Source organism: Halichoerus grypus, chromosome 8 (genome assembly GCF_964656455.1).
Source record: "Halichoerus grypus chromosome 8, mHalGry1.hap1.1, whole genome shotgun sequence".
Taxonomy (NCBI): Eukaryota; Metazoa; Chordata; class Mammalia; order Carnivora; family Phocidae; genus Halichoerus; species Halichoerus grypus.
Genome location: NC_135719.1, coordinates 138,544,460 through 138,993,425, shown reverse-complemented (window position 1 = coordinate 138,993,425; position 448,966 = coordinate 138,544,460). Strand labels below are relative to the sequence as shown.

General features: G+C 47.6%; 2 protein-coding genes, 4 long non-coding RNA genes and 1 other non-coding gene across 24 annotated transcripts; 3 read left to right on the top strand and 4 right to left on the bottom strand.

The window, feature by feature from the left end:
- The first annotated feature begins 24,960 nt into the window (after window positions 1–24,960).
- Window positions 24,961–29,543, top strand: LOC144378877 (uncharacterized). The gene is made up of 2 exons (XR_013440811.1): window positions 24,961–26,099; window positions 29,169–29,543. It is a non-coding gene; the product is annotated as an uncharacterized LOC144378877 (long non-coding RNA).
- Window positions 29,216–35,681, bottom strand: LOC118518026 (uncharacterized). 5 transcript variants are annotated; one of them, XR_013440809.1, is made up of 4 exons: window positions 34,284–35,681; window positions 33,071–33,510; window positions 32,785–32,978; window positions 30,459–32,370 (listed from the first exon to the last, which is right to left on the bottom strand). It is a non-coding gene; the product is annotated as an uncharacterized LOC118518026 (long non-coding RNA). The 5 variants fall into 5 exon arrangements; XR_004908414.2 differs by having other exon boundaries at window positions 33,071–34,363; window positions 34,463–35,681; XR_013440810.1 differs by having other exon boundaries at window positions 33,071–34,614; window positions 34,806–35,681.
- A 426-nt stretch (window positions 35,682–36,107) lies between these two features.
- On the top strand, window positions 36,108–283,497 carry TTC7B (tetratricopeptide repeat domain 7B). Of its 11 annotated transcripts, none has more exons than XM_036064448.2 (22): window positions 36,108–36,272; window positions 59,689–59,843; window positions 66,643–66,811; window positions 101,533–101,663; window positions 117,433–117,554; window positions 143,634–143,712; window positions 149,173–149,345; window positions 157,714–157,777; window positions 161,686–161,823; window positions 178,979–179,062; window positions 180,046–180,150; window positions 181,997–182,114; window positions 184,200–184,257; window positions 191,855–191,927; window positions 194,592–194,752; window positions 216,476–216,592; window positions 223,580–223,677; window positions 228,181–228,345; window positions 230,711–230,761; window positions 239,489–239,629; window positions 253,139–253,341; window positions 276,226–276,393. In XM_036064448.2, exons 1-22 carry the CDS (start codon window positions 36,152–36,154, stop codon window positions 276,376–276,378), a joined length of 2,679 nt encoding a protein of 892 aa, XP_035920341.2. In that variant the 5' UTR covers window positions 36,108–36,151; the 3' UTR covers window positions 276,379–276,393. The 11 variants fall into 11 exon arrangements, with proteins under 11 accessions (XP_035920341.2, XP_035920343.1, XP_035920339.1 ...); XM_036064450.2 differs by lacking the exon at window positions 276,226–276,393 and adding an exon at window positions 257,881–259,749 and having other exon boundaries at window positions 36,109–36,272; XM_036064446.2 differs by lacking the exon at window positions 276,226–276,393 and adding an exon at window positions 282,524–283,497 and having other exon boundaries at window positions 36,110–36,272.
- On the top strand, window positions 98,028–98,157 carry LOC118518030 (small nucleolar RNA SNORA11). The gene has a single exon (XR_004908418.1). It is a non-coding gene; the product is annotated as a small nucleolar RNA SNORA11 (small nucleolar RNA).
- LOC118518027 (uncharacterized) lies at window positions 215,814–219,549 on the bottom strand. Of its 2 annotated transcripts, none has more exons than XR_013440806.1 (3): window positions 219,415–219,549; window positions 218,972–219,152; window positions 215,814–216,099 (listed from the first exon to the last, which is right to left on the bottom strand). It is a non-coding gene; the product is annotated as an uncharacterized LOC118518027 (long non-coding RNA). The 2 variants fall into 2 exon arrangements; XR_004908415.2 differs by lacking the exon at window positions 215,814–216,099 and adding an exon at window positions 218,780–218,850.
- A 100,171-nt stretch (window positions 283,498–383,668) lies between the features above and the next one.
- CALM1 (calmodulin 1) lies at window positions 383,669–394,486 on the bottom strand. The gene is made up of 6 exons (XM_036064445.2): window positions 394,260–394,486; window positions 391,399–391,429; window positions 390,267–390,410; window positions 388,005–388,111; window positions 387,452–387,587; window positions 383,669–387,267 (listed from the first exon to the last, which is right to left on the bottom strand). The coding sequence occupies exons 1-6, from the start codon at window positions 394,260–394,262 to the stop codon at window positions 387,239–387,241; spliced, it is 450 nt and encodes a 149-aa protein (XP_035920338.1). The 5' UTR covers window positions 394,263–394,486; the 3' UTR covers window positions 383,669–387,238.
- Window positions 394,487–395,273: 787 nt separating this feature from the next.
- LOC144382801 (uncharacterized) lies at window positions 395,274–444,740 on the bottom strand. Of its 3 annotated transcripts, none has more exons than XR_013450204.1 (2): window positions 444,440–444,740; window positions 395,274–396,095 (listed from the first exon to the last, which is right to left on the bottom strand). It is a non-coding gene; the product is annotated as an uncharacterized LOC144382801 (long non-coding RNA). The 3 variants fall into 3 exon arrangements; XR_013450206.1 differs by lacking the exon at window positions 444,440–444,740 and adding an exon at window positions 399,323–399,413; XR_013450205.1 differs by lacking the exon at window positions 395,274–396,095 and adding an exon at window positions 424,057–424,270.
- Window positions 444,741–448,966: the final 4,226 nt, after the last annotated feature.

Sequence of the window (448,966 nt, the reverse complement as noted above, 5' to 3'; positions counted from 1 at the left end):
TCATTTTCCTGGCGTATTTCCGCGGGGATGGGTGGAAGGACATTTTGTGATATTTTTCTAGTTGGAGTGCTGCTTCAGTTATCAAGAGTTGAATGCTTCAGATAGGTCAAGCTGGTATTTACCACAGCAACTTCTCTGGACCATAGGCAACTGGGATAATATTCAGCTCTGTGTCATTTCCATTGCTTTACAATTTTAATTTGTATGGTTTTAGAAAAGTCTCCACTAAAACAGATTCCAGTTTCATCCTTGTTCCTTCCCATATGGAGGAGTTTTTATCTTTTCATTGATGTTTTAAAGCCCTATACTAAGAGGGGCACCTGGGTGGCACAGTTGGTTGAACTTCCCACTCTTGGTTTCGGCTCAGGTCATGATCTCAGCTTCATGAGATCAAGCCCCGTGTTGGGCTCTGTGCTGAGCGGGAAGTCTGCTTGATATTCTCTCCCTCCACCCTGCCCTCCCCTCATGCTAGCACACTCTCTCTCTCTAAAAAAAAAAAAAAAAGCCCTATACTAAGAAAGAAGAATAAAATAGAACACAAAAAATGCCATGACTTGGAAAAGGAAATTTAAGTATGAACAGAATACTACAGATTTATTTTTCTGCTATTTCCGCTTGTAGGTAGTTGGGATAACCATTGTTTCTCTTGTTTTCTTTGTTTAAAATCCAGTTAGGTTAATGAACTTGACATTCTTCACTGCAGTTTTATTTTTAACTTTCTGAGAGGCTGGTCACGGAAAATGTGCACTGTTGTGTTGAAAGGATGTGTGACAGTTATCCTCATGAAAGACTTGCTGGCATGTAGACATTCGATCATTTATAACAGTTTATTTTAGGTACTCTAGTGCGAGCCTATTTGCTAAAGTTATACATACCAGTAGAAGGAGAGATTAAATGTACAATCATTCTCATTCTTTTGATGAATAAGCAGGGAAATACAAAGGTGCTACATTACACATAAAGTTAATGCTTTAGTGCTCAAGTTCTGAAAAACATCCTAAGAACTTTAGAAGAAGAGGAAACCACATTGATACATACTCAAGAATTTTTGAAAGACTGGCATTTTAATGTATAGCGGGTGTACTTCTGTCTAAACGGATATGTATCCTTGGGTGTGGAATTGCTGAAAATAAGAGGCAATAATCTATGTAACTATGTATATTCTTCCTCAGTTTACAGAAGGACAAGAATTTGTCTTCCTAGAAAGTAAGTGGAAGATAAAAAGATGAAAAACTTTGTTTTTCTTCTGGGTGAACGATGAAGAGGCGAAGGATAGTCCCACCGTGGTTCAGCTGAATGCAGGCCACCCATCGCCATCTGTGGTGTCTTCCCTGCCTGCAGTAATTGTCCTGTTTCTCGCTTTGTTTTCTGGCTTTCCAGTTGTACGACTGCACGCAGTAATGTTTCCCCACACTGATACGTCCCTCACTGCTTCTTAACATATCCAGGTATTGACTACTGTTTATAGCTTGTAATTGAGATCAGAGAAGTACTTGATTGGGGCAGAGAAGGGAGCACTGGGGATGAAAAGTATGTAGGAATAAGGAAATAAGGACACTGTGTGAGAAAGTGAGCAGCCCTACATCTCTGAGATACAAATAATTGACAGGAACATGAAGAGGGCTACTTTATAAAAATGCTATTTCAATAGCCATTTATATAAATGTCTTTAATAATTTTGTCTGCTGGGTGGATAGGTGAACTTATTTAAGATGTCTATACAGGCTTTGTAAGGTAGTTATTTTTTTCTTGGAGGCCCATGTGATTGCTTTCTCCTCACCGTTTCCCTACTCCCTCCCCAACTTATCCTGCTGCCTTCTGTCCAGACCGTTGCCATTCTGTGACCAAAGAGAGCAGTTCAAATGGAGTACTAAGACTACATATAGGTAGTGATCATATTCTTTAAAAATTTTAATGCAGTATGGCATATAAAGTGCACAGATCTTAAGCAGACAGCTCAATGAATGTTTATGTATGTATGCACCCTTAAAACCATCCCCTAGGTCAAGATGAGGCTCCCAGTCCTTACTCAGACTTAACCACTGTTCTCACTTCTGTCTCCACAGATTTGTTTGCCTGTTCTTGATCTTCCTGTAAATGGAATCATAGTCTAGTCTTTGGTGTCTGGTTTTATTTGATGATCATGATGTCTGTGAAATTCATCTACGTCGTTGCACGCAGCAATGACAATAGTGTGCTCTTTTTCATTATTGTGTATTCTTCTATCAGATGAGTATATCCCAATCTATTTATCCATTCTACTGTTGATGGACATTTGGGTTGTTGATAACTTTTAGCTTTGATGTCTAAAGCTGTCATGAGCATTCCTGTGCATACCTTTTGGTGGATATGTGCATTCATTTCTCTTGGGTTTATACTTAAGAAGGAAGCTCACTGAATCATAGGATGGATGTACATTTAGCTTAAAGGATATTGCCAAATAGTTTTCAACAGTGGTTGTACCGATTTACACTCCCACCCAACAATGTGTGAGAGTTCTGGTTGCTCTACATCCTCATCAGTCCTTGGTACCATCAGCCTTTTTAGTTCTAGCCATTCTGTCAAGTGTGTATGTCATTGTGGTGTTGGGCATTCTGACAAGTGTTGGTGTTCTACTGTGGTTTTAATGTGCATTTCTCTGAGAAGTAATGATGAGTAGAACACCCTTTTATATCTTTATTAGCCATTTGGGTATTCTCACTTGTTGAATGCCTATTCAGGTTGCTTCTTTATATTTATTAGGTTGTCTGTCGTTTTCCTATTGATTTGAAGGTTCTTTGTATCTTATTGATATGAGGTTTTGTCTGATATATTGTTATAAATCTCTTCTCTTTGTTTTGCTTTTTTTCTTTCTAATTGATGTCCTCCAATAACCAGAAAGTTCTAATTTTTATGAAGTTCAATATATTGGTTTTTTATGCTTAATGATCTTTGTGACCTGTTTCATCAGTCTTTACCCAAGGTTATTATTCTTCTAAAAGCTTTATTGTTTCACCATTCACATTATATCTGTGATCCATCCAGCACTGATATTTGTATATGGTATGAGGTGTAGTAGTCAAAGTTCACTTATTCCATGAGTGTTCACTTGACTTAGCATAGTGTCTTGAAAATCTCAGTGCATTGCAGTTATAACTTTTATAGTCTTCCCATCTGGTAATGTAAGCTCTCTAACTTTGATTTTCTTCCAGATAGTCTTGGCTACTCTTAACCCTTTGCATTTCCGTGACAGATAGTCAGTTTCCTTGGGGAGGTTATCTATTAGGGTTTCATTGGTATGGCATTGTATATATAGATCAATTTCAGGAGAATTTTATCTTCTCAATTTTGAGTTTTGCAATCCATAGACATGGTACATCTCTCTATTTACTTAGGTCTTTAATTTGTCTCAGCAAGGTTTTAAGATTTACATGGAGAGGTTAGATTTATTTTTAGATTATTGAAGTTTATATTTTATTATCTATTTTCTGTTAGTATGTAGAAATATAATTGGTTGGGGTATTTTTTAGATTTTATTTACTTATTTTGAGAGAGAGAGAGAGTGCATGAGCTGGCGGGGGGCAAAGGCAGAGAGAGAATCTCAAGCAGACTCTATGCTGAGTGTGGAGCTGGACGCGGGGCTCCGTCTCACAACCATGAGATCATGACCTAAGCTGAAGTCAAGAGTTGGACGCTTAACTAACTGCACCACCCAGGCGCCCCTATATTTGTTTTTTTGTACTGCCTTTGCATCTAGCAACCTTACTAAATTCACTTTAATTATGCTAATTCTATAGATCCTTTTGTATTTCTTCATATATACATTCATGTCTTCTATAAATAATGATAGTTTCGTTTCTCCCTTTCCAGTTTTTCTTTTTCCTCCCTTACTGAGTTGACTAGGACTTCTAGCAGAATGTTGAATAGAAGTGGTGACAGCAGACCTCTTTGACTTGTTCCTGAACTCAAAATAAGAATTCAGTATTTTACCATTCAATATGATGTTTGCTGCAAATTTTTAAAGAGATACCACTTACCAAATTAAGGGTTTTTTTTATTCCTAGTTTTCTGAGAGTTTTAATTACATGTTTTTTCTACCTCTATTGAGATGATCATGTGGTTTTTCACTTTTGTTCTCATATAGTGATTAATTACACTAAATGATTTTCAAATGTTGCATTCTTGGAACACACACCATTTGGTCATGATGTGTTATTTTTATATATCAGTGGATTCAATGTGCTAATATTTTGCCTAAGATTTTTGAGTTGTCTTTTATTTGGAATATCTAGTCCATTTATAGTTAAAGTGATTGTTGAATCCTGGTCCCACAGTTAGTTTTCCATTCCTCCCATTTCCTCTTTGTTCCTCTATTTCTCCTTTTCTGCCTTTTTTTTTTTTTTTAAATAAACCAAGTACTCTCTATTACCCTTTTTTTTTCCTACCATGTGAGTATATTGGAGATTTTTAAAAAATTCATTTAGCAGTAAATTTAGAGGTTACAGCATGCATCTTTGACTTACCACAGTCTACCTGAAGTTGGTACATTCCCACTTCCCAACAATATAAGAATTGTTTCACAGTGTAAATTTGTTTACCCCTCCTTCCTTCTGTGTTGTTGCCATGTGTTTTACCTCGATCTTCTATGTATGTTTTAAACACTACAACTCATTATTTTATTTATTATTATTATTACCATTATCTATTTTAAAGAATCAGTATTCAATTTTGTTTACCCACATATTTACTCTTTCTGATTTTTTTTTTTATTTCATCCTGCCTTTTTTTACTTCTGTCTCAGATTGTTTTCCTTCTGCCTAGAGAATTCTCTCTCTCTCTCTTTCTTTTTTAAGATTTTATTTATTTATTTGAGAGAGAGAGCACAAGCAAGGGGGAGGGACAGAGGGAGAAGTGGACTTCCCGCTGAGCAGGGAACCTGACATGGACTCGATCCCAGGACCTCGAGATCATGATCTGAGCCAAAGGCAAATGCTTAACTGACTGAGCCACCCAGGTGCCCCTGGAGAACTCTCTTTAGTATTTATTTTAGTGTCAGATCTGCTGTCAATGATTTCCCTAGCTTTTGAATTTTGAAACTTTCTTTTGCCTTTATTTCCTTTTGTAACACCTTTATTGAGATAAAATTCATGTAACATATTGTTCACCCACTTAAAGTGTACAATTCATTGTTGCCTTTATTTTTTAAGGATATTTTTGCTGAGTATGAAATTCTGGGTTTAGTACTTTCAAGATGTCATTCCATTCCATAAGTTATGTGGAAAAGTCAGCCATCAGTCTTACTGTTACTCCTTTGAAGGTAATATATCTTTTTTCTCTGGTCAATTTGAAGATTCTGTCTTTGCCTTTGATTTTAACAGTTTGACTGTGATATACCTATGTGTGGATTCTTTATCTTCCCTAAGGATAGTAAACTTGTTTAATCTTTTCATTGATGTTCTTCCTTAATTTTGGCAATTCCTAACCAGTTATTTTTCAAATAATTTTTCCATCCTATTGTCTCTCTCCTCTTTTCTAGGATTCTTCCAAACCTTTCACCGTGTTCCATATGTATCTCACAGTCTTTCTGTGTTTTTCTGTTTCTTTCTCCCTGTTCTTCAATCTATGTAATTTTTACTGATCTGTCTTCCAGTTCATTTATCCTCTGTCCTACTAGATCTAATGAATTTTAATCTTAATTTCATATATTGTATTTTCATATCTAAAATATTCATTGACTTCTATAGATTCCAGGTCTCTGCTGAAATTCTCAATCTTTTCCTCTCTATTCTTGTACATATTAATCAAAGGAATTTTGAAGTTCTCGTCTGATAAATCCAATGTCTGAATTACTCCCTATTGGTTAGTTCTGTTATTCATATATATTTTCTTCTGGTTTTCAGTCATTTAGTCCTGTTTTCTAGGTTCTCTCATAAGTTTGGCTGAATACTATACATTGTGTATTAAAGATTACAGAGACTCTGCATGGAGTTATCTTCTTTTAAGATGGTTATACTTTCTTCTGGCAGGTAGGTAGAGTATAGGCAGATTACCATGATCCTCTTGAAGATCGACTTTAGACTTTGTAAGGGCTGGTTTCAGTTTTTGCCCTTACTCCTGCTCCAAGAGCTCAGCACAAAGAGCTGCTAAAAGCTCTGCTCTCTTCAGCCTCACAGCTGCTGCTGTTTCCTGGGTTCCTGGAGGCTTCACCTTGTGCACATGATTTAGGGATGGCAAACGCCTCAAGGAAATAAAGTAACAGCATTGCTGGCTCACTTCCCTGAGGTTTTCTCCTCTCTGGGATTTTGCCCTTCAAGTCCTAGCTGCTTTAGCAGCCCAGACTCCTACCTTTGTCTCCTCAGCCAAGTAGGATTGCTGCTTTCCACTAGGAATATATTTCACTGTGCCATGAATTTGCAGTGCCTTTTGAGAAGTCAGAATGAATGTGGAGCTCACACCAGTGGGCTTCTTAGGGCTCCTGTGTGGGTTTGCTCTCTGATGCTACGTATTTTATTTAGCTTTCCTGTTGTTTTCAGGGGGAAAATTAGTTCCAATTACAAGCTATTCTGTTGTGGCCCAAAGCAGGAATCTGGTGGTGATCACTTTTAATCACCAAAGTCATTTCCCCACAGTGGCTTCTGGCAATGAGAACTTGGTTGTCATGGGTTCACATAGGAGGGCATTCCGTTTATTCATTTGCTCTTTCACACACATTTTCAAGCTCCTACTCAGGCCAGCTATTGTTTTAGACCCAGGTATTACAGCAGTAAATAAGATTGCTGCCACTTTGCGAGGTAGAGCCTTTTATTTCATAGAAGGACTGGTTACTAAAGGGTTTCTGTGTCATGCTTGTATTATTTAAAGGCTTTTTCTTGTGTGTGGGTGAATGAGAGACAGACTGAGCTCAAGACCTTTAGGATGACAACACCTTCCTATTTTATACAAATATTTTTAGCCTTTAAAAAATTCTGCCGAGAGTAACCCAGTTCACAATTCACACATAGTACATCAATATGAGGCCACCTTTTGAAAGCTAAGGTGTTATGCTTAATTCCCTATCTGTGAGTTTCTACATCATGCAGACAAGACAAACACATGAAAGACTTACTTTGGAACAGAAATATATTACAATTTGAGTTAAACTCCCAAGAACTGATTCATGGAGAACAAACTTAGTTCTGAAAGTAAATCTTTCTATGAGCATCAACATGAGATCTAATCAGCCTACCTGTGGTTTCTCATTTTAACTTCAGTTTTTAAAAAACATTTTATATGCTACAAAGCACTTACTTATTAAGTGCTTTGAGATACTGAAAAAAATGGCTTGGTTTTCCCAGTCTTCCAGAATAGCTTGAATGTCACTGGTACCAAGAGAAAAATATAACCTAAGCACATGTTACTGTTAAGATACTGTGGTCAAATCAAGAATTTTACTCCTCTGTTCTTTGTTACTCTTTCCCACTTTAGAAACTTCACATATTCTGGGGAATGATAATTTGTAGTTCCAATTTTAATCCATTTTCATGTGATTAAAAGGCCGTCAAAGAACTAGAACATCATATATAGAAGTTCTGTAGAAGCTAGAGTACACTCATGAGGACAGATCAAGAATCTTGAGCACTTGTGGTTTGGTGTCCTTGGAATTACAACCCTTTTAGAATGGTTTAAGAACTACCAGTTAAAACAGACAAAGCCAGACACAAAAGGCCACTTTATTGTATAAGTTCATGTATATGAGATGTCCATAATTGGCATATCCATAGCGACAGAAAGTAGATTAGAGGTTTCCAGAGGATGGTAGGAGGGAAAAATGGTGAGTGACTGCTAATGCATGTAGGTGATGCAAATAGATGATGTTTTGGGGTGATGAAAACGTTCTGGAATTAAATAGGGTAATGGTTGTACAACATTGTAAGTGTACTAAAAGCCACTGAATTGTACACTTAAAATGTTATGTTCTTATGTAAATGTTATCCTAATTTTTTAAAAATCGCGCACACACACACACAAACTACCAGCTATAAAAGATAGAGTTATTTTGATGGAGCCAGTTCTAACACCTTGCTATTCTGAGAATACCATCCCCACTTGTTATTTATCTGGCAGCAACTCTGAAGCATAATTAATATTATGGTTGGAAAATCGTCACTTACAAACAGAAATTACAAACTTTTGGGGGACAAAGTGAATATGAGTCTTACAGATAATACCAAAATTGCAACCTAACAGAGGGGGCATCTCCTCTGGATCATACCCAGTGCTGGGTAACATTTGGGTAGATACCAAAGTGGTGTGTGTTTTAACGTTGGTCTCATCTAGTATATGGTTACTTTTATTTCTGCTCTAAAGGTTAATCTGTTGCTTTTGGCCTCTTTGTCCTCATGGGACCACTGGGCTCTTGGCGTGCATACATTTTTCTTTGGTGAATACTTTTCGCAAGTCTTTCTTCTCTTATCAATATTAACTTTTGCTCAGAAGCTGATTCATGTGTCCAGTTGACTGAAATATTCTTTTACTTATTCATGAAATCATTTGGAGCAGTTGTTTTTTTCTCAAAGATGGTACCATCGAAACCCCAGAAAGTCATGCCACTCATGACTTTTCCATCTTACTAAGTAGTCAGAGGCTGGACTGTCTCCCTTAACTCCTCGGTATATGGTTAATATATCTTTATCCTCAGTAATTTATGTACACTCATTAAACATAAAAGTGTTATCAATATGAGGAGGAGCTTATAAATTTTTTTATTCACAGATTGACACATCACATGAAACTTTGCTTTTGTTTCTGGCAACAATGAACTGTACTGAAGAAAAGTAATTAGACTTTGAAATTTTCAAGATGCTTTTATAGCCAATGTAAATAAAGTTGTTTCAAACTGTGAATTATTTCACCTAAAATCTCTATGTGGAGAATATATGTTGTAATACACTAAAATCAGTACTTTTTATATATGTTGAATGGTAAATGTTTTGAAGGTATTTTTAAATAGTAACTAGCTATTGAAAATTCTTTCTTAAAGGGTCACTTGGCTGGCTCAGTAGGTGGAATGTATACGACTTTTGATCTCAGGGTTGTGAGTTTGAGCCCCATATTGGGTGTAGAGATTACTTAAAAATAAAATCTTTAAAAAAATAAAATAAAGGCATTTCAGAATCACTCAGTAAAATAATACTATAAACAAATATTTATCTTCCCAGTCCATTCTTGTTTTAAGACATATATACCACTAATGATACAACACAATACTTTTTTTTAAAAGATTTTATTTATTTGACAGAGGGAGACAGCAAGAGAGGGAACACAAACAGGGGGAGAGGGAGAAGGAGAAGCAGGCCTCCTGCTGAGCAGGGAGACCAATGCAGGGCTTGATCCCAGGACCCTGGGACCATGACCTGAGCCGAAGGCAGATGCTTAATGACTGAGCCACCCAGGTACCCCTTAAGATTTTATTTTTAAGTAATCTCCACATCCAGTGCGGGGCTCAAACTTAACAACATGAGATCAAGAGTCGCACACTCCACCAACCAAACCAGCCAGGTGCCCTAATTCTGATGAATCTTTTAGATATGGGAGTAAAGTCTGGGGTCAAAGTATTCTGACCTTTTAATTTCAGTGTCTTTGCTTTTGAGTCTAGTGTTAGCTTTCTAAAGTCAGAATAATCAAACCCTACTTACCTAAAAATTCGGAAAACTTGTTCTACTGATGTATCTAATGATACGTTCAGTGAAAACCTTGAGTGTTTAGAAATTCTAATTAGAGTTTAAACTGACTTCTTTGTGCCCTATGTATATTATGAAACTTGGGCGCCTGGGTGGCTCAGTCGGTTAAGCAACTGCCTTCGGCTCAGGTCATGATCCTGGAGTCCCGGGATCGAGTCCCGCATCGGGCTCCCTGCTCAGCGGGGGGTCTGCTTCTCCCTCTGATCCTCCTCCCTCTCACACTCTCTGTCTCTCATTCTCTCTCTCACAAATAAACAAATAAAATCTTTAAAAAAAAAAGAAACTTAAGAAGATAAGTATTTGTGACTATTCTCCTTAATGTATAGTCTTCATTTTGTAGGCTTTTTCTTTTAGTCGCTTTTTACACTGGTTTCATGTTAAGTTTTTCAGATGTTAGCAGACAGAGGGTTTTGTTTTAAATATGGTAGCATATTCAGGGATTATTAAAGTATAACTTACAATGTCAGATTTTCATAATTGCATCATAACTACTTAAAATCATCTATCTGTCTTGCTGTGATCCTTACCTATATTGGAATACTCTCTGGTATGAATGCTCAACCAACCAAACGGGGGTGAGATAGCTGTGTTAGTTTCTTTTAAAAGGAAAGCTACAGGGCGCCTGGGTGGCTCAGTTGGTTAAGCAACTGCCTTCGGCTCAGGTCATGATCCTGGAGTCCGAGGATCGAGTCCCACATCGGGCTCCCTGCTCAGCGAGGAGCCTGCTTCTCCCTCTGACCCTCCCCCCTCTCATGTACTCTCTCTCATTCTCGCTCTCTCAAATAAATAAATAAATCTTTAAAAAAAAAAAACAAGGAAAGCTACAGGGGCGCCTGGGTGGCTCAGTCAGTTGAGCATCAACTCTTGATTTCAGTTCAGGTCATGATCTCAGGATGAGATGAAGCCCCATGTGGGACTCTGCTCAAGGCAGAGTCTGCTTGTCCCTCTCCCTCCCCATCTGCCCCACCCCCACCCCATGCTCTCACTCTCTGTCAAATAAATAAATAAATAAAATATTTTAAAAAATTAAAAGCTATGGATACAAGTAGTTCAAACTAGGAACACCAGATTGGTCTCCTAAGGAATTAATTCAGCTGTAACAGGTGATAACATTCCAGAGTTCCAGGATTATTTTAATGTAGATTTAAGGGTGGTTAAATTTTGATTTAATAGAAAGACTTCAGAGTGCTAACTTTTGTGTGTTTAAAAACATCCATCGAAAGTTGGTATTTGTTTTTTTTTTTTTTAAGATTTTATTTATTTATTTGACAGAGACACAGCGAGAGAGGGAACACAAGCAGGGGGAGAGGGAGAGGGAGAAGCAGGCTTCCCGCAGAGCAGGGAGCCCAATGCAGGGCTCGATCCCAGGACCCCGGGATCATGACCTGAGCTGAAGGCAGACGCTTAACGACTGAGCCACCCAGGCACCCCTTGTTTTTTTAAAGTTTAAGTAAGGAATGCATTTCATTTACTTGGTTGACTTCATCTAGACATAAATGTGATGCTTATTTTTTTACTATCGACTTCATTGTTGCTGTCTTAATGGGAAATTTTAGTTTGATTAGTCAATTCTTTCTGCTAGGTTTTGGATTTTTAAATTCTTTTGTTTGGTTGGTTTTGGGTTTTTTTAGGGCGGTGGGCAGTGGTACCCTAAGAAGTTTCTGCAGTAGAAAATATCATGAAACCATATATGCTCCTTATATAGTTGTGACATTTATAGGAGTTTTTCAAAGCTTATGTTGGGAGATAGGGACGATAAGCAAAGCATCATGGCAAATTCTTTTTTGCCATAGTAAATTCATTGTACATATAGATTGACAAGCATATTTAGCACTTTTTGCTAACACTGGGCTTCTTTTCATTGTGATTACTTTGCAAACTTAATAATGTTCCTCCCTGATAAGAGCCTGACTGGAACTGATTTTTGTTTAAAGATAAATATGTTTAATACAGAGAAAATAAAAGTTGCACGTATGCCCCTCACATGGCAAACTAGAAACGAGCAGCACAGCACTGCAGCATTAGATACGAACCATTAAACTTGGTGCTTGACATGGAAAGTGTTTTCAAATCAGATCTTTAGTCAGGTGGGTTTCCTGTGTTTGGACTACTACATAAATATTTGCTCCTTTGGAGGCATTTAGACATTGGAAATAAATTATTTGCTTAGGAACCACAGACTTGAGGAACAGTTTTAGATGAAATTGCCACTCTTAACTTTTTGGTCAACGGATTGCGTAGGCATGATGCTCTATTTCTATATTCTAGGACTCTTACTGAATAAATACTATTTATTTCTTTATATCGACCAACATATTATTAAATTAGCTCCCTTGTGTTCAGAAGAGCCCTGAGATGCCGGAGGATACTGTGTGCTGAAGTTAGAGGCCAAGTGACCTGTGCAGCGAGCCTGTGGTGAGAACCAGGGCACCGGGAGGCTAGGCCGTGAACTCGGAGCCCACCATTCACGTCTGGCGTGGTCCATGCCTCAGCTCTGCCTCTCAGTGCTCTGTTTTTAACAATTGTACTTATCAGCATCTTAAGAAAAGTGCATTTGTCCTCTCAAAGAAAACAGGGCTACCGAAAAAAAGGAAAAGAAAAAAGCCCTCACATGATTCCTCCTGTCTTCCCTTCACCCTTGGCTGTCATTGAAGAGTAATATGTACTATGTGTGACACTTCCCATGAGTATTATTGATGATTTTAGGGAAGAAAGTAGGGAGGCAGTCAGTCCTACATTTCCAGGCTGGCCACAGACTTAGTGAATCTGAGCGAGTCACTCCGCCTCTCTCTGCCTCCATATCTTCAGCCATGAAATGGGAATAATTGTCCCTGTCCTTCCCTGCCTCATGAGCATACTGACAGGTCAGGTAAAGAAGAGGAAAAATTCTATAAGGTGCCTTGATCCCAAAGATGGGCAGAATATAGATGTCGCTATTCTTTAATAATGAAGACTTTCTTTTATATAGCCACTTAATTTTAAAAGTGTCTTTGCCTGGTTCTGTATAGTGAATAATAACTGGTATTTTGAAATAGAAATTGAGAATAGGTAGGTTTAAAATTAAATAGATGTTTAATATTTTCAGCCATCAAATAGTATTAGGAAAAGTTTATAATGTATATTATGGTTCTGAGTGTGGGTTTAAGGTATATTATTGTGCTCAGCTCATTTGTAGAAGGCTTGTTATTTGAGCCAACTTTGTGTATTTCAGAGGGCTACATAGTGGATCAAACCATACTCATAGCAGGATTTTTAGCATCTCTAGAATCTTAGAGTTTAGGAGTCTTAGAGCTCACCCAGTGCCATTTCCTACCGGACACAAGTTTCCATCTGTTGCCATCACTGGTGGGTGCTTGTGGGTCCTCTTGCTGAGGACTCTGGGGCAGGGAGTGGGCTGCTACCTTGCTTGTTTGCTGTGTACATTTTGTTCAAGAATGTTCTAAAACTTGGAAGTAGTCATGTGTTACATTAGAACATGCAAGCATTTTTAATTTTTAATGGAATACCATCTTTTCAAAGGGCCCAGGTTTGTAATATTTTCTGGAGTTCTTTTCATGGTTTCTCCCATTGATTGGTTGTTTTCTCCATTTTCTTAATAATTTGAAAATATTCTCTTCCCTTTTTATTTGTACCTTCTTCCATTTAGCATTTATGGTAGCAAGAAGGAAAGGGCTGTTTGTTTATTTTATTTTTTTACACTTATTTAAGTAATCTCTCCACCTAATGTGGGGCTCGAACTCACGACCCTGAGATCTAGAGTTGCGCACTCCACCGACCGAGCCAGCCAGCCGAGTTGTTGTTTTTTAAAATAGACTGAAATCATGATTTTTGTTCTTGTCTTATGCAGCAACTGGACTGATTACTAATCTCTTATTTAAAGGTCTTTCAAAACTAGAAGCCATTCTTTTCAGGTAAATGCCTGGTAAGTGGCATGGGGCACTGTGAGGAAGGAGAAGCCATGGGGCCCAGAGTAGAGGAGAGTGTCCCAATGCCCCAAGGCTGTATTTCCTTCTAAGGAGCACATTTCCTGGAGACACGGCATCCCAGTGGAACCAGCTGCTGGGTAGGAAGGATGTGAGACAGTTTGTCGACTTTCCTTTAGCAGTCAGGTGTGGGGGCATCATCCAGCCTTGACGTTCAACTCCATCTTTGTTCATCTTTGGGAAATGAGGGTACCTCAATTTTGCTAACTCATCCAAATTTGCATCAACAAAGTAAATCACTTGACTCATATCTCTTCTTTTGGTTTTCATTTCTCTCTCTCTCTCTCTCTCTCTGCCCGTTCCTTCAGCTTTCTCCCACCTTTCTAAGGAAAGCTGTGCTTGATCTTGCTCAGTCCCGGTTACCACGTTAAGAGGAGTCAGGCTTAGACTCTAAGCCCTGTAACTGTGCTTATCTGTGTGTAGCCACCAAATAACTTGAGCCTGTTTTCCACAGCTGCCTGCCGTGTGGTCCCACCAGCTATGTAGCGTCCAAGGTGGCCTGTGGGGCAGGAGAATCGCCAACCAGAGCGGATATGTTTCTAAAATAAAAGACCTCTCTTCAATGCCCCCTTTGAAAATCTCTTTTGAGACACGTGGGTGGGTGCACGTTTTCTCTGGAACTTGTTTCCTGTTTCAAAGGGCTGGTTCTCAGGGTGTCTTTGTAACTTTTTTGTTTCTGGCTCTGTTAGTTGCCTGAGAAACAGTTAGCTAAGCCCTCATTGCCTGAATGGGAGAGGAACCTCTGTTGCATCCCGACCCCACCACCCCTCTGGTTTCCTGCCTATGACCAAGTACTCATCCGCCTTCCAGGGGGGGGACCTACCCTATTTGCAGAAACTTGCTTGCCTTTTCCTTTTTCTGATCTTTCCATATTCGCCTGGCTTCATGAGGTCCTTGACTCCCGTGGCTTGTCTCTTTCTCTCCCGCTCCTACTCCGGGTTTTCCAATATGGGAAATTCCTTTTTTATTCAAGCAAGAAGCAAAAAGTGCTCTTAAGTGAAGTCTCTAGATAGGGTTTGCTTTGGAAGTAGATGATGGCTTATGTTGGTTGTAAACATCAATTTGGATGGCAATTAGGACAAGTTTTTAACCTCTTTGAAAAAGCCCTTCTGGGGCAAACCTTTGACAAAGTCACTCAATTGGCATGTAATTAGAATTTTATATGCATGGCTTTTTTTCTAAGTCTCTCTAGAAGAACATAAGACCTTCTTACAATGCAAGAAATAAAATTATTCTCACATCAAGAATCAACTTTATTTTATATCTGCCTTTTATGCCATCTTTTATTATTTTTATTAATATTATTCTAGCAGTAATTCTCCCCAAAGGGAGTAACCTTTTCTTCTTCTTTTTTTGCTTGATGCCTCCTGCATTTAGTAAGTAGTACTTTTTCTTAGCTGCTTTCTTGAATCCCATATTTATAATATCTTATGGTTGATTTTAAAAAATTGATTAATTCTAGCTGGGCTAGAAGCATCGAGTATTAATTTATAGTGAACTTTCCCTCTTCTGGGATTTATGTAGAAGAGCTAAAGGTTACAAATGTTTGGTTTGTTGCTGTAAATATGCATAGTTATTTTAATGTCCTTTGAATGCTTTCTTATAGCGATAATTGGTAGTAGCGATAATTGGTACTGCCATTGATTAAAGATAAACAATAGAGTTAAGAATTTTTATACTATGAACTATTTATTGAGAATTTTCAGAATTCCATAGCTACTTGTCTTTAACACTTATAAGAGGCATGCATTTTTTTCCCTTCATGGTCTTTTTTTTTTTTTTTTTTAAAGATTTTATTTATTTATTCATGAGAGACAGAGGCAGAGGGAGAAGCAGGCTCCTCGCGGAGCAGGGAGCCCGATGTGGGACTCGATCCCAGGACCCTGGGATCATGACCTGAGCCGAAGGCAGACGCTTAACCGACTGAGCCACCCAGGCATCCCTCCCTTCATGGTCTTAAAGTTAGTCTTCCCTTTGTTGAGGCAAGTCTGAATGAGTTGTATCGACTGGAAAACATACACGTATCCGTATGCGGATGTATTGTAGAAATGTGATGTTTTCTTGCTTTGGGGTTTGGCCAGAAAGGTTTGTGTATGGGTTTTATTTTTAACAAAGCAGTAAGGGCTTACTTTTTACCAACTTTCGTGTGCGTAAAGATGTATTTGTTTAAGCTTTAAGAAAAGAATAAACCTGTCGATGTACAAACACCTGACACCTGATTTGGATTTGTAGGGGGAAAGAGGATTGGAATTACATAAGATTCTTAAAGAAACACAACAGTATATATCAGTAATTCTTCAAAGAATGACTCACATTAACTCATACTAAAACTGTGTGGAGCTAACTGATTGCAGATTTTTCTTTTTCTTTTTTTTTTTAAGATTGTTATTTGTCAGAGAGAGAGAGAGAGAGCACGCCTGCACAAATAGGGGGAGCGGCAGGCTGAGGGAGAGGCAGGCTCCCCGCTGAGCAAGGAGCCTGATGCAGGACCCTGAGCCGAAGGCAGATGCTTACCCCACTGAGCCACCCAGGTGTCCCAAGTTAAGGATTTTTAGATCGATATTCCTGGATTATCTGGGGTGTGGGGCCCTAAGTGCAATCACCTATATTCTTATAAAAGGGAGGCAGAGGGAGATTTTGCCCACACAAAGAAGGCTGCTGGCTTTGAAGGTGGAGGAAGGGCCCCACAAGCCTGAAGCTGTGGGTGGTCTCTGCAAGGGCGAAGAGATGGATTCCTCCCAAGAGCCTCCAAGAAGAGCCAGCCCTGCTGACACCTTGATTTGGTTCTGGTCCCCCAGCATGCAGGTGGGGGCTCTCCCAGGAGAGGCAGGCTGTCAGCATTTCTCAACCTGATCCAGCTACCTGTGGCTCAGACCAAGTCCTGGGCAAGTGCAGGTGGGAGCTGGGGGCTCCCTTCCTCTGCCCGGGCCCTGCTTGCGGGATGGAGGCTCCACCGTGGGCACCGTGCACCGAGAACTCCGGGCCCCAGCAGCGCTGGCACCTGGGGCGGGCGTTCCATGCCGGGGGAGGCAAGCCTAGAAGACCTGAGGCTGCGGCCCAGCCCCAGACCCACCGAGCACTCAGCATCTAAGACCCGGTGTCACTCAGAGGGAAGCACGCTGCCATCTCCAGCCCCACACAGACCCTGGGAGGTGGGGGCTGGGGGGAGGGGGTGTTGGGGTAACACCAGGGGCTCATGGCTAACAGGGGGTCAGGGTTTCCTTTCAGCAGTGCAGAGCATTTGCGGAAGGTGTATTTTTTACTTACCCTGGGGAGGCAACATTTAAACCTCACACCAGTGCAGACATAACACCAGAGAGACCTCTAACCTCGAGGACACAAGAGTGCCATCCCCCAGCGCCCCCTCGAGGAGCACCTGCCTCCCCCTTCCCACCTGCCTCCTGGCCCTGCTTGGGACCAACACCCCAAGAGCTTTTCTCAAGACATTTTCCTCCAGAGTTCAGCTAGAACAAAACATTGGGAGTGAAATAAACACCTTCAACTTAGATGCTTAGTTCATTATCTGGCCCGAGAGTAAAGCTTCGTGGCCTTCTGCTGACCCTGGAGTCCCCATGGCCGGGCTGCCTCCGGGACATCCGGGACACTGTTCCCCTGCTGCCCCCAGCTTAAAACCTCAGGGTGTCTTTCCTAAGGCTTTGTTTTTATTTTATTTTATTTTATTTATTTATTTATTTATTTTTAAAGATTTTATTTATTTATTTGACAGAGAGAGCAAGAGAGCACAAGCAGGGGGAACAGTAGAGGGAGAGGGAGAAGCAGGCTCCATGCCAAGCAGGGAGCCCGATGCGGGGCTCGATCCCAGGACCCTGAGATCATGACCTGAGCTGAAGGCAGACACTTAACCATCTGAGCCACCCAGGCGCCCCGTCCTAAGGCTTTGTTTTTAAATGGGAGGCATAAAGAAGAGCAATTTTTTGGATTTTTTTTTTTTATTTGCTGAAATGAAAGGCTGCTTGTCAATTGTTCGTGACTCTGTGGCCTCGCTCTTTTTGCACTTTTTTTTATATTTCTTGGCAATGATGAGCCGGCCTCCTGCTTCCAGAGCCCTCATTCTCTATTCCTATCCCCCTCCCCTCCCTCTCTCTGGGCCCAAAACCTCCTGACCAAGCGGGAGAAGTTCACTTTCACCACAAGGGATTCCCAGGGAGGGGGGAGGGGGCTCCCATGGGGTTTGAGGCTCGTGGCCACGGGGAAGTGAGGTGGGATGACGTCAGCAGGATGGCTTTGTTAGGACCACGTCCTTCGTGGGTCTCCCTCTGATCCATTCTGGGAACCAGCCACAGCCTCAGAACTGCAGGCTGGTGCTTCACGGGCTGTGCTTCTGTAACTTGGGTCAGGGATGCTGTGTGTGCGGCTCTTGGCCCGAGCTGAGGTGGACGTGATTGCCCAGTCTCCAGCCAGCGCCCCGGATTAACAGCCAGCCCGGGCACGTGCTCGGCTATTTATAAGACAAAGAAGAAATAATCCCCAAGGGTAACACCAGGTGACACCAAAGGCCACGGACTAAGCTGCCACAGAGAGGTGTGGGGTGAAGGGTTGGCGTGGGACCACGGGTGGCCCACAGGTACCCCGTAAGTGCCCAGTCTGCAGAGGGCCCAGCTGCACGGGACGCCGAGCCACGAGACCGAGGCAAGAATCTCATTTGTGGGAGATGATAATGTATGTCAAACAAAGCCAGTCAGGACTTCGCACACTGTGCCCTGTGCTAGGACGGCTGTGGCTGGAATCAATGAGGACCCCCCAGGAAACACAGATGAAGGCCACCCTGGCTCTGTCCACAGAACACTGTGGCCTGAGCACACGTGGCTGGTCTATCCCGAAGAGTGGATGGACCAGGCCGGCAAAACCCAGAATCAGCCCGTGGTGGGAGGCCAGGGAAGATCTCTGCCTCCTTGGCAGGCGTGGTCCCCCCCTCCACTCGGCACCGCCTGAGTTCCGACCCCCTGAGAGGGCAAACCGCTCTCTGGGCCTCAGTTTCCTCACCTGCAAAACAGGGGTGACGTTATTGTCATCCTTCCATCTCAGGCAGCTGAACATTCTCACTGTCAAGTCTATCAGAAGTGTCTTGATACTTCCCGACTGCTCACAAATTATAGTAGTTAGGAAGGATTACAAATACCGACGGAGGGTCCAAGGCCAGTAATGCACCACCAGCCCGAGGGGGGAGCCTCCTGGGGGGGGAGCCAGCTCCACCTGAAGGTCTGGGCATGGGCGTCTGACCAACGACCCCCCCCCAACACACACACACACACACTGGGGTTATTACTAAGATGAGAAGGGGCCACGGAGCGCTGGAGTCAAAATTTCAACTCATCCACTCTGGAGGCCGAAAACTCTAGCGACGGGGATAATCGTGCTGGCGATCTTCTAGACCCAGGGCGGCTCCCCCCGGCCTTCCCAGATCAGAGGCCGAAGCCCCGCTTCCTTGCTGCCCACCCTGAACGGCCGCCGGCCGGAAGCACAAGAGCAGGTTGCTCACGAAGCTCGGCTCCCCAGTTCGCGGCCCTCCGGGCAGGCATTTGCTCGGGAGGCTCCAAAGGCCCGGCTGATGTCTTATTTCCTGCGCTCAGTGCTAGCGCCCAGGTGCTCACTGTCGCGGTCCTTACGCCCTTTCGCAGTCCGGAATAGTTCGTAAGGACTGCTGAAAGGACAACGTAGGCCTCGCGCCTCCAGCAAGGAGCCGTCAGTTTTGGATTTCAGACCGTGGAGGAGAGCCACACACGCTCCCCGGGCCGTGGCTCCCACCAGTTACAGAACATTTCCCTGAACAACTGGTAAGGAAGACAGTCCGCCCTGAGCATGTTGGATTGTGAGAGGAGACCACCCAGGGACTAAAATTTTCACCCAGGGGTCCTGGGGGGCTCAGTCGGTTGAGCGTCTGACTCTTGGTTTCAGCTCAGGTCATGAACTCAGGGTCGTGGGATCGAGCCCCCATGGGGTTCCACCCTCACCGTGGAGTCTGCCTGAGATTCTCTCTCCCTCTGCCTCTGCCCCTCTTGCTTGAGGCTCTCTATCACTCTCTCTTAAATAAATAAATAAGTTTTTAAAAAGGTAAAATAAAATTTTAACCCAGATGATTCCCAGGGTGACTGAGCAGATGATACAAAGTTCAGTCTGGGAAGCTGTGTGTGCTCACTCAGGCGGGCCCTCAGGCCTTGGGGCCACGGGCCTGGCAGAACAGGTCACCCATGGAACTGAACCCATCACAGGCCTCACTATGTGGAACACCCTATATTGAGTGTGCAGGGGTTAGGGGGAAGAGCAGGGAGTAGATGTTAAGATCTCTGTTCATCTGACCAACACAGGAGGCTTTCCTCCCCATAGTCAAGGTATATCTTGCTTCCATTCTCGGAGCTCGCAGCCCCCACACACAGCCTGAGTCTGGGCTCTGGACAGTTCTGTCAGTCTTCCTGAGGCCTGGGCATGTTCTCTAATCTTTCCCAACCCCTGAGGGATGTAAAAATAATTTCCCAGCGTCCCACTTGGGTTCTTTGTGTGAAAGCAACAAAAATACCTCTGAATAACTTAAGCAAAAAGGGAACGGATGACAGGAAATAGGAGAGCCTGTTGGACCAAAGGAGCAAAGAGCCGGGCTTGGCAGGGGCTGGGACTTGCACTAGCCCTGGGGCCTGAGAAACAAACACTAATGGGTTGCTTCGTCTGGGCCCTGGTGCTGAGCAGAGTCTGAGCCAATGTGGAGGGGTGGGCAGTGTGTGAGTGCGCGCTCGCGCGCGCGTGTGTGTGTGTGTGTACGTGGGTCAGTCTGTCTTTTTTCCTTCATCCTTATGTCCCTCCAGGCAAGACTGAACCGCCTAGGAGGGAGGGTTCTACTGCCCTGGCTTGAGGAGGGCCGGCATCTTTTCTGACCGAATAGGTGTTAGTTTGAGGTCATTCCTCAAAAGCCAAATGGGAGCATAACCAGAAGACAGGAGTCTGGACTGAGGGTAGAAACAACATTAGCAGCCCCACCCCCACCCCATGTCTGCTCTGCCTTGTGGTTTTTGTCCAGGCTTTTTAACAATCCATCCGTCTCCCCAACAGAGCCCAAAGTCCAGGACAGGGACATTTTCTGTACTTGTATTTCCCTACGAGGGGTTGGGGGTGGGAGGGAATTCGGCACCCACCTGATCACTATGTAGCCACCTAATCACTACTGATGGGAATGAGTTCAATCAAATCAAAGAGAAGAGAAATGAAAGATAGAAAGATTTTATTTATTTGACAGAGAGAGAGACGGAGAGAGAGAGTGAGTGAGCAGGGGAGGGGGAGAGGGAGAAGCATAGGGAGAAGCAGGGAGAGCCTGATGCGGAACTCTGATCCCAGGACCCGAGATCATGACCTGAGCTGAAGGCAGACACTTAACCGACTGAGCCACCCAGGCACCCCGCGGATCTTTTTAACCTACTTTCTGGCAGTTCAAAACATCTTTGCACTCTCAGGTAAAGTGGCAAAGATTAAATATATCAAACTGGCTTTGTGTTTCTGAGGCCTCCGTACCCTAGAAGCCCCTTTTGCCCCCCCCTTCACCCACCCTGGGCTGGGTCTTTCTCTGTGGTATTGCAGAATACTAGAATAATTTTGCCTTTTACTGTCAAGACATTGCATCCAAAAAGGAGGGTTTTATTCTTAAAGTATGAAAGAAGGCGCATTAGATGCCAAATATTCATTTCCATTCTTGAGAAAGAAAGGAATGCAAATTACAGCAAAGTTGTGTTGATTTCATCAGTCCACTGATGACAGGGCTACTGTCTTTCCGTTTGCTCGTCACCTCAAATGCAGGTCGCCTACGTTTTCCCAATAACTAGTGCACCTTCCTTTCAGAGTTGTGATGACTTAGCCACTGTGATTTCTCTGAGGAAGGGACCCGCCGTCACAGGAGCAAGTTGGTCTGCTTCTCGTGGTCCACACGTGAAATAGGCAGCTTTCCTATTTTCTATGGAATAAACATCAGAGTTCAGAAGTAAACCCGTTATGGTCAATTTATGGTCAATTGATCTTTTCTAAGAGTGCCAATACCATTCAATGGGGGAAAGAATTGCCTTTTCAATAAAGCGTGCTGGAACAACTGGACATCCACATGCAAAAGAATGAATTTGAACCCCCTACCTCACACCATATATAGAAATTAATTCAAAAATGGATCATAGACTTAATCATAAGAACTGAAACTACAAAATTCTTGAAGAAAACGTAGGTGCAAATCTTCACGACCTTAGGTTAGGCATCTGTGTCTTAAAAACAATACCAAAAGCACAGATGACAAAAGAAAAAATTGACAAATTGGATTTCATCAAAATTAAAAACATTTGCCCTTCAAAGGACACTAACAAGAGAGTGAAAAAAGAACCCACAGAATGGGAGAAATGTTTGCAAATCATATATCTGATGAGACTTATATTTAGAATATATAAAAAACTATCATGACTCAATAATAAAAAGACAAATAATCTAATTTTAAAATGGGCAAAGGATTGAAAATGGGCAGAGGAACTGAATAGACATTTTCCAAAGCAGATGGCCAACGGACACATGAAAAGATGTTCAACATCACTCATCATCAGGGAAATGCCAATCAAACCCACAATAAGATAATCACCTCACACTTGTCAGAATGGCTAAAATGAAAAAGACAAGCTATAACAAGTGTTGGCCATGAAATGGAGAAAAAGGAACCTCATGCACTGTTGGTGGGAATGTAAACTGGTGCAGTCTCTATGGAAAACAGTATGGCGGCTCCTCAAAAAACTAAAAATAGAACTACTATATGATCCAATAATTCCACTACTGGGTATTTACCCAAAGAAAATGAAAACACTAATTCGAAAAGATACATGCACCTCTATGTTTACTGCAGCATTATTTACAATAACCAAGGTATAGAAGTAACCCAAGTGTCCATCAATAAATGAATGGTTTAGAAGATGTGGTATATATGTACGATGGACTATTACTCAGCCGTAAAAAAAAGAATGAGACCTTGCCATTTGTGACAATATGGATGGACCTAAAGGGTGTCACGCTATGTGAAATAAATCAGAGAAAGAAAAATACCATATGATTTCACTTAATATGTAGAATCTAAAAAACAGAACAAATGAACAAACAAACAACAATGACAAAAAGAAAAGAGAAACAGACTCATAAATATGGAAAACAAACTAGTGGTTGCCAACAGGGTGGGGTTGGGGAGATAGAAGAAATAGGTGAAGGGGATTAAAAAGTGCAAACCTTCAGTTATAAAATAAATAAGTCACAGGGAAGAAAAGTCCAGCATAAGAAATATAGTCAATAATATTGTAATAACTTTGTGTGATGACAGAGGGTAACTATACTTATCATGGTGAACATCTTATAATGTATATAATTGTCGAATCACTATGTCATACACCTGAAACTAATATAATGTTATATGTCAACTATACTTCAATTTAAAATTTTAAAAACTAAAAATAGGCAAGGGATTTGAATTTTTCATAGAAGACAAAGAGCCAATAAGCACACAAAAAGTTGGTCAACAACATTATTCATTAAGGAAGTGCAAATCAAAACCACAATGAGATACACTTCACATCCACTAGGATAGCTAGAATCAAAAAGACAGATAATAACAAGTGTTGCAAGAGTGTAGAAAAATTGGAGCCCTTATATATTGTTGGTGAGAATGTAAAATGGTGAAGCTATTTTGGAAAACAGTTTGATAATTCCTCCAAAGGTTAAATACAGAGTTAACACATGACCCAATGTATACATAAGCAAAATGAAAATGTGTGTCTACACCAAACTCTGCACACAAATGTACACAGCAGCCTCATTCACAATGGTCAAAAAATGGAAACAAACCAGTATCCACAACTGATAAATGGATGAATAAAATGTGGTATCCACACAACAGAACATTATTTGACCATAAAATTAAATGAAAGGCTGATACATGTACAGTGTGGAGAATTATTGAAAACATTATGCTAAGTCAAAGAAGCCAGTTTAAAAATATGTATATATTGTGTGATTCTCGTTGCATGAAATGGCCAAAATAGGCAAATCCATAAAGACAGAAAATCAATTAGTGTTTGCCAAGTGTTGGGAGAGAGGGGCTAAGAATGACAGCTAAGGCATCCCAGATTTATTTTGGGGGGATGATAGAATGTTCTAAAATTAATTTTGGTGATGGTGGCACAACTCTGTCAATATATTGATAAGTATTAAATTATACACTTTAAATTGAGACTGTATGCTGATTTACATCTAAAACTTTTTTTATTTTTTTAAGGTTTTATTTATTTATCTGAGAGAGAGAATGGGAGACAGAGAGCACGAGAGGGGGAGGGTCAGAGGGAGAAGCAGACTCTCTGCTGAGCAGGGAGCCCGATGTGGGACTCGATCCCGGGACTCCAGGATCATGACCTGAGCCGAAGGCAGTTGCTTAACCAACTGAGCCACCCAGGCGCCCCTAAAACTTTTTTTTTTAATGACACATTCTAACACACTACACAGCTGTTATGGGGGTAGGTGGCCCCTCGCATGACAATTCCATTCAACGAATGTTCCTTCATTCAAAAACTATAGCATGCCGACCATGTGCTGGATGATGTCAGGGTTGCTGAGGTGACCAAGACCCAGTCCCGGCCTCTGACACTCACAGTCTCCCAGAGGAGCGATGCACACCCGAATGCCTCCAACAGGAAAGGGACTGTGTGTGTCTGTTATGGTGAAAGCACAAAGTGTAAGAAATAGTGACAAAGGAAAGAACTGGAAATCCCAACTCTTCCCTCCTCTTGGGGAAAAAGATGGGCTTTGTGCAGAGGGAGGCAGGGATCCACAGACATTTCCCTTCTCCTTCCCGTGGGGCCTCTCCAAGCCACTGGATGGACGGGTGAACTGATGAGTACCTGTTGAGCTGGGTGTCCTGGGGGACGCATGCAGGACTAAGGCATGGCCCGTAGTGCCCGGAGTCCACAGGCCCCCCAAGGCAGGGACACTGTGAGAAGTGGACGAACGGAGCCCATGTCCTGTAGGAGGCAGCATGTGACAGATGCTGATTTGGGTGCCCAGGATGGTAAGCACTGCAGGAGTGCCCATGTCCTGCTTCGGCTCTTTCCAGATTGTGCTCCTTAAGTCCCCCTGTGTGGGCAGCGGCCTCCTCCGCCTGTCCATGTGGACTTGGACTTGCATGAAGGGCTGTGTGCCAGGTGGTTTAAATCGGAGTTAGGAGTGAGATGAGAGCAGGAGAGGGAGGTGGTCTATGGAGCACCTGACTCTGTTCCCACATTTTAGAGGCCTTATCCTCCTCCTCTTCTTCCTCCTCCTCCATGTCCAAGTGCCCCAGCTGCACCTTGCTCATTCAAACCCTGCTCCCAAGAAAGGATCTGATCCCCGGGCCTGCAGTGTGCATCAGCGCCTCCCCCCGTAGGGTGAAGCCCCACTAGAGGGACCCCTCAGCCGCCCAGGAGTGGGGTCCCCAAGCCCTTCCTGCCCTCACCCCACAGGCTTAGACCCAGGAGCCCATTCTAATGCACATAGAGTTGCAAGGGCCCAACCCGCTCAGATTCGTTGCTCCCATCAAAGGCGGGGATGCAAGAGCTGTGCTGGAGATTTCGGGGAGGTGGAGGCGGGGAGGAGTATTTTAAGCTATGCTTTCCCCTGTGAAAAGAAAGTCCACCCCAAGTTAAAATAGGACCTTAGGTGAAGGACTGGCTTTCTGGGCTCCAGGCGGGGGCGCACGCTGAGGCTCCCAGTCAGACCTGAGAGGCCGCCAGTGATGAGGATGAGGTAGCCCAGCCCACGTCCTTGAGTGAAAGGCTCAGAAAGCGGCAAAGGAAAAGAAGCCTGACTCGCAGGAAAACGCGCCAGCCCATGACCCTCTGTAACCCGAGTGAGGAGCCGGAGGACACCCCACCCCCCGGGTGACTTACTTCCCTCCGCACAACCTGTGACCGGGTCTCAAGGACAACAGTGCTGCAGGACCTCCCTGCTCCAATGCCACCTGCTCCACCTGGACGCCCGCACCCTCTTCGTCCCTGCCCGCACCTGGCCCTCCTTCTGGAAGCCTCCTCCCTCAGTCCTGCTCTCCCCAGAAACCAGCTCGGGCTGGTTTCGGCATTAACGGAATTAATCTCAGATGGCTCACAATCTCTGGGATGACGGGGACCAGGATGGAAGCTGCTGGGTAGCCCTCTGCAGAGGTCGGAAATCCTCCTCAGGACTGGTCTGGAGAGGAAGGAGCATGGCCGCCATTGCTGGGCGTGGACACATGGGTGCACCCGGGCCAACTCCACCCACAGCTGCCACAGCAATGTCCACCGGATCGGGATGAAGCTGCCCCCAGGTTCTGAGAGGTGTCTGCCCACCAGAGCTGGGGTTACCCACCCTCACTGTGGCCACAAGGGAGCCCGGCACAGTGAGTACCTGGCATTCTCAACTTCCCCGGTGGGTTCTGCCTCATCAGGTGGGGGATTCCCCAAATACAGGACGGAGATAAAGATCACAAGGCATGACAGATGACCATTTATCTTTGGATAAATACCCAGAGTAAGGGCATCCCACCCTACTCTTCCTGCTCCCTGCCTTCCCCAGCCAGTGTGATCTCTTGAGTTTGACAACAGCCACTCAGGCCATCATGGCTGAGTCAGCTATTCAACACATACTTGTTGAGGTCCCAGGCCAAGTGCAAGGGTCCCGTTACTTGGGAAAGCTCCCTAGAAGCCTGTTCTGCACACGGCAGTCACAACTATTTTCTCTGGGCCAAAGGCCCTGCTTCCCTGGACTGCAGTAAACTGTAGCCTGGAACACAAGGCTATCTCTAAAAAGATGTCCTCTTATGTTTTTTTTTTTTTTAATTAAGGTATAATTGACATATAACATTATACAGTTTCAGGTATATTTGTATACGTTGTGAAGTGAGCACAATAAGTCTAGCCAACCTCCACCATCGCACATAGTTGCACATTTTTTTTCTTAAGATGAGAACCTTTAAGATTTACTCTCTTGAAAAATTTCCAATATTCAATACAGTATTATTAATTATAGTCACCATGCTGTATACTACATCCCCATGCCTTTATTTTACAACTGGAAATTTGTACCTTTTGACCTTTCACCCATTTTGCTCATCCCCCACCCCTAGCCTCTGACAACCACCCATCTGTTCTCTGTAACTATGAGCTTGTTTTTGTCTTGTTTTGTTTTAGATTCCACATATAAGTGGCAATCATACAGTACTTGTCTCTCCCTGTCTGACTTACTTCCCTTAGCATAATGCCATCCAGGTCCATCTAAGTTGTGACATATGGCAAGATTTCATTCTTTTTTATGGCTGAGTAACCTTCCATTGTATACATACACCACATCTTCTTCATCTATTCATCCGTTCATTCCATTTCTTGGCTCCTGTAAATAATTCTGTAAGGAACATGGTGGGGGGGGCAGATATCTTTTCAAATTAGTGTTTTTGTTTTCTTTGGATAAATCTAAACATGTGCAAATCCAGAAGTGGAATCTTGGATCATATCTTTTTACATCCTAAAAAAGGAAATCTGGGTGGAGGGAGGACCAGTGCGACATCTGTCATGCTCCTGTCGCAACAGAGACATTCAAACCACCCATCCCGCTACAGTTCATCAGAAAATAACTTCCTACAGCAGACAGTACTGGCAGCATCTTTCTGTTGACCGCAGACTATTCTGGGCAGTATTTTGAAAATGAAACCGATTTATTAAAAGCTTACACAAGGAGGCAAAAAGGCCTGAGGTTGATTTGACTGCTTTGCTGTGGGGAGCGACCCAAGATCATGAGGGGGAGTACCCTGGGGACCCAGCAGTGGCCTGAAAGTTTAGTTCTCTTGTCCCGGCTGTCCCACTAACTGGCCACATACACCTGGGCAAGTCACTTGGGCCTCAATTTTCTTGTCTGCAAAACAAAGTTGAACCCCTCTGGAGTCCTTGGGTGGTGAACATCAGGAATCCACGTGGAGGGGTGTTTGTGATCGGAGAACCAGGCTGAGGGGTGGGGATCTCCTGCAACCTGAGGGCTGGAAGCAGCTGGGCCTCTGGAAGGTTAGGAAAGTGATCTTTTCTTCAACTAACATTTACCACACTAGGTGCCGGGCCATTTCAAGGCCCTGGGATCCAGTGATGAACAAACCCCCAGGATCTCTGCTCTCAAGGAGCTTATGGTGAGCTAGTAAGCACACTTGTGATGGCAGTCAAGAAGTCACATGTGATGGTGACATGAAAGCAGGCTAATGTGATAGAGTGTGGCTGCAGGAGGGGCCCTTTTAGAGTGTCACTCCCGGAGGAGGTGTCATTTAAGAACATTCCCGATTGTCAGGAATGAGGCAGCATGGGAAAGATGGGGCTAAGAGTTCCGAGTGGAGAGAACAACATGTGCAAAACCTCAGATGGGAACAGGTTATGCTTGCTTGTGCCCAGGGTGCCCCGAGTTCCATCAGCCAGAGCCGGTGGTCTGCATGAAGTGTGAGAGGGAGGCAGGGGCCTGGTAGTTCGGGGCCTGGAGGGCATCTTAGCACCGATTCTCTTTCCACCTCCCCTCCCGACGTGTCTGCTTCACAGTTGTTCCTTCTGCAGACTGGTTTCCCCTGCTGCCCCAGCCACACAGCAGAACAGGACTGCCCTCGGGTACCGAGTTCACCCTTAGTGGACTCACTCACAGGGACTGTTTCAATCATTTTCCAGGAAAGCGCTGGTCACATGGGCAGCACTGGTCCAATTACCTGTAGCCCAAACCATGGCAGATGCCAGCAGCTGAGCTGGGCCCCAGGAGTTCCGTGGTGAGAACAGGGCAAGCACTCCAAAATTACCTCCCCCAGATGCGACTGGACTAGGGGCCCCTCTCCCAGCCCGACGATTCTGAGAGTGCAGAATCCACATTGTTCTGAAGCAGTCTCAACGTTCAGGAGGAGTTGATTTAAATCAGTTCTCACACCTCAGTGAGCACCAGAGCTACCTGCAGGGTTTGGTAGAACACAGATGGTTGGACCCCCTCCCCCTCGGCCCCAACCTCAGAGTTTCTGATTCAGTAGGTCTAGGTTGCGGCCTGAAAATGTGCATTTTCTAACAAGTTCTGATGATGCTTTAAATGCTTTTGTTCCCAAAGCCGGGTCCAGCTCCCTGGCCCTGCCAGTTTCTTCAAACTGCAGCGGGAAGGACTGGAGTCAGGGGTAGGGCCTGGCGTGTGCTACCAGCGTTCTGGATCCCTCTGGATACCAGGGTTTGAGAATCATGGTTTTAAAATGTTTCAGAACACCATGGGGAAATAAAAGGTGACCAGCCACTGGAAGTTTGCTCAGTGTCCTTAAATGGTTAAAATGGTTAATGAATCAGTGTGTTTGGGATGGAACAAGACAAAACAAGCCCTCCACTTTCAGCAGAGGAGATGAGGATTTTCTCAGAATCCTGCGTCTGGGTGGGTAAGAACCCTTTTTTCTGGGCATTTTCATTTCTCCCTGCAGGAGGAGACCGGGTCCACTCCTGGCGGGGCTCGCTCGCTGCTCAGCGTCCATAAATACAGGGAGAAAGTTTGGGGACGCGCCCTCCGAGCCCTGGCTCCCGGGGTGGCGCCGGCGACCCGCCGCCTGCCGAGAGGTGGGCGCCGAGGCCTCGCGGGGGGTCCGCCAATGAAGCGCCGAGGAACTCCATGACCTCATCGGGAGGCTCTGTCACTGGCTGCCGCCGCCGCGCCGGGCCCGCCCCTTCCATTAGAGCTGGGGATTGCTGCGTGGGCCCCGCCCCCTAGAGTGAAGGCCCCTTGGGTTCCTAACCGGGTCTGCAAGCTTGGCAGGCTTCTCTTCAGATTCCCCAGAAGAAAACTTCTGCTTCCTGAGAAAGACTTGAGTGTTCTTTCAACCTGCCAAAGCACTGGTTTTCTGCGCTGACTTTTCACTGATGTTACTGGGGTTTGGCTGGTGCTCACATCCTTCCCTAAGTACCTGACACATCACACTTACTTCCCACTTACTTAAATCGTGTATTCTGACGAGCGTTGTCTTCCTTCCCAGTGGATGACTTTCTCAAGCCCGATCTTACTGTGGAATGCTAGTGATCTTCTCTCTCACATTTAACCGGGAATTGACTGACGTCCAGAGAGGGAATGGGACTTTCACAAGGTCACACAATCAGGTTAATTACAGCGATGAAAATCAGATCCAGGGCTTCTAACTCCAACTTCGGTGTCGCACATTCGCCACTTTGGCAAGCAGACCAGACCTGAAATCATTTTTCAAGGCCTGGCTCGGGGGTTACCACCTGTAGGAAGACTTCCTATCCTGAAGCCTCAAAGTGCGCCAAGGGCTTCCCCAGTCCCTGGTGCTCCTCTGAGTCCCAGCTACAGAGCTGTCCTTGATTTCTTTTTCCCTTTGCCCAATTGGACTGTAAGTTCCTTGAGGGATGGCATCACATTTTATACAATTTTGTATCCTCAGAACCTAACGCCGGCGCACCATAGATACTTAACCAATGCTTGTTGAATTAGACCGTGGAAACTTGGCATGGTAGTGGTGTTGTCCAGGGAGAGATCACTCGCAATTCCTAACAAAAGCAGATTCTGTGTTTTTGAGGCTCTTTCACACAGACTGAGAATTAGCTTCTTTTTACTAGTAAAGTGTTTGAAATGAAAATGTCACAACTGTTTGCTAATACAACTCTGTAGGGACAACCAGATCCTTTGTGCTCACCGGGTTCCTGATTGCCCTTTCAAACTCCAGATGTGTGAATCAACCATTTTTCAAATCAAACCAGCCCATGTATCTTCCTCTGTGCAAAGTCTGCCGGGAAGCTTAAAAATCATTCTAGTTATACTCTTGACTAGGTGACAGGTACAATGTTCTCCCCTGTATCCATGTAGTTTTTGATCTTTACGTTGCTGTTCATTCATACATACAGGTGGGTGTTTTATCATAAAGCCACTCTTTGCCTTTCTGGAAAAAGGCAGGACAGGTCATATACAAAGTACCAGGAAAGTGTTCCCAGAACTCTGAGTGTGAAAAACACTCATGAAGATAAGGGATTCCTATCACACAGGCTTAAACCCAAACCGACTTGGTTGTTATTATGGTGTCCAAAGCCTATGCAAGGTCATCATGGATGGAGACAGGCAGTGGACATTCACAGAACTGGTCCAGCCTCATCCTGGGCAGGGTACACAGATCTGAGACATGTGGATATTCTCAACCTTGGAGAAGTAGGCTCAAGAATGGGACCAAGACAGTTCTCAGCACTTTCCAGGGCCTGAAGGATGGCCTTTTAAAGACTTCCCTTTCTCTAGTTCCAAATCCATGCTCACCAAGCAACCTCTTAAAACAGTTTCAGCTTTGCATGCATCCTGACACTGGGAATGGGGCCTCCAGGGATAGGATACTGGGTAGGAATGGCTTCCATCATAAATGAAGGTTGCCATGGGGGGTACACATTGGTCTGTGGTGAGCTTCATTAGTGGGAGTGGGTGGAGCAAAAGCACCCGAGCACCCACGTGTTTCTGGACTTGGCAAAGCTGAAGGCCAGCCTAGGAACATGGTTTCCACATGCAGGTCATGCCAGGCCCAGGCCCTCCTTGAGCCGCCAGCCAGCCTCCCAACCCTGGTGACCTGGCTAGCCCTGTCAGATGGCGACAGATGGTAAACTAGACACACCCACTTCAGTGTCTGCAGTGGGGCTGCCCAGCAGCAGGTGGCCTTTGGGAAGAAACTCAGGGGGCCCTCAGGACACTTCAAGAGGGAGGGGCATAGAGCCATCTTGAGTCATCCTCAGAAACTCGTCACAACAGCACGGGTGCAGCTTTTCAACAGCGGCCTTGTTCATCAAAGTGTGGGCGCTGGAGGAGTGCTACACGGAGGCCGGCTGGCCTGGGCGTCATACCCCAGAGTGTCACACACCAAGAAAAGGGAGGAACCACGGCCTTCAACAAAGGCCACAACAAGGACAGAGCCCAGAACACAGTGAGCGAAAAAGCAAGTTACAGAACATGACACCATCTTAACAGAGCGTGAAACCAAACAACGTCACCCGCTGGGTACAGTACTCACGGCGCAAGGGGCAGCACAAAGCTGCTTACGACACAAAGCAAGGGGATAATAAGCACAAAGAGCAAGATGGTGATTAACTCTGGGACCGTCAGTCGGTGCCCTGGTATTCATCGTATTATTTTATTACACAGATGCCCCCTGATCATATGTTTTGTATGTATTAAATATTTCATAATTACAAACCCTCCCCAGGCAGAGCAGCGGTCATTACTCAAGCCCCAGGCCTGCAGGCTCTGGCGTGCCTTCCAGGCTCCTGCCGGCCGTGGCTGCTCATGGCTCACGCCTCCCGGGGCGCAGGCGGCCAGATGACAGCACGCTGAGCCCACTGTCCTTTGCTCCTTCTGGATCTCCATCTACCCCTTCAGCCTGACCCGTTGGCTTCAGCAAGCTGATTCCCACCTCTGTGGGCCTGTCCCCTGGGATGCGCAGGCCTCGGGTACCATCCAGTGCGGCCCCACCACCTTCCTTCTCCTCATTCATCCACTCAGCGAGTACGTGTGGAGCACCTGCTCTGTGCCAGGCTTCGTGCTCAGTGCTGGGGGTGCAGCCGGGAATCAAATCCCACAAACCCCTCTGCCCTCGTGGAGCTTACATTTGAGCGGGGGGAGACTGGCAATGAACACTGAATTAATACCTAGAAATCAAGAAGAAAGCAAGCAAAAGCCACAGCAGAGCCGAAGGATAGGGAGTGAAGGGAATGGCAGGGAGTGGGTTTGGATAAGGTGGTTGGGGAAGGCCTCCCCGAGGAGGTGACACTGGGACAGAGGTGACCTGGGGCAGAGACATGAGGAAGGGAGGGGGACCACATGGATATCTGTGGAAGAGGCTTCCTGCCTGACGGAGGTAAAGGGCAAGGGCCCCTGCCCCTCCTCTCGCCGTCTCCTCCTTCTCCTGGAGCTTCCCCCACCCCACCGCAGCCCAGACCTCTCTCAAGCACCCTGACCTGCTACTCACCCCCCCCATTCTAGTTGTAAAAGGGACCCAGGCTTTCAGGGGGAAGGGGACTGGGAGGTTTCCAGGCCACAGAAGCACCTCCATTTGCACTGACCTTTGCTCTGAGCCCTTAGCCTGTCCCCACTGCTCCTGGGAAGCCAGATTTGCTCGAGGGATTAGCCAGGAGTCATATTTCCTGAGCCATCTTCCACTTAGCTTCTTTCCTCTGGGCATCACCAGGCCTCAGGGCTGGGTTTGGCCTACAGGCTGTGATTTCTCCCATCCTTGTCAGACCTGTAATACCAGTGCCTGGAAAAAAGATGTTGGCTTAATTACTATTAGTAGCACCAACGACTTCCTACTCCTGAATTTCCCTGAGTGCCACCTGCAGGTAAACGTACCTAGAGAACAGTCTGGGGGAACTTCTCCACATGCCAACGCTTGCATGCCCCCAGGGTCGCCATGGCAGAGCAGCTCGGGCAGTGGGTAAGGACCAAAACATCGCAGAGGTGACACTGAGTCCAGAGACCTGGGGCCCATCTGGGGCTCTGCACAGTGAGGGCCCAGCAGGGTCTTTCTCTGGGCAGGTCAGGCTGACAATGTTTGTTGGCATCTGCTCCTGAGCCCTCTACCCCAGCGACCTCAGGCCTCAAGCAAATGGCCGTGAGTACTCTGCTGGGTGTCTGCCACTCCCAGGGTGGCCTGCAGTGAAGGTGGAAGTCTCAGACGTAGTCGTCACAAATACTGATTGTTCTGTGAAGTCCTAAAGGAAAACACCTGCAGGCTGATTCCACACCTTGAGTATCTCCCGCCTCATTGGTTCACTCTTTCATTCGAGCTCCTACATTGTGGGTACAAGGGGGACAGACGCAGAATGACAGCTCATGGTTTTTGGGTTCTCACGGTGTACCAGTACAATGTTAAGTGCTTTGCTTGTATTTTCTCACTGAATTCTCAACCAGCTCTGTGTGTGTGTGTGGGGGGGGGGTAGGTATTCTACCTGAGGAGCTGTAAGCACATGAGGGTTGGAGAGGTTAAATGCCACTGGCCAGGCAGCCCCTGGCGAGTTAGGGTTCAGGCTCATGAAGACATAGGCCCTGCCTTGGAACCTACCAGCTGGGGGGGCACAGATGGAACAGAGATGGTTCACATTACAGCATGGCAGCTGAGGCAGGTCCGAACACTTGTCACTACAAAGCCCTGTCACAGAGGGAGATAGCACTGCTGTGGGCTTACACAGGACTAGTCAGCCATGGAGCAGAGCTCCTTGGCCTGGGTCTCCAAGAATGCACAGGAACGTCCCTCCTGGACCAGAGGGGAGCAAACATTCCAGGCAAACGTCTGGAGAGACAGGTCTCCAGGCTAGAGCTGAGAGGAGAACACGAGGGTCTGAGGGGGAGGTGTGGAGATCTGCGGAGATTCCTTCTCCTCTTCTTCCTCTTCCCTCTTGGTGGAATCAAAGGGACCAGGTGCTAAAGGGTCCCCTGCTAAAACTTTAACACATCCCTTTCCTGGGGCTGTCCCCAGCATCTGAGACCTTTCAGGTCCACCTTCGACATAGTCCTTGGGGGTGCCTGAAGGTTATGCTGGTCATGGCTGAAGTTATCTCCTAACCTTCCCTCCTCACATCCAATGTCTCAGTTCAGCTTCCTCGTGGTGAAGTGCCGTCCACAAGGTCTGTTCTTCTGGGGCTGCTGAGGAGATAAGAGACGGATGAACCTGTGTGAAACTCTTGGAAAGCTGGCGTGAGGCACCCGGAAGGGGCGATGCGGATGATGACAGCGCTTCCTCACCCCTGGCGTTCCAGAAGGTCAGCTCCCTCCTCAAATGCAGTGTCTGGAATCCAACATCCTCAGCCCAGCCCCAGCTATCACCCTGGTGTACCCACAACCATCTCTCTCCTGAACTACTGGCAGTGTTCTCAGCACAGCAGTCAGTCAGAGTCCTAAAATAGAGGTCAGAAAGTCCTGCACAGACCTCCCACTTCACCAGAGTCAAAGCCAAGGTCTTCATAATGGCCCACAAGGCCCGCCAAGGACTGAAATGCCTCCTCCTCCCTCTGAGCTCTCCTGCTTCACCTCATCTCCCTCATTCCACTCCAGCCACACTGGTCTCTTTGGTCTCGCTCCAACTCACCAAATATGTTCTCACCCCAGGGCCTTTGCACTGCTGTTTCCTCTGCCAAGAATGCTCTTCCCCCAGAGATATCCTCATGGCTCTCTCTCTCACCCTCTTTGAGTCTTCATCAGATGTCTCTTCCATGAGGCCGTTGCTAACATCCCATTGAAAACTGCAACATCTTCCACACCCCTTGCCCCCAACTCTTTATTCTCCTCACTTGGCCCTGCTCTGTTTCTTCAAGTAGCCATCTTTACTTTCTAACTTACTACTTTATTTTGCTTATTTATTTCCCTGACTGCAATGAAAGCTCTACCAAGGCAGACATTTTGTCTGTTTAGGTCTGCATTGTATTCCCAGCATCTAAAACAGCACCTAGCACATAGCAGGTGATCACTACATAGTTATCAAATAACTGAAAGAATGCACACCTTGGACACCTGCCCCAGCTCTCAGTCTGCAGAGCCGAGGCAAAGAAAGCCCTCTGGTGACTTTGCATCCTCCTCAGAGGGCAAGGGAGCTGCATCTCAGCTGGTAGCATCCTTGCCAGGCTCAGTGCAACTCAACAGACATTTATGGTGCCCCTGGGCAGGTGCCCTGCGGGCCTGAGATAGAGGCCTCTCGGCCCACCTCATCTGGGTGGGGGCTAAGGCTGCCAGGAGCAGAGGGGGCGCTGCTAAGGGGGACAGGCCAACCCAGGCCCAGAGGGATCTACTTGAAATCTGAGAGGGCAGGACAAGCTCAGGCAGGCCTCCCCCTCACACCCGCCTTGCACCCGGCCCCGGGCCCTCTTAGTCCTGCCTGGCGGGTGACCTTCCCCAGGGTCGCTGCCCTTTTTAGGCCTCATTCCCATCTGCCCCCTCGCAGTTTCTCCCAGATCCCCATCCTGCCGGACCCCCACCCCTCACCCCCCCTTTCCTCACCTGCCTGCACCCCTGCCGCTGCCCCCAGCCCTTCCACCTCCCGAGCCCCCGCCCCCGTCCCACTCCAAGTCCCTCTCCCGGGCCTCCCTCCCCTCCCTGGCCTCCGCCGCACCTCGCCCCTCCTGAGCCTCCCCGCCCCGCCCCCCCCCCCCAGCCGCCCGGCCCCGGCCCCGGCCCCCGCCCGCCTGCCGCTCCGGCCCTGGCCGGCAGGGGCCGCTCCTCGCGGCGCCCGGGGCCCCGCCGCCGCCCGCCGCCGCCGCCGCCGCCCGCCTCCCCGCCCCTTCCCCAGCCGGCGCTCCCGTTACGCCGCGGAGCCGGGAGCCGGAGCCCGCGCCCGCGGCGGCAGCGGGAGGCGGCGGCGGGGGCGCCCGGGCGGCGGCGGCGGCGGCGGCGGGGCCTGCGGGGCCTGCGGGCGGGCGGGCTGGGCCCGGCCAGGCCGCGATGGCGACCAGGAAGGCGGGCTCGCGCCTCGAGACGGAGATCGAGCGCTGCCGCTCCGAGTGCCAGTGGGAGCGGATCCCCGAGCTCGTCAAGCAGCTGTCGGCCAAGCTCATCGCCAACGGTAGGCGCCGGGCGCGCCGGCCTGGGCTGCGGGGCGGGGAGGTAGGGGGGCGCCGCGCTCTCCTCCGGGCCGGGCCGGGCCCCGGAGGCGCGGCGGGGCGCGGGCAGGGGCGCGGCGGGGATTCGCGGGCTCCGCGCCGGGGAGGTGCGTGGGGCCGGGGCCTGGGAGCCCCGGGGTCCCGGACGTCACGCGGTCGGGGCGTCCAGCGGGCCAGGGCCGTGCCCCGCGTCCCAGAGTTCCGGCGTGCGGGCGGGCTTCTGTAGGGTCAGCGCGTCCGGGGGCTCAAGGAGCCGGCTGCCCGAGCGGGGTCCCAGGGGCCCGGGCGGCCTTCGGGTCCTAAGAAGTTGGAGGCGATGGGGGAGGGCGCTCCCCCGGGCACGGCCGTGAAGTGTGCAGGGGATTACAGGGTGTGCGTATGCTGTTCGGGGGGGGGGGGTGTCGAACAGAGACCCCTGGGAAATATGGTTTGTAAACACGTGACGTTCAAGGGGCTCCAGGGGGAAGCTCAGACTTGGGGTGTGTGTAGGGGGTGGTGGTGGAAGGCAGGTGAATGTGTGTCCTGGGGTTCAGAGAGTAGGATGTCAAAGCTGTGGACCTAGGGAGGTCGGGTTTGGGAATATAGGGGAAATAGAGTCAGGAGAGTCAGAGAGAGCATATAGTAGAGAGAGGTGGGAGTGTAGTTGAAGAATGGGGTTGGGGGGCCTAGGGGCTTGGTGCCCAGAGGAGGAAGGGGTCTGAGTAGGAGTCTGGTGCTTGGAGTTAGTCTATGGCCCCGTTGACTGAATTGGTTCTTGTACCCAATCAAATCAAAATTGCATCCAAAATCCCATTTCAGAGCGCAGCTCCACGTGGCCTTATTTGTTTTGGAAGCAAGTATCCTTAATATTTGCTGGTCTTTTAGTACCCGCCAAAACTGCGGGTACCAATGGACTGGTGAGAGGGCAGAGGTTTTATGTTATTTCATCCCTGGCAGCTTGAGGCTGGGTGAGCAAATGTTGGCTGAACAAATGAATGAAAGAATGAATGAATGAAAGACACTGCTCTAAGAAAGGACATCGGGCTATTTTCAACCTTTTAACCTCAAGCTACTCAGAAATGGAGAGGAATGTCAAGTGTCTTGGTCAAGAGTGGTTTATGATTGTGTCTTTTATGGTGTTAGTGCCTTGAAATAGGAACTTGGTTTTGCACACTCTCAACTATGGTACCTTGCTTTGGGCAGAGATTTCCCCGGGGGGATGCAGGCGCCATGACTGTCCTGGGGCATGGAGGGAAGCATAGACCTACCTGGGCTCAGCTCAGTGGAAAATCTTGCCTCTTCTTTAAGTAAGCATTCGAGGAAAATGGTGTTCAGTCTCATGGGCCCCGATGGCAGCTTGACTTTGCCCTTCCTGGAAGGCTCACCAGCTTGTCCTCTTGCTTCTTCTCTCCTTACTTGCAGCATTTTCTCATTTCTTCTTGGAATTGGACAGTCCTGGGTCTACTTTGTCACTTCCCAGCTGTGTAGGCATAAAATACCTTTAGCACAGGTTGACGTTAGAGTTAAATGGGTTCATTTGTGAGCCTCCTGGTTCTTTCCTTCAGAACCCACTTATTTTCTGCTTTATTTACTCATTCATTCAACCAATATTTGCATGCCTACCTGTTCCAGGAATAGTATAGAGGTTAGCAGCACTGACCAAGCTCCAACCCTCACGTACTGAACCTCTTCTGAGGAGACAGGCAATGGCAAATACAGAAATCAATAAATGGGATAGCTTCATAGTGAGAAGTGATTTGAAGAAAACAGACGAGGTAATGGGATTGAGAGTGATGAGTAGGGGAGGAGGGGTGACACACTGGGGTGGTCTCTGGAATAAGAGGGTAGATGGGCTTTTGGTGGCATAGGCCCATCTTACCTTCACAGCCCCACAAGACTCGGCTCCCTTCCCAGGGCCTGAGCCTGGGAGAGTGGGTTATGTGGGGCATAGTGGTCCATGGGTCCGGATGCAGGTTTGGTTTTGGGAAACTCATGAGAGATAGATTCTGCCCTAGAACCCACATGGTTTGTAGCAGTCATTGATGGCAAAAGGTCACCTGGACTTGAAAAGGTCAAAGAGATTGCTCAGGAACATAACAAGATAAAGCAAAGAAAAAGATGAAACAAAACCAGAATTATTGTGGCTCTTCTTTGGGGTTCAGGGAAATGTTTGAAGGAGGGTCCTTCCCTTCCTTTGGCTGATGGGGGCTTCCTTGGGCTGGTGGTAGGATTTCCTCCTGGCCTTGAGGGTACCAGCTCCCCCTAGACCCTTTTGGGTGAACTGGACCTCGAATTCTGGGCAGATTTGGCAAAATCCTTAAGCAAAAGCATTTGCTGCTTACAATCAGGAAAGCGGGTTACTGTCATGTTTGTCATAATAAGACAGTTTGAAGGCAGCCACAGGCTGAGAACACAGTGGTCTTTGGAACTGGGCAGACCGGTGCTTGAGCCTAACTCTCTGTCCTTGGCCACATCCCTTAACTAACCACTCAGAGCTTCAGTCTCCTCATCTTGGAATGGGGAGGAAAAGACTGAGTTTGCAGGGGTTGTTAGGAGAATCACTAATGACTCCCAGGGCCGTCAGTCTGACCCGTTAGTATGCAGCTCCTTCATTCATTCCGCAGATACCGAGTACTTGCACTGTTGTAGGCACTGGGGATATACCACTGAACAAAACAGACAAAAATGACAAACGTCCCTGCCTTTATGAAGTCCACACTTCAGTGGGAAGGGGCAGGGGGACATAAATAAAAATCACTAAGTAAAATTTATAGGATGCCAGATGGTGGTAAGTAGTATCAGAAGGGAATCAAGAGGGGGAGAGGCAGCAGTGCTTTGGGAGTGGGCTGGGGGTGGGGGGCACAAAAGTTACTAGTTTAATATGTGGCCAGGGAGGGCCTCACCGGGAAGGCAACATTTAAGATAGGCCCCGAGGCCGTGGAGGGGACGTCCAGGGTAGAGGCCTGATGAGGGCAGAGGGGTGGCAGGGCCAGATCACTTGGGGCCTTGGAGGTCATGGTTAAGGCTTTGGCTTTTCTCTGAATGAGGTGGGAGCCCAGGGAGGGGTCTGAGCGGAGGAGTCACGCGTTCCCAGTGCTCCTGCTGGCAGAGGCCTCCCTGCTCAGCAGCATTTGCTTCTCCTGGGCCGGGAGCATGGCAGCCCCTCCCAGTGAGGGCTTGAAACAGTGGACACTTTCGGAGTGTGCTGCTCCAGCCTGAGTCCTTTGAGATAAATTAGTTTAAACAGTTTGGCCATGAGGTGAATAAGGAAGAAAAGGGCAAATGCCAAGCTGAAAACAGACCTCGGAAATCCATTTTCTGCCTCATACTCCACTGTGAGTATCATTTTAATCACTGCCATCTCAAAAAAAAAAAAAAAAACAACAAACATAGCTCCCCATCCCCCAAAATGTGTGGCAGCTACATGCCAGGCCCCTGTGAGTTCCGGCAAGACAGTGATCACGCAAGTTAAGAAGGGAGGGGTGAGGTGGGAGAAAATTTGACTCAAGTCTAGATTCTCGCTGCCTGAAGTGTGGTCAGCGAAGCAGCAGCTTGGGCATCACGTGGGAGCGTGTGAGGAATGCAGACTCTTGGGCCCCACCCTGGGGTCAGCACCTGCATCTTAACCAGGCATCCGGCAGATCTGTGGGCACAGGGAATTCTGAGGTGCCCTGGCCTGGAACTGAGGTGGCAGCCTGAGGGGGTTGGGGATAAAGATGGAGAACAACAGCACATCAGCTCCCTGCTGGCTCACAAGTCAGTTCTGGCCCTAGGAGGGCAGTCCCAGCTGCCCTCTCTCCCCAGAGTGTCACCCTTTAGCCTCCCAATGGTGAGGTTCACTGCTGTGTGACAAAGTGCATGGCCTGGCACCTGGGCTTCAATCCACAATCTACCTGTAGCTGGGTGACCCTGAGCCAGTCAGTTAACCTCTCAGAGCCTGTGTTCTTCATTGCTGTGATAGGGTTAATAATCGTCCTCCATTAAGGTGGCTGTGAGGAAGAAATGGGTTGATATATGCAAACCTTGCTACGTGCAAAATGCTGGTATTGACTCCCTCCAGCTGACTCAGTGTAACCCTGGACAAGGCAGGCCAGGTCCTGGATAACACCTGGCTGGGACGAAGAGTGGGAGCCCTAGAAATGACACACCTGAGCTTGTGCCTGGTCAAGACTCCCACGTTTTTCAATGGCAGAAACAGGGCCGGCACCAGCCCCACCAGACAGCCACCCCCTTTCTGAGGCTGTCTGCTTCTCCTTCCTTTCCCTGTCTGTTAATCTTAGGTAAGCTCAGTTACTGAGCTTACTTAGAACAATTAGGCCCCAAATGGTGGTTTCTCCTTTAAGGGATCATCACCGTTCTGATTGGGTATGATTTTGAGACATGGTAATTACCTCTTGGTGATGGGCAGGTAGGGAAATGGTGCCTGAAACAAAGAATATTCTGGGGCAGAGTTTGGTTACAAAATGTATGCAGACCACTGAGTGGGAGTGAAGTTCTTGCATTTGCCACTAGCTGATATTCCCAGTGGCCTTGGTGCCTCCAGCCTGGTGGCATCCCCCTCTGGAAGTGGGCTGAGTTCCTGGACAGCTCCCTGGTCTCAGGCCTCTGGAGCCTTTCCTGCCCATTTAGGGGCTTCTTTGGAAACAAGGCTGATGTTTACCAGAGAGTCGGCTGTGGGGTAGGAAAGTGGCACTGTTGTTTAGAATGGCTTCTTTGGACGTTCCCAGGGTGCTGCAGACTCCTGGGAGTCAGACTCTCCCCAGACAGTGGGGAAGGACACTGAGACCTTGATGACACTCCACCCTAGCCTTCCCAGGGCAGCCGTCCTGTTTTCAAATACTCTGTCTTGTTGTCCTCTGAAGGACACACCTTTGTGGCAGACCATATGTCCTGATTTTTGGATTCAAAAGAGTCACTTATTTGACAATAACATATTGATAGCTCTTGACCTAAACACTGGGGCTCATGGTCACTGTAGTCAGGACGGAAGGACCACGACCTTGTGGCTGCATACAGTGGGGCCAGGACTGCTCAGCTTTTCTCTGGCCGCCTGCCTGGAGGGATCTCAGGTTCTGAGGATTCCTGACATTGATCTGCTCGGTAAGCGAGCCTGTCCAGTGTGGCCTCCCATTACCTGGGCTTCCCCATCCCTGCCCCCACCCTGCCCCCACTGGCTGGTTTGGCCTCTTGGACCCTCTCACTCACCTTGCTCATTGTCTTTCCACCTGTGCTCATGCCATTTGCTCCGAAGTCCTCTCTGTAGGCCAGAAGCCTACCCATCTGTCAAGGTCTGGTTCAAGTTCCTCCCAGCTGTCCTTCCTTCACAAAAAAGGATGTTTGCCTCAGACAAACAACCATACAGTGTTAGAACCAGATGGGTCCTGAGAGATCACACTGTATAGCAGTTTCCAAACTGTGTTGTTGAGGAACCCCTCTGGGAACATGCTTTAGGGGCCTGGTGGCTGGGTGGGCAGGCCTCACTCCCTGGAGCAGTGATACTTTTTCCTAAGGTTTCCTTTGAAGGAAGGCCTAATATGCTTTTAAAAACACATTTTTTAAATAAATTAAATAAATAATAATAATATAAATAATAAATAATATAAATAATATTAAATAAATAATAATAAATTCTTTAAATTTTTAAAGCCACTGATCTGGTTGTAGGCTCCCCATTTTACAGATGAAAAAAATAGGCTCACGGAAGTGTCTTCCTTAAAGCCACCAGCTGGCGGGTGGCAGAAGCAGGCAGGGTGGGTCCGAGCTCTGGCCTGTGAGAGCAGTCGCTTAGTTCCAAGTGAGCTTCCGTGGCTTCCTAACTAAGAGAGTTCCTTCACCTGGTGAAGCCCCGTGTGTAAAGTGGTGATATGCATCCAGAATCCCTCTTCTGAAACTCTTGGTGCCAGCTGTGTTTCTGAGTGCAGAATTTTCCAGAATATGGTACCTATCCTGGCCAATACGTGACACTCTCAGTGGCTCCAGGAGCAGCACTTCAGAATGAAACACGTCACTATTTCTGCACCAAAACATGCAAACAGTCCTTGCGAAGGGATAGATAGATTAAAAAATAGCCTCGTGTTGGTTCAGTTGAGGTTTTGTTGCCCAATAAGTTAACAAAAACAAAACCAGCTTTTGGTTTTTAGAGAGTTTAGATTTGGGAAATTATGGATAAGGGATTATGAACGTGTAGTCATAGTGCCAAACTCGTAGGGCAGTTGTAAGGACCGAAGGTGAAAGCGAGAAACAAAACACCGCCCCTAACAGTCCTCAGCTTGGTGCCTGCACAGAGTAAGCCCTCAGGAGGTCTGTGCTGCTGGGTCCTGGCGCTGGGTTTATCATCGCCCGGTTCAGGGCTGTTTCTCCTCCCCCACGTGGTCTGTCGTGGCTCGTGCCTTGTCTCCTCCCCCAGGTGGCCAGCTTCTAGAGGCTCTGCTCGGGGGAGCGTTAGGCTCCTAGTGTGTACTTGCTGTGCTGTGTTGAACCGGCCCCAGACTTTCACGAGGGGAGGCCCCTGAGCAACTGGAAGCGGCCTAAGGAAGTAGGGGCCGGCGCCTTCGGAAGTGGAAGCGAAGGCCGCAGGGCAAGCGATGACTCCGGCCCCGACCAGGGCTGTTCACCTGCGGGGCTGGCGGTGTCACGTGACTTGGGGCCGGCCAGAGGCTCCCCGGTTGTCAGTCGCATGCTCCACCTGAGCTCCTTTTCCTCCTTCCTGACTGAGCCCCAATTTTGTCCCAACTGTCAGCCCCTCCGTGTGCCATGTGCTTCACTGGGGGGGCGGGCCCTGTTGGGGCCACTCCCTGCCTGTGATTGGTTGAGGCATGAGCATGTGACTTAGTTCTAGCCAATGAAACATCAGGGGCATTAGCTGTGGGAGGGGGGCTTCTGGAAAAGATTTCCTCTTGCTCAGGAGTGACGTGGATGCTTTCGAGGTGACGGGAGTGGTCTTCTTCCCCCTGGAAATCGTCGCTCGCGCTTCCGAGGCTCGGAGCTGCAGCCATCTGGTGGCCGTGAGGCTGACCCTCAGAGGGCGGCCGCGCAGAGACACAAAGGATGTGGCTCCATGCCTGCGGTGGCCCTTGTCTGGGCGTCATTTATGTGGAGTAGTAAATGCCTTCTTGTTGAAGCCGCACTGAATTGGGTGTGCGGTGGTTCCGTGCTGCTGCAGGCATTCCCTCTGGTGCACCCCCTCGCTTACTCGGAGCACCCCCAGCTGCCCCGCCAGCTTTGCACCGGGTGCACCATCAGGAATGGCCTTCGCCCCTGGTTCACACCGACCTCACTTGGGTAGATTTCTGCCCCTCTGGGTGACTTCATGCGTGGCAGGTGGCGGAGGGTTGCGGGCCTTTCTGTGAAAGCCAGTGTTTCCCATCTGAGCAGCCAAGAAAAGGGAAGAGGTTTTCTGAGATCTCTCAAAACCATCCCAATCAGCTACCAAGACAAGAAGGAGCAGAGTTTGGCAGATGGGTCGGAGGAGTGCCACATACCATATAAAGGGCAGCCGCAAGCCACAGGAAACCTAACAGTGTGGCTGCAGCCCCTGTTTGTCTGCCCGTGTCCGTCAGGGGTGGTGGAGGGATGGAAGTGCCAGAGCGAGGCAGAACAGATGTTTTTTGGTCCTTTCAGAGGCCTGCCTCTGATTCTGAGTCAGAATCTCCATGCATTTGCCCTCCAAGTGACCTTGGGCACCTCACTTGATTCTCTGAAACCTTAGTTTTCCGGACTTCACGGGTGTTGAAACAGTGCTAGTAGGGAATGAACAAGCCTTGCTTGAGCTTTTGCTGTGTGCCATGTTCTGGGCATGAACTTTTACACAGATCCCAGTTAATCATCACAACAACCGCACAAGGAATGGGGTCGAGGGTCATAATTCTTATTCAGGGGTAAGTAGACTGAGGTTGGGAGATGTTCATTGAGCTGGATTCTAACCCACTTGTAACTCTAGTTCCATTATTCTTTACACCAACGAATGGTTTTCTAAGCTCGTCAGATCAAGGAATCACCAAGTTGACTTGTGGGGCCCCATTCCTAGGGATTCTGATGCAGCAGGTCTGGGGCAGGGCCTGAGCTCCTACAGGCTTAACAAAGCTCCCATGTGATGCCAATCCTGCCTGTCCGTGGACCCGCTCTGAGTAGCACTGAACTAAGGGAGCCTGGACATTACGGATTCCCAGACCACTCCTATGGGGTAGTGATTTCCCTGGTCCAAGATGGGGGCTGGAAATCTGCATTTTAAAATAGAGCCTTAGGTGAGTTTTATGGTCGGGCAGGTCTGAAGCTGTTGCCTTCAACTATAATCTTGAGCATTTAATGTGTACCTCCTATGTATGGGGCCTGTACCAGAAGAAAAAGACTGAGTGGGTCACCAGCCACAAGAAGCTTACAGCTCAGAGCAGTCACACAGTCTCTGGGCCGCTGAGTCACCTGGGGGCTGGTTAGCAACTCAGATTCCCAGGCTGGGCCCGAGTCCTGCTTTAGGAGGTCTTAGTGGGGTCGGGGTTCAGGTAGCAGGGTTGTTAACTAGCATAGGTGGTTTGTAGCACAGGAAGTTCCAGGACCAGATTTTAGACACGATTGTCCAAGTGGTGGGACAGAGTGTCACCCCGTAGCTTGAGCGGAACAATGACAGTGTTACTTACAAGGCTCCAGGGTGCTGCTGGGTTACTGGGGCCTGAGGGCCGGGTGGCAGTGGGTAAGGCCTGGCAGAGCGCCAGGAGGAGGATCCTGGGCAGAGCTGTGGCTTTGTCCCAGTTGGCCTGAGACTTTCTTGGTTTGAAGCACTGAAAATCCCGTGTCCCGGGAACTCCCTCAGCCCTGGGCAAGCAGGACGATTGTTTACCCTGTTGGGCAGATGGAAGTATTTTCACAACGAGGAAAGGAACCTGGTGCGGGAGAAAGCAGTGGGCTCTGTCCTGTGAGATGTGGGATTAGATCCCGGGTCTGGCACTTAACTGCTTGTCTGGCCATGGGTGCGTTACTCAGCTTCCCCGAGCTTCCCTCTTTAGCTTCCGGGTTGTTCTGAGGAGCCCGAGGGGTAATGCAGTTGGTTTGAGGCACGAGCGGTCATCGCAGGCAGCCTGCCCAAGTCAGGAGTACTGTGTGTGGAAGGAGGGGAGGAAGGTTCGGATGCTCAGCCCTTGACAGGGGGGAGGAAGCAGGCAGGGGGAACGGTAACAGCAATGATAGCAGTCGTGCAGTGGGGGTTGGGGTGGGCTCCCGTGGTACTGAATTGTGACGGAGGCCCAAAGCTGATGGCGGTCGCCGTTAGCCGGGTCCCAGAACTAGTCCGTGCAGACCTAGGGCCTCAGCTCAGTCCTCCTCCTGCAGCCGTGCATTCTGCACTTTAGTGTGGGGGTGCTGTGAGGGGTACTGGGGACACAACCATGAATGTGACTGCTGGGCTGTCGGCCCCATGAGGGCAGGGCTTTTTTGCTCTTTTGTCCATTGCTGTATTTCCAGCACCAATAGCCTGTCTGACATACAGCAGGTGCTCAGTTAATTGTTCAAAGAACAACTTGGCTGTTGCCCTTGAGGAGTTAACTTGGATTCGTTTGCTCATCAAACACCTACTGAGCACGTACTGGGCGCCAGCCCTGCCTGACGACCTGGAGTATGGTGACCACTGAGACCATGCTTATGCTCAAGTCTAGTACGTGGAGACCCGGCATGTATATGCTTGGGGCTGGGAATGGTAGAGGACGAGGGCGCTGGAGGTCCAGGGGAGGGAATGTCCGCCTGAGACACCGAGACTTCTGGTGCTGTCCCTCCGGTGACTGGATGGCCCTGCCCGCCTGGGGCTCTGGGTGAGTTCTGGCTGCTGGATTGCTGTTCAGGCTGACTGGATGTCCATGACCTTCTCTTCCTGTGTCTCTTGTGCAACTGAAGGGTCGATGCTTGCCGAGTGGCCCTTCCCAGGGAGGGGTTCCGGGTCTCTCTGCTGCCTCTCCCTCTCCCTCCAATCTCCTCACTTTGGGCTGGCTCAGCCCCTTGGCGGTGAGGCCTGCCTCCCTTGACTAACTGCCTTTTCTGGCCCTTGCAGCTTCGAAGTCTAATGAGAAACAGCTTTTTATTCTCAAGTAAGAAGTGTTGAGTTGGTGAGGTGATATTGCTGGGCATGCCGAGCACGGGGACCTGCAATAAATGTTTTTCCTTTCTCTGGCCCACCAGGCCAAGGGAGTCAGCTCTCCACTGAGTCCTGGGCTAGCGGCCTGGGAATGTGGGTCCCTCAGGCCCTCTGCAGCTGCCCCAAGGCCTGTGGTAGCCTCCTTCCTGCCTCTGCCCGACCCCACCCACCAGCTGTGCCATCTCCCTTCTGCCTAGACGCTCACTTGGAGAAATCCTACCTCACTTGGACAAATTCCTGAGGCCCAGCCAGCTCGGACCTCACTTACTTACTTCTGACAGTCTTCTGAGTGTGCCTGATGGTCTTTCCACCCTATCATGCCAGGACTCCATGGCCCTTGGCTCCCTCTAGACCATAGTCTTTGAGGGCAGGGCGTGGATTAGGGCTTTGAATCTTCAAGAGATGCTTGCTGACTCTGTGTGCTTGTGCATTTAACTTCTCTGTGTGGAGCTGGCTTCCTGAGAGAGCCATTTCCACGCCTTCTGGGCTGGCCTGATAACATCCCCCTGCCCTGCTGGAGTCATTTCCTGCCCTGCTGAGCCCTGGGGACAGGCCAGACCAACTCCAAGATGACTTTCAAGTTACCTTCTCTCTTATTAAATAAGGTTTTTCGAGGGGAAGTGTGTGTGTGTGTGTGTGTGTGCGCGCCTCTGCGCGTGCGCGTGCGTGCGTTAAACCAGTACGCTTGTCTCTTCTCCCAGCGCAGTGGAAGTAGTGTCTTCTGTTCCCACGTTTTACTCTCTCATCCTGTCCTTCCAGCCTCTGCATTGTGTGTGAACACGGGGAGGAGGCTTTGGCATGAAGCCTGGACTCCCAACTACCAAGATTTTCCCAGAATATCGTTTCTGCCAATTTCTTTGAGTTCCTCAATCTTTGACTTTTGGCATCTTTGCCTTTCAGTCAAGATCCAAATAGCAGGTCCTCGGAACTGGGTCATAATTTGAGCAAAGATAGTGGAGGAGGGACAACGGGGCCCGGAGGTAGACACGCAAAGGCCTGGGTCTTGGTCAACAGTCATACCCCCTCTACGTGCCAGGCACCCCGGGAGGGCGGGTAGCTGAGTCGCCAGAGACTAAGGTACTTGAGTAGGTCCTGTCCACGAAAGGGAGACCCATGGATCCACTCATTTCAGAAATATTTAGAGAACACCTACCACGTGCTGAGTCCTGGAGACGGGGCATGAATGTGAGAGGGACAAGGTGGAGGTCAGAGCCCAGGGAGTAAGGTACAAGGATTTTGGCTCTCCTTTTGGGTGAGAGGGGAGCCACGGGAGGGCTTTGAGAAGCGGGGTGGCATGACCTTGCCTTCTCCAGCCAGCTGCTTGACAGTGGCCCTACCTAGGTGAAGCCCAGCTCTCTGCCTGCTCGTACGTGCCGCTGAGCAGCTACACGTCGTGGGAGGAAGCCCGCAGCCTCGCTGGTCATCTGCACTTGATGACCAGTGACCTCAGAGGCCCTGCCACGCTCCTGGCACGTTCGTAGCCCTGCTTTCATGCACTCTTCCCCTTCTCAGGCCTTTTATCAGAATGCCATCCTGTCACTCCTGGCTCATGACCTGGTATGAACTTTACTGAGGACATAGGAGCAGTTAGGAAATCCCCTCGTTACCCACCACTGAGTCGGCCTTCTCCCCCTCCTGTCACTGTGCGGAGGCTCCAGCTCCTTTCCAAGGCCTGCAGCCCCTGCACCTTTGCTCCGAATCCCTCTGTTCGCGCCTCCTCGGGACTTCACAGCTGCTGACATTTCTCCTCTCTTCTGGATCAGTTCTCTGTCTCTGTCTTCTTTCCCGGGTCATTCCCTCGAGGATTCAGACACCCTAGACTCTCCTGTAAAAACCTTCCCTAAGCCCACATCTCTGTGACTTACTGCCCGCCTCTCTGCTCCGTCTCAGCAAAGCCTCTTCAAAGAACCATTGTCTCCTCAGCCTGCTCCTTTGAGCTTGTACCCCCCACCCTGCACACCCCGAGACCTCCCATGTCACGGTCGCCCTCTGATGTGGCCTCCCTGTTGCCAAATCTAATGGTTATGTTTGTGTTCTTATCTTCCTCCATATTCCAGCTGCCTTTAACCCACTTGGCCACTCCTTCTTTCTTTCTTTTTTTTTTTCTTAAAGATTTTATTTATTGATTTGACAGAGACACAGCGAGAGAGGGAACACAAGCAGGGGGAGTGGGAGAGGGAGAAGCAGGCTTCCCATGGAGCAGGGAGCCCGATGCGGGGCTCGATCCCAGGACCGTAGGATCATCACCTGAGCTGAAGGCAGATGCTTAACGACTGAGCCACCAGGCGCCCCCACTCCTTCTTTCTGGAAACTTCAAATCTGTTTCTGTAACAAACATGGTCCTGGTTTCTTTTTCTTTTTTTTTTTTTAATTTTTATTTATTTGACAGAGAGACAGCGAGAGAGGGAACACAAGCAGGGGGAGAGGGAGGGGAGAAGCAGGCTTCCCATGGAGCAGGGAGCCCGATGTAGGGCTCAATCCCAGGACCTGGGATCATGACCTGAGCCGAAGGCAGACGCTTAATGACTGAGCCACCCAGGGGCCCCGGTCCTGGTTTCTTTAACTGGGTCCTTCCATTCACTCTCCTCTAGCTTTGACGCCAACCTCCATCCACTGACTTGATTTCTCTACTTGGGTATCAAATGTTATTTAAGTTAGAACAGAACTCTTGGTTTGATTTCTGCTCACCTCAGTAAATGGCAAGATGGTACCATTTTCTAGTCCAGTGTGCAGTCTCAAAGCTAAAAGTAAAGAATTTCTTTTAATCCCTCTCCATTCCCATCACTGCTGTCACTAATGATCACACATCTACTGGCTTAAAATAATGCAGATGTGTTCTCTGGCAGTTCTGGAGGTCAGAAGTTGGACATGGGTCTCATTCAGCTAAATTCAGGTGTCCGCAGGGCTGTCTTCCTTCTGGAGGCTCTGGGCAAGAATCCGTGCCCTTGTCTTTCCCGGTCTCCACGGCTGCCCACGTTCCTTGGCTCTCGGCCCCTCCCCCACCTCTAGAGCCCGCAGTTTAGCTTCCTCTGTGACAATACCTGCTTCTGCCACCGCGTCTCCTCGGACTCTGACCCGCCTACTTCCCCCTCCCACGACCCGGCGTGCCCACCCACATAATCTAGGATAATCCCGTCTTAAGGTCCGCAACTTAATCACACCCCCAAAGTCCCTTTTGCCATGTAAGGTGACATATTCACAGGTTCCAGCAACTAGGACACAGTCATCTCTGGGGTGTGGGGGGTATTATTCGGTCTGCCACACCTCCAGTCCAACCCATTAGTAAGTCTTGTATATCTTACCTCCAAATTGTGTCCTCCCTCCGCTTGTCTCTCCCTTTCTGCACTCTTTCTCACCTCTGCCCCCTTGTCCCAGCGTCTGTCACCCCCCCGCCAGACTCCCGCAGTGACCTTCTGACCGTCCCTGCCATCACCTCGACCGCTCCAGCCCCAATTTCGTTCTCCACACAGTGAACCTAAACCAGATCCCTTCACCCCTGCGTGCACACTCTCCACTCCCTCCAGAGGCTTCCAGGTGTACTTCAGAGGAAAGCCACACTACGAGCGTGCTCATGGCTGCCCTTACCCGCCTCTCTGACTACCCTGATCCGTCCCCACCGTTCCAGCCACACGGCCCTCTTGCTGTTCCTCGAACGTGCCAGCCATGTTCCCACCCCAGGGCCCTTCCACGGGCTGCAGGGTGCTCTTCCCGCGGATCTTTGCCTGGCAGACTCAGTCTCGTCATGCGAGTCTCAAACTCAGACTCCTTGGAGACTCTGGCCCTGATCCGACTGCCCAGTCTCAAATAGCCACCCGGTCGCTCCCTGTCACGTCCCCGTTTTAACTCTCCGCTGATCTCTTACCACTAGCTGGCCTTTTTCTGGTTTGTCTCCCCTTCTGGAATGTAAGCAGCACAAGGGCAGAGACCCCTCTGTCTCCTTCACTGCTGTCCGTGCCAGATGCTGGCAGGTGCTAAGTAAATGCTGGCTGGTGTGTGAATGTGAGGAGCATGGGGAGCTCAGGCCGAGGGAGCAGGAAGGCTTCTCCAAGGTGACCCTGAAACGCATCTCACACGATGCCTGGATTTTGGCAGGAGAAGGGAGGGAGATACAACGTGTCCAGGCACCCTCAGGTGAGACAGATTGCCACGGCCTCGGAAGGATGCGGGGGGCCTGGAGAGTGTGCATACGGGAGGCTGGTGGCCCAGGGAGAGCGGGTGACAAGCTCTCAGTCATAACCACAGATGCAGACCTCCTCCACCTGGCTCTGAGATGATGGGCCAGGTCGTGTGACCCCCTTGTGGGTGACCAGACTAGGCATTCCAGAGTCAGAGCACACTCCAATACAGGCCATCTTCTTTTCCTTTTAAATTAACTACTTAATGTTTTGTGCAGGTCATGAAGGTACATGGTACTAAAAATCAAATAATACAAGAGAGAAAAGTAACTTCCTTCCTACGTCATCTCTGTGCCCTCCTGCCCCTTTCCACAGACGTAGCCACTCTTAGGACTTTCCTGGGGGGTCCTTTCAGAAATATTCAGCATATATGTAGATTTATTAGAAAGTGTGTTGTTGGTTTTGTTTTTTTTACACACAATAGTAACAGACAGCACACCCTATTTGTATCTCTCTCTGACGTTGTTACCTACTGCTGTGTAACAGACCATCCCAAACTCAGTGTCTTAAAACAGCCACCTTTTATTATTTGTCACCATCCTGGGCTTGCCCGGGCTCGCTCCTGCGTCTTCAGCCAGCTGCGGGTCGGCTCCGTGACGTGGCTGCCCTTGGCTGGCTCGCTCACGTGGCGGGGCCTGGCTGAGACGACTCAGCTCTGTTCCCCGTGGCCTTCCTTAGATCCAGGCCAGCCCGGCCACGGGCTCAAGGTGGTCACAGAGAAGCAAGCGGGAAGCTGATGTGTAAGTCCGTTTCCCAGCTTCTGTGTCGGATGCACTACTGTCCTATCAATCAGAGCAAGTCACGTGGCCCAGCCCAGGGTCAGCGTGAGCGGCCACAGAGCATGTGGATTCAGGGGGGTGTGAAGCCCTGGCGTAGTGTGTGCAGTCAGCCTACCACGGGGCTGTATGGAGATCCGTTTCCTTCGTGTAGTGGACACATCATGTCCCATCACGTGGGGTGTAGCATAATTCATTTAACACGTCCCAGGTGAGGACTGTCCGGGTGTGTTCTGTCCTGTGCTCTTACCACGAGGGCTGTACGTAGCCAGCATTCCTGTATGTACCTCTTGGTGCCCGAGAGCGCATGTATGTAGGGGAGAAGTTACTAAAACTGGGCTTTCTGGGTCAGGAGATGTAGGTACATAAGTCATTTTATAGATGTTGCTCAGTTGCCCTCTGCGGATACTCATTCCATGATGCTTCTACCAACACTGTCCAACAGTGTCTGTGTTTCTGTCACTTTTTGGTGGGGAGGGGGATGACAGGTATTGCGAGTGCTGGGAGAGACACCTGTGACTTACAAGAAGCCGGGTCAGTGAGGGGACGAAATTCACTGAGGTCGTGCTGAGACCAAGAGCCGGAGAAGCTGGCTGTCTCTGCTGGGTGACAGAGAGCTGAAGAACCGGCTCCTGCCTGAACGGGGATTTGTTTTTCCTCTTGGATCACAGCCACGACAGGAATGGTTTGAATAGACCTAAATGCTTCTCGATTGACAAATCCCAGTTGTTGAGATTTTTTTTTTTTTTTTGGTATTGATATCAAGTACTCCCTGGAATAGAGTAGAAACCCTAAGCTTTTTCTTCCCCATCTGATCAAATCTCTGGGTGTCAGCTGTTTATCCCTCAAGGGAGAAGGCTGGGAGGAAGGGGCAGTCACCTCAGGGGGCAAAGGCCACAGCCCCCCCCCCCCCCCCGGTGGGGGGGATCAGGGAGGCCGAGGCTGCTGGGCATGGAGCTGGGCCAGCTTGGGGCTCAGGGGACTGTTTGGAGATGAAGCATGGCACCAGAGTGCCCCTCCCCCAGGGGGCTAATTCCCCTTATTCTTCTTAGTGATGGTCCCCAGGAGTGGTCTCTGTTCGGCTTCAGGCTTTGGCTCCACGTAAGTTCCTAGGGAGCTGGTTTCTGCAGCCTCACTTACACCCTGAAAAATGCCCGAGGGAAAGGTCGAACGAGCCCTGGGCACCCCTGAGTCCCTCCTCACTCCCGTCCCCTGAGAGTCCTAGCAGGTGGAGCAGGAAAGGGACTTAGGAATGGCCTGCTCACACAGCTGGTTGGGAGGGAAGCTGGGCCCCTTTTCTGGAGGCTGATGTCCACATGCTGGGGCCACAGGGCAGGGAGACGGCCTGGGTTCAAAATCCCTGCTCCGGGATGGACTGGCTGTGCGACCTTTGGCAAGTTGCTTCACCTCTTGTGCCCTGTTCTCCATTTGTGAGATGGAGATGCTAACAGGCTCTAGCGAGGTTGGGAGGACTAACGGGATCGTGTAAATGGCTTAGCCCACTGCGCAGCATTTAGTAAGCGCCCAGCATGGCTTGTCTAGTAATAAATGTTGCACAATGTTCTTATCTTCCCACTGGATTGCAGGCCTCTTGAGCACAGGGCTTTCTGACCTCATTAGATCCAACATAACCATTCTGGGAAATAGCAAGTCCAAAACGAATGGCAGTAACAGGAACAGTACCGCACGTCTACTCAGCACCTGCTTTGTACCTTATGCATTACATACATGATGTCTTAGCCTCACAGTAGCCAGGTGAGGAAACTAAGGTTCAGAGAGGTTAAGTAACTTGCCCAGTGCCACACAGCTAGTAAGCAGCAGAGCTGGTATTAAGCCTGGGGCTGCCTGAGGCCAGAGCTCTGTCCTCCACGTTGTAATGCTGGGCTTTTGCATTCTGGAAAGTACATGCCTGGCCCCACTGTGCAGTCCTGCTTCTCCACCTGCAGTGTGGCTTGCCTGGCTGCGCCCTACCCTGTGCCTGGCGAGTGTGAGTAGGCAAATGAGTGGGGGAGAGATACTCAGATTTAAGTCTTTCATGTGGCAGAATCCTGATGTAAGGGCTCCCTGTTCCTGTGGGGTAGCCGGAAACTCTCAAGGCAAATCCCAGAGCTCACCTTGTTTGCTCGCACTTCTCAGGGATCACTTTTCTCTGTGGTCCCACGTCCAGAGTCATGAGAATTGTTTTTCCATATAGTCTACCCTGTGTTTGTGGTTATTTTATACAGGAGGGTAAATTTGTTCCATCTTGGCTGGAAGTGAAAGTTCTATTTTTATCTTTTTATTCTCTTTTATTTCATACTTAATTCTTTAATTCAGCTGGAATTAATTTTCTTGTATGCCCGAGGGGCCTTTGTTTTCCTTGCACCTCACTGTCCCAGCGTGTAAGCGGACACACTATGGGCAGTAACAGCTGGCTAGGTGACCTCTGTTTCTTTCGTCACTTGCAGGCTCTGAATCGGGAACCCGCAGGTCCTTGACAGGAGCACCCGGTGCCGTGGAGTGTTGGTCAGGCTGCTGAGCTCCTGCCTCCTGAGGATGGAGCCTTGCTGTCTCTATATATTTCTCTTGCCTGAGTTCATGGATATTTTTCAGATCTTTGCCCTCCTGGTTGGGAGAGTGAGTGGTAGGGAAGTCACCTTTTTCAAAGGAGAGCAAAGAAAATGTGGTTTGCTTGGGAGATTCATTGGAGCCTGAAAATGTTTACAGTTGCACAAACGATTTTGCAACCACCATGCTAATTTCAAATTGGAATGTAAGCTCTTTGCTCAGAGTGCACAGCTCCTTCCAGACCTGAGGAGCTGATCCTTGCCTACCTGGCAGGAAACTCGCAACTCTGGCCATCTTCCTCTCTCTGCCCTTCATGGTTCAGCTCTAACAAATTACTTGGAGTTCCCCAGACAACTAGGCTGTGTCGTGCCTTTGCATATTCTGTCTCTGCTGCTTGAAAGACCTTTCCGCACATTTTCCATTTTGTAAACATGTACCTGTAATATTCTTGGTGAAGGCTTTGTCTTGTCCTCCGCCACCCAGGACTATACACATCTCCAGTAGAGCTGCAGTGTGCGGAGTGGTGCTGAGGGACTAGAACTTCCACGAGGGGAGAGACTGTGTCTCCTCATTCTGTGCAAAGCCTCTTCCTCTCAGCCGAACCTTTCCAAGGGCCCGCCCAGTTGTTCTGATAGAGCTGGGCTCTCTGCACATCTTAGCAGCAAGGCTCTTGTGTGACCCCCAGTATCAGGAGATCAAGAAACTAAAAGGCTGTAAATCCTACAAAGCGCTAAGGTGGTAGTTTTATACTTCTCTTTATATGTAGTCCTTTGTTTAAATATTTTTGCAAGCCTAGGCTATAAAGCCAGTGAAACAGGAGAGGTGATGTCAGGGTGTTCTATCAAAACCCTTAATTGGGTTCTGTGGGATTCCTTCTAGACATGAGGGACTCTGGGAATGAGTATTGATTGGTAAGGTGTTCTCAGATAGCAGTTCTCAACTTAAAGCCTGTTTGGTGGTGGGGAGATCTAGCTAGGATAACAGTTTGGCCACTGTAACTAAGGTCAGAGTAACCGTGACTAAAGCAAGAGCAAGGTAGAAGTTAATGTTTCTCTCTCATGTAATAATTGATCATAAATAGTCCAGGGCTCAGTGACAGCTCCTGAGTGTTGGAGACCAAGGCTCCTAATGTTGTGCTCCAAAGTAGATGGCTTCCATCTTGAGGACCGGAATGGATGCACCATTTTCCACCAGCCAAGACTCACTCCAGCTAATGGGGTAGGGTGAAGAGAAACTGGACGGTAAGCTCATTCCCTGGAAGGGCCCAGCAGAGAAGCTGCATACAGTACTTCTGCTCACATCCCATTGGCCATAACTTAGTCACGTGGCAGCCTCCAGCTCCCGGAGAGCCTGGGAAGTAGTCTTTACGTTGGCAGCTATGTGCACTGATAAAACTCAGGGACTCTAATACTAAAGAAAGAAGGGGAGAGTGAATATTTGGGGACAGCTGACCGATTGTGCCACCAGGACCAGGCCTAACACAGGAGGGTATAGTCCAAGTGCCTTGGCCCATCATTCAGTTAATTCACCATTTATTGAGCACAGACTCCGTGCCAGACGTTGTGCTCGGCTCTGAGACCAAAAACTAAGCAACACACAGATTCTTCCTTCAGGCCTCTCATTACAGTCTGGAAGGGGCAGACAGATATGTGAACACCCAGGTTGGGGTGCTTGAGGTTCCTGGGGCAGCTGGGGCTGGCTTGGGATAGGGCCTGTGTGGGGAGAGATGTGAACAGTGCTTGAAAGATTAATAGGTCCTTATCAAGTAATGGTGGATGGTGTTCCTGGTATTCCGAGTCGTCCCAAAGGCGTGGAGGAGGAGGTTCACAGGGCCTGCGTGTGGAGAACTGCCTGTGGAAACTTCCAGGTCCTGTTTTCCATGGGGATGGGGCTGAGCGGGGAGAAGGGAACCGTTAGTCCCATGTTCTGCTCCCCACTTAAGTCTCCATTCTTGTCCCCTCACTCACCCACACCCTCTTCTCTGGCCACTTGGTCCAATGTGCTTTCACCTTCACACTTTTCTTATGTTCTGCTGTTCCTCAGCCTGGTTTGCCTTTCCCTGTCCTGTTAGCCAGTCCACATCCTACTCAGCCTGTCAGGTCTAGTTGAGAGGTGTGGCAGGCCAGGCCACAGTATTTCCCTCACTGAGAACTCATTAGCTCTCATCCACAGTCTTGCTACGGTCGTGGTATTATTCCCCTTTCGTAAATGCAGGCTGGTGCTTCAAGAGGGTGAGCGATGTGCCCCCGGTCCCACAGCTAGAAAGAGGTGGCAGACAGCAGAGGGCCCGATCTGCTGTCCTTTCTGCTTGTTGGCCTGGGGAGTCTGCTCGGGGCAGCCATTTCCAGCTGGTCAAAGGAGCCCGAAGCAGGGAGGTAATCAGAGTGGGGGTGGAAATGAGGGATATGCGGAGATAGGAATCTTCAGCTCACATATACAGAGGGGCTTTCTTAGAATTGCCCCCCAAAACACCGAGGCTAAATCCTAGGGCCACAGACAGTGTGACAAACTGGGAATTATATCTACGACTCTGAATCTCATGTTATTTTATTTTTTGGAAATTTAAAATCTACAAAAGAGAAAGTCAATGTATACTAATAGTCTCACCACTCAAATAACCACCATTAATGTCCGAAGATATATACTTCCAGTGTCCGAAGATATATACTTCCAGTTTTTAAAGAAGAGTCACAGTTTTTCCTAAAAGCAATATAAAATGATTCTGCTCAATAAAAATAATTCAAACTGCAAAGATGAGAGTGAAAAAATTATCCCAAATCCTATCATTTGGAAATTTTTATTACTTATTCTTAAGTGATACTCATTCTAGACATCTTTTTAGGGAAACAGACAGAATAAAGATAAGCAGGCATACTTTTATAAATGGTGATCACACTCCCATCTGATACCACAGCCATTAGCCATGGGTACCTGCTGACCACTTGAAATGTGGCTGGTTCGAATTGAGATGTGTCATAAGTGTAAAGTACACCCTAGATTTGGAAAACTTTTTTTTTTTAAGTCATCTCTACGCCCAACCTGGGGCTCAAACTCATGACCCCAAGATCAAGTCACATGCTCTACTGATGGGGCCAGCCAGGCGCCCTTAGATTTGGAAAACTTAGTACGAACAGGAATATAAAACATGTTGATAATTAAAAAATGTGGATTGCTTGTTCAACTAACAATATTTTGGATATATTGAGTTAAATAAAAGATATTATCAAAATTAACTTCACTTGTTTCTTTTTCCTTTTTTATTTTTATTTTTATTTTTATTTTTTTTAAAGATTTTATTTATTTATTTGACAGAGAGACACACAGCGAGAGAGGGAACACAGGCAGGGGGAGTGGGAGAGGAAGAAGCAGGCTTCCCGCAGAGCAGGGAGCCCGATGCGGGGCTCGATCCCAGCACCTTGGGATCATGACCTGAGCCGAAGGCAGACGCTTAACGACTGAGCCACCCAGGCGCCCCTCTTTTTCCTTTTTTAACATAGCTACTGCAACTTTTAAAATAACATGTGGCTTGCATCCATATCTGTTGGGCAGCAGCTATTTTATTATTTTATTTTATTTTTAACGATTTTATTTATTTATTTGACAGAGAGAGAGATAGACAGCAGGAGAGGGAACACAAGCAGGGGGAGTGGGAGAGGGAGAAGCAGACTCCCCACTGAGCAGGGAGCCTGATGCGGGGCTCGATCCCAGGACCCTGGGATCATGACCTGAGCTGAAGGCAGACGCTTAATGACAGAGCCACCCAGGCGCCCCGGGCAGCAGCTATTTTAAAAATAAAGTATTAATAAGTACTGATGGGAAGAAGGAAAGGAAAGTGAATCTAAGGGAATTGTTGAGCTCTAGATAAATGCTTCACCATGTGGCATTGTTTACCGAAAGAGTGCAGTAAAGTTTTAAAAAGATTGGTGTCATGTTTTTTTCTTTAAGCATGTATTACCTTGTTTTGAAAGATGGTACTCTGAAGCACTTCCCAATTTTGATACATTGTCATTTTTGCACTGGGTTGGTTTATGGCAGTCCCGTTCTGTTCCGTAACTAATTCTTGTAGGCATTCGGTATTCTGTATGTCAATGCTCTGATCCTCACTGTCAGGCCTCTGCCCACACATCCTTCATCCCTGAGCCCTGGATTTCTCTATTAGCTGCATTTCAGTCTCAGGAAGGGCTCATGCTTCTGGGAGGAGGCCGCTTGCTGCCCTTGCACCTGACCGGGGTTACAGCGGCTCCAGGCCTCTTGGGTTGAGCTCTGTGTCCCTGTGTCCTGCAGACGTTGTGTCCTTGTCTTCTGCTGTAGGACGCTGCTGTGGTCCTGCCTGATGTTCCCTCAGCTTGTAGGCAATTTGCTTTTCCTTCTTGGACAACTTAGAGAATTCTTGAGTTCAGTAACTTAACTCCGCCCTGGTTTACTGTGGCTTGGCCCCTCCCAGGACCCCAGGTCTCATCTCTAAGAGACTATTTCGGGCTTCCCAGTACACAGACAGAGGCACTGCTGAGAAGTTTAGATTTGGCAGATTTGGGTCACTGACCAGAGGACTGGGAAGGCTCTCCTTATAGCTCACTGCCTTAGTGGACCTACCACTCAGAATCTCAGTGGGTGCTCCGTGACTGTTTCTTGACGTAATTTTAGATTACCTAAATAATAGGCCAATCTGTTCTCCCTTCTGGGACCGGAATGTTAAAGATAAAACTAGAGTCCATTTTGGCCCCTAACTCCAGTTGAGGTCCTCCCCGCTCTGCACCCCAGTGAGAGCTACAATCGTGGATTTGAGGTACATCCTTCCAGACCTTTTACACTGTGCTTATATTTTAATACAGTTCGGTCCTGTCCCGTCACAGAATAAATAGGTTGTGCTCACGCTGGTGTATGAATTGTTCTGGGTTTATTCAGAACATCTAGATGTGCGGATTCCCAAGAGCTACTTCTGGAGTGAGCTCTTCATTCTAATTAACAGGCCAACGTGGACAGTAACGGAATTGTAACTCTAAGTAGTGTAGTCTTAGGAGTAAAACCTTCATCTAGACGTTCCTAGTTGTTAGTGTCTGTATAGCTTCGACTTTTAGGCAGAAACAGACTGCGTGCATTCAGGTCATTTTGACACAAACTCATTTTAAGAATCTGTAGAGACATTGCTCCAGCTCACATCCATGGGTAAGACCACAGAACACAAAAGAGCTAGGAGATTTCACTACATCAGTTTTGGAAAATACATAGTATTATTTTGTACAGATCATGCCGAAAAATAGCGTAAGACAGACAGCTGTGTTTTCCTCCTGAGCTTGCGCTCTCTCCATGTTAATACGTATCTAGTCTTTCTAGATTCAATAAATGTGTGACAAAGGAATGAGCTACCCCCTGTCTGTGTACACATTCTGGAACATTCTCTTTTTTTAAAGATTTTATTTATTTATTTTAGAGATAGAGAGCACATGAGAGGGGGGAGGGTCAGAGGGAGAAGCAGACTCCCCGCTGAGCGGGGAGCCCGATGCGGAACTCAATCCTGGGACTCCAGGATCACGACCTGAGCCGAAGGCAGTCGCTTAACCAACTGAGCCACCCAGGCGCCCACATTCTGGAACATTCTTATTAATGAACAGAATTCACTGTAAGCTGGTGCCCACTTGGACTCCCTCTAAGGCTACGAAGTTCCAGAAGGGCCTTGCTGGGGGCGTGGAGCAAGGGTGTGGTGGTCCTGAGGTCCCCGGGCGGAGCTTCCCAGCACACAGACCATGCCCGGCTCCCATTTAGCTTCTCATTTTGTTCTTTGTAGATGACATGGCAGAGCTCCTCCTCGGGGAGTCGAAGCTGGAGCAGTCCCTGAAGGAACACCCCCTGCGGCAGGGGGCCAGTCCCCGAGGCCCCAGGCCCCAGCTGACCGAGGTCCGCAAGCATCTGACCGCCGCCCTGGACCGCGGGAACCTAAAGGTACTGTGGGTCTCCGAGCTGAGGGGGGCAGTGGGGTGATGCTTGTTCTGCCTCCTCAGGGCAGTGAGCCATGGGGAAGGATGGCCTGCAATGGACCGGGCAGTGGTCAGAGCGCACGAGCACGCTGCCACAGCGCGGCGTCTCAGAAGCAGGCCTGCTCACCGTGGGATCGGCGTGTCGGCCCCCTGTCCGGCTGACCACCTTATGGGGGCTTCCAGCTCACTAGGGTCTCTCTGGTGAGTCTTCAGTGACACATTATTCTGAAAAATCTTCTCCAGGTGCTTGGAAGAGAGCTGTTGTATATGGACCAGAGCTCAACCTGACGTCTTGGCCCACTCTAGGGAAGAGAGGAGTTAATCAGGAGTGCCATTTACCGCACAATTCCTGCCTGAAATATGCAGCTCCTGAACGTCCCCAGGCTGCCGTGGCCCAGAACCGTGTGGGGCTCCTCCTGGCGAGCACAAGCCTGGTACTTTGGTGGGGGAGGCAGCCAGGATGGAACCGTCCCTCTGCCTGAGCAATGGCCCTAACCTTCATGGCCCAGGAGACCTTAAGCGCTAGCCTTCTGCTCTGCTCCTTCCCTGCCCTGTCTTCCCATCTCTAGACTCAGCTTTCCCTCTCATCACATATTCTTTTCTTGCTTCCTTTAAATCTCCTTTCCTTTAGGTTTTGCTCCCCCTGTCCCCGCCGCTCCCCACACCCATTAGCTCACTTACGGGGCTCTGAGTTCTTCCCCGCCCTGAAGGCTGGTTCTTCCTGCTCTTCGGAGGTCACGCTCCTCCAGGTAGCTGCCTGCACCCAGCCCCAGGCCCCTCAGCGTCTTCAGCTGCCGTCATGCTGTTGTGCACCCCTCACTGTTATCTCATCTCCAGAACTTTTTTATCATCCCAGACTGAAACTGTCTATGCATGAGCCTCCATCTCTGCATGACTCTCCATCCCCCCCTCCGCCCCTGGCAACCCCCAATCTACTTTCTGTCTCTATGATTCTGACTGCTCCAGGTCCCTCATATAAGCGGAATCATAGAGTATTTGTCTTTTTATGACTGGTTTATTTCATTAACATAATGTCCTCAAGGTTCATCCATGTTGTAGCATGTGTCAGAATCTCTTTCCTTTTTAAGGCTGAATAATACTCCATTGTAGGTTTATACGGCATTTTGTTTATCCATCCGTGAGTGGGCACTGAGATTGCTTCTGCCTTTTGGTACTTTGAATAATGCTGCTATAATACAGACTTTTTTTTTTTAAGAGGGTGGGGAGAGAGAGAAGGGGAGAGAGAAAGAAAGGGCAAAGGGAGGGAGAATCTTAAGCAGGCTCCATGCCCAGTACAGAGCCTGATGTGGGGCTTGAACTCATAACTCTGAGATCATGACCTGAGCCGAAATCGAGAGCTGGACGCTTAACTGACTGAGCCACCCAGGTGCCCTGAATAGTGCTGCTATGAATGTGGGTTTACAATATCTCTTCCAGATCTTGCTTTCAGTTCTTTTGGGCATATACCCAAAAGTGGAATTGCTGAATCATATGGTAATTCTATGTTTATTTTTTTAAGGAACCTCCATAGTATTTTCCCATAGCAGCTGCACCATTTTACATTTTACATTCTCACCAACACTGAGTTCCAATTTCACCACATCCTTGTCAGCATTTTTTATTTTCTGTTTTTTGGTATTGTTTTGGTTTTGGATAGTAGCCATCCTAATAGTTTTGAGGTGATATCTCATTGTGGTTTTGATTTGCGTTTCCCTGATGATCAGGAATGTTGAGCATCTTTTCATGTACTTATTGGCTATTTGTATGTCTTCAGAGAAATATTTATTCAGGTGCTTTGCCCATTTTTTATTTGGGTTGGGTTTTTTTTGCTGTTGTTCATTTGTAGCTCTTTGCCTTTAACCTTGATGATTTCTCTTTCCTTTTTCTTTACTTCCCATCTCAGAACCCTCCAGGGCTACTTCTCTGGACTTTATTCTCATGTTTGTGTACATCTCACCCCTCCCCCCCGGAGAAGCCATGTTTTCCTTAGCTTTACTTTTTGTATCTGTTTTGGAAGCTTGTGCCTATTCCCAAATTGTTGTGTGATCCCCAAGGAGGCCATCTCCCTCTCTGGGGCTTAGTTTCTGTCAGTTTGAATAGGGTGGGCTGTTGGAAGGGTGAGCTTGGACCCTCCCAGCTCTTAGATATTCCAAGCCTGTGAGCTTTCATTCAGAGATGTCCTTCCTCCTTGTCATCTGGTCACCTCCTTGGCCCTGGAGCAGTTGGGGGCTTGGGCAACATTTGTATAAGTGAGTGTTAGTGTTTGTCAGTTATATGGCTGCAGGCTTCTGGAAATGCGGGCAGAAAGCCTCCTTTCTTTCTTTTTTTTTTTTTTTTTAAAGATTTGTTTTTAATTTATTTGACAGAGAGAGACACAGCGAGAGAGGGAACACAAGCAGGGGGAGTGGGAGAGGGAGAAGCAGGCTTCCCGCGGAGCAGGGAGCCCGATGTGGGGCTCGATCCCAGGACCCCGGGATCATGACCTGAGCCGAAGGCAGACGCTTAACGACTGAGCCACCCAGGTGCCCCAGAAAGCCTCCTTTCTAAATGGCCTCTGTGTATGTCTGTCTCCACTGGACACAGCTCCAGTCCCCTCAGGCTGGCTTGAGAGCATCAGTTAATTATTTTATTTTATTTTTTTTAAGATTTTATTTATTTATTTTAGAGATAGAGTGAGCGGGGGTGGAGGGAGGAGCAGAAGGAGAGGGAGAGGGACAAGCAGACTCCATGCTGAGCACAGAGCCTGATGCAGGGCTCGATCCCATGACCCAAGATCATGACCTGAGCCAAAATCAAGAGTCAGACGCTTGACTGACTGAGCCACCCAGGCACCCTGAGCATCACTTGAATATAGGAAGCTCAGTTTACTAAGCACTTGGTGCTGCATTTGGGCCTTTAAAAACACATATTCTCTCTTTCCCTGTTTCTTTTAAAGGGCCATGCCACACTTCTCTTCAGAGTCAGTTCATGATACTCGTCGGTCCTCATCAGTGAGAAAGGGTAGAGGGACAGTGGACACGTGGGCCATGCTTCCCAGGGACGGCCATCAGACTCAAGCATCCCTTCAAGAGGCCAGAGGGTGTGGCTGTGTGCTAGGGGAGAGAGGTTGAGGATCATGCTCCAGGCCTGACATCTGGCTAGTTTGTTTCCTCCTTCCAGATCCCTAACTTCACTGGGAAAAATTAACCTTCTGGTTTACCAGGTGCTGATGGTTTTTTTGCTCTCCACCCAGTGCAGTATTAAGAACATGGAATTTCAAGTTAGAATTCCTGAGTTTGTGTTCCAGTTCTGGCTTTATAAGCTGTGTGATTCGGCGAAGTTACGTACCCTCTCTGAGCTTCACATTTCTCATCTGTAAGCATAGTTAGCTGGGGGTTGTCTTGAGGCTCAGATGTGGAAGCTCTTTCACAACGAGCACCAGAGACATGTCATTTACTGCGATGTTATTTTTCTCCTGCGGTCATTTTTAAGCTTCCTCTACCCTATAAAGAATGTTCCAAAGTTGCCCAGCTTTTGCACGGGTGTGTTGCCCCAAGAGCTGGCTACTGTGAAACTTGTTCTCTTCTTGACCTTAAATCAGTGCGTCTCCTGGTGGGGCGCTTGCTCAAGCCCAGTGCAGACAAGGTGCCCACAAAATACGCATGGACTGAAATAGGCAGGACCAGAGCAAGGTAGCAATGTGGTGGGGCAGAAGGAGCCTGGCCTGGGAGTCAGGAGACCTGCTTCTGAGTCAAGTCAAGAAAACTGTGTTTCTCCTGGGCAGGGCAGCACAGCTCTGTGCTGGGGCCAGTCTCCCCCACCCTGCAGCGGGCGGCCTCCGTGTGGGGTTGCCGACTAGACTCGCTCCGGCAAGGCTCTCCCAGTGCGTCCACACTGTGCCTTTGCACTTGGAATTTTGTTCAGGCTCCTGCATCTTTTACATCTGGCCTTGTAGTTTACTTTTCTTTAAAAAAAAAAAAAAACTTAAAATTTTTTTTTCAAGTTGAATTAAACATCTTTTTCTTTTGGTAAAATATTATCTAACACAAACTTTGCCATCATAACCATCTTAAAGTATACAGTTCTGTGGCATTAAGTACGTCTGCACTGTCGTGCAGCCTCCACCACTGTCCATCCCCAGATTGAAGCTCTGGGCCTGGTAAACACCAACCTCTGCTCCCCTCCCCCTTCTGTTTGCTTTTAAACCAGCGGTCCCAGGGCTGGAAGGCCTAAGGGAGGAAGGAAGACAGCCTTGTCTGCCAGGAAGCTTTCTCTCTGGGTGGAGAACCCCTGTGGTAGGTCTTTTTTTCATAGCTCTTTTCCTCTTCTCTTAAGTCTGCTTTGATTTCTCTGTTTGCAAAGATAATTCTAATTTCTTGCATTCTAATTTTCTTTCTCTCTCTCTCTCTCTCTCTCTCTCTGGCCACTCAAAACCCCCCTTTTTTTGTTCCTTTCAGGGTGCCTGGCTGGCTTAGTCAGTAGAGCATGCCACTCTTAATCTCAGGGTCATGAGTTCAAGCCCCACATTGGGCATGGAACCTACTTAAAAAATAATAATAAAATTTAATTTAATTAAAAAAAACCCCTTTTGTTCCCTTCCTTCCCTTTGCCCATTTTACCATCTCTCCAATGCTGCCCGCTGCCCCTGCTTCCTTTTTTTTTTTAATTTTTTTTTTTAAAGATTTTATTTATTCATTTGAGACACAGAGATACAGAGAGAGAGAGAGAGCATGAGCAGGGAGAGAGGCAGAGGGAGAGGGAGAAACAGGCTCCCTGCTGAGCCGGGAGCCCGATGTAGGACTCGATCCCAGGACCCCGGGATCATGACCTGAGCCAAAGGCAGACGCTTAACCATCTGAGCCACCCAGGCGCCCCAACCCCTGCTTCCTTTCAAGAAATACTTTATGATTTCACTTATATGTGGAATCTAAAAAAAAAACACAACAAATGAATAAACAGACAAACAAAAAGCAGAAACAGACCCATAAATACAGAGAACAAAGTGATGGTTGCCAGAAGGGAGGGGGGCTGGGGGTGGACACAACAGGTGAAGGGGAGCAGGAGATACAGTTATGGACTGAATGAGTCACAGGAATAGAAGGCACAGCATAGGGAATATGGTCGATGATATTGTAACAGCATGGTATGGTGACCGACGGTGGCTACACTTACGGTGAGCACAGCATAGCTTAGGGGGTTGTCCAGTCACTATGTCGTACACCTGAAAAGTATGTAACATTGTGTGTCAACTATACTCAAATAAAGAAAAAAAAGAAAGAAAGAAATGCCCGGAAGCTGGCGATCCTGGTGGACAGCTGCTTTGCCATGCTCTGGCTGGTTACCTGGCATGGCCCACCCCGTCACGGTTACAGGGTACAGAACAGTGCAGCTTCCTGGCGTGCTCCTGTAAGCAGGAAAATCTAGCCTTCCATAGCTTGGGTTCCAAGGAGCAGGCCTGCGAGAGGGTGATAAATCTGTTTCCTTATATAGCAGGCTAGGCTGTCTCCTCTTTTCCTGCTGATGAGTGCTGGCCAGGGAGAAGGGCAGAGGATGAGGCCAGTGGGTATGGACTGGGGAAGCCAACCTCTCCTGCCTGGAGAGGAATGAGGACCCATCAGAGGACGAGGGCTAGAGCTCGCAGCCTCCGTGGGGGGTGGGGAGGACCAGGGCTCAGTCACCTCACCGAGCGAGAATGGCTCAGTGGGAAAAGTTTGCCCCTGGAAAGAAAGCAAGTCCTGGGTTTTGCACCAATTTAGAAAACCTCTCTCTTTGGGTTATTCGGGTGATAGTCTTGTAGCACACCCCCAGTGCAGCGGGCAGGACGCACCAGCATGTCCTTTTTTGAGATGGGTGCTTGTATGTTTTGTTTGTAAAGCATCCCTCCATCCTTGGCCCAGCACAGCCAAGCACGGGGACCTGTGGGGAGCCTCAGTGTTCTGTTTTGTTTTGTCTTACAGCCACTTTTTTTTTTTTAAGATTTTATTTATTTATTTGACAGAGAGAGACACACAGAGAGAGGGAACACAAGCAGGGAGAGTAGAAGAGGGAGAAGCAGGGAGAGTAGAAGAGGGAGAAGCAGGCTTCCTGCAGAGCAGGGAGCCCGATGCGGGGCTCGATCCCAGGACCCTGGGATCATGATCTGAGCCGAAGGCAGACGCTTAACCACTGAGCCACCCAGGCGCCCCTTACAGCCACTTTCTTGAAGTGGAGTTCATATGCCGTATAACTCACCCATTTAGAACGTACAGTTCAGTGGTTTTTAGTATATTTACAGACTCGTGCAGTCATTACCCCTAATTTAGAAAATTTTCATCACCCCCAAAATAAACCCGTACCCATTAGCAGTCACCTGCCATCCCCCCACCCTCCAGCCCTAGGCAAACACACTAATCTACTTTCTGCCTCTATAGATATGACCACTCGGGCCATTTCATATAAATGGAAGCATGCAACATGTAGCCTCTTGTGATTGGCTTTTTCACCTGCCATGGTGTTTCTGAGGGTCATCCCTGTGGTAAGCATGGGGCACTGCTTCCTTCCTCACCGTGGCTGGGTAATGTTCCACGGTGGGGCCAGACCACATTTTCCTTATCCGTTCCTCAGTCGATGGGCATTCAGGTTGTTGGCACTCGCAGGGCCATGGCAAACGGTACTGCTATGAACGTTCGTGTGCGCATTTTTGTGTGGAGAGCCCCGAGGCTTTGTGGCAGCAGGTGTCGGGTCCCCGAGGGAGCATTACTCCTAGCATCGTAGGAAAATGTTTTTCTCTCTCCTTTTCCTTCTAGTCAGAGTTCCTACAAGAATCCAATCTGATCATGGCCAAGTTGAATTATGTGGAAGGAGATTATAAGGAGGCTCTCAACATCTATGCCCGGGTGGGCCTCGATGACCTGCCGCTGACAGCCGTCCCTCCCTACAGGCTGCGCATGATTGCGGAAGCCTACGCCACCAAAGGTGAGCCCGCGCCTTCCCTCCCGGGAGGCCGTCCCCCGGGGCCACGCTGCGTGGAGCCCACAGGCCGAGCCTGTACCCTGGGCCGGCACCTCCGCGTGGTGTGGGCCCCGCCACACCCTGTTCCCTCAGACCCTCAGTTCTTCAGTTACCCCTGAAATGAATGAGGGGCAAACATTTCAGTAAAGGGTCCTGATAATTAATATGCAATGAAATAGGGATTTTTTTTTTTTGGTAATTAAGATAATGCACAGCACAAGCCAGGATTCTTGTCATATGGCCACTTGGCCACATGGCTGACCAGTTTTATTCATTAATGCCGCCTCTGGGCTAATTTAATTAAGGCTGATTGGTCCCTGCAAATGGCAGTCACTGTAACAGCCGGTCATCCAGTGTTTAGCTGTGTGCATGGAGGCTCGGGGGCTGGAAGGAAGTGTAAACGTCAGCCCGGTTGCCAAGAAGGAGCTTGCAATCCCATGGGAGAGGATGCAGTCCCACGGAGAGGAAAATGACAGACGCAGGACACACACATTGTTTGACCTTTCCAAGCTGCCACTTCCTCATCTGTGAAATGGGTATAACCACATTCACTTCATAGATTTAGTCTAAGGATCAGTCAAATAATGTGTGTAAAGCACTGACCACAGTACCTGGCACATACTAAATGCTCATCAAATAATATTTTAAAATATCAGCCCCGAACAAGGCAGCAGATGGTCAAAGTCAGGCATGGCTAACAGCTTTTTAGAGACGAGAGAGGTCACACAGGCCCACAGGGCCAGGAAGGCTTCCCGGAGGAGGAGGGACACTTTGAATTGGAAAGGCCATCGTAAGAGAGGGGCATCCGAAGCAGCTCCTCTCCCTCCTGCCACCTACTGTCCAAACCATGCATTGTGACTGACTGTGGCCAGCACGGAGGCCGGGGCCCTGGTCACTCGTGTGCTGTCGGCTGTCGGACTCGGCTGTCCTGCGCAACGGTGAGCAAAGACCCAGCCTGAGGCACACTTAAGAGCTTTGTGTCAGGGGTGACATATTCAACCTGTTCCCTGGGGAACCTCAAGTACTGCCGGGTTCATCTAATTAATCTTCTAGACCTCCCTGCGGGCCGGGGAAGGATGCTGTCACTCTTGGCCGGGCGCTCTGGCACTTTGGCAGGCACCGTCCTGGGAGGCTGGGTGTGCCATGCAGCTGCCCCCTTCTTTGTGGTGCCTGCTCCGTCACCTCACATGCCTTGGGCTTGGGGGAGTTTGTGTGTGATTTGGGGCCAGAAACGATCTCCTTCAAGGACAGCAACGCTTCATCGGGCGGTTGCCGGTCACCCGGGGCCCGGTGGATTGTCTCCAGGGGTGTTCTGCTAGTTGCAGACAGGGGATGGCTCTGGGGCCTGTTCGCAGCAAGAGCTCAGGTCCTCGTATCGGCTCTAAGACAGACTGGTGGTGGCAGCCATCTGCAGGGGGCACCGCCCGCTCAGCCTCGTGGCTGAAGGAGGACGGGAGAGGGCGAGGAGGACGGGAGACGTGGTCCCTGGGTCTGGGCCTGCGTCATACGTGGTTAGCAGTGCGCCCCCAGCTGTGGTGGGAGGCTCCTGGGAGACCTGGCCCCGGCTGGCTCCTGTGTGCACACGGAGCGTCACACGCGTGCAGGAGAGGGAAGTGTCGCTTGTGCCAGAGGAAGTGGCCTGCAGCCCAGGTGGCCCTGGCCCCGAGAGCCGGCGCCGGCCAGGTGAGAGGCAGTGCGGAGGGGGGTTCTGAGCACCAGTGCTTAGCTGTCCGCCTGGTCCGGCTCCCACCACCATCACGTACTGGCTCTGCACGCCTCGGTTTCTCCATCTGTCCAGGTCTCCTTGGGTTGTCATGAGGATTACACGAGATCGTCCGTATCAAATGCCCAGCACATGGTGAACAGGATCTAAATAGTAGCGTAAAAGCTGAGTGTTTGTTGGGGCACTACAAGAAGTGACTTACAGTAACTGAAAAATTGTCCCTTTAATTTGTGGAGATGCCCAAAGACAGGCCAGTTCTCGGAGGAGTTCAGGAGGCTCTTGGTCCTAACTCTGGGTAGCAGCACTCTTTGGTCCTTCTTTCTTCTTCAAGGTCCTTGAGAAGTTTTCAGGAGAGACTGTGGACAAATATTCGATGGATGCTAGTGTACGGGGTTCTCTTCTCTCCATTGCGAACCACGAGCCTGCAGGGGCCTGAAGCAGGGTTGGTGTCCTCAGCTCAGCGTTTCCAGCGCTTTTGAAGTAGTTGCTGACGTTTCCAAATTGAGACCATCCAGTTAAAAATTTGGCTTTCTGGCTTCTTCGGGAAGAAGGGAAGGGCTGTCCCCTCAGGCCCCCCGGGCAAGCCCTGGCTGGAGCTGAGCGCCCAGCGCACACCCCTCCCCTGACCACCGCGTGCTGCTGTAGGCTTGGAGTTGGCCTTTTACGGGTCACCTGAACTTCCCACATCTGCTCTTCCAGCCGTGGCTGTGAGCTCTTCCCCTGGCCAGGTATTGTTAGCCTTGGCTTATTGGGAATCTGCAGCCAACATCATTCAGATACCAGTTAGGGCTCTACTGTCTCTTAAATCCTCCAAACCTGTAATTTACAGACAAAGGAGATGAGACTGGGCAAGGTGACTGGAATGCCCACTGTGTGCCCTTTATTTGGGTATCTCAGCCAGTCTTTACCACCACCCTTTGAGGTGGGCTCTATTATTCTTTCCATTTTACAGATGAGAAAACTGAGGCACAGGGGGGTTAGATAAGCTGCCCAGGGTCCCGAAGCCAGGAAGTGGACGAACCAGGACTCGAGCCAGAGCCCATGCTCTCCTAGTGAGAGGCAGAAGGGGCCTCAGTCTGGAGCCCACGTTCTTAACCATTCTGCCCTGTTGGCATGTGGATCAGAGCACGCTTGGGCCAGGTAAGGTTTCCTCATGTAGAAAACACTCAGATCACTAGAGGATACCCTTGATTTGCACATAGACCCCTCTTGGCAGCCTCACCTTCATTGTTCCTCCACTATAATTCCTGCTTCTTGCCCAGATTTCTTCCTGTAAATTCTGTTCCTCCAGCTCATACGTCCTGTCTTCTCTGATGGCCTCTGGGACTCACCTGTTCAGAGTCAACCATATTCACTGCTCTCTTTGCTCAGTAGATTAGTAGGTGACATGAAAGTCATACTAGAATCAGTTGTCCCGGTATCAGACGCCCCTGCGGGTCTGTGAGTTCCTCTAAAGGAGGAGCTGTTTGTTCTGTTTGTTTGCCATCCTCAGAACTCGGCACAGGATTTGGCACGTCATTGGTGCTCAGTTATTGAGTGAAATTCGTACAAATTCCCTTGCTTGCATTTTTACTGAGATGCCCATCATGTCGTTCAGGTGATCTGGGTGCCTTCGCTCCTAGCCTAGCATGGTGAGATGCGTTTTCTTTGTAGATGACATATTGGGCATATTTCAATGATTCAGAGTCCTTCCCTGCCGATTATGGGCAATACCTCCGAGAGCATGCTGACGTCACACCATAACAGAGCCTGACATGGATCTCTTTCTGAAAGGTTGTACATTTCCGTTCATTTCCATGATCAGGGACTTCCGACGTAGATCTCAACCCCCCCCATCCCCCCAACTCCTTCCTTCCATCTCATAAACCTAAGCAGACAGAGAGTGGGAATCGAGGAAATGGAGAAACTCTAGCTTCTGGTAGTACTGGTTTAATCAAGCAAGTAGACATCTTTGCTCTGGGATACAGATTGAGGTAGCAAATGAAATCTCCAGGACACCCAAGTGGCCACAGATGTTCTTGTCACAAATGGAAAGGCTGGGGAATAGCGGACACATGGCCACTGTCTATTTTAGATCTGCTGGACACGGGGTGACTTTCTGCAGATCGGCCAGTGGGAGCTGGAAGTGGCTTGCCTTCCCAGATACGGCCTCTGTAAACAGCCTTGGTATGTACCCTGTTGTCTTGCAGGGACTGAAAATGCCCGGGCTCCAGGATGAGGGAGTCCTGGAGCAGTCCGCCTGTCACAGCTGGTGGGGCAGCTGTGTTCTCGGAGGTTCCTGTTCCTCCCCATCCACTAGGGTGTTGTCCTCACCTGTGTGAGGAAGCTGGCGTGCCTGCGTGACGCAGCTCGTGGAAGGGGGCAAAGAGGGAGACGTCTAGGGTGAGCACGGGGCGGTTCTGCTGACAGCCTGCTGGGGAACGGTTGCTGTAGCACCTTAGCCACCAGGGACCTGGGAAAAAGAGGTCTGGGGGCTCACGTAAGCCTCTGATTTGACATGGCCAGCAGAGCTTGGTCTCTCTCCCAGCTAGCACCTGTAGGAGGGGCAGGGAGAAGGAAGTAGCCTGCAGCCAGGTGAATGAAAGGGGACGGGGAGGCCCTGAGGCCCTGGTGCCCAAGAGGAGGGAGATTATGAACCTGGAAACAGTGGCGTGGTATTAAGCGTCCTTTCTAGATTGCACAGTACCAAGCAGAGGAGGACCGATGGCAGAGGGCCAGCGGGGCCCTCCCAATCATCCCTCATACAAACATTTTCTTTTTCCATTGGGGGAGACTGCCAGAGAGGCTAAGGGACTTGCCTGATGACGCCCAGTAAGCTGGAGGCAGGGCCAGGATGAGGTAGGAAACCTTCCTGTCAAACTGCATGACCTCCGTTCCCAGGTGGAGAAGGCAGCACGGTGATGGGGAGCTCTATGGAGCCTCCCATTTTCTCTTTCCTCCTTTGCTCCCAGGTTTGAAATTGCTCCTTTGATGTGCTGGTTAAGAGCCTGGGGTTTTGGAGCCAGGCTGCCCAGGTTGGATCTCTAGCTTTGTCACTTATTAGCTATAAGACCTTGGGCAAGTTACTTTCGTCTCCCTGGGGCTCAGGTTTTTTTTATCTATAAAACAGAGGTAATTATAGTATCTACATTATAGGGTTATTGTAGGGAATGAGGGAGTACGGGTAAAGCTCTTAGCATAGTGCCTGGCGGATCAACAGAGTTTAGCTATTTTTGTTCTTGGGTGTGACCCCAAATGGCTAGACCTCTTAGGGAGCCCCAGGTAACATCTAGTTATGGGGAAGAGGGCAGAGTTGCCTTAGCATATCTGCCTTGTCTGGCAGAGGGTATGGTCCCAGGAATGGGACCCAGGAACAGTACGTTTAGAGGGAAATCTTTAGAGGCAAATCAAGCAAAGATCTGAGGTCTGGAGTGCCACTTGGGGAGGAAGAGGTGTTGATGGTGTTGGAGGATGGGCAGCACCCAGTGGCCAGGGGCAGATGGAGAGTTTTGCTTGAGGATGGGGCCCAAGACACACTCCCTCTGCACTTCACCAGTCTTGCCCAAGGCTGATCCAGAAGGTTAGAGGTCTTTGGAATTGGGCCCACATTAATGGTTTTTTCACAAAAGGCCATTCACTTTGGAATGGATTGGTTGATTCAAGTAGTGGTCCTTTAAGAGGGGAGAACCATTCACACGGTTCTCAGATAGCTGTCTTCATAAGGAACATGCCAAATACGCAGGAGAGAGAGCCGCGGAGGAGAAACCATCTCTTGGTTGGACTCCCCTTCCTGGCCAGAGGCCGGGGGCCACTCCCTAAAGACCTCCCCTTCTCTAGAGTCTGCAGAGCTCATGGACCTCTTGCTCTTCCCAGAAGTGCAGGTGTGATGAAGGATAGCATTCGAATTACATAATGATCTCCCCTTGGAAAATGTGACAGCCTCTTTTGCCTGCCTCATGTAAAGCTGGCCCTGGGGCTCTCTTTGGACTGCCCACTGTGTGCGTTCTGAGCATCCCGTCTCAGGACACGGTGTCAGGGAAGGAATGAAGACCCCTGGCTTCTGCAGTGGGCAGGGTGAAGGGGCAAAGGAGCTCGCAAGGGAGGCTTTTCAGAAGTGCTGCCTTTTCCCCGAAGCTGATAAGCACCAGTCTTTAAATAGAGAACCCATCTCCAAAAGCTTTGGATCCCAGCCTTGCTCTCCCCAGTTTGAAACTGAGTGTCTTCACACATCCACCGACTTCAGCTTAGCATAAGCAGTTGTTAGACCAGGAGACTTACCACATTCACCGACAAATGTTTTTGGAAGATGCACCTGGCGATTGCTCGCTGTCTTCTGGGGGCCTCCCACCAGAGCAAACTTCAGATACATCAGCACAAGGGAAGCAGTCCATCGATGAGGGGCTCTTATCAGGTGTCACTCATGTGTGTGTTCACCACACTCTGCCTGGTCCTGGGCATCTGGGTGCCATGGAAAAAGGCTTGGAACAAGCTGAGTTGGAAATTCTTCAGATAGTGGGTGGTTATGACTTGAGGACTGTCATCCTCCCCAAAGGCTGCCAGGCATGTAGACCCCAGAGGAAGCAACTATCTTTAATCAGGGGTTCCCTCTATGAAATAGAAAAGAGAATGAAGGCGTATCTGCTCTTTCCCTTAGGGGCTGATTCTACCAGCACTGTATGTCAAGGTGAGGCCAGACCCCCGACATGGTGACTTGAGGGATGCGTTTCCTACAAGGATGCTTTACTTTCCTGCTTCAAAGCTTCTTTTTCCATCCTGGAATATTGGCTCCCAGGAGCAGCCCCGGTTTCCCCCAGGAAAGTGGAAACGTTTATTGGGGGGTTCTCAGGCTGTCACAGATGCAGGCTCCATCCTTGGAGAGGTTCGTGTGCTGCTTCCAGGGGAGCCTGGGTGTGGTGGGCTGGCTGCAGGCCGGCTGCAGGAACAGACATGGAGACCAGCGCTTAGCTCTCCAGCCGGCTCACACGGAGGCAGAAGCTGCTGGGGGCGGTGGAGGCGCCGCTGAGGGGACGTGAGGCCGCTTGTGTGCTTGGTGGGAGCGAGATGGGACGGTTGCTGGGGACCCCAGAGTAGGGAGGGGGCGGAGCAGTGGCCGAGCGTCTGTGTCATCTGCTCTGCTCAGCCCCAGCCAGCCGCTCGGCAGACGCAGTACACGAATGTGTTGTGTTCGTAGGGAGGATGGAGGTGGCAGTGCAAATCCAGGTCCATCCTGCAAGGTTTCTGCTGGTGGGACCAGAGCCCCTGTCCTGGGTAGGTGCAGGGGGGTGGGGGGAAGCAGTGTATGGAGACTTTCGAGGTCCCGAGCCAAGCTGAAGACCCATTTTGAAGTTCTGCCAAGCTCTGTGGGTTAGGGCCCTTTTCACTGCAGGTGAAAGAAAACCCCACCTAGTCTGACTTCAGTGATAGCTGGATTCAGGGCTCAAAGATGGATTCTTTCTCCCCATTTCTCTCCGTGTTGGTTCCCATTTCAGACTCCAGGTGGCTGGCTGGAGCAGCTCCAGACTTGATTTTCTTAACCTGGGCCACATCCTCACTGTGTCTCAGTGGCCCTGGTGGATCACATTCCCACTCTTGATCTAGTTCCAGCGGCTAGCATCATGCCCCGGGACTGGCTTCGGTCTGGCGTGAAGGCTGTGATGAAGGGGGGTGGTCCCACCAGTAGAATCAGAGGGAGGGTCCACGATAGATGTCCACAGCACAGCTCTTCTGAATAGGAGCCCTCTCATCAAAGAGGCCCAGGGCCCTGTATGCCCTTCTCTCCTTGGAGGTGGTCCTTGCAGGGGAGAAGGAGAAGGGACAGTTGGGGAGGAGCCAGGTGACTGCTCTGTGACGGAGTCACTGTGGACTGGACTGAAGATGCCTGGCGCCCAGACCACATCAGGTGGGTCAGTGCTGAAGGAATGGGGCTTTTTGGAGAAGAGTCGTCTCCAGGGGTGGAGGGCCCTTGGGGGAAGAAAGACTTCCCTGTTCTGGCCTTGGGAATGGGGCCAGAGCTGGGCAGCGGAAGCTACACAAAGTCCAACGTTAGGCCTGTATCTGGAAGTCTTTCTGATAGCGACAGCCATCTCAGGGCTCGGCTGCCCTGGGAGGTGGGGGTCCCAGTGGATTAGCATATATCAAGCCCTGCCCTGAGTCACGTGCGGTGCTTGCTGATTGACCTGTGTGATGGCACCTCATTCTGGCAGTAGTCCCTGTGAGGAGCTGAGAGGCTGAATTTCAGAGGTGAGGTGGGATTCACATCAAGGCCTGTGGACTCCAGAATCCCTGCTCTATCTGCTTTATTGAGCTGCCTTTCAGCTGGAGCATAAACTCTCATTTGGAGTGGGGATGCTGTTGACAAGGGGCTGAAGGGCTGGTGTCAGATAACCTGCAAGCCCTTGATTCTGTTCTGTGATTCTTAAGCCATTTGATCTAAGTCTCTAAGTCTCACTTTTCCTATCTGCAAAATGGGGATAGTAAACTCAGATGAGAGTACTGAGAAGGCTGAATAAAACAAAATGGGAAAGTGCTTTGAAATATATAAATCTGAGGTCAACAGTAGGGGATTTGTGTCGTCTGTGCTCATGTACACCTGCGTTTGGGAGCAGCCGGTGGCTGTGATGTTCTCGCTCTCCCCACGGTCCTCCCCCCCCCCCCGCCCGCCCCCCCGCCCCGCCCCAGCCCCAGGGTCCTGTCTAGCCTGCTCCTTTCCTTGGGCAGCCAGTGGGGCTTCTAGCTATCACTGGGGTTGATCGCTTGCCCTTTCCCCTATAATTTTATCTTACTGTTCTTCTTGATATAGACAACATACGTATGCATTATATAAAAATCAGAAATACAGACCGGTCAAAAGAACATAAAAATATCCATCACCTGGTCTACCCAGAGCCAATCTCTGTTAACATTTTAGTGCATTTACTTTTAGATCTCTATAATTATCATGTGGGTTTTTTTTTTTTTTTATAAAAATGAGATTATACCACATATACTGCTTTATGACCTGCTTTTTCCACTTCACTACAGATCATAAACACTTTTAGCAGCTGTACAGCATTTCATTACATGGATAAGCTATAATATATTTAACTAAAAAGCCTCTATTTCTGGACATGTAGGTTGTTTTCAGCTTTTTACTGTTACAAGTAAAGCTGTGACGAACGCTCTCTCAGCCTGATCTCTGTGCTTGTCCTTAATGCTTTCCCTAGGAGAGATTTCCAGAAGTAGAATTTCTGGGTCAAAAGAGAAGTATTTCCAGACTGCTCTGCAGAACGGCTGTACCTTTGTGCTTTCCTGCCCACAGGGTGTGGGACCAGTTGCCTCTCCTTCTGGCTGAAACTGAATAGAATCCCTTTGATCTGAAAGTGAACTTTGAGTCTTTGGTTGTGTGTTGGGTGTAGACTATTTGGAAGATGAAGAAAAATATAAAGCAGAAAATAAAATCAGTCACCATATGACCACTTGAGCTAGTGAACCACTGTTGGAGTTATATGTAAATATATAAAACATAGAAAGATATATATTTATATCATATATAAAATATTTAAATATATAAAGATATATATTTATACAATATTTTGTACACAATTAGGATTATGCTATATATATTATTTTATGGTCTATTTTTCACTATATGTATGTATATGTGTGTACAATTATTTTTCCATGTCATTAAATATTTCTGAAAAAAGTTTTTAATGACTGCACCGTGGTGTGCCTTATGGATATTTTTGAACAGTTGCCTATGGAATGTCTGTATTCAGTTCTTCGTATTACAAATATGGTCTATAGCTCTATAAAAAAAAAACAGATTTATTGAGATATAATTCAGATGCCATAAAATACAACCTTTTAAAGTATATAGTTCAGTGGTTTTCAGTATATTAAGAGTTGTGCAGTGATCACCACAATCAATTTTAGAACGTTTTCATCACCCCAGAAGAAACCTGTACTCATCAGTGGGCACTTCCCATTATCTAATTTACGTCACCCCAGCCCTAGTCAACCACTGGTCTACTTTGTGTCTCTGTAGATTTGCCTATTCTAGGCATTTTATAGAAACAGGATCACATAATATGTGATGTCCTGTGTCTGACTTCTTTCACTTCATATGTTTTCAAGGTTTGTCCATGTTGTAGCATGAATGCGTGGTTCATTCCCTTTTTTGACCAGATAATATTCCCTTGTATGGATATCCCACATTTTGCACATTTTATTAATCCATATGCATCAGTTGATGGACATGGGATTGTTTCCACATCTAGGCTGTCATCAGTAATGCTGCTGTGAACATCTGTGTATAACATTTGGGGTGCATGTATGTTTTCATTTCTCTTGGACATACACTTGGGAGTGCAATGGCTGGGTCATGTGACTACTCTATGTTTAACGTTTTAAGGAACCACAACTGTTTTCCAAAGTGGCTGCCCTGCTCTAAAGCTTCCAGTTGCTTCACAGCTTGTCAGCACTTTATTATCCGTCCTCTTGATTCTAGCCATCCTAGTGGGTGTGAAGTGGTATCTCATTGTGGGTTTGATTTGTGTCTCCCTAATGACTAATGATGTTGAGCAATATTTCATGTGCTTATGGGCCATTTGTGTATCTTCTTTGGAGAAACGGGTAGTCAGATCTTGTGCCCAGTTTTTACTTGGGTTATTTGTCTTTTTATTATTGAGTTGTAATAGTTCTTTATATATGCTAGATATGGATATAGGAGACATGGTTTATAGATATGTCATTTATGGATATTTAGTTTTAAAATATTTGCTGCCATTCTATGGGTTGTATTTTCATTTACTCAGTGGTAGCCTTGGAAACAAAAATGTTTTAAATTTTTATTAAGTTCAGTTTTTCTTCTTCTTCTTCTTCTTCTTGTTCTGGTTCTTCTTGTTCTTCTTCTTTTGGTTGCTTTTGTGCTTTTGGTGTTGTAGCTAAGAAACCACTGCCTAATTGAGTTCACAAAGATTTACTCCTATGTTTTCTTCTAAGAGTTTTATAGTTTTAACTCTTACATTTAGGTCTATAATCTACTTTGAATTAATTTTTCTATATGGTATGAGGTAAGGTTCCAACTTCATTCTTTTGTATGTGAATATCCAGTGATCACAGCAGCTTTTGTTGAAAAGACTGTTTTTCCCCTCACTGAATTGTCTTTTTTTTTTTTTTTTTTTTAAGATTTTATTTTTTTGACAGAGAGAGACACAGCGAGAGAGGGAACACAAGCAGGGGAGTGGGAGAGGGAGAAGCAGGCTTCCCGCGGAGCAGGGAGCCCGATGTGGGGCTCGATCCCAGGACCCTGGGATCATGACCTGAGCCGAAGGCAGGCGCTTAACGACTGAGCCACTTAGGCGCCCCTCCCCTCACTGAATTGTCTTGATGTCTTTGTGGAAATCAATTGAACATGAATGTAAGGGTTTATTTCTGGATTCTTAATTCTAGCCTGTTTGTCTATATGTCTATCCTTATGTCAATAATCACACCTGTCTTTATTACTGTAGCTTTGTATTAAATTTTGAGATGGGGGAGTGTGAGTCTTCCAACTTTGTTCTGTTTCAAGATTATTTTGGCTCTTCTGGATCCCTTACATTTCCATGTAAATTTTAGGATCAAGTGGTCAATTACTGGAAAAAAAAAAACTTACTGGGAATTTGATAAGGATTCTGTTGAATTTATAGATCATTTTGGGGGAGTATTGCCATTTTGTCAATATTAAGTCTTCCAATCCATGAACATAGAATGTCTTCTTTAATTTCTTTCAAAAATGTTTTGTAATTTTCGGTGTGCAAGTCTTGCATTCCTTTTGTTAAATTTATTCCTAAGTATTTTATTCTTTTGGTGCTATCATAAATGGAATAGTTCATTTTCAGATTGTTCATTGCTGGTGTATAGAAAATACAAGTGATTTTTGTATATTGATCTCTTATCCTATAACCTTGCTGAACTCACTTATTAGCTCTAATAATTTTTTTTTGTGTGGATTCCTTAGGGTTTTCTCTATACAAGATCATGTCACCTGTAAATAGGATAGTTTTACTTCTTCCTTTCCAATCTGATGCCTTTTTGTTGTTGTTGTTGCTGTTGCCTAGTTGCATTGGCTACAGGCGCCATTACAGTGTTTACTAGAAATGACCAGAGCAGAGATCTTCTAAGATAGGGGGAAAGCTTTCAGTCTTTGATCATTGAGTATGATGTTAGCTGTGGGTTTTTCGTAGATGCCCTTTATCAGATTGAAGAAATTTCCCTTTATGTCTAGTTTGTTGAGTGTTTTTATCATGAAAGAATGTTAGATGTTGTCAAATGCTTTTTTCTAATGAGATAATCATATAATTTATCCTTCTAATATGGTGTATTACGTTAATTGATTTTCATATGTTAAATCAGCCTTGCATTCCTGGGATAAATCCCACGTGGTCATGGTATACACTCTGTTTTTAATATGTTGCTGGGTTTGGTGCACTAATATTTTGTTGAGGATTTTTACTTCCCTATCCAGAATGGTTATTGGTATAGTTTTTTGGTGATGTCTTTGTCTGGTTTTAGTATCAAGGTAAGACTGCGGGGGGGGGGGGCGGGTTATAGAGTAAGTTTTGAGGTGTTTCTCCTCTTTTACTCTTTGGAAGAGTTTGTGAAGCATCGTGTTAATTCTTTAAACATTTGGTAGAATTCACCAGTAAGCCATCTGAGCCTGGGCTTTTCTTTCTAGGATGTTTTTTTTCATTACTCAATTCAATCTCTTGTTACTCTATTGTTTTAATAGATTTTGGTAGCCTTTACTTGTTCTTCACTTTCTTCAACATGGCATCTTTTCATTGGAGCCCTGGCAAACAGCCCTGGTGGGAAAGGAATGATGCTTATCTACTTAGTTACCGGTTTCAGAAAGGATGACTTTGAGGACTGGTCTCTGTTTTCTCGCACAGTCATACTTTGAGCAGCAGCTCATCCCATGGCCTACAGTAAACTCAGTACATGTTGCCCTCAAGGGAAGCGGCACTTCCTATATTTGCAACTGATTGACAAAGTCAGCCCAGTGGAGGAGTCCTGGGTTTCCCTGCCAGGAAACTGCCAGCCCTGGCCAGCTTTTAAGCAGAAGGAATGACTTAAGCTTCTAAGTCAGAATGATCTTTCTGGCACAGAATGGAGAATCAGTTAGAAGGAATGAGAGATTATAGGGAAGGAGACAGGTGTCGGACAGGTGAACTGGCTTTGGGCCCTTCCCCTCTTGTTCTGCGTTCCAGGGGGCCTGACTTCTGCAAGCTGTTTCCAAGATGCCCTAGTCAGTTGGTTTCTGCCTGGATTTGGCCAACAGGAAGCATCGGCAGGAAATTGGGGAGCAAGAGGAGAGAGCAGCCAGGGTATTTCTCTTTCTCTCTCTTTCTCTATGCCTCCAGCAGCACCTCTGACAACACTTGCATCTCTTCGTTGCCCCAGCTGTGGTGGTCTGACAGACTCACCCCCCCCCCCCCCAGAGTTTTCGGCTCCCAGGAGGGAGCTTCTGCTGTGTTCTGTCTCCCACGCGCTGGGCCCAGCTTCTGGGCTCTTGTAACCCCATCTCCTCCCTCTGTCCTTTCTAGCCCTAGGAAAGTTAGTGGCCTCCTGCTGCTTCAGAATTCTGGGATGCCATACCATCCTGTTTGGCGTCTCATCGGTTTCATCCCCTTAAATCTCCTTTAGTTGAAAGAACTAGAGCGATACTTTTGTCCTAGCTGGATCCTGACAGATATTGTAAAAGCCCGGTTTCCAGCAGGCCAAAGAGACAGTGTGTACGCTGGGGGAGCTGCAGTGGGAAGGTGGTTGAGGGAGGAATCAAGATGACTGAGATTTTTAGCTTCATTCACTGGGCAGGGAAGGATGTTAAACCAGGTTAAGGATTATAGGAGGAGGAGCCAGCTTCCCTTGGAGGGTGGGGGAAGATACTGGGGTGGAGGGGGACATGGTGACACCTCTGTGACCGCAAGGGGGTGCTGTGCAGGGAATCAGTCTAATTCTAGGGCCTTTGCTCAGCACACCAGTCGCCAGGCGATGGGTTTGTTGGTCAGGATTTAGGAATTGATTGTGTATAGATTTGGTCACAACCCAGCAGTGGCTGAAGCTCACTCAGAGGAACACAGAGACGGAGGAAGGCAAGAAGTGAACCCCGAGCCCTGGAGGCCCCAGGATTCACCAGGGGGGCTCTCCTATCGGCAGAGCACCCAGCAGGGCTCGGGGATACTGAAGGCGGGGGACAGACACAGATGACACAGAGCTTTTCCCTGGGCTTTACAGGGCCTAAAACACAGGAGCATTTGTACCCTTTTGGCAGATTTATATTCTTAAGTAGGATGAGTGAAAATGTGGTGAAAGCAGTAAGTAGACAGTGGCCTGAGTATCAGGACAATTTTTAATGTTCCGTGGAAAATTCCATGCTCAGGTAATCAAGAGTGCAGCCCTCTGCCTCCCCCCAAAGCCATCTTTTCCCTTATCCCTGAAGCTCAGGTTCTTGATGAGTGCTCCTGCTAATCAAAGCAGGTCTAGGCATGGCCAAGCATTTTTTCAGACTCTGGAGGCTATGCCCTGGTCTTGCCAGGGCGACCCCATGGCCTGCTCTGTCCCACCCATGCTCTGCTCCAGGTTGCTTGCCGGCGCCCACCTACCGGCCCTCACGTCTCCCAGGCCCCCTCCCCACCTCTGCTTGTCTTCTCCCTCCAACCAGGATCTCCTCCTCCTCCGTGAGGAGTCCACCCTCGGTGACGTGTCAGTGACAGCCTCTCCAGCTCTCTTGTCCACTTCAGTCTCTCCTTCCTCTTCCGCTCTATTTATAGTTAGTACCATGCAATTTGGCATTCGGTTTTTGTTTAATTATTTCAAATCTGTCACTTGCCTCTCTCAAACTAGATTGTGTGTTTAATTAATTCATTAAACTGGCAGATATGTGGGTGCCTACTCCGGGCTGGACTCTGAGGCTGCTCATGTCTAAATTTTCTGTTTGGTGGCTCCATATTTGCAGGATCATCCCATTAGATCATCCCAGTCTGTGGACTATCTTTTAGGTTGTGGGGCTCTAGAGAGCCCGTCTCCCGTGGCACCTTTTCTTTGAAAGCCAGTGACTCTTTGGGTATCCCTGATGCCATTTTTCTCCCCTGCATTGTGGACTAGCTGCTGTATTTTTCACTCTTAAGATCTGGGTCCTTACTACTAGGATCTCCTTGGGGCCTAGACTCATACAAAGCTGGCCAGGTTTTTAAAAGATCATTTAATTCATACTCCTGTTTAATATTTTAAAAACCAGGACTCCTGACTCCTCAGACGGTGCTCCCTCCACCAACACCCATCGCTTGGCTTCCATCATTTCCAAACCATGTCTGGTGTTCATTTTCTTCCCCCAAATGTTCCTGATGCTTCGGGAAAGAAAAAAGCATCCATATTTGGAAAGCTCAGAGCTTTCTGGGGGCGGGAGCAGAGCACAGACTGTTCTGTGGAGAAGGAGGGTGTCAGAGCTGGCTCTTGTTCTCTCCCTCACGCTGGGACTGGTGCAGAAGAGCGGGAAGCTGTGGGGGGGCCCGGGCTGGGCCTCCGGGGCTGGGCCTCCTCGGGCAGGGCCTTGACGCAGCAACCAGGCAGAGGCCTGCAGCTGCCCCGCAGGGTACACCGCAGCCTCACAAGACAGGGAGGGGGCCTCGGCTTTGGTGAGCCCTTCCTGTGGGCCTAGCGCCCTTAATCCGCACAACAACCCTGTTAGACAGAAGCGGGTAGGGTCCCCATTTACGAGGCGTGAGGGCTGGGTCCCCTGTGCCAGCCCCTGGCCCTTCTTCCTCCTTTGCTGTCAAGGGCTTGCTTCCTAGACTGCGGCTGGCGTATCGTGTGGGTAGGAACCCCCAGGTGACCTCCAGAGACCGCCCGAGCCGGACTCAGAGGCCGTGTCGTCCCCGGGGTTCCGGGGGTGCCTTGGGTTGCCCCGAGCGGCTCCCAGGAGCTCTTGGAGAACTTCCATCTCCCTGAGCAGCACAGACAGCACTCGGGGTTCCTATTTAAGCAGCAGAGTTCTTTGGCACTGTGGGCACGTTCCAGAACCGGAATTCCACAGAAGGCCTCGAGCGAGGCCACCTGCTCAAGGCTCCGTCGCGGGCCACACCAACGTGGACCGCGGCCAGCAGCCGCTCCAGGGCGTCCAGGCCGAGCCGGCCGCCGCCGCCAGGGGGCGCGGGAGCCGCGTCCTCGCCGGGCGCCCGGGGCCGCGCATGCGCCGAGCCCCCCCCCCGGCGCCCCGGCGCGCCCCGGCGCCCCGGCGCCCCAGCTCCCCGCGGGCGCCGCCCGCCGCCGCCCGCCTCGGGCAGCCTCCTCCCCTCCCCTCGCCGGCCGGTGCAGACGCCGCGGAGCCTCTGCTGCTCTCCCGCAGGCGTCCGCGGCGCTCAGTACCTGAAACATTCAGTGCAGGCATCCCCCGGAAGGGGAAAGCAGTGCCAGTCTGTGGGCTGCTCCTGGGGTTTCGCAGGAGTTGACACGGCTCCCTTTGATCACGCACCGAAAAACCCCCGGTAGTGAGGACTGTAGAAGCCCAAGGAAGATTTCCCTGGAGTATTACTTGGTAGATTAATGCACCAAGCTCGAAGTGAGTGTCTAGGCCTGACCTTTACGACTGGATATTTGCTAGTGACCCTGTGGGTATCCCGGAGGCACAGCACCGACGAGTAGCCACCAACAGTGCCGTTTCCCTGGCGGAGGAAGTCCCCCGTCCGCTGGGGGCCGTGCTCCAACTACTGTTCACCTGCTCTGGCAGTTAGCTCGTGGGATCAGGGCTCAGCGCTGACTCTGCCGGGACCAGTACCCCCTGTGTGACCTTGGGCAGGTCAGAAACCCTCTCTGAGCTTGGATTTCTTCATCTGCAGAGTGAGCAGAGAAGATAGGGGATCCAGTTTTTTTCCTGGAGAAGCTGCTTCCCTTCCCTTCCCTCCCCTCCCCTCCCCTCCCCTCTCCTTGCCTTTCCTTGCCTTTAGATCCCTTTGGGTACCGTGAAAAAAGCAGTTGCATAGAAAAGTGGAAGGGTGGAGGGAATAAGGTGATAGAGGGGGGACCGGGGGAGTCCTTGCTGAGTGCCTGCTTTTGCTAGTGTGCCAAACACAGAAAAAGTGGCTGGGGGGGTGCAAGAGTGGGAGGAGCTTTGAGGCCAGGGCATGGCGGGGGGGGGGGGGGGGGGGGTTGTGCAGCATAAGCCTTCCCACTGGTGATCTCAGGCCTCCTCCCAGCTAGATGGAACCAGGCTGCCACTGGTGGGAGGCCACATGCTGTGCAGCCACTCATCTCAGGTTGCTAGTCAAAGCTTCCTGTTTATATTTAGATGGTGTAAGAAGAGTAAGAGCCCTTTTATTGCCACTGACCCATATTCATATTTAATGTTGGTTGTGTTAATAGGCTCCTCATTGGTTCTCCTTTTGGAAGCAAGCAGAGACTCAGAGAGACCAAAGAAAGTTTGGGGGCTGGAGTCCTAGGCCAAGGTCCACTGAGGTGCTTGTTCTTAGTTCTTCTGTGATACCTGATTTGTCTGAGTCTCTGCACTTCTTACATTGTTTTGAAAATGTCTTTCTCCTCCATTGCACTAGAGGTGAGCTTCTCCAGGGAGAAGACCGGGGTCTGTTCTGTAAAGGCCAGCCCTCACCAGAGCACTGCACGCAGCGGGTGCTCTGTGAGAATTGTGGAAATGAAGAAAGGACAGGCACATCTGTTCACTGGCAGCCGTCATTCCTTGCTGTAGTTGGGGCACCCAGGGCCTACACTTTGCACTATAGGGATCTCCTAGGACTATGAGTCAGTCTGCTTTTCTTAGGAAAGAAACTAGAGCTGAGACCAGAGTTTACATGGCATCATGAATGGTTAAGGTTGAGGGTGTGTGCTAAAATGTTAACTGCGTTTAATTCCGAATGGTGGGAATATGGATGATTGTTATTTTCTTCTCAGTACTTTTCTTTTTCGGACACCTCTCAAAAAAGGTGGTTTGTCGTTGCCCCCGGGAAAGGTGCTTGTTGGTAGTAGTAGTTACCATTTATTAAGTACTTACTTCACTGTGTGCCAGGCACTGGGCTAAGCCTCATAGTAATTGGAGCAAGTGCTATTATTCCCATTTACTTGACGAGGAAACAGAGAGGCTCCAAAACACTGAACAGCTTTCTCAAAGCCACCGAGCTAATCAATGGAAAAGCAAGGCTTTCTGAGTCCAGGTCTGTCTACTCAGAAGCCCTTGTATTTTCATTTCTTAATATTTTACCCAGCAGTGTGGCAGTTAGATAGTAATGTGATTTTTTTAGAACAAAGATTGAAAGTAATATAATACTTTAATATTATATAATTATAATAATTATGTAATTATAATAATACCCCATGTTCTATATCAGTTTTGTTCTAGGTATATATTCAAGAGAATTAAAAACATATGTCCACACTTAGGATGAGCATTGAGTAATGTAAGGAATTGTTGAATCACTGCGTTGTACACCTGAAACTAATATTACACTATGTTAATTACACTGGAATTAAAATAAAAAACTTAATTAAAAAAAGCAAAAAGAAAACAAAAGAACAACAACAAGAACACATATGTCTACACAAAAACCAGTACATGAATATTAATGGCACTGTTTTTCATAATTTCTGGAAAGTGCAAACAACCCAAATGGCCATCAGTTGATGAATGGATGAATAAATGTGTGATACCCGTACCGTGAAATATTATTCAGCAATAAAAAGAATAGAGTTTTTGGAACTAGATTGCCAGTGGGACTGTAATAATATTATGACTGTAATAAATGCCATTAAATATTTAAAAATGGCTAATTTTATGTTGTGTGAATTTCCCCTCAATTAAAAAAAAAGGAATGAAGTTCTATACTTGGTATAAGAGGTACGAACCTTGAAAACACGCTGAGTGAAAGAAGCAGAGACAAAAGGTCTCATACGGTAGGATTCCATTGACATGAAATATTCAGAACAGGCCAATCCATAGAGACAGAAAGTGGATTAGTGGCTGCCAGGGTCTGGGAGGAGGGTGGAATGGGGAGTAACTGCTCATGGGTATGGGATTTCTCTTTGGGGTGATGAGAATGTTCTTGAATTAGCTAATGGGACTAGTTCCACAGCTATGCGAATATGCTAATACCACTGACTTGTGATTTTTTAAACAGGTGAATTTTGTGGTATTTAGGTAATATCTCAATAAAGCTGTTATTAAAATATGTATAAAAATACAGCAAATTAATAAAATGCTCCCACTTGGAGACCTTCCAGCCTGCTGTTACCTAAAGATAATAGTGGTCTTGAGGGTGTGTCCTAAAATGTTAACTGCGTTTAATTCTGAATTTAATTTTTCAGGGGCTTACTATATGTTGGGTACTGTTCCAAGCACATAACATTTTACATACAAAGTCAGCTATGGGTTGGAAACCAGGGAGTCTGGCTCCAGAGCCCAAGTTCTTAGCCTCTACATAGTATTGCTTTACCTATAGAGACGGGTAAATCAGAGACATGAGAGAATGTAATGAAAAAGCTAAGAGCAAAAACTCAAGTAAGAGTATCTGGTTGGAATCCTAGCTCTGACACTTAACAGTTGCATAATCTTGGCTGCGTTACTTAATGGTGCTGAGACCAGTCTCCTCATCTCTAAAATGGGATGATGGTGAATCCTCTCTCAGAGCATTCTTGTGAAGGTCAGGTCAGTTATGCCAAACTCTCAGAAGTGTCTGGTGTGTAGCTAGTATTCACTATGTGTTGTTATTACTATTATGTTGTTACTAAGTAGTGACTTAGTGAGCATAAGTTCAAATTGCAAACTCCGTGAACATTTTAGGTTGAATTAACATCTCATTTGCTCACAGAATTATGGAAGGGGCTTTGAAATGTCATCTGCTCTAGCAGGTGAATGTCTGATTCAGGGTCTGGCATCTTCTTTTATGAGTGGCATGTGCGTGCGTGTGTGTGTGTGTGTGTGTGTGTGTGTGTCCACGCACATCTTCTAAGGAGAAGATGCTGACTCCAGAAAAGAAGACAGCAATTTCCAAAAGCACCTAGAAGGGGCCAACTGAGTCTCCCAGGCCAGAGACCACTAAAAATCAGAGAGGCACTGGATTGACAGGGACTCCATAGGAAGTCTGGGCCAGCCACCCCCACGCCCACGCCCACCCCCACCAGCATGTGGTGGTTTCCATTGGTTTCTCCTCTCTATACCCTGTTCTTCCTCTGAGTTGAGTACGTGTGACACCTGTGGGAACCTGGCCATTCTACAGGTGAGAGCACAGGACCAGCAATCTGGGGCTGCCTTTGCCAGGACTTTGCTTTGAAGATCTTGACTCTCTTTTCCTGAGTTTCTTTTCAGCCTTGGAAATTGAGATCCCTGGAAATTGTCTTACTGTCTTTGAAGTCCATACCGCAAGGCTGGGTGATCAGAGACAGGGTATTATGAATGACGTTTTTCTGGTACTTCCAGTTATAAACTCCCTTATGGGTCATGTTACAGCAAAGCATCAGAGTAGAGTGTACCTGTCCTGGGTCTGGCTTCCAGAGATGTGGTTAAGATAAACGAGGAAACAATGCCTAATGTTGTAGTACATAGTTCATGTAATTATATTTTATGGACTTCTATCACATTGCGTAACGTTATAAGAAATTAATTCCTTGTTCATTTTAATGCGATTTAAAAAGTCAAAATATTTGTTTTGGCTGTTAGTGGTGCAAAGTTCTACAGCTCAAGCTGGTCTCCCAGTAGTTGAGCCCTTCCCGATGCAGACAAGGAGCGGAAGGGCCAGTGACCCTCAGACCTGCGAGGGTGGTGCAGTGCTGGGTGGGAGAGATCCCTGCCTCTGGGCCCCGGACCTTGACTTCTGTGCCTTTACAATTTGAAACTCATTTTTATTGTCCTTGCTCTTATCAGACACTGAATATGCTGTCAGCAGCTCAGTGAGACTGGATGTTGTGAGTAGGGTTCTGTGGTCAGATAGCCCAGGGTTCGAAACATGGCTCTATCATTTACTAGCTCTGGAGCCCAAAGTTCAGTCTTATCTGTAAGGCGCTGTTAACACCTTCCTGGCAGGGTGGCGGTGGGGATTATAAATGGGGCTTGTCAAACCCAGGCAGAGTGCTGGGTGCAGAGGAGGCCTTGATTCATGAACCTTTATCATTGTCGAAACTCTTCAGTCTTAACATACCCAGATCACGCTCCTCGCTGAGGCTTCTCAAATTTGAACAGTCCTGAAAGAATTGGAGGGTGATTACCCTTCCGAAGTTTTTGGCGGTGAGATGTATAGCTTTCCACTTCCTCAGCCAGACCTCCAGCCATGTCGAGCCCTCGGTGTTTGTTTCTTCCCTTAGGATACTGCCTGGGGCAGGATACATGCCCCCACTCCTGGGCCCTCTTACCACATCCTTCTGGCCCCTGCACACACCCTCGGCCTGTCACTTCACTTTTCTGAGACGTTCTTTTTCCACAAGATTGGAAGGAGGATGGTGCCTATTAAACAGGACCAAATAGGCCAGTGTCCACGGAAGAGCTTCGAAAGCAGTCAAGTGTGATCTACCTGCTTTTCTTATCCTGAATTTATTTAAATGTTAAACCCTTCCTAGGCAGGACCTTTCAGAAGTGAGTCTACCTGTGGGAATTCCCTCCTGGGGCAGGGAGATAGCGTTTGTGTCCAGTGGCTACCCAGCATTCTGTCAGTCGGAGCACACGGTCCGCCCCGGTTTGCATCCCTGCTTTGAAGTTGGCCGCGATGATCGGGCAGCGAGCGCTTGATTTCCACTCTTTGCCGGCACCTTGGATTTTGGAGGTTCTGAGCTTATCAAGATGTGCGTTAGGCATGACTGTCAGACCAGCTATTTGTCAAGTCTGTTTTTCACTTTCTTGGTCATGCATTTCTCTGGAAAAAAGAAAGTAACTCAAAACATTACTGATGATTGCTTTCCAAACTGACAAGGTGTCATCTGACATTTTAAGGGGAGCCAGTTTGGGCCATGACCTCAGGACTCGCTTCTCAGACAGTGTTGATCTGATCCCAGACGCTGGAAAATTTATAGTCTAGTCAAGAGGTCCTGTAAGTAGCTTCTGACAGAGAACTGAATATTCTGGAACTGAGCTGCCTAGCCACGAATTCACTGTGGTAAATCAAGACCCTACTACTGCTCTGGGATGTGCCTGGTGACAGATGGAGAGAATGTCATAGCATTTGGGAGAAGGAAAGGAATAATGTTCACCATAAAGGGCCCCCTACCTAAGAATGGACTCCTTGCCAGGGACCCATTTGTCCTTGGTGTCCACATATCTCCCTAATTAGAACACAGGCCCAGAGAGAACACCAGTCTCTCCTCACAGCAGAGGATTAAGTTGTGTAACTAGTTTGAGTGTTCTTACCAACTATTCATGTGATGGATTGCAGCCCTAGATGACTGGATTTCAAATATTTCAGACCTCCAAATACAGATGGTAGACAAACTGTGTTGAACTAGATTTGGCTTTTCTTTGATTTAGTGGGCCTGGCGGGTCCCTGTGGGCCTTGGTCATCTTCAGGAGCGTTAGCAGTCAGGGGCCAGACTGCAGTGTTACCCAGTGCCAAAGAATAGACCCATTTTATTTTCCTGGCCCTTTGACACACTCTGGAGAATTCTTTTTTCTCTATATTAATTCCTGATAAACCTGCACATTATTTGGTTATTTCTCATACAAGCAGAGGGCAGATTATGAAATAATTTATCGCTTTTTGTTGTTTTCTGGTGGTTTAAATTTTCACAAGTGAACACTTAGGGCACATTTAGGAAGCTCCAGTCAAGTGCATGCTTCTGAGTAGTTTTAGAGCTGGTCTGCCAAGTGGTGAATTTGTTCGGTTTTGTTTTGTTTTGTTTGTTTTTGAGTATAAGACAATTTGTTGTGATAGTAATAATATCTTAACAATAATAATAGCAAACTCTTGTTGAGTGCTTTATATAAATAAACTCAACTAATACTCCCATTGAGCGCGTTCAGTTTATCTTGTATTCGCCTCCAAAGAAAATTTCAAGAGGTCGTAACAGAGTTCACACTGGAGAGAGGCTGCTTAGTGATTTTTTTGCAACTGCATAAACAAAATTAGCTCTAAATGGGAAGGGATTGAATATTGAGCATCTAGGACTGGAGGGGCATTAAAACAGGTATTAGAACTGTATTCCTTCCATTTAAAAATTGAGTAGAGACTTGCAAGATAAAAATAGACATAAGTCAAGTTTCTAGAATTGAAAACTTCAATGTTTGAGATGCAGAATACACTGGCTATGGTTAATGGCAGATTAGACATTGAAGAAATTGGTGAAGTTGAAGGCATAGTAATAGAAACCATAATGAAACAGAGAGAAAAATATTCTTTTTAAAAAGTGGAGAGAGCAAGGTGCCTGGGTGGCTCAGTCGTTAAGCGTCTGCCTTCGGCTCAGGTCATGGTCCCAGGGTCCTGGGATCGAGCCCTGCATCGGGCTCCCTGCTCTGTGGGAAGCCTGCTTCTCCTTCTCCCACTCCCCCCTGCTTGTGTTGCCGCTCTCGCTGTGTCTCTCTCTGTCAAGTAAATAAATTTTTTAAAAAATCTTAAAAAAAAAAAAAAAAGTGGAGAGAGCATAAGTGAGCTGTGGGGTAACTTTAAATGCCCTAATATGCATGTAATTGGGGTCCCCTAATGAGGGGGATAGATAAAAAATTTTTGAAGAAATAATGGCTGAACATTTTTCAAATTTTATGAAAACTATAAATCCTCAGATCCAGAAAGCTCAATGAAGCCCAAGCATAAGACACATGAAGAAAACTGAACCAAAACACTTCATAAGCCAAACTGCTCACAACCAGTGATAAAGAGAAAATCTAAACAGCAGCCAGAAAGAAAGACACATTACATGCCGAGGGACAAACATAATGGTCGTAGATTTATTGTCAGAAACTGTGCAAGTAATGACATATCAGATAAAGGGCTAGTGTCCAAAATCTATAAAGAACTAATCAAACTCAACACCCAAAGAACAACTAATCCAATCAAGAAATGGGCAGAAGACATGAACAGACATTTTTGCAAAGAAGACATCCAAATGGCCAACAGACACATGAAAAAGTGCTCAACATCACTCGGCATCAGGGAAATCCAAATCAAAACCTCAATGAGATACCACCTCACACCAGTCAGAATGGCCAAAATTAACAAGTCAGGAAACAACAGATGTTGGCGAAGATGCGGAGAAAGGGGAACCCTCCTACACTGTTGGTGGGAATGCAAGCTGGTGCAGCCACTCTGGGAAACAGTATGAAGGTTCCTCAAAAAGTTGAAAAAAGAGCTACCCTATGACCCAGCAATTGCACTACTCTGGGTATTTACCCCAAAGATACAAATGTAGGGATCCGAAGAGGCACCTGCACCCCAATGTTTATAGTAGCAATGCCCACAATAGCCAAACTATGGAAAGAGCCTAGATGTCCATCAACAGATGAATGGATAAAGAAGATGTGGTGATATATATATACACACACACATAGTGGAATATTATGCAGCCATCAAAAAAGGAGAAATCTGCCATTTGCAATGACGTAGATGGAACTAGAGGGTATTATGCTAAGCTAAATAAGTCAGTCAGAGAAAGACAAGTATCATATGATCTCACCGATATGAGGAATTTGAGAAACAAGACAGAGGATCATAGGGGAAGGGAGGGAAATATGAAACAAGACGAAACCAGAGAGGGAGACAAACCATAAGAGACTTTTAATCTCAGGAAACAAACTGAGGGTTGCTGGAGTGGAGGGGGGTGGGAGGGATGGGGTGGCTGGGTGATGGACATTGGGGAGGGTATGTGCTGTGGTGAGGGCTGTGAATTGTGTAAGACTGATGAATCACAGACCTGTACTCCTGAAACAAATAATACATTATATGTTAATAAATAAAAAAAAAAAAAAAGAGAAGAAACCATGCAAGTGAGAATCTAGGGGGGCAACACCTTTAGAATACCGGGTGGGCGGGGAGTGAACCATCAGCTTTGAATTCCATACCTAGTGAAAATGTCTCTCAAAAATGAGGGCCAAGAAGAGCCTTTTTCAGACATACAGCAGCTGAAAGAAACCATCATTAGCTGGACTGCAACCATGAGAAATGTTAAAGGAGTCCCTTTACATAGAAGGAAAATGATACTGGAAGGAAATATGAATCCACACAAAGGAAGGAAGGGCGCTGGAAGTCACAGCTATGTTGATGGCTGTATGCGTTCTTCCTTATTATTTAGATGTCTTTAAAAGATCATTGATCGTTTTAATGAAAATGATAACTCTGTAGGGTGGGACTTACAACCTGTGTGAAAGTAAAATGTATATAATGAGAGGATAAAGACTGGAAAGAGAGGAACAGAAGTATGCAGTTGTAAAGGTGTTGGACTGTATGTATGTGATGTGACTTCTGGACCGTGATGAGTTAGGCCCTAAAGCAACCACTGACAGTTCTGCTCGGAGATGTCAGTACCCGTTTCCATACGTAATAGAGCAAGTACAAGATCCTGGAACAAAACGGTCTACCAGTTTGACCTAATTGACATTTATATGACACTCCACCCAACAACAGAATACACGTTCTTTTCAAGTGTAATGGAACATTTACCAAGATTGACCATATTCTGGGCCAGAAACAAGTTTTATAAATTGGAAGGGTTCGAGTGTTCCCTGACCTGTGTCAACCCTCAGGTCAGTGATTCACTAGAAAGCTCAGAATTCAGAAAAGCTGTTCTACTCAGTTTCCGTTGATTACAACAAAAGGCTACAGATTACAATGTGTAAAGGGAAAAGGTGCTTAGGGTGGAGTCCAGGAGAGATCAGGCTCAAGCTATCAGTGGTCTTCCCTGAGTCGGCTCCCGTGGACAGCACTTAATTCTCCCCCGAATGTTGTGGGACAACACTTACAGAGTATTGCCAGTCAGGGAAGCTCACTCCAACCTTGGTGTTTTGAGTTTTTATTGGAGTTCTGTCATGTAGAAATGGAGCACCCATGGAACCTAATTATTCAGTGTTTAGTACCTCCAGAGGTCAGACTGATACAGCGTGGCCCACAGCCTTCACCATAAATCACATTGTAAGTATAACCATCTGGTATGGCCTGAGACCTCAGGTATACAAAGACACTTTTATGAGGTGTGATATTCCAGGGGTTTAGAGGGTATTCCCCAAGAGCTGCACAAGGGCCAGTCCTTACTTTGGAATGTGCAGAGTTTGAACATCCCAAGCCTGCTTAGCCTTTATCTGCACAGACCATAATGGAATTAATTTAGGAATCAATGATAGAAAGATCTTGGGAAAATCCCCAAGTATTTGACAACTGAATAATACATTTTTTTTTTAGTTTTTTTATTTCAGTTCAATTTAATTAACATATATTGTATTATGAGTTTCAGAGGTAGAATTCAGTGATTCATCAGTTGCATACAACACCCAGTGCTCATTACATCAGGTGCCCTCCTTATGCTCATCACCCAATTACCCCATCCCCCTACCCACCTCCCCTCCAGCAACCCTCGGTTTGTTCCCTATAGTTAAGAGTCTCTTATGGTTTGCCTCCCTCTCTTTTTTTTGTCTTATTTTATTTCTCCTTCCCTTCCCTTATGTTCATCCGTTTTGTTTCTTAAATTCCACGCATGAGTGAGGTCATATGATAATTGTCTTTCCTTGACTGACTTATTTCGCTTAGCATAATACTGTCTAGCTCCATCCACATCATTGCAAATACCAAAATTTCATTCTTTTTGATGGCTGAGTAATATTCCTGTGTGTGTGTGTGTGTGTGTGTGTGTGTGTGTGTGTGTGTGGATAAAGAAGATGTGGTGTGCATACATACATATTTATCCATACCTCTGTTGATGGACATCTGCGCTCTTTCCATATTTTGGCTATTCTGGACATTGCTGCCATGTGCCCCTTCTTTTCACTACATCTGTATCTTTGGGGTAAATACCCAGTAGTCCAGTTTCTGAGTCGTAGGGTAGCTCTATGTTTAACTTTTTGAGGAACCTCCATACTGTTTTCCAGAGTGGCTTTACCAGCTTGTATTCCCACCTACCGTATAGGAGGGTTCCCCTTTCTCCCCATCCTCACCAACATCTTTTGTTTCCTGACTTGTTAATTTTAGCCGTTCTGACTAGTGTGAAGTGGTATCTCATTGTGGTTTTGATTTGTATTTCCCTGATGCCGAATGATGTTGAGCATTTTTTTTACGTGTCTATTGGCCATTTGTGTCTTCTTTGGAGCAATGTCTGTTCATGTCTTCTGCCCATTTCTTGACTGGATTTTTAAATAAAGATTTTATTTATTTATTTGAGAGAGAGGGAGCACAAGTGGGAGAAGGAGAAGCAGACTCCCCACTTAGCGGGGAGCCTGACATGGGGCTCGATCCCAGGACCCTGAGATCATGATCTGATCTGAAGGCAGTCGCTTAACTGACTGAGCCAACCAGGTGCCCCTTGATTTTTTTGTTTTTTGGGTGTTGAGTTTGATGAGTTCTTTATAGATCTTGGATACTAGCCCTTTATCTGATAAGACATTTGCAAATATCTTCTCCCATTCCATAAGTTGCCTTTTAGTTTTGTTGACTGTTTCCTTTGCTGTGCAAAAGCTTTTTATCTTGATGAAGTCCCAATAGTTCATTTTTGCTTTTGTTTCTTTTGCCTTTGGAGATGTGTCTAGCAAGAAGTTGCTGTGGCTGAGGTCAAAGAGATTGCTGCCTGTGTTCTCTTCTAGGATTTCGATGGATTCCTGTTTTAGGTCTTTCATCCTGGATTTACATTTAGGTCTTTCATCCATTTTGAGTTTATTTTTGTGTGTGGTATAAGAAAGTGGTCCAGTTTCATTCTTCTGCATGTGGCTGTCCAATTTTCCCAACACCATTTGTTGAAGAGACTGTCTTTTTTCCATTGGATATTCTTTTCCTGCTTTGTTGAAGCTTAGTTGACCATAGAGTTGAGAGTCCATTTCTGGGTTCCGTATTCTGTTCTGTTGATCTATGTGTCTGTTTTTGTGCCAGTACCGGACTGTCTTGATGATTACAGCTTTGTAATAGAGCGTGAAGTCTGGAATTGTGATGCCTCCAGCTTTGGTTTTCTTTTTCAAAATTCCTTTGGCTATTTGGGGTCATGAATGAAAGAAGAGAAATAAAATCATAAATAATAATACATTTCTAGAGAAGAAATCAAAAGTTAAATTAATATTGTGAACTGAATGAAAATAAAAACGACAGTCAATCAATATTTGTAGGATATTGCTAAAGCAGTACTTAGGGAGGAATTTATGACTAAATGCCTATATTAGGAAAGAAAAAAGGTCTTAGATTTATACTTTAACATTCACCTTAAAAAATTAGAAAAGGAAGAGTAAATCAAATCCAGTGTATGCACAAGAAAGGAAATAATGCAAATTAGAGCAGAAATAAATGAAATAGAAAACAGGAAAACAATAGAGAAAAATTGGTAAAACCAAAATCAATGAAATAAAAAAATCTTTATTGAGAGTTTCAATAAAACTGATAAACCATTAACCAGACTGTTCAGGATAAAAAGAGAGAACACAAGTCGCCTAAATCAGGATGAGACAGGTGCCATCATTAGAGATTCTATAGATATTAAAGGGATCAGGGAATATTATAAAAAACACTATGTCGGTAAATTTGACAACTCAGAAGAAATGGATAAAATACTTGAAAGATATAAACTATCAAAGCTCAGTTAAGAAGAAAGAGATAATCTGAACAACCCTATATCAAAGACATTGAATTTATAGTTAAAGAGCTTCCCACAAAGAAAACTCTAGATCCAGATGGCTTTCCTGGTAAATTCTACCAAAAATGTAAGAACAAAGTAACAATTCCCCACCAACTCCTCCTGAAAATTGAAGAGGAGGGAATATTTCTCAAGTCATTTTATGAAGTTAGCGTTTACACAAATACCAAAACTGTTACAGGAAAACTACGGACAAATAGTTGATGAGCTATTTGTTCATCACATAGATGAAAAACATTTTAAGCAAAAATTTAACAAATCAAATCTGACAATATAAAAAAGAATAACACATCATGGTCAGTGGGGTTTATCTCAGGAAAGGAAGTTTGTTTTACTATTTGAAAATCAGTCAATGTAATTCACCAGGTTAAAAAACTAAAAGAGAAAAAGCTATACAATTATCTCAGTGGACAAAGAAAAAGGATTTGAGAAAATCCAGCATCCATTCTTGATATAAACTCATAGCCAAATTGGTGTAGAAGAGCTTTTCCTTGACCTGATAAAGGGCATCTGTGAAACACTCATAGTTAACATCAAACCTAATGGTGAAAGACTGAGTGCTTTCTCCCTAAACAGGAATGAGATAAGGATGTCTGTCCTCACCACTACATTCAACAGTGTGCTGGAGGTTCTTGTATAATAAGGCATAAGGCAATACATAGAAATAAAAGGCATCCGGATTAGAAAGGATGAAGCAAAACTGCCTGTATTTGCAAACAGCATGATTGTCTGTGTAGAAATTCTGAGGGAACCCACAAAAACGGTGGTAGAACTAATAGGTAAATTTAGCAAGGTTACAGAATTCAAGATCGGTCAGTATTCAGTAATCTATTGTATTTTTTTAAGGATTTTTTATTTATTTTGGGGGGGAGGGGCAGAAGGAGAGGGAGAGAGAATCTCCAGCAGACTCCCCGCTGAGCGAGGAGCCCAGCATGGGGCTCGATCCCATGGCCCCAAAATCATGAGCTGAGCTGAAATCAAGAGTCAGACACTTAACCTACTGAGCCACACAGGCGCCCCCAAAATCTATAACAATGAACAAAAGGAAATTGAAATTAGAACAATACCATTTACAACACAGTAAATATGAAATACTTAAGGGTAAATCTGAGAAAAGGTTTGCAAGGCATGTACACTGAAAACTACAAATCATTGTCAAGAGATGTTAAAGACCTACATAAATGAAGAGACATGTTGTGATCATGGGTCAGAAAACTCATATGGTTAAGATGCCAGTCCTCCCCAAATTGATCTATAAATTCAACATAATCTCAGTCAAAATCCCAGCCAACTTAAAAATATATATATTGACAAGCAGATTTTATATGGAAATGTAAAAGACTAAGATTAACCAAGAAAACTGATAAAAGAGAACACAATTGGAACACTAACACTACTTTCAAGATTTATAAAGGGATGGGAGTCAAGACAGGGTGATACTGGCATAAATATAGACAAATGGCTCATTGGCACAGCACAGAGAGTCCAGGAAAGATTGTGCCCATCTGATTTTTCAAAAAGTGCAAAGGCAAATCTTTGATAAGTGGTACCAGCATACTTGGCTATCTATCTGTAAAGAAGTAAACGTCAATCTCTACCTTGCAACATGTACAAAGATTATTTTCAAATGGATCATAGACCTAGATGTAAAACCTAACCCTATAAAAGTTTTACAAGAACATATAAGGAAAAAAAAACCTTTGTAGCCTCAGGCTGGGCAAAGATTTCTTAGATATGAAGCCCAAAGCACAATTTAGAGGAGAAAATATTGATAAATTTGATTTCATCAAAATTCAAGATTTCTAATCTTCAAAAGACCTGTTAAGAGAATGACAAAACTTCATAGCTGAAAGAAAATATTAGCAAATCACATATCTGATAGAAAACTTGTATTCACAATACATAAAGAACTCTCAAAACTCAGTAATAAGAAAACAACCCAATAAAAATGGATAAAAGATTTTAATAGACATTTCACCAAAAAAGATACATGGATAACAAATAAGCACATGAAAGGATGGTCAGTATCATTAGTCATCATGGAAACGCCCATCAAAACCACGAGATAAGCACTTCACACCCATTAGGATGGCTATGATAAAACAGACAGCAATGAGTGTTGGGCAGCATGTGGAGAAACGGAACCCCCCCCTGCCCCGGCACTGTAATTTGTTGATGGGAATAGTAAGATGGTATTGCCACTTTGGAAAACAGCTTGGTATTTCTTAAATAGTTAAAAATAAATGTATTATCTGACCCAATAATTCCACTTCTAAGTATATACCCATTAAAAGAGAATTAAAAACATATATCCACACAAAAAACTATGAATGAATGTTCATGGCAGCATTATTCATAGTAGCCAAAAAGTGGCAACAATCCAAACGTCCATTAGTGGCAAATGGGGAGATAAAATGCAGTCTATCCATACAGGAATACAAAGAAATGGAGTACTGCTACAATTTGGATGCACATTGAAAACATTGTGCTAAGTGAAAGAAGCTGGACACAAAAGGCCACGTATTCTATGATTCTGTGTTTATGAAATGTCCAGAGAAGGTAAATCTATGGAAATAGAAAACAAATTAGTGGTTGCCTGAAGCAGGGGGTGGGAATAGGGATTGACTTCTTTGGGGCAGAAAGGATCATTTGGGGATGATGGGAATGTTCTCCAACTGCACTGAGTTGATGGTTACACAGCTCTGGGTTTATTAAAAGTTGTGAGGGGTGTGCTCAGAGCAGGGGGCCTGAAGAAATGGCCCCTCTGTTTACAACACACCCAAAAGGAATCTGGGTTCATTGTGACAAGGGGCACAAAACTTGTGGCCTTCCTATGTACAAATACCCTACATGTGTCACAAAATAAAAATAAAATCGAGGTTGTTGAATTGTACTTAAACTAGTGAATTGTATGGCATATAAATTATCCCTCAATAGACCTATTTAAAATAAAATGGTGGGGGCGCCTGGGTGGCTCAGTCGTTAAACGTCTGCCTTCCGCTCGGGTCATGATCCCAGGATCCTGGGATCGAGCCCCGCATCAGACTCCCTGCTCCGCGGGAAGCCTGCTTCTCCCTCTCCCACTCCCCCTGCTTGTGTTCCCTCTCTCGCTGTCTCTCTCTCTGTCAAATAAATAAATAAAATCTTTAAAAATAAATAAATAAAAAATAAAAATAAAATGGTGTACAGTAATCAGGACAGCATAATATTGGGGAAAGAATAGACAAAGAAATAAATGGAACAGAACAGAGAGGCCAGGAATATACCCATTCAACTATAGTCAACTGATTTTTGACAAAGGTGCAAAGGCAATTCAATGGGGGAAAAGATAGTTTCTCCAACAAATCGTGCTGGGCACAACTGGACATCTACATCCAAAAGACAAAAATCTAGACACAAACCTTAGACCTTTCACAAATGTTAACTCAGAATGGATTGTAGCCCTAAGTGTAAAATGCAAAATTGTAAAACTTCTAGAAGATAACACAGAAGAAAATCTAGGTGACCTTGGGTTTGGCAGTGGGGTTTTATATACCACACCAAGATCATTGTCCATGAAAGAAAAAACTGATAGTGTAGACTGTATTAAAACCAAAAACTCTCATTCTGTGAAAGACACTGTTCAGAGAATGAAAAGGCAAGTCATAGGCTGGAAGGAAATATTTGCAAATATTTGCAAATATCTGATAAATGACTTGTATCCAAAATATACAAAGAACTCTTAAAACTCAGCAATAAGAAAACAAACAACCCAATTGAAAGAAGGGCCAAAGATCTGACCAGACGCTTCACCAAAGAAAATATACTAATGGAAAATAAGCACCAGAAAAGATGCTCAGCATCATATGTCTTTAGAGAACTACAAATTAGAACAACAAGGAGACACTACTATACACCTATTAGAATGACTAAAATTGGGGCGCCTGGGTGGCTCAGCTTTTTAAGCGTCTGCCTTTGGCTCAGGTCATGTTCTCGGGGTCTCCTGGGATCAAGCCCCACGTCGGGTTTCCTGCTTAGCAGGGAGTCTGCTTCTCCCTCTTCCTCTGCCCCTCTCCCCCTCCCCCCCCATGCTCTATCTCTCACTCATGCTGTATCTCAAATAAATAAATAAAATCTTAAAAAAAAAGAATGACTAAAATCCAAAAAACTGATAAACCAAATGCTGACAAGGATGCTGAGCAACAGTAAGTCTCATTCATTGCTGGTGAGAATGCAAAATGGTGCAGCCACTCTGGAAGACAGTTTGGCAGTTTCTTACAAAGCTAAATAGAATATTGTTTCAAAGCATTCATAAACAAAGTATATTTATTTAGCTGTTTCTTACAGAATCTCACTCCTAGTATTTACCCATTTGAGTTGAAGACTATGCTCACACAGTAACCTGCACGTGAATGTTTATAGCAGCTTTCTTCATAATTGCCACAACTTGGAATCAACCAAATTGCCTTTCAATGGATTAATGAATAAAGGGAATATTATGCAGGGACGAAAAGAAGTGATCAGGCCACAAAGAGACGTGGAGAGACCTTAAATGCTAAGTGAAAGGAGTGAAAGAAGCCAGTCTAAAAAGGCTGCATACTGCATGATTGCAACTGTGTGGCATTCTGGACAAGGCAAGACCATAAAGACAGTGAAGAGATGAGTGGTGGCCAGGGGTGCAGGAGGAGGGGGGTAGGGATGAATAGGTGGGGCATGGGACATTTTTAGGGCAGTGAATTTATCTGTCTGGTGCGGTAATGGTGGACGCATGACATTATGAATTTGTTAAAACTCATGAACTACAGAACACCATGAACCCTAATGTGGTTTAACTATGGACTGTAGTTAATAAAAAATAAGATTAAATAAATACAAACAAAAAAGTCATCACGATGTAACACCGAAAAAATGTTTTGCTTGTTATATGCCAGTTTTACCTCCATAACAGCTGTTAAAAAAATAACAAAATCTTTGAGACATACCTTCTGTGACAGACCAGTCACCTCTGAGCTCCCAGGCACGTGGTCTGCAATTGTTGGCTCCTTGTGAATAGAAGTGGTTTCTCTTCCTTCCCGTTCCGTTCCGTAGAACCATTTCTCACGGCTTTTTACAGCCCGGAGGGACAATCACTGTTTGATGAGAGCAGCTTGGAAGAGGCCATTCTGGAAATGATGACGCATCAAACTCTGGGTCATTTGCTGATGCTTAGTGTGTCTGGGGCCCTGTCCGGAGTGGCGTTTGCTCTGAAAGTCAGCGACTAAGTGGATGGGTGTTTGGCAGGCCAGAGACCTGAGTTCTGAGTCCTGTTGTGTTGTTACCTGGCTGCCAGGTTTGGGGCAAATCACTTACTTTACCGAGGCCCATCTCAGCTTCTTTGTACAATGAGTGGGTTTTCTGGGGGAATTTCTCTGGCTTCTTCCAGTTCCAGACCCCATTTCTGTCAATATCAAACCTTCTCCCACACTTTTGCCTGGAGTGGAATGTGTGTCTTGTGTGTATACATGTGTCCCAGGGCACTTGGCACAGCAGAAGCCCTCTCGTGTGGGGGCACCAGATGCCATCCCCGCAGTGTGCCCCCTCTCCGCCCCAGGTTGTGGGTGGAGACCCGGGGCCCGGCTTGCTCCAGGCTGGTGGCCCAGGGCAGGCCCAGAGGTTGGTGGCAGCCAGGCACCAGCCGTTCCTCCCAGCGCTGTTGTTCTTTCAGCCCTTTGTGCTTTCATACGTCCCAGCCCTGAACTCTCTCTTGGCAAAGAGGATCTCCTCCATCTCCAAAGAAATGCCCACAAAGCAGTTCTGGTATTTTCTTAGCCCACTACTGAGCTGTGGTCTGTAATGCTATTGTGATTCCAAAACTCTAAGGCTCCAAGTTAGAAGATTTTCCTAGTAACTGAGACCCCAAGAGCATTTAACTTTTTTTTTTTTTTTTTATGTTGAATTAGTTCAGTGGACATTTTGGGGTAGAAGATATCTTCAGCTGGTATTATGCTGTGAGCCTAGCTTTGCTTACTTTAAGGACCTTGGGACATAGTTGACTGAGAAGCTCCGTGAGGTCTGAATGGGGTCATGGTGAAGTACCTGATCAGATTCTCAACCTGGATATCAAGGTCAAATGTCCTTAATGAGGGAGGGTAAAGGGCAGAGAATCTGCTTCTTTTGACAGTTTGTGATATCCTGGGACCGTCTTCAATATTGAAAAATTAAGCTCCATGAAAAACAACTCAGCCAGGTTTTATATGTTTGATTTTTTTAGGACTTTGTTTAGAGAAGTTGCCTGTTTCCTCTTCTACCAGTAACCTCCACGTGGACCGGGAACAGGATGTCGTCACCTGTTACGAGAAAGCAGGGGACATTGCGCTGCTGTACCTCCAAGAGACAGAAAGGGTAAGTGAGGACCATGTGTTTCTTCCAGTTGATAATTTTTAAAAATTTCAAATCCGACTGTAGAGAACTGTGGTCAGCCTCTGGAAAACCTCAACACATCTGCCTCTGGGTGCAAAGCTTTACTTCCATCCTTCAGTGCAAAGGAGATGCTGGCGATCGTGGCACCTTGTGAAGAGTGTTTGGGAAGCATTTTAACATCCTCAGAGCAGAAATGACAGTGTGCCCCGAAGCTGGTTAGTCATTCATGTTCTCCTACGCACAGTGGGGTGAGCTGCATTGGTACTTGCATGGATGAGATGCCAACAGAATGTACCTCTGGGGCTTGGGAGGCTTTACCTCAGTCGTTATGCGAAAGGTCTGCTGGGGACTCCCAGCTGACCTGCGTGGAGCGGGTGTGCATCCCCTGAGACCATCTGGGATGGCTTACTCCCAGCAGTCAGTGGTGGCCTGTGGTGGGGAATGAAACCAGCAGCTGACAAGCAGGGGGCCCCGAGCAGAGACACAGGGAGCAGGAGGCCCTGAACTCACACCCTCAGGCAGGGGAGGTTGGAGGCTTGTCTGTTCTGAACTTGTCTCTTCAGAAGGATCACTGCTCTTTACTGTTCCTTCATCTCAGCCTCAATTTTACCATCTGTGAAAAGAGCAGAATAGTGTCTACTCCATGGAGTTCTGGTGGGGATTATAAAAGATCATGTAAATAAAGGGACTTAGCCCAGATGCAGAAACACTGGATTCTTGGTAAATGTCACTTATTTTTTTTACTAATAACAATGGGTTCTGACCATCTCTGCTCCTAGCGGAGTTTCCTGGCGTTCTCACCAAGGCCCGACACTGAGATTTCCCCCCCTTTACACCCAAAGACATGTCCTGTGAGATTATTTAAAATAATGAGAAATCCTGTGAGACTTTGAAAATGATCCAAGTCTTGTTTCCCATCAGTTTGGGGGGGGGTTCTCTGTTTCCCTAAGGATTAGAATGATTAGCTTTGTTCTGTTGTCAGTGTATAGATTGAAGTCATTTTTTTTTTTTTTAAAGATTTTATTTATTTATTTGAGAGAGAGAGAGAGCACATGAGAGGGGGGAGGGTCAGAGGGAGAAGCAGACTCCCCGCTGAGGAGGGAGCCCGATGCGGGACTCGATCCTGGGACTCCAGGATCATGACCTGAGCCGAAGGCAGTCGCTTAACCAACTGAGCCACCCAGGCGCCCGATTGAAGTCATTTTTTTTCGCAAGTCTTCTCATAGTGGGTTGATGTGTGTGACGAGGATCAGAATTGCTCTGTAAGGGGCGGGCAGCACAGGTGAGAGCCACAGAGAGGAGTAGGGGAGAATGATGGGACCAGCTTTGGACCTGGCCAACACCAGCATGGGTTCTAAATCACGGGTCATGATGTCTGGGAACTCAGGAAGGTACTTGATCATCTTGCCAAAATGTCCTATCAGAAGGCTATTATGAGAAAGGGATTTTTTGGTTATTCAGAGTTTATGGTATGATCTTTAGAGAAATGATCATGCAGCCTGCTTTTAAAATCCACACGGTCCTCACTGTGTGCCTCCTTGATAGCCAGTGCTTGGAAGTGGAGAAGTCTGCTTAGTGCAGCCAAGCTGTTCTTGTTGACCCCACAGCCCTTTTGCCACATAGGGGCCCTTGCTTTGCACCTTACTCTGCCTCCCGGCAGAGAGGAGGTGCGTCTGTTACACGTGTCTTTAATGACATGGGGATTGGCAGATCTGGATGTACTTCCTGTTGTGTTCATATATAATCACCTATTCACTGTTGGGTGCTCTGGCCAGACCATCAAGGAGACTTGTATAATCATGGGATTTTTTTTTAAAGATTTATTTATTTATTTATTTTGGAGAGAGAGAGAGAACATGAGCAGGACGGGCAGAGGGAGAGAGAGAGAGAGAATCTCAAGCAGACTCCACGCTGAGCATGGAGCCCGATTGCGGCTCTGTCTCACAACTCTGAGGTCATGACCTGAGTGGAAATCAAAAGTCGGACGCTTAACCGACTGCGCCACCCAGGTGCCCCTTATCATAGGATTTAAAAGAGATTTTTGGGTGTGGTTTTGGGGAGACAGTGGTCAGAGTATGTCAGATTTGAAGATGAAATGGAGGCCCAGACAGGGAGGACACATAGAGGTTAGGACCAAAGCTAGGACTAGAACTCTTCCGACACCTAGTTCAGGGCCCACTCATGTCATTATCCCAGGCCGCCGCACACAAGTGCACAACTGTGTCATTTCCCACAGCCTCACCTACAGAAAGTGCTCCGTAAGAATTTGGCCAAGCAAGCCATAGCTCTTGGTAGCGTGGGGAAGCTGCCTCAGCCTTGGGTGCCTCTTAGGGGTCATAGATGATTTTCACATTTCTGGCTCCGATTTTCCAGCGTGAGTTTTCCTTTATGGGAAACCACTTCAGGCCTCCCCAGGTCCAGCAAGCTGGGATATTAGTACTGGGAGAGACTGAATGAACCAAATATCTGTTTTGACTATAGTAAGAGCTCAAGAAGCCATTTGTTGATTGATGGGAAGCCTCAGGGAAAAATGACCTTCCCTAAGTGACTGCTGGGCTTGGTGGATGTTCAAGGTCTTTATGAGGCAAGATGGGATGCTGTGCAGAAGATACGTGCTTGGCCTTTTTTTTAAATTTTGAACTTAAAATGACTTTTAAGAATTATGCTAAATTAAAAGCAGAAATGTTAGGGAAATAGAATCTGAAAGAAGTAACAGACTGGGACAGGCCTAGGTATATAGTGCTTTGTTTTCCTGGGTAGGCAAGGCTTCTAAGTAGAAAATCCCACACACTCTATTCCTCTGTTGGTTCTGCTGGGCACCGGCCGTTGCTCAATGGTTTCCCTCCATTTCCCAGCCATTCCATGGTGAAGAAACTTCTGTTGGCCAGGACCTTTTGGCATTTTATTTATTGGTGTTGGTTCTTAACTTCATTCACTAGCAAGAAAAAAATGGGGAAGAATTTTTGAGGACAGATTGGAGTGTCATGGTCAATATTTTCTCATGACCTGAAGCCACTAAATCATGTTTCTGAGGCAGCCCCATTCTCTGAATAGTGGAGATGTTTGATGATAGATTTGTTTGCTACCTAAAGAGCAATAACTCTTCAGAAAGGGGGTGACCTTGGCTGCCCCTCAAGGCAGCTAACTTAAGCTGAGAGGCAGCAGAGCACAGTGGTGAAGCGATGGCCGGTGTCGGGATCCTGGATTTGCCACCTTTTAGCTGTGGGACTTTGGGCAAGTTACTCAGCCTCTCTGTGCCACCTCAGGATCCTCATCTGTAAAATAGCAATAGTGACGGCTGTAAGGCTATGGTGAGGATAGAGTGGCTTAACTCACGTACTTCCCGGTATGTGGTTAGCAACAGTTAAGTGTTAGCTTGGTTGTCATGTTCTATACCTGTGTCACCTGGCAGTGGACTCTTTCCTCATCTTAGAAGATTTCAGATAGTTAGAGAAAAATCTGGAATATTATAAACATGCTGTTTCATTAAAAATGTTAAATATTTTTTAACAGAATATTTACAGAGTAATTTTTCTCAGGAGAACTTGGTCTTCCTTCTCTTGTGCAGAAGCTAATGGGACAGCATCTTGCCCCCCTGGAGTGTCGATATCATATCTGGGTTCTGGACTTCTGTTTACCCCTGACTGTTCGACTTTGGTCCAGTCGTGTATTTCTGTGTGCTTCGGTGTTCCATTTTCATGGTGGGGCTGATACTGCCTGATTTGTCCAGGGCTAGAGAACCAGTGGGCCACCAGTGTTTTCCACCTGCTACAGGAAATTTCCATGTGTTCTTGTCCCCCCCCCCCCACCCCTGTCCAAATGTGGAGGCAGGGCCAAAGAAAATTTGAATACATGAAAGCAGGGCGATTAAATATTTGTTTAGTGTTGTCCTTGTTATATTAGGGTTATAGAGCCATCTAATTTTCTCTGCTAGTTTATTCTCTGAAGGGGAATAAAAGATACTTCTAAAATTGTGCATATACAGTGATTTAATCAAACAAATTGAATTAGAACAGAGAGGATTAGAAATGACAGAGGCTGTCCTTGATTTGTTTGTCTTCAGATGGTGGCATCATGCCAGTGGTAAATAAAGTTACCTGCCCCACAAGGAGCTTCTCGTGGTGCCATGATAGGAATAAAGATGACTTCACTTTTGAATATCATAATATGAGCCCTGCCTTTGGCAAATGAAATCATCCTGTCTCTGTCCTTTGCAGGCATCAGCCAACCAGCTGGTTATGGCTTTCTTGAGCAGATGCTGTGCCAGGCTGGAACTTTACCTTCTGCCGACAGTTCACTTCTTCACACCCTATTTTAAAAAAGAAGTGAATGCTAAATTATGGGCTACCTGTTGACTTTTGACGGGCAGTTTTTGGACTAAAGTTTTGAGGAGAAACAACTGGTCCCCAAATACTCCGGACCCCACCCGGAATTCCTCTGTTCGTCAGGGAGGATGGTGAACATGGCCGGGCCCTGACCTTCTTTCCTCCTCGATGTAGGGGGACTCGCAGCCACAGAGCTGGATTAGATTAAGGTGCATCTTGAATTCAAACGAGATGTCCCAGGAGAAGTGCTCAGCGCTGCTGATGGCAAAGGCAGGGTGTGACCCTGGGGGTCCATGTGGCCTTGCTTTGGCCTTCAAAATGTGAGACAATAAAGACAAAGATTCTTCCTTCTCGTCCCCTTTCCATCCCCTCCTTCTCCCCTTGAGCCAAAGCGGCAGGGACCCGGTTCATAGCTTAATAAACTGCTTCCTTAAAGAAATGTCAGGACACCGACCAGCCAGTAAATGTGCTCTGACTCCGGGCCTGTCCTCTGACTGACTGGGATGGGAGCCCACACACACTTAAAACTCAGAAAAGTCTGGAAACCAGAAAAGAACGGTAACTTATTTTAATTTTCATATATTCTCAGTCTTTGCCCTCATAATTTTATAGCATTAAAGAGTTTTGTTATCTGTTTTTTTTTTTTTCACTCAGCATTATGTCAACACTTGAAAATGTTTTCATGGAGATATAATATTTCATCAAGTGGATGGCCTCTATGATAGAATTGACTTATTGTTGGGTCTGACCTGTTGTAAATCAGGCTGCAGTGCCGGCTTCCTTAGTTCTGCCCTTGCTTTCGTTGTTTCCCAAGGGCAAATTCCCACAAGGGGAGAAATTTGGGGCATTCTCGTTAACTACATATTGTGTCCATTTGCTTTCTACAAGTCATGCTAATGTCTTTGCCCTTTGGCACGGGAGGAGGATAGCGTTTGCTTTGCGCTCTTGCCTGGGGTTCCTCTTGTGTAAAAGTTATTTTGCTGGTTTGCTGGGTGACAATGGTACCTTGCTTGCAGTTTGGGTTTGCATTTCTTTGACTGTCGATCAGGGTGAAATGTTTTCCTTCTATTCGCTTCCGGGTTATGTTTCATTTCTTTTTGAATTACAGCATTATTGAGATATAATTCACATACCATACCATTCACCCATTTAAAGTATGCAATTCAGTACTTTTTAATATACTTAGAGTTGTACAACTATCACCAGTATTTAATTCCAGAACATTTTTGTTGCCCCACAAAGAAACCCTGTACCCACTAGCACTCCCCATTTACCTCTGATCGCCCCCAGTCTGTGCAGATTTGTATGTTCTAGACATTTCATACAAATGAAACCATATATCTTGTGGTCTTTTGACTGGCTTCTTCAGCATGTCCCAGTGCTTCATTTCTTTGTACTGACAAATAATATGCCATTTTATGGATATGCTACATTGGGTTTATCCATTCATCATTTATCATTTGGATTCCTTCCACTTTTTGGCTATACTTTCAGGGATCATTTCTATAGTTCGTCACTTTTTGGCTATTATAATAATGCTTCTGCAAATGTTCATATACAAGATTCTGTATGGGCAGTGCTTTCAGTTTTCTTGGGTATATACCTAGGAGTGGAATTGTTGGGTCCTGTGGTAACTTTATGTTTTATTCCTTTCTTGTCTGTGTGTATTTTCTGTCCAGTTTTTGGATGAAGTCTTTTTCTGATTATTTGAATAAAGTCTATGTCATAAATATGTTAACTCTTTAATCATATTTGCTCTGAATATTTTCTCAGTCAGTAAATTTCCATTTTTAAGTTGCTCATACATTTTAAATCTGTATATAGTTGAACCTGATTTTTTTTTATTACATTTATTTCATTGTTTTAAAGCTGAAATATTGGAATAGACTCCCTCTAGGATTTAAAAAATTTTCAATCCTTTTCCATATTTTCAAAAACAACTTTTAATTTCCAAATCTTCTTGGGATTTATTTTGTTGTGTGGTATTAGATATGACTCTAAGTAAATGTTTTTCTCAAATTTCACTGCCACTTTAAGATGATCTTATCTCTTTTTCACATTTGCTGTCATATATTTTAAGTCATTCAATAAAATGTTAAATACAACAGTAATTTCTGGCTTTCCTATTTTGTTCTGCTGATCTTATGTTGTACCAGTATGACACTATTCAGTAAGTACTTCTTTATGATGGGTTTCGACATCTGAAAGGATTGGTAACTACGTATTACTCGTATTTTTCAGACTATCCCTTGTTCTTCTCTGGTGATACTTCTAGATGAATTTTAGAATAAGTTTGTTGAGTTCTAGAAAAATCCTGTTGGGATTGGTTGGATTTTTATGAACCCCATACATAATTTGGAGAATTATATATTGTCTTCACTCATCTGTGACCACGATATCTCTTTCCATTTTGTAAGACCTTTTGTTTCACAGATTTTAGTAGGTTTATTTTATTCCCAGATTTTTCTATTTGTATTGCTTTGTGAATAGGATCATTATTTTTTAAATTACATTTTCACATATAGCAAATGCTGTTAATTTTTTAAATCACACAAACATTTGCTGAGTGCTTTTTTTTTTTTTTTCATTCAGAGAGAGAGAGTGAGAGCACAAGCAGGGGGGAGGGTCAGAGATAGGGAGAGGTAGACTCCCCGCTGAGCAGGGAGCCCCATGCAGGGCTGGATCCCAGGACCCTGGGATCATGACCTGAGCTGAAGGCAGACGCTTCACCGACTGAGCCACCCAGGCACCCCTATTGAGTGCTGTCTATGTTCTGCACTGTGTTTGACACCAGGGGCACTGGAATGAATAAGCCACAGAGCCTGTCCTTAGGAAACATATGATCTAACGGGGACCCAGGTCCATAACCAGTGTGGGCAGTGCTTTGGTGGGGAACACTCAGGACTCTGCAAGCCCAGAGAAGTGTCTTGGTGGATCAGCCTGGTAGTTCAGGGATGGTTCCTAAAAGAGGGGACACCTGAGCTGAATTTTGAAGGTCGACAAGGGTAGCAACGTAGGAATATTAGCCACAATACTGAATTCTGTAAAAATAGAGTTGATTCTTTTCATTTTTCTAAGAATATGAATATATGGCAGAGGAATGATTTTTGTTGTTGTTCCTTCCTGTCTAATATTTTCCATTTTATCTCTCTCACACCCTATCTCCAGATTTTTTTTTCCTATCTCCAGATTTTCAAAAACAATGTTAAAAAATAAAAGTGGTAGAAAAATGTCCTTATTTTGTTCCTACTTGAAGGTAACTCTTTAATATATCTCCATTAAGGATTATAATGCTTATATGCTCCTTAAGTTTCCACTTACAATTCATAACAATCACGTCAGGTATATATTATTATCCCCATTACACAGATGAGGACAGTGAAGGTCCGAGAGGTTGAAGGAATTGTCCTAAGTCCACAAGTGGTGAGGAGTATCAGAACCTGACGTTGAACCTGGGTCTTTTGACCTAAAGTCTTTGGCCTCTGCCCCCTTACTGTCATGCCTCCTTAGTCACTAGGTGACTAGGTGTATGCTTTTGCCAAAGCAGGATACACTTGTTAAGGATGCTTGTTGGCAGTCCTCTTGCAGGGAAGTGTTTATCCTCAGAACAAGTGGTGGCTTCGACACTGCCAAACAATGCTCCTGCCCAGGCCCATGTGTTAGAGGCTCTTCGTGAAGAAGGGATGAAATCCAAGATGCTTAGACTTAAGGGTAAACCCCGAGCTAAGCTATTCTCTCTGCCTCTCCCCTTGTGCCTTTCCCATTCTTCCCATTTATAACCTAAAGCCTCATACTGGCAGCTCTGACCTCTTGTCTTTTGGACTTTGTTCTGCAAGCAAACGCAGAATGATGGGACAAAGGGGAAGGAGCTGGACTGCAGAGTCAGGTGGACCTGAGTTTCAGCACCAACTCTAACACTTAGCCATGCAGTTTGGGCAACTCACCCAGTGGAACAAAGCCTCACTTCCTCCTTCAATGAAGAGAGGATAGTAGTGTGTATCTCAGTGGCTTTTTGTGGGGGAATAAGTGAGAGAGCCTATGTGCCTACGTAGTGCCTAGTGCATAGTAGGTTACTTTCTTATTGCTTTTTTTCTGCATTTCTGATTGGTCTTACAAATTCATTCATTCATTATGGACTTCATTCATTTCTGATGTATATTGAATGCTTAACCCTGCACCAAACATTGCAGTAGACATTGAACATATTAGTAAATTAAATAGATGTGGCCCTGACTTTGTGGACGTTTCAGCACCACAGAGGGAGACAGCCAGTAATCAAGGAAAAAAAAATGCAATGAAGGAATAGGACAGGCTACTGTGAGAGGGAATAATAGAGGCAGACCTATGTGATGTTAGGTGGCCAGAGAAGGCCCTTCCAACAAGGTGACAAATCAAGTTGACACCTGAAGGATGAGAAAGATCACAAGGGTAACATGACCCAGATTGTGTTATGGAAAGTTATTCAGACTGCTTGTGGAAAGTGGGAAGAAAAAAAAGAGCAAGAGATGACATGGAGACTCCATTTAGGAGACTGTTGTAGAAATCTCATAGGAAGTAATGGTAGCTTCCTTGAAGGTAATGGTTATAGAAATGGATAGATACAGACATATTTGAGAAATAATTAGGGACATGGTAATAGATTAAAGAGTGTCAGGGTGTCAAGCCTCACACCCCCACCCCCTCCCCAGTGTCTGATTTGGGCAGCTTAGTGGATGTTATTTATTAAGATGGGATAACTAGAGAATTATGTTTTGGGGTGAACCTGAGCTTCTAGGAGCTTTAATCATGCTCAGAGTTTTCCTGGGGGTGGAAATTAGGTGGTACTTGTCCCCAGAAGACATTCTATGAGCTAGGAGGGAGATGCCCAGAAAGGGCCCCTTGAGGATAAGCCTCATCCCTGAGCTCTAGGTATATAGACCCTTCCTAAGACCGAGGCTGGACCAGGAAAATCCAAGAATTTCTCTGTCCCACCACCAGCCATGTAACAAACACAGCACCAAGTAACAAGTAACGATAGAATACTGCTGGGAAAGGGGCATGACATTGGAGAGAAATCCCCTGTGTAGCCCAAGCATACAGGGACTGCTGAAAATAGTATGGAACAGAAACACTGAGAAAAACCTTCTGGCATCCCAGGTCCCAGAGTAAGCACAAGTTAGTAGCCTACTACTTGAGGAATTTGAAGTCTGTGGTGCATTGGAGGTAATTATAGAAACAACAAAACCCAGCCCAACTTCAACTACTGACTAGATTGACTCAGTCTCCCACATCTGTTGCCCACTTTCAGGTATAAATATTATTTACCTCAGTCTGTTTCTCTACACACAATCTTCAATGTTGAATTTAAAAATATGAGATGTACACAAATGCTCATACAAACAGGAATAAGCAAACTCTGTGAAGAGCAATAAACAAAACCAAACCCAGAAGTGACCCAGGTGTTGGAGCTATCAGATAGGAGCTTAAAAATATCAACGAATAATGTGTTAGAGGATATTGTGGAAAAAGTATACAACATACATAAAGAGATGGGAATTTCAGCAGAGAGATAGAAACTATAAAAATGTAAAATTGAAATGCTAGAAATAATAAAACATGATATAAGAGATGAAGAGATTTTTTTTTTAAAGATTTTATTTTGGGGGCACCTGGGTGGCTCAGTCAGTTAAGCGTCCCACTCCTGGTTTTGGCTCAGGTCATGTTTTCATGGGTCGTGGGATTGATCCCCATGTTGGGCTCCATGCTCAGGAGGGAGTCTGCTTGAAGATTCTCTTCTTCTGCCCCTTTCTCCACTCACATGTGTGTGCTCTCTCTCTGTCTCTAAAATAAATAAATAAATCTTTTTTAAAAAGGGTTTTATTTTTAAGTAATCTCTACCCCCCAACATGGGACTCAAACTTACAACCCCAAGATCAAGAGTCACGTGCTCTCCAGGTGCCCCAAGATGAATCAGTTTTTTTGATGGCTTATTAGAATACTGGGCACAGCTAAGAAAATATCTTTCAGTTGAAGATAGGTTAATAGAGATGATTCAAATAGAAATACAAAAAGAAAAAAAAAAGTGGGGAAAAGCCAAATCAGAGCATCCAAGAAATACAGAAAAAATATGTATTTGGTGTCCCAAAAGGAGAAGAGAGAGAAACTGAAACAGAAGAAATATTTGAAGAGAAAAAATGGCTGAAAGTTTTTCAAAATTACTGAAACACAACAAACCACATATCCAAGAATCTCAGAGGACCCCAAGCAGGATAAACAGAAACATACACTTAGACATATTGTAGTTAAACTATTGAAAATCAAAGACAGAATCTTGAAGGAAGCCAGAGAAAAAGAAACTTTAAATACAGAAGAATAAAACTAATAGTTACAACAGATTTGTCATTAGAAACTATGCAAGTTAGAAGACATCAGAGAGGGGCGCCTGGGTGGCTCAGTCGTTAAGCATCTGCCTTCGGCTCAGGTCATGATCCCAGGGTCCTGGGATCGAGCCCTGCATCGGGCTCCCTGCTCTGCAGGAAGCCTGCTTCTCCCTCTCCCACTCCCCCTGCTTGTGTTCCCTCTCTCACTGTGTCTCTCTCTGTCAAATCAATAAATAAAATCTTTAATAAAAAAAAAGAAGAAGACATCAGAGAGATGCCTTTAAAGTACTGGATGAAAAATTTCAAAACACCTTTGAAGAAGGAAGACAAAGACTTTGTTTTTTATAGGACAAACAAAAGTTAAAAGAATGCAACAGACTTGCATAACAAGAAATGTTGAAGTTTAAGCAGAAGAAAATAAAGATACGTACAATGAAATGAAGATCATCATAAATGGTGACAATGAGCATACATATAAAAGACTTTTTTCTATTTTTAATTTTAAAAAATATAATTGACCACCTAAACCAACAATAATAACAACGTATTGTGGGATATATAACATAGGAGTAAGACGCATGACAACCATAGCACAAAAGATGGGGGAAGAAACGTAAGTATACTGTTATAAAGTGTTTATACTATATATGAATTGGTGTATTATTGTTTGAACATAGACTGTGATAAGCCAAAGAGCTATATTGTATACCGTTCAGCAGCCAAAGGGGGAGGAGGGGGGGCATGGGTGGATGGACAGATAGACAAACATAATTAACCACTCATTAGTGGAAATGAAATGGAATCATCAATCCAAAAAAGCAGAATGAGAGGGAAAAAAGGAACAAAGAACAGATGGGAAAATAAAAGAACAACAAGCAAGATGATTCCAGTCATGCCAATAGTTACATTAAATGTAATTGGTCTGAACAATTAAAAGGAAGAGATTTTCAGATTGGATGAAAATGCAAGGCCTAATATATGCTATCTATAAGAAAGCCATTTAAAATTAATATATAGGTAGGCGAAAAGTAAAATTATATACCATGTAAACAATAATCAAAACAAAGCTAGGGTGACTATTACATCAGAGAGTAGAATTTAGAACAAGGAATATTTACAGGTGATAAAGGGAGATGTTACATAACAAAGGGGTCGATTAATCAACAAGACATTGTAATTCTAAAAGTGTATGTAGCTAATAATAGAGCTTCTAAATGTCTAAAACAAAATATATAGAAGAATTTATAACATTAAATGTATATATTAGAAAGGAAAAAAAATTCAAATCAGTGGTTTAAATTTCCAATTCAAGAAACTAGAAAAAGAACAAATTAAAGCCAAAGCAAGCAAAAGGGAGGAATAATAAAGATCAGAACAAAAATCAATGAAATAGAAAAGAGATAAACAGAAAATCAGTGAAACTAAAATGGATTCTTTTAAAAGATCCATAAAATTTGTGAACTATTAACAAGGTTGAACAAGAATAAAAGAGAGAAGAAACAAATTACCAACACCCAAGAAGAGGAGACAGTACTATAGATTCATAAACATTAAAAGGCTGCAAGGGAAGGGGCACCTGGCTGGCTCAGTCAGTGGAGCATGTGACTCTTGATCTTGGGGTTGTGAGTTTGAGCCCCACGTTGGGTGTAGAGATTACTTAAAAAATAAAATCTTAAAAAAAGGTGGTAAGGGAAAATTATGACCAACTTTATGCCAATAAATCTGATCACTTAAAAAAAAATGACAGATTCCCTGAAAGACACAAACTATTGAAGTTCACTTAAGAAGAAAGAGATAACCCAAATATTCCTGTGTCTAGTAAAGAAATTGAATTTGTAGTTAAAAACCTTCGCAGAAAGAAAACTACAGGTCAAGTTGACTTTATTGGTGAATTCTACCAAACATTAAAGGAAGAAATGATAGCAATACTATAAAAACTTCCGGGGCGCCTGGGTGGCTCAGTTGTTAAGCGTCTGCCTTCGGCTCAGGTCATGATCCCAGCGTCCTGGGATCGAGCCCTGCATCGGGCTCCCTGCTCCGCGGGAAGCCTGCTTCTCCCTCTCCCACTCCCCTTGCTTGTGTTCCTTCTCTCGCTGTGTCTCTCTCTGTCAAATAAATAAATAAAATCTTTAAAAAAAAAAAAAAAAAAAATACTATAAAAACTTCCAGAATACAAAAGAGGAGGAAAACATTCCCTAACTCATTTTATGAGACTGACATCTCTTATGAATATAGATGCAAATATCCTCAACAAAATACCAGCAAACTGAGTCCAACAACATATAGAAAGGATTATATATCATGACTGAGCAAGATTCATTTCAGGAATGCAAGTTGACTTAACATGTGAAAATCAATTAATGTAATATATCAGTAGAATAAAAGACAAAATCTGCATGATAATGGTAATTTCGGGAGATGTAGAGAAAACATTTGACAAAACCCAACACTGTTTTGTGATAGGAATAGAGGTCCACATCTTCACCCTGATAGAAGGCACATATGAAAAACCCACATCTAAAACATATATAATGGTGAAAGACTGGATTTTTCCCCCTAAGATCAGGATTAAGACAAGGATGTCTGCTCTCACTACTTCTATTCAGTATTGTAGTAGAAGTTCTAACCAATGCAATTAGGCAAGATAAAGAAATAAAAGGCATCTAGGTTGAAAAGGGAGAAGTAAGACTATCTCAATTTGCAGATGACATGATCTTGTATACAGAAGATCCTAAGGAATTCACACATACAGACCCTATTTTAACTAGTAAGTGATTTCAGCAAGGTTATAGAATACAAGGTCAATATAAAAACTACACTTTTATTTCTCTACACTCACAATCTGAGAATGAAATTAAGAAAACAATTCCATTTATAATAGCATCAAAAGATGAAAATATACCTCACTGATATGAGGAATTCTTAATCTCAGGAAACAAACTGAGTTTTGCTGGAGTGGTGGGGGGTGGGAGGGATGGGGTGGCTGGGTGATAGACATTGGGGAGGGTATGTGCTATGGTGAGCGCTGTGAATTGTGTAAGACTGTTGAATCACAGACCTGTACCTCTGAAACAAATCATACATTATATGTTAAAAAAGAAAAAAAAGATGAAAATACATGGGAATAATAGAAAGAAGTGCAAACCTTATACCCTGAAAACTACAAATCACTGTTGAAAGAAATTAAAGAAAACCTAAATAAATGGGAAGACATCCCACTTTTATGGAGCAAAAGACTTAATTTGTTCAGATATATCTGTATATCTATACTCTCTCCACGTGCACACACATACATACATATAATAAATATAAGATCTCTTTTTAACTTCAGGACAAGTGCCCAGACCTTTAATGACGATGTGTAACAAAACACATTTTTTTCTGAAGTTGAGTGATTACTTTGGTCACAGTTTCTCCTGTTAAATTTAATTAAAATTAAATGTAACGGTTTACATTTAAAACTGGCATACATAACACAATCTCAGTTTTTGGAAAATGATTTTTACCTTTCTTTCCTTGATACGTATGTATAGGGATACCTGGGTTATCGTTCAGTAAATGTTAACTAGTTGTTTCTGTGTGGTGGAATTTTGAGATGATTTTTAATTTTCTTTCTGTGCTGTACTGAATTGGTTTTGCTTTAAAGTAATCACAGCATTTTTAAAAATTAAAAGCTATGCTTGAAAGCCAATGAAGGCTAATATTTTAAAAGTTTAAGTGTTGGGCCTCCAAGTAGAGATGTCAAGGAAGTAGTTGAATATATGAGTCTAGTGTTCGTTGGGAAAGTCTGAAGTAGAGAGGTTAACTTTGGGAGTTGGCAGCATAGAGATGATTTCTGAAACTCAGAGGAATGGGTGAGCTCATCCTCTTTTAAGAGAGACTTACAAGAGCCTGCGCTCTTTGCATGTGCAGCACTTGGAGGATGCGTTGGGGAGGAGCCTGCAGTTGAGCCAAAAATGACAGTTCGCAGGGGTAGGAGGAACACCTACCTCTTAGCACTCACAGAGCCAAGTGCTAAGTCGGGAAGGAGCCAGGCAGTTTTGATAAGATGTTGGGATGCAGTTCAAATGCAAGGGTTGCCCACCTGGATTTCATCCCACAACATCTGTTCATTGTGCACTTGTCTTTGCTGTTTCCCGAAGCTCGAAAGTTAGAGAAGCAGGAATTGCTTCCACTCCATACAGAGAATAATTCTGAGACCTCTAGAACGTTTGGGCTTTGGCTTAGAGCTGGGTCTTTGAAGGGCTGCTGACTTTCAGCAGATGTGGACAGCATGTTTGGAGAACACTTGTAGGGTTTTTAAATGGGCCACAAGTGGCTTCTGTTTGATAAATGCTTTGTTTGACTTGCCAGTTTAAAGCTGGTAGCTTCTCTAATAGCAGGTATGTGTTTACCCTTCACTATAACCCACTCGCTTGAAGGTCTTGCTCCTGATTAGTTGGCAGTCTTTCTTGTGGGGCTAAAAATTTAGACCTTTAAAAGCTCATTATCTGTTGACAAAAGATCAAGTTTTGGGAGAGAGAGAGCTTAGTTTGTTTTTCTCCGAGCTCCCCTTGAGAGTCCATAGGCCTTGGCTTTGAAGCCTCAAGAGTTCACCCTCCCTGGGGAATTTCGGGGCCCATGCCAATCACATCGCTTCTCAGCTCAGCTTTCTTTGGAGTTCATCGAGCTTATGTAGGGCTGGAGCTGCCGTCAGCCTGTCCGTGATCTCTGCCATTGGTGGATGATGACTTCTCCGGCCTGTTGCCGGGACCTGTTTCTGTCTCAACTCAGACTCTCTGTCAACATCCTGGCACCCGGCAGAGCCCTCAGTGCTCCACCTGGCACTGAGTACCCCTCAGCACCCTTCCGTGCCAGGAGAGCCCCGCATGCCCGACTCAGAGGTGTCATTCTCTCAGCTGTCCTAATCTTTGCGCTCACTTCTGCACCAGTCCCTGTGCACCGATGTTGGTGTGAGGAAGCTGATTTGTCAGGTTGTCAGGTCGTGCAGCGCGTGTAGAGATGCGGTTTGAAGGGACTAGGCTTGGATATGGATCTGATTAGTTTTCCGATTTTCTCCCCTTCCAGGTAATACTTACCAATATTCAAAACAGAAGCCCTAAGCCCGGCCCTGCTCCCCACGATCAAGAACTAGGTTTTTTCCTAGAAACAGGACTTCAGAGAGCCCATGTCCTCTATTTCAAAAATGGGTAAGCCTTCTTCGTTTTTTAACTCAGGTTCCTAAAGAAGGAAAATAGAAAGCCTCACCATGCTGTCTCCGGTTTAGCTATTGTATGAAAGCAATTTTGAACATGAACTGTGATTGGAAGAGTTTTTTAAAATCATGAATGTAGGCTCTTTTGTCTCTTCTCCCCTGGCTCTCTCCCTTTGCCGTGAGGTCTGAACGTGGGAGAAGGGAGGAAGGAGGGCTCCTTTGTGAGGAGGAGTCACAGGTTCGAAGCCCCAGCCCAGCAGGTGGGTCTGCTGGGAGCGAGCTTTCTGCCACCCCTCCTCCTCGGCAGTGGTACCGCACAGACCAGCCCCTGCTGTTGGGGGATGAGTCAATGACTTGGAAATCCCAGCACACAGGGTCATCTCCTGAGCGGCTTCTCAGTTCAGAGAATTGGGTCTGCCAAATCTCCAACGGTTTTTAGGAAAGTGAGTGTGGTTCTGACATCACACGGGCACATTTTCCACTTGAGCTGCCTTTGCAAAGGATTTAGGAAAGTTTACTGATGTGAACGTGAGGGATAGCTCTCCGGTACATTTGACATTTGTTTTCCTTTTTGTGTTGCTCTTATGAGGAAGGTGATGATTCTGTTCCAAATCTCTTCAGCTGTCCCTTGTTTTGACCTTGTGCTGCAGGATAGATGTGCATGAAGACCCAAAGTAGGTATCTGGCTTCTCCGTAGCTCCTCGTAGGCCTGTTCCTCTTCCTCTAGGAATAGCCAAGTAGCGCTTGGAACCACAGAGGGGACATGAGTCCCAGCCTTTGGATAAATGAACGGTGGAGTTGCTCCCTCTTCATTTTCAAGAACTTCAAACCTTGGGGCGTAGCTCATGGGAGTGGCATTTCTTCTGTTCGCTGGCTCAGAGCCACATGCAAACATTTCTCATTTGTTGCCTGCAAATGCTTATTTCTTCAAATCCCATTAAACTGTTGGTGGAGAAGTCCTGCTTGGCTCCAAAGACCATTGGTTCAGATCGGCATGGCGTGTGAAAGGCCATAATAACACCCCAAGGTTTGGACTGGCTTGAGGCCTTGGTGGCCAGGAAGATGCTTCTGAGTTTGATCTCATCTGCCACTGATTGAGATCATCTGAGCAATAGCGCATGTCCTCTAAGCTGAATTTTTAGTTCTCTTTCCTATGATGCTATAAATAGAGGGATAAGGGAGCGAACATGGAATATTTTTTGAGTGATTTGTTTCTTCTCCCTTTTAACAATAAATGGTGGTCATCACAGAGGAACCCCAACCTTGCTCTCTCTCCCTCTAACCTGTAAGTGTATGTGGTTGACTCCCACATGCAAGTCCGGAGGCAGGAGTGCATTCCCTTGGGGCTCTCAGGGGTGCCACCAATACCTTCTATTGAAAACGTTTTGTGTAAGATTGGTAAAGGTGGACTGGATAATTTATTTTCATCTGAAGCTTACTCACTGAAGAGGAAGAAGCTAGTCCTCTTGGGCTCTGACCTCCTGCCCTGAAATGCTGGCTGCCCACTGGAATCCAACTAAAAAATAATGATGAGAGGTTTGTCCTAGAAGATGGATTACATGCCAGGAATTGCTTAGCGGCTCATTTCTCTTTTTATTTTACCCAAGTTCAAGGAGATTCCCATTGACATGGCCAAAGTGAAGAGACTGCTTAACTTTGAAGCCTTTTCTCCTCCTTTCTTGTCCTCTCGCTCTTCTCTTTGGGCTCCAGAGGCCAGTGATAGGGTTGGCCAGCTTCTCTAGAGGGTCCTCGCCAGCTGCAATGTCCTTTGCAGCAGTAATGAGAGATTACTTTGGGGTAGATGGAGGTGAAGGCCAGTTCGGGGACCACAAGCTGTGGATGAAAAGAGAGAGAGCAGCAGGAGGTTTGGGCCTGTCCAGTGCTGCCAGGCTGCCTGACTTAGAGCAGTGGGTCTCTTGGGGCCCAGGAGCCCCGCCTGCGTCATTGTCAATGGACGTGCACGGCCAGGATCTCTGTGGAGTAGGTGGGGGCACGTGGAGGTAGCTGCTGTCCCTAAGCACCAATGGCTTCCCACATCCCATCTTCTGATGTGTTTGCTCCTTTTTGCTTTTCTGTACTTAATTTTTAAAATTATTTTTATTTTTATTTATTTTTTAGGTGCGGGGGGGGGGAGAGAGAGCGCGGCAGGGAGGGGCAGAGGGAGAGGGAGAGAGAAAATCTTAAGCAGGCTCCATGCTCAGCAGGGAACCCAACATGGGGCTCGATCTCACAACCCTGAGATCATGACCTGAGCTAAAACCAAGAGTCAGATGCTTAACCGACCGAGCCACCCAGGCGCCCCTCTGCACTTTAAAATTATGTATCTGGAAGGATATCACAGACGGGGTTTGACTGATTTGCAAGGATAAAAATATGGGCTGTAGGGGCGCCTGGGTGGCTCAGTTGGTTAAACGACTGCCTTCGGCTCAGGTCATGATCCTGGAGTCCCGGGATCGAGTCCCTCATCAAGCTCCCTGCTCAGCGGGAAGCCTGCTTCTCCCTCTGCTTGTGCTCTCTCTCTCTGACAAATAAATAAATAAAATCTTAAAAAAAATTAAAAAAAAAAAAGAATATGGGCTGTAGAAGAGCTTCGCAATAAGAGATGGGAATTGATAAAGCACATCTTTTTCTTTAGAAATGTACTTCGATGTATTCAGCTTTGTAGTTGTCATCCCTGAGGACTTAATGAGATTTAGTAATTAATCTTATTCTTTATAATCCTCCGATCTTTCCCGAGAGTATGTGAACAAACTAGTGAACTCGGGTCTCTTTCAGAAAGAATCCGAGTCCCAGACCAAGGCTCTTACTTCACCGTCCTTGATCCTCACGGTGTCAGCTCTTTCCCGGGCACTGCCGCCCCTCGAGGCTGGTGCTATGAGTAGTGTTGCCCCCGTGTGCCCACGGTGACCTGGCTGCCGGGTTCTGCCGTCCGTCCTTCCAGCACTGCTCCACTCAGGGGAAAGTCTGTCTGTGTGCGCAGAGGCTGGGTCCGACCCTCCAGCAGCGAGTGGTCTGTCGTCATCCTGCCTCCCTGGGAGGAGGCTCGGGACCCAGGGACAAGACGTTGCCGGGGATGGTTCCCAGCCTCTGCTGCTGATTGGGGTTTTCTCCTCCCACTTTTCCTCGTGTCTCATCCAGAGCGTGCCTCGGATCCTCTTGTTTCCTCCTCTCTCCTCCTCCCGTTTTCCTCTCTCCCCGCCCCTCCTGCAGCCTCTTTCCTCCTGTTGGGACAGAATACCCGGTCCTATCTGAGCCCCACACAGCCACATCTGTCTCATGTCTAGCTCTCCTGTCCCTCTGGGTGGCAGCAGCAAGCCTGCGAAGAATGAAAGAAAACCCTCTTGCTCAGCTCTGCAGAGGGTGTAATGAGAGCGCGTTAGCCTCAGAGGGCCAGGACGCGACCTCCAAGGGTTCCCGGAGCGGCCTTGCTGAGGCAGGCACTCAGACGAGGGGCAGCAAGGGTGTCGGAGCCAGAGGACTTGGATTTGGAACCAGTCCTTCTCCTCACTGGGTCTCGGTTTCTTTATCTGTAAAATGGGTCTGGCGCCCCCCAGGTCACAGAGCTGAGTGACAAGTAAGACAATGCGTGTGGGAGCGCTTCCTAAAGCGTCAGGCAAGCGGCAGGTGCCAAGCTGTCATTGCCAGTGATGCTGATGCCTGGCCGACTTCCCAGGTGGACGTGGGGCCAGGTGAAGGTCAGCCTCCAGTGGAAGTGGAAGTCTGCAATGCAGACATCACTCATTTGGTTGCTGAGCCTCACATGACACATTTTTCAGGGAAGGGCATTTATTTATGGCTGCTGGTTTAGATGGGCTTGGCTCAAGACGTGTATCGGTTAGCTGGGCCGGCTGTCATGACTGATGGCCTTGTCGGCGCGCCCGAGAGGAGGTGGGGTGACTGGCGAGGGGTGGCCGCTGGGCAGCACAGCTAGTGGCCCAGAGATGGCCTCAGCCTGGGGGTCCCCTCAGCCTTGTTGGAGTTTTTTTTTAAGATTTTTATTTTATTTAATTTTAAATAATCTCCACACCCAATGTGGGGCTTGAACTCACAACCCTGAGATCAAGAATCACACGCTCCACCAACTGAGCCAGCCAGGCGCCCTCCTCCCCTCAGCCTTCTAAGGAGAAGAGAAATGATACTCCTTGCTTGAGTCCTTGTGGCCAGAATTTCCAGGCAGCTCAGGTTTGGGATGCCAGTTATTGACTGCCTGCTGTTTTAGGAATATTTGACCATCTCTTATCAACAAAGGGTAGCAAAGGACATTTCAAGTAACTTTGCTTCTTGTCAGCCCTGTCAGATGCACTGGCTGAGCAAAATGGATGGCAGCGGGTGTTTTCCTGGGCTCCGAATTGGTTTTAATTCAGGGAGGGTGGGGATACATTAAAACAAGAAGGCAAATGCCCAGCGACACCTGGGAGACGTGCCCATGGGTCGTACTCTTTGCTGGGGTGCATCATGGAGTTCTACCCTGGAAACCCCGACTCGGAGGAGGTTTGGTCAGACTCTGAGTTGCCCTGTGGTGCTTGGCGCCACGTCGGGGAAGAAAGGGGTGTAGAGGGGCTTTTTAGAGTTTTGTTATTATAGTCAATCAAATAGACCACTAATCACCACTGTGCATTGGCTTTAAAAATCCCTAGACTTCCTCAGTAATTTTGTTGACCTGTTCAGCCCTGCTTAATGTAGCCTAGAATTAGCAGGCCAAAAAAGGGGCACGGAGGCATGCAGTATCCTAGGGGCTGCTGAGGAGGGCGCTTCCTGTGTTTCCCGCCCCAGAGACAGCAGCGGCAGCAGGTCACAGGGAGGGGGTCGTGGGAAGGGGCCGGCCAGGAAGTGAGGGGGGCCCGTGCTGGCTCCCCAGGCACCAGAGCAGCTTGGCCTTGGCCTGTGCATTCTAGCATTCAGGCTGCCTTCCCTCCCGCAGTGGTAAGAAGTGTTCACTTTTTAAACTACATGTGGCTTTTTATATCATAAGTCAAATGCAATGAATGGGGAAAGAATTCAGACACGGTTCCAGGAAGCATTTAAAACGTATCAACGTTTTGTCCATGATGGTCTTTGAGAGAGAGGCAGAGATTAGAAGGAAATGGACCTGCATTCTAGGAGATAGTAGGAGAAAAGGAAAGGTTAAGACATAAATGTAGGTAACGCAGTTCTGTTGTATAAAAGAGTAAGCAATGGGAGAGCACCTGATCTCTTTAACTGACCCAAGTGAGCTCAAGTTTCTAGGCCCATTTATTCCTTCATTCAGGAAGGTCATATAGGGAGGATGACTTGCTTACCTATTAGGTACCAGACGCTATCTTAGGCAGTGGTGAAGAGGAGGGGCCAAGTCCCTGCCTTGCTATAACTCACAGTCCCACAGGGAATTAAGGATGCAAACAAGCAATTTCAGGATAGTTTGGGTGTGTTGACAAGGCGAGTTCAGCTTGCCACAAAAGCAAATAAGGAAGCTGCCATATGGACATGGCTACACGATCTGTAAAGGGGGGTAAAGCTTTGGAGAAGTGCGCTCGGAATGATGTCGATGCGAATCAACTGGGGAGAGCCAGGGCCGCCTCCCAAATAGTGGGCAGAAGTGTGCAGTTAGAGCTCTAATAAGCATTGTATATATTCTGCAGGGTATGAGGAGACCAATCTGGCTGGAGTGAGGGTTTGTGTAGAGATCTGTGGATTTTTATATAAACCTCTCAGCATAGGACCTGGCACACAGTGGGTTTGGCCAGTCATCGGACAAGTATTTATTGAGTTCCCCTATGTGTCCAGTATTGTGCTTGGTGCTACATTGGCGAATGGAAGAGACATGGTCCAGGCTTTCAGGGAGGATGCAGTCTACTGAGGGAGACAGATGATAAGCAAGTAAACCAATGGATACAATTACAAATTAGAATATGTGCCAGGGAATGAATGGGTGCAGTGAATGCAGGTAACAGAGGGCATCTGCTTAGGTAGGGTGGTCAGGCTGGGCCTCCTGAGGAGGCGACCCAGAGCCCAGGACATGACGGTGAGCAGGAGGTAACCCTGCTGAGAGCAGGAGAAAGAGGATTCCAAGCGGAGGGTCCAGCATGTGCAAGCTCTTGACCCAGGAAGGAGCTTGATGTGTTTCAGAATCTGAAAGGGGTCCAGTGTGGCTGAAGCAGTTGTGAGGGCAGAGAGGCATAGACTCGGTGTGGAAGACTTCTGGTCAACCTAGCTCACTGTGCTGAGCACGTCCCATGAGTCATCTCACTATTAAGGAGAATTTCCATAATAGTTGAGCTGATGGTGGGGTACAGAATCTGTCAGAGCACATTTGTTTCGATCACTGCCTTTGATAGATGAGAAGTCTAAGATCCGGAGAAATCATGTGCAGTATCGTTTAATAAATGTTTGTCGAGAATCTTACTAGGTTACTTACTAGAGCCAAATACTGATCTAAGAGGACAAGTGAGACCCAGTCAGTGCCCCTGTGGAGTTTACAATTTGTTTGGGAAAACAGTCAAAATAAGGCAGCGTGATTTACTCAGGGCCACACAACTGGTTGGTGGCAGAGCTGGGACCTGCACCTCCTTCTTCTGACACCCAGTCTCACTTTCTCACCACTTGGCCCATACAGACATGCCCAGTTAGTACCCTGTTTTTGAAAGTGGAACACTGAGCAGCAGAGCTTGAAGGAATACATTACACTTAGAAAACAAGGACTTTTAAAAGCCAGTCTAGATGTAATTATTCATGTAACAAAAAGCATCAGCCAAATCTTCTCTGTTTTGTTTAAATGTAGACTAGGTCTGCCTAATCCCTTAATGCCATCAAAACTGTTGGTATGGAAACAAAGAAATCTTCGTCAATTTTAATTATGAAACTCCAAGGCCACTTTCAGTGATGAATTATGGGGAATGCATTATAGGGAACAGGTAATTGCTTTCAGTGTACTAACAATGAATGTTAGAGTCCTGTGTTGTCTGAAAGCTTTATGAGCACAGCAAGGTGGGCTGCATCCATGTTGGTCTGCCCTTGGCTTCAGCAGAAGAACAGGGTGGGTCATTTCAGGCTTCCAAAGCTCTGAGGATTGGGGGGTGAAGGGGGAGGGACCGGCGAACTAACTAGCAGTTAATTACATCTCGTAAAGGCCCCTCCCCACATGGTTTTGACCAGCTGTGCACTGCCTCCTTTGGCCGCCATTTAGAGTTGGAATTCTCTGAAACAGGAACTGGTACAGGAGTTTCTTTTAGTTCTTCACAAGAGATTTGTCTCGGGTGGTGATTTTCTGCTTTAATGGGGGCAGGAGGAAAGGGAGAGATTCTTTGTTTATTCGTTCTCTTATTTATTCATCCATCAGATTTTCTGTGCTAGGAGCTAGGGTCAAGATAGCAAATGATCCCTATGGATTTTCTAGTTCAGCCAGAAAATAAATAATAACTACCAGTGGGTTAAGCCTTGGGACACAGGAAGAAGACAACGCTAATGTTTTTAAATTTACCCTTTCACTTTGCATGTTTTCCTAAAAAGAGATGGTTGTACAATACGGTGTCTAACAATCAAAATGAACTTAATTTTTGTAATATTCCCAATACCTCTTGGTGTGATTGGAGATCGATCCCCGGGCATTCCTGATAGCAATGATGATATCTGTAGAGCCACTCTGGGGTCGTGCTCTGGATGGGAGTAGCATGAATAGACGCACACAGGAGCAAACAGTGTGGTATGAGGAGTACTCCCCACCTCTGTTTGGTTTCACGTATGTTGTGATAGTCACTTGTTCTTCCAGCATCTCTTCAGCTCCTGCCCTGTGCCAGACATTCTCCAGGTGCTGGGGATAAAGTGGTGAGTAGCCAGACATGCTGCTTGCTCTCAGAGAGAAATTAGATCATGATATTCTTGGATGTATAGTGCTAAGATAGTGTTCAGAAAGAAAGGTACCCATTTCTGTGAGAGTCCATTTTAAAATGAAATTGACCTAGATTTGGTGGCTAGGGGAGGTTTTCCCGAGGGAGTGACTGAGCAGAAGCCTGAAGACAAATCAGTGCATGAGGGCCAACTAGCAGAGTCAAGGTGGGGTGTGAGGGATGCTTATTATTTAGACCTGAAGGGATCTTCAGAAGCATCTTGTCCAACTCACCTGTCCTTTTTTTTCTGCCTTATTTTTCTCCTTAACATTTAACCAGCATCAAATATACTATAAACAGTGCTTACCAGGGTCTTCTTAGGTTCAGTTAAACATTCTGACTCACAGGACTTTCATAGGCCGCAGTTGACACCTATCTAAATAGAAAGATCTAGAACAGGATTATAAATTGCCAGCAAGGCCATGTCAGGGGTTTCTCTTCTTTGTGAATCATGCTCTCAGCAATCCATATGGCCACCCAGGAGCTGTTCTGTTTGCCCCTTCCCCTTCAAGTGACAGCTCAGCTGGTAGAGAATGAGCCTCACAATTAGTAAATGTGGGATCTGTCCCAAGTATTCAGGGTTCTCCAAGGGATATGCCCAGTTTTAAGTCCTCACATTAGAGGAAGCCCAAGCTACGATGTCCCCATCAGATATGAATGTTCCTTCCAGTCCAGATGCAAGTTATCAATCAGGGGTCATTTTTATGATAAGCAATGTTGCTTAGTAACATAATCGACATTTTATCTTTTTTAGGTTTCCAGGGAAACAGAACTAGGAAGTTAACCTCAGGTCAAATTGTGAAGCAGAGGAGGAAAGGAATTTGTTAACCCTTTGCTCACATTGTATTTTATTTTTTTCTTATCTAATTTGTCTGTCTCTCATCACTAGAATATAAGTTCCTTGTGGGCAGAAATTTCTGTTTCGTTTGGGGAAGGATGTGTACCTTGAGCAATGTCTGGTGTAGAATTGGACGTGAATGAACGAATGAGTGAATGAACTTCTCGTTCTCAGTGGAGATGGCTGTGACTCACAGATGCCTAATGGTTTCATGCTTTCTTTAAAATTAGGTAGCGTAGCATATATTTATTGAGAGCTAAGTGGAACTTACTGCCTCGGTTCCTGCTTCTCGGTGGTAAAGAGGGAGATGTGCTCTGCTCATCTAGGTCTTTCTGCATATGATGTCCTTCGGTTAAAGGAGTGGGGAGGGGTTCAGGTATCAAACACCTTCCTTGACCTCAGTAAGAAATCATATATTTTCTGGGTAGATCATAGGAACCTCTGCTTTCTGCCTTATCTCTGAGATCGGAGGGTACTTAGAATAATTGTGGCTTAATTATAAGAAAGTCATCAGGGCACCTGGGTGTCTCAGTCAGTTAAGTGTCTGCCTTCAGCTCAGGTCATGATCCCGGGGTCCTGGGATCGAGTCCTGCATCGAGTTCCCAGCTCAGCAGGGAGTCTGCTTCTCCCTCTGCCCCTCCCCCCAACTTGTGCTCGCTCTCTCTCTCTCTCACTGTCTCTCAAATAAATAAATAAAATCTTTTTTTTTTTTTTTAAAGCAAAGTCCTCAAGCAGGCTCTGACCGACTCATTCCTGAGATGCTCCTAGCTTAGTGGAATTTCAGTGATTGGAGGCCTCCTCACTTAAGCCTAGCGTATACACATCTGGATGGGAGTTCCAGAGTTCCCACAGCAGGAAAGAGATTTATTGTCTTCAGTGGTTTAGTTGTTGAGAAAGTTTGCTCCCAGGGCCTCCCAGAGCCACATTTTTTAAGTAAGTATCTCTTCGACTTGAAACTCCGTGGGGCCAAGTTGGTCATGTGAGAGTATATGTGGCCTTTGTACCCAGCCCCTCAAGGGCAGACTGTTGAAATGACACACGTGTGTTGGGAAAGAGGAATTCGCATCCTGTCTGGTCAAGAAGGAAGCCAAATTTCACCCTCTCTGAGCCTGTCAGACTGTGGGGAACTTTCCCGGTAATTTGGTGACACAGAGCGGATCCAGATGTGTTTGCTGTAGAAGCAGGGTGGTTGGAAGAGGGTGGGGAGAGCAGACAGCACCCCTATTCTGGCTCTTGGCTGGAGAAAACTCCTTAACCTGCTGTTTTCCTCCCCTGGTTTGGGGGTCAAATGCATTAAGATTTCACACGAGAGCAGGGTTGGAGGGAGTGAGGGCCTCAGCTCTTTTCAAGGCGTACTTCCTACCTATTTCTTTTTAAATCATTGTTTTTTTCTCCATTCTTTTTTTTCCCGGAGGTATTTTTAGTCAACTCTTAGAGCTGCAGAGAGAGATTGAGCTAAAGCCCAGAAAATGACTGAGACATCTTTGCAGAATTTCTGACTTTTCTTAGGAAATACTAGAACCTTCTATTGAAAATGAGAGGGCCTATAAATTTTCATAGAAGTACCTGCCTTTATATTTGTATGGCGGTGTCCACCATAGATCTGTACACCAACAAGGAAATCCACAATATAATTGTATGTTCTCACAGCAGAATCCTGCATTAAATTACAAGATTTTAAAAAAAATTAACGAGTTACTTTTTTTTCAACTGACATTTGGTTTTTCCACCTTCCTCTCTATTTTAGGTTTGAATTTTTCCCGCTTTTTCATAGGTCACTTTGGTGGTAATGCTTTAGGCCTGGCACAGACGCACGGTACCTTCTGTCTCCTAGCTCTTCCTCCTCCAGCCTCTCTCTGCTGGCAGGTGCTTGGTTGAAGGATATGGTAGCTGGTTCTCCTTTGAATCTCCCTGGCAAATTAGCATCAGAAGCACCAATCTCTGCATGTTGGGAATAAGCAGCTAAAATATCAGGAAGAATCAGATGCTGTGTTTCTTCTGAAGAATACCCCAGAAAAACTCATTAGCCAGCCTTGGTAAAAAAAAAAAACTCTGAATTACAGATTTTTTTTAAAAGAAGCAATTATATTGCTTTCAAGTACATTTTGAGCTAGTTTTTTTTTTTTTTTTAAACCAACTATTGCCCACTCAATTCCATGCATGTTTATTGAGAGCCTGCTGGGCGCCAGTCACTGGGGTAAGCTCTGGGATATGAGATGAATAAAAAACGTTCTCTGAGCTCATGGGGAAAGACAAGGATGTCAACGAATAATTATAACACCTGGTGAAAAGCACTATCATAGAGGGATGGGCTGGAGAAAAGAAGGGAGGGGAGGAAGAAGAAGCCACCTGCCTGCCAATGTGAATTCATCTGGTTTCTTAGAAGAATTGACATTTGAACTTGGTCTTTGAAGGAGGGGTACGATTTCCCATCTTAGGGAGGACTGAGGGGGACACAGGTGTTAGTCACGGGGGAATGCCAGATCTGTCGGGCCAGATACACTTGATACGCTCGTTAGAGGCAACATTCTCTAGTGGTTACAGATCACTGACTCTGGTGGTATCAGGGACATTTGCTAGCACTGTGACCTTGGCAAGTTACCTAACCTGTCTGTGTTTCAGTTTCCCCCTTTCATAAACTGGGGATAGTAAAGGTACCTACATCATAGTGTGCTTGATGGTGTCTGGCATGTAGTAAGCACTTATACCATGGACTGGAATGTCACTTGCATTTGTGTGGGAGAAAGCAGAAGGAAGCAATGGGGCATCTCATGGGCCTGAGAACCAGAGACCCTGAAATAACCAAGTATGTACTGGACAGCTCGTCTGGCCAACTGGGATGAGCCAAGTAAGATCCAAGGGACTGGAGCAGTCTGGGCCCTCTGAAGACTTGAAAACGGACCTCTGGGCTCTTTGCTGGGAATGCTCCCCATAGTGAGGGGGAACTGGGAAGTATGGAGTGGAAATCAACCAAGAAGTGACACAAGCAGAAGAGAACAAAAAGGTAGAGGTAAATGTCGGGGAGGGGGAGGTAGCCAAGAATTATCATAAAGCAAGGTGCTATATTTTTTAGCAGCTTTATTCCGGTGTTTTATATACATATATAAATGCACCTTTGCAAACACGCAGTTCAGTTGTTTTCAGTCAGTTTTCACAGCGGTGCACGCATTGGCACGCTTGAGCTTTAGAACATTTCCATAACCCACTCTCACCCTCTGCCCCAGACAACCACTGATCTGTTTGTTACCTGTCTCTATAGATTTGCCTTTTCCAAAAATTTCACATAAATGGAATCACGGAATATGTGGTCCTTTGTGTCCTGCCTCTTTCACTTAGCGTGGTTTTTATGTTCTCCCACATTGTAGCATGTCTCAGTAAGTCGTTCCCTTTTATTGCTAAATAGTTATTCCATTGTATGGATATGCGCTCTTTTGTAGAGTCATTTACCAATTGGTGAACATTTGGATTGTTTGCACTTTTTAGCTATTATGCATAATGCTGCCATGAACATTCCTGTACAAATCTTTCTGTAGACACATGTTTTCATTTCCCTGGATAGATTCATAGGAGTGGAATTGGTGGGTCATATGATAAGTTTATGTTTAACTTTTTAAGAAAACTGACAAGCTGTTTTCCAAAGCGGTTGTGCTGTTTTACATTCCTGCCAGCAACGTGTGAGTGTTCCAGCTTCTTTCCATTCTCTTCAACAATTGGGATTGCCAGTTTTTAAATTAAAGCCAGTCTCGTGGGTTTGTAATGGTATCTCATTGTGATTCGAATGTGCATTTCTCTAATGATTAATGAGGTTCAGCAGTTTTGGTTTGCCTGTTAGCTCTTCTTGTATCTTCTGTGGTGAAACATCTATTCAAATTTTTTGACCTGTTTTCTATTCGTTTGTCTTAATATCAAATTGTGGGAGTTCTTTATATATTCTGAATACAAGTCTTTTATTAGATATATAATTTGCAAATATTTTCTGCCTGTCTGTGGCTTGTATTCATTTTTTAAAGTTGAGGAAAAGTTGATTTTGGATGAAGTCCATTTTATCAATTTTTCTTTTTATGGATCATCCTTTTGGTGTCACGTCTAAGAAAATTTTGCCTAACCTAAGACCACAAAGATTTTCTTCTATGTTTTATTCCAGAAATTTTATAGTTTTAGCTTTTACATGTAGGTCTCTAGTCTGTTTTTTGATATTTGTTTATGGTGTGAGGTAAGGGTCAAAGTAGAATTTTTTTGTATCTGAATACCCAGTTGTCCAACCACCATTTGTTGAAAAGTCTCTTTTCCCACTAAATTGCCTTGACACTAGTAAAAAATTAGTTAACTGAACATAAATCTAAAGGTTTATTTCTGGAGTCTCTATTTTGTTTCACTGATTTATATGTCTACCCTTAAGCCAATACCACACTGTGTTAAATATGTAGCTTTACAGCAAGTTTTGAAATTAGATAGTGTAAGTTCTCTAACTTTGTTCTTTTTCAAAATTATTTTGGCTACTCTCAGTCCTTGACATTTCCATACACATTTTAGAATCAGCTTGTCAATTTATACACAAAAAGCCTGCCAGGATTTTGATAAGGTTGGCAGTGAATCTCTGGATCAATTTAAGGAGAATTGCCGTATAAGTAATAGTGAATCTTCCAATCCAGTATCTCTCCATTTATTTAGATTTTCTTTTAATTTCTCTCAAAAATGTTTTGTAGTTTTTATTGTGCAAGTTTTGCATTTTTTGTTAAGTTTGTCCTAAGTCTTTTACTCATTTTCATGCTCTTGTGAATGGAATTATTTTCTTAATTTCACTTTCAGATTACTTTACTATTATATAGATGTAACTGTTGATTTTGTATGTTGGTATTGTATCTTGCAACCTTGCCAAACTTATTAATTAGTTGTTGTAATTTTTTAATAGATTACTTAGAATTTTTATATATGGGATCATGTCATCAGTGAATAAAAACAGTTTTACTTCTCATTTCCAAACTGTATGTCTTTTATTTCCATTTATTACCTTATTTCACTGGCAAGAACCTCCAATACAAAGTTGAAGAGAGGTGGTAAGAGCAGACATCTTTATCTTATTCCTGCCTGACCTTAAGAAGAAAGCGTTTGGTCTTTCACCATAACATAAGATGTTAGCTGTAGATTCTTCATAAATGCCTCCTTGTCTCTGGTAATGTTTCATTACTTAAGGACTGTCTTACCTGATACTAATACAGTTACACTAGCTATCTTGTAGTTATTGTTTACAGAGGTATATCTTTTTTATCCTTTTATTTTCAAACTATTTGTGTCTTTGGAGTAAAGTACCTCTCTTTTATATTTCTTACAGATGGCATATAGTTGGATCTTGCTGCTATAAAAATGTTTGCCTTTTGATTGGAGTGTTTAATCCATTCACATTTAATGTAACTATTGATATGATCAGATTTTTGTGGGCCATCTTGCTCTGTTTTCTCTATGTCTGGTATCTTTTTAAGTTCTTTGTTCCTCTCCATCACCTTCTTTTGTGTTAAACAAATACTTTTTAGTATTACATTTTAATTCTTCTGTTGATAGAAGAATTTTTTAGCTGTATTTTTAAAAAAAAATATTTACAGTGGTCTCTCTATGAATTATCATGTACATCTTAAATTATCACAGAGTACTTCAGGTTCATACTGACTTAATTTTAGTAAAACATACAACTTGGCTCTAATATAGCTTCATTTCCTCCCTTTGTGCTATTAATGTCTCTCTATATGTTATGAACACAACAGTGCAGAAAAATATCCCCTTATAGCAATCTTATTTTTTATAGAAGTTTGAAATGATTTAAAATGTATTTATACAATATTTTATATTTATCCACATATTTACATTTCTAGTACTCTTAGCCAGTTTTTTCCTGTGGATTCAAATTACCCTCAGTTGTCATTTCCTTGCAGTCTGATGGACTTCCTTTAAAATTTTGTATTGGGCATGTCTGCTAGCTATGAATTCTCTCACCTTTTTGTTTATCTGGGAACATCTTTATTTGCCTTCATTTTCTGAGTGACAATTTTACTGCATATAGAATTCTTGGTGATAGTTTCTTTTCTTTCAGAACCTTGAGTGTATCTTCCACTATGTCTGGTGAGAAGTCGCTGTCAATCTTATTGTTAATTCCCTTGTATGTGATTTAGTTGTTACTTTCAATTTTTTTTTTTTTGTCTTTTAGCAGTTTTATAATTATGAGCCTGTATTTCTTCAGTCCTTTTTCTCTCTGTTCTTCGGACTGGATAGTTTTTATTCATGTATCTTTAAGGTCAGTGTTTTTTCTGCCATCTGAAAGCTGCTTTTGAACCCATTTAGGGGATTTTTCATTGTATTTATACTTTTTAATTCTAAAAATCTCCATTTAGCTAATTCCTATCATTTCTGTTTCTCTATTGAGAGTCCCCATTTTTTTGAATCATCATCATCTATCTTGAACAAAATCTTTATATATAGTTTCTGCTACATCTTTGATTGTACTCATAATAGCTTCTTTGAAGTCTTTGCTAAATCCAACATGTGGGCCCATTCGGAGTGAATTTATATTGATTGCTCTTTTTTCTGACCATGGGTCAAGCTTTTCTGTTTCTTTGTGTGTCTCATAACAGATAGAGTACAATGATACATTTAAAAATGGAAGGAGAATGCTGATAGCATATGCAGAAAATAAGTTTTTAACATTTCAGTAATCATAATGGTGCTGGTATTATTAGCATTGCAATTCTGAAATGCATTCGTGTGACATGGAGTAAAGCAAATGAATACTTATGGAATGTTCTAACTATTATCCCCTGTGTCCTTGAGAACCAGGATTCTTAGTGTGGGAGAAAGGCAAAATAGATTTAAGATAGAAGAAATAAAAAAGTCAGTCCTGAATTCGAATGATTAAATTGGAAATACTGGAAACGATGGAAATCATGAGGTATTGTGTGTGTTTGCATGTGTTCATGTGTGTGCATGTGTGTGTATATAAACATATATACATGTGTGCGTGGGAGAGAGGGAGAGAAGAAGGGAGGAGGGAGAGAGAGGGAGGCCCATCTCAGTGACCGACCCAATGGTAATGAACATCCCTAGTGCCACGGCTGTGATCTTGAATTATCATTTACCAATAAAAGAAAACTCATTCCAGTTCTGGAATAAGAAATGAATAGGATGAACTTGGAACATCTTTACATACCAGATAGCAAGGAAACTTAAAAGATTTCTAGGATCATGGTAAAAGAATTCAGGCCAAATATGGGACAATTTGAATTTCAAGAGGGATAAAAATTGCAATAGCCTCATCAAATATGTTTAAATTCATGAGTTCTAAATCAGTATCTAACAAAGTAAATAAAAAGAACTGGAGAACCAAATATTAGATGAAAGAAGCCACCTTCCTATAAGATTATTCCAGCTAATGAATGAAAACTACAGTGAGACATTCTACATTAGAATGTCACCATTTTGTAACTCCCAGTGAATTAATGTATCTAACCACTGAGCATCAAGGGCTGCTAGCACCCCTCCCCTGCCCACCAAAAAAGTGACAGCCAGAAATGATGTGGCTCCTGATAGAAGAACGCACCACTGGCAAAGTCTTGAGCAAAGGGACCGAACCTGGACTGGTCAAACCTTGAAATCCAGCTGCCAAGTGAAAGAAACACAGAGAACAGAGGAACATATGAAACTATGCAGTTTTCTATCTAAGGGGAAACTCTACAGGTCAAACAGTTCAGATTCTTTAACAGATAAATTGTAAGGAAAAGAAAGAGCTAGAAAAGGGCATCTGCAGATGAAGAGATTTTGAAGACTCCTTGAGTAAGGGTAAAAGTGGGCAAGACTAAAGTCGTGTAGGCAGGTACACTTGAGTGATTAAGCCATAAGGAAATGGAATGAGGTGATTATTCTAAAAGTCAGGGAAGCAGTTACTTTCGGGTGGAGAGGGGAGCCTGTTAATTGGGATGAGGTGATTGACAATGGTCTTTTTTTAACCTGGGCGGTAGTTACAAGGGTGTTTGTCTCGTAAGAATTCCCCAGGCGATAGAGTTGTTTGATATGACTTTCTGTGTCTATATTTTATACAATAAAAAGGTTAAAAAAGGTTGGGGGAGGGTGGGCAGTGAAAGATGAGGTAGAACACTCCCCAGCAGAGGCCAGGGGAGGGATCCCTGTACTGGGAATAAAGAGGCCGCTCCCTTTCTCTCTCAGGGACTCTGTTTCCCTCCCTGTCGGTGGAAGATAATGAAGTCCTGCGTGCCTCACTAGGTTGGTGGAAGAACCATCTGGAATAATGGGTTGGGGCGGGGCATGGAATCAATTAGTGTTGCCTCAGAAGAAGATGATGGTGATGGCTCACCTTCACTCATGTTTACTGTTACCTCATGTTATCCTCACAGCGGCCCCGTGAGTAGCAGGTATGCGGCTGGGTCTTGTTCTTGGGGCACATGAGGACCCAATCTCTGTCCTGAAGGAGCCAAAAGTCTTGGGGGCAGGGCTTTCTTGATGAGGGAGTGAAATATGTTTTAATGATCTTGTCAGTGGTTTGTTGATAAATGCCAGCTCTTCTGGATGGCTTGGAGGGGCTTGGAAATAGCCTCTTCCCCCAAGAAAACTAAATATGCTCCTCATAGATCACACTTGTCCTGCTCTTGGGCTTGGTGAAGCTTGTTTTCTATATATGCTCCAAAGGTACAATTGAGTTCACCATCTGGGGTGATTGGTTGTGAATTCTGACTGGGAAGGGCCAGGTACACGAGGTGCTGTAGGATGAAAGAATTGAATTTCTAACGTAACGACGATGGACAGACCCATTTTGGTATTGTCATCATTTCCTCACTGTGAGTCTCTTTGTCTGACACTGTCTTACTTCAGAGTTCTGTGTCTGCTCAGACCGCTCAGCAGAAAATTCTCTGCTGTCCCCTTGTCGTCCACCCCTGTGGGAGGGCCCCGAATCCCATCCCTTCTTTAGAAACAAGCATGTCCAGGTGGACGCTTGATCTGGCCCTGGCTGCTCCCAGCCTTTCTGGCTTCTCTCCCGCCTCTGTTTTTGTGTCATGGGAAGTAGTCTCCACTTTGTCTGTGGCTCCTGCACCACAGGGGTCCTCTTCATCTTTTGCAGGCCCCGGAATCAAATGGAGCCTTCTGTCCTCAGCTCTTCTGTCTGTGGGCCGGATGATGACCATGGGCACGTTACCTAATTTCCTGAGCTTTTGTTTCCCCACATACAAAACTCCAGAAGGTGCTAAATAAACACTTGTTGGTTGAGAAGACAGCTTTGACATGGTATACAATAGAAACCAGTTCTAATTTGGCAGTATTTTCTGCTAAACCAGAGGTACACAAACGTACTAGCAGCTGCTTTTGGCTTTTGCCCCGTGAATGTTTCCATGTGGAGGGGAGGGCCGGGTGGTGGGAGGCAGCAGAGGGGTGGGGGAATGGGAGGGTTGACATGATTCTGAGCACTGGGCCAGGAGCTTTCCAGGCATCGGGAGTGGGGATAGTCCCATTTCATAGATGAGGAAACAGGCACAGCAGGGTGAAGCCGATTGCCCAAGGTCTTCCTCCTCCCCGGGCATGCCTAGCATCTGGCGATGTTTCCAGATGTCTCACATTCCATTCTCCGGCCCTCCTCTTCTTCTCATGATCACTCTCAGCCTTTGCCCTTTTCTCTTTTCTGTCCCCAACTGATTAGCCTCTCCCAGACCCAAGCAGATTATTTGCCGTGACTCACGAGACTGTACGAGAATCCCAAACGGCACCACGCTGCCTCAAGCCGAGCCATACTGCAATACTTTATTCCCCCAAGAAAAATATTGGGGGTTTTCATTTGCCAGTTTAACGGCCGAGCCCCCTACTGAGTGCATCTGGCCTGGTTTTGGACAGGACACCTTAGGCAAGCCTGGGGCCTGAACGCCGCCCCCCGAGCTGCTGCCGCTCCCTGGCCCCGCACGGTCTCTCCCTCCCCATGTTGCTGCCTGCTTGGCTTCTGCAGGCATTTGGACCAGTGACCCCCGTACATTTAAAGGTCTTTTTTTTTTTTTTTTTTTACTGAGTCCCTTGGATTTTTTTCTCACTTGTCATAGTTTTTGAAATATTGTCCCCAGATGTTATTTTGGAAATGCAGTTCTGTTTTCTGCTAATTGAAATGGAAGTGGAACACTGCACTCTGATCCTTGTACTTCACGTTTAGCTCAAGCACTGTGGTGCATTTGGAAGGACTGTCCTCTCCCTTGATGTCGTTCCCGCCTTTTCCCCTCTCCAGAGCGCAACCAGTGGGATGAAGAGGAGGTCAAAAGTCCTTTTATCTATGTGACTTTGCTGCTTAGTGTTGATTAGCATTTGAAGTCATATTGTTAGTGGCCCATCTCTACCTCTTAGATTGTCTGTCTACTACCTTTATATCAACTTATAAAATGAAGAGTAAGTTGTCCTGGTGCTCATCAGCGTTGCATGCAATTGTGTCTCTTCTTAGGAAGCAAGTCATTTGGAGCCCCGGCCACTCCTGTTCTCCTCATGCTAAATGTGGATGTCTTCCAGCTTGGGCAGGATCCGGAGCAAACACTTGCCTCATTGGAAGTAAATTATGTCAGTGCTAAGCTTTTCTCTGGTCAGCTTTGTGTTACACACTCGTAAAACTTTAGTAGCTCAACCACCCAAATCACCAGTTTGAGCCACTAAACACCCAATAACATTTTTGAGTTTGGCTTGGCCCTTGTCAATTGATTCCAGAACAATCTCTGGAAGTTGGCTGTATTAACAGAGATAGAGCAAGAAGGATTTAGTTCAACCCCCTCAGTTTCTCAACTTCTCAGCTTTGCATTTGTCCCTGCCCCTCCCCTCTAGCCTTCGGTGGAGACTCTACACTCCTCCGTGTGGGCACCCACACTCGTAGGAGATGTCACCATCATTTCCTGGGAGAGTAACCACAGAGCCCCAGAAAAGGAGCTTCTGTTATCCTCACGTGACATCGGCTGCTATCTTTTGTCTTTGAGGACATGGCAGGCTTTCAGTAAATAACAAAGTCAATGAATGAATCAAACTGGGGAATACCTTTTTTTTTTTTCCTCCAAAATTAAATGTCACCAAAGGAATAAAACAGACCTTCATGTTCTGTAAATGGACTGGAAGGTAGATTCCAGAATTCCAAAATGGTTCAGAGCAATGGCAGAGTTTTGAGGATAATAGTAGTAATACTGGTGAACACTTAATAGCACTTACTGCATGCATTAACTAATTTAATTCTTAGAACCAATCTATAAGGCGGGTGCATTTGTTATCACTATTTTACAGATGAGGAAGCTGAGGCACAGGCCCTTGCCCAAGGTCAGCAACTAGTGAATGTAAAGCTGGGACTTGAGCCCATCCTATCTGGCTCCAGGGTCCATGTTCTGTTTTGTCTCTCCAGTGTAAGTATATAGATAAGTGTATGGATTTCCAGGCCTTCCATGTTAGACAAGTTCTGGGTTGTTTGGTGTAGGTATTATCAGATCGAGGAGCCCAGCTTCGTGTTGGATACTGTTTAGTTTCCGGGGTGAAGTTGAGCGTGGTTACAGCACAGCTCCTGAGGATGCACGCTTGTTGGATGGCTCATGATTGCACCCCTGGGCCCCTTTCCTCGTGCACAGTAGGCACTCAGGATATGTTGTTGGAATGAGGCTTGATATCCTTTGGCCTGTTCCCAAAGGTTGGAGAGGAAGGACCTGAGAGGAAGCAGGCCTCCCCATACTCTGCGTTTCCTCAGAGAGCCGGGGTCTGGGCGGCTGTCAAGGAACAGGTTGTTGAGGGAGGCGGGGTGGTTCATTTTCGGAGTCCAGCTTGCATCTGTGGGCCTCTAGCATGCAACTTTGGAAGGACCTGTCAGCATGTCCCTGTCCCGATGCCGAGACAGCTCTGTGTGCCTTGTGGGACTTGAACCTCCGCTGCCCAGGACGCCGCCTGGTACATGGCACATGCTCGGCCACCTGACCAAAACGCCTCATCTGCTCTGCTTTTGTCGCGGGGAAGCCTCAGTTGCTGAGGTAGTCAAAAAAAATGTTGTTAAGCCTAGTACAACTCTCATTAGGTTTGAAATGAGACTTCCGGAAGCTTCGCCTGCTTGTTCACATCCCAGCGTGGACGGTTGTCACACCCTCCGTCACCGTATCTAGGCGGCAGCTGGCTTGCTCCATTGATCAGACCGAGCCCTTTGCTGACGAGGCCAAGGTTGTGGGCTTGATCTCTGGCCTCTGGCTCCAGCAGGCCATCTGTCTTCACACATGCATGTCACTGGATACGAGGCGAAGAGTGCGTACGGAGGGAGAAGCTGGAGGCCATTCTAGGAAAAACAGCTCCCTGACAGCCGGCCAGAAGCACCCTTTTGGACTGTGAAGGATGTCTTTTTCTTCTCCCACTTTCCAGATCTGGATATCTGGTTTTGATTTCAGACTTTTTCCAAATAGGTGCTACCCAGGTTATGTAAATGAAGAGGAAGCAATTCTCAAGCCCAAGAACTGAGAACAAGTGACCTAGAGCAGCGTGGTTTATTTCCGGTTTTCTGGGGTTGTGTTGACAGTGGGTAGCATGCCATTGGGGTGGATCTCATGAAGTAAGAAGTGTCTGCTTTAGGTGTCCCGTTTGTAATCGAGAAAACTCTTCAGCAAGGAGATAGGGAAAGAGATTGCAGAATATAAGATGGCGCTCACTCTCTTCTCTCTTTTGAGGGCACCCAGCTTCCTAGGTGTCACCGGGTGCCTGGTTAGCTCTGTGTAGCAGCAGGGACAAAGAGGGCCGTTGCTCCCAAGGTGATCACAGTTTGGTGGGCCAACAGACGTAAATACAAATGAAAATCAAAATACGTGCGAGCTTGTTGGGAACACCCAGGAAGCAGTACCCGTGTTTTCCTAGGGAAGCTGGGAAACTGTTCCCAAGGGTGGCCTTTGACCTGGGTCTGGAAGGGTGACTAACAGTTCCCAGACCACCTCAGACAGGAGCACGTATAAAGACACATGGGCAGGAAAGCCTCCCCAAAATGTCTGGAAGGTTTTTAAAAAGGTCTTCAAAATCCTTATGATCTGTGCAGCCCTCTCAAAGCTGTCAGGCCAGGCATGCCCAGCTGTGTCACTTGGTCAGGCAGGTGTGTCACTGCTCCCGCGGGGCCCAGGCTGCAACGCCACCGAGCACATGTGTGACATGTTCTGTTTAAGAGAGTTCTTTGCTGGGCTGTCCAGTCCAGTGCAGTGAGAAGGAAGGGGACAAGGAACAGGTAGAAAATGTATCCCCTTGTTGGTTTTGGTTTATTTGACTCACAGTGGTTCTGAAATTCACTTAACAAGTATATATTGAGCACTTGCTGTATGCCAGGCTCTGTTTGAGGGGCTTGGGATATGTAGATGAGCAGAACACAGATCTTGGTCCACAAGGTGCCTATGTTCTTACGGGGGGCGGTGTGTGTGTGTCAGATGGCGTCCGTTGCTCACCAGCATGTCCTCAGGGATGAGCCTGGAACCCGACGTACAATAGTGCTTAGTAACTGTTGAAATGACCTACTGCTTAAGAGCTTCAGGAGTGGTTGTTGGTACGAAGGGACCCCAGAAAAGCCACATGATTTCTAGGCTCTGAGAGATCTATGGTGTTGACTTGTTCTGTAATTGATCTTTAGTTACAAATTTCAGAGACCGGCCTTCAAAAATGCTGCTGCAGGGCCTACAGGGTCAAGAGGGAGGCCAAGTGCTAGCGAGTCTGCCTCCCTCGGTGTCCTCAGGAAGTCATGCTTTTGCCCTGACCTAAGGACCAGCAGATGAGACCTGGAAGGAGGAAAGAGAATGATGAAACCCGATGGAAAAAGGAGGGAAGAAAAGGTGCAAATAGGTCACCAGGAGTCAAGTGTGTCCCTGTGAAAAGTGGGTGGGCTCTCCTGTCAAGACAGAGCAGTAGGTAGCCTGGGTTTGAACATGAGCAAGGCGGGGGGACTGGCCTGAGCCCCCCCTGCAGGGTCGGGGATGGACAGGGATGTTGGCAAGGGAAAGCAGGGGACAAGCAGCTGGTGCTCAGGGGACGCGCAGGCCCTTCCTTTCTCCCTGATAATAGCTGAGCCATTGGGAGCCGTTCCACACGGAGGGACACGCACCCGCCTCAGGAAGCTTAGCCAAGCAAGATGCGGGAGGTGAACCCCACGTTCTGACAGCTTGCCAAAGTGCCTGCTGCTCATAGGCTGGCAGGAACACTCATTTTGAGAATAGTTTGCCATAATGAATTCTGACATCATTGCGGTCTCTCAGTCAGGGATGTTGAAATGGAATAAATGACCTAATGTGAAGGGTCTTTGGAAACCCTCAAAACCAGGGAGAGTCCGTGGCTCCCTCGTCTTCATTTTGGAGTGGCGTTTTTAAGCAGCAGTTCGTTCTGGATATTTACCGACCTCAACATTTTAAGAATAAACTAATAGTTTAGAGACATGAAAGCAATCATGTGGCTTTTATTTCCCTCAAATTGGAGTCTTTCATAGCACTTAGAATGTAATTCTTATAAGTTAATTTCCCCTTTTTGTTCCTTTCTATCATGATTATCCATCTAGCTTAAAAAATTTTTTTTTCTGCTCTCATGGCAATGGTGGAAATGATTGGTTGAATAAAATTATGTGACTAAAAAAATGTATGAATGGTATTGGAGTTGCTGAAAATGAGATGTTTTTGCATTTGGGAAACTTTCTTCCTCTGCTAATATTTAAAATCTTTCCCCTCCAGCCCCCTCTCCCTGCTGTGGGACTGATCTGTGGTTGTTCCTGAGGGCGCCACGTTTGTTTGCTTGGCAAGGTGTCAGGCCTTCGGGGGTTACCGCGGATCCTTTGTTTACGAGCAGGACCTCCCAGAGCTTGAGGAAGAATTTGATTCTGAATCCTAGGCTCTCTCCAGAAATAATCTGGAAACGGTTGAGAAAAACAGCATTTGCTTCAAGGCCACTGTCCCTACCTTGGGACGAAGCCCCCAGTGGCGGACCCGCCTCCGCCTGTGGGGCGCCCCCTTGAGTCCCGGGCACTTCCTCCAGTCCTCCAGCAGGGGGCCTCGGTCCCGCGCGGGAGAGCCAGCCGGCCCTCAGAGGGGAGTTGAATTTCTCCAGCCATCCTTTCTCTTTTAAGGCAGCTGAGACAGTACCCCGGACGCCACACTGCTTCATCTGGGCCGACGGATTTTCTTTCCGATTTTGAGCCACTTCCTGGGAGCATCTCGTTAGCCGTGATCACTGGAACGTGTAAAATGTGTATTATGTATATATGAAGTAATTTGCATATAAGTGACATAAGCCAGAGACCTGAGCTCTTGTATTTGTAGTTCGTCCTTTCTTCTAGAGCTGCACTACAGTTTTAGAGCTGACGTTTCTCTTGCCCAAGAAGGTGATAGAATCTAGTCAGAAGCTTCCAGCTCCCTCTCTCACTGGGTTTGTGAACCTGAGCAAGGCACTTCACTTCTATGTCATAACGGACTAGATTGCATTGGCTCGTGGATAGCTAGAAAATTCTATGCTTTTGTAACTGGATAAGTATCTCATTCTGCCAGGAGGGCTTGAGAGACCGTCTGAATGACCAGGGCCTATCTTGTAGCCTACCCTGGCTTATCCTATTTAGATTCGATGCAGCCTTTTCAGAGCTAACTGCCACCCTGGTAAGACAGCCCTGTGAACCTGGGTCTCCAGTTACGTTCCCTCAGGCCCACCCGTATGTCATACAGTTCAGACTGCTGTTCCTTGTACACATGGTAGGAGCATAGTCTGCGATTCTGGAGCAAAATTAGACCACTGTGTCCACGCCCATCCCTGATTAGTTATAGCTGTTTCCTTCCCCCCGGTACTTAGGAGAGCCGAGCTTCAGTCCAAAGCAAATGTACTTTGTTGCCTGTGAACACGGATCCCATAAAAACAAACGAAGGGGAAAGCAGAGTAGATTGCGTGTCCCAGGGCCCATTACCTAATTTTCATTCACGTCTCTGTTAGAGTTCCTTTAGCACTGCTTGGAGTCCTGAGCACCAGCATCTCTTTTTGTGCCATCAAGAATCATCTGATACGTGTGGGTGAGAGGGATACGGGAGTATTGATGTACTGAACGCCAATAAACTATTAGGCTGTTCTTGTGAATGAGAGTCCTGGGATGTCGTGTAGGTAGAAGATACAAATTAATAGCCCTTGTGGGGGCTTGTAGCACACAGAACCCACATTCAGTTTGATTAAATACCTTTGCACGATTTAAAATGTCATCCCAGAAGACAATCAGATACCTAGAGCGCCTGCCACAGCCCGCAGAGACGGCTGACAGGTCTGCCCCGGCTGACCTGCTCTGCGGTTTTTTGGAAAGATGAGATGTGTTCTAATGAGCAAGTTATAAATATCACCGAGTTATGTCGTAGGTGGTGGCAGCGCTCAATGTAAAGGGACTGACTGGGAAGTGTTCCCAGCCGAACGGGACCGGCACAGCTTTCAGGGAGGACTACAAGTGGGGGCTGGATATAGTGACCAGGATGTTACTAAAGAATTGTCTGTCCTTTACTGAAATGTGTCACCAAACATGTCTCAGTGTGAGGTGTGGGGCAGTGAGAGGAGATGCGTTCCCGTCCGAGTCGGGTGGCTCAGGGTTCCAGTCCTCATGCGTTTGCTCGCAGAGGGGGCCTTTGACCACTTGCTTCTTCTTGTCGGTACAGAGTTGGGGGGGGGTTGGCTTGGTGGGTTTTTTGGGCAGTGATTTAGGTTCTCAGAGATGCAGAGTGATTGCGTGGTGGAGCCCCTCAGTTTTCATACCTGTTATCTTTGTCCTGCCCATAAAAATGGCAAGTTCCGGGAAGTCTTTAGCACACTGCTTTCAGTGCCTTGTGAGTATTCCCGGACCCTCTTGCCGCCCACCTTTTAAGTGAAAACAGATTTCCACTCAGTAGAGCAGGAAAACTATGGAGCCATTGTAAGGTTGAAGGTAGACTCTTGCAAGATACCTACATCTATCTACCTACCTACCTGTCTATCTACCTTTCCTTCCTTCCTTCCTTCCTTCCTTCCTTCCTTCCTTCTTTCTTTCTTTCTTTCTTTCTTTCTTTCTTTCTTTCTTTCTTTCTTTCTTTCTTTCTTTCTTTCATTCTTTCTTTCTTCTTCTGCTTCTTCTTCTTCTTCTGGCTTCAGAACTGATTTTCAGATTTTTTTCCCCTTGAGAAAATTTGATTGTGGAAGCACAAAAGACCAGCAGTCCCAGGCCAAATTTTTCAGAGTCAAGCAAAGATGGACAGGCATGTGCAGAATAATTGTTTGCTTAAAATCTAGCCAACAGCTTTTATGTAGACAAAATGCATCGAAATATGTGTATAAAATATTTAATATTAATGCACGCCAGATGGAAACCCTGTCAAATTCTGTGTGCACACAGGAACTTGACGAGAGGAGTCGGAAGATTTAGAGAGCTCCTCAGAGCAGTAGAAACAAGAACAACGCAAAACCTGCGAATGGTGAGTGTGATGGATAATTTGATTGAGACCAGAAGGGCACTTTAGGTGTTATCTCTCCACCCCTCCCTCCCTCTCCCCCTCCATCATATATGTGTGTGTGTGTATACACGCTTTGTTGAAATATAATTTCCACACCACACAGCTCATCCATTTAAAGTCAGTAGTTTTTAGTGTACTCACCACATTGTTCAGCCATCACTAATATTTAATTTCAGAACATTCTCATCCCCAAAAGGAAACCCCATACCTATCTGTAGTCAATCGCCATTCTCCCCTTTTCCCCCAGCCTCTGACAACTGGTCATTTATGTTTTGCTTTTATGGATTTGCCTATCTTGGACATTTCATGTAAATGGAATTATATACTAGGTGGTCTTTTTGTGACCAACCTGCTTTACTTAGCATGGTATTTTCAAGGTTCACCCATGTTGGAGCATGGATTGGCACTTCACTCATTTTTTGTGACCAAATACTATTCCACTGCATGGATATAACACATTTTATGTATCTGTTCATCAGTTGACGGATATTTGGATTGTTGCCACGTGTTGGCTATTATGAATAATGCTGCTATGGACATTCTTATGCAAGTTTTTAGGTGGACATGTGGACAAGTTTTAAGTGGACAGGCTGTACGTTTAACATTTGGAGGAATTGCCAGACGATTTTCCAAAGCAGCTGCACCATTTTGTATTTCCACCAGCAGTCACGAGGTCTCCAATTTCTCCATATTCTTGACAACATTTGTTATTATCTGTCTTTTTAGCCCTAGCCCTCCTAGTATGTATGAAGTGCTGTCTCATTGTGGTTGTAATTTACATTTCCCTGCTGGCTAATGATGTTGAGCATCTTTTTATGTACTTACTGGTCGTGCTACCTCTTGAAACAGAAGAAATATATCCTGTAAGGCAGGGAGAATGTAAGCCCTCCCAGATGCTAGTGTGGTGAAGGGGTTGGTTGTATGCTAATGATTTCACACCAAACCCAGCCAGAGCAAATCAGATTGGATCCTGAAGAGTACCTAGTTGTTTGACTGATTATACTGATGCCAAAACTTAGAGGAGAAATAGAAAAGCTAGGTAGATAACCTGGTTCATCAGCAATTTGGCTGTGTTGTTGGCGTAAGTTCTCTCTCTTCCTTGTTAAACCTTGAACTTCCCTGGCGGGGGAGGTGATCACTGATACCTCCATAGCTTGCTCTGCAGAGCTGTAGCCAAGGCCTATCTGGATGAAGGCCTGGTGCTCACCAGGGACGAAGCAAATACTGTGTGTCACAATGGACATAACAGCCCCACGTAAGATCCCACCTTCCTCTGTCTTGGTACCAACAGCATCGTCCTCCCATCATCATGACCCCTTTCAGTGCTGTGGGAGAGTTTTCAGTTGGCCCAGGCTCAGTGACTCCTGTCATGGGAAGTGAGGCTGTATCTTCATTTTGGTGTCTCTAGGGTTTTAGGATGCAGGTATCCAACTCGTGGGGCCAGATGACGAAGCAATAGGTTTTCCTAGAATTAGCGGGGGGCGGGGGGGGACAAGAGGAGCAACTTTATACCCCACACCTGCCACCAAGACCTTACTTGGTCTTTGGTATTTATTTATATATTGATGTGATTTGGGGTGCCTTAAGAAGTTCAAACCAGACATTTTGATTTGTAGAGTTCTTTAAGGAAAAAAAAACTGAAAAAATGGATAAAAATTGTTGCCAAGTGTCTTTTCTCTCAAATTGACATCCTCCCAACATTTCATAAAACTTCTTGCCTGGTCAGCATGAACAGCTTCTTTTAAGATTTAGAAGCACAATTAAAGTAACTGATGATATTGGCAAGTGTTCTTATAATTGTTTTAAAAGCTGATTAAACAGCCAATCTTTCTAAATTGCTTAAATATGGAGCATTTGTTCGTATTGTTGATGTTTTTTCTCCCATTAGAAGGTGTGAGTGCATTGAATATTCTGTGGGCATCTGCCCGCTGCTTACTTCAACATTATTCTTCACAGAATTAGAGAATATCTTCCATTATTGCCTAAGGTTTCTGATATTCAGATCAATGTACTTTAACTTCTAAAAATCCTGTGAGGTGGGATTCTGAATAAAGACATGTTAGGAAGCGAGAGAGGTTTCTTCAATTATTATTTTCTTTTTTCTGAGACGTATTGTGAGGAGGCTTCCAAAGAAGTCTGGGTAGACTGGAGCTGCCCTTGGACATTTTCAGCTGTTAACTGGTTAGTGTTGACATGAGGGAGGTCACTTCCTCTCTATGTTGGACTTGCGGTGCAAGTAAGTAGACCTTCGGTCTTGGTTGATGAGTCTCAGGTGACCTTGGTTGAACTGCTTGCAATTCCTTGAGTGCTTAACCAAAGGTGTGCATCAGAATTATCTGAGGAACTCTGAACAAATGCGCATCCCTATAACTGACCTCAGAAATGCCAACTGAGTAGGTTTGGGGCAGGACCCGAGAATCTTATTTTCTCGTTTCCATGACAGATTCTTTGCCTTCCCTAATGGGGAAGCACTTCATGGGTCTTATTCACTGGTATCTTGGTCTACACTAGCCCTCAGAAAGCTTGTCCAGTTAATGCTGCTCACAACTATATGATTCCTTAAAGATTAGTTGATCATTGCAAATTTATGATGCTCTCATGAGATGGAAAAGTTGCTTTGTAAACTCTATCTGGGCTGAGAAGGATTTACAAGTCCATTTACAGCAACCGCACCCTTAGATAAATACTTCGACGAACTGAAAGCAGGTGTTCAAACAAACACTTGTACGTGAATGTTCATAGCAGCACTATTTATGCTAGCCAAAAGATGGAAACAATCCGAATTTCTATCAGTTGATGTCTGGATAAACAAAACGTGGTATGTCCACCCACTAGAGTATTATTCAGCCACAAAAAGGAATGAAGCACTGATCCAGGCTACCACATGGGTCAACCTTGAACTCATGATGCTGAGTGAAAAAGCCAGACACAAAAAGGCCCCATAGTATAGGATTCCGTTGATAGGCAATGTCCCCAATGGGCAAATCTGCAGAGACAGAAAGCAGATTAGTTGTTCCCAGAGTCTTTGGAAGGAGGGAATGGAAAGTGACCACTAGAAGGGGACAGGGCTTCCTCTTGGGGTGATATTCTGGAACCAGACAGAGGTGATGGTTGCACAACACTGTGAATGTACTAAGTGCCATTGGGTTATACATTAAAATGGTTAAAATGGTGAATTTTAGGTTAGGTACATTTTACCACAATTAAAAAAATACATACAAAACGGACTTAATGACCAAGTTTATACATTAAAGTTTGACTTCTTTCTGGCTCCCTTCCTCCCCTTCCTTTCCTTCTGACTCTGATAGTTACCAACAATTTGTTAGCATTTCAGGGGCAAGCATATAAAACCCAAGTATAAAAAGCGAAAGGTCTGATCAACATTGGTGATCGTGCTGGTCATTTCTCATATTTATCTCCTGTTCTGAACTTCATTTGAGCTGTCAATGCACACAGCCAGACATCCTTCCTAATTGGTTAGTGCAGTGGTGGAGTGACACATTTAAAATATGCAATCACATCAAAACCTCATTTTAAAAGTCTCTCTGGAAGGTTAATACCCAGAGGTAAAGTGAGATCTAGCATGAGCTGTCTCGTAGTGGACAAGCGAACTGTGGAGGGCAGAGATTTTTATAACTTTAGCATCCCTCCATGGCAGGTATATCCAGAAAATGAAGCTCCTTGTTCATTTTTTTTCCTTTGACATTTTTTTTTCTCTGCTCTAGTGAGTGGAGGTTATTTTTGCCAGTTGATGGTTCCAGCAGAAGTCATTAGCTTATATGACTGCAGGGAGATCGAAATGAAACTATAATGGAAGGTTTAAGAAAACAGTGCAGGAACTGTTTAGGTCCTGAAAATTGTGTTCTTATGAGGATCTTCACAGATGGCTCAGTTGGGGATGATAGGAGTGCATTTAATTTCACATTTTTATAGACATTAAAGCCAGTGGGTCTTACTTGGGAATAATCAAGAAAATTTGCCTTTACCCAGTGGTTATCAGAAGCCACTAAGCCAGTGATTTGGTTGCATTTAAGTTTCCTTGTGGTGTTTTAGGAGATTTCACGTGGGTGAAAACCTAGCAAAGTTCTCTTCTGGAACATATTTATTTAAAAAGTCTCACTCTTAGGAAAGATCAGCATTCTTTGCCTGCATGTTTCCAAAGAATATGAAAACCTTGTGGAAAAACCTGATGGTTGAAGTTTTATTTTGCCACCTTTGGCTGATTGTGGGGTAGCATGGGCCACCCTGAAGTGCACCTGCTTCTGTTCTCAGGGAGATTTTGTGGGGTTTTTTGTTTGTTTGTTTGTTTTTACTTCTCTTCTTTATCATTGGAAGATTATGAGGTAAGTGAACCGATATGCATCAGCTAACAAAATATCTCTTAGTAGATGCCGTATACCCCCTCCTCCCATTCATCAGACGGGGTACTGTTCTAGTACAGAGAGTTTGAAAAGCATAGTAGTCTGTGTCTAATTTAGGATGACAAGATCCAGATATGTCTGGGTTTTCTCAGTGAGAAAAGAGATACCTATCCAGCTTTGAAAAGAGGACTTTCTTGATCAGTAGCCACCCTCGCCACCTTGCTTTCTCTTTTGCACAGGCCAGCAGTAACCTTTGGGCTGGAAGGCCCAGGGTGCACTGAGAACAGGGTGCTCATGTGCTGAGTCCCAGGATGGGGCCACCATGGGACCGGCCCTTGGCACTTCAAAGAGGGAAGGCATTCCAGAAATCTACTCTGGATGCCATCTTATCAGCAATGAAGAGCTTTTTTATTTATTTATTTATTTATTTTTTTCAGGAATAATGTCATCTAGGTTGAGCACCAGCTTTTTTTTTTTTCCCTAAAGATTTTATTTATCCATTTGACAGAGAGAGACACAGCGAGAGAGGGAACACAAGCAGGGGGAGTAGGAGAGGGAGAAGCAGGCTTCCCGCGGAGCAGGGAGCCCAATGCGGGACTCGATCCCAGGACCCCGGGATCATGACCTAAGCCGAAGGCAGACGCTTAACGACTGAGCCACCCAGGCACCCCGAGCACCAGCTTTTTGCCAGGTTTGGGTTTTAGCAGGGATCTGTTGGGAGGTGATGAAAATATGTGCAGTTCACCTATGATAAGAGCTTTTGGGAAAGAGCTGAACTAAAAGTTTCAGTCGTTTCAGAATGTCAGAGGAAGGGTGGCTCAAAGGGCACGGACTTATTTTTTAAAATGGCTCAAATACCTTAATGTATTTTCTTTCCTTTTCTTTTTTTGTCATCATCTGATAGAATGTTCATCAGAGAAGTAAAAATGTTTAATCATGAGTCTTGGAATAGTGCCTAGCACAAAGTGATGACTGGAAAACATTGACTAAATGAGCGAATGAGTGAATGAATGATACAGAATAGACTCACATCCGTGTCTTTGCTCCTTTGTGTTCCCAGACAATAGCCCGGCAATTGGCGGAGATCTTGTTGCGGGGTATGTGTGAACAGAGCTACTGGAACCCTCTGGAGGACCCACCCTGTCAGTCACCTCTGGACGATCCTCTCCGGAAAGGAGCAAACACAAAAACCTACATCCTCACTCGGAAAGCCCGCGTCTACTCAGGAGAGAAGTACGCCCGTTGTTGTCCTCATTTGTAGGTTAGGGGATGAGAGGAAAACTTCAGAAAAACTCAAGGATGAGTAGAAGTTCAGGGGCAGATTCTTCCCCTAAAAGAGAACCAGACAGACAAGTCTCATTGGCCAATTTAATGGAGATACCGCATTACTTTTAGTAACTTCAGTGAATATCTGTGCACCAGTGGGCACATTTTAAGTAGGAAAATTCTCTCCTCTCAGTGCTTGGCTACTATTCTTGGCCATCACTGTTGGTCTTTGGGATTCTCATTCTGTTTATAGTAAGAACCCCAGCATTATCCAGCAATCAGAGACAAAGCTGTTTGTAAGCCAGAATTAGCCTTTTTTCTTTTCTTCAGCAATTCCTTAATCCTTTTATTTACAGATTTGTTTTAAATGGAATTAGCTACAAGAAGAAGGAGAATTAAATAATTTGTAACTGTCTGGAAGGCGATGTCTCTTTAGAACTTCTTAATTTTTTTAAGTTTTAAATCTGGGACTTGGCCACCTTGGAGGAAGGTGGGCTAGGGAACCTTTACAGCTTCGGCGTGGGCCTTCCCCAGGTTGGGGAGTGGGGGGGGGGGTGGCAGGCAGAGACCATGAGGGGCCAAGAGGCAGGAGATTGTTGACTCACTCTTGATTCCTCCCCTTAGAGTCTCACCCTCCCATTTTTGCTGGTTCCTGCAAGGATGAGGCATGATGGCTCTTCAGAATCTCTCCATGAGGGGAAGGGGGGCATGTATGAATCAATATGGAAACCTTCCACAATGGTTATCAAGTTGGAAAAATGGCAGAGAGACTGCAGGCGGCTGCTCCTGAGGCCCCCAAAGTGGGGGTGTGTGTGTGTGTGTGTGTGTGTGTGTGTGTGTGACTAGATGCTTATTGCATGTGTCACTTCTGGAAATGATTGTCGCCTTTTCAAAGGGGACAGCATTTCTCCAGCAGGCAGCCTCCTCTTAATCCCTTTACATTGACCCTGGCATTTCTGTCCCTCATCCTCCTCTTGTTCAGACTGCATTTCTTATATGGATTCAGACAAGTGAGCATATTCTTAGCTTTTTCCCTAGGTTTATTTTAGTTTCCATTTAATCCCCCTTTTTTATGGCCTTGTTGAACCATAAGTTTGCTGAATTCACAGCCTGTGCTTACTCCTTAGTCCTTATCTGGATTCACAGAACATCTGTTCTAGCAGTTCTCAAATTCTCACTTTAAAAATGCTGACCCCTCATTATGGACAATTTAGAAGCAGGTTTGGGGTTCATTTTGAAAGTGAAATTTATATACTAAAAATAGGCCTGAGATTTTTTTTTTTTTCCTGCTTTCTATGCTGCTTAATAGACAGGTATATAAGGTACCAGGTATATTGAGAAACTCAGCCTCTGCTCCCTCCCCTAATCAAGCTGGAAACATGGGTAGAGCTTTGTGTTTCTTTGGGTGTTATTCCAACGTGGCCTCACCTGTTGAAGGCAGAAAAGCTCATAATGCGGCCATTTCTCCTTTATCTTGTGAACCACTCAGACTTTGTCACTCTGCTGACATCAACTTCCCCAGCTGCCCAAGGAGAATTACGGAGGCAACATGAAGATCTAGAAAATGCAATTACTAGTTAAAGGGAGATTTCCATACCAGGACTGGTTGCTGAGTCACAATTTCATTCCACACAGATACAATCCGTTTGTTTGTTTTTTTTAACCGTTTTATTGAGATGTGATCCACATACTATACAATTCACTCATTTAAAGTATACAGTTCAGGGGACACCTGGCTGGCTCAGTCAAAAGAGCATGTGCCTCTTGATCGTGGGGTTGTGAGTTCAAGCCCCACATGGGATGTAGAGATCACATAAATAAATTAAAAAAACTTAAAAAAAATACAGTTCAGTGGCTTTTAATATAGTCACATAATTGTGCTTCTGTCACCATAATAAACTTTAGAACATTTTTATTACCCCAAAAATAAACCTAGTGCCCCTAAACTATTACCCCCATCCCCCAATCCCTTGCCTTTTTCATATGAATTTTAGTATCAGTTTGTCCATTTCTGCAAAAAAAAGAAAGAAGGAAAGGAAAGAAAAGAAAAGGAAAGGAAAGGAAGGAAAAGGCAGCTAGGATTTGGTAGGAATTGCATTGAATCCATTGATCAATTTGGAGGAGTATTGCCATCTTAACAATATTGAGTCTTCTGATCCATGAACATGGGATGTCTTTTCATTTATTTAGGTCTTCTTTAATTTCTTTCAACAGTGATTTGTTGTTTTCAGGGTATAAGTTTTTTACTTATTTCATGAAACTTACTGTGTGTGTGCATGCTATTCTTTTGGATGCTATCATAAGTGGAATTGTTTTCTTAATGTCGTTTTTGGTTTGTTCATTGCAGGTATAGAGAAATACAGTTGATTTTCTGTATTGATCTTGTATACTGCAATCTTGGTGAACTTGTTCATTTGTTCAAATAGTGTTGTAGATTCCTTAGGATTTTCCACATACCAGATCATGTCATCTGTAAATAGAGGTAGTCTTACTTCTTCCTTTCTAACTTAGACGACTTTTATTTCATTTTCTTCCCTAATTGCTTTGGCTAGAACCTCCAGTACAATGTTGAATAGAAGTGGCAAGGAGTGGTGGACATCTGTGTCTTATACCTGATATTAGGAGGGGAAAAGCATCCAGTCTTTCACCATTAAGTGTGAAATTAGCTGTGGGTTTTCATAAATATCTTTCATCAGGTTGAGAAAGTTCCTTTCTAACACTAGTTTGTGGAGTCCTTTTAACTTGAAAGGGTATTTAATTTTGTCAAGTGTTTTTTCTGCATCTATCGAGATAATCATGTACGTTTTATCCATTATTCTGTTGATGTAAAGTATTACATTAATTGATTTTCAGATGCTAAGCCAACCTTTGTCAAATTTCATTGATTTTTTTTCAAGAACCAACTTTCGTTTTGTTCATTTTTTTTATTGTGTCTCTATTCGCTATTTGATTAATTTCCACACTGATCCTTATTCCTTCAGTTATCACCATCAGTTTTGAACTTTCTAGTTTTGTGTGTTCACAATAATCCTTCTGGTTTATTAGTAAAGAGAGAAAGAAAGCTTGTTGGGATTGTACTTGTCTTGGGGCTCCCTGATCACCAGGACTATCTGATTAGTCAACTCCATGGCAAAAAGGATGTTATCACCAATTTAGTTATGCTCCTTGGCAGGTGAAAAAGGGAGTCCATAGATAATGATTCAACCCCATCTTGGCCAGTAGTCCCAAACGCTTCCCCCTCCTCAGTTTCTTATGAGAAATATGAGCACAGAGCAGGCTTTAGAAGGCCCAGAGCCTTCCAGCTCCAGCAGATCACAAGGACCATTCAGAATAGCTGGTCATAATGGAATATAACAGAAAAGTGAGCTCTGTCAGAAAACTCCATTCCTTGTCACTGTGGCCTGGACCTGAAATGGAAACAGGATACTCATTCTCCCCCCATCTTGACTTTTGAAAGGAAATAAAATGTTAACAATCCTAGATAGGAAAGAGGGGAGGGATCACATGCCATGGGCCTCTTTACTTCCTTCCTTCTAGGTCTTTCTGTGAGGAATTTTTTGACCTTTGCTTATTTATTTATTAAAGATTTATTTATTTATTTGAGAGTGTGTGTGAGGGAGGGGCAGGAGAGGGAGAGAGACTCCCAGTTGAGTGCAGAGCCCGACGCGGGGCTCAATTGCAAGACCCTGAGATCATGACCTGAGTGGAAACCAAGAGTCAGACACTTAACTGACAGTGTCACCCAGGCGCCCCTGCTTATTTATTTTTTTAAGTAAGCTTTTTACAGACGCATAACACATATTGAGAGAAATACACAAACTGAAAGTATAAAACTTGATGAATTTTTACCAAGTGAACACATCCATGTAATTAGCACCCTTATCAAGAAACAGATGTTGCCAGAAACCTTGAGGCCCTCTTTGTACCCTCTCCTGATTACTACCCGCTACCCAAGGGTAACCATCCTAAATTTTATCCCAATAATTAGTTTAGGCCATTTTTGAAATTTATATAAATGAAATAATATATTAAAAACTCTTCTGTTTAACTTCTGTCTGATATCACGTTTGAGAGATTCATCCATATTTCTGCATGCAGCCGGAGTTTGTTTCCATTATTATGTAGTATCCCATATATACTCCAATATATTGATCAATTCTACTCATGATGGATGTTAGAGTTGTTTCTCATTTGGGGCTGCTTCCATCTCATTCAGGCCCTGGCCCAAATAGCTCGGCTATTATCTTCTCAGAAAGATATTCCCCAATCACCTTATCTAACTGTCCTTCTTTCCGAGCATATTCTATCACATGAGCTCATTTATTTTTCATCATAGCACCTAAAACATTGATTTTTTGTTTGTTTGTTTACGTGTTTATCTGACTCCTCCTTCTAGAATGTGCTGCAATGAACATTCTCGCACATGTTCCTTAGTGCACACACATCAGGTGTATCTTCCTGCTATTGTATTCCTCCTTATTAAAAAAACACTTGAGATGGCTTAGATCATTAAATGCATATTAGACTTCATGGTTAGCACAAAGTAAGAAAGGAGATTAAAAACTACTCTTGTGCCAGAAAGTGGATGATGAAAACATTTGCTGAAAGCCGGGAGCCAGAAATTGTGCTGAGCTCCTTTGTAGGCCCCACGGGAGGGAGTGACTATTGTGGACTTCTAAATACAGGTCGTTGGAACCTCCCTGAACCAGTGCACCGGGTTTGCGTAAGGATGAGGACGCTGTTTAAAAGTGTGAAGATGAGGGCGTTGAAGGGTCAGGAAAAGCACCTGATGGCAGCACTGAAGCCCCGTGAACAACCCGCTGTGCCCCCTGCATGCCGCCCTGTGCTCACCTCAAGCAAACTCGGCCCTCCTTCCGGTCATGGTGGAGGGCCAGTCCTCTCCCCAGGAATGCAGAAGCCCTCAGGCCAGGCCATATGCTTTGTGCGACTCACCCAGTCCACTCCAGAGCATAGCTCAGTGGACTTGATCTGAATGAAAGATGCTTCTTTCTTGTCACAAGGGGGAGTTGGCCTGTGTGGAATTGGTGTGCCTGCTGATCCTCAGGTTGGACTAGCTGATCCCTCATAGTCAACAGGTACTCTTAATGATTAAGTCCTTTTCCTTTCTTGGAACGCTTGTCCTTCCACACAAACCTGAGACCGAGGTACTTTATGCCTCAGCATGTTTAATGGTGCGACTCGGGGATGGGGCAGAGCTGCAGCCATTGTGGGCTTTGACTCTTTAGCTCTTATCCACGGGCTGTGGTTTGGAGGCTGTATTTCTCTGGGAATTCTCTAGGGGTATCACAACCAGGCAAGGTATATTAAAACTAGAAAGGCAAGGGTGCCTGGGTGGCTCAGTTGATTGAATGTCCGACTCTTGATTTCAGCTCTGGTCGTGATCTCAGGGGTCATGGGATTGAGCCCTGAGTTGGGCTCCCTGCTTGATGAGGAGTCTGCTTGAAATTCTCTCCCTCCTTTCTCTCTGCCCCTCCCCCCGCTCATTCTCTCTCTCTAAAAATAAATACATAAATCTTAAAAAACAAAAAAAAAGAAAAACCTAGAAAGGCACCATTGCTGGGCCTTGGAGTTAATGTCATTTATACATAACTTTCTTGTGGGTTGGAGGTGTTCAGAGCACTCCTTGCACCTAAATAGAGTCTGCATTGACACCTGGGTGGTGCCGTTGACTTCCAGACATCCAGCTCGTCATTGGTTGTGTAATAGCTAAAGATGACAGAAAGATGAACTGCAGTTGGATAAAATTGGATTAATTTCTTTTGTAGGATGGCTTCTACCACATACAGTGACATTTTTCACCCATCTGAGAAAATTTTTAGAAAGGGCTGTGATCTGGCAGCCTGGGCAAGGTCATGATCACTGTTCATAAATGGAGATTCTTGCCCTTGTTCCTTTTGTGTAGAGTCAGACAATGAATAGGTAAATTCATCCAAAGTAAGAAAATGAGCAACTTGCTTGAAGGTCAGTCCAGGAGTTAGTAAGGTGGCTGGGTTTAGAACGTAGCCCTTCCATCTTTGCGCAGCAGGACTGTGCTCCTACCTCCTCTGCTGGCCACCAGTCTGTCCTCCAGCAGCGTGTCCTCACTGTCTATGAGCCCTGTGTTCTCTCTGTCCCTTCTTACCCCGCACCCTGCCCTTCAGTCAGCGTCCTGTGGGTTTAGGGCCCCAGTTTTTCCACTCCACAAGGCTGAGGCCTGGGCACCCCAGGATCTGCCCTGAGGCTCTTGGGCTCCCAGAGGAGATTGTCAAAAAGAAAGAGCCCAACGATTTCAACCATCTACCCTGAGCTCCACCTCTCCTTCAACGGAGAACAGGGGAGGAATGGCCAGAAACGGGTCTGGAGAATCCACATGTAGTGGAAGGGGTGTTCTGGTGTATAGTTTTCAGCATGTCTCTTAAAACCGCCCTTCCTCCTCCTCTCACCCCCCACTTCTTCCTGCCAGCTCTGACAGTTTGCTGCGCTCCTGAGTACCCATCCTGCCTGCCTCAAAAGGAAGGGTTGAGAAAGTGGAATTAGAATCAGTTAATGTGCTATTTGTTAGCAGCTCTGGCAAAAATAACACAACTTAGCATTTAAGCAGGCGGGATGGCTCAGATGGAATTTGGGGATTATCCATGGACTGAATTGGCTGGTGTTAAGTCACAGTTAGCACGGGCTCTCTCTTCTTTTCAATTAGTCTGGACAATGCAGAACTGGCTAGTCGTGAAAAAAATAGTCAGTGTTACTGCTTGATTGGTAAGGTCCCAGTGGTATGTAAGCACAACCAGAATATCAGGAAATGATTGCTGGGCAGACACACACACACACACACACACACACACACACGAGCGCTCTTCATTCAAAGCCTGGGCAGACACACACACACACACACACACACACACACACACACGAGCGCTCTTCATTCAAAGCCTGGGCAGACACACACACACACACACACACACACACACACACACACACGAGCGCTCTTCATTCAAAGCCTGTAGGCTCTATTGCTGAATTGAAGCGGAAAGAAGAGTTCTGTCTTTTGAAAAACCCAGCTTCTGCTCCCTCAAGCTACTTGTTTAAAGAAGTTCTCTGCAAATCTCAGAATCTTGCTCTTCATTTACAGGCCAGCCTTTTCATCAAATTTTAGCCCTGCGAGGACAATGGGGACCATTCCACAGGTGGTCTCCTTACCTCTAGGGACGTCAGAGGTCTAGAAAGAGAACTAGGCCCTGTGCTTTTTCTGTCTTGCTCTTCATGGTCCTTTGATGCCCTACAAAAGTTGCCAGCACTTCAAAGAGAACAAGTATTTATAATGATGTTGAAGACATTTTTTCTTTTTTTTGCCATTTTGGGGATGGGGGATCATCCCATCTCTTAAATTAAATGATGTTAGCGCTGGGAAGATGTAAATTTAGTCTTTATTTTAACATCTCCAAAACATCCAGGAGTTTTTTTTCTTTTTTTCAAACCAAGTTCATTTTTATTGCACCCTTCTTCCATTCCGTGAAAAAGAATCGAGTTTGGCTCAATTGGTGATAACACACTCAGTTCTACTCAAAGGATTCTAGAGCTTTTAGAACAGAGGAAAAAATGCTGCAAGTCTCTAAAACTGCTCAAAGCACCAAAAAAAAAAAGGCTATAAAGGATGGAGATTGGGGTTATGTGTTTGGATTTTGTTCTTGTTATTGTTGTTCTCTAATCTTGAGTAACATTGAGCATAAAAGCTTTTTCTTTTAATCCCAGATGTTAGAGCTTGGCCAACTTCCATAAAATAGATTAATAAGACAGCTAGCTCTTGCATGCCACCCCATAATAGAACATGTGTGTTTAATTAAGGTAGCTTGCCAAATTCTTACAGTATTCTAGAAATGATTCAAACTCTAAAATTGCTTCCAATCTCTTATTTCATCTAAAGGACAATATAAGATGTGGCAGTTAGCGAGAAGTAAGAAGCGGACTGCTTAGTGAGATGTCTACAATCTATACCCCCAGAATGGGTTCAGGAGAGAGCTTTATCAGTGAGATAACGTCAGTTTGTAACAATCTCAATTTCTGCCTCTATAATAGGCATATATGTGATTTGGGCTTTTACTGTGGTTTTTATAGCTTTACTTCACTCTGCTGCCTGCTATTAAAATGCACAGTTAAAATGTATAAATTCCATAGATTACCATAGAAATAAGCAAATTAATTCAAGTGTCAGATGATACAGTATTTTTTGAGTTCTACATAAAAATTTAGAAGCTTTTAATATTCAGTACTGTTCATCGTCATGTATTTCGTATGATTTTGAAATTGCCATATATAAAATTTGATTTTCTTTACACAGCATTTTTTGTCCTCAAGAAAATACTGAAGAGGCCCTGTTGTTACTGCTGATCAGTGAATCGATGGTAAGTAGAATGTGCTTTCACATTTCTCCCCCCCCTCCCCCCCCGCCGTTCCTATAGTCCTGGTTTTGATATGGTGACTGTATCGGTGCAGTGGGGGCTTTTCTTGGGAGGAGAGTACTTTCTAGAGGGGCTACCTGGGTGGGGGGAAAAAACAACAGGGGTTTAAGAAGAGGGATGTTTCTTAATTCTCGGACTAGGTAGAAATGTCCGTTGTAGGTTAATCTCAGCCTGGAGCATGGAGCCTCTCTCAGGCAAGCAGTAAACAGGCATCTGAGTTCATTCATTTGCCCACTGGCTACGGGAACCCTAACACAACTGTGGGTAGGTAAACTATGGCTAAAAGGACCACCAGAGGAACCCTCCGAAGGGAAGGAATCCCCCTGAGGGTAACCTTTCCAAGCCACTCGACTTGCCTGGGGAGGTAGGGAGAGTTTAGGGGTAAATCACTGGTGGTGGATGCAAACCTCTGGTTTTTGTAGCAGGAGACTGATGAAGTGGCCTCGTCCTCTTGGACAGGCCTCCCGCCTGCTCCCCGGACATTCCGGAATCCTGGGCCATGAGAGCTCGCTCCTGTTCCCTGGCTCTAATGTTGTGAGGGAGTTTTTGCCAGGCCATCGGATTCCTTTAAAATGTTTTCTTAATATCTGGCCAGGCTATCAAAGTTTACGTCTAGAATTTCATGCCTCACCATTTATTGGCTTTCTGCTCTGCGGAGTGCTAGGCATGACTGCCTGGGCTCGAAACCGTGGGAGGCAATCTGGGTCACAGTAGTTAGTACCTTGGCACGTAAGTGGTGTGTGCTGAGCACCTGAACAGCATAGCGAGGCTCCTGGAACTGGGAAGGACCTAGATGTCCTCATACACATTCACTCATTCTATGGATGAGGAACCTGAGGACCAGAGCAGGCAAAATGGATGCAGCTTGCAGTGGTCTGTTGCTCTTTCTAGATCAGACTGCCTCCTCCCATCTCTCCCACCTCACCCGGCAGGCAGGAGGTGAAGGAGGAGGAAAAGGAATCGTGACTGAGGCAAGAGGTGGTATTTATCTTCTTCCCCAAGCATGTGGTTTCAGTGGAGGCATGAAATACACCCAGCTGAAGAGGATTTAGAAATGGAGCCCAAGAAGAATGTCCAATGGGCTGAGTAAAGAAGGGATCGGGAGAAGCTGGGATTAGTCAGGGAGGCCAGCATTCTTCTCTTAATTTCAAGCTTTGGGTTTTCTTGTTCTGTGAAATGGCCCGGAGATGTTTACAAGAGCAAGACTGCTTGAGTTACCACTGCTTTTTATCTGGAGCCTCTCTGACGTCACTGGCCTTACTTCCTCTGAAGGAAACAGGTTGCCCCCCTTGACTCATCTTTCCTTGACTGTCAGCTGGTAACTCAGAATGGTGTCATTTACATTCTGTACTCTGCCTTGGCATGACCAGGGAAGGCATATATGTGAGCAGCCTGGCACCTGGTGGCTTTCAGTAACTGTTTTTCAAATGAGCTGGTCTCACCATGCTTTGTCATCGGTTCTTCAGCGGGGGCGGCCGGCTCATGTTGGCCCCCTAGCTCACATTCCCTCATTCTCAGCTGGGCTCCTCGCAACTTGGCAGTGAGTTTCCTTCGGGCAGGCTTGGTTGGTAACGGTGGGAAAGTCCTGAAAGACTGGTGGCCACACATTTTAGATTTCTTGGACAATTCTGATCAAAAATATTGTGTTCCGTTGTCAGAGTGTGTGTTCCAGTTTAGAATTTGGAAAACATAGCCACATCTCCAAAATGCTTGCTCCAAGTGTAGATGTCTTGGGAATGATGTCTCCACCTTTCCTGCTCCTTAATTGAAATGATAGAAACTAATAATACTCAAAATTGAGATCCCTTTGAGACCATCAGATTTGCCTCTGTGGTGTTTAATTTCTGGAAACTCTCTTCAGAGGATGGTGAAACCCAGTGACATCCTCAGTAAATACGAGCGTCTGGGTTTCCTACCAAAACGATTATGCTCTGCCTGTAAATTGTTCCATAATTATGTAGGTAGAAGTCTAAATTAAGTTGCTTTTGGAAGCTTTTTTCATGTTCCTTGACTTCTTGATTTTTCAGTTTTTAGACAGAAATCCACGTGCTCAATTTCAGAACCAAATGAGAATTCCTGTGTTTTTTTGGTGTCTAAGAAAATTGTATTCTTCATTGGTTCTGACTCTAACTTTAGAAACATCAATTTGTCCATAGTCTCTCCACCTGTAAGATATGGTTTGGCATTGTACTGCTTTCTCACCTCAAATCAAATGAATTTTCCCCAGGAGAAAAAGGGGTTATCAGAGCTACATTTGCACAACTACCTCTGAGACAGTGTTCTGGGATATTTATTATTTGTGGATCTGTTTGAGGTTTGAATCAAAAGACATCAATAGACTTTCTCTAAAAACTAAAAAAAAATGTACTTGGCATAACTTAAAAATCTCTCAAGTAGTATTTTGTTTTGTTTTGTTCTCTTCCAGGCATTGGTCCTAATATGGAACATTTATAGCAAGTAAATAAAATGAGACTCCTTATAGCAGGGCCCTGTTCCCTTAGAGCTTCTTTTGTTGGCTCAAAGTTGCTCCTAACAAGAAAACCTTAGAATGAAATCTTCAGAAGCAGGCTTGTATCCATAAGAGATGACTCACTTGGTAGGAAGTGGCCTGTCTTATATATTCTTATTTGTCTTTGACATTTAAGAGCAAGGAGTTTTAAAGTGAGTAAGTACGGATGGGTGGCTAAAAGTGAGTGCCTTGGACTCATACACAGAGAGAAGGCATTTCGTCTTATTAGTGAGAGAGGAGGTGTGTGGGCATGTCAGGCAGGAGGATAGCCATCAGCCTGCCCGGACCAGGGACCCTGGTACCTCACCTACCACTTTTACAGGAGAAACCAAGGGGGCCCTTTCTGTCCTCCTAGGGATGCATAGATCCAGAAACTTCTGCTAATTAGTAGGGGGAGAAAAGACAGGCAAAATCTAACTTAATTGATTCTGAACTCCCTAGCAGGGAGGAAAGGAAAATGGTTGGAGTGGTTAGTGGCCCTAATACATGTGATATGTCTGGAGACTCTGTCGAGAAATTAAATTTCAAAAGTAATGAAAACACGTTGTTGTAAAGAGCATTTGATTCCTAGAGAGATGAGATTAATAAGCTTGAATGTGCCTGCTGTATTTCTGAGCCAAGCAGTGGAGACACTCAAGAGGCAAGGTGTTCTCCTGAGTCCTCTGGTACTAGCTTTTAAAACAAAAATCGGCTTGCTTCTTGCTTTCTCTTCTACAGCTGTTTGGTGCTTCCCTAAACAAGATCACATTAGTCTTTGTAGTCTGTTCCGATGAAGGTGCCGTATAGGGATCTGAATGTTGCTTTAGTGGCAGAGGAAAAGTACGACGCGTCTCTGTAGGACTGAGGGAACTTAATGGCACCATTTGATGATGGGAGTGTGGGACTGGAGATCCCCCCCACCCCCGCTCATTAATGTACGGCAGGAGCTGGACCGACAAGCGAGGCACAGCAGGGCCCCACCCGATGGGTGAGTCTGCTGCCCCCGAGCCCTGGCTGTGTGCGCAGGAGGGCTGGCTGGGAGCCCGAGGCCGGGAGAAATCACCCTGCTTTGCATCAGCTCCGAAAGCCTCCTGCAAATGCCTGCTGGCAGGTACCAAGCATCCTCCAGGACCATACCTCCAGGCCGTTGTGTTTGGATAATGCCCTGAACCGTGTGCTGCGGTGCTGGGGGGGTTTTGAATAATCAACCCAAGGTGACAAGCCCCTTACTCCTGCCCTTGTCTCCAGGCCCTTGGCAAAAGCCCTTAGGGGCAGGAGGGCCTAGATGGCTTCTCTCCACAAAATGATAGTGGTGTGCCTGGGCTGGCTCACCATCTGCTTCTCTCTTCTGTGTTGTTTTCAGGCCAACCGGGACGCTGTGCTGAGCAGAATACCCGAGCACAAGAGTGACCGCCTCATCAGCTTGCAGAGTGCATCTGTGGTCTATGATTTACTGACCATTGCCCTTGGAAGAAGAGGCCAGTATGAGATGCTGTCGGAGGTAAAGCCCTTGAGTCTGGTACTTCCAGGTTGGGGGCGGGGGGGGGGGGGGCGCTAGCAGAAGAAGCACTGGGAAGAGCTGTGAGACCAGGTCCTGAGCCCTCTGTCCCTGGCAGCCGTGTGACCTTGGCCTGTCACTTCACTCTGTGAAATAGGAATTGGGCTAGATGACTGGATCATGGAATTCACCGGTGGTGACTTCCTACCAGTGGCCCCTAAACCCACTGGCTGCGAGTTTGCATGTGAGGGAAGGCAAGCATTTCTCAACCAGTTTCTCTTGCAGGGTAATTTCTGCTATCACCCAAAATCTCCCATCTGTGATCCTAATTCCCTTAGAAAGCCGGTTTTACTTTGTTTAAAACGATGCGTAACTCCTGATGGAATGGCACCATCAGGCACAGCGTATTGTCAGATGAACTGGTATCGGCATCCCTATCAGTAAACACGGTCTTCATTTAAAGGCTTTTGCGTCTTCAGAAGAGACCCGAGTTGATTACAGATCTCGTGCGAGGTCCTGTCATTTTGTTCCTTCAGCTTCTAAAAAACACTGAGGATGGAAGCTTGACTGTTTTACAGTTTTCAGAAGAGGCTAGTTAATCTCGGGCTGCAGGCGTGCATTATCGAGCTACTGCCCAGAATACCAAAGTCCACCAGGGTGTGGGCGGAATAAGTAACACGATCGGTTTATCCTTTCTTTAGTGGAGTAAAAAGAAAGAAAGAAAACAACTCATTTTGTTAAAGTGGACTTTTCCATGTTATTTATCTTTTTCTTTCTAAATTTATACCCATTGCCGCAGCTTCCGGGCATGGGGACAGGGAATGAAACACAGTAACACATTGGCTGGCGTCAGATGAGCGCCCGGCTCACCCCCTAGCCTGCCGGTGCGTCGCCGTCACATGAGGCAGGAGCCTTGGAGGACAGAGGAGCCTGCGTGGCTCGGGTCTTTTTTTAGTCTTCGGTTTGGTGACTCTACAGGACAGTGGTTACTCAGTCTTCAAAAAAAGCCCCTCTCAGTCCGGCTAGATAAAGCAGTGTGCCCGGATGTTCCTGTCCCACATGGCTCACCCCCTGGGTCTCTGCCCAGATTCTTCCCTACTCCACGTGCTTCCGTTTCCTGGGACCCTCCCCTCCCAGCCAGCTTGATGCCTGTCTGCTGTGTCACCGTGGGGTCCGTCCGTGGGGACAGTGCCACCCAGCTCCCAGTTGAGTCCTTTTCAGGTGAACTTTTTTTCCTCCAGACAAACCACTAAAGAAACCATCTGTCTGGGTCCGAGGTTGGTTGCGGTTGGCATGTCTCCTTTCATCCCATCACGTAGCAGCATGGCCTTTCCTCAGCTTGAACTTCGCTGACCTCAGAACCAGGTGTGAGGAGCTTGAGGTGGCTGGCGTGGTTGGCTGGCTGCATGGCTCCTGCCCACGGACTTCTCGTCATGCCATGAATGACTGTAGGGGGACGGCTGTCACCTTTGCAGCATTCCTCTGCAAGCCTGGCATGTGCCTCCTCCCAGCATGGAATACTGGGGCCTTGTTTTCACTCCAGTGACTTTCATCTTGGTATCACACGTAGCTTCCATCTTGTGGGGATGACCTGACGCCCGAGTCACTAGGTGGTCCGATTGGTTGCTGGAGCTTTTGCGATTCAGAATTTCACTGCACTGGTCACATTTAAAGCGATGGGGACAGGGCCAGAGGTTGCCTTGTAGGTGATGGAGTACAAGGGTGGGAGAAAGGGAAATTTACCACTGTACATTCCTTGGAAGCCTATGGATTTTATACCATATCTTTGTTTTATCTACTGAATATATAAATCAGTTGATAAGATAGACACAATGGAGGACATTCATTTCGGTAATACACGTATATGCGGTCCCCCGTTCTGAGCCAGGGGCTGTGATTAAGGCTGGGATACCACCATGCGCGAGGCATGGTCCCTGCCCACGAGTGGCCCCCAGTCCAGGGGGAGGCAGCCAAGCTGCAGGCAGCTGCCCTCTGGTGTGGCTGGTGCTGGGGAGGGCAGGGTCTGCTTCCAGTAGTAAAGCATTTGACTACATGGCTTCAACCTTGCTGTTTCTACTTAGTTTTGCAGTTGGAGCCTCCCCAGCAAACATTTGATGGCCATGTCGTGTCAGATCTTTTAACTAAAACAGGTCCTATCTAGGAGAAGGCGGCCGGCATCTGGGTGCTCAGTTTCAGAAGGTCCAACCTTGGCTGAGCACAGACCCTCTCTCCTCTGGTCCCAGGCTGAGGGTCCTGCTTCCTTCATTTGCTGCCATTTTCTTCTCCTCCTCCTCCTCCTCCTCCTCCTCTCCCCGCCCCCCCGCACTTCTTCTTCTTTCTTCTTCTTCTTTTCTTCTCATCTGCCCTTCCATTTTCTCAGGGTTTTAGGTTAAAAGGCTAACTGTATTGTTTTTTCATTGGGGTAAACTCCCGTAACATAAACGTAACCATTTTAAAGTATATAATTCAGTGGCATTCGGTACATTCACTGCTGTGCAGGCATCACTCTATCAAATCCTAGAAGGAGACCCTGTCCCGAGTAAGCAGTTGTCCCCCACCCACCTCCCCCAGTCCCTGTCCACTACCAATCTGCTTTCTGACTCTATGGATTTACCCATCTGGGGTATTTCCTATAACTGGAACTGTCCAGTAAGTGACCTTTGGAGCCTGGCTTCTCTCAGCGTAATGTTTTCAAGGTCACCCGTGCTGTAACCCGTAACGGGACTCATTCCTTCTTGCGGTCGAATGACATTCCGCTGTGTAGATCCAGCACAATTTGTTCACCCATTTATCTGGTGGTGGGCATTTGACTCTGGGGAGTGGTGCTGCCGTGGGGACAGCTGGATTTTAAACTTCCTATGCTACTTCTGGGGGCCCCGTGAGCATGAGTGGTTGTCATTGCTGTCCTTCATCGTAGTCGTATAGTCGGTCCCTGTCTCCACCTCCTGCATGGTGGCCAAAGTGATCTTTCTGAGACACCAAGAGTGGCCGCCACCCTTCTGTGCAGAAACATTTGATGGCTCTTCTTCCCATCCCACCCTCTTTTTTTTCTTTTTCTTTTGTTTTGTTTTCCTTTTCCTCCCATAATGAAAGTGACCTCATCGGTTATCTTTTTTGCAATATGCAGCACCTTGCAGACTCCTTGAAGCATTAAACAATACGGACAAGTATGGAAAAGGAAATAAAAGTCACTTAGAGTCCTGCCCTCCTGAGACAGACTACCCCTTGACATCGTTGAGACCATCTTTTCATGTATTTCTTTATGAGTAAATGCACGTACATTTACGCAAGTTTCAAGGAATGAGGTAGTGTCCTATGTGTGCTCTTGTAGATATTCCCACTCATTTGTCTCCCCTCCATTGGCACTCCACCCCGTCTCTGTCTCCTCAGCCCCCAAACCCAGGTCAGCAACCTAGTGTGTCCTGAGCCCTGGCCCTTGTGTTCGGGAGCTCGGGTTTGGGTTCTGGGTCTGCCACTCAGATTACACTTGTGTGATCCTGGCAAGTTGTTAACCCCTTATGCCTTGGTTTTTCCTTCTGTAAAATGGGGACAGTAGCCATACCTATCTCAGATCATTGTGAGGCTATTCTTTAAACTAGGTAAGGTACTCAGAACAGAGCCCAACACTTGCTACGTGATACTGAGTGGAGCTCATTACATGGCAGCTGGATGCTGCTGTGCTGTTCCCACCAGCATATGCCCAGGAGTTGCCGGGCACAGGGGAAGCAACAGAGAAGAAGGTCTTTTGGCTTCCAGAAGCTTCCAGTCTAGTTGGAGATGAAACAGAAAGACACAAAAAGACAACTGATTAGAGAAGACTGGTGAGTGCAAGGCATGTTCCTTTCAGGAGAACGGACCAGGGGGCTTGCAGCCACGTTTAAGAGGTTGGGGTGCCCTTGGGAGAGGAGAAACTGCTGGTACATCAAGGGCCGATAGGAATCAGAAAGTCTCAGAGCAGAGAGACACCTTCATCCTCAAGACCCTGGGGGTACGAGGGCATGAGGCCTGAGGATCCGGGAGCCAAGGGCTTGCTCTCATGGAGGAGAGGTAAGAGAGAACACTGAACAGAAAGCATGGGGCCAGGTTGTCAGCCCCCCAACGTCTTGGGACAGGACCCCTTCGGCTGGTCCGTGAGCAGGTCCCCCCAGCCTCAGCAACGCTGCACAGATCTTCCTTTATACCAGCTGGATCCTTTTAGAAACAGAAGTTAACGACGGCCAGGCTATTGGGAGAGATGACGCCTTACCTCCTCCCCCTGCCTCAGACTTTCCTGCCTTCTCTTGTCCCCAAACAACATCAATATGCCACATCAGACACAGCATGTTCTCCTTCTGCTGGCTCGCCTCCCCGGCTGAGCTGGGCCCCTCGGCACTCCTACACCGACGGGGGAAAGGACGGGGCCCCTCTGCCACGGTGCCCAGCACGTCTTGTCATCTTCTCTCCCCCTGTCGTTGACACCTCTGGTGTGTCCTGCAGCATGGTGCAGACCCAGCCTTTTAGGAACTGTGCCTTCCAGGGGGGAGCAGAGCCACTCTGGCGAGAAAGCTGTCCTCTCTGTCTCTTTCTTCGGTGGTGTTTATTCCGGATGGACGGTTCCTCTCCCATCCCAAGATCGGCTGCCTTGGCATGTGCCCACAGAATGCCTTTCTTCTTTTTAGGGCACCACGCAGCCAGATACTGGGCAAGGAGCACTGTACAAAGGAAATACAAACCAGAGGTTTATCACATCCTCATTCCGACAGGTTTAAATATAAGCACAAGGTTTACCATATCTCCAGTGCAATGAGTTTTCGTGTTTTTAAAAGACTAATTGTGAGCCCCGCTGAAAGGTTTGTGTAGGAAGGAACACTTTTTTCTTCCCCCTTCAATTTAAATAGCAGCACTAGTTGGCATGACAACCCGAGCTATTAAAAGTAAAGCAACAAGCACTGCTTCCTCTGTTTTTTAGAATGAACCCAAACTGCTAAGTAGGTTTGTTTCTTGAATTTGACTATTAATGGCTCCATTTTGACAGAATGTTCTGGGGTCCCTCTAGAAGGGTGTATGTGTCCCCTCTACATAGCTATGGCAGCTGTAGAGACAGAAATGATATTTTTATCTTCCCTGTTGAACTCATATTCATTTGTTTATGGTAAATCTCAACAACATTATAGTTCTGTGGGTAGAACTGTCTGGCTAGTGCTTGTACCAAAGGGACATTTACACATTCCTAACCCAAACACTTATTTAATCAGGGAGCATTGTGAAAAACACTTGAACGTCTAAGTCTGCTTAACAGGCCTACCATTTGTCAGTTTCTATTAGCGTTTGGTGTTTCGTGCAGCCCCACTTGGGCTGCAGAAGCCCGGCCTTGACCTGGGTGCCAAGCTCCCTAGGAGGGGTCGGTGTGACCTGACCTTCTGAGACATGAAGGCAGAATGTTTAGTTCATGGTAGATGTTCAGTAAAAACCTGCTGAATAAACCAGTGCTTCAAAGCTAGTGTACCTTCTCGTCACTCCCTTTCCTTTGATTTTTGAGATAAACTTTCCCTGGATATGCAATGAGTAGGTCTTCCCCAGGTGGGCCCAGAGGGTAAAGGTCATGTAGCTGGGAAATAGGTCACAGAGGAAGAGCTGGGCCCACTGTGGGGCAGAGCACCATACAGATCCCAACTCTGGTCCAGCTTTGGGGGTCACCCAGCAGGGACCAGGAGCCTGCATGGCAGGCCTGCCCCGAAGCATCTCAGTGACAGACATGACCACCGGCCCCTACGTTTCCACTATTATGGAAGCATTTCTTGAATTAAGTATCATTGCTCCCTTTTTATGGCCCTCAATGAATTTTAATATGCCATTTTAACCTTTTTAAAAGGTGTACAATTCAGTGGCATTAATTACATTCACGATATTATACAACCTTCATGACTATTTCCAAATTTTCCATCACCCCAAACAGCAACTCTTTACCCATCAAACAGTAGCTCCCTATTCCTCCTCCCTCCCTAACCTGGTAACCTCTCATCTCCGTTCTGTCTCTGTGAGTTGGCATCACGTAAATGGAAGCATGCAGTAGTTGGTGTCTTATGTCTGGCTTATTTCACCTAGCCGCATGTTTTTGAGGCTCTGCTCTGTTGTGATAACACATCTGATAGCATGTATCAGACTTCATTCCTTTTTTGGCTGAATAATTTTCCCTTGTATGTATATGCCACATTTTGTTTATCCATCCATCTATTGGTGGACACGTGTAGTGTTTCCACCTTTTGACTATCATGAATAATGCTGCGATGAACACTGGTGTACACATATTGGAGTTCCTGTTTTCAGTTCTTTTAAGTATACATCCAAGAGTGGAATTGCTGGCTCATATGGTAATTCTGTGTTTAACTTTTTAAAGAACTACCAAACTATTTTTCACAGCAGCTGCACCATTTTCCATTCCCAGCAGCGAGGCACAAGAGTTCCAAGTTCTCCACATCCTCACCAATACTTTTTACTTCTGTTTTGTTTTGTTTTGTCATAGCCATCTTAGTAGGTGTGAAATGGTATTTCAGTGTGGGTTTGATTTGCGTTTCCCTAATGACTAATGATGTTGAATAGCTCTTCATGTGCTTTTTGGCCATTTATGTGTCTTGTTTGGAGAAATAGCTGTTCAAGGCCGTCACCAATTTTTAATTTGGGTTGTTTGTCTTTCTGTTGTTGAGTTATGGGAGTTCTTGGTTTATTGTGGGTAATAAACCCTTAACAGATATGATTTGTAAATATTTATCCCATTTTGTAGGCTGTCTTTCCATTCTCTTGATAATGTCCTTTTATCCACAAAAGCTTTTAATTCTCTATGTCAATTTTTTTTCTTTTGTTGCTCATGCATCTGGTGTCATATCTAAGAATCCATTGCCAAATCCAAGGTCATGAAGATATACTCCTATGTTTTCCTGTAAGAATTTTATCGTTTTTGCTCTTATATTTAGTATGTTAATCCATTTTGAGTTAATGTCTGTATTTTAAGTAGGGATCCAACGTCATTGTTTGCATTTGGAAATCCAGTTGTCCTAACAACATTTGTTGAGAGACCATTCTTTCTCCTTTGAATGGACTGGGCACCCTGGTCAAAAATCAATTGACTGTAGATGTGTGGGTTTGTTTCTTGGATTTCAGTTCTATTGCATTGGTCTATATGTTTATCCTTATGCCCGTACCACACGGTTTTGATTATTGTAGCTTTGTTATAAGCTTTGAAATCAAGAAGTGTGAGTCTCCCTCTTTGCTCTTTTTCAAGGTTGTTTTTGCTCTATTCAGGGCCCCTTGCAAGTCCACATGAATTTGAAGATTGGCTTTTCCATTTCTGCAAAGAAAACTGTTAGAATTTTCATAGAGATTGTATTGATTCTGTGGATCATTTGGATAGTGTTGCCCTCCTAACAATATCTCATGTCTAGATATCAGATCTTTGTCTGAATCTCATTTCTGCTGCTTTACATGCTGAGTATGAACTTGGGCAGATTCCTTTACCTCCCTAAACCTGTCCCCTTATGGGGAAAATACAGATAATGATAGGACCTACCTCTGAGGGTTATTGTAAGGATTGAAGTGAAAGTGTACGCACAGTGCATGTTACCATTCTCATCAGTGGTATTGATAGTCTGCTTTCTGAAGTAAATGTCCCTCTGTAATTACCCTGGCAGATAATGCTTGACCCTTAGTAGGGTCTTTCATTGAGGAGTGGAAAAAACCAGCCTTGGAGTCAAAGCATATCTGAGTTCAAATCCTGGCACGACTCTTTCCTAGCTTGTGATTTTGGAAAGAGCCACTCCGGGCTTCCACCTCAGAGATAGTTATGAAGCTTGCTGAGACAATAGGTATAAAAGAGCCGCACAGCTCTTGGTCTATAATACATACCATTCTATTCCTCTCTGGTTATTAGGAGGGATGGATCTGAAGTTCATCTCCTGAAACTCCCACCTATTCTGTCTCTTTGGAACAACAGGGCAAGTCCCGTTCTCCTTCAGTGACAACCCATCAGATTGAAGACAACTGTTATATCGCCTTCTTCCCTTTAGCACGAAGTATCCCATTCCTTTAGTTTGGGGGTTGGCAAGCTTTTCTATAAAGAGAGCCAGACACTAAATATTTTAGGCTTTGAGAACCAAGAGGCAAAATCAAGGATATGCTGTAGGTATGACAAGAGAGGAAACAAATTTCACAGAATTTTTACTGATTAAATTCAAAATACAATAGTGAGTATAACTTTCTGTAATACGGGTCCACTAATGAGAAGAATGGGATGGTTCTGGAGGATAACATTTCACTTAATTTGGGCTCAAAGTCAGTATTTCCTCTCATCCAACTGCTGGCAAATGTTCATCTATGAAATGACTCTTAGCTGTTGGACTCTGTGACCTCAAGCCGTGGGTCAAATTTGGCACGTGCATTGACCTCAGATTCTCAGCATTTTGCGGGTCCTCTTCCCAAGTGCTCTCTTGTTCGGGTGGCCCCCTTAAAGGATATTCGGAAGAATGGATCCTCACTTGGATCTCCCTTCATTCAAGCATTCACTGAGCACCTGTTTGGTGTGTGACACGCCCCTGCATCGCTGTTACCTTGACTCCTCACTTCCCTCCCTCCGTCCCTGCGTGGGCAAAGCAACAGCTGAAGTTGAAGGGCAAACACCCAGTGCCCCCAGCCGGGGCAGGAGGACTGAGAACAGATGAAGACCCAAGGTGAGAGGCAGTGGAGGAGGAGGTGGTAGACGAACGAAACACCCGGTTCTTGAATTTAGTGATTCATTTTGCAAGAATAACAAGGAGCAGCTACATCAGCACAACGGCAGATGGAATAGTATTTGAGTAGGACCCTGGAGACCCTTCCCTCGCTAGGCAGACTTGATCGAGTTGCTTCATATAGTTGAGCAGAGAGTGTGCCGGAGGATGGCGTCCAGCATCCAAATTCTGTAATAAAGTCTGTGACCTTTGAAAAACAGCCCACTCTCTACTCCTCCCACCATGGCCAGAGGCAGTGGAATCCTTTAAGTTCAGCATTTGCCAAAGCAATAAAGCTTTGAGAAACCTCTGCTTGAATCAGTATTGGTGTTTTAAAGCAAAAAGAGAAATGGAGGGGGGCATGGATGTGGGGTTTGCTCTATTTTATTTCTCATTTCAGAGGAGAAATCTTATTAAGCAAGATTTGATGGGCATCATCTGTTTCCTCAAAACCTGGCGGGGGGGTACTTTTCTTTATAGCTGAGAGTCCCATAAGCATGACTTTTAGAAGCTTTTCCTGGACCCGGACTCTTGTTGAGCAGATCTCTCAAACTCCACTGTCATGTGTACTTTTATTTTTAGTTAATTTAGAAACAGGGGCTTGGAACTGAGCACCAGAGCTCGGATTTCAGGTCTGCCACTGTGTCACCCTGGGCAGGTCCTGTCTTCTCTCTGGGTCTTAGTTTCCCCATCTGTAAAGTAAGAGCGAGGCCGGGCACTCTCCTACAGATAGTGGTCCAAAATGTCCCAATTGCTTAGTTTTTCACTGCTAAAAATAAAGACATGAAATATTATCTATGTACCATGTTAAAGTTTAAAAAAAACCCCACAATTTTACATAACTGCAAAGGATTGCATTTATCAACTAACTCATTAAGGACATATGATGTAGAAAAGGAAATTGTCCCCATCAACTGAAGGATGTCTGTTACAAGAACTTTTAGGACACGGCCAACCTGCCCACAGAGGTGAAAAATGAAGACAGTTCGCTGTGTTATTTGTTCTATTTTAATACTGATGGATTTTAGACATAAGCTCCAGGCTAAATTTGAGGGGTATCTGATTATTTTATTCCTGTCCCCTCCCCCCCGGGTGTTGGCTGCTGACTCTCCCTCTTGAATTCCAAAAATAGGCTTTGGCTTTTCCTTGCTTGTGCTTAGTGTTGTCCAGCTCCATGGCCACGCACCCAGTTTGTGTAATTGGGATTTGGGGACTAGGAAGGTAATTACTAAGTCCCTTCCTTGTGCCAAAAGACCTTCTCATTCCCGGAGCCCCCTCAGAGGTGGCTCGTCTCTGAAAAGCCAAAATAAGAGACCGGAAAGGGGGAGCTTTTGCTCCCAAAAGGAAACAACATTTTCGCAAGTGGCATTTTGACGACCTCACTCAAATGACTAGGATGCCATTTAGAGTCTAATTATTGTTCTACCAAATATCTGTGGTATTACATGAACGTTATCTGGGATTTAGTGAGGTGGCAGGAGTGTGATGACGGTGAATGGACCTGTCTTTCCCGGTAGAAATAACACCACAGCCCCTTCTTTTCTCGCAAGGGAGGTGGCTTGGGGATGTTGCCGCCGCCTGGCGTGCGTGACCCAGGCATCTGTCCCATGTCCCTCTGCCCAGGCCACACCGCTGCCTCTCCACTGGACACCGCAAGCAAGAAAGGCCTGAAATCTCGCTGTCATGTCTCCCTTTCCGTCCTTCCTTTGCCACCGACCGGCACCCCTGCACCATTCCCAGGGCTCCTCTCTTTCCCCTTCATTCCCCCTCAGGTCAAGCCCCGAGCCCGAGCCCCGCAGTATCTGCTACTTTGTCTCATAAAAGCACCAGCAACAGGCATATAGCAACATGTATAGGTCGGCCCTGTGGCAGACACCCTTCTAAGCATTTGACATGTTATGTCAGACTCCCTACTCAGCAGCCGTAGGCGACAACCCATGGCTGGTGAGTAGGGAGTTTGGGTGAAGCCCGGGCAGTGGGCTCCAGGGCCTGCGCCTTCACCACGTGACTGCTCTCACTTGGCCTCATGCCACTGCTGTCCCCTTCCCGGCCACCAGCCACGCAGGGCCGGGGGACAGAAGCAGCCTCTTCCCTGCTGTCCCCGGTGCACGCTACACCCATGTGTTCTCGAAAGTCCACTTTATTGGTCCTTCTTTCAGACTGGAGCCCTTACAGAAATGTGAATGTTTCTATTTTATTTTATTTTACTTCATTTTACAGCATATATTCTGATTGCAATCTCCACCACGCCATCAAAACTGGAAAATTTTCCTTTGTCCTGTACAGCGATGATTAGGGTGTTTGAACGGGGTAGTCAGAACTGGGTGAGCAAACACGCCATCTAAGGACCCGAAGCTGTGGATAGCAAATGCCTCCGGGGTCAACCCAAGTGCCTTTTATTCTCAGATGTGTTCATGGGGAGAGGGCTTCCTTTTGTTACTGGGGTATGTTGACCTGAGCTGCTGAGGGGCTGTATACTCTCGGGGTTTACGGGAACACAGGGGAGGACATGCTATATATCCGAGCGGTATGCTGGGCATTGGGCTTTCAGAAGCACCTGGAGCTCTCTGGGCGCTTTCCCAGAGCCAGCGAGTCATCACTGTGTATAAGATGCCAAGAGCCCCAGGAGGACAGGGCCGTCGGCGGTGATGCCAGAGCTCAAACACCTCAGAACTGGGGGTGAAGGGCGAATTTGTAGTCGTTAGCTTGTATTTCCAGACTCTCTTTATGACACACCTGTGACTTACTATGGGCTATGGGTTGTTTTAGTTACGGGAAGGAGGTCCAAACCGTGAAAGACACGGCAGCAGAGGGGAAATACCTGACTGACACAACCTTAGCGCCTTGGATATCAGCTGCGGTGCCAGTGGGTTTCATGGGGTCTGTGAGGTTTCTCGAAAATTCTGCAAGCTGGAAAGGCCTGAGTGCTTTGCAGCCTCGGGGATCCCAAAGAGCCATGGGAGCAAGGGCCCCATTAGCAGTAAAAAATATTGCTGAATCCCCAAAATAGTGCAGGGAACATATGGCATTTTTAGGGGCCTTTTATTTAGCTATAGTTTGCTTTATGCAGCATGAGTGGGCCTGGTAAGTTAAGCGTGAGTGACATGTCTGTAATTAAAGTTGCAGAGACAGCCGAGTATCGTGGCTCAGAGCTCCGACTCTGGAACCAGACTGCCTGGATTCAGGTCCTGCCTCTTCCACCAACACGCTGAGACCCCACATAGTCACACGGGGGACCCCAGACTGGAGTCTGTGCTCCAGTGTCCTCATTTGTAAATGGAGGACCGTAACAGTACTTGCTTGTCCTTGTAGGGTTGTTAGGACGAGCAATGAGGCAGTTCTTGTAAAGCAATTAAAATGGCTCCTGGCAAGGTCAGTTGAGCGTCTGCCTTTGGCTCAGGTCATGATCCCGGGGTCCTGGGATCAAGCCCCACATCGGGCTCTCTGCTCAGCGGGCAGTCTGCTTCTCCCTCTCTCTCTGACCCTTCTCCCTGCTTTTGCTCTCTCTCACTCTCTCTCAAATGAATAAGTAAGAAATCTTAAAAAAAAAAAAAAGAATAGCTCCTGGCTACATAGTCAGTGTTATCCAAAGGCTTATTGTCTTAGTCCATTCAAACTGCTATGACAAAATACCACAGACTGGGGGCTTAGACACCCCTGGCTCAAGGGCCTCCACCGACCCTGCTGCCCCTGTGGCCCCCAGGCCCTGCCACTGGGAAGAACATCCCACCCCTCCCCTCCCTGCTCCAGAGGCCGAGCTCTGGCAGGAGCGTCTGATTGGCTGTGTCTGGGTCATGTGCCATGCTCCTTCTTCCTTCATTCAAGCTTTATTACTGGCAGGTGGAGAAGCTGCTTTCCTCCTATCTAGGGTATACCCCCAACTCCCAAAACAAAAAAATCAGAAGAGTTTTGAGGTGAGAGGAAACCAAAATGACAAATGTCCTTTCCTTTTGGGACCTCAACTGGATGTTTCTCAAGTTCCCTCATAGCCCCAAGAGTCTCTGGATTTTCCTGGTACCATGGCTGATAGAACATGGATTGGAGCTCTATACCAATTAGGCTTCCAGTAAGTGTTTATCAGTGAGTATAACGAGTGTGTTAGCCTTTGGCACAAAAGAAAATAAGGATGCACACTTATTTATAGCATCTAGCTTTCTGATTCAGAACAGGCTGTTTCAGCGGCTGAGCTCCTTTTGTTTATCGGGAAAACAGTTGATATTTATCATTCCTCCTAGCAATAGGGGTAAGAAAAGCATTTAAACATTTAAATGTTTCTTTGTATATATTTGAGCACTTAGTGGTTATATTGCAATGAGCTGGTTGCGTAGAGCTGTTAGGACAAACCATTTTTGATCGTCATCTATGTCCTTCACACCCTGGCTCTTTTGCCTAATTCCACCTATGTGATCACGATTCCTGGTCCCTCCTCTCCCACCATCCCTCATCCCCCAACGCAGTTTCCAAGTACTGTTGGCTTTTCATCACTTGGTGCTCCCTCCATAGCACCCGTCCTCCCCCACTTCTTGCCAGCCCATTCCACCTCACACCCGGATTAGGTCTTCCCTCTGTGCATCTTGCCTACTTGATCTTTTCATCAAGAGGCTTTAGTTTTTATTCCCAAGGTGCTTCTTAAGGGCTTCCTGTTCTTGTCAGTATAGTAGAGCTGTTTAGAGGGCTCTGGGGTCAGGTTCAGATCCCAACCCTGCCGTTTAGTGTCTGTGTTAGTGAGGGATGTAACCAGATGTAATTAACAAAACCAGCTCACAGTGACTTAACCAAATAGGAGTGAATTTCTCCCCCTATGACAGCAAGTCTGGGGAAAGGCTGCAGTCACAGCACAGCAGATCACGGCCTCAGGGACCCAGCGCTTTCTCTCTTTCTGCTCAGCCATTCTAGAGAATGGCTCTCAGCCTCATACTCCCTCCAGGGCTGAGGGCAGAGTGTGCGCCAGCTGGGACAGCCCTCCTCTTAGACACCCCTGCTGGAGGCTCCCCCAGCGGCTTCTGCTGACATCACATCGTCCAGAATGAAGTCACATGTCCACAGATTTTGGCTAAGCACGTTGCCAGTGTGATCAAAATGAGGGACCAAGTGTTCATCTTGCTTGGGATCTGCAGATGCCCATCCCACCATCACTAGGCACATATGTGGTGCTTATTACATGCTAACTACTTCACTTTTTATTATATTTCTGTTCGGGCAGGTTTTCACAATAAACCAGCTAGCATACTATTTGCTGGGAACTTCTATGTAAATACCACCCAAAATTCTCTCCCACCTCCTCACCCCGCCTTTATCATTTCCTGCAGTCTGTCACCCTCTCTGTGGCTTCTGCGTCCCCCAGCCCCCTGCCCCTCCCTGTGTGTCCATCCATCAGTCCTGAGGCTTCCATTGTCGCTCCCCTCTGCCCCGGGCTGGCCACAGAGTATCACTAGGGAGAACTGGCAGCCCCGTGCTGCAGATGCGAGCACCCTACACCCCAGTCCCCAAGGTGACCCTCATGTCAGCGTTCTGTCCCCACAGGGTGGAGTTGTTTAAAGCTTTTTCTGAAAACTCCCAGCCCTATCCCGTTTCTCTGCTCCCACACCCACTTCATCCCACCTTTGCCGAGAAGACAGTGGCTGGGTGGGACAGCCAGGAAGGGGCTCTCCTCTTCAGCTTCTAGAGCCTGCCTTCTGAAGAGAAGGGGCCTTGTCTGCTCGTGGGGCTCAGGTTGCCTCCATGGAAAGACAGCGCGTAGATAAGTCTCCGTTCTTCCTCCCACAGGCGTGTGCTCCACACATCCTGTCCTTCACCACTCACCTTCTTTTCTCTGCTCCTCGGGTGGTGCCCTCCAGCGCGCCCCAGAACTGCATTCCCAGAGCTCGGCCGCCCACTGCCTGGTCCGGGGCCTCTGGGCCTCCAGCACCCTGACCCTCTCGTCGTCTCCACCCTGAGATCCCGTCTGCATCTCCTTTCCTGGCCCCAAAGCTAAGATGCTTCCCAAGGTCCCGCCCCAGCTGCCCTTCCTGCGAGCACTCCTCTCATGTTCTCCAACCTCTCCCGATGGTGTTAGCTGTTTTCTCAAGTGTACTTTTTCCCCAGTTACCTTTCTTGTGGTAAAATACGTATCTTACCACCTTAACCATTTTAAAATGTGCAGTTGGGTGGCGTGAAATACAGCCTCAGTGTCATGCAGTCATCAGCACCCTCTATCTCCAGGATGCTTTTCATCTTATAAAACTGGAACTCTGTCCCCATGAAACGCTCACTCCCCTGCCCCTGGCACCCCCCATCCTGCTCTCTGTCTCTATGATTTTGACTGCTCTAAGTACCTCATACAACTGGAATCATGATATTTATCTTGTTGTGACTGACTTATTTCACTGAGCATCACGTACTCAAGGTCCATCCATGTTGTAGCGTATGTCAGAATTTCCCTCCTTTTTCATTTAAGGCTAGATAGGAGCACCTGGGTGGCCCAGCTGGTCAAGCGTCCAACTCTCGATTTCAGCTCAGGTCATGATCTCTGGGTCCTGGGATCGAGCCCCGCGTCATGCCTGCTGCTCAGCGGGGAGTCTGCTTGTCTCCCCTTCTCCGGCAAGCATGTGCTCTCTTTCTGTCTCTAAAATAAATGAATAAATCTTTAAAAAAATAAATAAATAGATTTAAGGCTAGAAAATATTCCATTGTATGCTTACATCACGTTTTATCTGTTCATCCGTTGATGGACACTTAGGTCCCTTCCATGTCTTAGCTATTGTGAATAATGCAGCTGTGAACATTGATGTACAAACACCTGTTTGGGTCCCTGCTTTGAATTCTTTGGGGTCTGTCTTCATGCCAGTACCATGCTGTTTTGATTGCTGTAGCTTTGTAGTACGCTTTGGAATGAGGAAGTATGAGTCTTTCAATTCTGTTCTTTTTGAAGATTGTTTTGGCCATTTGGAGTTCCTTGAGATTCCATTAATTTTAGGATGGGTTTTTCTCTTTCTGTAAAATTAAAAAAAATGCCATTGGGATTTTGATAGGGATTGATTGTGTTGAATACGTAGATCACTTTGAGTAGTATGGACATTTTAACAATACTAAGTTTTCCAATCCATTGAACATGGGATGTGTTTCCATTTATTTATGCCTTTAATTTCTTTCAGCTCAAATGTGTGTCTTTTGTTAGATCTTCTCTCAAGGCCCCAGATTGTCTCTAATTACCTCTAGTAAGTCACCACATGACACCTCAAGCCCACCATGTTCCTTACCAACCTCATTAAAAAAACCTTTCTTCCACATTCTCCTTTTATTCTAAAAATTTTCTCTTTCTCTCTCATAAACACACACGTGTGCACACATGTGCATACACAAGGGTCTTCTCTGCCATGGGTTTGCTCCCAGAGACTTTGGAGGCCTCCTTCAGTCCCTACACCTCAGCAGCCATCCCGCCCCCTTCCTTGGATGGCCTGTCTTTGCTGCTTCTAACTCAGACACATTTCTTGGTTCTTAAGTCCCTGGACCATTCTATGCACTTTATTCCTGGTCTGTCTCCATTCTGATTGCACAACCCACCCCCGGCCCCCCAAATGACCTTCCTAAGCTCTGATGTGATTATTATCACTCGGTGCAGAAACCAGAGGCTCCTCACTGACGGAGAGTGAAGTGTATCTGTAGATTACCCACCGGGCAGGTACAGAGGTGACAGAGAAGTCAGGATTTCTGCCCTTGATCGTTTGTCATAGTGGGATATGGCCGGGCTAGGGCAGGAAGAGTGAAGACAGTGACATTTATGTACAGTTACGAACTTGAGGAACACAGAGGAAGGAGAACCAAAGCTGGGATGGAAGAGGGAGATGGAACATCCTTGAAACGGAGCTGCCGTATCAGACTTTCAGTGACTTGGGCCCAGCCCACACCTGCCTTGCCTGATTCCACCCATCCCTGCCTGTGTGCCCAAAGCTAGGTTTATATTGGTCCACCTGCCATCATCGAGTCAGAGCGTACCCTGTCACCTCCACGCCTCTGTTCATATGCCCCTCTTCCAAATCATAGCTGCATTTTTTTTTTCTTTCTCATTAATCAAGGCCCAGCTCAAGGAGCATTTTTCCAGGATGCCATTTCTGAATCCAGTGATTACTTTCCCACGCTTGGGGCACTTGTCTGTCTGGGCCTTGTGTTTGAGTTGTTTGTGTCCCTGCCTCTTTCTTTGGCCTGGATGAGAAACCACTGAGATCAAGGATTGTATTCTAGTCAACTGTGGATGGTCCTGGCTTCTGGCACAGCCCCCGTGGGGGCTCCTCAGGAGGGGTTTGGTGGAGGATTCTGTTTTAAGCATTCAAGGGAATGCTTAGGTTTTGTAGGACTGAATGTGCGTAGACACAAACTCACACTCATCCAGTTGTGCCCCCGGCAGTTCTCAGATGTCTGCATTTGTTCTTCTCTCCGACCAGTGCTTGGAAAGAGCCATGAAGTTTGCCTTCGAGGAGTTCCAGCTCTGGTACCAGTTTGCTCTGTCTCTCATGGCTGCGGGAAAAGTGAGTCGCCCCTTGGGATGCGCCATCCTCCCTGTTAGTGTTCACGTCCCGGAATTCCAAGGGGTGATATCAGACCTTGGAGAAGTCTAAACCAGCTATTCGAAGCTGTCCTGTGGTCATTTGTAAGAGGGCAACCAAATGTAGTGATTTGGGAGCCGGCACGGACACACCATGGAGAAGAAAAAATCTGACGTATTTGCCTTTTTCTGGCCCTTGTAACTTTGTCATATGAAGACGGGCTTAAACCAAGGCTGGTTCTTCACACAGACCCTTTCACGTATTTGAGAGCATAAATGTATTCCTGGAGGGGGACACCATTAGCGGTCGTTAGCAACCTATCGCATTAGGCAGCGTATGATGCTGGTTGAAAGTGCGGGCTGTGGAGTCCAGCTGCTGGGGTTGAGGCCTTGACCCAGGCCAGGTCACTTAGTACCTCCAGGTCCTCCTGGGCAAAGTGGAGGCATCACAGCACCTCCCTCACTGCGCCGTTCTGGGTAAACGAGGTAACACCCGTACGATGCGTGGACAGCACCCCCACGCAGTACACGCACAATAAAGGAAGGAGCCATTGTTCTTCTTGTTAACTCGGGCCACTTAGTGCCTTAGTAAGTCTGAGATAGGGGATTTTTTGGGCCAAGTGGAGGCAGAAATTTAGGATAGTGTGCTCTAAAATTATATAGTTTATTTTTCATAATAATGCAATAAGCCTTCACTGTCTTTTTTTTTTTTTCTTATTTTTATAATGGCTACACAAGTAAGGAAGAAAATGAGGGTGATTCCAGGGAAGCACCTCTGCTTGTTCTAACCACAGGTTACTCCCCAGTCACTCAAGAGCCCCATGCTCTGGTTGTCGCCATCCTCAGGCCTCCAGGTTGAAAAACCTCATTAACAGGTTTCCTAACCAGAACCCCTGAGGGAAGGCCCTAGTGTTTGGTTCCGTCAAAAACTTTGGAGTTTCACAGAAATAATCTCCTTTTGCCAAGTCTGCACGGGCCGTGAAGGTGCTGAAAGAGTGTATCCGTCTGAAGCCCGACGACGCCACCATCCCACTCCTCGCCGCAAAGCTGTGCATGGGCTCTCTTCACTGGGTGAGTAGGGCTGGGGCCCTGCGCTCACAGGCAGGACTGCCAACCTCTTCCACCTCAAGGCACTGAGAGAAAAGAGAGAGTAGCAATCCATCAGCTACACAGAAACAAGGCTCTTCAGAGCCCGGGCCCCCAGGCTCCCTCAGGCCTCACCCACCCATCCTAGGACTGAGGGGAATCATGTTCCCGGGACACTCCAGGTGTTTCTTTTTCATGGGAATGTGCTTCAGAAGTTGTATTGATAAAATAGAATTGGAATTCATACTCACATAAGTCTTGCTGTATGTGCGGGGGGTGCGGGACTAAAAAGGTTTATGTCACTGAATGATTCACTCTTAGCAGAGCTGAGTTTTTCTGTAAAGCAAACAAAGAGTCACCCTCTACTTCAGCTCATGTGTAAACCAACTGTGCTCATTCCTCTTCCTTCATATAGACTTTCCTCTTCAGATATTCTTGTACAGGTTTGAAGTGGGGACTAGTCTGGTTTGTAACAGTTCTGGTACCTCAAAAATACACCATTTGAGTGGAAAATAGGAAACCCCAGACTAATCTACAAGGTGGTGGTACGGATAATTACCACATACGATCCAGTTTTAATTTCTTTTCTTTAACTTCCTATCAAGATTAATTATAAGAAGAATTTGCTTAAAAGACCACGGTGCCTTGCTAAGGGTCTTCACCATGACGGTCCTTGCTGCCTGTTTTTTTCCATTTATCCTCACCCAGCAGGACAAAAGTAAGCCTTGTTGAGAAAGTGTTCTACTTCTGCTAAATTTGACTGGGGGAGATATGGAAGGAAAAAGACATTTTGAAAGAGCAGGCTCTCACCTGAAACTCACAGCTGTGAAGGTGTCGTGTGGTCCATGCAGGATGCGACCATTTGGTGCCACCAGCGAGGGAACAATGCAGGCAGGCTCCAGCCGTGGGCAGGGGAGCAGGCCAGACCCTGCAGCTTTGAAAATGCCAGTTCCCAGCCATGACTCTGTCACGCCCCTTCCAGCTACGGCATTGTTCATGACTGTCACATAGATCTCTCTAAGGCCAAAAATAAACCACTCTTTTTTTTTTTTTTTTTTAAGATGAGTCTAACAAATCTTTTCTATCTTTTTTACATTTTTATTATTAAAATTTCCAAACTCCTCAAAAGTAAAGAGTATAATGAACTCCCAGGTACTCTCACCCAGCTTCAGGGATCTCAACATTGGCCATATTTTGAAGGAACGAATCTTATTATTTTGGCTTCTAATGAATTGTGCCAAAGGTCTTATTGTGGGTGTAGTTTACAGGTGCACATTTTCTCATTGGAATCTGCTGATGCGAGGTCCCTGTGCTGTGCGTTGTGAAATAAATAAACGGGAGTTCTGAACAGCTTGTAGGAAAGAGAATCCAAACCTAAATGTATTCTTTTTGTTATTAAAAAAAAAAAAAAAAAAAGGAAGGACCCAGACACAAAAAAGTTTCAAGGAGTTTATTTTATATATATACATATATATATGTATATATATAAAATTCACTGAATACCTAACACAGCCTAATTACACAACCAATTAGTAAAAAATAAAGATGAAAAAGACAGAACTCCCCCCCCACCAAGAATGAGAATGACTTTGGAAAAGAAGGTAAAAAAGCAGTAGGGAAAACGTTAAAGAAAAAAAGCAAGGTGGGAACCCTGAGGACTGTCGGAGAGGCTCAAATAAAGAAAACAGAATCACCGCAGTGGAGTCGGAAGATTTGGGAGTGATTTTCACAGTGACTCATCAGAAATCTGTTTTTGGCAGCAGATGCTTATGGGAACTCATGTTAGAAATTCTGCAGGTCGTTGTTGTTTTTAACTTGTCTGGTTTTTCAGTTGGAAGAGGCTGAGAAGTTTGCCAAAACAGTCGTGGATGCGGGAGAGAAAACGTCAGAGTTCAAGGCCAAAGGCTACTTAGCTCTGGGGCTCACATACAGTCTGCAGGCCACTGACGGTGAGAGAGGCCCCACCCCCCGGGATCTGGGAACCACAGGGCTGGGCTGCCTAAGTCTGCACTGCAGGGTTCCCACAGTCCCCACAGAGGACTGTCGCAGGAGGCCACGTACGTTGGGTCACCCGGGCGTGCCATCACATGGGAACCTGCTGCTGCTGCCCTTTTTGCTCGGACTGGTTGGAGAATCGGAGAGCAGGGACGAAGGTCCTGGGTGCCCGGTGCATTGTGCTGGTGGTGCAAAGAGTGCCCAGCTGACAGGCGCAGGGCACCTGCTGGGAGGTGAAGGTGAGCAGGGCCTTGAGAGATGGTTCCCCTAACCCAGCCTACACCTGCGTCCGCCCCAGCACTTGGCTGGGCTGTCCCTATGAGAGGAGATGTTGTATCTTAGGCACAGGAATGTGGAAGAGTTTAGGGCCAGCCTCCTCCAGGAAGCTTCCCTTGATTGCTTAGGATGCCCCTTCTCTATCGGTACATTTTAATTCACAGATATATACACGTGCAGTGCGGCAGCTTACCAAACACCCATGCGGTCACGTGCATTTTGGATGTACATAGAACTTGGGGACTCTGGCTATTTTTTAAAAATCTTAATTATGTTTTGTATCCTTAATGAAGTTTTCAATTATATTTGCAGGAAGTATAAATTAATAAATTATTTTCCTGAACTCTTAATATTTCTTTAACATTTTATTGTTAAATATAATACAAATGTAAAAAATTTTTTTCAAAAATCAGCATATAATTAATGAATTATTAATTATTAATCTGTGTAATCACCACCCTGCTCAGGAGGTAGAACCTTGCCAGCCCCCTGGGGGACTTTTCATGGCCTCCTCCCCATCACAGGCCCCCTGAAGAGCAAACACTCTGCTGACTTTTATAGTATTCACTTTCTTTTTCTTTTTTTATAGTTTTGCTATAGTTTATTTCACAAATTACCCCGAAGCCTTCTTTCCTCTGCTGTAAAATAGCAGAGACCTTAGAGAAGTTTCGCATATCAATTCATTTTCAATAATGGCTTTTTTGGCTAATTTTTCATGCACACCTGATAAGCTGCACGCCCCAGCAACTATAGTAGACTTCCAGCGAAGTGTGAGTGTAATGCCGTATAATTTATCCATACAGATTCCTAGTTCGGATCCTACCCCTCATGAGCCCTGCAGCTTTGGGACAGTCACTTGACCTTGTTGATCCTCCTCTTGCATTCGTGGTTCAGTTGGGTCACCTGAGGTTCCCTTTAGCTTAGTCACTGTTGTTCTGAGTTCACTGTGGTTACAGCCACATCTGTGTCTGGGACGGCCTTGCTCCTTTCCCAGTGGGATGGCCCCATGGGGATGTTCGATAGGGCCTCTCCACTTCCACCCACAAGCAGTTCTTCCAGGACTTTTGCTCTTGCCCCAGTAAAAAGTACCTTTGTAGTCCCCCTGACAGACCCGAAGGGCGCCATTTCTCACATGTTCTCTACAGGGGACGTGTGGGCTCACAGCAAGATGGCCTCACACTTTTCAGCTGATTTTCTAGTATCAGTGTTGAGGGTTTGCCTGGTCTCTCCCTTGTGTTTACATCAAGGTATTAAAGGTCCTGGCCATTGTCCAGTGTGACCTAAATGGGCCTTTTATGGCATCAAGCTAGTTCCCTTGGCCCAGTATCCTAGCTGCGCAGTGCCAGAAGAAACTCTGAAGGCCGTCTGTAGTCATCACTGTTGGTGCTGGAATCTCTTCTGTACCACCCAGTAGAGGCAGTCCTCACCCAGAAGCCACATGCCTGCACTTGAGAGAGCAGATGTGCTTCTCTCTGGAGTTCCCAACCGGTCTTCTGACAGCAGGCCCCAATGCCTTGGGCATCATGGTGCCCGGCCAACTCATACTCTCCCCCCGGCATGGCTCCACAGTGGTGCCCACTGAGTACGCGTGTCCGGGGTTGGCCTGGGCTTCATTGCCCAGTGCTCGGAGAAGACTGGGCACGCAGGCACCAGAAACATGTTGCTTTTGATCCAGTTGAATGTATAGGTTTTATGATGAGCTTTGTATTTGTCAAAAACTCCCTGATCTTCCATGCCACTGACTAATTGAACCCTTTTCTTAGCTTCTTTGCGAGGGATGCAGGAGGTCCTACAGAGAAAGGCGCTTCTTGCATTTCAGAGGTGAGTGGGAGTTCATCTTTTCACTCGGCTGTGCATAATGACACCAAAGTATGATAAGTATAAAAAGAAGAGATATTTATAAAGATTATGTAAACAGTGTTTTCCCCCTGGGAGTCTTTCATCTTGCCCACTGAACATACACAGTATCAAAACTTGCTGCCTGACTCGTTGCCGTGTAATCTGCACTCTTACTCTGTTTATCCATTTGGGCACGTGTTGTCATTCCTAATAAAATGATTTCAGCTCTAAGAAGATGGATACTCTGGATGTCTAGGGAGGTGATTCCTTTTATTAAAAGCAATTGTCATTCTCTAGAAGAGAGATCATTCTTTTCTAGCCTTTTTTTTTTTTTTACATGTCATGCTGCAGATTTTTATATGACGAAATGAAAAAAGCCAGACTTTAGGACAGTTTCCGAAATGCTATGTTACTGGTTTCTAAAATACTGGTTAATGGCAGGCCAGCAAGTCTCGGGACCCTGCACTCTCGCCGCGCTCCATAAACCTTGTGATTGTCTCCATCATTATGATTTTCATGAAATTCGGAGAATGCCTTATAATTAGAGAGTGCTTGAGAGCTCTTTCCTATCCCTTCTCGAGCCTGATCCTCATGCCAATTAATGCAGACGGAACAAGCAGTGCGTCTTCTGCAGGTAAGGGACCGAGATGCACAGGAGGGTAAAAGAGTTGCCAGAGTCGCCAAGCTATTGAAGTCAAGATAGAATCACGGTCTCCTGACTCCCACTCAGCTTTCCTTGTCCCTACTATACCACGCCGCTCTAATTTTGTTTCTCACTGCAGGTGTAATAAAGCACCCCAACGAATCATTGCCTGAAAGCATAGCCCCATGATGTCAAATCTTGAATTGGTATTGATCCTGCCACCTTGAATACATTTGAGTCACATTGACTTCTTGGAATTGTATTAAAACTTAGTTACTTACCTAAAAATTTCATGAGGACCTCTCAATACCTAATAAACTTCATTCGATTCCTTTCCTTCGAAAAGGCACCTGGGGTTGCCTGCAGATTTATCACCATGCACACGTCCCTTTTTTCATGAAATCATTATCACTTGGCTTCAGTGACTGGGGGACTCTTGTCTCATTTCGTTTTGTTTCCTAGCAAGCTTGCTAATGGCTTCTTCACTTTGCCAGTCCCGGACCAGCTAATGGCACAAAGTACCAGTTGACATCAGCCAACAGACCTCCTCTCTCTGTGCTAAGCTTTTGTTAATGTTCTTCAGCATGGAGTGTGGAAGCATTTCCATTTCAAATGATTTGGAGTTTTATGTCCTCTAGTCCTAGTTTGTCAAACCCACACATGGATGCCTCCGAAAGCGGTCATCACATCTGTTTCACTTTCCTTAAATCAGCACATCTTACCAGCTCTCTAAAAACAGCCATGGTGGTGGTCTGCCTTGAGCTGCCAGAATTCGTAACTTCATGTTATATAACAGCCATTCCATTGGCCTGAAATTCCTTTCTGTTCCTTTTTTTACTTAGGTTTCAATTCAGAGAGGTTTTTTTTAAATATTAGTTCATGGGAATAAAGAGTAATAAAATCCTGCTAAGCTACACGATTATCTTGGGGAAGGCTAACCTAAATTAGTATTTGTGTGAAATAAATAATATTTTTCAAAGGAATAAAATTATTTTGTTTTGAGTACATTCATTAAGTGGAACTATTCTAGTACATTGTAGACTTAAATCTATAAGGGAATGATTTGAAGTAAATAACAATGATTTGTATTACTTCTTAAATGTAAGTGGGTATTTAAAAACCCCTTGGCTGAGAAGTACTTATTTGCTGTGTATTGTAAATCTTCTCCCCACAGTTCTCCTATTAAGTCTACTGTCGTTTGACAATTTTTTGTTTAAAGAGAAAGCAGTGTAACTCAAAAAAGATGAGGTTGGGGCTCCTGGCTGGCTCAGTCTGTGGAGCGTGTGACTCTTGATCTCGGAGCCCCACATTGGGCATGGAGCCTACTTTAAAAAAGGAAAGGGATGGGGTTATACTTATAGCACGTGAAAATTGACTCTTAATTATAACCAGAGTGAACTCAGAAAGATTTGCTCTCTAGTGGATTCGAAGAGGCGATTTTTGAAGACATCCCAGTTGCATGACTACATCTTAATCCTGAGACCCTCAGCTGTTTGCTCACTCATACACTCAGCCCAAGCAACTGAACCAACTCATTTGCTTGGTACAGAAGTATCATGAAGAAAAACAGTGCTGTCTTCAGAGCTTTCTGAAGATGCACAACTGATCTGAGTGGCTACTTCTAAGGGCTCTCACATCCTCCAGAGAAAAGCAAGCCTGAAGAGTCGAGAGCATGTTTCAGCAACTTGACCCCCCATGTGCAGAAATCTGGGCTCCTCCACAAGGAAGAGGTGACATGGTGTCATTCGTTTGCCATACAAAGTGGACACAGGTGTCCAATCTCACTCTTGTTTTCTCTCCTCTACTGTGCTTGAGTTTAAGTTAACGTGGTGTGTTTTGTGGGCATAGAGTGACCAACCAGCCCGGTTTGCCAGGAACTGGGCAGTTTCCCAGAATGTGGAACTTTCCATGCTAAAACCAGGACAATCCTAGGCAAACTGGGACAAGTTGGTCATCCTATGTGTGTAACTAAGGGGAGGCTCCTGAGTAATAGCTTTCATCAGGTTTGTATATTTTTTTTTCTTAATAACACACTGATCTCATGCCCACTAGAATCAGGGCTAAAGGGACCTCAAAAACTGACTAAACAAGATAGCAGGGTGATATGGTAGGGAGACCAGGCCTCTGGATTTCACTTCTGGCTTTACCTCTTTTGCTGGATGCTCTTAGACAGGATGTTTAATAGTAGATGCTTTATAAACTGTAGTTATTATTGTTACAAGGTATGTGTCTTATGGGCCAGGTTCAAATTGGCCAGCCTTCTCTATATTCTTGTTTCAGCTCTAGAGGATGTTGGAACCAGAGTCTAGGGAAGCACTGGAGTGACCTCAGTGCATTCTGAGTTTTAGCTGGGTGGTCTGGGAGGCCCATCCATGCTTTCCAGTAACAGCCTGGCATACCTCTCTCAGGGCATGCTCCCACTGCACTGTAATGATCACTTTGGGTCTCCCCCTCTGTGGGGTAGGGAGCAGCTCCTGAAGGAAGGACACTTGTATTATTCATCTCCAGCCTTCCCGAGTGGCTAGAACAGGTGCTGGCTTCACAGTATGTACTGTATAATGTGGATGGTTGGATGGATGGGTGGGGGAATGGGTGACTGGGGTGGATGGATGGATGAGTGGTGGATGGATGGATAGGTGGTTGGATGGATGGGTGGGGGAATGGGTGACTGGGGTGGATGGATGGATGAGTGGTGGATGGATGGATAGGTGGTTGGGTGGATGGATGGTTGGATGGATGGTTGCATGAGTGGATAAAGAGGTGTGGATGAGTGGATAGATGGGTAAGTGGATGGATGGATGGGTGGATGGATACGTGGATGGGTGGATGGATACGTGGATGGATGGATGAGTGGATAAAGAGGTGTGGATGAGTGGATAGATGGGTAAGTGGATGGATGGATGGGTGGATGGATAGGTGGATGGGTGGATGGATACGTGGATGGATGGATGAGTGGATAAAGAGGTGTGGATGAGTGGATAGATGAGTAAGTGGACGGATGGATGAATGGATGGATAGGTAGATGAGTGGATGTATAGGTGGATGAGTGGATGGATAGATGGATGGATGGATAGGTGGATGAGTGGATGGATGGATGGATAGATGAATGGATGAGTGGATGGATAGATGAATGGATGAGTGGATGGATAGATGGATGAGTAGATGGATAGTTGGATGGATGGGTGACGGGTGGATGGATGGATGAGTGGTGGATGGATGGATAGGTGGTTGGGTGGATGGATGGATGGATGGTTGCATGAGTGGATAAAGAGGTGTGGATGAGTGGATAGATGGGTAAGTGGATGGATGGATGGGTGGATGGATAGGTGGATGGGTGGATGGATACGTGGATGGATGGATGAATGGATGAGTGGATAAAGAGGTGTGGATGAGTGGATAGATGAGTAAGTGGACGGATGGATGAATGGATGGATAGGTAGATGAGTGGATGTATAGGTGGATGAGTGGATGAGTGGATGGATGGATGGATAGATGAATGGATGAGTGGATGGATAGATGAGTGGATGAGTGGATGGATAGATGGATGAGTAGATGGATAGATGGATGGATGGGTGACTAGGGTGGATGGATGGATGAGTGGTGGATGGATGGATAGGTGGTTGGGTGGTTGGGTGGATGGATGGATGGTTGCATGAGTGGATAAAGAGGTGTGGATGAGTGGATAGATGGGTAAGTGGATGGATACATGGATGGATGGATGAATGGATGAGTGGATAAAGAGGTGTGGATGAGTGGATAGATGAGTAAGTGGACGGATGGATGAGTGGATGGATAGGTGGATGAGTGGATGGATAGGTGGATGAGTGGATGGATGGATGGATAGATGAATGGATGAGTGGATGGATAGATGAATGGATGAGTGGATGGATAGATGGATGAGTAGATGGATAGATGGATGGATGGGTGACTAGGGTGGATGGATGGATGAGTGGTGGATGGATGGATAGGTGGTTGGGTGGATGGATGGATGGATGGATGGTTGCATGAGTGGATAAAGAGGTGTGGATGAGTGGATAGATGGGTAAGTGGATGGATGGATGAGTGGATAGATAGGTGGATGAGTGGATGGATGGATGGATAGATGAATGGATGAGTGGATGGATAGGTGGATGAGTAGATGGATAGATGGATGGTTGGGTGACTAGGGCAGATGGATGGATGAGTGGATGGATGAATAGATGGATGGATGGGCAGACGGATGGATAGGTGACTAGGGTAGATAGATGGATGATGGATGAGTGGACAGATGGTTAGATGGATGGAGGGGTGACTTGGGTAGATGGATGGATAGATGAGTAGGTGGATGGATAGATGGGCAACATCAGTGGGTCAGCAGTCTAATATTTCTTCCTTTCCTTATGGAAGAGAAATTGACTTAATGGGTATGGAGGTGCTTTGACAAGGGAAGTGCTCTGTGAGTGTCCCTGTGGTGACATTTTTGGGTCTCTGGGTTTCTCTTAGCAGCCTCACCAGCTGCTCACTGTGTGGGAATGGGATTTATGAGGCTGCTTCAAATCCATGTGCAGAGGGGCATCTAGGTGCCTCAGTTGGTTAAAGGTCCAACTCTTGATCTCAGCTCAGGTCTTGATCCCAGGGTCATGAGTTCAAGTCCCACGTGGGGCTCCGTGCTGGGTGTGGAGCCTACATTAAAAAAAAAAAAAAAAATCCATGTGCAGAGTCCAGCAGGCTTGCAGTTTTCAAGATCACTAATGCCCTTCCTCTTGCCTGCATCAGCTTGCTGATTTCTGCTGAGCGGGTTTTCTGGGGCCATGGCTTTGCCACGGGAAGCATGGCTGCTGAAGCAGTTCTGCCTGAGTGAAGCAAGTTCTCTGGAGTCTACATGAGCTCATCACTGTGCACTTTTTCTTGCTTTCTTGGGCATTCTCCTTATCTCTTTGTTGCTCTCATAGGCTAAAGTGGTCAGTTTAATTCATTAGCCAAATTATTGAAGTGAAAGTTTTCAAATGTGTACGTTTAAGTTGTGTCTCCTTAGAAACTTGACAGTTGGGTATCCATTATTAGTCCAGTTGGCAGTTCTTCACAGTTTGTCCTGACCTACCCCAGAAATGCTGAGATTTCTATCACTTCTGGTTTGTTCCTGTCACAGTCAGTGCTGTGGCTAGCAGTTAATCGTTATTTGATGAGGCCAGGGTGGGGCCTTTGGTCAGGACTATCTTCACCCGCTCCCTGAACTCGCCAGGCCATTGCTGGCTTCTCCCTTGGTTGGTGTCGGGCAGAAGCAGCCATGATTTGACTTAACTTCATTTATGACAACTCTAAACTGGGCTGAGAAAATTATAGCTCTGAGGAATTTTTTTTTTTTTTTGAGGGTTGTAGAAACCTGGCTTTATCAATTGTGAAAGAAGGTAAGATAAATAATGCTAAATAATTCAGAGTCTCTTCATAATTAATTTTGTATTCATTTTCCCTGAGTAATTGGGAGAGACAGAAACCATGACATTCCAATCTCACTTTTTATAAACACCGACGAAAAAAAAATTCTTTGAAGTACAAATTCATGGAAAACCAATACTTGTAAAATCATAAAAACCGGAGCCCACAGAGCAGACCTCTGGTAGGAATAAGACATTTAAAAGGGCAACACAGGCAACTACTCAGTTGCCACCTCTTAAACTAAGGCTGTGTCCTGAGGCAAGGTCACTACTGAAGACTCCCCAGGAATGGGAGTTTAGGGGCTTTGCTCTTCAGATTAACAAAAGGACAGACCCTCCCCCCCCCACCACCACCACCACCACGCTTTTCCCCACGCCCACCCTGGAGCTACCACATTTGCCTAAACAAGGCCCTAATTGTTGGACTTGGCGTATTTTCTGGATGCCAAATACCTGGAAGACTTTTGAGCCTTTTTCTCCACAGCAGGACGGACGGTTTCAGTAAAAGGCCTTATTACTACAGAAAACCATCGTTGGCATGTTTGAGGCAGTTGAACCCATAATGATTTGGCTTCCTTTGTTATCTCGAATTTGTTTTCTGCAGGTAGAAGATCCTCCTTTAATCACCGAGTGTTGACAGAAGAGCATGAAGGGTTTATGTTTACCGTCTGCCCCCCCATTTGTAATTAGTCTGCCCCAAAGTGCCTTTTAAAGAAAGCAAAAGTTCGTTTTTCTCTTCCTCCCCGATGTTTAGACAGAATTATGTCCCGCACATAGTCACATTTTGAGTTACTCTTGGTGAAATACAGTTGACTTCCACATAAAAGCAGGAGTGACTATGTTTGCCATCAAGTAGGAGGCCAGCGCAGCCTCTCCCCATCCACTGTCTGAGGCCAGTTAATAAAAACAAGCCTAGCGTCCGGCCGCAGAGCCCTGCATGTCCCAGTTACACAGACGACGTTAGTAAACTGCATGGAACTTAGTAAAAGCTTCAAAAGACTGAACGAGAACCCTTCTTTTCTTCCCATGGTTCATCAAAAACCAAAACCTCATTTTATGAGCAAAGCCAGGTCTTTGATTTTCATATGGTTTCTCTGAAATCCAGAAATTTGGATGAAGTAACGTTAAGGCCAAGCCAAAACTTAACCAAAGCAGCCATCGCCTTGCCAAGGACACTCGGAACCTCCCCGTGTCCCAGCATGACACGTGGGCCTCTCCTGCTTAGCCCAGGGGGAGGCGCCTGTGGATTCTTCACCTCGGGCTCCTCCTCAGAGCCCAGGATCATGGGCTGCCATTTCAGATGCCAGAGAAGACACAGAGCATGCTCCTGGTTCATACCTGCGCACAGTCGTAAGAGGGAACATGCGTTATCCCTGTTAGTGGACCAAAGAGAAGAGTTTAAATGAGACATTACGTAGTCAAATATGTGGCTTTGGTGTAAAACTGCAAATGTGAATACTCGTTGACTAGGAAAGGTAAAATGGCCTCTCCCGTGTACTAATGGCCGCCAATACTTTTTCAGGGCCCACAGCCTGTCACCTACAGATCACCAAGCAGCTTTCTACCTGGCTCTGCAGCTTGCCATCTCCAGACAGGTCAGTTTCTCTCATGTTCCCTAGACTTGGTGCACGCTCCGTCTCCATGCAGTTCCTTCAGCACCTCCTTGTGAGGCAGTAGCTTGTCTTCTCTCATTCACCTGAGACGCACCTGGAGCCGGGGTCTCTTCTGAGGGCATGCTGACTCCTCCCAGCACGGCCACCGGTGTTTTGGTCAGTTTGAGCCCCTGCTGGGAAGACACAGGTGTCCCAGGTTCTGCTTTGGGAGATTAAATCCACAGATCTGGAGGGTTCAGAGGGCAGCACGGGATGCAGCACATGGCATATGCCCGGAGCCCAGGAGTCCCCAGAGAGCCTTTGTCCCTTGCTGGCAGGCCCAGTGCTGAGCTGCACGGTGGGGAATGAGCCCCCGGTTGTCATAAGGAAGATGCCAGCAGGCGGGGGCGAGAGGTACCCGCTTCCTTTATAACATGTAGAAGATAGAGACCATCTCTCCTCCAAATACGGGACTCAGCAGCGTTCTCCTTGCTGGAGAGGCAAGCACTGCTGGCCTGCCATCTTCCCAATGGCAGCTTCCAGAAGCTGCCTTTGCCATTCTCGTCCCCTCCCAGCTGCTCGGAGGTTCTGGCCGCATGCCTGCCTGCCCAGCAGGTGCAAGACCCTGGTGGTAACCCCAGCACGGTCCTGAGTGCTGACCGGAGGTGAAGCAAAGATCAGCCCCCCAGACATGCCGTTCCCCGGGCAGATCCGGGCTGTAGGCACGTCTCTGACTCCCCGCAGGCCTGTGAATGGCGTGGAGGAGTGGCTTCCGGTGGTGACCCGGGGCCTGAGGAGACCAAGATGCATCCTCTGTACAGGCCCTGTGGCCTGGCGTGGTGGGGCTCACAGCTGGACCAATGGGGGGCTGTTGCTGCAACAGCTCTGCGCTGCTCCCCCTCCCCGGGAGCTTCTCTCACCTTCTGCTCGAAGCCTCCTTCCTGCAGCGGCCTGCCCTTCTTCCTCCTGCTCAGCTCTCCTCTTCAGGATCTGTCTTCCTCCCTAGACTTTAGGTTCCATGAGGGCAGGGGTCCTTGTCCGTCATCCTCATCGCTTTACCCCGGCAGCTGGAACACTGCCCGACATGTGTTAGGCATTCGGTAATGCTCGTTCAGTGAAGGAACTAGCTTGGAACTCCTTCAAGTCAGCTAGCCCTTAAGGAGGGCTGGCCACCCCTGCAAATCAACACCATGAGTATACCTGCCTTTCCACCCTCCTTGTAACAGGCTGAGTGCCGTTCGTTCACAGTGGGTGGTTTGCCCCGAGGAGAGGATAAGTGGATGGGGCCTTATGGGTGCAGCTGCCATCTTTGTGGGCCCACAGCGTAAGGCCCACACTCTGTGGGACTGTGTCCCTGCTGGGCAGGGGCCCGGGGCCGTGGCCCTCTTGCCTTTAGAGCCAATGCCATTTGAGCAGAAGAGGACAGGAGGGGAATCAGAAGATCTAGCGCCACTCTTGTCCCAGTCACTCAGTAGCTAGATGGAAATGTTCAAGCCTTATCACCCCCCGGGGACTCGGCTTCCTCCCTATAAAGGAAGGGCTGGGCTGGATGAGCCCTCTCCCGGCCGTGACCCCCCTGATGCTGTGGCTCAGTGGCCGAAAGCCTCTGTAACCAGCAGTTAGAACTTAAATCCGTCAAAAATAGGATTTCAGAGAGGACAACGAATAGGTTTGGGAAGTCGTGGCTTCTTCCTAACAGAGTGAGGTTACTGAGGGCTGAGAAGAGGCCGGAGAGCTGAAAAGAGATCCAACGTGGGGACTGGATTTGGGGGTTGGGGACAGGAAGGAATCCCTGGGCTGGTTGTGTAAGAATCCTCCGAGCTCTATTTCGAAATCCAGGGTCAGGTTCTAATTCTCCCTGGTCACTGTTAAACCTGCATGGAATCTCGGGTGTTCAGATATCCATTATGTATGCATTTTATCAACCCTGGTGCCTGGATGATTTTGAAGAAAGTCTTGAACAGCTCTTGCATTTTAAAGGTTAAGGTTGTCTGTGGTCCTGTTTGAATTTGGATACATCTGCTTTGTATGTAGCGTTGCAATTTGTTTCTTGGACGGCATTATTTTGGGTTGTAGTTTGGAAAGGTGCGGGGTTTTGTTTGTTTGTTTGCATATTTCCTTTGATGTCTAATGGAGTGTCCGGGACGAAGGAACTTCGGAGAGACTCACAGGTGTCTGATCATTTGGAAAGCTCTGTTTAAGGTTTTGTAACTTATTCTGTACTTTAGTTCGGTAATACCTTAAAAAATGAGAACAGTTCAGCTAAGGCAGTTTAATTCCACTAAGAACCTCTGGCAACTTGCATGTGTCTCCATTGAGAGTGGAAATTGGGCACAATCAAGAGTGCATCAGTTTTGTGGAAAAGAGAAATTGTGTTTTAGGGAGAAACAAAAGATTTGGTATTGGCAGTCTTACAGAGAGAAACAGAGCCTTGCATCGCTCCCCGAGTCACACTATCGCTTGGAGAGGACATCTGTTTGCATGTCTGTGGTTAATATCCTGGGGCTATCACAAAGATTAGGATCTGAATGTGGCACAGGGTGAAATGACTTTTGATATTTACAGAGAATCAGTTATTGAAGTGGTAGCTTCTTTTGTGTGTACGTGCGCGCGCGCACACACACGCACGCGCGCTTTAAAATTCTTTTTGATTTTGTTTTAAACCAGATCCCAGAGGCTCTGGGGTACGTCCGCCAAGCTCTTCAACTTCAAGGTGATGACGCCAACTCCCTGCACCTCCTTGCCCTCTTACTGTCTGCACAAAAGCATTACCACGATGCTCTGAATATCATTGACATGGCCCTCAGTGAATATCCGGAGAATTTTATGTAAGTGCTCCTACTCAGAAAGTTACTCACTTTTACTCCCCCCCCTTCCTTCATTCTATCTACTTTAAGTCCTTCACAGATATCCTGAGGATAAATAGTACAAACTTCCCTTATTCTTGTTTTTGCATGATATTTGGAAACAAACATAGCCTGTCAGGTCACCCTTATTAAGTTAAAAATACCTTATCGAGTCTTTCCCAGTGTGTACCCTTGGTGCACGCTATAGATGGATTTTAGATTAGTTTTAGATTAGATTTTAGATTAGATTAGTTTTACATTTTTAAATGTACATTAGAAAAAAAATATACCTGCATATCAAAGTGTGATTTGACAGAAATTATTGGTCAGAGGGAGACGACAGATGTTTTTAAATGAGTTGTCTTAAAGTCAATTTGAAGAAAAACATCTTCCTATTTTAGGCGACTTCCACCAAGGTACCTAACCTCTTTGTGCCTTGGTTTGTTCTCTAGGAACTAGAACTCCTTAAATAAATCACTTCATCTCTGTACCTAACCTAAGAATTGCCCTTATAAACTGCCACAGGCATGACAGCTTATCTCATCTCTGTACCTAACCTAAGAATTGCCCTTATAAGCTGCCACAGGCATGACAGCTTATCTTCCCAACATTCCTCCAAATCCCTGAATCCAGGCCTGTCAGGGAGGCTTTGGGAGAAGGACATTGTCGTGTGGGCGCCTCGGTTCCCATTTATTCACAGTGGAGTAGCCTGGTAACCAGGACACAGCGGCCAGAAACAGTAAACACTGTGCAGGCTGACAGCTTCTAATTGTCTAAGTGGCAGGGTCCGCGGTGGCGCGGGGGCGGCGCGGGGGGGGGGGGGCGGGGGGGGGTGGAATGTGGGCGGGGGCTCGGAGCAGCTCTCTTCACTTGGGGAAATCAGCGCCTTTGGCTTTATTTCTCTGCCTCATCACCTCACTGTTTTTAATCAGTGCGTTTCAGCAGCTCTCCTTAGAAAATTGGTTCACCCATTTCCATTACAAACATTTCTTTGTCTTCAAGTGAAAAGGGCACTTCTCTTCTCCCCATCGAGAAAATTCTCATTATCATCCAGGAAACCTCTGACTAGAGATTTCTTTTATCGGTTCAGCTATTTGTGCCGAGTGCATTGAAGAGCTTTGCTGCATGTTTTACTTGGCTCAGGCTCACTTGCTCTGTTACACACGAGTGTACTGGGTTCATCCAAAGCTGGTGAGCCCATGGAATCTTCAAGCGGTCAGAGCACTTTACAGAGGGCCCGGTCCTTTACCCATCAGTAAAGTACCTGATGCAACTGAATTCCGTGTCTCTCATCAATATTTATAAAGCAGCATTCCCTGCCTCCCACCCCTAACACCTTCATTAGACGTCAGACTCCGGCATGTGTCTCCCATGTAGACAGCCCGGGGTGTCATCCGAGAGGAGGGCTTATTAAACTAATAGCCACGCCACGCAGTGAGCAGTAAGCAGTGGTGGCTAATATGGTAATGTTTCCAAGTGACAGCAGCTGACAGTCTTTTCAAGTAGAATAAGTAAGGAACAGCAGTAGAGATATTTGAGGAATGCGAGCCTGTTATTTTAATGTTAAGCCGTAAGCTCAAAAAAGCAAAGCATATGGCAGCAGGTCTGAGAGCAGCCGATGACTTGTTTGCTTTTTAAATATTTGTATTTCTTCCTATGTGATGGGAAACTTCTTCCCAAGAATACTTTATTAAAAGTTGGGGCCAGATGTAGTTGTTGGATCCCGTGGTTTCTTTCCAAACCCGGGGTAAAACATTTCAACACCAACCTAAACAAGATGATGTGGGCACCTGTCCCGAATGCTGAGCAGTAGTATGTGTTTGTTTGTGACAGGCTTGTCTCCCGCAGAACCGTAGACTCTCGGAAGCCTAGGAGCACCTCACGTTTCTTGCGTCCCATCAGCCAGACGCAGATTGAGGACGTGGCTGATGTTTCCTCCATACCTGCCAGATGGAGGGGCGGGCCCTTGCCGCAGTCGGGCTGAGGCCTGTTTAACCGTTGGATAGTTCAACTGTTGAACGGAGAATTGATTTAGCTGGCCTCTTAGCCTGAGGCCGAGAATCATAGACCCGTTGGTCCCTGTTAGGCTCCCTCAAGGTACTTAAACACCAACTTTTATCATTTCCTGGTGACAGTGAGGGTAATACTTGAGAGACCGGCCGCCCCTCCAAGGACATTGAGCTGTCTAAGCTAGTGCATTTAAGGCATTTGTAATGGTAATCACTCAGTAGTTGGTAGGAACTCATATTATCAGGATGACTAGTACTTCTCCAGTGTTCTCAAATACGATATTTTAGAATCCTTTAAAATTGTTGTTACTAGATACTGAGCAAAAGCCAGAGGATACTTATTAAATATATTTAAAATAATAATAAGACTAACACATACACCCACTTCTTAGTTTAAGAAATAGAAGATAAATATTGCCTATGAATTTCCTCTGTGCCCATCTATCCTATCCCCTTACCTCTCTAACATCTCCGGATGTTAACCGCATCCTGAATTCTAGGCGGGGCATTCCCTTGTGTTTCTATACCATATATGTTCGCACTCCCAAATAATAAAAATTTCTAGTTTTGCGTATTTAAAAATTTTTAATGGAATTGTACTGAATATGTCCTTACGCTGCTTGCTTTCGTCGCTGAACATTACTACGTTCCGGAGGTTCGGTGTTCCGGAGGTTCATCCTTATTGCACGCAGCAGCAATGTATTCCTTTACACTGATACATAGTATTTTATTATATAAATATACCATGGTGTATTTTTCCAGGCTGTTGGAAATGGATATGCAGTTTGTTTGCAGTTTTCAGCTGTTAGGAGCAGAGCTGCTGTAGATATTCCCGTATGGGTCTCCTGGCATACAGGTGCACGTACTTCTCTGGGTATCACCTGGGAGTGAGATTGTTGGGCCATAGGATATGTGCGTCTTCAGTTTTACCAAATAATTCCAAACTGTTTTCCAAAGGGGCTGTGCCACTTTGCACTCCCAGCGGCAGTGCCCGAGAGCCCGTGGGCTTGCACGCACCAACACCCCACCCCCGCCCCCGTGTTTCAGACTTATTTTTGGCCTCGTGGTTGCTGGTTAATGGTGTCACGTTCTGAGTTTAAGTGGCATGATGAGGTTGAACACCTTTGTCTCTGTATATTGGCCATTCAGCTTTTCTGTTCTGTGAAGCACAGGGAGAAGTCTTTCCTCTTTGCTAATTGGGTTGACTTTTTCATGCCAACTTGTAAAATTTCTTTATATATTATGGTTACAAGGCCCTTTGTTGGTTACATGTGTTGCAAAAATCATCTCCTCATCTGTGACTTGTTTTCTGATGAACAGAAGTTCTTATTTTTAAAGTAGTTGCATTTATCAACCATTTCCTTCATGGATTGTACTTTCTGCATCTAGTTTAAGAAACCTTCCCTTCCCTTCTCCGGGGTCACGAAGACAGTCTCTTAAGTTATATTCTAAGAGCTCTTTTGTGTTACCTTTCACACTTAAATCTAAGGGTCCATCTGGAAATGATTGTTTGATGTCTGTATGGTGGGAAGGATTCAGTGTAGTGTTCCCCCACGTGGATACCCCATTGTCCCAGCATCGTGTACTGGAAAGATCCCTTCCCTGTTGCTCCTTGTGCTACTTTTGTCTTAAATCAGATGCCCATATGTGGGTGGGGGGTCGGGGGGTTGGAGGGGGACGATTTCTGACCTTTCTACTTGGTTCTTTCAGTCAGTGTGCCATCTATGTGTAATTGCATCCCTACAACTTTATTATATGTGAGGTAGGTCCCTCCCTGTATCTTGCTCTTCAAGAGTGTTGTGGCTATTTCAGGCCTTTGAGTTTGCATATAAATTTTTGAATCAAGTTTGTCAAGTTCAACAACAACAAAAAAATCTATTGGAATGACATTTAATCTAATAGCTCAGCTTGGGGAGAATTCTGTATTTGTGACAGTGGGTCTTCTAATCCAGGGCCATTATATCTAATTATTTAGGTCTTTAAAAAATACTTTTTAATGAAGTTTTACAATTTTTCTTATAAATATTTCGCCCATTTTTTACTAGATTTATTCCTAGTTACCTGAAAAAATTTCCATTTGTATACACTATATGTATACAGTCTTTTTTTCTTTATCAAATTTACTATCTACTTGTTACTAGTGTATAGAAAGGCAGCTGATTTTTGTACATTCTTGACCCAACAACTCAGCTAAACTCGTGTTAATTCTAACAATTTATATATAGATTACTTTGGACTTTCTATACAATGACTTTTATCTGAAATTAAAATTTAATTTCTTTATCTCTAATCCTTCAACTTTTTAAAATTGGCCTTACTGGACTAGGTAGGACCTTCAATATAGTTCAATAAAATTCTTTCAGTATTTTACCATTAAGAATTATGTTTGTTACAAGTTTGTTTATAGATACTATTTAAGAAGTTAAGGAAATTTCCTTCTTCCTGGTTTGCTAAGAGTTGATCTTTTTAAATCATGAATTGATACTGAATTTTATCAAATGCTTTTTCTATATTTATTGAGATAATTGTATGGTTTTGCTCCTTTAACCTGTGAGTGTTATATTAATTGATACTTTTAAATGTTAAATTAACCTTGCATTCCTGGAATAAGCCCAACTTGATGATGACATATTAGCTTTTTTTAGTGGATTCAGTTTACTAATTTTTTAGGAACATTTATATTTGTTCATGTGTGAAATAGCTTGCAATTTTCCTTTCTCATTGTATACTTGTCAGGTTTTGGCATCAAGATTGGGCCAGCCTCATAAAATGAGTTGGAATAGTTCTTTTTTATGTGTTTAGAATCGTTTGTGTAAGATTGGAATTATCTGTTTCTAGAATAATAAGTTTCGGTAGAATTTGCCTGTAAAACCGTCTGGCACTAGTCTTTTTTCTATGGAAAGACTTCTTATGCTTTTACAAAAATGATTATAGGATATTTAGGTTTTCTGCTGTTTCTTTTATTAAGCTATGTATAACATAGAAGCTAAAATATATATATGTATATATCTTAAGTGTTTGTCCATTTCATTTAAATGTTAAATTTTATTGGCATGGAGCTGTTCATGTTTTTTAATTATCTGTTTATTGTCATACAGCACCTGCGGTTAAGTCTTTTTCATTCCTAATATTGCTTAATGTGCCTTCTTTTTGATTTTCTTGAACAGTCTTGCCAGAAATTTGTCTGTTACATTGATCTTTTCAAAGAACCAGCTTTTTTATGATCTCAACTATATATTTACTTTCTCTTTCATGAATTTCTGTTCTTATTTCTAACATTTCCTTTCTTCTATTTTCTTTGAGTTCATTCTGTTTTACCTGGTTTTCCTTCTTAATCTCTCAAGTAGGTGCTTAGTTCATTAATTTTTTGTCTTATTTTCTGACATAAACATTTAAGACATAATTCCCTGCCAAGTGCCGCTTTAGTTGTAGACCACAATTTCAATATCTGAAATTTTTATCATTTCGTTCTAAATCATTTTAAATTTCCATTCTTCTTCTTTGACTCCTTAGTTATTTTAGAACTGTGTTTTCTAATTGTCAAATATATGGGTTTTTTCCACTTATCTTTTGTTAACGGGCTTTTAACAACTTCATTGAATTGTGCTCGGAGAGACTGCCATCTATATGAACTTGAAATGTGTTGAGACTTGTTTTATGGCCCAGCATGTGGTCACATCTTATAAATCCTCCATGTGTGCTTGAGAAGAATGCTTTCTGCATCTGGGGGTACATTTTTATACATCTTATTAGATTAAGCTGTTAGTTCTGCTATTCAGATCTTCTTTATTCATACTGATGGTTTTTGTTTGCTTAATTGGTCAATTACTGAGCTGAGATATGTTGAGATCTACCACTGGATGGTAGATTGTCCTATTTCACCACATAGTCATAGCAATGTTTGCTTTATATAGTTTAAAGCTGTGCTCTTAGGTGCATATAAATTTAGAATTGCTATGTCTTCCTGGTAGATTCAACCCTGTATCATTATGTAATAAGTTACATAATTCATTTTGCCTCAGAATCTAGTTTAGATGCCATCCACACGCATCCACAACACTTACCTACATTTGTGTGTCCATATGCAGATACACACATGGAGTGTGTGTGTGCACGTGTTTGCGCATGTATGCTTGGAGTCTCTGTCTTCATTCTCCTACCTTGAACTTTTTATATTCTTATGTTTTAGATTCACTCTTGTGCTCATTATATACAGCTGATTTTTTTTTTTTTAACTCAGACTGACAGTCTTATCTGGAACATTTAGTTCATTTCCACTTACTGTAAATACTGGTACATTTGTTTTGGTATCTCCTACTTCTTCGGTGCTTTCTCTTTGTCCTGCCCTTTCTTTCATAGGCTGTCCTCTCTCTTCCTACCTTCTTTTAGGTTAATTATGTTTTTGTTACGTGTTTTTTTCTTACTGATTTGGAAAAGGAATGTTCTGTTTTGGTTGTTGTTTAGTGATTATCCTAGAAATTTTAGTGAGGGTCTGTTGCTGGCACAATTTCTCAGTTTGTGTCTGAAAATATATTGGCTTTACTCTCAGAAGAGCTTTTCCAACTGGATATATAATTCTAAGCTCTCATTTTCTCATAGCACGAATGATCTTACTCCTCTTGTAGTTGTTGAGAAGTCAACTGTTTGTTTAATTTTGGATCATTTTAATGTCATCTGTCTTTTCTCCCTGGCTGCTTCCAATTGACGTAGTTGCGGGCGCTATACGTTCTTACCGTGAAACAGCTCAGAGTGGCTCCTGCTCGGTCAGGGTCATTGGGCTATCGTAAACTGTGGATCGGTATTGTTTGTACTGTTTATCATTTCTAGAAAATTCTCAGCCGTTATTTCTTCAAATCCTCCTTCTCTTAACAGATAGCATAGAGTTGGGTCTTGCTTTTTTTTTTTTTTTAAAGTAGGCTCTACGCCCAGCGTGGAGCCCAACACAGGGCTTGAACTCACGACCCCTGAGATCAAGACCTGAGCTGAGATCAAGAGTCAGACACTTAACCGACTGAGCCACCCAGGTCTTATTTTTTTATTTAGTCTGATAAGTCCTGCCTTTTGTCTTAAGTGTTTAGTCCCTTCACATTTAATGTAAGTAGTGGTATGGTTGGGTTTATGTCTGCAGTTTCTCTATGTGTCGTGTCTTATTTTGTTCCTCCTGAACTGCCTTCTTTTTCTGTTGAAAAATTATTTTTGTAAAAACCCTTTAACCGTTAAATACCTAAACAAAGGAGTGAGAAATCACTTGCTGACGATGTATTAAATGTCTTTAATGCATTGCAAGTTTTCCCCAAAATAAAATCTAACAACACATTTTTATATTCAAGAGTGTTCGTAAATTCAGGTAGATTCACTCTCTGCTGTACTTGGTAGAGGAGCCTTGATATTTCTTCTTTTGAAATACAGCTTTCCTCAAATTTCCAAGTTGATGACTACATTTTACTTGGTGTTTTCCTCATTGGCCCAAGAAGGTAGAAGTAGGTGCCAGGTGATGTTTGGAACAGTTGTCTATCCCGAGGACAGTGGGGCAGTCTGTCAGCCAGTGCTTTGATCAGCCCCTCGTAGACTTTGTGTTTCTGCCATGGGGATTCATTTTTAGATAAAATATTAGGATGAGAGCAGACAATTTTTGCTTTTTGTCTTGGGAAAATATATCAGAGAGTATCATATGTACGGTGGCATCTGAGAACAGTAGTATGACTAGAATGTTTTATTCTAATTCAGGAAGCCTTACAGAGGCCGCGAAGGGCAGCAACCGCTGGGTTTAGTCTCTTGCCCTGAGACAAATTGTGGTTGCACAACTTTGCTAATTACAGATTTTTAATTGATTTGAATTTTACTCTTTCTTATTTATACCATCAAATGTTACATGAAGCACAAGGAAGTAATTTTTGGAGCCTCTCAAAGATACAAATCCAAGTGGCATCATTGAGGTGTTTCGACAACTCTTTTAGATATGTTTTCTGACCCCTAACTTTGATACATGAGGAGATACTGAAACAAGCTTCGGTCACCTGGCCAGAAGACCACCATCTCCTCTAAACACTTCTGTGTATGATCTTCTACTCTCGTACGTGTGAGAGCAGATCCTGTCATGCAGATCCTGTCACGTGATCACATTTCTTTTTACGCCAACGGGAACTATGGAAAGAAGTGAACATATATAACATTTATTCATCCACTCGTTTAGCAGTAATAACCACTAGCATTTATATACCACCTTGGTATAGGCAACTCTTGTCAGCACTTAACACATTTTTTTTTAAGTGGGTTCCACGCTGGCCCCAATTCGGGGCTTGAACTCATGACTCTGAAATCAAGACCTGAGCTGAGATCAAGAGTTAGATGCTTAACTGACTGAGCCACCCAGGCGCCCCAGCAATTAACACATTTTAAACTAATTTAATCATCATGAGAACCACGGTAGATAATATCATCATCCCCATTTTACAGATGAGGAACTTGAGGCACAGAAAGGTAAACTAGTTTGTCCAAAATTACCCACCTTGTCAGTGGCGGAGTCATGATTTGAATGCAGGTGGTCTGGCCTCAACATCTGTGCTCTTAACCACTGCTTTCGAAGCACTGAGTTCCTGCCACATTCCACATGCCGTGCAGTGCTAGGTATCAGGAATGCTGCCACGAATAAGAGAAAGACAGTTTATGCTTTCTTAGAGCTAGCAATCCACATGAAAAGGATTTTTATGCTATCTCCCCTGTCAATCTTATCAATAAACTGGAAAACATGGTTAGGATCATTCTTTACTCAAGTGGAGCATATATCTGGTTTTAAAAAAAATCATTGCTTGGCAAGTAAGACTGCCTCTTTCTCACTCTTTCTTACACTCAGTTTAAGTTGAAATATGATACTGAGTAATGTTTTGACATAGTGATTACTGAGAGGCCTGGTGCTACGGGCTATCGTTAGGCCTAAGCTGAGTGATGGAGTCACGGACATGGCCATTAAATTTGCACGTGATAGAAAGTTGGGCCACAAAGCAAGTTTGTTCTCATTAACTCAAGAGAAGTAATCCGTGGATACCTGAAGGATGTCTGGGAGGGATGAGTGCAAGGCTACCAACCCAGGGATGCCAACCTCCCTGATACAAGTTGGAGAGGAGGATCTTTGGGCAAAGGAGGGTGGGTAGCAGCCTCAAAGACACCGTGGATCAAAGTGGAGCAAATTCAGTAAGTGCAGTAGCTTCTTTAAAATCAACTTTCCACAACAAAAAAACCACTCAAACAAAAGGTGGGCAAAGGAACTTTTCTCCAAAGTAGATACTCAGCTGGCCAATAAGCACATGGAAATATTTCTTAGCATCACTAATCATTAGGAAAATGCAAATCAAAGCCCCAGTGAGATATCACTTCATACCTCTTCGGATGGTTGTTATTAACACACACACACAGAGGACAGAAAGTCACAAGTGTTGGCGAGGATGTAGAGAAACTGGAACCTTTGTGTTCTGCTGGTGGGAATATAAAATGGTACAGTCACTGTGGAAAATGGTATGACAGTTCCTCAAAAAATTAAAAATAGAATTACCATATGACCCAGCAATTCCACATCTGGGTAAGTACTCAAAAGAATTGAAAGCAGGAACTCAAACAGATCTCACACACCCATGTTCACAGCGGCATTATTCATAATAGCTAAGAGGGTAGGAGCACCCCACGTGCCCACTGATGAGGGAATGGATACACAAGATGTGATATATATGTACAATGGAATATTATTCAGCCTTAAACAGGAAGGAGATTCTGATACAAGCTACCACATGGATGAACCTTGAGGACATTAAGCTACGTGAAATAAGCCAGTCACAAAAAGACAAATACTGTGTGGTTACTCTTATATGAGGCTCCAAGAGCAGTCAAAATCCCAGAGACAGAAAGTAGAACAGGGGTTGCCAGGGGCTGGGGGAAGGGGAGAATGAGGAGTTATCATTTAATGGGTTTGGAGCTCCAGTTTTGCAAGAGGAAGAACGTTCTGGAGACGGATGGTCTTGGTGGTGGCTCAGCAGGGTGAAAGTACTTAATGCCACTGAACTGTTCATGTTAAAATGGGAAATTTTATGTTATGTGTATTTTACTACAGTTTTTTTAAAAAATCAGCTTTCCATCCTCTCCCTTTCGACATGTATAGTGATGGGAGGGTTTCCAGCGTTCTTGGGAGGTTGAGATGAGATACCTGGGGGCCCTTCTGCTCTGGGATTCTCTGGCTCTGGGTCCTGAAGCCACCACTCTTCTGGGAGGGGCTGGCTGAAGCAGGGAAGCAGCCTCCCCCTGCGCCGGCCCATTTATGTTATCTTTCTGTGAGGTTCTGGGTCTCTGGTGTTGCCTTCAGGGAATGTAGATGCTTGTTAAGAGAGACAAAATACCAAAAAGGCAACAAGAAATGGCTTAGAAACTGAAAAATTGGGTTTATGAGGCAAGTGTAGAAGAAAAACTGGAAAAGAAGAAATGGGAGAGAAATGTATTTGAAGCCCAAATTGTTTATGAGAAGACCCTTTCTTCTCCAGGACTAGGGATGGCCTTGTCCTCAGATTGAGAGTTGTGCTGGCCCAAGCTCTGCTCCCCAAGTCCACATGCATGCGGCCAGTCTAAAGTCCTCATGGGAGTCTCCTGCTTCCTTTCCAGAGAGTTCCCCTTTTCCTGGTTATTTCAGAGTATGCTGGAGAGAAAGCAGGACATGCCACTCTCCCACCAGCCAGGGGACAGAGCTCCTCAGGAGGCCCAGCAGCTGGGAGAGGCCAGGCTAGGGCAGCCACACCAAAGCCATCTATCCCCACTGGTGGCATGCAGGTTTATTTGTTTTGGTGCTTTTCTTTACAAGATCTCAAGTTCTTCTGAGTATCTCATTCAACAATTCAACGTATGGAGTATCATCTTCAGACTTCATACAAGGTGTTTCCTGAAACCTCTGGATCCCCAGCACCTACCCCCAGTGGTTGGCATGCTGCAAACATTAATACATGTTTGTGCAATGAATGGTTGAAAGTAATGACCCTGCTGAGTAGTCTGGGAGCCTTAGTTCATAGCTAACTAAGCATGTGTCTGTGTTTCTTCTATGGTCCATTTTGGTCTTAATCTGCCAAGTTTGCTATATAAAATAATGATTTCTGCTTACTGCATATGGGTCATGGAAAGTACCTGTGAGTTACCCAGCCAACTGTGCAAAACACATCCAACGGTCCAAATACAGTTCAATGTCCGTGCATTCATAATGGTCTTTTTGCATTTTAAGGTCATGAAAGTTTAACTATTTACTATTTGTTTAAAAACAAAACAAAACAAAAACACCTGAAAGAAGGTAAGGAAGACAATGTCCACATTTATCCCATGAGTATTCTCATGGGAACCCTGAGCCAGAAACAGCTGGTTGGAATCAATAACCCCACTACAGATGATCTGATTCAATGTCCTTTGAACACCCCCTAGTGAAAGGTCAGAGAGCCCCCACTTTCTGCCAAGGACGACGAGAGCGGTGTCCCCGCCTTCATACCACTCACAGTGACACGTGAAGAGTTACTCTGGAATGCACCGAGTGCCTCAGAGGAAACAAAGATGGCCACCGTGGCCCCTGCCACCTGCATCCTGGAGAGCAGGGCCCCCTGTGAAAGCTCCAGCCCCCAGGGACAAGGGTCCTGCTTTTGGTCTCCTTCACACTGCTGAAACAAAGCCAAGCAAAACCAAACCAAACCCTTCATGCTGTTCTCAACGAGAACACGCAGGACGTCAAGCCAGAGAATGTGGGAAATGTAAAATAGGCCAGGATTCACAGCAGCACTGGCGCAAGGACTCGAGGGCCCCTTTGGCATCCGATCCCAGAGAGATGCATTGTCCACCTCTGGTCCCAGAGAGTTGGTTCAGTTTCCCAGCACCCTGCCTGGTTTCCTCTTTTCTGGCTCCCATCCTGACTTTGAGTGGAGGGTGCCATTTCGATCCTACAGAGCCTCCTGGATTCCTCTGTCTTTGTCACATCTGGCTTTGGGCTCCTTCCTTTCTAGGCCCAGGTGATCAGAGGATTCCCATTCTTTTGGCATCTGCCATCATCCACTGAAATAGACCCAAGTGTCTCCTTTCTTCACTTGAGCTCCCATCCTCAGACTTGGGAATATGGGGAAATCGGGGCCATGGGAGGAGCTACATCAGAAATAAAGACGGAAATGCTCCAGAGGGATGGCCTTTGGGGAGGGGCAGGTCAGTAGCGTTGCTTCTGGCTCACTCCCTCCCCCACTTTGGAAATGACCAAGGGCTTTGTGGTTCAGAGAGAATAGATTGTTTTGTTTCAAGCTTCTGGCTCACTCCCGCCCCCATTTTGGAAATGACCAAGAGCTTTGTGGTTCAGAGAGAATAGATTGTTTTTTTTTTCAAGCCAGAGAGTTTAATGGGAAGACTTACTTTCAAATATTTCCTGTTCACACATTTACTTACTAGCTGGCTATGGTGCCAAATGCACTTGCTCACCAGCTTACTTAGCGAACAGAGGGCAGGTAGTCCTCGGCCCCTCACACCCCCCAGGGAGACAGCGCTCAAGAAGTAGTCTGGACCGTCCATGTCCGCTCTCTGCTGCTTTGTGGATGGCACCAGGTGAAAGGGCTCCCTTCAAAAACAATGCCAAACTCAGACACTGGAGGAGGTCTTTGACAAAGACACGGGCAGTGTGATTCCAGGGGTGTTTTTCGTTCACCCTGTCCGTGTCATTTCCAGCTTGGGGTGCTGGTTCCGGTCACTAGTCCGACTTGAGCTTAATAGCCCAACCGGGAGCAAAAAATGAGCCAAACTGGGGTTTCTTGAGGTGACTTATTTTAGCTAAATATGTCAGTTGTTTGTTCTAAAAATACCGCTAGAAGGATGGGGGAGTATTCCAGATTGTTGACACTTCGACTGAAATGAGAAGTGAAATGTAACTGATAGGGGATCTAACAGGAGTTCCTGCCTGTCATAAAGAGGAGGCCGGATTAGGATACCGGGAGGTGCAGCTAAATCCTCACAGACGGCCCCGTCGGGGGTGAGGGGCTGCAAAGTTCTGGAGAGCGAGACTCCTGCTCCTGACACTTGAGTTTGTTAAATAAGTGTGGTGTTCATCTCCCCAGGACCCAGCAGACCTGGGAGCCTGGGCCGGGACGACAGGTGACAGCGAGGCCGGTGTGGGGAAATGCCAAATGGCCTCCCACGTGGGCCGGCGAGTTAGGCAGCATCTCCTTCTTGAGCAACTCAGGACCTTAAAAGCGGTCAGATTTTTAGAACTTCCTCAGTGGTTAAAAACTCCCAGACAGGAGTTTGCGGGTAAGCCGTGGGGGTCAGTTCCTGGACAGGGCTTGATCCCTAGAGAAGAGCCATGTTCTTCTAACCTCCCCCTTTGGTGCTTGTGTTAGCAAACCAATGATGAGTCAGCGTGTGCCTTGGGGTTTTGTAAAGACAACCAGGTATTCAGATTTGACTCCTGAAAAGCTTATAAACTAGGGGTTTCTGTCCGGCAGACTGTGCGTTGACATTCGCTCGCAGAGTCCCGTTAGGTCAGCGCACATTTTAAAAATGTTTGGATTTGATTACCTCTTGGGTAGGCAGGCACGACTCCAAACACTCCCTGACATCTTGAGCCCAGCTCCTATTTACTTGCCTGGTTGTGGAAGACATTTGAGTTCTCCATCCCGAAGAGGACTCCCAATGGCAGTGGATGACCGCTCAGTGCTCTGCAGACTCGGGGTGCCCTGTACATGGGTGACAATGTGAATGTGCCCCCTGGGTTGGTACACCGACCCTCCGTGGAGAGACTCTTAGGGAGGACTTGGACGGGGTTCTAATGCAGCCATCAGAAAGCCATCCCGGGAATCCCTCCAGAAGGAATGGAAACATTCCGTTCAAGATCTTGGGTAGGGGCCCCCTTCATTTGTGGGCTTAATGGAAGTGGTTGATCAGAATTCCCACTGAATTTAAGCGTAAAATACTCCCAAAATTCTTACTGGAGTGAAATAAACACAGGTAGAATTTCCTAAGGTGGGGGGGCCTATGGGAACTCTTTCCTTTGGAGGTCTTTTAAAAAATCAGCCCATTGAAGGTTAGGATGGAGAGTTATGAACCAGAGTGGGGGCTCCTGAACTTAAATTTGCACACAAATCGTGTGGGAGTCGTGTTACATGAAGATTCAGGCATACTAGATCTAGAGTGGGTGGCTAGTCTGCATTTCTCACAAGCTCCCAGGGCTCACTGAGGCTGCCGGTCCCGGACCACACTCTTGAGTAGTGAAGCATTATAGGGACCGCTCAAGGCCTTGTCCAGCTTTGGATTAATTGGAAAAATCTATATTTTTTTTCTAATGAGCCAATGAACAGTGTGTCAATACAGCAGTGAGGTAAGCCAAATGGTCAAGGAAATTGTCTGTTTCCTGCATAACAGTTGAGTAGATCGAGGTGACGTTTATTGAACACTCCCCATTAGTGAGTCCCCAAGCGGCATTAGAGGTCAAGTGGGAGCAGTCACGTGAACCGGTTCCTTCTTGCCCCTGCCTTCCAGCGATAGTCAGAGAACTCTCAGCACGGTTTGAGGGCGCGGCTCTGGGGCTGGCATAGCCGTAAACCCAGCATCATCATTGTCCCCTCTGGTGGGAAGGGGGCCCTGCTGAGCTGTGTCAGCCCCAGCGGCTCACATGCCAGGCGCAGTCTGGATTTTCAGCAACAGTGACTCAGCCCAGGATCAGAGGCTGCTTTTTTGCCAAGAACACCACCATCTGGGATTGGATTGCTTTGAAGACCAGCCAGGAGAGGCTCCAAGACCAGCACACAGTAGGCCATCAGAAATGTTGGTGACAATAACATTGGGTTAGATTTCCTTCTTGAAAGCCACACTGGAACCCGGAAGAAACCCCTCATTCGGCTCTGAGGGGTTGGTTCGATTTATTTGGTAACATTTCCTCTGCCTGACCAGCAACGGGCTGCTTGCTTCTGGATCCTTTGAGACTTTGTTCCCAGCTGACTCATCTGGCTTCAAATTTCCATCTGTCTTCCCCTCGTCATCACATGCTTTTGGCACATCTCTTTTGATTTCTCTTACCGTTCTGATCTGTGGCTGCCAACCATCTTCTCAATTCACAATTTCCTTTCAACATACCTGCACCCCCCGGCCCCCTCTGCCCGACCTGTTTCTTTGACCTGGTGACAGATTCACACTTTCTTTCAGGTGTTTGGCAGCCAGACCCACCTCAGCTCCTGAGTCAGGCTCCCTGGAAGTGAGAGATGGGGATGGTATTCAAGGCCCCCACGGCCATTGCCTCACTTGGGCAGATACCACGTGCTTTTCTTCACAGCTGTTTTGCATCCCTGCCTACATTCAGCAGATAAACAAAGAGCATGCTGAGCCCAAGAGCGTTCAAACACAGGCCAGCACAAAATACCAAATGTTCAAGGTTCCCGTGATTTTCATTCTGAATCAGCCGCCTTGAATACAGCATTTACAGATCGGCTAATTAGTGTGGGTTTTGTGTATTAATATGCATGTTTCCTCCTTGATGCACTTAATGAGCGCATTTTTTTTATACTGCCAGATAAATCATTAATTTAGTATTTCTCTAAACTTTTCTCATTTACTGTCATTGAGAGTTCTTCACCAGAAAGCTTTGTAAAGCATATTAAATTTCAGAATTTAGAAATATCTACCCTTGGGGTGCCTGGGTGGCTCAGTGGCCTAAGCGTCTGACTCTTGATTTTGGCTCAGGTCATGATCTCAGGGTCGTGAGATTGAGCTCCATGTCGGGCTCCATGCTGGGTGTGGAGCCTGCTTAAGATTCTCTCTTTCTCCTTCTCCCTCTGCCTCTCCCCACTGCCCTCTCTGAAAAAAAAAAAAGAAGAAGAAGAAGAAGGATGAAAGAAAGGCCCTTTTACCTTTATCTCAGGCCCCAGTCTTATATCCCAGATTCCAGACACCACTCCTGAGCATATTGTGGACGCTCACACCTCCCTGCCTACGCTTGAGATGTCCATCTGCCTGCCTGAAAGGCGCCTCCCCAGTGCCCCCCCCGGCCCCCCGTGAGGGTCCCACTTCTTCTCTGGGGTCTTCCATGACCCCCAGGCAGAGTCTCCTCCTTTTTGTGCTGCTACCGGAATTTTGTCCATATGTCCGTTCATCACATATCATGTGTACAAAACACTAGACCATGAGGGAAGATACCATGTCTGATTCCCCTTAGTAGCCTCAGGGGCATAGTAGGCACTTTTAAAATGATTGACAAGGGGCGCCTGGGTGGCTCAGATGGTTAAACGTCTGCCTTCGGCTCAGGTCATGATCCCAGGGTCCTCGGATTGAGCCCCATGTCAGGCTCCCAGCTCAGAGGGGAGTCTGCCTCTCCCTCTCCCCCTGCTTATGCTTTCTCTCTCTCTCTCTCTGTATCTCTGTCTCACATGAATAAATAAAATCTTTTAAAAAATAAAAAATAAATAATAAAATGATTGTCAAAAGGATGAACAATTTTGAATTCATTATCAGGTACATTGACATATAGGTGGTCAACTATACAAATACAGCATTTTAACAGATTATAAAAAACATTTTATACCTATGAGGTGAGGAAGGAAATAGCTTTCTGCCTGAGGCTGGGGGTCATGGAAGATGTCAGATGATGGGGTTGTCACAGTTGGGCATGGGAGGGGCCCTGAGGAGAGGACTTCCGGGAGGTAGATGCAGCACCATGAGCTCAGCGGGGAGATGTGAGGGTCTACAGTGAGCTCAAGGAGTGGCCTCTGGGGTCCGGCAGGATAAAGTTCAACTGGAGTGTTACTCTAGAGGTGAGGGTCTAGTGGTTAGGGCAGTTTCCAGGGGGTCAGGAAAGTCTTTCTGGGGATGATCATCAGACATTAAACCTGGCCTTGATAAAATGCCACTTTGAGACATTCCCTAAGGTGCCGAGGACAAGTCACAATGCCACATGCCCCAGGGCGTGGACCTTCTTTCTAAATTGTACACCAAGCCAAATGCAGCTGTTATTTCAAGAGGTATCTTGGGAGTCGTAAGAAATTCCAAAAATAGGGTAAAATATCATTTCTCTTGGGTTTAATGGAAAGTAAAACCTTGATTAACTGAGTCCTTCAAATGACTAGAATTTTACACGCACCAGACTTTGGGGTGAAAGAAGCAAGTCACAAAAGGCACAGGTCAATGGGATCGTTTTTTGAAGAAGCACATATGGTGTATCCTAGGAACAATCCCCCAGAAGCGCAACCCCCATCTTCCTGTGGCCCCACTCGGGTTCCAGGGCCATAATCTGTCCCTAAACCGGGAATCCTGCCTCATGTTCATGACCAGGTCTTTTCTTCTGCTTGGACTCTAAGTTCTTTGAGGGCAAGGGACTATATTTTATACCTACTTTTAACCCACACAGTAACACAGGTCTTTGCACATCATAGGGTCTTAAGTATTTGGCAATGGATTAGAAAATGCTGTCTATCCTCATTAATGTCAGGAGTGCGGTTAGAATATTTTAGGTCACTCTCCTGTGTTTGTTGTTCAGTGGATCTGGATTTGCAGTTCTGGTCTACCCGTGACTGGCAGTGTGAACTCGGGCAAATTACTCTCAACCTAACCTGCACGGTTGGTGTAAGAATCAGCGGGTAAATATTTAACGTATCTGGCAGCAGCTCTTGTTCTTATTTTGCTTGTCTTGAAAGCAGAAGTTTCCTGGCCTGTTGCTTATTATTCTGCAGTTGAGAGCTCTCGTATTTTCGTATTTTCTGGAATTGCATTTCCATTTGGGAGCTTTAGCTCCTAGTACCTAAGGTTGGCTTTACTGAGGTGGGGGGTGGGGGGGAGGAGGAGCTCTTTGACCTGAAAGATGAGTAGATGCTAAAAAAGCAGAAATGGATGGAAAAGGCACTCCAGACAGAAAGAATAATAGCATGTGCAAAGGCCCAGGGTCATGAAGGAGAGTGACATGGAGGAAGTCGATCATGGCTAGAATGAGAGATGTACACGATGGCAGTGAGCAGACCGAAGCTAAGCATTTGGGCAGGAGTCAGGTCAGGAACAGCATTGTGTGAGATGCTAGATTTGGGCTATCAGTAAACATAGTCAGATTCGCCTATCAGCAAGCTGCTTCTCTTCTTCATTAATTTCCTGTAAGTTTCAGTGAGTCTCTGAACTGAAATTGTTGTAATTAGCCAGATGTAGGGGGTAGGAATAGACCACTTTCCCAGCATGTGACTTCTTACCAAGAGAAGCACCTTACTTAATTCACAGTGGGACTCGGCTAATGTGGCCGGCAGACATCTCAGCCCGTGGTCCCTTCCTTTTGCTCTGCCAGGTTGGCAGTTCCACATGCAGGAATGTAGTTGATGTTGGTTTGTCCCAGGCTTTTTCATGGCTTTTTTTTTTTTTTTTTTAAGATTTTATTTATTTATTTGAGAGAGAGAGAGAGCAGGAGCGGCGGGGAGGGGCAGCGGGAGAGGGAGAAGCAGACCCCCTGCTGAGCTGGGAGCCCGATGCAGGGCTCGATCCCAGGACCCTGAGATCAGGACCTGAGCCGAAGGCAGACGCTTCACCGACTGAGCCACCCAGGTGCCCCCTTTTTCATGACTTCTCATTTTGTCCTCAGGGTTTCCTCAGTAGGTTGAATCTCTAATATCTTTGGCCATCCGCTGCAGCAAACCAATGCCAGGCATTGTTTGCATTCTCTTCATTTCTGTGTTAATGCAGCATACACCGAGCCAGATGTTTTCGAACAGTCTTGAAATGTGTGAGCAGGGTTCGGCAAATATGATGATAAACAGCACTTGTCCTGTTTTCGGGATTGTTCTCTGCCCGTAGCCAAGCCGAGGACTGGGGACGTGGTGAGAAGGAGCAGTCTGTCGGAGGCGGTTCCTCTTCTCCTGCTTGTATTTGTGCGTCCAAGGGAAAACCAGGGTTCGGCATGTCAGGGCGTTCTGCCCATCGTCTGGGACGTACCCAACAGCAGCGGCCAGGCTTTGCTTTTGCTGCCCTGCCCGTGTTTTCTGGCTCCTTCTCTCTGCTTGTCTCTCTCATGCTGTTCCTCCTGCTTCACTTCCAGGTGCCTTTCCCATCATTTGTGCTCAGCACTTCTACTATTGTTCTTCCTGTCTGGTTCTCTTAAATTCAGCCCACACCTTTTCAACTCCACATCCTGAGTCAAGTGTTTGAAGGCTGTTATTTCATGTTAATTAGAAGTTCTTTTTCCAGCCAAGAAGCCTTGCATGCAACCATTCCCCCAAGTTGAGGCTTAGAGACGAGCTCTGGCGTTCTGTAGTTTGGGTGCGGTTAAGGGACAACTGGACAGGTGGAGCCACACCCCCACCGCACGCAGGGCAGCCTTCCCCACAGCCTCACCCCTCCCCGGGGCGGGCAAGCTCCAAGCTTGGCTAAGCCAGAAGAGCTCAGCGTGCCTTCCGGAGAACATCACCACGGTCCTAGGTGGGGTCTCCCTTGGCCAAAATTGCTTGGCAGCCAGACCCAGGAGGGTCTCTGGCGTCTGAATAGGTCTCTTCCAAATGCTAAAAGGTGACCCTTTGTAACACATCTCCCAGTTGACCCAAGTTTGGTGGGAGATTCTGGTGGAAAAAGGCTCCCATCACTTTCTGGACTGGTGAAGACGACAGCAAGAGTTGGCACCTGGCTCCTAAGAAACCCCTCAGGGAACTTCCACTTCTTGAAATGTTCTTGAGCAGATGTCGAGCCCTGTTCTCACATTTGGCCTCACCCTTTATCCCACCTGCTTGTAGATCAGAGGCTACATCCCTGTCCGCAGACCCATGCTCAGGGAGGCTGCAACCCTGAACCCTCCAAGAGCCCCCAGCAGCCCCTTGGGCATCTTGTGTTCCATTTGGAGGGAGGGGGTGGTACTAAACCATTGCAGAGCTTGGGCAGTGATGCATTCGGACCACCCCCTTTCCCTCTCCCACTGAGAAAAAAGAGACTTTCTTCCTCCAAAATGCCTTCAAATGAGGCCATTACATCATGCATGGTTGAGGAATTCTCTTGTTACTGGAAATACATTTCTTAGTCTTCTGTGGTTTGTAGAGAAACTAGTCAATGAGCCAATGTGGCCACAGAGTGCAATCCTAGGCACTGTGGAAATGAGGGGTTGATGTTCTTTTATGGAAGGGGGATAAATACCACACACCAAGAAGGGTTATTACAAAGATCACCTTGGTTGTGTTTGTGAAGTGCCCAACACAGAGCCTGGCACAGAGAAGGTCTTTAATAGACAGGAGCTTCCCCCATTTCTTTCTTCTCTGTATTATCATTAACAGCAAATACCAGCTAATGTGATAGAGAGTAGAGTAGACAGAGACGTAAGCATGGTATTGTTTGAGGAGGTGGGGTTGTAGCTGGGTTTAGAATTTAGGAAGAATTGAGAGCACTAGATTCATACAGATTAAAACTGAGGACATGGGGCACCTGGGTGGCTCAGTCGTTAAGCGTCTGCCTTCGGCTCAGGTCATGATCCCAGGGTCCTGGGATCGAGCCCCATGTCAGGCTCTCTGCTCGGCGGGAAGCCTGCTTCTCCCTCTCCCACTCCCCCTGCTTGTGTTCCCTCACTCGCTGTGTCTCTCTGTCAAATAAATAAATAAAATCTTTAAAAAAAATAAAAAATAAAACTGAGGACACGGCAGGTATATTCATAGACTTAGGAAAGAAACCTGGCCTCTGGCCAATAAATTATATTGGTAGGAGTGAAGGGTCCAGAGGGATTCATGGCACAGAATGGGGTGGTGAAACAGGAGTGGCCGGTGGGCAGGGTGCCTTCGAGGACTCAATAAGGAATTTTGACTTATTATTATAAGCAGTAGGGAATCACTGTAGTTTCTTGAGCTTGGACTGAAAATGATTTTTAGAGATCTTCATAAGGAGTTTCTTAGAGCTGGGCAACTTGGGGGAACAGGAAGACCACCAGAAAGGTATCTGGGCTCATGCTGGGGCTTCACAAGGATAGTACTAATGAGCTCAGGGACCAGGGGAGCTGATGTCTTCAGGAAGGCATAAGTAGACTTTGGGAATGGGATAACCAAGAGGCCGAGAAAGAGAGAAGGGTCTAAGCTTAGCTCACAGAAGGTCTGGGCAGAGGGTAAAGCCATTGGTGGTAACAAAAATAAGAAAGGAATAGTTGGTGATTATGGAGTGAGCTGGTGAAGTCCTAGCCCTTCAGTAGCAGGGCTGGGAAGATCTGAGGAGAGAGCCTGACCAGATGCCCTCTTCTTTATGTGCCTTTTCGAAGCTCACAAGACTTATTCACCTTCACATGATGAGGATCTTGGTGGAAGGGGATTTGTAGATCATATATATCAACTGAGTCACATCTCCTGTGTAAATCTGTAAATAAATCAAGATTTGCTTTTAATGAATTTTTGAAGTTTTGCAAATAAATTGGTTTTGTTTTAAAAAGCAGGCTCTTAATAAAATTCCTGCACTCTCAACAAAATTAGCCACTGATGCATTTAACCTAATCACAAATGGTCACATTGGGTGCACCTGCATTTGCCTTCAATCTACAAAGCCATATATTGAACTGGGAGTTCTGGAACCCTTGGCCCTTGCTGCCCCTGCTTCCCTCGGATCAAGCCTTTGCCCACCCCATTCTAGAATGAGTGCCGTCGCTTCCGGGTCTAAGCCAGGCCCCATGGGTGGTTCTGGTGGGGACTCTCTGGCTTGAGCTGTGTTTTTTTCTCCCTTTGTCTCCCCATCATAGACTACTGTTTTCCAAAGTGAAGTTGGAGTCACTCTGCCGGGGCCCGGATGAGGCGCTCCTCACTTGTAAGCACATGTTACAAATATGGAAATCGTGCTACAACCTAACCAATCCCAGGTAAGAGGCCAGCAGGGCCTGTTTTGCGTGGTTTTTACATGGGTCCCCGCCTCCCGGGGCCATCTCTGATGGGCGGTTAGCACGCAGGCATGGCCCCTGCTGCCCTGTGCACCTCCAGGTCCTCGTGAGCAGCAGAAAGTAGTGGTGGAACCATACACACTCCATTGTCAGGGGCTTTTCTTCCAGTGGCTGATGAAGCCCCCAGATCGGGAGTTTCTTTTCCTGTTGCTGCCATGGTGACCCACAAGGCCCAGTGACCGATTGATCACCACCTGATTTCTCTCAACCAGCCATTCATTTAAGTTCTTAGACAAGTCTTACCATCTTTCTGGTAATTTATGGATAGAGTAGTCAATTACATACTCCAGATTGGGGGGTCTTAGAGTAGTATTTAAAAGACCTGCAGAGACAGCAGGCCATGTCCTACTAAGGAGAGTAGAAATCACTATGGGCATGATAAAGTATAATTTTCAAACAGTTAAAATCATGACACAAACAGATATAAAATAAGCATGTATCAGAGGTTTCATTTACCTCATTAACTAACGGGGGAACCAGTAAAATGTTAAGACTCATTCAGAGAAGAATTTGAACGATAGATAAACGGAAATGAATTTGCAGAGAAATGCAAAAACAGTATCCTATAGGACAATGAAATATATGGTTTGGGGTTGTCTTTTTACGGGGTGGAAATCAGTTGTATCTCATTCGCCTGCAGAACAGTAAAATGACCTTAATCAGTCGGAGTCAGTCAGGGGTGCCCACCCAACCGAGGCAGATAATCGGGGAAAGTCCCCCTAGTTAACCCCCAACTCGCCGCTGAAAGACACCCAGTAACCTGTTGTGCCCATTTTCAAGTCTGGTCAATTTTTCCTGGCGTCTGTTTAAATTACTAAGTGTGTCCTGCCCTTGGAAGGAAGTCATTTAACGAAAAGGGACCTAATAATTCAAGTGCATTCAGACAACTGCTCATACACTTGGAACATTTTTCAAGCTCATAGCAAGATGTACGGACAGCCCACACAAGGCTCTTAAAAGTCAGGAGCCTAAAAATATTCAAGTCAAGTCGTAAATGTGTACTAACGAAGGATGTCACTTGCCCCATACAGCCCCCCAGGAGGCGACAGGCTGGTGGCCGTGATGTGCAGGGCCCGGGGAGAGGAAAGGTGGGATGGGCGTTAGGGAAGCAGCAGAGGGCAGGAGGGGTTCCATGTGGGATTTTATTTCTGTAGTTAAAATAGTCAAAATCAGGGGCGCCTGGGTGGCTCAGTCGTTAAGCGTCTGCCTTCGGCTCAGGTCATGGTCCCAGGGTCCTGGGATCGAGCCCCACATCGGGCTCCCTGCTCGGTAGGGAGCCTGCTTCTCCTTCTCCCTCTGTCTACCACTCTGCCTACTTGTGCTCTCTCTCTGTCAAATAAGTAAATAAAATCTTAAAAAAAAAAAAAAAGTCAAAATCAGGGCCCTCCGTGTTAGGGAACTGACATTCGGCAGAGTTGTGACCACAGGGCCTTGTGGGCAGTGCAGCTGGAAGGGAGGGGGCTCACGCTGGCCAGCCCTGTGCCCCTTGCAAAGCTGGGGTCACGAGAATTAGCCAAGAATCCCTGTCACAGCCACGGCCTGTGGCACGTGACCACCCCATGCTCCATCTTCCTCTCGGTGAAAAGATAATCCTGAAACTGGCCTCTTCCCTTTTGCAGATATGTTCTGAAAATAAAGATCATTTTAATTTTTAAAGAATCCTACTTTTCTAAGTCTGTAAGCAGAAATAGAAAAGGCCCATGTTATGTTCCCGAAAAGCCCCCCACTCCCGGCCTCTCAGAAGCAGCAGGATTTAGGGAAGAGTCTTGGCCAGAAGTGCCGCTAACAGGAGATCCTCCCCAGGCTGGTTGCTTCCGTCCTGGAGCATTCCTTTGCCCGTACCCCCGTTCGAAATGAGAAAATAAACCCATCAGCCTTCATGTTGCCAATTTTCCCTCCGTTCTCCACACCTCTCCCACCTCCCCACATTTCCTCCCACTTAGCAACCAAGAATATTGAATGTGAGGAGAAAAAAATAGCAGAATTGGAAAGCTTTTTAAAAATACTTAACCAAATGCCTGGGCTGTGTCCATACTTCCTCCGTTTCCTGAAGGATCTTGCAGGGCCAGAGCAGGGAGGAACCCTGGCTCCAGGCGCAGAGTCTGGAGGGGGTGTGGGGGTGGGTGGAGGAGGACCCATCATGGGTTTGGGAAACTGCTCCTTCCAGCGACTCCCAAAGCCTTGGGGGAGGGGGAGAGGGGTGGTAATTGAGCAGCCCCTTAGTAAGGAGCTTCCTGATTGTTTTTTAAACTTTATTATTTTCTCTGGGATATAAATAAATGTTGCTCCTGTAGGCCTTACCATTGTGCAAACTTAGACATCCTCCACAGTATGGTTGGGTTAGACATGACCCCAGCAGAAGAATGAAGCATGAAGAGGGGAGGGCTGCGTCTTGACAAGGGATGGCATCCTTCCTTGTCCTCCAGATAAGGGCCGTTCTGGGTCCAGCAGCCTCGAGTCCATGATCAGGTCACGCATGGTTCTAGAAGAGGATAGAATCGCATGAACAAGTGCATGAGAAGCATCCCTGCTTTAAAAAAAAAAGTGCAATAAAAACTGGGCAGAGAGCATCTTGGCAGGTGGTTGGTTTCTCCCCAGAGAAGGTCCACGCTGACTCCCTGAGTCGGGGCGCCCTTGTTTCTGAGCGTGCTCACTCGTGGAGGGGCTTCTGCTCCGCCTGCCAGGGCTCCCCAACGTCCCCCACCCCCTCCCAGCTCCACCCTGGGGCTGGCCCAGGCCCCTACCGCGGTGAGATGATGAGGCACAGAGGGAGATAGGAGCAGTAACGGGCCACGTGGAGAAGAGACCGAGCTTTCCTGTTCCCTGCAACTCGTTCCCTCTTGATCTTTGCTTGAAGGAAGATCACACTGAGCTAGTGCTGAACCGAGCCTTAGACAACTTGCAAAGAGCGTTCCACCTGCAGGCTGAGAATGCATCTCTGCTATGAGCAAAATGGTGGGTGGCGTTCTCTCGAGTATACATTTGGCAAAGGTGTGTGTCATTTCAGAAGCCTGGATTTATTTGCTGGGTCTGCAGTTTTACTTGCCTTTAGGAGAGAAAGCTGTCTCTTGTTTCATCTCCTCTCTCTCAGTGAAGGAGCAAGTCCCTTCAATCCTCGTGCCCATTGGCTCAGCCACTCAGAACAGCGGGACTGGTGACCAGGGCCTCACCAGAAGGTTCTGGCAGCCTCCTGGAATGGACAGTCAGCGTTTCAGCTGGGGATGGCAGCACCCTTCCCTGGGCCATCCGTGTGTGCCTTATCTCCAGCCCCTGCATCAGCCTCGCGAGATCGAGACTCTTCTTTCCATTTTATAGAGAATAAACAAGGCTGAATAACTTGCCTAAATTTTCCCGATTAAATAAGCACTAGAGCTCTGATTCAGGCCCAGGTCTGAGCTGACATCAGTGCTCCCTGCACCATGCACACTGCCTCTCCAAGTCGCAACCAACTTCCTTTCCTTTATTTTTATTTTTCATTGTTAACCACTTCTTTCCCATCCCCCTCACCCCTGCCACGTGGACCATCTCCATCGCGGAGCCATGTCATTGGAAGAAAATGTTTTCTTCCCCAGTCCTATTTCAATCGCTAACTTGCAAATCGCACTTAAAGTTTTTATTTAAAAAAAAAAAAAAGTTTTCTTTACTCTAACCTCAGTTGGAAGCTGGAAACCCCATCCGGTACTAATTAATAGTCACCAGCGTTTTGGGGAAGCTTTTCTTTTTACAGAGCATGCTCTCGTTCCATCTTCCAAGCAGCCCCATAAAGCCGGCAAATGTCATGTTCTTTCATACACATTTTACTGACGAGAATTGAGGGTCAGGGATATTGGGAGCTTGCCTTGACTCTAGTTAGCCAGCCGTGAGGGGCCTGGAGAAAAACAGGCATTTCCTCCTCTCCCACCCGCCCCGCTCTGGCTTCCCATCCCAGGCCCCTCTCTTCCATCCAGTAAATACTGTGCCAGGCGCTAGTTCAGAAGCCGGTAGGAGGCCGGGTCGCCACAAAGACCCCCGGGCTCTCACTCAGAGCCCACCACTAGCTTGCCTCTTGTGTTTAACAGCCTCTGCGGCTGTGGGAGGTGGAGGATTTCCAAGAGAAGCTTCCAGTTTCCAGTATAGCTGTAACCATCACTAGAATGTACTCTAAATGTTCAGTCCTGACGGGGAACAGAAGTCACCTGCATGCGTGCGTCTACCTGTGTGGATATCCACAGCTTACATACCGTGGATTTGGGGCTCCTGCCAGTGTCCTCCCCCTAAACCCTCCACTAGCACCATTGACCAGGAATGGTTCTTCCCTTCCTGCCGTCCTCCTTGAGGGGGGCCCCCAGCAGCCTCCGGGCCAGGCACAGGACGTGAGGCCACTGGTAGTGAGGCGGGAGTGGGTGGTCCACGGCAGGGGCCCAAGCAGGGTCCCCCGGGGAGAGAGGAAGGCTCTTGTGAGAGAGACTGGCCAGAGTGAGAGAGGTAAGGAGACTCAAGGGGTGGCCAGGGCCTCCCTTTGCCTCTTCCTCCATATCCCAGGGGTCATTGCAAAGGCAAATCTCGATTGGTTAAGACTCCACACCCTATAAATGTAGAACTAAAACTTGCTTCAAGCAACCAGCACAATTCTCAGTCAGTCACAGCGTTCAGAGCGGAAACGAGCATCTCCGTTTTGAAGAGTGACTTGTTGCTTATGCACGGTTTTCAAAAGGAACTCTGAGGAAGAAAGAAGGAATGTGACAGCCCATAGTCTCTCAGCTGGTGGAGGGGAAGTTGATCCTGTGTCATTACAACAGTGGGGAAGGCTCACAAGTTAAGATTTGGGTTTTAGCAGCGGTTTCTAACATTGAGAGTAGGAGGCCCTTAACTCCGCTTCCCCGCACCTGCCATTGTACTAGAAGGCTAGGAATAAGTGGTCCTCAGAAATCAGCGAGCCACATTCACCTCGGGTGCATGTTTGTGGGTATATGTATTTATAATGACGCATGGAGTATACCTGAAAGTTATAAATCTTCTGAATGCGCTGTCCACATGACCTCAGTTCAGCCTCATGCCGCTGTATGCGGGAAAACAATCCTTATCTTCACCTGACAGGGGAGACCCTGAGGCACAGGGAGAGTAGGACCAGAGTGACCTACTTGTTAGGGACAGATAGAAGGTAAGATCCCAGACCCCTGGCTGGCTTCCAGGACCCAGCAGCACACGTCGCAGCTAATCCCAGGCAATGAGACTTGGTGAGCTGGGAAAGCCTGGAGGTTTATGGCCAAAGCAAACCCATCAAAAACCCAGGCGAATCCTTTCTCTGCAATGTCTAGCACCTTACCGTGTGTCCTAGAATCCCCAAGGCGATGAAAAAATCACTATATTTTGAGATGACATCTTCTGAAAAGCTCCGAGGTGGGGAGCCATTGCAATATTCAGATCATAACTCTTTGTAATATTTTTCTAATATTTATATTAAAAATACAGGCATGAACAGTCCGATGTTAGCAATATGCAGTCAGTAATGTGATTCATGAACATTTGCACCTACTTTTATGTTGTCTTCTGCTCAGAGACAGTTATTGTTTCACAGTTGTGGAAATAATTAATAGAACAGTTTCCAAAAAACGTGTATCCAATGATGTAATAAGTATAGGCTGACAAATAGTCTGTACTGAAGCAAGTTTCCATCTGTTTCCTGTGGATTTCTCTAACTACATCACTGGACGTGGAAATTACAGCCTACAAACCATATTAAGTTTCATACCAAATCTTGTTTGTACCACTTTTAGCAACAGCTGCATACAGGAAGGATGTTGTGTCCCTTTATTATAAAATTTGAACTTCTTAACAAAAAAAATACCACACCTAGAGCCCCCAGATCGACAAAACAAAATAGCTTCAAAGAAAAGCGTTATAGACTCAAACCTCAAGATATAGATGTGCTGCTTTTTGGAGCTTCTTGGATGGAATATCATGATAGAGGAAAAAAAGAAGAATGCAATTGTTTTTGCTTACAGGCTTCTTAGAACAAAACAAAACGAGAGTCTGTAGGAGCTAAGGTCCCCTACCTGTGTTTCTTTCCACTTAGGCCCCAGGTGGTCTCCCATGTGACTTGCCAAACACATGGTGCCAAGCCTGCTCTGTAGGGGGCGCTGGGGAGGGGGATTCAGTGCAGGAAGCTGGTAACATGCAGGCCTGGAGGCTGGTGCCCGAACGATGCTGTGTGTTCTCAAGGCCCAGCCTTCTCCAGCCTCTCATCACTGGACAAGCTGGATGTCAGGGGGTGCCAGGGACCAGCAGCTCCCTATGTGATCTCACGACTATTAGATAGGGACACAAGGGAGGCCACAGCTGTGATTGCCCTTGGAAAAGTAGGAGCCGGGGGTTCTCAAATCTATCTACACATTGGAACCATCTGGGGAGCTCAGAAAAATGTGGACGACCCCAGAAATACTGATGCATTTGGTCTGGAGAGGGACCTAGGCATAAGGGTCTTCTAGAAATGCCCAGGTGCCTTCCATGGGCAGTGAGGGCTTAGCTGTAGACCATTGATTTGTAAGACAATTCGAGGGTGGTGTATTTATGGGCTTGATGAGCTCCAAGACTTCCAACACAGAAGGCCAATCAGTTCCCCATTCTAAGGCGGACGGAGAACCTGGCTTTAAGTTTTCAGTTTTGTGTCTTATAATGACACCAAAGAGGCTAAAATTAGCAAGGGTCTGTGGGTGTGGTTTAAGCGTGTTTGTGACAGTGAGAATGGAAAGGGATCCCCGCCCAGGCCGAGCCAGGACGCAGGATGCCTTGTAGGCGACGGAGAGGTGCTGAGGAGCGTCCCAAACACACAAAAGGTGTTACTGCACGTCAGGGGTCGGCGATGGTTGATTCTGTGTCTCTCCCCCTGTCCCCCTTCCAAGGACTGACCTCTGCAGCTGTGTTTTGCAGTGATTCTGGACGTGGGAGCAGCCTCTTAGATAGAACCATTGCTGACAGACGACAGCTTAACACAATTACTTTGCCAGACTTCAGCGATCCCGAGACAGGTGAGAATAATAGACCAGAGGGGACGGAGCGGTGTCCGAGAGCGCGTGGGGCTGGCCTGGAGTGGCGAGTGGCGTGGGACGAAGACTGCCAGGGACGGGGCTCGGAAATGCTCCTCGTGCTAAGAGCTTAAACTCAGTCGAGGCGCATTTTCTCCAGTGTCTTTTCAAGTGTGTGTTCACAGCGGGGGACACGGTAGCGCCTGCCTGGCACAGCTTTTTGCGATCTTTCTATATGTCCCCGTGCTCTCAGAGCCTCGAATTCAAAACTAAAATTAGATTGTTCACATCCCCATGAAGCTTCCCCTCTGCTTTTCTGTTTCTCCCTCTCCAAGTTTCAGATCTTTCTGAAATCAGGTTTTGATTTTTAATCAGTTGACCATAGGAACATCCCCACCCCACCCCCTGCCCCCAGCAGAAAGGCCCTTTAGGGACACAGGTGGGTTCTGAGCTTCTGATTCTCCTGTCCCCCGAGCAAGTGTGTATACCTTGTCATTTGCGTTTCCACATCTGCCCAAGTACAGAGGAGTAAATACACCTCTGTCATTTCCAAAACTCCAAACAAGTAATTCTAATAGTTCTACCGACTATTCAGTGGTGGTTTGGAGGATATAAAGAAGTTCCCCTCTGCTTCGAGCCTCAAAGGTAGTTCCAGAGCATCATTTGAAAGCTGGTTCTGTTGCTTCTTCACCCCCCGTCCACCGCCACGGTGCCCCGCAGAGGGCCTGTGTAAGGCTTCATCCCCATCCCCATTCATGCCTCCTCTTTTCTGGGCTGGCTTCATGAAAGGAGCCTCCAGGTCCTTCTCCTGACCTTGTGACAGGTCCCAGCTCCTGCCCAAGCCCTTCCAGAGAAAGGCAGAGAGCAACCCTGGGGTATGCACAGCCATCTCCTGAAAAATCTTGCCCCTGGCAGGATGGGAGAAATGCCACCTCTAGAAGCCAGATGTGCTACTCGCCCAAGCCCATGCTCACAGCTGCCTGCAGACTGCCTTCCTTGGCTAGGTTCCCTTGTACCAAAGTTAAAGTCAGCTTCAGAAGTCTGATCCCAGGGCCCCGGGGCTCCCAGGTTAAGAGTGTTGGGTATTGGATGCAGCACGAATTGCAGATCAGTGCAGTTCAGCAGGGCTGGCGGCCACTGCTCAAAATGCAGACCGACAAAGCCACAGAGAAGCCCACCCCCTGCAGTGGCCTGATCCCCGCCCCCTCATTGACCAGCAGTCCTGGGGAGGGGAGCCTCTGACTTTAAATAGCACGGCAGTCCTCCTAGAGACCCTATCGAACCCCCTCATTGCTGGCAAGGGAGGATGAGGCTGTGGGCTCTAGCCACTGCAGGGTGAGGCTGGGACACCACGGGGAGAAGGGGGTGCAGCTCACTGTGGCACTGGCAGCAATTTCGGCTGATTCAGAACAGCTGCTGCGGCTGCCCGAGGCTGCCCCCGCCGCCCCCTCCTCAGGATCCCGTGAGGACAATCCTACCAAATTCAGACCCCCTTTCCTTCCAGCTGGCCTGGACCTTAATTTCCCCTGAAGTCCCAAGACCTGAATGCCACATCGCATTGAACGCAGATGGTGGTTAGAACCTAAGCGAGGTCCTTATTTGTTCTCCCTTTGCCCCGTGGGACATTGTCCCTAGAGACTTCAAGAGTGTCCCCGGCCAGGTTAGGCCTTCTGAGATGCGGTAGGACCCAGGGGAGGTGTGTATGTGGCACAGTCAGGGCGTTGCTGCGCCCTTGTCCCTGCTGGGGTTTGTGTGTCTGCTCCGTCCCTCACTCTGGGAGCCCAGGTGGTCGGAGTGGGGTTGCTGACCCAGATGCCCTCGAACAACAGGAGACCTGAACGGCACAGCCTCCAGGCCTGGCCACTGACCGTTTTATTGTTGTTGTGTGATCCCTACAGGATGATTCTTGTAGGAATCCCTCCAGTCGTTCACCGGCCCTGCTCTCAGAGCCCCCAGTTGTTGGTTTGCACATCCCTGATTACTTACCCAGGAGGCCAGGGAATCAGAAGTGTGGAAGGCCATATTAGGAGGCCTTATCAATGCCGACTGGTTGTAAATGAAGGTAGAACATTCTGAAATGACAATTGAAATCAGAGAGACAAAAATGAGGAAGAATCACCTAAAAATGGAAAGGGTGCCTCCATCTTGATTAAGAGCGCCCAGTTTTCTGTAGTTGAGCTCCGGGGCAGGCAGAGGGCCAGCCCGTGCTCATTCATTCACCTTTGGGGATGGCCTGACTTGTGAACGACCCACAGATTCTGAGTTTTGATTCAGAAGGTGCTATAGAGAAGTTTTGCTCCCATCCCTGCGCCTCCATCTTGTTTTTCCCTAAAGGTAACCACTTTTATTAACTTTATGCTTGCCCTTCCAGTGTTTTTTTCATGCAAATAATCATAGATATGATTTCCCATGTCCCCCTACATGAAAAATAGCCTAATACTTGTAGATACACCATCCAGCTCCTGGCACTTTTCACTTCACGGCATGTCCCGAAGACCCCTCCATACCCACCCGCAGAGAATGTCCACGTTCTTTACGGCAATGTGGCGTTCCGTGGCGCAGACTTTACACTCCGGGCTGCTCTGTCCCGAGGGACCTCAGCCATCTTCCTCCTTCTCTTTGCCACAGTCTTTAGTGCACATGAGGGAGGAGGCTGGCCAGTTTTGAATAGCACTGCTCATTTAGGAAAGCAACTGGGCTCTAGAGGAAAAGAGAAAAGGAACTTATCCAAGGTAAAAATGGTCCCGAATCGAAACAAAGTGACCGAGGTCAGCTATGGTGTGAGAGGACCCAGCCCTGGCAGGTGACAGCTCGCTGGTAGTATTGGTCCGTGCTGCACCTGGTGCTTCTCTCCTTTCCTGAATTCCCTAATTTAAAGGGCCCAGGCATCCAACACGAGCGAAGCCGCACAGTGCTGGCATCCACAAGGACTTGGCCAAGGCCATGGTGAACCTCTACCACCATGACCCTGTCCGTTCTCAATTACCCAGGGTGCAGGCAGAGTCCTTTGTGAAGCCCCAGACCCTCTTGGGTCACTTGTTTTTGTGTTCCAGAACTAAAATTTCTTTCCTTTTGGTTTGTTTTTTTTTTTAATTTTCTATTGTGGAAAATTTTCAAATATACCAAAACAGAGGCACCAATATAATGAATCCCCATGTACCTACCACCAGCTTTCAACGATTAGTATTCCTTTTCCATCCATCACTTCTGTCCCACACTTCGTTTTTATACAGTATTTTAAGGCATACCCCAGACATCATATTTTGTATACTAAAATTCCAGTATATATGTCAAAGAGATAAGAACTTTTAAAAAACAGAAGCACCATGTCATTATTATACATCTGGGTCATTATAAGGTACAGGCTCAGCATTATCAATTTGGGAAGTGGTTAATTAACTAGGATATGGCTTTCCACCTCCAAAATCGCCCATATGAACATCTGTGGAATAACATAAGGGGAACCCATGTCTAGAAGCTTTGGACTGGCCAAGTCCACTGTGGCTAATAGAGTAGGCATTGGTTTCATTAAGTGGATGTGGCAAATTGAAAAAGCCCCCTAAACAACATGATTTCCCTCCCGTTGTCACCTCTGGCTCCCCTCCCCCCACCTCTAATAGGTCCCAGCCACGGAAAAGAGGAATTAGATAGAGTGACAGTCTTAACGTTGAAGCTATGAATCATTGTCTTTTCTTAGGAATAAGTTGGTAGTTCCTTAAATAGAGGATGAAAAAAAATTTTTTTTTCTTCCTTTTGCCTACAAAACAGGATGTGGAGTAAGGAGATTTATCTTTAATCATTGGTAGATATTACCAGACACCTATCTAAAGCAAAATTATTCTTTCACCTTGAAAGTTTGGTCCATTGTGTCTGGGACAATTTTTCATTGTGGCCGTGGTGGTCTCCCTGTTACTGAGTATGTCCCCAGTGGTGAGGCATGAAAGTGGCGGTGACAACTTCCTTTCCACAGTGCCCAGCCTGTGCACCTGACCACAGACCAGCTTAGAAAGCTTAGCCCTCCATTGTCACAATGCTGGGACCATGACCTATGGTTACACCTCAGTATCTCTACCTAGGACAACCTTCACTTCCAAGTAAACTTTATATAAATGCTTCTCATAAAAAACAAATCTAGGAATAACCAAGGTCTACACCTTTCCAGTTGAAAAACGGTCTCCTCTAGAATGTCCTGGATATTGTAGGTTAAAGATGTATTATTTTCAGCGGATCATGCTGCCGAGTCTGTGCCCAGGTAAATCTGAGTTATTTTTATTCCATGGTGTTGTTGCAGAACAATTAAATAACCAGTGGAAAAAACAACAAATTTGTTTTCTTCGAAAAGCACTTGTATTCTATTGTCCAGTAGAGGAATGATTGTGTATTACATGACCTCATTTTCTTTGCAGCTTATGTGAGTATATTAAAAGCTAGTTTATTTTTTTCCTTTGTGTCTCTAAAGCTTTTTTTTTGCCTTTATCCTTTTTTTTTTCTCTTTCACTTTTTTAGTGTCAGATTCCTCCTCCTCCTCCTCTTCTCTTTCAAGAACCGAATCTCCTCTCCACCTGTTTGTGTCTCCTCATCTTCGTTCTCATCCCAAACCTGACATCTTTGTGTGGCCCCCTGCAGCTCATTCATTCAATGACCCAGGTCCCCGCCAGGAACCCTCTCTGTGTAAACATGGTTTATGGTTTTTCCTTTCTTGTTAGACCTGCTTCATTTGCCTGATGTTTCATTTTCTGATAATCTTCCTAACTGATAAGCTGGATAGGAAACTCCATCAAATTTATCTGAGAGAAAAATCTTGCCAATTTGAAAATCCCAAAGCTGAGTGGGTCAGAAGGAGACATTGGTACCCAAGTTCCAACCTCCTCTTTGAAAAGTGAAGTAGACCTATTTTGAGCAGGATACAATGCCTCTGGTTCTCAGCTACTTGTATGCTTTCCTGGAGTTAATATACATGCATAAAAATCCCATGTTTTAAAAAGGCAAATTAGAACGTTTTGCACATAATTTATTTCTATATATTTCTGATTTTTCTATTTAGAAATAATATAACAAGCATACAGTGATCAAGGTGATATCGTAAAGATAATGGTCATAAGCCCTTTAAATTTGTGATTCTCAAACTTTACTGTGCATTAAAATCGCACAAACAGCTTTGAAAACTGCAGATCCCCGAGCCCCACCCCTAGAGTTTACGATTCAGTAAGCCTGAGCTGGAGCCCAGGCATGTGGATTTATAGAATCCCCACTGGGGATCCCCCCGGCCAACGGGTTAGGTACTTCATCTTGAGAAACAATGCTCTAAATTGTTTTCCATTTGCAAGGAAAGAAAATACAGGGTTTGTGTGAAAACCTATGAAACTATTCGGAGAAATTGGACAGTGTTTTAATCTAATCTGGCTTTTAAATAATACGGAAATTTCAAAGTCTGTTTTATGGTGCTCGGGGACCTGTCCATTTAAAAAAGAAACAAACAAACAGATTCCTGTATTAAAATGAAACACTGGTTGATCAAGTCCTTAAATGGGACTTAAATGTGGGTCTCACCAGGAGGGGCCAGGCTTGCCTCCTTTCACTCATTTGTTCAATGTTTGCTTCTGCAGGACTGCCAGAAAATTTAATCTCTGTATCCACGATTTATAAGGGCTCATCCCTGTCCCAAATGCTCAGTTATATGCCAAACAAAAGCTCCTAAGGGGAGCCTCTGTCAGAAAGAACCACTTTCTCTAATATGCTCATCTTTCTGATGGCTACCCTGCTGTGTTAAACTCACACACACACACACACACACACACACACACACACACACACACACACACACACAGAGTCAGGCAGAAATGAGACTATCCTCTAAAATAAATCATCCAAACCAAGAAACACTCTGGCTTTACTGAGCTGCATTTTAAGTGTTCTGAACTTGGCTTTCATGGCAATCCTGGCTTTATGAAATGCAAGACGAAGATAATGTTTATAAACTGCTTATGTGGTTTTTAATCCATTTCTTAAAATAGACATTTTCCCTTTAATACAATGCCCACGGGCAATTGCCACCTTCAGCTTTTCCGGAAAAGTTGTTGCGCACGTTGCCTTTTGCCCAGTTTTCTGTCTTCAAATGGGATCTTACCCGTTCTAGAACAGCATGATAGATTCCCATGGCCTGGCCACTCCTGTTGCACAACAAACCCACCTACCTCTGCCCCCTGCCAGTGTTTATCTTGTCACATCCCAGAGAGCCCTGAGTTCCTTTAAACCTTTGAAGGCTGAAGTCCTGACTCTTCCGTGAGACACCTGATACCCGATTAATTAGTAAATTGTTAGGGGCGATGAGCACCCACTGGGTTTTCTGCTGAATGTGCTGTGTCCCAAGCAGGGCTCAGTTGTTTATTCTTTGTGAAACTCTGAGTCATCTCCTGCCCTTAGGGAGTGCCTTGCCGGTACCCAGGTGATGTGCCCGAGAATCTTTTTCTCCCCCATAGCTACCACATTTAGAGAAGCATACCATATATTACCGATAAATGTAAAATTTCTTGATTTAAAGTGTAATGAATTTGAATCCCGGCTCCTTTCCTGAGGACAGATAGCCAAGGCCTGAAGTTCTCTGAATTTCTCTCTCCAATCCTTTGACTTCATAGGAGCGAAAACTAGCCCAAATCTACAAACTATCGGAATCATGATTAGGGTTAATGGTGGAAAGATCTGAAAACTGCTTGTTTGATTATTTTTCCCTTCCCTTTGGAATTTCCTGCCCTGGAAACAAAACACATTACATGAATTCGTCAGCTTTCATGTGCTGGGTGAACATTTAAATGTAGAGGGAAATGCCCAGTTGGCCTTTCTTTGGTTTCCAAAAGAAAAAAAAAAAAAATTGTTAGTGGAAAAACATGTGTCACTCTTGAACTGAAATCTAATTTGAGACAGCCAGACTTACAGTTGGAAGGTTATTAGAACTCTATTTGCTTTTTTAGCCTTAATTTTGATTTTTCAAATGTTTTGTTTCTTGGTTTTAATTTTTGATTTGATTTGTTGTTCCAAGGCAACTCTCCAGAAGTATACTTTCATGGTTTTCCCTCCCTTTTTTCAGTTAGTAAGTAGTTTACCAATCTATCTATTAACCTTTCTGAGGGTCTCCAGAATCACGCTTCCCTCCACCATGGAACGTGTGTTGTAGTTGTCCATCGTGGGGAATGCTGAGATGACGTGGATGTGAAGCTGCCACCTGCTTGCTCACTCTGCCACCTGGGGCCCATGTCTCCTGAGATGCTAACGCATTCCCCACACACACACTCTACCCCTCCCACTCCCTCACTCCCCCCGCCCCCCCGCAGCCTGGGTTTAAGCACTGGGGAGGCAGTACTTCTCTGGGAGGGATTACAAAGGAGGCAGTGCAGGAGAGAAGTCCAAGTCAGGCATGCGGTGGATTGGCCACAGCCCCACTGGCGCTGATCGGAAGTGTGAGACACTCAGCCTCCCCAGTGCAGGTCATCTGTGAATTTGGGGTAGAGGGAACCAGTTGAACCTTAAATTTTTTTTCCAGTTCAAACGTTATTGCTATGTAGAAAAGCAACTCTAATAATTAATTTTCCTTTAAAAAGGCGAAACAGACATCGTGAAATATAACCTGCATCTACCCAAACTGAAAGGAGACTAAGCAGTTCCCCGGGCGTAGGACTGATACTTTCGATGGTGTTCTTTTAAGGAGGCATGAGTGAGTTATTTTTCCAAGGATGTTTCCTAGACTGCTGATTCTCTGCGGTCAAATATTTTTGAGCGATATTGCATCTCCCTCTTAGAGACTGACAGTGCATATTGGCGCATTAAAGGCTCTGAGAAGTCCTGCAGTTTAAAAAAGTCAAGGCTCTGAAGCTTGACCTCTTGTTCCCCAGCTAATTTCATCATTTTCCCACCCTATGGAATCCATGTTCCAGGGGCTGCATTTTGAGAAATGCTAATGTATATAGTGATCCAGGGCATTGGAATGATCTGAGCCTTTACTGCTTACAGCAAATATTCCTCTCAGGGAGATGACTTCCTCCCTCTGAAATCCAGCTCAGCTTAGATGTGACTTTATTTCTGGCTTTTAGAAGTGTCCATACAAATAAAATATTTTTAAATGAATAAAAGTCCGTAGTAGAAGAGATATGTTTGGTATTTTCATCACATTAGGGTTCTTCAGGAAAAAAAAAAGTTTCACTGCCAGGGTTCTTTCAAATCAGGCTCCTCAGATACATTAAAAAGATTTGATTTTTCAGAAAGTCGGGTAACATTAAAATCCTCAGGCAGCCCTCATTAGTTACAGCGAGGCTTGATGCATTTATACAAGGGACTTAGTTATCTTCCATGGAAACCACCCCAGCTCTCCACTGTCAGGAAAGCTAGGTTCAAGGACCAGTTCGGCAGAAGAACCCAGGCAGCTCAGTTACTCTCCCTGCACCTTAGCTTCCCTATCTGTAAGGACGTCAGTCTACTAATTCTGTTCATGCACGCCTTTATGGCATGCCAGGAGCTCATACTGATCTCCGAGCCTGGGTCAGGTGCCCCCTCCTGAGTGCCTAAGGGCAGCTGTGGCTCCCGCAGGGAGGTGGCCGCCAGATAGGAGAAGCCCTATTGGGACGCGCTCTCCACTCCTTAGACCTGGGGACCCCAGGTGTCCCCACTCTTGAGCGTTCTCGCAGTCATTATCTTGGAGGAAAATGCGTGTTGACATTTTATTCTCCTCTCCAGGAAGGTGCTAAAATCAGGAATGCCGACTTGGGTTCTTGGCTCGGTTTCTTCTATCCAGTGATAGGAAAACTGCTGCTCTCTTTAGGAGCGAGTAACCCTGGAGAAGAGAATAAGCAGATTCATGACAAAACACACCTCTCAAATGAAATACGGTTGAGGAACAAATTCAAGGTCGTTGTTTTTTCCCTCTTCTTTTGGCTAGCATTTCATTATTGACTTTGCATTTTCTGACATTTAAAAATGTATCTCACGATCAGGAAATGACTAGTCAGTGGGGTGTACATTTCACCCTCTGCTCCTGCTTAACAGAATAAAGTCAGGTTTTTAGAATCTGTATATGAAAACGTTACTCCAGTGATGACCCCACTGCTCTTGAGGGGTGGCAGTTAAAAAAATTCAGCCCTAATGATTCGAGGATGAGCCTTTTCTTGCTATTTTAATGAAATTAAAATTAATTCTCCCCAATTAGTTCTGTGGTGTCTTTCTTTAAACGAGATTGAAGAGAACTTTAGTAGGAGATTGACGAGTCAATAATAAATAGCACGCAGATGGAAGTTAAGGAGTGTGTGTCCAGTAATGAGACTGTCACCCAAACTGGGGAGGCTTTTCCCAGAAGCTGCATTCAAAGACAAACTTAGCCTTCCCCAGGCACTTGAGTCCAGACACACAGCCTCATGAATATGCAACAGGGAGGGTTTCTAATGGAAATGAAAGCATCTGCCTGGTGTAGTCCTCCAGAAGGTACTGTCTCCAGCCCAGAGCCGGCTCGGCTCACTCCAACAGCTAGCATCTTCCCGCATGCTTGTGAACGGCTTCCCGCCACGCTTCCCGTGTGCCCACCTGGCCCTGCCAACACCCGTCAGCAGCATGCCAGGCCACCCCCGCATGCCCACTGGTGGCCCTAAACCCCAGTCTCCGCCTCCCCCCCCGACCGCCTTAGTGGTGCTCCTTCCCTAAAGCTTTCCCCCCTTCAGGAGAAGACACATCCTGTCAGGTTCCATGTGCTTGATAGTCTGTTAAAGTCACATGGAAATTGTGATCTCGTCTTGAGACCGTGGGTTTGGCTGTCCTGATTTACTTGGCTGTCTTAATCTCTTTCCCACTCCGTGAAAAAGGGAAGTAGCTCCTAGAACGGGGACCAAAGTTATTCATCAGAGGAACCCGCAAGCAGGAGAGGCCTCATTGTCCATGGGGATCGGGCGGGAACGGCGGGCACCTGCCAGGCGCTGGGGTTCCACGCCCCTATTACACTGGCAGACTGCCTCAGAGAGCAGGGAGGAGCGCCTCCCAGCCCAAGTCCGCCTCCTCAGAGAAGCAGGACTGCCTCCAGCAAAGATGGGAATTGCCCTAACACCCGTGGGGGCGGGGGCGGGGGGGGGGGCAAAATGTTTAACGTTAAAACCAAAAAGAAAGTATAGAGACAACGTGCCTAGCTTGGGGCTTGATGTGAGAGTGGACCGTCCTCGCTGGCTCCCGAGCTGCTGCCTCCTGCAGCCCCGGGGACATTCTGGTTCTTCGAGCGCAGGCGGCAGGTGAGAGAGGGTCACCGGGCTGCCTGCAGTCTGCAGCGTCGGACTGATTGTACTTTCAAGCCCTGTCTTGAGAAGCAGACGTTCTTTTCCTGTTAAAAATGAAAAACTGTAAGCAGAGCTCTCTAGCAAGAATGCTTAGTCATTCCAATTGCTGTTCAGTATTCGGGGTCCCGAAGAGGTGGACCTGCTGCCTCTTCCTTCCCTGTTTGAATGGTCTGGGGGGCACAGCTTCTCAGAACTGAGAGCCGAATAAAGTCTAGTGACAGATAATCTGGAATCATTTCAGAACTGAGGGGCAATAAGTCCGGAGGTTCATCAGCCGGGGGTGGTTATGGAGCGGCTCTGTTTCTTTTCCGAAGAACGTGGGGAGCACAGGTATCTGCTGCTGTGGGATTAGCCAGGGAGAAGGTGGGTGCCCAGCAGAGAGAGGGGACTTGGGGCACGGCCACGTGCTCCATCATTCCATATCCGTGCACACCAGGCACGAGTTAATGCTGGGGCTGGGAAGCCAAGAGCAGCCCAAATCCCAAGCAAACTCATGTGAGATGTGCAGTGAAGGATTTTCGTTGCACATCATGTAACACTTGTCCCCTGTGCCTGGACGCTGACACCTGCCCAGGCACCAGGTGGGCAGAGATTGATCTAAGATCTAGTCTAGGTACGACACGCTGGGAAGCTGCGAGGGGAGAGGGAGGTGCACTCCCTTCAGACGAGAGCCGATTACCCAGTGCCACCAGAACAGTCCGAAGGACAGCTAGACTATAAATAGAGGCCATGCATCCAGTGACCATGCTTGTGAAAGTAGCCAGGCCATGTCTTACGCCTTGTGCCTAGCAAGGTTGTGGCCTCTGAGATCCCTTTGAATGGTGAGATGGGGTTCACATGCGATTGCGCCCTCGGAGGTCCGTGTGGGGTCGGCCACAGGGGTAGCAGGCTTTGGAGAGAGGATTTTTGGGAAGGCTCTGGCTGTACCAGCAATCTGAGCTGGCTGCTCCTGGCGTCCCATTTGCCTCGGGGTTTCTCAACAGGCTTCAGCACATGACAACAGCCTGGGTCAGAAAACCTCGGGAGGGGTTCAGAGCTCGGACTCACGGCTTCCTGAGGTCAGTGGCCTTGGTTCTGGGTCCTCTCAGCTGTGGGGAGCTGCCTGCCCACTGCAGTCCCCGGGTCCTCTCTATTGCCTTCCCATCCTCCCCCATCCCTCCAGATGAAAACCCTGGATGTAGGAATCTGAACAGTTCTTCAGGTAGCACTTTGCCTTTGGATCAGGTGTCCAAGATAACATTTTCTTTAGGGCATCTGGGTAGCAGAGAAGAGAAGGCAGTTGACTTGGGGAGATGCGGATCTGCTCAGCACCAGGGCATCTGCTGCCCCCTGGACCATTTGGACAATTAGGTCACAGAACCTGGACCAGATTGCCGGGCGCGCTCTCTGCCGCCTGCACCAGCTCTCGGTTCAGTTGCTTTGCAGAGCCTCTGTGCCCTGTGGCTGAGGGCCCTGGGAGAGCACAGCCCTGCTCGGCCTGCAGGGTTACGGCAGTGATAAGCACATCTCGAATTAATGTGGTAAATAAGAGATGCTCAGCAGCCGGGCACTCTCCCCGGCTTACCTGTTGAACCTGATTACATGGAAGCTCATTCCTCCAGAGTCTTGGATTTCAAATTAGAAATATATCTTATATTCCTCCCTCTGATTCCTTTTTTAAGCCTCAATTTGTCCATTTCCCTTAGGGTAATAATCCCTTCCACCCCCACGTACACTGTAGGGATACATTTGCTTTGGTGAGAAAGACAAGGGTTGCTTTAAAAAACAAATGTTGGTTAGAACTAGCATTTCTAGTTGTGTACCTACATAAATCAAAATCTATTTTGGTAAAGTATCTATTTTGGCACTTACCATTTCAGTCCTATGAGACAGTCACTTACAGGCTGTTTTTGTTTTTGTTTTGTTTTTATCAGATATATCCATTCTGATTCATAATGATGTTTATTTTTTTCCTCCAAATTCTAATCGTATGGAAGAATTTGACTTATTGTATTATTGCCAGGAATAGTCAACATTAACTCTTCAGTAATGTGGCCCTTATTATTAGTCACCTGCTATTCTTAGCAAATACCCGAATGCTCTAATATCTGTCCCTAGTTTAGAACATGAAGGGTCTCTGCCCTTGCGAAGCGTGTGTTAAAAGGGATCGACTAGGAGGGAAACCCGCAGTTCCCCTCCATATTTAAATGGTGTAGTTATATTAGAGACGGGGAAAGTCACGGAGTGAGGTGCAGTGTTTAAGCTACTATGTGCCACAGTCATTTGCAGTCCGGGCGGTTGGAGGTGAGGACAGCCACGCGGAGAAGCCCTTTGAGACAATGAAGGTTCTGGCCTCTGAGTCATTGTTAGGCCAGGAGAGTAGAGCACACAGACATGCTTCCAAAAGAGGGGACCGACCACTCTCTTCCAGATTTCAGACAGTGACATGTCTGGCGACAGTACTCATTCATTCTGCAAGCGTTTACCTGGTAGCTCTCATGGGCCTGGCATGGTCAGCCCCTGAAAGCACCTCCATGTGGGGCCTGCCTCCTGTCTTCTAGAACCACAGTCTAAGAGGAGAGACAGTGACGTTAACAGAAGACGGTGTGGTCTGTGCAGCGGATAGCCGTACCCACAGGGAGCTGGAGGAGCACTGAGGACCCAAGGCCCACCTCCTTCTTACAGGGGAGTGACAGGGAGAAGAAACGGAAGGCTCACGGCAGCCTCTGGAGGAGGTGGTGCGGGAGCTGGGTGTGGAGGCTAGATTCGGAGTTAGGCTACTGTTCGAGTCCTACTTTTGCCACCCACTGGCTGTATGACTTTGGACAAATTCATAAGCTCATTAAATCTCAGTTTTGTTGTCTAAAGCATGCAGTAACATCGTCAGCCGCCTCACAGAATTGTTTAAAGGTTAAATGAAATATATACGTAAAGTGCTCATTGGACTGCCTGAAACCTGCCATGCTATGTTCACTAAAACTGATAATCACTACTGTCATCGTTTGCCAGACCTTATTCACAGGGAACCATGTTATTATGTGAATAATTAGTTAATTTAGTTGTGTATAGCTATCACGAAGAGAAGGGACTTTAACAGTGGTTCTGATTAATTTGTTTGCAGACCAAATAGTGAATCCAAAAACCAAAATTAGCCCCTCCAAAAGTCACAGGTCCTCGTAGCAAGGGACCCATAGAACCTAGGAGAAAACGGGTTGACTTTTTCTTCAGTATTTGTTTATTATTGTTAGTTGCAAATGAATTAATGGCGAGGTATTTTAAGCATTTCTCAGTTTTGATTTCCAATGTGGCAAAAACATCAATACATATAACCCATGGAAGCAAAATCTCTGGCAGGGGTCTCAGGGACTCTGCAGAGTCTATAAAAGGATCCTGAGACCAGGAGAATTGAGAATCAGTGTTCTAAAGAACAAGATCTTCCTGGAACTCTGTTCCCCAGGGTCTCAGGGCTGCAGGGAAGCAGGGGAGCTCATGCTCCCTGCCTGGCGTGTGTCGAATATTCCTGCAGGCTTTTCTTGACCAAATGTTAGTAAAAACTGCTTTCTGTCTCTCCAGGTGGTTGGGTCTCCCAACCACAGAGCGGAATCACCTAGGCGATTAGCAAGAGGCCTGCCCTCCCCCCTAGAGTTAGTGATGGGGCCAGCTATGACATCATGGTCTTTTAAGTCCCCAAGGAATTCTGACCCGAAGCCAAGGTTGAGAACCACTGTTCAAGGCAGGCGATGAGAAGGCGAGCCAGCGTGGTGACGTGGTGACGTCAGAATATGCAGCAACCTTGTTTATTTAGCTGACAGTTGCTACTAAAGTTCTCAGGAAAATTGTATCAAATCCTTGTTCTCAAAGTTAAAATATTTCTTTTCCATGGCAAGTCCAAAACAAAACAAGACCAAAATAATCAACAGCAGTCTAATCATTTTGCTGTTTTGATTTTTTTTTTTTTTTTTTTTTTAAGTAGTCAGACACACTTTGTCTAAGCAAGGGTCAGTCCTTAGCTGAGCTCCGTGAGTTCTGGATCATAATGGCATCGACTGGCGTCTTTTAACTCGGCCTCCGGTTCCTCCTCCCATGTGTCCTGGTTCCCTCTGCAGGACTCACTGTCCATCCCCAGAGGCGCTCTCCTCTCGCTCGTCCTCGTGGGTGCTCTGTGTGGATTATCCACAGAAGGCGGATTCCCAGTCTGGTTTCTGTCTGCCTCCGTGAGCCCCCTCCACCAAACCCCCGCTGAAGGATCTGAGTGTATTTAGAGGTACCCATGTTTCCTTCATGTTGGAACAGTCAAAGCACAATATGGATGGCCAGCCTCTTGCTGCAAATACTCTCAAAATGAATAAATTGTGGCGCATCTCAAAGCCCCAACAGAAATTATTTTTATGCGCACAATTTTGTCTTACCCAGAGTATAACCAGCTGGGTTCATTGGAGTGGTCAGCATTTGTCTTTATAGATGATCACTACTTGAAACCTTACAATAAGTTGAGAGTTACCACTCACGATGTCGGAACGTCTCTCTCCATATTACACTTGTTGATGAATTAAAAATGAAAGAATGCGGCCAGTGACATAAATATCAACAGTTTGCAGTTTGAAATGACTGAGACGCCTGCTCTCAGCTCTGAGGCCACACCTCCAAGAGGGAGCGCGGGGGGAGAGGTGAGGAGCCAGCCCCCTGTGGAGGGAGTGCACTCCAGCCGCCAGGACCCCGTGGAAGGGCAGCAGGACGAGGAATGAGTCATTTGATTTCTGAATAGAAGTTCCTTTACCAGCTTCCTTTGACTAGAGGATGTGCTTGGTCTGCTCCTCTCCTTAGCCGCTTAGGACAACGAGCTTTGCCCCCGAGGCAGACGGGTACCCCTCCTGAGCCCAGGTGCCTTTGCTCTAGCCCATCCTCCCTTAGTGCAACCTTGACAATGGACATCTGCTTGTACGTAGGGCCAACGTGTGCTCTTCCTCCTATCCTTAGGTCATGTCCTAGAATGTGGTTCCAAATCTAGGGGTGTTGGCCAGCTCTCGAAGGCCAGGGAGAGGAATGGCAAGTTGCTGGGTTTGTCTTGAGAATGGTCTCCTCCGTCCCCAGGAGGCGAGGATGACTCCTCCCCCTGCCCCCCAGATGGCTTCTAGACTTAGGCCCAGCCGGCGTGCTGTGTCACTTGCCTTTGTAGCCCTTCATTCATGCCACGTTTCCGCATGAGCGTCACGGCCGTGTGTCCAGCTCTCCCCCTCTCCTGCCCCAACACTCGCGCTGTCCGAGACTGAGCTCCCGGACGGAGCACCTCCCACAGCATGTGCTCTGGTTGTTGACTAAAACATTAGCTCGAGCGCAGGATGGAAACTCCCGTTCAAGGCCGTAATGATTGTCTGTATTTCTTTATGGACATACAACTTGGAAGCATCATGGGGGAAGGAGTGTGTGTTCGTCTTGAACTCGTGTCTGTGTGTGGGAGGGGGCGGGTGGATGGCTGGTCGCGTGGGTCCGTCCTTTTACTTCTGATGCCGTCTCCTCGAACCCCCCCCCCACAGGCTCTGTCCACGCCACGTCCGTGGCGGCCTCCAGAGTGGAGCAGGCGCTGTCAGAAGTGGCCTCGTCCCTGCAGAGCAGCGCCCCCAAGCAGGGCCCGCTACACCCCTGGATGACGCTGGCCCAGATCTGGCTCCATGCAGGTACTGCCCCACCCCCACCCCCACCCCCACCGCTGTGCCGGACGCCGGAGGGTCCTGTGGGCACCTGCCTGTTTAGCCTACAACCCCTTTCTGGAGGGGTTTCGAGAAATCAAAGCCTTTGCAGTCACGTGCCAAAATGTCACTACTGCTTTGCAGGAACCATGAGTTTCTCTGTGTCCCCCCATCGCTCCCCAGAACCTGGTACAGAGCAGGCATCCGTCGGGTGGAGATGATCTGATGGGCGTCTGAGGGGCCTGGGGAGGTCGCTGGGTGCGATGCAGGAGCCGGAGAGCGACAGACACCCGGGCTTCCTTTGCAGGGGACAGCACGGCAGGGTGTCCCAGCCTCAGAAGTCCGGAAGTCCCCTACTCTGCCGGCTGTGTAGACGGAGCTAATCGCGTCACCTCAGCCGGCTTCCTCATCTGTCGGGGGGGCGGTAGTAGCACCCACCTCCTAGGGTTGACGAGCACGGTGCCTGGCGCATCCTGGCAGTGACCTCTAGAGTCCCTGGGCGAGGGGACACGTGTGTCGATGGCTCAGAGGTCTTCATCGAACCCAGGGAAGGGGCAGCGCTTTCGATGTCCCTGCCCTGCCCCCCCCAGCACTCCTGTTGCCCCACAGAGCGGGGAGCACCGCCGAACTGGAAACTAGCCCAGGGAGCAGAGAGGACTGCCCGTCCCCCAGCTCCACGTGGCGCTGCTGCCGGGCTGAGTGCCCACAGTACGTCCCACCCGCAGGCAGTGTGGCGGTGAGCGCCCCACTGCGCAGAGGCTCGGGGCAAAGGGTGGCTGCTCATTTACTGACGTGCTCGTGTTTCTGTACGATGCGTAACTTCTGTTCCTCGAGCTTTGGCACTGGGTCTGCAAGACGCCACCTGGGCCTTCCCAGGCCGGACCCTCAGGGTGCACAGTAGAAGCCCAGGTTTGGCTGGGGAAAGTGCTTGTTATCCACCATCGGCCATCTATTTACTCCTTTTTTTGCCAAAGCTAACTGTGTGATGTTCAGCCTCGTTTGGAACCGCTGGCAGACCTTGGTGTATGAAAACGTGGTCGGGTTTACCTGGCTTTGGCGTGTCACCGAGCCCCGCTCAGCCAGCCTCCTCTGTGTTGGCATCTTTAATGAAGCCATAAATTAACAAATTACATTCTTCTAAGCAGAAGCACAAAAGAGGGATGATTCATGAATGTGCTGATTGTTCTTCCGGCGCAGACGCTTGCCGGCATGTGGCCTCTCGCTGGGTCCCGGATGAGCCGGGACACGGGGACAGCGGGAATGCCCTGCCGTCCATGCCCTGCGCCGCCGCAGACAAGCTCAGTCCCCGCTCGAGGGCCTGGCGCCTGTCCCATTCGGTCGCCCTCACGAGCGGTGACTGCAGAGAACACAGAGAGAAGCCTGAGAAGGCTGCAGCGTCTGGGCCAGGAGAGACCGGCTGACCCTGCAGGGCCAGTGTCGGGGGCCAAGGGGTCTTTCCAGTTGGAATTGAAATCAAGATTTTGAAGGGCCAACGTCTTAAAAAAAAAAAAAAACCCCAGCAGGGCTGAAGGCAGTCCTTCGAGGCTGGAATGAACTTCCTTAACCTCAAAGGCATTGCTCCTCTTCCCCTGTTTTTGGAAAAGTCAGTGACCTGAGTGAGGGTCACTAAGTTCCAGGACAGTTTCTCCTGCTGGCTTGCTGCCCCTTATTCAGTTATCCAGACTCTGTTCCTTTGTGTGTTTCCCCCATGACTCTTGGGAGGAAATTTTGTAGCTGCTGATTAGAACATTGAAGAACTGGAGAGCTAGGATTCAGTTTGGAGCTGTCCTTGAATTTGGACATAATCGTGTGATACCCACTTCTCATTGGCGTAGCCCAGAATAAAGCTCTCGTTAGTTAGTGGGCGTGGCTTTTAACCTTCTATACGTTGGTGGGATTGAACTATGGAAAACGAACACCAAACCTGCCTTATAAACTCTGGACAGAATATGCAGGGTACTTTTGTTATACGAAGGAATTGAGTAAATTAGAATCTGTATAGGATCTGTACCATATGGACTCCTTCAAAGCAATGACTTGGTTTAAGTCAAGATTTAGAATCGTATCACATATTCATATGGTCTTTGAAGAGGTAAATTCAGAACGAACTCAGAAAACAGCTTCCCCTGGACTGTAAGGTTTTACCACCTGTGGTTTGAGCTCTGCTGCTCCAAGAGGCAAAATAACAGTGACCCCCCCCCCACTTTTGGACAATTTATGGTTCCATCATTAGATCTAGCGGTATGGCCAGATTCTGTAAATTTTGCAAGCTTTGGAAGAAACTTCCAAAGATCAAGGCCTAACACTCCAGGCCATGGTGTTTCGTGGCATTTGTGCGTCTCTTCTCTCTTGGTTGTTTTCTCTGGTGAGCTGAGTCTAGTGGGAGCTCATGACAAGAGCCCATGGTGAGGTGGCCCCAGATTTGAGGCTTGCAGGTGAGGTCACCCTGAGACCACCTTGGACTTCCAGCCTGTTTTATGAGCAGACCCCTGGGCCACTGGTATGTCCATTTGAATGGCAAAGAAATCATGAATTGGACATTGACCCTCCGGCCGCTCTGTGAGGGAGTGGGCCAGTGGCCCAGCAGGGAGCACAGATCCAGAAAGACGAATGATGTTTGACACACAAGGCCCCCCCATTCCTGAGTGGTGGGCCCCGCTCCCTGGGCACACCCTTCCCTCTGTGCCTCCTCCTCCTATTCTGGATGCTTCCGGCTCCAGTGTCTCGGGCTCTTCACCAGGACACCTGGTGGCTGACCGGCACGGGATGTGTCTGTTTTGTTCCTTAGTTTGTTGGGACCTATGTAACAGCTGTATTTAAGTTATTTTTGAATAAATAGTAGTACCTGCATATGGTACACAATTGAAAGGGTACAAAGGATCAGAGTGAAAAGTCTCCATCCTGCCCCTGAGCCTCAGCCACCGTCACCCGCAGCAACCGCTGCTAGCTATCACCCACACCGGGCTATCACACACACTGGGTGGTCATTGCTTGTCGGCGTACCTAACGCTGACTCAGAGTTTGTGCCGGCCGCATAGTATAAATCCATTGTATGAATTTACCATAATTTAACCAGTACTCCATTGACTGACATTCAGATTATTTCTAATATTTTGCCATTACAGACAATGTATCAGTAAGTATCCTTCTATATATTGCATATAAGATAAATTCCTAAAAATGGAATTGATGGATCAAAGGGTGTGTTCTCTTTAATTGTGATAAATTTTGTCACATTGGCTTCCATAGAATAGTACCAGTTTACAGCCCAGCCAACAATGTGCGAATGCCCATTTTCTTACATCCTTGTCCACACAGCGGATTCGCAGACTTCTAGATCTCTGCCAGTCTGATCAGTGAAAAATGGTATTTCAATTGTCTGTTCGTGGCTTCTGCTCATTTATCTTCTTAGACACTGAGCTTTCCTTTTTTATTTGTAAGCATATATTATGTGCCAAAGAAATTTGCCTTGTGTCTGTGATATGAGCTATAAATATTTTCTTCTGTTTTTATTTTCTTAGTGTTTTTGTCTTTTTTTTTTTTGGCCGGTCTTTAAAAAATACATTTATCAATCTTTTCTTTATGGCATCTGGGCTTCACATGACATTTACCTATTTTTACGGTCTCCTTTCCTGAAATTCCAAGTAACTTCTGGGGCCATTGGTATATACACCGTCTTATAAAGAAGGTCAGAAGGGGTTATCTCCTCCATTTTGCAGGAGGGAAACCCAGGCCAGATAGAAATAAGTGCCTCTGGGGTCTTACTGGGGAAGGAGTCAGAGTCGGGGGGCTGCCTTAGAGCATTTGATGTTTATTGTAGTACAAAACCCATCTCCCTAGGAGCCATACAACTTCCTTAGGATGCAGACCTCATGGTTGGCCATCGGAGAGTCAGACATTCACAGATATTCCGGGTTGAACCAGAGCCTTTGCCAAGCCAGGCAGCTTTTTGGTGCCCATCTTTTAATTTCCACATTGGGATGGCAGCTAAAAATGACTTTGCGGTAGGTGGTTAATTTCTGCTTGTTACGTACTAATAATTATAGCTTTCACTTTGGCACTCTCACAGTTGAAACCAACGGCTATTCTTAGATGTGCAAAATCAGATTTTCTGATTTCTGCTGCAAATTTAAAGCCATGATACTGTCGCGAATTCCCTGGCCCTGGCCCTGGCCCGGCCTCTCCCATTCCCCCCCTCCCCCCTCCCAGGCTCCTCCCAGCCTCCCAGAGGCTGCATCAGCAGGGTGGAGGGGTCATCCTGTGGCCAGGCCCCCAGAAGAGATGAAGGCCGCACCCAGACAGATGGTGCATGGGTCACTGCACAGGGAGCCCCTGTAGGAGGGAACTCTCAATTCCCCGGAGGCCAGGCCTGCCTCATTCAGGGCCGATGTAGATTAAGCAAAACCCCCTGCTCCTGCCCTGTGGGGGGATGATTAATGGTCTGCACCTTTATCGAGCACCGTCCATATGTCAGACTTCTTTCCAAGGACTTTAGATGTCTTGATTTGTTTTGGCCCCGTGAGGTATTAATACCTTATCCACCCCACTTTACAGATGAAGAAACTGATACACATAGCTGTCAAGTGTCTTGCGTAATATGACATGGCTAGTAAGTGGAGGAGCCAGACTCAGAGCCAGCCAGTGTGGCCCCGGCACCCTAGCTGTAACCCAGGGTGGGCACTGGGGCGGTCAGCAGAGTGTCTTCGAGCACGTTGTTTATGAGCCACCATGGGAGCGAGGCTCAAGAGTCAGGGGTCATCTGCCTTGATGGAGTTTACAGGTATGAGACAAAACAATTGGAAGAAGCACTTCATTCTCATGGTGCCACGTGCCATGAAGGGGAAGCGTGGTCCCCTGGGAGAACTGGTGCCAGAGGTCCTCCCCCTCCTCCCCGGCCCGGAGCCGGGGGCGGGGGGGGCGGGTCTGAGCATGGCGGGCGGAGGCCTGAGGAGGGATCGGCGGTGGTCGGGACCGTGGTGGGGAGGCCTGCAGACCGTGCTAGAGAGTGTTGGAGAAATGGCAGGGCCCCTGGTAGCCATGCTCAGGTCTTTAACTTAATCCTAAAAGCATTAAAAAGCCACTGATGAACTTCCAGCAGGAGAGTAAAAGGGTCAGACAGGTTTTGAAAAGACCACTTTGGCTAAACGTAGAGAATGGAATGGAAGCGGCAAAAGTGGAAACAGAAAGAGCCGAGTCTGGGGGCAGCTCGGTGTGGGAGGCGGAGGGAAGTGGGCTCTGAGATGCACTGTGGAGCTGGAACCGGACTCCCCGTGGGTGCGATGTTGGGGGCGTGGAGAAGAATCCTGTGTTCGGGGCCTGAGTCAGTGTGAGCCACTGGTGACTCCGTTCGCTGCAATGGGAAGCGGGTGGGGAGGGACCGATGTGTTGGAGGAAGGGAGGAAGGGAAGCCAGAGTCGTGTTTGAACTTGGAAGTGTCCGGTGCCCGCGGACATGTGAGTGAAGACAGCAAGCAGGCAGCTGGATAGTCCAGCCTCGTTTCAGATTTGGGCTAGAAATAGACACTGGGGAGTAAGGATTTAATGCCCAGGGGTATGATGAGAAGGCCTAGGAGGAGAATGTCCCCGGAGAAGGGAAAGGACCAGGACCGAGCCCCTCCCACATTTAAAATTTGGGCAGGATGGGGGAAAGCCAAAGTGAGGGAAAGGGGGTAGTCAGGCAGGAGGGAAACAGGAGAGGGGCGTTGTGGGAGCCAGAGGGGTTTCCTTCCCCTGTGTGTGGCACAGTCAGACTTGTGCAAATCCGCGTGTCACCTTGGCCCAGCAGTGTGAGCTGGGCAGGTTCTCGCTCCTCCCAGTGAGCCCTGGTTTGCTCCCCAGTGAAATGAGGGCGGTTGTGACAGTTACACCAGGTAAGGCATGCGGAGTGCTCAGTGGGTAGCAAGCACTTGATAATTCGTAAAAATCACTGTTATTAAGGAGGACGTGGCTGGTAGGAAGTGATGCTGGGAGGTCGAATGGGCGCAGACAAAAGCCCTTGTTGGACCTGGCGCCCGGGAGTTGTCGGTGGCCGTGACAGTGAGGCTGTGGGGGCGAGCTGGGGATGGAGCATGCCGATGTGGCTACAGGGCGCCGGCAGGTGAGGAAGACAAGGCAGGGGGTGCGTAGTCCTCACGGGAAGGACCCCTGTGCAGCAGAGGGGAGAAATGAGGGGTAGCTGGGGCTTCACTGGCTGACACAGAAGCATGTTGATGGCCGCTGGGCCGATCACATCCATACTGAGATCCTCCTCGTCCCAAAGAGAGAGAGAGGATATGTGAAGGTGTGAATCCCTGAGGAGAGCAGGAGAGTGCTGGGGCCCAGGGCACAGGCAGACGGACTGACCTCAGTTACAGCGGAAGGGGAGCAGAATGGATGGGCACAGAGGACAACAATTTGCTTGTCAATTCGGCGGCAAGAAGAGGCTCAAGGTCTGTTCTGCTGGCTTCTCTTTTCCGTTTGAATGAAGAGTCAAGGTCAGCCAAAGGGGTGGAGGGCTTATGGGGAAGGATTGAGGCATCAGGAGAACAGCTGGGCCAGGGCCTGGAGGGGATCAAGTGTCTCCCAAATGCAGCTAGAGGATAGGAAGCTAGCCCCATCACCCCACCAAGCCCCTGGGGAAGGCGTCCCTCTGGACAGGTGGACGCCGCCACTCGGAAACTCAGAAATAAGTGTCAATCGCGCAGCCAAGATCCTGACAGAGGTGTTTGGCCAGGCCTTCATTGAGGAAAGGACCTGGGCTGTGTTCATCACGGGGACAAAGGGCCCAGCTTGGGGCCTGGGCCAGAGAAGCTCACATGTAAACAAAACCACCGCCTTCTGTCACTTCCGACCTTCCCCAAACAAAGAAAAAGTAAAGAGTTCTAGAGAGAGCTGATAAGGATGCAGCCCCCTCCCCTAGGCCTTCCCGACTTAGAAGGATGAAGGCAGCTCATTCAGGCCCTCATGCTGATTTTTATATGAGAGTGAATTCATGAAAGCACATGGGCGGTGTGCTCTGGGAGGACCTGCTGCTTCTGGAAGGTACCCTGTGCTCACCCTGGGGACTCCTCAGCACCCCCATGGGCAGGGCTATCCCAAAACCAAGCTGCTAAGGTTTGTTTTCCAAGCACAAGTCAGGGAAACAGGGTTTGGGGTAAAGGAAATGGTTTTAAAGATTCAGGGAGTCTGCTGGCCTCGCTCCCTGCCTGCCTGCAGGCCTCACCTATAAGACTGGGGAGCACACGGGTCTTTTCCTTCATCCCTGTCTGCCAGACCTCAGGTGGAATGGAAGATCTGACAGCTCCCGTGTGGGTACAGCCCTCAGGCTGCCTCTAGCATTTACTGCCACTCCTTTGTATGAGCTTCAAAATAGGTGTCCCCTCTGGGTAGACCAGCCCCCGGGGAGCAGGCTTAACTAGCTGAAGGCACCTGTGTGAGAAGCCCCTTTGCATCCCTCTGGGCACGCGCAGCCCTGCACCAGGCACACAGCCTGCCAGCAGAGTCCAGACTCAATTTCAGCCCCACTCTGCCCAGCACCTTTGCACAGTGCACAGTCCTGAGCCCAGGGCAGGCACGTTGGGAGCCGCCTCTCAACCTTGCAGCTGGCATGGAGTGGGTGCTTGACAAGTGTTAGAAGAATGAGTGAACGAGGAAACCGGACTTGTGTGGGACTATGGGGCATCCAGCACTGGGTTCCCCAATCAGGAACACCTCTTCCCCTTGAGGAAGAAACAGTCCTCAGGCCTACACAGCAGAGCTTAGCCCTTTCAGATAGCATCCTGAGATGGTTCAGCAAATGATTTCAGAAGGCCCTCTGCACGAGGCATGATGCAGGGAAAAGGCAGAGCAGACACAGCTGGGCTGTCCGGGAGCACGGCCTCTGGCGGGGAAGCTGCCACACACGAGGTCATGCAGGGCAGGGTGGACTGGGGTGAACACTTCCCAGAGCGCATGCAGACCATTGGAAGGACGGGAGGGGGAGCGATGGCTTCCCCAGGGGCGTCTAGGGAGGGCACACCTGCAGGGGCCTAGAGCGAGGAGTGAGGGTCTTCGCGGATGGCCATTCAGGGGAGGCATTTGGGGCGAAAGGAACAGCACTAACAGGTGCGGAGGAAGATCAGGAACTGAACGTGGGGCATGGGGGGTGGGAAGGTGGCAGGGCCCTAATTTTGAATGCTAAGCAAAAATATTTGGATTACATTCCCCTGCAGTTGGGAACCATTGAAGGTTTGCAAGAGGAGAGGGGCATTTTATTTCCAGCATTTGTCACAGCAACGGAATGACAAGGACAACCCAAGGGATTCCAAAGAAGACAGAGCTTAGGGTGAGCTCTCAGAAAGGTAGAAAGTGTCCATGGCCCCGGGCAGCCCCGGCAACCCGCACAGAATCTGTTCCCATGACCTCTTTAAAGAGTGACCTCTCGGAGCCCACCCTGCAGCGCGCAGTTGCGTTCTTGTGGGGACCGATGGGCTCTAAGTTCCCGGAGCCAGCCTCACTCCGTCTTGCTCTCTCTTTGGTACAGGCTGTTACATCTCTTCAGAAGCTCACAAGGCCCTTTGTTCACTTATTTTTTTAAGTTGAATTTAGCCTCCAGTGAAGGGTCAGGGAAACTGCTGTTGCTTCCCTGGCCCTCGACTTTCTTCATGGGCCTGCGCCGCAGAAATGGTCCTCCTGCGGCCCTCACTGAGCACTCGCTAATCCACAGACCCCGGGCTTAAACACCTGCTAAAGGCCAGAGCCTGTGCTGAGGAAGCCAGAGATGGCTGTGGCTGGGAGTTGCTCATAGTTTAGAGGGAGAAGACAGTGCCGGTCATCTTCTGGAGGCTTTAGGGAAGTACGAACAATACTCGTTAGCTCCTGAGTTCTGGAAAGCGGAGCTCAAACTGACAAGCTCAGTTACTAGGGCGGTTGAATCAGAGAACGTGGCTCGGCCAAGGTAGATTCGCCCATCCCAGATTGCTGGGCTCCCCATTGCAGAGGCAATACCCAGTGATGTGCCTGCAAGAGCGAGCCAAGAATGCAGGCGTCTAATAAGAGACAAGGCCTGGGACAGATAGGGCTCTGAAGGCCCACCTCTCCCTGCCATCAGCCAGCCCCAGCCCCTCTCCCAAATGCACCAATCAGGTGGGACCTGGGGGCGGGCTGGGGAGGGGCCAGGGGCCTGGCTGTGGCAGATGAGCCCCTGAGAGAGACAAGAAGCAAAGGTGGGGGGTCCCCTAACAAAGGTGATGTGATCCAGAGGATGACAGAGCTTATGGAAGGCCCATGGGAACACAAAGGTGGGAGCTGCAGCCCTGTGGGATCGGGGATAGACATTCGTGAGCCCCTCCTCTGGGAAAGTGTTGAGCCTTGTTTGGGCTGTGGACCCCCAAGAAGGAGGGCTTCCCACGCAGCATAAGCTCAGAGTAAATATCTCCATGGACTCGTTGCATTCTAGAGGGACAGATGTGTCGCCTCGGCGAGAAGATCCCTCTGGGGATTTCAGGGATGCGGGGAGGCCTCTATAATCCTTCCCTCGTCCTCTCCAACCGCACCCCAAATGATTCGACTGATGTCAGAAATCCCACCACTAAGGTTTTATTCCTGGAGCCTAAGACTCTGTGCCCCGGGAAGATGTGATTTCCTCGTAAAGAGGGAGTGACTGTTCTAAGCCTCATCTCAAAGGAGCCATGGTAAAATGGGAGGCTGGCCCTGCACCCCCAAATACATCCATCAGCCCAAAGAGCTGTAGGCTCTGCAAAGTGGTTTTACCTCCCTGCACCTCGGTCCCGTCCCTGCCATCTGGGAGGCGGCAGGGCTCCACTAAGTGCCATCCTAGGCAGTTTCACCTACCTCTGGGCTCGGCTTGCACCACCTCGGTCGATCCTCACCACTGTCCCGGGGGAGCTGCGGGCCGACATTGGGCCCCGGCGGACAGGTGAACAGGCCCTGCCTTGCCCAAGGCCTCACACACGGCTCAGGTGCAGGCACCCCACCCTCCATGTTCTCAGGACACTGGCTTACAAATTGGGTACCCTAGAGCCCTGGGGGTCCCCAGGGGTGCCCCAGAGGCTGGGACGGAGGACCAAACCAAGAGGGAGGCAAGCTGCCACTCTTAAGAGGCCTTTGGAAGTAGAGGCTCCACTGGGGAAGGTGGTTTGAAAATCACGACATCACATGGTGCCGTGTTTGAACATCAGACGGACACATGGAGGAGAAGCCAGGCCCCGCACCTGTCTGCCCCCCTCCCCGCATCAGGAGCACGGCTTTACGGGCGATACGGGTCTCCTCCTATAACTTCTGCGCCACTGAAAACAAGTCCTTGGAGGCCTGGATTCTCGCTCCCACTTGCATGATCGTGACTCAGCGGAGTGCCTGTCTTTTCTGATCGATTCCTCAGGAAGGAAGCAGCAGTATCAGACTCGTGGCTGGTGCTCGCTGAGATGCGTGGTCCCACGGAGGACCCTCCTAGAACAGGACTGACGGGCACATTGCCACGCCAGTGCTTAAGCCCCCCCGCCCCCGTGATCTTGTTATAAAAATTCTAGAAGCATTCGGTCCCCACTCCCAAGTTGGTCCTTTTTCCATAGTGAGTTAGACAGCAGAGGCCCAGGGGGTCACCCACCCCGTCGGCTGCAGGCCCTGGGGACCGAGGAAATCCATAAACCCACCCTCAAAACGGGAGCAAGTCAGGAGCCACGTGTCCAGTGGGAGGAACGTTCTGTACAGCTCTCCCGAGTCCCTGGCACGCTCGGGTAACCCAAAACCGCAGCGGGCGCGCGGCCGGCTGGCCAGAGCGGGCCGGGAGCAGCATGACGGAAGCAGACGGCCCCGCCGTGGCGTCAGGAGGGTGTTCATCTCCCGGGAGGGGCAGGCTTCTGCCAGGGCCCAAACCGAAGGACAGATCCGTGTCGCCCCTGTTCCTGCAGAGTCCCCGTGTGTCACAGGTGCCCAGTAAACACCTGGGGGGCGGGACCTTGCAGGACAGGAGGCACGACGAGCCAGCATCGCTGTCGTCGGGGCTTGGCTGGATTTGAGTGGCCCGTTTCCCTGTCCGGGGGGCCCTGGGGGGCTCCCCTCCACGGGTCCCTGGGCCAGCCCGTCATCTCTGGGCGAGGCTGGATCCCCCTGTCGAGGAGGGGACCCACGGGCTGGAAGAACAGCCGGCAGGCGCGGGGCCCGAGTTCTCCGGGGCTCTCTCCTAGCCTGAGGAGGCAGTCGTTGGGGAACATGATCACCAGGAAAGAGAGGGTGCTTCGGGAGAGGGGCCACCCAGGAGGGTTGAGGTGAAGAAATGAGCAGCATTAACACTCCACAGCCATGTGATACACCCTGCCCTTGCCACAGCCTCAGGACTCGAAGCTGGAGGCGGGGAGATAGAAAGCTTGCTGTCCAGGCGTGGACCCCAGATCCCTCAGGAAAACACATGTAGGGCCACGGCCATCAGAGAGCGCCGAGGCTGGGCTCCCCTCTGAGGGGAAGCGTGGGTCAGAGATGGCTGCCGGGGACGGCGGCTGCGGAGCAGGCCTGGAGGGAGGCTGGGGCGTCCTGGCACCACCGGAAGAGGCAGGAGACCCAAAGCCTGTGTGGAGACAGTACTGGCTCCCCAGGGCAGAGCCTGGGGTGTCGGGGAGCAGGAGGGACACAGGCTCGTGAGGGCAGGAGAGCCGGTCACCCCCGAGGGCTCCGAATGCCAGGCCGAGGGAGCTGGATGTTATTTGGGGACAGGGGAGCCACTATCCACAGGCCTCCAGCCAGGCCCTGCCTCCAGCTGGCCCTGAGACAAGCTCTTCAGCCTCCCTGTACCTGTTTCCTCGTCTGTGCAGTGGTCCCGTGCACCTGCGTACCATGGGCTCACGTGCAGGTGAAGGGAGGCATGAGAGCCCTTCCTGGCGCAAAGCACGTGTTGAATGAATGTTAGCTACTGCTGTTGTTACTGTTACCGTTCATTCATTCGTTCATCCATTTGTTCGTTCGTTCATTCATTCATTCAGCAACTGTTTCCTGAGCTCTGACTGGGTCAGGCGCGCTTCTCATCCCTGGGAACACAGCAGCGAGCAGCACAAACACGGTCCCTACGCTCGTGTGGCTTACGGCTTGCCTCCTAGAGGGGGCCCGCGGCCAGCACGGGAGACAAACGGGATGAACCCGTTGGTTGGAATTAGGGAGGACAAGGAAGCAGAGAACGGGACAGGGTCGTGCTGAGGACGTGGGGAACAGCACTTTAAGTAGGACGGTCAGGGAAGGCCTCCCCAGGAGGCCACTGGACGGAAGGCTGAAGGGCGTGAGGGGTGAACAGAAGCAGGGGGCCTTAAGGAACGGGCGCTTTTCTGCAGGCGGGAGGACGAGTCTACCTCAGGAGGCTGACCTGCAGCGGCTGGGTGGGACAGCCCGTGTGCAGGCAGCAGGTGAGGGGCCCGAGGAAGCCCTGGCCTAGTCAAGGCAGTTCCAAAGTGGCCTCCAGACGGCAGCTCGTGAGGGGCTGCCCGAGGAAAATAGTAAAACTTTTCTATTTCTTTTGTATTGTGTTGTCCTACCATTTCTATTTTGGCCTGCATTATATTATACATAAAATATTACTCTGGGTGGAACTTGGAGGTGTAGGAGCCAGAGGCGGAGGGCCGGTGGTCCAGGCAGGAACCGACAAGCCAGGGGCTGCGCGGGACGGAGAAGGGGTCGATGGGCCCAGAGCACAGCAACCACCTGAGGAGGACTCGGGCAGTAGTCTTGACAGATCCGGCCAAGGAAAGAGGAGAGGGGCCCGATGTCCTTGAAGACGCGGGCCCAGCGCTCGGAGCACAGGCCCAAGCGCCAGGCCGGTGACACCTGAGCATCCCTCCTCTTCGGGAGGCAGGGGCTGCCACGCAACTCAGGACTCCACGGGAGAGAGCGGAGGCCTGCGAATGGAGGAAAGGTCGCTTTCCTGCTTTTTTGGAAAGCGACAGCTTGGTTTTCAGAGGGCTGTGTCAGTGTTGCACGGTTCATAGTCTCCGGGGCGCAGTAACTCTGCCTGGTTGGAGGGCAGGATGTGATGGAGCAACCATTTTATCTCCTGCCGGTGAACATGGAAGCCGCGGACTGCTCCGTGTGTACACCTTCTGGCATCAGGAGAACAGGCTGGTGCCCTCGAAGGGCTGTGTGCCTCTGGCTTACTTGTCCTTGGGCCCATCCCAGCCCTTTCTTTACGGTTTCACGGTTGTCAGGGCTGAGGGCAGGTGCCCCGGATACCAGGGTGGGCCCTGAGCGTGGATGTCCTCAGAGGGGGACAGGGCCAGGCAGGCCTACCTCCCCTCTGGCGGATGGTGACATGTGTGCCCTCCGAGGCCCTACAGCAGGAACGACTGGAGTCCCCGTGTCACAGTGGGCGGGTCCACTCGGCCTGGGGGATTGGCTGGCTCTGGGCCCTGCGTATTCCAGATGCGCCCCTGCCAGACTCCCGTGGGGGGGCTGTAAATGTCCCCAGCCAGAGTCACAGCCGCTCGCAGGGCCTGTGAAGGGCAGTGACCCAGGGAAGCACCTGCCTTCTGCTCTCTGCCCGCAGCTGAAGTCTACATCGGCATCGGGAAGCCTGCAGAAGCCACAGCCTGTACTCAGGAAGCTGCCAACCTCTTCCCGATGTCCCACAACGTCCTCTACATGCGCGGCCAGGTTGCTGAGCTCCGGGGAAACCTCGACGAAGCCCGGCGGTGGTACGAGGAAGCCTTATCCATCAGTCCCACGCACGTGAAGAGCATGCAGCGACTGGTGAGTCTCAGAGCCAGGCTGGGACCCCACCCCTGGATTGGGGCTCCCCTTGGAAGCAGCAGGTAGCTCGTGACCCCTAAACCCTCTTCCTCTCCGAAGGCCCATGCACTTAGCCTGCCAGGCTGTCGAGTTGCATGGGGCCCGCAGCACCATTCCCGTGTGGTTTATGCAGATAGAGCCCGTGGGAGCTGGCAGTGCTCACTCTTAGCCGCCGTACCCAGTGGTCCTGTTCTGCGCAAGGGGCGGTGGGAGTCACTGGTCCCCTGGGCCTTGCTTGTAGCAGCCACCTCGGGGGGTGTCCACACCCCGGGGAGACTCCAGCTTGTCTCCGAGGCTGCCGGCTAGTAGGGGCATCTTAGGGGAGACAAGTCACCTAGTTTCCACCCTGCGTATGGGGGCGGTGGCTCCCCAGAAATGCACCTGCGCCCTCCCAGATGCCCAGGCCAGAAGCCTGGGGCTGCCCTGCTGCCCCCCTCCCTGCCTGGCCTGGAGTCAGCTCTCCCTCCGCCTCGGCTTCGGTCAGGTGGGGGTCACCTGACCTGATCGCCCTGCAGCATTCTCGTCGTTGCACTGACGGAGTTTGGCACATGTATTGAGCACAGCTGCCCCACAAAGCCGGCGGTCTCCTGTTACCTTCTTGTGAGGGTCTGAATCGAAACTGAAAAGTTACCAAAGTCTGAGTTGCTGCTAAAAAGCCCTTCTGCCTCTCTGCCCCTGCGTGCCAGGCTGAGGTTCAGGATTTGTGCTTCGTACTCAGGGATAGGGTATCTCTGATTTAATGAACCACAGGAAGAGGGAGCCTTAGAGTGAGCTGAGGTGGCCTTCGTGTCCGCAGCCCTTGGGAGCCCGGTGTCCGTAATCAGGGGTTAGTGTGGGATTCGAAGAGCGAGCACTGGACAGGGAGTCTGGGAACAGACCCTGCGCCGTCAGTCACTGGCTCTTGAACCTTAGGGAAAAAGACCCTAAGCTGTCTGCACTCAGTTTCCTTTCTGTAAAATGAAAACAAGCAGCTCGAGGGGCTGTGAGTCTCATCCAGCGCCAGGAGGGTAATGTTTTGTACCTAAGAAGTCAGATGTTCTCGGAAGGATCCCAAAGCCTTCATTCTCTTGCCATTTCTCATAGTAATAGGGCAGAATGTACAAGGGGCTCAGCACTTTCAAAAGTGACTAACTACTGGTTTCCAGACCTTATCATACTTACAGCTACTTGATTTTTTCACCTTCCCTTTATTGAGCATTTTGTAGCTCAGTACAGCTTTATAAATAATTTTACATATTATCCAAACATTAGTCTATTTGATTAAAAATATTACATGGCTTTTAATTTTTTGTCTCTCTATTGTAAGAGGGATTTGTAAAGAGCTTTTCAGATCTCTGTGCTTTTGCTAGAGCATCGCAGAAGAGGTATAATCAACACCGTGTACCCAGCCTTTTTATTGAAAAGAAGCAGCGTGTTTCTACCCCGGGGCCTATGAATTATTCAGACAAGTATTTCTTGCTCATCCCCAAGAGGAACACATGAGACAAAAGATCAAATAGGAAAATCGCACTGGGGAAGTTTTCTGTTTCACCTTTGGAACTTTGAGACACCCGAGCTCCCCAACCAAGGGCAGATGCTTTCCTTTCAAAAGGAGTAGCCCCGGCCAGGGGAGCTGGTGAGCGGGGCCCAGGTGGGGCCTCGCCTTGCCTGCCGGATCAGGGGCAACGGCTGAGCCTTGTCTGGCTCAGAGGCATTCTTGCCAGTAGAAGATAGTCCTCATAAACCCTTAAGACTTTTCTCAGTGCATCCTGATATATTCAGAAACTGTCCAGACTAGAGTCAGGTTGAGACCAGGAGGCCTACAAATTTCGAAGGGTTTAGATCCTTGGAGTCTAATACTGCCCAGGGACTGTGATTGGGATGACCCCAAAGGGCAGCTTGGATGGCCCCTTTGTGGTGACCTTGTAAATGACGCTCCCTGGCCTGTGGTCCCCAGACTGCCCCCCACATGGTGTCTGTGGAGGGGAGGCCGCCAGAGCCCCCAGGTCCCCCAGCCCTGACACATCACAGCCCTCTCTTTCCCGCCTCCATCCCCAGGCTGTGCAGGAAAGCTGTGTGTCTATGGCTTGGGGCCTACGAAGGGAAGAAGGTGGCCTTTGCAATACACTCTAGAAGCTAAGGATGAGGCTCCAGGCCAGAAAAGGTGTGAGATTTGAATCCCAGCTCTGTCACTTACTGGCTTTGGGACCACAGGCAAGTCACCCTCTTGGTGCCTCAGCGTCCTCAGATGTATGAATGGGGATAATATTAGGGCCAGACACAAATTAAAGCACAGCACTGAAATCTCTTATCAAGGCACAAAAGGTCCTGCCTCTGCCCTCACGGAAACCAGACTGGTTCGCAGGCCCTTAGGTTGAGGGACAGGGGTCAGCAGAGAGATCAGAAGCCTTTTACCACCAAGGCCCAGGGAAGAGCCAGGGGCTCAAGACTTCTGTGGTGGAGGGGGTGGAAACGACTGAGAGCCGTGACAGTCGCCCAGCCCTCAGGGTGAGAAGGGTGCAAGCGAGGGGCTTGGCCAGGCCAGGGCAAGGCTCAGAAGATCCAAGTTAGAAGGAGTTTGAAGAACATGAGCACTGGAGACTTCCCGAAAACCAACCAAGGGGGTTTCCGGGGAAGGAACCCATTGCAGGCCGACTATGGGTCGTAGAAAAAACCAGACAACGGAAAGTGTGTCCACACCAGCCATACTGCTCGGGGAGGAAAGTGAGGAGGTGGAGGGACAGTGGGAGGGAGCTGTTTTGGAGGAAGGAAGCCATGTCCACTGTAGGTGGAACCCAGGTAGCAAATGGCAATGGCAGAGACCTGAATATGGTCAGGAGCTCGGCTTATTCCGTGAAGAACAATGACTTGTTGACTTCTAGGGGTTGTTAGTGACAGCGTGCGCCAGATCGCCCGACCCAGCTTGGAGGAGAGGTACCACTTAAGCAGAAACACAAACACATTCATATTGCTAAAAAAGTAATAATGACCTGGAGGCCGTTGGTATTCATTAAGGTTAATAGAAGGTCAGACTTGACAAAAGAAATGTAAATTACACCCCGGTGAAAATGAACACTTTTCTAATAGTTTTAGCCTTCATCTGTGTGTTTAAATTCACATATAGAAAGAAGGGAGAGCAGAAATAATGTGTTTAATATTAATAATGAGTTAGCACCAGACAAGGGAGGCAGAGAGCTGAGTGTGGGCAGACATTAAAGGACCAGTGAGCTGAAGGGATAAGGAATTACAAAGTTATGTTGTTGACAAGGGGAGGAATTCGGAGAGTGATCAGACTTCTTCCAGAGAATCTAAAGGCATATTTTCATATCATTTTTGCATAAGCGCATACATTTACATGCATTTGCATGCCATATTTCATTCCCAGTACCCCACATGAATTAATGAAACCCAGAGTGTCCTGTGATCTGGAGTAAGGGGAGAGGAGGAGAACGGGGCTGCCGGTGGCCTGGGGAGCAGAGGAACGGCCTCCTTGGGCAGTGCTGCCCAGGCCAGGGACAGGCACAGAGACTCAGGGCAGCCAAGGACAGAATTACCAGGAGGACAGGGACAGGCTTTGCAAACAGGGACATCTGCTTAACATCTGATAATGTCAGCCTGGGCTCTTGGGGGCAATGCGCGAGATTGGAGGGTGAGAAAGGGAGAACTTTCAGGAGAGGAACGAGTGTGGCAGGGAGCCAAGAAGGCAGTCTAAGAGGCGCTGATAAAGCGAAGAGGGAGAAATAAATTTATCCTAGGCCATATTAGCAGGGAAACTCAGGCCTTCCTCCAGACCATGTGATAGGGTGAGAAAAGGTGTGGCACAGAGGCAAGTGGTGGAGGCCGCCCAGGGCTTCCCAGAGAGAAGGGGCAGAGCGCTGAAGAGGGCTGTGAGCTGGAGAGGGACTGGGCCCAGGGGGAGCAGGGGAGGGCAGGGGTGAGCCAGAGCCCACCCCACCCCCGCAGGGGGCAGAAGGAGAGCTGGTGTGTCACCCTGAGGGGCCAGCCTCCTCCTAGAGCAAGTCTGGTACGACAGAGGCACTGATATTCCAGAACTGTTGCTCAGAGAGTAGAAAATATAGGCTAAAAGCACTAAGGGGCCAGCCTCTTGAATGTTGACGTTCCCAAGACAAGGCCTAGAAAGGGACACAAGCCAGCAGTCATTCAGAGGAGGGTAACCAGAAGGCTGGGGAAGGCGGGAAATTGCACCCCCTCGGCCGCAGTCGTGGTGAGAGACCATTGGTGGGGCTCCCCAAAGAAATGGGAAGATGGCTGAGAAGAGAGGCGGTTGGGGGCGATGGGGTAGGCCCGGCACTCCACCCAAGGAGTGGGGCTGAGACCTGTCTTCTGTGGAAGGATCGTTAAGACATGAAAAGCCCCCCTAAGGTCAGTCACGATGGCTTCAGGTGGTCTCATACACAGGCTGTCTTTGAGGGTTTTCTCCACGATCTTAGGTTTTCCAAAACTCCAGAAGTCTGGAGTGACGTGAAAGCCGTTAGAAGTGGCGTTGGACTTCTGTTCCAGGGTGTACATTAGTGGGCAAGACTGGCAGGATGGCGGAGCTGTTGGAAAAGTGCATTTGATGAAGAAGTGGCAGAAGCATGTCACGTGGATGGCGGGTTTGGAAGGAGGACAGCCAGTGCGCCGTGCGGTGGGCCGTGTCTTGTGGACTGTTATTACGTTTAAGTTGTTCTATCAGCTCTAAGGTTTGACCCAGAAGTATTCGTCACAACGAGGCTGGCTAACGACACTGATCAGGAAGAAGGCTCTTCGGAAGTTCAGAGCGGGGCCGGGCGTCCGAGCTCCCTTTAAACTGTCTTCGGGCTTGCTGACTGTGGGAAAAGACTTCCTCCCATGATGCATGACGAGCTGGCTGGGTGGCAGGGAGGGTCTGAATCCAGGGAAAGAGGGGAGCTCTGGCTTGCCGCTGGCAGCTTGCACTGCAAAATGATGGAACCTGGGCGTTGTTCTCCCTCGCGTCTTTTCAAGTGTCCGTCTGTTTCATGAGCTTTGGGGGGACCTTGTTTGTGTCTCGCATTTTACTACTTGGAAGCGTGTTTTCGGATGTGTGCCTCTGTTGGAAGAGAGATGCAGCATGATGGTGATGAACTTGCAGTGTTACCCTAGAGATGGGCAGCCTGTGTCTGTGTATCTGTCTGATCCATCCGTCGGTCTGGCCAGGGGGTGCTGGGGTTGAGGGCGGCCCAGGGCTCAGACACACCGGGCAGGGTTTCACATGGGCATGGCTCCAGTTTTCCCCTAACAAACTCCGTCTTGAAGAGTGGCCCTTGATCCCTTCTGTCACTCTGGGTAAGACAATGAAGTGGATGAAACAGAATCAAGACACCCTGCCCCTTTCAAATGCTGATCTTTGGAAATGGATCCATTTCATCTGAAGTATCCATTTTCTTCCTCCACTTAGAATGATTGGCAGGAACGAAACCTTGCCATGGCCAAGTGAGAAGGCTCTTTTATCTATGAATTGCATTTTATTTACTTCCTGGGTTTAAAAAAAAATGCTTTTAAAATTAAGAAGAACAATTTTTGAAGAAAGACTTAATGAAATGTTTAGATGTCTTCCCTTCCCTACACATCTGTGTGCTGGTTGATAGAACCCTTAAGTGTACAAGACTTAATTTCTCTAATATCTTTACTCGTTATAACTGGGATTCAAACTAACAGTGCAAAAGAAAAAGTAGTGCATTCTGTTGGGCGATTAGGACTCTGTTCCTTATTCTACTTTCTCTCCCTTCTTATAATGGTGCGCACTACATTTGAGCCCCTTAGTAGTTCAAGGCCCTTTAGAGAACTATTAATATTTGGCATGAATATAAACTCTACAAAGAAATGTAAAACTTCATCTGCCAGTTGTGTTTGTTCTCACAGTAGGCGCTAAGGTGGACAATTTCTTTTTCACCGCTGGAGAACCTGCTCTCGGTGACCCGTCGCAGGCTACATTGCAAGTTAGGAGCAGAACCACGGCTGGGCTGGGCGATACTAAGATTGGACATTTGTGGAATCACTGAAGCGTCTACAGCTTGAGTGATAGCTCAGCACAGGGGTCACGAGCCTGGCGCTGGAACCAGCCTGGGCCTGGGTTCAAATCCCAGCTTTGTCACGTATGAACAGTACAGCCTGAGGGAAGTCCCTTAATCCATCCATACTTCCATTCCGTCAGCCTTCCATTCCATCAGCCGTTAAGCAGGGAGAACCATAGTGCCCCCCGTGGTGTTACTGTGTGGTTAAACGAGTTAATACAGGGGTGCCTGGGTGGCCCAGTCGGTGAAGCATCTGCCTTTGGCTCAGGTCATGATCTCAGGGTCCCGAGTCGGGCTCCCTGCTCATCGGAGAGTCTGCTTCCCCCCCTTCCTCTGTGCGCTCTCTCTCAAATAAATAAATAAAATTTTTTAAAAATGAGTTAATACAGGCTGCAAAGCACTCTGTAAACACTAGCTGTGAACATTACTATCATTCTCTATAATTTGGGTCACACCTATGGTAGAAGCCTCTCTGTATCTACTTGACAGTGAGGGGGGGCATCTCCTTTCCAAAAGATCCTCCCATGGGCATGGCTTTCCTTCTGAACCAAATTTCAGCAGCTGGAGGAGCCGAAATAAGAATATATCATGGCACGTGGTTGGCCAAAACCATGTGCTTTTGCCTTTAAGTATTACTTTCTGTTTCTCTGGAGCCTGTAGCCCAGCTTATTAGAGTTGAAAGGAATAGGAAGGGGGATGTGACTTGTCAGGCAGAGACGGGAAGCATCTCTGGCTGGGCTCAGGGGGCCAGACCAGGGCTGCCGGCAGCTGGGCCCACCCGTGGGCTGGGGCCGGGGGTGGGGGGCGGTGGGAGCAGGCCCTGGACCTGGACGGGGGAGCTGGGCAGGCTCCGTAGACTGGCCTGGGCAGCAGAGTCTGCCATGGAGCCCAGCTCAAGTGTCACACCTCTGAGAAGCCTTTCTTGACCCCTACCCACCCACCCCCGCAAAGGGGCTCTGAGCCCCTTGACTTCCCTCCCTTGAAGCACCTCAACAGGTGCTTCAACAACAAACGTAGAGTTCCTTCTTCATGGATCCGTCTGCTCCTTGGGGGAGGCTCCATGCCTGAGGTGGCACAGTGGCTGGTCTAGACCAGGCGTGGCGGGTAGATGAGGTGGGGCAGGGAGAGAGGGAGAACAAGTTCAAGAGCCAAGTTGACCTTGACAGATGTCATTATTCCCCTTTTACAAACGAGGCCCCTCAGGGACCCTGGGTGGCTCAGTCAGTTAAGCGTCTGCCTTCAGCTCAGGTCATGATCCCAGGGTCCTGGGATCGAGCCCCACATCGGGCTCCCTGCTCCGTGGGGAGCCTGCTTCTCCCTCTGCCTCTGCCTCTGCCTCTCTCTCTCTCTCTCTCTCTCTCTCTCTCATGAATAAATAAATAAAATCTTTAAAAAAACAAAAAAAACAAAAAAACGAGGCACCTCAAAGCACTGGGTGCTTTCCCTTGAATAGATTGTGAGCAAATATCATTGGAACATGCTATTTTTAAATAGGTTAACTTCGTTTGTGCAGAGGCCTCTGGGTGTTTGTTGGCTTGGCCTTGGCACACTCCCTTCCCACCATGAGTATAGGAAATGACACTGAGGGGGGACTGGAGGCTGCAGCACATGATTTCACATGAGGCCAAGGCCATGGAGACCAAGTCAGCTAATTAATGGAACCTTCCAGTGCAGCGGGATCTGAGTGTATTACAGGCCAAATCTCAAAAGGGATGCGATGCACCGGAAGGTGGGGCTCCTGTCAGGTGTGCCTGGCACATCCGGGTCCCTGGGCTGACCAGCACCTGCTCCGGCGGCTGAATAGGGGGGCAGCCCTGGGGCCCTGGGTGGGAGCAGTGGCCACCTCACTCAAGTTCAGATGCTCCGTCCTGTTGCTCCCAAGCACATTCTTCTTTGCTGGCCCCTGTACCCCATCTGGGGATTATGGGGGTCACTGTCCTTAGACCAGAGACTGCCGTGAAACAGCGTGTAGGCAGCCGTGCTGGAGTCCACAGTGGTCTTCCCGGGCCCATGTGTGTTCCCTGGCAGTCTGCTCTCTGTCTCTCTCAGCTCAGTCGGAGAGGATCCCCCTCTGAGAAGCTGACCCACGATAACCATGCCCATGAGAGACCCAGTTTCAGACTAGGAACTGAAATGGTAATTTATAAAGAATGGTACCTTTCCTGGGCAGACCCCCTGCTCTCCCACCCCTCCTTGTCGCCAGAGGAGCTCACCCTCTAAGCCAGATGCCAGGTTCCCAGAGACAGATGCCAGGGAGGCTGAAATGGCCATCCCCACACAGCCTGGGACACTGAGGCAGACAGGGTGACATGGCAGGTGCCGAGCGACTGGGGCTGTGCAGATCCAGGCCGTAGCCCTGCCTCCAACACAGAGAGCCCCTTCCTGGGCCCTGGACTCTCCAACTCTCACTTTCCCTTTAGGCCAGAGGTCCCCAGCAATGTCCCATGGTTCCAGATGAGCCAAGAAGGGGACAGCCTCTGCCCTTGGGAGTGCCAAGGAGAGTGGGGAGCTTGTCACCCTTGGCCTAGAGCAACCTGGTCCTCTCGCCCCAGTGTGCCATACAAATATCATTAAATACCATTTTTTATTTGAGAAAAACAGATGCCCAAATCCCACTCCCTCTGTTCAGATGAATTCTCTTATTGTGGCGTCTCTGGCAAGCCACCCCCTGGTCACCTCTTCCCGAGGACACTCCCTCGTCCCTTGATGGTGACCCAGGACACATCCTTAGCCCTTCTTATGTGGTTCCCTCTGTAGACTGTGAGCCTGGTGTCTTGTTCAGGGCGTGCCTTCTGATCTTGGTCCCAGGCTGAGGGAGTCTCTGCTTGTACCCCCAAACCCAGATTCAAGTAGCTTCTCTTGTTTCCACAGCACCAAGACACGTCCCTTGCTTTCACGTCCAGCTTTGAGGGTGAGCTCCTCGGCGGGGGGGGGGGGGGGATGTTGCTCTAACTGGGTTAGCACCGTGCCTGCACCTGTTTGGGGTCGGACGACCATGGTGGCAATAACAGTGAGCCCGCCAGAGCCAGGTCGGGGGGCGAGAACCATGTGGGGAGGAGGGGGAGGGATTGGAAATGATTTGGGGGAAGAACCAGATACTTGAAAGGTTTTTTTTTTTTTATGACTCAAGCTGTGTCCTCACATTCTTTTGAAAATACGTATTTTTAGCTTAGAGCATTTTCTGTTTGTTGGGTATGTGTGTCGTCCTTGCAGCGAAAGGAGTGTCCCCTGGCAACGTGGAGCTTCTGCATCCACGTGACTCCTGTGTGGCTTATGGCCCTCGTTCTGGCCAGTCCCTCCCGCAAGCTCTCCCACCACTAGCGGGTGCAGAGATACTCTCTGCAGACATTTTCCGCTTGGTTTTTGGACCCCTCCTACCCACTGCAGCATTTTCTCCGTGCTGGCCAGGGAGATAGGACATCGGGCCACCGGTGCTTTCATCGAGGGCTGAAATCACAGACCCAGAAACAACAGAGGCCCAGGGCAGGCTCTGAATACGAGCCATATCACTGGGCCTTCCTTTGCCGCAGCTTATGGAAAAAATTAATTCTGTGTTTATTTCTATTTTCTGTTTTGGAATCTTAGATGACTAATTGCAGGCCGTGCAGCCCAGTGTCTCATTAGTAATTATGACCTAAGATTATTTGAGATCTGACGTTCTCTATCCAAACCACTTATTGTTAGAAACTCTGCCCCATTATTCCAGTATGATTTGACATTTCACTTCCATTGCGTTCCTGCCTGGCCACAGTTTTTGCGCCCTGGCTTGGGTCAGGCGATCGGATCCAAGACTTCACTTCTCTGCGTTGTTCTGTGTTCCCAGATAGCCGTCCCTAATTCCCCTGCCTTATGTCGGGCCTCCCTGGATGTTAGCCCTGCCTCGGCACCCTCCTCCGTATGCTGCCTGCTCCTGAAGTCAACAGGAGGGTGTGGCTGTCACCACGAGGCAGTGACATTCGGGACCCCCTGGGCTGGCTGCCCAGGCCTGGGGAGGATGCCCTAGAAGTTTCTCGCAAGTACTCCAGCTTTTCTTCGTCAGTATCAGGGATGAGGGCCCAAAGTGGCCGGGAAGTCTTTGAACCTGACACTCACCAGAGAGCAAAGGCATTGTGGGATTTAGAACACCCAACAAAATTCCCCGGTCTAAGCACCCGCCTTGTACAGATGGGGAAGCTGAGGCCAGAGAGGGGAAGGGACTTGCCAAGAGCACAGGGCAGTGAGCGGCAGACCCGCCAGGAATCCTGACGCCGTCACTCCCAAAGGCCTCATGCCCACTTTCTCTGTCTGAGAAGTGCCTTCTCGCTTTGGGGTAGGGGTGGAGAAGAGATGAGCGCCCAGAACTCCACTCGTTGCTGTGGGGGAGGAGGGGGTTGGAGGGCTCCAGTCTGTCTTGAGGGTCACACAGCATCCCCCGAGCTTGCATCCTCTCTCTTTTGCTCCCAACTGGAGTCCAGACTTGGTCTCCCCACTTGCCTCTTAACCTGGCCTCGAGGTGACCCCTACTGGGTAGCATCCCTTTCTCACCGCTGCCCTTGCCCCATCTGCCTGGATCACCAGCATCAGCACTGATTTATGAGCCCACTTGGGCACAGGGGAGTTTTCAGGGTAGCCTTTGGCACCCCTCCTGTTGCCAAGCGGGGAAGAGTGCGGGGTTGCTTAGGAGGAAGGAATGACAAACGTACCAATGACAAAAAACCAAATCTCACCAAGTCTCAAACCCTGGCGCTCGAGGAAGGTGGTGACTTGGTATTTAGGGATGAGGTATCACAATGCCTATAATTAAAAAACCAATTCTTGCCCCCAAAATAGACAAAACAAGTGTGAAAAAAGTTAACAGTTGTTAAATTTAGGAGATAGGTATATAGATGTTCATTATATTAGCCTTTCTGATTTTCCACATGCTTGAAATGTTTCAGGATTAAGACAGGTTAAAACAAAGTAACGTGGTCAGGTTTGCATTTTGGAGCGATCATTCTAAAAGCCATGGAGGCTAAGTTAGGCAGAAGCTGAGACACGGAGGACTAAACTCAGCTAGTAACATCTTGACAGTCCAGGATAAGAGATTTTGAGAAGGCAGGTTCAGTAAGGTTTGGTGAGGGAATTGGAAGGTTCTTGTCATCTTCTCAGACACCTGGTTCAGGTCCCTGGATGGCTAAGACCTCCCCAGCTCAAGGAGACTCGGGAGGAGGGGCAGTTTTGGGAAGAGGAATGCAAGCCTGGCGTGTGGCTGGCTGGGTCTGGAGGCATTTCCAGGGCGGGGGCCATGGTTAGGAAGCCGTGGTGGCCTGGAGGGAACAGCTGAAGCAATGAGAGGACGTGAGACCCATTCCCAGCTGGGCTGTGAATCAGAGAGGGAGAAAGAAAGAGGGCCAAGGGCGAAACCCAAGGAGCACCAACATTTGAGGAGCAGGAGAGAAATTTGGCTAATGAGGAAATGTACATTCTGGTCATTTACAGTTTTCCCATCCACACGGCTCACCCAAACCATAGCTGGCATTTGGGCCTGACCCTGCTAGATTCGCAAGCCCTCCTGTTCCCACGGTCCCGCTCTGCTCTCGGCTCAGGGCTGTGGGCAGCCCTGCATCCCACATTGGTTTAGGGGATGTCCATGAAGCCGCTGTGCAGAGGAAGGGTCCCGGTCAGCAAGATCACTGTGATAAGTGTGGGAGATGGGAGTGATTTGAATTATAGACACAGCTCCCACATGGAGGAGCTGAGGGCCTTGGGCTCCTCTGGACCTCAGTGTCTTCCTCCATGAAGAGGGATGATGTGATCCCTGTGTGAGCCAGAGGACTGTCATGGTGTCCGACAGTGAATGCATGCCTTGGTCCCTCGGAGGAACGTGAAACCTCCCCTGTCATGTCTGTTGGGGCCCTGATTCCCCTGCCAGGTGCCAGAGCCCCCAGGGGAGGGTGGCGACCTAGGCTGGTAACAACAGTGGCCTTTTCTGCAAGGAATCTTGGACACACACACACACAGAGCCTGGGATCTGCCCTTGCCAAGGGGTCAGTCTTTTTTTTTTTTTTTTTTTTAAGATTTTATTTACTTGAGAGATAACGAGAGAGATCACAAGGGGGGAGGAGAGCGAGAAGCGGGCTCCCCATGTGGGGCTCGATCCCAGGACCCTGAGATCATGACCTGAGCCGAAGGCAGCCCCTGTTAACCGACTGAGCCACCCAGGCGCCCCAAGAGGTCAGTCTTGATTAGATCCATAATTGCAGTGCTGGCTGATGTCCTTCCAAAGGAAGCAGAAACTGCTGGCCCACCCCTGCAGGGAAGCCTGTGGTACACGATGCTGAGTCTTTTTTCATAAATAAAGGAGCAAAGCATGCCTAGTGCAGAAAACGGCCCCTCCCCTGTAGGGATCCGAGTCCCCGCAGATTTCCTCTCATCCTCTGCATCGGGGCAGCGAGTGTCCAGACAGAGGCATGGGGCTAGAACCAAAGTGCAAGCAAGCAATCCCCACAGGGATCTCCCAGAACAAACTAGAAGTAGAATCTGCTTCTTCCTAAGGACAACATGCATTTTTCCAGGCCTTTCAAAGCCAGGCAGGTCAATCGAGTTATAATTGGCAATCTAATTAGAACTCCCACAAGCTGTTAAATTCTTTACCTGCTGCCTGGCATCTTCCATAGAGGTGACACATCTGCTTCTGCCTTTGGAATGATTAAAGAAAGCCGGCTACAGTCCCATCCTTCTTGCCGACAGCAGCCCCCTCCAGCCACCCCTACAACGGTGCGGACGCCCACACACCCACCAGCAAGTAAGACATGGGACACAGCCCAGTTGACAAGAAAATTGGCTTTAGAGAAAGCAGGCTCAAAGCGCTGTGTTGCTGAATGTTTTTTTGGAGACTAAATGGGAGAAGACAAAGCCCCCAGCCCCATTTTCCCAGGTGTTGGAGTATTCTGAGGGGGTTCCATGATGCCTTCAGCTTTCCCCCAGTCAGGCTGCTCGATCACAGAAGAAAACATATCTCTTTTCTCCCTGTCTGCCTCCTTTAACCCTGAAGAGTTTTTGGGCTGACCACCAGCCCCAGCCATCAAGATAGCAGTGTGCTTTGGCCGACAGGATGGGCGGATGGTACGGCACCAGTGTCCCTTGCGTCTTCCGTGGTCCCCCGCTGCTGTGCCTTGGCCTCCTGGAGCTCCGGCCCATTAGCAGGTGCAGGCGGTGAGCCCGCTCTGCCCCTCTTTCCCAGCAGTGACATCATGGGGAGCTTGAAACCAGCCACGGTGGAGTATTTATACCATGGAAATTGGCAAGCACTACACGTCAGGGCCTTTTCTTTCAGAGAGCCAGTTTACCAGAACTCCACTGGACTCAGATCTAGATGGTTTAATGGGGGATAGGGAGGCAAAGGGGGAGCAAGAGGGTATATGGGCAGAGAGACAGTGTCCCTGACTCAGGACTTCCAGGGTGGAGAGTGCTCATGGCACAGACACAGTGGAGTTCACCTTGCCACCCTAGACAGAGACAGAACAGCCCAGCGGAGGCTCAGGGGAGAAAGAACGAGACTCGGAATTGCCCGGACAGGTGGCAGGAAGGGGGGGTGTGGTTTGGAGCAAAAAGACCTACATTTGAATTCTAGCTCTACCATTCATTCATTGGCAATTTGTATGACTAGGACATGTTATTTAGAAATGAAATTCCGTCATACAGAAATGAAAATTCCACCCTAACAGAGCTGTCGTAAAGGTTGAACACGGTTCTGAGCACCTGCCCAGCACATCACATCTACCCAGCAGCTGCTAGTCTTCTAGGCCTTCCTTTTCCCAAACCAGTGTGGCTGTGAGAATCATGTGCGAAGTGAAGAGGTCCCCCAGAGGCCGTAGAGGATGGACATTAGGCATCCCCATGGTCCTACTCTTCCTCGCTCATTGAGATAAGGGAAGGGCTCCCTCCTCAGCTCAGCATCACAACCAGAGAGCTGGGGGTGCCCAAGTGGGTTACAGGGAGGCTGAGACCTCATCCCCTCAGCTCCTTGGCAGCCACAGCCTCCGAGAGGTCACCCACGGCTGTGTGAAGTCACTTCGTGGACCCCAGGGAGCAGTATTCAGCATTACCTTTCCTAAATCCACGCGGCATGCAAGGCCCGTGCGCTGAACTTCGGGAGCCATTCTTGCTATTGCTGCCGCTTTCCCATTTCCCTGCAAACGGTTGTTTCAGCCCCTCTCGGATCTGTCTCGGAGCTCTGTGCATGGGCATCGGGCTTGGGGGGAGGCTCGATGCTCCTTGTTAGCCACGGCCCGCCCCACAGCAGGTGGCCGGTGCATGTTAGCTCGGCCCTGCCAGCCTCTGTTTGGGGGGTGGGCACGTCCCTGTGCTCTTCCCGTTAGAGCTCATGGGGGATTTTTGAGGAAATGACTCTGATCTTGATGCTGATCTTTTCCATATCAAAGTGGCCAGTGATAAGAGCTCAATTGTGTTGGAAAAGAAAGTGCCAGGCTGAGTCCCTGTCCCATTTCCGCAGCAGCCGTGCGGTTCCCTGATGGCAACGGCTGCCCGCATGTCCCCGGCCCGTCTGCCACTGTCACTGTTCCAGCCTGGGGACAAGTCTGGGGGCCCCGGGAGAAAGTCTTGGCAAAAAGCCAGGAGTAAAACTCCCCGTTTCTGAGCAAACCGCCTGTTTTCTTCTCTCACCGGATGGGAGCTTTCCTTGGCTGTGCTGCACCAGGAATGCCGTGGGGGTTGGAGGGCGGGGAGGGGCAGTCCGGGCAGAGCCGAGCACTGTCCAGCGAGCTCCCTGCCCTGCCTGCCTGGGTTCCGTGTTGTTAAGTTCTCTTGTCATTTGTGGAAAAACTTTTCCCAAGGCGTATCGATTCCAGTCCTCTCTCCATCAGAAGTATCTTATCATTTCTGTTTGTTTCTGTTTAAACGTGGAAAGAAGAGCTGGTGCCAGACCCTGGCAGGGATGGGCAAGGCGGTTGCCAAGATGACCGCGTCCCCCGGGGCAGGTAGTGAATCAGCAGCGTTTGCGTCTCAGTGCGTTGTCAAAGAACTGTTTGTCTCCAGGGGCGGCGGGGTGCTGCTGGGGCGGGGCGGGGGGGAGCCCCGGGCCGGGGGGCCCCAGCAGGGCCTGTTGAATGCTCAGACCTGGGGTGCACCCTGGCTCTGTGTCGTCCTGACGGCTGCTGGTGGAGCCCGGATGAGCCTGTGTCCCCAGGTGGCCTTCAGGGCTGGGGTCTGGAAGCCTTGCTGGCCGGCCTGGCTGAGGAGCACACCTGTCACCCCACCACCCAGACAGAGATGCACCTTGCCCAGAGGTGCAAGCTGGCACGGCGGCCGGATGAGGTTTCCAGGCCCTTCTGGCGGACCCAGGCCTGGACAGGAGGGGGTGACTGGCTCACAGCCGGGAGATGAGTGTCCACTGGGTCCCGAGGACCACACGGGTCCCTGGGGTGACAGAGATGAGTCCCTGAGGCCCTGCCTCCAGGTGCCTGAGTTCGCACACAGTCCAGCAGCTGGGAGCCCTTTTCCTGTGCACTGTTGGTTTCTTGAGTTTTCAGGGTTTCCTGTAAATCCAGTCGTCTTCCGGTACCGCCATTGAGCCTGCCTTCTGACACTCGTGCACACCGGAGTGTCTCCAGCCGGTGACTGGCTAGCTGTCACGTGTCAGAGAGAAAGGCACAAGGCACGACCCAGCGACCCCTCAGCGCTCAGCCCGGCCAACAGAGCACCGCGGGAAGCCGGGCTCCAGGGCCGCTGCCTGATCTGGGTCCGCCTCTCCTCCTCCAGGAAGGCCCCCGCCCTGTCCCTTCCTGGCATGCTGTGAGCAGTCTTTCCCCCAGACTGCAGAAAGAGACGCTGCCCTGTAACGTTTTCTGCTTGTTTCTCTAGTGAACGCTTAAGTTCTGAAACTGGAGGTACAATAGGTGATCCCCAAAAATGCTTGTTGGTGGAAGATTTTACCAGACCCTACAATTGTCATCTTGAGCATCTACTCCACTGCTTTGTGTTCTAGGCTGGAAAAGTGAGGCAGAGAGAAGCTTCTGCCCAAGTTGGGTGCTTGGGGGTGGGCCACAGAGCTGGCCTGGGGCGGTGTGCCCTCCACTGACCGACTGGCAGGATGCCCACCAGCCCTGTGTTCCTGCCCCAGGGAAGGCCAGGACTTCTCCGTGGGAATAACTGGGACAGGCTTTTGCCATGTTTGGTGGTAAATGGTCAGAAGCAAGTCAGCGACACCCCAGTGAAAGGTGTGACACGCTCCCCCTGGACCTCAGGAATGGGGCAGGGGTTTCGAGGACTCTCCCACGCTCTGGCCCAGGGGCTCCCAGCAAGCCCTCAGCTCAGCTCTGTGGAGGTCATGTGTGACTATTCTCCAGAGGCTGGAGAACCTCCAGCTGGGGCCTGTCAGGCGGTCCCCCCCCAGAGCTCTGGGCCACGTCTCTGCCTCCATGCCCACCCATCTCCGTCACCTCATGGGGAGCTAAGCGTCTGCCTGCGCCACCCTTCTCACCTGTGGAAGCCAGGGTCCCCGGATCCCGGGGGAAGGCTGGGCCTGAAGTTGGCTCAGAGCTTCCCCGTGGCCCACACCTCACTGGCTGGGCCGCACAGGCCTGGGGTGGAACGCCATCTTCCCAAACCCGCCTGGGGCGGCAGCAGCCTCCCCAGAGGGTGGAAGCCTGGGCCTCCGCCTCCGGGGAGTGATTAGCACCAAACTTTCCACTGCGTGGATAACTCGGGCCATGGGGCCGTGGGGAAGCGCTGACTTCCCGGCCGCCCTGCCTGACTTGTTGTTGGGGAAGGTAGATAAAAATAAATAAATAAGTCAACCAGGGAGATGTAGAAGTAAGCCAACAGCAGTCTCTTGCCCATTACCAGTGGGAAAGACGAGCAAGGGGAGCCAGGTTAGCACCCACAGGAAATGCTGCCTGGGATGTGCGGGTCCCGCAGCACCAGGGCCAAGCTCTGGCTTTCTCTCACCTAAGAAGTGGTGGCTAATATTCGTGTCTATGCGGAGCCTCTGAGCTAATACTCACTGCAACGCCCGGGGCGTGCAATTTAAATGGCAAATCGGGGGAGGGGCAGGTGGAGAATCATCTGGAATTTTACCAAGAGCTGTCACAGGCGTCAGAGTAAGGAGGATGCCCAGCATCCCTGTATGTTTCTGGGGACCCCAGGGCCGCCTCCTGTCCCCTTTCCACCCCTCGCCAGGGTGCTCAGCCTGAGGTGCTCAGAGGCGGACGTTCTCGCTGGTGTCCTTTGACAGGGCATGGGACTTGCCTGGTCTGACATTCCTTCAGTTAGGTCAGTGCGCCGAGCTGAGCTGAGCCGTAGAGGCGTTGGTGCCGGTGCTTCTGTGTGCGTGTGCGTGGGATCTGTGCGTGCCTTGCCCCGGGGGTTGCAGTGGAGGGGGAAGAGAGCTCACCCCACCAGATAGGGGGATCCCCCATTGCCCTTGGCCTGGCCTCACCCCCAGGCCTTAGCACACAGATCCAAGTGATTCACCTGCCAGGGCTGGGGTGGGGGCTGTGCTTGGGACCCAAAGGGAGCAGCTCAAAGGCTGCCTTTGAGATGTTTTCAGGGAGGAAGCAGATGCCTTGTTAGCCTTTACAATGCTGAAGTCAGAGAGGGGCTCCAACGTTTTCTTTTCCTGACTAACAAAACCTCCACACCATTCATTCCAAAGGGCAGGTAAAGAAAGGGAGTCAGAGTGTTAGATAGCTGGGTCCTAGTTGGGGCAGGGGAGACTGCTGAGGGCACAGGGTACCCCATCTCTGATTTGGAGGGTGACCAGTTTCCTAAATGATCTCAGCTGCCGGCAGACATTACGGAGGGGGGTGGTTGTAGGATGAGCAGAGCCGGCCGAATGGGAGGGAGCTGGGCTGTCCTGCTCCACACGGCAGGGTCCTGACTTGGAAGGACAGCTAGGTGGGTGACCCTCCGGGCTGCCAGCACAGCGTGCTGGGTAGGGTGGGCATTGTTCCCATCATGCAGTTGTGAGCAGCCCCGTCAGCCCCTCTTGAGCTAGGTCCTCTGGTGCTCACCTGGGTCTGGAGAGCCCCCAGTCTCGCCCCACTGGAGTGTGGCAGCCACCACATGGGAGAAGGACCCGCAGAGCCCAGGCAGGCTGACAGAGCTGGACAGGGAAGTCACGTCCCCAGAACTTCCCCAAAGAGGACTGCTCCCTGGACAGCCCCGTCCAGAGCCAGATAACCCTGAGAAGTCCTCTTAGAATGTGTCTCTTGGTCCCCTAAATGCCCAACACCCTCCAGAGACCCTGGTCCCCTGAGCTGGTCCTCTGGAACCTGGGTTCTTAGACCCAACTTGGCCTCCATCTGGCTGGGGGACTGAGCCAGGTGCTGGCCTGCCCAAGGCCCTTTTCTTGTGTCTCTGTCACAAGCCTAAGGCCCTTCCCAGCTGTGGCTGCCCACATGCCTGTCCGTACGAAGCTTTCAGAGGCAGGAGTAGCTCTGTGGCCATGAGCTGGTCACCCCGACTCTGAGCTTCAGTTTTCTCATTAGTTAAGAAAAGGGTGTGTCATGTCTTCTGGAATGTCTTCCCTTCTCCTTCCAGCGGGCCTTTCTCTATTCTAGATGCTGGGCCTCCACATGGGCACTCAGCCCTGCCTGGCTCAGAGAGGGCAGGGTGCATGACCAGAGTGACGGTCGATGCCACTGAGCTCCCAGCCCTCAGCACATTGGGGCCAGAACATCCATAGGTGCTCAGTGAAGTTTTCAGAAGGGAGGAAAGAACTAGAAGTGCCTGTGGTTATGGTCGACCGAACAGAGCCCCAGCCTGGGACCCGGGTGCTGGGATCTGGGTGGAGTGCTTGCCCACTCAGGGCCTCTGTCTCCTGCTTAGGAAGTTAGGAGGCTGGCCCTTTGGGGAATGCTCATGTGCTCTTCTCTGTCATCCCTGAGCACGCTCTGGCCATTTGTCTACAGCAGGGGCAGGCTGGGGGTGCTTGGTGCTTGGAGGCTGCCGGCTGGCTGGCTGACTGTGGTCCCTCCCCTCAACGTCCCCATGATCCCCAGCGACTGTTCTCTAAAAGCCACCACAGCATGTGGATATTTTGGCACCAACACTGAAGTACCTAGTTTCAAAGAAATGAGGCCAGAGGAAATTCGGGGCCAAATTGGGATTTCTGCGTGAAATCCATGCGAGGCTGGGCAGGCCCTTTGGCTTATGGCCAGACTGCCCCCATCCTCACTGCTGGCGTGTTTCCTGCCTGACAGCCTGTCATGCTGCTATTTGCAGAATCAGCTCCTCCAGAATATTCCAAACCATTCTGGAGGAAAGAAGCTTTGAAAGATGCTGCCAGTCAGATGCTTTACGTAAAGGAAAAGCCACACTCACATCGTCTTGGAGCCTAACGGCTCGTCCTTCTGGACCCACAGTGCGGTCTCCTTTGGGGGCTGTGCTCAGCGGCAGAATTCGGTGAGGTAGGGGGAGTAGGGAGGCCTGAGTTTACTGTTCCTCTAATGCCCTGGACTGCGTGTGTGCGCGTGCGTGAGTGTGCGCGCGTGTGATTCTGGAAGCTTTCTTCAGATTCTGAAGGGCTATCAGGTAAAAAGGGGAGGGGAGAGGACTTTTTCCACATGACCCCAGGGGATTCAACGAACATCAGAGAGTGGGAATTCGACAAAAAGCCTAATTAGGGCTCCACATTTTTAACTGACAGTTCAGACTGCCCACTAATGGTGTGGGCTGCCCAGGGTAGTGGTGAGCTCCCCATCACTGGAGGGAGTAAGCAACAATGGGAGGCTGCCTGTCAGGGACTGCAGCAGGGGCTCATGCATCATAAAGCAGAGGCCAGAGCCCCCTCCTCACCCCGAGGAGCTCTGCTTCCATGGATGGTTGGCTGCTGGCTTAGAAAAATAAGAGGTTTGGGGAAAATTGAGTTTTGTTTCCTTCTGAGTTGAGTTCAATGCTTGAAAGGCCTGGTCTCCAGAAGGCACATTTCTTCAAATAAAACATTTGACCTGGAAAAGGGGCCCCGTGAGAGCACAGCGCCCCCAGCCGTCAGATATCCTGAGTGAACAAAGATGCCGGCAGCCTCTCAGGCACGTCTGGTCGTTCCCTGGGTGGAGGGAAGGGAGGGGCTGGGGGCTTTGCCTCCCCACTTCTGGAATACTCAGCTCCAATTCACAGCACACCCTGAGGGAAAGCCTCCAAGGGTGTCTGTTCAGCGCTCAGACCCCTGCCCCTCCCTCCCCCGGGCCTGGCCAGCCCCGGACACGAGAACATTTTCCTGTAATGTCCATCTCTGGCCCAATCATGGATGGAGCAGGGCCAGCTACCTCGGGGGCCTGGCTTCCGCTCACCTCGTCACAAGGAGCCCCTTCTCAGTGTGGCCTGTCCAGTCACTAGCCCTTCCCCAGGAGCCGCTCAGCCCATGTCTCCCTCCTCCCCTTTGTCCCTCAGCCTCTTCCTTCCTGCTCTTCAGTCCGAGTCCCTGGTACAGGATGTCAGTGGTCCTTTGTTCGGAAGGTTAAGTGGTCTCATGAATGTTCTGTCCCTGCATTGGGCCAGGTGGGGTGGACGGTACCTGGAGAACCTGGCTGGTGGTCGTGGCCGCCTCACGCGAGCCTGCTCTCTGTGGACGGTCATGAGGTTGCCAGGAATGGCTGGCCTTGGCCTTTGCAGAAACTGGGCCAAAACGAAGTAAAATGGCCAAAACGAAAAGACCAGCTCCATACCAGTCCTTACCCCAAAATTCCGACCATCTGACCCTCCAGGAGGCCCTTCTCCGGGGCACCCCCAACTCACGCTTGACTGACCTAGCCAAAAGGGGGCTGAGTTGCAATGTGTGAACCCCACCTGACTCCGGAGGTTCAGTGGGCAGACGTGTCTAAGGGCTGCAGGGCAGTGATGACCTTGGCATCGGCCAGGATACCTAGGATCTGGCCCCTTTGGAGCTCCTGGCCTGGTTAGGAGGCCCTTCCAAGGCCAGCATAGTTGGCCAGGACACACACACTCGGGCCCCTGGCAAGGCAGCGTGCATTTCTAAGCACTCAAAACACACAGAAAGGAAACATAAAACAGAGCCGGGTATAGACCCGACCTCACCCGGAGCCGCTGGAGTCCAGGTAGAGAAGCTGAGCCCCGCCCCCACCCCATCCAAGTGTGTTTTCAGCTCCTTTTCGAGGCATTGTTGGGAAGCAGGGCGGGGCTCCGGCTGGCCCCTCAGCTGCGCGCACAAAATGCCGGGTGCTCAGGACTGTCCGTGCCTTTGATCCTCACCAGGGAAGAAAGGGCCACTCCCGGGGAAGGGAGACAGGGGGCAGCCCCTCACCTTGCCTTCCCACGGCTGATCCAAGAAAGTCTTTACAGAGCCCTTGTCTCGCCTGACCTTCTTAGGGTGGCCCTGGCAGGCAGCCTGTTATATTCTGATTTGAGAGCACAGCCACCACCACCCTGCTCCTGCCTGATGGATTGCATCCTCAGGAAGGAAAAGGCAAATCCCTGACGAGAATCGGGGGCTAGTGTGCTGGTTTCCTCGGTGATGCTTCAGCTTCAGCTAATGCAGACTCCAGTCCTGCCAATCTACAATGTCTGGGGAGGGGCGGCAGGTCACAGGGGTTCCCTGTTCCTCTCGGCGGGGGGGCCCCCGTGGGCTTCCAGGAAGCTCTCCTTCTGCCGCGCACATAGCCCCCGGCAGGACAGCTCCAAGCGGGCGGGGCTGAGGGCCGAGTCAGAGCACAGAGCTTGGGGTCAGAGACTCGGGGCCCATGCCCCGTGCCAGGCACCACACCAGGCCCCCTCCTCCCAGCCCTTTCAGGGATCTAGCCCCACTCTGGCCTTCCCTGGAAGGCAGAGGAGGCTCCGAGTGGATGGGCTCTGATGGCAGTGTGGACAGGGTGACCTGAGGCCAGGAGTTTGGAGCACTAGCAAGAAGTCATACCCACCTCTGTCCTCCCCACCATCACACAGTGTCCCACGCCATCCACTTGTCCATCCTTCCATCCCTTCACCAAATACGCACCAGGAACCTCCTCTGTGCCCGTCCCACCCTGGGGGCTGCACATGCAAGGACAAATCAGACAATCCTTGCTCTTACAGAGAACTATCCAGAGGGACACAGGGTTGGCAGTGAAGAGTCCTGCAACCATGGGCATCCGGGAAGGGCCTCCCCTCCCCTCGGTCGGTAAGAGTAACGATAATGGTGGTAATCATATCGATCGTGGTGACCATTCACCAAAGGTTTACCGAGCGCTTTATGAACTTGCTCTCATTTGGGCCTCACGACTCTTCTGTGAGTTGGTACTTGTCCCCAGTATACAGACAAAGCATCTGGGACCCAGAAGTCGTCCAAGTCACTGGTGGAGCTGGTTCACACCCTGTCCCAGGGAGCCTCAGGCCACACTCTTACCCTACACTCAGCCCTCTCTTAAGAGAGTGCCAGTCCTTTCCCCTGCGCTGGGCGGGTCCTCTGGCTGTTGCCAGACCCTGCAGAGATCTTTGTAACCCCTCGCCTGGGTCCTGAACCCCCCAACGAGCCAGTTGTGGCCAGCAGCTCAGGCTGCAACCTGTCATTGTCCCGGAGGGTGACAGGCTGGGGAAATGGGCTTTCCTTTAGCTGCCATCACAATCCCAGGGCCCTGACAACAGAAGTCTCACCAGGGGGAGGCTTATGTATCTTCGTCCAAAAGCCTTGGAGGTGCTGGTTTGACTTGAACGGCCCCAGAGAGGCTGTAGATCTGGTCCTGAGCCCCTGTCTGCTTCCTCCGGGCACAGCCCTTGCCCTGAGGCCCCTGGCTCATGAGTGCTGGCAAAATCCTTCACCCTCTCCGAGGCATGCTGTGGCGGGCGGGGGCGCCGGCCCTGGGCTAGACAGACCTGGACTTGGTCAGCAGTGGCTTTACACCTGATTCTCACCTCGTAGATATTTGGGGTCTCCTCATTTATTCATCCCGCACTGAATGTAGCCCGCTTGCTCGGCACCAGGCCTGACAGTACAGAGATGACCACCGCCTGCCCAGTCCCCGCCCTGCAGGCGTTCGGAGCAAGGCGAGTGGGCGAGCCGGGATGGAGATAAGGCACCTCGTACCACGGGACAGTTAGGGAGGCATTTTGCGGTGGGTAACACACGCAGTGCACTGGTTATAATACTTTGCACATTAAAAATGAATCGAGCCTGGTGGATGCGTGCGTTCGTCCTCTCGGGTTTATCTGTATTTTTGGAGGAGCCTCCTGACAAGGCTGCCCTAAGCTCCGGCCCCGAGCCCTGCAGTGATGCGATGGTGGAGCCTCTGACCCAGACTCTTAAATACTCCACTGCCGCCCCTCACACCAGACGACCTCCCCCACGCTGGCCTTGGTAGGTCTCTGCAAAGCCCAGGCCGGCTCTGACACGGCAAGGGCAGCCGCTGATCTCTGCTCCAGGAGCCGAGAGCCATGCCCACAGGGGGCAGGGCAAGCGCGAGGCAGTCTCGGTCCCCACTCTGCTGCCGAGTGTGGGATTTCCAGGGCCTCCCGCCTGGGGAGAAGTGACCCCCCAGCTAGGGCTGAGCTGCACGGCTGCTTTTTGGCGGCGGCTCGGCATTGGGAAGGACGCTGCCTTGCAGGGACGTTATCTCTCTGTGCCCGTACGCCTCCAGGGACAAGCAGTGGTCCGCGCCGTGCCCTTGAGCCCAGCAAAGGGCTGACTTGGCACTTGCACAGAGCACCGCGGGGATGTCTGAGGTCTCCCAGAGGGGCTTGGGTCCTGCAGCCTGCGCTGCTGGTCACCTGACCCAGGGCTGGAGCAGGAAGCCTGCCCGCGGCATGTGGCAAGGTCTTCAGTCCTCGAGCATCACTTATCTCACACACACACACACACACACACACACACTCAAGACATGAGTGAGGAAGAGACTAATTGTCCTCAAATTAGCCAAGTCCGTTTTGTCTCGTTTGAAATAACAGGTTTAATTTCTTCCCTTACTTCCAGTTTGGTACAGCACCGGGATCTTGTTTGTACAGAACACCTGATTATAATAATCACAGTTTGGGAGGCTGTCTTCATTTGTGTCCAGAGAAGGGGACAAATGAGATCCCTGTGGGTGGTTCCCTGCTTCCAGGAAGGCCAGCCCCGCTGGCTCCTTACTTGCAGCGGCTCAGGAACGGCAGGGTTGAGAAGGGTGAGAGCCTGTTTGCACAACCTCTCCCAGAGAAGGAAAGAGGGTCTGGTGTGAGGAGCAGGCACGAACCGCGCGAGTTCACGTCTCAGCTCGGCCAGGTGTCTGAGGTCTTCGGCACAGCCCAGCGCCCGGCGTGCAGCCATCGCTCGGTCTCGTTAGGATTTGCACTGGGCCCCAAGCTTGGAGAGCAGCCTTGCTCCTCGGCCTCCTCTGTGTCCCCAGCACATGGCTGGGATCTGGACAGTCACTCAGTGGGGTTTGGGATTTTGATATGGGGGAGAAGGTGGGTTATTCTGGTAATGAAATATGTCAGTCCTGGAAATCTCTGTCTCCTGCCAGTCTGAGGGCTGGGAGCAGGACCCATGCCTCTGGGTAGTACTGCCTAAGGTTGGGGGTGGGGGGAGCAGTGTGGCCTGGGCTCTTGGGGGAATGGCGATCAACAGGGCTTTGAGCGGATGGACTAGAGCTGCAGCAGGAGGGGCCAGAACAGGAACGGCTAACGTTGGAGAGGTGAAAGGGGCCTGGGGGATGCATCCTGCAGAAATGCATGGGTTTTCAGAGGTGTGTACTAGGAGAAAGTTGGATCCAGCCAGTGGTGCGAATAGTTAATGCCAGCCTCAGGCTGGAGAAGAGAGGAAGCAGGGCCTATAGAATTGGACAAGGTGTCAGGGTTCTAGTGCAAAAGAGCACAACAGAGCCAAGGACGGGCCCTCCCAGCACACCGGGGTTTGGGGGGGGGCGGGGGGGGCTGTCAGTCCTGACAGCCAGGTCCCAGCCTACCTCTGGCCAACCTGCCTGCAATGGCTCAGAGCCCAGCCAGAGCTTGTCCTGCTTGATCCCATTATGTGACTGATTTCTGAGCTGCTCTTGGCTTGCTGGGGCACTGGGCAGAGGCTGATTTTTCACTCCCTTGCCAAGCCTGAGCTGGCAGCCCCTGGCAAGCGTCTCATGTCTCCCTGAGCAGCTCCAGCTTTAGGAATTAATTCCACTAAACAGATTGCTCTGGAAGCTTCAAGGTCATCTGGAAAGGGTAGCCTGTTCCTACATTAGGAATATAAGTCCAGGTATATGGGCTGGAAATTTCCAAGCCCACAAGAACCCCAGAACCCTAGAGAACATGAACACTCTCAGCTGCCCAGGATGGAGTGTGATAGGTCAGATTAGCCCATTGGCTGGTTCTCTGCAGGCATTTGGGGATAAGTAGACTTGCCCCCTGCCGTATACGCTGGAGCCCCCAGGATAGGCTACAGCCAGATTTAGCAGCCTGCCATCTTCTAAACAAAATTCCCAGCAAAAAGGCTGGGGTCCTTGTCTCCACTCCAGCAGGGTGGGGGCAGGTCATTGATGCTGAGAGCAGTGACCTCTGGGTCTTGCTGGGCCAAGGCCAAGGCCCTGGCCCTCCTGGGTCTCCACCTCTCAGTGGCCCACTTTCTGGCTAACAAGACCCCCAGTCCTTTGGCACCTACATCCATCCCAAGCCTCAAGATTACAGCCAGCCTGTGGGCCACCAAAGGGAAGCAAGGAGCCCTCCTAGTCCTTGAGTGAATATATAGGATGCTCCCAAGCAGCCGTCTGAGCCGGAGAAAAGCTAGGCTGGAGAGGAACCACGTCATAACCACGGGGAGGAGCGACAGAGCCAGTGATCCACGGTTGGAGAAATGAAAGGGAAGACCCACCCGGGCAGATGCCCATTTGCACTTGCTCAGATGTAACTGGGTTAGTGCCCGAGGGGCTCCAGGCCTGTCTCTTAAAGCGGCAGAGGCAGCAGTGAGCAGGGGAGCGGGTAGGAAGGTGTAGTGGGGAGCGTGGGGGTTTTCGCTGCAGGCAGACCTGGGCTGGCCCGCAGGTCCATGTTCACGGGCCCTATGACCTTGGCCAAGATCCCTGGCCTTGCTGAACCTTGTCTCTTTGTATCTAAAGCGGTGGTAATGTGAGCTGAGCCAAGTACACGTGCCTAGCCTCGCGCCTGATGGGGAGAAAACATTCGAAAACATTCCGTGTAGAGGAAGAAAACAGCGTGGGGCTGGCTCTGCAGCAGAGCCTCACGGGACCTAAATTATATTTCCAGCCTGCAGCCAAGAAACCAGGGACGCCTCTTTCTGTCTCACCGGGGGGCTTGTCCCTCATCAGCCATTCCCCAGCACGCACAGCCCCTCAGAAAAGGGTTGTGTGTGTTCAATAATGTGATGCACTGAGAAAGTCACACCTTGAAGGAGTAGGATGGGGCAACTTTTGTCAACCTCAGGCCTCTGCTTGCTGCCACTGCCCAGACCCCCTCCCTCCTCTTACTTCTCTGTTGGTTAAATCGGAATGTTCTAGAGTGAGCTCAAGCTGATAACCTCCCCTGGAAGAAAGGAGGCAGGAGCTCGGTGGCCCTCACATCCTGTTGCACACCACCTAGGGAAGGCCTCCCGTTCTTCTCCGCCTGACCGCCAAGATTGAGAAGTGTGGGCCTCGAGCTGTCCAAGTTTCTCTGAAGGAGGGCCAGAGCGGGGACAGCACCCCACCAGGAGACAGAAGTGCCTACTTACTACTGCCCCACCCGGGACTCTGCACCCAGATGGATTTCAGGCAGGCCCTAAGAGTTAGGATATGCGGGTTCTAGCCCAGCTCCATAGTAGCTGGCTAGGCGCCTAGGGCCGGGGACGCCGCCTGTAGGAGCCCAAATGGGGCAGTGCGTGGGGAGATCTCCCCACCGTGGATAGGTGCTCCCCCACTGCAGGATCTTACCCCACAGCAGCAGAAGCGGGCCTTGCAGCCAGGTGTGGACATGTCCTCTATTATCACTATCCATCATCCCGCCAGGAAGCCAGGTCCGTGCTGGACGTCTGTCCCTGCTCTCTGCACACAGTTCCCTGGCCCGCTCATGGGTGGGTGGGAGACAGCAGCTCTGGGAAGAGAGCTGGGAGGCTCTCCCTGGGGGTCTCTGCACACCTGACCCTGAGCAGCCTGGGCAAGGCCGCTGAAACCCAGCAGTTCACACTGGAGAACGGGAAGGCCTGTAGTCTGACGAGAGGAAGCTTCAGAAGGCAAGGGGAAGTCCTCATGGCAAGGGCTGACTCCGGGCCACTGCCCTTGTCCTGAAGCCTCAGGGAGGGAGCCACCCTTCTGCCTGACAGATCCGATTTAGGACCTGAGCTCCCGCGTGAACATGCTTAAGGCATGCATAGATGTTAATAAGAGAAGGAATGTATACTGTTTCCTTTCGATTTTCTCCCCAGAGAGAGTAGAGCTGACACTAAGGTCTGCTGCACCCCGGCCAGGGGAGGACAGCCTCTGTCTGCCCGAGGCCTCCTCCTCTGCCTCCTCGCTCAGGAAGGCCGTTCAGGGAGCCAGAGCTACGGTATGGAGATCTCTCCATACCCTCCACAGATCATGCACTGCCCTGGGGTCGTGGTTCTCCTTGGCTGTGGCCCCGCTGACCTTGAGCTCTGCCCGGCTCATCCTCACGGCTCCTGCGCTGGGTGCTCGTGGGTGGGGCAGAGTCCCTGGCGGGCTCCTCGCAGAAGCCCTGGATGGGGCTCAGTGGAACCAGCTTGACAACCACTTGGAGATTCTTCCTTTAGAGCAGATTTCCCCAAAGTGGCCTGACTGGGGTTCTCCAAATACTCTGCACATTATATCCCCACAGGGTCGTGCCCCTCTTGGAGCTGCTAGCAGAGTGTCAGGGGTCGGTCTCCTGCCCCCCGCGTCACCACGGCATGACAGCGCAGTCTGCCACTGAGTTCATAAGCACAGAATGTTCCTTATTGAGACCTGCATTTCTTTACTAACAATCGAGGTTACATATTTTCCATGTCTTTGTTTATACCTTTTAGAGGACTGCTCTTCATCTGCAATCACAATTGTCTAGACTGTTCTTTAACTTTTGAGATTTTTTTTCTTTGAACAAAAGTTTTTAGTTTTTTAAACTGGATTCGTTGAACTTAAGTGTTGTGTTTTGGGGGGGTTTTTTGTTTTTTGGTTTTTTTGGTCACTTCAAAGCTCTGAAAGTCGTCCTTTCAAAGAACTGACATGTTCAATTCCACTTTGTTAAGTAGTTGTCTGCCCTATCTCAGCAGACAGGAACCTGCGCAGATTTCTTCTTCTGGGCTGGACACAAGCTAGCTGACCCTCTCGCCCCCTCACTGCTTTTTAATGCAGCGGCACTGTCTGGAAGGATGTTCATCGCAGCGTGATTTATAATAGCGAAGAGAGTGGGTGCAACCTCAGTGTCTGCCCCGTGAGGGAGAGATTGAGGAAACGAGAGTCTGTCATTGGATGAAAGAGTGCAAACCCATCAGTCATAGGGATGCACGACTGGGAAACACGGTTATGGTAAAATATTTGGGGACCAACGCCTACATCCTAATTAAAACTGTGTAAAATGGGGGCACCTGGGTGGCTCAATCGGTCAAGCGTCCGACTCTTGATTTCGGCCCAAGTCATGATCTCGGGGTCGTGAGATCCAGCCCCACATCGGACTCCATCCTCATCAGGGAGTCTGCTTCTCTCTCCCTCTGCCCCACCCCCTGCTTGCCCTCTTTCTCTCTTTCTCGCTCTCTCTAAAATCAATCAGTCAATCTTTGAAATAAGTAAAACTATGGAAAATGACAGCTGTGCTTGGGGTGAGCAGGGGACGGTGAAGGCAGGGGCTTGTTTATGGTAGGGGGAACTGCGAGCAATGAAAACAAATTCTGTCCTAATCATGACCGACAGTAACGCCACAAATAACGTTTCTCTAGGTTAGAAGAACCATTAGACACCAGCCAGCGCACAGGGCGGCCCCTGGGTCAGTACAGGCTGGCCATCCCGATTGGTTCGCTCCTGGGCGTTAAGTACTCACCTGAACCGTGTCAAATTGCCAATTTTTTATCTTTCCAAAATGGCCCAACACGTGTCACCCTTTTGATGATTGCCCCCAAGTGCAGGAAGAATTTGAACTTACTCTGTGTGCCCAGCCCGATGGCGATCCATGCCCGCCTCCCAGAAACTTGCGGGAACTCGAGGACAGGTAAGAGCCGAGAGCTGCAGAGTCTCTCTGACTGTCTGTCTGTGTGTCCGTCTCCCCAATGCCTGCAGGCCCTGATCCTCCATCAGCTGGGCCGCTATAGTCTAGCAGAGAAGATCCTCCGGGATGCCGTGCAGGTGAACTCGACGGCCCACGAGGTGTGGAACGGGCTGGGCGAGGTCCTGCAAGCCCAGGGCAATGACGCAGCAGCCACTGAGTGCTTCCTGACGGCCCTGGAGCTGGAGGCCAGCAGCCCCGCCGTGCCCTTCACCATCATCCCCCGGGTGCTCTGAGCAGGCGCCTGCCAGCCTCACTGCTGCTCAGGCCCCCAGGGCCCCGCCTGGGGCACCCCCCCACCCCCGCCGCCGCACCGAGGCCACGGATGGACGTGTGACTGGCCACACTGAGCTAACCGAACGAGCCCCGGTTCATCGCTGTCCCCACGCGCATTTCTGTTACTGTTTTGGCCAGCCCGATGATAGTTTTTGAACCTACTGAACATTGTCCAAAATGGATTATGTGCCATATTTTGTTAGTCAACATCTGCGTTTTAAAGTCAAACGATAATGGACTTAATCAGCAAATGTAGAAGAATATATCCAAAGTTAAAATTCAGTGGCAGGGCAGATTATTTTTATCAGAGCTGTAAAGAAAACTCTCCTTCCCCTACCACTCCTGCCCCAACCTCGGCCCGGAAACCAAATGTGAATTTTCTGTTTCCCACCTCAGTCCTAGTCCAAGCCAGGACACCAGCTGACAATTTCTTGGTTTTGTTGTCAATAATTGTACCATGTGAATTCCTGTCCTCACTTAGAGCAAAGCCTGAGTTGGAGAATGTTTCTATTTCACCAATATATGCCTGTTACAAGAGAAGGAAATAGGAGCTATTTAAGTTTAACTTTTTTATGTGAATTCAGAGTTTATTTATCGATGGAAATATGTACAAAGAAGCTTCAAATGGAATATTTACCGACATTCCTTATACATGACAGACACTTGGCTAAATGGGAAGATGATGTTAATAATAAAATGATTTTTAAATGGACCCGTAGCCTGTGTCGTTGGTGAAAGCCCACAGAGCCCAGGGGTCAAGGCTCGGCTCCTGGGGTGGGAAGCAGTGTGCGCCGGGTCAGCCTTTGGCACTGGGAGGCCCCCCTGACTGTCCCTTTCCCATTGCTGCCCTGTTGTCTGGATGGGAGTGGGGCACTCAGGCCCGGCAGTTAATATCTGCATTCGTGGGCACAGAGGATTGGGAACGAGCATGCGACCTGAAGTGGCCCAGTTAAGGAGGGAGCTGTAAGGAAAGGCTCTCACTCTCCTGCTGGACTTAAACCCAAGAGCTGAGGCTGGAACTTCAGCAGCCCTCCTGCCACCGTGAAGGGTCGGCAGAGACGTGTTGGGGCCAAATGTGAAGCCAGAGACTTACACCGAAAGAGTGGATAGTAAAGCGCAAGAACCAGAGAGCTGAGCAGACCTCTCCAATCCTTGCCAGGACCCCCAGGAAATGGGGGCGGGGGGGCTTGAGTTCCGATCTCGAGGCGCCCCACCCCAGCTGAGCACAACCTTCCTGACTCACCGGGCAGGCAGGCAAGAGAGCAGCTGAGGTCTGGGGAGGTGAGAGTGCTAGCAAAGGCCGTGGGCAGAGCAGGTAGGCACCCTAGCCCCAGCACTGACGTTATCAGGAGGCATCTGAGGCTGTGCGTGCACATAAATCATGGAATCTTCAACATGAGAGACTGGCAGGAAAGGGCAGGCGTCCAGTGGGGCGGCAGCTCACCCCGGCTGGAGGGTCAGAGCCCAGCCCTGCCATCCTGTGCAGGAATGCCGGGAGAGGCCTGCCCAGATCAGGACCAGGAAGGCCCACAGATCACGCTCCAGGCACCATACCAGCCCTTCTCTCCCAAGCCAGCCCCATGCCGGGCCCTTCCCTCAGAAAATCCCCTGCACGCCAGCCTGGGCAGGGCCCTGGTCGTATCTCCTGTCTCCCTGCCCACCATCCAGCCCCTCCACAGTGTCGCACTCCCTCCCCAGCTCTCCAGCCACATGGCTCAAAGACGGGCACGTGGGCCCAGCCTTGCCAGCCGGTCCCCAATTTCAGTGGTTCAGGTTTGGGCATGTGGTTCAAGCTTGGCCAATGGGAGCCCCCGCCCCCCGCCCCAGGGCTTGTGTTATGGAAATATTAGAAAAAACTCTCTTTCTGTTGGGTTTGCTGTCCTGATAGGATGCAGCCTGGGGTTACTGCTGGCTACGGGCACTGTGTGGGGCGGCCTGCCTGAGAATGAGGCCAACTCGGGAAAAGAACGTGAGGAGAGAGACCGGATCCCAGAGTCCTAGCTGGGGCATTGGAGCCCCAGACTTTTCCCTGTTGTGTTTGAGACAGTAGAGCAGGTTTCTGGGAGGCACCATCACCCCACCCGTTCGGGAACTCTCCCCAAGCCCCTCGATCCTCTTCCTTAATCCCACCTGCTCCACACCCCACATTTTACCTCTCAGCGGGTCTTGTCATTTCTGCCCGATCACATCTCCAATCTCCCCACGGCCCCGGCAGCCAACAGCCCCACCGCCTCTGACCGGACCACCGCAGGGTCCTCCCTGCCTCTATCTTGGCCCCTGCAATCCTCAGGGCAGTCCTGAGGGTCCTCTGTAAGGTGAGGATTGGATCAGGCCTCTGCCCCCTCAGCCCGCTCTGTGGCTTCCCCAGCTCGCTCCTAGAGCCAGGCTCCGTGCTCCCCAGAATCTGCAGAGCCTGGCCCTGCTAGGCCCTCCTCCACCCGGCAGTCTCTCCCCATTCCAGCCCTGCTCTGGGTCCTCTAGCCTGCAGGGCTTTCCCAACCAAGGGCCCCGATGAATGAATGGAGGCGTTCATTCATTCATTAAGAGACCAGGGAGCAGAAGCTGAGTGGGTAAGAACAGGGATTGAGGCCCGAGGGATGAACCTTTGAAAGGTGCCCTAGGCTGCCCAGCAGAGGCGGTTTGGGGCAGCGAGTTGTGGTCGACGCCGTGTTTGATTTATTCCCCTTTCCTGGTCTTAGTCTCCCCATCTGTAAAATGTATTCATTCATTCATTCATTCATCCAGCCAAGAGTGCTTACAACACCAGACACTTACTATAGGCACCGAGGGTCAGCGGTACATATAAATGGGGCTTACATTTCTGTGGAAGACAATAGAGAAATACAGAATACAGCGTATGTACCATACATACATAGTGATACACATATGGAGGGGCACAAGGGGGCATCGGAGGCACGATTTTACAGAGATGGTTAGAAAAGCCTCTGATAGGGACGCCTGGGTGGCTCAGTCAGTTAAGTGTCCAACACTTGATTTCGGCTCAGGTCATGATCTCAGGGTCCTGGGATTGAGCCCCACATGGGGCTCCACACTCAGCAGAGAGTCTGCTTGGGATTCTCTCTCTCCTTCTCCCTCTACCCCTCCCTGCCATGCACATACATGCTCTCGCTCTAAAATAAGTAAGTAAATCTTTAAAAAAAAAAAGAAAGAAAGAAAGAAAGAAAGAAAAACAAAAACAAAAGGCTCTGATAAGGCACCATTTGGCCAGAACAAGCCAGGTGGATCTGTGAGGGAAAGGTGCCCCAGGAAGCAGGAACAGCATGTGCAAAGGCTCAGAGGCAGGAGGGGGCCAGGGTGGTAAAGGAGGAGAGAACAAGAAGATGAGCCAGAGAGTTTCACGGGGGCCAGACCACGTAGGGTCCTGTGGTCCACATTGAGGGTGTACATTAGCTTCCTGTGGCTGCTATAAAAAATTCAGAAGTTACCACAAACTTAGTGGCTTGAAACAACACACACTTACTCTTTCACAGTTTCAGAGCTCTGTGTTGGCAGGGCTGTGTTCTTCCTGGAGGCTCGAGAAGAGAGTCTGCTTCTAGGGGCTGCCCGAATTCTTTGGCTCACGGCCCCACATGACACCACCTTTTCTCCCTCAGCTAGCATTGTCACATCACCTTAGCCTCGGTCCTTCTTCCTGCTTCTCAGAGGGAGGGACAGCGGGCCCGCCTGGACCATCCGGGATAATCTTCCCTCTCCAAGCCCTTTGTGTCATCTCATCTTTGAGCTCCCTTTTGCTCTATAAGGTAACACATTCACAGGGGACTTTGGGCCTCTTTGGGGGAGGAGGGACGTGACGAGCCGACCACAGCGGGCTGCCGTGGTCCTCCAGGTGAGCACAACGGTGGTCGGGCCACGTGGTAAGGGGTGGTAGGACCGTGACTATCCCGAGGACGGAGCCAAAAGGATGCGCTCACATGTCGAACCCGGGCTGTGAGGGAAAGAGGGAAAGGAGGGAGCATGGCAGCCACTGAGACAAGGAGACCACACGCGGAGCAGATTGGCGAGGTGGGGAGGACTGCGGGCGCTTGTTGGAGGCGAGTGGAGGGTAAGACGCCCCTGAAGCCTCTGAGTGTAGAGCAACTGGCTAGACAGGGCTGAGGACAGGCGAGAGTCCAAGATGAGGGTGTCAATGTGGGGGCATCAGTGAACGGGGCTGTGACGGGGCCACCTCAGGAGCGAGTGTGGACAGAAAGGGGAAACGCCAGGGCTGAGCGCCAGGCCATGGCGAGGGTAACGGGGTGGGAAAATGGAGAGGGACCAACAAAGAAAGAGAAGCAGCAGCGGTGAGGGAGGGAGAAGCAAGAGGGTGAGTCTCAGAGGCTGAGGAGGAGGGTAGTTGGCTGTGCCCCGTGCCTACAGGTCCAGTAGGGCAGGTCTACGTGACCCTTGGGTTTGCCAACGTGGAGGTTGGTGATGATCCTGGTGAGAGCTGTGCTGGGGATGGAGTCGTGCCCCCCACTTACAGCGGAAGCCCCACTGTGCCTGTGTTTGGATATAGAATCTAAGGAAGTAACTAGGGTTAAATCCGATAGGGTTAGACTCCCTATAAGAAGAGACAGCAGAGGGGCGCCTGGGTGGCTCAGTCGTTAAGCGTCTGCCTTCGGCTCAGGTCATGATCCCGGGGTCCTGGGATCGAGCCCCGCATCGGGCTCCCTGCTCAGCCGGGAGGCCTGCTTCTCCCTCTCCCACTCCCCCTGCTTGTGTTCCCTCTCTGCTGTCTCTCTCTCTGTGTCAAATAAAATCTTTAAAAAAAAAAAACATTTAAAAAAAAAAAAAAGAGACAGCAGAGAGCTCACGCGCTCTCTCTCTCTACCACGTGAGCATGTGGCCTGTGATAAGCCAGGAGGAGAGTGTTCACCCCCACCTGGATGGCCTGGAACCTTGACCTTGGACTTCCAGCTTCCAGAACTGTCAGAAAATAAATGTCTGTGGCTTCAGCCCCCCGGCCTGTGGCATTTGAGTTATGGCAGCCTGAGATGACTAAGATAAGCTGTTCGGACAGAGTAGTGGGGTAGAGCCAGTTTGGAGTAGATTCAAGAGTGGGGAAAACGTTTGGAGTGTAGACATCTCTTTCAAGCGTGTCACTGCCAAGGGTCACGGAGAAGGTGGGGGAGCCGGTGGGCTTGGGGTGTTTTTAAGATGGGTCCACACTCAAGTGTGCAGAGGGGCTCGCTGATGGACTGGGAGGACAGAGGCAGAAAGGGCTGAAGCCGCCTCCCTGAGCGGCCGAGAGACAGCAGGCTACTTCAGCTAGGAGCCCAGGGGTTTTCCTTGGGTAGAGCACCTGGCCCCAGAGGCCAATGAACCTCGGCGGTCCTCCTCCTGTGGCCCCCACTTCTCCGCATGCTAGAGAGCAAGCTGGGGGTGAGGGTGAGGAGAACACGTGGGCAAGTGGACCAGGGAAGGAAGGACGAAGAAGGTGAGGGAAGAGAGGAGGCCAGCCCCTGCCAGCAGAGAAGGATCTTGGGGGTCTTGGGGATCTTGGGGATCTTGGGGATCTTGGGGATCTTGGAAGCCTGGGTGGTGGGCTGTGGCCCGGGCTCTGCGCAGCCTCAGGGCTGGGAGGGACGTGAGCTCCGATGTCCCCAGGTGAGAACCAAGGCTTCCTGTCTGTGCCCTTACCTGTCTTCGTGGCCCAAGGGAGCGCATGCGTGTGTCCGTGTCTGTGACCACGGGGAACCACTCCAGATGGTCGCTCAGAGCTCCCTTGCGGTCCCACGGTCATCCTCGGATGCCCGTCCCATCTGCCCACAGGAGGCCCTGCCCTCTGCCAGGTGCCCTGCACCCCGTCGGTGCAGCGCCTCGGGGACCTCTCACCTCCACCCACCCAGCAGCCCCTCCCCAGCACCCCCCACATACACACACACCCTGCCAGTACCCACTAGAGTGGGCCGCAGGATGAAGCGTGGGGGCGACAGAAGGGGATTCCGAGGCACCTGCCATCCCCTCTCCCAGCCGCACCCCCAGCCTCCCCTGCGGGGGGCGGGGGGGCCAGTCACTGCTCAGCTCCCCCTTTCCTGTCTCCTCCTGTGTCCTTCGTGCACTTCTGTCCCCGCTACCTCTCAGGGCCAGCAGGGCGGGTGTCGTCGGGCTCAGGGGCACCAGCGGAGCTGGTGAACTGTGACTAGCGCTCTCCGGCCTTGCGCGTGGTGGCGGCCCCTCTGCTCTTATCCTTCCCGGCGCCCTCCCTGCCCTCCCTGTCCCTCTCTCAGTTCCTCTCCCTGTTCCCTCCTGCCTCCTCGGAGCCACACACTGACTGCGGCCCCTGAGACCCCGCTCGGGTCCTTCCGGGGAGCAGATGGGCAGCGGGCCGGCCACGGGGGACCAGCAAGTCCTCATGTCCCCGGTGCACACAAGGCCGGGGGGCTGGGCCCCAGGAGGCTGACCCTCAGAGCTGCTACTTCTCCCGCCACCCTGTCACCAGCCTCCCTCCCACGCTCGTGGTCACTCATTTCCTGCCGCCCCCGCCCCCGCTGCAACTGGACGGGACCCGGAAAAGGACATCCTGCCAATGTCTCGGGCAAGCATGGCCTCCTCCGGAAGGTCTTCTGGAGCCAGGCTGGGGCCCCCTCCTCAAGGCCATGCCCTGGGAGACCCATTCCCACTCTGTGCCTGCCTGGAGGTGACCCTGACTGAGTCACAAGCCCCCTCTGGGCTTCAGGGTACGGGGGGGATAGACTCCGCTGTCCAGCCTAACTTCTGGGCTGAAATGGGAGTCAGCAGGCAGCTGTAGGGGTTGGAGGGTGCCAGGCAGGGCACACTGCCCCATGGGGCCACCATTTGGGGCTTTGGGGCCAGGCTGTAGCAGGGGGTTCAGGCCCTGAGTGGGGCTGGCTCCGGGCAGATAACAGGCAGTCATGGGGTGCCTTCTGCAAGTGTGCCTGGAGCTAGGAGCTCCAGCCGGCCATCTGGGCCACCCACAGCCTCCACAGCCCTCCCTAACTCCTCCATCTTCTGCTGCTTGGCCCCTGACCCTCTGAGGACAATAGGGTTTCCTGGTGACCCCTGGGCTGTGGGTCACACAGATCCGGCTGGAATCCCAGCTCTGCCGGGTCACGTCACCTCCCATGGAAAAGGGTCTCAAGCTCCTGTCTCAAAGTGGGGTGACACTTCCCCTCACAGGGCTAGTGGGGGTGTTAACATAATCTCGATGGTCCCAGAGGTGCACCGCAAGGACGTGTTTCTGTCTTCCCTGCCTAGCAAGGGGGTGAGAGCTGAGCAGCCCCGGGACATGCCAAGCAGCCCTGGGCAGGCAGGGAGGGGACGGGCCACCTCCCCTTCTCCCCCTCCCACACACAGCTATTTGCAGCAGAGCTGGAAGCCACGCCATGACTCCCACTGCGCGTCCAGAGTCCCTCTCTGTGGAGAGGAGGAGGTGAGGGGCCTGGGCTGGGGTCCCCGGGGTCCCAGCTGGTGGCCTCCCCTTGACTTTGCCTCCTCGGCCCCACGGGGTCATCCAGAGGCCCTGGGTCATCCAGCCTGAGCAGGGAGGTGAGACCCAGCCCTGCCCCCCTGTGCTGTTTGCTGAGTTTGAATCTGGGCCTGGACGCCTGCTCTCTGAGGACCCCTGGGGAGGGTCACTGGGTCACCAGTCCTCCCTGAGGCTCAGTTTTCTCATCTTCAAATGGGCAGAACAAGGTTGCTGCAGAGATTCGGGGCATGTGGAAAACAAGCAAGAGCCGACATGCTCCATCAGGCTCCCCCAGTGTGTTTATACTTACTCAGGCCAGAGCCAAGCCTCACCCTCCCATGCCGCCTCCCCAGTGGGTCCGCTCCCCAAGGTCATGGCAGGAAGGAGGATCCCAGATTGAGCCTCAGCTCCTCCCCCAACCTCACAGCCCCTCAGCAGCATCTGGGAGGGTGCAGCTGTTGGGAAGGCAGGCCCCCCAAGTGCCCTGAGGCTCCCCAGTATGGAACCCTATGGAACCCCATCCCAGCAGTAACTGGGCCGTCCTTCCTTTGTTAGCTACCCCGTATCGAGCATCTCCTGCCTTGAGAGACCTGATCTGGATGGGAATTGGGGAGGCTGACAGCAAACAAATGTAAATAGATAATTACCAGATACCTAGACTTGCCAGAGCAAGTTTTTTTGTTTTTTTGTTTTTAGATTTTATTTATTTATTTGAGAGTGAGTGAGAGAGAGAGAGAGAGCATGAGCAGGGGAAGGGGCAGAGGGAGAGGGAGACACAGACTCCCCGCTGAGCAGGGAGCCCGGCTCAGGACTCCATCCCAGGACCCTGGGATCATGACCTGAGCCAAAGGCAAATGCTTCACCAACTGAGCCACCCAGGCGCCCCTTCTCCCCCGCCCCACCAGAGCAAGTTCTAAGTGATGGGTAGAGGGCTACCTGAGACTGGGTGCTCAGGGGACAACTCTGTGAGCCGGTGACACTGAGCCACAGGAAGGGGCCCGCCCTGGAGAGGTGTTGGAGCCTAGGCTTCTCTGCCTCAAAGAGGATTGTGTGCAGACTTCCCATGGCCCAGAGGCTTGTGGTTCTGTGCTTTCTGCTAGTTGCCGGGCTCGTGCGGCGTGCAAAAGGGCGGCCCACCTGCTAGTTGGCAGCCAGGAGCATTCGTTCTCTAAGCTGAAAATACGCGATCAGCTTTAAATTTGCCTAGGTTGTTTAAAATATATATATATGGTTGTTCAAAGGTAACTAAGTTACCTTTTATAAATATTTTTATTTAGCCAACAGTGATCTTAAAAACAACAAAATTAAATAAGAAACCAAGAAGAATTCAAAGACAACAGGACTCTTCCGTACAGGGTCTTGGATTCTCTGGCTTTCAACTTTATGAAGATATTTTACAAACTTTGCCTCATGGTAGTAACATTTTGAACCTGGGCAGTCCCTGTCTACACTGGCGGATACACACAGCCCCGCGTGGAAATGAAACTAGTTCACCTGCAACATTAAAAAACAAAAACAGGGGCGCCTGGGTGGCTCAGTCGGTTAAGCGTCTGCCTTCGGCTCAGGTCATGATCTCAGGGTCCTGGGATCGAGCCCCGCATCGGGCTCCCTGCTCCGTGGGAAGCCTGCTTCTCCCTCTCCCACTCCCCCTGCTTGTGTTCCCTCTCTCACTGTGTCTCTCTCTGTCAAATAAATAAATAAAAAATCTTTAAAAAAAAAAAAAAAAAAAAACCCACCTTTTTCTTTTCTTTTAAAGTTGTAACGTACATACCATCCGAGTTCATTTCCTATTGCTGCTGGAGCAAATTGCCAGACACGTCGTGGCTTAAAACAACACGTTTATTAGCTTAGAGTTCTGGAAATCAGAAGTCTGACATAGGTCTCACGGAACAAAAATCAAGGTATCCGCAGGGCCACGTTCCTTCTGAGGAATGCTTCCAGCTTCTAGAGGCAGTCCGTGTTCCTTGGTTGGTGGCCTCCTTCCATCTTCAAAGCCAACAGTGGACCACGGTGACCTCTGATCTTCTTTGCCCCATCTCCTTCTCCAACCCCAACTCCTGTCTCCTCCTTTCACAGGTGAGGACCTGCAATTTCTTTGGACCCACCTGGATAATCCAGAATAATCTCCCCATACCAAGATCCTTGATTTAATCCCATCTGCAAAGTCCCTTCTGCCGGGAAGGGTGACCCATTCGCAGGCTCCAAAGATTAGGATGTGGACATCTCTGGGGACCGTTATTCTGCTGACCGCACCCCCCCCATGGACAGTCTCAGAAATGTAAAGACTAAAGTCATTAGATTTCACCATCTAGTGTTTGTCCTCTCAGCATTTTGGCCTACTGCCTTCCAGCATTTTCCTATGAGGGTATTTTTTAATGAAGTGGAAATTTTACTAAATATAATACTTATAGACCTTTTCACTTAATATTCCCTTGTCACTGAACTCGGTAGACAATTTAAAGACCACATAATCTCCATGGTCTGGGTTGGGTGCGGTCCCAGTCCTGGGGCATCTCAGGCGCCCAGAAGCACTCCTAGGAAAGGGGTGGCACAACAGGATTCTGATGGCGAGATTCAGCAGTCGGCTGTCCTTTTGGCCAGATCGGGCAACAAAATCTTCAAAAGCGTCTGGACATAGAACTAGATCGAGTCTTTGGTCCTGGGCTACCCCTGGAGGGCTGGACACTTAGAGGGGTGGGTACACTATCGCTAGAGCCAATCCACACTAATCACGGATTAATCCACACGTTAACACCCCCCCCCCCCCAAAAAAGAGCATTTTGCATATCCATTGTACTGATTAGCACACGCCCAAACCCTCTGGACCTGATGGAAGATAAGATAATGCTAAGAAGGTAATAGCTGCCTCTTAGTCTATGAGCTTCTGATTAGAGTCTCTCAGGTGCTAACCAACCAGCCCTGGAGTGTGTATTCCTGATTAGACTTCGTTAAGTGTTAAGTAATCATCTCTAGGGGTACATCAAAATTAACATATATATGTTGCACTGAGCTTGCTGAAGTATATTAAAGTAATTAAAAATAACACAAAAAGATGCAGTGATTATCCCCATTTATAGATGGAAAACTGAGGCAGAGTGATGCAGTGACTTGCCGAAGAGTACAACCTGTATTCCATCCAGGATCCATCTGATTCCATTGTCTCCCTGCAGGAACCAGGGCAAAAACCATTAACATTTTGAATGCCCTTGATGTGTATTAATAAACTGCCCTACCACTTGACTCTCTCATCTCTGAGATGTGACTGTGTCTGCTCCCTATGGGGGTTCCGGTTCCTTACTGACCACTCGGAGGGTCATCTGTAGCCAGCTGAAGCCCCAAGTCTGGCTTCCTCTAGCCTTTCAGTTGTATGGCCAGCCTGGGAGGCATTCGAGTCTCCCAGCGGGGAGAGTGGGGTTGTCTGCCCTTCGGCATTGTTCATTCTTGCTCCCTGGGTTTGTACAAGCGACTAGGAGGTGGCAGGTGTCTGTGTTGTCCACAGAGAAACCTTGTCGCCTATGGATGTCCTTATTATGCATTCAACATACTCACTTCATCTACCAATAAATACCTACTGAGCATTTCTCTGGGCCAGGACATCCTTCCGGATCTCTGCCCTGGTCTGGGGCCCTGAGATACTTTTCCTTCTCATGGCAGTGTGAACACAGAAAAGTCACTTTCCTTTGGACCTCAGTTTCCTTATCTGTAAAAAGGGCAAGAAAAGGGCTTCACTAAAGGAACCCTGATCCTTCGTACGAAACCTTAAACATTACCAAGTTTAGGGTCTCTTGAGACCTCTCCCGAAGCGAAAGCAGTAGGTTTGGGGATTAAGTGAGGTGTCAGTGTAAAGGACCAGGCATAGAAGATTCTCAAATAAAAGTGAGGCTTCAGGAGCTTGAACACTCGAGGGTGGGCTGGACTCAGTGACGTGCACCCAAAGAGCAGAGTTTGGAAAGGGGAAAAAATAGTGACACCACCTGAGCCACGTGATCCAGACCAATGTCGCCAGCAGTAAGTCATGTGGATGGCATGTACCCCTGATGGGATGGGATGAGAAGGTACCTCACCTCTAGGGTCTGCTTCCCCCACACCCATAACCCCAGTCTACTCTTGAGAAAACATCAGAAAAACCCAAATGGAAGAACTTTCTACAAACTATCTGACCAATGCTCCTCAAAACTGTCAAGAGCAAGACAAACAAGGAAACCCTGAGAAACTGACACCAACCAGAGGCTTCCATGGAGACATGACAACCAAATGGGATGTGGCGTGGTTCCAGGGTGGGATCGTGGAACAGGAAAGGGACGCTAGTGTTGTCAATTAGTGAGGTTGGAATAGAGTCTGAAGTTCAACCCATAGGAACGTAGCAGTGTTGGTTCTTTAATGGTGCCATGTACCAGGTGATGTAAGAAGTTAATATTAGGGGAAATTATATGGGTATATGGGTATCCGTGTTATCTTTACAACTTTTCAGTACAGCTAAAATTACTCCAAAATTAAATGTGTGGGTTTTTTTTAAGTGAGATCTGGGCCAACAAGCACAGGAAAAGATGCTCCGCATCATTAGTCATGAGGGAAATGCAAATCAAACCCACAAGGAGACGCCACTTCACACCCACTAGAATGGCTATCATCAAAAAGACAGACAACAACAAGTGTTGGCTAAGATGTGGAGGTAAACTGGAGCCCTTCTATACTGCTGGCAGGACTGCAAAACGGTGTAGCCACTTTCGAAAGCAGGCTGGCAGTTTCTTAAAAAGTGAAATAGAGAATTACCCAGGGATTCCTCTCCTAGGTGTGTACCCAAAGAAAAGGAAATATCTGTCCATACGAAGACTTGTCTAGGAATGCTCAGAGCTGCTTTCACTCCTAAGAGCCCCAAACTGGAAAGAGCTCAGATGGCCATCAGCAGAGGAATGGCTAAACAGAGTGGGACAACCCACAACGTGGCAAGAAAAGGAAGGAGCTGTGGAGACGTAGGGTAACGTGGATGGATTTCAAAATAATGATGATGAGCTAAAGAAGGCAAAAGAGAATGTACTGTGTGATTCCATTTACAGAAAACTCATCTATGGTGACAGAATGCAGACCAGTGGTTGCCTGGGGGCAGGCGGGGAGTGAGGCGGGAGGGGTCACAAAGTGGGGAAGGAAACCGGGGAATGATGGGTGTATTCACTAACTCAGCGGTAATGATGGCTTCATGGGTGTATCCATGTGTCAAAACATATCAAATTGTACACTTTAAATATATGCAGTGTATTCTGTGCCAATTACACCTCAATAAAGCTGCTTTTTAAGAAAGTGAAGCCTGGGGTGCCTGGCTGGCTCAGTCAGCTGAAGCTTGTGACTCTTGATCTCCACGTCGTGAGTTCAAACCCCACGTTGGGTTTAGAGATTATTACTTAAATAAGTAAATAAATAAACTTAAAGGAAAATAAAATTAAGTTAAAATTAAAAATAAAAATGTGGGGGCGCCTGGGTGGCTCAGTCGTTAAGCGTCTGCCTTCGGCTCAGGTCATGATTCCAGGGTCCTGGGATCGAGCCCCCCATCGGGCTCCCTGCTAGGCAGGGAGTCTGCTTCTCCCTCTACCCTTCCTCCTGCTTGAGCACGCTCTCTCTTTCTCTCTCTCTCACGCTCTCTCTCGTATAAATAAATAAAATCTTTAAAAAATAAAAAACATTAAAAATAAATAAATAAATACATTAAAAAATAAAAACGTGAAGCCTGAGTATGGGGACAAGGACAGCATGGCCCCAGTCTCCTCACCTGTAGTGCGGGGGTGATCCCATGTGCCCCGCACCCTCTGAGAGCCCAGGGTGAGGTGGCGGTCCGTGTGAGCCCCAGCCCTGGCCCAAAGTCCTGAGCTCCTAAACTTCACGGCGGGACAGCTGCAGGGCCCTGACCACCACCCCTCTGAGGAGGGGACGCTCTGGGGTCCCTCCCAGTGGAAGGAGGGACCCACTTACTCCCTCTCTTTTTACTCCCTGAAGGAAAAACAAAAAACAAAAAACGCATGATGCTGCATGTACTTTGGGGATTTTTGAACACAATTGTCTAAAAATAGCCTGGGCCATCAGAGCCCAGTTCCTTTTTAGGAAGGGTTTCAGCAGCCCAGCCTGGCCTGGCGGCCGGCTCAGGAAGTGGAGGCCTGGCGGAGCAGGGCCTCGGGCAGGGGCCATGGACCGATGGACCGGGGCCCCCCGGGGCCCTTCCGTGCTCAGTGTCCCCCTCCTGTGCCCCTCCCCCACGAGGGCCGGGCTTCCAAGAGCACGTGAGAGAGCAGCTAGTGAGTGACCTCCTCATCCTCAGCTGCCCCTGGGCTGGGCCTCCAGCCCCTCGCTGTGGTGTGGCCATGCGTACCCCGCGTGGCTCCTCTGTGCCTTGACTTCCCCAGCTGGGAAGTACGGCGCTCCGCTACCTTGCCCTGCCCCCTCGAGAGCTGGGCTGCGGCAGCCGGGCCCTGGGCGTGGACGGGCCCCGAAAACGGTGCGCGCCTGCCCTTTCCTGTGGTGGAGGGGACAGGACAGGCTCTGGAAAGCCACTTCCCGACCGAGGGCCCACCTGGGCCAGGCACCCTCCGTCTCCACAGGGCTCTGTAGGCATCCGGTCGCAGCCCCTGAGCTGTGGGGGTCATGGTGATGACGTGCGTGAGACCCCGGGCAGGTGGCCAGGCCTCAGAAGCAACCAGCCCTGCTGACACCTTGACCGGGGCCTTCCAGCCTCCAGCCTGTGAGACAAGAAATGTCTGGTGATTAAGGCCCGGTCTGTGGGACTCTGTCATGGCCCCACAAGCAGATTCGTACGGGCCCCTGACAGGTGAAAAGGCCGAAGCTTCGGAGAGACTTCAGAACCGTATCCAGGGCCACACAGCTGAGGAGCGGCTGGGGCAGGACTGGAAGCCAGGACCTGCTGTCCCCCACGCTCTTTCCACCGAGGTCTCTGGAAAGCAGAGCACTGCTCACTGCCTCTCCCCACAGACAGCCCCGGGCCTCCCCAGAGCTCAGGGGCAGGAGGGACGGCATGATGAATGCAGGAGCCTGGGCCCCTCGGCCGGCCCGTGGGTGCTCGGCCGGCCAGGGTGGGGCCAGGCCCGGCACCCATGGCCTTTTGTCCTGTCATCCCCTGCGGGGGCTCCCCGGTCCTCAGCCTTGTGTGGTCTATGCTCTGCCCCTGCTTCGGGACTGCAGTAGGATGGGGCCTCCTGCACGGCTGTTCCCAACTCACCCCAGGAGGATGGATGGCAGGGGAGCCAGGAGCTCTCCTTGAGAACACCAGGCGCAGAGCCTGTCGGGACAGAGAAAAGGGTGTAATTTGGGTCCTACCCCCACAGCCAGAAGAAATGACAATGTGGGGCACGGGGAGGAGTCTGGGAGGGACTCTACCTTGCTGCTGTGTCTCTGGCCAAAGTAATGTCCCCTGGTTTCATCTACGAAATGGGTGGCAATGCTCTCTGACCCACAGGGTGGTCTGGAGGGTTGACCAAGGCACCCATTCTCTCCCCAGCCCTTCCCGCCCTCCCCACTCCTTTCCCCGCGCCTGCCCTGAGGAGAGATGTCACCAGCCATTCTCTGCCCCTCCCCGAACCCCCGAGCCCCGGGGGAAGGGCACAGGAGGCCCTTCTGCGGTGTGTCTGGTGCATTGTAGGCACCCAACGGGCGTGGCACTGAACTGAGACCCCGACAGGCTGAGCTGTCACAGTGACAGGGAGCTCGGGCCGAGACCCCATAGAAGAAACAGAGGGACTGAGACAATACACGCAGAACACTTAAAACAGTAGGCCCTCATGGGAGGCCACGGCCATGGACACTGGAGTCAGCTGCCCTGGGTTCAAGTCCTGACTCCACCATGCGTCCGCTGTGTGACCTTGGGTCTGTCTCTTGCCCTCCCAGCTCACCCATCTGTAAGTGGGAGGATAATAAAGGCACCTAATGTAACCGTTTGGAGGATCATCTAGTGAAAGCTCGGAGCACTAGCCCCACATGCAGGAAGCGGCCAGTAAGCATGAGCTGTGTTGTTCAGCAAGGCGCACTGCAAGGAGAGCCAGCTTATACTCTGGCCCCAGTCCCACCAGAGCTCCAGCCCCGGGCCTCGGTTTCTCCAGCTGGGGGCTGAGAAGGTGAGGCTCTTGAAGGATGCTATCCTTACTGCTGTGTTGTTTTCCATAAGCCAGGTGGGGGACAGGCATGGGGACCGCGGGGGGATGTGGGAACAGCCAAGGGTGTCCCAACCGTGATGTCAGGCCGCTCACCCTTTCCAAGCCTCAGTTGGTCACTTGTCTGGTGACCGTCCCCTCTCAAACAGTTTTGTGAGCTGTGGGAAGCAGCAGAGACATCAGGAGGCCCTCCTCACTCGGGCCTGCTCTGCGCCAGGCGTCCAAGGCACCCACCCTTGCAAGGTGGCCGTCCCCAAGGGGCTGGGTGCCCACTCAAGGCCACGGCAGGAACGCAGCTGGCTCCGCACCCCAGCTGGACTGCAAGGCCCTGGCCACAGCCACCCCTCTCCTGCCTCCTTCCCTGGCCCCCACCCCGCCCCTACCCCCAGCAGTTCTCGCCAAGTTCCTGGGAGGAAGCCAGTGGCCCTGGCATGTGACAGTGTTTGGCTTTGTCCTGTCAGAAGAACAATTTTTTCATCTCCTTGGCTGTACTTTCTTCTAATGACTTTTTGGCTCAGGGCTCGAGCTGGATCAAAGACTCCCCGGTGGGGAGGACAACAGGACAGTGTGTTTGTTGTGAGAAAATCATAGCGGTGAAGCCGGTGGCTCAGGAGCTGGAGGAGGTAGGTGGGCCCAGGAGGGGGATGGCCCTGAGTTCCAGATGGGGGCACGATGCAGAAGAGGAGGTGAGGACAAGGAGTATGGAGGAAGAGAGAGGCACCCTTCAGGGTAAGGTGAGAACAGGACGGTTTCCAGCATGTTTGCTTGAGGTCCCAGTGGACCTCTGTCTTCAGGGTAACCTGAAAGATCTGCTTGGACAAGGACGTGGATGCGGGTGGGGTGAGGAACCTGGAACCATCCCTATGAGCTTCTGACTTATTTGCCTTCCTTCTATCTCACACAGGTCCCCACCGCTGCCCCCCAGGCTGCCCAACTGGAGAAGGCTGGGAAGCCCCCCCTTGTTTGGGGGGCTCTTGGCAGCAAAGGAAAGGGAAGCTCTTCTCAGGAGCAGCTGCACCTAAGCTGGCCCTCAAAGATGCGAGGAGGGAAAGGGTTTGGGGCCTGGAAAACACTGGCTGGTGGCAGCCTGGAGCAGCCCGGCAGGGGGAGGCCCACGCAGGTGGTAAACAGGAGGGAAGTGGCCCATCCCTGGGGAGCTGTTGCCCAGGCCGATGATGAAGTTGTTCTGGAGAAGTGAGCAAGAGGCAGCTGCTGTGGAGGCCCCCTGGGCCCCAGGGAGCTGAAGGGAGCAGGAGGGAGCTGGAGGGAGCTGGAGGGAGCAGGAGGGAGCTAGAGGGAGCAGGAGGGAGCTGGAGGGAGCTGGAGGGAGCTGAAGGGAGCTGGAGGGAGCTGGAGGGAGCTGGAGGAGCTGGAGGGAGCAGCAGGGAGCTGGAGGGAGCTGGAGGGAGCAGGAGGGAGCTGGAGGGAGCTGGAGGGAGCAGGAGGGAGCAGGAGGGAGCAGGAGGGAGCAGGGGGGAGCTGGAGGGATCAGGAGGGATCAGGAGGGAGCAGGAGGGAGCTGGAGGGAGCTGGAGGGAGCAGGAGGGAGCTGGAGGGAGCAGGATGGAGCTGGAGGGAGCAGGAGGGAGCTGGAGGGAGCAGGAGGGAGCAGGATGGAGCAGGAGGGAGCTGGAGGGAGCAGGAGGGAGCAGGAGGGAGCAGGAGGGAGCTGGAGGGAGCAGGAGGGAGCAGGATGGAGCAGGAGGGAGCTGGAGGGAGCAGCAGGGAGCTGGAGGGAGCTGGAGGGAGCAGGAGGGAGCTGGAGGGAGCTGGAGGGAGCAGGAGGGAGCAGGAGGGAGCAGGAGGGAGCAGGAGGGAGCTGGAGGGAGCTGGAGGGAGCAGGAGGGAGCTGGAGGGAGCAGGAGGGAGCAGGATGGAGCAGGAGGGAGCAGGAGGGAGCAGGAGGGAGCTGGAGGGAGCTGGAGGGAGCAGGAGGGAGCTGGAGGGAGCAGGAGGGAGCAGGATGGAGTAGGAGGGAGCTGGAGGGATCAGGAGGGAGCAGGATAGAGCAGGAGGGAGCTGGAGGGATCAGGAGGGAGCTGGAGGGAGCTGGAGGGATCAGGAGGGAGCTGGAGGGAGCTGGAGGGAGCAGGAGGGAGCAGGATGGAGCAGGAGGGAGCTGGAGGGATCAGGAGGGAGCTGGAGGGAGCTGGAGGGATCAGGAGGGAGCTGGAGGGAGCAGGAGGGAGCAGGATGGAGCAGGAGGGAGCTGGAGGGATCAGGAGGGAGCTGGAGGGAGCTGGAGGGATCAGGAGGGAACTGGAGGGAGCTGGAGGGATCAGGAGGGAGCTGGAGGGAGCAGGAGGGAGCAGGATGGAGCATGAGGGAGCTGGAGGGAGCAGGAGGGAGCAGGAGGGAGTTGTCTGTCCCACAGGGATGGCCTTTATGGAAGCTGGGAGTCTGGGAGCGCCTATGTGACTGGCCTGTGTGACTGCATGCACACACCCCTGCACCCTTCCTGCATGCATACCCCAGCACATACCCTATGCACACACCTCTGCACACATACCCTTAACATGTGCCCCTGCACACACACCCCTGCACATACCCTGTACACACACCTCTGCACACACACCCTGGCCATATGCCCCTGGACACACACCCCAGCACACTTCCTGCACACACACCTCTGCACACACGCCCCTGCACACACACACCCCTACCTACACGCCTTGTACACACCATGTGCACGTGCAGCCCTCCAGCAGCCAGAGGGCTGTGTGAGGCCACACGAGAGAGCAAAAGACCTGGTTCAGGTCCCAGCTTTGCCACAGCTTGGCTCATGACCCTGGCATGTCACTTAACCTCTCTGAGCCTCCGTTTTCCCGTCTGCCAGGTGGAGCCAGGACTCTTGCCCTACCTCTGGGTTATCTTGACGCTTGACCTATTAACTGCCAATGTAGTCAGTCATCCTTACTCTCCCCGGTTAGTGAGGGAAGCTGCGCCTCAGCGAGGGCAAGGGAGAGCCCCAAGGACACGGGCCAAGTCATAGGACCTGGACTTGAATCACATTCTGCCCCCAGAGGTCACGTGTACGTGTACGCGACACAACCATCACCCATCTGCACACGTCCGCGTGTGTAAGCACATACACACGGTGGTGAGAGTGCCCACCATGCTGGGTCCTTCACACACACTCACACTGAGCAAGTCACACCTCCCTGCCTTCCTAACATGTTCAGTTATAAGAATCTAGCTAAACCACAGGTACAGTAGTTGCTTAGTTAACAAGGACCCTGGGCATAGGGCACTTCTGGGTGGTTCGTCAGCTTGGTGAGGTCATCAAGGACCCAGGTTCTTTCCATCTCTCTGCCCATCATCCTCGGTGTTAACCTGGTGACACGTAGTTGCAGGATAGCTGCTGCAGCTCTGGCCATCGTGCCTGCATTCCAGCAGAAAGAAGAGGAAAGGTAGCCAAAGGGAACTCTCCTTTCATATCCGTCTCTTTTCTGAAGAAACAAAAGCTCTCCCAGTTCCCACCCTCTCCCTGCCCACAGACTTTCCTTTATATTTTATTGCCTGGAACTGGGTCCCTGGCCACCTAGAGTGACAGGGGAGGCCGGGAAAGAGAGAATCTGGCAAAGGGGCACAGGACCATCAGCGAGGCAAGATTCATCCCCCGGGCCCCAGCACTCTGCTGTTTTGAACTGAATCAGGATTCTGATGGCCAAGAAGAGGAGGGGAAGGGCCAGTTAAAATGCCTGGCATTCGTGCCCTTTTGGTCATGAGCTCCATCCTCCATCCCTCCTCCAGGGGGCAATGTGAGGACAGAAGACACAGAAGGCACAGGCATTTGAAGTCCCTTGGGAGGAGGGAAAGGGACCCCAAATTCCAGAGTTCTGCTGAGGCCCTGCGTGCCCTGTGAGCTCTCGTCCAGGCCATGGGTCTTGGGAAGGAGTCCTTCCTGACCCAAGGCCGTGTCACCGCATGCACAACCTGGGGGTGGGGGGGTCCCTGAAGGTGCGAGGGCTCTCAGCTCCCTACCTGCCCAGCGCCAGCCTGGCCGCCGTCGTGGCCTTCCTTCCTTTGACGTGCTCCGTGCCCTGCCGCCCACCCACCTAACGAGAATGGCTTCTTGCTTTATGTTTGGCCCCCCAGCTCCCTTGTCCTAAGCATTGCATGTGACAGAATCCTTCCAGATCCGAGTCTGAGATGGAAACAACTCCTCCTCGGCGCAGATCCTGGCCCCCAATGCTTGCTGCACGAGCCCCTCACGAGGCTCACTTCTCACCGGGGCTGTGCCTGGTGCGGGACCCCTCCGGGCTGTCTCCTCCCTGCCCTTCACGAACACATTGTCTACGGCCCCCTTTCAGCTTCCCTTCTGAGAATTTAGCTCCCCATAAGTGATTTGGGGTGTTAAGGACGGGGAGCTACATCTGGGTGGCCCTGCCCTCTGAGACAGTCCGCTCCAGGGAAGGCTGGGCAGGAAGGACGCCTATGTAGTGATCCAAGGACGAGGAGTCCCCCCCGCGGGCCGTGCCCGCCACTGGCTTCCCACGTGCGGGTGTGATGAGGGGCACTTGTCTGAAAAGGCCACCAAAGTCTGTGGCACTCAAAGGATTTGGTTCTTTCCCCCATGGCGACCTGCAGACCAGAGCTGGGAGAGGCGGGAGGCACAATGAGGCTTTCAGCGTCCTGGGCCAGGCAGGCCCACTGCAGGGGAGGGGCGGGGAGTGCTTCTCTGGGCTGGTTGCAGGGAGAAGCATCCAGCATCCAGGAGGTCCAGGGACGGGGGTTGGTGGGGGCGGGTGCTGGAGCTTGCCTTCAGCCATCACGAACTACTGGAGCACCTTCCACGCACGAGCCACCCTCCCTGGAGGCGTGTTCAGTCCAGGAGAGGGGCTGACGGCCACGGAGGTCCCAGTGAAGCCCTGGTTCCCAGCTGGGGGACGATTGTGCCACCCAGGGGGAGATGGGAGACATTTGGGTTGTTTTGTCTGACAACCGTGCGTAGAGACCAAGGCCCAGGGTGTCCGTAGTGCAACTCTGGCCAACCAGGGAAGTGGCTGGAGCCCAGAGACTGGAGCCTGGGAGCTCCCAGAATTATACGACGCCCTGGTGGAAACCCTGTGGTTCCTAACTGGGCTGCCGTCAGATGGCTCTGGGGAGTGGCACATGGTCCTTGTTAGGCTCCGGGGTGGAAAAGCCTGCTGACCACAGGGATCCAGCCCTTCCCTCAGGCTCCCCAAGTCCCAGCAGGTGCATGGGGACCAACTCCCGTTGTGCATCACGGGGTGACCCAGGCTCTATTGGACTGGGAGAGACTCGGTCACGGCCACAGCCCCGGCCGGCTTCAAGCAGGAAGAACTTGCTCGTGTGTGAGGGTCCCCCTACTTCCTCAAGCTTGTCCCCTCTGTTCCAAGGCTCTTCTGCCCAGAGCGGTGAGGCCCAAATGTAAGCCACCAGAAGAGGGCAGAGACGCCAGGTCAGGGCCCATGCCTTGCCCCAGCTCCCTGTCCCTTCTGAATAAAATCCATGCCCTACCTCTGGCCTTCCGGCCCCCGTGACCTGGCCTCATCTACTTTTCGAACCCCCGCTCCTCGTCCCTCCCCACCCCGCTCCTCCAGAGTCCTGACCACGAGCAGTGTCCTCTGGCCCTGACCTCGTGCCCTTCCCTGTCCTCTGTGCCCGCCCTCAACGGAGCCTCCCCCTCCCCGCATCAGGACTGACCCCACCTTTCCTGTCCCCGCTGAGAATCCCCATTGAAGTCTCCACGGCACTGGGCCGTTTCCAGATGCAGAACGTCAGGCCATGTTTCCATGTTCAGCACATAACTGCCTTTGAACGTTAACGAACAACAACAAAATAGCTTTAATAAGCTTTTAAAAAACAACTGTATACTTATTTGTGTGTATTTTGGTTTCAATAACACAAAAAGTTATAAAGAAGAAAATACAAGCTACCTTAAGAGAACACTCCCCTTAGCACTCAGGCGAGTGTGTTCGCACACATCCTTCCATTCGCGGACACCCCTACAAATCTGTGTCTACATTCGCACAGAAACGCCATCTCTTTGTATCAGATGTCACATGACCTGCTTTGTCCTCCATCAGGGTGACATGTAGAACTTTCCATGTCAATACAAACATGTCTACCCAATCTGATCTAATTGCTGGGCAGTATTCCTTCGGAGAGGTGGATTATAATCTAATTATTCTGTTGCCTATTCACGGACACTTAGGTTACTTCCAGTTTTTTTTTTCACAAACCATACTCTGATGAATATCCTGTGTGTCACACTTTGCTCGCTTGTCTGATTGTTTTCTTAGAGCTGAAATTAGTGGGCACATTTAAAAGTGGGATACATGTTTCCAAGTTGGCCTTTAGAAAGGTTGTACCAATTTATACTTTGAACCAACAGTAATAATACAAATAACTAACTACCGTGTATTAAGCACTTTTTCTTGCCTGGCACAGTCCTGAGCACTTTATACGTTATGACTTATTTAATTCCCCCCACAAACCTGCCAGGTGGGTGCTGTCATACCCATTTTACAGATGAGAAAGGTGAGGCCCCGGGGAAATTTTTGTCAGTGGTCCAGAGTTAGTAAGTGGCAGAGCGTTCATATGTGAAGGCGCCCATTTCCCCCACTTGTGCGAATATTCGGAGAAACATTTCTAATCTTTTGATCACCTGATGGGAGGGAAAAAAGGAAAATCTCACTGTGACTTCTATTTTCATTTTTGTTACTGGTAGTGTTGGGGTTTTTTTTTTCCCAACTGTTTATCAGCCGTTCTTTTATGAATTACTTCTTCACATCCTTTCCCATTTTTCAACCAGGCCATTCATCCTTTTATTGATTTGCAGTAACACTTTACATACTACAGAAATCAGCCCTTTGTCATCACCTGCCTTATCCCCTGTTTAGACAGTGGGTCTAAGGGGAGAGGGTGTACGGGCCTCTCCACCTGCCCCCCAGTGCCTGGCACAGAGCACGCCTCCAGTAATGAGACTCCTCATCGTTCAAAGGGAGCTCTGGGAGTTCCTGGGGCTCGACGGGGGCACCACCCACTTAACATTGACTCTTGACTCCTGGTCTGCCCCTTGGCCTGAAGCATTTCCCTCTGTCTGCCGGGGTAGGTTTTATAGAATGCACATCCATCTCGTTTGGTGCCCAGGTGGCCAGGTAAGGCAGGCGGGGTATGGTAGTCCCTGATCACAAACGAGGAAACTGAGGCTCAAGGCGGATTCATCACACGCCTAGACTTTCACAGTTAAGACTGACATTGAACTCCCTGCTTCCTTGGTGTAAGGTTTACCTGCTCTATCTCTGACTGACAAGCCATATCGAAATAGGGCAGAACTTCCTGCCTGCAGAAGACGGGGACCCCTGAGGACCTGGCTCCCTGACACACCCTGCCCCCCTCCCAAAGCAGGTATTGCGCCCACCACTGTCACCCACCAGGTGGCCCTGAGCCAGGCCACCCTGCCTTTCTCAGCGCTTCCAGCTGGGGCTGAGCTCAGGGAGGGAGCTGAGGGAGGGCGAGCAGAAGGCACAAGGGCCCCTTTGTGCCTGTTGCTAAGGGCCTGGCTGTATTTACTCAGCCTTGGTAAACAGGAGCTGCCTGGAGGCCCGCTCTGTTATGACAACTTAAAGAGCATTTTCTTTCCTTCCTGAGGCTGCTCAAGCCCTGGGCTGTTCGAGGTGGTTCCCCACATTGGAGGGGCTTCCCCAGCACCGAGCTGGGGTGTCCTTGCCATGCAGGGTAGGGCTGGAGGATAGCAGAGAGGTCACTCAGCTCAGCCCCTTGAGACTCAGGTGGAGACCCTGAGGCCCCGGCAGGAGTGGGGGTGAGGAGGGTAGGGGTCTCTGGCCCAAGGTCACAGAGGAGAGGCCGCTTGAGACAGGCCTGGCAGCCGAGAGTCTATCTTCGGCATTGAGCTGATCTGGGAGGCATCCGCCTGTCCCCCACACAGTGGTCGTCAGCCCTTGGCTCAGATGTGACTCCTCACCACCTTCCTGCCATCCCTAGGGTGGGTGGGGAGTCGGGGGGAGGCTGCCCAGCCGCTCACCCAGAAGTCCCCAGGCCCAGGCCCACGGAGGTGGAGAACAACCAAAACCACAGTCATTTTTAAGGGTCTTAATGTCTTTACCAAACCAAGACATACCAAGATAGGGTTAAAAAAAATCATGGTCTTGTTTTGAATGCTTGCAATTAATCAATAATAGCTTTTAAAGCCCCGTCCCCGTCCCCGGACAGTATCCCGGCTAGCTACCAGCTAGGTAAAGGATTTCTTTCCTGCACATACATGCTTAGGGGCCAAGGAGGTATATCCGGTGAGGGAACCCTCCCTGGTGGCTATAAAATGAGCTTCCTTTAGCCCTGTGGATATCTCAGTCATGCCTAGGGCTGTCACCCCCTTTGCATAGAATGTCAAAGGACTACCTTGAAGCCCTCGGTGCATGAGAGGCCTCCCGTGACAGGCCCAGCCCATGGTGGCCAGCAGCCAGGGCTCCTGTGTGACCTTCAGCCAGTGCCACCCTCCCTGGCTCCCTTCCTCTAGGAGAAGGGCAAATTGTACTCTGAGCTCTGCCTCTCCGGCCCTGAGGTTCCTGTTACGCCTCACCTCACCCAGAGGACCCAGGAGGGCCAAGGGTGGGGCTCTGGGGGCCAGAAACTTATTTCCAGGGATACCCATGACTCCTGGGCAGGTGCCCAATGGGCTTCCGCCAGACCAGGTGCTCCTCCCGGCCCAAGCCCCATCCTCCCCTCCTGCCCACACCCCAGACTCCACCAACAAAGGCCCTGTGTACCTTGGCCAGCAGGACACTCACACAGGGAATCCTCTGGGGAACAGAGTGGATTTCCTCAAAGGTGGAGGTGGGCCATTCTGGGGAGGCCTTCTGACCCAGGGTCACCCTACCCTGGCAAACAGCCCATAGCTCAGGGCCTGGCCCTGGGGTTGCTGTGAGCCTGGCCAAGTGTTCTTTAAAGGGGCCAGCTGAGGCTTTCTGCCTTACAGGGGAAGGTCTGGGCACATGCTCCCTGGCCTGAGGATGGCACACTTGGGCTGCACCCCAGTGCAGCCAGCCCTGGAGTCAAAGGCCCCTCCCTGGTCCCGCTATTACCCCCTCTCACCCCAGAATGTTGTTCCAGCAGAACTGTATCAGCTAGGACTTCTGAGCCAGCCTTGGCCAGAGGGTGGACAGGAAGGAGAGAAGGCCAGATTTTGAGTATTTTTTTTTTTTTTTAAAGATTTTATTTATTTATTTGAGAGAGAGAATGAGAGAGAGCACATGAGAGGGGGTAGGGTCAGAGGGAGAAGCAGACTCCCTGCCGAGCAGGGAGCCTGATGCGGGACCCGATCCAGGGACTCCAGGATCATGACCTGAGCCGAAGGCAGTCGCTTAACCAACTGAGCCACCCAGGCGCCCCAGATTTTGAGTATTGAGCTCCTTCCTGTACCCAGCCCTGTGCCTCCACCGAGCTGGCCATTATTGTCCCCATTTACAAATGAAGAAACCGAAGCTCACGAGGCCCCAGGTGGCATGGGAGAGAACTTACAGTTGTGCCTGGGGATGGGCCTAGAAGCATTTTGTGCCTTGTTCTCAGTTGCTGCCCTCAGAAGGAAACAAGAAGCCCCACTCTGCCCATTAGCCACATGACATGGGCATGTCACCCAACCTCTCTGGGCCCCAGGTTAATGAAGAGTACCCATGTTCTAGAGTTGGTACACTAGGTTAATTCACATGTTTTGAGCACTTAGAAAAGCCACAGTGTATCAGAAGCATTATGTAAGCTTATTTGATGATGACAATGAGAATAACAAAGATTACAAGATGAAACTCTTGGGGAAAATAAAACATCTCAGGCCTGTGGAATCTAGACATTTCTCTAGCTGAGGTACCTCTGGGGCTCTAGGATTCCGGGAACTGGGGCCGTTAGTCATCCTCTGAGTTAGTGCCACCTGCAGCGGGCTGGGCTGGGCTGGGCTGGCCCCTGGGCCACTGTCTAAGAATTCTCCAAAGGCCAGGTGAGGTAAGAGCAGCCCTCCTTGGCCCGCCCCTGCCCCTACCTCTGCCTTGTTGGGGCACTAGTTGGGGAGTTTTTCTTCTGGGCTCTCAATCCCAGCTGGAGCTGTGAGGTCACAAATCCATCAACATCCTCCCCTTTGACACAGGTTGGTTTCTTCATATATGGTCCTGTGCTGGGTGTGGAGCTGCTAACAGGGGACACAGCAGAGGTCCCAGGCCTCAAGGTGCTTAAAAGTGAAGGGCAAGCAAACCTGTACACGTCATCACCATGAGACTTCTTTTGGGGAGGAGGTAAAAGAGATTATGGTTCCAGAGAAGAGGTGGCCCCAGAGCAAGGCAGAAGCACCAAATGCCCTGGGCTAGTACTACTATGCCCATTTCAGAGATAACAAAACTGAGGCTCAAAGAGGTAAAGGGACTTGCCCAAGCTCACACAGCTAGTAAAGGGCAGAGTTGCATACCCCAAGCCCTCTGGCGGTTCATGTTGCTTCCAGCAGCCAAGCCTTGATCCATTTGACCCTGAGTCAAAGGCCAAATGGTGACATGTCCTCCTTCCCTGGAACCTTCTTTCTGTTTTGTCTGGGGGGAACAAGAAGAAAGGGGAGGTCTGCAAAGGCAGAGAAGAAGAGCTTATTCTGATTTGCAAGCCCAGGAAGGAAGCCCCAGGGGGAGGCTGGCTTTGTGGCCCTGAGGTAGCTCCCTGGGCTGTCTCTCCAGAGGCGGTGGCAGTGAGGAGAGGACGAAGCCCCAGGAAGTGGGAGTGTGCAAGCATGATGTGAGGCAGGGCACAGTGAGCCAGGGGAAGCGCGGAGACAGGGACACGGGGCTGCCTGTGGCTTGACTGGCTGCATGACCTTAGCAAGTCACACAACAAGAATGACAACTACTGTTGATTGCAAGCCTGCCATGTGCCAAGCACTACGCGAAGCACGTTTTACATATTACCTCACTCCTCCTCACAGTAGCCCCAGAAAGACCACTTCTGCTTTCCAAGATCACAGAGGGTAAGTGACTTGGCCAGAGCCACAAAGCAGATGAAAACCTGGGTCTGCTTGACTCTGGAGCCTGTACTCTTAGCCCCAGTCCTGCCCGGGCTCTCAGCCCCTCAGCAACTCTCGGACAGAGGGCAGGTGCAGGGTAGCCTGCCCCAACCTGGGCCAGAGGACTCTGGAAGAAGAAAAGAAGTAGAACCATGTGCTCATAGATAGACCAGACTTTCAGGAAAATACCAGCGCTAGGCTCTCTGGGGATCCTAGGGACCCTGGGTGGGACCATGATGCTGGACCACAACCTGGGCGGACACTGGCACGTTTGTCAGGTAAAATCTGAATGGAACGGGTGCTGCCAATCATCTTGGAAAGAACATTCATGAAAAGGGAGTGTCACGGAGGTGGGGGCAAGGAGGATGGAAGGATTTCCTCCCTTCTTGGACTCACATTTGTAGCTGCAGGGCCTAAAGTGGTCTTGCTGATGGGTGAGCTTTCCTGGATCACGTGGAGGCAGCTGGGAGGTAAAAACAAGCTTGTGCCTCTGTTTCCCACTGTGGGTGGTAGAGGCGCCCAGAGTGGTGAACAGTTTGTGTCTCCCCAGTGTCAAGAACAATGACCTCCATGCAGGGGCATCTTTCCGGCCACTCTAGGGAGGGGAAACACCCCGGGGAGAGCCATGTCCCCGTGCCTCCTGAGGCCTCAGCAGAGAGCCAGGCCAGAAAAAGGAGTCTCAGCGGACTCCAGAGACGAGGGCAGGCCCTGCCCCCGCCCCAGGGCAAGCTTCCAGAGAGCACACGAGGTAGGCAGTGTCCAGGAAGACATGCAGAAACGGCAGGACCCCCTCAGAGGGGGGCTGATTTCCAGTAAGGGGTCAGGGTCACGTGGGGTCCCAGAGCACTGAGGTGGGGAACATGGGAGTTATAAACACCACATCAGCATGCTGTTCCTGAATGTTCTTTGGATAAAAAATCACCCCCAACACTCAGTGGCTTCAAACAATAACATTTCATGACGACATCCCACAGTTCTGGGGGTTGGCCAGTTCTCACGTGGAGCCTCCGGTGTGGCTACAGCGGCTGGGGCTGGAGCCATTCCAAAGACTTCCTGTCACCTGAGTCTGGCGTTCAAGGCTGCCTGCCAGCAGGAACCTCAGCAGGGGCCGCTGGGTGGAGCATCTGCACGTGGCCTCTATGTGGCTTGGGCTTCCTCACACCATGGTGGCTGGGTTCCAAGGGTGGACATCCCAAGAGAACTGGACAGAGCTCTGTCACTTTCTCGAACCCAATCTGTGAAGTCATGTAACCTCATTTCTGACACAGTCACAATCCGACCAAGATTCAAGGGGAGAGAGCAGAGACCCTCACTACTCACAGGGGTGAGTGTCGGAATCACACTGTAAGAAGAGCCAGTGGGGTGGGAGGTGTGGTGGCAGCCATCTTTGAAAAGGACAACCTGCCATCTTCAGTAACTGTTTATTGAGTGCCTACGATGAACCAGTAGTGACCCAGAGACAATGGTCCCTGCCTCGTGGAGCTGACATTCTCGTTGGAGAACACAGCCAAATCGGTAAACTAAATAAACAGGTCAGCCAAATACATAGGTAAACTCAAAGGCATATCAAGTAGGGGTACGTGCTAAGGGAAACAGTAACGTAGGGTAGAGGACTAGGGAGTGTGGGGGGTCGGGGTTGACATAGATGTCAGTTGGCCATATGAATGTTGGCTGTGAGAAGGTCTGGGGACGGAATTCCAGGAAACAGAGCAGCCAGAGCAGAGGCACTTGGGTGAGTGTGTGTCTGGGGCTCAGGAAGCAGCCCGGAGCCCAGCAGGGCAGGAGTGGAGAGTGAGGGAGAGGAGGGGGCAGAGCTGTCGGTCGTCTCTGTGGGGACTTTGGCTTCTGCTCTGAGCAAAGCAGGGGCCATGATGAGACCATGGAGAGTTTTGAGCAGAAGCAGAGGACTTCTGACTCCAAGAGCAAGGTTAGGCATTAAAGAACACCCAACCAAATTCTCCCATGCCCCAGCCTTTGCTTGTACGCCTTTAATGATGGGGAACTCACCCTTTTGTTGTTTACGGGGTTTATCTTCTCATGAATGAAAATAAACCTCCAGTAGCTTCCCCTCATAATGGCCTGCCTCTGGGACCACTGAGTGGTCCCTCTCCCATCCCTTGATCTTTTAAGGGGGGATGTCCAACACTCCGAGTCTTCTCCACATTGAACCCCATGCAATTCTTCCACTAATCCACATATACCTCAACCTCCTCACCATACAGGTCATTTATGTCTGTCCTTTTTCTAAAGAGGGATTGGCAAAATACAGCCCAAGGGCTAAATCAGGCCCTCAGTCCGCTTTTGTAAATAAAGTTTTATTAGAACACAGCCACAGCCACTTGTTCACTATTGCCTATAGCTGCTTTGGGCAGAGTTGAGTTGCCACCCCAGAGACTGTTACCACCCGTGAAGTTTAAATATTTATTATTTGGCCCTTTATAGAGAAACTTTTCTGACCCCTGTCTTAAATGTGTGTGCCTTAAGTTTTGCTCTGGCCGTGATGCTGAAAAGAGATCGTAAGGGTCAAGAGCAGACACAAGGAAGCCCATAAGGAGGGTGGACTCTTAAGCAGTAAAGAGCATCCCAAAGCACAGATTTATTGAACTTTTCTATATATTTGTCCAACTCAAATATTAATTTACACAAACATAATATTTTAAAATTAGAATTCATATCTAGTTCTCTGCAAAGGTTTCTAGGACATCTCCGGTTGAATAAATACAGATTTCTGTGTGTTTTTTCATGGATTACCAGCATGACAGAGCCTCACACCTTACCTTGAGTCTCTCTGCTCAGCCTGTAGGGGGCGCAGTTGTTGAGAACAGAGCCGAGTGGTATCCTGAGGTGCAATTAAAAACCACAGATTCTTAACTCTGAAACATAACAACATTAAAAACCGCAGTGGGCGTGAGGCCCACAAAGGGCTGAGTGTTTGAAGCTGACCGGCAGGGACTGGCCAACCACGCTCCACCAAAGAAAGCGAGAAAGCCCACACCCCACCAGCCAAGCCGGCCTCCCTAGGAAACTTGGACTCTCCCTGGATTTTCCAAAGCAGAGTTTTTTTTTTTTTTTTTTTCAGTCACTATGGTCATGAAGCATGAAAAAAAAACCCTGAATTGTTTCCCAGGAAGAAAGGGAGAAAAAGAAAACACTAAAAACTTTGCTGGTTCAAAAATATGTGCTTTGTCCATCGGCTGCCCTAAAGAAAACAAACATGCAGCAGAACTTAGAAAATTAGACAGAGAGGTTAAAAAAGTGAAGTCTTTACCTCTCATTGACGGTACTTTCCATAATCTGCACCCCTGGGTAACTAAACGGTGTGACCTCCCTTGACCGCTTGCGCTGGGTTCTGGGTCCATGTCTGTATAGTAGAAACCCCAAGGCCCTCCCCTCAAGGGGCTGCGAGCTCTCCATGAGAGGAAAAGGTGGACGTTCCAGGGCAGTGACCACCAGGCGTCCCAGAGTGGGGCTTTGCATGGAAGGAGACCCGAGAAAGGGGCAAATGACTTCCCAGGCACAGCTCCCCTTGGTCACTGCCGCCCACACTGGGATGCAGGGATACAGGACAGGTGTGGGCTCCACGCATCTTCTGGAAGCTTCACTAATTAAATCTGTGGGTGAAGAACTCAGAGAGAGAGAGAGGTGAGTGCTACCGAGGACCCAAGGCTGAGGACACGGGTAGAAGGTCAGCCTTTGGACCTTAACCACAAGGCAGGGGCAGGAGCAGGGGGAGCATGGATGCCTCCAGCCTCACACCCTGCCCTGGGTTCATTGAGGGTAACTATGACTTCGCAGCTCACCTTCCCGGAGGGTTTTCTGGGCACCCAGACTGCTCTATGCTACTACCCAAACCTTCTCTGTTTCGTGGCCCTGGCAGGAGGCCGGGAAGCTGGCACTGGACCAGATCCTCTTCCTGCCCCTCAGGAATGTGTCCAGGGTCACGTTTAGTGTGGAAAAGCAGCTGCCTCGCTCAGGCCTCCCCAGCCTCAACCCTGGGTTGAGATCATTTCCTTTTCTCATTTGTTCCATGAAAAAAATCTCTCCCAGGTTAGTGGACAGGCAGTGCCTGCTCAGAATGAGCCTCTGGGGAGATGCCTTGAGCAAATCAAAGAGGAGAATGCAGAGCCTTGGAAGGAACTGGAAGAGCCGAGTTCCAGTCAGATGCATTGGGAACTGGCTCTGACCTAGGCAGGCTGCCCAAACCCCCTGAGCCCCATTCCCCCCTTGAACATATTGACCTGACTGATCTCTAGCATTCTAGTTTTTCCTAACAACCACAAGTAGATGATTAGTTTATTGTCTAAGGTCAAAATGTGCAGTGTGATTGCACCATGCCAGGACCAACTGGGAGCCCCAGAATGCCTTGTGAGAAAGCTGACCAGCTCAAGTGACACAAAAACTGTTACATCCATCCATGAATCACAGCTAAGCATTGATCCATTCACCCGACCATGCTTCCATTCTTCCTCCTATCTTCCCTTACATTCTTCCATCTTTTTATCCCTCTCTTCATCCATCCAACCATCCATCCATCCATCCAACCATCCATCCATCCATCCACCCATCATCCATCATTTCACCCTTTCTTACTTCCTTCCATCCATTCCATCCAACTACTCTTTTATCCACTCATGCTTTTTCTCTTCCTTCCTTTCTTCCATCTCCCCACCCTTCCTTCCATCCACCCAAACTTGAGTCTTTCCCTCCCTCCCTCCATCTACCCATCTCTTGGCTTTATCCTTCTTTCCTACCATCCGGCTGTCCATCCTTCCCTTCATCCTTGTTCTTTCAATATATCCACCCATCCGCCTTTCCTTTTTCCTTACTTCCATCTATCCATCTATCCAACCATTCTTTCTTCCATCCTTCCATTTGTCCATTCTTTTTTCTATCCTTCAATACATTCATTGATTACATATTTATGAACACCTACTTGAGCTAGATACAGTTTATATTTTAATATTCATATATATATATATTCATGTTCAATCTGAACAAATCATGTACCTATTCTAGAAATACCCCTTAGGGATCAGAGTCATCCAAATACTTGAGGTACAACATGAGAAATAGGATATAAATGTGTTCACAATAAGTTGTGCAAGTCTGAGGGGAAATTATGCAACTCTGGGCCGGTTAGGATGGGTTTCCTGAGACTTTTTGAGGGATTTGAGAGATGGGTGTTTATCATGCAGACGAGGGAGGCCAAAGGAATGGAATGTGCAAAGGTGCAGAGGCATGGCAACAGCAGGGTCGTTCCTGAAACATACGGGGAGTGTTATGAAGAGGAGGGGAGTATGGAGAAGGAGGAGGCTGGACATAAGCAGGAGTCCAGTTTCCAAGGGCCATGCAGGCCCTGCTGAGGAATTCAGACTCTGTCCTGAGGACCATGAGGAGCCCTGGAAGCAAAAGACCCATCTGGCTGCAGTGGGAAGAATGAAATGGGATGGGGTGGGGTGGGTCAGGGCATGCCTGGAGATAGGCCAGTTGGGAGGTCATTCTGGAAGGTAGGAGGGGAGAGAGGATGTGGTCTGGCAAGGTGATGGAGTTGAGATGGAGAGAGTGGGTGGGATAAAGAGTTATTTAGGAGGTGAGGAGATGAGGGTGATGACACTGAAGGGACCTTCTCTGTGGTCAGGGGCAAAGACTTTGGAGCTGGGAATGTGTGAGCAACAGCAGGGATGGGAGGGCAGGTGATGAGTCTGGGTTCAGTTATGGAGAATCTGAGGCCTGGAAGCATCATGAAGCAGGGGTCCAATTGCCAGTGTTCAGATCTAGAGCATAGGACCAAGTTGGGCCTTGTTGCCTATTTGCTTATCTGGTTTCCACTACTGCCCTCAGACCAAGGCCGAGCATTCATGCATTCACTTACTTGACAAACCTCTCTGAACATCATGGACCTGACTGCATTGTTGGCCTTAGCAAACACAGCAAAGTCCCTGGCTTCCTGGGGGCTGCATTCTGGTGATGGGAACCTCTGCTGGACAGTCAGGGGTCTAAGAGGTAAAGCAACCTACCCAAGGGTACACAATCAGCTGAAAGCCAGGCCGGAGCAGAAGCTGAGGCTCCGAGGAACTGCTCGGCAGGGGAATGAAACTGGCCAGCTCTACAGGAAGACTCAGGAAGCTCCACGACTCTTCCAGCTGCTGGGTGACTCAGCAAAGGGCTTTTCAGCTGCAGCTCAGGACACAGAAGTGAGGCAGGAGAGGTCTGCAGGGACCTAATGGGACAGCCAGGTGTCCGTAGCCAGAGCTTCCACCGCCCTTCAGGAGGCTGCTTGGTTTCCTCTCCCTCTTCCTGCTGGAACCTGCTTCCCCTCCTACTCAGCCCTGCCTGTCTCCTCTGCTTCCTGCTCCCAGCCCTGAGCCCCGCCCCCCCACACACACACCTTCACTTGGTCCCTTTGCAACTGCCTGTCTGTCTCCTTCAGCTGAGTTTGCCCCAGACTAGTTGTAGGGCTTCAGAAATGTCATTTGGCCTCTCTGAGTTCCCTTCATTTCCTTCTCTGTAGAACAGGGAGGGCCACCTGAGCTCACAGACTGGAGCAGGCTTTGTGAACCAAGGCAGGTTCAGGGACTGTTGCGCTGAGCAGAAGCTGAGGCCGGTGCAGTGTCAAACCCCAGCCATGACAATAGATACATTTCCTAAGGACTCACCATGTCTAGACTCTTGCCAGGCATATCCCACTTTTTTTAAGATTTATTTATTTATTTTAGAGAGAAAAAACACACGCATGCGTGCACATGCGTGAACAGAGAGAGAGAATCTGAAGCAGACTCCCTGCTGAGCGCAGAGCCCAACTCAGGGCTCAATCCCAGGACCCTAAGATCATGACCTGAGCAGAAATCAAGAGTCAGTCACTCAACCGACTGAGCCATCCAAGCTCAGCATTATCCCACTTTATCTTCACAACCAGTCTACAAAATAGGCCCTGTTACTATCCCCTTGTCTGCAGATGGGGAAGCAGAAACACAGACAGGTCAAGTAACTTGTCCAAGGTCACACAGCCAGTATGAGGCCTGGATTTGAATATCTAGCTCTAGTCCCCACATACTTCTACCCTGTGCTATGTTCTTTCAAGGTTCTGTCCTGGGTGCTGCCAATAAAGAGCAGAACCATACTAGCCATGGTGGAGGGGTGTGTAGCAGGAGCTGGACATGCTCAGTATGGAGAAGAGGTGGCTAGGGGACAGGGAATCCCTTCATCCCCCTCTTTATCTGGTTAACTCCTACCCACCTCTTAGGACTTCACATAAGGTTCTCCTTCCATCATCACTGTCTTTCTGGATGCTTCTGGTGTACAGGTGATTATCTCTGTCACAGGTGGCTATTTCATCTAGCACCTTCCTGCACCAGGCATCAGCTAAGCATTTGACATTTTTTCTTTCACTGAATCTTCATAGCCCATCTGTCAGTACTTGGCTTGACTGTGCAGAGGTCTCTGGTGGCAGGAGCAGAGCCCACCAGAGCCAGCTGAAGAGAAAGGGAGCACATATTGGAAAGCCCCCCAGGTGTCTTAGAGAAAACTGGTCTTACAAAGGATTGCAGTCAAACACTGGGAAGATATCAAGAACCCTTACAAGTCCTCTATATCTCTTACACCTGGAAGTCAGTGTCTTTGAACTGAGCTTCTCTTGTGGTCCTGAGACCCTGGGATGGAAGTCTGCTCAGTGTAGGAAGAACTTTTCTCTGTCAGGACTAGTCAGACATACAAGGGCTGCCTGGGCAGACAGCGATGACCCACCCCAAAGACATGGAATCAGTGGTGGGAAATGTGTGGGGAGGAGATGTGTGATAGGGACCTGGGTTCAGGCAGCCTCTTACAGGCTTGTTCCATTTCAGCCATCCTGGGCTATGAAATCCAAAATCATATTTCCAAATGCCTTCTTAGTGTCTCCAGTGGGATGTCCAACGAACGTCTCAAACAGGACATAGCTGAAACTGAGCTCTTGTTCTGTCCTCCCAAACCTGCTCTGCCCACCCACTTCTTTCCCCATCTCAGCTGATGGCAACTCCATCTTTCCAGCGGCTCAGGCTAAAACTTCAGTCATCTTTGACTCTCCTCTTTCTCTTCCATCCTACATTTGATCCTTCTGCAAATCTTGTTGGTTCTACCTCCAGAATCAGTCTGGAATCTGTGTGCTCCCTCCATTGCCCTGGCTACAACCTGGTGCAAGCTTCCCCACCATCTGGACCCCCACTGTCCCTTTCACCTCCTTCCTGACTCCTCCCCACTATTTCTCCAGCACAGCCTCTGCACTGGCTGTTCCCTCTGCCTGGGGCCCCTCTCATGGCTGAGTCTCTCAACCCCTTCACATCTTTGCTTAAGGGTCACTTTCCCAGTGAGCCCCACTGTAACCTCCATATTTAACATTGCAACTGCCTCCCCACTTTGCAGCCCATCCTGGCCACTCTCAATTCCTCTTACCCTGCCAGGTTTTTTTTTCCTTTTTCTTTTTCCATAACATTTACCACTTTTAACATACTATATATTTTTATTATTTTATTATTTATTATCTGTCTCCATCCACTGGATATAAGCTTTATGGGGGTATTGACTTTACTTGTTCTGCTCATTAATATATCCTAAACATCTAGAACAGTGACTGATCTGACATAGATGCTCAATTAATAAATATGATAATGGAATGGTGAGGCTACAAGCAAGTCAGGAGCTGGGAGCTGGGAGCCCCTAGGAGCTGGTCAGGGAGTTGGGAGCCAGAGGATGCCCCTAGGAGCTGGTCAGAGAGCATGGAGTTCCCTCTCATACTGGGCTTGGAGATCCAGGCAGATTCCGCCCAGCTTCCTTCTCCACCCCCTCTCTCCCCTTCCCTACTCTTATGCAGAGTGGATTATACACTGGGGAGGGACTGGTTCTTAACTACATCCATAAAGATCTGGGGTATGTTAAATAAAAAGCCTCCTGAATTGTGCCAAAATTTTAGGTTCACTTGAGGGTTTTTTTGTGGGGGGAGAAAGGTTTTTCTTTTTCCCCCAGCATTTACCACCTTCCAACATGCTATATAATTTACTTAATTATGTTATGTTTCTAAATTTATTATTCATCAGACTCTCAAGGGGATTTCTGATTCTAAACAGTTGAGAACTACTTGTCTCAATCATCTTACTGTTTCCCTTGTGGCCAAATGGGCTCCTGGGTTCCCAGACCTAGCAGTTGCTCACCAAGCTCCCCTCGGTCTGTGAGTGCAGCCTTCACTCAGCTGGAGAATTAAGTCGGTACCCTGAACCTCAGCGAATCCCCCAGACTCTCCTTCCTCTGCTCCCAACCTGGTGGTTCCCAAACCCCCATAAACCCTGCCCTTCTTCATCTCAGGTCTTAGCCTGAGCTGTGCCCCTTTAGGATTAGCAAGACCAAAATGGTGGCTAAAAGTTTGCTGTGGTGCTCTCCGTGGTCCTGAACCATGTCACTAGTCTCTGCTCTGGATGAGATTGTTTGAGAAACAGAGGTGGGGAGAGGGGAATTGTGTGGCCCCACAGGACCCCTCCCCATGCAGTTTACACTTATCTTTCCTGGAACCTAATTCTGCTTCTTTTGCTTTTATTAAACCTTCTTATCTTTGAGGTCTTGGCTGAGTTTTTACCTCCTCAGGGAAGTCTTCTTGGGCTCTGCAAAACTGAGGGTGATCTCCTTTGTGTTCACATAATGTCCTGTACTTCCCATATTCCAGTGTGTGGGGACCACCTGTCCAAACCCCATCAACGAATTTTAAGCTCCTAGTCTGTCTCCCACACATAAGCAGTGACAATAAATTTTGGTTAAGCAAATAAATGAGTTAATGAATGAAATGAACATGTGGTGGACAGTCTGGGGAAGGAATGCCCTCATGTTTGTTCCTACCCTTTGATTAAGCCAGGACTACTATGCCAGGCTCTCTGTACTAGTATAGTGGAGAGAAATAAGAGGTTGGCATGGTCCTTCCCCTAAAGAACACATGACCTGGTGGAGGAATTAAGAGTGGTTGATAACCTGGGTCCCATTTTACAGATGGGAAGACTGAGGCTCAGAGAAATGATGCAATTCTTCTGTAGCCACAAAGTTCAGGAGTGATGGAGGTGAAACCTGAACCTGGTACCCATCCTCTGCTTATGCCATCACTGCCCGCTCTAGAGTGTAGCTCACACCTCTGTGTAATGAAGACATTGGACTAAGTCTATCTCCAAGGGAATTTTCCAGCCTATCCTATTCTTTGGGTAATAGCTTCTTGGGCCACTAAGATTGCACAAAGAAAGGCCTTTGCTCCAATGCATAGTTATGCTTCCAAGTCACATCACCAGAAACGGGGGGGGGGGGGCTGTATTCCATGAGCTGGATTCTCAGCAGTAACCTTAAATGTCTACACAGTCAAGACTCATGGGAAGTGAGGATAGGCATGATATGACCCAGACTGGTCTCAATCTGGTCAGTGGCCAGAGCTCCCAAGACAGTCCACATCCTACCTGCTGGGGTGTATTTATGGGAACTGAGGGAAATTCTATTGTCGCCAAACTGGGAACCTTCTCCTGCCAAGTTCTGAGAGGTGGGGACCATAAGCCCTGAGCTAGTGTCAGTTTTCACTTCTTGGAACTGTCTCACATATCTACCACACAAAGCCAGGGTTCTAGGAGGCTTTGATGATCAAAAATGGGCTATGGTATGCAGAGTTACTCAATAAAGGCTGTTTGCTCAAGGGGCAAAGGTTTTGACAACATCGGGTCCACAGAAGAAAAATCACGTAAGTACCTGGGGAGGTGAAAGGTAGGAGATTCCCTGTTAAATCAAGACCTACCAACTCTGATGGGGGCAGCTTGCCTCCTGCTGGAGACCAAGGCTCAGTCTAGGAGGAAGGGCAAGGACAGAGGGAGGAGCCGAGAGGGCAATGGGACTCTGTTGGAGAAGCCTAGAGGAGGTTGTCAAAGGCTGGCTTTGTGACCTTCTTACTTCAATTGAAAACCAGGGCTGTTGAGAAGCACGCAAACATGGCACCCCAATAAACCCCACCTACCACTATATGTGGGGCAAGTGGAGGCAGTGGTGTTCTCCTCAGGCTCCCATTCTTTTCCTGTGGCCCCCTGGCTCTCAGCAGCTAGCCTGTTCTCTGGAGCTGGCCTGTCACGTAGCTACTCCCATCTGTGATGTCCTCAGGTGCACCAGGACTGCTGGACTGGCAGCTAAGCCCAGGAGAGAGGACCTGGGCAAGTCAGGAGGCCTGTGTGACCTTGGACAAATCATCCAAACCACCCCTCTGCCCCAATGTCCCAGCTGTAGAAAAGGGATGAGCTAGATATTCTCTGAGGGCTGTTGGAGCCAGTAACACCATGGCCCCCATCCTAGATTCTGCGGGGGGGAGGGCTGGGTCTCCACAGAGAGGCCGCGCTGGCCCCAAATCTGGAAGCGGTTGTAGCTGGCTGCCCACGCACAGGCAGGCAGGCGGAAGGCAGGGTGCTGCAGCCTCGTTGCCAAGCAGAGAACTTTCCACTGGGTCCAGGTTTCCATCACCATGGCAACTACCGTGGGGGAGGGGGTGGAAGCAGAATTCCTCAGAATTCCAGGGAGATTATATGGGGGAGGGAAGAACAAGAAAAGGAGCCCTGAGGGGGCCCCAAGTGGTCAAGGGCGGCACCCAAACGGGCCCCACATTTCCTCTTTGCCTTCTTCGTTCCCTTCCTCTTTCAATGTTTCTCTCTGCATCTTTTTCTCCTTTCTCTAAATCCCTCTTGCCCCACTCCTCTTCCTGAGCCCTTGCTCTTAGCAGCAGTGGCTAACATTTATGGAGCGTGTGGTAGGTTCTCTCATCATCCCCATTTTACAGATGGGGAAGTGGAGGCCCAGGGAAGTCAGGTGACTTACCCTGCTCACACAGTAAACGGCAGATTCGGGAGTTTGATTGGACTCCAGTGACTACATCCTCAGCCACTATGGTGTCTGAATGGTCTCCCTGGTCTCAGAAACCAGGTGCTGCTAATGGAATCGGGGGTGGGGGAGGAAGACAGGGGACACAGGAGCACATGTTTATCTTCCGGAGACCCCCCAGGGCCTTCCCCCACTTCCCCCTTCCCTCTGTTTGCACCCCACACTGAATTTCCTGGTTGACCACACCTCCCTGGCACTATTGGTTGAGCTCCCTGGCCCTGGCTGACAGCTCACTCTCTCAGGCCCAGAGATGGCCTTGGGAGGTCCAGGAGGCCAGAGACCTGGGTGTCATTTCCAGCACCCCCTCATTCCTCCTGGGGTACCCTGGGGAGAGAGAACCTGACCCAGGAAGTCTGGCCTATGCCACATCATCACCCTGCAAAAGAATTATGTAGAATTCCAGGGGATTCACTTCTTTCCTCCAAACCTCCCACGTCATAGTAAGAGGCTGATGGTAGGTCATATCTAAAGATACTGTGGCAACAGCAAATATAGCAATTCAACCAGCTAGTCACTTGGCATGACCTCCATGGTGAGCCACTCAACCAAGCTCATAAACACCAAAACAGGGGTGCCTGGGTGGCTCAGTCGGTTAGGCATCTGACTTCTGCTCAGGTAGTGATCTCAGAGTCCTAGGATCAAGTCCCACAGTGGGGAGTCTGCTTGTCCCTCTCCTTCTGCCCCTCCCCCTGCTCATGTGCTCTCTCTCTCTCTCTCTTTCTCAAATAAATGAATAAAATCTTAAAAAAAAAAAAAAAAAAAAAGACCAGAACAAAGTACAGATTGGAAAAGACCTGCTTCAGCTCTGGGGAAAGAGAATCTCCTATTCGTGACTTTAAAGATGGCCGAACTCCTCTCTAGGCTCACTTTGCCGGCTCTTCGCTCCCCCTGGCTTCTGCATCCTTCTGGCTCATTTCCCTCTATCCACTACCTTTGGTTGGATTTTTGTCTTCACATCTCTCACGGACTGGCCCACACTCTAACCAACTCTCTAGATCAAATTCCCAAGATCCACCCTGGATCTCTTAATTGCTGGCACCCTGACTTGGCAGAGCTCCGCCTCCAGACTATTCCATTGGCTGCTGACCAGGCTACTGATTAATTGCTTTTAGTCTTGTGCTTCCCTCTGGTCCAATCAGCTGTGGCCAGGGAGGTGGGGTCCCACGTTACTGAATATCATTGCTGAGATAATGGATGCATTTCTTCACTGGCGTAAGCCACTTGGAATTGGGGGTTCCTTTACCTGAGCAGCCACTTCACTAACTTGGAAGCCTCATGCCCTTGGTGGTGAGTCAGTTACTTCTCTACTTTACTACTGTCATTTGAGTAGGGGTTTCTGTTGCTAGCAACCTAAACCCCCTGGGTGGTACCCCCATTTCACAGGTTTATGGTGAGATCGAATGGTTAGACCTCTCCAAGCTCAGCCACAACTTTACAGAACTGAAGGGAGTGGACCCAGAATGTTGCCTCAAGAAACTTGGAGGTCCCCCTCTTATTCACGAGCCTCCTTCCAGGGGCTGGCCCAAACTGATATGGAGGCTTGTGTTTCCATCTGTAGTCATTGGTGGCTGTGTCCTTGCCCCAAGATGCTTATGCTCAGAAGGACCAGAGAAATTAACTCACCCAATCCCCTCCACCATTCCCCAGAGCTGAAGCAGGTCTTTCCCAATCTGTACTTTGTCAGGGGAGAGACAAACTAAGTTCTGAATGTTCAGTCCCAGGCCAGGCTCCCCATTTGAGGAGCCAGCTTTCTATCACCCATGCAGGTAGGGAAGCATATCTGCAGCCAGAGGCCTCTCCAGCCCCCACAGGGCTCACCACAAGTCTCCAACCAAGCCAGTCGTACAAATGTCTCCCTGACTCCCAGAGCCTTGTGATCAAAGGGACCGTGGTTGTATCTCCAATGTATTATTTATGTCTCACTGTGTGGGCAGGATGTACCAGCTCAGCACTGGGTACTGGGAAGGATGGGAAGACAGGGCCACCATGGGAGGCTGAGAATCTTCCCCTCCAGAGCAAAACTCGACATTAAAGAACAGCAAGCTCAATTCCTCCATCCCCTCAGCCTTTGCTTGCACGCCTCTGATGATACGGGATTACCCTTTTGTTGTTTTATAGGTTCTTCCTTGACATGAATGAACATAAGCCTTCTGTAACTTCCTTTCATTCTTCTTTTTCCTCTGGGACACTGATAGGGCATGTCTATCTCTCTGCACTTCATCCCACCCAGTTCTTTTACCAATCCATATATGCTTCAACCTCCAGAACGCTTACCATCCTGGTCATTTATGTCTGTCCTTTTTCTAAAGTAGGGGCTGGCAAAACTATGGCCCAGGGGCCAAATCTGGCCTGCCACCTATGTTTGTAAATAAACTTTTATTAAAACAAAGCCACATTCATTCATTTACTATTGGCTATGACTGCTTTTGTGCTACAGAGCTTAAAACATTTACTACCTGGCCCTTTACAGAAAGAGTTTTCTGACCTCTATTCTAAAGCATCAGTGGTCCCCTAATTGGCACAGGAGACCCCAGGTATGGCCTGATCTTCATGACTGACTCCTTCTTTGCCCCCATGTAGACCCAGTGTGTGGCTGCTTGGCGCATCCACAGATGCAGTGGAGTTTCAGCAGCTGTGGCCCAGTATTGTCTCCAGGAGAACCTGCGGTCAACAAAAATGCCCAGGTCACTTTGGCACAGCCTGCTGCTAAGGCCTGTTGCCAAGACAACCTTCCCCAGCTCTTGAGTTCTACAGGGCTTGCATTACCTTCCTTCATTTCCCTTTGTTGCCTTTGTCACAAGCTCTTGCCTTATAAAAACTATTTTGAACCCTGAGTCTCATCCATCTATAAGCCACCCAGCTTTGTGTTTTCCATATATTTGTTCAGCTTCCTTTCTTTGTATTCATCCAAATTATTAATGTCACTAGAGACCTCCTTTCCAGGTTGTTATTGATCTACTAACCAATGCTCTTAGGCATCATTAATCTATCTGCTGTGACTTATCTCCACCTATAACCTGCAAGGTTCCATTTTACACCATCTTATCAGTAAGGATATTGTGAGGCATTTTGTCAAATATTTGGCTGGGTTTTTGTTCTCAAGAATTGCTGCTCACCTTTTAGAAAAGAGAATTACAGGAAAGCAGAGACTTTGGAAATCACCTAACTGATCCTCTTTTCTCACAGGTGGTGAATCGAGGCCCTGAAAAGTGGCTGGTCCAAGATGACAGAGGAAATTGGTGGTAGAGCCAGGAATAGGGTGCTCTTTGCATGACACCGTGATGATTCAGCCTACAATACACGTTGTATTGTAGACAGTATTGTAGACTAACTGCTATAACAAATAGGCCTAAACATGTAACAGATCCCTACAACAGAAGTTATTCTGCTTACACTAGTCCTGAGCAGGCATTCAGGGTAGTTGGTTAGCTGTCCTCCTCACCGTCCTTCAGAGACCCAGGCTCCTTCCATCTTGTGGCTCAGCCATCCTGTAGGGCCTCCTCATAGTCCTCCTCCAGCTGACAGAAGAAAGAGAGACCTGGCCCAGTCAAGAAAATTCTTCTTCTACTTTGCTGAAACCCCAAATGATTTTTTTTCTGGCTTTCACTGCTCCCCTCATTCTGCCCTTGAGTCATTCCTCCAGACCTCAGCCCTCTCTTGGCCCCTTGTGTCACATGCCAAGCCCTTATGCCCATCTAGGAAAGGCCTGGTCTGGAGACAGGGCTGCCATCCAAGTCACCAAGCAGAGGGAAGCTGGATGAATGAGCAGCTGGTGTGCGTCCAATAATCACCCATTCTGCAAGGAGACGAGGGGGCCTGCCCCCCCCATCCTGTGGTAGGAAAGAACAGGAAGTGACAGCTGGTAAGTTCACAATTGGAGTCTGCCCACACATATCCTCCTCTCTGAATTTAAAGGTATCTGACATCATGGTGAAAGAAGCAGTTCCTACCCTGATGAGACCCGATCAGCATAAGGGGTCTGTCAGCCAGGTCCTATAAGAGGTGGCCTTCTTTGTCACCACTGTTCTTGTGGCTGGATAAGACTGTAAAGCCCTGGTCCCAATTCTTAACATCCCTCATCCACCAGGCTCCTTCCCTGCTAAGTAGGTTTCTGGAAATCTATGTTGGTAAAGTCTGGGCCAATATTCTTGGCATTCAAGGCCTTTCCCATCAGGCCCACCCCCACCTCATCTCTCTCTGCCATCTCCTCGGGCCTCCTTCCTGAGGCAGTGTGGCATCATAGGTCTTTGGAGTCATGCAGTTCCTGGTTCTGCCAGTGGTGTGGGCAAATCTCTCTATGACTCAGTTTCCTTATCTGTAAAAAGACAAGTAGTTAGCAGGGATGTTGAACAGATTAAGTGAAATATAGGTAGGTAAATGAGTCTAGTGCAGGGCTTCCCCTATCTCGCCCAGATTCCCAAGGCTTCCTCTTCCTTTCTGCCTAGTCAGCTGCCACTTACACCTCAAGCTCTACCCCCAACATCTTCCAATGACTGCTGGAGGTAGAGCTTCTCTAACGAACCCATTCCCCAGGGATCTCTTTGCTGTAGTACTAATTGATGGGGAAGAATTATATATTGGCAATCTGATAAAATGCAGGGCTCCATGTGAATCAGTCTTTTCATGAAGTTGTCTGGCAATCAAAAGTAACTTTAAAAGACATTTCAATCCTTGTTTTTTGATTCTTGGAAGACAATCAAATTCATAACCCAAAGCAGACTTCTCAGTAGCTCCTTTTGGCCCTCCTAAGGTCTCCATACCTTGGTGAGCTGCAGCTCTCACAAGCCTTCTCTACAAATTCTTTCTGGCCCCACCGCTACGGTTTTTCTTCCATTCTCTCCCCTCTGGTTCTTCATTACGTACAGTGCTTGGGGCAAAAAGGGAACATGAACACTCATGGATTAATAGGTCTTGTCCTCTTCATATGTATTTGGGTTTTCCATGGGTATCTCCCTCATCTAACAGTAAGCTCCAAGAGAAAGGGACTGTGCATTTGGGGACTGACTTTTAATTATTTTATATCATTTCAAACAGACAGAAAATTTGCAAGAATAATACAAGGTTCTCCCTTCTATACTTGACCAAAATTCATCAATTTTCACCAAAATTCACCAACTGCTCCATTTGTTTGCTTTCTCTCTCTTCCTATATTTATTTATTTATAATATATATTTATATATAATATATAAAATATATACGTAATCTTTGATATATCTTATATATGAATATTTTACATTATCTATTGCAATGTTTATATATACATTTTACATGTATAAAAAATATTTTTTCTACAAGTAAGTTGGAGATATTGTGCCCCTTTACCCCTAAATAATTCTGTATAAATTTGCTAAGAAAAAGGGCATTCTCTTATGTAACTACAGTACAGTTATAAAAATCAGGAAATCAAACATTCTAGTAATATACTATGATCTATTACACAGTTCATATTAGAATTTTATCAACTGTCTCAATAATGTCCTTTGTAGTTATTTTATTTTCCCAGTCCAAGATCCAATCCGGCACCTTGAATTGCTTTTAGTTGTCATTTTTCTTTAGGAGGAAAATGTTTTATATTGAATGGGGTGTTTTAGGAACCCTTACCTCTAGCCAGCAATGCTAACACAATGCTGTGACCTTAATAGCAATTCAGTAACCACTTTGAATTGAATTAGAAATACAAATTTTAAAAGTAATAATTGCAGTTTCTCACATCCTATGGCAAACACTGTTGGTGTTACATACCCAACAGTCATTCCACCCACCCTACCAACTTGGGTCGATGAATGTTGTGATTGTTGGATGGAAAGATGGGTGGAGAGATGAGTGGATAGATGGATGATGGAAAGGATGGTGGGTAAATGGGTGAATAAGGAATAGTTGGATAGAGTGATGGATGGATAGATGGGTGATGAATGGATGGATAGATGGATGGCAGATAGGTGGTAGATGGCATATTATATGAATGGTTAAGTGAAGGAGCCAGTGGGTTTGTGGATGGATGGTGGATGAGCGAGAGTATGAATGGTTAAATGGGGAGATTGGTGGCTGGATGTTGTTTGTGCCCAATGTTCACAGTGATACGCTGGATGAAGTACTTGGATGGGAGTCAAAAGTCCTTGGTTCAGGCTCCAACTCTACCTCCTACTAGCTAGGACTCTTGGAGAGCTCCTTCCCCACTCAGGACCTCAGCAGCATCATATGTAAAACAAGTCTGCTAGACTAGTTGGCTTTTTGATCCCTTCCAGCTTGGATCAACTCTTGTCTCAGAAATGTTAGATGATTTCCTCAAGGTCATAGAGCTAGTGCATGATGGAGCCCAGATTTGGATCTGGGCAATCTGACTCTAAAGTCCGTGCTTTCTAAATATTCTGCTTTATAGCTCCTATTGAAACATCAGAAGAAAGTTTCCAAAGCCAACCAGGGGCTCCTTGCTCCCAGTACCAAGCCCCCTTCCCCCATCCCATCAAGCTGCTCTCCCAAGGACCTGCTCTTAGATCCCTGCATCAGGAAACACCTGGGATTATTCCACATTTTGCTGCCACACCCAGCGGCCAAGAGATGACACACATGGCATTTTCCACAGGCCCCTCCCTGCTTGCTTTCCTCCCAGCTCAGCCTCTCCATTCCCCGCCTGTCCCCAACCCCAGAGCCCTTTGTCGCGCCCTCACCCCCACACTCAGCAGCTTGCAAGACTTCCTGCCTCCTCCAGGCACCAAAGAAACTAAGGAGAGGTGCTACAGCTCTGAGACCTGGCTCCTTTCCAGTCACGTGTGAGGGGAAGTATTAGCACCTACCCACATGGACAGGAATTGGGCTCCACTCCCATGGATACCAGGGATACACAATTTTCAAGGTGCTTCAAGATGAGTGTCACTTACCTCTTGGATCCTACAACAGGAGGCCCAGCAGGTGCTAAAGATGACAGCAAACAGGGACACCAAAAATAAACGAGGAAAAATAAAACATTTTAAAAAGATCTTGATATGTAATGTTGTAAAAGCATTATAAAAGTAATAATCATGAAAAAAATCAGAATTCAATTAGACTATGGTATTTTCAGTATTATGACTTGTGAATGGTGGTCAGCCCCTGAATCTCTTCCAAACACAGGGTCTCAGAAAGTCTTCATGTGGCCCTCCCTTGGGGAGTTTGGAGCAGCAAGACTGACAGGCTAAGCTGTCCAAGACAGGGAGAGCTGAGTACTGGGCCCATGCTTCTGGCATTTCAGGAGTCTGCTGACCTGAGACCTCAGAGAAGCTGTGGAGCTGCCTCCCCCAGCCTCAGTTCCCTGCATCTCAGCTGCCCTAGGCCCACCCACAGGTCAGGAGTGGTCTCCCCACTCCCAGATACAGTTCTCTGAGCCACTGTGTGTGTGTGCACACGTCTGTGTGTGTGCACGTGAGTGTGTGACACATCCAAGGCCACAGAGCCAGTTCCAGACAGAGCCAAGACTTGAACCTTATGTGGGTAGGAAATGAAGGGCCCATGCAGCCTATGTCATTTGTACCAGTGCAAAAACAGGAGCCTTTACTGAGAGCTGTCCCTGGCAGTGGCCCAGAGGTAGAACCAGGCCAACAGTTTGCTCTGAGACTTGAGGTTAGATGAGAAGGTCAATGTGTTATTGCCACACCCTTTTGCAGACATTATCCAGCCTTCAGTCTTTATTAGGAAAGTGTATCTGAGGCAGCTGCATACTATGTACTCATTCGTCACCCAGTCCACTGACCCTTGCTGAATACCAGCTCTGGGCCAGGCCCCTCGAGAAGACATGTAAACAAAGAATTCACAACCCAGTTTGTGACTGGGTCATGGCTTGTAAGTAGCCTGGGAGCATGGAGACAGAGTGACTCATTAATTTTGCCTGAGGAGGTTGGAGAAAGTCTCACCAGGGAGCTGACATTTTGAGCTGGGTCATGAGGGACGAGAAGGGGGGGAAGTGAGAGAAAGAAGTTGTGTGTGTTGAGCATGGTATTAATTAGGGTAATGCTAGGTGCCATAACAGGCAAACTCCAAAATGGACAATGGGTCAAGTGTGTTAGAAATGTATTATTTGTTCACATAAAGTCCAAAACTGTGTTTCTGACTAATAAGTGACTCTCCTCCACGTGGTGATTCAGGGGCCCAGCCCCCTTCCACATTGCAGCTCCACCATCCTCACCTTGCTCGTCTGCATCAGACTAGCAGAAGGAAGAAGAGCATGGACAATTACATGTGGAGATTTTTTTAAGGGCCTTACTTGGAAGTGGCACCATTCTGGTCACATTCCATTGGCTAGCGCACAGGCACATGGCCACACACAACAGCAGAGAAGGGTGGAAAACATAAGTCTGTGCCCAGGAAGAAGGAACGGGTGTGTTGAGCAGCTATCACAACAATTTTAATTGTGCTCTTTAATTGTGTTACTCTTATCAGCAATCCTGTAAAGTAAGGCATTATTTTCTTTCCCATTTTACAGAGGAGAAAGCTGAGGCTTGAAAAGATTCCACAATCGGCCCAAAGTCAGAGAACTGGTGAGTGGCTGAGCTGTGATCCAATGCCAGGTTGGTCCATGCGAGTCTGAGGCATGTTCACTGCCCCCAAAACCACCAAACTTCATTGATCTCCAGGAAGGAGAAAGAATGGAAAGCAAACATGAGGATGAATGGAAAGGACTGAAAAAGCAATGGGCAATGGAGGCAAAGAGGGCAACAACCAACCAGCCAGTGTGGAAGAAAAGAGAGAGGAAGACGCAAAGGAAGTTCATGAGCCTCTTTGTAGTTCATGCTGTCACCCATAGGTGACAAGCCATCAGTACCACAGAATGGTTTAAAAAAACAGGCCCCATCGATCTCAACCTATGAACACAGAAAAATCCTAAATAAAATGCTAGAAATAAAAACCAACAGCATATTTAAAATAGCACACAGTGACTATTTCACATGTGTTGGAGGTATTAGCCAATGCAATTAGATACGAGAATGCAAGTAGACGCATAATAATCAGAAAAGAAAGAAAAACTATCTGCTTGCTGGTATGACTGTATGTATATCTGAAAAAGCCAAAAAGAATATGGAGAAACTGCTATAAACAATGAGAATTTAGTAAAGTAGCAAGATAATAAAATCAACATGCATGGGGTGCCTCAGTCGGGTAAGCATCTGTCTTCAGTTCAGGTCATGATCCCAGAGTCCTGGGATCGAGCCCCACATTGGGGTCCCTGCTCAGCGGGGAGTCTGCATCTCCCTCTCCCTCTGCCCCTGTCCCCACTCATGCTCTCTCTCAAATAAATAAAAATCTTAAAAAAAGATCAAACACATAAACCAGTCATCTTCATAAATATAAAAAATCATAAGTTAAAAGAAACAAAAGAGCAGACTCCATGTATAACAGCAAAACTTGAAATAAAATATTTAGACATAAACATAACAAGAAATGTGTAAAATCTATAGGGGGAGACTTTTTAAAGTTCCTGAAATGCAAATATGTACACTTCAGCAAACTGATGTGTATACCATGTTCTTGGTGGAAAAGTTCAACATTGTAAAAATGTCAATTCTCTGTAAGTTGATTTATAAATTTAATGGGATTCTCCCCTCCCAAAATACAATCTTTTTTTTTTCCTGGAGCATTAAATGTTGATTATAAAATTCACATGGAAGAAAGCTAGTAAGCATAACCAGGAAAAAAGAAAACCAGAAAAAAAAAAAAGAGTAATTAGGAGTCCTAGCCTTATAAGATATTAAACATATTTTGAAGCCTCTATAACAGTGCAGTATTGGTGCATATATATGGATATATCTATTTCTGGTGTATGGATTGAAAATCCAAGAATAGACCCAAGTACTTATGGAAAATGAATTTGTGATAAAGACAGGATTTCAAGTAAGTGGGGGCAAAGAAGGATATTTCATAAGTCATGTGGAACAACTGGATAGCCATACAGAAAAAGATAAATTTGGATCCAGACAAACACTGTACACCAGGAGAAACTGAATTTAAATGAGAAATCTAATTGTAAAAATGAAAACAATATGAATAATCTTTATAACCTGAGATTGGAAAAACATTTTCCTAATTATGATTAGAAATCCAGAAGCAATGAGGGAAATGGTAAACTTACTATAAAAAAAAAAAAAAAAGAGCTTTTAGGGACGCCTGGGTGGCTCAGTCTGTTAAGCGTCTGCATTCAGCTCAGATCGTGATCCCAGAGTCCTGGGATCAAGGCCCTCGTTGGGCTCCTTGTTCAGTGGGGAGTCGGCTTCTCCCTCTGCCCCTCCCCCTGTTTGTGCTCTCTCTCCCTCTCTCCCTCCCAGCTTGCTCTCTCTCAAATAAATAAAATCTTTGAAAAAAAAAGCTTTTAAATGTGTTCATATAAAAAAACCATAAACACGGGAAAATGCTAAACTGGGGAACCATTTTTTATCCTATATCACAAAGAGTTAATAATATCCCTGACAACAACGAAGTAGAAAAATGGGTGAAAGATGTGAATAGACAGTTCCCAGGGGGAAAAAATGCAAACAGCTACTGAACCTATGAAGACAGAAAAATGCAAATTAAAACTAAAACAAGACACCACTTCTTACCTATCATATGGGCAAAACTCCAATATTTAACAACATACTCTGTTGGAGAAGCCTTAGGGAAACAGGCACTCTTATATAATACTGATAGAAAGGCAAAAATATGCAATCTCTATTGAGAATTTGGCAGAATCTAACAAAATTGCATATGCATCTACCTTTTGATCCAGTAATCCCATTTTTAGGAATCTGTCCCAAAAGCACACTGAAAGAAATAAAAAATGATATAGGGCACCGGGCCATTCATTGGTGTATTATTTGTAAGAGCAAAAAGAAAACTAGAAATAGCCCAAATATTGATCAATAGGGAATATGTTGAAAAGATTATGTTCATCCATACGATGGAGTACTATGCAGCTACAAAAGAATGAGGATTATCTCTAAATGATGTTATGGAGCAATTTCCAAGACATATTGCTAAGGGAGGAGACAGAACAGAGTGCATCGTTTGCTACTTTTTCTGTAGAACGGGGGGAAATACACATATACACATATGTATGTATTTGTTTATCTTTTCAAAAAGAAATACTGGAGGGACCCCCCCCCCAAAACTAATAAAAACAAGGGAGACAAACACAGCTAGAAAGGACCTTTCTGAATGTACCCTGTTTTATAGTTTTGACTTGAGATCAAGTAAATAAAAATGAAAAAAAGTCAAAGTATCTCTAAATTTTTTTTAATTACACACCACACTTAAAGAATAAACCTAACTCTACATTACGACGGTTATACATCACGTTGACTGCGTAACTTGGAGAACTGATCATCGAAGAGAAAGAATCAAACACTTATCATGCCTTTCCTGTAAAACTCATCTTCAAGATAACCAAACAGTTGATGTCAGAACTTTCCTCTTTATAGAGCTAATAAAAGCAGGAGAAATGAAAAAATTAGAATATCACCATTGCAACTCCTAATGAAACGATGGGGCTGTCTATGGTTGCTATGGTCTTCAGTGGCTGCTAAAACTGAAAAGACTCATGGAGAATTCTAGAATAAGTCAGGGTCCAGTACCTGCACCAATTGGTCAGTCTTACCATCACTCAAAGTGAGACAGAAGGACAGAACGTCTTCCTGACATGGTGCCCGCCAGTACACAGCATCACTCACGATGCGATTCTTTCTCAAACGCTCAATCTGAGTCTTCTTAAGCCTCTAGATAGTCCAGTGTACAGAAACATCGAGGAGAGAGGACCATGACAAACACATACCACAAGAATACAATCAGTCGAAGCCAGAATGTTGGACTTTTTATAGGGCGAATGATCATGTTTCTTTGACAAAGGAATGGCTTTTTAAAAAGAGGGGCAAGGGGCGCCTGGGTGGCTCATTTGGTTAAGACTCTGGGTTTCAGCTCAGGTCATGATCTCGGGGATGTGAGAGCAAGCCTCCTGTGGGCTCCAGACTCTGGGCTCTGAGCTTAGTGCAGAGTCTGCTTGTCTCCCTCTCCTTCCCCCTTTGCCCCTCCTCCCACGCATGTGTGTCTCTCTCTCATGTTAATTAATTAATTCTTTTTAAAAAATAAAAGGAGGAGCAAGTGTTACAGATTGAAAGAATCTAAAGAGACATGCCAACCAAATGCAAAGTGTAGAATTCTAATTCAAACAAACGACCGTAAAAAGGCTTTTTTGAGAAAACTGGGGTGAAATTAAGGTACTAGAAGGTGTTAAGCAATGAAATACTAATGTTGGCATGATAACAGTATTATGGTGATATTAGTTACCAATAGATGAAGCAAATGTTAGAATGTTAAGTCTAAGTGGTAGGTGTTTGGGAGTTCAATATTCTACTATCTCTGCTTTTCTGTATGTTTAGGAATGTTTCATAATAAAAAGTTAAAGAAAACCAAAGGCCCCCAGTAGGGGCAGAACTGTAATCCTTCCCAGCCCCAGCCCCATCCTCGGGGCCAGCGGCCTCCACAGTCCAGGTCCTTTCAGGCAGCTGGGGATGTGGCCCCTGTGAACGCACATTGCTGCTTCTGGTGGCAGGGAAGGGGACTGGGGTGTTTCCAGGGAGCCATATGGAGAGAAGCTTAGACTTACCTCTGTCACTGTGGGTATTTGGAGAGCAACTGGGTCGCATCCCACTTTTGTGACCTCACATATGCTCTATCCATCATTCTGCATGGCTCAGCCTATTGGAGGGGTGTTGACAGGGCTGAGGTACCAACCAGGGCCTTCTCTGGACTCCGCAAGGAGCCCGTACAGAGATGCCGCACGGGGTCCCCAGCCCTGCTCTGGGAAACCCAGGACTACCAGCCAGGACCATTTTTTACACTCAGCGACTGAATGATACCCCTTTAGGGCATCAGGGAGGCAGAGGAAATCACCCCGCTTATTCAAATATCTCAGCAAAAATGGAGTGAGGAGACAAGCCTTCTTTACCTTCACTTCAAGGGTTCCTCTTCCTCAGATCATCCAAAAACACTTGAGAAGGTATGAGTCCAAGGCAGTAACGATGCTTTCAAGATCCTGGGGCCCATGTTGCGTGCCTCTAATTTAAACCAGGTGCATGGCTTGAGTTACTGGTCTCGATTTTTCCCTCTCCCATCATAGAGTTCTAAATCTGCCCCGACTACAGCCTTGTGGTAGATCTGAGGGTAGTTCCCCACCCTTTGACTTGGGCTGGCCCATGTAACTCTGTGACAATGGAATATTCGTGGCCATGTAGTGGCCAGAGGCTTCAAATGCATTCACCCAGCTGGGCTCGCCCTGTTGAGCTCTGGTGATCGCCATGGAAGAACGTGCTCCTTCAGGGTGAGCCCCAGAATGAGACAGGTGGAGCAGATCACATGCCCCCTGTGGGGCCAAGGAAGATGAACTATATGTAGAATAGGTTTGAATGCAAACAGCAGCCGAGGCCTGGAGCCCAGGGCCTGGCATCTGGAAACCAGCCCAGCCTAGCGGAGTGCGCTGCACTTGCACACCTATGAACACGATCATAATTAATGGCCATCTTAAGCCACTGGGTTTGGGAGTGTTGTTTTTTGGGTTTTGGTTTTTTACTTTTTAAAATTTTTTTAAGTAGGCTCCATGCCCAGGGCAGAGCCCAACGTGGGGCCTGAACTCACACCCCTGAGATCAAGACCTGAGCCGAGATCAAGAGTCAGATGCCCAACAGACTGAGCCACCCAGGCACCCCGGGGAGTGTTTTGTTACACAGCATTATTGTGGTAATAGCTGCCCCATATGAAAGAATAAAGAGCTTGCTCAGTCTGCTAGAGCATCAAAAGACCTGGCTTATAATCCAGCTCCACCATTAACTGTGTGACCTTTAACCTCGGCAAGACTCAGGCGCTTCCCCTTTTAAATCTCTGCTTATTTGGGAGCTACGTGGCCAGCTGGGCCCACTAATCCCATGATCTCTCCAGCCAGTGAACCCCTAAGACCCACGCCGGTTGCTTTACAAATGTTGCCCCCACAAGTGACAGGTAGGGAGGACTGTTTAAAAGAATTATAAGCTCTTCAGAGCATTTGTTTATTTGATCTCTTAAAATCAAGCTTAGAATTTTCTGCCGTGTATAATACCAAAAGAGATCACCTATTTTGAACTTAATACCTCACATAAAAGTGTTTTTGAGAACTGTTTGTGGTTTCTGAACATGTATTTGTTTAATCAAATAATTACCTGCGGATATTTTTAAACATTTATTTGCTCAACCAAAGATTTAATCTGCTTAAAAATGGCTGAATCATGTGTTAAGAACTCTGGAAAGCCAAAGAAGAAATGCTACTACACATTAAAGGAGCAAAAACATAGACTATAATGGGGGGGAGGTAGACCCCAGGGAGTTGGAAAGCGGGAGCATCAAAAGACCTGGCTTATAATCCAGCTCCACCTGAGCTTCATCTGAGTGCAGGAAGACAGTATTAGAATTTTTATTCAGATCTTTATGCAAAAGTTAGGAAAGAAATGAAGCTTTACGAATGTTTAATTTACGAACTAACTTCTAGGTTGTCTGGGGTCAGGTGGCCATGGCGTGGAGGGGTTCATGGTAGTACCTCTCCCCCTGGGGTTTCAATGTATGGTAATTCGGCTTTGGCTGGCCCCTGGATTTGCAACTGTCCAATTTTCATCAAGTCAACTCTCACGAAGTGGACAGATGGCTTTAAGAGACTCCTGTGAGGGATCTCTGGGCTGAAGACAATACTAATCACGTAAGTGCAAGAGAAAAACAAGCCAATGACGAAGCTGACCCTCCTCTCTTGCATCCCTTCCTTTCAGCTGCATTGAGATGGAACCAGCAACAAATCTGACAAGCAGCTATCCCTCACCCCCAATCTGAAATTCCCAAGAAGACTTATTGGAAAAGTAGGGGTGTTTCCATCATTTTAAATGATGGCCCTTGCCCTAAGTATATCTTGGGCCTTGAGACAGTAATTCCTAATAGCAGTGCTTGAACATGATTTGATGATTTGTAGGCCCTTGAGCATACATATATTGGAGGGATGGGTGCTCAGAAGTTTCTGGTGGTGGAGTGCATGATCAAAAAGTGGGGAAGTTATGGTGGCAAGTGGTAACTACACTCATCATGGTGAGCACTGAGTAATGTATAGAATGGTTGAATCTGAAATTGATATAACATTGTATGTCAACTAAATTTCAACGATAAAAAAATTTTTTTTAATCACACAAAAAAGTATTAGCTGTGTGACCTTCAGAAGTTTCTTAACATATCTGAAGTTTGGTTTCTGCATTTATAAAACCTTTGAAAATTTATGGCATAAAGTTGTATGTATTCTTCAAATGTTAGCTATTATTCTTATAATAAAAGGTTGGCACAGCGAGGTTAGCACACTCATAGTTAATTGTATAATATCTTTTGCTGGATTCTGGTATTTGGCTTAGGCAAAGGAAGCACCTGAGGAACTTTGCATTTTACATAATCAGAAAAAAAGTTTGGAAGCTACCTCGTGAAGATCAAGGCAGGCGTACAACATAAGGGGACTTGGGAAATGAGACCAGGAGAGGCTTAGCTGAAGGGCACTTCCTAGCAGGTTGACTTAACCCCTCCACGTTTCAGATTTCTGCAAAGTGTGGATAATGACTGTACCTACTTCAGAGGGCTATTATAAAGAATCAGTGAGTCAGTAACACCGAATACAGGGTTGGCTCCTAGTAAATGCTCCCTAAGAGTTCGTTACCTAAGTGGCAAAATCCCACCGGATTTCATCAAGTGGAAATACCGTGAATAAACAGCATGCCAGAGCATAACCTAGCATAGGAAGTATGGCACACATGGGAGCCGTTGGAAAGAATCGAACATGAATGGCAGCTGCCAGACTGGGTACAGACACAGGAATTACGAGGCCCCGCCCCTCAGTGGGATGCGCATGACATCATCTAGTCTGTCCAACTCCACACTGGCTCCGGGGATGAGAGAGAGCAATACGATTCGGATCCTGCTGCAGCTCCCAGCCTGATGGCGGCGGCAGTGATGCCAACAGACACGACAGCTACTGGAACAGGAGCTGGGACCAAGGAGGGCCTCTGGTTTGGATAACTCTCCTCCTGACCCGGTCTCCCTCCCCCTCTCCCTCACCTGGAGCTCAGAGCATCAGCCCCCATAGCAACCAGGGACCCTGAGGGAGAGCCCTGCCCTTAGCTATGGAGGTCATCAGATGGGGCTTCCACCCTGTGAGAGCCACCTGAAGTCAGGTGAAGGCAGTCGGTCCCCAAGAGCAAGGGAAACAGGACACAATGGTGTTCCAGTGCGCCCGCCTGAGCTTCCCCACACGAAGATCTATTATTATCCATGTGGCGTGGACTGGCAGTCAATTTGTTTTACAGGAGCCCAGAGGGCTGAGTGTCCTATTCCATCCATCAAAATAATAACTAAGCAATTAGTAAATAATAGAATGGAATTGATTCTGTTAAAGACAGGCAGTTATGTGGCCCGTGGGCTGTGACAATGAGAATCAAAGGATGGAGAAAGCAGGAGGAGCCTAAAGAGCACAGAAATCCTAAGAAGCTGGGATGGGAGGGGAAGAAGGTTGTGAGTAGGAGCCCCAGGCTGCTCTGCCTGCCTCCGGGCCACAGCCCCACTGGGCGCTGTCCACTGACTGTCCACTTAGCCAGGCCCACGCTCAGGCTGGGGTCCCGTGTTAGGAGCTACTCACCAGCGTGGCTCTTGCAGGAGGGACCGGGGTTCTCTCTGGGGCGGCCAGACAGGCCCAACTCTAAGCCCTCCAGGGGCTATCTTCAGGACTTGTCTTTAGGCTCTGTCCTGGGTGGAGACACCCCTGTGTTTCCAGTGTCCAACCCTGAGCCTGGCTCAGAACAGGGGCTCACCAAATATTTGAAATAAATGACTATGCACCAGCCCAGAAACTGGAGGGCTAATAAGGCAAAGGGGTTAATCACACATTCCGGAGCCGGGGCTCTGTCATTTCCCAGCTGCAGGCCTTGGCTATGTTCCCTAATGTGCTTCTGTTTCCTCATCCATAAAACGGGAGGGGGGATTAAGTGAGAACCAGAAGAGAAGTCTAGAAAAGCGCCTTGCAGACGGTAAGCACTAGCCGCTATGCTCAGCAGGACCACAGAGCCCCAGCTCATGGCGGGCACATAAACGCTTCCACCACCTGTGCCATGGGTCACCACGTCCCGCCTGCGCGTCCTCTGTGACAGCTCTCAGGTATGAGCCACCTCCCGACCTCACCCCCTTCCCTCACCCCTCCCCTCCTTCCTGACATGCAGGCCTCCAGGCCTCCTCCTTCCATCTCAGCTGCACTGAACGCCAGGCAAGGGATGGCCAGATCATCCAAGGACTCTCTAGTCACATCGTGATCCATGGACCAGAAGCATTGTCCTCACCTGGGAGCTTGTGAGGAATGCAGGCCCTGCAACCCCATCCCAGACCTACTGGATTCCAACCAGCCCTCCAGCAGGATCCTGGGGGGTTCGTGGACACATCAGAGCTGGAGAAGCAGAGTAGTTCTCAACCCTGACTGCATATTAGCATCACTGGGGAGCAGTGGTGTCAGAACCACTGGGGTGGCGCTTGGCCATCAGTAATTTTCACGAGGTTCCCGGAGTTCAGAATCAGTGACTAGACAAATGCTTTCCTCTAATAGAGAAGCCAACCAGGGTCAAATCTAGGCAGAGGCAGGACAGGCCAGAGAAAAGAGGCTCCCTTCCTCCTGGTGTGACAGTGTGACTGTGTGAGACCTCAGCCACTGTTTGGGACCCCATGGAAAAGATCATGGATGAGATACTGTCCTGACCCTAAGTTATTCCTGTTCTGGGGAGGGAGAGAGTTGAGTAAAGAGCCAACAACAAGGTAGTGTGGGAAGCGCTGGGGTTTGGGCACAAACTCGGGGAGCACAGAAGAGAGAGTGAAGGACCTATCTGGGGAAGCCTGGAAGGGAAGTATGGGGTGGGCGGCTCCCGAGCCTCATCTTGAGGGCCCGGGAATTCAGCAAATGCAAGAAAAGAAGAACATTCCAGAAAGAAGGAACAACATTGCAAAAGCAGGGATTCACAACTGGGCTCCTCAGTGAGTGTGGGGACACGTGAGAAGCTCAGAGGGACTGGAGCCTAGAGTGTTTGGAGCACACAGGCTGGTGAGAGACGAGGAGCGTCTGGACTTTATCCTGAAGACACCACACACACTCCGGTAAGAAAGAGCAGAGGCAGGGCCACACTTGACATTTAAGATCACGGGCACCAAAGACGAGAGTTGATGGAAGGGGACAGGTTGGGGGATGGGGACACACATGAGACACGAAGAGGTCGTGACCTGGAATGGTGACAGAGGGATGGGGTGGAGAAGCCACATGCAGGTCACATCTCGGAGGAGAAATCAATGATGGATTCATGGGGTGGGGACAGCCAAGCTCCAGGGTCCAGAGCCAAAGATCTCAGTTTGAATCTCAGTTACTTACCCCCTTTCTGTGCCTTAGGTTCCTTATCCATAAAACGGGACTAAACATAGTACATCCACATAGAGTTAGGTTTCAAAGATTCAATGTATTAATGCAGATGGAGCTCTTACAAGGTTGCCCAGTAGATTGTAAGTGCTGGCTCACAGCAGAGATGACCAGTGGAACACCAAACAATCATGTTCCTCTTTGTCCGTGGGATGGGGAGCACCTGGCTAGTTGGGGACCATATTTCTCAGACACCCTGGGCTTGAGATGTGGCCCCGTGATTGCGTTCTGGCCAATAGAACGTGGGGAACATTTTGTACACCACATCCTGACCTGGCCAAGGAAACCTCTCTTCCTCCTCCTGCCAGTGTGGATGTCAAAAGTCGGAGTGACCTTGGGGGGTCTAAATGATAAAAGATCGTGGTTCTCTCCCCTCCGTGATTTTAACTCGAATCCATTCATCTGTCATTTATCTGGCATCATGGAAGAAGCAGCTGTCTCCAGAAGTTAATTATCCAACAAAGAAAATAAAACATGTCGGAAGCATTAGGCTGGAGTTTTCATTTCTGATTTTAATTGCATGACCTTGAGAAGCCACTTGATCTTTCTGAGCATTATCCAAAAAATGGGATGAACTCCCTAGACGTGGCTGTCAAGAAAATTAGATCAAAGCCTATGTGTATAAGTGCTTTGTAAATTTATATAAGGTTGATTGATTTTCCTTTAAGACACAAAACTTTAAAATGTAATCATCCAGTGTACTTCATTGAAACAGTAGATCTAAGAGATAATTTGAAATTTAGATGGCCCAGAATCATAAGTTTAAACATTGATTATTGTCCTAAGTATGATTGGGCAATTCCCTCTGAGCTTGTAGAGATTTTGGGGGCTGCTTGCCCTTTCACTGAAGGACCCCATATTGCTGTATAATTGGTCTCTGATGCATTTCTGACTTGCTATTGCTCATCTTAAGGCTATGGTGAGCGACAGAAAGCGTATATACATATACATACAAATATATACATATGTATGTATATATTTACATATATTTATATGTAAAATATGTATTTATTACCTTTATAACCATTTATTTTATTTATTTATAACCTTGGGCCTATGATACAGACCAGCATTCAGCCATGATTATGAAGACCAAGCATCAGGAGCTTCCAGGGTCTGCTTTACTCCTGAATTCCTGGTACTCTTACACCCCTTCTCCAAAACTCAGCCCAAGGGTAATCCTAGAGCCCAACCCCTCCGTGTCCCCAGGGCACGTTTTGCATCCCCCCCCCACCTCCCCCACCCCCCCACCCCCGCTCAGAGCACTGAGCACATCAAAGTCTACATTTGTTGTTGTTGTTGTCTTCTCTGCTGCTAAGGTTTAAGCATCTTGCAGGTAGGAGCTGGGTCATCTGCATCTTCAGCCTGGGCCTAGCTTGGCACCTTGTAGGCACTCAGGAAATTCTGGCAAATGAATAGCTCATAAAGCCAGTAATTTTGGGTAGTGATGGGAGCTATATCACCTCCCACTGAAAAATCCATTTCTCTTCATTTTCGAGTCACATTTAGAGCCTGCACTGCTCCCTTTGTTTCAATTACATTAGCTAATTAGTTCAATGCTGAAGCTTTTTCTTGGACATTTTCCACCAAAGATATAGTTGGTTTCCAGAAGTAATTTAGGTGCGCACTGTGTATCCCATTTAGAAGACAGTGAGAACCTCCTGATGGTTCTGAACAGGCTGGAACTGGGAAGAGAGCAAAGGGGCTTCTTAACAAGACAGGTGTTGAAAAGGAAGGACACCTCCTGTGCCAGGTTGTTATTTCCAAAGATGTCTGCAACGGTATGTCCCACCTCACATACGTTTCAGCAACAGTGACCTTGACACTCCTCCCGGGAGAGGGGGCACCCGTGCCTCCCCCTTGAATCCGGATGGGCTTGTGTTTCTTTGACTCAGAGGGATGGCTGGTTTCACTGCAATGGTCACTGAAACACACACACACACACACACACACACACATACACACACGGGCACCGCAGAGCCAAGATTCTTCACTTCCCGTGGCCATCTAGTCCCTCGCGCACCCCAAAACGCACAAATGCTCAGATTCAAGAATACTCCTGAATTTACTTCTCATAGGCTTCTGTAACCTGATTCGTTTGACCTCTGACATTATCTTCCAGCCCCTCTTTATAACCGACACACACACACGTACAGTCAAGAGAACATTCTCTCTTCAAAGAAGATATACAAATAGCCAGTAAGCACGCGAAAAGATGCTCCGCACTGCTAGTCCTGAGGGAAATGCAAATCAAAACTACAATGAGATCCCCCCGCACACACCTGTTAGGATGGCTACTTTGCAAAAACAGACAACAGCTAGTGTTGGCAAGGATGTGGAATAATTGGAAGCCTCGGGCGCTGTTGGTGGGAATGCAAACTGGTGCAGCCACTGTGGAAAACAGTACAGAGGGTCCTCAAAATATTAAAAACAGAACTACCCTACGATCCAGTAATCCCACTTCTGGGTATATACCAAAAAAAACTGAAAGCAGGGACTCAGATAGATAATCGGTCTGTACACACATTCATAGCGCATTATTCACAATAGCTAAAACATGGAAGAAACCCAGGTGTCCTTTGATGGATGAAGAAATAAACAAAGTGTGACATATACATATAAAGGAATATTATTCAAGCTTACAGAGAAAGGAAATGCTGACACATGCTACAACGTGGATGAAACTTGAGGACATTATGCTAAGTGAAATAAGCCAGTCACTAAAAGACAAATACTCTATGGTTCCACTTATTTGAAGTACTTGGAAGAGTCAAAATCATAGAAACAGAAGGTAGAATGGCGTTGGCCAGGTGATGGGGGGTGGGGGGAGTAAGGGGTTAGCGTTTCATGAGGACCAAATTTCAGTTTTACTAGATGGAGTTATGGAGATGGATGGTGGTATTGATTGCATAACATTACAAATGTATTCGATACTGCTAAACTGTACACTTTAAAAAATGGTTAAATGGTAACTTTCATGTGCATGTATTTTTTTTTTTAAGATTTTATTTATTTGACAGAGAGAGACACAGCGAGAGAGGGAACACAAGCAGGGGGAGTGGGAGAGGGAGAAGCAGGCTTCCTGCTGAGCAGGGAGCCCGAGGTGGGGCTCAATCCCAGGACCCCGGGATCATGACCTGAGCCGAAGGCAGACGCTTAACGACTAAGCCACCCAGGTGCCCCTATGTGCATGTATTTTAACACAAAAAAAATAAAAAAAGAAAGAAAGAAAGAAAAAACATTCCCATCAAGTCAGGTTGAACCAGAATTCTCAGTGTTCGTAACTCACCATGCTTCACTCCCCCACTCAACCTGTACTCAAGCTGTTCCCGTGGCCTGAAGGCCTTCTTGTCTTTTTAGCTATTCTCAAACATTGTTCATTGTATCAGTTAAGAGTAAGCAGAGCTGGGGGCACCTGGGTGGCTCAGTCAGTTGAGCATCTGACTCTTGATTTTGGCTCAGGTCATGATCTCAGGGTCATGGCGGGGGAGTCTGCTTGAGATTCTCTCTTTCCTTCTCCCTCTCTCCCTTCCCACCCCCTCAAATAAATAAATAAATCTTAAAAAAAAAAAAAAAAGAATAAGCAGGGCTGGGGGTCAGCTAGTTTTTAACTGGTATGTATTGAGATAGCCGGACTGGTGGCTAAAATAATAAAATGCTTCCATACTATACGGTAAATACCTGCTGCTATAAGCTCCCTGCTACTCCCAGCCCTTCACCTGCTCTAGCACTGTGGCCAGAGTTTGTTCGGATCGGTCAGTGCCCATGCCATTCTGGTTGTTAAATATTTTGAATAGCACCCCTGGAATTAGGTTCAGCTGTGTATAACAGGGAAAAAAAAATGGGGGACTTAAGATAGAAGTTCATTTCTCTCACACAGAAAAGTAAAGAGATAGGCAGTTCAGGGACATCATAGTGGCTCCACGGTGTCATAAAAAAACCCAGGCTCCCATCATGCATCATCATCCTCACTGCACATTTTCTGTCTGCAAGGTCAACTCACACCTCAAAGTGGATGCTGGAGTTCCAGCCTTCACATCAACATTCCAGTCCAACAGAGAAAAGAAATAGGGACGAACGGACCCTCCTCCCAGCTGAGTCAGATTATCTTAAGCAGGCTTTCTGGAAGTCGTACATAAAACTTGTGGCCAGTCCTACATAAAAGTTCTTGGCCAGAACTTAGTCACACGGACAAACCTAGCAGCAAGGAAGGCTGGAAAATGTAGTCTTAATTTGGTTATTAAGAAAAAGGGGCAGAATGAATATTAAGGGGCAGTTAGTACTTTCTGACTCGCTTATCCTTTAAGGTTGGTACAAGATGCCCCTGCGACGCCAGTCCCCAGGATACCTTATATCACACGTCATTGCAACTACACAGTTTATATTCATTGTTAAACACTCAGGGATTTATGCAATAATACTTATAGTAGTAGTAGCAGTTACCATTCACTGGGCCCTACAATGTGCCAGACACTAAGTACTTGACCTGCCTTATCTTATCTTATCCTCATAAAATCCCTATATGCGGGTATAAACTGTCATTACCCCCAATTTGCAGGAAAGGAAACTGAGGCCCAAATGGAGATTCAATATTTGCTGGAGGCCACAAAGCTTTTAAGAGGTGGAGTCAGGATTAGATCCATGAGCTTGTTAGGACAAGAAACCATGTCGCTCACCTACAGCACCCAGCACAGTGGTCAGCAAAGAGAAGGCATGAAAAACAAATGCGGGGAGTGGGGGTCATCTGGCTGACTCAGTCGGTGGACCCCCATAGGGTCGTGAGTTCGAACCCTACGTTGGGCATAGAGCCTACTTAAAAAGAATAAATAAATAAATATGTTAAAAACAAACAACAAATAAAACCTTGTTGGTTGATCCAGTGATCCACTCAGCATCAGGATAGAAACAGGAACCAGAGCAGGGACTTAATGGAAAACCCAAGCTTTCTCCAGGTACAGGAAACCTCAAGTCCAAGAAACAGTCAGGACTCGACGTTATGAAGATCCGGAGATTTGCAGGGACCACGGAATGCAGCAAGGCTGAAGTCCCAGGCTTGCCTTTGCCTCCACTGTGGGGTCTTCCAGCCAATGTCCCACAAGACTATTCTGTGCTCTAAGAATGACCCAGGGTGTCCTCCTAAGCAAGCCAGCATGTCCATTTGATGCCCAGTGTACTGCTTGTTTGAATTCCTTTAATTTTTTATTGCTACTTATTGAGCAACTAAAACATCAATGAAGCCACCTTCTACAGCTCAAACATACCCAGGCAAGTCACTGAGCATTTGCCGTCAGTGGCCAGTAAATTATTATTATTATTACTATTATTATTAGTTCAACGGAAAATAATTCATGCAGGTTACAGATGCCTCTGAGAGCTGTTTTCAGCTCTTCTCATGACAGTGCTATAGACTTTAGTACCAGCCTAGGATATCTCTTTCCTAGTGCAGAGACTTCTGGAAAAGCCGGCGTGGACCTCTCCTACTGCTCTTAAAAATATATATTTTATTATGAAAAATATCAAACATATACCAAAAGATTAGTTTGCACCACATGAAATTGCCCTTTTGAAGGTCAAAAACGGTCAAATGTCAGCAATTTCGTATGACTCAAATTAATAGGGTGGTATGACCCCCCACGTCCCCGTCATCACCCCACTACAATTATCAGTTCTTTGTATCTAATCCTCCACATCCTTCTCTCCACCAGGGATGACTTTAAAGCACACTCCAGACATCTTATTATTTCATCCATAAATATTTCAGTATGTATTCCTCAACAATCAGAACTCTTTTCGATTATAATCCCAATACCATCCTAACACCCCTCAAAAATTAAAAATCATTCATTGACATGATTAAATATCCAGTCAGTGTTTAAATGTCCCCCAACCGTCTCATGAATGTCTCAGTTTTTATTGTCATTGCTGTTTTTTAGTTTGTTAGTAAGACTCAGGATTCAAATAAAGTCCATCTGTGATAATTGGCTGATATTTCTCTGGAGCTTCTTGTTAATTTTAAGTTCCCCTTCTGTTTTGTTTGGTGGGGTTTTTTCCCCCTTTTATTCTTTTTCCTTGTAATCTTTTATTGATGTAACCTCTAAGCATTTTGCCTACAGACAAAATCTGGCTATATCTCTGGAACCGGGAGTTACCTCTAGAGGCTTGATCAGATTCTGGTTTGATTTTGGGCAGGAACACTTCATAGGTGGTGTTATGGTCTTCCATGAGAAGGAACCTAATTTCCAACTGTCTATCCTTTTATGATGTTAGCTGTCATTGACGATCACTGCCTAGATTCATTGTGTTCTGAATGGTGACAAATTGGCCTTGGTGACAGGCAAGGGGTATGTTCAGTTAAGGGACTCCCCTTGTCCCCCCCTTCTCCCACACTAACTGTGTTGTTTGGGAGAGAATAATGGGGCTGGGTGCTACACTTCCTGACCATCTCTCCCCTCTTCCTCCCTACGCCCATCCCTGTGGGAGATGCACCATTAATGGAAAGCTGGGGGATTAGAACAAACCTTGAGTCTGGGCTTAGCCCTGCTGATGCCAACCTCAGCGGTTGCTAGGATACATGGTTCCCAGAGCCTCCTTGGAGTCACATCCTTCTAGAGCGACTCACAGACACTGAATGGGCTGACTGTGCAGTGGGGAGGGGGAAAGAAAGACAGCACCCAATAGGCCTGCCAAAAAAGGAGAGGCCTGGGCCCCTCCTGGAACTCTACATGGAGATGAATTCTGACCACTCATGGTGAAGGCCACTCTGGATTTTAAAAGTGTCCAGTCCTATCTTCCCCTGATACATTTCTTCCACAATATGCCCTTCTATATTTATTCAGAAAATATAACATGAATGCATGCATGCATGAATGAATGAATGAATGAATGAATACTGGCTCTCTCTGCAGCCTGTCTGCCTGACAAACTTCTGGTCCACATTAAGGCTCAGCAAAGGGCTGTATTCTCATCCCCAAAGCATCCTTCAGGCTCCCGTGCAGACTCGGACACTCTCTCCCTGTGCTCACACTCACAGACAGCTTTGCAGCTATCTGCTAAAGTACGTGTTCCCCTGCTGGGCCTCCTTCTCCTTTGTACCCGTGGCCAAGCTCTTTACACAGTGCCTCGCGAAGATCAGTTTGGATGCGTGAATGAAAGTGATGGCTTGCACGGCTCTGGAGACAGAGCTCACCATCACAATACAGCTCATTCTGCTCAGCTTCAAAGCTCTTCTTTATGTACAAGTCTGCCTACAGGAAACTTCCACCTGGGACCTGAGGTGAGCAGGCCAGATGCCTCTTTCACAAGACCACCCTTCAGAGTTGAACCTCTCTCCATCCCCCTCCGCAGCAACCACCAAGGAGTAGTGGGAAACAGTCAGACATTCATGTTCTAAATCGCCAAGCTGGATTCCATAGAAGCTTCCCTAAGGTCAGAGGTCTTGGTCCTATGAAGCACTCAGGCAGCTGGCACCCCGTCCCTGGTGCCCCTTGGACAGCACGCCTCAGGGCTCAAAACAGTAGGGCACAGGCCTGAATGCCAGAGAGCTTGAGTGGAGGGCATGGGTTGGACTCCAAGGGTTTTCTGTGTCTGAGAGTATCCAACCCACCTTTTCCTGGTGCAGGTGAGGGGACAACAAGGCCTAGAGAGGAGGCACAGTTTTCTCAGGATCACTTAGAGAATCCGTGCAGAGTTGGGACCAGAGCCCAGAGAGAGATGGGGAGAGAGAGAGAGAGGAGGCGGAGAGAAGAGGCAGCAACGACGGCCACAGTTGACCTGACATGAGCCAGCTCGCTGTGATTTATGCGCCACCATCCCTGGGGTGGTAGGAGAGCTGAAATCCTTTCTGACGTCTCAGCACTGACCTCCTCAAATCCCAGCAACAGCTTTTCCCCATCGCCACGAAAGCTTGCTAGGACAGCTCAGCAGAACAGCCTGGCCCTGGCAAGCCAGTCCAAGGAAGGCTCCTGCCAAAGACTGCCCATCGGGCTGGGGAGCTTAAACCAAACAGCAGTGAGGGGTGGCTACTCATTCACCCCAGCAGGCATCGGGATTAAGGGCTCTGGAGCCAGCCTGCCTGGGTGCAAATGCTGACTTTCCCACTCACCAGTTCTATGACCTTGAACCATCGGTTATCCTCACCCAGCCTCAAGAGTGAATGTTTATAATATGAATCAAATCACATTTAAACCTTAGCAGTGTCCGCCTTTTAGGGAACATTCAGCTAACACTAACCATTTGCATACACATCCACGTCCTGCCAGGCTCTGGGGATGTGAAGGAGAGCGAGCCAGACAAGGTCCCTGTCCCCCCAAGGCTGGCAGCCCTGCAGGGAGGACGTCCACGTGGGTGAATGGGTGTTGGTGGAGGAACTGGGGCAGAACCTGGTCCTGGGGGGTTCTGTAAAATGGTGGCGGGGGGGGGGAGGATGTTAGAATAGGAACCCTCTCCTCCTGCACGCAAGGGGGGTGACACCTGCCGACATGATGTCTCTGCCCTGCTCAGTGGCAGAGCCTGGGCCTCCGTCTGCCCAGCGTTCTGCCCCATCGCGGGCCTTCTCTGCCAGCGGGGCACCAAGGATCCGGGAGCCTGGAGCGCAGAGGCCCAGTGGCGCGGCGGGGATGCAGAGCCCGGGAGGCTGTGTTCCCAACCAATGGGAGTCCACGGTGATGATGTAATGCTCAGCCTCCACCATCATTGGCTGCTCTTCCTGCCACTCCTGAGTCCGCTCGGGGGCGGTGCTTTCGCCGCCCCAGGTTTTTCCGCGGCGTGGGGGGGTCATTGGCCCGGGGAGGGGCGGGGGGTGTTGGGGGGCGGAGGACTGAGCCGGGAGCCCGCTCTCTCCCTGAGCAGGCGGGGGGGTGGGAGGGCGCCGCCGGGGGCCTTCGCGGAGCTCAAAGCTCCTGGGGGACGCGGCTGCGGGTTCCAAACCCCACATTCCATCATCTCCCCGGGCAGCGCGAGCGTCTTGGCGTCTGCCGGGCGTGCAAATCCCGGGAGAGCTGGGAGGAGAAGTGGGCACCAGCCCCGGCCGCCCGGAGACAGCCGGTGCCCGAGGGAGGAGGGCTGGGCCCAGAGTGCGGGGGCCTGGGTTCAGCAGAAATAAAACATGACCATGGGATGAGTCCAAAATGTGGCACCTGCAGTGGGAACTGCTCACGACTTGGGTTTGTCTTGGAAATCACTGTGCTTTTTCAAAAATGCCGAGGGAGAGGGACCGAAGCAGCTTTTACCTCCCCTTTTCTGAGGAGGGGAGTGCGACACCAGTACTAGGGGGTACCTGTGGGGAGACCCCCTGAGGGCCCCTCCTTCCTACCCTCTGCCCCGTGAATCCAAACCGCAAACACAGACACCCAAGGGCCCTGTCCTTCCCCCAACCCTGGGAGATCATCGCTCTTCTTATCCCCATTTTACAGATGGGGAAACTGAGGCACAGAGAGGTGGAAGTGTTAGAAAGCCAGGGCCTGACTCAGAGCTGCCTGACTCCAAGGCCAGCGCTCTTTAGCTCCCACAGGTAACCAGCCTTAGAGTGACCCAGGCTGAGGGGAGGGTTCCAACCTGGGTGGGAGGGCAGCAGTGGCCGTCCTGGGGATAGGGGGATCTGCCTGGATGGGGAAGGGAGAGCTTACCTTGCAACCCCATTTCCAACTGGAGCCCCAGAGTCAGGACACGGGGAGCATTTCCTCACCCTGCTCAGCAACAGAGCAGAGGCCTAGGACCCCCGATGCCCCCCTTCTCCAGTTTCACTCTTTGTTATAGAGGCAGTAGGCCTCCCTTTCGTCCGCTCCCAGTGAACTAGCTCACTTCTCATCTACTTCCTCCCTGTGCTTTGGCCAGAGTGGGCGTGCAGCTGCGCTAGGTCCCAGCTCTGTCGCACACAGCATCCTCACAGGGCCTGAGACTGGGATTCTGGTTCAACCTTGGCCACTTACTGGCTGTGGAATGTGGGCACGGTCTCGGAAGCCCTCTGGGCCTCCCTCGAACTCCTGGGGAATCACACCCAGGAGCAGGTACGAAGGGCTCCCAGTACACACAGGTAGCCTCCTTGCCTTTTCAGACGCTAATCTTCAGGGAATAGTGCCCCAAAGGTGCAGGCTGGAGACCAGGACAGGATTGCAGAGCTTCCCTAGACTCTCCACCCTCCACCTGACAAACAAACATCCCCCGGGAGTCCCTGGGGAAGGTCTTTCCCAAGAGTCACAGTGGTTGGGGCAGTGCTAGGACTGGGGCTGGCTTCCAGACTCCCAGCTCGGGCTCCTTCCAGGCCTGCAGCTCTCCCCACCCCCAGCAGCACTGGTAACTCCAGCAGAGGGGGAGGCACATCTAAGACCCCCCCCCCCCCCACCGCAACATTACCTATCCTGACCCCAGCTTCCTATGTCATCTGGTCACAGGTAAGGCCTTCCCCCCGACTCCAAACACCTAGAACGGCAGAATGACCAACCTCTTACGGCCATTGAGCAATGGACACACAGAAGATGTTTTGTCCACCTGAGCTGTTGTAAGAGAACACCACAGACTGGGTGCTTATAAACAGCAGACTTTTATTTCTCACAGTTCTGGAGGCTGGAAGTCTGAGGTCAGAGTGCCAATCTGGCCCACTTCTGGTGAGGGCCCTCTTCTGGGTTGCAGAGAGGGTAAGAGAGCTCTGTGGGGTCTCTTTTATAAGGACACTAATCCCATTCATGAGGACCCCACCTTCATGACCTAACACCTCCCAAATGCCCTCCCTTTTTAATTTAATTTAATTAATTCTAGTATAGTTAACATACGGTGTTATATTAGTTTCAAGTGTACAATATATAGTGATTCAACAATTCTATACATTACTCAGTGCTCATCATGGTAAATGTGCTCTTCATCCCCTTCACCTATTTCCCCCATCCCCCCACCCAGCTCCCCCCTTCCCTGTAACCATCAGTTTGTTCTCTATAGTTAAGAGGTTGATTCTTGGTTTGTGTCTCTCTCTCTTTCTCTTTTTTTTTTCCCTTTGTTCATTTGTTTTGTTTCTTAAATTTCACATGTGAGTGAAATCATATGATAGTTCTCTTTTTCTGACTGACTTATTTTGCTTAGCATTATACTCTCTAGCTCCATCCATGTCCTTGCAAATGGAAAGATTTCACTCTTTTTTTAGGGCTGAGTAATATTTCATCATCTATATATCACATCTTCTTTATCCATTCATCTAGTTGTTGTAGTGAAATTACTGGATCATATGGTAGTTCTGTCTTTAATTTTTTGAGGAAACTCCATACTGTTTTCTACAGTGGCTGCACGAGTTTGCATTCCCACCCACAGTGCACGAGGGTTCCTTTTTCTCCACATCCTCACCAACATTTGTTGTTTCTTGTGTTTTTTGATTTTAGCTATTCTGACAGGTGTGAGGTGATATCTCATTGTAGTTTTGATTTGCATTTCCCTGGTGATGAGTGATGTTGAGCATCTTTTTATGTGTCTGTGGGCCATCTGTATGTCTTCTTTGGAGAAATATCTGTTCCTGTCTTCTGCCCATTCTTTAATTAGATTTTTTGTGGTTTTGGTGTTGAGTTGTATCAGTTCTTTACATATTTTGGATACTAACCCTTTATCGGATATGTCCTTTGCTAATATCTTCTCCCATTCCAGAGATTGTCCTTTAGTTTTGTTGATTGTTTCCTTCATTGTGCAGGAGCTTTTTATTTTGATGTCATCCCAATAGTTTATTTTTGTTTTTGTTTCCCTTGCCTCAGGAGACTTATCTAGAAAAATGTTGCTTTGGCTGATGTCAGAGAAATCATTATCTATGCTCTCTTCTAGGATTTTTATGGTTTCAAGTCTCACATTTAGGTCTTTAACCCATTTTGAGTTTATTTTTGTGTATGGTGTAAGAAAATGGTCCAGTTTCATTCTTTTGCAAGTAGCTGTCCAGTTTTCCCAACACCAACAAATGCCCTCCTCCTAACACCATCACATGGAAGGTTAGGATTCGAACATATGAATTTGATGGAGCATCCAAACATCAGTCCATAACAGAAGGCATGAGTGTGGTGCCTAAAGTCACCAAGAGGCAGAGCTGAGGTGCAGGTTCCAGGAGTTTCTGGAAGTTCTTGCTCAGCATCAGGAAAATCTCATCTATGAGAAAACCGTCCACCAGGATCCACTGAGAATGTGAGAGCAGCTTTGGCTGAGGGTAGGAGTTTCAAAAGCCTGGCCACTGGCAAATAGGACAAAATGGGCAGAGGAAACATCCCACCACTGGGCCTGTTGTCAGGGAACCTGGCAGCGTCAGGCTGGTGATCAGACAGTCAGGTGATCAGACACTCACTTAATCCATCATTCAACATCCAGCCAAGTCAGCCTGCCTTGGAGGTTTCAGGGTTGCTGGCTGGAGGGTACTTTGGGGGTATCTTCAGTTCTCCCTTTAAGAAATTCTGGGCTGCTCCCCATCCACAAGCACCTGTCCATATTCCACCTCCAAGTCTTCATCTTTCCATTCCCTCTGCCTTTACTGAGCACTGGATTGGTTCTCCGTTGTCACAATAATGCTGCGTAACAAACCACAAAACCCCATGGCTTAAGAGTATGCATCTCTTTAGCCTCTGAGTGTGTGGGTCAGAGGGGGCAGTTCTGAACTTGGCTCTCTCATGCATGTCTGCATCTGTGTTCAGCTGGCTGAGGAGCTGTGGGCTGGGCTCTCTCAAATGCCAGGACCTCAGCTGGGACAACCAGCAACTTGGCTCCAAGTGGTGTCTCATCCTCCAGGAGGCTAGGGCCATGCTGTTCACACTGAGGAGGCCAGGGTCCAAGAGAGTGAGTGGCAGCATGCAAGACCTCTTACAGATGGCCTGGGCTCAGGAGTGGCACACTCCTGCTGCATTCTCTCTGCCAAAGCAAGTACCAAGGGCATCCTAGGTTGGGGGGTGGGAAGGAGCTACAAAGTCTCATCACAAAAGGTGTGGGTACAGGGAGGCCATTCACTGGGGCCATCCATGTAGTCAGCAGTAAACACGGACTCTGCCCCTCTTCCCTCCACCTGTTGGCCTATTTCTTGTTCCTTGAGACCTTTCTCAGTCTAGTTCTTTATTATTTTTTTATTTTTTTAAAGAGAGAGAGAGAGTATGCAAGAGCAAGTGGAGGGGAGGGCCAGAGGGAGAGAGACTCTCAAGCAGGCTCCACACCCCATGCAGAGTCCGACATAGGGCTCAATCCCATGACCCTCAGGTCATGACCTGAGCGAAAATCAAGAGTCAGAGGCTTAACTGACTGAGCCACCCAGGTGCCCCTCGGTCTAGTTCTTTAAAGCTTTGCCTGAACATCTCACTCCTCATCCACTTCAAACTAAATGGAGCGCTAGATTCTTTGCCCTTCTAACGTGTGTATATATTAAAGCCCCCAAGTCTGTCTTTGCCCCGACGGCTGTGGGTTGACCTTTCTGGCTGCCTCCCCTGCTAGGTATGAGCTCCAGAGCCCATGAGCTGCATTGGAATCCCCTCCACACCTCAAAGCCAGAAATGATAGCAGGTGGGGTTGCAAGCTGGGAGGCCAGCCTGGTGTGGAAGCCCTGAGAGTCTAGAACACCCCGCCCTCCTCAGAGCAGTGTACAATCTGAGACACCCTACCTCACAATCAGTACCCGTGTGAACTGGGGCAAATCAGGACATTTCTCAGAGCCTCCATACTCCCCACCTCCCAGGGTGGCTGGAAGAGAGGGTGGCTCACAGTGGATTGGGCCTCAGGGCACGCAGCGGGCATGACACTTGGCAGCTTCGGGTCTCCTCTCCGCCCCACCCCCACCCCACACCCTGGTCGCAGCAAACCCTGACTCCCTGCTTTGCCTAGCGTGATGCAGACCCACGCAATGACTCCCCGGGCAGGCTGAGCCCTCTCTGTACTGTTCTGCTGGGCTTGCATGGGCTCCGTGCCCATGCATACGTGTTTGCCCTCGTTTGAGCACGCTGCCTGGCTAACAGAATCACATATGTCAGCTTCCTCTGCGCTCTGCCCAGCTGCCCCCCGCCTTGGCCATATTGTTCCATCTCCTCTCTGCCCCCCTCCCCATGCACCCTCTTCTCCCCAGCTGATGCTTCTGCAGAAATGCCCGACCAGGCCATCAGGGCATTCCCTGGGGGAGGCAGCCAGAGGCTCCCCGAGGGTGGTCTCGGGCAGCACCACCATACGTGCCCACCGCCGCGCTCCCCTCCCAGAGCCTCGCCAGCGCCAGGCACTCGGCCAGGCCTTCCAGGTGGCATCGTGACTGGGAGAGGAGGGTCTCAGGCTGTCCCAGACGATGCTCTACTGCCCTCCCTCTCTCTGCGTTCCTATTTCTGCTTCTATTTGTCCTCCTATTCTGCTCTATTTCTGCTCCTGTCTCTGCTATTTCTGAGGCAGCTCTGTGTCCTGTCCGCCACCACCCCCAGGAACGTGGGGGGCCCCTCAAGCCCTGAGCCTGTGAAATCCTGACGGCCAAAAATGATGAGTGTGCAGCATTGTGGCTCAGAGCTGAAGAGTGCAAATGCTGGAGGTGGACAGTCTGGAATCAAAGCCTCTGTCACTTTCCAGCTGTGTGACCTTGGGCAAGTCACTTAACGTCTCTGTGCCTCATCTGTAAAATAAGGATAATAATAGTACCTACCTCAAAGAGCTATTATAAGGAGTGAGTGGATTAAAACAAAAAGCTTTTATTGACTGGTTGAGTTCATGTTAAGTGCTCAGAACCATGCCCGGTACCCAGTGATGCAGCTGTTACGAACAGGGCCGATGCTCAGAAAGAAGAACAACTAAGGGTTTGTGTTTCAGGCACACCCAAAGGATCTGGGCCTGTGTCCTGGCTCCCTTACTTCCTAGCTGTATGACTTTGGCCAGTCATTCAAACACTCTGAGCCTCAGTCCCCTTATCTGTAAAATGGGAGTGAAAACATTCACCATCCAGGGCGTTGTTGGGAGGGTTCAATGAGATGGTGCCTGGAAGTGTCTCATACAGAGCCGGGCATGATAAGTAGGCCCTCAGTGACGACTTGTTAGATGACAGGAGGATGGATGGAACTACCCCACCCCCCGTCTCGTTCAAGTCATGATTTGGACCCAGGCCTGCTTCTAAAGTGAGTCCCTAGCCACTGCCCCTGGTGAGTTTACAGGGGTAGAGAAAGTGACCCTTGGGTCTCATGGATGATATCTGGGGTTGGCTGTCACCAACCTAGGCTGCCAGGGGTTACCAAAGAACCTGAGTCCCCAGTGAGTGGTAGAGGCCCCAGCCGGTCTTCTAAGATATACTCCGGAGGGCGTGGAAAAGTGTTGCTAGGTTAAGGGAAATAATCGTGACCTCCACGTACATAGCACCTCCCCACGCCAGGCCCCATCTAAGTACTGGACATGTGTGGTGCATCCCTTGATCCTCACACAGGCTGTCATTACCATCATCCCCATTTTGCAACTGAGGGGACTGAAGCAGAAAGAGGTGAAATCTGAATGCAGCGTTGTATCCCGCATTAGATCCCAGATCAGAACAAGAACATGGGTAGAAAAACTGGAAATGCAGATAAAGTCTCAGTCTAGTAAACTGTAATGTGCCAGTGTTAATTTCTTACCTGGGATGAATGTATCATAGTGACATAAGATGTCAACATCAGGGGAAGCTGGGCGAAGGGTATACGGGAACTCTCTTGGCAACTCTTTTGTAAATCTAAGTCTCTCAAAATGAAAAGTTTAAAAATAAAAGAGGTTAAGTGACTTGCCTGAGGTCACACGGCTAATTAGTGGCAGAGTGAGGATTAGGTCCCAAGCCTCCTGCTACAGATTCCGTGCCTATGACCACCACACTCTTCTGACCACCTCTCAGAAGGCCGCTGTCACCTGCCCCTCCCAGCTCCCACCCAGGGCTGCAGGTGCTCACAGCCATTGTGACAGTGGCTGGACGGACCTTCCAAGGGAGGGTCGTTCCCCAAGACAGTACTGGGTAGTGAGAAGTGCACACACTTGGATCTGTGTTCAGTCCCTACCCTGCCCCGTCCTCATCCCAGGACTTTGGCTAAGTGACTCCTTCCTTTAGATTTCTTCTTAAATTATCCAAATCCTGACCATCTTCTGATGCCCAATCCAAGCCCCATTTTCTCCCTGGTGTCGTTCCTTCTCCTTGGGCATCCTCTTTATGTATGGAACAAAGGAACTTCCATCCCCCAACCAGCCCGCTGTGTTCCTTGATGTCCTTGGCACGTCGTAAATACACTCTGCCCCCTCAGAGGCACCAGCATGGGCCAGGCAGGGCCACTTCCCGGACGACTGAGTACCAATTCAATGGGTCCCCACTCCCAGCCATGAGGTTCTGACCTCTCTCCTCTGTTCCCGGTCCTAGGGGGGATGGCAACCTCCTGCGGTGTCTACCACAATGTTATCCGAGTGTCCCCCTTTCACTTCAGTGCTCCAACACCTGTTTACAGAATTTCTTCTATTACATTCTATTTGGAAAACAGACCCAGCAAGCGCTGTGTGAGCCTCGGGGCAGCTTAAAGAATGGAGTCACTTCTTCCCAAGGAAGAAGCATTTGTTGTTGTTGTTGTTGTTGTTAGAACAACTCAGCAAAATAAAATTCCTGTTCATTGTTGGACAACGTTGTTTCACACATACAACAAACACGAAAAAACATGCAAACAGCACCTTCGTGTACCGGAAAAGGGGAAAAAAGAAACCTTTTATCTTCGGCCCCTTTTTAATCATCTCATACGAACCAACTAATTAGAGTACAGCTAAGTATATACACAAAAAAAGTTACTGAAATACTCGGAATAAGGTCATTGTTGTTTTTGTTCTGTTTATGAGGTAATTTTTTTTCTCTTTGAGATTATAATAAATATGGTCACACCATAAATAGTCAGAAAACCCTCTGAAGGCAGGTTTTGGAGTTAGGCTGGCTTGGGGTTGAATCCCAACTCTACTACGAATTAGCTGTGTGACCTAGATCTGGTTTCTTAAGCTCTCTCAGCCTCACTATTGTTCATCTGTAAAACGGGAATAATCACATCCACCCCTTAGGGTTGTTGTAAGAATTCAATTCAATGACATAACACCTACACAGCTCTTCTCACAAGGCCTGGCAATAAGGGTTCAATAAGTAGGAGCTTTCATTGTCATTGCTGTCGTGATTGGAATTAGAATTCTCACAGTAAGAGAAAGGGTTCATTTGGTCTTCATGCATGACTAGCAGCCTCCCATGGAGAAAAACTCCATTTTGTAGCTGTATCAGACTAGCTACTGTTGCATAAAAAATCACTTCAAAATTCTGTGACTTAAGACAGCAATCATTCTTTTTCGTGCGAGTGGAGTGGCCGGGATTGGCTGATTTAGACGGCATTGGCTGGGTGGTTCTATGGGTCTTGAAGGGGCCACATAAGTCTGAAGCTGGCTGGCTCGCTCTGCCGCATGTGCCTTTCATCGGTCCCCGTGCGTCACTAGGCTAGTCTGAGCACGTCCTCCTCGTGGCATTGTCAGAGAGGCAAGGGGATGAGCCCCGTCTGGGGAGCACTGGTCCAGGCTCTGCTTTTGTTCTTGTCTGCTCACGTCCTGTTGTCTGAAGCAAGTCACAGGGCCGAGCCCAGAGTCAAGAATGGGGAAGTGCCCCTGCCCACAATAGGACAGCATTGCAATGTTGCATGGTGAAGGACACGGATACAGGGAAGGGGGAAGAACTGGATCCCTTAAGGCAGTCAAACCTACCACATTCCACCCTGATGACCCCAATTATCCAGGTCCTTCTGGCATGCAAAATTCACTACCATAGCAAGAATTCAAAACAACCGATGGCAGCAAGCTCGAAGTCTCCTCTCTCGTGATCTGCATCAAGCCCAGTTGTAGCTCCTCTTGCTTCAGACGCCAATGGACAAGTATCTGTCTCCCACGCCTCCAATATGCAGTGGTGACCTAGGAACAGGATGCCTGCAATCAACACTGCCATTCAAACAGGGAAAAAAGGAGGGCCATAGCAGTCCCCGGTCCATGGCAGTTCTGAAATCCTGCTGGGAAAATGTCTCTTGTTACCCAAACCTTGAGGGCAGGTAATGTTCCCCGATTGGCCCCCAGATCTTCTTCTGGGAGAGGGGCCCGTCTGCATGGCTCTCCATGGCTCCTGGTCCAGCCTCTTTTCTGGTACTCTCCTGGGTCACTTTTGAAGGCACTGTAAAATACATCCTTGAAACAATCAAATTGTTTCCTACCCTGAGATCTATTTACATTTTGAACAGTTTCTCTTTTAATTCAGGCTGGGAGTCCTTCTATCAATATGACTGGTTTCTAAAGACTTTGTGTGTTCCCTATGTCTTTGATTCCATTCTACTTGTTGTGCCAAAACCATATCAACAGAATAGATTCTAACTTCTCTATAGTCCTTCTAATTCTATTTGCAAACTGACCAGTTATTTTCTGAGCTCATCTCTTTTTTTAGTACCTTACTAAACACAGCCATAAAAGCCAACTGATGCTTTCGATATTCTGCCTGGAAATCTCTTTGCCCAGTCCAAGAGTTCATTAGATACACTTGTTATTTCCCAAGTTACTATAGACAACAGTTTGACCAAACAACTCAGCACTGCCTAATGTGGGTTGCCATTTTTCCAGCCTCCAATACCAGTTTCCTTACTGTTTTTCTGTAATAGTTTGCTCATCCCCACCACCCAGTCCCCCAAACCAATACTGCCTATTTTATGTTTGGTCATGGCAGCACCCTACTTCTGGGTACCCGTTTATGAGTCAGTTATTGCCCCATAACAACATATCCCAAATCTCAGTGGCTTAAAATAACAACGACATGTATTATTTCTCACATGTCTGTGATGACTCACAGGGGGGTTGGCTGATCCAGGCTGAACTTGACCGGCTCTGCGGGTCTCAGCTGAGCTGACTTGTAAGTCTGCAGTCGGCTGGGGCTCAGCTGATCCGGGCTGGGCTCAGTTAGGGATGGCTGTGCGCCACATGTCTCTCAACTTCCTCCTGAGACAGGTGGGCAAGCCTGGGTCTGCCCATCTGCAGCCTATGGGAGCAGCATAAGAGAACAAACTCATTTCTGCAAGCTCGTCTCAAGGGTCTTCTTGAGCCATGTCTGAGATCATCCATTGGCCAATACACACGGCTGAGCCCAGAGTGAAGAAGTAGGGAAGGACCTCCCACCCACAATAAGGAGGACACTGCAAAGTCACACGGCAAAGGGGATGGACACAGGGAGGAGTCAAGAATCGAGACCATTAATGCAACCCACCACTGTGGTCAAGGGCAAACAGTTACTTCCAATTCTTTGCACCTGCTCTCTCCTCTTCCTGGAGCATCATCCTTATAATTGCACCACAAGGTAATATCCTCATTTTTTAGACGAGTGAGGGGAAGATCAGATAGAGAAGCGAGGTCACTTCCTCAGGATCACAACAGTTGATACGAGGTAGGGCCCACCTTTGAATCCAGGTCTGTTTGGGCACATGTTTGGTGCCCACCAAACGTACATGACATGAAGAGCAAATCATTTCTGGGATGGTTGTATCCACGGGGCTGTTGGATTCCAGAACCCAATTCTGGCTAACAAGCAGGGAGAAAACCCGTTTATTGGGAGGAAGCTGGACAGTGAGCAGTGGTGAAGGAAAAGCTGGAGAAGCAAGGGTGGTCCCAGAGAGCTCTGCCAGAAATGGGCTTGTTGGGGTGACCACCAGGAGGGTGACTCAAGTCCCCTGTGTCACTCAGCCCAAGCCAAGCACCAGAGAGTCCAACTGGCCTACACTGAGCAGGGCGCCTGCCTTTTGGGTGGGGCACCCTGACAGGCCACCAGGGACCTCAGAGAATTGGGGGGGGGCTTCTGAACAAGAATGCTGAGTGAAGTGACCCCAGAAAGGAGGAGGGAGGGGTGACCTGGGCGCAACAGTTGGGTGCTTGGGCCTGGGAGCCAGGCTACCTGGGTTTGCAATCCTGGCTTCTCCGCCTAGTACACGTCACCCCGAGCACCAGGCAGGTGTCCTGGTAGCTGGGGCAGCTGTGTCTCTCTCCTGGCCTGCAGAGACTCAGAGCTGCCGACCATCCTACCCGCCCCCCCACCGGGCTCTGGGGTTCTGGAGGGCAGAGCCCCGGGAACTCAGAGGATGTGGTGCTGCTCCATCACCACCGTGGGAGATTCCCCCAGAGAATGGGACAAGCTCCTTTTCAGGTCTCCCGGTCTCATCTATCTCAGCTTTGCTGGGGCAGCAAGGTTAAGGGCGCCGAGCCTGGACTTGGCCTTGAGAGATCCCGTTTGAATCTTAGCTCTGCCGTCGCTGGCTGTTTGGACGTGGCCACCTCACTCCGAGTCTGGGTTTCGGCCCCTGTCCAGGGAGGAGTGCCTTCGCAAGCCCCCGGTTCTGCCCCTCAGAGCTTCCCCCCAGAGCTGGGCCCGACTTTTCCCCTCCGATGGCAGCCTGGCTTGTTTCAGCGATGACCAGGCAGCCCTTCAGTGCCACCCTCTGTGGCTTATCTTTGCTTTTCCTCTTCCCTGAGCCCCGGTGTCAAGGCAGGCCAATAAAGCGCTGGGTTCCCACCTCTGTGCGGGCGGGCCCCGCTTTATGACAACCCAGTGTTACCCCAGGGGGAAAGGAGGAGAGGCCCGGCTTCATCCCCCTGCTCCGGCACTGCGGATTCCGAGTCCAAGATGGGCTCTGGGTGGGAGTAGCAGGTGGGGTGGGTGGAAGAGATGGGGCCAGCTCACTGGACCTCAGCTGTCCCAGGCAGCGCGTGACCCGTGCGGAGACACCAAGTGCAGGGGAGCTCCAAGGGACCCCGGGCTCACGGCCGCTCTCCACAAGCCATGGGGCAGGATGTGCCCCCAGTCCCCGCCGTTTGCTCATAATCTCATGATCTCAAGGAAGGAAATCGGGTTAGCCTGACAGGCTCATCTTTTTACAAAGCTGCTTGTTTTTTGTAAGGTTTGTTCTGTTGCCCTGTGTGACCCCAGAGTGTCTGCAATTAAGTTAGCAGAGGAGACCATCATCCATTCCAATGACGGGTTGGGGGAAGGACTTGGGAGTCCCGTCCCTTCATCTTTTTAGCCTTTAAAATAAAAAAAAGAAAGAAAGAAATTAAGCCAGACAGCAGGGTTCAAATTCTGGCTCCACCACTGGGTGGCTTCAAGCATAGTCATTTCACCTCACTGTGCCTCGGTTTCCCCATTTGTCAAAAAAAGATCATTGTCAAGTGACGATGCCAATAAAACGTGTCAGGTCCTGTGAGTCCCAAGTGAGTTAACACACGGGCGTCCTTGGAGCAGTGCCGGGCACATTTCAAGGGCTCCCAAGCCCTGCCCGGTGCTTGCTCCTCGGACCAAGGCAAGGGGATCCTGGGGGAGCGCTGTGCCCTCCTGGAAGGGGCCAAAGGAGTCAGTCACGAGCACCCCAGAGGACCTGACCCAGGACAGGGGCTGTCCAGGCGCTTGTCCTCACCACCCCACCTCCTCCCAAGTGCCTGGACTCCTGCGTTGTGACTCCTAAGCTGTCCTGTGGGGCCTTGCCCTCAATCCCATGGCCCGGTCTCCGCCAGCCCAATTTCTTCAGCTGTTCCTTTCTCCTCCCTCACCGTCTCTCCTCTCCAGCCAAGAATCCCCCTTCCCCAAGTCTCACCCCAGCTGCTAATATCTTCCAAAAACCCAGAGTCTCTCCACACGCTAGGATGTGAGTGACTTGCCAGGAGCCCACTGAAGACAATATGAGGAAACCATTCTGCGCCACCACTGGAAACTGGATGAGGGTGTTTTTCAAGACTCTAGAAGTCTCTGGCATGAGGGGCCGAGAGAAGGCAAAGGTAACATGAAAGTCCCAGTCAGGGGCTGGGAAAGTTAGTCCTTCGGGCATCGAGCTGCTGTAAAATGCTGTGATTTTATGTTAGGTTTGTGTCAGCCTCAGGAGCAAGAACCTACGAGGAGAACATTTCAGGCTCTCTTGAAGAAGAAATTCAGAAAATCAATGTTTCCATCAGTTTAGTTTGCTCACTATTGAAATGAGAGATGAGGGTGGGCCATGGGTACTCAGGGGTTTATTTTGATACCTTGTCCTAACTTTATTATAACTATTTTAAGAAGTGAAGCAGGAGGGGCACCTGGGTGGCTCAGTCATTAAGCGTCTGCCTTCGGCTCAGGTCATGATCCCAGGGTCCTGGGATCGAGTCCCACATCAGGCTCCCTGCTCCACAGGAATCCTGCTTCTCCCTCTCCCACTCCCCCTGCTTGTGTTCCCTCTCTCGCTGTGTCTCTCTATGTCAAATAAATAAATAAAATCTTTAAAAAAAAAAAAAGAAGTGAAGCAGGAGAAATTAAAAATGGCTGACCTACATTTAGGAAAGCATGAATGAGAAGACATGTCATTTGTTGGCTATCCGGCCTAATAGCACCCCCTCTTCCTTTAGGAGAATTTCCTCTCCCTCATTGTTTATACTCTTGACAGGAGAATGATTCCAGGCACAGGACCCCACGTCAGAAGCAAAGGGGACACACACTCCTTCTCGGGGCTTGTGCCCTCAGCTCGGCCATATGGGCCATCTCTCTTGTCCTCAGGTTACTTACTCCGCCATTTTGCTGGAAATGGAAGTCACCAACCCCGGCTGACTGCTCTGAGTAGTGGAGTAGCCAGGCAGTGTGGCTTCCTGTCCTGCTTTGCCATGACCAGTCTTGTGACCTCCAGTGTGTCACTTAACTTCTCTGGGGCTCCATTTCTTCTTCTGGATGAACAGACAAATGTTACAATCATGATTTTGAGCCGACACCAAATAACATAGACTGTGTGAGTCCATTTGCAGACAGCTCAAAACCAGACAAGACCCAACTTTATTATTTAGGGATGCATACATGGTGACCAACTAAAACGAAGAAGGACATGATCTTCATAAAAGCAAAGCAGTGAGTGCCTGGAGGACGTGGGAGGGGATGTGAGTGGGAAAGGCCACTCGGGGATCCTGGCATCATCATATTATTCATTCTGTCTTGAGCTGGGCTGTCTGTTACACAGTTGTTTGCTTTACAATTACTACAATTACAATGATTCGTGACATTTACATTTATATCCTTTTCTGTATGTCTGCTATGATGACAAAGAAATGGGCGATGTACTTAAAGAGCCTCGTAAATGGTAATGTACACATATTAGTGAATAACCTCTTCCTGCCTATCCCTTTTCTCTAGGTTCATAATCGAGAATGTCCAAGCTAGAAGGGACCATTCTAGTCTCGCCTCCCGCGCCTCATTTTACAGAGGAGCAAGCTGAGGTCGAGAAGGCAAGGACATTATCTCCTCGTCCTTCTCTCCTCCTGCCCTTGAAGGGTTTCCAGCCCTGAGACGCGTCCATGCTCGGCTGGAACTGGAAGCTCCCTCCTTGCCTTCAGCTGCTGGTGTGTTATGTGGGAATCCAGCCACCACCTCAGAATTCAACGCTAACAGAGCGTTTCCTATCCTTGGGAACCTGTTTCCAACGGCCTCCCTCTCAGGCTGAAAAAACTATGTGCAATTTCCTCCCGCCCATGACTCCCCCTAGATGCGCTCAGCCTCGGGAGTAGTAGAGGACTTTATTAGTTTTTTAAAAACCCATACACACCTTCCCGAGCCTACATAAATCCTTCTGAGCATCCTTCTACAAGGCACTCCAAAGGAATAAAAACCATGCTGGGGAGAGCACCGAGCCCACGGCAGGTGCATCTAAGATTCCAGCTCAGACATTATGAGCTTGCAAGAGGCTCCCAGGTCTCCTCATCACCTCGACAGATGTGGTCCTTATTTCCCTTTGAATAAGTTGCCTCCAGCTTGGAGCAGCTGGGAACTTTACAAGCTGTCCTGCTCCCAAGGCCGGTTATTCCAGAAATTAGCAGTGACTAAGATATGCTCCCTTTGTTCTAGGCAGTGGGGGCCAGCTTGTCCTGCATTTTTCGTTTTCAGCATTGCTCAGAGAGCTGTGGACAGAGCCCTCCAGAGGCCCCCACGCCTGGGTTGGGGGTTGTTCCTTCCTGACATTTTCTTGTGTCCTCCTTGCGTTGCTCAGACTGATGAGGGAGGTAGTGTTGACTTTCCATGACATTTGTTCATCTTTGCTTCTCCCCCATTTCCCTCTCACTCATCTTCCAGAACAAGAAAGAAACAGAGTGGGTGGACTGCAGGCCGTTTTCACTGCTTTGTCAAAGACTGGAAGTTTTTCCAGAGACTGGGGAGATCCTCCAAATCCCTACCCTCTAAGAGCTAGAGGGAAAGGCCACTCAAGTCCGGGGCCTTGTCACCTGTCCACCGCTGGGCCCAGCAGGGGTGCGGCCACAGCAACAGGGTCACCACCCCAGTGAAATGCACTCACTCTAATGGAGGTCCATGCGAGAGGAGCTCTGCTCTGTGCCTTACAGACTTGTTAAGTGTGTGCAAGTCATTTCACCTCTGCGTGCCTCAGTTTGTGCGTGTGTAGAGTAGGTGTGACAATGCCTAGTAGGCATGTTCCACGGGGTGATATGAAGAGGCAGTACCAGCTACATCATTTACAGGGCCCATAGCACAGTCAAACTCAGGGTCCCTTCCCAGACAAGTCTGCCACATACCGGAGTGTAGATTGTGCACTGAACAATGGGAATGGTGTTCCCCAAAGCTGTGCACTGTGCATTCTTCCAGGGAGGCTGGATGAGACAGACTTGCTTCCCTAAACCACTGGTAGATCCCCAGAATGGACAGCAATGGACTAGTGCCTCCACCCCCCTAACTATAACCTGCCAAGTCCACCAGCTTCAGCTCCTTAAAATCTCACCCTGACCCTTCAAAGCTAGCCACGAAGGGAGAGTTTCCATGGGGGGGATGGAGGGAGGGGTGGTACCCAGTCCCTCCAATTGTTGAGGGCCTCTCTGACCCTCCTTGGGGTGTTTTCATTGATCACCGTGCTCCCACATCCAGCTCTGGGGAGTGGGGTGCCGCTCCCCTTTTACCTTCCCTCCCCAGTTCCCCTTAAAACCCTTTGCCCATCCAAGATCAGACTGAAGCCCTTAACCCAGACTTTGATAGAAGGCTGGGATGACTGAGGGGAAGTTAGCAGATGTGTGCAGTTGGGGGATCTGCCAGGCTTGCTAGCTTCAGCTCTCTCCAGGGGCCACAGGCCCCATCCCAACCCCATGGGATTCTGGGACAGTGCAAGGAACTCACCCACCACCTGCTCCCCTTCCCTCCTGCCTTGGGAAACTTCCCTGCCCCCCAAGGGAGGAGGAGCCTGCAGGGAGCAATCCAACTTTTGTTCATGGGGGAATTTTCTCACTTCAGCCCAGAGAAACAGAGGAACTCAATATGGGGGAAACAGACTGTCAAAATTCTAAACAACCTGGGGCGCCTGGGTGGCTCAGTCGTTAAGCGTCTGCCTTCGGCTCAGGTCATGATCCCAGGGTGCTGGGATCGAGCCCCGCATCGGGCTCCCTGCTCAGCGGGAAGCCTGCTTCTCCCTCTCCCACTCCCCCTGCCTGTGTTCCCTCTCTCGCTGTGTGTCTCTCTGTCAAATAAATAAATAAAATCTTTAAAAAAAAAAAAATTCTTAACAACCTGCATCCTGCTCCTCTTGTTCTCTTTCTGCCAATGTTTTCCTGAAGTTTCCATCTCAACAGGCCTCAGGGAAGTAGCTTTGGGGTTTGGGGTCAAGAGACCCCAGATTGGGGGGCGTGCCTGGGTGGCTCAGTCGGTTAGGCATCTGCCTTTAGCTCAGGTCATGATCCCAATGTCCTGGGATCAAGCCCCGAATCAGGCTCCAGGCTCATCCAGGGGTCTTCTTGCTCTCCCTCTGCCCCACCCCCCAACTTGTGCTCTCTCTCTCTCTCTCTCTCTCGCTTGCTCTCTGTCAAATAAAATAAAATCTTAAGAGAGAGAGAGAGAGACCTCAGATTGGGGGCCCCCCCAGATTAGGGGATTCGAATCTTGACTGCCGTGACCCAGCTGTGTGACCTCTGGTACTTCACTTACCATGCTGGCCCTCAGTCTCCCCATCCATAAAGTGGGGACAGTATTGGCCTCCCTCACATTGCTGCTGGGAAGATCCCGGGAATGCTAGGGGGAAATATTTTGTATCTTAGTGTTAAAGTCACTGCATTATCCTGCCCTGTCCAGTGTGGATATTTCAGTTTGGGTTCTCTTTTGAATTGGATGGTGTTCCAGAGCAGGGCGAACAAGGCTCAAAAGACCACCCGTGGTTAACAGCACTTTGTTAATGGTTCCCGGAGAAAGCAGCTGTGAATGGCTCCCCTCCTGTCCCTATGGAGAGGGCAGAAGGCCTTGCGCTGAAATTTGCACAAGAAAGCCTCTTCCCCCGTGATGATCAGTCTATTGGTCCCAGTGGTGCAGCTGGCTAAAGGGGTAGCAACTGCAAATTCAGAGCAGCCAGCCCTTCCCCGTTAGGAAAAAAGGAGGGAAGACATCGAAGAGAAAAAGGAAGACACAGTGACCCAGAGACAGAGAGACAGAGAGAAAGACGTCCAGAGAGAAAGACTGGGGCACCCAAGGAGACACACACTGAGTCCCAAAGAGACACAGAGAGGGACTGGAACACTTGGACAATGGGGACAAAGAGGACATTAGAGTTGTAGGAGTGTGTCTCGTAAATGAATATTAAAAAGAGAAACAAAAATCAAAATTTGCTTTATGTCAGGCCTATGGCCTTCGGCTTCAGTGTCTCAGGCACGATCACTTGTGAGGTCTAGGATAGGTCATTTGCTTGGGCAAAGGTACTAAGTCTATATTAGGGATATATTAAGTACAATGTAACTTAAAAGAGGTTCGAGGTTGTCCCTCTAACAGGGTCACCCTCGCTCTCTTGCCTTTTCGAAGGTTTCCGGAGCGGGACTGACGGTGCCGGGGTGCAGCCGTGGGTGACCCCCAGCTCCAGCCTGAGGACGCCAGCCCACTGGGCGCAACAGAAGCCGGCTGGGAGTTGCTGCCCCCGTGGAATCCCGCTTCCTCCAAGCTCCACCAACACACTGCAGGGCGTGTGGCGGGGGCCTCCGTGGGGTAAAGGGCAGGGTTCCCTGCTCCTGGGTCTGACCTCCCCAGCCAGCCTGGGCTTCCCAATGAGCCCTCCTTACTCCCAGACAGCAGGCTCAGGGGCCACAGCCCTGGGGCTGAATCAGGCTCTCTCTCCTGCCTGTGCACCCTCTCTGTGTGCCCCGGGCTCCTCACCTGTGCATGGTGATGGAAACAGCATTATTGTCCCCCCGCGGTGGGGATGCAGTGACTTCCTGTCCGAGGCAGTGAGAGCGGCACCAGCACACAGCGATTGCTCGGGAACTCTGAACCAGCCCAGTGCGCGGCGCGTTCAAAAGACCCAGGGCAGAGGATCCAGACCTGCGTGTTACTGTCGGACTTGAGTAAGCAGGTTCCTTCCCTCTTTTGGGCTCTTTTTCTCCCAAATGGGGAATGAAAAGACTAGACTGGATGGCAGTGGCTTTCCAAACTTTTGGGTGGCAAATCACAGCGAGAAATGGATTTTGACATCGCGGTCCACATAGGTGTTTATGGAACCGAGATGCAACTGGCATAAGCCAACGCTCACCCTGACCATGTGCTGGGCACTCAGACGTTTCCTGCTCTATCCTGTGTAAGTGGCCACCGCTATGTTGATTTCATGGTGACTGGTGGGTCAGGACTGCAGTGGAAAAGCACCAAGCAAGGGGTCTCAGAGGCACCAAGAGGCTCCCTCTTGAGGGAGGAGGGACCCCCATCCGACAGGACCTTGGGCCTTCGCCACCCACCATTCCCGCCTCACTCAGAACAACGCCACTCTTCTGTGTTTTATTCACTGGCCTTCCCCACAAGGCTTAGTTAGGGAATAGTGTTCTCTGGTTAGACTCAAAAAAATAAGAAAAGATTAAAACCAACTGGACTGGCAGCCATTGGGTGATTTCAAGCTTTGATGTCCTGTGATTTGGTGGTTTGAAATGAATTGGACAAAGTGAGTAATTGTGAAAACAGAATAAAAAATTCTGGGAGGGAAAAATGGAGTTAGAATTATTGCATCTGGAGAGAAGGATTTACTAATGTATTTCAAGTAAATACATAATTGCTATGCATTAAATAAAATAATTACCTTTACCAAATGACTTCTGATGTAGGAAAAGACGTTAGGGTTTGAAGCCGATGGCTTTGAACCTTGAGACGTCCTTGGTGCAAACAGGTGATTTTATGAAAGCCCGGGGACAGGACCCGTGGGCAGAAAGAGCGGCACCGGGGTCATGACGAGTGGCCCATTATAGACTTTCAAGTTGGAAAGGCATTAAGGAGAGCCTAAGTCTCTAAGGAATTTTGGAAGCAAGGTTTCCAGGACCTTGAGGGGGCTAGCTATTGTAGGGAAAAGGTCATTTATTACTGTCTAATAAAACCCGAGTCATGAGACCCTTCAGATGTATATCGCTGGGCCATATGCTTGGGGGATGATTGCCAACACTTATCTTGGGGGCTTTAGAGATAAAGGAAGTTTCCAAAAGAATTTTTATATGTTAAAGTAGACTTACAGGATCCTGGGGGGCAGGGAGGGGGGGTTTCAGGCTAGGATTGCCTTTTGCCCTTAGCAAAGTGTCAACATTGAGGCAGTTGAGTCCCGAGAGGAATGTCCCTCTGCCTGTCTCAAGGACTTGTCAATGGGCTGTAGGTTGTAAGGAAATTAATAATTTTTCTTCTTTGTTTCCCACATCAACTTCTATGTCCCAGACATTTACATTACTCAATGTGATCCTCACCACAGACTTGTGAGGAAGGGCTTCTTATGCCCATTTTATAGATAAGGTAACTGAGGCTCAGAAACACTCAGAACTTGCCCAAGATCACACAACCATGAAGAACATCTTGCTCTCCCAAAAGGAGAAGCTAAGAGGAAGTGCTCCTGGGCAACAGAAAATACCACGGTAGACCCACCCCTAAGAGGGCTCCGTTGTCTCCTTTATAAGATAGAGAAATCCTACCTCTCAGGATGATTATGAGGGTTGATTGTGATGATGCAAGTGCCTGGCTCCTAATAGTTGCTCAACAAATGGAAGCTCTTTTTATGAAAAGCTAAACCCACAGGGGTGCCTGGGTGACTCACTTGATTGAGCATCCGACTCTTGATTTCAGCTCAGGTCAGGATCCCAGGGTCGTGGCATGGAGCCCACATCAGTTGGGCTCCCAGCTTAGTGGGGAGTCTACTTGGGATTCTCTCTTTCCCTCTCCCCCTGCCCACCCCCTGCCACCCCGCACACACACACTAGCTCTCTAGCTCTCTCTCTCTCTCTAAAATAAATAAATCTTTAAAAAAATAAATAAATAAACCCACAGAACCTGCAAACACCACCACCACTTCTGCAAAATAGACACACACAGCATATGCTGGTGCTAAAATCTGACTCTACAGTTCAGTTTCCGAGAAAAAGGGACACAGTAATCATGGTCCCTAATCAAATAAATATCACAGTGAGACTGCTTGTACTGTTTTTAACATACAGCTGGAAGGATGTGTCTACTCGCTCCCCCTCCCCCTTGCAGATGATACCACTCCCCTACCCCCTTGCCGATGATAAGAACAAAGAGAAAGACTTTCCTTCCAAAGCAGGGATCCAGGGCTCCCTGCGTCTCTGAAACAGAAGCCACCATAGAGATCACCCAACTACAACCTCCAGCCCATTTTACAGGCGAGAAGACTGAGGCAAAAGAGGGCAGGGGTAGAGCCAAGGTCACACAACATGCCTGTGGAAGAGCTGGGACCAGAACCACAGGAGCCCAGTCTCAAGCACTGACAACTCCAAAGGCGGGGCGGCTTTCCTAAGCATCATTGGGTTTCCCGACACGTTCCCCTTCATGGTGGTCTTAAGCTCACTGTCCCCTGACTTCCTAACAGCCTCCAGCACAAAGCTCTTCCTGCAGAGAGGAGCAAGGCAGACTCCCCTCCCCAAAGTGGCCAGTTTGCCTTTTGCTGCCTCACCATCAACTCCACACGTGAACCGTAATAATCATCAGTCCAGCCATGCAGACAGGGAAACACGTGTGTTTGCCATTAAGGCGTCCTTCTCTGCCAGACTGTGAACTTCCTGAGGGCAGGGGCTGGGTCTCTCCACCTGTCTGGTCTGAGGCAGGGTCCTTACCACTCACAGTCTCTGCTTCCTCTCTTTCTTCACAGGAATGATGGGAAAATTAAATAAGAGCATAGACCTGAAGAGCAAAGTGCAGTATCTGGAACCTAGTAAAAGCTTAATACATGCTAGCTATTATGATTATTATGTTATTGATTTTTGTCATTATCTGTATCCCTAGCCCCGAACATATCACAGCGACCAGCAAAAACATAGATGCTCAGGAACTTTGTAGGAAATCAATGCGCCGGGGATGGTGCCGCTGACTCATCACCCACCGTCTACAGAATTTCTAGTAAGCACTTGTATCAGTCAGCGATGGGCATGAAATGCTGTGTAACAAACCATCCCCGAATTCAAGGAATTGGAACGGCCATCATTTGTTCTCACTCAGGTATCTGCAGGTTGACAGGAGCAACTCTGCCCCCCATGTGTTCAGTCTGGGGCCCAGGACAAAGGGGCAGAAGCTACCAGGGGAACTCCTCACCGAGATGGCAGAAGGCCAAGTGGAAACAGACACAGTATCTTCTGGCCTGAGCTGAGAATTGGCTCCCTGGCATTTTTGCCCACTTGCCATTGGGCAAAAAAAGTCACAGGGTCAGCCTCACGGCCAGTGGGGTGGAGAAACCTCCTCCACTTCTGTGAACCTGCAGCGAGGGTATGGGTGTGTTAGACAAGCACAGGGGAGGGAGGGAGGGATCGTCCTCAGTCATCCTGCCATGGACCCATCAAGTCCACCTCTAACTTGCAGCTGTCTGAGGGCAGGTCCCTCTACAGCTGTTTTCCTCCAATCCGCATGGAAGAATCACCAGAAGGATGCATTCCCACCTCCCCCCCCATCAGGATCTTGGGGGGAAAAGAAATCTCAGACAGAAAATGAAATGTATTTCGAGGCAGTTTGCAAGTATAAGGTGTAAAGCATAAACAAACAGGCAGGAATTCCTCTCATTTCGCCCTCTGCAGTTAGGGATGTTCGTACAAACCCTTCCTAACAGAACACTTAATTTCAAGAAGCTGAAAATGGATCTGACAATGTGTTGTTTACGAACAAATTTCAGGGTCTGGAAGTAAGAAGAAAGGATAGTTGAAGCCCACGGATTATCTTTCCAGTTAGGATCAAGCCTCCATTTTTACCTGACAACACCCTTCCTTTCAGGAATGCTCCACCTTTGCTTCTCGAAGAGCACTGGGCCCAGTCTGAGGGTTGCGGAGAGAGTCAAGAGGGCAGGAGGCCAAGAACACGGACTGATGGGGAGAGAGAAGCAGCGGGAATCCCAGGAGTCCCTGCACCTTGTCTCGGAGAGACACCCTCCATCCTTGGAGTTTGGTCCTCTCGGGCCTCCCTGGGGGGCCGTGCTGGGAGGAAGGACAGAGGACACAGAACTGTCAGATCTAGGGATGTGGAAGGAAATCTGTTTCTGCTCACTTGCAGCCGCAAAGACTGTTTACCTCCCAGTCTGTGTTTTTCAAGGAAATGGAGACTAGCAGAGGAAAAACGCCCTTCTGAAAACATTTCCACGAATTTATGCTGTTCATCTAGAGAGGCACAATCCTTCGGCGACACCTCTGGGATTTCACGTGGTCAGGATGAGGCTGGCCTGCGTCTGGAATCCACAACCACGTGGGAGGCTGCCTGCTGGATCCACGATGGAAGAACATTGGCCGTGTCACCCTCGGCTCAGCGGAGCCAAGGAGAGATGCACACACATCCCCTGGGACCCCTCAGTAAAATTCATATCTGTCTCTCATCAGAGGAACGAGCAAGGGAACACAGTGGGGTGGCATCAAAAGACCTGGGTTTGACGGCCCAGGGCTGCTAGTGCAAGGACGTGTGACCCTGGACAAGTCACTGAACTGCTGTGAACCTCAAGGTCCTGTTCTGAAAGTGGGTGAAAATCTCCCCCCTCACAGGGCTATTGTGAAGACCAAATGAGGAAAGGAGTACGAAATGATCATTTCATCTCCTTCCTGAGCAGGGCAGGGCTGCAGCCTGGGGACAGGCATCCATAGGCACAAGTCCCTTGCTGGATTGGTTCTGTGGGATAAGAATAGGTTCTAGGAAAACTACCAAACTAAGCCAAGGGCTGATACTTGGAATTCATGGAGCACCTGGGGAGCCAAGTGTATTTCCTGGAGACCAGAGGAGAAACCTTGGGCAGTTGGGGCAACACACAGGAGGAGGCTTCCAAGGAAGGCTTCCTGGAAGAGAGGGTAGGGCTTTGGAAGATAAGAAGATACTTAGACAAGTAGTACTTAGCAATTAGTAGAAATCTAATCTGCCTATGTGTCTAAGTACTATTTAGATAGGGCTGAGTGCTTAGATTGTACTAAGTGCTACATACTTAGTACTCAGATAAGTAGGGCAGGCTCTCCAGGTAAGGAGAGTGTTATGAGCAGCCTGGAGGGCGGATTGTCGGCAATGTGTTTGGAAAGGGCCCACTGGATCAGTGTGCTGAGTGGAGGAGTACAGAGCAGTGAGTGGCGGGTGGGGGGTGAAGAAAGAAGAGGAGAGAAACAGATGTCAAGGAGCCTTAATGCCAGGATGAGGGGTTGAGAGTCTGTACCAACTAGCACTTTTTTAGGAACAGATGATGCAAAACCAACTCAAACTAGCTTAAGCACAAAAGGGAATGAATGTATCAGTTCATACAAGTGAAATGTTGGGGGGCTGGGGGGAATGGGCTTCAGGTAAAGCTTAATCCAGGATTGTCTTGGCTCAGCGCTGCTCTCTCAACAGGCCACATGCCTAAGACTCAAGGCTAGTGGCTCCCTGTGGGCACTCAGGGAGCTGTTCCCAGGAGAGGGCAGCAAGCATGCCCCACACACTCATCCTGCCTGCAATGGGGAATGACATAGCAAGGGACCTACCAGGGCAGCGTCCCTAGGGCCAGCATGACATATGGTGAGGTGAGACCTGTACTCACAGGAGTGGATCCAGCATTTAGGCAGTGGCTCAGTGGCCTCCACAAAGTAGACAGCTCAGTCCCCACTCCCCCACACCAACCCTCACTTCTCTTCACTACTTGGGTCCTCACTTCTCAGGCCCTGCAGAGGGAGGGGGGGATGGGACAGGGTAGAACTGGAATGACAGCTGAGCCCAGGAGGCGGTTCCTGGCCTTCCCCGGGACCCCAGAGACCAGTGGGCTCCACCAGCCCCTCTCCCCCACCTTCACATCATCTCTCCCTTTTAATCCAGCAAAAAGCTTTTACCTTTTTTTTTTTTCAATCTGCAGTGGAGACTGAGGATTTAGATCTTTTGCATTTCAAATGTTTATTCGTGTTTTAATTTAAACCCCTAAAACTAATTCTGGGGACTCCGTGTGCCACATGGCCCCCTGAGATCCTGAATCCTTTTCTCGTCCCCATCCCCTGTCTCATCAGACTAATGGGGTACAAAGGGATTTGTATGCGAGTGCATGTTTTTAAAATGAAAAAAAAAATAACAAAAGGGTTTTTGAGATATTAAACTGTTTTTTTTTTTAGTCTTTTAAATTTTGGATGGTTTCCATGGTAACTGGTAAGTTTGCTTCTTTGTTCTCTCCAATTTTCTAGAGAAGCCAAGGCAGCTCTCGGCAGCTTCTCAAGTAGATTTGGATCAAAGTCCCAGAGTCCAGGCGTGGGAGGGGGCAAGGAGCTGCCCCCTGGGATCTGGTCACCAATTAGTAGGATGGCTAGAGCGGGAACAAGCGCTCATGTTGACCCCGCTCCCCTTCCCACATCTCCCTAGGGCGTGGGTCTACTCCCTCAAGGTCCAGGAAGTCCACACTGGCGCTGGAAGCCTAGGTCAATTCCCGGAGGGGTGCAGCAGGCATGAGAGTGAGGGTGGAGAATGGGGCATTGGCCTGCCTGGGCCTTCCTAGACCCCGCCTTTGGGGAGCCTGTCTGCATGCTTAGACAGCCCCCCCCTCCCCCCCAGCACCACCAACACCACCACTGCCTGGGCTTGAGGGAGGGCTATCTTGGGCTTTTGCTCCTGGGAGCCAGGACAGTCACCTTCCCTGTGTCCCTGGGCTCAGCTGCTTCTCCAGCCTCAGCCCCCAGGGCCCCCCAAAGAGCCTGGGCAATGGCTGTGCTCAGAAGTCTGGCTGCCCAGTGGAGCCTATTCTGGGGGTGAACCTCCTTATTACTCACCATTTCCCAGCCTGAGTCCCCCGAGTCCCTGTTACTGGCATTGCTGCGTTCCCCTCATCTTCTAGACCGGTGCTTTTCAACTGTTGGTCCTGACACACAGGGTTGTGAACCCAGCCAGGGTCCCCGCGGGAGGCAGAGGGCCCCCTCACACAGGGCGATTAGGACTGCTCACAGGTGTGGACAGGGTTAAGGAACCCCGGGAGGGATGTTGAAGCACCCCAGGGCTAGACACAGCACCAGCCCCCAGGCCAGGGGGATAAGGGACCGGAGCTGCAGAAGCAGCTGTGTCCACTAGGTCGGGTCCCTCTGCCAAGCCTCCCAGCCCCCGGGCCACAGCCCCCACTGACTCACCGCCCGGCAGGGACCCACGCCCCTCTGCCCTCAGTCTCCGTGCTGCCCGTGTCTCGCAGACCCCAACCAGAAGCCCCGGCCCCAGGGAGCCGTTCACGCAGTGGGGACAGGTCAGCCTCCACCCAGGCACCGGGCTGGGCAGAGAAGGGGCAGAAATGAGTCTGGGGGAAGTGGGGAACAGCCCCCTTAACAGGCTCCCTGGCTCCTCCCGGGAAACCCGTCCGGGTGCCTGCGGGACTGCCTGGCTGTCCATGAACCTCTCCCAGGTGTCAGAATCAGGACGCCCCCGCCCTGAGGCCTGGCCGCCTCCGAGGCCACCAGCTGGTGCACCTTGAGCCAGCGTGGCCGGTGCCCGCGCAGGGTGGGTGCCCAGTGTGTGCACTCCAGGGGGCTGAGGACGGCGGCCTCCGGATTCCAAGGCCTCCCAAAGGAGCGCCGCTCTGCCTGGCCGCACCCGCCACCGGCCGGCCCTCCAGGTCCCCTCCGTTCCAGGCACAGCCATGGCCCTCTTTTCTGTCTCCTTCCACCCGAACTCACCTGCTCCTGCTCAGAGCCTCGTCCTGCACTGGCCTCCGAGAGGGGAAGGCCATGGACAGACCAGTGCTGGCCTCCACGGGCTCTCAGCCCGGGGCGCTGGGTGGGCTCAGGGAGGGCGTAAGGTGGGCCTGGGGAGAGTTGAGTTCTAACCAGGCTAAGGCCACACACTCCCCACCAGAAGCTGGAGAGCAGGCCACAGGATAGGGAGTCCTGAGGGGAGCTGGTCCAAGGCAGGCCTTCAGGATGGTCATGGCGCAGGGCTCAAGGAGAAAGCAGGCTGCTCAGGCCATTTTGCCTGAGGGGGCCCTCCCTGTCCAGGAGGTAACCAGGGCTCCCAGGCAGGGAATCGTCATCTGTGACCTGCTGGGGTGCGAGGTGATGGCTGGGCCATCATAAGGCCTGGGTTCCGCCTGGGTCTCACCACCTTCTGCCTGTGTGACTTTGGTTGGTTCTCCTCCAACGTTTGGGAACCTAATTCTTCACCTGGTAAGTGAAGAGCCTGGACCAGTTATCCCAGGGTGATCCCAGTTCCAAAAGGTAGGAAAACCAGACTCAGCCCATCCCGCAGGCCTCTCTCCAAGGAGGACTCTGGAGAAACCCTATGGAGGGGTGGGTTTTTCTCCCTGCAAACGTGTTTGGCAGAGGGAAGAGCGGGGTAGAACCGCGGCCACTTGCCAGGACACCCGGGCCAGGAAGCCTGCGGGCCCGCCCGGAGCAGGTGAGAGTTCAGGATGTGAACAGGTTTTTCCCTGAAGCCTCTCAGGCCGGAGCCGAGGGAAATACCAGCACGTTGGCAGTGCACCACCTGAGTCAGTCCAGCTCTGGCCTCATTCGAGGAAAACTAACTGCAGGAGGTCAGGAAGTCTGGTGTTGGGCAGGGTGCACGCATGGGTGTGAAGCTGTGTGTCCTGAGTGTGCGCCTGGGGATGAGCCCGTGTTCACAGCTGGGCGACACTGACGTTCATCTCACACGTACCTGAGAAGCACCATCACGGCCTTCACGGTCCTAAAATACTTTAAAAACATCCTTACCTGCTGGTAAAAAACCACTGGCCCAAACGCCCAGGCGCCTTCTTGTTGCCTCAGTCCCTCCCCAGCCCCCTGGCACAGGTGAGAAGGGTTAACTCCCAGCCCTGCTCCAGCGAAGGAAAGAGAGTGTTCTAGTTGGTGGAGGAAGAGGAGGGCCCTCCCTGTTCCCGAATCTTGGCGGTTGCCCTGCGTGTCTGTGCGTGGCTGTATCCGCAAGCTCTGTGAGTGAGTTGGTTCCACAGGGGGCCTGACCCTCACCTTCTCGCAGCAGTTTGATATCAGATGTCCCTTCCCATTATTTTAGAGGAAGGAATCTGAACTTTGGGGCCAGAGAACCCAGTTCCCAGCCCAGCTTGGCTCAAATGGTGGTCTGTCTATACGGGGGAGTATTATTCAGCCATGAAAAGGAACAAGGCGCTGATACACGCGACCGTGTGGATGAAACTTTAAAACATCCTGAGTGAAAGAAGCCAGACACGATAGGTCCCATACTGTGTGATACCACTGATCTGAAAGATCCTGAATCAATAAATGAGAACGGATTAGTGGTTGTCAGGGGCTGGAGGAAGAGGGAGTGGGAAGCTTCACGGGGACAGGGTTTTGTAGAGTCTTATAGAGGATGGTCGGGGAAGGATTCTTGAGGAGGAAATATCAAAGCTGAGACCCACCGGCTGAGAAGGAGCCAGTCATCCTACAGTGAAGGGACAAGCATTGTGGCCAGAGGTCAACTGAGGTTACTCAGGGGCCAGTGACACTGTTTGGACGGTCCAAGATGTCCTCACACATCGAGCACCTTGGTAGGGGCAGCAGCAGGAAGCCTTGGCCCAGCATCTACATGTGGCCTCTCCCGCATGAAGATCTCAGGGCTTCCAGAATGTTCCAAGGACAGAATTGGAAAAACCCACTTTCTTAAGCCATGAACCCGGAAACTAGCACATCCTTTCTACCGTATTCCATTGATCAGGGTAGTCACAGTGCCCACTTAGATTCAAGGGGACGAGACAAAGACCTCATCACTCAGAGGGAGGAATAGAATAATTTGACGGACCTTCACTACTGGTAGATATATTTTTAACTCCTGATTAGATTTCTTTAATGGTTATAGTTTGTTTTAAATTTTCTACTTCTTCCTCAGTCAGTTCTCTTCTCTATGAAATTGTCCCTTTTACCTAGGTTTTCATATTTACTGGCATCAAAGTTTTATAGTATGCTTTTTTAAAAAATCTCTGGTTTATTTATGGCTATGTCTCCCTTTTCATTCCTAACATTTTTTTCATCAGCCCTGCCTGAGATTTATAATAACTTTTTTTTACTTGAAATGCCAGAAATTAACTTCAATTATAAAACTGTAATACACATTATAGTAATGGTGAAGTAATAGGGGAAAAAAATCAATGCAACAGAAGAGAATACATCATCTGCAATATGAGCAACTTCCAGGATGACATTCTCTTTCTGTAATGTTCTCTCTACTTCCTGGACTTAAAAAAAAAAAAAAATTGTGGTAAAATACGCATAACATAAAGTTACCATTTTAACCAAATTTAAGTGTGCAGTTCGGTGGCATTAAGTACATTCACGTTGCTTTGCAACCATCACCCCCATCCGTCTCCAAAGAACTTTTTTATCCTGCAAAACTGAAGCTTTATCCACTTCACAAGGACTCCCCCTCCTCCCCTCTCTGGCATCCACCTAGAAATTCTACTTTCTCTATGAATTTGATTACTCTAGGGACCTCATGTTAGTGGAATCATGTGGTATTTGTCCTTTTGTGAGTGGCTTCTTTCACTTAGCACAATGTCTTCAAGGTTCATTTATGTTTTGGCATGGGTCAGCACTTCCTTCCTTTTTAAGACAGAGTAATATTCCATTGTGTGTATACACATTTTGTTTACCCACTCACCCACTGGGGGACACGTGGGTCCCTTCCACCTGTTAGCTGTTGTCAAGAATACTGCTATGGACATGAGTGTAGAGATATGTTAGAGTCCCTGCTTTCAATTCTTTGGGGTATATACCCAGAAGTGGGATTGCTAGACCATAGGGTAATTATATTTTTAAGTTCTTACACACTGCCATACCTTTCTAATAATCTTTTCAAAGAGCCAACTGTATGTCTTTGTTGATCTTCTTTTTGGTAACTTTGTTTTGTGTTTCATTTTGTATTTTGTGATTATCTTTGATATTTTCCTTGTGCTCTCTTTGGGCTTATTGTATTCTTTTTCTAACTTAAGTTGGATATTTACCCTATTTATTTTTGGCTTTTCTTCTTTTCGATTATGCATTTCTAAGCTGTATCCTACAGTTTTGAAATGTAGAATTTTGTTTTCATTCAGTCCTAAACATTTTCTAGATTGTCATTATGATTTAAGACCCGGGCGTTATTAGAAATGGACTTTAATTTTCAAAACAAATGGGTATTTTAAAAGCTTTTTTTTTTAGGGGTGCCTAGGTGGCTCATTCGATTAAGCGTCTGCCTTCAGCTCAGGTCACAATCTCAGGGTCCTGGGAAGAAGCCCCACATCGGGCTCCCTGCTCAGCAGGAAGCCTGCTTCTCCTTCTCCCTCTGCCTGCCCCTCCCCCTGCTTGTGATCTCCCTCTCTCTGTGTGTCAAATAAATAAATAAAAATCTTTAAAAATAAAAAAATAAAGTTGTGTTTTTTAATTATTTTTCATCCATTGCATTGTTATGAGATAACATGGTCAGTATGAAATATTTTTAAATGTTTGTTGAGATTTACTTTACGATCTAATATATAATCAATCTTAATTCTCTAATATCTTTTTATTAATTTCATTATTAGTATTATTACTTATTTATATATTTGTATTTATGATTATACATTATAAAATATGATAGTTTATTAATTTATTAATATTATTAAGAACTAATTAGTATTTGTAATCTGAAATCTCTCCTTGCTGAATAAAATGTTCTACATATACATGAGATCAAATTTGTGAATTGTGTAGTTCGAATGTACTATTGTCTGCTTGATTTCCTAATTACTGGAAGAAGACTATTAAAATCTCTGTGATGATGGAGTTGTTATTCCTGTCGGTTTTTGTTTTATACGTTATTCTGCTCTGTCTGCCTCAGTTCTTACGTATTCAAGTCGGTATATTTATTCATCGGCATGCTGTCTGGCAGTTGTAGTTACTATATTTCTTCGAAAAGCCTGCAGAAGCTCCTCAAAAGGTAGAGACTGAGCTCTGAACATTGTAGGCATCAAACCTGAGAACGAATAATTAGAATACAACCCTCTTACACTTTGCCTTAATCGGCTGGCTCTCCCAGGAAGAAACAGCAAAAAAAAAAAAAAAGTCTGTTCTGAATTCTTCCCTGGTTACAGGTGGACAGCCTGAACGGGAAGGCCCAGCAGTTACATGTGAGGCTGAGTTAAAGGATTTGCCCTGTTTGAACAGCTGCATCCAGACCCTGCATTTCCTCCCAGAACCCTTCAAAAAAGATGAGCTTGCTTAAGATTTAGCCAACCATTGGGTCATTGCCTACTTCTGGGGCTTGGGGAGGGGTCTCTGACCTGGAGTTGGAATCAGATCCTGGGAGCCCAGTCAGATGACATGTTCCAGGTGGAGGTGGAGTTTGGCAGAGAAGAGGGGAGGCAGGATGTGACCAGGTAGCTTTACTTTCCATGGTGTTAGACAAATTTGGGCCAGGTCCAGCCATCCTAGAGAGAAGGGCTCCCAGCTGGGGGCAGTGAGCATTTTTCAAGGACTCACTGGAATTCTGAAAGAACCACAGGGGTCCCAGAAGAGAAGGAGCAGGAAGAGGCAGGCCTCTGCCAGGGATGGAAGGTAATGAGATGTTCCAGAGAACAAAGAGAGGGCCTAACCACTGACCTCTCCTGCCTGTGGTCAACCGCCTCTATTAAGATTGACCTTTAACAAGAATGGGACCTCCATCATTCTCCAGAGAAGACCCAGTCTGCGAGTGCCCAAAGATGCTACAGATCTTCCCATGTGGGCACGTCAAGGGAGAACACCGACAGAAGGTTTTAGGCCCAGCCCCACTGAGGGTCCAGTAGGCCTGCCCATGAGCTCTGGGGAGCAGATACCAGAAGACTAAACACTGGCAACTCTCATCAGGACTTCCAAAAGGATGAGGAGTCGAAGCCTAAACAGAAGGTTTGTGTGCTTTTAACAAAGAGAGGAAGTGGCAATTCCCAAAAGCCAGCATGAGCTGGATCCAACGAAGGAAACTGTAAACCTGGCCTCATTTTCTCTGGTGGTAACGGAGTTCACAACACACAGAAGAGAGAGTGTAAGCGCCTTCCACGGGCTAGCCACCGTGCTAGAGGATTTCTGTCATCTCATTCACTCTTACAACCACCTTGAGGACACTGAAGCACAGAGTTGTCACCTGCCAAGTTGTACCGCTTGGGAAAGCAAGATTTGAATGCAGAAATCTGTTTGAATCCAGAATCTGGGCAAAGTTCACTATATTGTGTTGATTCCTCTCAGAGCAGTCTTAAAAAAAACAAAACAAAACAGTAACAACAACAAAAAACAAGAAGTAAATATTAAGCCTGAATATTTAAGGAGGGGTGTGTGGAAGTGGAAAAGACCAAAGGTCTGCAGTGTGGAAATAGGATTAGACGTCCGGTGTTAGCTCCACCAGGCTAATGAGTAGAAGCTAAAAGGAAGAGGGCAACCTATTAAGAATGTTCTCACACTTAGAACTGCTCAAAAGGGGATGGGCCAAATGGCCTTTATTAGGGGATTGGTTAACGAAAGTATGCCATATTGATATAGCCAGCTCCTAAAAATTATATCCAAGAATTTAAGTATATGGAGGAATGTCCAGTATAAAAAGTGAAAAAGAGAGGAAAAAAATTATAAGTACATGATTCGATGTATATGACATGTCCAGAATAGGTAAATCCGAAGACATACAAAGTGGATTCATGGTTGCCACGGGTAGGGGAAAGGGAGAACCGGAAGTGACTGCTAATGGATACTTTTTGGGGTGATGAAAATGCTCTAAAATTCAATATTGTAAATGTATTAAAAACCATTATTAAAAGGGTGAATTTTATGGAACATGAATTGTATCTCAAGAAAAAAGCTAAGGAACAAAAAGATTATATTATATATGTATATAGTATACAGAATATGTAATTGTATATAATAAATAATATCATGCTTAATTTTTTAAAAACATACCTAGAGATCCCAATTTTGTGAATTATATCTCTGCACCCATATGGTGAGAAAAAATTCTGGAAGGAAATACTAAGAGTTAACTATGTTTTACAGGGTAGTGGGGTCACCCGATATCACAGATTTTATACAATAAACATTTCTTTTAGAATCAGAAACATGCTTTTGTAAAAATGGGACTGGGCACCTGTTGAGGTAACAAGCTTCTTGTCATGGTAGGTATTCCCAAAAATTTGAGAATCACCAGATATGGATATTTGCACTGAGAGTTTGACCTACGTTATGATATGTCCTTTTTTCTTTTTTTTTTTAATTGGCTCCACGCCCAGCATGGAGCCCAGTGCGGGGCTTGAACTCACAACCCTGAGATCAAGACCTGAGCTGAGATCAAGAGTCAGATGCTTAACTGAGCCACCCAGACACCCCTGATCTCGTCCTTCTAACTAAAGTATTATTTTATAATTACTTTTTCATTTATTTTCTATTTTCTTTTTATAATCCATTAACTCAAATCTTGCCTCTGGTACCAATCTCTGTGGGGAAAAAAAAATTGTTTTACTATAAAACACAGTAATTAAAAAAGAAAGTCACAACTTGAAGGGTATACTAAGACCCAACAAGGGGAAGGAAATTATTTTTATTTTTATTTTTTTTTAGGATATTACTTTTAAAAGCGAACCATCCATGTTTATATGCAGCCAGGATAGCAAGATGATGTGACAAAATTTAAGAAATTGTCTTACTAGTGGAAGAAACTCCAGATTCTCCCTTTCATCTTTGTAAAAGTGAAAATAAAACTTTAAAATGAGACATTGCAAGTACTATCTGCGTGTGTAAATACACTCACTCCAAAGGTTGCTGACACACAGGCAGAACACAATTCTTGTGAGGAAAGCGAACACCCTTTTTTTTAAACCCACGTTCAGGGATTGTCAATGGGCGAGGCGGAAAGCCGGCCAGCTCCGCTGCCCTCATCTGCTCTCCAGAAGGGTTCTGGATCATGAGCTAACTCCTCCCGCTCCCTGGCAGAGGGTTGAGGGCAGTGGGAGAGAAGCTCCAAGCTATAAAAAAACTTTCAAGTTTTATTTCCTTCTAAGGCATCCTGAGTCACTGGGTGCTCCAGCCCCCAGTGCCCAGGGAAGTTCAGCTCAAATCGGAAGTGTGTGTGTGTGTGTGTGTGTTTCCTGAACCAAAGCTGCTGAAAATCCAGATGACGTTGCCACTTGGACTGAATCTCTTGCAGGCAGAGTGGGAGCTTCCTATTTCCATCCTGGGAGGAGGATGGAAGTCACTTAATGATCAGTTTCTCTGACCCACGTTCCAATATTACATCACAGTCTAACAGCAAGCTTAACCTCCACTCCACCCCCAACACGGAGCTGCTGACACTAAAAATCCCATTTGTCACCTCAAAGCATACAGCACGCCCACACTATTTTGCCTCCCACCCTTGAGGCTGCAATTTTTTTTTTTAGGTTTTATTTTTCATTTATTTGAGAAAGCACGCATGTGAGAGAGAGCACAAGAGAGAGAGAGAAAGAGAGAGAGAGAGGGAGGGAGGGAGAGAGAGAGAACACGAGCAGGGGGAGGGGCAGAGGGAGAAGCAGACTCCCTGATGAGCAGGGAGCTGATGTGGGGCTCCAACCCAGGACCCCGGGATCACGACCGAGCTGAGGGCAGACACTTAACCGGCTGAGCCACCCAGGCGCCCTAGGCTGCAATTTCAATTTAAACAAGTGATGTCAAGCTGGGTTGGTCAGAATCCCCGAAAGCCACTTAGTCCAATACTCTTATTTTAACCAAGGGGGAAAATGAGGCCCAGAGAAGCAAAGTGTCTGCCCAGAGCTACAGAGGGACAAAACCCAAGCTAAGACCCAGGCCAAAAATGTCAGGGCAGAGGGTTCCGTCCCCACGGCAGTATCCACATCCTTTAAGTCAGCTCCTGCATAGAGGAGGAGCCCAATGCTCCCTGCAAGTGGGGCTCGAGCCTTCTGACCAAAGCAGCGGCGTTCCCTGTCATCTTTCCCCTTCTTTTCAGCCCCCTCACTGCTTCTGCGTAGAAGGAAACAGGCAAGGCAGCCTGGAAAAGATCCTTCTGGAAACAGAGGTGGCCTTCCCTGCTACAGAACCTTGTCCAGGATCAGGGTCTGGAACAGGACTGATTAAGGGGTAGGTTTCAACTCCAGGGCTGGAAAGTTGCCTCCCATCCCCTTTCCTAGGCTGCCCTGCTCTCGACATGGGCAGAGCTAAGTGCTTGTGCAATTTAAAATTCCCGTCCAATTTTTAAAGTGTATTTCTTCGTGCCATTCCTAAAGACACTTGGGACTAACACAGAGGTGAATCTTTTTCTGGTGTGCCTTTTCCCACGTAAAGCGAGCACGGATACGGTAATACGCCACGAGATGGTATTCAAATGTCAGCTATGGAACACCTGAACTGAAAACGAGAGCGGAGCTGTCGTGGGATGTGCCCGTGGTGTTTCGGGCCCCTCCTGCTCGCCTACCGTCCTAGAGCCTCGGTGCAATTACATCTGGGGGCAGGAGCACCTTGTTCATTAAGCAGAAGGGACTGGAGGCTACACAAGCTAAAAACCTACACAGTTCGCAGTTAGAGATGAAAGGCTGCAGAAATGTTTATTGAATACAGTGCCAGGTTTATAAATAAAACTTATTTACAATTTCCATAGAGTTGGTCCCCCATCAGAGAGGTGGTTAAATCTCCAAACAGTTTATCTCAAGATTTACACAAACGTTCAAGTACATCTCCTTTTCAAATTGCCACGGTGAAGGGTACCTTCTGTTACCAGAACTCCCGCCATCTTTGCCACAGACGTGTTTAAGGAACCTTAGAAGAGCTGGAGAAAGAACACACACTCCACCCCTGTCGCTACCTTCTTACTCCAAGGGATACAGACAGCAAAGGATTTCTGTCTCCTACAAGACAACTTCGAGGGATCGAGAAAAAGGAAAATACTAACTTCCAGCTGAAGGGGATAGGTTAAGACACATTCGTGGAAATCTCGTCACTGCCGAAAGGATAGTGTCCTTCGGATATAGAATAATTAATTCAAATGTTTAAAATCAATTGAATGAACCGAAGAGCAGGCTTTTGACCAAATTTACATTCTTTGTTCAGGAAGAAGTTCCCAGTATGCTGAGGGGCTAATAATATGCTGCCACTCTTGAGAGGCCACAGCGGCACTCGGGAAGGCCTGCTGGACGGCCACTCGTCACAACGCGGGTTACAGGTAGAGTCAGACATGCATTTATAAAGAGAATATAAAAATATGTACAGTAGCTAATTTTCAGTGTGTTTAAGTTGCCGAAAGACACCAATTAAAGTGTGCAAAAATTCGTTTGTCTAAAAATCAGAAAAAGCCTTCCTTGGCAAGTGCGTCAAAAGCCCATCTGAAACATCGAGATGAATTTGCCTTGCTCAACACCTACCCCCAACAGATGGAGAACAAAACTATGAAAGTGTTTGCCAAGGACTCAGCAGTTTCTTATGGCAAGTCTCAGGCTCAAGCGGGATGCCAGTTAAACTAGTCACTTTATATATATAAATATATGTATATATTTATAGAGCAGTTAGAAGTAAGGGGCAGGAGTTTACAGGGAGGTGCTAACCAACTTTCAGGGTACGGACCCAACACCCAGCTATTTCCTCTCACAAACGCATGCAGCCTGCAAAGACCCCACCTGGGCTGGTCTTCCCCTCAAAAGCCAGTGGGAAAAGGCTCCGGTGGACGGGGCCGCCCTCTGCACCAAGCTGGGGACTCAGCACTCCCCGGGGGAAAGGCTTGCTTCCCAAACAGGATGCTAGCCATGTTAAGAATCTGGTTTCAAAAGCAGTCTTTTCGGAAGGACTGTGGGACCGCTAAAATGGAGCCCACCCAGCTTCTAGAAAAAGACTTGACGGAAGAGTTAAGACAGAAGGCAAAGTTTTAAAAACAAGTTAAATTACCCCCAACTCTCTTTCAAACTACCAAGAAGCCATCAGACACAGGCCTGAATGGGTCAACACTTGGCCTCCCTTGCAAGAAACATCCAGGAGCCCTGGGTCCTCCCTCTTTCACCTGAAGAACCTCCAAGGTGTTCTCAAGTGTGCCTTCCAGATTCAGGGAATTGTGAAAGTCCCCTCCAGCTCCGTTGTCTCTTCTACAACCACCCAGGCTAAGGGCCAACGGCAGAAGTAAATGGGCGGGCTCCTCTCCACTGCTCTGACCTATCCCTCTGGCAGGAAATCTAGCAAGCTGCAAAATGCCAGAAAGACAGGGAGTAGGAGAGGGAGAAGCCAAGGGTCTCTCTAAATCAGCCCTGAATGCACCCATTTGGCTGCCAAGAGCTTCTTGCTGCCTAGCTAGCAGCCTGCCGCGGTTCCCTGGCAAATTAAAACCTCCCACGGAAAGACTCAAAAACCCAACACTCCTTCCTGGTGAGAAACCAAATGCACATCCAGCCTGCATTTCAGAAAAGAGTTCTGCACTGGTTGCAGTATTCCTTTAAAGGGGTTTTTAAAGCACACCAATCCCACTGCGAAGACCAGTACCAGCATCTATCTGTTTTGGTTATAGTTTTATCATTAGACACAAAATCCCCTCTAGGCTGGAGTTTACTTTCAAGCTAGGGGCTAGCATTAGTTCTACTTGGGGGCAGGGAGGAGGGGAGCAAAGTCAAGTCAACTTTGGGGGAGAAAAAAAAAAAGGAAAAGGAGGCTAAGGAAAAGTAGCATCATAAATTAAAAATCATGAATCAAAGGTGATCGGTAGTGTCTTAGGCATAAAGACTGGCTTAGAAGGGACTACTGCTTCTACCACACAGCAAGGATCGAATTACAGACATACTAAATCATGTCTCTTGCACAGATGGTCTCAAGTAGTTACATAAAACAGGTAATCAGCAGCACGATTGAGAAGAACCCCTAAGTACATGCTTGAGAAAAAGTGGTTTTTTTTCCTTCATTACGAAGAGCGCCACTGCCTGAATAATCATTAAGTTACTAGGGTTCACTCCCCCCACCCTACCCCCGCCCCCCCCAGTGAAAATACAAGTAGACCTACATGTCCATAGATAGGATGAAGCAATTGCTATCTGCCCTGTTTTAGGCAAGGTCTCAGGCTCAGAGGTTGGTGCTGAGACGTCAGGAGGGAGGGAGGGTGGGAGGGCGAGAAGCCCAATGCTGGGCTGTGGGCTTTTAAAGTACTGACCTCTCCTCCAACTGCCTTGTCCCCGTTGAGATCTCAGCTTTACAAAGCATGTAACACCACTTTAAGTTAATGGTCTTTTTTTTATTGGAATAAAAAAAAAAAAGACTAGCATTTACAACTTGGAATGGACGTAAATTGTAATTTCTTGATCAGCAATGTTGATGCTTGTGCTGAAGTCCACAGCCACAACCTACTCTGCTGGCTCCAAGTCATGGTTCAGGAGGTTTTAAAAACAGAGAGTCCCAAGATGCTCCCTTGGTAAAGGTTTTTTTTTTTTTTTTAAAAAAAAGTGTGTGAATGGTGACAGCCTGACACCCATTTCGCTCTAAGACAACACGGGACAACGCTAAACCAACACACACGGCATGCCACCGGGATGAGTGTCATGGTCACCATGGGTGGGGGCACTCGGAAGTACGAGAGGGCCGTCCTGCTAAGTGGGGCTGCGTCTAGACAGTTTATCCTTCACCCATTTTTCTGCACAGCATCCTGAGGTAAACCAATTTTAAATGTTTTGTTTTCAGTAAACCAGCTAAGACAATTTATACTAACAAATTGAACTAGAACCCATTTGAAGAAGTTTTAAATTTGTTTTTTTTCATTTTTTGTTTTTAATACAAATGCCTGACTGTGCTCAATTGTCAAGCTGCATGCATGAAAAACTGGCCAGCCCAAACAGTGTATTAATCATGAGCAAATGGAACTGCAAGGAGTCCATTAGGTGCTTCCTTATCATTAAGGTAGTACAAGTATTTATATCGTAAAACTGATGTGTAGCTTGATCTTTAGGGGACAGGACCACCAACCAATACATGCAGATTTTGTGTGTGTGGACAGAAGGTACTTTTGACATTCAGTTTTGCTATATAGAAACAGAATGAGTAAATGAACTTTTTTTTTTTTTGCAAGAGGTAAGTAAAAGATTCAATTTGATTCTTCTAGAAGGGGGGAAAGGAGTTGAAAGTAGGCCTTCATTTTGCAGTCATCATCTGTACGAATTCTGTAAAGACAAATAATCATAACTTTTGGTTATCTTCAAAAACAGCTTGAATGAACACAACATCTCTACTCTGCATAAAGAAAATAAATAAAAATCAGTGTCTCATGAAGCAGTTAACTTGTTTATAGATACGAAAGGGAAGACTATTAAAAACTAAGCTAAAGAGACTCTGCAGTGTTTTTACCTTCATAGTTGACTTGCCCATCTCCATCAATATCTGCTTCTCTGATCATTTCATCTACTTCTTCATCTGTTAGTTTTTCTCCTAAGTTGGTCATGACATGACGTAGCTCCGCCGCGCTGATGTAACCGTTGCCATCCTGTGAACATTAAGCAGGGGCTACTGAGGGTGGTGGAGAGGGCTTCTGAACGGGCACGCAAGTCTGGGACTTACTCGTGCCCTCACCCGGCACCGCCAACTCTGCACACGGGGACAGGTCGCCCAGCTCCGGTCCCCGCCCAACCCACCAAGTGCAAGCCCTTGGTGAGCACCGAAAATGCAGGGGCTTGGCAAGCGCTAACAAACTGAAAGCAGCAATCAGGAAGCTTGGTTCAGAATTCCCCACTACTTATGCTCACCCTCACCCAATTTAAGGTTGCTGCAGTTAAGTCGGCTTATTTCAAAGTGAGATCAGCACAGAGGCCCAGGCATTTTGGTTTAAGTGTTCTAAGTATTTCAGAAACGGGAGCAAAGAAGCCGTCCATAGGGACGGTCTGCAACACGGACGCAGATTTACCTTGTCAAAGACTCGGAATGCCTCGCGAATTTCTTCTTCACTGTCTGTATCTTTCATTTTTCTAGCCATCATAGTCAAAAATTCTGGGAAGTCGATGGTGCCATTTCCTCAAATTAAAAAACAAAAGCTCACATAAAATAAATGCTCCAGTGACGCTCCCTCCCCAGCAGTGATAATCTTCAAAGCACTTTAGAGAACGGTTAAGACTCACTTGGACAAACGGATCGGTTATTCTATAAGGTTAAACCATTTCTAAGTCTCAACTGTTCAAATACTTCGCAGGGCAATTTCACATATTCATGTAATTCAAACTAGTAATCAGGGTCCAGGAGAGCACTTCATGATGCAAAGAAAACTGCACGTGTAGATTCCTGACTGCTAAAGGCGGTTATGCAGTTCAAGAAGAGAAAGCCCACAGCACCCTTCATTCCTGATGGAAGCACTCGAGACTGTCTCCTTCCCCCCGCCCAAGTGAGGGGTGAGCCCTCAGTCCTACCTCTGCCTTGGTTCGTGATGCTGGTCAAGGCCCAGAACTGGCCCGCCAGCACAACAGAATGTTTTTACAGAAGAAAAGGATTACGGGAAGGGGGAAAATGGACTTTCTTATGCCACGGACCATAAAGTATCACACAGTCTTCTCCAGAAGGTGTTTCCTGGCCACATTCTGATGAAATCACCTAATCATTTTTTTCTCCAACTCAGGGTCTTTGTTTCCTCATTAAGGGCAAGGCTCGGAAGTGTTTTCAAAGCTCAGACCATTACCACTTAGGAAACTGGGTCAGAAGAGTCTGTTCTACGGCCAGTATTCCAAGTAACTTCCCCCTCTAAAGCTAAGAGTTAGGCGAGCACCCCCCAAAGACAAACCAGCAGATTAACAATGTAAACTGAGTTAAAGGAAACAAAATTAAATTAGAAGAAAAAAGCCTCAGGTTAAGTTATTCATTTTCACCACTACCTTTAAATCAAAATAATAATTCAGAAATCCCTTTGGCCCCCAAAATTTTAAAGCGTTATGGTACTCATGCAAGACAAAGTAAATTATTTGAAGTGCTATCTCATAGCCATGCAGAGAAGACACCCTTAGGCATTACATTTATTCATTACAAATATGGGATTCTGTGGCCTGGGAAAACTCACTCCTTCCTTGTTCCATACAATCTAAGAGCCTAATCCATTCTGCCAGTCCCTAAGCACCGTTTCCCAGGGCTCACATAAGATGGGGGGTGGTCACCCCATGTTCCCAGATGGCCAATCATCTTAGCAGTCAAACAAGAGGGAATTATGAACTACCCCTTTTCCAGAACAACATTAATATGGACGAACACACTTTCCAAAGTAGCTTGAATGAGCTGAAACCACTTGTTAAAGAGCTCACCCAAAACCCCTGCTTCTAAATATACGTGACCAGACAAATTTAATTCTACTTTATCACCTTATGATACGTATGTTTAAATGGTTACTCTCAAGCCAATCATCTAGAAAGTAGTCTAGATCCAAACTGCTTATTCTTAGCTCATTTTTAAAAAATTTACCATGCTCTACAATGTCATATATTAACTGCGTATACATGGTTTCCAAAAAAGACAGTTTTTTGAGAGGGGAATGCTCAAGAATTGCTTACTGAGAAAAAGTGAGCAATAAAAGGTCTACTGTCCACTGTTCTAGAGTCCAGAGGAATCGGTGACCAGCTGGTGACCCCGTTACAGGGGGTACTGCTTGTTCCTTCTTGCTCTGCACTTTATTCACCTTCCCCTTCTGTTAGGTTCTATAATCTACTCCCTCCAGTCATCAAGCACTGCATGTCCAAGCCTTACATGATCCTCAAAATTCTCTGTAATAAACACATCTGCAGCTCACGCTGTACTCAATTCTACATTAACGTCTAAGAGTGCTCTTCTCCCACTTCACTTCCCACACCTCCTGGAGACAGTCAGCTTTTTGAAAAGTCTATGGCTATTTATTTTTACTTCCCCAAAGGACTCAGTGCAGACTCATGGGCCAGTTGATAAAAAAGACTGAGCTGTAGGTCACGGCAAGTAGAAAAGAACAATACGCCAATCTGATCCAGGAAATGTTCTAGACAGTGAGCACAGCCAAAGGCAGGCCATAATCTTCTATTTTCATTGTCAACGGCCCGTCAGGCAACCACCAAAAGGAGCGCTGCGCATTTGCTTTGCCCTGGGGACCTGAAAGACAATCTTGTGACATGTCTGAACTTGAATTACACAACACTGGCACTCATTCATAGGTTTGCGCCCTCACCGTCAGCATCCACCTCGTTGATCATATCCTGCAACTCGGCTTCTGTTGGGTTCTGACCCAGTGACCTCATGACAGTTCCAAGTTCCTTTGTTGTGATGGTTCCATCGCCATCTTTGTCAAATAGGGAGAAAGCTTCCTTGAACTCTGAAAACAAAGGTTTACCCTTTAGAATGAAGGTCTTTACCCAAACCGGCCACAGCACACACTTCCCTTGGGGGGCTTGCCAAAGCAAACCAAATGGCATTGAGAATTCTTACGCCAAGTCTGCAAATTATCAGAAACTGCCCAGTCTTTATCTCCTGAAATAAAGACCACAATAGTCCTACTGGACCGGCCTTCATTCAACAGTCCATAAAGCAAACTCTGCTCCTGGTTACCGGTTCCATAAAACCACAGTATTCTCATATTTTTAAAGAAAACTAAACTTAAACACACTTAAATTAGTCCTCAATCCAATCTGACGAGTGAAGATTGGTCCGCGGGTTCCCTTTTAAGGCCCCTTCCTGATAAACTGCTAAAGCCACAGGAACGCCTTTCACACAACAGGAAGGAGCTACTAGAAATGTACATTCCCAGGTAACCGGCGTGTTCTCTCTAGCTGGCACTTAAGGCATTTCAAAGGCATCCCTGGTTTCCTAAAGAGAAATCATCTCAAAAAAAAGTCCTCCAAGTAATACTAAAAGCTAGAATCTAAACTAACTCCCTACCCAATTATTATAGTAGTCCTAACCCTCATCTCCACCCATCCCCATGTATTTTCCAATGGCAAGCACAAGCCTTCACGGTGAATTACAAAAAGACCTGTGGCGTGAGAATTCTCAGCGCCCTTTGGGAGCCTGTAGGAGCAGCAGGCTGGCCGGACGCTCGCGTGACAGGCAAAGCCGCGCCCACCATGGAGCCAACACTGCAGAGGGGAGCACGGAGGCCTAGCCCCGCTTCCTTCCACGCCGCCTCTGCAACACTGGCAAGGAATTAGCACCTGACCTAAATATTTCTGCTTCTTGCTTCTATTTAAAGAAGTTCTTAGAAAACTGCTCAAATTTTAGTCGGGGGAAGGGTCAGAGAAGCCAGCCGGAACGGAGTCGTGCCTAGTTCTGGACTACGGGGACTCCCTGAGGTCATCACAACTTACCAGCAATCTGCTCTTCGGTCAGCTGATCAGCCTACATAAAGAGAGAAGAGGTTATAACTCAGTGCACAAGCGTTGATTGCGAGCAACAGTTTTCCCAATTATACTTTTGATACTGACCTTTCAAAAATCACTCTTTAAAAGAAAAAAGCCAACCGTGTGAAATCGTTAAGCCATTAAATGAAAACAATGAGGATAAAGGGAACACTTTACGCGATTTTAAAAAACAAAGGATGACAAAGAAGTGACATTTCACTTCAGGTCTTCTTTGCTGGGCCTCTGGCGGTGTGCTCCCAGGTCTAACAAGGGTCAGGTCATAATCTGAAAAATGGCACCTCTAGTGGAAGAAGGCCACACCACACCGGATGCAGCGGCAAGCTCGGAGAAAGAAGAGCGCCACCTACTGCGCCAGGGACACCGCAGTCCCCCGCTTCCACCCGAGGATCCCAGCCTGACGCTGCTGTCACCACAGCCAGGATCCCAGCCAGGGGCAGGCTTTGAGCACACCTTGCGCATTGCTGCAAGCGCTCCAAAATCTCCAAATAGGCGTTACATAATGGCATCGGGTTGGATTAACAGCCTTTCCTATCTATTTTATGAGATACAATTAAGTGGAAAAAATAAATACACAGCAATGGGTTACCCCCACCAACCAACTTCATTTCCATGTAATAAATGCTTTCCATTTAAATTAGGCAGTTATTTATTAAAAGCCTCCCATTTATAATGGCTGATGTCCTCAGTCAAATTATCTTTGATAAAGAAGCCAGGAAAAAATGCAACCACCCTACAACTGAGCTGTTTCAAAACTGCAAACCTTAAGTACACACAAAAGTATGTAATAATTAGGAGACTATACCTCGTCTTTTCTGGAAAAAGAGCAACTACCAACTTTGCCAGAGAATATTCACTCTACCAATTTTCAGTATGACATAAGGGCTGCCCGTAATAAACACACTTTACTCAGGTAGTGATGGCCATGAAGGTAATTCGCACTTGTATTGTCTGGTCTCTGCAACACGGAACCTGTGACCTGTGCCTCCAGCCAGGGAACTTGGAGAATGCAAGGAGAGCTAGCCTGTATTTTTATTTTAATGAAGTACACCTAATGAAGCCAGTTAAGTCCCAATAGAAAGCTAACCCCGTTATGTTTACGCTAATTCTTAAAATGAAAACTTTCCCAATAGACGTGGTGTTCCAATATATTGATTTGGAGGAAAGCTTGTTTTTTCAAATTAGAATTGGGTCTTCCTTCCTTTCTACCCCAGTCACCGGAAGGCGGTTTTCTTTCTATCGAATGAAGGAGACACGATGATTTACGTAACGCCAGGATAACATCTGTCTTTGTACAACAGGAAGCCCTGCCACACCTCGCACGAGGAGCTGTCACCTTAGCGGGGAGAACAGTCCCACCTCACCGCAAAACTCTCTTGGTTAGAGAGCTTTTCGACAGCATCAGCCTTCCTCCATAAAGAAATACCCGGCCCCACATCGCTCTGGCCTAGAGGGTAAAGGTGCTCTGAACCTGTCGGGAGCCATCTCCCCATCCCGCCAAGCCAGAAAGCGCTGTGGGTGATGTCAGCCCAGCCCGCCCAGGGAGGAAGGGGGCTGTAGAAAACACACCCAGCGAGGCGCACAGGCGCATCTGGCAATCTACAGGCTGCAGAGAAAGCGGAAACGTGGAGGGCATCTCCCTGCGGACTGCAAAGTGGCGAGGGGCCAGGCAGGGGTGCGTGCCCCGAGAGCAGAAGGGGTGCGGAGGAACGAGGCAGGCCCAGGGCGGGGGCACCGCCCTTCCCTGGCCAGGACCACCCCCCACTCCCACCCCCGCTCCGGGACCGCGCGGCTAGAGGGGGCCAAGCCCGCCCCGCGCCTCCCACCCGCTTCTGCTCCCCCAGGCGGCGAGCCGCACCGCCGCCTCCTCCCGGAGCAGAAACTTTGCGTCTCTAATGGAAACCGAGCCGCGCGCCAGCTCCCTCCTCCCCCGCCCCCCCCGCCCCAATTAGCGCGAGCCGAGTGCCTCCCGCGGGAAGGGACCTCCCGTTGTACAGAGGATCACGCACGCCTTCACTGCCGCACTGGGTGGGGGGCTGCAGGGGTGCGAAACAGGAGGACACGAGCCCCGGGCACACCGCAGGGCCCCGCCCGGCCGCAGGGCGGCCGGCCCGCCGCTTCCGCCCTCTCCGCCCCCCACCCCTCGCCTTCCTGCCCCCACCCCACCCTTCCCCGGCTCCTTCCTTCCCAGCCCACGCCCGCGCCGCGCCCCCCGGGAGGGAGGAGGGAGAGCTGCCGAGCCAGGGCGCCCAGCGGGGTCGCCGGGTGGGGGAGGAGGTGGACGCGAACTGCGCCCTCCAAGCCCCGGCCCGAGCAATGTGCGCCACCGGCTAGGTCGGGCCCATTCATTCTCCGCAGTCCGCCCGACCCGCCGCCACCGTGCCTAGGGTGGAGGGGGGGCTGGGAAGGGATCGTGTGCCCGGCCCCGCCCGGCTCCCCCGCCCCCCGGGGCCCCGGCCCAGGCGCAGCGCTGCGGGAAGCCCGGGTGCGGCGCGCTGGATGCAGTGGTGCGGCGCTGGGGGAGGGGGTGGATGCGGAAGGCCCCGGTGCAGCCGCGGCCGGAGCCCCTGCCTGCGGACAGCCCACGGCCAAGTCCAGCTCCAAGAGGGACCAAAATTTAAATAAGAAACCCTGGCCGAGAAAAGCGAAATGCAAATCCAAAACGCGTCCTTCTTAACTGCAGCTGCTGCGTAACACCCGGAAAAGAGGAACCCCCCCCCCCGAAAAAAAGGGGGGGCGCTGAACTAAAAATTTGGGAAGAAATCATGGGCAGGCAGCTGCTACGCCGCCGTTTACCACTCCCGACCTACCATGGTGCGAGCGAAGGGAAGAAGAGCAGAGGGAGCGAGGGTGGCTGCACCAGCGCAGGGGCTGTGACGGCGGGGGCGCCTCCGCTGCTGCTGCCGCTGCTACTGCTAAGGCGCGATGTGCGCTCAGCGCTGTGCCGCTGCCGCCGCCCGAGTGCGAGTAACGGCGCCGCGCCCGCGAGGCTCCCACCACCACTGCCGAAGTGCGAGCCTGCGCCCGGCGGTATATATAGGGCGCTCCGTATCCCTCCGCCACGGCCGCTGCCGGCTCGCTCGGAGCGGCGCTGTGAGGGCCGGGCCTCGCCCGGTTGGCCCCGCCCCCGGCGCGCCCCGCCTCCCGCCGCCCCGGCGCGCCCGCCGCGGGCCCAGCCTGGGAGCTCGGGAAGCGAACGGTTTGGAGAGAGGCGCGAGGTCGTGGGGCTGGGGCAGAGGCAGAGCAGGTGGGGCGAGGAATCCCCGGTCCCATGTGGGGCTGGACTAGGGCAGAGTGCCTCCACAGCCCCGACCTGGGACGGCCCTGGACGTGAGAAGCTGTCCGCCTCTCACCCCAGCCCCACTTGCACCTGTGGGACACCCCCCTCACCTCACATCTTGTACACCTTCTCCTGGGGCAGCCGGGTCCTCCAGGCCCCGCGCCCCGGGGTCCCCAGCTGGCCGCCTTCCGTTCGGGGTGTTTCAGGAGGTCCTGGGGCAGGGGGCGGCCGCGGGGAGCTGGGGACAGAGGAATTGACTGCACACCTTCCCCGGCCTTGGAGAGGGTCTGGAAGGGGCATGGCAGTTTTCCTCGCGCAAGACATTGGTCAGATGTTTTTTTCTCTTAAAAATTTGAAGCAATTTCTGAAACATTATATATGCTGAGTTGCTAAATCTGTGTCATGCTCATATGCTTAGCCAGTCTTCTTTTAATGTTTTCACGTTTCCACTGAATATTTTTTGTATGCCTGAATAATATTTCTCCCTTAACTGTTTTGTTTCCTACGGAAAATACTATTCATCCTGGCTCTGGTCTTAACTGAAATTAATGTACCTGTGTGACTCTTCCATAGACCTTAAAATCCATGCTTTGATTTTTGTTTTTTCTTAATTTTCCCGGTCCTGAGAGGGATCAGGTCTTTATTCAGAAAAACAAAGAAGAAAAAAGATAGGCACTTAGAATTTCCTAGATTAGAGCTGAAACAAACAGCAAGTTGTCTCTACAATGGAGCTAGATTATATTTTAATGTACAGTCTTGATTCTGTTCCTTTCTTTAAAATATTTTATCTTTAAATTTACTAATGTTTTCAGCTTTTCTGTAAACAAGGAAAAGGGCAATTTCAGTTATTAATTTGAAATCAGAACTTGTAAAAATCTTGACAAAATGCTGCAGTTAGTTTTCTTGCCAAGGCAGCACACAGAATTTGATCTTTTGTTTACAGGGCCTGGGCAACAGTTGCAATTTATCATTTGTTTACTCTTTCAGGGAATGTGCAAAGTGTATAGTTGACAAACTCTACTAGAAAGGGCTTCCCTTGGTTACATTTGTTTCTGGCTTTGACAAAATTTGCAGAAAGATGTTTTTTAAAAAGGAAAAAATGTTCAGGCACATTGCAGATGCCACAAGACTTCTGGGATAACCTCTGTGGAACTGTTCTTACTGCTGTTCCTTCTGAAATGCAGCAGAAAGGGTGAACCTGCTATTCAGTTTAAAGAGAGGCTGCAGCGGCAAGCCAGGGAATGGTGTTGCCTTCTCTCTGCAGATGAAAAAGACATCATTTATTTCACAAATCCCAGTCATCATCATCATCTTCCTCCTCCTCTTCCTCTTCTTCTTCATCTTGTGCTTGCTCATGGCGGGAAACCTGAGTGGGAGAGTTGGAAACGGGAAATAGAGGGAAAGGGACTAATTAGAAATCAATTTAAAGAATATTCAATAATTTGGTGAGTTACAAGTCTAAATGGTCAAATACATCTTAAAACTGCTTCATTTCTAAAGGAATTTGTATTCTTTGTCAGGTTTTTCATATAGTACCTAGTGAAATACATTTTAAAATACCATACACATTGTATAAGTAGGGGGAAATAATGGCCTGGAAATGAAATGTGTTTAATTATTAAGGATTCATTAGCTTCTGTCTTCCATTCCTTATAATTATTTTGGTTAAATTGCTATAATCCATGATTTTGAAAATAATATTTCTCCCCCTGTCATTTAACCAATTTCACCCAAATAAAAACCTCTGAAACTTTTTCATGACTTTACTTGCTAAAAACTGTACATTTTAGAATCATTTTACTCATTATAGTAAAATTCATTATTCCGATTCTTTATATGGTTTTACTAGCTTAAGTTCTCTTTTGGTAATTCTTTAATTTATCAAAGCACATCTCACCTTTCAAGTCTACTGGGTTTGTAGTGAGGTCATGCTTTAGTTTTTTGGCCAGTTTGACACATGGAAATATGGGAATGTCAGTGACTTGCCCAAGATCTTACTGTGAGTCAAAGATGGAGCATAAAACAGAGCAGAGGCCCTTGCGTGGGGGCTCTAATATTAGATTATATATTAGTGAAATCAATACCTGAAAACTTTAAACATAAAATGTGAAGGATTTGCCTATTTCATGAAGCAGATTCTTCTACCTAGATGATCACTGGGTTTTCATTAAAGTCAAATAGACTCTTTTTATTATCTAAATTCAATTAATTAACATATAATGTATTATTAGTTTCAGAGGTAGAGGTCAGTGATTCATCAGTATTATATAATACCCAGTGCTCATTAGATCATGTGCCCTCCTTAATGTCTATCACTCAGTTATCCCATCCCCCCACCCACCTCCCCTCCAGCAACCCTCAGTTTGTTTCCTATGATTAAGAGTCTCTTATGGTTTGATTAGATTCTTTTTTTTAATAATAATATTTTTACACTTGATCTTAGCCAAAAAGCTGAGAAGCGATCTTATCATAATTTTTTTAAAGATTTTATTTTTAGGGGTGCATGGATGGCTCAGTCAGTTAAGTGGGCAGCTCTTGATTTCAGCTCAGGTCATGATCTCAGGGTTGTGAGATCGAGCCCCATGTTGGGCTCCATGCTCAGTGTGGAGCCTGCTTGAGATTCTCTCTCCCTCTCCCTCTGCCCCTCCCTCTCATGCTCTCTCTCTCTAAAATGGGTAAATAAATCTAAAAAAAAAAGAAAGAAAGAAAGAAAGAAAGAAAGAAAGAAAGAAGAAAGAAAGAAAGAAAGAAAGAAAGAAAGAAAGAAAGAAAGAAAGAAAGAAAGAAAAAGAAAGAAAGAAAGAAAAAAGAAAACAACTTTTGCTGAGCATTGACTATGGCCAGGCCCTGTGCTAAATGCATTATTTCATTCTCCTGTCCATCCCATGAGGCAGGTATTATTATCCTTATGTGGAAACAGGCACTAAGAGATTCGATGATTTTCCTAATTTAAGTGGTAGAACCCAAATATCTAGCTCCAAGCACTTTGGACATCATACTATAACTATTTCCTGTAATTTAATAGAATTTATTTTTAATTTGATTTTCTGGGGGAGGAAGAAGCACAAAGATTAAGATTAAAATTTGTTTTTTAGGGGCACCTGGCTGGTATAGCACGTGACTCTTGATCTCAGGGGTTGTGAGTTCGAGCCCCAGGTTGGGTGTGGAGATTACTTAAAAATAATATCTTAAAAAAATTTTTTACATTTGTTTTTTAAAGAAATGCTTCTTCTTTTTTTAAAGATTTTATTTATTTGAGAGAAAGAGGGAGAAGCAGACTCCCTGCTGAGCAGAGAGCCTGATGTGGAATTCAATCCCAGGACCCTGGGATCATGACCTGAGCCAAAGGCAGACACTTAACCAACCGAGCCAGTCAGTGGCCCTTAAATAAATACTTCTTACCCAAGGATTTGAAAGTAAAATAAGATCATAGGAATGTAGTTATAGCTACATCTCCCACATAAGGAGCAGGGTATTTGTGAAGAAAACTCAAAGCAAAACATTTGCTTTTTAAGATGTGGTATATGTATATGCAATGGAATATTACTCAACCATCAAAAAGAATGAGATCTTGCCATTTGCAACAACATGGATTTAGCTAGAGTGTATTATGCTAAATGAAGTCAGTCAGAAAAAAACAAATACCATATGATTTCACTCCTATGTGGAATTTAAGAAAGAAAACAGATGAACATATGGGAAGAGGGAAAAGAAAAAAGAGGGAAACAAGCCATAAGAGACTCTTAATTATAGAGAACAAGCTGGGGATTGATGGAGGGTGGGGAGATGCAGGATGGGGATTAATGAGGGCACGTGTTGGGATGAGCACTGGGTGTTGTATCTAAGTGATAATTACTGAATTCTTTTTTTTCTCTTTTAAAGAGTCCATTTATTTATTTGAGAGAAACAAAGTGAATGAGAGAGAGAGAGAGAGAGAGAGCACAAGGGAGGAGGGGACGGAGAGGCAGAGGGAGAAGCAGACTCCCCACTGAGCAGGGAACCTGATGCAGGGCTCGATGCAGGGCTAATTCCCAGGACCCTGGGATCATGACCTGAGCCAAAGGCAGATGCTTCACCAACTGAGCCACCCAGGTGCCCCGAATCACTGAATTCTACTCCAGAAACCGATATTGCACTGTATGTTAATTACCTAAAATTAACAACAACAACAAAACCATTTACTTTGTGATGCTTTGTAGCTGGAGGACATTTCTCATTTTGCAGATGAGGCCTAAAGAGGTGAGGTGAGTGTTCACTCTGGGACATTCAGGTGATGACTCTGTGCTTTTGTAGAAAGAGAGAACTCTGAGGGCTCCCTAATCCTGGTCCTGCTCCATGCTATATCTCCAGGATTTGGTGTTTTAAGTATCTCTTTCACAAAACTGTCTTGCAGCAAAACCTGATGTTAAGATATCAATTAATACAAACAGGGGCGCCTGGGTGGCTCAGTTGGTTAAGTGTCTGCCTTTGGCACAGATCATGGTCCCAGGGTCCTGGAATTGAGTCCCACATCAGGCTCCCTGCTCAGCGGGGAGTCTGCTTCTCCCTCTCCCTTTGCCTCTCCCTCTCTATTTGAGTATTTCTCATACTCACACTCTTCTAGGCATCAGGAATACAGCCAATGACAGATAAAAAGATCTCCTTGCCTTCATGAAGCGTACACTCTTTTGAGAAAATGACTGTGTGTGTGTGAGAGAGAGAGAGAGGGGGAGAGAGGGAGAGAGAAAGAGTTGGTTTGATGATTTTTACAAAGTATCCAGTCTAGGGCGTCTGGGTGGCTCAGTGGTTAAGCATCTGCCTTTGGCTCAGGTCATGATCCCGGAGTCCTGGGATCGAGCCCCACATCGGGCTCCCTGCTCCGCGGGAGCCTGCTTCTCCCTCTCCCACTCCCCCTGCTTGTGTTCCCTCTCTCGCTGTGTCTCTCTCTGTCAAATAAATAAATAAAATCTTTAAAAAAAAAAAAAAAGAAATTTGTAATGCCAAACTGGAGCCCCTGAGCTACCTCACAGGAAAGAAGTCTTGTGTTCTCCCTCTCCACCGTCCCCAGCTCCCGATCCTTCTCCACCCCATAATACTTTGATGATTATCTACTTTTGGGATTCTCTACCTCACTAATCATCTCCATGAGCCGGAACAGAATCTTGCTGTTCGTGTGTGGATTTACATTTCATTAAATGTTATACAGGATTATTATAAAAGCTTTACTATCTCTAACAACAAACAAAATACCTCCTTATTTTTCCATTTTAAATTTTGCTGTTACGGAGTTTTTTGGGTATAACCTTTCATGACTGGCTCTTATAAAGGGAAAGAATAAAGGGAGAATTATAGCATTACACTGAAATTTTAAAACGTGACCATCAGAACATAATAAGCAGGTGTTAGGCCAAGACCTTGTACCAGGAGAAAAACATGATCGATTTTAGCATGTGTCGATTTAGTGTCCCATAATTTTAAGTGAATCATAACCAGACTAAATGCCCTGCAGTATGTTCCAGCTTGCAATGTTCACCAATATATTTAGTTAATGGTCTAAAGTGCAATATTTCCAAACAGCACCATCTACCTTGCATGTTTGCCCCATTCTTGTTTTTTTTTTTAAAAAGGCTTTCCTTTTTAGAGGAGAGGACATCTTGCCCTCCATCCACAGGGCTCGTGCTTGTTTTGCTCGTAGCTGTGGTGATAGATTTGCACTCTTCCCTCTCTGGCCTGTTCCACCCTTGTGACCAAGGTCATGAATATGCAACACAGCAAGTTGGGGTCAGGGATAGAGAACAGAGCAAAATAATTGGCCATTAATAAGTCTGGACCCATGACTTGGGCTTCATTAGCTCTGTGCTTTCACCCACTGAGCTCTTAAGTCACGGGCAGCCAATGGTTGTACAGACTTAGGGAACAAGTATGTGAGTTCAGATTCTAAAATGCCCAATGGGATAAGATCACAGCTTTCTGTGCTTTAGTTGTTTACACTAAATTCAAGCTTTTTTTTTTTTTTAAATGCAGCTGACCTACTGAGAAGTATATTCTCTAAGTCATTTTATTTTAGAAATTCCCTATTAATCCCAAAGTCAAGTATACAAGTCACTTTAATCAACATCCAAACATCCAGCAACTTCTCATTTCTACCGTATGTGCTAGAGTGGGGGACGAACCAGAGAGCTGATCTAAGACATCCATGCAACAACAGGCATTTAGCAACTTATAAATGATTTGACAACTATTCAGCTGAGGGATATGTGGCCACTGTGGTAAGCTGGAATAGCCTGTTTTGGGGTGACTCAGTTTGCCTGAAGAGCAGAGGCAGGGATTGGCACAAATTGGTACTTTCTCTCACTGTATTCTCTCTGTGTCAAATAAATAAGTTAAAAAAAAAAAATTGGTACTTTCAATGAGGTCATGATATGGATAAAACTGACCACAAGGATTAATCTGATAAATTGATGCTGATTGTGGATTATAGCAAAGAATGGGCCTCACCAAGTCCAGCGGAGGGAAGGTCTAGTTTGGTAACTGTGTGGTTTGGTTTGAATCATAACAGGTAGCCTTGGTCCTGCATTTTGCAGCCATGCTCTCCAACACAGTAGCCACTAGCCACATGTGGCTATCTTTATCAAAATTAATTTTAATAAAAAATTCAGTTCCTCAGTGTCATTAGCCACATATCCGCTACTCAATAGGCCCATATGCGGGTGGTTGCCATATTACACAGCACAGGACATTTCCATCATCACAAAAGTTCTATTTGGACAGCATTATTCTAAAGATTTCTTTTTTTAAGGGAAGAAACATCCACGTTTGCCTAGATCAAGAATGTTGAGAACCCCTAAATTTTTAATACCCGATTCATGATTCTTTGTCCATCCCAATGAGCTTGTCCCCTTCTGAGCCAGGCAGCATGTGGCCACCAGATTAGTTTCATTGTGTCACTTCTCCATTCCAGAACCTTCAGTGGCTCCTCAGTGCCCACAGGAGAGAAAAATGCTAAGTCCTCACGCCTAGCATTCAAAGCCCTTCAACAGTTTGTTGATCTACTTTTTCAGAGTTACTTTTGTTATTCTATAAAAACAAATTCTCTGCTTCAGACAGATTGGTTTATTCTCTGTTCCCTGAATAAACATTGTGCCCTCCCAACTCAATGCCCTTTCCATGCCATTCCCAGGGTCAGATGTCTGTCCATATCCTCCTCACCAGCTGTCTAAACCCTCCAGGTCCTTCATGCCCAGTTTAAATCCCACATCTTTCCAACTGATTCTTATAGCTCCAAATGAACTTCTCTCCCAAATTCTACATTGCTTACCCATTTCTACCTGATATTATCTTTTCATGTATCTTATCTCCTCCTCCAGATAGTAGCAGAAGCTCCATGTTATACTCTTTGTTTTTTGTTTTTTTCTTCTAAAGATTTCACCTATTCATTTGTCAGAGAGAGAGAGAGAACACAAGCAGGGGGGAGCGGCAGGCAAAGAGAGAAGCAGGCTCCCTGCTGAGCAAGGAGCCCAATGCGGGACTCGATTCCAGGATGCTGGGATCACCATCCGAGCCGAAGGCAGACACACAACCGACTGAGCTACCCAGGTGTCCCCATGTTATACTCTTTGAACTCAGCATAGTACCTCAGTCAATAAATACCAATACATTAATTGGTTAGTGTTGACCTCAGTTCACTTCTAGGACTAGGGAAGATATTAGACATGAATTTTCCAAAGTGAGAGAAAAGGAAAAGGAAATCTTTGCTTTACCACTGAACTACCACCTGAAACCAGTCTCCCTAGATTTGGTGGCAGGCCACATCTCCTCAGGAACGTGCTAGACTGTTCCTGCCTTGCTCCAGACCTGTACCCTTCCACAGCCCTGCGCAAGCATATCCCTTCTTCTGCAATTCTCCCCCCACTTTCACATAACTGGATTCACTCCTGCCTTCCTGTGGTGGAGAAAATATGGCCAAAGGCAAGTTGTACTTGAATAGAAAAATTATCTACACCCAAGTCCAGTGAAGATGCTTCTTGAGTTTTATTCATTCTAAGTAGAGACTCTGAGTCATTGGCTAATAAACCAACTCTCGGCATCACAACAGGATGAGTGGACCATTCGGTCACTGAAAAGATTTGCCTTCAAGAGAGTTTGCAAATTGTACAAATGAGTATTTGGTATGCCCCCCCACCCCCTGCCTTCTCACACTCTCCTCCGTAAAGCAAGAGGATAGAAATAAATTTTGTCTTACTTCAGTGAAAGTTTATTCAAGGTTTTATTTCTATTAAGCAAACAGCTATTTCCCAGAAGAGGACAGCCTTGTGAAATATTATTTGCTAGGTTAAATGGCTGCTTCCTTGGCCACTCAGCCACACAGACTCAGCTATCTCACCTGTAAAATGGCTATATAATCATAACATACCTCAAGGGCTCTTGTGAGAAAACGAAAATGAGAAAACGAGAGAAAAAAAAGTCAAATTAGTTTGTAAACAATAAAACCCTAGACAAATATAAGGTGTGGTTGTCTATAATATCTAAAATACGTGTCAGCTAAATACAGCAAAGGTCAGGTCAGAAGTCAATCCAGGACCAGTCAGGGAATCTGAGGCAGTCATTCTAAGGCTCGGCAGTGGGAAGATCCAAAAGGTCTCCCATCGCCCCCAACAGGCTGCTGCCCGGGGCAACAAGCCCTCTGGCCTCGCGCCCTCCACCAGGCCAATGGAATGCTGCTGAGTCATCACCGTCTTGTAGAGCAGCCTAAGAGATTTGTGACTCAGAGAACTGATTTATCGTGTCGTGTTTCACAGTTCCAGCGCTTCCCTATCACACAAATTCTCATAGTTGCACCTGTTTCACATCAAGTTTGAAACCTAGGAAATGACCCCCCAAATTGGGTAGCAGCAAAATAGATAAGCCATATTTTAAACGGCCTACCGACAAGTGATTCAAATAGAGGCAGTTCTGATTTTCAAATCCCAAAGAAAGGTGAGAACCGATTAAAGCTGTTCAGTGCTTTGTACCTGTGGGAGCTTTGTATTTTGGGATACTTTGAGGTTTGAGCACCATTTCAGCCTGTATTTTGTATATAGAGGCTCACACCGGGCTATTCTTTCTAAACTCTTTTTTGCTTGTGAACATTTGCTAGACAGTCAGCTAGGTGAGGGGGTTAGGGGCTGCAGGAGCCAAGGAACGAGTTTTTCTTTCTGTGAAAGAGCACCATGCTCTAAACAAGTCTAGTCATACCCGTTTTCATCAGCTGAAGAGGAGAACGAAATTTTTAGGAACCAGCCTAATGGTTGCATAATGAGAAATGAAGAAAAAACCACGATGATTCTTTATTAGCACTTTGCAGTACCCCCCAAAATACTTCAGAATGTCCTGAAAGAATTACAATTGTATAGCTACATTCCTTTTCATTTGTTGGTTACTCCTTTCAGAAAATGAGCTTCTCTGAACTCTTTTGGGAAGACGAAAGAGAAGCACTGCTAGCCTGAAGAAGACAAAAGTAAAGAAACTGGTACAGCTTAACAACAGGAAAGTGTCAGCAATTTAAACGAAGGTCAAAGACTTTAAACCAGCTGTATAGATAAGACCTAGCACAGAGAACAATTCAGGACAGCCAATCCCTAGATGGAATAACAAAGTCCAAAGCAAAGTCATCTCAAGACTTTCCACAATCACTGGGAGGCCTTGTGGATGATAACATTCCTCTGCTCCCCTTACTACAATTAATCTTTGATTTATAAAAAGATGTAACTCTTGAGTCAAGTCCCCTATGACCTTAGTTCTATTTATATCCACACCTCCAGGGGTCTCCCAGTTACTAATGGAATTCTGCACAAACCTCTCGCAAAATTCACAAGCAAAATATTTAGAATCATAAAATTCTAAATCTGGGAGGAATCACAGAAAGGCCATCTGGTCCCCCTTTTCCTTTGACAGATAAGAAAACTAAGTTCTGAGAAGTGAATAATTAGGGACAGAGTGGGCTTTAGGGTCCTTACCAGGCTGATCTTTCCTTTGACTTTTGAAAACATTTTAATCAACAGTAAACATGAAGATCATTATAGAATTCCTACTTTGTTGAATGACAGTTGATTAGAATATTCAGAACAGACTAGGCCATGCCTACTCAAACTGACTGATTGGGGCGCCTGAGTGGCTCAGTTGGTTAAGCATCTGAAGAAGACGAAAGTAAAGCCATTTGTCTTGGGCTCAGGTCATGATCTTGGAGTCCTGGGATTGAACCCCATATCAGGCTCCCCACTCAGCAGGGAGTCTGCTTCTCCCTCTCCCTTTGCCTCTCCCTCTGCCTCTTCTCCCCTGCTCTTTCTCTCTCTAATAAATAAATAAATAAAATCTTAAAACAACTGACTGATCAATCATGATACTTATCCCCCCCAAAATTACAAAAGAAGATCAAAAGCTGGGTAAAGGACATTATCTCTTTATAAAGACCAGAAGAGCAACAATAGAAAGGGAAAGTGAGTGATTTTGTTTGAGTGAGTCTGATTTATTATTTTCTTATAAATCTGTGTATTGTTCGAAGAATGTAATAGAATACACACAAAGGAAAGCTTAGAAGTAAACCTTGATATTTAAGAAGACATTAATAATTTCCCATAATGATGATATGTCCTTAATTTAAAAATAAAAAGTGGAGACAAATGGAGAAAAAAAATTGTGGTGTTGAAAGAAAAAAAAAGCCTACCATCTACATTGTAGACTATAAGTAAGTATTGATTGGTTGATTTTCTTGGAACAAATACACTTTTACATCTGGATTCTTCTACTACTGTCCCAATTATTGTTCGTTCATTCCTTTAATGAATCTTTATTGAGCTCCTGTAGCATAAAGTGAAATTCACTAAGCACAGAGAATATAAAGATGAATTGGATACGCCCTATCCTTAGGGAGCTCACAATTTAGCAAGCTAATTGCTGACCACCAAAAAGCAGCAGGTTTGGTATGTACTAGGATTGAAATAATAGGCCCAGAGGAATACTTTGTAGCATACCGATTCACATTTACATAATCTTGGGACAGACTTTATAGTAAACCCAACTTCTTATGTAATGGGGACTCTCCCTCCAGAAGAATTGCAAAGATTAAATGTGAAAATAAATGTAAAAGTAACTTTAAAAGCCTAAAGCACTGTACATAGAAGCAGATAAGCCTAAATATGACATAATAAGTTGTGGTCTAACTTCTTCACAGCAGAATAAAATAACAAGGAAATCTGGAAATCATCTGATCCAATCCTCTCATTCTACAGAATAGAAAACTGAGGTCCCAAGAACAAAGGGACTTATGCAGGAATTCCCAATTTGTTAGTGGCACAGTCAAATCTCTTCACTGGCATCATGATCTGACTTAACACAAAGAAGTCATGGTATATATTTCCTATAACGGATATATTGCAAAAGAAATATGATGTATTGCTTCTTTGGGCAGGTATCTTTATGATGAGTTGCTCATTTGGAAGTTCAGAGATTTGCTCACTTGGCAAGCATCTTTGGGGATGACTACTAGCCGCCTACAGAAAGAAAACCACAGCTTTTCTCCTTTTTGAACAAGGCTTTGAATAAAGGTTTGAGAAGCGGCAATAAACAGCTACTGGCAACTATAGCCTTAGATCAAAGAACAACCTTTACATGGGGACAGTAGAAACACCACTACTGGTTGTAAAACCTCAGGAAAGACCACTAACAGCATAACCTTAGAAACAGGATGTGAATAGAGAATAGTTCAATCACAAAAATCATTAGATCATCAAAGCCATACTGCGTCAAAATCACAGATAGAGGATGTTAAATGAAACGGCAGCTCTAAGAAATCTTTATTTCAACAAGACTATTTTCTCAGCTAGATTCTTAAGAGCACTGAAAATAACCAAGTAACATTTCTTCTCTGCTACTTTCTCTGTAGGACACTGAAAACTATGTTCAGAGAAACGCTTTCCCTTAATGCCCACACCTTCTTCCAGTTGCACGGTCAAGTTCCCCAAACGCCTGAACCATCTCACACCTATGGCGTCAGCTCTAGAAAGTGGAGTATTTACTGGAGCAAAAAAACCCCAGGCTTGGGAGACAGACAACCTAGACTGTGTTTGTTCTGTGTATGCTACTAAATTGCTATGTGACTGTAGGCGTGTCGATTGACCTTCCTGGGTCTCAGATTTTTCACTAGCACAACAAGGACTTAGAGGTACCATCCCGCACTAGACAGACTGTGGTACCAGACTGGCCCAGTTGTTCCACTGAACCCCGTCCTCTGTCTAGGAGGGCCTTTCCACAAAGAAGTCACAAGGGGCTTTCCGTGGGGGAGGCCGCTAGAAGCTTCCCCTCGGTCTCCCGAGGAGCTCAGCAGAGGCCAGCCCGCGGCTGCACGGCCACCGCCTGTTACTCTGCCCCGGTCGTCGGCCCGCGGCCCCCGGCCGGCTCCTGGCCGCGTCCCCCGCGGCCCCCTTCGGCTCAGACCCGGCTCAAAACCCCGGGCCGCCGCAGGAGATAAGGAAACCACAGGAGGGAAATGGAAACGGGCCCTTCCGAAACAAAAGTGCCCACGAGGGTGCTTCTCGGGCGCCCGGGCCTCCGCTGTAAACAGGCAGTTTGAGTCGGGCTTTCGAGATAAGGGGAGCTTTTCTTATTTCTCCGGGGGCAACTGTGTTCACAAAGCGTGCCGGATAAACGGCAACGCGCGCGGCCTCACTGAGCAAGGGGGCAGGGCGGCAGGGGTTGGAGATCGCCCCTCGCAGGGCCACGGGCCACGGCCAAGGCATTTAGCACTGTTCCTAAGGCAACTATTCGTGTCCCGTCTCCCCGACTGGGAGCGAAGGAGCGAGCCTCGCGCCTAAGTCTTTCGAGGGCGCGCGCGCGCGCGGGCGGGGCGAGGCGCGGGTGCGGGCACTATATCTCCCGGCGGAGGAGCACACGGCCGGCCGACAGCACACGCCCCAAAATGCGCTCAGTTGCCGGTTGCTTAGTTGGCGCTGCTGAGCCTTCTTTCCTCGTTCAGTTTGACAAGGACGCTCTGATAGGCCAGCGCGACCCTGCAGTGGTTGGCCGGAAAGAGTCGAGCCGCCTGATTGGCCGCTCCGCACCTGCAATGCGTCAAGCCGCGGCGGGCGTGGACGGCTCCGCGTGAATGGTCGTGGCTGGCGGGGCAGCCGGCGGCCTTCGGGAGGGAGCGGCTGCGCCTATGGCAGCCATCTTTACTAGTGGCAGCGCGGACGGCCCTGGACGCAGAGGGCCTTTCGCGGCGCCCTTTGGCCGGTAGAGAAAGGCTCTGTGACAGAAGTTGCCTTTGGGGTTTCTTTTTCCCTTTTTACTTGGCGGAGGGTGGTTTTGTGTTGGCTCCGGTCCCGGAGATGTGGTGGGGGTAGAGTTCGAGGGCTCCCGGCGGGGAGCTCAGAGCCGAGTGGCCACCTAGGAAGGAGGGGGTCTGGCGAGAGTTTAGCCGCCGCCTCCGCCGCCTCAGTAAAACCGCTTGCTTTGCGTTCTCTCGGCGTGCGCGGTTCCTCTCATTTTGTAGAAGCAAAAATGAGATTTGCTTTCTGGGCATCTTGCTCGAGCTGGAAAGCAGTTCTGGAAAGCTCTCCCGAATACGTCATGGTTCTTGCTCATGCTGTGCGCGGTCCCGCCCGCACGGAACGCGTTTTTGTTTTTTAGAACTGTAAATCAAACAGCCGTCTTGGAAACCGTTTATCGGCTCCAGAGACAGTGGCCTGCAGGGGCAAAACTGAGCTTGCCTGACAGACATGCTATGAGACGTTGGCTGAAAATTATTTTGATCGTATCAGTTTATTTGCTTTTTTAGGCAACTGCTCTGTTTGTGTGTGCATCCGGTTTTCATCCGTCTCTGATGTCCACCCCCGCAAAAAAAGGGAAAAGAAAAAAAGCCCTCTTATGTTTGCATCAAAAGTGGTCGTTGTTCAGGACTCATCCCCCGTTCCGTGGATGTGGGTGAAAAGAAGGAGTATGGTCTCTGGATGAGTTAGAGATGGGGAAACGGAAAAAGCCATGGTTGTCTTGTTTAGCGGGAGGTGATGTCTTTGATGGTTTTATTTGAGCTGCGCAGGTGCAAAATCGGTGGAGTGTGGCTATCCAAAGGTGAACCCTGGAGCTGCCTTGGTGTGGGCGTTGCCATGGCTACGGGGAGAGGTGGCTGGTGAATTGCGGGGCCAATCAACCCGGCAAGGCCAGGCCTCTCCCATGTATGAAATCTTCCATTCCTATCTCTGTCCGGGATTCCTGGATTGATCTATAGAGGCACGCATGGGCGTGTCAGGTTTTTTTTGTATCAGCTAATACAGGTGCGTTCACTGCCTTGTGTGGCTTTTCTGATTAGATGCTGCATATAGCAGAGTGGTTTTGGTACCGTTTGCCATACATTTTAATTTGCAAGCTGTTGCCACTCTTACCTAATCTTAACGAATTTTGGGGAACATTTAATTATTGGCTTTTATGCCTTTTTCCATAGATCAACCATCACTTTTACCTTAGGGTGCCTTCTCCCTAAAAACCACTCCACTTTACTGTGTATCAGTATAATGCCAGAGCACTGAGTTCATGGACGTTGCAAAAGAAAGAAAATTGCAGCTTTGCATAATCTCCATATAGCAACAACCACTTGTGCCTCTGTGGAACACTCAGTAATTCAGTGTTCTTTGGCAGCTGCAGTGCTAGGAGCAGCCACTTAGCTTGCTGTGTGAAGTATAGCAAAGGACTAAATCTTCCAGAACTGTGGTTTCTTCTGTAGTATGAAGAGAATCAAGTCTATCTCACAGAGTCCCTGTGAGTTTTGCATGAGATATGAATGTGCCAGCACTGTGTAAATTATAGAACTACTGATAATGATATTCAGTTACTAAAGCATTTACTGAATGCCCATAACTGTCTGACCTTATGAGAGAAAGATGTTCCTTCAAGATTTCCTACTTTGTGGGAAGAACAGATGGAGAAACTCAGATCCAGAATCTTAAATGGCATAATTTTTTTCTTTAATTGAAGGCATAGTATTAATATAGCCTAATTAGCATACAGTGCCAGATTTGAGGACTCTTGGGGTGACTGGCTCATCGGTTTGCCTAGGACTCTCCTGGCTTTAGCATCAAAGGCCCATGTCCTAGAGAGCCCCTTTTGTCCCAGGCAAACCAGGACATTTGGTCACCGCTGGACTGTTTTCAGTGCTACAAGATGGGAGGATGAACAGAATGGGAAATGAAGATTCCTGCCATATAGAGTCGATCAGGTTTCCCTGCTGCTGAAGGCCACTGGTCACAAGAAATGAGATAAGCGTGTGCTGACACCTGAAACTCATCCAAGTCAAACTGATACTCTCATCCATCTTTATTCTTCCGTCTCTCAGTCCCCACACATGTTTTAGTTGTTGTTGTTTTATTTAATTCAAATCTTTATCTCTGGTAAAGGCTTTATCGAGCTTTTAGTCACTTCAGGGTGATTAAGTTCTTTTTTATGGCAGGACCCCTTTGCCAGCCCAGTGAAGCCTACTGGCTGCTATGGTTTGTTGCCCATATTCATAATTGAAGACCTGCTACATTTCACTTTGAGGTTAGTGAAAATAAAGATGTTCTACTTTTCCATCCAAGTTCACGTACCCTGTGAATTGGCTCCATGGAGAGCCCCTGCTCCTGCATTGCCCCATTGCAGTTCTCTCTCTCTACTCTGTCCCCTTTTACATTCTTTCACCTTGACATTTCCACTGCCACCACCATAATTCAAGGCACTGCTGCTGTTTCCCTAACTCTCACAAACGTCTTCATTGGTCTCCTACCCTTAGTTCCATCTTCTGCCCAGCCGATGGAGTGGTTTTCCTAAAGCACACATCTGATTATGTAATTTCCTCCTCAGACTTGCTTTGGCTTCCTCTGGCCTCGAGGATTAAGTCCAGATTCCTTAGGAGTTCCTTCAGGGCCCTTCATGATCTGGCCTTTTCAGCCCTGATAACCTACTACCCTTTGCATCTCCTAGCTTTGAGCCATATGAATTGTTATTCAATATTTGTGCTTTCCGCCTTCATCCTTTATTCACATGTTTCTCTTGGCCTAGAATTCTGATTTCCATCATCTCTACCTCACAAAGAAGCTTACTTCAAATGCAGAGTCAGTGAAAATAACCTCTTCCTCCCCTGAGCTCCCTTAGCACTTTATTTCACCCTCTTCTGTTACCACATTCTACTTTTATTGAGTATTTGATCATTCATTCCATAAATATTTATCAAGTACCTGTTGTGAATGTGGCCCTGTACTAGAGGCAATGGGGATATAAAGTGAAACCGATTGTACGTTGGTTTTCTTTTGTTATTTTTTTTTTTTCATTTGCACAACAGATTTATTTAAATGTTAATTTTGGTTGGATTTACGGGACCTGGTGGAGATTATGGGGGGCTTCCTAAAACCACCCCCAAATCACCAGTTTCACTGCTGCTTTTTCGTTTTATTTCTCCCTCCCACCTTCTAAAACTGATCTTCATGGACTACCTTAGCATCCTCCTAGACTGTCTTCCAGTAGTGCACTCTGTGTGGCATTAAATATTTCTTTCCGAAACTTGCCTCTGTGAGCTGGTCTTCCTTAGACAATTGTATTTCTTCTTCTTTTTAAAATTCCAGTGTAGTTAACGTAGAGTGTTATATTACCTTCAGATGTACAATATAGTGATTCAACAATTCCATATATTACTCAGTGCTCCTCAGGATAAGTGTACTCTTAATCCCCTTCATCTATTTCACCAATGCCCCTGCCCACCTCCCCTTTGGTAACCATCTGTTTGTTCTCTGTAGTTGAGAGTCAGTTTTTTGGTTTGTCTCTTTTTCTTTTCCCTTTGTTCATTTGTTTTGTTTCTTAAATTCCACATGTGAGTGAGATCATATGGTGTTTGTCTTTCTCTGGCTTATTTCACATAGCATTATACTCTAGATCCATCCATGTCCTTGCAAAAGACAAGATTTTACTCTTTTTTATGACTGAGTAATATTCTGTTGTATATATATATGCCACATCTTCTTCATCCATTCATCAGTTGGTGGACACTTGGGCTGCTTACATAGTTTGGCTATTGTAAACAATGCTGCAATAAATACAGGGGTGCATATATCCTTTTGAATTAGTGTTTTCATATTCTTTGGGTAAATATCCAGTAGTGCGATTACCGGATCATAAGGTAGTTCTATTTTTAATTCTTTGAGGAACCCCCATACTGTCTTCTGCAGTGGCTGCACCAGTTTGCATTCCCACCAACAGTGCACCAGGGTTCCTTTTTCTCCACATCCGTGCTAACACTTGTTTCTTGTGTTTTTGATTTTAGCCATTCTGACAGATGTGAGGTGATATCTCATTGTGGTTTTGATTTGCATTTCCCTGATGATGAGTGATGTTGAGTGTCTGTTGGCCATCTATATGTCTTCTTTGGAGGAATGTATGTTCATGTCTCCTGCCCATTTTTTAAATTGGAGTATTATTATTATAATTTTGGTGTTGAGTTGTATAAGTTCTTTATATACTTTGGATACTCATCCTTTATCAGATATGTCATTTGCATGTGTCTTCTCGCATTCAGTAGGCTGTCTTTTAGTTTTGTTGGTTGTTTCTTTTGCTGTGCAGAAGCTTTTTATTTTGATGTAGTCCCAACAGTTTATTTGTCCATTGGTTTTTAAAGGACTTACATTTCAGGTTGGGAGATAATGTAAACCTAAGAAATGTGTTTTCAAGGTAGAAGAAAACAACCAAGTATTTCAGAAGTGCAAAGGGAAAGCTCTTTTTACTAGACGGATCTGAAAAAACTTTGTGGAGGAAGTGGCTTCCATGCTCCTTGGAGGATCATGACCTATATGGATGTACATAGGGAAGGCATTCCATGCAGAGGGAATACCAGGAACAAGGCAAGGAGGCTGAAAAGAGCAGCATGTGTTGGGGAAGGGGAAGTTTAATCTGTTATTAGGGGGCCTCGTGAGAGATCGGGCTGGTGTCAGGTTGGTTAAGGGTAGACAAAGAATAGCAGCATGCTCCAGGCAAGAAGATAAGACTATCCTGTTTGCATGGAATCCATTGAAGAGTTTTGACAAGAGACTGACAAAATCAAAGGTGATTCAAGAATAATTATGTGGCACCGTAGTGGGAGGTGAATTTTATAGAGAGAGACTGTAGAAGGGAGACTGATGAAAGCAATAACAATGAGAATAATGGCAAATATTCATTGAGCACTTAAAAAAATGCTGTGCAATACCTTTATCTGCAGTATCTTGTTTATTGCTCACAAAAACCCTATTATTCACTCCTTTTCACAAATAAGGAGATCTAAGCTTAGAGAGAATAAATAACTTGTCCAGGTTCACCCATGGTGACAGAGCCTGAAGTTGAGCCATTACTGTCTGCAGTAGTTGGTCCACGAGTTAGCTATAATCTGAAAATGTTAGTAGTGGAATTAGAGAAGATCCACGAAATGATGCTCTTTTTAAGTAGTAGTATTTTTGTACTTTATGTTTGAGGTGAAAAATGAAAAAGCAACAAATATCACCATGGTTGGGCTAAATTCCTGGACTATCTTCTTTTTTTAAATTTACTTTTTTTTTTTTTATTTTTTTAAGATTATTTATTTATTTATTTGACAGAGAGAGACACAGCGAGAGAGGGAACACAAGCAGGGGGCCGTGGGAGAGGGAGAAGCAGGCTTCCTGCCAAGCAGGGAGCCCGATGCGGGGCTCGATCCCAGGACCCTGGGATCATGACCTGAGCCGAAGGCAGATGCTTAACGACTGAGCCACCCAGGTGCCCCCTGGACTATCTTCTTAAGTACTGATCTCACTGTGTATCTCCTACATACTTTCCTATAGTGAAGAAATAAGACACCAGTAAGCAAAATACAGTCGCTACAGTTTTGCCTCAGTTTATAAAAACTCATAATACCAAAATGGGGAAAGGGTTTAGATGCTAGTTGGCCTTGGCCTTCTACTTGGACTCCTCAGAAACCTCACAGGAGTACGGAGCAACAGCGCTGGTTTGGAGGTATACCAAGTTATGCTACCAAATAGACCTACTGGGGATGTCTCCTGAATGTGAACTAGAACTTTTCAAAGTATTTGCCTTGGGTGAAAGATTTCTTGGGCTAGCATTTGTTTAAAGATGTTTAATGGGTTCAGGGCACTGGAGGAATGGTTTTCCTATGCTCTTGGTCAAGTCTGCGACCCCCACCCACTTTGCCTCCCTAAGAAAAAAAGCGGTAAGGAGAAAGAGCTAGTGACTGTGCCCTTGAGGAACCACTGGATTGCTTGATTCCCCTTGGTACTATCTTCCCAATCACTGAAGATTATAAAAAGAGGAGCAGGGAGGGGAAGTTTCATTTGTTCTGATCCCTTATTCCCCCCTCCCTATCCTTTACACTTCCCATCTTTTTCTGATTGTAGTTGGAAAAATTAAACACCGAATGTGTCAAAAATCTTGAAACCTAGGAAAGGCTCACCTTCAAAAGTTCTAGTGTAAATTTCATAATAACCTTGACTACCTTTCCCTCTTTGCCAATAGTCTCAGCATTTTGTTTGTTTTATCATTCTGATTAGATCATAGGTTCCTTAAAAACAAATTACCTTTTTTTAAAAAAGACCTCCCACCATCTGTACCATTGTTCTGAATTTAGTAGTCACTCAGTCTTCATTTGTCATTTGTCATTTTTTTTTTCTGATTTATCTTTTGTACCCAACACTTGATGACCACATTAAAAAGTTCAAGGATATTCTGGAAGAAGGTTCTTCATTTAAGATTCATTCAACTATGTTTATTGATTTCATTCTGTATGTCAGGTACCTTTGAATTTGAGTGCTGATTACTCTCTTCTGGGGTCATGGTTCATAGTCTTATTTGGGTCACCAACACCTTTGAGAGTCTAATAAAAGCCATAGAAACCTTCTCTCAGAAAAGTGTACATACATAAAATAATTCTGAAACCTCCGTCATAGGGTGTAGACTTTCTGACTCAATCAAAACCAAAACGAAAAACATTTTATTTTATTTTATTTTATTTTTTTAAAGATTTTATTTATTTATTTGAGAGAGAGAGAATGAGAGAGACAGCACATGAGAGGGGGGAGGGTCAGAGGGAGAAGCAGACTCCCCGCCGAGCAGGGAGCCCGATGTGGGACTCGATCCAGGGACTCCAGGATCATGACCCGAGCCGAAGGCAGTCGCTTAACCAACTGAGCCACCCAGGCGCCCAAAACGAAAAACATTTTTAAAAAAATCCAAAAATCCTCTTTAGTGTGATGTGTTTAGGGTTTACCACTGTATGATCACATATGCTCAGTCTGTGTAGGTAACTATATTTGTAAGCATTCATATGCAATTGCTCAATGATACAGCACCAAGGGAGCTATTCCAATACTTGAACTGTTTGGCTTTTTTAAAGAATTTATTTATTTATTTGACAGAGAAATAGCAAGAGAGAGAGAGAAAACACAAGCAGGGGGCAGGGCAGGCAGAGGGAGAGGGAGAAGCAGACTCTCTGCTGAGCAAGGAGCCTGATGCAGGCCTGGATCCAGGACCCTGGGGTCATGACCTGAGCGAAGGCAGACACAACCGGCTGAGCCACTCAGGCGTCCCTGTTTGTTTGTGTTTTTAATCTTAAGACTGTCTAAAGCAAAAATGGCCATCTTTCTACTGCTAGAATTTGGAAGATGAAACATCATAGCACAATTATTCATTAAGGTAGGAGTTCTAATTCATCACTGATAAAAACATTTTTCAAATTATAGTATGCCATATTGGTAGACCTAGTCTTTGAAACTTAGAAGTTCTAGTCTCTCTTTTATTTTAAATTTTGTGCCACCTGAAATGTATATGATTCAACTAAGAAACAAGGTACGTAAATGAGATTTTTCATAGTACATTTTCCCGTAAGATTTAGTACAATTGATGTTTTCAATCAATGTTCATTTATTATCTTGAAAAAATATTTTATTTTCACTGAAGAGAATGAGTAGTGACTGCATGAGTTATTTTTAGAACAGTTTCCCAGTGGATTTTTTTGTATTAATTCCCTCATGCTGCTCTTCCTAATAAATATCAGTATTTGCTAAATTTTATTACAGAAAGACTGATAAAGAGGAAACCTGTCATAATCTATAAATTTGTGTAAAATTTGTATGTTTAAAAGGTGCACAGAGGGAACAAAAGCTGCCATTTGAGAATTTCTTCTCTGTGAATAATTAATGATGGGATAATTGGACACTGAACAAAATTTACAAACATCTACAACTCTTTACCTCCACCTGGAAACTCGTTGCAGTGATAGTTATTTCAGTAAGACAAGGCTGCCGAGATTCCCAAAAAGGATGAGATTCTAAGTGGCTTTTAGGAATCCAGTATGACGGATTTCCTTGTCACTGAATGAAATCTATTTCTTTCATTCATTCATTCATTCATTCATTTATTAAAGTTTACTCTCTACACTCAATGTGGGGCTCAACTCATGACCCTGAGATCAAGAGTCCCATGCTCTTCCGACTGAGCCAGCCAGGCACCCTGCTAGACGATTATGCTGTATTCAGATCATCTTGCCACTTAAAATAGACTTCACTGGGGCACCTCGCTGGCTCAGTCGGAAGAGCATGGGACTCTTGATCTCAGGGTTGTGAGTTCAAGTCCCACATTGGTGTAGAGATTACTTAAAAATAAAATCTTTATGGGCGCCTGGGTGGCTCAGATGGTTAAGCGTCTGCCTTCGGCTCAGGTCATGATCCCGGGGTCCTGGGATCGAGTCCCGCATCGGGCTCTCTGCTCCTTGGGAGCCTGCTTCTCCCTCTGCATCTCTCTCTCTGTCTCTCATGAATAAATAAATAAAATCTTTAAAAAAAAAAATAAATAAATAAATAAAAATAAAATCTTTAAGGGGTACCTGAGTGGCTCAGTTGGTTAAGCATCCGGTTCTTGATTTCACCTCAGGTCCTGGGATCAAGCCCTGCCTTGGGCTCTGTGCTCAGCGGGGAGTCTGCTTGTCTCCCTCTACCCCTTCCTCTCACATGTGCTCTCTCTCTAAAAGAATAAATCTTTTTTTTTTTTTTAATTGTAATGTGTTAAAGATCCCTTAAAAAAAAGAATTACACATTTAGGACATCTTTTTAATTAAAAGAAACATAAAATGTGTATGAATGAACATGAACATGAAATACATAAAGTTTCAAAGAGGGGTGTCGCTTTGGGTAGACTCGCTCAGGCTACACCCTCAAGCCCGCAGCACCCTTGGTCCTCTATCCTGTTGGGATGCTTTGGTGCAAACAATTTTGTTTTTCATGTGGAAGATCATTTATTACTACAGGCTCTTTGAATATCATCAGAAAATAGTAAGCAAGGTTGCTTCTATGTGCGAAATCCTGGGGACATCAGCACAGTCTACCACACACACAGGGTAAGCAGATACTAGAGTTCATTTTCTAGTGTCTTGTTTTGCCTTGCCTTCCCTCTTATAAAATGATTTTTGAAACGTCAATTTTTAAAAAATTTGCTTTAAATAGCTTTTTTATTTGTCTTATGTGTTTTCTGTTTCACAGTCTCAACACTGTCTTTCATCATCTGGGGTATGTTTTTACATAGATGCTGAGTGCAACTCTTCCTGGGAGTTGTCGGTGAAGAGATTTTAAGATGTAACACTGGTTCTAGGTAAAGATTTACCAAAGCAGAACATAAAAATAAAGAAATGACTAACAGAATGGCACTATAGCAACATTTATCTTCTCAAATAAGAATTCTTACACCAGTGTTGACTAGGAGCATACTTTTATACAATACATAGTATAGCATATCATATCTAGTAGCATGAACGTGAATTCCAGAGAAATACTATAAATGAAGAGGGTTTCTTTCCAGGACAGTTTTACCCTTCCTGTTAATCTTTGTACATCTGGCTTCCATTGCAGTTCTATATGCAGCCATTCAAACAAACTGTCTTCCTTGTTTCTTTTAATTTTTTATTTTTTGACATAACTTCAGAGTTACAGAAAAGTTACAAGAATGGGGCGCCTGGGTGGCTCAGTTGGTTAAGTGTCTGCCTTTAGCTCAGGTCATGATCCCAGGGTCCTGGGATTGAGCCCCGGGTCAGGCTCCCTGCTCAGTGGGGAGTCTGCTTCTCCCTCTCCCTCTTTCCTTCCCCCTGCTCGTGCTCACTCTCTCTCTCTCAAATAAAAAAAAAAAAAGTTACAAGAGTAGTATAAAGGATTCTCGTGTACCCTTCCCCTATATTTCCCAGCTGTTAACATTGACCACATTGGCACATTTGCACATGTTCTCTTGAGCTCACTCTCTCTTGTGGCAGACATCATGCCCCTTTGTCCCTAAATAGTTCAGTGTATAACTCAGAAATAAGGTCATTCTCTCACGTAACTATAGTACAATTATCAAAATCAGGAAAAGGACATAATACTATTGTTTATTATTGTCTAATCTATAGTCAAAATTCGTTGTCCTAATACTGTTCTTTACAGCAAAAGGAAATCCCAGATCATGCATTGCATCCAGATGTCACGTCTCTAGTCTTATTTAATGTGGAATCCTTCATTTTGGCTTTGTTTTTCACACCATTGACTAATTTACTGATTTCTAACCAATCAGTATGCTGAGAATTTTTAAGGAAGTAAGTATATTTCAAGTAATTGAATTAATCACTGTCAAGACCTACAGGAAAAGGTTGAGGTGCTGATTATCTTATCTTACATTCATTAAAAAATAATACCCAAAGAAATGGTAGAGCAAAGGATGAGAAAAAGCAATTTAGAATTCTAGACATTTCCACCCCCATAGTGACACAATCCACTGTTATGAGAAAATAGAAAACAGACTAAGACATGTTAGATAATTAATTGATCAGAAGCCCTCCAGCTCTCCTGCTTCCTGGATCCCTGTACTTTTGTCTATAGCATATATGCTTAATGGAAAAAAGTCATTATAAAACCCTGAAAGTAGTATATTGGTTTATTTTTATTAATTCATCTACTGTGTTTGGTTTGCCCATAGAATTCTGCCTGCTCGTGATCTCTGTCTGGTGGTGATCAGCTATCTACAATAGCTGTTTAATAGTTGATATTTGATTTATATTATGTTTAAATGTAATGCTTGTCATTACATTACATTAGAATCTAAATTTATCTTAGGACTGTGTACACAGGGTTTAGACAGCAGTCTGACAATTTGTCTAGGACACAAGTGTAACGTGACCTTATTTATGTGCTTCACTGTAGATAAGGTGGGCTCTGATGGAGAAGAACCTTTTAACCAGGTACTGTTCTGAGCTTTGCACCAAAGCATCCCAACAGGATAGAGGACCAAGGGTGCTGCGGGCTTGAGGGTGTAGCCTGAGCGAGTCTACCCAAAGCGACACCCCTCTTTGAAACTTTATGTATTTCATGTTCATGTTCATTCATACACATTTTATGTTTCTTTTAATTAAAAAGATGTCTGCCCCCCAATCATCTAGGAGGACTTATTCTTCCTGTAGCTTCAGATACCACTGTACATCAGTAGACCCCAGTTTGAGAAACACATGGACAGATTTGTGAAGAGATTTGCGGAATTCCAGGCTCGGGGTAACTCATGAGCGATGCTCTGTCAGGTGAAAGGCAGTCTGTGAAGAAGTGCAAAGTGTGGGGCTCCGTGCAGAGTAGTCATGTGGACTTTGATGCCACCATGAGGAGTTGGAGAAATACAGTGAATAAGAGCACTGGTGCAGATTTAGAAGGAAGGAAACCAGGATTCTGGTTCTCTCTCTGCTACCCCTTTGCCATGGGGCCTTGGGCAAAGCACTGAAATCTGGACTCTGGTTTCCTTATCCGGAGAAAGGCAATACCAGAGTAAGAGACCGTAAGTTTCCCTTTGGCTGTAATATTTTGTGATTCATTATGGACTAATAAATATGCATTAGCTTGTTAATAGTCCCGATGTTTCATAATTTACAAATTTAATCTGATAGGTGCTCTTAATATTATTACTAGCCACCTGCTGCTGCTAATACACAATATCTATTTCAAGGCAATGAGTATATTTATGCTTTTAAGAATATCATGGGGGGGGCTGCGCCTGGGTGGCTCAGTCGTTAAGCATCTGCCTTCGGCTCAGGTCGTGATCCCAGGGTCCTGGGATGGAGCCCCGCATTGGGCTCCCTGCTCAGCGGGGAGCCTGCTTCTCCCTCTCCTACTCCCTCTGCTTGTGCTCCCTCTCTCGCTGTGTTTCTCTCTGTCAAATAAATAAAATCTTAAAAAATATATATATATATATCATGGGGTAGGGGGAAGGAAAAGAATATCACTGTGAAATCTAGGCCTGCCATCTTATGGATCCTAAATGGTACTACCCAAATACAGGGTAGTATGTCAGGAGATGACTTTTGCACACATCAAAAGAATACCTGCTTATATGTATGTAACTCATTTCCAAAGGAGTTTGTACAGTATTTTAAAATTTATTTTCTTTGATAATTCTTAGTTTTAACCCTCTAGTAAAGAATTGAAGTAAATCTAAGAAAGCCCCTACCTCCAATTTTAATTGTTTATTGATCCCAATAATTATTTTCCAGGCAACCTTTCATTTTCTAAATGGCTATTGGTAGTTCTTTTGCTTTTGAAATTGTTTGGAACAAAAGAATGTTCTTTGAAATGATTGTGTAGAAGTGCTGGTGTGCATATTTTATGAAAGCTGTGACCATCCACGATTGTGAAATGTAACAGTCGTCCTTTTACCTTTCATATAGCTGAGAAATGATGAGAATAGGTTTTCCTTTGCAACTAGGATGAGCATTTGTGGAATTTACTCCTTCCATCCCCTGCTGATGCAACGGAGCATTTATCTTCTGTCATGTAAAAAATCCACAACAGAACTTTTGTTCACAGTGAACATGGGGGAGTTAGACAGTAGCAAACATTTTCCAGCTCTTTCGAAACTGACTTTAAAATATTGCAAATAAAACACCAAGGATAAAAGACTGCATCCCAAGTAAATGATGGAATTTGTCTCTAGTTACACTTTGCTTTGTCCCAAACATCCAAATAAAATTGTTCAGCCTCCCTTCCCAATAATATCATTTGAGACACTGAAATATCCTAAAGGTTGCTTTTAATGGGCATTTTGAAACTTTCTCTGGGGCAAAAACAGTAATTCTCCTGTTTAAGGTTGCTGATTTCATGAAGCTTTTTAAACTGCGTTCTACTTCCCAGTGGTTTTCAATTTATTTTCAGTATGCTTCAGTATTTGTGGAGGTTTTAATCCCTTTCTAGCTGAAACACGATTATTATAGTGCAGTAGAAGGCAGTGTTTGGACATGGCTGACGGTACAAGTACTTACTTGCTGCAACTAATTTTCATCGGTATGGATCCTTCTATCTGAATCCAACATCAACAGCTGGTATCAGTCATGGGGAACTATAGCAGAGTTCTGTCCCACCATTTTAGCTTCTCAGGGCTCCCTTTTTGCTGACTAGAGACATTGGCTGGGATTGCATTCTTCCTACTGCCTCCTGAAGGGTGAATGCTTTTTCTAATCATCTTGTGATTTAATTATGAGATCCCCTTTCTTTAGATTTTCTCTCTTCCTAGTTTGACTAAGCCCTATTGACTTTGAGGAAACAATGCAAAGTGTTATGTCCACATTCGGCCCAATCAAAGTCTGTGACATCCATGTTTTCTTGTTTATTTTGGTTATGTATTTTAAGATTTTTACAAATATTTAGAATATTTTAAAACCCTGCTCAAAGTTAAAAGTATTCTTTTGTAGTCTGACTCTAATAGTTTACTTAAAACATATTTGAGAAAGCGTTTGGTTTTACTTACAGTTGCTCAATTGATGTTTCAAAATTTCTAAATCTACATTTGCTTTTACTCTTAAAATATGCTGTCATATTATAAAATCAGATGACTATACCAAGTGCCGACAATATGTCTTCTAGAAATAAAATTATTCACAAAAATAAATCACTGTAGGAAGGATACCTCACAAATACGTGTTTTGTGAGGTTCAAGTTTCACTAAAGAAGGTAAAACTTGAGGGTGGCTCAGTTGGTTGGGCGACTGCCTTCGGCTCAGGTCATGATCCCGGAGTCCTGGGATCGAGTCCCACATCGGGCTCCCGGCTCGGCGGGGAGCCTGCTTCTCCCTCTGACCCTCTCCCCTCTCATGCTGTTTCTCTCTCTCAAATAAATACATAAATAAAATCTTAAAAAAAAAAAAAAAGGTAAAACTTAAAATAGTTCTAATGCTGAAACCTAGTTTTGGGAAGGAATGCAAATGTGTAATTTACATGTTGAAACATAGGTGTATGGTTATCTCTTAAATTTCAAAGTTTAGTTTACTTTTACTCCTGCCACAGGAATATTCCGGTGTCCATAAATCTAAAAATAAAACTGTTGCCAAGCCTTTCACTTAAATATGCAATTAAGATGTTTTTCTTCGGGCAATTATTTTTGGAAGAATAAGATACCAGTGTAAAATTTAAATTGAGCCAACTGGTTTTATAGAGTTCCATGTCATAAGATATATTTGAAAAGCTTAAGTAGTATTTTGCTTTATAATGGAGTAAGTTGGCTAGAAAGGAAGTAAACTAGATCATTGTGTCTATGAAAACTCAAGTATAAGTTAGGGTCATTGTTGGAGATTTTGTAGAATGTATTTTTTCACTGGAGGGGAACTGGGCCAGATTTTCTCAGAGATTCCTTCTAACTCTGAAAGTCTAAGATTTTAGTAAACTTCAGATTAATACTTTATGGAATTTACCTTAATATCAGACTGGGAGGCATTTTGGGGGTGTTTAATCATTATTCTGGAAATATATCCTGAGTTGGGGCAATGGAGGAAAAGTCCCTTTTCATTGTGATTAAAGGCATGTTGACAGTAGAGGGGGAAAAAAAAAAGAGCTTTTGCAGCTCTGAAAGTGCTTTATAGAAGCATTTAATCCATTTCTTAAATCTTTTTTTTTTTTTTAAGATTTTATTTATTTATTTGACAGATAGCGAGAGCAGGAACACAAGCAGGGGGAGTGGGAGAGGGAGAAGCAGGCTTCCTGCCGAGCAGGGAGCCTGATGTGGGACTCGATCCCAGGACCCTGGGATCATGACCTGAGCCGAAGGCAGACGCTTAACGACGGAGCCACCCAGGCGCCCGCATTTAATCCATTTCAAGTTTCTCTTCTGTTTCTGCTGATCTTCAAGTCCTTTTTGAATAGAATGTGAGGATCACTTCCTGTCATTATTGGGTTTGGGAGTTTGACCTTCCCCTCCTCTCCCCAAAATGACTATCCTCTGATAACTGGCCATGTGTGGTGGCCAGTACCCTGTAGGATCTGGATCATGATCAATGGTGAATATTTTTCTAGTTTAATTCCAGAAGAAAACCCTTGTGATCAGAACCCTTTTGGGTGGGTGCCAGCCGCACACCTCCCACTGTCCCCCAGCATCCATCCCGTTGAAGAGGAAATCATTGTTTCCCTTGGCTGCTCGTGCCTGCCAAGTGTCCGGGAAGCACATTAGACCCCCAGGAAGGGGTCTCCTTGGCCCTGGATAAGTTGTGATCTGGTGGATTGTTCCCCTGACCAGTGGAAGGTGACCCTCAACAAAACTATGACGTAAGAAAGGTTATTTTTTATACCATTCACCCTGGTTCCCACATTTTTTCCTCCCTGGTCACCCAGTGACAGCTTTCATCTTTAGACTTTCAGAGTCTTGATTTAGTATTCTTCACAACACACCCTCTCCTCCAGCTTGCTTTCTGGAAAGGACGTGTTATTAATATGCTAATGCAAATTTAGGTTAATGTCTGATCTCTCCCAGGGATATATGCATTTCAAACCTTTCTTCTTCTGCAGTGACAGCATCCGCAGACAGCAGAGGTATTTGGGGCCCTTGTGGAAAGTATGTCGCATTAAACTGTCTCCCAGCCTGCCTTCTGTTAAGGTCTCAACAACCTCTAGTCTCATCTCCAGCATGGCCCTCATACCTCTTTCTCTCGTTCATTTATTCAGTATATTTGCTATATAGCAAATACCTGTGGAGCACCAGTGCCAGGCCCAGGGCATACCACAGTGAGCTAAAGAAGGCACAGTCCCTACTGTAAGGGACTTTACAGTCTACTGAGAGAGTGGGACAATAAAAAACTTGCATAAATAAATGTCAAGTTACAACTGCGGTAAATGCTACAAAGGGGGTGGGGAACAGAGTGCTGTGTGTATATGATAGGGGATTCGATGGAGCCAGGAGGTCCCGGACACCCTCCCTGAGAGAGTTTGGCTGAGTGAGAGTTAATGAGACAGAAGGAATGACAGATATATTGGTTGCCCAGGATAGCCATAATAACATACCAAACCTTGGGTTGCTGAAAACATCACTAATTTATTGTCTCACAGTTCTGGAACCTGGAAATCCAAAATCAAGATGTCAGGAAGGCCATGCTCTCTGATGGTTCCAGGGGAGAATCCTTCCTTGCCTCTTCTCACTTCTGGTATTTGCTGACCATCCTCGGTGTCCCTTGGCTTGTAGACGTGCCACTTGAGGTTGTCTTCTGTATGTGTCTGTCTCTGTGCCCAAACTGCTCCTTTGGAATAAGAACGTCAGTCATGTTGGATTAGGACCCACCCTAATGACCTCATTTCAACTTGATTACTTCCGCAGAGACCCTGTCTTCAATGAGGTCACATTCTGGGGTCCTGGGGGTTGAGACTTTAGCCTATCTTTCTGGGGGCCACAATTCAAGCCGTAACAGGGTGAAGAGTAGAAGAGTATTCTAGGCAAGGGAGACAGAACACGCCAAGGTCCTTTGGCAGGAGGACGCATGGCCTGCATGGTGTGGAGAGTGAGTGGGCAGTGTGGTGTGAGAAGAAGCTAGAAAGGAAGTGAGATTAGTTGTTAGGCCTACGTCAGGGATTTTGGTCATAATGTAAAAGCCTCGGTCAATAATGTTCCTGGTGATTTCAGCAGGAATAAGGCATGATCAGATTTGCACTTTGCAAAAAAAAAATCACCCTGGCTACAATGTGCACAATGGGTTAGTGAAGCAAGAATGGATGCAGATGTTCCGGTGAAGAAGCCATGCAACGGAGCATGTGAGAGAGGGAGAGGCAGACAGGGCATTGGTCATAGAAAGTCCAATCAGTGAGCCTCGATGATAGATCAGACGTGGCACAGAGGACGAAATGGTCAGGGATGATTCGTTCCTCGATTTCCAACTCCTTTGCTGAATGCATGCAGGGGGACACTGAGGAAGAGCCTGGTTAGGGGGCAAAGAGGGGAAGAGGAGACATTTTCTCACTTAGCAGGACTCTCTAGGATTTTCCCTCCCTGGCTTTCCTGTGTGACAAGGCAAAGTGGACTTCCCCCTCCTGTCACAGATAGTCCTCAGCCCCGGGCTGATGCCTCAGGCTGGGGCGGGTGTTTTCTCCTCCTGTGTCTGATAGAGTCTAATCTGACAGCCGCTATAAATACAGGAGGAACCGAAGACCACCACGTCTTGAGTAATTCAGTTTGGGTAATCTTATCAGTAAATCGCAAGATACGTCATGGTATCAAAATAGATGATCATCTCCATTTAAAAAATAAAACTTTGGATTTTCAGTCACTTCAAGGCAGACCTTTTCTATTTTTCTTCTGAGGCAGGAAAAAAAAAAAAAGTTATGTAATTTTTTTTAATGCCATGGTGTAGGCAAGTCCAAGCCAGAACAAAGTCCATCTAGTCCTCTCCATCTGGGTGATAATTCATTTTGTTCTATTCATCCTTTCTGGCTCCTTTTGTTTTTTAAATTCTGGATTCCATTGGTCCTTAATATAAAACTTTCTGGAATGCCTCTATGTTTTCTTGTTCTTATGTATCCCATTCTGCATTTCCTATATTAAACGTTGTGTCCCAGGTATGCATTCGTGGGCTGGCCTTCAGCTGCACCTGCCTGGGCGCGTTGAAATTGCTGACAAGAAAGAGGGAGCCCCAGCAGGTTGGCAACTCAGGAACACTAGTTCATACCAGCGTCAGTGGGCTTAGGATTTCCATGAAAGTCTTCCTTTTTTGTATTTTTACCTTTGTCTTTTAAAAAAATTGTATAAACATTTCCTGAAGATATTCTTATTGTAAAGGATTTTTAAAAATACAGAAGTATTTAAAGCAAGATGTAAAAAAAAAATTATCTGCTATCCCTTTCCCCAACACTCTCCCTATCAATTCCATTTGCTATTTCCTAAGCGGGATTTGCATCTTTAATACGGTTTTTGCCATCTTTCTCTTGCCCCTCCTCCCTCCCTCTTATTCTTTTTAATCCCTTCGAAGGATTCCATAATATAGATGTATCATTATGTAACCGATTTTGTATTGGTGGGTTTTTTTTTTTTTTTTTTTTTTGCTCTAGTTGATAATGCTGCAGCAGACAGTGTTATCTATCTGTGCATTTTTCTCCATATGTGAATGTATTTCTTTAGGTTAGATTCAGAGAAGTAGTATCCTGGGCATATGCATTTAAATTTTTGGAAAATGTCTTCTGGCGCTCTTTCTCCCCACCCCCACCCACCTCTAACCATGCTACTCGGGAACTCCCTGTTCTGGTTTGACTAGTCTTCCTAGCTTCAGGAATTAGGAGCCTAGGGTGCTGGGGGTTGGGTGGGCAACGTGGCAAGCACTGCTGGCATATTCCTGTTCCCTCAGAGGACCAAGAAAGTTGGCAAATGTGGCAAAAGCAAAGGATGTCAGGAGAAGCACCACCACCCATGTTTCTGGATGACCAGGAGCACGGATGGGCACCTTGCTTTAGAGAGCAGAAATCTAAAATTCTGGGCGCTGAAGGAGGACACAGCACCTGCTATACCCTCTTAGTTGGTTTCAATGGAAATTAACTTCTTCTAAGGCTTTACCCAAGTGATATAAATTTTATATATTCTAGAGTTGGCCTCGATTTTTCTAAACCTGACACCAAAACTAGAAACAGCAAAACAAAATGAATTGATTTGACTAAAAGGAAATTTACAAAAACTTTCCGAAGGCAAGAGAAGCCAATATAAGCAAAAATTTAAGGTAAAAAAACAAAAAACAAAAAAAACCCTGAGACAATATATTTAATACATTTATGTAATATATACAAGGCCTGCGTAAGGTCCCATATACATACATATCAGAAAAAGACAAACTCTCCAATAGGAACATGGGCAAGAGGTCATGATTAAGCAATTTACCAAAGAGGAAATACAAAGAACCATAAATATTTAAATGTAAATTGGCATAATATTTCTGGAGCTCATCAGCTTTAGATATTAAACCATGTATATTAAAAGTGTTTTTATTCCCTTATAGTGTAGGAAAGATGTTAGGGTTCGAAGCCAACAGCTAAGAAAGAATTCTTGAGATGTCTTTGGTGCAAACAGGTGATTTTATAAAAGCCCGGGGACAGGACCCGTGGGCAGAAAGAGGTGCAATCGGGTCATGACGAGTGGCCCAAGTTGGGAGTGGGTTAGGGAGAGAGTAAGTCTCTAAGGAATTTTGGAAGCAAGGTTTCCAGGACCTTGAGGGGGCTAGCTATTGTTGGGAAAAGTTCATTTATTACTGCCTAATAAAACCCGAGTCATGAGACCCTTCAGATGTATATCGCTGGGCCATATGCTTGGGTGATTGCCAACATGTATCTTGGGGGTAGAGATAAAGGAAGTTTCCAAAAGAATTTTTATATGTTAAAGTAGACTTACAGGATCCTTGTGGGGGGGGGTGGTGGTCAGGCTAGGATTGCCTTTTGCCCTTAGCAAAGTGTCAACATCGAGGCAGTTGAGTCCCGAGAGGAATGTCCCTCTGCCTGTCTCAAGGACTTGTCAATGGGCTGTAGGTAGTAAGGAAATTTAATAATTTTTCTTCTGCCTTTGTTTCCCACATCACCTTTGACCTAGAAATTCCACTTCTTAGAATTTATCCTAAGGAAATAATGATGGATGTGCACAACGGTTTAATTTATAGATATTAATTTCAGGCTTATTTGTAATATTTTAAAAGTGGGATATAATCTACCAGAGAGAAGTGATCCATGAATCATGGTACAACAAGATAATTGTAATGGATTCATAGAATGTCATTGATGTTGTGAAATGATTAGCAGGCAAAGATCCTCATGGTATACTGTTAAGTGAAAAAAAAAAATCAAATTCTGAAGCATCATGCACATTGTGATGCCCCTACTTTGTGTTCCCTAAAATATACTTATCCATGGCAGGAAAGGCCAAAACCTTAATAGCAGTTATCTGGTTTGGGGGGATTATGACTGATTTTCATTTTATTATTTTTGCTTGTCTATAGTTCTTAAATATTTCATGTATTATGAAAATTTATTTTTGAGGAATTTTCTATTTTTCATGTATGATTTTTTTTAAAGATTTTATTTGTTTATTAGAGAGGGAGAGAGAGAGAGAGAGAGAGAGAGCGCGCACAAGGAGGGGGGAGGGGCAGAGGGAGAGGGAGAAGCAGGCTCCCCACTGAGCAGGAAGCCCAACGCTGGGCTCATCCCAGGACCCAGGGATCATGACCTGAGCTGAAGACAGACACTTAACTGAGCCACCCAGGTGCTCCTCAAGTACTATTTCTAATTCATTGATCTTTCTTCATCTCCTTATATCTACATATTAAAACATTACCCACTTTTGTAGAGTCTCCCATTTTAGGGTCACTTTCTGGGAATCTTTAGTGAGTAGAGGTGCTAAGTCATGCCTTAAAGATATGGAAGAACAGGGACACCTGGATGGCTCAAGTCAGTTAAATGTCTGGCTCAGCTCATGATGTCAGGGTCATAAGATCCAGCCCCATTTTGGGCTCTGTACTGGGTGTGGATTCTCTCTCTCCCTCTCCTGCACTTGTGCTCTCTCTCTCGCTCAAAAACAAAAATGAAAGAACGGACTTAGAGGTAAGAAAATAAAATACCTCAAACTTTTGTAATAAAATTTTATTATGATTTAAGACATGAGACACACTATCTAATAAATGGCTCACAAACACACCCCTAGAAATACATTTTGAGCATATTTCTGGCTCATTTTTAGTCATGTGTGGATAAGTACTAGGGTAGATATTCAGGAATAAAACAAATACTAATGCTACTGTTTTAACTTCCCCAAATATTTATGGATTATATAGTGAATTAAGAAAAATGTTACCACTTTCAGTTGTTAATACTTTTTGAACTGGGAATTAGTTCACTCATGCAGTTTATTTATATTTAAAGATTTTATTTATTTATTAGAGAGAGAGCACAAGCAGGAGGAGTGGCAGGCAGAGGGAGAGGAAGAAGCAGGCTTCCTGCTGAGCAGGGAGCCCGACGTGGGGCTTGAACACAGGACCCTGGGATCATGACCCAAGCCAAAGGCAGATGCTTAACTGACTGAGCCACCCAGGCGCCCCTCATGCAGTTTATTTTTAATTCACCTTATTTTACTCAAAAATCTCTTTCTGCAGGTTAAAATAGAATGCTCCTTTTGTAATGATATTACTCAGATACCCTGAACGTGATGATTTGCTTCACACCTGATTCTCATCTTTGAGAACATGGTTTCCAGTGAAGAGGGATTTGCCTCATCACGTCTTCCAAAGACAAAGTGCCATACCCATATAGATGAATAGTCAGTTTTGATTAGTTTATCACCTTGAGCTTGGTGAAACTAATGGATATTTCAGATAACTAAGCACAGGAGGATGGTTGGATATTCACTTAGTCCTTCATTTGACAAGCTTTTATTTATCATTTTTTTTAGATTTTTATTTTTATTTTAGAGAAAGCATGCATGAGCGTGCCGGGGGGGTGGGTGGGGGAGGGACAGCGGGAGAGGGAGAGAGAGGCTTAAGCAGACTCCGTGCTGAGCATGGAGCCTGATGTGGGGCTCAATCCCACGACGCTGATATCGCAATCTGGGCCTAAACCAAGAGCGAGAGTCTTACCTGTCTGGGCCACCAGGCACCCCCAACAGCTTCTATATGGCACCTACTCTGTGCGGGCACCATGCAGCTGCCCACCCCCATTCCTTTCTTCCTTCATGCCTACCGTGTGCCAAGCACAGTGTAGACTATGACAAGACAACCTGGAGAGAGGCAAACTTGCAGTCAGGCAGACAAAGATGTGTATAGCTGCATGGGAGAAGTTACGCTGGAGAACAGTGGAGGGGAAAAGAATATAATCAGAAACGGCTTACAGAGGGAAGGAGTCTTGCTGAGTCATAAAAGATGAGGAAATGCTCATCTGCGAGGGAATTCATCAGTCTGCCAGCAAAATGGGAGACAGAGGACAGAAGCGCTGGACTGGGGCAGGGGGACCATATGAGTGACGGATGATAAGACCCTAGACAAAGGGAATAGCAGTGAAGGAAGAGAGACAAGAACAGACATAATATGTAAGAAAGAGACAGAAACACAGTCTTGATGCCTGGCTTTGAGATCCAAAAGAAATAAAAGGGGCAAGGGAGACTCCTGAGTCAGGAAGCTTGGAAGTCACCTGGGAGGGTGGATATTGGCACTGTCCCTGGCCACAGGACAGGCTCGGTAGGGATGAACAAACGGAGGCACCTGCGAGCCCCTGGCTGAGTGTATATAGGTCTGAGTTCTGGGGCGGGGGAGGGGGGGAGTCTGGACCAGAAATCAATTTAAGAGGCATCTGTACCTAAAAGGCACTCTTAAATGACAGCTAGAAAGAGCCTGTTTTAGACCCTTAGATGCTCATTTTAATAAATTAGTATATTGACAGAGCCACGCTCTTTTCTGTTATTTCAAATTATTTATCCCATAAAGAAACATCGCCCACAGCAGATAATCACAGTGCTGCAACTTTGAATTATATCACCAGGGGAGTTTGAAAATGTAGAGTCCTGGATCCCACCCCCGGGGGCTGATTCAGTAGGAAGGTGAGGCAGAGATATGTAATGTTCACCGGATATCCACCTCTCACCCCCTGGCGGTGGCCGGGGTGGGGGGTGGTGTGGGGGGAGAGTGATGTGACAGGTTCTGGCCAATGCACTGTGAGTAGATGTGCCAGGAGTCACCTTGAATGTCTTCCTCACCTGCCACATCACCAGCAAGAGACCTCGCCTCCCTGGTGGAGCCACAGGAGACAGCCTGCCTTCCTGAACCCCTGCTTCGCATGCGTTTCCCTGGAGGACACTCAGAACCCCAGTGGACTTTGCATGAGTGAGAAGTAAACCTTTCAAGGTTAAATCACTGAGCTTTTCGGGTGTGCCCGTTACCGCAGCATAGCCTAGCCGATCCTGACCAATGCAGCCAGCCCTTCTGTGGGACCCAGAAGCCAGTTTTATAAACATGCAGTCGGTGATCCGGCTGCCATGGGCCACTGACCACACTTTGTGATCAGTGACCAGAATGACCTTTTGGGATAGCCTACGTCGCGTGGGTGCCTTAGAATTCTCTTTAATGTTAGAAGTAGGCTTGGCTAGCAAATGGTGTGCCCTCCGTTCGGAAATGTTAACAGTATATGTCATTGAAGGAAGCATGATTCATCGGTATAATTAATGTGTTGATCACAGTTTGCTGAGCATTTCCTATGTCCCAGGCACAGTAGTCACTGTTTCACCCTTGCAGGGTAGATATGATTGTACACAGGTAGGAAGTGGTAGGGCGGGGTTTGAACCCAGTTTTGTCTAATTCCAAACTTGGGCGCTTTTTTTTTTTAAGTTTTTTTTTTTTTTTTTTTAGTAATTTCTATACCCAACGTGGGGCTCGAACTCACTACCCCAAGATCAAGAGTCGCATGCTCTTCAGACTAAGCCCACCAGGCGCCCCTAGTTTCAAACTTGTGCTTTGATTCCTATACTCTCATCTGCAAATATTACTCCCCTAATGTTTTAGAGCTGGGGTCCTACAGCTGAGGGTGACTCTAGTGTCTCCACCAGAACGACTTGCAAAGGTTGTGGTAATACTAAAGGTTGTGTAATATTAAACAGTAAAAATTTTCTTGAACTTACTTTACAATTTTCAGCTAAGCATTTTTTAGGCTTTGGGGACAGCTAGCTAGCATACTTCCAATTTTCCTAGCAATAAATGAAGATTTTCGATTTCTAAGGGCTGTGAAGGAAGTTTGCTATAGGGTTACAATTCCGTCTCTGGGGATCCCAGACTCTAATGCATTTGCATATCAATAAACCAAACGGATAGCACAAATTACTTGTAATAAAATCCTTTGCAAGCTTCTATGCATTGACCATATGTCAGAAACTCTACAAAATAATCTCTACAGAGAAAAACAAATATTGTATGATCTCATGTCTATGTGGAATCTAAAAATGCCAAACTCATAGAATTGGAAAGTAGATAGTACAGGTTGCCAGGGGTTGGGAGGGTGGCGGGTGGGGGAAATGAGATGTCCGTCAAAGGGTACAAACTTTTGGTTATAAGATGAATAGATCCTGGGGATCTAATGTACAGCACGGTGCCTATAGTTTATAGTTTACAATACTGTATTGTATACTTGAAAGTTGCTAAGAGAGTGGATCTTAAATGTTCTCACCACACACCTCTAAAAAAGGTAATTATGTGGGGTAACGAACTGTATTGGGGTAAACATTTCACAATATATGTACGTGTGTCAAGTCATCATGCTCTACACCTTAAATGTAATACCATGTTTTGTGTCGGTTATCTTTCAATAAAGCTAGAGAAGAAAAAGTCTGTATAACACATCCTCTCTTGATGCTCAACATCTCAGTGTTCTTGTCTCCTTGAAAACAGACCTGTCTCCTCTTGAGATGCTGGACTTAGATTGCAAGAGCAGAGTTCAGCTAATCAGTGGATGGCAATGACAGGACCCGAGCATGTTTAACAACAGTAGCAAATGACGACAACAGTAACAAAAATACTTCAAACTTCTCAGGAAAAGAAACTGTTGTCCCAACAGACCATGGATGTGCTTTTTTTTTTTTTTTTTTAAGATTTTATTCACTTATTTTTGAGAGTGAGAGAGTGTGAGCATGAGGGGCAAGGAAGGGGCAGAGGGAGAAGTAGACTCCCCGCTGAGCAGGGAGCCCGACGAGCAGGGGCTCCAACCCAGGACCCTGGGATCATGACCTGAGCAGAAGGCAGACGCCCAACTGACTGAGCCACCCAGGCGCCCCATGGATGTGCTTCTGTTAAATGTCAAACTGTTTGATAGAGTCAAATGTTGACGAGCATTCAATGTTGATCTGTTCTTACCAAATAGAAAACCTTGTTGCAAAATCTTATCTACAGCCTACAGCAGTTATCTTGTTAGAAACCTTAATGAAAATGTTGTCTGGGTTTATCTTTCCCTCTCATTTCCCTTCAGAAACAGGTGGCGTGGAGGGAGACGTTACCCTGGGATACCATGACTGGGAAAGTGATTTACCCTGCTTTGGCCAAAAAGGTTGGTTGGTTGGTTGATATAACTGAATGCCAAGTCTCAGAGCAATTGAAAATTAGAATGATTACAGGCAAGCTCATGAAATATCTCCAAGCATGATTTGCTCAGGTCCCATTTTCAAACAAAGGAGCCTGGAAGAAAAATGTCCCTGCAGTTCCAAAGTCCCCCCATCCAAGAACCCAACACCTTGCCTTCCATGGGGAGCCACAGAGGAAGGAATTTACCCTGGGTGGAAAGTTCACTGAACATGCTGCGCTGACTATTTGAAAATTACTTGTTCCAAAAGCCCTTCAGAAACCAGTAATCCTATTAGCTTGGCTTCTGGAACAGTTACCTACCTGCAGCAAAAAGTAATTACAACTGTCAGCCAGCAAATAATTGCTCCAGTGTCTAAATGAATGGGGAATCTTCTCTGGAAGGAATTACTGTTCCTAAATGAGTCAGCTCAGCCTTCGTCTCTGCTTTGGTTGCCGACAAATTGGGCCATCTGCCTACACCAGGGAGGAAAGGTGAAAGGGGCGAGGGAGCTTTAATTGGTGGAAACAGGCAGCTGAGGGACTACGCAAAGCTTATCACCTGAAGGGTTCTTCTGCACTGTGGGAAGCCTTTCCTGAAGACACAGACACCCTAGGCGAGTTTCAGGTCCGAGGATTTGGCCATCGGCTACATCATAAAACCTCCAAAGCTCCGACCTTTTCCTCCCATTCTTTGCCGGTGCTCACTAAATGTACAAGGGTGTCTGGTAGAGAGGAGTCCCTGTGCCCACAGCTGGGTAATAAGGTCAAGAATTGTCACAATAGGGCGCCTGGGTGGCTCAGTTGGTTAAGCGACTGCCTTCGGCTCAGGTCATGATCCTGGAGTCCCGGGATCGAGTCCCACATCGGGCTCCTGGCTCAGCGGGAAGCCTGCTTCTCCCTTTCCCACTCCCCCTGCTTGTGTTCCCTCTCTCGCTGTCTCTCTCTCTGTCAAATAAATAAATAAAATCTTTAAAAAAAAAAAAAAAAGAATTGTCACAATAGACCTTTTGCAAAGAAATGAATGGGAAGGGTTTGGCAAGGGCAGGGAGTCAGTTTGTAAAGAGAAAAAAGAACAAGGCCTTTCCAGTAAGGCTCAAAGGCCCCCAGTGCTCAGGACTCCAAAAGGACCCCACTTTCACCTCCTGAAAAGCCAGCCCTACTTTGGTTGGAATCTGCCCACCCCCCTGCCGCCCGTCGCTAATAGCTGGAAGAAGTGGGAGACAGCAGAGCCTCCCCTGGACTGGGAGAACATGGGGGTCCTGGCCCAGCCATGCCCTGAGCCAGCTGCACCGTCTTGGCTCAGCTCCTGGATGTTTCAGAAGCTGAAATGAAAGGAGTGGTTACTGTGGAGGGCTCTCTTGCTTGGAAATCCTCCTATAGATTTGGGGCACAGTTGGGCCGTGTGGTCTGAACACAGGCAGAATGCTGCGGGCAGCCTGCTTTAGGGACGAAGGTTTTGAGGAACTCTCAGGAGCTTAACGGAAAGGTTTTTAAAAGGCTCCTGTGTGCAGAGGACCAAAGGGCATGGTTAAGCCCTGCAGGAACTTACAGATAAATTGCTGCCAATTCAGGAGGGAATAGATTGTCAGGTAGGGGGACTGGCTCCATGGTGACTCTGTGCCTACAGGCTGGGACCTTGTGCTAGTGACCAAACTTGCCTGACCTTGACATTATCCATTATCCTCTGCAAAAGAAGATGAAGCGGGAACAGTAGGTTGGTGAGCAGCGTTGTGGGGAGGGAGGAGTCCCGCCTGCTGAGCCACCAGCTACCTGCCTGGTCTTCCATCTCAGTAAGACCTAACGTGGCAGCTCACAGTTGCCTGCATAAATCACAGACCGTCATGGGCTTACCTCGCTGTGCACCAACCTGTCTTTTGTTCTCTCTTCAGCTCCAAGTTTAATATTAATATTGACTCACAATATTAAACGCCTAACTTACCTGCGGACCCATTTACGCATTAGAGACCGACGTTATCGGTTTAGAATGTGTTGCTAAGAGGACATGAATTCTTCCCTAAATAATTATGCCTGGGGTTAGTTGCATAAGTAACAGTAACTAAGCAAATACCAGAGATAATTATTTGCTGATTATTAATTCAGTGTATTTTCTCTCTCCACCTTAGATTTACTTTACTATCATATCTTTGAAAAATGTTAATGAAAGATGTATATTTAATGCACATTAAAGATGTCATTTGACTTTTAATGCATTGCTTAAAACTGCTTATCCATGGGGTGCCTGGGTGGCTCAGTCGTTAAGCTTCTGCCTTCGGCTCAGGTCATGATCCCAGGGTCCCGGGATCGAGCCCCGCATCGGGCTCCCTGCTCCGTGGGAAGCCTGCTTCTCCCTTTCCCACTCCCCCTGCTTGTGTTCCCTCTCTCGCTGTGTCTCTTTCTGTCAAATAAATAAATAAAATCTTTAAAAAAAAAACCCCAAAACTGCTTATCCACTATCATGCTTTTATAAATAATTTTTGATGCAAAGATTAGGGAAAGAATTCACCTGTTTTTTACAGAGCATTTTGTTCGAAATATTTTGCCGGCAAATTCTGACCTCATTATCCCCCACCCCCTTAGATATGTTTTGTTTTGAACGGCACATTCCACATTCATTCTGTAAGCATTTGAGTGCTGCTCTTTGCTGAGCCCTGGGCCCAGCACCTAAGTGCTATAGAAATCGAGGGTAAGCACTTGAATGTTTTCTGTTTTTATTTCCCTTGGAGAGCTCGTCCTTTTTCAAGATTTTAAACTCTAGGCAGGCAACTCTCCCAAATGACATTTGCAGCCCTGTAGACCTCCAGGCCCACATCCCCACTCAGGTACTCTGCCGTCTAAAACCAAACTCTTCCTCTGGGCTGGTCTTAGTCTGGGAGGCGGCTTTTGCTGGGCCTGGAAGTGTGTGGGGGGAGAGGGCGGGGGAGGTGTTCTAGGTTGGAGGGCGGCCGGCGGAGAATTGGGAATAAAAGTAGTGTGGTGGCGCCACCGTCAGGTTCCTGTGGGCACTGCAGGCAGGGGGAGAAAGAACCAAAGCAGTTAAACCTTGTGTTGGGTGGATGAAACAGAGGGATGACGTCAGCGTACAGAATGGACTGGAAGGAGATGGGAGGTAGGGGGACCAGCCGGGAGGATGCTTTAATGTTGCAAGTATAGTGTAACGATAGTATTGATTAAAATGACAGACCAGATAGAGGAGGAGAGGGTCATGGACCCTTTCAGAATAAAACGAAAGCTATGGGTCTTCTCCCCAGAAAAATAAGCATACGTGTACCGAGTATTACGTGTAATTTTGTGGGGGGGGGGTTCATGGGTCCCAGTAGGTGATGAAACAGGTGCATTTGGGATCCGCAAAGGAAACAGGAATAGCACAGTGTAGCTGGTGGAAGGCAGTAGGGAGCCTTGGAAAAGGAAGTAGTTCAGGGAAGAAGGGACCAGGACATGCAGAAATGAGGAGACGTGCTTTGGGCTGTGCACATATGTCTGGAGTTGTGTGAGGAGAGGCCCAGCAGCATGGCTGGGGGGGAGACCTGAGTCATTTGATCTGATTGCATGAGTTTTCCTTTTGAGGGGCGCCTGGCTGACTCATTCGGTGGAGCACATGACTAAGCTCGGGTTGTAAGTTTGAGCCCCTGAGCCCCATGATGGGTGTGGAGCTTACTTAAAAAAAATCTTAAAAAGAAAGAGTTTTCCTTTTGAGAGTAAATGAGCTCCCTGAGTTAACAAAACAGCAGAAGGCATTCAAGTATTTCCCAATATAAATAATTAGAGCCATAAATATGCCAGTAATATTTCTAGAGGAGTTTGGGATTGCTGTCATAAAAAACCATACATAAAGAAACAGACACTAGATAAATTCCCAAGTAAATTGTTTCATTAATATTCATTATAAGGCTTAAAATTAAGCATAAGTTGTAAGAATCCAGATCAGGAGAGAAGCTGGCCATTTAAAATTATAGTTATTAAAGTAAGCTTCAGATGAACAGATACATCAAGATGTCTAGACTTCTCAAAATCGTTTTCCTGGTGTCTGTACGCTGCAATGGAAGGAGTGGAAGTCAAAACACCACATCCCTCCTGTTCCAGGTTCTCTGCCAACATCCCCCAGAGCAGGCGGCTGACAGAGTGGCTCCTTTTGACCCCATAGCTGCACTCAAATGGGAGCTCTTTGGGGTCTGATCTCCTGGGAGCAGATGTGTAGAAATAGACCGCTCTCTCCGAAGAGATAAGGGGAAACAACATGGTTAGTTTCCAAAATACCCAGGGCTGTGGTCCTGCTATACAGGAAATCATCACTCTGATGTTTGGGTTTGGGGAATTCACCAGTTCTCCTGACTGGGGCCAAAATAACACACCTATTCCAGAGACTGAAGTGGGGCATAGCCCTGAATCTTCCCTCAGTCACCCTTCCCAGAGGGTCTGGTGGCCATTGGTCCAGGGGGGCACCGTCCACCCAGTACCCATAAGGCACCACGGAAGTGAGCCCTGGTCACGACTTTCTCAGAACCCACACCGTCTATTCACTCTAAGCTGTGCTAGGTCTCCGCATCCAGCTTCTTCAGATAACCCGAAAGCCGATGCTATACAATGAATGATCTGGGTATTTCTGGAGACAGGGATTGATTTATCAAGGTAATTGTCTGTGGTAGTTTTGGAGGCCCCAGCTAACCTTGACTTCCCAGGGGCTACATGGGATCCACTTGGAAGGTAACAAGCCTGAAAGACCTCCACTCCCCAGAACTTGCAGCAACTGGCATCTGTTGCTTATTTATTTTCGTAGCGTTCGTCTCTTATGGGAAAACATCAAATGATGGGAGAGGTGACTCGAGCCAAGGATCCCAGTGTCTGGTCCTATTAGCTGATGAACCATATTACTGGGTGAACCATGACCCTGTGTAGCCTTCCCTGATGTGGGTAATGAGGATGCTGAGATACACACCATCCCTCATCGTTGAGGAAGGGTCAGACAATAAATCCACACGGTCTTTAGAAGTGTTATTTCCAGTAAAAGTTGAAGCAAAAGATTTTTTTCCCTTGGCCCCCTAAAAGCAAATTCTCCAGAACTGCCTTGGTCTGTTCAGCTAGAGGAACCAGGGCTGGCTTGGGGGGGACCTGTCCTGGTTGAGGGGCTCCTAGAGGAGCTTATTCAGGCTCAGCAAAGGGATGGGTTTAAATCAAGGAAGAATCATGAAGACAGGGTTAAGAGCCAGGGAAGCCATCCTGAGCATCAGGTTAGAGGGTCAGGAAGGCTGTAAGCAGGGAACAGTTCAGAGGACAAGAAGTGAGAGGTCGGGCCAGACAGATGCTTTGTATGACAGATGAGTGAATTGGGACCAGCCCTGTGACCCAGGAGGCAATGGTGTTGGGGGGGGGCCTGTTTTAACTGGGGGTGACCGTAGGGGTGAGGACAGATTGGCCAGCTGAGATATGCCAGAACAGACTAACCAGGAAAATTCTACAAAACTGAGGTTCTGTGATATTTTCCATCCAGAAATAAAATCCCTAAAATTAGAGTTTGCAGTCTCCTCATGCTCTGAGTATTTTGTGTAACTTTGCAAAAGACTGACAAGTGCTTCTGAGTTACAGGGCTGCCCCCTCGTCCCCAGCACAGGCTTCCTTCTGGTGCTTTGTGTGGTGTGATCCCAAGTGGCCTGAGTAGCCGAGGGGCTGCCCCGCCGCTGGGGTGTTAGCAGTGCAGTGTCCTGTCCTCAGGCCAACTCTTTTCTGTGATGATAACAAGCATTTCCTTCTTGCCTTCATCCTTACCTTTGAATGGTAAATCCCTTGTGCCGGATGAAAACCTTCCCTCTCTGTTGGCACATCTGAAATACCTGTCGATTTCGGGTCACAGGGCAGAGGGGGTTGAGCTCGTGGCAAGAAGCTTGGGCCCCCGGGGTTGTGTGGTTACCGGGCCAGCCCCTTTCTGGTGCTGACTCTGGACTCCCACCGAGCCCATTAGCTGCTTCTGTCGCCTTCCCCTCACTCCCCACTGCTCTTCTAGCCCTTCTGTGATTGTGGGAGCCCTTCAGCAAGGCCCCCTCTACCCTTTCTTTACTTCAGCCTCACCTCCCTGTGAGTCTTCCAGCAGGGACCATGTTCTACATTGGAACGCCCCTCCTGGAAACAACACAGGGTTTTCAGGAGATTAAGAAAACCCTGATGGACTGTGCCAGGCATCTCGTCGGAGCTTACCAAAAGAAACATGGAAAGAAATCAGACACATGGATGCCTTTAAGCCTTGGTGCAAAGCATAACCATCACTTCTGGTGGCTCTAAAAGTCTGTAGGATGATGTGACATGGCAGAATTTCAAATCTCAGCTTCTTCTTGCTAATATGCTGGATCCTAGAGATTCTTGTGTTGAGCTATGTGGACAAAGATGGTTCACCGTGACTTTTATGGTTACTCAGGGGCAGGAGATGGGATTTTCCTGAGCATTCTGACTCTGAAAGATCCATTTCTGGAAGGTTTTTCACAAGCCTACCAGCCTGGCACACAGTGTCTCTGGTTGGCATATTAGAGATGCTGATTTAGCTTTCTCTCTTTATTACATGATCCTATTTTTTTTTTTTTTTTTAGATTTTATTTCTTTATTTGACAGAGAGAGACACAGCGAGAGAGGGAACACAAGCAGGGGAGTGGGAGAGGGAGAAGCAGGCTTCCCTCAGAGCAGGGAGCCCGATGCGGGGCTCAATCCCAGGACCCTAGGATCATGACCTGAGCCGAAGGCAGACGCTTAATGACTGAGCCACCCAGGCGCCCCTATTACATGATCCTATTTAAAAGCAAAACTCCCCAGTACTGTTCATGTGATTGCTTAGCGTCTCATGCCATGTTATATAAAGTTTTATAGTAATTGAAAAACTAATGAATAGCACCCCAGGCAGTAAATAAATCACAAAGTTCATTAATTCAAAGCACCGAACATCAATTGGTAGAACACTACAGCACAGTGTAAAATAACATTACCTACAGTGTTAAGAACGGGAAAGTGGGAATTAATTTTATTTTAATTTTTAATGCACTTTTGACTGCTGGAAAAAGACGTTAAACATTAACATAATTTAATATATACACTGACATTTATTAAACCACTGATTCATGAACAAATTAAGCACCCTGTGTTTTTTAAGTATTAAAGATTCAATAGTGATAATTAACTTGAATGTCACCGAGGAAACACTCCTCAGCATATTCTGCAGGATCCCCCACAGATCATGCAGCCCATGTGCCGAAGGTTGTGGAAAACTGCAATCAGCTGCTTGATCATCTGAAAAGAGGTTGAAAGACATTATGCTTTCATTTGTTCTGATCAATCAGTTTGCCAAACCTGTGGGAACGGTGAAAAATCAGGCGACGAATTTGCACCCTCGATGCCACCATCCAGTCTCACGGGAAAAGATCTGTTTCTCAGGTGGAGGCAAATCCGGCTGCATCTTGGAGGTTCTGTCTATGACACGAGCATCACTGATGATGCAGAATCGGGAACAATACTGGGCGTGTTGCTCACGCGTGACGCTCTGAACGACCCTCACCAACATGTGACCTTTCACCGCTGAGGTCTTTGAATTTGAGGGACCTGACTTGAATTTTGATTCTTTAGATGCAAACCTTAATTCAAAATAAGCAGCAAGTTGGGGTGATTTTTCAGTAAAAGGAATGAGTTGTCACTCTGGGGGCCGAATTCGTTGATAAACCAGTCAAGAACCAAAGCAACATACTGTATACTGTTGTGTTGGGTTTTTTCCTAGTCGTAAAAGTGGATTTAGCTGAGGAATTCCGTTCAGTAGGTATTGAAATTGCGCATAGGATTCCAAGTTGCTAGAAAAAGAATTTATTATCTTTGAAATTGGTCAGTGTATTTGTTTAACGGCCTTTTGGCTTAAATGATCTATTGTATCTGGCTACACTGATCAAATTAACAGAGGATTGCCAAGTATCCACTAAGCACATCCGTAAATTCTGTTAGGTAATTACTATTTACTTAGGTTCATAATTTCCTTGCAAATGAGTAACTTCCACTCAAGATTGTAACCCGCCTCATATCAGTGGGCTCTTTGCTGGTGTACCCTGTTGAGCCCCTTCGACTCATAGGCTGCAATGATTTATATAAGAAATTCATAATCAGAAATTGAAATGTATTTAAATGATCCTCAAAGACATAAATTTGAGGCTGAACTGTCCTTTGGGAGATAACTTTTTTCACACTTATCAGGATGAGCCCTGAATAAGGTACAGAATTGTCGAATCACTATGTCATGCACCTGAAACTAACATAACATTGTACATCCACTATACTGCAATAATAACATTAAAAAAAAAAAGACAATAACTTTTTTCTTCTTTCTATGAAGGTAAAAATATTCATTATGTATTATTCATAAAAATATAAAGCTGAATGTGTATATTTCCCCCAACTCCACTACTCAGATGTTACCTTGGTTACTTTGGGATGCATAAAGTTTGTTTTTCAAATATGCATATATATTTGGTCACACTAGCCTATTGTTTTAAAGCCTTTTAAGAAACATGTCATGTATGGGGCACCTGGGTGGCTCAATTGGGTGTCTGACTCCTGGTTTTGGCTTAGGTCATGATCTCAGGGTTGTGAGATCGAGCCCCCAAGTTGGGCTCTGTGCTCAGCAGGGAGTCTGCTTGGGATTCTCTCTCTCCCCCTCTCTCTGCTCCTCCCCCTACTCGCATACGCATGTGCACACTTGCTCTCTCTCTCAAATAAATAAATCTTTAAAAAACCCCCAAAACATGTCATGTATCTTGACAACTTTCCACGTTAACACCTATAAATCAATTTTATCACTTTTAAGGCTGCGTAATATTGTACCATACGGACCTTCAGGTTGTTTCCAATTTTTCATTATTTGTTATGAACCAAATTTCGTTTCCCCAAAATTCATACATTGAAGCTCTCATCCTCAACGTGACTGTATTTGGAGATGGGGCCTTCAAAGAGGTAATGAAGGGGGCGGCGCCTGGGTGGCTCAGTCGTTAAGCGTCTGCCTTTGGCTCAGGTCATGATCCCGGGGTCCTGGGATCCAGCCCCGCATCGGGCTCCCTGCTCCGCGGGAAACCTGCTTCTCCCTCTCCCATTCCCCCTGCTTGTGTTCCCTCTCTCGCTGTGTCTCTCTCTCTGTCAAATAAATAAGTAAAATCTTAAAAAGAAGAAAAAAGAGGTAATGAAGGGTAAATGAGGTAATAAGGGTGGGGCCTTAATGCAAAAGACCGGTGTCCTTATATGAGAGGAAGAAACACCAGGGCAAAGGTCACGTGAGGACATAGGAGAAGGCAGCCATCTACAAGCCCAGGAGGGAGGCCTGGGGAGAAACCGACCCTGCCAGCACCTTGATCTTGGACTTCTAGCCTCCAGAACTGTGAGAAAATAAACTTCTGTTGTTTCGGCCACCAGTCCACTGTGCTAAGACGCTATTACGAAGGCAATAGATGCACACTTAAGATAAATTCCTAGAAAATGTCTTGCTAGTTCAAGAGTACCCCCTTCACCTTCCCCACCTTCCCCTCGAACTGCCTGTAATTTTTTTTTTCTCCTTTGACTTTTTTACATATATTACCAAATTCTCACCCGGAAGATTTCTACCTACATATCTTCCCACCATCGCTGTAGAATCTCTGCTTTCTGCACACATGGGTAGTTTCCATCTTTTAAATCTCCACTATCGTTTATTGTGGTGAAATTTGCATTTCTTTGACTATTAATAAGAATGACATCTTTCCACATGATTATTTGCATATATTTTTTTTGTGAAATGAATTTTCATCTCATTTCCCCATTTCATGGGGGAGAGTCATGTTTGTCTTATTTATATATAACAGCTTTTTAATCTGTCTTAAGGATATTAGTCCAGATGATCTAGTTGTTTTTTTTTTTTTTTTTAAGATTTTATTTTTTTAGATAATCTCGATGTCCAATTCAGGGGCTCAAATTTACAACCCTGAGGTCAAGAGTCCCATGCTCTACTGACTGAGCAGCCAGATGCCCCTGGATGATCTAGTTTTTTAAAAAAAATTTGTGGCTTCATGTTTTATATTTGTTTTCGAGAGTGTGTGTAGTTCAGAAGTTTTAAATTTTAGTTTAGTAAAATCTATCAACTTTTTAAAAAAAGATTTTATTCATTTATTTGAGAGAGGGAGAGAGCCAGAGAGAAAGCATGAGCAGAGGGGAGGGGCAGAGGCAGAAGCAGACTCCCCACTAAACAGGGAGCCTGATGCGGGGCTCGATCCCAGGACTCTGGGATCATGACCTGAGCCGAAGAAAGATGCTTGACCGCTTAACTGACTGAGCCACCCAGGTGCCCCCTCTATCTTTTTAAAAATAGATTTTATTTATTTATTAGATAGAGAGAGCACATGCTCATAAGATGGGGCAGGGATAGAGGGAGAGGGAGAAGCAGACTCCCCATTGAGTGCAGAGCCCAACACAGGACTCGATCCCAGGACCCCGAGATCATGACCTGAGCCACAGTCAGACACTTAGCTCACTGAGCCACCCAGGCGCCCCTGTTCTCCATCTTTTTGCTATCTTTTTCATTTATGTTAGTTGATTAATTTTATTTTTGCATTGATGCGTCATTTCGGCATCAACCCCAAATTCTTGGATTAATTAATCCAAAATTCTTAGGAGTTGTTTGTAACACAAACATCTGTTTGTAAGTTGTTTGTAAAATTCTCATTTAAATTAGGCCATCTTGGGGCACCTGACTGGCTCAGTCGGTGCAGCGTGTTGACTCTTGATCTCAGGATCGTGAGTTCAAGCCCCACACTGGGCGTGGAGCCTACTTAAAAAAATAATAATAAAAATAAATAGGGACGCCTAGGCGGCTAAGTCGGTTAAGCGTCTGCCTTCGGCTCAGGTCATGTTCCCAGGGTGCAGGGATCAAGTCCCACATCAGGCTCCTTGCTCGGCGGGGAGCCTGTTCTCCCTCTGCCTGCCCCTCCCCCTGCTTGTTCTCTCTCTCTCTCTCTCAAACTCTCTCTGACAACTAAATAAATGAAATCTTAAAAAAAAAAAAAAGATCATCTTTGCTTAATAAGCCTATCTTTGATGAGTCCATTCCAATAGGCGTTATTAAACTCATACTATATTCCATAGAAGAATCAATCACATGATCTTGTAGATGGGCTCCTGCTGCCAGTGCCCAAGGAGACTGAATGAAAAAGGGGATGTTTATTATATTACGTTTTGGTCGGGGCTGAAACATGGCTAGCCCTGTGTCTTATCTTATTTCTGGCAATGGCTCTTCATGGTCTTCTTTTCTACCACAGTGAATAAAGGAGAATAAATAAAGGAAAATCCAATCTCCTCTCACGTTCCTAGGTGGGCAACCCAGCTTACCTTGAGAAAGGGGGCAGCGCTGACGAAACTGGCAAGGGTGTGTGCATCCAGGCGTGAGTGTGCCGCTGCGCAGGTCTCCTGCGCCTTGAACTTGAGCGGGGACAGGCCAGTGCGTTGGAAGAAGTGGGAGCCGTCACAGAAGGGCTGCTTTTTGCTGTGGCCACCCACACACCATCTGTAGGTTTTCCTGGCTACCAACTCCACCATGATGGGTGTTTTCAGGGCCACCACGGACTTGGGTGGGGTTTTAGGAAACCATCGGATCCAGGCACTCTGGTTTCTGCGCCCAGCGGCCTCCCTTTCCAATTTTTTTTTTTTTTTAAAGAAAAGAGTGGAATTTAATCTTTATTTACAGGATATTGCAAGGAGTTAAAAGGCAGAATGTATACAATTGTACTTTTTTAAAAAAAAGATTCTAAGTAATCTCTATGCCCAATGTGGGGCTTGAACTCACAACCCCAAAATCAAGAGCCACATACTCCACTGACTTAGCCAGCCGGGCGCCCCTACAACTGTACTTTTCTGATGGCAACAGTGGTGTGTATGTTGGGTTCTTTCTTTCTTTCTTTCTTTCGATTTTATTTATTTATTTGAGAGAGAGAGAGAGCACCACCCAGGCGCCCCTTTGTTGGGTAGTTTCACTCCTGTACCAAACACTGAGAATTAACTAAAAATTTCAAAGGCTGGAACCCTAAGAACTCAGCGATAAAAGAAATTGGAAAAATAGGGCCACTGGGTGGCTCAGTCGGTTAAGCATCTGCCTTCCGCTCAGGTCACAATCCCAGGGTCCTGGGATGGAGCCCCGCATCGGGCTCCCTGCTCAGCGGGGAGCCTGCTTCTCTCTCTCCCTCTGCCGCTCCACCTGCTTGTGTTCTCTCGCTCTCTTTTTCTCAAATAAATAAATGTTTTAAAAAACTTAAAAAAAAAAAAGAAACTGGAAAAATAAATACAACGAACCAACCAACCTTGATCCTTGTACCTAATTCAGGAGAGTGGTTACCTTTAGGGAGAGCGTGGATGGGCAGTGGGTTTGGATTTGGGGAGTGATCCATGGGGACCTCAATTTTATCTAAAGTATTTGATTTCTTTTATTTGAATAAGGGTTTTTCAGCTTAGGCACTATTGACATTTGGGGCCAGATAATTCTTTGTTGTGGGGGCTGCCCTGTGCTTTGTAGGATGCTTGACAGGATCCTTGGCTTTTATCCATTAGACGCCAGGAGCTCTCCCCAGTTGTGACAACTGAAAATATCTCTAGACATTGCCAGATGTCCCCTGGGGAGAAGAGTTGCCCCTCCTCCCCACCTTGAGAGCCATTGATTTGTAATAAAAAACAAATATGCAAAAATAGAACAACTTAAGAAAAAGGAAGAAAATGTGACCATGTGCTAAATTAGAGGTGGGGGGTTAGCACATGATTATTCACTGTATTATTCTGTATCTTTAAACTCTTCTGGTAGACTCAAAAAGAAAACGTATCTTTTTATCCTTTTTTTTTTTTTAAGATCCAAATCTTTTAGTTTGCTGATAATTGAAAGTGATATTTCCAATCAACTGCTGTCTCTGTCCCACCACCGGCTGGACACACCCTTGCAAAACCAAGCCCCCGTGGATGCTGCTCTTTGATCTGCCGCTTCACACACTTATCTTACAGAGATCTTTGATAATTCATCCTCAGTCTTGATTGCTGTGTGCTGGCTTAGTTCATTGCTCCTTTCTGATTTCCAGCAATTCATAACACCCTCTTTCATACTCTTCCGCCATCTAATCCATTCTTCACACTGCCACCGAGTGGTTGTTTTTTTTTTTCTAAGACACAAATATTTGACATTCCCTTGCTTAAAATCTTTCAAAATAAGGTTCAAATTCCTTAGCCTGGTGCAATCCCGCGATGTCATTCCTATGCAAATCACCTGCAATTAGCACAGACATACAGGGTAAGGACTCTAGGGCTCTGTCCCTAATAAGACTGCTCTCACTTTCAATGCCAGCCATGAGTTTAGGGGTGCCCAGGCTGACCCGCACTCCTGACCAACTGGCTCCAAATTCAGCGGATCCCTCAACCACCTAAGGTATGACAATTTGCTGCAACAGAACTCTCAGGGAAGTGCTCTAGTTATGATTATAGTTTTATTATAAAGGATAGAAGTCAGGACCAGCCAAATGAAGAGACGCATAGGTGAGGTCTGGGAGCATCCTGCCTGCAGGCCTTCTGTGCACTTCCTTCATGGTGTCAGGATGCACCACCATCCCAGCACATCGATGTGTTCATTAACCGGGAAATCCATTGGAGAATTGGTATCTGGAGTTTTATTGGGGTTTCAGTATGTAGCCATGATTGATTGCATTATTGGCCATGTGATTGAACTCAACCTCCACCCCCCCTGCACTCCGTGGAGGTCAGCTGGCTCAAAGCCCCAACCCTCTAATCACATGGTTGGTCTTTCTAGCCTATCCACATCCTGAGTCACCGTGTTAGCATAGACTCAGGTGTGGGCCCACTGTGAATAACAAAGAATCACTTGGGAAATTCCAAGGATTTAGTGTTTGCCTCTGAGGAAGAACCAGGGACAAGGACCAAATTTTTTATTGTACGTCACATGGCATCCTTTGTGAGGAACTGGCCAAAGCTTCTCTCCACAGCAACCTCAGAGCCGTGGTTGAGGGTCCTCAGACACACCAGGCTGTTTTCTCATTTGGACTCCTGCACTTGTTATTTTTCCTGCCTACCTTGGTTTTCTCCTTGGTCTATCCAGTGAACTCCATCATTTGTCAAGACCCAGGGGAGCAGCTTTACTTCTGTGGAGCCAGGCACAGTTAACCCCCACCTCCCCAATGTTGCTAGTGCCCCTTGTTCATTTATAGATTATCTTTGTACTTACCTCTTCGGGCCAGAATTTTTGTTGATATGCCTGTGTGTACAGTTGGGATGTAGTATAGTGACTTCGCTGATTGTTTTGTGGAGCTTTGTATTTATTATTTGAAGTTATATTTGTCTTTCTAGAAAGTGTCCTCTTGTTCACCGCCATTTTACCACCCCACTCCTCATGCTCCAGCACTGGGCATCATTATAAACACCCCTCTTGAGGGGCACCTGGGTGGCTCAGTCGGTTCAGCATCTGGCTCTTGATTTCGGCTCGAGTCATGGTCTCAGGGTTGTGAGATGGAGTCCCGTGTTGAGCCCTGCTTCGCAGAGTCTGCTTGACATTCTCCCTCTCTCTCTGCCCCTCCTCCCACTCATGGGCTCTCTCTGTCTAAAATTAAAAACCACACATACACACACAAAAAAACAACACACCAAACAAATCCAACCCTCTTGGCCACTGGTGGATGATCTACCATTTGCAATCTTGTGGCTCACAATCCCATCTGGCCATTCATGTTTGGAGAACTCATGGATAAAGTCAATGAGATGACACAAGTGAGGTTTGCTAAATATCTAGAAATAGGAATAATTAAGTGTATTGTGATTCCATTCACTGGATGAAATATCCTACATCTAATATATGTTTATGGCATTTGTGTAAAACAGAGAGATGCTTATATTAGGAGGAAAAGTAATCACAACTATGATGAAAAAATATACCCATAAACTAAGATACCAGAAAAGCAGAAGAGAAAGAAAGAAAAGGCCTGTGTAGAAATACTCTGAAATAGTATTTGTCTTTGGGCAATGGAAAGATGGGTGATTATTCTGCATTTTCTTCATACTTTCCTGCATTTAAAACTTTTTCTGTATCAAGCATGTATTCCATTCCTAAAATGTAAAGGAGAGTTCTTTCTGCATTCCTACAGAGATGGGCAAAAGGTGAAACCAATTTAATTTAGATACTTTCACCTGGAACTGGAAATTTACAGGGGGAAAAATCCACACTTTTGTTCCTTTGGGCAGTGACAGGAGACCGTGAAAAGAGAGGTGTAGATGGGAGGAAAAGGGAGAGGCGATACACCGGCCATTCCTGCCTCAAGCTTAAAAGATACGCGACCACAAGCCAGAGAGACAAAAGTCAACAAGATAAAGGAGTTTTTAAATGGAGACTGAGGCCAAACAAGTTCTTAAAATGTCACTTTTCTAGTCAAAGAAAGGCAGCCTAAATAGTGGGGATTTAACTATTTGCTTATTTAAAAATTATTTTAAAACATAAGGTTTATTGTTGATTTCTTTCATTATCAATATAACTATAAAACATATGCCATTTTCTGGAAGAATTCTTTTGACAACAAAAGCTGAAAATCCTTTCAGGCCATTTTGGGAAGATGTGCTAGTTTAAGAGTAAGCTATCTGGGGTGCCCGGGGGACTCAATCGGTTAAGCATCTGACTCTTGGTCTTAAGATCGAGCCCTGCATCCTCCCTCTCCCTCTGCCCTTTGCCCCCGTGCTCAAGCGCTCTCTCTCTCTCCAAACCGTTTTTGGTTTATTGTAAGAAATCCCTGCCATAGGCCCTGGAAATACCCAAAGTCTGTAGAGTGAAATAGTAACAATAATAATAACAATAATAATAATAATAACAACAGTTAAAGTGAGCTG

Excerpts from the sequence above, each read along its gene's own strand:
- TTC7B (XM_036064446.2), top strand. The coding sequence starts at position 36,152 with ATGGCGACCAGGAAGGCGGGCTCGCGCCTCGAGACGGAGATCGAGCGC. Across the intron at positions 216,593-223,579 it reads TACAACCTAACCAATCCCAG|TGATTCTGGACGTGGGAGCA; the intron begins GTAAGAGGCCAG and ends TGTGTTTTGCAG. Across the intron at positions 228,346-230,710 it reads CCGCCAGGAACCCTCTCTGT|GCAACTCTCCAGAAGTATAC; the intron begins GTAAACATGGTT and ends TGTTGTTCCAAG.
- CALM1 (XM_036064445.2), bottom strand. Across the intron at positions 390,411-391,398 it reads GACCGAAGAGCAGATTGCTG|AGTTCAAGGAAGCTTTCTCC; the intron begins GTAAGTTGTGAT and ends CTTTGTTTTCAG. Across the intron at positions 387,268-387,451 it reads TGGGCAAGTCAACTATGAAG|AATTCGTACAGATGATGACT; the intron begins GTAAAAACACTG and ends TTGTCTTTACAG.